The 468572-nt window shown below is 41.5% G+C and overlaps 4 protein-coding genes and 1 pseudogene across 13 annotated transcripts; 4 read left to right on the forward strand and 1 right to left on the reverse strand.

The window, feature by feature from the left end:
* Positions 1–43787: 43787 nt before the first annotated feature.
* On the reverse strand, positions 43788–263253 carry LOC140727429 (RNA-binding protein 12-like). 10 transcript variants are annotated; one of them, XR_012098864.1, is made up of 3 exons: positions 261640–263247; positions 104819–105025; positions 43788–45360 (listed from the first exon to the last, which is right to left on the reverse strand). XR_012098864.1 is itself a non-coding variant. In XM_073044750.1 (3 exons), the coding sequence occupies exon 3, from the start codon at positions 260011–260013 to the stop codon at positions 257800–257802; it is 2214 nt and encodes a 737-aa protein (XP_072900851.1). In that variant the 5' UTR covers positions 260014–260041; positions 261640–261709; positions 263064–263227; the 3' UTR covers positions 256726–257799. The 10 variants fall into 10 exon arrangements, 6 of the variants coding, with proteins under 6 accessions (XP_072900851.1, XP_072900816.1, XP_072900834.1 ...); XM_073044750.1 differs by lacking the exons at positions 43788–45360; positions 104819–105025 and adding an exon at positions 256726–260041 and having other exon boundaries at positions 261640–261709; positions 263064–263227; XM_073044715.1 differs by lacking the exons at positions 43788–45360; positions 104819–105025 and adding an exon at positions 256726–260041 and having other exon boundaries at positions 261640–262441; positions 263064–263227.
* Positions 173963–229525, forward strand: cibar1 (CBY1 interacting BAR domain containing 1). The gene is made up of 9 exons (XM_073044777.1): positions 173963–174148; positions 178402–178636; positions 193087–193155; positions 197526–197627; positions 201779–201784; positions 213444–213548; positions 214959–215072; positions 219557–219676; positions 227799–229525. Exons 1-9 carry the CDS (start codon positions 174114–174116, stop codon positions 227925–227927), a joined length of 915 nt encoding a protein of 304 aa, XP_072900878.1. The 5' UTR covers positions 173963–174113; the 3' UTR covers positions 227928–229525.
* Positions 263254–263332: 79 nt separating the features above from the next.
* On the forward strand, positions 263333–425642 carry tmem67 (transmembrane protein 67). Its single transcript, XM_073044800.1, has 28 exons — positions 263333–263524; positions 277273–277364; positions 279186–279282; positions 280964–281063; positions 283669–283735; positions 284122–284196; positions 292274–292336; positions 297213–297373; positions 299448–299553; positions 308030–308116; positions 315690–315755; positions 321331–321487; positions 324516–324639; positions 336261–336366; positions 337314–337370; positions 340534–340632; positions 344213–344311; positions 345445–345531; positions 389252–389351; positions 397212–397351; positions 408430–408570; positions 409118–409198; positions 409602–409718; positions 413521–413637; positions 413740–413844; positions 415123–415225; positions 423735–423877; positions 425012–425642. Exons 1-28 carry the CDS (start codon positions 263344–263346, stop codon positions 425090–425092), a joined length of 2952 nt encoding a protein of 983 aa, XP_072900901.1. The 5' UTR covers positions 263333–263343; the 3' UTR covers positions 425093–425642.
* On the forward strand, positions 301851–304711 carry LOC140727466 (elongation factor 1-alpha 1-like; annotated as a pseudogene).
* A 1139-nt stretch (positions 425643–426781) lies between the features above and the next one.
* LOC140727474 (pyruvate dehydrogenase [acetyl-transferring]-phosphatase 1, mitochondrial-like) lies at positions 426782–444070 on the forward strand. Its single transcript, XM_073044801.1, has 2 exons — positions 426782–426906; positions 439779–444070. Exon 2 carries the CDS (start codon positions 439827–439829, stop codon positions 441450–441452), a length of 1626 nt encoding a protein of 541 aa, XP_072900902.1. The 5' UTR covers positions 426782–426906; positions 439779–439826; the 3' UTR covers positions 441453–444070.
* The last annotated feature ends 24502 nt before the right edge of the window (positions 444071–468572 follow it).

The raw sequence follows: 468572 nt of genomic DNA on the forward strand, positions 1-468572 counted from the left end.
TATGTGAAGAGCAAGAGGATAAGATGTGAGAGAATAGGACCAATCAAGTGTGACAGTGGAAAAGCGTTTATGGAATCGGAGGAGATAGCAGAGGTACTTAATAAACACTTTGCTTCAGTATTCACTACGGAAAAGGATCTTGACAATTGTAGGGATGACTTCCAGTGGACTGAAAAGCTTGAGCACGTAGACATTAAGAAAAAGAATGTACTGGAGCTTTTGGAAAGCATCAAGTTGGATAAGCCTCCAGGACTGGAAAAGATATACCTCAGATTACTGTGGGAGGTGAGGAAGCAGATTGCTGAGCCTCTGGTGATGATCTTTGCATCATTAATGAGGACAGGAGAGGTTCCGGAGGATTGGAGGGTTGCAGATGTTGTTCTTTATTTAAGAAAGGGAGTAGAGATAGCCCAGGAAATTTTAGACCAGTGAGTCTTACTTCAGTGGTTGGTAAGTTGATGGAAAAGATCCTGAGAGGCAGGATTTATGAACATTTGGAGAGGCATAATATGATTAGGAATAGTCAGCATGGCTTTGTCAAAGGCAAGTCGTGCCTTACGAGCCTGATTGAATTTTTTAAGGATGTAACTGAACACATTGATGAAGGTAGAGCAGTAGATGTAGTGTATATGGATTTAAACAAGGCATTTGATAAGGTACCCCATGCAAGGCTGATTGAGAAAGTAAGGAGGCATGGGAAACAAGGGGCCCTTGTTTTGTGGACCCAGGATTGGCTTACCTACAGAAGGCAAAGAGTGGTTGTAGACAGATCATATTCTACATGGAGGTTGGTCACCAGTGGTGTGCCTCGGGGTCTGTTCTGGGACCCCTTTTCTTTGTGATTTTTATAAATGACCTGGATGAGGAAGTGGAAGGATGGGTTAGTAAATTTGCTGATGACACAAAGATTGGGGTGCTGTGGATAGTGTGGAGGGCTTTCAGAGGTTATAGCAGGACATTCATGCAAAACTAGGCTGAGAAGTGGCAGATGGAGTTCAACCCTGTCATGGTCCGGTCCGAAGTCCACATTCCGGTTCACGGTCTGGTCCGCAAACACCGGACTCTGGGTGCTCTGACTGTCTTTTAAGAGACTCCAGGATAGGTACATGAGCTTTGAAAAATAGAGGGCTGTGGGTAACCCTAGGTAATTTCTAAAGTAAGTACATGTTTGACACAGCATTGTGGGCTGAAGGGCCTGTATTGTGCTATAGATTTTCTATGTTCTAAGCATGGATATAAGATTGGCTGACTGTCAGGAGGCAAAGTTTGGGAATAGAAGGGACCTTTTCAAGTTGGCTGCCCATGAATAGTGGTGTTCAGCAGGGATCAGTGTTGGCACAGCTTCTTTTTACTTTATATGTCAATGATTGCAATTGATGGCTTTGTGGGTAAGTTTGCAGATGATAGGAATATAGGTGGAGGGGCATTAGTTTTGAGGAAGTGGGGGATCTGCAGAAGGACTTGGACAGACTGAGAAAATGGGCAAAGAAGTGGTAAATGGAATACTTTGTAGAGAAGTGTCTGGTCATTCACTTTATTAGAAGGAATAAAGATATAGGCTATTTTCTAAATGGGGACACAATTCAAAAATCAGATGTGTAAGGGAATTGGGAGTCCTTGTGCAAGATTCCCTGAAGATAAACTTGCAGGTTGAGTCAGTGGTGAGGAAGGCAAATGAAGTATTAACGAAGGGTCTCAGCCGAAAACGTCGACAGTGCTTCTCCTTATAGATGCTGCCTGGCCTGCTGTGTTCCACCAACATTTTGTGTGTGTTGTTTGAAGTATTAGCATGCATTTTGAGAGGACTAGAATATAAAAACAAGTGATGTAACATTAGGGCTTTATAATGCATTAGCCAAATTACATTTAGACTATTGTGAGCAGTTTTGGACCCTTTTTCTAAGAAACGATGTGTAGGCATTGGAGACAATCCCGAGGAAGTTCATGAGAATGACTGTGGGAATGAAAAGGTTAACATTGAGGAGCGTTTCATGACTCTGGGAATTTAGAAGAATGAGGAGGGATCTCATTGGAGGTCTATGAGCTAGTCCTCATTGGAGGATCAGTGGTGGAGAGGGCCATTAAATTTAAATAGGCTGGTGTCATTATGTCAAACAATCTGTTCTGGATGCAGCACGTAAGTGCCATTACAAAGGAGCATGGCAGAATCTCTGTTTTTGTAGAAGCTTGTGAAGGTTCAGCATCTCATCTAAAACTTTGCCAAACTTCTATAGCTGTGTGGTGCAGAGTACATTTACTGATTGCATCATGGCCTGGCATGGAAACATCAATGCCCTTGAATGGAAAAGCCTACAAAAAGCAGGGAATATGGCCCAGACCCTCACGGTTAAAACCTGCCCCACCAGGGAGCATATCTACACAGAGTGTGTCACTGGAAAACAGCATCCATCACCAAGAACTCGACCAGCCAGGTCATGCTGTCTTCTTGCTGCTGGCATCAGGAAGAAGGTACAGGAGCTTCAGGACTCACACTTCCAGGTTGAGGAACAGTTATTACCTCTCAACCATCAGGCTGTTGAACCAGAGGGATAACTTCACATACCCCATCACTGAACTGTTCCCACAATCTATAGACTCATGTTTAAGGACTCTTCATCACATGTTCATGATAGTTATTTCTTATTATTTATTATTAGTATTTCTTTTTTTCTTTTGTACTGGCACAGTTTTTTGACTTTTGCACATTCGATGCAGTCTATCGTATTTCTTGTATTTATTGTGAATGCCTGTAAAAATGCATCTCAGGTTTGTATGTGGTGTCATATATATACTTTGATACTAAACCTACTTTGAAACCTACTGTTAGGGATGTGGAGGGAATGTTTTCTATAGTGGGGATTTAGAACAGAGATGAGGAGGAATTTCTTTAGCCAGAGGGCAGTGAATCTGTGTCACGGACGGCTGTGGAGGCCAAGTCATTGAGTATATTTAAAGCGGGGAGAGGTTACAGGAAGAAGGCAGGAGAGTGGGGTTGGAATGGTGGAGCAGAATCGATGGGCTGAATGGCCAAATTCTGCTCCTATGTCTTATGGCCTTTGGAGTACTGGTGCCTGGAACTATGAAACAATATCCTCAGAAAGGGTGAGGGAATTAATATGCAATAAGTTCCACTGAAATTGTTCAACTTTATTAGGCATAATTTGACATTGATAGGATTCTATGTTTCTATGTTAAATCTACCCAATGACCTGGCCTCTACAGCTGCCTTTGGTAAGCAATTCCACAAATTCGCCACTCTCTGACAGACTAAAGAAATTTCTCTGCATCTCTGCTTTAAATGGATGTCCTTCTATCCCGAGGCTGTGGCCTCTTCTACTAGATTCCCCCACCGTCCCTCTATCCCGAGGCTGTGGCCTCTTCTACTAGATTCCCCCACTGTCCCTCTATCCTGAGTTGTGCCCTCTTCTACAAGACTCTCCCACCATCCCTCTATTCCGAGGCTGTGTCCTCATGCCCTAGACTCCCCCTAACTGAAGCTCTTCAGTCCTGCCAGAAATGACAGAGAACAGTGGTGTGATTAATAGAAAGAGCAACATCAAAGAACACCGTAATCAATGTGAATGATTAAAACCATGTGAATGTTAAAACCAAGGCTGAAGACTCGCTCCAATACTTAATTTCAGTAATGCTTTTTTAGCATCAGCCACTCTGGATCTCTCCAATTCCATCCCCAAATTTTACCTGATTAGCTAGTCAATATCTCAATGGTGTTAATTAGACCTTACAAATCACCTGCCACATTTCTTTATTTTGAAACTGTGACTACACTTGAAAAGTACTTAATTCAAGTTGAAGCAGGTTGGAGGATCCTAAACTTGTATTAAAAAATATATACATGCGGATCTTCCTTCCACAAATTTTCAGAAACTTCAGCAAAAAAAAATCACTTTCATTAATGAATGTCTCACTTTTTCCCCTTACTTTTCCATCATGATTCCAGTAACTAAGTATAAGTCACCCCTTGCACAGTAGGAAATGCCAGCACCACAGATAAAGTATTGTTCAGGATTCCTACATAAATATGAAAGTTCCAACCCTGTGGGTGATACTTTACTAGTGATTCTTCAGCTTACATTGGATTTGCAGCAAATCTGTTGCTCACCAGGGAATCTACCAGCTGAACGCAAGGCTGTCCAGAACTGATGGAGAGAAACTCCATTTACCTGACTGGAAATATGCAGCTATGAAGGTAATTAGTATTTTTGGAGTAACTGATTTTAGTTAACAAAACTTAAAATAATCAAAACTATTGAAGGTTTCTTCAAGTATTTTACTTTATTGTTAGTATTTTTCATTGAATATCTGAAACATCCAGAAACATCCAGAGCTTTGGATAAGTTTAACAGTCAGCTGAGCCAGAGAAAATCTGTTTTCAACAGTTTTATTGCCAAGACTCACCATGTCTTCTACTTCCCTTTACATATGGCCATCAAGAGGTACCAATATAACTTTAATCTGCATTAACCCCACTATTTGAAAAAAAATGCACAAAGCTCTTTCTGCCTCACAGAATCTCTGCGTTACGAACAAGGCCAGTATTTTGTAGGAAGCTAACACAAGGGTATTTACAAAACCGCACTTCTGGTTTTCTTCATAGGTCAGCAGCGACTATGGGTGGCCTGCAGCTGACAGGAAATTCCTGCTTACAAAACTTACTAAATATGCACAGTGCATGCTATTGTGATTTATAATGTAGAATGGATTTTTCAAATAATGCTGTCTTCTTGGATGCATATTAAATGTTAATTTACTATACATGTGCTTTGTTATGAGACACCTTTAATGTTATGCAATTTATATATGTGATTTAATTGAGTTCTGCTGTAAAGCAAGGTGATAAATAATGTAATAAAATCCATAAATCTTGCAGATTGCTATTGGGATTGCTAAGGGAAGAAAAAGAGTTGATATTTTTAAATATGAGGTATATTCATTTCTACAATGCCTGTCTCCTACTGATTGTTCCAGGAAGAGGTCAATATTCTTCACAAAGTCTGCAAAGAAATTTAGTGTAACCCCCAAGCAAAACAGCACATCACTGAAATTAAGGTGTCATTATACAATAGGGTGCTGTGGCTAAGCAGCTTAATGAACAAGGGATTTCTGACCGAGAAAGAACAGAAGCTGCACACCAGCACTGGCTTACTGAAATATATTTTCACAATGCAGGTAACATTCATTAACATGTTGTACCTTTAAAATGAAAGCACAGAACCACATAGTGACCTCCAGTCCTGCAGAAGAGGCTCGACCCGAAACATGGACTGTACACTTTTCCATAGCTGCTGCATGGCCTGCTGAGATCCTCCAGCATTTTGTGTGTGTGTGTTGTTTGGATTTCCAGCATCTGCAGATTTTCTCTTGTTTCGCATAGTAACCATATCATTTTGAGTATCTTTTGAATGCTGGACAGTTTGGATTCATTTGGATCTCTGAACTTCTGAAAGGAATGGTTACCAGTCATAATCCAAGATCTCTCAAGAGGTCCAACAATCAAACTGCTGAAGTATACAAAAGTGCCAAAAAGGACTTGCCTCTACAAAGTAATCTATAAGACCATAAGACATAGGAGTAGAATTAGACCATTCAGCCCATCATGTCTGTTCTGCCTGTTCATCATTGCTGATCCTGAATCCCACTCAACCCCGTACACCTACCCTGTTACCATATCCTTTGTCACCCGACCATTCAGGGATCTATCAACTTCTGCTTTAAATATGCTCACAGAATTGGCCTTTTTCACCACAGACTCATCCTATGAATTAACCTTCTGGGAGACTTGCACGAGGACTCCTGAGTCCCTCTGCACCTCTGATGTGTGAATTTTCTCCCCATTTAGATAATAGTCCGCACTATTGTTCCTTTTACCAAAATGCATTATCATACTTTTCCCAACACTGAATTCCACTTGCCACTATTTTGCCCATTTTTCCAATGTCTAAATCCTGCTGCAATCACATCACTTCCTCAGCCCTACCTACCCCTCCACCTATCTTCATATCATCCGCAAACTTTGCCACAAAGCCATCAATTCCATATTCCACATCATTGACAAAGAATGTGAAAAGCAGTGGTACCAATACTGACCCCTGAGCAACACCACTAGTCATCAGCAGCCAACCAGAAAAAGCCCCCTTTAATCTCACTCGCTGACTCCTGCCTGTCATTCTTTCCGCTGTCCATGCCAGTATCTTTCCTGTAACACCTTAGGATTTTATCTTGTTAAGTAGCCTCACGTGAGGCACCTTATCGAACACCTTCTGAAAAACTAAGTAAATGACATCCATTTTGTCCACCCTGTTTGTTACTTCTTTGAAGAATTCCAACAAATTTGTTAGGCAAGATTTCCCTTTACAGAAACCATGCTGACTTTGACTTATTTTATCATTAGTCTCTATGTACCCTGAAACCTCATCCTTAATAATAGGCTCTAACACTTTCCCAACCTTTGAAGTTAAGCTATAATTTCCTCTCTTTTGTCTTCCTCCCTTCTTAAGAATAGGGGTGACATTTGCAAGTTTTGAGTCCTCCAAGACTGCCAGAACCAAGTGATTCTTGAAAGATCATGACCAATGCATCCGTTATCTCTTCAGCAACCTCTCTCAGGACTTTGGGATGTAGTCCATCTGGTCCCGGTAACTTAGTCACCTTAAGATCTTTCAATTTGCCTAGCACCTTTTACTTTATAATAGCAAAGGAACAAAGGAATCATGAACATGTTCAGTCAAATATCCATAATAATGAAGCTGCTTGATTGGCAACTTGCCAACACTTTAAACATCTACTGTGCCACAGCCCACCACCACCTCATCTGCATTGTGGCTCCAAAGTACACCACTCAGTCTTCTGTATCACATTGCTCTGAGCAGTACTGCTTCAGTGCTCACTCCCTGACTGGTGGAAGGCTGATGATTGCAAATAGACTGCAGATGGCATTGAAGGATGATCTTGAGCAGTTCTGAGCATAGGCGGTCCGGCTTAATAGTGCTTGATCCCTCTATCTGGGACGCTGGGCTGCTGGACAGCACAAGGAAAACCAATGATGTGATGAAATAGAAAACAGGGATTTGGTTGTATTCTTTGGTCAGTGCCTGAGAAATTGAAGTGGGTCATTGAAAGACACTTGGCTTGAAACCCTCATCCATTTTGAGCAATGCTCTCCACAGCCATCATAGTAATCTAATTCCATTATCAATCCTCAGCCATGATTGGTTTCCACTTGTGTTGCAGTCAGTCTTTAAGTAGCTCGTGATGAAATGGATCATTCTTCTGCTGGAAAGGACAAGTTTTAGAGTTATACAGCATTGATACTGGTCCTATGGTACAACTTATCCATCCCACTCTTATGCACCTTCCTGAGCTAGTCCCATTTGCCCACACTTCGCTCATATCCCTCTGAACTTTTTTTATCCAGGAACTTGTCCAGCTATTTTTTTAAACATTGCAATTGTACTTCCACCATTTCCCCTGGCAGCATGCTATATATATCTACCACTCTGCTCAGGAATGGGAAAGCCTACAAAAGATGGTGGGCACAGCCCAGTGCGTCACAGGCAAAGCCTTGCCATCACTGAGCACACTTACAGGGGCCATTGCCACAAGAAGGCTGCATCCATCATCAAGGACCCCTATAATCCAGACCAACGAGTCTGATCCACCACTCAATCATGGGCTGATCGAATGCTCTCTTCTCCCTACTACCATTGGACAGGAGGTCCAGAAGCCTTAGGACTCACAATCAAGTTCAAGATTTATTACCCTACAGCCATCAGGCTGCTGAATCAGCATGGATAATTTCACTCACTTCAGCACTCAACTGACTCCACAGCCTATATACTCGCTTTCAAGGACTCTACAATTCATCTCCTCAATATTATTTATTTACTTTTTTATTTATTATTTGCATGATTTGTCCTCTTTATTCCCTGCCATCACCAAGGTTTCAACACTAGGACTGCAAGCCGTTTATGTATTACATGTGCTGCACTTTACTACCAGTATTTTGAATTATATTTTATTAGCTTATTTATAGCATAATATTTGGTTTATGTGCTTTCTGTGATATATGTTCCGTGGGTGCACTGTGGTCTGAAGGAATGTAGTTTTGTTTGCTTGTACAGTCAGATGATGATAAACTTGAACTTGAACTTTTGCACATTGGTCGTTTGTCAGCCTTTGTTAAGTATAGTTTTTTCCCATAAATTCCTTTGTAATTATTTTCCTGTAAATGTCTGCAAGAAAATGACTCAAGGTAGTATATAGTGACATATGTAAACTTTGATTTTAAAAATACTTAGAACTTTAGAACTTTGAACTTGAACTCGTGGGGGAAAAATTGCTCACTAGGCCCCTTTTAGTTGTTCCATTCTCATCTCCTCTGCCTCCTACTGATTATGACAATCTATTCTGTCTATGCTCCTCATGATTTTTTAAACCTCTACCACATCACCACTTAGCCCCCATCACTCCAAGGTAATCAGCTCCAGCCTCTACAGCCACTCCTTACATCTCAAGCCCTCCTCAGTACGTCACAGAAGCTTTTGCAATGTGTTGGGGTGATAGCTGTGCCTTCACTGAAAAGCAGACTCTATGTGAAAGCTATGATACATGGGTATGATATTGAATGAGACAGTGATTTTGAGGGTGTGGTGGGGCATTTCAATATCCTGATTGATAAATATTTTTGGTAAATGGATGACAAAAGAGTATTTCATAGAGCAGTGTGTTATGTTGATGGTATAGATGGGGACAGATGGGATTTGATGAGGTTCCAAAGTAACTCGACTGCCCATGTGAAGTCATTAAAATGTTTTCAGCACTCTACATGTACATGGAGTTCGACCACTCACAATAGACTTGCTTGCTGCCCTCATTGTTGGCAGACCAACTGCCTGAAGATTCAGATGGGAAGATGAGTCACTCTCAGAATTGGCTGTAGCCACAAGATCCCTGGACAGATGCAGGTACGGATTTAATAACCACTAGCTAACATAAATCCAAGCATTGCAATTGCAAATCAGAAAGCCAAATAAAAACTGCTGGACACATTCAGCAAGTGATGCACTTTCCAAGAAGGTGTATTAGAACTCACTTGAATGTGATGCTGGGCGTATATGAAATCAGACCCAGAATATAAGGCTTCATTGGAATTGAGTACAGTCATGTCAATTGGGTTGCTTAAAGTACGTCTCTTGCCAAATTGCCCTTAAGAGAACATCACACTTCCGGACCTTTTTAAACAAATGTAAACACTGTCTGCGTGGTTTATGTGTTATCTCTATGACAACATGGCTTGCTTCAGATGCTCTAGTGTCACGTAGTTCCCAACAATGCTCAGGATTATAAGCTAATTGGCCACTGAGCAGGTAAAGGAATATGGGAAGAATAAAACAGATGCTCTTTGGTTGGTTAGGACTCAGGGCCTTGAAGGGTCTGTATGACTTCATTCATTCATTCATTCATTCATTCATTCATTCATTCATTCATTCATTCAAATTCAGTTTATTGTCATTTAGAAACCACAAATGCAATGCAGTTAAAAAATGAGACAACGTTCCCCCAGAATGATATCACAAAAGCATATGACAAAACAGACTACACCAGCAAATGCACGTAATGTTTGGCAATCCCCAATCCAGAGTCCAGAGAGGCTGCTGTGTATTAATATTGCGCTTCCATCTAGCACGTTCCCTGGAAAGGAGCTCCAAGTCCACCAGACAAAAACAAGACCAAAAACTAAAGCTACAAGACCTGCGCAAAACCACATAGTTACAACATATAGTTACAACAGTGCAAACAATAGCATAATTGATTAAAAAAAAACAGACCTTGGGCACAGTAAAAATAATCCAAGATGTTAAAGGACTTAATCTCTCTATATAGAAGGAGCAGAGGACAGAAAGTGACAATAAGTTGACCTTAAACGTTTAAAAACAGTCATATGAAAGTGAGGAAAACTGAAATGAAAGGCAGCATCCAACATCAAGGACTCTCACCATCTGGGACAAGTCTGCTCCATCATTTCATCATGGCTGATTCAATCTTACTCTCAACCCCAATCTTCTGCCTTCTCCCTGTATCCCTTCATGCCCTGACTAATCAAGAATCTATTAAACTTTGCCTCAAATATACATAAAGACTTGACCACCACAGCTGCCTGTGGCAAAGAATTCCACAGATTCACCCCTCTCTGGGTAAAGAAATTCCTCCTCATCTATATTCTAAAAGGACGCCCCTCTATTCTGAAGCTGTGTCCTCTGGTCTTAGACTTTCCCACCATAGGAAACATCCTCTCCACAGCCACTCTATCAATACCTTTCACCATTCAATAGGTTTCAATTAAGTTACCCCTCATTCTTCTGAATTCCAGTGAATACAGGCCCAGAGCCATCAGACAGTCTTCACATGACAAGCCATTCAATCCTGGAATCATTTTCATGAGCTTCCTTTGAACCCTCTCCAGTTTCAGCACATCTTTTCTAAGATAAGGGCCCCAAACTTGCTCACAATATTCCAAGTGAGGCCTCACCAGTGCTTTATAAACTTTCAACATTACATCCTTGCTTTTATATTCTAGCCCTCTTGTAATGAATGCTAACAGTGCATTTTCTATCCTCGCCTGCAAATTAACCTTTTGGGAATCCTGCACAAGGACTCCCAAGTCCCTTTGCATCTCAGTTTTTTGTATTTTCTCCCCATTCAGAAAACACACCTGACACTGTATTCCATCTGCCATTTCTTTGCCCATTCTCCTAATCTGTCTAAGTCCTTCTGTAACCTTTCTACTTCCTCAAAACTACCTGCCCCTCCAGCTATCTTTGTATTGTCTGCAAACTTTGCAATAAAGCCTTCAATTCCATCATCCAAATCATTGATGCATAACTTAAAAAGGATCAATCCCAACACAGACCCCTGTGGAACACCACTATTCACACGCAGCCAGTCAGAAAAGGCTCCCCTTATTCCCACTCTTTGCCTCGTGCCAATTAGCCACTGCTTTATCCGTGCTGGGTTGTAATACCATGGGCTCATAGCTTGTTAAGCAGCCTCAGGTGTGGCACCTTGTCAAAGGCCTTCTGAAAATCCAAGTACACAACATCAACCAATTCTCCTTTGTCTATCCTGCTTATTACTTTTTCAAAGAACTCCACCAGATTTGTCAGGCAAGGTTTTCCCTTGAGGAAATTATGCTGAATATGGCCTATTTTATCATGTTCCTCCAAGTACCCTGATTCTTAATAATCGACTCCAACATCTTCCCAACCACTGAGGTCAGACTAACTCGCCTTTAGTTTCCTTCCTTTTGCCTCTCCCCCCTCTTGAAGAGTGGAGTGACATTTGCAGTTTTCCAGCTTCTTTGTGGTGGCGTGTTGGGGAGGAAGCATTAAGAAGAAGGACGCCTCACGTCTTAATAAGCTGATAAGGAAGGCGGGCTCTGTCGTGGGCAAAGTACTGGAGAGTTTAACATCGGTAGCTGAGCGAAGGGCGCTGAGTAGGCTACGGTCAATTATGGAAAACCCTGAACATCCTCTACATAGCACCATCCAGAGACAGAGAAGCAGTTTCAGCGACAGGTTACTGTCGATGCAATGCTCCTCAGACAGGATGAAGAGGTCAATACTCCCCAATGCCATTAGGCTTTACAATTCAACTGCCAGGACTTAAGAACTTTTTTTAAAGCTATTATTAATGCTTTTTGAGTTAGTGATTTAGATGCATATCATATTATTACTGAGTTAAGTATTGTATGTAATGAGTTTTTGCTACAACAAGTGTATGGGACATTGGAAAAAATGTTGAATTTCCCCATGGGGATGAATAAAGTATCTATCTATCTATCTATCTATCTAAATCCAGAATCTAGTGATTCTGGAAAGATCATTACTAATTCCTCCATGATCTCTTCAGCCACCTCTTTCTGCATCCTGGGGTGTACACCATCTGGTCCAGGTGACTTACCTATCTTCAGACCTTTCAGTTTCCCGAGAACCTTCTCTCTAGTTATGGTAACTTCACAAACTTCATGCCTCCTGTAACCTTCACCACACTGCTAATGCCTTCCACAGTGAAGACTGATGCAAAATACTTACTCAGTTCATCTGCTATTTTGTTGTCCCTCGTTACTACCTCCAGCATCGTTTTCCAATGAGCCAATATCCACTCTCACCTCTCTTTTACACTTTATCTGAAGAAAGTTTTGTTACCTACTTTAAATTATTGGCTAGCTTACTTTTGTATTCTATCTTTACCTTAATGAAATTTTTAGTTGCCTTCTGTTAACTTTTAAAAGCTTCTCAATCCTCCAACCTCCCACTAATCTTTGCTCTATTATATACCTTCTCCTTGGCTTTTATGTTGACTGTGACTTCTCTTGTTAGCCATGGTTGTGTCATCATTCCTTTAGAATACTTCCTCCTCTTTGGGATGTATATATCTTATGTCTTCCAAGTCCCTTCCAGAAATTTCAGCTATTGCTTTTTAGCTGTCATCCCTGCCAGTGTTCTTTTCCATTCAATTTTGGCCAGCACCTCTCTCATACCTCTGTAATTCCCTTTACTTCACCATAGTACTGATACATCAGATTTTAGCTTGTCCTTCTCAAATTTCAGAGTGAATTTAGACATATTATGATCATTTACCCCTAAGGGTTCTTTTACCTTAAGCTCTCTAATCAATTCTGGCTCATTGTACAACACCCAATCCAGAATAGTTGATCCTCTAGTAGGCTCAACCACAAACTGCTCTCAAAAGCCATCTCGTAGGCACTCCAGAAATTCCCCTCCCGGAATCCAGCACCAACCTGATTTTCCCAATCTACCTGTATATTGAAATGGCCCATGACTATTGTAACATTGCCCTTTTGGCATGCATTTTCTATCTCCTGTTGTAATTTGTGACATTTGTAGTATTGTGGAAGCTGTACTGTGTAAGACATAAAAATTATTATAAGTTACACTAAAAATAAATCAAATAAACTTGCCAAAGAGGTGTAGTGAGATAGTGTTCATGGGTTTGTGGGCTGTTCAGAAATCCTGAAGCATGGGGTGTGTAGCTTCAGGCTCCTGTACCCACCTCCTGATGATCATACTGAGAAGAGGCATGTCCTGGATAGCGAGAGCCCTTAATGATGGGTGATGCTTTCTTGAGGCACTGTTTTTTGAAGATGTCCTTAATGGTGGGGTGGCTTGTACTGGTAATGGAGCTGGTTGAGTCTACAACCCTTAGCAGTCGCTTTTGACCTGTACATCAATATGTTGGACCCAGGACATGTTGACAAGAATCAACCTTATTCACCATATACACTTACATGTATTAGGAATTTGCTGTGGTGTGGTGGCGTGACATGCAACAATAAATAACATTCAACAATTATATAAAAATATAACAACTATATAAAAATAAATTTAGAAGAGTGGCTATGGAATAAAATGTGCATATATACCATCATCTATTTACAATGTAAACAGTAATATGAAAAGCAGTTTGAAGTATTAACTTTACAGATACTGAGGTAATAGAAAGCAGGGTGGGAGGGATCTAACTAGATTGACTACCTAGAGGAAGAAACTTTTAAGATGTATAATGATTTATGTATGTAATGATTTAAGATGTGTAATGTGTAAGATCTTAAGTGTTTGTTTAAGTGACCTATAGCGCTTTCCCGAAGAGAGCTTTTGGAAAATGCAGTTTGCTGCCTGGCAGTGTCCACAATGATATTTCCTGCCCATTTCTTTGTCTTGGACACATATAAATCCTGCAGAGATGATAGACTGAAGTCAAAGACATTTTCTGCTGTCCTGAAAATTCACTGTAGTTTGTGTATATTGTGAAAGGTTGCTGCACTAAACCAGACAGTAATGGCCGATGTGAGGATGCTCTCTGTGATGGCAGTGTAGGATTGCACCAGTATGTTCTGAGGAAGACAACATTTTACCAACTGCCACAAGTAGTACATTTCCTGCTAAGCCTTTTTGTTAATGGAACAGATATGGTTCTCCCACATGAAGTCCTGCAGGACAATGATGCCCAGGAACCTGAATGTTGAAACTGTGAACTTTTAATGATGAGTGAGTGGAGAGGAGATACATCTCTCCTGAAGTCAACATAGACCTCCATGGTTTTGAGACCCAGCCGCTCTCCCTTTCCACTGCTGACCTCCTAATCAGGACTGGTGTGTGTTCTCCCAACTTCCCCTTCCTGAAGTCCACAATCAATTCCTTGGTCTTGCTGACGATGAGTGCAAGATTTTTTTGTGACACCACTCAACCAGCCAATCTATGTCACTTCTGTATGCATCCTCAATACCATCTGAGGTTTGGCTAACAAAATTGATGTCATTGGCTAATTCATAGATGGCATCTGAGCTGTGCCTAGCCACATAGACACGAGTGTATTATATAATTTATGGTAGTTTTATGGCTTTACATTGCACTGCTGCTGCTAAACAACACACTTCACATGACACAAGGCGGTGAAAATAACCCTGATTCTGTTTCTAAGATGTCAGAGAACAACATATGGCACTGCTGGGACAGCATTACTTGTGCCACCACCGTGCAGTGATGTACCCGGCAACATACTGTATGTTAGCATTGATGTCAGAGCCCTCAGCTAGAACACAGAACATAGAACATGGAAAAATCTACAGCACATCACAGGCCCTTCAGCCCACAATGTTGTGCCGACCATGTAACCTACTCTAGAAGCTGTCTAGAACTTCCCAACCGCATAGCCCTCTATTATTCTAAGCTCCATGTACCTATCTAAAGTCTCTTAAAAGACCCTATTGTATCCGCCTCCACCACCATCGGAAGCTGATAAGGAAGGCGGGCTCTGTCGTGGGCAAAGTACTGGAGAGTTTAACATCGGTAGCTGAGCGAAGGGCGCTGAGTAGGCTACGGTCAATTATGGAAAACCCTGAACATCCTCTACATAGCACCATCCAGAGACAGAAAAGCAGTTTCAGCGACAGGTTACTGTCGATGCAATGCTCCTCAGACAGGATGAAGAGGTCAATACTCCCCAATGCCATTAGGCTTTACAATTCAACTGCCAGGACTTAAGAACTTTTTTTAAAGCTATTATTAATGCTTTTTGAGTTAGTGATTTAGATGCATATCATATTATTACTGAGTTAAGTATTGTATGTAATGAGTTTTTGCTACAACAAGTGTATGGGACATTGGAAAAAATGTTGAATTTCCCCATGGGGATGAATAAAGTATCTATCTATCTATCTATCTATCTATCTATCTATTGCAAACCATGCACCCACCACTCTCTGTGTGAAAAACTTGCCTCTGACATCCCCCTAGTACCTACTTCCAAGCAGCTTAAAACTATGCCCCCTCATGTTAGCCACTTCAGCACTGGGAAAAAGCCTCTGACTATTCACATGATCAATGCCTCTCATCATCTTATACACCTCTATCAGGTCACCTCTCATCCCCTGTTGCTCCAAGGAGTAAAGGTCAAATTCACTCAACCTATTCTCATAAGGCATGCTCCCCAATCCAGGCAACATCCTTGCAAATCTCCTCTGCACCTTTTTTATGGTTTCCACATCCTTCCTATAGTGAGGTGACCAGAACTGAGCACAGTACTCCAAGTGGGGTCTGACCAGGGTCCTATATAACTGCAACAATACCTCTCAGCTCCTAAACTCAATCCCACGATTAAAGAAGGCCAATGCACCATATGCTTTCTTAATCACAGTGTCAACCTGTGTAGCAGCTTTGAGTGTCCAATGGACTCGGGCCACAAGATCCCTCTGATCCGCCACACTGTCAAGAGTCTTACCATTAATACTGTATTCTGCCATCATAGTTGACCTAAAAATCATGAAGAGTAGGGGTGCCAGAACAGATCCCTGAGGTACACTGCTGGTCACCAACCTCCAGGCAGAATATGACCTGTCTACAACCACTTTTTGCCTTCTGTGGACAAGCCAATTCTGGATCTACAAAGCAATGTCCCCTTGGATCCCATGTCTCCTTACTTTCTGAATAAACCTTGCAAGGGGTACCTTGTCAAATGCCTTGCTGAGATCCATATACACTACATCTACTGCTCTTCCTTCATCAATGTGTTTAGTCACATCCTCAAAAAATTCACTCAGGCTCATAAGGCACGACCTGCCTTTGACAAAGCCATGCTGACTATTCCTAATCGTAAGTAGTGAAGTAAGTATTACTGATTTATAATTCCTGGATTATCTCTACTCCCTTTCTTGAAACTTCCAATCCTCTGGTACTTCTCCCATCCCTATTGATGATGCAAAGATCATCACCAGAGGCTCAGCAATCTCTTCCCTCACTTCTCACAGTAGCCTGGGGTACATCTCGTCTGGTCCCAGCTACCTATCTAGCTTAATACTTTTCAAATGCTCCAGCCAGCCTCTTTCTTAATGTCTCTATGCTCAAGCATTTCCGTCCACTGCAAGTCATCCCCACAATTGCCAAGGTCCTTTTCATTGGTGAATACTGACACAAAGTATTCTTTAAGTACCTCTGCTATCTCCTCTGGCTCCACGCACGTTCTTCCTCTCTCACTTCTGATTGGTCCTATTCTCACATGACTCATCCCCTTGCTCTTCACATACTTGTAGCATGCCTTGGGGTTTTCCTTAATCCTGCTCACCAAGGCCTTTTCATGGCCCCTTCCGGCTCTCCTAATTTCATTCCTGAGCTCCTTCCTGGCAACCATGTAATTTTCTAGAGCTCTAACAGTACCTAGTTTCTTGAACTGTTCAAAAGCTTTTCTGTTCTTCTTAACTAGATTTTCTACATCCGTTGTACACCAAGGTTCCTTTCCCTGCCTCAATGGAACATACCTATGCAGAATGCCATGCAAATGTTCCCTAAATATTTGCCACATTACTGCCATGCATTTCCCTGAGAACATCTGCTCCCAATTTATGCTCCCTAGTTTCTACCTAATAGCACCATATTTCCACCTACCCCAACTAAACGTTTTCCCAAGTTGTCTGCTCCAATCCCTTTCTAGCATCATGGTAAAGGAGAAAGAGTTGTGATCACTACCTCCAAAGTACTCTCCCACCAAGAGATCTGACACCTGATCAGGTTCATTTCCTAATACCAGATCAAGTACCATCTCTGTTCCTAAACACACCTAACAAACCCTACCCTATCTAAAACCCTTGCTCTAAGGAGGTGCCAGTCAATATTAGGAAAGTTAAAATCACCCATCACAACTATCCTATTATTGTTGGACAGTTCCAGAATCTGCCTCCCTATCTGCTCCTCGATGTCTCTGTTACAATTGGGGGGTCAATAAAAAACACCCAGTAGAGTTATTGACCCCTTCCTGTTTCTGATTTCCACCCACAGAGACTCAGTAGACAATCCCTCCATGTCTTCCTCCTTTTCTGCAGCCGTGATACTATCCTTGATTAGCAGTGCCACTCCCCCACCTCTTTTGCCTCCCTCCCTGTCCTTTGTGAAATAGCTAAGGCCTGGCACACTCAGCAGCCATTCCTGCCCCTGAGTCATCCAAGGCTCTGTAATGGCCACAACATCATAGTTCCACATATTGGTCCACGGTCTAAGTTCATCTGCCTTGCTGATGATACTCCTTGCATTAAAATAGACACATCTCAAACCATCTAGCTGAGTGCTTCTTTGCTCTATCATCTGCCCGTCCTTCCTCATAAACTCCCTAAAACCTGTCATTATTTGTGCGCCAACCACCCTATCCTCTGCCTCTTCACTTCGGTTCCCACCCCCATGCAAATCTGGTTTAAACCCTCCCCAACAGAATTAGCAAACCTCCCTCCCAGGATATTGGTTTCCCCTCCAGTTCATGTGTAACCCGTCCCACTTGTACAGGTCACCCCTTCCCCAGAAAAGGTTCCAATGATCCAAAAACATGAAACCCTGCCCCCTGCACCATCTCCTCAGCCACTCATTCATCTGTGCTGACCTTCATTAGCTCGTGGCACTGGGAGTAATCTGGAAATTACCACCTTGGAGGTCCTGCTCTTCAGCTTTCTTCCTAACTCCCTAAACTTACTGCACAGGATCTCTACCCCTCATCTGCCTATGTCATGGGTACCAACATGTACCATGACCTCCAGCTGCTCACATTCCCCTTCAAGAATATTCTGCAACTGCTCAGAGACATCCTGGACCCGAGCACCTGGGAGGCAACACAATATACTGATGACTCTTTTGCTGCTGCAGAATTTCCTATCTGTCCCCCTAACAATCGAGTCCCCAGTGAAAATTGCTTTGATTGCCTTCACCCTTCCTTTCTGAGGCTCAGAGCTGACCTCAGTGCTAGTAGTGTGGCTGCTGCTGCCTTGCCCAGATAGGTCATCCCCCACATCAGTATCCAAAGCAAACCTGTTGTTGAGGGGAATGGCCACAGAGGGCCTCTGCACTGACTTCCTTCTCCCTTTACCTCTCTCGGTGTTCAACCATGAATTCTGCACAGTGGGTGTAACAACCTGCTCAAAACTCATATCTACCAATTGCTCTGCCTCCCGGTTGATCCTAAGTTCATCCAACCCCAGCTCCAGCTCCTTACATGAATTGGAGTTGGCTGCACTTCCCGCAGGTGTAGTCATCAGGGGACTATCAGATTCTGTGAATTCCCACATCCTACAGGAGGAGCATTCCCCTGCTGCATCTGCCATCCTGACTGCACTGTACAATGGGCAACCAAGACCAAATCTTCTAACCTGTTTCTTTGGCCTCAGCCTCCTCTCGTCGAAGCCTCTTGAGTCAAAGCCTGGTGATCCTACTGTCACTGCTGGCCTGTTCCCAACAATGGCCGCCCCAACAGTGGCCACCCCACTTGCCCCTTCTGTACTTTTATTTAATTCGTTATGCATTCTCGATACAGTATCACTGCTGAACTGAAGCAAAGACCATAAATATTCTATAAAATTCTATTAAAATGTACAATATTTGTATTTTGCAATGATTACAAACACAGAATTAACATGTTATTAATGGGATTGACAAATCTACGGCATCTGTTGAATTCAACTTTATATTAAATGGGATAAATGAATTTTATTTTTACGTATGATACTGGCATTCTAATTAAGAAGCCAAAATAGAACACAGTGTAAATCTCTCGGTAAGCTGATTTTAGGCTACAAGTTATCTACATAAATGTCTTTGAATTGTCAACAGGATTTGATTATTCCTTCGGACTCCTTGAATTATGATTTTCAATGCAAAATAAATAATGGAAACATGTTAGACCATTTCAACTCTTGTTCTACCATTCAATCAGATGAAGGCTGATGCGAGACAACACACCTTATTTTTCTTCATATTTCTGAACACCATATAATCAGGATAACAACAATCTCAGATGTAAATCTAACAACTGACATAATCACAATTACCATTTGTAGAAGAAATTTGAGTATTTCTTCTTTAATTTTCATGTGACATTGTGTCCTAAACTCATCTCTATAAACTTCTAGCCAAAATTATAAATTGTGCTCTCCCCACCCTCTGCAGAATCAGTAGTCAAATCTTCCTTAACCTGGTAGTCTCCTGGTTTGTGTAGTTTCTTTTTGAATATCCACCATTAATAAAAATATGTATTTTTAAAATCCATTACATGTTGAAACATTTTCCTGCTGAAATTACAAATCAAATACATGAAAAATTAGAAATGGATTATTTCCTCAGCAGCAAATCATAAACACAAGAGATTCTGCTGATGCTGGAAATCTTGAGGAACACATACAAAATGCTGGAGGAACTCAGTAAGTCAGGAGCATTTATGGAAGGGAAAAACAGCAGGATCCTGATGAAGGGTCTCAGCCCAAAACATCAACTGGTAATTCTCTTCCATAGATGTGCCTGACTTACTGTGTTCCTGCCTGAGCAGTGTTCGCGGCATTAATAAAGCAAAAAATGCAGGTAATCATCAGCAAGTCAGATAGCATTATTGTTTTAGGTTGATGACATTTGAAAATTGGGAAATGTTAGAGGTAACATATGATTTAGTTTTCTGAGAAAGCAGAGATGTAAAAAGCTCTGCAATAGGACAGAGAACAGAGAGGATTAAATAACACAGGCAATTGTAGTACCAGCTGATACAAGGTGATGGAGTTAAAGAAAAAGTATAATTTATAGAGGTGTAAGTAGGAGGAAACTAAATCTGAAATCACCTGAAATGAAAAACTGCAAATGATCATTATTTGAAATTGTTGCATTCAATGCTTAGTCCAGTTCCTTCAGCTTTTTCTGAAAAAGTTCAAGCTCTCCTGTCTCGACAGCCTGATGTCACACCTTTCCAGCTGTCAGAGTATTTCACTAAGTGACCACCTCTCCTTGGTCGCAGCAGAGGTAACTCAAAAGTAGTGCAGAATACTGAAGAAAAGTGAAACTGACAGCAGCTTTGTGATTTCGACATTAAACTCTCATACCTGAAAAAAAAGCTTAATCATGTAATAATGGTGTAGCTGACAATATTGGCTTACATTATAACTTTCACCATAAATACGATTCCCAAATCTGAATCAACCTCTTGGGTCTACAATAGATTTTTAAATAGGCATCATTAGTCTCAGGTCAATCTTCAATATCCTAATAAAATCACAAGAACAAATAGATCTAATATGTTCTTGGCCTTCTTCAAAGAAAGAACGTTACTTAAACATTTGTAGGTTATTCTTTATGAAACATAAATCCTAAAGTAGTTAATCTCGTAGTGGCTGTGTGCCAGAAGTCTTTCTCATTAATACAGTATCTTGACTCTGTGAAATACAACACTTTCGCCTGCTGCTGTAAGCTGCTGGAAATCACCAAAGTGATAGAAACATTTATTACCAGCACATAAGAACGAACAGAAATTCCGATTGTGAGGACAAAAGTGTCCTCCTTTGCCAAACAGATGATTTATATTCTCAAGTAGCAGAGTGCCTTATTGTGCAGGTAATTGCAGAAGAGCTTGACCTGGCAATGAGGTATTGTATCTAATCACCTGAGTCAAGGGAAGCAATAGAAAGGAAAGTAGAAGCCCCATCTGTCAGACTGTAATGATTGTGCTATTTGAAGGCAAAAAGGTTTGTCTGTAGCAGCTGGTATCTCTCCGAGTGACCTTTTACCATTTCTCTTCTTGCAATCTGACAGATGTGTCAACTCGATAATTTCAAAGGGCCTTGAATAAATAACCAATTTTAAGCAAGGATGACCCAAAGCAATGACAAAATGGGTGCATACAGTGCATTATGGTGAAGAGCTCAAAACATTATATAATAAAGAGTCTTTTGCTCTTTATTTTTGGCTAAATGACTTTCGTGCCTACAGATGCATTTTTTTAGGAGGAAGGTATGTGATGTGAATTGAAGGGTGTTGTGATGCATTTGCCCTTGAAGCAGTGCTATTAGCTGGTCACAGGACTCAGGTGGTGTGTCTGAACAAGAATGGATTCTTGTTCGACACACAGCCACAGCTCAAAAAGAAGGTTTACCTAAACTAATTGGCTCTGAGTTATTGAAGAGTTGCAGAGAGGTGACTGCAATCAGGCCATGTATTATAGGGCTTAAATCTTCTAAATTGTTCGAGGAAAAACTGACATGACTCACCCCACTGCAAGAACACCTGCTGCAGGATTTACAAAACGAGGAAAACAATGAAAACTCGAGAAGCCTACCTGCCTGCCCATTATTGACAAATCAAGGTGGTCGCTCGCAGGTGTAAGTTTATGAATGAAACCAAGGATTATATGATGCAGTGATGTCATGCACTAGAGATAACTGACTGGATGACAGTGCTAAATAAGTGATATTTCAGTCACTCATCTCTTTTCGATCAGGAATGTGCTGAAGGGGACAAGAAGATGAAGAAGCAGAAGTCCCTCGCCAATAATCAGCCAAGACAAATGTGCCATATTATGGATATATATTGTACACACTTGTTCACATTGCTTCATTAAGAATATGGTGTGTATGCCCGCCAAAGTAGGGCAATCATCAATTTCTACCTCTACTCTGCCCTCCCATTATTTTTTTGATTGCCTTCAAATGATAGCATTGGTACCTCTTGTCTGATACTATTAAACAAAATTGATGCTTCCCCACTGAAGATGCAGTGACATTCAGGAATTAAAATGAATCTCCTCCCGACTGGCATACTGAAGGTTAGGGATTCAGAGTTATGGAATGATATGAATATAGCAGATATTAATTCAAACGAGAACCAGTCTTCGGTTCTTGATGAAAATTGCAAGCAGTAATCAATTTTAAGTTAAAAAAACAACGTTGCAAACCAACAGTACTGTCTACAGGACAGAGACGGCTGTCCCACAGCAAGGGGTTAACTGCAGAAGTGATGGTTTGGAAAGTGAAGTGACCATGAGACATTCTGGTATGCATTAGCCAAAAGTAACACAATGCGGTTTTGTTAATTGTCCTGCATCAAACAGGTGGGCAGCACTGTAACTGAATTCAAGAAAGCTTGCAAACCAGACTGATATAATCACTTCAAAGTTCAAAGTAAATTCATTATCAAAGTACATAGATGTTACCATATATTACCTTGAGATTCATTTTCTTGCAGGCATATAAAAGAAATACAATAGAATTTACAAAAAAATATACACAAACAGACAAAAACTGTCAAACAATCAATGTGCAAATGAAGACAAACTGTGTGAAGACAAAAATACCAAGAACATGAGTTGTAAAGATTCTTTGAAAGTGAGCCTGTAGGTCATAGAATCATTTCAGAGTTGTGCCGATTGAAGTTATCCACGATGGTTCAGAAGCCTGATGGTGTTAGGGTAATAACTGTTCCTGAACGTGGAGATGTGGGATCTAAGGCTTCTGTACTTCCTACCTGATGGTACTAACAACAGGGCATGTTCTGGGCAGTGGGAGTTCATGGTCATTGATGCAGCTTTCTTGTGGCAGTGCTCCTCATAAATGTACTTAGTAGTAGGGAGGGCTTAGCTTGTGATGGATTGATTGCCTGTATCAACCATTTTCCATTCCTGGGCATTGGTGTTTCTATACCAGACCATGATGCAACCATTTAGGAAATTCTCCACTGTATGTCTTTATAAGCTTTTAATTTTAGTCTACATGTCGAATCTACTTATAGAAGCACAGTCACACCTTCTTTGTGGTGACACTTCCTGCATGTGCTGGTCCCAGAAAAGATTTGCAGATATGTTAACTCCAGAGAATTTATAGCTACTTACCCTCGCCGCCTCTGTTTCTTGTGGGCCTCCCGCATCTTCCTCCTGTAGCCATTAAAACATGGTCGCAGGTATATTTTCTCGACCAGTCACTGTGATATTTGTGCCTTCACAACATTAATTCTGGGTGCCTGGCATCTCTGTCCTCAGTGGTTAGACTATCCTTGTGAATTACTTCTACCCAGCAAAGGTGTCTCCCATTATTGATATGTAACTCAATGGGAGCAATTGTGAGACTCATAACATTAAATATTATTGTAATTATTGAAATTCTATTGATCACTTGAACCTCTGATCTTACGGGTATACAGATGTCTTGTACCTGGGGATTGGGAGACTTTATGGTGAGGTTCTCCAGGAGAATGTCTGCTTGCCATGATGAATAAAAACCTTCTTATAACCAGCGCAAATCACACTCATGACACTAAACACAGAATTTAAAATAAGCACGTTTGTTCATTTTACAGATTTTTGGTGGCACATAATATTCTTGCTGTGACACCCCCATCCCCAACCTTACCCATGTCACTACAGGCAGAGTGAACTGTGCATGAATTTCAGGCTGGGCAAACTTAAACTTATTCTGGTGTGGGCTTGATGTTGGAAACACCCCAAATTCAATATGATGCAGTTTTATGATTCGCTTAACAATTTACTTGCCTTGATAAACTAATTATTAACTTCCATTTCTTTGATGCCCATGTAAGTACACTATGATAAGCATACAAAAGTAATGTCATAAAATTGCATCAGATAACAATATAAAACGAGTTAAAAAACAAAGTATCTATAGGAACATTCAGAAGTGATGGGATATTCCTAGTTATTATTTGCAGCCACTAAAGCATTAGGACTTTGTCATTATGTTTGACTTCTTATGAAAGAAGCATTTTAGATTTAGTTGTGTATTTTATATGCTATAAAATTCACAACAATGTATTTTTATATGCTCTGGATGTAGTTTTATAGATTCATAAAGTTTGGACCTTAGTGTTGTACTGAAGCATGACTGCACAAAATGATGTTATATGATACAAGAAATATATGGTGAAAGCTAAAATGATCACCAAGCTTTTTGATTTTAATAGCCTTGGAATCTATTCCAGAAGGATTGTTTCTTATTTCAGTTTTATATATGTTGCCCTCAGTAGAAAGCTGCAGAAATAATTCCAAGTACATCAGTAGAAGAAGATCCCGACCAGGTAAATGCCAGTGGGTCTGACTGGGACCACAGGCATCTCTTGTCTTAAATGGAAGAAAATCAAGGAAAGTTGCACTTATTCTGTAAAGCATACAAGTTCTGAACTTTACTAAAACATTTAAATGTTGAATATGCCAGCTTTTCCACCAGCAAACTTCTCACCGAATTTGAAGAGAGGTCTTTCAAGTTTTATGTCAAGTTATACTTAGTACAAGGTCCAACATACCAGAAGACTGCCAGGTCTGTCATTTGGGTGCCAAGGTGAATGAAAAGCTACCTCATTGTAAATTGTTTTTGCATTAGTTTGTTGTTTTTTATAACATTTGCTAGAATCTGTTTTTATTTTTTATATTAAGTTAATTTTTATAAATTAAGTTTTTCAAATTGTAATTATTTCAAAATATCTCTGAAAGAAGCAAAAAACCTGTATAGCTTTGAGAGGAATAAAGCTGGAAGCAGTCTGTCTGTCAAAGATCTCAAGGGCTTTCAGAGGCTGGAATTTCTTTCCTCTGACAGTCATTAGAGTTCAGAATGTTTTCTTCCAATGTGACAGGCTCTTTGCATAAATAGCGTATTTTAAAATTTTATATTTTTGTTATCTCCAATAATGAGTCACTGTTTAAAGAAGGGTAATTCTAACTTTGCATGGAATTACAGAAAATTTAAAACACAGAAGAAATCATCTTTGGCATTTCATGTTCCTAGAAGAACTGCTCAACTTAATCACACCTTCTGATAGAAGATCCATAACTGCAGGTCATGTACAATTCCAAGTATGGTTTAAATGTCATTAGGATTTCTGCCCCTATCTTTCTTTCAGACAGAGCGTTTCAGATCCATACTCCATTATCAGTGAAAAAGTTTTCTCATCAACCTTCTAATCCTCCTGCCAATTACTATGCTTGCTGTTTTTGCTGTCCCCTATCCACACCCCCACCCTGTCTGCTAAAGAAAAGCATCCTTCCTACTGATCCTCTTGAGCCGAAATCTCAATTCCCATTCTTATATTGGCACACTCTCACATTGGCCACCTCAAAATGTCCGCTCCACTTAATCTCACCTTCTGTTTAGAATCAGAATCAGATTTCTTATCACTGACTTAATATTGTGAAATTTGTTGTTTTATGGCAGAAGTACAATGCAGAGCATAAAAATTATTATAAGTTACAAAAAATAGATAGATAATGCAAAAGAAGAATACTGAGGTACTGTTCAAAAATCTGCTATCAGAGGGGAATAAGTTCCTCTGACCTAAAATACTGAGTGTTGATCTTCAGTCTCCAGTGGTAGTAATGAGAAAGGGCATATCCCAGCAGTTCATACAACGAAGCCCACCAACATCCCAGAGTTCAAGCTGTTCGGTAAGGAGGAATGACCTAAAATTCCTCCAAGTCACTGTGCAGGATTGATCAACAGTTACTGGAAATGCTTTGCTGAAATTATTGCTGTACAAAGGGGTCAAACCATTTACTGAAAGCAAAAGTTCACATACTTTTTCCAACAAATACATGTAATATTGTATAATTTTTCTCAATAAGTAAATGAACAAGTATATGTTTTGTGTTATTTATTTAATTGGGTTCTCTTTATCTAGTTGTAGAACTTATGTGAAGATCTGATCAGATTTTAGTTCAAATTTATGCAGAAATAGAGAAAATTCTACAGGGTTCACAAATTTTCTTGCACCATTGAATGTACTTCAATAATAAAAATTACTTTGAACTTTGGATTTCACCATCTGAAGTCCAGAGACTTTTAGCCAACCTCAGCTATGTTAGCACAGCAGAAGAAACTATGTACAGTTCAAGATGTTCATAGTTGATGTTCTGTAAATAGTAATACTATTTACTCATTGTCTTCAGAAACAATACAGTCCTGTCTCATGAAGACAATTGCTAACTTAATTGAGACTTTCAAATTAATCATAAGAAACAAGATTGTCTACATTAACCTGCGGCTCCTACCATCTGACCCGACCCATGCAGTTATGAAAATATCACATGTAGATGTGGTCATCACTAGATAACTAGTTAAGAAAAACAATATAAATATTAGAAGAAAGTGAGTGTGGGTAGATTTACAGGTATGAAGATATAGAGTCCACTCCATCGTCCAGATGAAGAAGGATCTCTTCCCAGAGCCTTCTTTTCACGTTAATGATTTGTTTGCCTGCAACTCATTTGTATGTCTTTTTAGCCTGTAAGAATTCTACTTGTGTTTGGAGATCCATTGTAAAATTATTAACTGTTAAGAGTTTACTTCTCAAATAAATGTGCCCTATTTAAATAAAATATCTGTGTTTAATCTATTTCATTAGCTAGAAACATCTCCTCATGTTTCCTCGTGTTTGCACCTCCTCCTTTGTTGGGAGGGGGGACTCACTATTCAAAATAGTGATATTGACAGCTAAACCCCTTCAGAAAAGAGACTAAAGTAAATGAGTCTTTGAAGTATAGGTTGATTCAGTATAATCTTCCTAAAGTTAGGGTACTATTAGACTCCTGTAACTAAATCCTTTGTCTTGTCTTAAGTTTAGGACTCTAGATCTGGTACTCTCAATGTCATCACAACAACACTGTGGGAATAACTTCCCTGGAAGATCTCTGGCAGTTTAAACTCATTACCACATTCTCAAGGTTGGCAAAGGATGGGCAACAAATACCGGCCTTGTCAGTGATAGCATAATCTCAGACAACATATAAATAAATAATCAGCATTGTGGTGAGGCTTGAAGCCATATTCTTAGTTATTCAAATAAGGTGCGGTGATAGACAGGCGCGAATGGATATAGATTCAAGAGATAATCACATTCTGAAGGAAGTTGGACAGGAATGGGAGGTGGAGGAAGAGAGAATAATTTGCAAGAATATTACTGTGGATAATGATAAACTTTTTGAGAATTATTGAAGCTACATGAAACAAGAATATTCTATCATACTCCTGGCTTGGAATAGAAATGGTCTGGAGTGTCAGAAGGTGGATCATTCACAACTGGATACCCAAACTTTGATCGAGCCTTATAGACATGGATTTTTTTGTAACCTGTTCATTTGCATTTCTGGTGTTGGTGAAATCACACATTGTACTTTTTGCAACCATGATTGTGAAAAACTTGTACCGCTGCAATCTTCTCAACCGACCTAAAGCTTTCAACGGTGTACAACGTTCTATCCTCCTCCGATTCCTCTCCTCCAATGTCTAGCCAGATCATACATTTCTTGATTTGATCATTTTTATTTACTGAATCACTGTCTGAGAATCATCTTACCGCTACAATGCCCGGTAGTATATGTCTGAGTCCTTTATTTTCTCAATTAAACCTTTAATATCCTTTGTCTTCCAATGATTCCTAATTTTGCCACCTTTGAATACCACCCTTACCAAATCATGCTGGTCCTGAAGACTTACTAATTCTCTTACTCCAAATTGTCAGCTATCATTTTACCTGCACTGTTGTAAATCGTCAATTATCAACTACGGTTGTATGAGCAGCTATCACCAGAGCGGTGATTGCCAATATCAGCGATAGTGGTCGTTCCAGGCCCTTGGACTAATTCTGATTGATTGCCTACTTACTGCATTTTAGCTGCTTGACATACAACATTTCACAGATACGCTATATCAGGGGTGTCAAACTCATTTTAGGTCACGGGCCGGATTTAGCAAAATGCAGCTTCATGCGGGCCGGATCAGTCGGACGCGTGCGAACGCAGCTTTCGTTGCCTCCGTTTTTTCAGCCTGCTCTCATGTGTCTCAGTCTCTGCTATAACTACAAAGTGTTTCACTTTACAAATTCCGTTTCTTATGAAGAAGACTGCCGAGCAAGACTGCCGAATAAACACTAAAAACCCTGAAAACCTCGTACCTGAATAAACTCAGCATTAGCCATATCATACGCCATAGGCACTTCGATTACTGGGGCCAGCTTTAATAGTAATTAGATATTATCTCGCGGGCCAAAGATAATTCCACCTTGAGTGGGCCTTGAGTTTGACATATATGCTCTATATTTTACAAACATTCTATTTATGAGTGATTGTTATAATACTTTTGACTCTTTTGAGTTCATGCCTAATTTATTAATCCAACTTTTCTGCTGTCTGCTCATGGAAATACATTGTACCAAAATACCAATAGCAGATCTTGTCCATATTTTTCAATTTTCAAAACTATTTTTATCATATCATTTTCTGGGATTACATCTCTTTCATAAACTAAGTAACATCTGTAGCTTTATTCCTAGGAAATAGAACTTCTCCCTTAAAAATTGTTAATTTTTCATGACATTTTGATGGTCATTATGTGCAATGTTTATTGCGCATTCCATAAGTGACAGCTGGGTGAGAATGCAATTATCTTAGAACGCGAGATCTGAGGGAGCTGCAACCATGAGTTCACCACAAGCTTTGTGCAGATGTTGTTTGTGGTGCATATGAGATATCACAGGGAGGTGTATATCTATGATGTGGTTTCATTTTGTGACTGAGTGCTGCGCTATGAACAGGCATAGAGCAACATCTAGTAGGTTTGATTTCATTCAGAGTTGTCCCTTCAGGGAATTGTTCACTCTGATATCCTACACTCCAACATGTTCTTCATAACTAAAAGGGCCGGTTCAGATTTTACATGTGTGATCCCTGCAATCTGAAAAGATGCTGCTGTTTTGAAAGAGTATTACAGTCACATGAAATTGCAAAGAATATCATGTTTACACCCTTGCATTTCAATGCCATTTACAAAGAAAATATTTCCAGAACTGAGTTAGTGATGAAAAGATTTGACACTTATCATATTGACAGAATGTGCATCGACAATATATCGATTCTTGAGTTACAAATGTTCACCTTTACCCATCTTGCACTGCTCTGGCGAGTATAGGAAACAACAAATGCTTACTAAGAATCATCAGAGTTGTATCTAACCTCTGCATTTACAACATTGAACAGTACAGCACCGTGTGGAGCCTTCAATGTAAAGTCCAAAGTTAATTTATTATCAAAGCACGTACACAGTATATCACCATGTACACTCAGTGGCCACTTTATTAGGTACCTCCTGTATCTAATAAAGTGGCCACTGAGTGCATGTTCGTGGTCTTCTGCTGCTGTAGCCCATCCACTTCAAGGTTTGATGTGTTATACGTTCAGAGATGCTCTTCTGCACACCACTGTTGTAACATGATTAATTACATTATTGTCACCCTCCTGTCAGCTTGAACCAGTCTGGCCATTCTCCTATGGCCTCTCTCATTAACAAGGCATTTTCATCCACAGAACTGCTGCTCACTGGATGCTTTTTGTTTTTCACACTATTCTCTGTAAACTCTAGAGACTGTTGTGCCTGAAAATTCCAGGAGAACATCAGTTTCTAAGTAACTGAAGTCACCCTGCCTGGCACCAACAATCATTCCATGGTCTAGGTCACTGAGATCATATTTCTTCCCCATTCTGATGTTTGAACAACAACTGAACCTCTTGATCGTGTCTGCATGCTTTTATGCATTGAGTTGCTTTCAAGTGATTGGCTGATTATCTATTTGCATGAACAAACAGGTGTACAGGTGTACGTAATAAAATGGCCATTGAGTGTACTACCCTCATTATCCTTCCTGATTAAGAGTCTTGGCCGGAAACCTAGACAGTGTATTCCTTTCCATAGATGCTGCCTGACCTGTTGATTTCCTCCAGCGTTTTGTGTGTGTTACTCTGAATTTCCAGCACCTGCAGAACCTCTTGTGTTTTTGATAAGGGAGCATGGCCTGGACGGAGGGGCCCTTAACGATGGAAGTGCTGCTTGCAGATGTGCTGAATCATGGGGACAGCATTTCTGGTGATGGACTGGGCCACATCCACTACCTTTTGTGGGCTTTTCTGATCAAGGGCATTGCTGTTCCCACATCAGGTCATGGTGCAGCTAGTGAGGAGACTAATCACTGTGCATCTATAGAAGTTTGTCAGTTTTAGATGACATTGTGAATGTGCAGAGGTGCTGATGAGCCTTCTTCGTGATGGTATTACACGCTGATCCAGGACAGATCCTTCAAAATGATAATGCCAAGGAATTTAAAGTTACTGACCCACTTCACCTTCTATCGTCGACTGAGGACTGGCTCATGGACCTTCTGTTTCCTCCTCCTGTAGTCAATAATCGGCTCTTCAGTTTTGCTGACATTGAGTGAGAGGTTGTTGTTGTGGCGCCACTCAGCCAGACGTTCAGTCTCCTCCCTAAACCTTCATCAGCACCTTTGATTCGGCAACAATAATTGTGTCATCAGCAAACTTAAATACGGCATTAGAACTGTACTTAGCCTCATATAATGTATAATGTGAGTAGAGCAGAGACTAAGCACAAATCCTTGTGGTGCACCTGTGTTGATGGTGATTGTGGAGAAGATTGTTGCCAGTTTGAACTGACTGGGTTCTGCAAGTGAGGAAATTGAGGATCCAGTTGCATAAAGAGATTTCAAGGCCTAGGTTTTTAATCCAAACTTCTCTCCTACATAGCCTATAACTCTCCATTTTTCTTTCATCCCTGCGCCTATCTAAGAGTCTCATAAATGTGCCTCCCTCTACCACCACCCACAGCGGCCCATTCCACACACCCACTTCGTTTCATGTAAAAACCCTTGCTCTGACATCTCCCCTAAACTTTCCTCCAATCACCTTAACGGAATGTCCTTTGGTATTGGCCATCACTGCCCTAGAAGAAAGTCAGTGGCTGTCCACTCTAATGATGCCTCTTATCATCTCATACACCTTTATCAAGTTGACTCTCAAACTCCAGAGATGAGCCCTGGCTCATCCAAACTTCAAACAATGTTCTCTAATCCAAGCAACATCCTGTAAATCTCCTTTACACCGACTCTAAACCTTTCAACACATCCTTCGTATAATGAGGCAACCAGAACTGAACACAATACTCTTAGTGTAGTTTAGCCAGAGTTTTATAGTACTGCAATATTACCATGTGGGTCTTGAACTCAATCCCCCGACACCGAAGGCCAACATAACACGCACTTTTGTAATCACCCTATCTACTTGTACAGTACTTTGATGGACTTGGACCCCAAGATCCCTCTGTTCCTCCACAGTTCTAGGAATCCCGCCATTGACTCTGTACTCAGCCTTCAAGTTTAACCTGCCAAAGTGAATCACTTCACACTTTTCCAGACTGAACTCCATCTGCCTCTTCTCAGCCCAGCTCTGCATTTTGTCTCTGTCCATTATAATCTCCACCAACCACACCACCACCAACCTTTGTGTCACCTGCAAACTTACTAACGTCCTTCCATGCTGAATTATATAGCACAGAAACAGTCCCTCTGACCCATATTGTCCATGCTGGCAAAATGCTCGCCTAAACTAGTCACATCTGTCTATGTATGGCCTATATCCTCAAATCCTTTCTTATCATTGCACCTGTCCAAATGTTTTATTAAACAAATAAATGATTGTGATTGTACCACCTCCTGTGGCAGCTTATGTACACAGAGAATGGTCTCTGTGTGAAATCTTACCCCTCAGATTCTTTTTAAAACTTCCCCCTCTCCTTATGCCCTCTAGTTTTAGACTCCCTAATCCTGATAAAAACAACTACCTACCTTATCCATGCCCCACATATTGTTATAAACCTCTGTCAGTTTACCATTCAGCTTTCATTTCTGCAGGGAAAACAGATCTAGTCTATCCAATTTCTCCTTATAATGCAAGGCCTCATGTCCAGACAATGCTTGTGAATCTTCGCTTAACTTACCATAATTAAACATTGTGTGGTAATACTCCCAAGTGTGAGCTAACCAGAATTTTATACAATAGTAACACGATGTTCTAATTCTTATACTCAATGCCACACCTAATAAAGCACTTTCTTCAGCACCCTGTCTTCCAGTGTTGCCAGTCTCAGGGATTCAGGAGTTACGTGAACAAAGCAGATAGCAATTCCACTGAGAACCTGTCTCCAGCTCTTTCCTACCATCCACGTGCCTAAGATTCTCTTAAATGTCCCTAATGTATCTGAATCTATCACTACGTCTGGCTTTCAGGACAATCCTGTCTCTGGAGTCTTTTCTCCCCCCTGACGTTTTCCACGCCACCAAGTCCCCTCATTGCCATTCAAAACTGCAAAGGTTTAGGACAGATGATGGCTTCCTTTGTACTTTGAATGGCATGAGGTTAAGCTCAACCATTCCCAACTTAACAGTATACACATGCAGTGTTGGTTCAGTGCAGGTGAGCATTGCTGCTTTTTTTTAAATAACTGTTATTGGTGTTGGTTCACTTGCATGGATTTGGGATAATTAGACCAGATGCAAGAATTTATTATTTCCTTGGCCACTACAGCCTTAAAAGGCAGGCTAATTCAGTTACAAAGAGAACTGCAAGAAATCCTACATACTTGATTAAAAATATTAACAGGCAATGCTCCTTTGTGTGAGTACCCACACACACAAAACATTCAAACTGTCAGCAACCATACTCTGAGATTCTTCATCTTAATTGAAAGTGAAAATTGCCATCTGCGTTGAATTATAGAGACTCACTGCCAAGAACAGTGCTAAACAATAACTGGTCTCTTTATTTCCATGCTACGATGCAGTGTGTCCTCAGAACAGTACATTGTCCTCATGAAGAAAACCATCCAGCCTACCTAAAGATAAATTATACTCACATATATACTAAAATACATTGTAATTTACAGTAAAGTGCAGAAACCACAATGTACAACAAAGCTGCTTGCACACAAAATTCTAGCTCTAAATTCATGTCCATTGGTTCAGTGAGCAAGCATAGCAAATTTCTCTGTTCACTTTATTAGATGAACAAGATGGATCTATATTTTGGCTGGCACCACTTCAAGCTGAGGAGCACTGGATAAATTTAGCCTGCAACACGGTGATTTGAATGGACAGCAGTTGCCATTCTACAGGTACTAGCACCTGGTGGTGGACGTGTGTGGACCCAGACAGCACTGGGTGTCCTGCGGAGCGGGTGAAGAGGAGAAAAGAATTCCCCTTCACACTTGAAAGTCAGTCAACATCATGCAACTTACAGAATAACAGGAAAGTGGGATTTTGACATGTGACGAACAGCCAGTGCAGGAGGACTACAGTGTGTGGTTGCCCAAAGACACAAGGGATACTGCAGATGCTGGAAATCTAGAGCAATATGCACAACGTGCTGGGCGAGCTCACCAAGTCAAGCAGCATCTATGGATGGGAATTAACAGTCAACGTTTCAGGCCGAGACCCTTCATCAGGACTGGGAAAAGTCAGAATAAGAAGGTGGGGGAGGGGGGAAAGAAGTACAAGGAGGCAGGTGAATCTGGGAGAGGGGGAGGGGTTGAAGTAAAGAGCTGGGAAATTAATTAATAGAAGAGATAAAGGGCTGGAGAAGGGGGAATCTGATAGAAGAGAACAAAAGGCCATGGAAGAAAGGGAAGAGGGAGAAGCATCAGAGAGAGGAGATGGGCAGGTGAGGAGAAAAGGTGAGAGAGGGAAACAAGAATGGGGAATGATGAAGGAGAGAAAGGGCTCTAATTACCAGAAGTTTGATAAATCAGTGTCTACTAGGGTAGACTCCAATCCCATCAGGTGGAGTCTACCATAGTGCAGTTGCCAATTTGCTGGCATACTAGCTTTGCTGTAGAGAACCAAATGAAAACTGAGGCAGGGCTTACTACAACAAAAGGCTGATAGACATGCACAATAACATGCTCAGCGCAAAGAGAGGCCTGCCAACATTAAGCTCCTTCAACAAGCTTAGTATTGAAGAAGCATGAAGAAGAGTCTCCCACACGTCTGGCCAAGGACTTTGTACAAAACTTGAAGTCAGCTCCTTCTAATGTGAAAGAGTTTGCCGGTCCTATTCATGCTCTTCTGGATGCATTCATGCTGAACTCCCGGACATTATCCACGGCCTCCCAATGTCAGGATGATTCCGTGAAAGATGTTGCCATGCAGCCAGATTTTTGGATTATAATGTTATTGTAATGAAATTAAAGATCATTAATGGAAATGTTGGTGAATTGGGAAATGAAGAATTAGGATTGTGATTATTTGCAACTCATTTGGATGAATTCTTCAAGGATGAATGTCTCCTCATTCCTTCCTTTCTCACCCTTCACTTCATCTCATGTTCTCATTCAGTTTCTTCTTGTGCAGTTCAGAGAAAGGGGCAATCAGGTTATGTTGCAGGCCACAGACATCAGATAATCTTACAGTTATTCCAGAGGGTACCTCTGGGAAAGAGCATGACCACTGCTTCAGCACATCATGGGACCTGAAACGTCAGGATTTATGCAGCAACTTGAGATTCAATTGATGCAGTCTGATTTTGTACAACGGAGTCAGAGGCCAGCTGATCAGCAGGAAGTCCTCATAGACCAGCAATCCTCCATACTTGCCGTCATAACACAAGTGCAAGTGTAACATGCTGTGATGTTTCACTGCTAATGTAATGGTTTCTCTATAGCAGCAATGTTTGAGTTCTGACTAGAAATAACGGGGCTTTGGAATGTGGGGACTATACAACGAGAGAAATGTTGTTCTTTCTTATGATTCTGGAAGAGTGATGTTCACGATCTTTTGTCGGCGAGAGGAGAAGAAGGAAGACATGTGTGGAGAGAACTGGTAGATCATCGGACGGAATGGACTGGGAGCGAGGGTCCGAAGTTCAGTGACACTCAGAGGACAATAGACAATAGACAGTAGGTGCAGGAGTAGGCCATTTGGCCCTTCTAGCCAGCACCACCATTCACTGTGATCATGGCTGATCATACACAATCAGTACCCCGTTCCTGCCCTCTCCCCATATCCCTTGACCCCGCTATCTATAAGAGCTCTATCTAACTCTCTCTTGAATGCATCCAGAGACTTGGCCTCCACTGCCTTCTGGGGCAGAGCATTCCACATATCCACCAATCTCTGGGTGAAAAAGTTTTTCCGCATCTCTGTTCTAAATGGCCTACCCCTTATTCTTAAACTGTGGCCTCTAGTTCTGGACTCACCCATCAGTGGGAACATGCTTCCTGCCTCCAGCGTGTCCAATTCCTTAATAATCTTATATGTTTCAATCAGATCCCCTCTCATCCTAAATTCCAGTATATACAAGCCCAGTCGCTCCAATCTTTCAACATATGACAGTCCTGCCATTCCGGGAATTAACCTTGTGAACCTACGCTGCACTCCCTCAATAGCATGCATGTCCTTCCTCAAATCTGGAGACCAAAACTGCACACAATACTCCAGGTGGGGTCTCACCAGGGCCCTGTACAGCTGCAAAAGGACCTCTTCACTCCTATACTCAATTCCTCTTGTTATAAAAGCCAGCATGCCATTAGCTTTCTTCACTGCCTGCTGTACCTGCATGCTTGCTTTCATTGACTGATGTACAAGAACACCTAGATCTCGTTGTACTTCCCCTTTTCCTAACTTGACTCCATTTAGATAGTAATCTACCTTCCTGTTCTTGCCACCAAAGTGGATAACCTCAAATTTATCCACATTAAACTGCATCTGCCATACATTCGCCCACTCACCTAGCCTGTCCAAGTCACCCTGCATCCTCATAACATCCTCCTGACATTTCACACTGCCACCCAGCTTTGTGTCATCGGCAAATTTGCTAATGTTACTTTTAATCCCTTCATCTAAGTCATTAATGTATATTGTAAACAGCTGCAGTCCCAGCACTGAGCCTTGCAGTACCCCACTAGTCACTGCCTGCCATTCTGAAAGGGACCCGTTAATCACTACTCTTTGTTTCCTGTCTGCCAACCAATTTTCTATCCATGTCAGTACCCTACAATACAATGTGCTCTAATTTTGCCTGCTAACCTCCTATGTGGAACTTTATCAAAAGCTTTCTGGAAGTCCAGGTACACTACATCCACTGGCTCTCCCTTGTCCATTTACATAGTTACATCCTCAAAAAACTCCAGAAGATTAGTCAAGCATGATTTTCCCTTTGTAAATCCATGCTGACTCGGACTGATCCTTCTACTGCTATCCAAATGTGTCATAATTTCCTCTTTTATAATTGACTCCAGCATCTTTCCCACCACTGAAGTCAGGCTAACCGGTCTGAGGAGGTCAATGGTTGATGCATAGCTGTCGCAGTGAGCTCCAAAGTGCACTTTTGACTTTTTCCTTAAAATGGGCCCTTTTTCTTTTTTATTTTCTTTACTAACCCTCTATTCAGATTAAGATTTATAAAGTTGAATCATTTAATTGCATATGATGTTCTGTCGGATATTTTGCGGTGTGGATTTGTAACCGGGCAACACATCGCGCAGCATCCACAGAAACGAGATTTCTCAGTCTGGCGGGGCCAGAAGTCGTTTCCTCTGGACGAGCCTGAGGGTCACACAAGACTCACAAAATGATGTATCATAGCTACAGCAAAGAAGCCAAAGATTAAGTTGCATCATTTGCTGTCAGAGTCACGGACACCAGATGGACATTAAAAAGAAGCCACATCTCAGCAGAGCTGGCATTGTTGCAACCAAAGCTGTTTGCACAAAACCACTGGCAGCCAATACCATGATGAAGCAACAACTCCAGAAAGTCACAAACATGAGAAAATCTGCAGATGCTGGAAATCCGTGCAACACACACACGATGCTAGAGGAACTCAACAGGCCAGGCAGCATCTATGGAAAAAAAGTACTGTCAAGGTTTTGAGCTAAAACTCTTCGGAAGGACTGGAGAAAAAAAGTTGAGGATAGATTTGAAAAATGGGGGACGGAGAGAGAGAAATGCCAGGTGATAGGTGAATCTGGAGGGGGAGGGATGAAGCAAAGAGCTAGGAAGTTGATTGGTGAAAGAGACAGAAGGCCATGGAAGAAAGAAAAAAAGTTGGGGCAGTGGAGCACTAGAGGGAGGCAATGAGTAGACAAGGCGATAACATGAGAGAGGGACAAGGGGATGCGAAATGGTGAGGGGGTGGTGGGAGGAGACATTACATCAGGTTGGAGCCTACCCAAATTGAATATAAGGTGTTGTTCCCTAAGTGGGGGAGGCCATGGATGGACATATTGGAATGGGAATGGGAAATGGAATTAAAATGGGTGGCCACTGGGAGATTCCGCTTGTTCTGGCGGACAGAGCGTAGATGCTCAGCAAAGCGGTCTCCCAATCTATGTTGGGTCTCACTGATACATAAGAGGACACACCAGGAGCACTGAACACAGTATATGACCCCAACAGACTCACAGGTAAAGTGTCACCTCACCTGGAAGGACTGTTTGGGGCCCTGAATGGCAGAGAAGAAGGAGGTGTAGCGCTTGTTCCGCTTGCAAGGATAAGTGCCAAGGGGAAGATCAGTGGAGAGGGATGAATAGAATAGGGAGTCGCATAGGGAATAATCACTGCGGAAAGCAGAAAGTGGGGGGAAGGGGAAGATGTGTTTGGTGGTGGGATCCTGTTGGAGATGGCAGAAGTTTTGGAGATTTATGCGCTGGACACGGATGCCGGTGGAGTGGTAGGTGAGGACAAGAGAAACCCTATCCCTGGTGCATGGCGGGAGGATGGTCTAAGAGCAGACATGTGTGAAATGGAAGAGGTGCAGTTGAGGGCAGCATTGATGATGAAGGAAGAAAAGCCCTTTTCTTTGAAAAAGGAGGACTTCTCCTTCATTCTAGAATGAAAAGCCTCATCATGAGAGCAGATGTGGCAGAGACGGAGGAATCGAGAGAAGGGGATGGTGTTTTTACAAGTAGCAGAGTGGGACGAGGTATAGTCTTGGTAACTGTGAGAGTCCATTGGTTTATTATAGACATTGGTGGATAAGCTGTCTCCGGAGATAGAGACAGCGAATTTGAGAAAGGGAAGGGAAGTGTCAGAAATAGACCAGGTGAATTTGAGGGCAGGGTGGAAGTTGGAGACAAAGTGGATGAAATCAGTGAGTTCACCACAGGTGCAGAAAGCAGCAAGAAAGCAGCACCAATGCAGTTGTCAATGTCGCGTGGGAGAAGTGCAGGCCAGTCACCAGTGTAGGCTTGAACCGTAAACTGTTCCACAGAGCCAAAAAACAGGCAGGCATAGATGGGACCCATGCGAGTTGCCTTGGCTACAAAAAATATTCATATACAAAAAACCTCCAGAAAATATTCATACTTTCTCCACTTACTGGTCTCTGGCAAGCAAATATTCTACCTGGCCCTAACCCACCTGGACAAAAAAGACAAGTACGTTCGAATGCTGTTCATAGACTTCAGTTCAGCATTCAACACAATCAACCCTCAGAAACTGATTGGAAAGCTGAGCCTACTGGGCCTGAACACCTCCCTCTGCAACTGGATCCTAGACTTCCTGACTGGGAGACCTCAGTCAGTCCGGATCGGGAGCAGGATCTCCAACTCCATCACACTGAGCACGGGGGCCCCTCAGGTTCACTCTGCTGACCCATGACTGTACTGCAACACACAGCTCAAACCACATCATCAAGTTTGCCGATGACATGACCGTGGTGGGTCTCATCAGCAAGAACGACAGGTCAGCTTACAGAGAGGAGGTGCAGCGGCTAACGGACTGGTGCAGAGCCAACAACCTGTCTCTTAATGTGAACAAAACAAAAGAGATGGTTGTTGACTTCAGGAGGGCATGGAGTGACCACTCCCTGCTGAACATCGATGGCTCATCGATAGAGATCGTTAACAGCACCAAATTTCTTGGTGTTCACCTGGCGGAGAATCTCACCTGGTCCCTCAACACCAGCTCCATAGCAAAGAAAGCCCAACAGCGTCTCTACTTTCTGTGAAGTCTGAGGAAAGTCCATCTCCCACCCTCCATCCTCATCACATTCTACAGGAGTTATACTGAGAGCATCCTGAGCAGCTGCAACACTACCTGGTTCAGAAATTGCAGCATCTCGGATCGCAAGACCCTGCAGCGGACAGTGAGGTCAGCTGAGAAGATTATTGGGGTCTCTCTTCCCACCATTACGGACATTTACACTACACACTGCATCTGCAAAGCAAACAGCATTATGAAGGACCCCAAGCACCCCTCATACAAACTCTTCTCCCTCCTGCCATCAGGGAAAAGGCACCGAAGCATTCGGGCTCTCACAACCAGACTATGTAACAGCTTCTTCCCCCAAGCCATCAGACTCCTCAATACCCGGAGTCTGGACTGACACCAGCTTACCGCCCTATTGTCCTGTTTATTATTTATTGTAATACCTGCACTGTTTTGTGAACTTTATGCAGTCCTGGGTAGGTCTGTAGTCTAGTGTAGTTTTTTTTCTGTGTTGTTTTTTATGTAGTTCAGTCTAGTTTTTGTACTGTTTCGTGTAACACCATGGTCCTGAAAAACGTTGTTTCATTTTTACTGTGTACCATACCAGCAAGTTATGGTTGAAATGACAATAAAAGGTGACTTGACTTGCAACCAGTAGGGTTACTTGAAACTCTTTCAGAGAGGTCACTTACAAACAGTGAACGTCAGCTGTGAGGTGTACATAGGAAGGAGCCATGCACTTGAACATTCTTTGTCACCTTGATGACTGTCAATGCTGCCTTTGCCCTGGGCTGAGATTGGAGTTGAAGTTGTAATAAGTGGAAGAAAGCAATTGTAACCTACCGAAGTGCAGACGTTGTTCTTCATTGGGGCAAGAAGGAGAATTGCTTGCTGAACACCTGGGTGGGTGGAGTATCCTATTTAGAACACCATCTTCTACATTTAAGCAGCTCGTCCTGGTCCGTGCCTGCCACTCGTTCTCTCAGTCATACTGCTTTCCAAGAAGGATGACTGCGACAGCAACCATTCTAGAAACAAATGGTTTTGCAGGACCTTGGGTCATCCAAGAGACCTATAGCAACATTTGTACCACACCCTGTGCACATTCACAGCTTAAAACAACTCACAAAAGTACACATCAACTATAGAATCACAGCAACGACCAGGACAAACAGAAACTCACCCTTAGTCATGGCTGATCTTTAAATAGCAGTGTGTGTTGATCCTTCTTGCTGAATGTGTTCAGCTATCAGAGATTAAAGGATGATGTTAACTGGAATATTGAGCTCCACTGTGTTAGAACTGAAGTTACAAAAGAGATGACAGGTGACCTGAAACAAATAATGTACAGGGGTGAATTTACCAGGTGGACATTGAAAAGATGTGTACCAAGTGGGAGACATATAGAACTAAACGGCGGAATTTCAGAAGAAGAGGTTATATGATTTAAGACAAAAACAAGCAGGAATTTATTCTCTAAGGAGCCATTGGAATTCTTTACCAGAGGCAGAGGCATGAAGTTTATTCAAGACAGGGACTACCACACCTTTAAACTTCAAGAGAATCAAGGGATATTGAGAGAGAAGAGGGAAGAGGGAAGAGGTGCTCAGGCCAAAATGCAATCAGCATGATCTTACCCAAAAGTGAAGAAGGCCTGAGGGGCCTACTCCAGCTCTTGTTTCCTATGTTCTAAAGATGACCTAATGAAGGACTAGCCTCAAGCAAATAAATGCATTTGAAAGCATTTAGTCAAAAATTAATGATGTAGGGTACATCTAATGGATAAGCTGGCATTTTTCTAAGATTTCATTACATTATCATTAATGCATTTTGTAACTCATTTCTAGAATATTAAATAGATAGAATGGGTAATGGGGAAGATTATGTGTCATTTCTGGAGGGAAGCACAATGGAATTACTTTATTCCATTCTTGTTTATACTTGTAACCCATATCAAAATACCACATTTTTACAGGACCACATCATGTCCAGCATGTTATACTTCAAAATAAATTACAATACTTGTGCTTACAGTGCTGTGGTTTCCAAATGTACTGTATGTAACTATGTCAATATTCTCCTTTACCTTGACACAATTACAGAGCCAGAAGAGTACTATGACCCCAGTTTCTTTCTAATTTTGAATTCCACTGGGAAGGTAAGATAATATTGTTCTTACTAGGCAAAGGCATTTTCTTCCCGTTTAAGTACTTTCATTGATAATTTTATTTCCTTTTAATTTAAAAACCCACTTGAAAGACCAGACTCAGTTTGCAATTTACCACAAGTTTGAAAAGACTGGAATGGATCATTAAGTAAACCAAGGGCACTGATTCAAGCATGGTTTTTAAAAACTGTACCTTTTTAAAAGAAGTTTAGATTGATGGTTTTAAGTCCTCAGAAAGAGTAAGTTTGAGTAGAAAGCTTTGTATTGTGGCTTGCATTCAATGCAATGACCCTGGAAAATTTGTTAATATAGGCTTCAATCTTCCTTTTATATTCATTATTTGCAAGTGCTTACTCTGTGATTGCAATAGCAACACCTAAAATTATTTTAACAATGTGAATGCTAAGACAGAGGCATGAATGAAAATAGTGCAGCAATCAAGTAATGTAACAATTGACAGACAAAATAGGTAAGCATTTAATTGATATCAAGTAGAACTCCATGTGGAATATTATAATACCATAAAGCCATAAAGACAAAGGAGCAGAATTAGACCATTCAGCCCATCAAGCCTGTTCTGCCATTCCATCATAGTGGGTTGATTTACTATCCCTCTCAACTCCGTTCACCTGCCTCCTCACCATAACCTTTGACCTAATCAAGAAACTATCACCCTCTGTTTTAAATATACTCAATGATTTGGCCTCCAAAGCCATCTATGGCATTTATATTTAATTATCATACAGAAAGACCAATCACAAGTGGAACACAATATAACAAGAATTATTTTCAGCAGAGTTTATCACTTATATATTCCCCTTCTCAAACTTGGAACGTAATGTTCCTCCTTTAAAAAAGATGCGCAGTGAATTTTTATTACGCTGTCGTGAATGTATTAATTCTCTTGTAAAATTTGCCTGTGAACTCTGGTTGTATCAGCTGAAGCTCTGCACATGATTGAGCTTGTATATGCCACAGAATTCAGATATGCATATAATGGTAATTAACCTTACTAACTATAGCACCATCAGGGAACCTCACTACGTAGATGGTTCCCAGGAAACAGCCTCACTCAGTCTCAGCACTGAATTAGCACCACCATAGCAATGTTGAGATCCGTGTATCCCACGGTACGTCGAGCAATGCAAAGGCACAGTTGCAGAAGGGGATAATGATGGTGTGGCTCCAAAAGTAGACTTCTTAATTTAATTTGCTCCATGTGCAAAATAGGGAGTGACCTTCTTAGCACTTCATAACATTGATCTTTCATCTTGTATATACTACATCAATAGAAGGAGAAAAATCGACATGAGCATTCACATAACACAAAATGCAGAAAATCCATTCTTCAAAGGAACCAAAGGAGAAAAAAAAACAAAAATATGAATATGTTTGAAAAGAAGGTTTACTTCTCTAAACATCTCACCAGCCAAAAGGTCCTGCTTTCTGGACAAGACAACACCACAACAGCCTATCATGGAAATATGCTATTGACATTGGAAGATTGAGGGTTAATTATTTCAGCCATGGAAGATAAGAAATTGTAACAAAGTAAGTTGAAAAATCTTAATTCTCAGAACCTTCATCAAGTGGCTTATTAACAGGTGGTTACTTGATAGGGGAATTTAACCCCTCTATTGAAATACAAACATTCAAGTAACTGATTGGATAATTTAATTTGAAACTTTAGGAATTTTGCAGATTTTTGCATGATTTCAATCATATTTATCACTTTCTCCTTTTCAAGTTAATGGGACAGACATTCAAATACACTTATTAATGTCACAACCACGGATTCAGCAGTGCAGTAGATAAGGCAATCGCGCTTGTGAATTTGCATGTGTCAGCTCATTATATTTAATGGTGAAAGTATTTAACTCCATATTTGTCGTCATAGTGCTTCTCGAGACTCAGAGAGAGCACAGCAACACCTCGCTGCCTGTTCGCTTTCGGCCTTCTCTGAGAAATTGGACTTTCAAGTCAACTGACGCTGAAGACTAACAGTATTCGTTTAATTTTTAGATTTTCTTTTCATCCGCAGTGTAGGCTTTGTTTCCCATTTGAGAGTTTTAGTTAATGGCCCTATTTGGCCTAGCACTTATTGTTTATTTTCCCTTTAACACTGTTCACGTTAAAGATTGTGAACTATCGACCTGCTTCAGTGTCTCTCACTCCGCACTTGGGCCACATTCAAACCTGGTAACAACTATCGCTAAATACATAACACAGCACTGACTCCACATCAAAGGTGCATTTAATGTCAGAGAAATGTATACAATATACATCCTGAAATTCTTTTTCTTCGCAAACATCCACAAAAAATGGAGGAGTGCCCCAAAGAATGATTGACAGTTAAGTGGTATAAGCCCAAGTATCCCCAGATCCCCCCACCCACACAGAAGCAGCAGCAGAGCAACCACCCCCCAAAAGCAAAAACAAACCATCAGCGCCCCCCCCCACTGAGCACTCAAGCATGCAGCAAAGCATCCATAAAGACACAGACTTCCAGTACCCCTGAGACTACTCGTTCACCTGGTAATTCTCTCTCTCTCTAATAAGGAAAAAGGAGGCATGGGATCCAAGGGGACATTGCTTTGTGGATCCAGAACTGGCTTGCCCACAGAAGGCAAAGAGTGGTTGTGGATGGGTCATATTCTGCATGGAGGTTGGTCACCAGTGGAGTGCCTCAGGGATCTGTTCTGGGACCCTTACTCTTCGTGATTTTTATAAATGATCTGGATGAGGAAGTGGAAGGATGGGTTAGTAAGTTTGCTGATGATACAAAGGTTGGAGGTGTTGTGGATAGTGTGGAGGGCTGTCAAAGGCTACAGCGGGACATTGATAGGATGCAAAACTGGGCTGAGAAGTGGCAGATGGAGTTCAACCCAAGTAAGTGTGAGGTGGTTCATTTTGGTAGGTCAAATATGATGACAGAATATAGTATTAATGATAAGACTCTTGTCAGTGTGGAGGATCAGCGGAATCTTGGGGTCCAAGTCCATAGGACACTTAAAGCTGCTGCGCAGGTTGACTCTTTGGTTAAGAAAGCGTACGGTGCATTGGCCTTCACCAATCGTGGGATTGAGTTAATGAGTTAAGGAGCCAAGAGGTAATGTTGCAGCTATATAGGACCCTGGTCAGACCCCACTTGGAGTACTGTGCTCAGTTCTGGTTGCCTCACTGCAAGAAGGATGTGGAAGCTATAGAAAGGGTGCAGAGGAGATTTACAAGTATGTTGCCTGGATTGGGGAGCATGCCTTATGAGAATAGGTTGAGTGAACTCAGTTTTATTACCTTGGAGCGACGGAGGATGAGAGGTGACCTGATAGAGGTGTACAAGATTACGAGAGGCATTGATCATGTGGATATTCAGAGGCTTTTTCCCAGGGTTGAAATGGCTAGCAGGAGAGGGCATAGTTTTAAGGGGCTTAGAAGTAGGTACAGAGGAGATGTCAGGGTTAAGTTTTTTACACAGAGAGTGGTGAGTGTGTGGAATGGGCTGGCTGGCGGCAGTAGTGGAGGCGGATACGATAGGGTCTTTTAAGAGATTCCTGGACAGATAGATGGAGCTCAGAAAAATAGAGGGCTATGGGTAACCCTAGGCAATTTCTAAGGTAAGGACATGTTTGACACAGCTTTGTGGGCCGAAGGGCCTGTATTGTGCTGTAAGATTTCTATGTTTCTCTGTAATAAGAGGTGACCCCATCTCACAGCTAGAGGGGAGATATAACACACAACTTGCTGATTTACAATGTTAAAAGTCTGTTGCGTGGCTTCTTCCGAGCTCTGTGCCCAAAGAACTTGGGTCTCTGGGCACACAGCCAACAGCCAGCTTGCTGCTTTCGATCTTCCATCTCCCACGACACACCAATTCCATGTGGCGGCACCGACCTCGAGTCCGCCTGCCTCCAGAGCCACGGAATCCCAGAACCCTGAAGGCGCCCTGCATATCGAATAGCAGCCAGACGTGAGACCCAGAGAGCGGGTCCCATTCCCGCAAAGAACCGAAGTCAGCATGTAACTCCAGGTCAGGGTCTTCAAATGAACCTTGAAAGAGAAAAATACAGATATTAAAGATAGAAATAGAGCTGTTTCCAAAGATGCAAGCAAAGGAGTCACTGTTTCGCACCATCATTCTCCTTATTTCAAACTCACTCGATAGATTTCCCCCACAGAATGACATCTGAGCCTGAGTTCTTCCAGCACTTTAGAGTCTTAGAGAAGTACAGCACAGAAACAGAATCTTCAGCTCATCTGGTCCATGCTGAAACCACTTAAGCTGCCTACTCTCATGGTCCTGCACAAGGACCATAGCCCTCCGTACCCTGACCATCCATGTATCTATCCAGACATCTTGAAATCAAACTTGTGCTGGCAGCTCATTGCACACTCTCACAACCCTCTGATTTAAGAAGTTTCCCCTCATGTCTCCATTAAACTTTTCTCCTTTCACCCTTTTTCCCATGACCTCTGGTTGTAGTCCCACCCAATCTCTGTGGCAAAAGACTGCTTGCACTTACCTTATCTATACCCCTTATAATTATGTATACCTCCATCAAATCTCCTCTCAATCTTCTATGTTCTAAAGAATATGACCCTAACCTATTCAATTTTTCCTTATAACTCAGGCCCTCCAGACCTGGGAATCCTTGTAAATTTTCACTGTACTCTTTCAACCTTGTTTACATCTTTCCTGTACATAGGTGACCAAAACTGCAGGCAGTATTCCAAATTAGACCTCACCAACGTCTTATACAACATCCCATCCCCTGTACTCGATACATTGAGTTTTGAGGGCCAAAGTGCCAAAAGCTTTCTTTACTACACTATCTACCTGTGACACCACTTACAACGAATTATGGACCTGCATTCCCAGATCCCCTTGTTCTACTATTCTCCTCAATGCCCTACTGTTCACTGTAAGACATACCCTGGCTGGTCCAGCCAAAGTGCAATTCCTCGCACTTGTCTGCATTAAATTCCATCTGCCATCTTTCAGCCCATTTTTCCAGCGGATGCAGATCCCTCTGCAAGCCCTGAAGGCCTTCCTCATTGACCCCAATCTTGGTGTCATCTGCAAATTTGCTGATCCAGTTAACCACATTTTCATCTGGATCATTGATATAGATGACAAACAACAAAGGACTCAGCACCGATCCCTGCAGCACATCACTAGTCACTGGCCTACAGTGAGAGAGGCCACCATCTACTACCACTCTCTGGCTTCTCCCACAAAGCCAATGTCTAATCCAATTTACTACCTCATCTTGAATGCCAAGCAACTGGACCTTCTTGATAAAACCTCCCATGTGGGACCATGTCAAATGCCTTTCTAAAGTCCATGTAGATAACATACACCAGCTTGCCTTCATCCACTTTCCTGGTAACTTCCTCAAAAAACTCTATAAGATTGGTTAGACATGACCTATCATGCACAAAGCCATGCTGACTATCCTTAATCAATCCATGTCTATCCAAATATTTATATATATGGTCCGTTAGAAAACTTTCCAATAACTTTCCCACAACTGATGTCAGACACACTGGCCTATAATTTCCCGGTTTATGTTTAGGACCTTTTTTAAACAGTGGAACAGCACTGGCTGTCCTCCAATCCTTTGGTTCCTCTCTTGTCACTAAGAATGATTTAAATATCTCTGCTAGGGTGTCAGCAATTTCTGCGCTTGCCTCCCATGGGATCTGAGAGAACACCTTGTCATACCCTGGGGATTTATCCACCTTCCTCAGGATAGCAAACATCTCCCCTTCTGTAACTGTACAGGGTCCATGAAGTTGATGCCACTTTGCCTCACTTATACAGACTCTCCTGAGTAAGTACAGAAACAAACATTTTATTTAAAACCTCCCCCATCTGTTTTGGCTCCATGCATGGATTACCATTCATATCTTTTGTCCCTTGTAATCCTTTTGCTTTAAAAAGGTATCTGTAGAGCCTCTTAGGATTCTCTTCCACCTTGTTGCTAGAGCAAATTCATGCCTTCTTTTAGTCCTCCTGATTTCTATCTCAGGTGTTCTCTTGCATTTCCTATACTCCATAAGCACCTCATTTGTTCCTGCTTGCTTCTACCTGCTATGCGCCTCTTTTTTCCTCTTAACCAGGGCCTCAATATCTCTTGAAAACCAGGGTTCCCTACACTTGTTATCTTTACCTTTTACTCTGACAGGCACATACAAACTTTGTTTTCTCAAAATTCCATTTTTGCAGGCCTCCCACTTACCAAGAACACCTTTGCTGGAAAACAAACTGTCCCAATCCACATTTGCCAGATCATTTCTGATACCATCTGATACTTATGTTTGTATTTGCTCCAAATTACAGCTATGTCTCTAGCAGCAATAAATCCATTTTCTCTTTGGCTTCAGCTTCTTTTGAAGCCTGGCCACCACTTAGAGAGGATGTTCTCTCTACGTGCAGCTCTAACATCCTCCCTGATCAATAGTGCAACTCCCCCACTTCTTTTACATCTCTTTTATAGTGCTATGTCTTTTACTACCACTAACAACATCTAGTTGGCCTTCGAGATGTCTATTAAATTCTTTAAATGGTAGAACCCAAGAACCAAGAAGAGCTGACGGAGGCACAGAATAAAATACGCAAATGATGCAACTTAGAGAAAAAGGATCTCTGCCTGCTGGCCTGAAGTGAAGCTTACTTGAAAGACTGGGCAAAGGAGACACGGAGGGTGGGGGCTGTCCGAATTGCAGAATATTTGGTATGAAAGGGCTAAAAGAAACCTCAAATCAGAGGAGATAAGGACATGCCAACATTGAATTTAACAGTTAAATACTCTGCGAATGAAAATGCAGATAAAAGGTGAACAATCAAAAACTCAGCCTTCAGAATCCTAATAATTGAATGCTAACACAACAATCCAACTAGTACATTTCTGTAAAAGAAGGATACTTTGAGCTTTCAGAAAAGCATAGCTCAGGCCATGACCTGATCACCATGAGCCGTTTGGAGGCAGGGCAGGTGTAAAGGGGTAGTAGGGTCATATCTGTTTTAGTTTCACATGGTCTGATATTTTTCCATGAGTGAGCTGAATGCAGAGCATACCTACCATAAAAAAAGCTGGAAATAAGATTTATAATTCCATTGCCATCATTTTAGATATGATAATAAGGTCCTTGGAAGGACTGCAGTTCAGACAGGAATGTGACAATAAGATTCTCTGCTCAATTTCCTGGCCATCGCTTGCTGGGTCCACCAACTGTGAAACATACCCTGTGAATGCAAACATGCAAATTGTTGGAGCACTCATGCGCATTCCATGCAGAAGAAAATGTTATCTCAGCTACTCACAAGTCTTGGCTCCGCCACTCATTATTTCTCCTGTGCATGGAGGTAGCAGATAATTCACTGCCCTGCCCCATTCCTACAACATGCATCTTGCTTTCAGATTCAGAATACTATCTCCGTTGTATTAAGAAGCTTAGACAAAATTATTTTGGGCGCAAGTGCTGGAGTAAGTCTCCATCCTGCCAGTGCTTTGTGCTGTTCTACAATAATAGAATAAGAAACGGTGTTTGTAGGCAGAAGTGTGAAATAATCCTGGCCACGACTGTTGGAGGTGAATGGTGGAAGGTCAGCTGAGGACTACAGAACAGGAAATTGTTCAGAAACAGTAGCAAGGCTTGGGTTGTTTTCTGTTCTGCGCTGAGTTACATCCTTTTGTCGAGCACCCTCCTGAACCCCCATGAAGCAATGTAACTTCTCCATGTACTCTTTCCCCCTGATAAGGCATCCAATCTCACAAACTGTGGTGAAAGGGTCCTACTTTCGTCATGAGCTACTGTAATCCATATCAAGTTCACTCGCCTGTTTAACAATTACTAGGCCTGTCTCTGGCTCAGAAGCTGATCTTTGTAAATGCATCTCAAGTTCGAATCATAAATGAAATAGTATAATGCAGAAATACAAACCAGCCATGTGCTCCTATTCCTCCCAGCCATCTAGATACTCTGACTTGAACACCATACCCAAGGTATTACCTTTCTTAATGCTGGTTTTCAAATGCAGTAACATTAAGTTTAAGTTCAGAGTTTATTGTCATCTGACTGTACTACAACCAAACAAAACAACGTTCCTCTGGACCACAGTACACCCACACAATATATATCACAAACAGCACATAAACCAAAATATTATACTAGAAATAAGTTAGTAAACTGTAATTCAAAATGCACGTAGTAAAGTGCAGCACAAGTAAACAGCTCACTGTCCTAGTGACAAGACCTCAGTGGTGACAGGGTGTTCATTAGTCTCACAGCCTGAGGCAAGAAGCTGTCACCCAGTCTGGTGGAAATAGCGCTGCTGTTCCTGCACCTCCTTCCTTACGGTAGAGGATCAAAGAGATTGTGGTAGGGATCCTCAACAATGATTCAGGCCCTTCGGGTACAATACTCCCATTAGTTGTCACGGGGGGGGGGGGGGGGGGGGGGGGGGGGAAGGAGACGGAGACCCTATTGATCCTCAGTGGTTTTTTCGGTGTTCTATAGGGTCTTACGGTTTCTGTTCCACACAATGATGCAGCCAGACAGGACACTGTCGATGGTGCTCCTGTAGAAAGCTGTTAGAATGGGGGCGGGGAGCCTTGCATGTCTCAGTCTCCTCAGAAAGTGTAGATGATGCTGTGCCTTCTTGACTAGTGAGGTGATGTTTTGGGTCCAGGTTAGATCATCCGTTAGGTGCACACCTAGAAGCTTTATGCTCTCCACTCTCTCCACGGCAGAGCCATTGACGTGCAATGGAGAGTGGTTGACCTGTTCCTTCCTGAAGTCCACAATAACTTCTTTGGCCTTGACGACAATGAGATGCAGATTGCTGTTCATGCACCATGTGTCAACCCCTCTACCTCCTTTCTGATTGCCAACTCATCACTGTTGCTGATAAGGCCAACCACTGTGGTTTAGGATGAACCTGGCAGTGCAGTCGTGAATCAGCAGTGTGAACAGCTGCTGACTGAGCACACAACCTTGGGGGACACCAGTGCTCACACTGACGGAGCTTGAGGTGTTCCTGCTAACTTGGACTGACTGGGGTCTTCCCATCAAGAAGTCCAAGATCCAGTTACAGACAGGGGTGTTGAATCTCAATAAGGATAGCTTATCCACCACTTTCTGAAGGACGATCATATTCAATGTCAAGCTGAAGTTGATGAACAACATCCTGGTATACAAGGCATCGTTTTCTAGGTGGAACAGTATGGAGTGGAGGGCTGAGGCTATGGCATCATTACTGGGTCAGTTTGAGCAGTAGGTGAACTGGAAAGGACCCAATTAGCTGGAAGGTGGGAATTTATACGACCAATTGCCAGCCGCTCAAAGCACTTCGTGATTGTCAGGTTGCCAGTGCCACTGGGCAGCAATCATTGAGGCCAGTTACCACTGCTCTCTTGATGGTGGCTGCCTTGAGGCCTGCAGAGACAGCGAACTGTTTCAGAGATGTCCCTCAGAACCTGACCAGTATGTTAATTGGCTTTGAAGCTTTGTGTGAGTTTACCCTGACTAGGGTCCTCCTCACCTCAGCTGTGGCCAGACAGGGTGCCTGTTCCTCAGGGTGTGAGGGGGCTTTCCTCAATGGCTTATCATTCAATTGGTCATAACAGAAAGCATTCAGCCTATCAGGAAGGGAGGTGTTGCTGTCACTGACACACAAGATGGATGTTATCGGCCAGCTTTGTATACATTGCCACATATGCTGCATTTCACTGGTGTCTCAAAGATGTCTGTGGATTTTCTGTGTACACTCATGCTTCGCCTTCCTGATGGCACGGGAGGGTGCAGCTTTTGATGACCTGAGAGTCGTTCTGGACCCTGATCTGAAAGCAGCGTCCTGATCCCCAAGCAGTGCAGGAACCTCTGCAATCAGCCATGGTTTCTGATTTGCTCTGGTGTTAAATGACAGTAATGTCCTCAATGCACTTTCCTAAGTAGCGATTCGCCAATCCCGCATTTCCATCAATGTTGACGTGATGATCATAAGTAGTTGCCTCCCTGAATCTGTGCTCCTGTCTCCATGCTTTCAAAGCAGTCCTGCAGCACCGAAGTGGCCAGGCCCCGATCTCCCTATGAACTGATTTGCCTTGTTTAACCAGTGGTCTGTGTGCAAAGATTAGCAAAATGGAAATGTAGTCTGAGTATCCGAGGTGAGGATGGGGCATAGCCTCGTAGGCTCCACCTGTGTTGGTATAAAAAAAGATTAACACTTTTTTCTGGATGTTACTTTCTTTTCTTTTTGTATTCTCAGCTCTGGTCTCTGAACTACATTTTCTTTAGATTATGGTTATGAGTGGTCTCTCCTTTAGTGCTCCATATCTTTTCCACTAGTACTCAGTTCCATGTGAGTTCAGGTTCAGCTTTTCCTAGTAAGGCAGCTCTTCCCAGTCCTTGTACTGGTGTCAGCATCCTTTAAACGAAAGCCCATCTTTCCGATGTCATTTACTTTCTGGATTTGTTTGGCTCTGGTCTATTTATTATGTACCTTGGCTGCCAAATCTAAAGAACTGATAATGGAGTTCAGGAAGGGGCGGGAGGGTGAACATGCAACAGTCTACATTGGAGAGTTGACGGTGACGGCTCTAAACTCATGGGGTCAGTACATCGATGCAATCATAAGGAAGGCATGCCAGCGTCTTTACTTTCTGGTTAAGGTGGTTTGGCATATCAGCAAACACCTGAACAAACTTGGACAGATGTCCTGTTGAATGTGTCAGGTCTGGCTGCGGGCTGCGTCATGGTCTGCTTTGGCAACTCGAATGTGCAAGAATGTGAGAAGCTGCAGAGAGCAGGGGTATCAGCCCAATAAATCACTCATACAGTTCTGCTCGCTATCTACATGAGACTCCACCTCAAAACTCAACATCTATCAAAACAGATCCAGGCCATGGCATCTTCTCATAGGCATGAGGCCCAGAAGCTTGTCCACAACGTTAGGTTCAAGAACAATCACTCTCTTCACCCATTCAGTTAGAACATAAAATAGTATAATACAGGCCCTTCAGCCCATAATGTTGTGCCAACCTTCTAACCTACTCTAAGATCCTTCCCTTCCCTCCCACACAGCCTTACATTTTTTCTCTCTTATCTATATGCCTAAGAGTCTCTTAAATATCCCTAACACCATTCCTGGTAGCACGTTCCACACACTCTCTGGAAAAAACCTATCCTGTATTCTTTCCTCCAATCACTTTAAAATGATGCCGCTTGTATTAACCATAATACAGTTCTTGAAACAACTTGCACAACCTTAATCACTACCTCATTACAGCAACACTACGACCACTTTTTACTACAATGAACTTTATTACTTTGTTCTAGTTGTGTTCTTTCTGGTATAATTTATGTTTTTCTTCTGACTGATGTGTCTTTAATGTATCTGTGATGCTCCTGTAAGCTGTTCATTGCACCAGTGCACATATGTAACTGTGCAGATGACAATTTTGTCTATTCATTTACCTGTATCAGGTGATTTTTGAGGACATAGAGCCATCCTCACTGCTATAACCTGATACCAAAAATCCAAACTTAGGGTCAACAACCGAGTTCCTCCAGCATCTTGTTTGTTTCTCAATATTTTCAGCGTCTGCAGAATCTCTTGTGTCTGTGTTTTTCCCTCCACTGTCTGATCCGCTGAATGTTACTATAATTTCAGGTGTCCTTGTATATCTTTTACCTTAATGTAACGTCACAGGGCACTTGAATCCATTCATTTTAGCCTTTGAGGATTACACTTTACCTAATCTGGCAACACAAATGCTTTATTTACCACGCAGTCTGATACGCAATCTACAAAGCACGCCGATGTCTCTTTTAGTTTCATTGTTGGAAAGATTGGCATGCCTGGATTTCATACATTCCTCATTTTGCTTCCATGTGCAGTTTGCATTAAAGTGGTTAATCTTATCCAAACTTCATTTGCTATTGATCATGCATACTTGCTTGAGCTTATCCACCTTGGCCTAGGTACAAATTTAACTATCTCTATAGAAATAATCACTGCAGCCCATTTAAGCATAAGAAAGTGCCTTAACCAGAATCATAACCAAGGTTGATTCATTCCTTAAAGGAATCACTTTCTAAAATGCATGGTATCAACAGCATTTTAGAAAGCAGGAAATAATTTATCAAAGAATTTCCCTCAACAAGTTAAGGCACCACAGTTATCAGAAACCGAGACCCGGATAGGCAAGACTTAGACTTTATTGTTGATTGTCTAATAATAGGTGTCATTTGCATTGCCTTATTTCTGAGTTGCATAGATTTAAAATAATTAATATCAAATTATTCAGCCACACTTTTTCACTATCAGAACTAAGTTTACAGAGTCCTATTATAGTGTTTCGTATTTTCTTACACTATAGATCTATTCAGCCCGCCTGGTCTACACCGGCTTCTGCACCAATCCATTTAATCCATTTTCCCCAATTGTTTCATTGTAACCTGTTCTATAACAAATGAGGTGATTTACAGGTCTATTAACCTATCAGGCAAGAGATCTTTCAGATGCTTCAGGAAACAAGAGCACCTGGAGGAAACCCATGCATCACAAAGATACTGAGTAAATTCCACATCACATCCAAAGTCAGCAATGAACCAAGATTGTGAGAGCTGTGCTAACCCAACCTGAACCTTCATTATGTTCTCTGACTTCCAAAATTATATTTTTATATAAAAATGTAAGTCTGGAAAACTTAGGCAAGTGTTAAGCTTTACTTGATAACGATAAGTAGAAGGAAGTAGAAGCTTTGTTTGTAAACTTTAAAGAAAAAGACAGATGAAATAGGGCCAAAAGGAAGTGGGTGTAATGGAGTACACAAGTTAATTTTTCATATGTTACTTAAAGACTCTGTTAGTTCTGAGATTTACTAATACAACAATAAACCATTTCTGATGCTTCAACAGCTTTATTGCTATAGCATTAGCAATATTTTTTTTCAATTTTGCAGTGTATGAACTAAAATGATTGACTCAAAAATCACCAGCATATTTGGATGCCATAATTTAATCTCTTAGTTTTGATTCTGAACAAAAGAGTAAATTTGAAGTATGTTGAATAGGTCAGATATACCATCAGTAGCTGCATCTCCTTCTCCTTACCAAAGAGTTTGAATTTGGCTTTAGAATTTATTATACAAATAAACCTCGCCATATTTAATTTTCAAATAAAATTATAAACCTATGAGTGGAATAGATTATGCTGCAGAGTTGAACTATTTAGCATGCTGTTTTAAATTGTCTTTCATAAATCATCCCCAGTAGCTGTGAATTATAAATTGTTCAACTTAAGTCTTCACCATGTCTAAAAACATACTTTTAATTAAAATTATTTCAAAACTATTTACTATTAAGTTGACAATAACAATAAAATAATCCTGAAAATGTTTATTTCTGTGATCAAAAATGTGTTGCTTTTGCTCTAAGCTACAAAAGACCTTCAAATTCAAGACATTAAACAATGTTACTTTTCCTCTGGGGAATAAAATTATGCCAGTCTGCCATCTCCTGAATTTTCATCTCATCAATGCATTGTGGAGGGATGGCTTTGGTTCTCCTTCTGCAAGAAGCTCACAAGATAACAGATGAAGTTTGTCTTCTCGGCGTCTGCCTTTGATTTAAGTGAAGCAATAAACAGAAATGAAAGCATGAAGGTACTTAGTTAATTGACCTTTATTGTGCCTTCTGGTTCATTTGGGAATGGAAATTAAATTAACATGATAATTCAGTCCTACTGTGTTAAGGCTGCCATAAACCTTTTGATTTTATGGCTCTTGATTTAATACTTTCTTTCCTAACTGCTTTTAATTTTCAGTACGACAATGCATTTCTCGGGTTCACGTTGTGACTTTACATTATACACTTTAAAAAGAATGAGCTTCAGAACAAAGATATGTGCTTTTGTCTGCATGTGGCTGAGTCTTAGAATCCTAAAGTGCCCCATCATTTATTTATTATTTTTAATTACTATTATTTTATACTTTCTAATTTTCCAGTGGACTTTCTTTAATAAGTGAATTTTACAGTCAGGGCATGTAAGACAAATGCATATTAATATGTGTTTACATCTGTTTCATATTAATATTCATGCTGGAATCCACATCACCATGCACAAAGCCAATTTTCTGACCATCTGTGTGATGGCTGGTGGTTGCAATGAATAAATTTTATTTGTGAGGGAAGGAATAAATCTTTTATATGCATTTCAATGCCCAAATTTTCCTTTCATAAAGGCTGGATTTTTGTTGTTGTTGTGATACAAATTACACAGACAATAAAATCCACTGAATTTATTTGGCAACTTTATTCAGACATCAAAGCATGATCCAGAGCTGATTTATTGTAATAATTTGTATTTGTGCATGAATATTTTAGGGGTGTTCATACTGTTGTTAAAGAGAATGTGCTGAATAGACTTACCTCATGAGGTTTAAATTATATTTATTTTGTGGAAGCCTATTGTTTAACATTTAATTCATCTAAATGAGAAATGTATATTTGAGACAGTTGTTTTCAGAGACTTAACCCTTCAAGTGCTGAAGTGTCTTTAAATCATTTGTCATAATGGGTTAGACATTCTATTTCAAATTGTATGTTCTTTATGTGTTATGTGATTGAAGCATAAAATTCAACACTAAATGATCAGCACTTCCTAATGCACAATGTATATAACAGGAATTTGAATCATATAAGGTCCTCTACTCCCAATACTCTCACACACATAGGTCACTGCAGTAATTCCAATAACCATGTTGTACAGCCCTATCAAAATCTTTTTTTTTAGGTGGTCTGGCATGGAAGACAATAATGGATTATTCTCGATGCACCAGTCAAGTATCTTTGTTAATGCGTGATACCCAAGAAGTAGTTTCCGCTAAGAAGGCACATTTTAAGAAGCTCCAATCTTGATTAGACGTATCACAGGTAGGTTTGTAATTCATGTGTGACTGTGGTACCCCTTATGTATGTGGCTGTGTGAAGGGTCCAGGAACATCTTTGCTTCTTTGCATTCTGTTTTTAAGATGTGTGTTGAAAAGAAAATCACTTTTTAGTAATTTAGATGAAACATATGGAAGTCCACATGCAGGACTATTTTGGAATGTGGTCCATGCTTAGTAGATGAAGATCTGGGGTAACATTCTATGTTTTCCTCACAAACTTGTGTAATCTATGATATCGGTATATAAGATGCAAGGGTTTCAAGCCTTTCCCCAAACACTGCTTGACTTATGAACCTGGCACCAAATTAAACCAGTCTTTTCTTCAGAGGCAACTGGGGGGAAACTTGAAGGAACTGAGACCAGGTTGCTGCACTCTTTTTCAAATCAAATTCAAATGTTATTGTTATTCAACCAGACATGAAACAGCTAAATGAAACAGTGTTCCTCTGAGGCCAAGGTGCAAAACATACACAACACATGAATCAAAATAGTGAGCAAAAAAAAACCCATAAGTCACGGGGAGAAATAACATATGTATAGTCCAAGTCCCTGAGCAATATGTCCCACAGATTAATGGGGCAGTTCCCGGCAGTATGCAACCTAGCCTGGAATTAATGTCATCAATTGGACACCAGAGGACAACACTGACAGGATAGGCCAGCACCCTCCAGCGAAGCACGGGTGCCGCGTTACACCATCTCCAGTGTCACTTCACCTGGACTGAAACAGTAGGCAAGATCGCGACTCGCTACAACCCAGGACATGCAGTTTCACCACCATCCTGACTACAGTATCTGAAGTTCTTGGGGTCCAGTGTTGTTTTGCAATCGTTCAAAAGACATTTAATGATTTGGTTGGCCCCCAAGAGGTCGCTGCTTTCAAACGTGTGGCCATACTACCGGAGATTTTGCACCGTAATGATAAATGGGGTTGCAATGCTCAATTTTCTCGAGATCCAATATTCCAAGTTCTCTCACTGACAGCAGCTCACAAGCTAGTTCTCGAAGAGTTAGCAATGGGTAATAAGTGCAAGCCTTGCCAATGGCACTCACATCCAAACAAGCCTCAGATGTAATGGCTGATATCCACAAAAGAGCGTGCTTGTTTGTGTTAACTCAGGCATAACGTTCATGAGCTCAAAAATAGATCAGCTTGCATTCATTTTTTAAATGTAACTACACAAAACCCCTTTCTATCTGGGATAGACTGCAGTAGCAATCATTCCCAGGTGAAATTGCATTAAATGCAAGAACAGACCAGGCACATGCATATGGAAGGCATATCCTTCTCCCAGAAGTGTTGTTAATTTCAGGGATCCCAGTATCAGTCTGTGGCCAGTAATGTAGTCTCAGAGATTGCATTATGATGTGTTCATGCTGTAAAATTTTGCAAACTAAAGACAGCAACTGATGCACAATGGAGTGCATCGGGAGCCAAATGGAGTCCGAAAGAGCAAGAGGAGCAAAAATCATAGAAAGAAGTTATCAGCTACCATGTTTTATAAAAGATAGGGAGACATTTGTCCAGCGAAGCCTGGAAAGTCTCCATCCAGTGCAGGCCTAGTGACAATGTCCTTATTGCCAACCATGACAGCCCTCAGCAGAACACCACTCATCAGGTGATGCATTATACTGTAATTATGCACACTCAGATCCATATTATAACATATACTTGAATGAATTCTTGCTCAAATTACCTAAAGAATGTTGAATACAAAACATAAACAAAATGCTGAAGGAACTCAGCAGGCCAGGCAGCATCTATGGAAAAGAGTACAGTTGACATTTCATGCCGAGACCCTTCAGCAGGACTGGAGAAAAAAAGATGAGGAGTTAGAAGGGAGGGGAGGAAGAAACACAAGATGATAGGTGAAACTAGAAGTGGGTGAGGGGTGAGGTGAAAAGCTGGGAAGTTTATTGGTGAAAGAGATACAAGGCTGGAGAAAGGGGTATCTAATAGGAGAGGACAGAAGGCCACGGAAGAAAGAAGAAGGGGGAGGAGCACCAGAGGGAGGCAATGGACAGGCAAGGAGATAAGATGAAAGAAGGAAAAGGGGATGGGGAATAGAGAGGGCAGGCATTACCAGAAGTTTAAGAAATTGATGTTCATGCCATCAGGTTGGAGGCTACCCAGACGGAATACAAGATGTTATTCCTCCAACCTGAGTGTGGCCTCATTGCGACAGTAAAGGAGGCCATGGACTGACATGTCAGAGTGGGAATGGCAAGTGGAATTAAAATGGGTGGCCATTTGGAGATCATGCTTTTTCTGGCGGACAGAGTGTAGGTGCTCAGTGAAGCAGTCTCCCAATCTACATTGCGTCTCACCGATATACAAGAGGGTACATCGGGAGCACCGGATACAATAGATGACACCAACAGGTGAAGTGTCCCCTCACCTGGAAGAACAGTTTGAGGCCCTGAATGGTAGTGAGGGAAGAGATGTAGGGGCAGGTGTAGCACTTGTTCCACTTGCAAGGATAAGTGCCAGGAGGGAGATCAGTGTGGAGGGAAGACTAGACAAGGGAGTTGCGTAGGAAGCCATCCCTGCAGAAAACAGAAAGTGGGGAAAGGGAAAGATGTGCTTGGTGGTGGGAGAACACTAGAGATGGTGGATGTTATGGAGATTTATGTACTGGACACAGAGGCTGGTGGGGTGGTAGTTGAGGACAAGAGGAACCCTATCCCTGGATGACTGGTGGGAGGATCAAGTGTGTGAAATGAAAGAGATGATCTCCCAGTGGTCACTTATCTAATTCCACTTCCCACTCCCATTCCGATATGTCCAACCATGGCCTCTTCTACTGTCGCGGTGAGACCACACTATTTCCTTGCCATTCCCATTGCCTCCGTCTGATGCTCCTCCCCCTTTTTCTTTTTTCCATGGTCTTCTGTCTTCTCCTATTTGATTCCCCCTTCTCCTGCCGTATATCTTTCACCAATCAACTTCCCAGCTCTTTACTTCACCCCCTGCCTCCTTGTTTCACCTATCACTTTGTGCTTCTTCCTCCCCTCCCTTCTAAGTCCTCATCTTTCTTCTCCAATCCTGCTGAAGGGTACGGCCCAAAATGTAGACTATAGTCTTTTCCATAGATGCTGCCTGGCCTGCTGAGTTCCTCCAACATTTTGTGTGCGTTGCTTGGATTTCCAGCATCTGCAGATTTTCTCTTGTTTTGTGACTATATGTTGAATACATCTGTGTTTCCTGATGAAAGGCACCTCATTTAAAGAACTTGAAACTTTGCATGGCATACAGTTTACCATGGGAATCTCGGCTCTGCTGATGTAAGCAGTGATCTGTGTATATCATCCTGACACATTTGATAAAGCCGTGGAATTTCTTTTTGTTTTATTTCATTGTGTGAAAATTCTCAGCCTTGGAAGAGACTCCTGCAGAACCTTTTGCAGGTACTCCTAGTGGGTTTCTGTTTTCGCAGTAACTTCACTACTCCTCGCTCCCAATCTACCAGCCTTAGACCCTATGGCCCCTTTCTCCTTCATATGCAGTCATTGTAAGTACTGTTGCTGTGTGACTGTCATGAGGAATTTCCCTTTGAGGGGTGATACCCTTTTCTGACCGCTGTACAATAAAGCGTTTGGACCTGTACTAAATTGAATGAGGTTCCCCTAGAAATCCATGCAAGTCCTACTTTAATTGTCCTTTCTGGCCACTCAAAAATTTCACACTGGATTTTGGCCTTTTCTGTGAGTTTTACGGTGTACTAATGGGTGCATCAATTTCTCAGCTGTAGCTTTTTGACATTACTAGGAGGAAGTGCAGCATAAACAGGGCAACAAGTCAGATAGTATGAAAAAGCAAAGGAATCCAGCTCTTTGTAGGGTAATATTGCCCATACTTGGGTTGCTGATAAGCATTGTGAGATATGGATTGTCACTCAATAACTAGTTTGTACAGCTGTGTCATCGCCTGGTATGGAAACTGTACTACCCTTAATTGCAGGGCACTGCAGAGAGTTGTGCGGGCAGCCCAGCACATCTGTGGATGTGAATTTTCCTCTATTCAGGACTTTTTCAAGTCAAGTCAAGTCAAGTCACTTTTTATTGTCATTTCGACCATAACTGCTGGTGCAGTATGCAGTAAAAACAAGACAATGTTTTTCAGGACCATAGTGCTACATGAAACAGTACAAAAACTACACTGAACTACATAAACCAACACAAAAACTACACTAGTCTACAGACCTACCCAGGACTGCATAAAGTACACGGAACAGTGCAGGCATTACAATAAATAATAAACAAGACAATAGGCACAGCAGAGGGCAGTGGTAATCCGATGGCTTGGTGGAAACTCTGTTATATAAATAACAGCTGAATGGTGGCGTCCAGGATTCCATCTGTTTCTGTACTCCCACCGAGTATTTCGTTGCCACAGTTCTAGTCCAATTTAATGTCCATTGGAGAGAAAAATGGACAGGAGAGCTGGCCGGCTAGGGCTTGCTTTTTTTTCTGGCATGAACTCCTGCCGCTCGCCTCGCTTCCGCTTCCTCGCACACCTCCCCACCTCTGGCCACTGGCATCAGGTGACTCCAAGGACTGCAGAGTCGATTCCCTCAGCAAGCCGAGGTCGTGTAATCTAACCGGCAGATTTTCATGAAGGTTTGTTTTTGGATGATCTCTGTATTGTAGCAGTATCTGGCGATGGTAGATAGTCGCTCTGTTATCCATTGCCCTAAATCCTAATTGTGCCTTAAAATTAAATTTAAAAAACTAAGTTAAATTAAAGTAAACTAAATTAAAGTAGCACCAGATCCAAAAGGCTGCTGCTGCTGTGTGCCATGTGCCGCGCCGCCTACACGTTTCAACAGGAGGTGTGTAAAAACGGCCTGAAGGATCATCAGGGACTTCAGCCACCCCGACCACAAACTGTTTCAAATGCTACCGCAGCATTAAGACCAGGACCAACAGGCTGCGGGACAGCTTCTTTCATCAGGCTATCAGATTTATTAATACACATTGATCTGATTGCGTACCTGACTGTACATTGATCTGATTGTGTATCTGACTGTACACACATATCTACAAAACAATTATGTATACAATCTTAATGTTTGGGCAATATCCTCCCATATTCCCCCTCCCCCTTTATTGCTTGTACATTGTGACAGAGATGTAACATAAAGATTTTTACTCCCTTGGACGTAAGAAATAAATAAATAAACTAACACACAAGCGAACAAACAATACCACTCACTTTAAGACATTCTAAACTGTCTGTTGAGTAGAAATATCAGAAATAAGTAATTTTGGAATGTAAAATTTCTGATATTTTGAAATAATTCAGAAATTATAATTCAGAGACATAAAATTAATCAAGAGTCTCTGAAAGTTCAAAGTGCAATTGCTATGGCTTAGATGTCAGTAGAAGCTCACTTAGACTTCATTTAACAAAACATGAACGTTTCAGGGTATTTCACAGCTGGGCTATTCCCTACATGCCTGAAAATCATGTCATTTCAAATCGTTCTGCTTAATTGGATTGTGGAAGACAGCAAATAGCACATTCTGCCGAAGCGTACCAAATTATTGACAGCACCTTCAGAATATCTGTGTAAGTTTACAGATGCACTGAATCTTATTGTTGCTGTCAGATTCATGAAGTAATTACATCAATGGACAAAGTTATGTGATCATTCTAATTGAAATATTCATACCCAAGTTTTAATTGTATTAGGTATATAATGAAAAACATCATGTGTGCTTTAGTCAATCTTATTTCCATCATAGTTTTCTTATTTATTTAGCTGAAAAAAATGTTTTGTTGCTTTTTTATACGATTCTTAACAACTCCAAATTGCATGAATTTTAAAATGTTATCATGTCCTATACTATGCATGGAGGTACATGGAGTGAGGTCACATCATTCACGATCTCATTGGATGGTAGGAGTATTGAGGGGGACTAAATGGACCCTCAGTATGATTAGTGGTTTCCATGGGGCAGAAAGTTTACAAAGAATCAATCGACACAACTGAACTTTTCACTGAAAATAACTGTTGATTTATATAACTTGTAAATGTCTTTGAGATCCAGGAATAGGTGCTGATTTGCTGCGTGAAGGGTAGAGCATCTATAGATTCATCATATTCAGCCAAATTTCTTAAAAGGTGAACAGATTGTTTCTCAAAAATGCAGCAACTGGTGGCCATAATTTTAATCTCTTTGATGAGAAATTGGACAACTTTTGAGTGAACACATATGCACTCATATCAAGGTAAGTGGGAGAGTACAGTAACAATGTATTTTGAAGGCTGCTTGGAATATTTACCTTTACTACTTCAGATGTTTCCTTTCAGTGTCCAAAGTAAGATGTAATTTTCTGTTTTATATTTAACACCAAACTAATTCCCAAATCACTCAGCCAGCTTCGACTGATGGTTTTCATTAATACTTAAAAAGAAACAAAACAAGCCAATTCTTCTCAGAATATTACAGACTGGATTTCTAGAAATATCCCAGCTGCCAACAATTTTCTAAGTACTTACAGCCACAACACTCATCATTCCTTCAACCTTCACTGTTCTTGCCAAGTTGCCAACAGATTTTGGCAGTCAGCTGGCCTGGCAAACCTAGTGTGGTGCAGACATCATCAGCACACACTAGAGATCAAATGACTGGTCTTTGCGTGTGCTGATGACGTTGGCCTTAAAGGGACATCACCCACTATGACAGATGAATATAACGTGTCAATCCCCATGCATTGGGTTTATTTGTCATGATAATCTAAAAATGGGTGATGGGGTAGAGATAAATCTCTACCAAAGGAGGTGTAAGGTGCTCCGTTCCTCCATTAGCCAGCAGCTTACCCTTGGGCAAAGTGTACAACCTGCTTAGCCCCCCAGTCAGGGTCATGTCAAGTCATGGGAGCAGGTGGTGGATGGCCGTATGAGCAGCTGGTGCATATCACAAGTCCTGGTTACATGACCTCTGATACCAGACAGACAATCTCTGAAGAGTATTGACAATGGCTGGGGTCACCCATCTTGTAAAGACACTGACCCGAAGAAAGCAATGGCAAACCACTTCTGCAGAAAAGTTTGCCAAGAACAATCATATTCATAAGACCATGATCATCCATGTCATGTGACACATATGAGTGTTCTTGATGATGATGATGATGATAAATCTAAAAATAAACTGTGCCTCTGACTGGATAAGGCTTTAGAGGTTAGCAGAAATATGGAAGTGCATGGCAGGCTGGATTCACCGTGGAGAAAAATGGACCATTCTTTCTTACAAACTCCATCAAGTTCTAGCGGGATCATACACTAACCGCATCTTGTCTCAGTGGGCTCCTATCTCAGCAGCACCACACTTCTGCACAATCAGACCATGCAGAGCCACACTTGCACCAAGCCAGTCTCTAAACTGGTGTGTGTTCTTTACACCATTATCCTTTGAACCAGCCTTCCAAGTGAGGCCTTGTCAAAAAGCTCTACAGAAAAAGGATGTAGTGCTTTCCTGGCATATATGACAAATAGACTCTTCCCGGGCATCCAGCCAGATACAGATTTAGATTTTAGTCAATGTTCTGATGACAGACTCTGCCATCTTCATCAGGGATGATGCCTTGGCATGTCTAGTCCAGTGTTATTTATACTTCCATTGTCTGTCCCTCCTGATTGGTTAGTCCTCATCCAATCGGGTTTCTGCTGTCCCATTTTGTTTACTATCAAATTCCAGTTCTTACTTAGGACAAGAGCTTGGTCTTTGTTAAAATTCTTTTCCACTAGTGTTATTTCAATGGCTTCCTTTATCAGGTGGTCCCAAAAACCATTGGTGCGGCACAGTAGTTTTCTGCTGTCAGAGTCAATCCTATGGCCGTTGTGAATGCAAAGTTCTGCTACTGCTACTGCCAATTTCTCCAGGTAACTCAAACGGATACTCCTCCTGTGCTCCTTGATGCGGGTTTCCACCGTGCGTCCCTTCTGGCTGATATACACTGTTCCATATTCACAGGGAATCCTGTAAACTCCAGCTGTCCTGAGTCCCAAGTCATCTTTGACTCACATCAACTGTGATTTGAGCTTCCTTAGGGGTTTGTGGATGGTATTCATTTGGTATTTCTTCAGAATCCTGGTGATCCTTCCAGAAACGGTGGAAATATAGGCACAAAACCTCAGTGCCATGCCAATAACTTTTGGAACTGCCTAGTGAAGGAAGCCATTGAAATAAAACTAGAGGGAAAGTATTTTAAAAAAGACCAAGGTCTTGCTCGGAGTAAGAACTGAAATTCGATTGTAAACAAGATGGGACAGCGGAAACCTGATTGGATGAGGACTAACCAATCAGAAGGGACAGGCAATTGGGGTAAAAATACTACCAGATTAGACATCATCATTCCTGAAGATGATGGCAGAGTTTGTCATCAAAACATCAGTTGAAATCAATACCCATACCTGGCTGGAAGCCCGAGAAGAGTTTATTCATTAGCTCCACAGAAGTCCATGTGAACTATATCAAGCAGCCTAGCAACTCTGAAAAAAATTCAATTAATTCAGTCAGACAGGACCTCCAAGTACACATTAATCCTGTCTTTTATAATGTTTCCAATAATTTCCCTACTGCTGATTTTAGACTCATAGGCCTGAAATCTATTGACTTATCCCTGTTGTCCTTCTTCAATAAAGAGAGCAGATTTGATGTCTTCCAGTCTATGAACAAAAAACATTTGAAAAGTTCTGTCAGAGCATTGGCAATCTTATCCTTTCAGCTTCCCTCCCCACCCCCCATAGTAGCTTGGAATACATTTCATTAAGTCCTGGTATTTATCCATGATAAACCTCACTAAGAACTTGACTTCAATGGGAAGTTACTCAGAAATTCCACCATCCCCTCTGCGAATCACTCTCCTCTCCATTGTGAATGTATGAGTAGTATTCATTTCAGACCTCTCCCATGTGCTGCGGCCTATGGACAGATTGCCACTTTGGTTCTTCTCCCTGCTTACTTTCATGGCCTTCATATGAGATGACACATACTTCCTGATTAAATAGCTTCTCATAGCTTCTCAAACATAAAGAGCAGCATACAAAAAAGAGTAAATCATCAAATTCCTCAATTAATTTAAGATCTTCAGGAGAATAGGAGCTCTGAGAGATTGCTTCTGAGGCAAAGTGCCTCCTCACACACAAACTACACAACTGAAATTCTCATGAAGTATTAAATTTTCTGCCCATATTTCCTGCTTTGCAAAGAACTAAGTTTTACTTGCATTATGGGAAATTATGTCCAGCTTTTATCATGGCAATATGTTCATTCTTAATGGCACTACCAAAATTGCAGTTGTGGCTTCTGTGTATGGATGCAAGGAGCGGGTGGTTCCACCGGGACAGAGCACAGCACCATAGTCAGGGACCAGGAGAGTCAATAACTGGTGTTTCTCCAGAAACACTCAACTCAGTTCAGCCACCAACCTTTCAACTTGAAAGGTCAGGAAGCACAAGCAGGTCAGACAATCTCCATTTTGTTAACCATACCTGACATGATTTCATAACATCCCAATTACAAAAATCCCTGTGGGCAGAAATAAAATCTGATTGGCACTCATTTAAAAAATCTGCTTTCTGCAAGGAAAATACTGAACCCAGAAGATGTATTGAGGTCATCCACATGGTTTTCTAGTGATATCAGAATGTTAGTCAGAATTGTCAATGTGTCTGATAACTGAAATAACTTAAACATACAGAAAGAGCACTGGAAAGCTGAAAACTAAAGTAAAAGTTTATAATTAGCTTTTGATCTTCTCATGTGCTTGATATCCATCTGATTCACATAAAAGATTTGTTGAAAGTTTTTCCATGTGCCATTATTTTTGTTGCGATACAAATCACAGTGCAATTTAGAAATCTAGAATTTGCTTTCAACCTAAATTAATGATGTTTTAAATTACTATTTATCTTTAAAAGCTGCTAACAAACTTAATAAAAGTTATCATTTTGCTAAAATATAATGTTATTTTAAAATCCTCAACATTATTTTGCAATATTATTGTTTTTTATACAAGTCTCCAAAATAGCAACTTTCCCTTGGTACACATAAAAAATCAATTGAAAGTGGAATGAGTGAAAACAACCCTTTACTCTGCAAGCCCAAGTAGCCTCTTTTAGTGGTGTGGTGAATAAACATTCCATTTCACCTAGTGCTGCTCAAGATCTCAAATTCGACTTCCATTCTGTGCCAAGTTACATTTGATCTCAACACCCCAAAAATTGGAAACAAGAAAGCAGCCAGGCTTTTCCATTAATATTATCCCACTCCTTTTGAAGCCAAGAATAGGGCTAAACAGGGAAATCATCCCACAATCTATGACCAGAGACTGGCCTGCCTAGACTCAAAGACCTTATTTGGGAAGTGACCAATGTTAAAGTAAGATCTTCATGTACTTTGGAAATTTTAAGTATTAAAAATGAACGATTTAACTTCACAATTGGTTGAAATTGAGAGAACATTTTAAGAAAAGCCAGGGAGATCTCTTACTCAGAAGCCCCAGATAGTTTCTTATGATTCCATGGAAATTCCCACTCTTTCCACAAGCTTTAAGGTCTCAGTGTGATTCTATATTAGCTTTATAAAAAGCAACCAACTCTTTTGCACATAATTTTACTTTCATTATTGGCATGTTTATGCTCTTGCTGTAAATACATGTATCTCGTTCACACCTTTTGACCAGACAAGACATGGTGAAGCTTATCTGTGGTCACCAAGATTCTGCTGTGATGCGTGTCTGCCAAAGGCGCGGAGTGTCCTCCCTTTGCAGCTGACACTGACAGCAGCAAATTAGCCAACCATTAGACAGTGTATTTAGCACCTCTTCAAAACCATAACTCTTACAAATAACAGGTTCTGTCATGTTAGAACTAGTGGCATTGCGTTAGATTGGCAGCAGGCCGTCTTCAGTTTTGCAGAACATGCAATCACAATGGCGATCTAGCAGACATTAACTTCTTTTCATAGAAAGAGTATAATATTTTTATACTGCAATCCCTTTGTCTAGATGAATCTAACAAAAAACTCAGGAGAACCACATTTTTTTAATTCAGAGTTCACTTGCCTGCAAAGTAGTTGAGGTGCTGAGTGCTGCTGCATTTTTGTAAGTACACAAGAGAGAGAAAGAGTGGAATTATCTGTGATATGGTTAGATGAAGTACAGTGAGAGGAGACTGGTGTGGTGCATAAACATTAACAGAGAACATTTGGGTAGAAAGGTCTATTTCTGTCCCGTAAATTCTATATAATTAAAACCAAGGGGTGGAAAAAATGGAATACATTAATATAGATAAGCAGAGGATGATGTCAGTAAAGTGATTTTTCCACAAATAGAACTTAATTGAGCTCAACGAAAGGAAAACTGCTAAAATGTTGCATTAATTTGAAGCTAGTGATCCTGTTGCATTTCTGCTGCTGAGTCAAATTGTAGTATTTAACACAAAAAGGAGACAGAACATAGCACAGTAGTAAGCCAGTCGACACACAACATTGTGCCAAAGCAGCTAAAAAGCAAATTAAAAACACCCAAACACCTACACAATGCCCATATCCACCCATCTTCCTTACATCCATGTGTCTATCTAAATGTCTCTAATGTATTTGCCTCTACACCATACCAGTCAGCGCATTCCAGACATCCACTGCTCTCTGAGTAAAAAACTTACCCTTCACATCCGCTTCAAACCTACTTGTTTCACCTTCGATGGAATGCATGTTAGACATTTCTATCCTGGGAAACAGATACTCCCTGTCTACTCTATCCATGCCTCTCATAATCTTATAAACCTCAATCAGATCTGCCCCCAACCTCCAGTACTCCAAAGAAAACAGTCCAAGTTTATCCAGCCTCTCATGATAGCACATGCCCTCTGAACCAGGCAGCATCCTGGCAAACCTCTTCTGTACCCTCTCCAAAACCCCAACATCCTCCCTATGGTGAGGTGACCAGAACTGTATGCAATACTCCAGATGTGGCCTAACCAGTTTTATAAAGTTGCAATATAACCTCCTGAGTTTTTAACTCAATGCTTTGACTAATAAAAGCAAGCATTCCATAGCCTTCTTGAACACCTTATCGACCTGTATAGCCGCTTTCATAAAACTATGAACATGGATCCCAAGATCTCTCTGCTCAGCAATACTGTTAGAGATCTTGCCCTTAACAATGCACTTTCTCTTGCATTTGCCCTACCAAGGTGCAACAGTTCACAGTTATCTGAGTTGAACTCCACCTGCCATTTCTCTGCCCATATCTGCAACTGACTTATATCGTGCTGTGTTCTTTGCCAGTCATCTGCACTATCCACAATTCCACCGATCTTGGTATCATCCACAAATTTACTAATCCAGCCACCTACATTTTCATCCAGGTCATTTATATATATTATGAACAGAAGAGGTCCCAGCACAAATCCCTGTGGAACACCACTAGTTACAGACATCCAGCCTGAACAATCCCTTCAACCACTACCCTATGCAATGTAATCAAATATTGTGCATAAGGAAGAAAACATTTTATTCAGGAATATCCGAGTTAAGCAGAATTTTTAGTTCTCATGACTGACAATGTTTCAATCAGTCTAATTCTTTGACCTACAACTAGCTTCCAGCTTTCACAAGCACATTGGTAGTAACAGAGATAGATATTAACAGAATCAAAATTATGAGGCATTTCTGGTTCTAATAAAAAATCTAGGATGCAAAGTTAGGCGTTATTTATGCATCTGGAGCTGCAAAATGGTATCTTCACTGTAGCCATGTACTTGAAGGGTGAATCACTGAAGAAGATATAAAAAACCTTCTGAGGTTTCTGGAACAAACTGAATCAGAATCAGAATATTAGATTCAACGGTTTACTGAAAATGAGGAAATGAAGGAACTAAATATTAATCAAAATAGACTACATAATTTGGTGAGTCAGAAGGCTGATAATTACCAAAGACCTCCTGATCAAGATCCCAAGATCAGCAAAGATGTGGCTTTTGAGGTAGTTGATGTTCTCTCCCTGGTTCTGTAGATCCTGAGGATTGGTGGATAACACATGTTATCTCTCACTATCTAAGGAATGAGGGAGAAAGAAAACAGCAAGCGATCAACTTGTTCATCTAATTTCAATGATGGGGAGAAAGATACTGCATCCATAATTATATAAAAAAAGAACACCTCGAAATGAATTAAGTATTAAGTCCAGCAATGTTGATTTACAAAGAGAAATTATATTTGTCTGGGTAATATCTGTTGGATGTGAGTAGTAGAATAGAGAAGAGGGAACCTGTGAATGGATTTTCAGAAAGCTTTCAGTAAGTGTTCTCATAGGTTGGTTGATATGGAATTGGTGGTAAGGCTCTGCCACAGATTGAGAACTGTTTATTGTACAGAAAGGATAGGATTTTTTTTCTCTTTCTTCACAGTCTTCTATAATTTCCTGTATTTTCTGTGTGTAGTCTATGTCTACATGCCTGTGATTCTACTACAAGCAACATTTTCATTACACCAAACCTTACCATACATGAGTACGTCTCAACAAATTTGAATTGATTGGGTGTAAATAAATAGATTGGCAGGTTAAGGGGTATCACTGGAATCAGTGCTTGTGTCCCAGAAATTCACAATCTATATCAACAGGTCGGCCGAGGGCACAAAATGACGCATTTTCAAGTTTGCTGATGATAGTAAACAATGCGGAAGTGAGGGGACAGAGGTGGATAGACCGAGGCTTGAAGGGGATATAGATAGGCAGTGTGACTGGCTTTACAAAACTGATCACAATACTCCAAGTGAAGCCTCACTAGTGCTTTATAAAGTCTCAACATTACATCCTTGTGTTTATATTCTAGTTCTTTTCAAATGAATGCCACCATTACATGTGCTTTCCTCACCACTGGCTCAACCTGCAAATTAACCTTTAGGAAATTCTTCACAAGCACTCCCAAGTCCCATTGCATCTCAATTTTTGGTATTCTCTCTCCATTTAACAAATAGTTAACCCTTTCATTTCTTCTACCAAAGTGCATGACCATACACTTCCCAACATTGTATGCCACTTCTTTGCCCATTCTCCTCATCTGGTTAAGTCCTTCTGTAGTCTTTCTACTTCCTCAAAACTACCTACCCCTCACTATCTTTGAATCATCTGCACACTTTGCAACAAAACCATCAATTCTGTCATCAAAGTCATTGACATACAATGCAAGTTCATTCAGAAGGTGATACAAATATGGAATGAACTGCCAGCAGAAGTGGTGGATGTGGGTTCAATTGCAACATTTAAGAGAAACTTGAATAAGTACATGAATGGGAGAGGTATGGAGCGATTTGGTCCAGGTATGGGCCAATAGGACTAGACAGAATAACAGTTCAGCACAGACAAAGTGGACCAATCAGCCTGTTTCTGTGCTGCAATGTTCTAGATCTAGGACTACAACTACAAGTAAGAAATGTGTTAGATTCTGATGTTTTAATTCAAGTTTCTTTCAGAAGTCAGGAAAGAGGCACAAAACTTGTTGCTTCACGATCATTTTATTAAGCAAAAGGAAACAGGAGCAGAGTCTAGTAGCAGAAGGCTTGAAGACGGACTAAGATCTAAGATGGTGCGGACCTCGTGGTGCTGCTATTTGATACCCATAGATGAGGAAAATTCCATTCAAAGTTATAGGTAAGAGTCAACCACTAGGATGGCTTTTATTCGAAATAATGCAGTACCAAGAGAACCTTCCATATCATACCTTGTTTAACCAAAAGGGGAACACTGAAATTGCATAGACAAACTATTACCACTAGGAAACATACTAGACAGTCATTTTATATAAGTAATTATATAAAATACAAGCAGAAAATTAAGTGTTAAACTGCAAAGAAAATATCAATTAAACAGACTAATCTAATAATTAAACAGTTGTATCCAACAATCCCCCTTTGATTCTAAATCACACATTTAGAATCATTACACCTGAAAATTCAGAAGCTGAAAAACTTGAGGTATCTACGTTAAGTGTAAAATAATCAAAAACTACCTCAGTTATGAAATGCAAAAGGGTATATATTCTCCAAAATATTCATAGGATAATGTTTTGTTTAGGCAGATTAGTAGGCACTCTTAAGTGAGTTTGAACTATTCTATTAATGATCACCTTTAAACAAGTAAAAAAGATGTAAACCATAATAAGGCATACTAGTATGAATAATATGATTCATAACATTGAGTAACCTCGGCTTCTGAGACTTAAGTGAATCCAGTCAAAGAAATCCCGTCCATCAAGTTAATGTACTTCTTTACGGATATGATCAGCCAAATCACTTATGTCTTTACACTCGTCAGGTAGGTATGTAGGTACAACACCTCTTGCCTATAACTGCACATGTTCCCCCTTTATCTACTAAAAGATCTAATGCCATAGGATTTTGAAGAACCATCTCACGCCCGGCAACTAGCTCTGTGTTACTTTTCCCAAGGCATGAACAATGTTACTACAGCAACATTTTTAATCTCTTTTATACTCCTTGTAGCACCATAAAATGGAAATAAAATTGATACAAAACAATCTCCTTCTGAAAAGCCTTGTTTACTTCTAGACTTGGGAGGTAAAGGTAAAGTGTGTGTACAGTATTTCTCATGCCAGGGAAAATGCACACTAAATAACCAATTACATGGAAGAGAGGTGAAGGCTTCGTTTCCACACATGAAGTATGTATTGCTCCATAAACTTAGACCATTTTTTATTACTGGACAGGAGCTTGTTGAATTGTAGTATTTTTCCCTGTAGATATTCTCAAAGAAAATTCCAATGTCATTACCCCATTTTGGATAATGAAAAGTGTAATTATATGAACTATATCCGACTGGAATGGTACCTTTGTAGTCGAGCACAACTCGCTACTAAAGAAACACACGGAGGCAGAGAGACTTGAACTCAGAATGCCTTTACTGATACAAAATCGCGCGCTTAAATCTCCCCTCCCATGGGCCCCTGTGACCCGCAGGGCGGGCGTGATGTCAGACTGTCCCCAAAATGTCCGCCCCAAGCGGGTAGTTCCAAATGTGCTACCACGTGTCTGCCCGCTGCTCCCGATGGCGGTTCAAGTCCAGCGTGTGCGGGCTGCCACACAACCCTCCCCCCCCCCCCTCCAGAAACGTCCATCGGGGGAGTGGAGCCCCCAGTCTGTGTGGTAGCCTGGGTGGCCGGCCTCACCGGCGAGGTGCGGGTACCCTCACTGGTTGCTCAATGTCCAAGTGCGCAGGTTTGAGGCGGTCCACTGTAAAAGTCTCTTCCCGGCCACCCACCTCCACGACACACGTGGTTCCGTTGTGCCGGATCACCTTGAAGGGTCCCTCATACGGTCGCTGTAGCGGTGACCTGTGCATGCCCCTGCGAATAAAAACATACTCACAGTCTCGGAGGTCTTTAGGGGTGAAGGATGGCGTGGGGCCATGCCTGGAGGTTGGGACCGGTGCCAGGGTCCCTACCTTGTCCCGCAGCCTCGTTAGCACCGCTGCTGGAGTTTTTTCCGAACCTCGGGTCTCTGGTATGAACTCGCCCAGGACCGTCAGGGGGGCGCCGTAGACCAAATCTGCCAAGGAGGTGTCCAGGTCCTCCATGGGGGCTGTGTGGATGCCCAGTAGGACCCAGGGAAGCTCATCTGTCCAGTTGGGGCCCCAGATACGCGCCATCAGGGCTCACTTGAGATGCCGGTGGAATCGCTCTACCAAACCATTGGACTGGGGATGGTACGCTGTGGTGTGATGCAGCTGGGTGCCCAGGAGCTGTGCCAGTGCTGTCCACAAACCAGACGTGAACTGCGCCCCTCTGTCGGAGGTGATGTCCGTTAGGAGGCCGAACCTGGCGATCCATTTGGCAATGAGCGTCCTGGCGCAGGACTCAGTGGACGTGTCTGCGAGTGGTATGGCTTCCGGCCATCTGGTGAACATGTCTACCATGGTAAAGATATACCTGGTGCCCCGGGAGACTGGCAGGGGGCCGACGATGTCCACATGGATGTGTTGGAACCTCCTGTGCGTCGGCTGGAACTGCTGGAGGGGAGCGTTCACGTGTCACTGGACTTTGGCGGTCTGGCAGTGCACGCAGGTCCTGGCCCAGTGTCTGACCTGTTTGCGCAAACCATGCCAGATGAATCTGTCCTTTACCAGCTTGATGGACGCCCGGATGGACGGGTGGGCCAGGTCGTGCAGCGTGTCGAACACCCGGATGGACGGGTGGGCCAGGTCGTGCAGCGTGTCGAACACCCGGATGGACGGGTGGGCCGGGTCGTGCAGCGTGTCGAACACCCGGATGGACGGGTGGGCCAGGTCGTGCAGCGTGTCGAACACCCGGATGGACGGGTGGGCCGGGTCGTGTCGAACACCCGGATGGACGGGTGGGCCGGGTCGTGCAGCGTGTCGAACACCCGGATGGACGGGTGGGCCGGGTCGTGCAGCGTGTCGAACACCCGGATGGACGGGTGGGCCGGGTCGTGCAGCGTGTCGAACACCCGGATGGACGGGTGGGCCGGGTCGTGCAGCGTGTCGAACACCCGCATGGACGGGTGGGCCGGGTCGTGTCGAACACCCGAATGAACGGGTGGGCCGGGTCGTAAAGTGTGTCGAACACCCGGACGGACGGGTGGGCCGGGTCGTGCAGTATGTCGAACACCCGGATGGACGGGTGGGCCGGGTCGTGTCGAACACCCAGATGGACGGGTGGGCCGGGTCGTGTCGAACACCCGGATGGACGGGTGGGCCGGGACGTGCAGCATGTCGAACACCCGGATGGATGGGTGGGCCGGATCGTGCAGCGTGTCGAACACCCGGATGGACGGGTGGGCCGGGTCGTGCAGTGTGTCGAACACCCGGATGGACGGGTGGGCCGGGTCGTGCAGCGTGTCGAACACCCGGATGGACGGGTGGGCCAGGTCGTACAGCGTGTCGAACACCCGCATGGACGGGTGGGCCGGGTCGTGCAGCGTGTCGAACACCCGCATGGACGGGTGGGCCGGGTCGTGTCGAACACCCGAATGAACGGGTGGGCCGGGTCGTAAAGTGTGTCGAACACCCGGATGGACGGGTGGGCCGGGTCGTGCAGTATGTCGAACACCCGGATGGACGGGTGGGCTGGGTCGTGCAGTATGTCGAACACCCGGATGGACGGGTGGGCTGGGTCGTGCAGCATGTCGAACACCCGGATGGACGGGTGGGCCGGGTCGTGTCGAACACCCGGATGGACGGGTGGGCCGGGTCGTGTCGAACACCTGGATGGACGGGTGGGCCAGGTCGTGCAGCGTGTCGAACACCCGGATGGACGGGTAGGCCGGGTCGTGCAGCGTGTCGAACACCCGGATGGACGGGTGGGCCGGGTCGTGCAGCGTGTCGAACACCCGGATGGACGGGTGGGCCGGGTCGTGCAGCGTGTCGAACACCCGGATGGACGGGTGGGCCGGGTCGTGCAGCGTGTCGAACACCCGGATGGACGGGTGGGCCGGGTCGTACAGCGTGTCGAACACTCGGATGGACGGGTGGGCTGGGTCATGTCGAACACCCGGATGGACGGGTGGGCCAGGTCGTGCAGCGTGTCGAACACCCGGATGGACGGGTGGGCCGGGTCGTGCAGCGTGTCGAACACCCGGATGGACGGGTGGGCCGGGTCGTACAGCGTGTCGAACACCCGGATGGACGGGTGGGCCGGGTCGTGTCGAACACCCGGATGGACGGGTGGGCCGGGTCGTGCAGCGTGTCGAACACCCGGATGGACGGGTGGGCCGGGTCGTACAGCGTGTCGAACACCCGGATGGACGGGTGGGCCGGGTCGTGCAGCGTGTCGAACACCCGGATGGACGGGTGGGCCAGGTCATGTCGAACACCCGGATGGACGGGTGGGCCGGGTCGTGTCGAACACCCGGACGGACGGGTGGGCCGGGTCGTGCAGTGTGTCGAACACCCGGATGGACGGGTGGGCCGGGTCGTACAGCGTGTCGAACACCCGGATGGACGGGTGGGCCAGGTCGTGTCGAACACCCGGATGGACGGGTGGGCCGGGTCGTGTCGAACACCCAGACGGACGGGTGGGCCGGGTCATGCAGCGTGTCGAACACCCGGATGGACGGGTGGGCCGGGTCGTGCAGCGTGTCGAACACCCGGATGGACGGGTGGGCCAGGTCGTGTCGAACACCCGGATGGACGGGTGGGCCGGGTCATGCAGCGTGTCGAACACCCGGACGGACGGGTGGGCCGGGTCGTGTCGAACACCCGGATGGACGGGTGGGCCAGGTCATGCAGCGTGTCGAACACCCGGATGGACGGGTGGGCCGGGTCGTGCAGCGTGTCGAACACCCGGATGGACGGGTGGGCCGGGTCGTGCAGCATGTCGAACACCCGGATGGACGGGTGGGCCGGGTCGTGCAGCGTGTCGAACACCCGGATGGACGGGTGGGCCAGGTCGTGTCGAACACCCGGATGGACGGGTGGGCCGGGTCGTGTCGAACACCCGGATGGACGGGTGGGCCAGGTCATGCAGCGCGTCGAACACCCGGCGCCTCCATGCTGCTGGTACCATGGGTCGGGGTTTGCCGGTAGACACGTCACACAGGAGTTGATTCGCTGCTGGGCCGATGGAGACGTCCTCCAACTGGAGCCCCGAAACGGCGTTGCGGTAGGCCGGGATCTCGGTGTCCGACCGTTGTGCTTCCATCAGTGCTGCATGGTCTATTCCTGAGGACAATATGCCTACTGAGTGGAGGCAGGGGCAAGACAGCGTGTCGGTGACGACGTTGTTCTTCCCTGTGATGTGGAGGATGTCCGTGGTGAATTCTGAAATAAAGGACAGGTGCCTCTGCTGCCATGGGTCCATGGCATGGGTCCGATACCATGGGTCCGATACCTTGGCCAGTGTGAAGGTGAGGGGCTTGTAGTCTATATACACGGTGAACTCCCTTCCCTCGAGGAAGTACCGGAAATTCCGGATAGAAACATAGAAAATAGGTGCAGGAGTAGGCCATTCGGCCCTTCAAGCCTGCACCGCCATTCAGTATGATCATGGCTGATCATCCAACTCAGAACCCTGTACCTGCTTTCTCTCCATACCCCCGATCCCTTTAGCCACAAGGGCCATATCTAACTTAAACTAACTTAAACCTGGACAGCCAGGTAGAGCGCTAGCAACTCTCTGTCGAAAGCGCTGTACTTCACCTCTGGTGGCCGTAGGTGCCAGTTGAAGAAAGCGAGTGGTCGCCACTGGCCCTCGACGAGCTGCTCCAGGACTCCGCTGACTGTTGTGTCGGAATCATCGACTGTGAGTGCCCTGGGTACATCGACTCTCGGGTGCACTAGGAGAACCACCTTTGCCAGCGCCTCCTTGGTCTGCTCGAACGCCTCCGTGGACTCGGCGTCCCATGCCACTTCTTTGGCCTTGCCGGCCATCAGGCTGAACAAGTGTCTCATAATGCGGGCCGCCGCCAGTACGAACCGATGATAAAAGTTGACCATCCCTACAAACTCCTGCAGGCCCTGGACCGTGCTGGGCTTGGGGAACTGGCAGACGGCCTGGGCCTTTTCCGGTAGGGGAACTGCGCCATGTCGGTTGACTCTGTGGCCCAAGAAGTTGATCTCCGTCAGCCCAAACTGGCACTTCACCGGATTGATTGCCAGTCCATGGTTGCTCAGGCATTGGCAGAGCTGGCACAAATGTACCACGCGCTCTTGGTGTGAACTGCTGGCCACCAGGATATCGTCCAAGTAAATGAAAACGAAATCCAGGCCGCGTCCCACTGAGTCCATGAGCCCTTGGAAAGTTTGGGCTGCATTCTTGAGACCGAGAGGCATCCTCAGGAATTCGAACAAGCCGAACGGGGTGATGAGGGCTTGGGCACATCGATGGGGTGCACTGGGATCTGATGGTATCCCCTGACCAGGTCGATTTTGGAGAAGATGGTCGCTCCGTGCAGGTTTGCCGTGAAGCCCTGGATGTGGGGTACTGGGTATCTGTCAGCAGTTGTGGCATTGTTGAGCCTTCTATAGTCACCGCAGAGCCTCCATCCTCCTGCGGACTTGGGCACCACGTGCAGCGGGGATGCCCACGGGCTGTCTGAGCGGTGTACGATCCCCAGCTCTTCCATCTTACGGAACTCCTCCTTGGCGAGGTGGAGCTTGTCGGGTGGGAGCCTGTGAGCTTGGGCGTACAGCAGCGGTCCTTGCGTGGGGATGTGGTGCTGCACGCCGTGCTTGGGGTCGGCAGTGGAGAACTGCGGGATGACCATGGAGGGGAATTCCGCCAACACCCTGGCGAATCCGTTACCCGAGAGGGTCACGGAATCCAGGTGGAGGGCCAGTAGCTTGGCTTCTCCGAGCTGGGAAGTCTGGAACGTCTCCGCGTGGACCAAACGCCGGCCTTTCAAGTCAACCAGGAGGCAATTGGCTCATAGGAAATCTGCCCCTAGTAGTGGCTGTGACACCGCTGCCAACGTGAAAGTCCAAGTGAAACGGCTGGACCTGAAATGCAGTGCCATAGTTTGCAGGCCGTACGTCCGGACACTGGTGCCATTTGCAGCGGTGAGTTCGGGGCCTGGGACCACATTATGAGTGTCCATGTTTGAGGGGGGGGAGTATGCTGACTTCGGCCCCAGTGTCTACCAGGAAGCGCCACCCAGAGTGTCAGTCCCAGAGGTACAGGAGGCTGTCTCGGTGGCCAGCCGTTGTAGCCATTAGCGACAGCTGGCCCTGGCATTTCCCGGAAAAGCACATGGTGGACAGCAGCAGTGCGCGCCTGAGCCCCACCTTTGGTGATGGAAACACCATTGTTCCGAACTTTCGTTTTTTTCCCCCGTGGGTGTTGGCGGCTTCGGTTGCGGGGCCTGGGCTTTGGGGCACGCGATCGTGGCTAGGCCAATGGAGGCTGCTCCACGTTGCTTGCTCTGCCAAAGGACGTCTTCTTTAGCCGCGACCCTGCATGGGTCGCTGAAATCCTCACTCGCGAGGAGGAGGCGAATGTCCTCTGGCATTTGCTCGAGGAACAACTGTTCGAATAAAAGGCACGGCTTATGGCCGTCCATGAGCACCAGCATATCATTCACGAGCTCAGATGTGTAGGAGCCGCGCAGCCCATTCGCGGCGGGAGAGTCCGAAGGTACGAATCAGGAGCGCCTTAAGCTTAGTGTACCTGTCCTCCATTAGTGGCTGCCGTAGGAAGTCGATGTTCCGATCTGCTGTCTCCTGGTCGAGCGCGCTGACCACATAGTAATATCGCGTGGCGTCGGCTGCAATGTCTCTGATATTGAACTGGGCCTCAGCCTGCTCGAACCAGACGTGGGGCTGAGTGGCCCAGAAAGTTGGGAGCTTCAGAGAGACCGTGCTGTGCGAGTTGCTGGAACTCATGGCTGGTCGCTGAGTCGCCGGCTCCAGATGCCGTCTGGAACGTCGGGGTCACCAATGTAGTCGTGAGCAATGCGCTACTAAAGAAACACACGGAGGCAGAGAGAGCTGAACTCGGAATGCCTTTACTGATTCAAAATCGCGCGCTTAAATCTCCCCTCCCATGAGCCCCTGTGACCCGTGGGGCCGACGTGACGTCAGACTGTCCCCTGAATGTCCGCCCCCAACGGGTGGTTCCAAACGCGCTACCGCATGTCTGCCCGTGGCTCCCGGGCCGCCACACCTTCTGAATTCAACCAAAAGGTAGCTTTTATAGTGAACATGTGAAAAGATTTAACAGTTTTGTCATAGACATTAGATGCAGATATACAGGTATCCCAGGATAAGACATAAATAGGGTCAGATATCATATTCTCTAAATCATGCCAATTATATTTACATAAATGATTCAGTCTAAGACAATGTGTGGGGGGGGGCATGATTATTGTATATTTATTTCTCCCTTGAGAATAATGAATCATTGGCATAAAGTCAACCCTGCTGTTCCTGGGATGTTTAATAACGAGGGCATATGTTTGTCCTGGATCTGCAGGGATGCATAGTGTTGGTGAATATTTGGAAGTGAGCATTATATATTGACAAGCCTAACAGCTAAAGGCATTAAGAGCATCAACAAATTTATGTGATATTCGCAAGTATACATGATGAGACATCTCACTCAACCGCCACATTGTGAGTCAGGAAAATCAGCAAAAAAACAAATAAAATTTGAATAAACTTCACGATGTCCAGCATTTGTCAACTCTGCTTTAAGTCTTCTAGCTGGTTTGTGATTTACTCACTGTTGCCAGCAGTGTAGGCACAGCGTCAATAGGTTAACCAGAACAGTTGCAGTGTTATTGCAGTGACTGGCACGTATCCACTTACGTTTACCTTCTCCGTTCACTGGTGAGTTGGTAATGAACAGCACTCTATAGGGACCTTCTCAATGAGCTCACAATGGTTCCTTCTGTGGTTTCTTAATCACGGCCCACTCACCGGAAATCAGTGTCTCCTCCTTTTATTGGATCACTTCAAATGTCAGAAACCTGTTGAAAATCAGACTGGACAGCTTGGGTCAATTTCACACAATAATTAACTAAACTTTCTACTATAATATGTATATCAGCGTCTCCGAGATCAAGGGGTCCTGGCAGGGACATAGGACACCATGTTACCACCTCGAATGTCAGTCAACATAATTCCTGACAAACACTCCCAGTAAAATGTGTTCCTTGGTCAGAGTTGATGTAGCATGACAATCTCCATCTAGGCATATAGTCCTTGATCAGAGTCTTTGCTCTGTGTGTGGCAATGGCTCTCCTTGATGAGATAGCTTCCAACCATCTTGAAAACTTGTCAACTATGATCTGTACGTCTGAGTATCCTTGACACTTTGGCAAAGTAAGATAGTCCACTTGTAAATGTAAAAATGAACCAGGTGGTAGCTTTTCCGCTGCTCTAGGATTTGTTTTCTGACATGTCATTGCATCTTCTAAACTTTTGTTGAGCTTCTGCCCTGAATTTTGGATTCCACCACCATTGGGAGAATCTGTCAATTACCTTTTGCATCCAATGTATCCTTGGGAGTGTACTTGCTGTGCCAGATAATCTTGTATATTTATCTGTGATACAGAGTTCAACTTAATTTCCATAATTCCAGTCATTGGGTTCACTTCACATGCTCTTGGTACTTCTATTGCCTTTACTCCTTCCCGGTGCTACTCTTACCACAATTTCATCCATAAATGTGTTTCCAACGTAGTCATATTGGAATCATTTTTGCATTTTAGTACAGCAACTTCTAACAGCAGTTGTATGATATCCATAAATTCTTGTACTGGTTGGTCATTCTTCATTGGGGTTCCTACAACGGTAAGGTCCTTTTTGCCTCCATAAGTTTCCAAAATTATGAACTCCAAAAGCATATCAAGAATCAGTGCAGATATTAGCTCATCTTCTTTCTGCCAATTTACAGACTTCAGAGAATTCAGCTCTGCCTATTGCACATAGAGTTGCAAAAAAAGTTTATGAACCCTTTGCAATTACCCGATTTTCTGCATTATTGCAGGTGCAGTACTCAATGTCACCTTTAAAGTTTGAAACGTTTTGAGTTGTTCTTCATTAAGAGTCACACTGCCATTTGAGCACTTCCTTCCTTTCAGCAGATTGTTGAGTGGTTGAGCAACAGTTGATGGATCTGCCCCTAGCTTGTCATTACTTTGATCAATAATAGTTTCATCCTCAGTCCTACATGTCTTCACTCCCTTGGTCTTTATTGGAGAAAGCTGTGATATAGCCAACAAACTTATTGTTTCATCAGAGAAATCCTCACTTGAGTTGCTAGGGGCCAATACAGAGTCCAAGTTACATCCAACTGTAGTTCCTCAGAGTTCAGATGATAGCACTCTATCGGGAAGCTGTCCAACATTGGATATAATTCTCCAGAGGTCGGTGTCACTGTCTCCGGGGACTGTCCAATGTGAGTGGAGTTCTCCAGGACAGAGCTTCAGAAGTAGGTGTTTCCCAGAGTGGAGGGCCAGCAGTAGCCTCCCTGGCAGGACTGCCCAGTTCAAGTCACTGTTGTACTTTTTGATTTTGTTTCAGTCCACTTTGAAACTCCACACACTGCACTTTGATTGAATTAGCATGTTGTTCTTTAACCCATTCAGTTGATGCAGTGTTTCCAAACCCTTTTTTAGTCCAAGGCCCCCTTTCATACTTGCCAACACCCCTCTAAAGCACCTTCATACTTGCCAACACCCCTCTTAGACACACTTTCCAGCAGCCCCATAATATAAAACCATATCTACCATATGATAACATGAGAAAAATTATTCTGCTTTAATGTTTTATTTGTCTATAAACCTAGCTTACAGAGTACCTGTGCGTTGTTTAGCAGCTTCAGTATTAAGGTGATCCTTAAGCTTGAAATATCTGGTTCAAGTTGTGACAGCAGAAGCCTCAAGTCCCCCTTTGTAACGATGTCCAAGCCATTTCTGTTTTTGTGAGTATGTGGTTCACTGCACTGAAGCCTCTTTCAACAAGGTAGGAGGGCAGAAGTGCAATGAGGAGCAGTTTTGCTGTTATCAAAAGACCAGGAAACTTTTTATGGAAGTGTAGCCAATACCAAAAAAAGCCAACATTTTTGAAAAACATCTTTGCTTCTTCATCATTCTGAACTTCAATGATTTCTTCTTGCAAGCTTTCTTTCTGTTCTATCCGATCATTCAATCCTTGAATCGATTCTGAAAATCCTTCTTCAGTCACTGCAGGTGTAAGCAATACTCTTGCAAATCACTGTCTGTGAAAGAGAGTGCCATGCTTTCATGCCGGGAAACTGTGAGAACCTTCTTCTCTCAATATATATTTCCAATTTTCTGATAAAAATGGACACTGCTCTTTTTGCCTGGATTAAATTGAAATTCTCATCACGCCGTTTCATATTTAAAGTGTTCAGCTTGCCATACAGATCAGTTGAGTATGCCACATCTCCACGTAGCAGTTCAATCTTGTTTCTTAGCAGGATTAAGGCTTCATCACTTTCAGACTCAGAGATTGCGCCATATGTATTTATCCATCAGAATGGGGCTAAGTTAAAATGAAGAAATTAATACAAACTGGGAATGCCTATCGGATGTTGATGACGACAGTGAATTGACACGGTCAGTCAGGTCTCATGCCTCAAGTTAGGGTGCTGCTTACCTCCCTCCTCCCCCCCACCCAAAAAATCTTGAATGTCCCCCAACAATTTCTATTCCCCAAATGCCCCCTTAGGACATGTAACCGCCCCCATTAGGAATCACTGGGTTAATGCAAAGATTTATTTTTTATTACCTCTACCATGTAGTTTATCACAGGTGTCGGAGACTCATTCCACCGGGATGCAACACTGAGCGTCATAGGAAGTCATTCCTGCCTGTGGCCATCAAACTATACAACTCCTCTCAGATACCATAATGAGGACTGCCTCGTGGACTTCCGGGTTCTTCCTCCTGAGTTCGATAATCATCTCCTTGGTCTTGCTGATACTGAGTCAAAGGTTGTTGTGGTACCACTCAGCCAGATTTCCAATCTCCCTCCTATATGCTGAATCATCAACACCTTTGATTTGGCCAACAACAGTGGTGTCATCAGCAAACTTGGATGTAGTATTGGAGCTGTGCTTAGCCACACAGTCATAAGTGTAAAGTGAGTAGAGCAGGGGGCTAAGCACACAGCCTTATAGTGCACCTGTGCTGATGGAGATTGTGGAGGAGATGTTGTTGCCAATCCAAACTGAATGGGGTCTGCAAGTGAGAAAACCAAGGATCCAATTGCACGAGGAGTTATTGAGGCCAAGGTCTTGAAACTTCTTGATTAGTTTTGAGGGGATGATAGTATTGAATGTTGAGCTGTAGTTAATACCTTTGCTGTCCAGGTGTTTCAGGATTGAGTGAAGAGCCAATGAGATGGCATCTACTGTAGACGTGTTGCTCTGGCAGGCAATATAGAGGGGATCCAATTCATTTCACAGGCAGGACTTGATATATTTCTTTAATTGTCCAGTCCGTGAAAACCGCATTCCGGTTCATGATCCGATCTGTGGACTCCAGACTCTGGGTCTTCCGGCTGTTCCTTGTTTCATTTGGGCTTAATTATAGGCACCTGATTCTCGTCCTGGGGCCAGGAATATAAGTGGCCCCGGGTTCAAGTGTAGGTACTGGTTGTCTTGTTGGTTTCCTGTCCCTGCCTCTGTGGGGTTTGCACTGTCAGTACCCTGTCCTTGCCTCTGTGGGGTAAGTCAGGCTGTCTTTGCCATTACCCTGTGGTTGGATCTGTCCCTTCTGGTCCTTGTCTCTGTTGGGTATGCCAGACCATCTTTGCTGTTACCCTGAGGCTGGACTGTTCTCTTCCCTTCTCCTTCTTCCTGTAGCCCTTGCCTGGAGCCTTGCCTGCTACCTTTTGCCTGGAGCCTTACCTGCTACCTGGGGCTGTGTTGTGGATTTGGTCATTTTTGTGACCAGCTGAGTTGACTGATGTTTGTGCCACTCTGAGCCAAAGGTACTAATTCTGCTGTTTCCATGGCCAGCTGGGTTTTGCTGGTCCGGTTGCTGCTTCTCTGAGCCGAGACTCAGATGTACTGCGGTTGTTTTGCTTGTCTTGTATCCAGCTCAGTAGGCAGGCCATTTGCTACTACTTGAATGGATTGTGGTTGTTTGGTTGTCTCGTATCCAGTGCAATAGGCAGGCTGTTTGCCGCTACTTGAATGGACTGTTGTTGTTTGTTGTTCCGTGTCCAAGTCCAGTCCATGTCCAAGGCTCTGAGGAGGCTCCAGTCTGTGTCCAAGTCCTAGTTGTAGCCCAGGCCCTGAGTCCTGGTCTCGTCCAGGGCCAGTGTCCGTGTCCAGCTACGCCTCTCCCCGCTTCTGCTTTGCTCCCCCTCGGCTAAGACCTAGTCTGAGCTTCATGTCATCGTCCAGCCCTGAAGTCCCATGTCCTGCCCCCACATCCAGTCCTATTACCTTGCCATGTCCAGTCCTTGCCTGGATCCGGAGTCCGAGCCTGAGTCAAGACCCAGGTTCCGGGTCCCTGTCCAGTCTCTGGCTCGGAGTCCTTGCTCAGGTTCCTTGTTCCTAGTTTCTCATCTAGGTCCCACTTTCCTACTCTAGCCCTAGCCCATACCCTGTCTCCTAGTCTTGTCTTGGGCCTGTGTCTTGTCCAGTGTCGTTTCTTCGCCACTTCCCTTGCTTTCTTGATACACCTAGTCCTCTCCCTAGTACTTAAGTGTCTGTGTGCATTTGGGTCCGTTCACAATGCCCACCTTATGACAGTTTCATCACCAGACTCTCAAAGCACTTCATCATAGTGGATGTAAGTGCTACTGGATTATAGCCATTAAGGTAGGTTATCATCTTCTTAGACACTGGTATAATTGGACCCTGCTTAAAGCAGGTGAGTACCTCAGACTGCCAAAGTGAGAGGTTTAAGATATCAGAACACTCCAGCACAGGTCTTTACTGCACATCTGGGCTGGATGCTTTCTTTGGGTTCATTGTCTCATGTCTTGTCCTCAAAGAAGGAAATCGCATGGTCATCAGGGACCATGGGAGTTCTTGAAAGTTTCTCCATGTTTTGATGGTGGAAACAAATTTACCTGACTGTATTCCAAATGTTAAAGTTAAGTAGGAGATTATAGTAATTGAAGCTGCATTAATTGTTGTTGTTTTGGTGTTGAACAAATATAAAACATCATGTCAGGAGAGTGAGACTCTTGAATTCTCCTGGACCCTCTTTCCTGGAGGTTCACCATGTGAATAAGCATTTCTATATTTCCCAGTTACAGCTTCCATGTGACTCCACTTTAGTCATTCATAACAGATCTTATCCAAATCTTTGTCCTCTTTAGCCACAGGCGATGTCCCGAAGGACTAGCTAATGTTCTTCATTTTTCAAGAAGGAAAATATGGATAATCCTGGAAATCATAAACTGGTGAGTCTCAAGTCAGTAGTAGGAAAGTTATTGGATAGGATTCTTAGGGAAAGGATTTGAGGATTTGGCCTAATTAGAGACGTCAGCATGACTTTAGGTGAGGCAAGTCGTACCTTACTAACTTGGTTGAGTTTTTCGAGATTACAAAGGTGATTAACGAAGTAGAAATGTGAATGTTGTTGTCTACATGAATTTTAGTAAAACATTTGACAAAATCCCTCATGGGAGGCTCATGCTGAAGATTACGATGCATTGGACCTTCAATGAATGTGTTATTTGGATTTAGAATTGGCTTGCGTAGTCATTGATGTGCCTTAAACTGGCTGTGGATCTGTGTCTAGTGGTGTTCCATGGGGATCTGTAAATTCTGCTGCTTCTGAAATGTATAAAAGACATTTATACAACATAGGCACAACATAGGTGCAACATAGGTTTGTAGTTTAAGTTTGCAGACAATACAAAGATTGGTAGAATGTTTAGAAATCTGTCAAAGAATCACAAGATATAGATCTGTTGCACAAATGGAGAGAGAATTTAACCTGGCCAAATGCAAAATGCTGCACTTTGGGAAATGTCAAGGCTCAGTACGTTGGTAATGACGATATTTAAATGTGTTCATATGTAAGCAGAGTCCCTGACTCCACGGAAGTGATACACATTGAAGGGAGGTAAAGAAGGCACAGAGCATGATTATCTTTATTAGTTGAGGAAATTACTTCTGTAAGTTTTGTTGTAATTTTATAAACCTGGAGTACTGCATTCAGTCTGGTCACTTCATTGTGGAAAGGGTATTGAGGCTTTGGAGAGGGTGAAGAAATTTACCAGGATACCACCTGCATTAGTGGGCATGTGTTATAAGTAGAGGCTGAACAAACTTGGGTTGTTTTCTCTGGAGAAGCAGCAGTGAAGGGGAGAATTGATAGAACCTCATAAGATAGACATCTTTTACCCAGAGCTGAAACATCTAATGTGTGAATGCTGCTGTGCCTTCTTGACTAATGACTAATGAGATGTTGTGGGTCCAGGTTAGATTGTCTGTTTTGAGCTCAGCAAGGAACTGTGCTCTTCACTCTCTCCACAGCAGAGCTATTGATGTGCAATGGAAAGTGGTCCCAAAATATCAACCTCCCTGCTCCTCTCCCCCACCAGCTGCTATCCGACCTGCTGCACTATTCCACCAGATTGTGTTGCTCTGGTTTCCAGCATCTGCAACATCTTGAGTTCAATGCCAACCAGCAACTCCTGCGATGTGTCTGTCTCTTCTGTTCGTTTGGGTTCAGCAGATGCATGGAGAGGGAGAGCTTGCTACATGGGCAACAGCTTGCTTTCCAGATTGTACTGCCCAGCTTGGGTATCTAAACAGCTAATACGCAACATCCATCAAAGATCCATCAAAAAAACTCACATCCTGACCATCAAAGGACTCACTCACTCACATCCAGGTCACTGATATAGATAACAAACAATAGACCCAGCACTGATCCCTGTGGCGCACCAATAGTCCTCTATTCTCTAACTTCCCACTAATTTTTGCTATATTATGACCTTTTTTTTATGCTGTCCCTTATCAGCCATGGTTGCCTCATTCTTTCTTTCAATAGGTACATTTAATGTAAGAGAAATGTTCACAATATATATCCTGAAATGCTTTTTCTTCGCAAACGTCCACAGAAACTGAGAAGTGCCCCAAAGAATGAACAACAGTTAAATGTGAGAACCCCAAAGTCCCTCCCCAGTTCCCCCTCCTGCACGCAAGTGGCAGCAAGCAATGATCCCCCTCCCCCACCAGCCAAAAAAAACACACATCGGTACCATCAGAGTCCAAGCGTGTGCTAAGCAATAGCAAAGACACAGACCAAGTTACCCCAAAAACTTTGCATTTCATCTGAAATTTGACAAACCACAGATTCTCTCTCTCCCTGGCAAGGGAGAGGGAGGTATCCACCATTTTCACAGCGAGCGAGAGACATAACAACAACCCGCTGGTTTACAATCTTAAAAGTCCATTTCATCGGTTTTTTTCGAGCTGTGTCCAAAGATTGCAGAGGCAAAGAACAGAAACTAAAGATAGCAAAGCATTGGGTTCAGCTCTTCGTATTCTCCATAGCAAAGAGACATTCCATTTAGATTTATATAGACTGAAATGGAACCAGAAATCATAAGTTAAGAGTAAAAGGTGAAACATGGGAACCTGAGGGGGAAACTTCTTCAGTCAGAGGGCGGAACAAGCTGGCAGCAGAAGTGGATGCAGGCTTGAGTGCAACATGTAAGAGGCGGCTGTATAATTACATGGATGGGAGGGATATGGTCCACATGAGGGTTGATGGAACCAGATAGAAGCACAGATTAGGTGGGCTAATAGAACAAAGAGAATGCTTCTGCGCTCTGTCTCTATGAATGAACAGGGGTTCTCCACAATACAACCACTGAATCTTCATTTGATATAGAAGAGCACTGAAGCAATACAATAAATTGAAATACAAGAGAACTGCTAATCCACCTAGAAAGAAGCTTTGGTCCCTGGAAGGTGGGAGGAGGAGAGGTAAAAGAGCAGGTGTTTTATCTCTGGAACTGTATGGGAAACTGCCATCAGGAGAATGAGTATTGGTGGAGATGCAAGAGTAAGGTAGGTAGTCAAAGAAACAACAGGCACGTTGGAAAGTTGAAATGGAAGACAAGAGGAAGATTTTTTTTTTCATAGAATTCATAGAATAGTACAGCACATTACAGGCCCTTCGGCCCACAATGTTGTGCTGACCCTCAAACCCTGCCTCCCATATAACCCCCCCACCTTAAATTCCTCCATATACCTGTCTAGTAGTCTCTTAAACTTCACTAGTGTTTCTGCCTCCACCACTGACTCAGGCAGTACATTCCAGTCACCAACCACTCTCTGAGTGAAAAACCTTCCTCTAATATCCCCCTGAACTTCCCTCCCCTTAACTTAAAGCCGTGTCCTCTTGTACTGAGCAGTGGTGCCCTGGGGAAGAAGTGCTGGCTGTCCACTCTGTCTATTCCTCTTAATATCTTGTATATCTCTATCATGTCTCCTCTCATCCTCCTTCTCTCCAAAGAGTAAAGCCCTAGCTCCCTTAATCTCTGATCATAATCCATACTCTCTAAACCAGGCAGCATCCTGGTAAATCTCTGTACCCATTCCAATGCTTCCACATCCTTCCTATACTGAGGCGACCAGAACTGGGCACAGTACTCCAAGTGTGGCCTAACCAGAGTTTTATAGAGCTGCATCATTACATCACGTCTCTTAAACTCTATCCCTCGACTTATGAAAGCTAACACCCCATAAGCTTTTTTAACTACCCTATCTACCTGTGAGGCAACTTTCAGGGATCTGTGGACATGTACCCCCAGATCCCTCGGCTCCTCCACACTACCAAGTATCCTGCCATTTACTTTGTACTCTGCCTTGGAGTTTGTCCTTCCAAAGTGTACCACCTCACACTTCTCCGGGTTGAACTCCATCTGCCACTTCTTAGCCCACTTCTGCATCCTATCAATGTCTCTCTGTAATCTTCGACAATCCTCTACACTATCTACAACACCACCAACCTTTGTGTCGTCTGCAAACTTGCCAACCCACCCTTCTACCCCCACATCCAGGTCATTAATAAAAATCACAAAAAGTAGAGGTCCCAGAACCGATCCTTGTGGGACACCACTAGTCACAACCCTCCAATCTGAATGTACTCCCTCCACCACGACCCTCTGCCTTCTGCAGGCAAACCAATTCTGAATCCACCTGGCCAAACTTCCCTGGATACCATGCCTTCTGACTTTCTGAATAAGCCTACCGTGTGGAACCTTGTCAACCTTGTGTGGAAGATGTACCTGGTGATGACAAATGTTTATAGTGGTAGAAATTACATTGGATTAGGCAGGTGTGCAAGGACAGGTAGAATCCCATCTGTGTTCCTGATGGAGATGGGGTGAGAGTGGAAGTGCAGTTAAAATTGCAGCAAAGGTGGAAAATCCTGCAAGCTCAGTACAATAGCAGCGTACAAAACCACAGATTTCACTTTGGAAATCGAGAAGCTGATGATGTGGGTTTGGCCAGGAGAATATACTTGAGATGCAGGAAAACCGATGATCTTATTAATCGGTAGAACAAGTAGCTTACATCTGCACTTACTGCATCCTTACAGTATTGAGACCAGCAATCCACACACCATTTTATTTTAGTCAGAAGCAGAGCTCCGAGAAGTATGTTGAATGGTACAACTACAAAGGGGTTCTGCTCTTTAATATTAGGGAAGAACATTTCCAGGATGAGGGCATTTGGTCCCTCCAGCCTTAACTGTCATTCAACAAATTCATGATATGATCTCAAACCTCAAACACTCTTTTTCTGCCCTGTATCCAGTCCCTCAATCTATCTGGCACTGCACATCACACACTCATGGTCCCAGAGCATATCCTACACAATCAGAAAGCTCACCAATGTCTCTCCTTTCTGACGAGAGCTGGACTTTGCACATCCACACTCACGTCAATCTACAGATGCTCCGTACAGAGCATCCCAGCAAGCTGCATCACTGCACTGTGGTGGACAGCAGGCATTACAGTGGGTTGTCAAAACCGCTCAATGGATCACTGGCACCAGCCTACCCTCCAGAGACATATACAGAAAGGTACCAGGAAAGGGCCAGTAGTAACCTCTTGAAGGATCCCACACATCCTGTTCATGGACTGTTTGCCCCACTCACATCAGAGGAGGCTACATCCATGCCAGGACCATCAGACTCAAATCATTACTTTCCCCAAGTAGCAAGGCTGATCAACACCTCCACCCACTAACTCCTCCACTACTTTATTATTCCCTGTCAGTCACCTTGTGTACAGCCGAGCATCACTTTATGGACAGTCAATCAATTATAGAAGTTTTGTTATGTGTATATATTGTTTTTATTATTATTTTCTTGATATTTGGTGGTGTATTGGATCCACAGTAACAATTATTTCATTCTCCTTACACTTGTGTACAGGAAATGATATTAAATCTTGAATTTTGATCTGTTTTGAATTAATCAATGACTGGGCCTTCACACTGCTCCAAGGTAAAGAACTCCAAAGCAAAAAGGAATGCTGGAAGAACTCAGCCAATCATGCAGCTTCTGTGGGAGGTTAAACTTGTTTAATGTTTCCCCAGAGTAATTCTGAGGAATAGTCCCTAACCTGAAATATTAACTAGTTTCCCTTTATACAAATGCATTGACTTGCTAAGTTCATCCAGCATTTCAGATTCCAGCATCTGTGGTTTTATTTAGAACTTAGAACATTACAGTATAGTACAGATGCCTCAGCCATTGATGATGTACCAACCTCATAAGTTCAATCTAATCCTCTCTCCTACATAGCTCTCCATTTTTCTATCATTGCCATTTGTTATCAATTTATTTAAATTATTGAAAAATTTCTCCACCATCTGAATGAAGAAATTTCTCCTCATTTCTGACTTGGTTCTTATTTTGTAACTGTAATCCCTTAGTTATAAACAGTAGCATCATCCTCCTGACATCTATTATTCCAAGCCTTTTAATAATTATTCTCATTTTTCTAAGCTCAAAAGAATAGGTGTTTAGCTTACTCAGTTTCTGCTCATATGACAAACAAACCATCCCAGAAATTAGACAGATGAACCTATGTTGTATCATACAGGCAAGTTCTGGGTAGGTCCCAAAAAAAATTCCAGAAAGACATTTTGGTCATGTAGAAATAAAGACCAACGTGCTATTTCCCCTTTCTAAGTGCCTGTTGCATAGCACGTTAGCTCTCAATGATTTATGTACAAAGATATCTAGGTTTCTCTGAACATCGATATTTTCCCATACTCATGATTTTTTTTAAAAATAGCCATCATTATTGTGTTTTTCTACCAATGTGGATGATCATTTATTTCCTGTATTCCTACCCATCTGACACATTTCTGTTAATAAAGTGGCAACATCCCTGTCCATCAGCAAAATGACAGGCAGAATGGCTTTCATATTCTGTGATTAACTACTTCATCTCAGTAACATATTTCACTTTCATTTTGAACAGTGGCCTCTCAAGCTAATATATCTGACATGAGCGAAGAGCAAGAAACTGACATTTCAAACAGGCAATTCTGATACGTAAAGATTGTTTATGCTCCAAGTTTAGATGACACACCTGAGGGACATGTTGATTGAAAGGTTTAGAGGAGAACATGTGGTGATAAGTAAGTGAAAGTGATGTAATCAAATAAAAAAGATTTTGTAGGAAGGTGGTCCCAAGTTTCCTTCTGCTGCAGAGCCTGAAGATTTTTACCTTTAGAAGTTTATATGTACAGAGGAAATTATTACTAAGCTGGGAATTTCTCATACTCCTTTTAAAAATGTTCAAGACCCCCTGCTTTGTAGTTGAGAAGAAGCTGTCATGCAGAAAATACTTGTGTGAGGGTTCAATGTACAGCTTTCAGTTTCCTCATTGGCATTTACTGTACAGAATGCCAGCTTAAGAGAAAGCCTTACTTCTACCATGGAGATGTTTGACAGAATCCTTAAGAATGGACTTCATTGTTTGGGTGGACCCCTAAACTCAGAATCGGAATCGGGGTTAATATTATTGACGTCTATTATGAAATGTTGTTTTGTGGCAGCAGTATATTGAAATATATAATAATTTTTTTTAATCTATAAATTATAATAAGAAAAATACAGTGGATTCCAGTTAATTGGGACAATCGGGACCAGTACATTTTGGTCCTATTAAACTCCGATTAGCCGAAGTTTTATGGAAGTAGTTTAAAAAAGACAAAGTACTGTTTAATTGAGTAACAAGTTCTGTATTTAAGTGAAATACAAAACAAATTAGGGCACTATCAATTAACAGTACTATAAACTATATTAGTTCCTAATAGTTAATGACAGATGAATTCATCCAGTGTATGCTGCTGTATTTTGATTGACTGTAAATGAACAAAATCAGCACAGACACCTAGTGTAGATAATAGACTGCCTTCATACAATACTATCGGCAATTTCATCCTCCAAATCTTCATTTTCCTTGTAACATACAAAATGTTTCTGTCGATGCCTTCAAAGTTTTTGTAGTTCCTAACTTGTTGAAGTAGTGAAATTGTTTTATTTTCACTCCCAGCTATTTCTGACATCTCCAAGCCTGGATACTTGAAACCACAGTGAGCAAAACAGTTCTGAATTGTCTTATTGCTTATTTTGTGTCAACAGTCGGTGACAAAAATCACTGCTTTTTGAACACAAGCACGCAATTGATGCTATCAAAAAATTGTTTGCTCTTAGCATGATGTAGTGTCTAATGGTTACACACAAGTGCATGCCGCTGACCATAGTTAAAAACTGTGCAGCAACAGTCTCCTGTCCCAGTTAAGCAGCCTAGTGTCCCTAATAAACAAAGGGAATCCCAGCTATTTCCTTGATTAGTTTTCATTCTTTAAGATTTGTCTCAAATAAGCAGCAGCCTTGATGAACCAATGGTCCATTTAACTGGAATCCACTGAAAATATTTTAAAAAATTAACTAAGCACAAAAAGAGCAAAAAAAAATTTTTTTAATTGTGGCAGTAGCATATTGCAATACATAATTTTTAAAACTATAAATTACAATAAGAATTATATTAAAAATAAATTATTTAGTGCAAAAACAGAGCAAAACAATATTGAGGTAGTGCATATGGGTTCATTGTCCATTCGGAAATCTGTGGCGGAGGGAAAGAAGCTGTTCCTAAAACATTGAGTGTGTGGTTTCAAGTTCCTTTAACTCCTCCATGATAGGAGCAATGAGAGAGGGCATGTTGTGGGTGAGGGGGTCCTTAATAATGGATGCTACCTTTTGGAGATGTCCTCAAAACTGGGGAGGCTAGTGTCCATGATGGAGAAATGTTAGTCTTTGATGACATACCAATCCTTCTCAAACTCCTAATGAAATATAGCTGCTGTTATGCCTCCTTTGTAACTGTGTCAATTGTATTAATATGTACCATGAAGAGTATTCTAACTGACTGCATCACCATCTCGTATGGATGGGTTGCTACTGTTCAGGATCAAAGTAAGCTGCAGAGAGTTGTAAAATCAGTCAGCTCCGTGGGCAATAGCCTCCATAATACCCAGGACATCTTCCAGGAGTGGTGCCTCAGAAAAGTAGCATCTATCATTAAGGACTCCAAACACCCAGGACATGCTCTCTTCTCATTGCTACCATCAAGGAGGTATAGAAGCCTGAAGGCACACACTCAGTGATTCAGGAATAATTACTGTAATGCAGTTTCTTCCTCTCTATTATCATGTATTGCATCGTATGCTGCCACAAAGTTAACAAATTTCATGACATATGCTGGTAATATTAAACCTGATTCTGATGTTGGTTCCAGGATAGATTTTCAGAGTACTCCGTACTCACATGAGTTTTGGCATGAAGTTACAGTCCATGACATAAAATGAAGGTAGCTTTCATGGTGATGTCACCATGCAAACAACTGCCAAAAAATCCCTCGTATCTCAACCCATACTCTTACATATCATCTGTTGTGTGCACTTAGTACCTTAATAGATAATTGCACAAAAGTACATTTATTGCAGTTCTTTTAAGAAACAGCCTCCAGATATTGGATAAACTGTTTTTTCCTGAATTCCAAAATCAGCTGCAGTATAAAACTAAACAGGCTGGAGCACTAATTTGAAGGCCATGTAGCACTGATGTGATCGTCCACATGCCCACAAGATAACCTTTAGTGCAGCTAGTATTACTGATCTGAAATTCATATCCCCTTAGATGGGGTGCAGCTGTTATGTGGTCTTTAGGTACATTTCCCAGATTGGCACTCTATTCCTTACTTATCAGAGCTGTAGTGAAGGTTTATTTAATGAAGACATGTGGTATAAACTGAAGTATCTAACAAATACAATATTTTTAAAACCTTGCATTCATAAATCAGTTTAACAATGAGATAAGATACAACAGAAATACCCATTGCCAATCATAGTGGTTAGCTATTAAAACTTTGTCCTGTGTTTTCTGAACAGTGGTGGGTTGCCATTTTATCTTCATCTTCAAGACATGCTTGCAAAGATCAAATAGAAAAGTTCAACTCTTCTGTTGTCATTTGCAATCAGTTATCAGCTGTAGAAGTTATGTGATGCCATTATGTGGCTCTTGGCCCAAAATGTTGACCATTCAATCCTTCCAATATGGATAGCCTACCGGCTGAGATCTCCCAACACTTTGCGTGTTACTCAAGATCTCCATCTGCAGAATTGCTTATGTCTCTATTTTTCAACACTAATTTGCTTTAATCTGACTTTAGAAGCTCAGTTGTGTATTATTTAACAAAGCTGAACATGTGCAATGGTTATACAGTGAAAATATTTTTTAAATATTTGAGTCACGGCAGATCACAGATTCAAATTACTCTGTCTGTATAGACTGCAACAGTGCACCATGTGGAGGAGTAGGGTTCCACTGATAGCAACTTCTGGTTTTCTAAGTTAAATTATTCATGTGCAAATGCCAGAAGTTGCTGTCAGTTTTACAGGGTGTTAATAGTGAATGCTGACAGCTGTGTTATTGTTATAACCGCAAATTCCAGGCCTTAAGTGTTTTCTTTGGCGTAGTATGCAAAAAGATGCACTATTTATGTTTCTATGCAGAGAAAAATAATCATGTAACAGGATGCATCTCAACATCACTTTGCTACATGACGAACCTATATAATTGGCAAAGTGAACCTTTTAAAATTCTTCCCACAAGTAATGGGAGACCTGTGCCCAAATTCCAAGAATTGTCTACAGACAAGTCAAGCAACAATCTGATCTGGCATTGAAGTCTCACAACATCGCATTACAGTTGGATAAGAAAACTTCTGACCTATTGTCCTCACCCTGCTCACAAATAAATACTTTTCTATGCTGAAGTGCATTTGGAAGAAAGGGGACACAGAATATGCACTCTATAGGGAACTCTACCTTTACTGAATGGCCCAGTTTAATAAAAACTATAAAAGGGCATGCTGGCAGCAGCATGTGATATGCCTAGAAATCAGAACCTCCCAGCCTGGCAAAGTTGTACACAGTAACACATGTAAAAGTGCATGTAGCAGATAGAACTAAACACATCAGGCTAATAAACTGCAATGCTGCTTTATGTGATGATGGACTCATAACATCTGTGTATTGAAATTTTGAAATATGATAATCATTTTATATGATGAGGCTTCAAGTGAATCACCATTCTTAAAGATTGCAGGCTTAAGATCAAGTTTAAAACTGGAACTCAGACTGTGAATGCCAAAGACAAGGCTTAATTTTTTACAACTTTAACCAGAAGTAGCAAGTGCATATCCCTTTCGGCCTCTGCTTGAGATCTAGGTTATCAAGTAGCCAGATTTTAACCAACTTGATTTATCCAGGAATGGTCGAGGGTACCGGATACAGCAAGACTTAAAGGACTAGACAACATCCTAAATGAAGCAATTCTCAAGAACTATCCACATCATTAGCCACCCTGTTTCTGAAGTTAAATGCTTTTGTTGACCTGAGAAAATGTTCAGGTATGCCCCGTTCACAAACAGTTGGAGAAATCTAATCCAATTAATTATCACTACAAAATCTTAATCATCAGTAGAGGCATAAGGTGTAATTGACAGTGCTGTATTTAATAAAAACCTGCTCACTGGTACTCAATTTGTATTTCATCAGAAGCTCTAGGAACCCTCATTTTGGTCAGACCTTAACAAAAAAACATTGTGAAAATCCAGAAATAAGCTGACAGTCACTGTCTTGATAGTATAGCTTCAAGAAATGATACTTAATTGAAATTAAGGGGATAACTCCATCCTAACTGGAACTGCACTTCATACAAAGGAAGATATTTGTGATTGTCAGGGTCTGTTATGCCAACCCCATAAATTATGTGCAGGACTTCCTTAAAGTAACATTCCAAACCCAACAAGCCAACCATTATTAGCTGCTGCATCTGTGTCCTTCCATCATAATCCCAGAAGTGGGATTGATGGTTGCACAATATTCAACTCCAGAAAATAATGTATTCCATGTTGGCAAACAGATAAATGACTGAAAAAGGACAAATAACATCGAGGAATGTAACTACCCGTTCATGACACTGTATCTCAATATCCTGCAGGTTACCGATGACCAAGAACTCAACCACATCAACTGCATAATATTGTGGCACAAAAACTGGCACAAGCTTATCCTTGCAAGTATTTTCTATTCTTCAAGAAGAGAGTCACTTGCCAACATCAAAATGTCAAGGGTATGACAGAGCACTTTCCATTCACAGGGATAAGAGCAACTCCAACAACACCAATGTGGTTTGACATCATCCAGGGCACAGCTTGACTGGTTCATCATTCACCAGCCGAAATATCCCAGTCCCTTATCAGCAAAGCATGAGTGCAGTGTGGACTATCTACAAAATGTATAGCAAGGACACTCCAAAGCAACTCCCAGACTAAAGATCCCTACCTGCACCTCTGGAGATCTCCAACTTCATTATTCTCCAGACCTACACTGGCCATATCTACCTCCTACCCAAGATTCACAAACTAAACTTCCCCAGTCGGTCATTTCTGCCTGACGCTGCTCAACTGGACTCATATCTTGAACATGAACATAGAACAATGCAGTACAGTACAGGCCCTTCGGCCCACAATGTTGTGCCGACCCTTAAACCCTGCCTCCCATATAACCCTCCACCTTAAATTCCTCCATATACCTGTCTAGTAGTCTCTTAAATTTCACTAATGTATCTGCCTCCTCCACTGACTCAGGCAGTGCATTCCACACATCAACTACTCTCTGAATAAAAAACCTCCCTCTAATATCCCCCTTGAACCTTTCACCCCTTACCTTAAAACTATGTCCTCTTGTATTGAGCAGTGGTGCGCTGGCTGTTCACTCTGTCTATTCCTCTTAATATCTTGTATACTTCTATCATGTCTCCTCTCATCCTTCTCTCCAAACAGTAAAGTCTTAGCTCCTTTAATCTCTGATCATATGCACACTCTCTAAACCAGGCAACATCCTGGTAAATCTCCTCTGTACCCTTCCCAGTTCTTCCACATCCTTCCTATAGTGAGGCGACCAGAACTGGACACAGTACTCCAAGTGTGGCCTAACCATAGTTTTATAGAGCTGCATCATTACACCACGACTCTTAAACTCTATCCCTCGACTTATGAAAGCTAACACTCCATAAGCTTTCTTAACTACCCTGTCTACCTGTGAGGCAACTTTCAGGGATCTGTAGACATGTACCCCCAGATCCCTCTGCTCCTCCACACTTCCAAATATCCCGCCATTTACTTTGTACTCTGCCTTGGAGTTTGTCCTTCCAAAGTGTACCACCTCACACTTCTCTGGGTTGAACTCCATCTGCCACTTCTCAGCTCACTTCTGCATCCTATCAATGTCTCTCTGCAATCTTCGACAATCCTCTACACTATCCACAACACCACCAACCTTTGTGTCATCTGCAAACTTGCCAACCCACCCTTCCACCCCCACATCCAGGTCGTTAATAAAATTTACAAAAGATAGAGGTCCCAGAACCGATCCTTGTGGGATACCACTAGTCACAACCCTCCAATCTGAATGTACTCCCTCCACCACGACACTCTGCTTTCTGCAGGCAAGCCAATTCTGAATGCACCTGGCCAAACTTCCCTGGATCCCATGAATAAGCCTACCATGTGGAACCTTATCAAATGCCTTACTAAAATCCATGTTGATCACATCCACTGCACTACCCTCATCTATATGCCTGGTCACCTCCTTAAAGAACTCTATCAGGCTTGTTAGACACGATCTGCCCTTCACAAAGCCATGCTGACTGTCCCTGATCAGACCATGATTCTCTAAATGCCCATAGATTCTGTCTCTTAAGAATCCTTTCCAACAGCTCTCCCACCACAGACATAAGGCTCACTGGTCTATAATTACCTAGACTATCCCTACTACCTTTTTTGAACAAGGGGACAACATTCGCCTCCCTCAAATCCTGCGGTAGCATTCCCATGGACAATGAGGACATAAAGATCCTAGCCAGAGGCTCAGCAATCTCTTCCCTTGCCTTGTGGAGCAGCCTGGGGAATATTCCATTACGCCCCAGGGACTTATCCATCCTAATGTATTTTAACAACTCCAACACCTCTTCTGCCTTAATATCAACATGCTCCAGAACATCAACTTCACTCATATTGTCCTCAGCATCATCAAGTTCCCTCTCATTGGTGAATACCGAAGAGAAGTATTCATTGAGGACCTCGCTCACTTCTACAGCCTCCAGGCACATCTTCCCACCTTTATCTCTAATCGGTCCTATCTTCACTCCTGTCAACCTTGAAGAATAATTGAACAATGTCTTGCAGTTTTCCTTTACCCTACTCGCCAAGGCCTTCTCATGCCTCCTTCTTGCTCTCCTCAGCCCCTTCTTAAGCTCCTTTCTTGCTACCTTATATTCCTCAATAGACTCATCTGATTCTTGCTCTAAACTTCATGTATGCTGCCTTCTTCTATCTGACTAGATTCTCCACCTCACTTGTCACCTACCATTCTTTATCTTCCTCACCGAGAAAAATTTATCCCTAACATCCTGCAAGAGATCCCTAAACATCGACCACATGTCCATAGTACATTTCCCTGCAAAAACATCATCCCAATTCACACCCACAAGTTCTAGCCTTGTAGTCTCATAATTTGCCCTTCCCCAATTAAAAATTTTCCTGTCCTCTCTGATTCTATCCTTTTCCATGATAGTGTTAAAGGTCAGGGAGCGGTGATCACTGTCCCCCAGATGCTCACCCACTGAGAGATCTGTGACCTGACCCGGCTCGTTACCTAATATTAGATCTAGTGTGGCATTCCCCCTAGTTGGCCTGTCAACATACTGTGACAGGAATCCACCCTGGATGCAGTTAACAAACTCTGCCCCATCTAAACCATTGGAACTAATCAGGTGCCAATCAATATTAGGGAAGTTAAAGTCACCCATGATAACAACCCTGTTATTTTTGCACCTTTCCAAAATCTTCAGATCATTCAGAAGGCTGAGGGGTTGATAGATAGGACATACAGGGAGGTAATTACACCCAAGCTGCAGGACATAAGTAACTGGGTGAGTGTTAGAAGGATGAAAGGGGATAGGCAGTCAGGGCAGAGTACTGTTCCAAGATATGTTTCAAGACCAACCTCTCAAAGCATTTCATCACAGTGGATGTAAGTGCTGCTTGATGATAGCCATTGATGCAGGTTACCATGATGATTAATGCCTGCTTGAAGAAGGTGGAAACCTCAGACTGCCAAACCATGAGGTTAAAGGTGTCAGTAAACACTCCAGCCAGTTGAGGAGCACAGGTCTTCAGTACTTAGTCAGCGGACACCATCTGGGCCAAATACTTTCTGAGGATTTACCTTACTGAAGGATGCTTGCACATTAGCCTCATATACTGAAACCACAGGGTTGTCAGGAGGTGTGGGATTTTATGAAGGTGCCTCCATACTCTGGCCATCAAAGCCAGCATAAAAGACATTGAGCTCATCTGGGAGTAAAAACTTGTCACATACGTTGCTTGGTTTTACTTCATAGGAGGCATAGAAGGCATAGAACTCATCTGGGGATAAAGCCTTGTCACCTACTGAATTTGGTTTCACTTTGTAACAGGTATTCACTTTCAAGCCCTGCCACAGCTGTCGAGCATCCTTCTGTGATTCAAGTTTGGTCTGGAATTGCACCAGAATTGTAAATATATATTTACACCGTGCCTATAAAAAGTATTCACCTCCTTGAAGTTTCCATGTTTTATTGTTTTACAACATTGAATCATAGAAGTTAATTTGGCTTTTTTGACACTGATCAACAGAAAAAGACTCTTTCATGTCAAAGTGGGAACAGATTTATATCACGTGATCTGGATTGATTACAAATATAAAACAAAATAATAGATTGCATAAGTATTCACCCTGTTTAATATGACACACCAAACCATCACTGGTGCAGCCAATTGGTTTTAGAAGTCATATAATCAGTTAAATGGAGATCACCTGTGTGCAGTCGCGGTGTTTCAATTGATTGTAGTAAAAATACACCTGTATCTGGAAGGTCCAACTGCTGGTGAGTCAGTATCCTGGCAAAAACTACACCATGAAGACAAAAGAACACTCCAAGCAACTCTGTGAAAGGGTTATTAAAAAGCAGAAGTCAGGAGATGGATACAAGGAAATTTCCAATTTGCTGAATATCCTTTGGAACATAGCTAAGTCAATCATTAAGAAATTGAAAGAATATAGCACAGCTGTAAATCTGCCCAGAGCAAACCGTCTACAAAAACTGAGTGACCGTACAAGATGGGGACTAATGAAGGACACTAAGAGATGAATGACAACTCTGGAGGAGTTACAAGATTAAGTGGCTGAAATGGGAGAGACTGTGCATACAGCAACTTTTGCCTGGATGATTCACCAGTCACAGTTTTATGGGAGAGTGGCAAAGAGAAAGCCACTGCTGGAAAAGAAACTCACATTAATTCTTGGCTAGAGTTTGCCAGAAGGCATGAGGAAGATTCTGAAGTCAGCTGAAGAAGGTTCTAAGGACTTATGAAACAAAAACTGAGCCATCAGACTAAATATTGTTTGGTGTAAAGCCAAACACCACACATCATCAAAAATACACCATCCCTACTGTGAAGCATGGTGCTGGCTGCTTCACTGCAGCAAGCCCTGGAAGGCTTGTGAAGATAAAATGAAAACAGCAAAATACAGGGAAATCCTGATGCAGTCTGCAAGAGAACTGCGACTTGGGAGAAGACTTGTTTTCAAGCAAGACAACGACCCAAGCATAAAGCCAAAGCTACACAGGAATGGCTTAAAAACAACAAAGTTAATGTCCTGGAGTAGCCAAGTCATAGTCAATCCAATCCAATCGAGAATTTGTGGCGGGACTTGAAAAGGGCTGTTCATTCGTGATTCCCCATACAATCTGACAGAGCTTGAGCAGTTTTGTAAAGCAAAATGGGGGGAAATTGCAGTGTCCAGATGTGCAAAGCTGATAGAGAGCTATCCACACAGACTCAAGGTTGTAATTGCTGCTAAAGGTGCATCTACTAAATACTGACTTGAATGGGGTCATTAATTATGCAATCAATTATTTTGTGTTTAATAATTGTAATACATTGAGATCAATTTGTAGAAACTGAGGCCAGGTCCTCTAAAATAATAACACAGTGGAATTTAAAGTTGCTGCCCCTCTCCACCTCTGATCCTTTGATGAGGACTGGCTCATGGATCTCTGGTTTCCTCTTCCTGAAGTCAATAATCACTCCTTGGTCTTGCTGACATTGAGAAAGAGGTTGTTGTTATGGCACCACTCAGCCAGATTTTCAATCTCCTATATATTGATTCGTCACCACCTTTGATTCAGCCGACAGCACTAGTGCCGTCAGAAAACTTGAATATGGTATTGGAACTGTGCTTGGCCACACAGTCGTAAGTGTAAAGTGAGTAGAGCAGAGGGATAAGCACACAGCCTTGAGGTACACCTGTGCTGACAGAGATTGGGAGGAGATACTTTGACAATCCGAGCTGACTGGGGTCTACAAGTGAGGAAATGGAGCCTCCAATAGCACAAGGAGGTAATGATGCCAAGTCTTGAAGCTACACAAGAGGTCATATCTGGACCTCTTGTACTTTGCTTGGTCGCCAGACTTGAATGCCTGTGATCTAACCCTCTGCAGACTGCAGATCTCTCGGATCATCTGGGGCTTCTGGCTGGAGAAGGCTCTGAATGATTTTGTGGGGACACACTCAACTACAAGAGTGTTTTTAATGTCCATGATAAGACATTTTATTGCTGGTCTTGCCACAGACCATGTTATGGCTAAAATAGAGAGGGTGACAATAGACTATTGCCAATAGTGTCATCAATGAGGCACCTGCTAAATAAGTATGTTAGGAGAAGAACTCACTTTGAACTACAGCACAAACTATGACTTTAAGTGAGTGTTTGAGCAGCCAATAGTGAGGCTGTATCTTCCTAGTAAGAATTTCTTTATGTCAGTAAACAGTTTCTTTAAACTAAGATTTTTGTTATCAGATTCAGATTATTGTCATTTATAAACCACAAATACAATGCAGTTAACAAATGAGACAACGTTCTCTGGAATGATATCACGGAAAAGCACAAAACTGACCACACAAGAAAAACCACATAACGTTTGGTAATCCCCAATCCAGAGTCCGGGGAGGCTGCTCCGGAAATCAGAAATTAGTGCATTATTGTCCTACTTAGACAAATATTGTTCAATGAAGATAGTAGGTTACACTTTTGACTATTACTTTATCTCTGTAAGAGTAGAATGGTTGGTGCAGAAATAGTGACACTACTGTATAGGGTACATTAACATAAACAGATCAGGAAAGTACAGTATTCACTCCAATTTTGGGATGACCATTATTTTGGGCTGAATATATTCTTGCATTATATTTTCCTTCTTTCTCAGTTTTCAAAGACAAAAAAAACATTTATTATCAAAATACGTAAAAATTATACAACCTTGAGATTTAAAAACACAAACACGAGGAAATCTGCAGATGCTGGAAATTCAAGCAACATACACAAAATGCTGGTGGAACGCAGCAGGCCAGGCAGCATCTCTAGGAAGAAGTACAGTCGACGTTTCAGGCTGAGACCCTTCTAGTCCTAACGAAGGGTCTTGGCACAAAATGTCGACTGTACTTCTTCCTATTGACGCTGCTCAACCTTGAGATTTGCCTGCTTCTAGGCAACTACAAAGCAAGAAATCTGAAAGAACCCAATTTTTAAAAAGAAAGATCAATACCAAATGTGCAGCGAAAGAGAAAAAGCACAGATCATGCAAACATAGAAGGAAGAACAGCATTCTGAACCAAAATGAGTCCTTGGATCCGAGTCGCCGGAGCAGGCCCAAAGCCTCGGTTTCAGTTCAACATATTAGCGGGGCAAATTGCCTCAAAGTTTGTAGACACAAAGCACAGCAGCCGGAGCAGTCTCAGAGCCTCAGCGCAGCGGAGAGGAGTTAACACTGCGAGAGAGTGAGCAAAATTGGCCTAAACCTCACTTCCGGTCCTGACTTCCTGCCTTTCCAGTCTATCTGGGCCAGCGTCTAAATTGTCCTAAAATATTGAATCATGCCTTGCATTAGGACCGGGGCCTCACTGCAGTCATACGCTCTGGGCCTAGACCTCACTCCCCAGCTCAAAGCCGTCCTCGGCCTCTCTAAATTGGCTCAGCACTTGGAACAATCCAACCTCACACTCAGGTTAGATGGAAGGGCGTCAAAACTCCTTTGCCTCGACTCCTCTCTGAATTGATCGCTCCATCTCCACCTGCAGCCCCGTTTTGAACACTTTACACTTTGCAACACACCAGCAACAGCAAAGGGTTTCAGACCTGAAATATTAATTCAGTTTCTCTTTCCGCAGATGTGGCCTCAGCTGTATGAAACTTTGGCCTGACCATGTTTGGAGAATTGTGCTTTGTTCTGGTCACCACATCACAGGAAGGATGTGGATGTTCTGAAGAGGGAACAAAAAAGGTTCACCAGGACTTTGCCTGGCTTAGAGAGTACCAGCTGTAAAGAGTGGTTGGATAGTTCTCTCATTGAGTGTTGGAGGCTAAGGAGTAACCTGGTCAAAGTATACAAATTTATCACACGGCCAGGATGGATGGTCAGAGTTGTTTTACTCCAGGCTGATAATGTTAAATAATAAAGAGCATAACTTTAAGGTGAGAGGGGGAAAGTTTTAAAGAAGATTTATGTATCAAGTTTTTCTTAAACACAGGGTGGTAGGCAGCAGAACTGGCACGGCAGGTTTTGGACGCAGGTACAAGAGCAATTGTTGAAACAGCATTTAAACAGGTACATGGACAGCCAGGAAATACAGAGGGATATAGACAGTACGCAGACAGATGTGCAGATTTCATTGACCTCATAGTCAGCAAAGACATACTGGTCCAAAGGGCTTGTTCCTTTGCTGGATCTCTCTCTCTCTCTCTCTCTCTCTCTCTCTCTCTCTCTCTCTCTCTCTCTCCCTCTCTCCCTCTCTCCCTCTCTCCCTCTCTCCCTCTCTCCCTCTCTCTCTCTCTCTCTCTTCCCCCCCCCGTCTAGTATTTTGCACCTTCTCTATGGTCACTCGAAAAGAACCTGTTTATCAATGACAACAGAGTACAGCATTTACATTCAGCTGAACTGTGCCAAAAGTATCCCATCTCCCCTCACATAGATTTTTCATTATTCTCCATGCTCATGTGACGTAAATGTCACCAGGTGGAAACCTGTGAAATCTAGGGACTAATTGTGTGTGAGGTGCACCCTGATGGGACTGAGCTCTCATGAGTGGCCAGCTTAATTACTCCCTATAGAACATGTTAAATTCTGAGGGGAAAACAAGGACACATATAAATAATAACCAAGGGTATAAGAAACAGAACACAAATAAACTCCACAGCCTTGAAGCCATTACTGCTTATGCTTTCTGAGTGCTCAACCTATATCCTCTTAAATGTGTTTTACCCAGATGCTCTATACTTTTGAGGCAAACAGAAGTACAGATTCAATCTCATTGCTAAACTGTCAGTCACATTTGGTATTGATTACAGGCACCTTACTGGGTTCCGGATGCCCGGTCTTCTCCGGTCTTCACAAAGGTTGGTCTCCAGCCTCAAATGGTGCTGCTGCCATCTTCACTCCTTGGTTAGGGACTTCAAAACTGGCCTTCCTTGGCTGTTGTCAGGATAGTGCCTCTGGATCTGTGAAGCGGCATCAGGTTTGGTAGGTGTCTTGTCAACGACAATGTTCTCATTGCACCTCTAGACCTGTAGAATCAGAATCAGGTTATTTATCATCGCCATGTGTCATAAAATTTGTTAACTTAGCAGCAGCAGTTCAATGCAATACATAATATAGCAGAAGAAAAAATAAGTAAATCAGTTACAGTATACGTATATTGAATAGATTAAAAATCACGAGAAACAGGAATAATATATATTTAAAAAGCGGTGTAGTTTCCAAGGGTTCAATATCCATTTAGGAATCAGATGGCAGAGGGGAAGAAGCTGTTCCTGAATCGCTGAGTGTGTGTCTTCAGGCTTCTGTACCTCCTACCTGATGGTAACAGTGAGGAAAGGGAATGCCCTGGGTGCTGGTGGTCCTTAATAATGGACGCTGCCTTTCTGAGACACAGCTCCCTGAAGATGTCCTGGGTGCTTTGTAGGCTAGTACCCAAGATGGAGCCAACAAAATCTACAACCCTCTGCAGCTTCTTTCAGTCCTGTGCAGTAGCACCCCAGAGTGGCATTTGATTTGATAGGTATCTTGTCTAAGACAACATTCTCCGTTTCCAGTGTCACGTTGCTGTCAGTGCCATCCTGAGAGGAAAGTCCAGTGACTGTAATGTGTCCGTCTTGTTGGATGCAGTCGACTCGGGTGTGTTCTTTGGTTGAGTATCCAGTATCTGGTCTCCATGTCTGATCTCCAACATCCACTGTGTACATCAGTGTCCAATTTTTGGAGCTGTCCAACCATGAGTCCACTTGTCTTCTCTGTAATCATGTGCTAGGACCTCCTGTTTAATATCAAACCTCCTTACTGCTTCACTTAGCAACTGGCTGAACTGTTTATTCTGCACTTCCCTCTGTAGGTCTGGTTTCAGGAGGTCTACGTGAGATCTCAGATTCCTGTTCATGAACAGCATTGCAGGTCTTTGATTTGTCCTCGCATGAAGAGAGTTCCAATATACAAAAGAGAAGTTGTCTACCTTGTGCTGTAGAGAAATGTCTTCTTTGTCTATCACTTTAACGAACTTCTTGAATGTTTGGATAAACCTTTCAGCTAATCCATTCGTTGCCGGGTGGTGAGGAACTGACTTGAAATGTCTGATGCCATTTTTCTTCATGAACAGTCGGAATTTTTCTGACATGTATTGTGGTCCACTGTCACTCACAATCTGTTCTGGTGAGCCATTCCAGCTGAAGATAGTCCTCAGAGCGGAGTCAGTCTTTGCTGATGTGGTTGAATTCATTGGGTTAACCTCCAGCCACTTCAAATGAGCATCCACAGCAATCAGAAACATGGAGTCCATGAATGGCCCAGCAAAAACAAAATGTACTCGTTGGTATGGTGATGATGGTCATTCCCACATTTGTAATGCTGCCTGTTGGGGTGCATTTTTGCATCCTAAACAGCTTTTGGCCAAGTTTTCCATCTATTTATCTATTCTGTGCCACTCTCTTTTACACAGAGAGTGGTGAGTGTGTGGAATAGGCTGCTGGCAGCGGAGGTGGAAGCAGAAACAATAGGGTCTTTTAAGAGACTCCTGGATGGATACATGGAGCTTAGTAAAATAGAGGGCTGTGGGTAAGCCTAGGTAGTTCTAAGATAAGGACATGCTTGGCACAGCTTTGTGGGCCAAAGGGCCTGCATTGTGCTGTAGGATTTCTGTGTTTCACATGTAGCTCCAAGTGAGACTCTTCACCTTGACTGTACCCAGGTCGCATTCAAGCAGACTCTCTGATACTCTGGTGCACAGTTTAGAGGGAACCACAACACGAGATCCACACATCAGCATTCTTTGATATATCCACATTTGGTCTCCTGTCACTGAGAACCCTGGAAACATAGTTACCATGAGCTCGCCATCGTTGCACGGTGACTTCATAGATTTTTGACAATGTCGGGTCATTTCTTGTTTCCCTTTGTATTTTAGAACTTGTTACCGGCAACTGGTCCACCAATGCAGTGTGGAACCATACTGCTGGGTCACAGTATGAAGACTTTTCTTCAGTTGCCATTAGTGGAAGATGTAACAAGCTATCAGCATTGCTGTGTTGTTTGATATTCTATGTCATCAGAGTGGGCTCCTAGGAATAGTGCACAACTTTATAACTGAGTAGCAGTCATCACTGGGATTCTCTTGAAAATAGGCACAGGGGGCTTGTGATCTGTCACTAGTACAAACTTTTGTCTGTAGAGGCAGCGGTGGAACTTCTTTAGTCCCCATACTCGGCTAAGGGCCTCTCAGTCAATCTGTGCATAGTTGCATTCTGTCTCATCAGTGATCTTGAAGCAAGCACAATCAAGCATTCAGATCCATCTTTCATAAAGTGTGACAAAATGGAACCAATGCCATAAGGGGACACATCGCACACCAGTCTGATCACACCAATCTGATGTTATTAGTCTCATTGTTTCCTTGAATGCTTTTTCACATCTTTCTGACCATTCCCACTTTGCTCCTGTCTGTAACAGTGCATTCAATGGGTGCAGCACCGTAGTAATGTTTGGGAGAAACTGATAATGATAGTTTATAAGGCCCAAGTATGACCTGAGTTGTGACACATTTTCTGATTTGGGTGACTGTAGCACTGCTTCAGTCTTCTCTTGTGACTTATGTAAGCCATTCTTGTCAATGACATGTCCACCATATGAGATTTTATTTTTGAAAACCTCATATTTCTCTTTCTTTGCGAGCAGACCATACTCACTCAGCCTGGTAAGCACTTTACCAAGGTTCTGGAGGTGCTCTTCATCATTTTTGCCAGTCACGATGATGTCATCAAGGTACGTTGTGTTCCTGGGATATCCTGGAGCACTTGGTCACTGCTCTTTGCCAAATTACTGGAGCTGATGTGATTGCAAAGATAAGACGATTATCCTGGAATAGTCCATTGTGAATGTTGATTGTGAGGAACTTTCTGCTTGACTCCTCAACCTCCATTTGGAGATTGGGTTGTGACAAGTCAATCTTTGAAAACCACTCCCCACCCGCCAAAGATGCAAAATTGTCTTCTATCCGTGGCGGGGGATATTGCACAGTATGCAGCATCAGGTTGATGCTCACCTTGAAATCTCCACATGTGCAAATAGCTCTGGCTTTCCCTTTCATGATCACCAGGACAACGGGAGTGGCCCAATCACTCCACTCAACCTTGGAGAGAATTCCAGACACCTCCAGGCTCTGCAGTTCAGCAGCCACTTTAGGACATGGTGCAGAAGGCACTGGACGCTTTATGGAATGAAGGTGTTGCTGGTTTGAATTTACCAATCCCCTTCTCAAACACCTGATTAGCATTAAGCAGCTATGCCAGTCTCTGGTGAGTATTAACATTTGGACTGCCATAGCCTGTTGATGTCACACTGAAAGCTTTGAGTGCCAGTCCAGTTGGATTTTTCTCAACCATTCATATCCGAAAAGGGCTGGTCCTCCACTTTTCAAAATATAAACCTCTAACTGTTGTGTTTGCCTTTGGGAGACTGTTTTTCTTTCCCCCGTATAGATATTTAGCATTACTAAGGTCTTCTCTAATGGTATTTTAGAAAACAATTTGTTGTTGTCAGCAAACACGAGGAAACCTGCAGATGCTGGAAATTCAGACAACACACACAAAATGCTGGTGGAACACAGCAGGCCAGGCAGCATCTATAGGAAGAAGCACTGTAAGGGTCTCGGCCCGAAACGTCGACAGTGCTTCTCCTTATAGATGCTGCCTGGTCTGCTGTGTTCCACCAGCACTTTGTGTGTGTTGTTGTTGTCAGCCTCTGGAATTATGGATCCAGCTCCATTTTCAGTTTTACACTGGACACATCTAAATTGATGCATATTATATTGTGATCTACTTCAGTTATACTTTGCAGTTCTGGGCATGAAAGCTCACTTTTTATGCATTTGCTTCGTTTTGTGTTGGAGTGTTTCCCCCTGGTTACGCTCTTTGTCTGCCTTGCATTCTCTCTATATGACCTGCTCTGTGACACTCTCCGCAGACTTTTTCTTTGAACCTACAGTCATTTGCATCATGGGGGAATTTGCTACATCAATTACATCTTTGAGTTTTTGCATTTCACATTCTAACCACCTTTTCTGTAGTTCGGTTGCATCCTTTGCTGCAGTCGAAAATGAGATTGCAACGGTTAACGTCCATTCTGAGGTTGGGTCTCTTTCAGATAGTGGCCTCTTTTGCAATACACACAAAATGCTGATAGAATTCAGCAGAGTAGGCAGCATCCATGGAAAAAAAGACTACACTGGACTGCTGAGTTCCTCCAGCATTTTTGTGTATGTTGCTTGGATTTCCGGCATCTGCAGATTTTCTCTTGTGTGTAGCCTCTTTTGAGTGCTTTGACTATACGTGCCACATACAAGCCTGTCCCTTAATGCATCAGAAAGTCCATCACAGTACTGGGAAAGTTTGTGCAGTTCTGCAATGTATTCAGAAGTTATTCTTAATTATAGACTCTTCTAATATCCCAATATATACATAATGCAAGCTGATCTATGATTCCCTATTTCCCCTCTCATCTTTCTCAAGAGTAACGTGACATGAATTTTCCTGTCTTGAGACTGAGCCAAGACTTGGGAAGATTATACAAACGGCATTAACTGTGCTCTCGCCCATTTCCTTTAAAACCAGAATAGAAACCATCTAGTCCTTGTGACCACAATGAGCCAAAGCAAAATTTAAAAGGGAAATGGAAAGTTATTAAAAAGAACAAAGCAAAGTTAACTGGATTGGGACAGAGAGGAAGGTGGCTGGTTTATCTCCCGTTGCAGAGTTGTTATTGGCACTAATGTGACAGGATGGGAGAGCTCTTGTGTCATATTATTTCAATGATTTTATCATGCCATGAATAAGAGAAGCAGTTAAGTGAAAAAACAGCATCAGAGACAGAAGAGGAGTCTGGAAACTCTTCAGACTAAAGATTGTTGGCAGAAAAATTATATTGTACCAGTAAAATAACTTCAGTAAGAGGTAATTTATTACTGAACGTTCTGTAAGATCACACAAGCAACTATTCCAAAGATATCAGAAATCCATACAATGGAAGATAATTTGCTAAACTATTCATCAGAAGAAATCCAGAGGTAACATAACAAATATGACCTAATTAGGTATAGTCAGAATGGTTTTGTTTCAGGCAAATAATGTCCTACTAAATTGACTAAGTTGTTTGAAAAGGTAATGAAGATAAAGCTGTGGATGTTGTCTATATGGATTTTGGTAATATGCGATCTTAATCCAGAAGATTGCTTCATGGGATCATGGGTGTATTTGGCCATTTGGATTCAGAATTGACTTGCCCATACAAGTCAGAGGACAGTGGCTGATGGGACTTATTCTGGCTAGATGTGAAAAGTCAAACCAACATAGAACTTGTACTATGAATGTTAGAGACCTAGACAGTGTAATGGATCAGAGTCACTGATGAATATATGAATGTTAGAGACCTAGACAGTGTAATGGAACAGGGTGACTGAGGAATATATGAATATTCGAGACCTAGACAGTGTAATGGAACAAAGTGACTGAGGAATATATGAATATTCGAGACCTAGATAGTGTAATGGAACAGAGTGACTGAGGAATATATGAATATTCGAGACCTAGACAGTGTAATGGAACAAAGTGACTGAGGAATATATGAATATTTGAGACTTAGACAGTGTAATGGAACAGTGACTGAGGAATATATGAATATTAGAGACCTAGGCAGTGTAATGGCACAGAGTCACAGGAATATATGAATATTTGAGCCCTAGACAGTGTAATTGAACAGAGTCACTGAGGAGTACGCATGCATAGTTCATTGAAAGTGGTGTCACAGGTAGACTGGGGAGTGAAAAAGACATTTAACGTGCTGGCCTTCAGTCAGGACACTGAGCATAGGAGTTGGGATATGATGTAGCAATTGAATAAGTTATTGCCATATTGTGTACAATCTTGGTCACTTGGGAAATGTAGGAAATGTGCTTATTCTGGAATGGGTGCAGAGATTTACAAGAATATTGCCAGGACCAGATGGCCTGAGTTATAAGGAGAGGTTGGCCAGGCTGGGTCTTTATTTAGAATATAAGAGAATGATAGATGACCTTATTTAACTGTATAAAATTATGAGAGCCATAGATGGTAACACTCCTTTCCCCATGGCAGGGATGTCCAAAATGATTAAGGCTGAGAGGGAAAAGATTTTGAAAGGACATCAGGGACAACATTTTCTTGCAGTGAGTAATGAATATATGGAATTAGCTGGCAGAGGAAGATGGTGAGGCAGGTATAATTTAAGAAGCACTTAAATAGGTACATGGAGGAATATAGGCCAAATACAGGAAATCAAACCTAGCTAGGTGGACATGCTTGGCATGGACTTGTTGGGCCAAAAGGCCTGTACCTGGGCTGTATTGTTCTCGGATTCAGCAAAGGATTAAATGAAATTTTAAATACAAAACAGTGAATTGCGATCAAGACTGCCACCTTTTAACTCACTGCATTCACTTGGTTCAGATCTACAATATGCAATATCTAATAAGAAAAATTATTAATTCAGTTATTAGGATGTGAATGTCACTGGCAAGGCCAGCATTTATTGTCCATCACTAATTGCCCTTGAGAAGATGCTGCTGAGCTGCCTTTTTGAACTGATATGGTCCTTCTGGTGAAGGTATTGAATGTTTCATACTCGGGTCAAGCATTTTACACTATCAATAATGAAGGAACAGCAATATACGATTTTCCCAGTCAAGACTGTGTGCAACTTGGGACAAATAATAGTTTTTTTTACTTCAAAATTATTACCATAGGAGCTAATTATTAACAACAACAAAAAACCAAGCTAAAAGCTGTGTTTGATCATAAAAATTATAGAAGACAAATAAATAATAGGCAAAAACAGAATTTGCTAAATACAAAGGGATTATTTAAAACTATTTTTTGTATTTTTCTCGGTGAATGAAGCAACCAGCTTTATGAATGCCTGTGTTTGTGCAAAAAGTTACTGAACATTGCAAAGTTAATGATGGCTTAATGCTGTTAGCATCTACTATGTAAAACTATTTTGTACAAATGAAATTACAAAGAATTCTCCAGGCAACAAGGAAATAACCACCAGTAGCAATAAAGGATGATTACTCCACACCCTTGAAGCAAAATTAAGTATTTTAACCTTATAAAATGTCCCCTTTATAAAACAGATACATTACTTATTCAGGAACTATATAACATAACAACTGCATTCATTTCACACTAATGAAGAAAATTGCCTGGGCTTACAACAACAGTCTGTTATTAACTGGAGAAAAAAACCACTCTCCATAACATGGAACATTAAACATAATTAAATTTTTTGCCTAAAATTGAAATACAATGAAGCACAGACATGGCAGCTGTTGACTGTCATGCCTTAGGTACTCGAAGATAGTGCAATAGGAAATTATCTTCTACATTATAAAATAAATGACCTGTTTCCCTCAGCATTAGTCAGCCGCTGACATATGTTCAGAGTTATGGTAGGTATTAGATAAAAGCAGTGATTGATGATACAATTTCTGATATCTCAATAACTAGCATCACTTTAAATAAATTTTAAATATTTCATTGCTTCCTAGGAAGATGTAATATAATTTAAGATATTTGCTACCATTTCTACTAAGTATATTTGCTGAAAAATTGATAAGATCATCCTGTATTGACCCAAAACACACATTTTTTCATGGTTATGTTTAACTTCACACATCTAGTCAATCATCACTACATCTTATACATAACTTACTCTTTGTAACTGGATATGGTCTGATCAAATCAAAGACAGCTGCTTGCAAAACTTGCAGTTTACTGGAAAAATATTTAAATCATTCAGTCCATTCATCAAATTTTACAAAGTTCTATTATTACGTTTTTTATTAAATGTGATAGTTTACAATTAGATTTGAACATGTGAAACGAAACAAGGCTATGTGATCCTTTCAAACAATCCAACATTATGATATTATGTTATAGTAGACTGTCCAGTATCTTCAAATCCCTGGCCTGTTTAGATCATAAGGCATAGGAGCAGAATTAGGACATTTGGCCCATTGAGTCTGCTCCACCATTTTATCATGGCTGATCCGTTTCCCTCTCAGCCCCAATCTCCTGCCTTCTCTAGTAACCCTTCAAGTCCTCACTAATCAAGAATCTATCAATCTCTACCAAATATAATCAATGACTTGACCTCCAGAGCCACTGTAGCAACAAATTCCACAGATTCACCACTTTCTGACTAAGGAAATTCCTCATCTCTTTTCTAAATGGATGTTCGTCTATTCTGAGGCTGTGTCATCTGATCTTAGATCATCCTCTCCCCATCCACTCTATTGAGGCCTTTCAATGTTTGATACATTTCAATGAGAGCCCCATTCTACTACAATCTAGTGAGTAAAGGCCCAGAGCCTTCAAACTCTCCTCATTTTATAAAGCTATCAATCCCGAATCATTAATGTGAACTTGCTTTCAACTCCTTCAAATGTCAGCACATCCTTTCTTACATAAGGGGCTCAAAAAACTCATAATACTCCTTGTTTTTTATATTCTAGTCCTTTAGAAATGAATGTTAACAATTGCATTTGCCTTCCTCACCATCAATTCAACCTGTAAATTAACCTTTAGGGAATCTTGCATGAAGACTCCCAAATGCCTGTGCACCTCTGATTTTTAAATTTTCTCTCCATTTAGAAAATAGTCCACACTTTTATTTATTCTATCTATGTGCATTACCATACACTTCCCGACACTACATTCCATCTGCCACTGCTTTGCCCATTCTCCTAATCTGTCCCTTCTGAAGCCTCTCTATTTTCTCACAACTACCTGCCCTTCCACCTATCTTCAAGGTGTCCACAAACTTGGCAACAAAGCCATCAATTCCATCATACAAACTATTGACATATAACATAAGAAGCAGTCCTAACACAGACCCTTGTGGAACAACACTGTCACTGGTAGCCAACCTGAAAAGTCACCTTTTTCCCCCACTCTGTCTCCTACAAATCAACCAGTGCTCTATCCATGCTAGTATCTTTCCTATAATACCATGGATTTTTAACTTGTTAAGCAGCCTCATGTGTGGCCTCTTGTCAAAGGCCTTCTGAGAATCCATGTACACAACATGCACTGATTTTCCATTGTCTGTCCTGCTTGTTATTTCTTCAAAGGATTCCAATAGATTTGTTAGGCAAGATTTTCCCTTGAGGAAACCATGGTGACTTCAGCCTGTTTTATCATGTGCCACCAAGTACGCTGAAACCACATCCTTAACAATTGACTCTAACATCTTCCCAACCACTGAGGTCAGACTAACTGGCCTTTCCTTTCTTCTGCCTCTCTCTCTTCCTAAATTGTGGAGTGACATTTGCAATTTTCCATTCCTCTGGAACCATGCCAGGTTGTATTGATTCCTGAAAAATAATTTTTAGTGCCTCCACAATCTCTTCAGCCACCACTTTCAACACCCTGGGGCATCAACCATCTGGTTGCTGTGACCTAGCTACCTTCAGACCTTTCAGTTTCCCAAGCACCACCTTACTAGTAATAGCAACATCTGCTCCCTGACACTCTCAAACTTCTGGCATACTGCTAGTATCTTCCACAGTGAAGACTGATGTGAAATACTTATTCAGTTCATCTGCTATTTTGTTTCTCCCCTATTACTACCTCTCCAGCATTGTTTTCCAGTGGTCCAATATTCCCTCTTGCCTGTGTTTTACACTCTATATATCTGAAGAAACCTTTGGTATCCCTTTTAATATTATTGGCTAGTTTACCTTCCTATTCCATCATTTCCTTCTTTGACTTTTTTGCTTGCCTTCCACTGGTTTCTAAAAGCTTCCCAATCCTCTAGCTTCCCACAATTTTTTTCTCTATTATATGCCCTCACTTTGGCTTTTAGAAGCAAATAATCTCAGCCAGGATAGGTGGATTTAGCTACAGATGGTCTTGGTATCTGTAAAAAAAAAGGTAGTGACATGGAAGTTCAATGCCAGTAATTGCATATCAGTGGGGGGGGGGCGGTGTGGTAAGCCAGTAAATGTTTTGTTCGAGGATTCTACAAAATCCAGTAGTACATAGGGCCCAAGGCATCCAGCTAATTTCTACAGATATACCATGGTTGTACCATTCTAACTGGTTGTATCACTCTCTGCTATGAAGGGACCACTGCACAGGGTCAGAAAAACCTGCAGAAAATTGTAAATTCAGGCACCTCCATCATAGGCACTAGCCTGCTCAGTACTGAGGACATCTACAAAAGGCAATCTCTCAAAAAGGCTGTATCCATCATTAAGGACCCCCTTTACCCAAGTCATGTCCCCTTCTCAATGAAGAGGTACAGGAGTCTGAAGACACACACTCAGCGTTTTACAAAAAGCTTGCTGCCCCATCCATCAAATTTCTGAATGGAAAATAAACCTATGTACACTACCTCAATTTTTTTTGTTCTCTTTTTGCACCACTTATTTAATTTAAATATATATATACATACATATTTCTTACTGTAATTTATAGTTTATTATGTATTGCATATTTACTATAGCCACAAATCAATAAATTTCACAACATATGCCAGTGATATTAAACCTGATTCTGAGGTACTACTGTGTAGACCTTTCCTTTCCACACTTTTTTATTGTGGAGCCCATGAGGAAAATCAAGTATTTATCTGGTACATAGTGGTAAGTCCAGAGGCTTGGGGAGAAATGATATGGGACATGGTACAGGGAAATATTTGTTGTCAAAATTGTTGGGGCTCAATGGCTGGGATTTAATGATTGGTTGAGCAAGGATATTGGGAGTGTGACCAGCAGGATAGTTGAAGATTCTGAATTGGTATTTGGAGGATGGATTATGCACTAGAGGAAGAAAGGACGAATTGAACAGCCTAAATACTGGGATAATGTTCAGCAGGATCTATGGCTAAGGATTATAAGTCCTGGTATCTGTATTTCTTGAGCAAGCTTGAATGCAGAATGCTACAAAATAAAATCGTTAACTTCCAAAAGGCTATTGGGATCCGGACACAAGTCATTTTATAAACTGCCAAAGAACAGCACAAGCCTGCACCAGTCCTACTCATGAAGCTCGTTATTCATCCCATTTTCAGATAGAATGGAATAGAAATGGATATGAAACAGAGAAATATCAGGTAGCTAATAGATATTCAGATCTTTAGGATGAGCTGAAGGTTTTGGAGATTGGCTTTCATTTTCCATCCTATGGTAGGGGCAAGGGCAGCATAGACTACAGGAAACCTGGATCAGGTTCTGGAATTCTGAAACCAATACTCAAACTTTTCAGTGCTATCCCAGCTGAGATCAGCAAATTTTTGAAGTATCATACCAACCTATATCAGCATTAAAGAGCATCTTTCAGGCAAATACTCATGAAAACCAGTGACATTTAATCATTTTCAGATAAGGTTAACAAGAATGAGTCTGTGATTTAAGCAATTTAAAAAAGGTGGGGGGGGGGGGGATGCACTGTCTTGAGTACCTGTGCTCTTTCATTTAATAATGAATAGGGTTCAATCCTATTTATAGACCTATAGGTCTCATTTTTATATATATTTCAGTTTTTTGAGTCACTGCATCCTTACTGAGAGATTTTTCAAATCTGTTTCATTAATTGTAGAAGGTCTGTACACGTTTCTTTTCTCTCACAAGTTAAGCACATTCTCTGATCATAATGCGATAGTTAGTTTGCTCATTCTATCACTGTTGACCAGATAGGCTACAAGAACTGCATACCAATTGGCTGAGGTTCTCCAAAAATAACAAAGTTGGCCAAAAAATCTTTGAAACTCCATTAGTTACAAAAGCATGCACTAAAATAAGACCTTGAATGGACCACACCCAGTTTAGGATAACTTTTAACAACTTGCTGTACACCAATAATAATGGTATCAGCCCTTAAATACATGCCCCCATGACAATCAGACAGCAGCAATGTATAGTATGCTTGTCATGAAGAGTATGCCTTTAAAAGATAACTTGCAAAACATTACTTCCGCCTGGTTCTGGTTTAGTTGACCAATGAATACATCCCCTGGAAAATCATAGACTCAGAGGATAAGGAAATTGATAGAGATGCCTTTAAGTGGGAATGAAGGTATTGTATCCTTTTAATGTTTTGTCCTAACTTTATTCCCTTTCTTAGAGGTATCCCTTGAACTCAAAAGATTTGGAACTCACGCAGTAAAGTGGCACAAAGTTAAAAGACTGGCCATGATCATTACGAATGGAAGAATAGGCTTAAGTAGCTCTTTTTCTCATGTGCAGTCAATTGAATTAAAGACAGTTGAACATTGGTGCATCTTTTATCTACCGTCCCTCACTGAAACTTCTATTTTAAAAGCATAGGAAAATTTTTGGAATATGAAATAAATATGTACTCCTGAATTAGTGACCATGATATTATAATAATTAGGGGTATTCCAATTAACTGCTTAAACATTAGAGAGTAGTCTTGAACACAAAAGATTATGCAAATGCTGGAAATCTTGAGCAACTCACATAAAACCCTGGAGGAACTCAGCAAGTCAGGCAGCTCCTATGGAGGGGAAATAAACAGTTGACGTTTTGGACTGAGACCCTTCATCAAAACTGGAAAGGATGGGGACAGAAACTAGAATAAGATGGTCAGGGGAGGGGGTGAGTGGGAAGGTGAGTGGATGGAGTTGAGGAATGAATGAAGAATGAAGCTTGGACGGAAATAGATGGAAGGAATAAAGAGCTGAAGAAGGAGGAATTGATAGGAGAGGAGAGTTAACCATAGAAGAAAGGGAAAGAGGAGGGGACCTGAGGGAGGTGATATACACTTGAGGAGAACATAAGGGTTGAGAGGGTAACCAGAATGGGGAAGGGATAAGCAGTGAGTAGGAAGGAAGCAGGGAAATTGCCATAAGTTTGGGAAATTGATGTTTATACCAGATGGAATATGAGGTGTTTCTCCTCCAATCTAAGTTTGAATTCATCACACCAGTAGAAGAGGTCATGGGCAGACCTATCAAAACAGGAATGGGAAATCTAATTGAAATGGGTGGACACGGGAAGATCCCGCCTTTGGCAGCAGACAGACTGAAGATGCTCAATAAAGCAGTTTCCCAATCAGTATGGGGTCTCGGTGATGTAGAGCAGTCTTGTCTGCATGCAATGTATATTTTCTTAGTAAATATACCTAAATTCAGATGGATTGGTCACAATATTTATTAGGACAAGAAAAAATAACACAAAATAACTAGCTACTAGCTCATCTGAGACAGTATTGAAAATGACTATTTAAATCAAATACTGATCCATGTAATTTGGTTTATTTTTTAATTTTATTTAAATTATGGTAAAGTATGGTAACAGACCCTTCCAGCCCAATGAGCCTCTGCAGCCCAATTACACCCATGTGACCAATTAACCTACTAACCTGTGTGCCTTTGGAATGTGGGAGCAAACAGGAGTACTCAAAGAAAACCCATGCCGTCTTGGGGCAAATATACAAATTTCTTACAAACAGTGGTAGAATTGAACTGGCAGGCAGTCATAGGCCCTGTAATAGCATTACACTGACCATACACTACGATGTGCCCATTTTCTTTTTGTAGATTATCTTTATTGAACTTTTGAGCAGACATCTACACATAGTCACAGGCAAATATCTTCCTTTTGTGATTGGCATTTAGAAAGCATTTTTAGGTTAACTTGCAGGCACTTTCTATGAAGCAAGTTTTAAAAAAAGAATATTCTAACAGGATGGGGGATAAATATAGAGATGAGAATGTGTGAAGGAAGTCTGGTTGGGAATCCAGTTTTTTTTTATTGTACTTTTTTTTTAAATTCCCAGATAAAACCAGCCTCTGCAGGGAGAACACAGCAGCTGATGACAGGTAAATTTCCATTTCTCAGGAAATAGTTTGTGAGGACAATAGGGGATTGATCACCATAGTTCCAACTGTCAGGGAGCAAGTCGAGGCGAGACAGTTCAAGGAGATTAGATTGTTAGATGTTCACTGTTGAGTATGGTTTGGTGATTGTGGAGCATATCATTGAAAGGTTCATTTGTGAAACTCCAATTGTTTGGGAAGAGGAATAGATGTTCTAAGTGTAGGAGGGAAGCAAGTTAACTTGGAGAACTGAGAAAAAAATATTCCTGCACCTGACCAGCAAATAATGGTAGAAAGCACAACTTCCAAATATCAGTCTTCATCACCATCTAGCCAGCATTAAAACTAAAAGGAATAAAAACTATCAAGTCTTAAAAATGTTTAAAATAATAATCAAGACATCTTAAGTGAGTAATCACCCATGCCCTTTGCATCCCAACTCCATTAAAACTAGAGGAAGCTGGCTGCAAGATGAGCCATTTTCAAGTTTAACCCAGGCAACCTGTTCATATTCTATACCTTCACAGTACGGTCGGGGTCAATTTTGGTCCGGCCCAAGAATCCCCTCATAACAAGTATCTATACCAAATTTTGAACCACAGATCTATTTAGAATGTATAAATAGCCATTAATAAATGGGTGATTAATCCTTAATTAATGTTTCAGAGATATAAAATCCATTTCAATAGATACGGCTCAAATTTGACTCAGAACAGCCTCAATGTACAAAGATTTGTAGCACCTGTACTAAAGTATAAAATGTTTAAATATTTTCATTTTTGCACATTTCGGGTCACTTCAGGAAAAGTCATCAAATTTTGGCTAAAAAAATGGCATTTAAGTTGTTTTTACTGCTATTAAATGTCAAAACAGGTCAAATTTAACCTGAACAGTATCTAAGGGTTAAATTTTTCTAAAAAAAATTTGGATCCAACTCAACCTCAGAAATTGGGTGTGTATAGTTTATAATTACTTCCAAAGTATTTAATCGTTAGAGTATATTCAGCATATCAACCTGGGACTACCTTGTGCCGGTTTAGACCTGGGACAGGAATAAAAGGAGGGGCCCCATTGGTGACACCTGCATCAACAACAAGCTATTGTTCACAGATCTTAGCTGGAGTAAGGGAGATTGTACACAACATAGTGGGACTATGGAGAGAGCTTTCTACTTTCAGCTTCTATAACTGAACAACAGGGCCGCAAGTGTCTGGTTTTGCAACAGTTGGGTGAAAGGCATTGGTTAATTTTTTTGGAACGTGTTACTGTCAAGTTGACCTGGCAGTCAGGTTTTACCAATGGGCTGTACAAATCAACTCTTGAACTTTATGCTTCTGGATTCTCCCACACTTCCATAAAAGATGCTTACTGGATCTTTCAGTCCATAGCAAACAAATGTATCTGAGACATGACTGATGGCTTATTTGCTGGGGCTGTCAATGATCTCAATTTTCCCTGTAATAAACCAGTCAGAATGAATGAGTGTAAAGGTTTAGAGTGAATGCTCCGGTTTACAATGCCTGCCGCCTTCAGAAACTTGTAAAGAGCTCTATTTCATATTTTTAGCATATTCTTGCAAAGTGCCTATTTTTGGACAGGTTAAGCATTGCCTCTTATCTGTAACTTCATTCATATTGTTAACAGCACATCCCTGATTTTAATAAGGCTTGGAGGGTGGACTCCATGAACTGAGAAACATGGAAAGCACCCGTCACAATGTCAATGTGAGGTCCAAGCCTGCAGACCTTATTACCATGCAGTGGGAAAGATTTGTTATCAAATCCATTGGGACCAGAATTTAATGTGCCAAGAGCTCTTTCTGTGGATCCTTGCAGTGAAAGATGATGTGCTGGTGTATTATAAAAACATACAAATTAGGAATAATAATAGATCACAAAGACCCTTAGGCCTGTTCCAACATTCAATAAGGTAATGGCCCATTTGATTGCAACATTGCATTGATTGCATTGCCATCTATTTAGAGTAAACTTTCACCCTCTTGCATAGCAAGTTTTTAACTCCGTTAAAAAAATTTAAAGGAGTGTTTCTATTGTCCTTTGAGGAACAGAGTCCAAAAGACATGAGAATTAGAATCAGATTTGGATTTATCACTGTTTTACTTAATGTGAAATTTGTTGTTTTGTGGGAGCAATAAAATTACTACAAATTACAAAACATGTAAATAGTTCAAAAAAAGGAATAACAAGGCAGTGTTCACATGTTCTTGGATAATTCAGAAACTTGATGGTGGAAGAGAAGTGTTCTTGAATTGTAGAGTATGGTCCTCAAGTTTCTGTGCCTCCTCCCTTATGGTAGTAACAAGAAGAGGGCATGCCCTTGGATGGATATCACCTTCTTGAGGCACCACTTGAAAATGTCCTTGATAGTGGAGATGTTTGTGCCCATAATGGAGTTGGCTGACTCTACAACCTTTTGTCTTGCAATCCTGTGCATTGTGATACAAGCATTCAGAATGCCCTCCACCATACATCTGTAGAAATTTGCAAGAATTTTTGACGACAAACTAAATCGCCTCAGATTCCCAACAAAATAGAACTGCTGGTGTGCTCTCTTTATGATCCCAACAATATGTTGGGTCCAGGATAGATTTTCTGAGGAACTTGAAGTTGCTCATCCTTTCCACCACTAACCCCAACTTCCCCTTTCTGAAATCCACAATCAATTCCTTGGTCTTGCTGACATTGAGTGTGAGGTTGTTATTGCACACCGCTCAACCGTGACTATCTGAGAGAAAAATAACTTAATTGGACAACTCATTATTTTTAAATTACAACCTCTAAGATGCATTAATATTTCACCAGAATGTTGCCTGGGTTTCATTGCATGTAATAAAGGATCCATAGAAAAAGCATCAAAAGATTCTGCAGCTGCTTAAAATCTTGAGAAGCACCCATAAAATTAAAGTTATTACAGCTGGGGGTGGTAATGGAGCAAGCTCCCACTACCTATTAAATACTCCCAGTGGCGTGTACCTCAAACAGCCTCTGACAATCAAGTCCAGCTCCTGGCCTTCATGTGTGGCTTATCTACTAAGCCCAGCAGAACCATTTCTACTGACAGGAGAAGGGACAAAACCAGATTACTGGCGCCTTAAAACCAGTCACTTCAGGCAGATGGGGCTTGTCAGCCATGGTTGGCAGCTCATATGGGAGAAGGAAAACTCTGATCTTAAACCTCTGCTGCCTTGCGGCTATACCCACTCATGGGGAAGGTTTCAGGAGTAAACCCCAAGAGAAAAATCCAAAGCTGGTGTCTCCAAGGCAGTCCTACACTGATTTCAATGCTGACTGGCAACTCCTGCAATGCTGCTGGTACTAAACTGTTGGTCTCTGCCATTCCTTTGGGTTCATCAGATGCGCAGAGATGAGGAGCTGGCTACATGGGCAACAGCTGGCTCTCTACACTGTACCGCCCAGGCTTGCACATCTAGACACCTAGGATGTAATATCCATAGCAACTCTGACTGACGGAGGCCCTCACCTCACACATAACATTTCTGTGCTTCTCCCCCTCCCTCTACCTTTTTATTCTGACCTTTGTCTTGTTCCAGTCCTGATGAAGGTTCTAGGTCCAAAAGTTCAACTGTTCATTTCCTTCCATAGATGCTGCCTAATCTGATGAGTTCCTCCAGCATTTTATTATGTTACATAGAAAGAGTCTCTTGGATATACAAACTTTGTAGATATTTGGAAGATATCTGGATTATAGAGTATTAGCTATGGGGAGAGCTTGGACAAACTGATTATTTTCACTGGAGCAGTAGAGATGAGAGGATACCTGACTGAAGCATATAAAATAAAGAGAGGCCTAGGTAAGGTAGATAGAGCTTTTTTTTTCCAAGGGTGGAAATATCAAATACTAGAGACATGGAATTAGGCTGAGAGGGGAAAAATAGAAAAACTATGTGAAGCAAGTTTTTTTTACACAATGGTAAGTGTCTGTACTGGAGAGGTGGTAGAAGAAAATCTGATGGCAACACTTAACATGTCTTTAGACAGACAAATGAACAGGTAGGGGAGAGAAGGGCACAGCTCATTTGCTGGTTGGTGCAGACAACTTGGGCTGAGGGGACTGTTCCTATTTTATGTTCTATATACCTCAACCATATGAAACCTCTCTCCACATCCACCCAGTCAAAACTGCTCAGTATTTTATTTTTCAATTCCACTCATTCTTCTAAATTCCAGCCTCCCTTTCCATCAAAGAACTTGTCCAGTCCAGATATTAAAGCAGTAATTACTTTCTCAATTTCTTGCAGTACCAGCATACATGCCTTTTGCTAATCATGCACCAAGACACCCGGATCACTCCACCTCTCAGAGCTCATTAATCTTCGTATGTTCAGAAACATTCACAGTTTTTGACAGGATTGTTATCTGGCTAAGACAGGGTGCTTCTTCTGGCTCTCACCTCATGTGATGGCATTTACATGTGTGAGGTCCTGCTCCTGTACCAAGACTCACTGTTGAAAATCAGGCTAGCAATTACCTGCAAGTGGACACAATGGTTTGCACAGATGGCAATTTTGATATGCCAGATAGGCATGTGGCTAGTATGGGTGGTTCATTGCTGTCAGAGCCTTATGCGCCAGTATGTGTAAAATGCTTTTTGACATAACTCCAACTTACAGGCCATTGCATTAAAAAGAGGGGTTCTAATTATGATTTTAAATATGAGCAATTTTCACTTTCAGTCTTTTCTTCCACTACTCTCTGATTTAGCTGTACATAGAGGCACCAGTGCATGGCAGCAGTCAGTACACATTAAAGTCAGATTTCCCCTTCCCTAGAAGTCATCCCATAAATCACCACGACTCCCCAGAGAGCAGAAAATTTGATTATAATGCACACTGAATGTCCCATGCTCTATCAACACTGTGCAGTAAAGCAATCGGGGAGTAGGAGACCAGCGCCAAGATTAAATTATTTTAATTAGTCTCCTGAACAGAGACGAGAGCAGCATACTGTGAGCTGTAAAGACAGAGAGCAGCACAGCGTGACAGGGAAAAGTAGGGTCTACACATACCACACTATAACCTGGTCAACGAAACGAGAGAGTGTGCAATTAAACCAGGCAAGAAGAATCCGAAATGTTTCTGAAACCTCCTAGTGGAAATTAAGTAAGGCACAACAAACACCTGGGTGCACAAGGCATCAAGCATTAAATGTCACTTGTAAAATGTAAAGATGGGTGTCAAAAGCATTGTACCAACCAATTCATCCCCAGTACTGCAGGGAAATTCCAAAAAAGGTGCAACCAGGTTACCGAGGCAGGTAAGTTACGTACTTCTGTTTTTTATTGCTTGGTCACCTTGAACACTGGTATATCTACTTGTCCTTTTAAAGCGACACTTGTATTACGTATCCACAAAATATTTGTATACAAATTTTCATTTAGGAATGTCTTTCGGTACTGTGCTGTAAGGAGAAACTGCCAGTTTTGTACAAAGCCTTTGGTGAGCATTGTTTTAACGTACACACATCATAAGCATAATATTCACGAATGTTGGACAATTATGCACAGAACCCACGTGTCGATTATGAATTTTCCAAAGAACACCAAACTTTATAAACTCCCTTCACGATAGGTCCTTCTAATACTGGGCCTGCCATACAGTAAAGTTGCCCTTGACTGGTTACTTGGTCCTGTGACCGAATAGTTCCCATCATAATGAATGAAAAAACATTATTACGTCAGAAATGGGAAGCAAAGAAAAGATCCTCATCATCAGAGATCTCTTCAAGAATACAAAGGACTTAGCTTTAAAAAGGAAGACAACCAAAGTATGTTTGAAGATTCTAAACCACAATTCATTGACAGACCTGTTAGTCTTTGCAGAGGTGCATCTTGAACTCACGTTCACCTCCTGGTTAATGTCACCAGAGATCAGCAACCAAAAAAAAAATGTGTAAACCAGATCAGACCATCTTAGATGTTGACTCTGATCGAACACATTAAGGAATCTCCAAGTATGTCAGACTCTGGGTTAAAATTGATGATTCTGAAAAGTCACCAATTTCTATCTGGGTGATTTCTAACAGAATTAAAATAGCCTTAACCAGCAGTGAAACTCACTTATATCTTTATATCTAAACTTCAATATTTGATCTCGTGAGGGTCAGAACATCATCAGGGATAAATATTCAACTTAACGCTAATTTGATTAAGAGCACTTAGTTGTATTTCACAAAACGTAGTATTATTTAACAATAGATAACAAAGAAATAGATTATAAGCCATGTTAACTTTTCCAGTATTGACCGAGAACACACATGGGAATCAGGATCAGGGTGTCCAAAGGCATTCTGGCTAAATTGAGCTGACCTTCCCTCTTTCCTGTGAGTCCAAAGAGAGCTGAGGCTCTTCCCTGATGAATCTCTCTCAGATACTAGATGGCAAAATTACACTTAATAACTTATTACTGACATACTTGTAGTAAAAATTTGTCCTGAAGTAGCTAAAATGCTTTCTCAGTGTTGAAGTTTATTCTCGAGGTATCAATCTGCGATGATAGCTTTGAACAGTAACTTAATTCTCTCTAGTGAAGTTACTGGATGTTCCCAGAGCTGCCCAATTGAAAATCTGATTGCCAAAAATCTGGCCTTTATTTATCAGCCTTTTACCCAACATTTCATGAGCTGTTTTCATTTTATGGTTACAAGATTTTGTCTTATATATATTCCTCCAAACTGAAGATCTTTCCCTGATCTTACACCACAATGGGGCATTGGACTCTACCAGAACCCTTACCATTTTCCTTCATATTATAGCTCCTGATTAAATCTTGAATCCATTAGTTCAAACAATGGAAGTTGTTCCCTTATCTTCAATGAAGATGAGAAACACTCACCCACTCTTTAATAAACTGTTTTTTTTAGAAGCCATAAATTATCGGGTACATTTGTTCATATCCAGGCTATTTAGAGGTGAAAGTGAGTGAGAACTGAATAAGATCCATCTTGTGAATGAAAGAAGCATAAGGCACATCGTCACCTAACATCTTATTCATCATTGTCCATTCCCTCGTCTCCCTCCCTCTGTTTTGTGCCTTAGCCTTTACCTCTGTCTTACAGACTGATCTGCAAAAGATAAGGAAATGAACTAACTATGTGTGCACTACCCAGATCCAGAGAAGCGACAGGGACATTTCTGAGGTCTTCAGCCAGGTAGGATTTTTAAACTTCAGACACCTGCTGGCTCTACCTGACACTATATGGCACAGAATACACAGCTTACTATCTCCCTGAATCATGAAGGGGAGCCAGAAGCCAGTGACTGGATACCATCATCTCCCTTATGTCCATAATCAGCCATTGTGAATGACTTTTTAACCCTAATTAATATGCAATACATAAATTAAAGACAGCTATTAATAATATTTCTCCTGTGGCTGATGTAGTAGAGGAATGGGAGTGCTCAAAGAACAATGGCAGACAAGATGTAATTGTAAAGGGTTGTAGGTAAGTTAGCAGTAGTGGAAGAGGGGTGGTTGTGGTGGTAGGGGAAGTTCATAAGATTAACAGGGTAATAGTTAGAAAAATAGAAAATCTAGAGCACAATACAGGCCCTTTGGCCCACAAAGTTGTGCTGAACATGTCTCTACCTTAGAAATTACTAGGCTTACCTATAGCCCTCTATTTTTCTAAGCTCCATGTACCTATCCAAAAGTCTCTTAAAAGACCCTATCGTATCCGCCTCCACCACCGTTGCTGGCAGCCCATTCCACACACTCACCACTCTCTGAGTAAAAAACTTACCCCTGACATCTCCTCTGTGCCTACTCCCCAGCACCTTAAACCTGTGTCCTCTTGTGACAACCATTTCAGCCCTGGGGAAAAGCCTCTGACTATCCACATGATCAATGCCTCTCACCATCTTATACACCTCTATCAGGTCACCTCTCATCCTCCATCGCTCCAAGGAGAAAAGGCCTAGTTCACTCAACCTATTCTCATAAGGCATGCTCCCCAATCCAGGCAACATCCTTGTAAATCTCCTCTGCACCCTTTCTATGGCTTCCACAGCCTTCCTGTAGTGAGGCGACCAGAACCGAGCACAGTACTCCAAGTGGGGTCTGACCAGGGTCCTATATAGCTGCAACATTACCTCTCATCTCCTAAATTAAATTCCACAATTGCTGAAGGCCAATACACCATATGCCTTCTTAACCACAGAGTCAACCTGCGCAGCTGCTTTGAGTGTTCTATGGACTTGGGTCCCAAGATCCCTCTGATCCTCCACACTGTCAAGAGTCTTACCATTAATACTATATTCTGCCATCATATTTGATCTACCAAAATGAACCACTTTGCACTGGGTTGAACTCCATCTGCCACTTCTCAGCCCAGTTTTGTATCCTATCAATGTCCCACTGTAACCTCTGACAGGCCTTCACACTATCCACCTTTGTCATCACCAAACTTACTAACCCATCCCTCCACTTCCTCATCCAGATCATTTATAAAAATCGCAAAGAGTAAGGGTCCCAGAACACATCCCTGAGGCACTCCACTGGTGACTCACCTCCATGCAGAATATGACCCGTCTACGACCACTCTTTGCCTTCTGTGGCAAGCCAGTTCTGGATCCACAAAGCAATGTCCTCTTGGATCCCATGCCTCCTTACTTTCTCAATAAGCCTTACATGGGGTACCGTATCAAATGCCTTGCTGAAATCCATATACACTATCAATGTGTTTAGTCACATCCTCAAAAAATTCAATCAGGCTCGTAAAGCACAACATGCCCTTGACAAAGCCACGCTGACTATTCCTAATCATATTATACCTCTCCAAATGTTCATAAATCCTGCCTCTCAGGATCTTCTCCATCAACTTATCAACCACTGAGGTAAGACTCACTGGTCTATAATTTCCTGGGCTATCTCTACTCCCTTTTTGAATAAAGAAACAACATTTACAACCCTCCAATCCTCCGGAATCTCTCCCGCCCTCATTGATGATGCAAAGATCATCACCAGAAGCTCAGCAATCTCCTCCCTCACCTCCCACAGTAGCCTGGGGTACATCTCATCCGGTCCCGGCGACTTATCCAACTTAATGCTCTCCAACACATCCTCTTTCTTAATATCTACATGCTCAAGGTTTTCAGTCTGCTACAAGTCATCACCACAATCACCAAGATCCTTTTCCATAGTGAATACTGAAGTAAAGTATTCATTAAGTACCTCTGCTATTTCCTCCGGTTCCATACTCACTTCCCCACTGTCACACTTGATAGGTCCTATTCTTTCACGTCTTATCCTCTTGCTCTTCACATACTTGTAGAATGCCTTGGGGTTTTCCTTAATCCTGTCCACCAAGGCCTTCTCATGGCCTCTTCTGGCTCTTCTAACTTCCTTCTTAAGCTCCTTCCTGTTAGCCTTATAATCTTCTAGATCTCTAAAATTACCTAGCTCTCTGAACCTTTTGTAAGCTTTTCTTTTCTTCTTGACTAGATTTATTACAACCTTTGTACACCACAGTTCCTGTACCCTACCATAACTTCCCTGTCTCATTGGAACGTACCTATGCAGAACTCCACACAAATATCCCTTGAACATTTGCCACATTTCTACCGTACTTTTCCGTGAGAACATCTGTTCCCAATTTAAGCTTCGAATTTCCTGCCTGATAGCCCCTTACTCCAATTAAACACTTTTCTAACTTGTCTGTTCCTATCACTCTCCAATGCTATTGTAAAGGAGATAGAATTATGATCACTACCTCCACAAATAAGATTAAAGACAAAAAGCTGAGTAGGAGTTGCTGTGCTAAGGTCATATTGACTGAGCGTTGCACAAGCAATAATGATGGAAACGTTAAGAGGATGTGTTCTTTGTTTCTGTAAGACCTTTGTTGTTTACAGATGGTTGAATGGTCTAAATCAAGTGCAGACTGAGTTGGATCTGTTATGAGTGATTTCACTTCAATGTGGAGACAGCTCAAAAGCTCTGAAGATCTTGTGAAGATGTAACAGTGGCATAGATTTACTAATATCAACTGAAGTCTTTCAAAGTCTTTCAGCATCGGCAGAGAACTGCTTCCAGAAATTCTTCCACAATCACCACCTTCTGCTTAGCATCTGGCTGCCATTTTGATATAATCCATCATTTATTCATCATGCAGGGAGAAATAGACATGCACCTTCCCTTACAGGCAAACACCCAAAGAGTAAACTCTGCAAATGCATGAAAAATACCATCTTTTGTCATTCAAGGTATACTTTTGTTGTTATTACCCACTCTCTATACAAACCCACCTTACCCTTGACCTGCAATGCAGTTTCACCACAGTACTTGTCTTTACGCATATGACCATTTCTTAATCTCCTTAATAAAGAATACTTGTATTCTGTGACCAAACTGCTCCTTAACTCTCCAAGGAAATGTATCTATTTAGATCTCTTTTCAACTCATTCTTCACAACCTTTGTCAATCATGCTGTTGACTTATAATGGTTCAGGTGCATCATTACCAGAGCCCAATTTTTCTTGTGGATGTTTACTGCATTCTTTTTCTGAGTTATATATCTCTCAGTAGCTCATATTGGTGCTTTGTAGCCATTGAACCATAATTTTCCTCAATAATTTCTTTGGAGCTACAGCCTGTAAATTTAGTTTGACAATGTGCAGACATCCCACCTCTCCCAGAAGATCTGGGAGTCTCCCGCATGTTGATAGTGGCTCCCTGATGCCCGCAAATTATATACAATATCCCAGAAATCGATTTTTTTGAGGGGGGAGGTGGGGAGGGGGCTGGGGGTGGGGGGGAGAGAGAGAGAGAACGAGAACGAGAACCATGGCAGAGTGTTCCAAGAAAAAAAAATATAAAATGTACTTCACCCCAAACTACACTAAAGTGTACTCCTGCCTAATAAGGGTCAAAAATAATGACAGTGTTGCTTGCTGCACTGTTTGCAACAGTGACTTTTCTATTGCCCTTGGCGGGTTAAAATGTAAAAGACGTTTTGAGGTGAGCTTAACATTTTGAGGTGTAATTTGTTCATTAGCATAGCTACCGTTAGTTAAACTAGCTGGCTAGCTGCTAAGGAGCTACTCTATTGCAGACATCCCACCTCTCCCGGAAGTTCTGGGAGTCTCCCGCAAATTGATGTTGCTACCTCCCTGAAATGAGTTTTCACAGGGTGGGATGTCTGAATGTGTGAGTGGTGATTTTTAAGCCTGACTTTACGCCCAGTAGTCACTCTGGGTTGGGCTGTATCCATGATTCTCCTTGCTGCTCAGTACTATGATACTTTCAGAGTTACAATCCCTCAAGCAAAGTGGCTCGGGCTACTCTGTTCCCATCATCATTCATACATACCAATCAATCTTAATTTTGAAAATCAAAAAAAACTGCAGATGCTGGAAATTTAAAACCAGAGAATTTTTGGAAAACTCGAGGACTGAAGCTCTTCATCATTAAGTTTAGAGTTTCAACAGTATACTGTCTGCTCTTAAAGTGTGATAAGTTTTTTATTGAGATATGGCCTTTTCAGCCTTTTGTTTGTCTATGCAAACAATATGCTTACGTCTACATCCACTACACAGCTGTTGTTCAGCATAGATATAGCAATTAGTTACTTTACATGCATTTTATTGTTCAGGATTTTGTATGGAACTGAAATTATTTTAGTTGATGGTGAACTGGCTTAGAAGTAGCTGACATTCTTATCTATAGCTACTGTTGTGAAATACACCTGGAAAATGTATGGAAATATATGCAATTGTACAGAGCGTCTGAATTATATTCCATCATGTTTCCTCCACTTTCTTACTCCTACCTCAAAGCACTCAAACCACCTTATCTAAAGAATCATATCTGTAGACTACAATATATTAAACCAATATGATGATACTTCAAAGTCCAGCAAGGTTGCTGATAAACGGCACTACAGTTTTTAAGGCGTGAAATAAATATAAAATAGACAGCTATTAGTTCTCCATTTATCAATTTTATTTTTCATCAGCTTTTTAACATTTAAGAGCTACTCCAAAGGCAAGCCAATTCAAATCTACATCCTTGTCTCAATTGATATTTGTACTTTAGCTTTTCCAAGATGATAAGGAATCCTATATGATAAAATAGGCCTAAGTCAGCATGGTTTTCTAAAGAGGAAGTCTTGTCTGATAAATCTGTTGGAATCCATTGAGGAAATAACAGCCAGGATGGACAACCGAGAGTCTGTGAATGGTGTTTACTTGGATTTTCAGAAGGACTTTGACAATGTGTCGCACATGATGCTGCTTAACATTATGAGAGCCCATGGTATTACAGGAAAGGTACTAGCATGGATAGAGAATTGGCTGACTGCACTGGCAGAAGGCAAAGAGTGGGAATAAAGTGAGCCTTATCTGGTTGGCTGGCTGTGACAAGTGGTGTGCCGCAGGGGTCGGCATTGGGTCCATTTCTTTTCACATTATATGTCAATAATTTGGATGAAGGAATTGAAGACTTTGTGACAAAGTTTGTAGATGATACAAAGACAGGTGGAGGGGCAGGTAGTGCTTAGGAAGCAGGGTGTCTGCAGAAGGACTTAGACAAATCGGAGGAATGAGCAAAGAAGTGGCAGGTTCAGGGAAGCACATGGTCATGCGCATTGGCGGAAGGAATAAAGGTACGGACTATTTTCTAAACAGAGAAAAATTCAAAACTCAGAGATGGAAATGGAGTTGGGAGTCCTCATGCAGGATTCCCTAAAGGTTAATTTGCAGGTCAATTCGGTGGTAAGCAAGGCAATTGCAAAATTAGCATTCATTTTTGAAAGGACGAGAATACAAAAGCAAGGATGTAATGCTGAGACTTTAGTGGGGATTGGTCAGACAGCACTTGGAGTATTGTGAGCAATTTTGTGCACTTTATCTGAGAAAAGATGTGCTGGTATTGGAGAGGGTTCAGAGGAGGTTCACAAGAATGATTCCAGGAATGAAAGGGTTAACATATAAGGAGTACTCGCTGGCTCTGAGCCTATACTCACTGGAGTTTAGAAGAATGAGGGGGGATCACATTGAAAACTATCCAATATTGAAAGGAATAGATAGAGTGGAAGTGGAAAGGATGTCTCCTATAGTGGGGTAGTCTAGGACCAGCCTGTGAATTGAGGGATGTCCATTTCGAACAGAGATGAGGAAAATTTTCTTTATCCAAAGAGCGGTGAATCTGTGGAATTTATTGCCACAAATGACTGAGCAGGCCAAGTCATTGGGTATATTTAAGGTGGAGGTTGATAGGTTCTTGATTAATCAGGGCATCAAGGGTTACGGGGAGAAGGCAGGAGAATAGAGTTGAGAGGGATAATAAATGATCCATAATGGAAGGTTGGAGCAGACTTAATGGACTGAATAGCAAAATTCTGCTCCTGAATTTATGAATCACCAGTCAGAACAGCATCAGGGATGGCTGACCAACAGCAAGCAGGTTGTCTTAGTGAAAAACCGGAGAGTAATGATGAACAATGGGTTTAAAAACTAGAGAAAAGTGAGTGTGGATTCATCCATCAGCACCTATGTCATTTTTGATATATAATAATGAGCTGAATTTTGATATACGTGACACAATTTTAAGGAACTCAACGTTCTCAGCTGCTGGACATTGCTTGTACTGGCTGGTTACTTGATTTTATCTATTTATTTATTTATTTGTTTGTTTTGTTGTTTTATAGCATTGAGTACAAGAGTTGCAAACTCATTTTCACTGTATTGGTGCATGACAAATTCTACTATGCATTGACAATAAAGATATTTCAATTTCAATATTTCAATTGGATATGGTGTAGATAATGGCAATGTGCTTCATGGCCAAGTGAACTGGTGAAATGGACAGATATGCTACTGATGGAAATGATGTGACAGGAAACATTTTATTGGGATGATGGAGGAGATAAAACATAGCACTATTTTAAAGGGGTACATAACAAAGATAAGCATAAAGCCATAAGACACAGGAGCAGAATTAAGCCATTTGTCCCATTCAGTCTGCTCCACCATTTAATCATGGCTGATTAACTTTCCCTATATACCCCATTCCCCTGACTTCTCCCCATAACCTTTCATGCCCTGATAATCAAGAACCTATCAACCTTAGTTTTAAATATATCCAGTGACTTGGCCTCCACAGTCACCTGTGGCAAAGAATTCCACAGATTCACCACCCTCTGACTGAAAAAGATTCCTTCTCACCTCTGTTCTAAAGGGAAATCATTCTATTCTGAGGCTGTGCTCACTGGTCCTGGACTCTTTACCCCTATTGAAAACATCTTCTCCACATCCACTTCATCCAGGCCTTTCAATATTTGGTAAGTTTCAATGAGTTTCCCCTCCTCATTCTTCTAAACTCCAGAGAGTATAGGCCCAGAGCAATCAAACACTCCCCATAAGCTAACTCTTTCATTTCCAGGAGCATTCTTGTAAACCTCCTCTGGACAATCTCCAATGCCAGCACATATTTTCTTAGCTATGAGGCTCAAAAATGATCACAATAATCAAAATGTGGTCTGAACAATGCCTTGCAAATCCTCAGCAGACCTCTTGAAATAAATGCAATCAATATATTTGTCTTCCTTATTCCCTACTCAATCTTTAGGGAATCCTGTACTAGGACACCCAGGTTGCTTTGCACTACCTGTGGAACACCACTAGTCACCAACTGCAAACCAGAAAAGGCCCCCTTCATTCCCATTCCTTGCCTTCTGCCAGGCAGCCAATCTTCTGTCCACTCTAGTATCCTTCCTGTAATACCATGGACTCTTATCTTGTTTAGCAGCCTCAAGTGCAGCACCTTGTCAAAAGCCTTCTGACAATTCAAGTAAGCAACATCCACTGACTCCCCTTTGTCTATTCAGCCTTTTATTCCCTCAAAAAATTCCATCAGTTTTGTCAGGCAAGATTTCCCCTTCAGAAAACCATGCTAACTTGAGCTAGTTTATCATGTGCATCCAAGTACCCAAAAGCTCATTTTTAATAATGGAATCCAACATTGTGCCAAACACTGAAGTCAGACTAACTGGCTTATAATTTCCTGTCTTTTGCCTCCTTCCCTTCCTAAAGAGTGGAGCAACATTTGCATTTCCATTTCACCAGAACCATGCCAGAATCTGCTGATTCTTGAATAATCACTACTAATGCCTCCATAATCTCTTCAACTACCTTTTTCAGAACGATGGGCAGCATCTGGTCCAGGTGACTTATCCACCTTCAGACCTTTCAGCTTCTAAGCACCTTTTCCTTAGCAATAGCAACTACACTCACTTCTGCACCCTGACTCTCTAATTTCTGGCATACTACTGGTATCTCCCATAGGAAGGCTGACACAATTTATTTATCAGTTCATCCGCCATTTCTTTGTCCCCCATTACTACCACTCTAGCATCATTTTCCAGCATTCCAACTTCTACTCTTGTCTCTCTTTTATTCTTTATATATCTGCAAAGAAAACATTTGGTATCCTCTTTTATATTATTGGCTAGCTAGCTTTCATATCTCATCTTTTCCCTCCTTATTACTTTTATAGTTGTCTTCTGTTGGGTTTTAAATGCTTTCCAATCCTCTGTTTTTGCTGTACCATATGTCTACTCTTTTGTTTTTATGCTCTTTTTGACTTCCCTTGTCAGCCACAGTTGCTTCATCCTCCCTTTAAAAAAATTTCTTTAGTATGAACCAATACAGGTGCCCACTGCTTTACGAATGTTCGCTTTATGCCACTTCACTTTTACAGAAGACCTACATTAGTAACCTGTTTTTGCATTACAAAGAGGATTTTTGCTTTTACAAAAATGTTTCCCATATAAATTAATGGTTCTTCGCTTTACACCATTTTGGCTTAAGAAGGGTTTCATAGGAACTCTCTACCTTTGTAAAGTGGGGGGACACCTGTACTACATCTTCCAAATGACTCCCAGAAACTGTCATACTGTTGTCCCCACTAGTGTCCCCTTCCAATCAACTTTGGCCAGCTTCTCTCTGTAGTTATCTTTACTCAACTGTAATACGGATACATTAAAATTTAGCTTCTCCCTTTCAAACTGCAGGGTAAATTCTATCATATTATGATCTCTGTCTCCCAAGGATTCCTTTACTTTTAGCTCCCTAATCAAATCTGGTTCATCACACAACACCCAATCCACAATTGCCTTTCTCCTAGTGGGCTTGAATCACAAGCTACACTAAAAAGCCAACTTGTGTAATAATTCTACAAGTTATTACTCTTGAGATCCAGCTCCAGCCTGATGTTCCCGTTCTAACTACATGCTGCAATCCTCTATGACCAATGTAACATTGCCTTTTTTATATGTACTTTTTTAATCACCCATTGCAATTTGTATCACGCATCTTGGCTACAGTTCAGAAGCCTGTATATAACTCCTATCAGAGTCTTTTTACCCTTGCAGTTTCTTAACAAGATTCAATACCCAACTTTCCCAATCTACTCGCATATTGAAAACCCCATGACCATTGTAACATTGTGATCTTCTTTCAACTGCAACTTTGTGATGCCACATCAACATATCTGCCAATTTCTATAATTGGACATACAAGAAGTAGGAATATAGATCAATATCGAGAAGGCAGCAAATAAACTACTTAGCTTTATAAAATTACAGATAACTTATCAATTTAAAAAAATTTTATACCAAAACTTTTTGAAACACTGTTTGTCCTCAGTTATAGGATAGAGTTATTCTGGACACCAGATTTTACAACGAATGTCAAGGACTTTGACAGAGTATATAAATGACTTAATAAAAGTAGCAGTAATGAAGTGATTCCTCACTTACTTGGAAATGTTGTACAGGGAAGGGCAAAAAGAGTTGTTCAAATAAATGAAAGGTACTGATAGATTAAGGAGAAACAACTTACAGTGGCACAAGGAATTAAGACATGGTATGATTGGCAAAACCCACGGATGACATGAGAATTATAAAGATTAGTATTGGTTTATTATTGTCACAGTGAAAAGCTTGTCTTGCATACTGTTCACTACACAGTGCATTGACCTAGAATAAGGAAACCACTAACAATGCAGAATAATGTGTAAAAGCTACTGAAAAAGTGCAATGTAGGTAAATGATAAATGTGAGACCATAATGAGGTAGATAGAGAGGCCAAGAATCCATCTTATCATACAGGAGGTCTGTTCAAGATTCTGATAGCAGTGAGATAAAAGCTGTCCTCGGGGCTGGTGGTATGTGCTTTCACACTTTTATATCAGCTGCCTGATGGGCAAAAGGAGAAGAGAGAAGGTCCATGGTAGGAGGGGTCTTTGATTATGCTGGCTGCTTCGCTAAGGCAGTGAGAAGTGTAAACAAAGTACATTCAGGGGAGATTAGATCCTTTCCTGCGGCCACATGCAGAACGGTTGTCATACAGACAGAATGCTCTCTATGGTGCATTGATAAAATTGGTAAGAGTTTAGCCTTCAGAGGCATTAGTGAGCTTTCTTGGCCATGACAACAACATGGTTGAACCAGGACAGGCGATCGGTGATATTCATGCCTAAGAACTTGAAATTCTCAACCCTCTCAACCTCAACACCATTGATGTAGGTAGGAGCATGTGCACCACATTCCCTTTTGAAGTTAATGACCAGCTGTTGTTTTGTTGGCATTGATGGAAAGGTTGTTGTCATGACAGCATGTCACAAAGCTCTCTGCCTCTGTAGCCCTCTAACATAGAAACACAGAAACATAGAAAATAGATAGATAGATAGATAGATAGATAGATACTTTATTCATCCCCATGGGGAAATTCAACATTTTTTTCCAATGTCCCATACACTTGTTGTAGCAAAAACTCATTACATACAATACTTAACTCAGTAATAATATGATATGCATCTAAATCACTAACTCAAAAAGCATTAATAATAGCTTTAAAAAAGTTCTTAAGTCCTGGCAGTTGAATTGTAAAGCCTAATGGCATTGGGGAGTATTGACCTCTTCATCCTGTCTGAGGAGCATTGCAGGAGTAGGCCATTCGGTCCTTCGAGCCTGCACCGCCATTCAGTATGATCATGGCTGATCATCCAACTCAGAACCCTGTACCTGCTTTCTCTCCATACCCCCTGATCCCTTTAGCCACAAGGGCCATATCTAACTTCCTCTTAAGTATAGCCAATGAACCAGCCTCAACTGTTTCCTGTGGCAGAGAATTCCACAGGTTCACCACTCTCTGTGTGAAGAAGTTTTTCCTCATCTCAGTCCTAAAAGGCTTCCCCTTTATCCTTAAACTGTGACCCCTCGTTCTGGACTTCCCCAACATCGGAAACAATCTTCCTGCATCTAGCCTGTCCAATCCCTTTAGAATTTTATACGTTTCAAGAAGATCCCCCCTCAATCTTCTAAATTCCAGTGAGTATAAGTCTAGTCGATCCAGTCTTTCTTCATATGAAAGTCCTGCCATCCCAGGAATCAATCTGGTGAACCTTCTTTGTACTCCCTCTATGGCAAGAATGTTTTTCCTCAGATTAGGGGACCAAAACTGCACACAATACTCTAGGTGCGGTCTCACCAAGGCCTTGTACAACTGCAGTAGAACCTCCCTGCTCCTGTACTCAAATCCTTTTGCTATGAATGCCAACATACCATTTGGCTTTTTCACCGCCTGCTGTACCTGCATGCCCACCTTCAATGACTGGTGTACAATGACACCCAGGTCTCGTTGCATCTCCCCTTTTCCTAAACGGCCACCATTCAGATAATAATCTCTTTTCCTGTTCTTGCAACCAAAGTGGATAACCTCACATTTATCCACATTAAATTGCATCTTCCATGAATTTGCCCACTCACCTAACCTATCCAAGTCACCCTGCATCCTCTTAGCATCCTCCTCACAGCTAACACCGTCGCCCAGCTTCGTGTCATCCGCAAACTTGGAGATGCTGCAATTAATTCCCTCGTCTAAATCATTAATATATATTGTAAACAACTGGGGTCCCAGCACTGAGCCTTGCGGTACCCCACTAGTCGCTGCCTGCCATTCTGAAAAGGTCCCGTTTACTCCCACTCTTTGCTTCCTGTCTGCCAACCAATTCTCTATCCACATCAATACCATACCCCCAATACTGTGTGCTTTAAGTTTGCACACTAATCTCCTGTGTGGGACCTTGTCAAAAGCCTTTTGAAAATCTAAATATACCACATCCACTGGCTCTCCCCTATCCACTCTACTAGTTACATCTTCAAAAAATTCTATAAGATTCGTCAGACATGATTTTCCTTTCACAAGTCCATGCTGACTTTGTCCGATGATTTCACCTCTTTCCAAATGTGCTGTTATCATATCTTTGATAACCGACTCTAGCATTTTCCCCACCACCGATGTCAGACTAACCAGTCTATAATTCCCCGGTTTCTCTCTCCCTCCTTTTTTAAAAAGTGGGGTTACATTAGCCACCCTCCAATCCTCAGGAACTAATCCAGAATCTAAGGAGTTTTGAAAAATTATCACTAATGCATCCACTATTTCATGGGCTACTTCCTTAAGCACTCTGGGATGCAGACCATCTGGCCCTGGGGATTTATCTGCCTTTAATCCCTTCAATTTACCTAACACCACTTCCCTACTAACATGTATTTCCCTCAGTTCCTCCATCTCACTAGACCCTCGGTCCCTTACTATTTCCGGAAGATTATTTATGTCCTCCTTAGTGAAGACAGAACCAAAGTAGTTATTCAATTGGTCTGCCATGTCTTTGTTCCCTATGATCAATTCACCTGTTTCTGACAGTAAAGGACCAACATTTGTCTTGACCAATCTTTTTCTTTTCAAGAAAAAGAAAAGTCTACAATCGTATCATCTGTAAACTTGTAGATGGAATTAGAGCAGAATCTGGCCACACATCTTGAGTGTACATGGAATAGAGTAGGGGACTGAGGATGCAACCCTGTGGAGTAGCAGTGTTTAGAATAATTTTGGCGGAGGTGTTACTGCCTATCCTTGCTGATTATAGTCTGTTAGTCAGAAAGTCAGGGATCTTTTTGCAGAGGGAGACATTAACTCCAAGTCCAGAGTCTGATTATGAGTTTGCTTGGAATAGTAGTATGGAATGCAGAACAAATAAACAGTAGTCTGACGTAGATACCATCCAGATGCTCCAGAGATAAGTGTAGGGCCAAGGAGATGGCATCTGTTGTAGGCCTATTTCGGCAGTAGACAAACTATATTAGATTTAGGTTGTCTGGAAAGCTGGAGTTGATGTGAGTCTCTCGAAGCACTTCATGATAGTAGATTTTGGAGTTCCTGGGTGATAGTCATTAAAGCATGTTATCTTGTTGTTTCTTGGGGACTAGAACGATAGGGGTCTTTTTAAAGCAGGAGAGAACCACAGCCTAAAGCAGGGAGAGGTTATAAAAAAAGATTTTAAATTATTTAATGAGTTATTATGGTGTGAAAGTACTTCTTGGTTACACATTCAACAGGATATAGCATTATTATGCTGGTATTCAACAACAAGATTCAAAAGGGAATTTAATAAGTACTTCCATGGGGCAGCCCAGCAACAGTGATGAGACTTCAGATTGTGCATCCTAGATTGCTTTGATTTAAAAATGGATTATTTCAGAAGTTTAAGAAACAAATTTGCTTAGATATAAATTAAATAAAATATTAATTGAAGTAATGAAAAAGAATACCTTTACCGCCCATGTCAGTGACCACAATCAAATGAACATAGCATTGCTACATATGCTAGCATAAATCCAGTGGGAAACTTATAGAGTTCAAATGTGAAGAGTAAGCTCAGTGCTGAAATCCAGCAGAGAATTGGGAGTTCAAATGCACCATTATCGGACCACCAGCACATTCCTTACATGCATGCCACAATACACAGGCACAAATAACAAGAACCCATGAAGACCATCTTGCCTGTGATTTTCAAGTTTTAGCCCAATGAATGAACCTTATTTCCTTAGATAAATGTGTACTCATTCTCCTTTATAACTCCAATACTACTTTGGAGTCAATCTTTCTGCAAATAAAATTCACTGTCTGCCTACCCAAATATGCTAGATAAATGCAAGTTGTTGTATTGAGATTATAAACAAAGAATGTAAATGAGTATACGTTCCAAACACGCTGAGTGAAAGACTTGTTACAATAGATTCAAATGTTGGATTACATTCTCAACAAATTATAATGTTTCCTCCTACTATTCTGCTGAGTGTTTTAAACAATTAAATCTTTAAAAACAGGCTACCTGTTAGACTTTAATCCCTTAGCTATTGATATAACAGCTAACATCAACTATTTCACCAATCCTCCTCTAACAACAGCAACCCATGAAAGCATTCTCCTAATTTCTAGGGTCTAGTCTTTTAAAAACTTAGATTACTCTTAAATTTAAGAATGTTAAACAAATTAAACCACTAAAAAGAAATCAAATAATCCCAGTTAGTTCATACTTAGATGTATACCTTACAGCCTTTCCCTTCTGCAGAAAAGAGTGGAGAAGAGATTCTTGTAGCAGATCCAGTGTGCCATGTCTCCTCATTGCTGCATAAGTTTAAGGCAAAATGACCCACACTGGAAGCATCAGGCTGCTGAGACAATGGCTGCAATCAGTTAGACACAACTTTTATTCTTCTGCAGTAATGATGAAACCCAAAAAGAAAATCTGAAGTTACACAAAGAACCCCTGACATAACTTCGGAAAATCGTGTATATATTGTAACAAAGGATGTCGGCTAAGTGTGCCTATTAGAAAATGCAATAGCACCATCTTTTGGTCATGCTATTGATTTCAGCACTTGTAGTTTATGGAAGAAAGCTTACATAAGCGGTTCACTTAAGTGTTTCACTCACAACGAATTACTATAAAGATCATTGAATGATATGTTGCAAAAAACAAATGTAATTTTGCACAGATCAATGTGCATGGTAGCAAAACATGGTAGCTATAGTAATGCCAGCAAATCTGCAAGCATTCAGTTTTATTACTGTAAAACTAACTAACCAGCCAATATACAGAGTTTAATGTGAGTATTCCCAAGTTCCTGTCAGTTATTCTCCTCCTTGCACAAAATTTTGTTGCCTGCAGCCTTCTCCACCATGATCAAAGAAAATTAGGGACTCTGCAGAAAGCTTGAAAAAATATAGAAAGTGTTGGAGTAAATTAAATGTGAAATTAGGAATGTATGAAAGGCCATGAAAAAACTGACTAGTGGGGTCAAAAAAAATTCTGAAGAATTCCAAAGAATTCCGAAGAAGTGGGTCAGTGGGACTAGGTGAGAGTAAGCGTTCGGCACAGACTAGAAGGGCCAAGATGGCCTGTTTCCGTGCTGTAATTGTTATATGGTTATAATTGAGAAACTGGAAGTTTGGGAAAACTTTAAAAAGCAACAAAGAACCATGAAGCGAGCAATAAGGAAAGGGAAGACATTATGAAAATAAACTAGCACAAAATATAAAAACATATAGTAAAAGGTTTTATAATTATATGAAGCAGAAAAGGGTGGCCAAAGTGAATGTGGGTACCTGGAGGTCAAGACGGGGGTACTGATATTGGGTAATGAAGAATTGGCTGAAGCTTTGAAAAACTATTTTGTGTCGGTTTTCACGGTGGAGGACACGTCTAACATGCCGAAGAGAAATGATACGGATGCGATGGGAGATGAGGACCTCCATACAACAGCAGTCACTAAAGAGGTTGTGCTGAGCAAACTTGTGGGCCTGAAGATAGATAAGTCCCCTGGTCCTGATGGAATGCATCCCAGGGTATTGAAAGAAATGGCAGAGGTTATAGTTGAGACTTTAGTGATAATTTACCAAAATTCTCTGGATTCTGAGAGGGTCCCAGAGGACTGGAAGAAGGCAGATGTCATGCCAATGTTCAAAAAAGGATGTAGGCAAAGGCAGGAAACTGTAGGCTAGTTGGTTTAACACCTGTCGTTGGGAAAATGTTTGAAACTATCATTAAAGAAGAAATAGTGAGGCATCTGGGGGAAGAAATGGATGCATCAGGCAGACGCAGCATGGATTCATCAACGGCAGGTCCTGTTTGACAAACTTACTGGAGCTCTTTGAGGATATAACAAGCGCAGTGAATAGAGGGGAACAGATGGACGTTATTTACTTGGATTTCCAGAAGGCGTTCGATAAGGTGCCACATAAAAAACTTATCCATAAGATAAGGATGCATATATTTGGGGGTGATGTATTATCATTAGGGAATTGGTTAACCAATAGAAAGCAAAGAGTTGGGATATATGGGTGTTTTGCTGGTTGGCAATCAGTGGTGAGTGATGTGCCACAAGGGTCAGTGCTGGGCCCGCAACTGTTCACGATATACATTAACGATCTGGAGGAGGAGATCGATTGTAGTGTATCTAAGTTTGCTGATGACACTAAATTGAGTGGAAAAGCAAATTGTGCAGATGATACGGAAAGTATGTAGAGAGATATTGGTAGGTTAAGTGAGTGGACAAGGGTCTGGCAGATGGAGTACAATTTTGACAAATGCGAGGTCATCCACTGGAAGGAAAGATGGAAGATCAGATTATTATTTAAATGATTTTTAATCATTTAATCATTTTAATTATTTAAACAATCACAAAAGGTTGGTTTGCAGGTGCAGCAGGCTATCAAGAAGGCAAATGGAATATTGGCCTTCATTGCTAGAGGGATTGAATTCAAGAGCAGGGAGGTTATGCTGCAACTGTACAGGGTACTGGTGAGACCACATCTGGAGTATTGTGTGCCGTTCTGGTCTCCTGACTTGAGGAAGGATATACTGGCTTTGGAGGCAGTGCAGAGGAAGTTCACCAGATTGATTACAGAGATGAGGAGATTAGACTATGATGAGAGATTGAGTTGCCTGGGACTATACTCACTGGAATTCAGAAGGATGAGAGGAGATCTTATAGAAACATATACAATTATGAAAGGGATCGATAAGATAGAGGCAGGAAAGTTGTTTCCACTGGAAGTGAGACTAGAACCAGGGGACATAGCCTCAAGATTCAGGGGAGTAAATTTAGGACAGAAGATTCCCAAAGAGTGGTGAATCTGTGGAATTCTCTGCCCAATGAAGCAGTGGAGGCTACTTCAGTAAATATATTTAAGACAAGGTTGGATATATTTTTGCATAGTAGGGGAATTAAGGGTGATGATGAGTCCATGCTCAGAGAAGCCATGGTTTTATTGAATGGCGGAGCAGGCTCGATGGGCCAGATGGCCTACTCCTGCTCCTATTTCTTATGTTCTTAAGTTGTTCCGAGAAGACAAAACCTAAGGAAAGAGAGATCCAAGAAGTAACCTGAATGTGGAGGCAAAAGGAGGAGGAACATAAAATGTTGGATGAAAACAAGGGAATTAAGCATTATTGAAAGTGCAGACAGCATCCATCCAAGATGAAATATATCCTAGATCTTCAGAAAAAAGCAAAGGAGAAAATTGCAGAAGCTTTGACCATCATTTTGCAATCCTCCCTGGGTAGAATTTATGCCCTTAATTGAAAATGAAGCATTATACTGAATATTTACAGGCTGGTAAGTTTAACTTTGTGATGGCCAAATATTGGAATCAAGAGACAATTTCTTAGAGATATGTCTGTCCCCTTGACTTAATTGAGTATAAAAACAGAGAAGACAATGTACAGTTGTATGAAATATCTGGAGTATTGTGTGCAGTTCTGGTCACATTGTAGGAAGGGAGTGGAGACATGGGAGAAGATGCAGAAGAGCATTAGCAGTATGTTTCTTGGATTGGAGTGTATTATTAATAAGAACTTGGACAAAATTGGTCTATTTCTGTTGAAGTGTCAGAGGCTAAGGGCCAATCTGATGGTACTTAAAATTATGAGACATATAGATGGAGCCTTGTTCCCAGGGTGAAAAAGTTAAGTACTAGAGGACGTAAGTTTAAAATAAGATTGGAAAATTTAAAGGTGATGTGTGAGGAAAGATTTTTTTCTACATAGTGGATAGTTAATGCTCGGAATGCGCTGTCAGATGAGGTTGTAGAAGACAATACAATAACATATAAAAGTAATTCAGACAAATGAACCAGTAGGGAATAGAATCATAGAAAAGTACAACACAAGAACAGGCCCTTTGGCCAATCTAATCAGTGTCGAAACATTTAAACTGACTACTCCCATCAACCTGCACCCGGACCATAGCCCTCCATACCCCTACCATCCATGTACCTATCCAGACTTCTCTTAAATGTTGAAATTGAGCTTGCATGCACCACTTGTGCTGGCGGCTCGTTCCACACTCACACGACCCTCTGACTGAAGGTTTTCCCTCATGTTGCCCTTAAAGTTTTTGCCTTTCACCCTTAACCAATGGCCTCTACTTGTAGTCCCACCCAACCTTAGTGAAAAAGCCGACTTATATTTACCCTATCTATATCCCTCATAAACTTGTACCCAGCAACATCCTTGTAAATTTTGTCTGTAGTCTTTCAACTTAGTTTATATCTTTCCTGTAGATAGGTGACTAAAACTGCACACAATATTCCAAATTAGATCTCACCAATGTCTTATACAACTTGAACATTGTTACGAACCCCGTAACTGGGTATCTTACCAGCAAAGATAGGAGTATCCGTTGAAGTCTGATGATACTATTTTTAACAGTATTTATTAGTAAAAATACACAAAAATAATATCAATGCAAATATACAGATAATATACGTCATCAATACTAAACCTAAAAGTGCGGGTATAATAATAATCAATAAGAAATAAGCTCTATCATTGTCTAGGGGATAATGAATTGTCTGATGGAAATATAAAGTTCAGTTCAGTTCACGCAGGCTGCGGTAGTTGTTGGTCGCTGTGTTGCAATTGTTGGAGAGAGAGAGAGAGAGAGAGAGTAACAGCTATTGACTTGCCGACTTTCCTTTATGATCTTGATCCGTCGATGCGTTGTTGTTGTGGCCATTCACGTATGACCCCTCCGTCCTTTAGCTAGACCGTTCTTCCGTGGCGGACTCGTCACCCAGGCAAGGGTGGACACACACACAAGCCCCCACCGGTCTCGTAACGTCTTTCCTGGTGCGTCTGAGGGGTGTTCCCCAGACCTTACTTTTATCCCCACTCACGGGGTCTCAGGTGTCAATCAGGTTGGGATGATGCAACCCATCAAACCCGCCCCCTCTGGTTGCAATGAATAGAACAGTACCTAGTACACAAACCTTCTCCAAAAGACAATAGCAGTAATCTCTCTTTTTGTCAATAGGAGACATTCCAACCTGTGGGCCTCTCTCTCATTAATTTTTCATGAGCGTTGTCAATAACAACTGCCTTTACTGTTATCCTGTGTCTCTCTCATCTCCCTTGATAACAGCATCGGAATAGTAGCAATTTGCGATTCTCCAAAAGGGGGGGGGGGTCATTGGCGATTCTGTACCCTTCTGTCCATCAGAGTTGCTCATTATTCGTAACACCCCCATCCTTCAAAGAATTTTCACCAAAGGGGAAAATTAACTAATACAGAGTCTTACAGAATTTCAGAATCTAACACAATACAAAAGAGTTTTTCACTACAGAGTAATACAGATATACATTCAACTTAGCATCTAGATAGTTAGCGATTACATTGTCACTTCCTTTAATATCTTAATATCTTATACCTTAATAAATTCCTGTAGCATCAGACTCCAATTTAATAACCACCTATTTTTATTATTCCTTTTCTTCAGCAAAAACAAAACTAAAGGGTTGTGATCTTAAGTATATAATACAAAATGTGAACCAATACATGTGTGATTATTCTGTAGTACATTACAAAAGTTTATGCAAATACTAATCTTTATTTTACTTTTAAACTTAACAGTCAATCTTCCATGGTGTTGTCTTTATTATTTACATGCTTTGTCGAAATCCCTTAAAACCAGATCCTGTTATTTAAAGTGGCATTTTGTTAACCTTCGCCTCTTTTCCACTTAACTCTCACGTGGTTAGCTTGCTCACCAGTGTGGAATAGGCTTTTGCATAGTCCTTTCATAGGAGTTATTTTATCAACAATGTTTTCCAAACTTAGCCCATCTTCTGAACTTCCACACAATTCTTTATTTTTAAGCAAGTCATTAATTTTATCTTCAGGACCCTTCATTCTATTAGTTTTCAGTTTAATATCTGCAAGTGATCCCTCTTTGTCCAAACAACATTTCAAATTCTGCTTCCTCACAGCACACCCTTGAATAACATTAGCGAGTGGGGTACCTTTACATTCCAAATCAAACTGTAATCGATTCACAGGCACCTTGTTAACAAGCCATTGTTCCTTCAGCCTGGTTACTGCTTCTGAAACCAATCCAGACTTTAAATTTTCTTTATTCAATTTAGAAACTACACTTTTCCCTTCTCCTTCAATAATAATATTCACATTGCCAGCTTTCTCCTCACTAACTTTTAACACACCTTCTAACACAAACAACTGGGAATTCTCACTTCCCACTAGTACCAAGGTTAACCCTTTCTTCACTGAACCAAGTCCATCTGACCCAAAAGGACTGCATTCCTTTTCAACTAAATCAGATACCTCAGACTTTTCCTGGGTTTCATTACTAGGTTCAGTACCACGTGCATCCACAACTTGAACACACTCAAACGGGACATCTGGCTCTACCAGGCTTTCAATACCAGTCCCCTTTTCAAATTCTAAGTTCCCCTGATCCTCCCAGTTACTCTCTGGGCAACTCCCATCCGGAGTAATCTCAACCCTGTGGGTTAAAACAACCTCATCTGCCAACCCAGCAGACTCCTTCAAGGTAATGGCATCATTTTCATCTAGGACTGCCCTAATTTCATTATCAGAAACACATTTAAATTCTTCAACTTCTTCAATCAGTTCTGTCAAGCCAGACAGATCATCCATGTCCAACCCTGGACCTTCTAACAGCCTTATCTGTTTCTCATTTTTACTCCATGCCTCTATAAATTTCCTCCTGGCTAAGGGTAAGTCTACCTCCTCTCCTTTACTCTCTTTCACCTCCCTATCCTCCGTTTTACCATCCTCTAACCCCTCTTGGTACAGGGTCAGTAAAAACGTCTCAGCCAAATCGATACTGGACTGATTTAAACTGGTCTCTTTCTCAGCTGCCTTTCTCAACATGCTGCGAGTGATCGCACATGCGGGATAGATCTTGGAACCTAGGGGCGGGTCCTCAACACTTACAGGCTTGCTCGTCAGCTCCATTGCTGAACACACCTCACCCCCTGCTAAATCATTACCAAGAAGGACGGCCACGCCGACTCTTGGTAATTCTGACCATACCCCTATTTCAACTGGTCCAGATACCAGATCACAATTTATAATGATCCCATGCAAAGGTACAGCTTCTGTCCCTTTTCCTATGCCTCTCAAAACTACCTCTCCCGTCTCAGGACCAAAATCTAGTACCTTACTGAGAATCAATGACTGCTCAGCTCCAGTATCTCTCCAGATCTGCACTGGAACTGGTGTTTCTCCCTCTTTCACAGACACGGTCCCTTCTGAAATAAATTTCTCACGCCCCTCTCGTATTTTATCTACCTGGGGCTTTCTCATTCAAATACATCCGGATATCATCCGAAACACAACCTTTAAATTCCTCAATCAGAATTAACTCTCTGAAACGCCGAAAATCCTCTTCCTCCCTTTCTGCCGCACACCAGCGATCCAAGAGCACACCCTTCTCATAGGCAAACTCTACATACGTCTGAATCCACACTTTCTTTAAATCTCTGAACTTTTGTCTATATGCCTCAGGTACCAATTCGTAGGCCCGAAGAATGGCCTGTTTTACTTCCTCATAATTCTCATACTCCTCCTCCTCCACAGACAACGCCGCATATGCCAGTTCTGCCTTCCCTTTTAACACACTTTGTAACAACGCCACCCACTGATCTCTGGGCCACTTCTGATTCACTGCCACCTTTTCAAAATGCAAGAAATAACTATCAACATCCATCTCCTTGAACTGAGGTACTAACCTAAACTCCCTACTAACATTAAACCTCTCCTCTCGGTCTGCCCCTTGAGCTCTTCGCTCTTGCCTTAACTTCTCAATTTCCAGCTCATGCTTCCTCTGTTTCTCCTGTTCAGCTCTTCCCTTCTCCTTTTCAGCTGCTTCCAGCTGTTTTAACCCATGTTCATGCTCCCTCTTCTTCTCTTCCGCGTCTAGCCTCAGTTTTTCCAACTCTAACTGAACCATCCCACTAGCTGGTACCTTTTCAGGGGTAGGTTCCACTACCTCAGCCGAAAACACCTCCTTATTAACATAATACTGAGCTATGGCCCTCTGTATCTCCCACTTTTTCATTGACGACTTCACCTCTGTGAGTTTTAATCTTTTCGCAATATTTACCAAGTCCGACTTTGTGGCATCCTCTAGCGCCTCCGGAGTCGGGTTTTTTGTAAATTCGTCTACGTCCATCTTTGCTGGTTTCCCGTCTGGTTACCCATGCAACCAGATCCAAGTCTGGACTTAAAAGCCCGATTCACTGGCCCTCCAATTTGGTATCAAATCCCGGATGAGCCCCCAAGTTGTTACGAACCCCGTAACTGGGTATCTTACCAGCAAAGATAGGAGTATCCGTTGAAGTCTGATGATACTATTTTTAACAGTATTTATTAGTAAAAATACACAAAAATAATATCAATGCAAATATACAGATAATATACGTCATCAATACTAAACCTAAAAGTGCGGGTATAATAATAATCAATAAGAAATAAGCTCTATCGTTGTCTAGGGGATAATGAATTGTCCGATGGAAATATAAAGTTCAGTTCAGTTCACGCAGGCTGCGGTAGTTGTTGGTCGCTGTGTTGCAATTGTTGGAGAGAGAGAGAGAGAGAGAGAGTAACAGCTATTGACTTGCCGACTTTCCTTTACGATCTTGATCCGTCGATGCGTTGTTGTTGTGGCCATTCACGTATGACCCCTCCATCCTTTAGCTAGACCGTTCTTCCGTGGCGGACTCGTCACCCAGGCAAGGGTGGACACACACACAAGCCCCCACCGGTCTCGTAGCGTCTTTCCTGGTGCGTCTGAGGGGTGTTCCCCAGACCTTACTTTTATCCCCACTCACGGGGTCTCAGGTGTCAATCAGGTTGGGATGATGCAACCCATCAAACCCACCCCTCTGGTTGCAATGAATAGAACAGTACCTAGTACACAAACCTTCTCCAAAAGACAATAGCAGTAATCTCTCTTTTTGTCAATAAGAGACATTCCAACCTGTGGGCCTCTCTCTCATTAATTTTTCATGAGCGTTGTCAATAACAACTGCCTTTACTGTTATCCTGTGTCTCTCTCATCTCCCTTGATAACAGCATCGGAATAGTAGCAATTTGCGATTCTCCAAAAGGGGAGGGGGGCATTGGCGATTCTGTACCCTTCTGCCCATCAGAGTTGCTCATTATTCGTAACAACATAAAGTCCAATCTCCTGCACTCAACATATTAATGTCAATGTGCCAAAAGCTTTCTTTATGACCTCATCTACCTGTGGTGCTGCTGTTAACAAATTATGTACCTGTATTCCCAGAACCCTTTGTTCTACCACAGTCCTCAGTGGCCTACCGTCCACTGTGTAAGATCTACCCTGGCTGTCCTACCAAAGTGCAACATCTTGCCTGCACTTATCTGCATTAAATTTCATCTGCCATTTTTCAGCCCATTTTTTCAGCTGGTCTAGATCCCACTGCAAGCCATGTTGGCCTCCCTCACTGTTCACTACACCCCCAATCTTGGTGTCATCTGCAAATTTGCTGATCCAGTGAACCACGTTCTCATTCAGATTGTTGATATAGATGACAAACAACAATGGACCCAACACCGATCCCTGCAGCATTCCTCTAGTCCCAGGCCTCCAGTGGGAGAAGCAACCATCTACTACCACTCTCTGGCTTCTCCCACAAAGCCAATGTCTAATTCAATTTACTACCTCATCTTGAATGCCAAGCGACTGAAGCTTCTTGACAAACCTCCCATGTGGGACCTTGTCAAATGCCAAAGTACACAAAAATCCACTTCCTTGCCTTCATCAACTTCCCTGCTAAATTCCTCACAAAAATCTATAAGATTGGCTAGACATGACCTACCATGCACAAAGCCATGCTGACTATCATTAATCAGTCCATATCTATCCAAATACTCATATATCCAGTCATTGATGTTATCCTCAGCAAGGCAATTGACAGTTTGGCCCCAGGGAAAGCTCCTGGCAATAATGGGATTCCTCCATACCTGATCAAACACTGCAAGAGCTCACTCCTCCAACCTTTACACAAGGTCCTCCGTCAGTGCTGGAAGGAAGGAGCTGTACCACAGGATATGCACGACTCCAAAATCATCACTTTGTACAAGAACAAGGGTGGTAGGAGCGACTGCAACAACTACAGGGGTATCTCCCTCCTGAGTATTGTCGGCAAAGTCTTTGCTCGTGTAGCTCTGGCACATCTACAAACTCGGGCAGGACAAGTCTACCCTGAGTACCAATGTGGTTTTCGCTCAAGGAGGTCAACTGTCGACATGATTTTCTCACTCTGTCAACTCCAGAAGTGCAGGGAACAACAGAAACCCTTCTATGTCACTTTCATTGACTTGACCAAGCCATTCGACCTTGTCAACAGGGATGGGCTCTTTCAGATTCTCCTCAAGATCGGCTGTCCCCCGAAATTTCAAAGTATCATCAAGTCATTCCATGATGACAATGAGGGCTACTGTTCAGTACGAAGGCAGCTCATCAGAACCCTTTGCTATTCGTAGTGGAGTCAAACAAGGATGCGTGTTGGCCCCATCATTATTCGGCATCTTCTTCTCAATGCTATTGAAGCACGTGTTTGGGATGTCGACAGAAGGCATCTACATGCACGCCAGGTCTGATGGGTGGCTGTTCAACCCTGCACACCTGAGAGCAAGAACAAAGGTGCGAAAGATTTTAATACATGACATGCTCTTTGCCGATGATGCTGCTATAACCTTGCACACCAAACAACAACTACAAACTCTCATGGACCGCTTCTCTAAGGCATGCAAGGACTTTGGGTTTACCATCAGCCAAAAGAAAACAAATGTCCTTGCCCAGAACGTAGTGGAGACACCAGTCATTACCATTGACAATTACAATCTAGAAGTGGTCCACGAGTTCACATACTTGAGGTTGACCATTAGTGACACTCCCTCCCTCAATGTTGAAATCAATAGGCGTATCGGCAAAGCAACATCGATCTTTGCTCGACTCTCCTCGCAGGGCTGGGAGAATCCAAAACTCACTACAAAGACCAAGACTGCCTTGTACAATGCATGCATTATTAGCACCCTCCTGTATGGTAGCGAGACTTGGACCATCTCTCCAAACAGGAGAGGAAACTCAATAGTTTTCACTTGCGCAGCCTTTGCCGCATCCTCGGCATCACCTGGAGAGACAAAGTCCCAAACTCTGAGGTCCTCTCCCGCGCTGGACTTCCCACAATGTTCACGCTTTTAAGACAACACAGACTTTACTGGCTGGGCCACGTCTGTCATATGAAGGATGGTAGACTGCCAAAGGACATCCTCTACGGAGAACTAGCAACAGGCAAGAGGAACGTTGGTAGACCCCAGCTTCGCTTCAAGGACCTCTGCAAGTGCAACATGAAAGCCTTAAAAATCAACAGAGTGCTGGGAGGATACAGCAGATGACCGCAACAAATGGCGAGGTACTCTTCAGCAACACCTAGAGCAAGGTGAAAGAGTGATCCTGACTCAGTTTGAGGAGTGGAGAGCTAAACGGAGAGCACAGCGGACAGCGGACAACAATTCCACGATGCCCTACACATGCAGCAACCGTGGCAGAGCTTACCGTTCCAGGATCGGCCTCAATAGCCACAGTTGACGCTGCTTGACAAACCAGTGACTACCAGAGACGCAGTACCCATGGTCAACCATGACCGAAGGAGGTCACACACACACTCATGTATCCAGTCCCTCAGAACACCTTCCAGTAACTTTCCCACTGCTGATGTCAAGCTCACCGGCCTATAATTTTCTGGTTTATTTTTAGAGCCTTTCTTACACAGCAGAATAACATTGACTAACCTCTAATCCTCTGGTATCTTACCTTTTGCTAAGGATAATTTAAATATCTCTGCTAGGGGTCTGGCAATTTCTGCACTTGCCTCCTGCAGGATCTGAGAGAACACCTTGTCAGGCCCTGGGGATTTATCCATCTGGATTTGCCTCAGGCCAGCAAACATCTCTTCCTTTGTAATCTGTACAGGTTCTATGAAGTTGATGCCACTTTGCCTCACTTCTATATACTCTGCGTCCATCTCCTGAGTAAATACAGATGCAAAATTCATTTAAGATCTCCCCCATCTCTTTTGGCCTCACACATGGATTATCATTCTGATCTTCCAGAGAAATAATTTCACCGGACTGCAAATATTTTCGTAAATGTTGCTTTGTTAGAATTTTTTTTATCATGGGCCACTTGAAGCTGAACATTCTTACAGAAACATCTGCATGATGCTAAACTAGGGCACATCATCAATGATGTTACCTGGGGTCGTCAAGTGTTTTGGGTCTTTCAACATCATACACCCTCGCCCAGGTGACCTGACCAGGATTGATCAGACCCCAGCCTGTACCCTAGCAGCAACCCATGGATCTGCCCTCTTTATCCAGAGCCATCTTGACACATTCTCTGCTGCACCTGTGGTGGTGAAATGGTTCTCCTCTTCTCTCTCCCATGATTCCAAGTGCAGTGTATACTTTGCAGAGTGTCTGGCCTGCAAAGCCATGACTCACCCAACCTCCATGGGCCAACACTTTGCTCTCCAGCCTCTTCTTTGGCAGTTGTTCTCCAGATCCTCATACTTGGTTCTTTTCTGTTCGTAGGCCTCCTCCATGCGTTCTTCCCATGGCACGGTAAGCTCTAGCATAAGAACGTGCTTCGATGAGTTGGACCACAACACGTCGGGCCACAATATCATCTCTGTGATGTGGGGAGGGAACTGCAGCTATTTTCCCAGGTCTGCTTTTAGCTTCCAGTCCTGCATAGTGAAGAGCAACCCGGTTGCTTTCTGGTGTTCTGTTGGTCTTTCCCCCTTTCGACAAAGCAGATGGTATTCTTGACCGCTCTTGTTTTCCGGCAGATGTTAAGGGTGCTGCAGATTGTCTCAGCAATTGTCCGGAAGACCTGATCATGCCGCCACCGATAACGGCTATCGGCAAGAGCTCTGGGGCAGCAGCTCAGAATATGCTCTAGCGTACCGGTCTTCTCACAGATGGGGCAAATTGGTCGTTCTGCAAGGCCCCAGCAGTGCAGGTTGGATGGACTAGGAAGGATGTCATAAACAGCCTGGATAAGGAACTTGATGAGGTGTGGATCCACCTTCCAGAGATCGTTCCACGTGATCTTTCGCTCAATCACCTGCTCCCATTTGGTCCAGGCTCCTTGCTGTTTCATTGCCACTGCTCTGCTGGTCCTCTCCTCCTCCACAGCTGCCCTTACTTCATTCTGGACCAGTTCTCGTTGCTCATTCCCTTGTGCTTTGTCAAAATGGGGAACTTCAAGGCTTCCAAGTCCAACTCTTCCTTTGGCGACTGCCCCCATCAGCACTTCCGTGGCGCAGTCACGCCTTAGCTTCTGCTCTCCACTTTCTTCCAGTTCTCACTGCCACTCTTGTTCTGGCAACCTTTGGATCTGAAGATTCCCAGAACTGCAGCATCTCTCTTGCTCGCAAAACCTTGAACTCCTCCTCAATGGATTTCAGGGGGAGCCTCAGTTTGCAGTTATTCCCATACAGAGCGATGCTGCTGATGTTCCTTGGTAAACCCAGCCATCTTCGCAGGAACCGGCTGACTACCCTCTCTAATTCAGCAACAATGGAAATTGGAAACTCATAGAGAAGCAGTGGCCAGAAGATTCTTGGTAATATACCGTGCTGGTAAATCCATGCCTTAAACCGCCCTGGAAGGCCAGTCCTGTCAACCTCTTGCAACCATCGTTCAAACTCCCCACAGGTGTTCCTTATTGCCGCCTTATCTCTGAGTGTTGCATCAAGCATCTTCCCAAGACTTTTTACAGGGTTCTCTGTGATGGTAGGAATTGGAATGTCCTCAATAGAGAAACTCCTGTACTCTCCCCTTCTTCAGCACTACAGATCTTGATTTTGTAGGCTTAAATGACATCCTTGCCCACCTCATCAACCTTTCCAGCCCCTTAAGAATCCACCTAGCACCAGGCTCTGACTCCGTAGTGATAGTCAGATCATCCATGAAGGCTCGTATTGGTGTTTGGCGGATCCCAGATCTTGATTTCGGGCCTCGACACTCTGGCTCTGCAGATTTTACCAGCATGTTCATTGCCAGGGCGAAAAGGATGACTGAGATGGTGCAGCCTGTGATGATACCAATCTCCAGCCTGAACCAGTCTGATGTTATTGGCCCTGTTGAGACTCTCAGGTAGAACTCGTTGTAGTAGTCCATAAGGAGGCCTCTGATTCCTTCAGGAACATGGTGCCTCTTCAGAGCGTCTTCAAAAACCTTGTGGGTGATTGATCCATAGGCATTGGCCAAATCCAACCACTAAACCACTAAGTCACCTTTATTCTCTCTGGCCTCTCTCAGGAGCTGTGTGATGACTCCAGTGTGCTCCAAGCAGCCTGGTACCCTTGGAACACCATCCTTCTGTTTGGAGGTGTCGATGTAATTGTTCCTCAGGAAGTTTTCTGTTAGGTGCTTTGCCACCTCACTGAAGAAGAGCTGCCCTTCAACACTCAACAAGGATATTATCCTAAACTGGCTGATGTTCCTGGAGTTCTCTTCTTTTAGAATCCACACTCCGTTTGCATACTTCCATTGTTTGGGCACTTTGCCTCTCTTCCAGACCGCCTTGAGGTTTCTCCACAGCTGCCAGAGAAGCCTCTTTTTAAATTCACCAGAACGCCATTTCCAGCACTCCTGGCAAGATGCAATGTTTCTCAGCAATGGCTGCAAGGTCAGCAGTAAATGCCTTTGCTTCACTGGTGTCCACAACATTCTAGAAAGTACTTCAGAGACTGTCATACAATCTGTTTGAGTGATGTTATTGTTAGGGTTGAAAAGTTGGGAAACTTAGCCTAATTTTAAGATGTGGTTTGAGATCAGCTACAATACTAAGTGCATGTCTAGGTCTTTTACAAAAGGAAGCACCATAACAATCCAGCACTCTAGATTCTATGTCAGTATGCAAGGTGTTGCTTGATCATATTACTTCAGATTAAGCAGCCAGAGTGATACCACAGCCCAAGATTGATGACAGATACCCCAGCTCCTGTTTGAATGATGATCACAACACTCAAACTAATCCATCAGAAAAGTGGGAACATTGTATGTAGCTTGCAAAAAAAAACAGGAGTTCATTGCAAACAACCGTGCAATAAATCAATGCCTGCTCTGCTCAGAAAGAAATAAGTGGGAAACTATGATTTCAACAAAATCCTGTGCAAACCTCAAATGGGCATTTAAACTATAGAAAGTTGATATAAGGGACGTGCCCATTCATATTACACTTACAATAAAAAAAACATTCACTGCAAATGATGCCAAGAAATGGCTGGACACACCGACGCAGCAGACGCTGTGAGACTAGACAACACCCCTCTCCAGCTCTAGCTGTACCTCTAGCTAAGCTGTTTCAGTACATTTATAAAATTAGCATCTACTGAGCAATGTGGTACATTGCCCAGCAACGTCCTATTCCTAAAATAAGCAGAACAAATCCAATTTGATTAATTACCACCCAATCAAACTACTAGGAATCAGCAAAATGATGAAGCCATCACCAACAGTGCTATTAAGAGGTACATATTCACCAATAACCGTTCAGTTTATGTTTTGCCAAGGCCATTCAGCTACACACTTCAATCAACCCAGCTCCAGGATTTCATTGCTGGCGTTCCTTAGGGTAACATTCTAGGCCCAGCTACCTTCAGCTGCTACATCAGCATCCTTCCTTTTTCTATCAGGTCAGAAGTGGAGATGGTTACTTATGATTGCACGATGTTTGATTCCACCTCAGCAAATACAACTATCCATGCCTGCCTGTAGCAAGTCCTAGACAACAATCAGCCACGGCAACAGTCGGCTTAGGCAACATTCAGCCTAGACAACAGTCAGTAATGGCAACAGAGGCGCAGAGTTAAGAAGCAGAGGATGATGGTTGAGGTTGTTTCTTGGAATGGAGGCTGGTGGCTAATGGTGTGCCATAGGGATCGGTGTTGGCTCCCTACTTACCGTTATTTATATCAATGACTTGGATGCAAACTGCATAGGCTTGTTCGGTAATGTTTGCAGATGACATGAAATTTTAGGAAGTGCTGATAGTGAATTAAGTTATCATAGATTGAAGGGGATCTTGATGCATTAGGGAAACAGGCCAAGCAGAGGCAAATAGGTTTCAGTACAGATAAGTGTGAGGTGATACACTTTGCAAATAATAACATGGTAATATTAACTTATTTATAGAACACGTTTTATACAAACGATGCAGGTCAAAGTGCTTTACAATGGGATAAAATGCAAACATTAAAATAAAAGTAGAAAGATCTTAGTTAAAAGATGTCAGTTAAAAGCAAAGTGAAATAAACGGGTTTTGAGTTGGCATTTAAAAGTGTCAACTGAGTCTGCATCCCTTGCAGTTTTAGGTATCGAGTTTCACAGTTTAGGAGTGTAGTTCATAAAAGATGACCTGTCAATTATCTTTTGAGGGAGGTTGTTTAAATTTAAGAGGCCAGCAAAAGGAGTCCTGAGAGCTCGAGTAGGGTTATAAAACAAAAGTGATTCTGTGATGTACTCCGGATCATTGATAGCTTTACAAAACAAGTAAGAGAACTTTAAGATCAATTCTAAAAGATACAGGAAGCCCGTGCAGAATATCTAGGTTGAAAATGATAGGTTTCTCATCCTGACTTTAGTTATAAGTCTGGCATGGCAACATTGTTTTCAATGAGTTGAAGTTTGAAGGAAAAAGTGCATACCAATAATCTAATCTATTCAATATAAAGGCGTGAATTACTTTTTGAGCATCATTACGTGACAGAAACCCTTTGCAATATTTTTAAGTATAGAATTGCTACAATGGTCATTTTCTTTATGTGGGATTTAAAATTCAAATCTAAATCAAGAGTAAAACACAGCCTTGTTACTTCTGATTTTATAAGGGGAGCCAAGTTCCCAGATTTATCAGGATTTTTTTTTACTTTGAGACCAACTGGAAGTCTTTCAATTGTATCTTCATTTAGTTTTAGGAAATAATTTCCCATTCATTTGTTTATCGTAACCATATCAGAAATCAGCAAAGGTGAGTGTTATCATCATCAGGCTCTTCTGAGATACAGTAGACTATTGTATAGGACTTGTACTATGAATGATAGGGCACTGGATAGTCTAATGGAGCAGAGTCACAGAACAGCACAAGTTCAAAGCCCACTGAAAGCACTGCCACAGGTAGACAAGTTGGTGAAAAAGGCTCTTAAGCAGCTGGCTTCATCAGTTTGGGCACAGTACAGGTTTCTCCCGCTATCCAAAAGTAGAGCGTTCCTATGAAACCTTTTGTAAGCTGAAATGGCGTAAAGCGAAGAAGCAATTACCATTAATTTATATGGGAAATTTTTTTGAGTGTTCCCAGACCTGAAAAATAACCTACCAAATAGCACATAAAGCCTAAAATAACACTAAGGTATAGTAAAAGCAGGAATGGTATGATAAATACACAGCCCATATAAAATAGAAATGATTTAAGTACAGTGTGGTTTCACTTATCAGAGTCGGGAAGACAGCGAGCACACTGATGATGGTGTGTTAGGCTGAGTCATTGGAGGTTGGGGTGGTCAATGCCAACTAAAAGGACCACTTTGCTACTAGCAGAACCAATAGTAACATTGGCAGCTTTCAAGATTCTTTCTCTATGTGTATAAATAGTATGAATGGTGGACGCAGGCAAGTTCAACACACGCACAATGTCTTTATTTTGTTCGCCATGATCGAAACACTTAATTACGTCCAGTTTTACGCTAAGCGTAACACCCTTACAAGCTCTCTTAGGCTTTTCTGATAACTTAGAACACATCTTGCTAACGGATGCACAAAATACATTGAGATAAAGCACAGATGCTCACATACACATTTCTAAGCTATGGCGGCTTGATGCTGAGTGTAGTTCCCGGGGAAGGAGCTTGGCGGCGCCGCTCGGGGTGCACGCTGCCTCTATAATGGCTCGCTGTAAAACAAACGCTAAACGCTATTTTCGCTTTTTGCCTTTTTTCGTAAAAGCAAAAGTCCTCTTCCGATTTCTTTTGGTTAGCGAAAGCAGGTACTAATGTAAAAGCGAAGTGGTGTAAAGTGAACTTTTGTAAAGTGGGGGATACTGTATAAGAGTTGGGACACTATGTTTCATTTATACAGGTCACTGGTGAGGCTGCACTTGTCATTCTGTGTTCAATTTTTGGCACCCTGTTATAGGAAAGATGTGGTAAAACTGAAAAAAGTACAGACAAGATTTCTGAGGATGTTGTAAAATTAGAGGGCAGAGTTATAAGAAGATGTTTGGCAGGCTTGGTTTTTATTCACTGAAACTTAGGACAATGAGGGCCAACCTTCCTTAACTGTTCAAAATTATAAGGTCATAGATAAAGTGGATGGTAACAGTCTTTACCCCAAGGTAGTGGAGTATAAAAGCTAGGGGGACAGAGATAGAGTGAGAGGGGTAAGATTTAAGAGCAAACTGAGGGGCAATACTTTAATGCAGAGTGTGGTGAGTATAAGAAGCAAGCTGCCAGAAAAGTGGTTAAGGCGGGTACAATAGTATTATTTAAGAATTACATGGAATGAGTATATGGAGGGACTGGGCTTAGAAGGATATGGGCCAAATACAGGAATTTGTGACTATTGGGGTGAGTAGCATGATCGGCATGGACCCATTAGGCCAGGGTTACTACATCATGAAACCATGCCCTTCAGCCCATCTAGTCCATGCTGACCTGGTCTTCTGCTAGTTCCATCTACTTGCACTTGTACCTGTCCAAATTTCTCTTAAATGTTACAATCCATTGCTTCCACTGGAAGCTCATTCTACACCCACACTACCCTCTGAGGGAAAAAGTTCCCCCTCAGGTTCCACTTAAATACCTGATCTTTCACCCTACACCTATAATCTCTAGTTCTAGTCTCACCCAACCTAAGGAGAAAAAGTTTGCATGGATTCACCCTATCCCTTATAGCTTTGTATACTTATATAAGATCTCCCCTTCAGGGAATAAGGACCAAGCATATTCAACCTTTCCCTATAATTGGGGTCCTCAAGTCCCAGCAACATCCTTTGTACTCTTTCAAATCTATTGATATCTTTCCAGTAGATAGATGACCAGAACTACACACAACACTCCAAATTCGACCGCTATATCTTTGACTTCCTACCATCAAGCAGGAGGTACCATAGCATTAAGACAAGGACTGTTCGGATGGAAAACAGCTTCTTCCCTCATGGCTGTGAGAGTACTGAGCTCTCTGCCACCACCCCAGTCTTATTTACTTATAAGCACCAGTAGTGTTATACTGTTGACTTTTTAATTTGTGTCATAAATGCACCCTGTGCTAAATGTCAATCTTCCAGAAAATATTTTATTATTTGTTAATTGAATTGTGGTAATATTACTTTCCGTGTTGTGTGTGAGATATATGTACTATGTTGTGCATCTTATTTTGGAGGAACGTTGTTTCATTCAGAGATTCATCTGAATATATACATATTCAGACATGTATATGGCTGAATGATAATAAACTTGAACTTGACCTCATCAACATCTTGTAGAACTTCAACATAACACCCCAACTCCTGCGCTCAATGCCTTGATTTATGAAGGCTAATGTGTTAAAAACTCTCTTTATGACACTATCTACCTAATGTGCCATTTTCAAAGAATAAAGGATCTGTATTCCCTGGTCCCTTTGTTCTACTGCACACCTCAGTCCACTGTGTAAGATTTACCCTGGTTTGTCCTTCCAAAATACAACTCACACTTGTTTGCATTACATTCCTTTTGTCATGTCTCAGCCCATTTTCCCAGCTGATTGAGAAGACACAGTATGTTTCAGTCATGCTGTCCACTATGCCCCCAACCTTGTTCTCTGTAAATTTGCTGATCCACTTTACCATATTATCATCTAATCATTAATATAGATGATAAACAACAATGAACACAGTACCATGCCCTGTGGCACATCACTGTCACAGGCCTCCAGTTAGGACAACCATTCGCTAGCTTCTCCTGCTAAGCAAATGTTGAATACCATTGGCTATTTCACCCTGAACGCCAAGCAATTTAACCTTCTGCCTCCCGTGTAGACTTCGACAAACGCCTTGCTAAAAATCCATGTAGACAACTGTGCACCATCTTTACTTCATCTATCTTCTTGGTAACCTCCTTAAAAAAAACTCTAAGGCTGGTTAGACATGACTATCTCTTATCAGGCTCTGTCCATACAAATATTTACATATCCTGGCCCTTAGAGTACCATCCAATAATTTACCCAAGGCTGACATTAGGTTCACTGGCCTGTAATTTACCGGCTTATTCTTAGACCCATTCTAAGCTACCTTCAAGTCCTCTGGCACTCCACCCTACTACAGTTGCAGAAGATGGTCAGAGGATCTGCATCCTACAGCAAATGATCCACATCCTGACACCCCAATACACATCTAATAAATTTACTAATATATTCAGCAAATAATTCAGAAGACATGAGGTTCTGCCGATGCTGGAAATCTTAAGCAACACTCTCAAAATGCTGGAGGAACTCAGTAGGTTAGACAGCGCCCTCCCTCACCATCATTCAGGGCCTCACCTGTAAGCCTGTCAGGGTCATTTATTGTATTTGGTGCTCCTGGAGTGGCTTACTCCACATCGGTGAGACCTGATGCAGATTGGGGGACCTTTAATAGAGCATGCTCGCTCTGTCCGTTGCAAAAGGCAGGATTTCTCAATGGCGATCCACTTCAATTTGACTTTCCATTCCAACACTGCTGCAGTTATGGGAAATTCCATAGTTAGCAGAATAAAGACACCCAGATGGTATGTTGAAACCCAGGTGCCAGGGTCAGGGATGTCTCAGATTCTAAAGGGGGAGGGTGAGCAGTCAGAAGCCTTGGTACATATTGGCACCATTGACATAGACAGGAAAGGCAAGGAGGTCCTGAAGAAAGATTTTAGGAAACTAGGTAGAAAGCTGAAATCCCGGACCTCCAGGATAGTAATCTCTGTATTGCTGCCTGTACCATGTGCCAGTGACAGTAAGAATAAGTGTATTTAGCAGATAAATGTGTGGCTGAGGAACTGGCGCAGGAAGCAGGGGTTCTGATTTCTGGATCATTGAGACCACTTCTAAGGAAGGTATAACTTGTACAACTGTGTTGGGTTACACCTGAACCCAAGGGGGACCAATATCCTTGCAGGCAGGTTTGCTAGAGCTGTTGAGGAGGGTTTAAACTAATATGGTAAGGGGAATGGGAACTGGAGTGATAGTGCTGAGGATGGGGCAGTTGGTTTACAAACAGAGGCAGTATGTAGTGAGACTGCTGGCAAGGACAGGCTGATTACAGGGCAAAATTGTAGTAATGAGATGAATTACAATGCGAAAGGGGGATAAAATCAAAAAGGGTAATGAACACAAGACTGAAGGTGTTATATTTGAATGCATACAATATATGGAATAAGACAGATGAACTTGCAGAAATTGGCATGTATGATGTTGTAGGCATCACTGAACAATGGCTGAAAGAAGATTATATCTGGGAGCTTAAAGTCCAAGTATACACACTGTATCGAAAGGACAGAGAAGTAGGAGGAGGGTGTTGGGTGACTCTGTTGGTAAAACTGAAATCAAATCCTTAGAAAGAGGTGACATAGGCTTGGAAGGTGTAGAATTATTGTGGGTAGAACTAAGAAGCTGCAAGGGTAAAAAGACATTGATGGGAGTTATATACAGACCTCCGAATAGTACCAAAGATATGGATTACAAATTACTACAGGAGATAGAAAAGGCATGTCCAAAGGGCAATGTTACAATAGTCAAGGAGAATTTCAATATGCAGGTAAATTGAGAAAAACAGGTTGGATCAGCATCACAAGAGGAGGAATCTGTAGAATGCCTACAAGGTGGCTTTGAGAAGCAGCTCAAGGTTGAGCCCATTAGGGATCAGCTATTCTGGATTTAGTGGTGTGAATGAACTGGAATTGACTAGAGAGTTTAAGGTAAAGGAACACTTAAGAGACAGTGATCATAATATGATATAATTCAGCCTGTAGGCAGAAAATTAGGTCAAATATATCAGTATGACAGTGGAATAAAGGGAGTTACAGAGGCATAAGAGAGCAGCTGGCCAAAGTTGATTTGAAGGGGACATTTAAAGAGCAAACACGAGGAAATCTGCAGATGCTGGAAATTCAAACAACACACACAAAATGCTGGTGGAACACAGCAGGCCAGGCAGCATCTATAAGGAGAAGCACAGTCGACGTTATTATAATGGGTAACAAAGAGATGGCGGGGGGACGTCACGTGATGATGTAGGATCGAGACGTGGAAATCCAGCTCTCCTGTAAAAAACCAGTAAAATAATGTTTAAGTGAAGAAATGTTAGTACATACAAAGAGATGGCAGAGGAACTAATTGAGTATTTTGCATCAGTCTTCACATGGAAGACATTAGCAATGTACCTGATAGCCAGAGGTCTCAGGGAGTAGAATTAGGTACAGTCAAGATTACTAGAGAGAAAGTTAGTTCCTTTCAGTTAGTCCTGACGAAGGGTCTCGGCCCGAAATGTCGACAGTGCTTCTCCTTATAGATGCTGCCTGGCCTGCTGTGTTCCACCAACATTTTGTGTGTGTTGATTCTATTCTGGTTGGTTGTCGGTTACTAGTGGTGTTCCACAAGGTTTGGTGTTGAGGCCGCTTCTTTTTACACTGTATATCAATGACTTAGATTATGGATTAAATGGTTTTGTGGCTAAGTTTGCGGATGACACCGAGATAGGTGGAGGAACAGGAAATGTTGAAGAAACGGAAAGGTTGCAGGGAGATTTGGTCAGTTTCAGAGAGTGGGCAAAGAAATGGCAGATGAGATACAATGTTGAGAAATGTACAGTTGTACATTTTGGAAGAAGAAATAATCGGGCAGATTATTATTTAGATAGGGAGAAAATCCAAAAATCGTAAGTGCAAAGGGACTTGGGGGTCCTCGTGCAGGATACCCTGAAGTTTAACCACCAGGTTGGATTGGCAGTAAGGAAAGCGAATGCTATGTTGGCATTCATTTCAAGAGGAATAGTGTATAAGAGTAAGGAGGTGTTGATGAGGCTCTATGGGGCACTGGTGAGACCCCATTTGGAATACTGTGTGCAGTTTTGGGCCCCCTATCTTAGAAGGGATGTACTGATGTTGGAGAGAGTTCAGAGAAGATTTACGAGGATGATTTCTGGAATGCAGGGGCTAACATATGAGGAGTGTTTTTTTGGTTCTTGGACTGTATTCATTAGAGTATAGGAGAATGAGAGGAGATTTCATAGAAACATTTCAAATATTGAAAGGGTTGGACAGAGTAGATGTGGAAAGGCTGCTTCCCTTGGTGGGTGAGTCCAGGACAAGAGGCCACAGTCTTAGAATTAGAGGGTACTCATTTAAAACAGAGATGAGGAGAAATTCTTTTAGCCAGAGGGTCGTGGATTTATGGAATTCGTTGCCACATACAGCTGTGGAGGCCCGATTATTGAGGGTGTTTAAGGAGGAGATTGATAGGTATCTAATTAGTCAGGGTATCAAGGGATATGGGGAAAAAGCCAGAAATTGGAACTAGATGGGAGAATAGTTTAGCTCATGGTGGAGTGGCTGAGCAGACTCGATGGGCCAAATGGCCTACTTATGCTCCTTTATCTTGTGATCTTGTGAAGTTAGAAAGTGTATCAGTGACTATCATACAATCTACCAGGTGATTTTTTTGAAGCACAAACGTTTAAGGTGAGTTCTAAATAATAATGATTATTGGTAGCTGATTAATGTGAATGCATTGGCTAATAATGGCATTGGTAAGATACAGTGTTTAAAGATGCAATCACTGACCATGACACATTGTGTTAGATAATTAAACCCTTCCCTGCATTGATTTCAGAGGTTTCTGTTTCTCACTTCTCCATTTTGAACAAGAACCCGGATGGCATCCTTCCTACCTCCAGCATTGAGAATGCCAGTCACCTCTCTCATATTCCACTCCCGAATCAAAGCATCAAATGGCAATTATGAAATAGTTTTTAAAGCTGTTATATCAGATTATCAGTTATTGTTTACTCTCTCACAGATCAGATTCACTTGTACAATGACTCCCAACAGCAATTATGTCACAATGCATAGTTTTTATTAGATTAGCTTTACACATTGCTGACTACTCACAATATCAAGCACCCTGCTGAAGTGATAATAGTGTTGATGAAAGGTGGAAGACTGCATGCAACAATCTTGAAACTATGCAAGCAGGCTAAAGTGGAACACTACCTACATTACACTGAGCAGACAAGGCTGTAGATATTTAAATTGCTGTACCCCCACCCCCACCCAATTTTTCAGAACAAACCAAGTTTGTTGCCTAAAAACATTAATGCATATTGTCCCTGCAGTGGAAAAAGTGCTACACCTGCCCATACACCTCCTCCTTCACATTCAGAGCTCCTAACAATCCCTCCATAAGACAGAGGAGCAGAATTAGGCCATTTGGCCCATCAAATCTACTCTACTATTTCATCATGGCTGATCCATTTCCCTCTCACTACCATTGACCTGCCTTCTACTTGTAATCTTTCACTTCCTGACTAATGAAGAACCTCTCAACCTTCGACTTAAATACACCCAGTGATCTGGTCTCCACAGCTGCATGTGGCAACAAATTCTACATTTTCAGTACCCTCTGGCTAAAGAAATTCCCCCTCCTCTCCATACTAAATGGGCATCCCTCTATTCTGAGGCTGTGGCCTCTGATCCTAGATTCTCCCACATAGAAAATATGCTCTCCACATCCACTCTATCTGGGCCTTTCAATATTTGATAGGTTTCAATGGGTTTCCCCCTCATTCTTCGAAACTCCAATGAGTACAAGCCCAGAGTCATCAATCGCTCCTCATGCAATAAGTGTTCTTTTCCCAGAATCATTCTCCTCTAAACCTCCTCTGAACCCTTTTCAATGTCAGCACATCCTTTCTTAAGTAAGGGGTCCCAAACTGCTCACAATACTCCAAGTGAGGCCTTATAAACCCTCAACAATATATACCTTGCTCTTATATTCTAGTCCTCTTGAAATGAATGCCATCATTGCATCTGCCTTTCTCACCACTGACTCAACCTGCAAATTAACCTTCAGAGAATCCTACACAAGCACTTCCAAGTGCCTTTGAATCTCTAATTTTTAGATTTTCTCCCCGTTTAGTAAATGGTCTAAGCTTTCATTCCTTTTACCATACAGTTCAGACACTGTATTCCATCTGCCACTTCTTTGTCCATTCTTCTAATCACTCTAAGTCCTTCTGCAGCCTCCCTGCTTCCTAAACACTACCTGCACCCCTACCTATTTTCATTTTGACCGTAAACCTGGCCACAAAGCCATCAATTCCATCATTCAAATCATTGACATACAACCTACGTACTGAACCCTGCAGAACACCTCAAGTCTCTGGCAACCAATCAGAAAAGACTTCCTTTATTCCCAATTTTTCCTCCTGCCAATCAGTCAACGCTCTATCCATGCTAGTATCTTTCTTGTAATACCATGGGCTCTTATCTTGTTAAACAGTCTCATGTGTGGCACCTTGTCAAAGGCCTTCTGAAAATCCAACTACACAACATCCATCGATTCTATTTTGTCTATCCTGCTTATTATTTCTTCAAAGAATTCCAACCGATCAGCCATGTGATCTCCTGGACCAGTTTTCGATAGCCTGGATGGGTCGGAGAGGAATTTTCCAGATTTTTTCTCCTCAATTGGCAACTCGGTTTTTTTCCCCGGGTGATCACATGGGTTTGGGCGGGATGAATATTAAAATAAAATGGACGGCATGGTGCCCTGTTGGTTGGCACTGTTGCCTTGTGGGATTCGGTGAAAACTAGAGTTAAGATTGGATCAGCCATGATCTTGTTGAATGGCGGAGCAGGCTTGAGGGGCCGATTGGCCTACTCCTGCTCCTATCTCTTATGTTCTTATGATTTGTCAGGCAACCTTTTCCCTTAAAGAAACCATGCTGACTTTGGCCTATTTTATCATGTACCTCCAAGTACACCAAAACCACATCTTTACCAATCAGCTCCAACATTTTCCCAACCACTGAGGTCAGGTTAATTGGCTTATAATTTTGTTACTTCTGCCTCTCTCTTTTATTGAAGAGTGCAGTGACATTTACAATTTTCCAGTCCTTCTGAACCATCCAGAACCTAGTGATTCTTGAAAGACTATTACTAATGCCTTCACAAACTTGTTAGCCACCTGTTTAAGAACTCTGAGTTGTAGTCCATCTGTCCAGGTGATTTATCTACCTTCTAATCTTTCAGTTTCCCAGACACCTTCTCCTGAGTAATGGCAACTTCTGCCCCCGACACTTTTGAACTCACAGAAACATAGAAAACCTACAGCACAACACAGGCTCTTTGGCCCACAAGGCTGTGCCGAATCTTACCTTAGAAATTACCTAGGGTCACCCATGGCCCTCTTTTTCTAAGGTCCATGTACCTACCCAGGAGTCTCTTAAAAGACCCTATCATATCTGTCTACACCACCATCGCTGGCTGCCCATTCTACACACTCACCACTCTCTGTAGTAAAAAAACTTACCCCTGACATCTCCTCTGTACCTACTTCCAAGCACCATAAAACTGTGTCCTTTCATGCTAGCCATTTCAGCCCTGGGAAAAAGCCTCTGACTATCCTCACGATCAACGCCTCTCATCATCTTATACACCTCTGTCAGGTCACCTCTCAGCCTCTGTCACTAAAAGGAGAAAAGGTTGAGTTCTCATAAGGCTTGCTCCCCAATCCAGGCAACATCCTTGTAAATCTCCTCTGCACCCTTTCTATGGTTTCCACATCCTTCCTGTAGTGAGGCGACCAGAACTGAGCACAATACTCCAAGTGGGGAATGACCAGGGTCCTATATAGCTGCAACATCACCTCTTGGCTCCTAAACTCAATCCCATGATTGATGAAGACCAATGCACCGCATGCCTTCTCAACCACAGAGTTCACCTACGCAGCAGCTTTGAGCGTCCTATGGACTCGGACCTCAAGATCCCTCTGATCCTCCACACTGCCAAGACTTTTACCATTAATACTATATTCTTCCATCATACTTGACCTACCAAAATGAACCACTTCACACATATCTGGGTTGAACTCCATCTGCCACTTCTCAGCCCAGTTTTGCATCCTGTCAATGTCCTGCTGTAACCTCTGACAACCCTCCACACTATCTACAACACCCCCAACCTTTGTGTCATCAGCAAATTTACTAACCCATCCCTCCACTTACTCAACCAGATGACTTATATAAATCACGAAGAGTAGGAGTCCCAGAACAAATCTCCGAGGCACACCACTGGTCACCGACCTCCATGCAGAATATGACCTGTCTACAACCACTCTTTGCCTTCTGTGGGGAAGCCAGTTCTGGATCCACAAAGCAATGTTCCCTTGGATCCCATGCCTCCTTACTTTCTCAATAAGCTTTATCAAATGCCTTGCCGAAATCCATATACACTACATCTACTGCTCTACCTTCATTAATGTGTTTAGTCACATCCTCAAAAAATTCAATCAGACTTGTAAGGCTCAACCTGCCTTTGACAAAGCCATGCTGACTATTCCTAATCATACCATGCCTCTCCAAATGTTCATAAATCCTGTTTCTCAGGATCTTCTCGATCAACTTACGTACAAACTGCTGAAGTAAGACTCACTGGTCTATAATTTCCTGGGCTATCTCTACTCCCTTTCTTGAATAAGGGAACAGCATCCACAACCCTCCAATCCTCCGGAATCTGTCTCGTCCCCATTGATGATGCAAAGATCATTGCCAGAGGCTCAGTAATCTCCTCCCTTGCCTCCCACTGTAGCCTGGGGTACATCTCATCCAGTCCTGGTGACTTATCCAACTTGATGCTTTTCAAAAGTTCCAGCACATCCTCTTTCTTAATACCTACATGCTCAAGCTTTTCAGTCTGCTTTAAGTCATCTCTACAATTGCCAAGATCCTTTTCCATAGTGAATACTGAAGCAAAGTATTCATTAAGTGCCTCTGCTATCTCCTCCGGTTCCATACACACTTTTCCACTGTCACACTTGATTAGTCCTATTCTCTCACATCTTATATTCTTGCTCTTCACATACTTGTAGAATGCCTTGGGGTTTTCCTTAATCCTGTCCGCCACGGCCTTCTCATGGCCTCTTCTGGCTCTCCTAATTTCCTTCTTAAGCTCCTTCCTGTTAGCCTTATAATCTTCTAGATCTCTATCATTGCCTAGATTTTTGAACCTATCGTTAGCTTTTCTTTTCTTCTTGACTAGATTTACAAAAGCCTTTGTACACCACGGGTCCTGTAACCTACCATAACTTCCCTGTCTCATTGGAATGTACCTATGCAGAACTCCATGCAAATATCCCCTGAACATTTGCCACATTTCATCCATATATTTTCCTGAGAACATCTGTTCCCCAATTTATGCTTCCAAGTTCCTGCCTGATAACCCCATATTTCCCCTTACTCCAATTAAACACTTTCCTAACGTGTCTGTTCCTATCCCCCTCTAATGCTATGGTAAAGGAGATAGAATTGTGATCACTATCTCCAAATTGCTCTCCCACTGAGAGATCTGACACATGACCAGGTTCATTTCCCAATACTAGATCAAGTAGAGCCTTTTCTCTTGTAGGCTTATCTACATATTGTGTCAAGAAACTTTCCTGAACACACCTAACAAACTCTACCCCATCTAAACCCCTTGCTCTTGGGGGATGCCAATCATTACTTGAGAAATTAAAACCTCCCACCATGACAATCCTATTATTATTACATCTTTTCAGAATCTGTCTCCCTATCTGCTCCTCGATGTCCCTGTTACTATTGGGTGGTCTATAATAAACACCCAGTAGATTGATAGACCACTTTCTGTTCCTAACTTCCACTCACAGAGACTCTGTAGACATTCCCTCCATGACTTTCTCCTTTTCTGTAGCCGTGACACTATCTCCGATCAAGTGCTACGCCCCACCTCTTTTGCCTCCCTCCTTGTCCTTTCTGAAACATTTAAAGCCTGGCACTCGAAGTAACCATTCCTGCCCCTGAGCCATCCAAGTCTCTGTAAGGGCCACAACATCATAGCTCCAAGTACTGATCCACACATAATCCTCTTCAGTTTGCGTATAAGGAGAAGGTGGGAGTGGAGGATGCTATCACGTATTTGCTGCACAAATCACTCTCTCACCTAGAGGGAGTCAGTTGTGCTGTGAGGATTACATTCCTTGACTTCTCTAGTGCCTTTAACACCATCCAGCCCAAGATCTTAAGGCACAAACTAACGGAGATGGGAGTAGACTCTCACATGGTGGATTGGATAGTGGACTACTTGACAGATAGACCTCAGTATGTGCGGTTGGGAGACTGTAGGTCTGACACGGTGGTCAGCAGCACAGGGGCGCCGCAGGGAACCGTACTCTCTCCGGTCCTGTTCACCCTGTACACATCAGACTTCCAATATAACTCAGAGTCCTGCCATGTGCAGAAGTTCGCTGATGACACGGCCATAGTGGGGTGTGTCAGGAATGGACAGGAGGAGGAGTATAGGAAACTGATACAGGACTTTGTGATATGGTGCAACTCAAACTACCTGCGTCTCAATATCACCAAGACCAAGGAGATGGTAGTGGACTTTAGGAGATCTAGGCCTCATATGGAGCCAGTGATCATTAATGGAGAATGTGTGAAGCAGGTTAAGACCTACAAGTATCTGGGAGTACAGTTAGACGAGAAGCTAGACTGGACTGCCAACACAGATGCCTTGTGCAGGAAGGCACAGAGTCGAATGTACTTCCTAAGAAGGTTGGCGTCATTCAATGTCTGTAGTGAGATGCTGAAGATGTTCTATAGGTCAGTTGTGGAGAGCGCCCTCTTCTTTGTGGTGGCGTGTTGGGGAGGAAGCATTAAGAAGAGGGACGCCTCACGTCTTAATAAGCTGGTAAGGAAGGCGGGCTCTGTCGTGGGCAAAGTACTGGGGAGTTTAACATCGGTAGCTGAGCGAAGGGCGCTGAGTAGGCTACGGTCAATTATGGATAACTCTCAACATCCTCTACATAGCACCATCCTGAGACAGAGAAGCAGTTTCAGCGACAGGTTACTATCGATGCAATGCTCCTCAGACAGGATGAAGAGGTCAATACTCCCCAATGCCATTAGGCTTTACAATTCTACCGCCAGGACTTAAGAACTTTTTAAAGCTATTATTAATGCTTTTTGAGATGGTGATTTAGATGCATATCACATTTTTTTTTACTGAGTTAAGTATTGTATGTAATTAGTTTTGCTACAACAAGTGTATGGGACATTGGAAAAAAGTTGAATTTCCCCATGGGGATGAATAAAGTATCTATCTATCTATCTTTCTATCACTCTAAGCTCATCCGCTTTGTTCATAATACTTCTTGCATAAAAATAGACACATCTCAAACCATTGGTCTGAGTGCGTCCCTTCTCTATCACCTGCCTATCCTCCCTCTCGCACAGTCTCCAAGCTTTCTCTGTTTGTGAACCAACCACCTCTTCCTCTGTCTCTTCAGTTTGGTTCTCAACCCCCCAGCAATTCTAGTTTAAACTCTCCCCAATAGTCTTTGTAAATCTCCCCGCCAGGATATCAGTCCCCCTGGGATTCAAATGTACAAAAGAGGTCCCAATGATCCAGAAATCTGAATCCCAGCCCCCTGCTCCAATCCCTCAGCCAGTCATTTATCCTCCACCTCACTATTCCTATACACACTGTCATGTGGCACAGGCAGTAATCCTGAGATTACTACCTTTGTGGTCCTGCTTCTCAGCTTCCTTCCTAACCCCCTGTTGTCTGTTTTCAGGACCTCCTCACTTTTCCTACCTATTTTGTTGGTACCAATATGTATCACGACCTCTGGCTGTTCTCCTTCCCACTTCAGGGTATCTTGGATGCGATCAGAAACATCCCAGACCCTGGCACCTGGGAGGCAAACGACCATCCGAGTTTCTTTTCTGCGTCCACAGAATCAACTGTCTGATCCCCTAACTATAGAGTCCCCTATCACTGCTGCCATCCTCTTCCTTTCCCTACCCTTCTGAGCCACAGGACCAGACTCTGTGCCAGAGGCGCGGCCACTGTTGCTTCCCCCCGGTAGGCCGCTCTCCCCCAACAGTACTCAAACTCCCCCTATTGTTAAGGGGGACAGCCACAGGGGTATTCTCTAGCATCTGACTTCCGGCATACTGCTAGTGTCTTCCACAGTGAAGAATGATGCAAAATACTTATTCAGTTCATCTGCTATTTCCTAGTATCCCATTACTACCTCACCAGCAACATTTTCCATAGGTCTGATCTGTACTCTCACCTCATTTTTACTCTGTATATATCTGAAGAAACCTTTGGTTTTCTCTTTAATATTATTGGCTAGCTTACCTTTGTATTCCATCTTATCCCTCTTTATGACTTTTATAGTTGCCTTCTGTTGGTTTTTTAAAAGCTTCCTAATCCTCTAACTTCCCACTAATTTTTGCTCTATTATGTGCCCTCTATTTTGCTTTTATATTGCCTTGACTTCATTTGTTAGTCACGATTGCATCATTTGCCCTTTAGAATACATCTTCATCTTTGTGATGCATCTATCCCACACCTTCCGAATTGCCCTAGAAACTCCAGCCATTGCTGCACCACCACTGAACCTGCTAATGTCCCCTTCAAACAACACACACAAAATACTGGTGGAACACAGCAGGCCAGGCAGCATCTATAAGGAGAAGCACTGTCAACGTTTTGGGCTGAGACCCTTCATCGGGACTAACTGAAAGGAAAGATAGTAAGAGATTTGAAAGTAGTGGGGGGAGGGGGAAATGTGAAATGATAGGAGAAGACCAGAGGGGGTGGGATGAAGCTAAGAGCAGGAAAGGTGATTGGCAAAAGTGATACAGAGCTGGAGAAGGAAAAGGATCATGGGACGGAAGGCCTCAGGAGAAAGAAAGGTGGGGGGGAAAGCACCAGAGGGAGGTGGAGAACAGGCAAACAACTAAATATGTCAGGGATGGGGTAAGAAGGGGAGGAGGGGCACTAACGGAAGTTAGAGAAGTCAATGTTCATGCCATCAGGTTGGAGGCTACCCAGCCGGTATATAAGGTGTTGTTCCTCCAACCTGAGTTTGGATTCATTTTGACAGTAGAGGAGACCATGGATAGACATATCAGAATGGGAATGGGACGTGGAATTAAAATGTGTGGCCACTGGGAGATCCTGCTTTCTCTGGCGGACCGAGCACAGGTGTTCAGCAAAATGGTCTCCCAGTCTGCGTTGGGTCTCACCAATATATAAAAGGCCACACCTTTGTTCCACTGAAATATCGATACACCTGATACCAGCTTCTCCTTTTCAAATTTGAAACTGAACTCGATTATATTATGATCGCCACTTCCAAGGGGTTCCATTATCTCTAGCTCCCTAATTGCCTCAGGTTCATTACACAGCACCCAATCCAAAACAGCCGATCCCCTGGTGGGCTTATGGACAAGCTGCTCCAAATAGCCATCCCGTAGGCTTTCTACAAACTCCCTCTCCTGAGATCCAGTACCTTCCTGACTTTCCCAACCACTTTCATATTAAAATACCCCATAATTATCTTAACATTTTCCTTCTGACACGTTTTTTCTATTTCCAGCTGTAACTTGTAGTCCACATCCCAGCTGCTGTTTGGAGGCCTGTATATAACTGCTATTAATGTATTTTTACCCTTGCCAGTTTTTAACTCGACCCATAAGGATTCTACCTCATCTGATCCTATGTCCCTTCTTTCCAGTGTTTTGATATCGTTGCTTACCATCAGGGCCACGCCACCTCCTTTACCTATCTTTCCTATACACTGTGTATCCTTGGATATTCAGCTCCCAATCACATCCATCATTTAGCTATGACTGGGTAATGGCCACAATGTCATATCTTTTAACCTGTACAAGGTCATCCACTTTATTTCTAATGCTGCCTGCATTTAAGTACAACAAAAAAGGATAACAGCTCTAGGCAACAACAGCTAAGAGATTTTGCAGATGTTGGAAATCTTGAGAATACTGAAGGAACTCAGCAATTGAGACGGGGAATAAAGAGCTGACATTTCGGACTGAGCCCCTTCGTCAGGAAAGGTAGTGCCGTACAGGTGCGCAGTGGACTTAAGGTACAGAAGGAAGAGGGTTATCAATTGTATCAAAGGCAGCAAATGAGTTAGGAAAGTGGGAGGGGGGGGGGGGAGAGAGAAATAGTTTTCCTTATCTGATGTAAAACAAAATTATTTTGATTCTTATCACGTTCCTACAGTTACGAAAAGCTCGAAAATTATGAGATGACGTTATGATTTGGGACCTTGCATATTACAAAATAAAGGTGAGTTTAGTAGAATCACAGCTCCAGAGTCTCGACTGGATTCTGACTTGACCTCCAGTTCTGTCCGTATAGTTGGCGCATTCTCCTAGTGGCCGCATGGGAGTCCTCTGGCCGGGGCTCCGGAATTTTAATACAAATACAGTTATCTCCTAGTTTAATTGATATGTGGTGGAATATCAAAAGTTGATAGGAATGCGGGGAGAATTAGTAGGAATAATGGTCGGGAGCTGCTGGATGTGTCCGAGACATTGTTCCTGTGTTGCGTTTCACTACGACTCTTACTTAATTCGCTTAATATTCGTGATAATTACGAGACCTGTCAAAAAACACTTTTTTTAAAAAAATTGAGAGCAGTATGTAATTTTGCTGTCGTCACTGCAGTAGTTAATAAGGAGTTGTTGGCAGTTCGCTCCGCCTAGGCTCGTTCAGTCATCAGCACTGTCTGCGTCCCGGGCGGCCCGCACGGCTGTCGGCGGCTGCCATGGTAACGGTGGGACTCGGCCCCGGTTCGATCGGGAGCGCAGCCTCACTCCTCTTGGCGCTGGTCGGTCGAGGCCCGGCCTCCTCAAGGGGGAGCCATCATGTTCCAGGCCCGTGACCAGGACACGCGAGCGAGGTAAGACCTCCCTCATCCTGGGAAGTAACGATTCCATTTTCATCCATAGGAAAATGCGAGGCTTCCTTACGGGCCTAGTCTCTCCGCTGTCAGAGCGTAGGTCAGGCGGGGGTGGTCTGGCAGCTACAACCGTTAATGCCATTTTCTCCTGGTGCTCCGGTTTCCTCCCACAACTAGAGACGTACCGATTAATATTTGTAAATTGTCCCGTGATTAGGCTAGGGTTAAATCGCGGGTTGCTAGGCGGCGCGTCTCGAAGGGCCTATTCCGCGCTTTATCTCATAATAAACGCGGTAGTTTTTATTCCAAAATAAAAGGAGTGCACTGATGAAGTGGCCAATATGGCTGAGATCTCTGCGTTTGGAGTTGAAATAAATCCCAGAATAGAGCGCCTAGAATTTTCTACCTATTTATCTTAAAGGAATCTTGGAATACTGCACTCCAAAATTCCAGGAGAATCCCCATTTGCCGTTAGATTTAATGACGTGGTTTCATTTGAGAGACTAACCTTCCTTCCCTGAGCTGGGGTTCTCTGCACTTAGCGCAAATTCAGGTAGTGGTCATCTCTCCTGCTCTTAATCAGGCTGATCCATTTTATCAGACCCGCATAATAACATCAGTAGGGTACCAGTTATTGGTGCAATACAGATTCTTCACTCAACACCGCGATTAGGCTTAACGAGCTGTAGTATTTTAAAGGCATTTAAAAATAACTCGATTCGTACAATCTCAGTAGTTTTTAAACCCAATTTCTTGTAGATAACACTTCTGCAAAGAAAGCTCAAAGAAACAATTAAGATTCATGCAAGTTGGAGTCAGAGAAAAGTACAGCACACACGGGCCCTTCGGCCCATCTAGTGCACGTCAGACCATTTAAACTGCCAACTCCCATCGACCTGCACTTGGACCATAGCTCTCCATACCCCTGCCAACCATGTACCTCTCCAAACTTAAACACCAAAATTGAGTTTGCATGCACCAGTTACAGTGGTAGTTTATTCCACACTCTCATGAACTTATGAAGTTTCCCCTCATGTTCCCCTTAAACTTTTCACCTTTCTCCCTTAACCCATGACTTCTAGTCCCACCCAACCCCAGTGGAAAAAAACATGTCTGTATTCACACTATCTATATCCCTCATAATTTTGTATGCCTCTACCAAATCTCCCCTCAATCTTCTACATTCCAAGGAGTAACCTATTCAATCTTTCTTTATAATTCAGGTCCTCTAGTCCCAGCATTATCCTTGTAAATTTTCTCTATACTCTTTCAAACTCATTTACATCTTTCCTGTAGGTTGGTGACCAAAACTGCAAACAATACTTAAGATTAGCCCTCACCAACATCTTGTATAACTTTGACATAACACCCTATCTCCTGCATTCTCTTACAAGGATCCAGCCCTTAGTAATAATGATCAGAGAGACATGGAGAGAATCTCTATTTGTCGATAAGTAACCTTTATTGTCTCAACTAAAATGCCTGTGAGTTCACAAACTAACTACCTGTGTGCACACCCACTACGGTTCCCTGACCTTCCATGAACAGTCAATGAAGAGAAAATATATTACCTGGGAGAAGAGTCTACACTGGCCGAGCATTCCTCATGGACCTGATCTCCACTTCCACGATGGTTGATCTCTGAGAGTTATTGCTGCTTCGTATTTGAAGCTCTTAACTCTTACAGTGTTTCTCATCAGTTGCACTAATGGATCTCTGTCACATTGGCGCAAGGTCACCTGACTTATCTGGTTCTGGTCAAGGGCTACAACCAACCTTGTTCGATGGTCTCTGCCCTCTGTTCCTTCCAACTCTGGTTCAAGCCGGTTAAATTAGGTGACCAAGACACTGAGTCAATTAGATTACAGATTGTTTTTCTAGCAAGCCTCCCACTTAATAAATAGTTACTTGTATGAGAATGATCTCAGGTTTAGCAAGTCATTAGCTGAAACAACTTGTGTCCATGTTCGATTTCTCTGATAAGATTATCCCAGAGCAAGAATCAGTTCAGTTCACAAAGGTCTGTAAGGAGAGTCTCACAAATTGACCATTTCAATCTCCTTCAAGCACATGGCAAGAACAAAAACAACTGGCTTATCTACCTTCATTGTCTTTGATTTGTTGGAATCCACTGATTTGTAGACTAGTTCTTTTTTGGACAACAATTCAGTACTTTGGCTTATGAAGGCCATTGTGCCAAAAGCTTTCTTTATGACCTTATCTACCTGTGCCTCCACTTTCAATGAATTATGGAACTGTATTCCCAGATGCCTTCCTTCTATCACAGTCCCGATTGCCCTACCGTTCACTGTGTAAGACCTACCCTGGTTGGTCCTACCAAAATGCAACACCTCACACTTGTCTGCAATAAATTCCATCTACTATTTTTCAGCCCATTTTTCCAGCTAGTCCAGATCCCACTGCAAGCTCTGATGGCCTTCCTCGCTGTCTGCTACACTGCCAATATTGGTGCCATCTGCAAATTTGCCATCCTGATCTGGTTAACTGCATTATCACTGGTATGGATGATAAACAATAATGGACACGGCACCAATCCCTGCAGCACTCTACTAATCACGGGCCTCCAATCAGAGAGGCAACCATCTACAATCATTTTCTGGTTTCTCCCACAAAGCCAATATCTAATCAATTAACTACCTCATCTTGAATTCCAAGTGACTGAACCTTCTTGACCAACCTCACAAGTGAGACCTTGTCAAATGCCTTGCTAAAGTCTACTTGGACACCATAAGGCACCAATGCCTTACTGTCATCAATTTTCTTGGTAACTTTAAGATTAGTTAGACATGAACTACCACAAATAAAATCATGTTGGCTATCCCTAATCAGTCCATGTCCATCCAAATACTCATATATCTGTACCCTTAGAATACCTTCCAATAACTTTCCCACTACTGATGTCAGGCTCACCAGTGTATGGTTTCCTGGTTTTTAGAGCCTATCTTAAACAGCAGAACAACATTGGCTATCCTCCAATCTTCCAGTACCTCACCTACTGCTAAGGATGATTTTAAATATCTCTGCTAGAGCCCCTGTATTTTCTGCACTTGCCTCCCGCAGGGTCCAAGGGAAACAGCTTGTCAGGCCCTGGGGATTTGTAAACCTAAATTTTCCTCAAGACAGCAAACATTCTCTCTCTAATCTGTATAGGGTCCATGACCTCACTACTGCTTTATCTCTCCTGTAGACTGTGTCTGTCTCCCGAATAGATACAGATGCAAAATATACATTCAAGATTTCCCGCAACTCTTTTGGCTCTATGCATAGATTACCATTCTGATCTTCCTGATGACCAATTCCGTTCCTTGCAATCCTTTTACTCTTAACATATCTGTAGAATCCCTTTGGATTCTGCTTCATCTTGTCTGCTAGGGCAACCTCATTCCTTCTTTTAGCCCTTTTGATTTCTTATATTTCATAAGCACCTATACCCACTATGCACCTTTTTTTTCTTAATCAGGCCTCAATATCTCTTGAAAACTAAGGCTCCCTAAATCTGTAATCTTTATCTTTTATTCTTACAGGCACATATAAGCTTTGTACACTCAAAATGTCACTTCTAAAGACCTCCCACTTACCAAGTACACCTTTGCTAGAAAACAGCCTGGCCTAATTCACACTTGCCAGATTTTTGATGGTACCACCAAAACTGGCCTTTCTCCAGTTTAAAATCTCAACTTGCGGACCAGACCTATCTTTTTCCATATTTACTTTGAAACTAACGGCATTATGATCATTAGATGCCAAGTGTTCCCCTACACAAACTTCTGTCACTTGCCTTGTCTCAGTCCCAAATAGTGGATCAAGTATTGCATTCTCTCATTGGAACTTCTATATACTTCTCTGTAACTAAACCACAAGAACATTGATGTATTTCACACCTGCCACCACCCATTTCCTCTGGTGATTTATTGCAAATTATTGTGGTTCTGAACGCTGTAGTCTCTGTTCTTGGATGGAGTTTAGTAAAAGGCGGGAGGATCACAAAAAGCCTGGATTTGCTTTCTTCCAAATTTCCATCCTAATTTCCACCACTAATTTATAAGACTGATTTAACTACAGTAAGCTTGTAAGGTCAACCCTGATACACCACACCACACTGCTCATTTGTCATAAGAGATTCTTTATGGTAATTCAAATTAAATATCTGAATACTTCATTTTTTTAATTTCAAAGTAAAACCAATTTTTGCTTTAAATGACTTTAAACAATCTTGAATTTTTTTTTCCCAGGGACAGTCAAACCAAGTATATTCAGAGCACTGTTGCAAATGTGGAAAAACACTTTGGTGACTTGTGCAGCTTATTTGCAGCCTATACACGTAAAACTGCAAGACTGCGTGATAAATCTGATCTCTTAGTTAAAGAACTCCGAGAGTATGCTGATACAGAAACACCTCATCTAAAATATGGCCTGAGTAGTTTTGCAGATCATTTTGCTTTAATTCAGGATTATCGACATGCAGAGGTGAGCAGATTAAAGTGTTTTTTTTTATAGTTGTTTGTGACATTTGTTTAATGTATCTATTCAGCCCATCAAATTCGGTTCTCACATCAATTTACTCCCTTATTTAATTGTGTTATTCTTTTTCATGGGTCCATATGCTCCACCTCTGATAACTACTGCCACTCACTGACAGATGCTGTAAGTTGACTATCTTTGGGATTTGGGATGAAATTGGAGTAGCCAGGGAAAACCCACAAAGACACAGGGAGAACTCGTAAACTTTGCACAAGGCACTGGGGGATGGAATCAAACCTGGATCAGTAGAGTTGCGAGGTTTCAGTACTATGGCACTACATTAACATTTCTAAATTCAATAGTACATTATATCAGGGCACCATAATTAGATCCTGCTCTGCCATTCAGTGCAATTATTAATGGCTGATTCTGCATCTCAATACCATATTCCAGATCTCTCCCTGCTTCCTGTGATGTCTCTTGTATCTGAAATTCCATCTGCTTTCTTCATGCATGTATTTGGACACTTGGCCTATACTGCTGTCTGTAGTATGTCATAGGCTCAACACTCTCTGAGTGTAGAAATTCCTCTTCAGTCCTAAATGATTAAGTCCTTACCGTGTGACTGTGACTTCTTACTCTACATAACCTCAGTCAGGGAGAACATCTAGCATCCAGGATGCATAGTTTCCAGAATTTTATCTGTTTCAAACAATATTCCCTCATTCTTTTACACTGTTAGTGAAAGAATGCCTGGTTAACCCAATCTGTTTATTTGACAGTCTTGCCGTCATATAGGTACAAGCCTTCTGAACCTTGTTAGCAAGTATAACTTGTCTTGTGCCTGGAGCTTGTGTTATTTAAGGATTTGTTCTGAGACCTTTGTTGTTTGTGATATATATCAGTGATTTGGATGAAAATAAGATGAGTGGCTTAGCAGATTTGCAGGTTACAACAAGTTTAGTGGAGTTGTTAACAGTATAAAAGACTATCAAAGAATGCAGTGTGATATAGATAAGACCATAAGATATAACAGCAGAAGTAGGCCATTCGGCCCATCGAGTCTGCTCTGTCATTCAATCATATGCTGATTCAATTCTTCCAGTCATCCCCACTCCCCTGCCTTCACCCCATACCCTTTGATGCCCTGGCTAATCAAGAACCTATCTATCTCTGCGTTAAATACACCCAATGACTTGGCCTCCACAGCTGCTCATGGCAACAAATTCCACAGATTTACCACTTTCTGACTAAAGTAATTTCTCTGCAGCTCAATTCTAAATGGACGTCCTTCAATCCTTAAGTCGTGCCCTCTTGTCCTAGAATCCTCTACCATGGGAAATAGGTTTGCCATATCTAATCTGTTCAGGTCTTATAACATTCGGAATGTTTCCATGAGATCCCTCTGGTTCTCCTGAACTCCAGGGAATACAGCACAAGAGCTGCCAGACGTTCCTCATACAGTAACCCTTTCATTCCTGGAATCATTCTCGTGAATCTTCTCTGAACCCTCTCCAATATCAGTATATCCTTTCTAAAATAAGGAGCCCAAAACTGTACATAACTCCAAGTGTGGTCTCACGAGTGCCGTATAGAGCCTCAACATCACATCCCTGTTCTTATATTCTATCCCTCTAGAAATGAATGTCAGCATTGTATTCACCTTCTGTACCACCGACTCAACCTGCAGGTTAACCTTTAGGGTATCTTGCACAAGGACTCCCAAGTCCCTTTGCATCTCTGCATTTTAAATTCTCTCTCCCTCTAGATAATGGTCTGCCCGTTTATTTCTTCCACCAAAGTGCATGACCACACACTTTCCAATATTGTATTTCATTTGCCACTTCTTTGCCCATTACCCTAAACTATCGTAAGTCTCTCTGCAGGCTCTCTGTTTCCTCAACACTACCCATTCCTCCGCCTATCTTTGCATCATCGGCAAATTTACCCACAAATCCATTAATATCGTATTCCAAATCATTGACATATATCGTAAAAATCAGCAGTCCCAACACCAACCCCTCTGGAACTCTGCTGGTAACTGGCAGCCATCCAGAATAGGATCCCTTTATTCCCACTCCCTGTTTTCTGCTGACCAGCCAATTCTCAACCCATGCTAGTAACTTCCCTGTAATTCGATGGGCTCTTATCTTGGCTAAGCGGCCTCATGTGCAGCACCTTGTCAAAGGCCTTCTGAAAATCCTGTCTACCCTGCTTGTAATTTCCTCAAAGAATTCCAATAGGTTTGTAATGGCAGGATTTTCCTTTCAGGAAACCATGCTGGCTTTGGCCTATCTTCTCATGTGCCTCCAGATACTCTGTAATCTCATCCCTAACAATCGATTCCAACAACTTCCCAACCACTGATGTCAGGCTAACAGGTCTATAGTTTCCTTTCTGCAGCCTCCCACCCTTCTTAAATAGCAGAGTAACATCTGCAATTTTCCTGATATCCAGTACAATGCCAGAGTCTATTGATTCTTGAAAGATCATCATTATGCCTCCGCAAACTCTCCAGCTAGTTCCTTCAGAACCCGAGGGTGCATTCCATCAGGTCCAGGAGATTTATCCACCCTCAGCCCATTAAGCTTCCTGAGCACTTTCTCAGTTGTAATTTTCACTGCACAAACTTCTCTTCCCTGACACTCTTGAATATCCGGTATACTGCAGACATCCTTCACTGTGAAGACTGATGCAACATACGCATTCAGTTCCTCTGCCATCTCTGCAACTCTCATTACAATATCTCCAGCGTCATTTTTGTATTGGTCCTATATCTACCCTCAACTCTCTTTTACCATTTATATACTTAAAAAAGCTTTTAGTATCATTATTGATATTAGTCACCAGCTTCCTTTCATAATTCATCTTTTCCTTCCTAATGACCTTCTTAGTTTCCTTCTGCAAGTTTTTAAAAGCTTGCCAATCCTCTATTTTCCCACTAGCTCTGGCTTTCTTGTGTGCCCTTTCTTTTGCTTTTACTTTGGCTCTGACTTCACTTGTCAGCCATGGTAGTATCTTTCTTCCCTTTGAAAATTTCTCCTTATTTGGAATATATCTGTCTTGCACTGCCCTCATTTTTCACAGAAATTCCAACCATTGCTGCTCTGCTGTCCTTCCTACAAATGTCCCTTTCCAGTCAACTTCAGCCAGTTCCTCTCTCATGCCATTGTAATTTCCTTTATTCCACTGAAATACTGACACATTGGATTTTATTTTTTCCCTTACAAATTTCAATGTGAACTTGATCATATTGTGATCACTGTTCCCTAAGGTTCCTCAACATTAAGCTCTCTATCGTCTCTGGATCATTGCACAGTAACAGATCAGTTGCGAAGTGCAGATGAAGTTTAATCTGTGCAAGTGTGTGGTGTTGCACTTTGCAAAGTCAAATTAAAGGAGAAAGTATACAGTTAATGGTAGACTCCCTTAGCAGTGTTCAGGTACAGAGGGATATTGAGGTCCAGCTCCATGGTTCACTGAAAGTGGCAATGCAACTAGATAAGGTGGTAAAGAAGGTGAAAGACATGCTTGTCTTCATTGGTAGGGGTGTTGAGAACAAGAGCAAAGAACTCATGTTGCAGCTGTATAAAACTTTAAGAGTATTGCTTGCAGTTCTAGTCATCTCATTGTATGAAGGATCTGAAGACTGGAGGGGTGCAGAAGTGTTTGCTGGCTGTATTATAAGGAAGGAGCTATAAGGAAAGGTTGGACAAATTCTGTTTGTTTTCCCCTAGAGGAGACCTAACAGAGGTTTTAAAACTATAATTAACAGACAATCAAAATCTTTTCCCCAAAGCAAACTGACAAACAACAGAGGATATTCCTTTTAAGCTTAGTTGAAAGGCAATATGAGAGGTAATTTTTTTTATACAGTGAGTGGTAGTTGCCAGAGTAATAATGGAATCAGGCAATTTGTTGGAGTTTAAGAAGCTTTTAGATATGAATATGAATATGAAATCATGAATATTTCATATTTCATGAATATGAAAGGAATGGAGGGATATCAATGATACATGGGTGAGGGGCATTTAGTGTAAATTGGACTCAAGGTTGGCAAAACATCATGAGCTGAATGTCCCATTCTGTATATCTGAAACCTGCCATATCTGGAATCAGGTTAGTCTTTGCTTCACTTCCTGTATGGCAAGTAATGATTTCTTGGGTAAATAATCCAAAATTGTGCAAGTACACAGTTTGTGTTTCACCAAGGCCTTATATAATCAGAGAAACCTTCCTTACTTCTGATCAATCCCTCTTTTAATGAAGGTAAATATATCATTTTCCCTACCAATTGCTTGCTGCACCTATATATTAGCCTTTGTTGATTTGTACACACGCACAGGAGGAGTCTCCTTGAACCTATCAAGGAGAATACTAAGATTAAGTGAATACTATCAACTTAACCACTTTCTCACTGTGTAAGAAATGCTCTGCATTTCTATTACATTCATCAAAATGGATGAGCTCATTTTATTCTATCTACCATCTTATCACCTTCTCACTGTTTCTCTTTATCCCCTTGAAGTCTCTAGACTCACAATCCAACCTAATTTACTATTGCCAGCAAAAAAGGAAAGGTCACTTTGTCCCCTTCGCCAAATCATTGATATAATTTGTGAATGGCTAGGGTCCACCCCCACTTTGCTCTGCCATGCCCCATTAATCAAAGCCAGTACACCTGACAAGGATATGTTTACTCATACTTTTTACTTCCTGTCCAATAACCAGTTCTTATTCCACATCAGTATATCGCCACTAAGTCTGTGTTCTGAGCTTGTTCTGCATTTTCAATGCAGAATCTTAACAAAAGTTTTTCAGAAAAATTCAAATATACCACATCTGTTGTTTTCCCATTATCCATTCTATTAATAACATCCTAAAAGAATTTCAGATTAGTCAAACACGTCAAGAGCAAGAGGATAACTAGGAAGAAGGTAGGATAAAAAGGGGAACATTTGCTTGGATGCGGAGTATATGAGTGAGGTGCTTGATGAGTATTTTGCTTCAGTATTTACCAAGGAAAAGGACATAGAGGACCAGGAGATCATTGCTGAGTGCATCAATATGTTAAGGCATTTAGAGATCAGAGAGGAGGAAGTATGCATCTCCTAATGTGTTATAAGGTGGATAAGTCCTCAGAGCCTGATGGGACTTACCCCATGTTACTGAGGGAGGCAAGAGACGAGATTGCTGGGGTTTTGACCAGTATCTCATGCCCTCTCTAGGCACAGTTAAATCCTGGGAACTATAGATTGATGAGTCTCACATCAGTTGCAGGGAAATTGCTGGAGAAAATTCTTAGGGATAGTATATACGAGCATTTGGAAACCCATGGCCTAATTAGGGAGAGCCAGTATGGTTTTGTGTGGGGCAAGTCATGTCTTACCAACTTGAGTGAGTTTTTTGACAAGGTGAAGAGAGAGATTAATGAAGATGGAGCAGTGGATGTTGTCTACATGAATTTTTAGTAAGATGTTTGACAAAGATCCTCATGGGAGGCTAATCCAGAAGATCAGGTTACATGGGATCCATGGCGATTTGGCTGTTTGGATTCAGAACTGGCTTGCATATGGAAGACAGGGTAGTGGTTGAAGGGACTTATTCGAGCCAGAGGTCCATAAAATAGTGGTGTTCTGCAGGGGCCTGTGCTGTGACCTCTTTTGTCTGTGATGTACATAAATTACTTGGATGAAAATGTAGATGGATGGTTAGTAAGTTTGCGGATGATACCAAGATTGGTAGAGTTGCATATGGTGTAGAAAACTGGCAAAGAATACAGCACGATATAAATCAGTTGCAGATATGGGCAGAGAAATGACAGATGAAGTTTAATTCAGATAATTGTGAGCTGTTGCATTTTGATAGGGCAAATGCAAGAGACAGTACACTGTTAAGGGCAAGATCCTTAACAATGTTGCTCAGCAGATCTAAGTTCTTATCTCCTTGAAAGTGGCTACAAAGATGATAGGGTGGTTAAGAAGGCTTATGGAATGATTTTATTAGTCCAGGCATTGAATTCAAAAGTTAAGACATTATCTTTATAAAACCCAGTTTGGACCACATTTGGAGTATTGCATACAGTTCTGGTCACCCTACTATAGGATGGATGTTGAGGCTTTGGAAAGGGTGCAGAAGAGGCTTACCAGGATGCTGCCTGGTTTAGGGGGCATGTGCTATGATGAGGGGCTGGACAAACTTGGGTTGTTTTGTCTGAAATGCTAGAGGCTGAGGGGAGATCAGATAGAGGTTTATACAATTACGAGAGGCATAAATAGAATAGACTGGGAGTATCATTTCCCAGGATAGAAATGTTTAATACCAGAGGACATGCATTGAAGATGAAATGGGGTAGGTTCAAAGGGGATGTGAGGGGTAAGTATTTTTTTACTCAGAGTGTTGGATGTCTGGAATGTACTGCCTGATATGGTGGTAGAGGCAAATACATTAGGGATTTTTAATATTTAGATAGGGACATGAATGGGAGGAAGATAGTGGGATATGGACATTGTGTAGGTAGTAGGGATTATTTTTGATTTTTTTTTTAAACTAACTATTTAGCTGATTCAGCATTGTGGACTGAAGGACCTATTCCAGTGTTGTACTGTTCTATGTAAAGTATTGACTGTTTATCTCCTGATGAATGTTGCATGATCTCTGAGAGCTTCTAGCATTACCTAGAACATAGAACACAGAACAATACAGTACAGGCCCTTCGGCCCACAATGCTGTGCCGACCCTTAAACCCTGCCTCCCATATAACCCTCCACCTTAAATTCCTCCATATACCTGTCTAGTAGTCTCTTAAATTTCACTAGTGTATCTGCCTCCACCACTGACTCAGGCAGTGCATTCCACGCACCAGCCACTCTCTGAGTAAAAAACCTTCCTCTAATATCTCCCTTGAACTTTTTACCCCTTACCTTAAAGTCATGTCCTCTTGTACTGAGCAGTGGTGCCCTGGGGAAGAGGCGCTGGCTGTCCACTCTGTCTATTCCTCTTAATATCTTGTATACCTCTATCATGTCTCCTCTCATCCTCCTCTCCAGAGAGTAAAGTCCTAGCTCCTTTAATCTCTGATCATATGCACACTCTCTAAACCAGGCAACATTCTGGTAAATCTCCTCTGTACCCTTTCCAGTTCTTCCACATCCTTCCTATAGTGAGGCGACCAGAACTGGACACAGTACTCCTAAGTGTGGCCTAACCATAGTTTTATAGAGCTGCATCATTACACCACGACTCTTAAAATCTATCCCTCAACTTATGAAAGCTAACACTCCATAAGCTTTCTTAACTACCCTGTCTACCTGTGAGGCAACTTTCAGGGATCTGTGGACATGTACCCCCAGATCCCTCTGCTCCTCCACACTTCCAAATATCCTGTCATTTACTTTGTACTCTGCCTTGGAGTTTGTCCTTCCAAAGTGTACCACCTCACACTTCTCTGGGTTGAACTCCGTCTGCCACTTCTCAGCCCACTTCTGCATCCTATCAATATCTCTCTGCAATCTTCGACAATCCTCTACACTATCCACAACACCACCAACCTTTGTGTCGTCTGCAAACTTGCCAACCCACCCTTCCATCCCCACATCCAGGTCGTTAATAAAAGTCACAAAAAGTAGAGATCCCAGAACAGATCCTTGTGGGACACCACTAGTCACAACCCTCCAATCTGAATGTACTCCCTCCATCATGACCCTCTGCTTTCTGCAGGCAAGCCAATTCTGAATCCACCTGGCCAAACTTCCCTGGATCCCATGCTTCTGACTTTCTGAATAAGCCTACCGTGTAGAACCTTATCAAACGCCTTACTAAAATCCATGTTGATCACATCCACTGCACTACCCTCATCTATGTGCCTGGTCACCTCCTTAAAGAACTCTATCAGGCTTGTTAGACACGATCTGCCCTTCACAAAGCCATGCTGACTGTCCCTGATCAGACCATGATTCTCTAAATGCCTATAGATTCTGTCTCTTAAGAATCCTTTCCAACAGCTTTCCCACCACAGACATAAGGCTCACTGGTCTATAATTACCTGGACTATCCCTACTACCTTTTTTGAACAAGGGGACAACATTTGCCTCCCTCCAATCCTCCAGTACCATTCCCGTGAACAATGAGGACATAAAGATCCTAGCCAGAGGCTCAGCAATCTCTTCCCTTGCCTTGTGGAGCAGCCTGGGGAATATTCCATCAGACCCCGGGGACTTATCTGTCCTAATGTATTTTAACAACTCCAACACGTCTTCTGCCTTAATATCAACATGCTCCAGAACATCAACCTCACTCATATTGTCCTCACCATCATCAAGTTCCCTCTCATTGGTGAATACCGAAGAGAAGTATTCATTGAGGACCTCGCTCACTTCCACAGCCTCCTGGCACGTCTTCCCACCTTTATCTCTAATTGGTCCTATCTTCACTCCTGTCAACCTTGAAGAATAATTGAACAATGTCTTGCAGTTTTCCTTTACCCTACTCGCCAAGGCCTTCTCATGCCTCCTTCTTGCTCTCCTCAGCCCCTTCTTAAGCTCCTTTCTTGCTACCTTATATTCCTCAATAGACTCATCTGATTCTTGCTCTAAACTTCATGTATGCTGCCTTCTTCTATCTGACTAGATTCTCCACCTCACTTGTCACCCTACCATTCTTTATCTTCCTCACCGAGAAAAATTTATCCCTAACATTCTGCAAGAGATCCCTAAACATTGACCACATGTCCATAGTACATTTCCCTGCAAAAACATCATCCCAATTCACACCCACAAGTTCTAGCCTTGTAGTCTCATAATTTGCCCTTCCCCAATTAAAAATTTTCCTGTCCTCTCTGATTCTGTCCTTTTCCATGATAGTGTTAAAGGTCAGGGAGCGCTGGTCACTGTCCCCCAGATGCTCACCCACTGAGAGATCTGTGACCTGACCCGGCTCGTTACCTAATACTAGATCTAGTGTGGCATTCCCCCTAGTCGGCCTGTCAACATACTGTGACAGGAATCCATCCTGGACGCACTTAACAAACTCTGCCCCGTCTAAACCATTGGAACTAATCAGGTGCCAATCAATATTAGGGAAGTTAAAGTCACCCATGATAACAACCCTGTTATTTTTGCTCCTTTCCAAAATCTGCCTCCCAATCTGCTCCTTGGTATCTCTGCTGCTACTAGGGGGGCCTATAGAATACTCCCAATAGAGTAACTGCTCCCTTCCTGTTCCTGACTTCTACCCATACTGACTCAAAAGAGGATCCTGCTACATTACCCACCCTTTCTATAGCTGTAATAGTATCCCTGACCGGTAATGCCACCCCTCCTCCTCTTTACCCCCCTCTCTATCCCTTTTAAAGCACTGAAATCCAGGAATATTGAGAATCCATTCCTGCCCTGGTGCCAGCCAAGTCTCTGTAATGGCCATTACATCATAATTCCATGTATGTATCCAAGCTCTCAGTTCATCACCTTTGTTCCTGATGCTTCTTGCATTGAAGTACACGCACTTTAGCCCTTCTACCTTACTCCACTTACACCCTTTATTCTGTTTCTCTTTCCTCAAGCCTCCTTATATGTTAGATCTGACTTTACTCCATGCACTATACTTCCAGCTCTCGCGTGACCTTTATCCTCCTCCACCTCACCAGCTGCTCTAACACTCTGGTTCCCCTCCCCCTGCAAATCTAGCTTAAACCCCGCCCCCCCCGGAGCAGCACTAGCAAACCTTCCCGCAAGGATGTTAGTCCCCCTCCAGTTCAGGTGCTACCTGTCCCATCGGAACAGGTCCCACCTTCCCTGGAACAAGGCCTAATTGTCCAGAAACATGAAGCCCTCCCTCCTGCACCAACTCCTTAGCCACGTATTTAGCTGCATTATCTTCCTATTTCTAGCCTTACTAGCACATGGTACTTCTTTTTTTTTGGATTTCCTGCATCTGTAGTCTTATCCGACTCGAATTTTTAATAACTTTACAGGGATTGCTGAAGATCTGTTGTATTACTTAAGTCTGATACCTTGCGCCCTCCATCCCAGTAGTACCCATCCCCATGGTCGCCAATCATGCAATGTGCTGCTGATCACATAATGTTTTGTTCTGTGCCTTACAACAGACTTTTATCAGGGTGATGTTCAAAATCAGCAATAACTAGATTGTTTCATATCATTCTATAAAGTTGACTAGTGAATTCAAAAGTTAAGAAGTTATCTTGCAACTTTATAAAACCCAGTTAGGTGTCTAGAAGCATGGCTGGTTAGTTCCTCACTAACAAGCCAGTGGACTCAGAGGTAAGAAAATCACCTTTCTTGAACTCTGTACACCTAGGATCAATATAACTTGGGTCCCACCAGACCAGAAGAGCCAGGATGTTTCGTTCACCCGCACCCCAATCTGAATGAATACTGTGGTAATATTGCCCGTCAGCAAGAAATAATATTGTACACTGCATACAATTATAAAGTATATTTACAAATTTCACCTTTATCGAACAGTTAGTAGGAAAAAGAAAAAATAAGAGCACAAGTTGGAGCTCAAGGTGTCTAACTTGTGCTCTGAACACCCACAGTCTGTGTGAAAGCACACAACACCTTCTAAATGTCACTCGAAATCAATCTTGAACAAATGGTTTCCCCCAAATCAGTATTGGTCCTTATTCCTTGAAGCCATTCATCTGCACAAAGCAGCTTATACAACAGGGATGGCATCCTCAGCCATCTTCCCTCCTATCCTAGCTCCCGCCAGAAAGACCTCGACCCACCCCAGAGTCCGACACAAAAACCTCTCCAACCAGCGTTCTCTAGAATCTTCTCCCAATTCCACCAACCTGATTGGATGACACTACATTCCTAAGTGTGAACATCACAACCCCTTTAACGATAATGCAAACACTACCAGCAGAACACATTGCTTCTACAGAAAACCGTTAAATGAAACACCCTACAATATTAGCAGTAAAATCTTAACCAGGGCATTATACTTCTCCCCCCCCCAATCATAAATAATCATGTCCTCATGACTTTGAAATTTACCAACTCATTATTAACAACACAATTTTCACAAGAATTTTGTGATGACATGACATCCACTGGTAGTGACATATCTCACTAGGAGGATAGACACAACACTGTTCCCCTGGTGCACCATAGGCCAGTCTATTTATGGGTTTCCTAACTCCTCGAGACCTCCTTTTCCCATCTTTGGCTCCTCCAGCTTCAACCACCCCTTGTAACCTTTCCTGTCTACTAGAGAGTGCCTCCCCCTGTCTATCACTCATATATTCTGCCAGCTCAGGCCTCCGTGCCCCCACCCCCGCTCCATGATTGAACTTAACTCCCTTTAGTTTAATTGGTGCTGCCAAACATCTTCAACCTCTGCTGGTGCTAACTGGCAAGACCTTTCTCAGAAGGGGGTGTCCTCGGTTGCTCTAATAGTCTGGCAAGTACTGTTGGAGTAACCTACATCAGACTTGTCAGTGGGAACCACATCCTGGCGTCCCAACAACTCTTTCTCCATTCCTTGGACAGTCGGGGAAATTTAGGGATTCTTGTCATTCTAGCTACTCCTGCAGAACAGGTTTAGACTGGATGTACCACACAGTTCCACGTTTCTGCTCATCATCCTGCTTAGGAGGAAATTGCACCTTCTCAAAAACAGCTCTGAACACAATGAATGGACAAGATTTTCAAAAAAATTCCATCCTTGCATGCTCCCACGAGCCTTCTCACAACAGCAGTTTTTGTTCCCACAAAAATGGAAGCTCCACCCTTTGTAACTGGGTCCGGGCAGACCAACACTGCTGTGTCAATAGTCTCAGTTATTCCAACATCTGCTTCCGAAAACTCCAGCTTCAACGACAAGTAACCATCGTATGGATACTCAACAGTCCCAAAATCTCAAAGGCACTGAGTGGGCATCAATGGTAAATGTGTTGTAAAAGGACATAATGTAAAGTAATTTGAGACCCTGTGTCAAGTATAGCTCTAGAATAAACATTTTCAATTTATATAGATACATCAGAGCTTGGTCCCACTAAATGCTCAGGAATAGTGGTTTGTACTTGAGTATTTCCCTTGATACGCTAATATGTATCCTCTTCAAAAGGCCAGCCTGTTCCTTTATTGAGTCCCTCTGTCGTTTTACCTCTTCCTGTTGTTTAATTAACCACTGATTTACTTTCTAAAGATTTTCCTGTCCTTCACACTCCTGCTTGAAACATCCATCTTCTCCACAGTTGTAACAGAAAATACCGGTCACTTCCCTAGTCAAGGGACTTTGCTCAGTAGCAGTCCTCAACTTGGTACATCCCACCAGTGGGTCCAGCTTCCTGTTGGCCTTGTCATGCTTGATGGCAGCACCAATTGGTATCATCCAAAACACCTCGGTCCTTGGATCTTTCATGACATCCTGTAAAATCCCGCTTGCTTGGCATCAGGGGTTGACTTTGCCCTGCTGATGGAGGCCTTCCTCTCCTCCCTTGCATTTTCCTCCTCTCTAACTTGTCTGAGTAATTTGGTAAAAGCTGAAGGAGGGTGCATCCTTTGGGTCGCCCGAATACGTAGAGCAATCATGTCGTGACAGCGCGTCCTTCACAACTTGCTCCATCCTCAAGCAATTTCTCTCAGACAGTTGAATGCCCCCTTTGGGCACAAACAGTGCAGCAGCTTCTCCAGTCTTAAAATATCGGCAGACAACCAAGTCTCATATTCTTCTTGCCATCAGGTGTGGGCTTGACCACAGAGAACACTCCCAGCCTAAAATAACTTTGGCTCTCCACTGATATACTTTGGCATTTATCAACCAGTGATGTAATAGCCAAAGCGAACTCAGAATTTAAATCAACCACTGAGGGACTCATTAGACCTTTCACATCAGATAATGCCTTCCCCTCACTCAGCAGAAACAAGAGCAACTTGTCTTAAAGTCTCCGTCCTCAGCTATGGGAAACTCGACTTCCAGTTCAGCACCCTCGCCTATATGCTCCTCGTCTCTAAAAGTATGAACAGCCTATGACCCTGTCTCACCAGGTGCTCCAATCGTACCAGGCAGATCCACTCCCATCACATCCTTGCTAGTCTGGACTAACACAACATCCTTACCAACCAATTGATCAAATTGCCGTTCAGCTTTAATGATTCTTAAAACCCTAATCAACAATTCATCTGGGTTGCGGATATCTATCCCCCTCAGAACACAAGCATTTGTTGTGGGTAATCTCTTTGAATCGCACCTATACTTAATCTCTACAGTGTACATAATAACATACCTTAATTACTTTCCCAGACAATAGTTTAACACAAGCTTAAACACACAAACCACTTAATCAATTCTTAGAGCAATTATACAGTATTTAGTGAATCAAATTGCAGACGATAGCCCCCATGATGAAATCCTTTTACTGGAGACTCCAGGAACACGGCTGGTTACCCCCTCGCTAACAGCAGTAAGAAAACAGAACTCCATACATCTAGGATCGACATGACTGTGTCCCACCAGACCCAAAGAGTGGGAATGTTTCAACCACCCATACCCCAATCTGAGTGAATACTGTGTAAATACGCCCGTCAGCAAGAAATAACAGTTCATACACTGCATACAATTATAAAGAAATTTCAGCTTCATCGAACAGTGAGTAGGAAAGAAAATAAAAAATAAAAAGGGCCCATTACAGTTAACCCAGTTCAAATATACACGTATGTTGGACCTCATCTTGAAGTTGTCTTTAACTCGTGTACTAAACCCATGGTCTGTGTGAAAGCACACACCGCCTTCCAAATGTTGCTTGAAATCCATCTCGAATATACAGGCTTCCTCCTTGAAGCCATTCATCTGCACAAAGCGCCTTGAGCAACAGAAGCTGCATCCTCAGCTATCTTCCCTCCTGTCTTCTCCCAGCTCCCCCCCCCGCCCCCCAATGTCTGTCACATAACCTCCCTGCCAGAGTTCTCTCGATTGGATGATGCTGCATTCCTAAGCATGAACATCACAACCCCTTATCTTTGACAGTAACCCAAACACTATCAGCAGAGGACGTTGCTTCTACAGAAAGACATTATATAACAACATTAGCATTAAAATCTTAAGCAGAGCATTACACAATCATGCTACTTTCTTCATGAACTGGCTAGAAAATTGTTCAATGTATTTTCTGTGAACTGCATTATTTTTAACTCGTAGCTTTTTTTTGGTTTAAGCAGACTTAGCTTTGTTAACCAATGGATATAGGCAACCCAAGAAAAGAATCTGTGGGAGGTACAGCAAAAAGTGCTGTGTGACTATTTTGTTGAATAATTTGAAGCGTCTCACCAGAAGCTTTACAATTAAAGGACTATAACTACCAAGCTGAGTTGGCAACATCCAGCTTGGTTATTTTGATCACTGATCTCGTATATGTGAAATTGCCTCAAAATTTTCCTTCTATTAACTGACTTTTTTAGCAGTTTTCAATTTACTGTTTGGTTGTATAGGTTGAAAGGCTAGAAGCTAAAGTTGTGGAGCCCTTGAAGAAATATGGTTCTATTACCAAGTTGAAAAGGGTAAGTCTTGCTTGCAAAGTAGAACAATCATTATAGCAAAAACAATCAAAAATAAGTTTTTGCAAAGCAAAAAAATTTAAAATATAGCAAAAGCACTTTTTTAATGCTGACTTTTTGGAGCTTTAATGAAAGACTGGTTATGTTAAATTAACAAGTGGTATATACTTATAGTTGTCACTTGCAGAAACATGAAAAAGAAACTTGTAATATTTTCTTTACATTAACTACCCTAGTTCATATACAGAAAATGTTCTGGTTCCTTTTCCTATATCATATCTGACGCACAACCCTTGGTTGGATTTAAAAGATTGTAAAACCTGGCACAAACTTTATTATTTTTCTCATAATTAACATAAAATAGATTGATCTGATATCTGATGGGTGCTTTTGTGATAGTAATGCAGTTACCAGTAGTCTTGCTGAAGGGTCTCGGCCTGAAATGTCAACTGTACTCTTTTCCCTAGATGCCGCCTGGCCTTCTGAGTTCCTCTAGCATTTTGTGTGTGTTGCTCGTATTTTGTAGGACAATGTCATATGGGACTAGGAGGAGGAAAACTCTGATTTTAAGTCTCCGCTACCTTGCGGCCATACCTACCCATGGGAAAGGCTTTGGGAGTAAATCCCAGGGAAGAAATCTGGAGCTAGGGTCCCTAAGGCAGTTTGATGTTGTTTACAACTTCACTGTGACAACACTGGTGCCAAGCTGGATCGGCACTTGCCCTTCCCTTGGACTACATCAGTGACATGGAGAGGGGTAACCAGCTGCATGGGCAACTTCAAATCTTCACGCCCAGGGGCTTGTGCCCTGGAGAGGACACAGTCCACCAGAGGCGCCAGCCCATGATTCTCTGGGATTGATGGCTGCTTGAAAACTGGCTCTTCAGCTCACCAAGCCCACACCATCCATCAACCATGAAATTTTGTACTAATCCAAATCTAGTCCATTTTATTCTCCCAACATTTCCATCCATTTCTCTTGCAATTCTGCCACTCATTTACACATTAGGGGCAATTTACAGCAGTTGTTAACATATCAACCTGTGCATGTTAACACCATGGAAGGAAACCTGAGCACCCAGAAAAACGATCAGCACTGGAACTGTGAAACAACAGCTCTACCAGCTGATCCACTCTGCAGTCCCTTGTAGTATTTATGATTTTGTGATATTGTTACGAACCCCATAACGGGTCACTTACCAGCAAAGATAGAGAGATCCGTTGAAGTCTGATGGTACTATTTTTAACAGTATTTATTGGTAAAAATACACAAAAATAATATCAATGCAAACATACAGATAATATACGTCGTCAATACTAAATCTAAAAGTGCGGGTATAATAATAATCAATAAGAAATAAGCTCTATCGTTGTCTAGGGGATAATGTATTGTCCGATGGAAATATAAAAGTCACTCAGTTCATTCAGGCTGTAGCCTTTGGTTGGAGTCAAGAGAGAGATTTTTTTTAGAAACTTGCCGGCTTTTCCTTTTATGATTTCGATCCTTCCAGAGTTCCGTTGGTGTGGCCTCTCCTTTAGCTAAAGCCGTTCTTCTGTGGCGAGCCCGCCAATTCCCAGGCAAGGGAAAAGGACGCACGCGAGCCCCACCGGCTGTCGCTATAAAACGTTGTCACGGGATTTCTAGCGTTTCTCCTGGTGTGTCTAAAGGGGTTGTTCCCCAGACCCTCTTTTATCCTTACTCACGGGGTCTCAGATGTCAATCAGGTTGGGATGATGCAATCCCTCAACCAGCCCACTCTGGTCGTCCCCTGAGGGGCTTCAATGAATAGTACAGTACTCAATACACAATTCCGTCTCCAAGAGACAATGGCCGTTATCCGTGGCTTTGTCTCTTTGAGGCCAGGACACATTCCAAAACCTTGAGGATTCTCTCTCATTTCCTAGGTCCCAGACCTGAATTAATAGCGATCTTGTGATTCTCAAGAAGGAGGGGGCTACTTTGTACCCTTTGGCCCCTGAGAGTTGTGGCACATTCGTAACAATATAAGTAATTTAATCCTGACTATAGGAGACATAATGGAAAAAATTGCAGATGATAAAATTGATCACGTGGTTGACAGAGAAATATATATGGTTTGACCAGTCAGGCAATATAAAGGCAGATGGAATTTAATCCAAGAAATATGAGAACAATGAAGTTGGGAAGGCAAGAGAATGTGGTGTATCATGAGGAGTAAGGTGGAAGAAAAGGACCTTGAATTGTATGTCCACAGATCATTAAAGGTGTAGATCAATAAGTTGGTTAAAAAAGCACTCGAGTTGCTGCACTTTTTTAGCAGATAGTTATAAGAACAGGAAAGCTAGAACTATGGCTAACACCAGGTGGGCCTTAGCTTAAGTTTAACTTAGTGTTCTGTGCACTAGATTACAAAAAAGATAGAATTTCTATGGAAAGGCAGCTCATCTTCCAAGTTGGCACATTACAGTAAAACCTATTTTCCGAATTCGCAAAATCAGTCATTCTTGTGTTTCCTGGTCTTTAAATAAACTCTCCAGAGAAGAACCTTGACATGTTAATGCGCTGAAAGTGCCTTATAAAGTCAGATTGTTGATAACTGTAAGAAAACCTTGACATGTCAAACTGTTACTTTGAGCTGCATTTAATTTGAAATTTAATCAATTTCTGCAGGAGTATTATCTTTTCAACTTTCAGTCTATCTGCCTTTGAAGAAATATGGTATTATAAATCAATTTGACTGGATCAGCATTGCTGAACTACAGTGAAGTTGTTCTTTCTCGTCAAGTTAAATGAACTTGTATAATCATGTAAAACGTTTTGCATTACTTAATTCTGACACCAGATGGCTCCTTGCTATTACATAATTGACTCCACTCTTCAATATAGTGCGTTAGATTTGAGAAAATTTGTTCTTGTGTAATCAGTAGGCTTGTACAGACCTACTATAGAGTAAGTTTTTGAGAGAATCATCCACCCCTTAGTTATACATGTCAATGTTAAAATGTTGCATGTACTGAAAACCTGAAATACAGCAGAAAATACGGGAAATATTCCGATGATCTGATAACAACAGGATAAACCTTTGGTTGAATTAATGAATATTTTAAGCATTTCTTATGCAACTGTAAAAGCTGCATATCTTAGGAGTGTTAATAATCCAAATTAGGGAATTACTTTGCAAAGCTTCATGACAGTCATTTAAACATAGATTGAAAAGCATGTATAGTTTGTGTTCTTATTTCTACATTGTCGTAAATATTCCTATGAGCATTCATTTTAAATGAGGATTGATAAATGCTGCTAAATACTGAGATCCTGGATAAAAGCCTGCTAGCCTCTGTGAGAAAGCTTAAACCGGGGAGGAACTGAGCAGGACAACAACCCAAAGCAGAGCAACCATGGGGTGGCTTCAAATAAAGAAAATTGATGTCCTTGAGTGACCTATTCAGAGCTCTAACCATAACCCGATTAAACATCTCTGGCAAGACCTCAAGATTGTTATCCACTGCTGCTTCCCAATGAACTTGGCACAGGTTGAGCAATTTTGCAAGGAGTAATGGGTAAATCTTGCTTCATCATGTGCTGGCTCTAACAACTGTGAGAAGTGATTCAACCAAGTACTGAGCAAAGGGGGATGAATACTTTCGAACTGCTGACATTTCAGCTTTTATGCTTTACGATTTTCCCTGTTTTTTGGTGGTTCTACTGTGAAAAAAAAGGAGCACGTGATTCACAAATAAAAATTCTCAGTTAGATTGATCAAGATCCCCAGATATAATAATCATTTATGTGAACAAAGGGTTAGGGGCTGAATACTTTTACATGGTACTGTATACTCTATTGTTCTAATTTCACTCCTATCAGGATCATTAGTAGCAAAATACACAAAATAATGGAGGAAATGTCAAATGTACTCTTTTCCATAGATACTGCCTGGCCTGCTGAGTTCCTTCGGCTTTTTGTGTGTGTTGCAGATTTTCTCTTGTTTTAGATCATTAGTAGCCATGGGATTGAACAATTTAGTTTTAAGTTCAAAGACGATGGAGAATAGATGGATAGGTTAGGGGGAGTATCACCAATTGGCTTAAGCCACTATTGTTGTGATAAACTGTTGAACATTGCCTGCATTTTCTTTTCGGAGGCAAATATCTCTAACTTTGGGTGCTTGTCTTTTATAGGTACTTTTAGTTGTAGAGATAACTGTTTATAATCTGGACTTGGTTAGAGATTGAATGTTTTTTAAATTTGTTTATTTTAGGAACTGATTACAAATGTACACTAATTTGGAAAATGATGTATGGAGTGATTCTATTGTAAACATTACTTGAATTTCAAATATTGTCCAATTTTTCCCAAATTCTCAGTGTGTTAAATATTTTTAATTTTCTAACAGGAAGACCTCAAGATCGCTACAGGTGCTATAAAACGCGAATCAAAGCAAATAGCTCACGTTGAGAAGATGCGTCTGAGGAATCCTTCTGATCGTCAGATTGTTGTATCCTTAATATACCATAATCTTATTTATTTATTTACAGGAGGGTGTCTATACTTGCATAGTCTCCCCTAAATGCCTCAAAAATATTGTGGTGAACTGATGTAATCCTTATGATGAAAGGTACTCCTGCAGTGTTGTATGCAATTCCAGAATTTAGAGCTGGCAATGCTGAAGGAGCAATGATAGAGTTCCAAGTCAGAATAGTATGTAGTTTGGAGTGAAAACTGTAGGCGATGCTAGTGTTGTATCATAGATAACTGGAGTACATTTCAAGAACAGCAATGGTTAACCTGTGGAGGTGCTTTACTTATCAACTGGACGGCTTAACTTGAGATATGTTAAACCTCTCAAATGTTGTATGATATTCGTGAGATACTTCAAAACTTGTTCCTTGTAAATAGTGCTTAGCTCTAGAACATCAAATTGAGTCACTCGCCACAGGATTTCTAACCTCCACCTGTTCATGGAGAGACACAAATCATATGACTTGTGCAGTTTTTTTTTATTGGTTTTCAAGTCTACATCATGAGCAAAGTCAGTTTTTATCATCTCTATTTGCTCTTGGGAAGATGGTAGTCCTTCTTGTGCCTGTTGTTGGGCATGGTGTTCATGGATTTAGACCCATTGATAATGAAGGATTGGTAATAAATTTCCAAGTCAGGATGGTATGCCACTTGGAGGGAAACCTGCTACTGGTGGTTATCCCATAAAATTCCTTCTGAATTCTACCATAAAAGTACATAAAATACATGTTGGGAGGGTACAATGAGACCAAACCAGGCAAGTGATTGCAGTGCACTGTGCAGATGGTACTCACTTACAACTGCTGTATGTTGGTTTAAGTAGGTGGATGTGGTAAAGTCAAGTTAGCAACTTTGTCCTATATGGTGTTGGTCTTTGTGAGAATTGTAGTCCTGCCCATCAGAACAAATAAAAGATATTCTGTTATTGTCCTGACTTGTGCTCTCTAGATGGACAAAAAAATCTTGATATCAGGGACAAGTCACTCACCACAGGATAACTAGCCTTTGCCCTTCTTTTGTCAGCTTGAACCAGTCTGGCCATTCTCCTATGACCTCTCTCATTACCAAGGTGTTTCTTTGCCCACAGAACCACCACTCACTGGATGGTTTTTTTTGTTTCTCGCACCATTCTCTGTAAAATTTGGAGATCGTTGTGCATGAAAATCACAGGAGATCAACAGTTCCTGAGATACTCAAACCACCCCATCTGGCACCAACATCAATTCCACATTCAAAGTCACTTAGATCATATTTGCTCCCCATTTGGTTTGACAACAACTGAACCACTTGACCATGTTTGCATGCTTTTTTGCATCGAGTTGCTGCCAAATGATTGTAGCCATTGAGTGTATATTGCAAACAGCAATGTCCTAGGATTGATTTCTGTGGTATCCCACTGGTCACAGGTTGCCGACGTATAAATGGTCTCACCCCTGTACCTGTATACTGCTTTCTGTTTGTTAGCCAAGTTTCCGTCCATGTTTAGTGTCAATGTAGTGAATATCAAGAATAAGCTGACAGAGTAAGTAGTGTAGTTGGATAAAATTGCAATACTCAAAGGGCATTTGGACAGTTTGATAGGAAAGGCATAGACAAATGGAATTAGCAAAGATAAGCATCACAGTTGGCATGGTTGAGGTGGGTTGGAAGACTCTTTATGTTGTATACAATAATGTGCAAAAGTCTTAAGCACGTTAAAAAATACTGTAAAATGAAGATGCTTTCAAAAATTAAATGAAAAGTTTCTAATTATCAAAAATACTATAAAGAGTAGTAAACAGTAAAAAACTAAATTGAATCAATATTTTGTGTGACCACCCTTTGCCTTTAAACTGCATCAATTTTCTTAGGTACAGCATCGTGCAGTTTTATTAGAAAATCAGCTGGTAGGTTTTAAGCATCTTTGAGAATTTGACATGGTTCTGCAGACTTTGGCCGTCTCACTTGCTTTTGTCTCTCCAGGTAATCCCAGACAGCTTCAGTGGTGTGAAGATCGGGACTCTGGAGGCCATACCATCTTCTTGAATGTAGTTCTGAGTTTGGCCATGTGTTTAGGGTCATTGTCCTACTGCAGAATGAGGTTGGGACCAATCAGATAGTACTATGTGATAGATGAAAATCTGCTTGTACTTCTCAGCATTGAGGATTCCATAAGTTCTGACCATATCACCAAATCCATTTACAGAAATGCATCCCCAAACCTGCAGAAAAGCAACCATGTAGCGCTCTGTAGCTCTTCTATGGACAAACTGCATCCTGTTTGAGCCAAAAATTTCAAATTTTGACTTGTCAGTCCAGGCACATATAGCCATTGTTCAGCATCCCAGTCTGTGTGTTTTTGTGGGTGGGTGATTCTGTAAAAGGGAAAATGCTGATATTATACAGCATCAGTGGAAAGGGACAAAGTTAACATTTCATTTACAGATCTTTCTTCAGAATTTTATAAAAGAGGAAAAAGTGTATATTTTTTAAATTGTAAGAGGATGAGGGAGGGCTGAATCTGACAGGACAAGGTCAGAGTTGTTCGAGGATAAGCTATTTTGATACAGAACAAGCAAGTTACATTAAGGCTGCAAAGTATCCAGCCAGAATATCAACTGTCATGAAAATTGGGAATAATTTAAAAATAACCCAGTTTTAAAAGTCAGGGTAAGGGTAGGAGAGAACGTAAGTTAATGTCTATGAAAAGAGCAAGAGCGAAGTGAGTTCTAAAGCTAGTTAGTGCAAGTTTAGAGATGAAGGTGGGGAAGAATGAACTGAAAATACCAGTTTTAGCATGCCAGTATGTTTCTGATCAATCTTTCATCTCAGTCAAAACACTGCTGCTGATTTCCTGACTTGCATTAGATTCCACATATCCAGCATCCCTATAAAGCTCTCAGGTGAGCAACACTTCCAGCAGAATTTTCATCTTGCTAGTAGTACCTCCATGGATTTCCTTCTCACATTTTTGACATACGCACTTCAACTATACAACGTTCAGATTATTGTACTCTAGTATAGATTTTAATAACCATGCTATTGGTTTCACACCTTCCCTATTTATGCCCCCAAAACACTGAAACTTTCTTCTTGAATCTCTCTGCCCTTTGATCTCTCTTTTTGGACCTTCCTCAGATTTTTTTTTGTCATGTACATCAGTGTTAGCAATGGCTGCATTCTAGTCAAATTAACAGACTAGTAATTGAAAATTCTGGACTAAATATCTTAAAATCTGAGTTTTGCTTTCACAGATTAGCTGGTGAATTTAAAAGTTACTTCATATAATCCACATTCAAAATAGCTGGTGATAATAACCATAAAATCTTAAAATTGTCATAAAAATTAATATGATTCTTTGGTATATTCAAGGAAAGAAAATAATCTGACATAATCACAGGATCATACCTCAGACGCATCCAGTTATCTGTTTGATAAAATAGATTGGTGTGTGATAGGGGTAAAAACATACAAGTGGTGCTTCAGCCATTATTTTCTTGGCATCACATAATCAGTATCTACTAGCCTTCTGGAGTATCCTGACCACAAGGATTGCAGCAGATCAAAAGGGTGCCTGCAACTACTTTCAATGTACCACTTAGAGATGGGAATCCCAAGAGAAAAGTAAAGATAATATTTTCTAATTAAGGATCAAAATCAAATTACATTGGTTAATCATTTTGTGAAGAGATTTTAAATGTGTGTTATAAAGGCACAATATCAGTGCAAGTTTATATTTTATATTTTAACTGTGGGGACTCCCTAGCAGTACAACAGGACATGGTACTTGCCTTTTCTACCTTCATGCAACTAGTGCGATCTTTTGAAGATCTTGGTTGCAGCTAAGGCTTGTAGTAGGAATCTTGTAGCAATCTTTATGCTCCTTAAAGGGTTTATGCTGCTGCTTTTGATTTTGCAGTGACATCACAGCTGTAGCCAGTCAAAATTTCTTGTACTCATTATTGGACTTTCTTTTGTTAACAAGAACCCATTATTAACACAGTGCACAAAAACTATTGAGCTAAGAAAATGTATTGTGGTTTCAGATGTAAAGGGAATGAGCAGCAATCCACAGGAACTCTTTGATATTTAATATTGATGTATTTAAAAACAGTTATTAAGGCATTTGAATCCTTGACAATGAAACAGACACAGGTTCGTAATTGAATTTCAACTGCAGTTCCTGGGAATTTTATTTGTAAGGCTGAGTAATTATAAACACTTGAAAATTTCTGAACAATATTATGTAGATAGCAGCAAATCCAACCAGAAATCTTTATTTGAAGAAGAAATTTACTTTATGAAGCAAAGAAGAAATAAACAGCACAGTGAACTATAACATTATACTTTTACTTGCATGTCCAAGATATCATTCCAGGTCATACTGAAGATCATATGTAATGACCAGAGCAACCTGCAGATGTGGACTTTTCTTTTTCGGAAAATAGGCCTAAGAGTAGAATTAGGCCATTTGGCCCATTTCTGCCATTCAATCATTCAATCCCATTCTCCTGCCCCATAACCTTTTAATATCCTTATTAACCAAAAGCCTATCAACCTTTGTTTTAAATATACCCAATGACTTAGCCTCCACAGCCAAATGGCCTTCTATTCTGAGGCTGTGCTCTCTGGTCCTAGACTCTCCTGCAATTGGAAATATCCTCTGCATGTCCACTTTATCTAGGCTTTTCAATATTTGGTAGGTTTCAATGAGATTTCTCCCTCCCATTCTTCTAAACTCAAGAGTGTAGACCTGGAGCAATCAAATGCTCCTCATACATTTAACCCTTTCATTCCAGGGACCATTCTCATGAACATCCTCTGGACCCTCTCTAATGCCAGTAAATCCTTTCTTAGATAAAGGTCCCAAACTCCTTACAACACTCTACATGTAGTCTGACCAATGCCAAATAAAACCTTGGCATTATATCCTTTTATTTTCTCAAAATGAATGCTAACATTTCATTTGCCTTCCTCACTACTGACTCAATCTGCAAGTTAACCTTTAGGGAATCCTGCACAAGGACTCCCAAGTCTTTTTGCACTTCCAATTTCTGAATTCACTTGCTGTTTAGAAAATAGCCTACGCCTTTATTCCTTCTACCAAAGTGCATGACCATACACTTCCCTACACTATATTCCATCTGCCAATTCTTCACTCCTAATCTATCAAAGTCCTTCTGCAGATTTCCTGCTTCCACAACACTACCTGCTGCATCAAATATCTTTGTATGACCTGCAAACTTGGCCACAAAGCCTTCAATTCCATCACCCAGATCATTAACAAATAATATGAAAAGTAGCAGTCCCAGCACAGACCTTTGCAGAACACCACTAGTCACTGGCAGCCAACCAGAATAGGTCTCCTTTATTCCCACTCTTTGTCTTCTGCCAGTCAGCCAATTTTCTGTCCATTCTAGATTCTTTCCTGTGATACCATAGGTTCGTGTTTAGCAGCCTCATGTGTGGTACTTTGTCAAAGGCTTTTTGAAAATGCAGGTAAACAACATCCATTGACTCTCCTTTGTCTACCCTGCCTGTTATTCCCTCAAAGAATTCCAACAGATGTGTCAGGGAAGATTTCCCTCAAAGGAAACCATGTTGACCTCAGCCTAGTTCATCATGTGTCTCCAAATACTCAAAACCTCATCTTTAATAATAGACTCGTAATATTTTCCCAACCACTGAAGTCAAGCTAACTGGCCTATAATTTCCCTTCTTTTGCTTCGTTCCCTTCTTAAAAAGTAGAGTGACATTTGCAATTTTCCTGTCCTCCAGGATCATTCCTGAATTTATTGATTTTTGGAAGATCACTACCAATGCCTCCACAATCTCTTCAGATATTTATTTGAGAACACTAGGGTGTAGTTCATCTGTTCCAAATGACTTATCTACTTTCAGTCCTTTTAACTTCCCAAACACCATTTTTTTGCAACTACACTCACTTCCCCCGATTCTCTTTAATTACTGACATTCTGCTGGTGTCTTCCATAGTAAAGACTGATGTAAAATACTTATTTAGTTTGACCATCATTTCCTTTACCCCCCCCCCCCCATTACTACCTCTCCAGCAGCATTTTCCAGTGGTCTGATGTCCACTCTTGACTGTTTTAGTCTTTATGTATCTCAAGTCAAGTCAAGCTTATTGTCATTTAGCTGTATACATGTACACTGTCAAATAAGACAGCGTTTCTCTGGACCAGGGTGTAAAGCACAGTAATACACAATAACTTAGGAAAGTAAGAATTGTATCTGCAAATGAATTATGCATAGATAAACAAAGTAAAGTGCATTAATTAAATATTGTAGGTTACAGCACAAATTAACTGCTGACACTTCAGATGTGATGTGGCAGGGAGTTTAGAAGCCGAATAGTCTGAAGGAAGAGGTGTTTCCCATCTTGACCTTTCTTGTCTTTATGTATTGAAGTCTCCTGGCTGATGGTAGAATATCAAAGAGGATGCTGGATGAATGGGTGAGATCTTTAGCTTTTATGCTCTCACTTCCCTTGCCAGTCATGATAGCATCATCCTCCCTTTAGAATGCTTCTTGCTCTTTGAGATACTTAGGGCCCTGTATGTGCAGTGCTCTTGATAAATGTCCCCGATGGATGGTAGGAAAACCCCTATGATCCTCTTGGCCATTCTCACTGCCCTTTATCCGATGCACTGCTGTTCCTATCCCAGATGGGGATGCAGGTTGTCAGGACACTCTCAGTGGTGTTTCTGTAAGATACAGTTAAGGTTGGGGGGAGGGCTCGCTTGCCTCAGTCTCCTCAGGAAGTGGAGGTACTGCAGTGCCACCTTATTCAGGGAGGTGATACTGAGAGAGCAGGTGAGATCATCCACGATGTGAACTCCCAGGAACTTGGTGCACTTAACTCTCGCTTCAGAGGAGCCATGTACGCACAGAGGGGGATGGTTCATCTGCGCCTTGCTAAAGTCCACAATCATTTCCTTGATCTTCTCCACATTCAAACTTAAGTAGTTGTTCTCTGAAAAGACTTATGATATCTTCTTTTATATTGATGGCTAGCTTACCTTCATGCTTAATCTTTTTTTAGTTGCCTTCTGTTGGCTTTTAAAAGCTTCTCACTAATTTTTGCTATATTGTATACCATCTCTTTAGCTTTTATGCTCTCACTTCCCTTGCCAGTCATGATAGCATCATCCTCCCTTTAGAATGCTTCTTTTTCTTTGAGATAAACTGATCCTGCATATTCCAAATTAGTCCTGGAAACCCTAGCTATTCCTGCTAGTTTTCCCTATCCAATCACTTTGGCCAGCTCCTCTCTCATACCTCTTAGGTTCCCTTTCCTCCACTGTAATACTGATACATCCAACTTTAGCTTCTTCCTCACAAACTGCAGGGTAAATTCTATCATATTATGATCACTGATTATGATCAATGGTTCCTTTACCTTGAGCTCAATAGACATATCTAATTCATTTGGCAACACCCAATCTAGAAATATCTTTTCCTATGTGGGCCTGACCACAAGCTGTTCTAAAATGCTATCTCATCGGTATTTTACAAATCCCTTCTCTTGGAATCTAGCTCCCACCCAACTTTCCCAATCTACTTGCATATTGAAAATCTCATGACTGTTGTAACATTGCCCTTTTTATATGCTTTTTTCAATTCCCTGTTGCAATTTGTACCCCACATCCTGGCCTGTATATAGCACCCATCAGGGTCTTTATACCTTTGAAGTTTCTTAACTACCCACAAATATTCTACATCTTCTGATCCTATGTCAGTTGTTTGTAAGAAAAATTGATTTCATTTTTTTTTACCAACAAAACCTGTCTTTTCAATACCATGTGTATCCTTGGATGTTAAGCTCCCAGGTATAATCTTTCAACCAGGACTCTATGATAATCCACTATTTCTAAATCCACTCACTATAAGAGCATCTACCTTATTACATATAATGTGTGTATTCAGATATAACACCTTCAACTCCCTTTTCAGTTTTGTCTCTTTATTCTGGAGACTTGCATAATCTTTCCTGCTTTCTCCTTCCCTTTTACTTTATCCATACTTTTCAAAACTGTTGAACTAGTTTCTTCTCTCTCTCCACCCCCCACCCATTATTATTTAGTTTAAAGCCCTATGCACAGCCCTAGTTGTGCGATTTGCCAAGACCCTAGTCCCAGCATGGTTCAGGTGGACCTCCCATTGGAACAGCTCCCTCATTCCCTGTACTGGTGTCAATGTCCCACAAATTCATATGCATTCTCCCACACCACCTTTGAGCCATGCATTTAGCTCTTTAATCTTATTAACCTTGTGCCGTTCTGCATATGGCTCAGGTAATAATTAAGAGATTATTTCCTTTTGGTTTTGTGTTTTAATTTAGTCCATAGCTGCTCAAATTCCCTCAACAGAACCTCTTTCCTTGCTCTTCCTATGTCATTGATACCCACATGAACCACAACTGCAGCTTTCCCCTCCCATTTCAAATTTCTCTGCAGGTCAGATGAGATGTCCCAAATCTAGGCACCTGGCAGACAACACAGCCATCAAGACTCTCCTTGTAGCAGAGAATTGTGTCCATTTCCCTGACTATATTATTCCAAATTATTGCCTCACTCACTGTCACACCATATTGTCCCTGGCCACAGACTAGAATTTGATGTAGTAAATTTAATGGGTATTACTGCCTCCTGAAACAGTGTAGTGGTAACTACTCCCCTCCCTAATGCATTACGGTATTTGAAGCATAGGTCATTAACTTTGAGCCTGACTTCCTCAAGCAACCATTTGCTACAAATGAGCTCACCAGAGACCCCAATGGAGTCCACTAACTCCCACATCATGCAACACAACATCTTATCCTGCATCCCTGTTTTAGACCATAAAATACAGTAGCAAAATTAGGTTATTTGGCCCATCAAGTTTGCTCCACCATTTTATCATGGCTGATCCCATTTTCCCTCTCAGCCCCAATCTGCTACCTTCTAGCCATATCCCTTTATGCCCTAACTAATCAAGAACCTATCAACGTCTGCCTTAAATATACCCAATGACTTGGCCTCCAGAGCTGCCTGTGGCAATGAATTCCATAGATTAACCACTTTCTGACTAAAGAAATTCCTCCTCAAAGGAAGTCTCTCTATTCTGAGGCTGTGCCCTCTGGTCTTAAGATTCCCCCCACCATAGGAAACATTCTACGTCCACTCTATCAAGGCCTTTCAACTTTCAATAGGTTTCAATGAGGCCACCCATCATTCGAATGAATTCCAATAATTACTGGCCCAGAGCCATCAAACACTCCTCGTATAAGCCTTTCAATCCCGAAATCAATTTTGTGAACCTCCTTTCAACCCCCTGCAATGTCAGCACATGCTTTCTTAGATAAGGGGCCCAAAACTGCTCATAATACTCCAAGTGAGGCTTCAGTAGTGCTTTATTAAAGCCTCAACATTGCATCTATGGGTTTATATTCTAGTCCTCATAAAATAATGCTAACAATGCATTTGCTTTCCTCATCACGGACTCAACCTGAAAACGAACCTTTAAGGAATCCTGCACAAGGACTCCTAAGTCCCTTTGTACCTCTGATTTTTGAATTTTCACTCCATTTAGTAAATAGACTACCCTTTTATTTCTTCTACCAAAGTGCATGACCTTACTCTTCCTGACATTGTATTCCACCTGCCAGTTCTTTGCCCATTCTCCTAATCTGTCTGAGTCCTTCTGTAGCCTCTCTACTTTCTCAAAACTACCTGTCCCTCCACCTATCTTCGTAACATTCGCAAACTTTGCCTCAAAGCCATCCAAGTCATTGATATATAACATAAAAAACAGTCCCAACATAGTCCCAAACACCACAAGTCACTGGCAGCCAACCAGAAAAGGCTCCCTTTATTCCCACTCTTTACCTCCTGTCAATCAGCCACTGCTTTATCCATACTAGAGTCTTTCCTGTATTTCCATGGGTTTTTAACTTGTTAAGCACCCATATGTGTGGTACTTTGTCAAAGGCCTTCTGAAGATCAATGTACACAACATCCACCAATTCTCCTTTCTCTATTCTGCTTGTTATTTCTTCAAATAATTTATGTTATTTATTTTGCTGTAATTTAGTATCTTTTTAGTTAACTACTATATAAAAAAAAAACCCTTATCTGTTCTTACCTGATACTCATCAGTGCCTCCTTGCTGAAGCCTCTCATGCCAAAACTGCAGATTTTAGACTCCACTGGCCCACTCGCACAGTGACTGATCTTTGCGCTTTCCAATGGTTCCCGCTCTCACTAATCCAAACTGAAACTCACGTATAATGAGCTTTTGAATGGTTCCACTCTTGCACAGTACTCGCTCTCATTATTCCAAACTGTCTTCCATTGATCTACCAGGATCGGTATCTTTTCACAGAGCTCAGCATCACACTAGAATCATTTCACCCTTGAATCATGAATCACCACAGGTGATTCAAGTAGCTCAGATTCAGTTGGTTTGTAAGGATAGTGTAAAGTAAAAAAGTAAAAGTGGGAATGGAAATTGAAACAACATATTTTGTACTGTAAACATTAATGGTCCTTCCCACTTAAAGAAGTAAATGTTTTCAAGTTGTTAAACTGATTCCTTTTGCAAAACAAATTTACAACTCAAATATTTCTCTTCCGACATTAGGTAGTTATATGGCAATGCAATCACCTAATAGCAATATAGAATTTGGATAGAACCAGGTGATACAAATTCATAAATGAATTTTGAAATACATGACTTTATATATATTCTTGGGACTAATTTGAATTTGAACATGGAAAATCATGCTGGTGAGGTAATAATGGGGAACAAAGAAATGGCAGATGAACTTACCGGTAATAAGTATTTTCCTTCAGTCTTTACTGTGAAAGACACTAGCTGTATGTCAGAGGTCTGTGAGTGTCAGGGAGCAGGAGAGAGTGCCATTGCTATTAGAAACGAAAAAGTGCTAGGCAAACTTAAAGGTCTTAAGGTGGGTAAGTCACTTAGACTTGATGGACTACATCCCAGGGTCCTGAAAGGGATTGCTGAAAAGATAACAGATGCATTGGTTGTGATCTTTCAAGAATCACTTGATTCTGGCACGTTCCTAAGAGGACTGGAAAATTGCAAATGTCACTCCACTCTTTAAGAAGGGAGGAAAACAAAAGAGAGGAAATTATAGAGCAGGTAGCCTAACCTCAGTGGTTGGGAAAGTGTTGGAGTCTATTATTAACATAAGGTTTTGGGTTACTTGGAGACTAACGAGGTCAGTATGGATTTGGGAATCTTGCCTGACAAATCTCTTAGAATTCTTCAAGGAAGTAACAAGCAGAGTGGACAAAGGAGAGGCAATGGATGTCATTTACTTAGATTTTCAGAAGGCATTTGATAAGGTGCCACACATGAGCCTGCTTAATAATATAAAATCCTATGTTGTTACAAGAAATATACTGGCATGGAAAGAGGAAAGGCTAACAGACAGGAGGCAGTGAGTGGAAATAAAGGGGGCCTTTTCTGGTTGGCTGCCAATGACTAGTGGGTTTCTCGGGTCAGCATTGGGACCGTTACTTTTCACATTGTTTGTCAATGATTTAGATAGTGGAATTGATGGCTTTGTGGCAAAACTTGCGGATGATACAAAGAGGTGGAGGGGTAGGTGGTGCTGAGGAAGTAATTCGATTGCAGCAGGACTTAAACAAATTGGAAGAATGGACAAAAAAGTGGCAGATGAAGTACAGTACTGGGAAATGTATGCTGATACATTTTGGTAAAAGGAACAATAGTGTTTGAATATTATCTAAGTGGGAAGAAAATTCAAAACTCAGAGGTGCAAAGGGACTTAGCCTCGTGCAAGACTCCCAAAAGTTAATTCACAGGTTGAGTCTATGGTTAAGGGGGCAAATGCAATGTTAGCATTTATCTCAAGGAGAACAGAATATAAAAACAAGGAGATTGTGCTGAAGATTTATAGGACACTAGTCAGGCCACACTTGGAGTATTGTCAACAGTTTTGGGTCCCTTGTTTCAGAAAAGACATCAGTGAAGAGTCCAGAGAAGGTTCACGAGGATGATTTGGGAATGAAGGAGTTAACATATGAGAAGCGTTGGGCAGCTTTGGGTCTGTACTCAGCTGAATTTAGAAGAATGTGTTGGGATCTCATTGTAACCTACCAAATGTTGAATGGACTAGATAAGGTAGATGTGGAGTGGATGTTTCTTCTGGTGGGGTTATCCAGAACTAGAGGGCACAGCCTCAAAGTTGAGGGGCTACTCTTTTTAGTGAACTTTTTTTTTTACCAAAAGAGTGGTGAATCTGTGGAATGCTCTGCCACAAACTGCGGTGGAGGCCAAGTCCATGGGTATATTCAAAGCCAAAGTTGATAGATTCCTGATTGGTCGGGGCATCAAGGGATATGGTCAGAGAGCAGGTGTACAGGATTGAATGGGATCCAGGATCAGCCATGATGAAATTGCGGAGTGGATTTGATGGGCTGAATGGCCTAATTCTGCCCCTATGTCTTATGGTTTAATGTTCCTAAGGAACATTTCCATATGGCTAGCTGCTACTTTCCATTAGTTTAAATATTTACCGAATGCTGGTAATAAACTAATGACATCAATTTTTAACTAATGCCAGAAGAATACAGAGGACTTACAATAGAATAGGTTGAATATTCACTTAATTAGCTTAGAACAGTACAGCATGGAACAGGTCCTTCAGCTCCCGATGTTGTTCCAACCAATATACATTAACCTACTCCATTATCTATCTAACCCTTTGCTCCTAAACAGCCGATAACCAGCCATTGTTATTAAATCCATGTGCCAATCTAAAATGTTCCTATTGTATCAGCCTCTACCACCACCCAAGCAGTGTGTTCCAGACACCCACCAGTCTCAGTGACATCTCCCCTAAACTTTCCTCTACTGACATTTACTAGCTGTTATCTTGTATTGAACCACTTGATGGTTCTCCACTCTATTTATGCCTCTCATAATCTAATAGACCTCTCACCTTTCATCCTGTGTCACTCCAAAGAAATAAGCTCAACCTTTCCTCTTGGAATATGTTCTCTAATCCAGACAGCATCCTGGTAAATGTCCCCTGCGCATCCTCCTATAATGTGGGAACTAGAACCGAACACAATACTCCAAGTTTGGTCTAATCAGTTTTATAAAGCTGGAACATTACCTCGAGGTTCTTGAACTCAATCCCCTAGCCACATTATATGCTATCTTAACCACCCTATCTTTAGGGGCAATTTTGAGGGATCTATGGAATTTTACCCCAAGATCCCTCTGGAATCCTCCACACTGCTAATAATTCTGCCATTAACCTTGTACTTTGTGTTCATGTTTGATCTTCCTAAGTGTATTTACTTCACATTTTTCCAAATGGAACTTCATCTGCTACTTCTCCATCCAGCTCTTTATCTGTTTATATCCTGTTATAACCTATGCCAACTTTCCACATATCCACAGCAACTCTAACCTTCATGTCATCTGCAAACTGCTCTCCATTTGTTTGCCCACCACTGACAGAAGGCTCACTGGTCTAATCCCCAAGATTGTTCCTGTTGCCTTTCTTGAACAATGGATCAACATTTGCTATCCTCTGATTCTCTGGTGCTACTCCTATGACCAGTGAGGATGCAAAGATCATTGCCAACGGCACAGCAATCTCTTCCCTCATTTCTTGTAGTAACCTGGGTATATCCTGCCTCACCTCGGGGACTAATCTATCTCAATGTGTTATAGAAGATCCAGCACTACCACTTTCTTAACCTCAACTGCTCCAGCACAATAGACCTCAGATTCCATCAAAGTCACTCTCCCTGATGAACAATGAAGCAAAGTACTCATTAAGGACCTCCCCTACATCTTCCACCCTCAGAAACATGTTTCCTCCTTTATCCTTGAGCAGTTCTACCTGAATCTAGTCATCTTCCTGTGCTTCACATACATGTAGAACACCTTGGGCTTTTCCATTATCTACTCGCCAAGGCATGTCCCCTTCTAGCAGTTCTAAATACCTTAAGCTCCTTCCTGGCGATCTTACAATTCTCAAAATTCTCAATTCTCAAAATTCTCCTGTTTGATTTTTGCTTCAATCTGTCTCAGTGGGACAAACCTATCTGGAACCCCATGCAACAACCTCTACATTTCATTGAGAATATCTGTTCCAAATTTACACACCCAAGTTCTTACCTAAAATTCTTTCCCCAGTTAAATATCCATATCATCTTTTCTTATCCTTGTCCATGGTCATTAACTCCAAAATAGTCAGCCAGCAAGAAGTCTTATCACCTAACCCGGTTCATTGCCTAGTACTGAATTATGTATGGCATTTCTCATCTGCTTGTTCGCATGCTGTTTCTGGAATCCTTCCTGGAAACACCTACAAATTCTCCCCTAAGAAGGTACAGATCAATATTAGGAAAGTTGAAGTAACTCATGAAAACAACCCTTTTTAAAAAAAAAAAATTATCTATTTTACATTTTTTTCCTCTCTCTTTCCCTCTCACAATAACTCCTTGTCTGTTCTCTATCTTCCTCTGGTGCTCCCCTCCCCCTTCCTTCCAAGGCCTTCCATCCTATGATACTCCCCCTTCTCTAGCCTTGTATCCCTTTTGCCAATCAACTTCCCAGCTCTTAGCTTCATCCCTCCCCCTCCTGTCTTCTCCTATCATTTCAGGTCTTCCCCCTTCCCCGCCCCCCCCCCACTTTCAAATCTCTTACTATCTCTTTTTTCCGTTAGTCCTGACAAAGGGTCTCGACCTGAAACGTTGACTGTGCTTCTTCATATAGATGCTGCCTGGCCAGCATTCTGGTTCCACCAGCATTTTGTGTGTGTTGCCTGCTATTTCTGCACCTTTCTAAAATATGCTTACTTATCTGTTGCTCAGTGTCCCAGTGATGGTTAAAAGGTCTGTAAGAATACTTCCAATAGAATGATTGCTCCTTTCCTGTTCCTGACACTTACCCTCACCAATTCAACAGATGATACTCCCCGTCTGTAGCAGTGGTACTTTGCCTGATTAGCAATACTGCCCCTCCCCCTTTAGCCTCCCTCCCTATCTTTTATGAAACATCTAAAACAGGAACATCCTGCTCTTGGGTTACTTGAACTACAATTTCTTAATTCTGCCCTGTTTGATGCTGTCAATTATTAGTTACTAATTTAGTTATTTGTATAAATATATTATCCACCTATGGAATTTAGACCATTGATGCCAAGAACCCGTTTGATAGTCAATAGACCAAAGCGGTAGGTTATTACAATTCAAAGGCAGAGCTAGCCACTTAATGATTGGAAAAAGACTGCACTGCAGTGCACAGGATCTTGCAACATATTATTTTTCTGACTGTATGTTTTACTGCTATCATGATTATATATGCTATATGTGCCTTGTGCTGTGTGTAACTGTTGGTACTTTTTTTTGTACCTTGACCCTGGAAGAATACTGTTTTGTTTGCCTATATTCATGGGTATGATTAAATGACAATAAACTTGAATTTGAAACTTCATTTAGTGACTTTCACACAACCAGCTGTTTCATTAGCCAGATGAAATGAATAGAATCAGGCATCCTGTGGACTGGACCATAAATGTAGAAATGGTGTATAAAGTTATTTAAAGAAATAAGATCTAAGATTAGTTTTATGCAATGGCAATGTACTTTCCAAAAACTACTATTTTCTCATACAGCAATGCCTACTGTTAGTGTTCCAAACCATTGTTGGTAAAGTATATTCTACAACCTAATGAAATTAAATATTTTCTGCAAAACAAATAATTGATTTACCAAAATTATGAATTGCTTTTCTATGTCAGGCAGAAAATGAATTACAGAGGGTCACGATGGATGCCACTCGCATTTCACGACAGCTAGAAGAAACTATTGATGATTTTCAAGAAGAGAAAATTAAAGATATTAAGGTAGAATATAGAAATGATTTTTGCATGTTTGTTCATCTTGTGCAAACAATAGTTCAGATAATTATCAGGAAAATCTTACAGAATATTGCTACAGCAATTATTTCTTGATTTATAATTGTTCTTCTCCTTGGCTACATAAGATGCTTCTGTAGGTACAACAATTACAGCAAAACTTGGATGCTCTGTTATCCAACTATTTGCAAATCCCAGTGGTTTGACTCACTGGGTGCTGACTCCTGTGCTGCCTTTTACACACAGGTCCCTATTTCTGAAACACCTTAAAACCAGATGAGTTTAAAGGAGGCATGGGAATCATTAAACTTCAGTTGCTCTTACTCCCTGTTTCTGTTTCTCATGTTCCCTTGAAAGTTGCCGGCTTTACTGCAAGATTTATACATTAAAATATTAAAAAGTGAGTATTAATAGAATAACTTCCAGTAATCCAGAAATATCCAGGTCTAGCAGCACCAGCCCCAAACATGCATGATGAATGGAGTTCACAGTACCAGTTGGTGTCCAAATGACTGCAATAAATGTTGACCACATTAATCTGCACACCACCACAAACCCTTAGTAAAAATTCCCAATCTTATAGTATTGTTATTCTTATATTTGCTTACAATTTAATAGTCTATTTGGCCCATCAGACCTATGTCCCATCCCAGAGCATTCCCATCAGTTATATTTCCTAATATATGCCTATTGATCACTCTTCCATGTTGAGCTCCTGTCACCCACTTTTGGGAGTAAGTTATACCCAGCAGATTTTAGGATTGGGGAGAAGCAGGAGCACCAGGAGAAATCCCATGTGGTCACTACAAGATCATACAGACTCCATACAGTACCAGAGGTCAGGATTGAACCCAGCTCCCAGGCATTGTGTAGCAGCAGGCTAGGTGCAGTAGGAGGCTATTTGGTCAAAATTAAATATATCATAAAAAATTACATGATTGCAAACAATCTATGAAACTCATCATAATGAAGTGATATTTAACTCTAATGGCCATTTATTATTTATCTATTTGGAGATGCAGGGTAGTAACAGGCCCTTCCCGCATAAAGAACTTATGCTGACCAATTCTACTCACATGACCAATTAACCTACTAATCCTGCATGTCTGAAATGTGGGAAGAAACCAGAACACCCAGAAGAAACCCATGCAGTCATGGAGAGAACATACAAACTCCTTACAGACATGCACACAGCGGTGGAATTGAACCTGGGTTCTGGCATTGTGAATGCATTATGCCAACTGTGCAACCACTTTATGTTAAATGTTTGAGATATGACAAAATTGTTTTGCAAACAAAAGTTTTGTAACGTATTGCAAATGGCAAAATTCAATTGTTTTATCATATGACTTGTTCTCATACATTCAAAGTGAGCTTCTTTTGTTCTACTTAAAATAGAAGATCTTTGGAGATTTTATTACAATTGAAATGGCTTTCCATGCAAAAGCTTTGGAAGTTTATAGCAATGCATATCAGCATGTACAGAATATTGATGAAGAGGCAGATATGGAGGTAAGATGTGTTTTTGAAGTTTTTTTTAATGGAAATATCCTGAAAGCAATGTCCACTAATAATTTTCATTTTAGAAACAAAATATGGCAAGCCAATTGTAAAATTGTCAGCAAAACCTATAGTAACCAATTTATTATGATTAGGTAGAATGATATTTTAAATTCTGTGGATATGAATTACATCACACATTCTCCTTCCATTTTGTATTAAGCAGGTTGGTCACACTGGAAGTCCTAATCCACTTGAGGAAATCTCAGATTCTATAACTCAGTGTATCATTGAACATATAATTTATAAAACCTTGGCAATTAAAATGAATTTTATGTCCCGTTATGTGAAAACTTGACTGACAATTCATCACTTTTAACCAGACATATTAACCACACATTTCAAGACAAACAACTGACATAAAAAAACAGAGGTTCTGTTGTTTTCTTGTTATGATGGGTTAGTAGGGAGAAAGAGGGAGGAGGAGGAGAGAGAGAGAGAGAGAGAGAATCTATGTCAGTCTTCTCAATAATCCACAATAACAAAAAAAGAAATCACAGAACATTTGTTTTATTTCATTTGTTTGTCCCTTTTTTCCAAGATGTTGCTGATCTGTGGTTTCCATCGAGGCGTGACTTAACTCAACTCAGTTTTTTTTTTAAGTTTGCACAGATGGTTTTGTGGATGGAGGGATGTTAAAAGTTTGAGAAAGCCATGGTTTTCAAGGGATATTGGAAACTTGGTTCGGAAAAAGAGGGAGATCTACAATAAATATAGGCAGCATGGAGTAAATGAGGTGCTTGAGGAATATAAAGAATGTAAGAAGAATCTTAAGAAAGAAATTAGAAAAGCTAAAAGAAGATACGAGGTTACTTTGGCAAGTAAGGTGAAAATAAATCCGAAGGTTTCTATAGTTATTTTAATAGCAAAAGGATAGTGAGGGATAAAATTGGCCCCTTAGAGAATCAGAGTGGACAGCTATGTATGGAGCCGAAAGAGATGGGGGAGATTTTGAACAATTTCTTTTCTTCGGTATTCACTAAGGAGAAGGATATTGAATTGTGTAAGGTAGGGGAAACAAGTAGGGAAGTTATGGAAACTATGACAATTAAAGAGGAGGAAGTACTGGCGCTTTTAAGGAATATAAAAGTGGATAAATCTCTGGGTCCTGACAGGATACTCCCTAGGACCTTGAGGGAAGTTGGTGTAGAAATAGCAGGGGCTCTGACAGAAATATTTCAAATGTGATTAGAAACGGGGATGGTGCCGGAGGATTGGCGTATTGCTCATGTGGTTCCATTGCTTAAAAAGGGTTCTATGAGTAAACCTAGCAATTATAGGCCTGTCAGTTTGATGTCAGTGGTGGGTAAATTAATGGAAGGTATTCTTAGAGATGGTATATATAATTATCTGGATAGACGGGGTCTGATTAGGAATAGTCAGCATAGATTTGTGCGTGGAAGGTCACGTTTGACAAATCTTATTGAATTTTTTGAAGAGGTTACAAGGAAAGTTGACGAGGGTAAAGCAGTGGATGTTGTCTATATGGACTTCAGTAAGGCTTTTGACAAGGTTCTGCACGGAAGGTTAGTTAGGAAGGTTCAATCGTTAGGTATTAATATTGAAGTAGTAAAATGGATTCAACAGTGGCTAGATGGGAGATGCCAGAGAGTAGTGGTGGATAACTGTTTATCAGGTTGGAGGCCAGTGACTAGTGGTGTGCCTCAGGGATCTGTATTGGGTCCAGTGTTGTTTGTCATATACATTAATGATCTGGATGATGGGGTGGTAAATTGGATTAGTAAGTATGCAGATGATACTAAGGTAGGTGGCGTTGTGGATAATGAAGTAGGTTTTCAAAGCTTGCAGAGAGATTTAGGCCAGTTAGAAGAGTGGGCTGAACGATGGCAGATGGAGTTTAATGCTGATAAGTGTGAGGTGCTACATTTTGGTAGCAATAATCCAAATAGGACATACATGGTAAATGGTAGGGCATTGAAGAATGCAGTAGAACAGAGTGATCTAGGAATAATGGTGCATAGTTCCCTGAAGGTGGAATCTCATGTGGATAGGGTGGTGAAGAAAGCTTTTGGTATGCTGGCCTTTTTAAATCAGAGCATTGAGTATAGGAGTTGGGATGTAATGTTAAAATTGTACAAGGCATTGGTAAGGCCGAATTTGGAGTATTGTGTACAGTTCTGGTCACCGAATTATAGGAAAGGTGTCAACAAAATAGAGAGAGTACAGAGATTTACTAGAATGTTACCTGGGTTTCAGCACCCAAGTTACAGGGAAAGACTGAACAAGTTAGGTCTTTATTCTTTGGAGCGTAGAAGGTTGAGGGGGGACTTGATAGAGGTATTTAAAATAATGAGGGGGAATAGATTGAGTTGACGTGGATAGGCTTTTTCCATTGAGAGTAGGGGAGATTCAAACAAGAGGACATGATTTGACAGTTAGGGGGCAAAAGTTTAAGGGTAACACGAGGGGGAATTTCTTTACTCAGAGAGTGGTAGCTGTGTGGAATGAGCTTCCAGTAGAAGTGGTAGAGGCAGGTTCAGTATTGTCATTTAAAGTAAAATCAGATGGGTATATGGATAGGAAAGGAATGAAGGGTTATGGGCTGAGTGCGGGCCAGTGGGACTAGGTGAATGTAAGCGTTGGCACGGACTAGAAGGGCCGAGATGGCCTGTTTCCATGCTGTAATTGTTATATGGTTATATAAGTCAGGTCAGGGTTTAGGAACAGTAAAGTGGGAAGTTAGAGGTCATATTAGGGCTCAGGGACAAGAACGTGGAGGAGTTAGAAGTCAGGCCTCCACTGTGCAATGTGGATGGTGACAAAGAACATGCATAGTCCAGGCATCTGCTCCACATTTGAAGTCCAGCGACATGTACGGGTGACAAAGGACATTCGTGGTTCAGGCCTCCACTCAGCATTCAAAGGCCAGTGACATGGTTGGGTGATGAAGAACATCCACAGTCCAGGCCTCTGCTCCACACTCAAAGGCCAATGACCAGGAGTGTGAGCAGAAGGCATGAGGGCTGGTCAATTGGCACACTTGGAATTCAAGCTTGGACTTCTGGGACCCATCATTAGCTAGTCCAAGGGTTGATCCTGAAGCTTGGAGCCCAAAGGTCAACTGGTAGTTTGGAGGTTGAAACCCCATGGCTGGAGGCCTGTCCTGGAGTTGAAGAACTGTCTGTACTTGTGGGTCGGTGGAAGAGAGGAAAGGGGCTTGTTTGCTATTGTTGTTTGTTGTGTTTTATTGTGTTCTGTGTTCTGCCAAGCATTATGGGCATGCTATGTGTGGGCTGTTTCAACTTATTTCTAGGATTTGTTGGTTGTTAACACAAACAACACATATCACTATGTTTTGATGCACATGTGATAAATAAATCTGAATCTTTAAATTTGAAGCTAGTGGCCAGGAATTGTCAGTTATGTTTTTACATAACAGGGTATAAAATCTAGTTAGAATCTTGTATGCATTTATCAAATCTCCTTTCAACCTTCTTAATAGAAAAATCCCCATTTTTACCAGTATAATATTATAGGCAAAATCACTTAACCTGGAACCATTTAAGTACATCTTTAGTGCTTTTACACTTTTCCTAAAATTAGAATGCCAGATTAATTGCAACACTTCAGGTGAGGCTAACCTGTTTTTCCAGCTGAGGTTTAACATAATTTTTTCAAGATTCCTTGGTAATCGGTAATCTCAAATTTCACTCAGCTCTTTTTCATCTCCTATTTATAGCTCTCCCTGATATAGCCCATTATTTATTAATCTTTCTGCCATCAATATCTGTCATTTAATCACTCAATCTCCATCCCATCACAGATTCTCCTTATTGTTCTCTTATACATCTTTCATCATTTTTTCTGCAATCTTAAACTTGTTTAGTCCTAAATTTGGAATTTATATTCTGTTTCCTCCCTAGCAGATGATGTCTAACTTGTGTATTTTTAGCATTTCCCACTTCATTTCAACATAACTTTCCCAATTTTGTAGTCTATGCCAATAGAAACATTGCTATTTTTTTAGTGACCAAACTAAAACAAGCTATTGGAGTTAATGAGTATTCAGCTTCATATCACAACCTATTTAAATGCAAGCTGCCATAAAGTATTTTGTGCTTATATAACTGGATGAGCAGGGAAATATATTTTGAAAGAGGATGGAAGAGAGGAATGGTGGTAGAGAAGATGGGATGATCAGGATGAGTTGTGATAAATGGAGAAAGAAATAAAAAGGTAGATTGAGAAATGCAGCGAAGTTCAGCCTCAATCAGGAATTGAACCCAGATCAAACAGATGTAAACAGATTGGAATCAGCAAATGTAAAATGTTTGATTATAAAATATTTTGGGATCTTTGGTTAGTTTCTGATTGTGATCATACTTCAAACAGACAATTTTTAACACTGGAAAATAACAAGAATGTGCAGATTCTATATGCATTTGCCACAGACTACTAATGGACTGCTTTGGTAGATTTTCAGAAACACGCTTCATTTATACAACAATCAAGCACGCCTAAGCATTGTGTCTGCCAATTCTGCAAACACTATGAATGGAACAAGTTCAGCACTAGCTATGTCAGGAGCCTCTAAGGTAGGAGAGAGACAGCTATTTTACATTTACGTTCAAAGTTAACAGACAATACTTCAATTTTTTTTTAAATCACAAAATTTGGACTTTATATTTTCTCTGCATATAGATAAGACATCACATACTTTATTAGTTAAAATATTGGATGTACAAGAGTATTAACAATTTCTATTGTTATAATTACTTATTGTCAATTAGAGAATGAACTAACTGTGTAAGAGTTTCCTGGATAGGAATTTAAGTGAGATGTTGGAGATGCAATTGCAAATGCACTATTTTATTGTTAACTATGGTATATGTGGAAAAAGGAATATACAATGAAAAAAAATGAAGAGGATTGTAGGTATTTTGGTATCTAATAAACATTTGGATTTGTCACTGTATCCTGGTTCTAAAATTTTTAGATATCCTTTCTCCAGCCCGATGAACATAATTATAAATACGAAAATCGGCAAAGTTGTGGATAACGAGGAAGATTGTCAAGCACTTATAGCTAGTTATCGGTTGGAGATCTGGGCGGAGAAATGATGAATGGTGTTTTTTCCTGACAAGTAATTGGTGATTCATTCTGGAAGGTCAAATGCAAGAGGAAAATGTATAATAAATGGCTAGACCCTCAGGAACATTGGTGTACAAAGGGACCATTGGTGTACAAGTCCACAACTTCTTGAAAGTGGAAACACAAAGATTGTTTTTATTGATCAGTGCCTTGAGTGTAAAAGTTGGGAAGTTTTGTAAACAGAGACACTGAGGAGTTGTAGGTACATAGTTCCCAGAAATTAGTGACATAGGTAAACAAGGTAGTTAAGGTGCTTGCCTTCATCTGTCAGTATATCAAGTATAGAATGTTATATTACAGCTGTACAAGATGTTGGCAAGGCTACATTTGGAGTACTGTTTACATTTCAGACCCTTCAGTCCTGATGAAGGGCCTCGGCACAAAATGTCGACTGCTTATTCTTTTCTACAGATGATGCCTGGCCTGCTATGTTCCTCCAGTATTTTGTTTGTGTTGCTTGGATTTCCAAATCTGCAGGTTTTCTCTTGTTACTGCTTACATTTCTGGTTGCTATAGGGGGCAGTATGGCCCATGGCAACTCCCAGCTGAGTGATCGCATCAGCCTTGTTCCCCACCTCTTTATATCCCAGTCCTCTGTAACTTATTTTATTTTATATGCCTATCACCCACCCCCTTTAATTCTTTTGGCATTTATCTTTGTTAAGAATAATTTACAGCATACTAATATTCATAGTGTGCATATTACAAAAACAAAGGAGCCACGCAGTTTTCACATCATGTAAAAATTTCCTCTTCAGTCTGTGCAGCTGTAAAAAAAAATTAGAAGGAATGCTTTGTAACTGAAGGATCTTGTAATTCATTATAGACCCAGTATTAGAGTGCCTTATTCTCGCTCCAAAAAGATATAATTCTTCTAATGGTAATCAGTTTATGACATTAAACACAAAAGAAAGTTGCTAGTTCTGCAGGATCGAGTATCTGTGGTTTCTTGTACCTCTTTAATGCCAGGAATGTCGCTGACAAGTAATTTAAAAAGATTAAACTAAAATAATTAGAATAATCTGCAAGCTATCAGCCCCCATTGCAATCAATGTGGTCTTTGATTCTAAGGTAGACCTGACCTAAGTGCATGTATATCCAGCAACGGAATTGGTCTGAGAATCAGACCAATAAAATATACCTCTCAGCATAAAAGATGAATAATACTTCAATAAACCAGTAAGTGAAAGTAGAGATAAAAACAATGGTAGCATTAGACAAAGAATAAACCATTAAAAGGAAGTATGTGAAAATAAAGATAAAAAACACAGGTAAAGGTTAAGTAAATAAAGGTAACATAAATAATTCTAGAAAGTGAACATTTGTATGAAGCAATAAAGCTTCAGCAGCCAAACAATTAAAACAAGTTCTAGCCAAACACAGACAAGATGGGAACAATTAGCAAATGAATTATAATATTTTCTTCAGGGGAAAGCAATCATCATTACAGAAACCTGACTCTAATCTGACCAGGATTTGGAACAAAATATTCCTGGCAATAGTCTACTAAAACATAAGAAAACGGAACAGTTAACAAAGATACTATTATCTTTGCACCAGATAAAACAGAAGGCCTGAATGAGTGGTGGGTATTTATCCAAGAGATCTGTGGGATTTTTTTTTAAAACAGATTTCCTAGCTGCTATAATACAGTGGGTAAAATACTGTATATAGACAAGCAGAAATGATGAATTAATAATAAACCTGAAGACACCACATAGCTCCTGCTTAAAGCCAGTTGATCCACTTAACAGTGTCAGGAAGTATATGGTCATGCACTTTGTTAGAAGGAATAAAGGGGTTGGCTATTCTCTATATGGAGAGAAAATACAAAAAACTGAGGTGCAAAGGGACTTAGCAACCTTGTGCAGGATTCCCTAAAGGTTAATTTAGAGGTTGAGTCTGTGGGAAGGAAAGCAAATGCATGTTAACATTCATTTTGTGAGTACAAAAGCAAGGATGTAATGTTCAGACTTTATAAAGTACTGGTGAGGCATCACATGTTGTATCGTGAGCAGTTTTGAACCCCTTATCTTAGAACACGAACATAAGAAATGGGAGTAGAGGTTGGCCATGGACTCATCTCCACCTCCCTGCCTTCTCCCCATAACCCTTAATTCCCCTACTATGCAAAACTATACCCAACCTTGTCTTAAATATATTTACTAAGGTAGCCACCACTGCTTCGCTGGGCAGAGAATTCCACAGATTCACCACTCTTTGAGAAAAGCAGTTCCTCATCTTCGTCCTAAAGCAAAGGTGTCAAACTCATTTTAGGTCACGGGCCGGATTGAGCAAAATGCAGCTTCATGGGGGCCGGTTCAGTCGGACGCGTGCGAACGCAGCTTTCGTTGCCTCCGTTTTTTCAGCCTGCTCTCATGTGTCTCAGTCTCTGATATAACTACAAAGTGTTTCACTTTACAAATTCCGTTTCTTATGAAGAAGACTGCCGAATAAACACTAAAAACCCTGAAAACCATCTAAACTATCTCCATTCTACCCTGGCACTAGTCCGCTCTGTGATAAATGCAAGAGGGGCGTGGCCTCTCTCATCCATATGTACTGGTTCTGTCCTAGCTTGGAGAAATTCTGGAAAGATGTCTTCACTACACTATCGGGTATTCTGAATCAGCACCTAGAACCTAACCCCTTAATTGCTCTGTTCGGTTTTTGGGGCGAGACAGATTTATGTCTGGGTCCGACCAAATGCTGAATACTATCCTTTGCCTCTCTCCTGGCGAGACGCTTGATCCTCCTTAGATGGAGAGATGTTGCCCCGCCCACTCATGCGCAATGGCTTAACGACATTATGGCCTGCTTGGACCTCGAAAAAAATTCATTATTCAGTTCTCAATTTGGATTTAAAGTTCCATAAGGTCTGGGGGCCTTTTATCGAGTACTTTCATAACCTTCCTCTTGACTAGGGTTTTTTTTTCTTTTCGGTCCCTTGCTTTCAGCTCCCTTTTTTTTTCTGGTAGTAGGCATTATTATCCTCTGTTGCTAAGTGTATTCACAGTCTGGGAGTTTGACTGTCCGGACTTATACTCTCTATATTGTGTGGTGGTTGGTCTGGAATTGTTTTTTTTCTTGTGTTGTGGGGTTTGGGGAGGACACTAAGCTCACTTGTCTTTAATTTAGGTGCTTTTTTGTTAAATTCTCTTCCTTTGTAGCATATTGTTATTGTATGCTTAACCTTGCTCTGTATTAATGCTCCTCACTGGGATTTGGGGTTTTTAATTTTGTAAAATGTTTTGAAAAACTAATAAAAAAAATTTTTTAAAAAGCCCTGAAAACCTGGTACCTGAATAAACTCAGCATTAGCCATATCATACGCCATAGGCGCTTCGATTACTGGGGCCAGCTTTAATAGTAATTAGATATTATCTCGTGGGCCAAAGATAATTCCACCGCAGGCCGGATTTGGCCCGCGGGCCTTGAGTTTGACATATATGTCCTAAAGCTACTCCCCGAATCTTGAGGTCTGTCCCCTAGTTCTAGTTTAAGCTACCAGTGGAAACAACTTCCTTGCCTCTATCTTATCTATCCCTTCCATAACTTTATATGTTTCTATGAAGATCTCCTCTCATTCTTCTGAATTCCAGCAAGTGCAGTCCCAGACAACTCAATCTCTCCTCATAGTCGAACCCCCTCATCTCTGGAATCAACTTGGTGAACCTCTTCTGCACCACCTCCAAAGCAAGTATATCCTTCCTCAAGTAATGAGACCAGAACTGCATGCTGTACTCCAGGTGCGGTCTCACCAGTACCCTGTACAGTTGCAGCATAGTCTCCCTGCTCTTAAATTCAATCTCTCCAGCAGTGAAGGCCAACATTCCATTTGCCGCCTTGATAGCCTGCTGAACCAACCTTTTGTGATTCATGTAGAAGCACTCCTAAGTCCCCCTGTACAGCAGCATGCTGCAATTTTTTACCATTTAAATAATAATCTGCTCTTTCATTTTTCCTTCCAAGGTGGATGACCTCACATTTAGCAACATTGTACTCCATCTGCCATACCCTTGCCCACTCATTTAATCTATCCTCTCTGCAGACTCAACATATCCTCTGCAAAATTTGCTTTTCCACTCAATTTGGTGTCATCAGCAAACTTAGATACACTACACTCAGTCCCCCCTTCCAGATCATTAATGTATGTTGTGAACAGTTGTGAGCCCAGCACCAAACCCCGGGGCAGACCACTCATCACTGATAGAAAGGATGCGCTGAAACTGCAGAGAATTCAAAGGAGGTTCATGAAAATGTTTCCAAGATTGAAATGGCTTGTCATATGAAGAGTGTTTGATGGCTGGTCCTGTACTCACAGGAATTCAGAAGAATGAGGGATGACCTCATTGGAACCTATCGAATGCGGAAAGGCCTTGATAGAGTGGATGTGGAAAGAATGTTTCCTATGATGGGAGAGTCTTAGACCAGAGGACACAGCCTCAAAATAGAGGAACATCCTTTTAAAATTGAGATAAGGAGGAATTTCTTTAGCCAGAGAATGGTGCATCTGTGAATTCTTTGCCACAAGCAGCTGTGGAGGCCAAGTTTTTATGTACCTGTATATTTAAGAAAGAAGTTGATAGATTCTTGATGGTCAGGGCATGAAGGGATATGAAGAAAAGGCAGAAGATTGGGGCTGGGAGGAAAATTGGATTAGCCATGATGAGGTGGTGGAGCAGACTCAGTGGCCCAAATGGCCTAATTCTGCTCCTATATCATATAGAACATAGAAAACCTACAGCATAATACATGCCCTTCAGCCCGCAAAGTTGTGCCAAACATGTCCCTACCTTAGAAGTTACCCATAGCCCTGTATTTTCTAAGCATGTACCTATCCAAAAGTCTCTTAAAAGACCCTATCATATCCGTCTCCACCACTGTTGCCGGCAGCCCATTCCACGCACTTACCACTCTATGCGTTTAAAAAAATAAAATAATTTACCCCTGACATCTCCTCTGTACCTACTCCCAAGGACCTTAAACTTGTGCCCTCTTGTGGCAGCCATTTCAGCCCTGGGAAAAAGCCTCTGACTATCCACATGATCAATGCCTCTCATCATTTTATACGCCTCTATCAGGTCACCTCTCATCCTCCGTCGCTCCAATGAGAAAAGTCCATGTTCACTCAACCTATTCTCATAAGGCAAGCTCCCCAATCCAGGCAACATCCTTGTAAACATCCTCTGCACCATTTCTATGGTTTCCACATCCTTCCTGTAGTGAGGCAACCAGAACTGAGCACAGTACTCCAAGTGAGGTTTGACCAGGGTCCTATATAGCTATAACATTACCTCTCGGCTCCTAAATTCAATTCCACAATTGATGCAGGCCAATACCCACCACTCTCTGTGTGAAAAAGCCCCCCACCCCCAATGTTCCCTTTAAACTTTTCCCCCTTCACCATTAACCCATGTCCTCTGGTTTTTTTCTCCCCTAACCTCAGTGGAAAAAGCCTGCTTGCATTCAATCTATCTATACCCATCATAATTTTATATACCTCTATCAAATCCCCCCTTATTCTTTTATGCTTCAGGGAATAAAGTCCTAACCTATTTAACCTTTCTCTGTAACTCAGTTTCTCAAGTCCCGACAACATCCTTGTAAACTTTCTCTGCACTCTTCAAAACTTATTAATATCCTTCCTGTAATTTGGTGACCAAAACTACACACAATATTTGAAATTTGGCCTCACCAATGCCTTATACAACCACAGCATAACATCCTCTTTCTTAATATCTACATGCTCAAGCTTTTCAGTCCGCTGCAAGTCATCACTACTATCACCAAGATCCTTTTCCATAGTGAATACTAAAGTATTCATTTAGTACCTCTGCTGTTTCCTCCAGTTCCATACACACTTTCCCACTGTCACACTTGATAGGTTCTATTCTTTCACGTCTTATCCTCTTGCTCTTCACATACTTGTAGAATGCCTTGGGGTTTTCTTTAATCCTGCCCGCCAAGGCCTTCTCATGGCCCCTTCTGTCTCTCCTAATTTCCTTCTTAAGCTCTTTCTTGTTAGCCTTATAATCTTCTAGATCTCTAATGTTACCTAGCTCTCTGAACCTTCTGTATGCTTTTCTTCTTGACTAGCTTTACTACAGCCTTTGTACGCTGTGGTTCCTGTACCATACCATAACTTCCCTGTCTCATTGGAACGTACCTATGCAGAACTCCACACGAATATCCCCTGAACATTTGCAACATTTCTTCCGTACCTTTCCCTGAAAACATCTGTTCCCAATTTAAGCTTCCAAGTTCCTGCCTGATAGCCTCATAATTCCCCTTACTCCAATTAAACACTTTCCTAACTTGTCAGTTCCTATCTCTCTCCAATGCTATTGTAAAGGAGATAGAATTATGATCACTATCTCCAAAACGCTCTCCCACTGAGAGTTCTGACACCTGACCAGGTTCATTTCCCAATACAAAATCAAGTACAGTCTCTCCTCTTGTAGGTTTATCTACATATTGTGTCAAGAAACCTTCCTGAACACACCTAACAAACTCCACCTCATCTAAACCCCTTGCTCCAGGGAGATGCCAATCGATATTTGGGAAATTAAAATCTCCCATCACGAAAACTCTGTTGTTATTACACCTTTCCAGGATCTGTTTCCCTATCTGCTCCTTGATATCCCTGTTACTATTTGGCAGCCTATTAAAAAAACACCCAGTAAAGTTGACCCCTTCCTGTTCCTAACCTCCACCCAGAGACACCGTAGACAATCCCTCCATGGCGTCCAGCTTTTCTGCAACCGTGACACTATCTCTGATCAGCAGTGCCACACTCCCACCTCTTTTGCCTCCCTCCCTGTCCTTTCTAAAACATCTAAAACCCGGCACTTGAAGTAACCATTCCTGCCCCTGAGCCATCCAAGTCTCTGTAATGGCCACCACATCATATTTCCAAGTACTGATCCACATCTAAGCTCATCCACATTGTTCACAGTACTCCTTGTGTTAAAATCAACACAGCGCAAACTGTCAGTCTAAGCACGCCCCTTCTCTATCACCTGCCTATCCTCCCTCTTGCACTGTCTCCAAGCTTTCTCTATTTGTGAGCCAACCGCCTCTTCCCCAGTCTTTTCAGTTTGGTTCGCAGCCCCCAACATTTCTAGTTTAAACTCTCCCCAGTAGCCTTAGCAAACCTCCCCACCAGGATATTGGTCCCCCTGGGATTCAAGTGCAACCTGTCCTTTTTGTACAGGTCACACCTGCCCCAAGAGGTGCCAATGATCCAGAAATCTAAATCCCTGCCCCCTGCTCCAATCCCTCAGCCACTTATTTATCCTCCACCTCATTCTATTCCTAGACTCACTGTCACGTGACACAGGCAGTAATCCTGAGATTAACAAAAATGGAAAATGTGGGAATTTAATATTCTAATGTTTTAAGAAGTGATATTTTTGGAATTCAATTTGTTTGATTACCTTTGATGGTACAATGGGAATGTTTTGGAGGAGAATTGCTAAACATTTAATACTGTACTGCTGTATTATTAACTATTGACATGTCAGTAAATGCTTTGATCTTAAATCTGTTTTGTTTTGGATATAGCAACAAGTATGTAGGATTAAAAAGGCTGAAGATGATGATGACAGTGATGATGAGGAGGAAGAGGATGATGATGATGATGATGAAGATGAAGAGGATGAGGAAGATGAAGAAAATTACAGAAGAAGTTAATTCTGATTTTTTTGATTTATGCATATAGTATATTTGGTGTATTTCATTGATTGAAAATTGTCCAGCCTTACAAACTTAAGAACTCATTTACAAAATAACACTGCCAAACACGTCTTTCATTTTACTATGCCAAAAACATTACATGTAAACAACTTAATTAAAACTCATTAAATAGTCATTTTATATACAACAGGTGTGTTGAAGTTAATCATAAAATGCAACAATATATTGCACAAATTTGTACATTCTGAAGTTTGTATTTTTCTTATACAGCAAACATATTGCTGATTTTCTTCGCATCAAAACATAATTTGATTATACATGCAGTTAACAAACTTGTTGCTCCCACCCCCTCCATATCAAGAGATCTATATCGATGATGCAAGTACAATATTTGAGTTAATTTTTGTATGCATTAATGGAGGCAAGATGATCACTAACCTAAACATAAGCAACATGGAAAGAGCCCAGTATTTATTAGACATCTATGATTCACTCATGATGGGGATTCTTAGGGGTAGCTGCACTCAGCCAATGGATTTACTTCAGAGGGCAATTAACAACGGCATCAGTGTGATGTATTGTTTGGTGTGTTTACCAGTCTGGGTAAGGATAGCAGATTTCCTTCTAGAAGATAAATAATAATCCATTTGTGTTGTATAACTATCCAGTAGTTTCATAAGATTTTTCCTCACCTACTGATACTTAATGACTTTTATTTTTAAAATAATGCAAAATTCAGATTCTCAGAATGTGAACTGGTATTTAGAAACATAGAAATCCTACAGCACAATACAGGTCCTTCAGCCCACAAAGCTGTGTCAAACATGTCCTTACCTTAGAAATTGCCTGGGGTTACCCATAGCCCTCTTATTTTTCTGAGTTCCATGTACCTGTCCAGGAGTCTGTTGAAAGACCCTATCATACCTGCCTCCACCACTATCGCCGGCAGCCCATTCCACGCACTCACCACTCTCTGCGTTTTTAAAAAAAAACTTACTCCAGACAACTCCTCTGTACTTAATTCCACACACCTTAAAACTGTGCACTTTCATGCTAGCTATTTCAGCCCTGGGAAAAAGCCTCTGACTTTCCACACAATCAATGCCTCAGCATTTTAGTGCAGCTTTATTATACCATACATTATTCTTGGAAGTTACTGTGTAAACTTGTGAATTATTTGACAATTAAGTTCTGTATTCAGGATCTCCACCTGCTATTTTTCTAACCAAAATTAGTGCATTTTGCTTGTATCACTCATTCTCATTCCAGTGTAGATTGCAAATGTTGGATTTCTTAATTGCATTATGAAATGTGTGAAAGAAAATAAGCAGTCCATTAAACTCTATTTTTTCAATTAAAATCAATGGTTAAAAAAATCAGAGTGCAAACTGAGGCCAACCTGTTGAAATTGTGAATATATTATTTGCTGAACCCATTTATGATACTAGCACTTTCCTGCTACTAAGTGAAGTTTCCAGTACCTACACCAGTTATACTTATTTTGTGAATGGTAAAGTAACAAAATTCACAGTTTTGGTTAGATATTTCGTTGTCTTCATACTCTTCAAAATAATAAAATTCACATTCTTCACTTATTTCTTTTGCAATTTTTTTTCTGACAGCATAGAGCTAATCAGAATAACTAAGTTGCAATATTTTTGATGGCACCTTCATTCCATCACCCACACAGCCAGAATCGTCCGTGGCTACTCATTTCAATTCCACTTCCCATTTCCACACTGACATGTGAGTTCTCGGCCACTTCTGCCACACTAAAGCCAGGCACAGGTTGGTGGAGTAACACATCATATTCCATCTTTACCATCAATATCAATTTCTCTAACTTCCACTCCCCTCTATTTTTCTTCCCCACCTCTACTTTGTTCATTCCTTTGGCCCCTCAGACAATCTGCCTATCCTCTCCCTCTGGTTCACTACCTGCTTCCCTTTATTTCAGGATCTACAGTCCTCTCCGGGCAGTTTCCTCCTCCTTCAACCTTTTGCCTCTTCCACAATCACCTCCTAATGAAGAAAATTCAGATAAACCAGTCCACAGCTGCCTTAAAATGGCTGCATCTGTTGGTATAGAAGGCATATTGCCTTTATTAGTTCAAGAGTCAGGAATTTATATTGCAGCTGTATAAAACAATAGTTAGTCCACAGCTGAAACACTACATTCAGTTCTGGTTGCCCCATTTTAGGAAGGATGGCTAGCCTTTGGAGAGGGTGAAGATGAGGTTTACAGGATGTTTTCTCTGGTGTGGTCTAGACTGAGAAGAGACCTGATAGAGGTTTATAAGATTATGAGTAGCATAGAGTAACACAGCACTTCAACAGGCCCTTTGTCCCAACTGATCCACATTGACAGCAGCATCCTCCCTGTTTGCCCCTACCCTGATTTGAGTGTTCAAAATGCATCACCACGTGCTTATCCAAGTTGAAATCCATTTGCTATTTCTTAGCCTAACAACCTACTTCACTATCAACAACACCCAGTAATTTAATATGAACAGCAAACTCACTGATCATGCCATGTGCATTAACATCCAAATCATTTACATAAATAATGAATAACAGAGATTCCAATAACTGACCCCTGGAACACTCCACCAGTCACATGCCTCCATTCTGAATTCACCTCACCAGCTCCCCCGAATTCCATGCAACCTAATCTTACAAATCATCCTGCCATGTGGGACCCTGTCAAAGACCTAACTAAAGTACATATAGATAACATACACTGCCTTACCTTCATCTATCCCCTTCGGTACCTCTTCCAAAAACTCAAAAAGGAATCACCAGCCAAGGCTTCCCACAAACAAAGTCATACAAACTATTACTGATCAGGCTTTGACTATTTAAGTGATGATAGATCTTGTCCCTCAGAAATCCCCCCAGTAGCTTTCCTACAAGTCAAGTTCCCTGGCTTGTACTACAAGGCTTGCAGTTCCCTGGGTTGTCCTCACTACCCTTCTTGAAACAATGGAACATTTCCCACCTTCAGCCTTCTGGACTTTAACCAGTGGCTAATACTTCTACCAGGGCCTCCACAATTTTCCCTAGCCTCCTGCGAGTTCCGGGGTGCACTTGGTCAGACCCTGGGGATTTGCCCATCATGGATGATATGGTAGCATAGGGGTTAGGATAATATTACAGCTCAAGGTGTTCTGGAGTTCGATTCCAGCACAGTCTGTAAGGATTGATATGCATTTAACAGGAACGGTGGTATGTTCAAAGGGATGTGCAGGGATATCTTTTTAAAAACAGAAAAGTGGTGAATGCCTGGAATGATGGTACAAATACAACTGAAGTGTTCAAGAGGCTCTTAGATAGGCACATGGATGGGCAAGTAATGGAAGGATATGAACATTGTGTAGGCAGAAGGTATTAGTTTAGTTGAGCATTTAATTAGATGGGGCTCAACATTATCTGTTTGTCATTGCTGATTGATCTGCAAGAGTTTCAAAGGATGAAGAATGAGAACAGAGAATGTTCAGGGTTATTTCCTCTGTCAATGCCTACTATGAAATCATTAAATTGTCAGACCCAGATAAAATTTAGTCAAGGTGCTGTTAATGGAGGACCTGGAGTGTATGGAATGCAGATTTTAAAAGGGATCATTCAAAAATAATGTGGGGTGGTAGTCAACTTAAAAAGCATAAATTAATCAGGATAGATTTGTTAATGTTGTGACTAAGTAAAGTGACTGCATGTTTTGGGAAGTTCATGAGCTGAAACAAAACTTAGAGTGGATTGATAGATGGAAATAACAAAGAAATGCCTATGACAGGGTGGGATCAAGAATACATAGGCAGTGTTGAAGGTAGCTGAACGTAAGTGAAGGCCAGCAACTCACGGCTGATCTGAAGCAAATAAGGACAGAGGAAAGATTAAAACAATCTGGAAATATGTGACTGCCACTACCAATAGTGTAGTGGTTAGCACATTTTACAACATCAGTTACCTATGTTCAATTCCCTCCTCTGTCTGTAAGGAGTTTGTACATTCTCCGTGTAACTGCAAAAAAAAGAGTGAAAAACACCAGTCATCAAAAAAAAGTCCAGATCAGTTCAATCCAACCCAGCATTGTGTTGTACAGTATCGTCAGGTCGCAGAGCCAGTGAGTTCAATACCGAGTCCTAACAGCTATAACATGCCCAGACAGAATCTGAGACATTTTTCCTTCTGATCTCAAAGAATCCTACAGCCAGAGGCTTTGGCTTCATTTCCCTACTTTCCCATCTTAATGAATTCCAAACCCAGCATAGCATTGAGCGCTTCCTCTGCTACTTGTGTGCCCCTTTTGTTTATAAATCATAGCCAAAACTTCATCCTAGATTTCTTCCTGTCTTCAGGAGTTTTGTTTCCACCTGGAAGCCTCGGTCTGATATCTTACTCTCTCTAAATCTTACTAACTACCGACAATGACAGTAATCATTTCAATTTTTCTATTGCCTGTATTCTCATGTCCAATCACAATGCTATCAAACATACTGTCAAAAGAGATGCTGCTGTTATTTGGTTTAAAAAAAAGACGACCACTCTTGACAGCTGGTGAAGGCCAACTAATGTTTTCTGAACTTTTAACGCTGACACTGATTATCTGTACATCTACACATCTCTACTAGAGTTCTTTTACTCAACTGCCTCCAACTTCAAAGTCCACTAACCATTTTTATCTTCTGCTCAAGATTATCAAGCAGAAGATAAAAATCCATTATTTTAACCTGTTCTTCTCCCACGGAATTGACTTCTTTCCACCTTCACTCTTTCAAATTTCAAAGTTCAAAGTAAATTTATTAACAAGGTACATAGATGACACCCTTTCTTTTCGAGCAATTGCAGCACATACAAGACACACAACAGAATCAATGAAAGACCACACCCAATAGGATGGACAACAAACAACAAATGTGCAAAAAAAACTGCAAATATAAAAAGAGAGGAAAAGATAAATAACAGTAAATATCAAGAACATGAGATGAAGAGTCCTTAAAAGTGAGTCCACTTCAGTGGGAATATTTCAGTGTTGGGTGAGTGACATTGACTGAAGTTATCCGGTCTAGTTCAAAGGTCTGAATGGTTCAGGGTTAATATCTGGTCCTGAACCTGGTGGTATGCATCCTGAGGCTCCCGTACCTTCTTCCTGAAGGAAGCAGCAAGAAGAGAAAATTACCTGAATAATGAGGGTCCTTGATAATGGATGCTGCTTTCCTGCAACAGCACTCCATACTCCATACAGGGTACTTAAAGAGGTGGCTCTAGAAATCATGGACGCATTGGTAATCATTTTCCAATGTTCTATAAGATTCAGGAACAGTTCCTGCTGATTGGAGGGTGGCTAATGTTGTCCCACTTTTCAAGAAAGGAGGGAGAGAGAAAACAGGGAATTATAGACCGGTTAGCCTGACGTCAGTGGTGGGAAAGATGCTGGAGTCAATTATAAAAGAGGAAATTACGACACATTTGGATAGCAGTAGAAGGATCAGTCTGAGTCAGCATGGATTTATGAAGGGAAAATCATGCTTGACTAATCTTCTAGAGTTTTTTGAGGATGTAACTATGAAAATGGACAAGGGAGGTACAAGTGGATGTAGTGTACCTGGACTTCTAGAAAGCTTTTGATAAAGTCCCACATAGGAGATTAGTGGGCAAAATTAGGGTACATGGTATTGGGGGCAGAGTACTGACATGGATTGAAAATTGGCTGGCTGACAGGAAACAAAGAGTAGTGATTAACGGGTCCCTTTCGGAATGGCAGGCTGTGACCGGTGGGGTACCGCAAGGTTTGGTGCTGGGACCGCAGCTGTTTACAATATACATTAATGATTTAGATGAAGGGATTAAAAGTAACATTAGCTAATTTGCTGATGACACAAAGCTGGGTGGCAGTGTGAAATGTCAGGAGGGTGTTATGAGAATACAGGGTGACTTGGACAGGTTGGGTGAGTGGGCAAATGTATGGCAGATGCAGTTTAATGTGGATGACTGTGAGGTTATCCACTTTGGTGGCAAGAACAGGAAGGCAGATTACTATCTAAATGGAGTCAAGTTAGGAAAAGGGGAAGTACAACGAGATCTAGGTGTTCTTGTACATCAGTCAATGAAAGCAAGCATGCAGGTACAGCAGGCAGTGAAGAAAGCTAATGGCATGCTGGCTTTTATAACAAGAGGAATTGAGTATAGGAGTAAAGAGGTCCTTCTGCAGCTGTACAGGGCCCTGGTGAGACCCCACCTGGAGTATTGTGTGCAGTTTTGGTCTCCAAATTTGAGGAAGGACATTCTTGCTATTGAGGGAGTGCAGCGTAGGTTCACAAGGTTAATTCCCGGAATGGCGGGACTATCATATAGACAATAGACAATAGGTGCAGAAGTAGACCATTCGGCCCTTAGAGCCTGCACCGCCATTTTGAGATCATGGCTGATCAACTACTATCAATACCCGGTTCCTGCCTTGTCCCCATATCCCTTGATTCCCCTATCCATAAGATACCTATCTAGCTCCTTCTTGAAAGCATCCAGAGAATTGGCCTCCACTACCTTCCGAGGCAGTGCATTCCAGACCCCCACAACTCTCTGGAGAAGAAGTTTTTCCTTTACTCTGTCCTAAACGACCTACCCCTTATTCTCAAACCATGCCCTCTGGTACTGGACTCTCCCAGCATCTGGAACATATTTCCTACCTCTATCTTGTCCAATCCCTTAATAATCTTATATGTTTCAATCAGATCCCCTCTCAATCTCCTTAATTCCAGCATGTACATGCCCAGTCTCTCTAACCTCTCTGCGTAAGACAGTCCAGACATCCCAGGAATTAACTTCGCTCGCTGCTACGCTGAACTTCCTCAACAGCCAGGATGTCCTTCCTTAACCCTGGAGACCAAAACTGTACACAATACTCCAGGTGTGGTCTCACCAGGGTTCTGTACAAATGCAAGAGGATTTCCTTGCTCTTGTACTCAATTCCCTTTGTAATAAAGGCCAACATTCCATTAGCCTTCTTCACTGCCTGCTGCACTTGCTCATTCACCTTCAGTGACTGATGAACAAGGACTCTGAGATCTCTTTGTATTTCTCCCTTACCCAACTCTACACCGTTCAGATAATAATCTGCCTTCCTGTTCTTACTCCCAAAGTGGATAACCTCACACTTACTCACATTAAACACCATCTGCCAAGTATCTGCCCACTCACCCAACCTATCCAAGTCACCCTGAATTCTCCTAACATCCTCATCACATGTCACACTGCCACCCAGCTTAGTATCATCAGCAAATTTGCTGATGTTATTTTCTATGCCTTCATCCAAATCATTAACGTAAATGGTAAACAGCTGTGGTCCCAATACCGAGCCCTGTGGCACCCCACAGGGTCTGCCCCACCCCACAGGTCTGCCATTCCGAGAAACACCCATTCACCGCTACCCTTTGCTTTCTATCTGCCAACCAGTTTTCTATCCATGTCAATGCCTTCCCCCCAATGCCCTGAGCTTTGATTTTACCCACCAATCTTCTATGTGGGACCTTATCAAATGCCTTCTGAAAATCGAGGTACACTACATCCACTGGATCTCCCCCGTCTAACTTCCTGGTTACATCCTCGAAAAACTCCAACAGATTAGTCAAGCATGATTTACCCTTGGTAAATCCATGCTGGCTTGGCCCAATCCTATCACTGCTATCTAGATATGCCACTATTTCATCCTTAATAATGGACTCTAGCATCTTTCCCACCACCGATGTCAGGCTGACAGGTCGATAGTTCTCTGTTTTCTCCCTCCCTCCTTTCTTAAAAAAGTGGGATAACATTAGCCATTCTCCAATCCTCAGGAACTGATCCTGAATCTAAGGAACATTGGAAAATGATTACCAATGCATCCGCAATTTCCAGGGCCACCTCCTTTAGTACCCTAGAGTGCAGACCATCTGGACCTGGGGATTTGTCAGCCTTCAGTCCCATCAGTCTTCTCATCACCGTTTCCTTCCGAATGTCAATCTGTTTCATTTCTTCTGTTACCCTATGTCCTTGGCCCATCCATACATCTGGGAGATTGCTTGTGTCTTCCTTAGTGAAAACAGATCTAAAGTACTCATTAAATTCTTCTGCCATTTCTCTGTTTCCCATAACAATTTCACCCAATTCATTCTTCAAGGGCCCAACATTGTTCTTAACTATCTTCTTTCTCTTCACATACCTAAAAAAGCTTTTGCTATCTTCCTTTATATTCCTGGCTAGCTTGCTTTCGTACCTCATTTTTTCTCCCCGTATTGTCTTTTTAGTTAAGTTCTGTTGTTCCTTAAAAACTTCCCAATCATCTGTCCTCCCACTCACCTTAGCTCTGTCATATTTCCTTTTTTTTTAAAATGCTATGCCATCTTTGACTTCTTTTGTCAACCACTGTGGCCCCTTTCCCCCCTTTGAATCCTTCCTTCTCTGGGGGATGAACTGATTTTGCACCTTGTGCATTATTCCCCAGAATACCTGCCATTGCTGTTCCACTGTCTTTTCTGCTAGGCTATCCGTCCAGTCAACTTTGGCCAGCTCCTCCCTCATGGCTCCATAGTTTCCCCTGTTCATCTGCAACACTGACACCTCCGATCTGCCCTTATCCTTCTCAAATTGCAGATAAAAGCTTATCATATTATGATCACTACCTCCTAATGGCTCCTTTACTGCAAGATCGCTTATCAAATCCTGTTCATTACATAACACAGGATCCAGAATAGTCTCATCCCTGGTCGGCTCTCGTACAAGCTGTTCCAAGAATGCATCCCGTAGGCACTCTACAAACTCCCTATCCTGTGGTCCAGCACCAACCTGATTCTCCCAGTTCACCTGCATGTTGAAATCCCCCATAACTACTGCGACATTACCTTTGCCACATGCCAATGTTAACTCCCTATTCAACTTGCACCCAATATCCATGCTACTGTTTGGTGGCCTGTAGACAACACCCATTTGGGTCCTTTTGCCCTTACTGTTCCTCAGTTCTATCCACACAGACTCTACTTCTCCTGACCCTATGTCCCCCCTTGCAAAGGACTGAATCTCATTCCTCACCAACAGGGCCACCCCACCCCCTCTGTCCACATTTCTGTCCCTACGATAGCACGTATACCCTTGTACATTCATTTCCCAGGTCTGATCTCCCTGCAGCCATGTCTCCGTTATCCCAACAACATCATAGTTACCCATTCGCACCTGGGCTTCAAGCTCATCCGCCTTATTTCTGACACTTCGTGCATTCAGATATAGAATTTTTAACCCATTTCTCCTCTCTCTGTTTGAATCGCTGCCTATTAAGCATTAAGAAGAGGGACGCCTCACGTCTTAATAAGCTGGTAAGGAAGGCGGGCTCTGTCGTGGGCAAAGTACTGGAGAGTATAACATCGGTAGCTGAGCGAAGGGCGCTGAGTAGGCTACGGTCAATTATGGAAAACCCTGAACATCCTCTACATAGCACCATCCAGAGACAGAGAAGCAGTTTCAGCGACAGGTTGCTATCGATGCAATGCTCCTCAGACAGGATGAAGAGGTCAATACTCCCCAATGCCATTAGGCTTTACAATTCAACCGCCAGGAGTAAGATATGTTAAAGTGCCGGGGTTGATTGTATTTAATGTATTTAAGTAAACTACTTAAGAGCCTTTGAAAAGCTATTATTAATGCTTTTTGAGAGAGTAATTTAGATGCATATCATATTTTTACTGAGTTAAGTATTGTATGTAATTAGTTTTGCTACAACAAGTGTATGGGACATTGGAAAAAATGTTGAATTTCCCCATGGGGATGAATAAAGTATCTATCTATCTATCTATCTATTGTGCTTAACCCAGCTCCCCGAACTCTAGGGGCTATACACCCCTAGAATTTTGTTGTCCTTCCTAAATTTACTTATTCTTTCAACACATTTAACTCCATGTTCCGTCAGACCATCCCTCTGTACATGAGTCCTCCTTATCACTTGTTCCGCCCCACCTTCCTCTACTACACACTTAATATTCCGGAACCGTGTAGTCTCCACCTGTCCTTTATTCTTCCTCTCGCTATCCTCTCTCACATTCTGGATCCCCGCCCCCTGCAAATTTAGTTTAAACCCCCCCAAGAAGCACTAGCAAACTTCCCTGCAAGAATGTTAGTACCGCTCCAGTTCAGGTGTAAACCGTCCCTTCGGAACAGATCCCACCTTCCCTGGAACAAAGCCCAATTATCTACAAACCTGAAGCCCTCCCTCCTGCACCATCCTCTCAGCCACGTATTAATCTTTATAATCCTTCTGTTCCTTGCCTCACTCGCACGTGGCACAGGTAGCAATCCTGAGATTGTTACCCTGGAGGTCCTGCTCTTCAGCTTCGCACCTAACTCCCTGAACTCACTACGCAGGACCCCCTCACTCATCCTACCCACGTCATTGGTCCCTACATGGACCACAACATCTGGATTCTTGCTCTCCCTCTCGAGAATAACCTGCACCCGATCTGAGATGTCTCGGACCCCGGCACCAGGGAAGCAACATACCATCCGAGACTCCCGATCTTCCCCACAAAATCTCCTATCCGCCCCCCTGACTATAGAATCCCCTATCAATACCGCTCTCTTCTCTTCCCTCCTCCCCTTCCTAGTCAAGGGTCCAACCTCAGTGCCAGAGACAGGACCACTACAGCTTGTTCCTGGTAGGTCATCCCCACCAACAGTATCCAAAACGGTATACTTATTTTTGATGGGAACGGCCACAGGGGTGCTCTTCTCTCTCTGTCTGCTCCCCCTGCCTCTCTTGACTGTCACCCATTTGCCTACCTCCTGTCTTTTCGGTGTGACTGCCTCCCGATAACTCTTATCTATCTCTGCCTCTGCCTTCCGAATGATCCGTAGTTCATCCAGCTCCTGCTCCAATTCCCTAACTCGGTCTGATAGGAGCTGCAGCTGGATGCACCTATTGCAGGTGTGGTCATCAGGAACAACTGTGTTGACCCTGACCTCCCACATACTGCATACGGAGCACACCACTGCTCTAACCGTCTCCCCCATTACCTGATCCTAGATTAGTCAGAATAAATGAAAAACAGGCTTCTTGTCGAAGCCCGCCGAGCCAAAGCCCAGCACTCTGCTCCTGCGCACTCCGCTGCCCGCTCCTGAACGTGGGTCGCTTTTTAAAGCCCGCGCTCGCCGCTGACGTCACCCGCGCTTGCGCAGCTTTACCTTCCTCCTCAGGTACTCTCCAGGTAGGTCCGAGGGTCTCGGCCTACCTACAACGGCTGATCCTCCGATCTCCAGTCGTATGTCGATCACGAGCACTCCTTACTCCCGCTCCTGAAAGTGGGTCGTTTATGTTGAAAGATTGGAGTGACTGGGCTTGTATACACTGGAATTTAGAAGGATTGAAGGGGATCTGATTGAAACACAAGATTATTAAGGGATTGGACGCACTGGAGGCAGGAAGCATGTTCCCGCTGATGGGTGAGTCCAGAACTAGAGGCCACAGTTTAAGAATAAGGGGTAGGCCATTTAGAACAGAGATGCGGAAAAACTTTTTCACCCAGGGAGTGGTGGATATGTGGAATGCTCTGCCCCAGAAGGCAGTGGAGGCCAAGTCTCTGGATGCATTCGAGACAGAGTTAGATAGAGCTCTTATAGATAGCTGGGTCAAGGGATATGGGGAGAGGGCAAGAATGGGGTACTGATTGTGTATGATCAGCCATGATCACAGTGAATGGCGGTGCTGGCTAGAAGGGCCAAATGGCCTACTCCTGCACCTACTGTCTATTGTCCATGCATATATGCATAATGGTTGGGAGAGCTTTACCTGTGATGGCCTGCATCGTATCCACTACTTTATGTAGTCTTTTCCATACAGGACGTTGGTGTTTCCATACCAGGCTACAGTACAACCAGACAATATTCTCTGCACCACACATCTATATAATTTTGTCAAAAGTTTTAGATGACATTCTGAATCTATGCAAACTTTTAAGAAACTGGAAACGCTGCCGTGCTGTCTTCATAATGGCAGATAATGGTTATTTATCTTTTTGTATCTTCTTATATTTGCAGTTTTTTTCCACATTTGTTGTTGTCCATCCTATTGGGTATGGTCTTTTATTGATTCTGTTGTGTGTCTTGTTTGTGCTGCGATTGCTTGAAAATAAAGGATGTCATCTATGTACCGTGTTAATAAATTTACTTTGAACTTTGAAATTTGAAAGAGTGAAGGTGGAAAGAAGTCAATTCTGTGGGAGAAGAACAGGTTAAAATAATGGATTTTTATCTTCTGCTGGACCCAGGACAGATCTGCTGAAAAGCTAACACTGAGGAATTTAAACCTGATGACCCTCTCCACCTCTGATCTCCCTATGAGGACTGCTTTCTCTGTGTTGTGTTTTTTTACGTAGTTCAGTCTAGTTTTTGTACTGTGTCGTGTAACACCATGGTCCTGAAAAACGTTATCTCATTTTTACTATGTACTGTACCAGCAGTTATGGTCAAAATAACAATAAAAGTGACTTGACTTGACTTGACTCATAGACCTAGAATAGTCATACAGTCATTGAACAGTACAGCACTGAAACAGGCCCTTTGGCTCATCTAGTCTGTACTAAACCATTTAAACTGCCCACTCCCATCGACCTTTGGCTGTTTGTGTATAGAACACATCAACAAGGATTTCAGGAAGCCTCTTTCATGCAAGGTATGCAGTGGCAAACATCCCAGCATTCAGGCTAACGAACTGGGTGCAGAATCAAAACAAGGCATAAAAGAATCAGACATAGCAATGAGTGTGCCCTGGAATCTAATGGCCTTACAGAGGCCGGTGATCATTATTATAAATTTCCCATAATTCCAGTACAAGTGAAGTCTAAAAAGGGTAATGAGACAGGGGTGACATGCTTTCCTAGATCAAGGAAGTACAGCAGTGTTCTGCACAGTGGACCTCATGAACATGATCAATACCACAGGAAAAAGGACACACATTCTCTTATGTACCATTGGTCAAGAGAAGATCACAAGAAGCTACATTGTTTCAAGATTGGAAGCGATTGGCTTACATGGTGAAAACTACTGTGAACTACTTAACATCCATACGCAGGAAAGTATGCCTGTCCACAAAGGGATGGTCTCACCTGAAACATGACCATTTACCAGATATTGATTCAGAAATTGAGCTGCTGATAGGTGCGAATGTGCCTAAACTATTGGGGGCTGCTGCAAGTGATTCACAGTGTCAATAATGGACCTTATGCAATCAGAACAATGGTGGGTTGGACTATAAGTGGACCACTGAAAGGAGACAATGGTGATGGGAGAGACTGTGCACAGCCTGAGCTGACAGTTAACAGGATCTGTTTTAAACTTGCATGAGCTTTGGCAGTGGCAGTTCAAAGCAGATTTCCCTGAATACAATCAGGATGAACAACCTAGTTTGTCAAGAGAAGATAAGTTAATGGACAACACACACAAGAAGCTGGAGGAACTCAGCAGTCCAGGTAGCATCAGTGGAAAAGAGTAAACAGTCAACATTTCAGGCCGAGACCAGAATGACTTCGGCTCAAAACATTGACTGTTTACTCTTCTCCACAGATGCTGCCTAGCCCGCTGAGTTCCTCCAGTATTTTGTGTATGTTGCTTTGAATTTCCAGCATCTGCAGATTTTGTGTTTACAAGTTCATGGAGCTGGTTATGAATTCTGGAAAACGGGTAGATGGCCATTACCAGATTAGTTGGGAAAGAAGGTTAACATGCCAAATAACTGGAAGACTGCTGAACAGCATGTTCTAAATCTAAGGAAGAATTTAAGAAGGATTTGTAATTTCACATTGACTAGACAGGTGTCATGAAAGATGTCATCTCCAAAGGATATGCCAAAAGAGTGCCAGCGGAGGATCTGGAATGCAGTGATGGGAGTGTCTGGTATATTTCATATCTCAGTGTTTATCACCCCAGAAAAGGGAAACTTTGGGTTGTGTTTGACTTCTCAGGGCATATCACTTAATTTACTAGCTCACTGATTGGAGTCATAAGCAGATTCAGAAAAGAACCAGTGATGGTCATGACAGATACTGAATCAATGTTTCATCAGGTTAAAGTGCCGGCAGAAAATGCAGATCTGCCGAGGTTTCGCAAGTGGACTGATGATAACCTCAGCCAAGATATGGGGACTTTAGAACAGTGATACATCTCTTTGGAGCAACTTCATCACCAAGCTGGGCCAATTTCATTTGAGGAAATGTGTAAAAGACAATGAAGAATAGTTCAGCTGCAAGATGCAGCATGAGGTTTTTGCATTACTTTTATGTTGATGACTGCCTTGTGTCAGTGTCCTCTGAGGAAGAAGCTGTGCTAAGGGGGGCTTCTGCCTCACAAAGTAGATAAGCAAGAGATATACTTTACGAGCTGTGATACCAGAAGCTGAGATACCATCTCCACTCTAAAAGGATACTGTTCTATTCTGACCCTGTGTCCTCTGGTCCTAGACTCCCCCACCATAAGAAATATCCTCTCCACATCCACTCTATCAAGACCTTTCAACATTTGATTGGTTTCAATGGAGTCACTCCTCATTCCTCTGAATTTCAGTGAGTAAAGGCTCAGAAACATCAAATGCTCTTCATATGACAATCCTTTCAATCTTGGAATCATTTTTGTCAACTTGCAAATTATCAATTAGGGAATCCTGCACAAGGACTCCCAAGACCCTTTGCACCTCAGATTTTTGAAATGTCTCTCCATTTAGAAAATAGTCTACCTTTTTCTTTCTTTTACCAAGGTGCATGAACATGCTCTTTCAGACACTGTATTCCATCTGCCACTTCTTTGCTCATCCTCAAAATCTGTAAGTCATTCTGTAGTCTCTCTACATCCTCAAAACTGCCTGCTACTCTACCTTTCTTTGCATCATCCACAAATTTTGCCAGAAAGTTATCAATTTCATCATTCAAGTCATTGACATATAACATAAAAAGAAGTGGTCCCAACACAGACTCCCGTGGAACACCACGAGTCTTTGGCAGCCAACCAGAAAAGCTTTATTTCTACATTTTGCCTCCTGCCAATCAGCCACTGCTTTATCCATGCTAGTATCTTTCCTGTAATAGCATGAGTTCTTAACTTGTTAAGCAACCTGCATGGCACCTATCAAAATCTTAAATTTCTGAAAATCCTAGAATACAACATCCACCAATTCTCTTTTGTCTATCTTGCTTGTTATTCCTTCAAAGAATTCCAACAAATTTGTCAGGTAAGATTTTCCCTTGAGGAAACCATGCCAACTATGGCTTATCTTATCATGTGCCTCCAAGTACCTCAAAACCACATCTTTAACAATTGAAACAATCTCACCTCTCATTGACACTTTATGTCTCTGAAGAAACTTTTGGTATCTTCTTTAATATTATTAGATAGCTTACTTTTGTATTTCATCTTTCCCTTAATGACTTTTTAGTTGCCTTTTGCTGGTTTTTAAAAAGCTTTCCAAACCTCTAATATCCCATTATTTTTTGTTAATAAGTTACTAAGAGGCTACAATAAGTCCTTGTAGCCTTTGGCCCAGGTGACTATTACATGACTGGAAGAAAGAAGAGAAAGGACTTTGCATAAATGTTAAGATGTTTATCCTTAAAAATTCCATGTCTCCTGTTTTTAGTAGTATGTAGTTGCAATTATTATAGTGTAGTAATTAAGGGCTGAGATCCAGAAGCCATGTATTTCTTTTCTGCCAATATTGTATTTTGTGTTGCTCATTTCATGATAAGGGATCAAAAATACCTTTTTTCATTTGGTAATTCGTTCTTAACGTGTCATACAATGTCAATCCTCATTTTGTTGTCAAGTAACCACTACAATAATATTAAATGGAGAGCTGTATTCTCTGAAGAGCAAATATATGTATCTTTGTTGTCCAGATTTTCCAGGTTTGAGTAAAGAGCCAAATACATAGCATCTGCTGTTGACCTGTTGTGACCTCACAGGCAGGAGTTAATATGCATAATCACCAATTCCCAAAGCACTTCATCACAATGGTTGTACTATACGTGCTACTGGACGATAGTTAAGGCAGGTTACAACATACTTCTCAGGCATTTGTATAATTGAAGCCTACTTGAAGCAGGTGGGTACCTCACTATTGCCAAAGCATGAGGTTAAAGGCATCGGTGAACACTCCAGCCAGTTTAATCAGCATAGGTCTTTACTTCTCATCTCATTTGGATGCTTCCTGTGGGTTCATCCCCTTGAAGAATGTTCTCATGTTGGCCTCAGAGACTGAAATCATAGGATCATTAAGGGATATGAGAGTTCATGAAGATGCCTCCAAATTTTGATTTGATTTATGCTCCAAAGCGAGCATAAAAGGCAGTGAGCTCACCTGGGAGTGAAGCCTTGTTGTCACGTACTTTCTCTTTGTAGGAACTGATAGCATTCAAGCCCTGCTGCAGCTGCCGAGCATCCCTTCAGTGATTCAAGTTTGCTCCAAAATTGCCAATTTGCATGTGTGCTGGCTTTCCAGAGATAGTACCTGGACCTCTTGTACTTAATTTGATAGCCAGACCTGAATGCTACTAATCTGGCCCTCAGCAGATTGCAAATTTCATGGTTCATCCAGGGCTTCCAGTTAGGGAAAATTACAGCCTACCAACCAAACATTACAGTCCCTTTGTAGTTAAGACCATGATCCTCTATTCATCTAACAGTTTGTAATACCCCACTTGCAACAGGTTCACTTTCACCATTAATGTCCAAATGCCCTGCATCTCCATCCTGCACCATAATGGCCTGAGGGCCCTTTGCTTCTTCCTTGAACATAGGCTCAACCAGCCTGTTCTCCACCTGTTAGAACTCACCTGCACATTAAACAACTTTTCTCTTAGCTCCACTCACATTCCCACAAAGATTGAAGCTATGCACCCTTGTGGGTTACATGGAACAATCCTTATTTTAAACTATACTCTATGTCATACTTCATCTTTTTCCAAATGTTTCTTTTGCTTTCTACTCTTGTATGGAACTCCTTTATACTCCTAGAACTTCCAATTTCCACCTTAATTTCAGTTCCATATTGTCTACCCAATTCCATCTCTTTCCTATCTTATCCATTGCATATCAGGTCATGTTATGAACCAGTATCAACTACAAACCCTATATACTCCTATTGCTATCTTGTTTACTATGTATCCAACTCCCTTTCCAGTAAAGACTCCATTCCTCCAGTTGCTCCAACTCAATTACACTCCACCAAATATTCCCTTGTTCTCTTCACCATCCTCAGTTTCTAAAGCTTAGCTTCTCACTTCTAGTTCTCATAACGGCAATCAACTTGAATTAAAAACTATGATTCTTTTTATAAATATTTGCTGATGCAAAGTACAAGAACTGTTACTTAAATTTTGTTTTAATTTCAGATTGCCCATAGTGTTACAATTATGAAATAACAGTTCAAATTTTCCAAGAATCAGTGTATAAAAACTTGTTCAATTCTTCGATACATTCCTTGGACAATGCTATTGACAACTGAAAAGTATTTGTGATAAAAGTAGCAATAGTATGTTTTTAAATGAAGGGGAAAATATAAAATTACTGGCTTCATTTATGAATTGTAGTCAATTTATATACTGTACTTAATGCCCTTGCACTTTAAAAACTTTAAGAGTAATTCCTATCTCTTAAGAATTCTTTCCAATGGTTTCTCCACCACTGACGTACGACTCATTGGTATATAATTCCAAGAAATATTCCTACTAGCTTCCTTGAACAGATGAGTAACATGCTGGTCTAATGGTTAGGATACTGCGCACTCACCACTGTGGCTCAGGTTCAATTCCTGGTTCAGAGAACATGAATTTTAGCAGATAAAGGAAGCAAGGAACTAGTAAGGTACAGTACTTGAGGACTATAAGTAATGCAAAAGAGCATTTAAGAAGAAAACCAGGAGAGCTAAAAAGAAGGCATGAGTGTGCTCTAGCAGACGAGTTGAAGGAGAACACCAAGGGCTTCTACTATTAAAGAGCAAAAGGACAGCATGGGGAAAATAGGGTCCTCTTGAAGATCACTATAGTTATCTATGTACTGATGTGGTAAACTGGTTCAGGAAATTTGCAGTTGACACCAAGACTGGGAGCATAGTGGACAGCCAGAAAGGCTATCAAAGTTTGCTGTAGGATCTGGACCAACTGGAAAAATGGGCTGAAAAATGACAGATGGAATCCATCGCAGAGAAGGGCAAGGTGTTGCACTTTGGGAGGACAAACCAGGGTAGGGCTTGCAAAGTGAGCGGTAGGAAACAGAGAAATCTGGGGATATAGATTTATAATTCTTTAAAAGTGCATCACAGGTAGATAGGGCCATAAAGAGAAGTTAGCCTTCATAACTGAGTATAGCGGCTGAGTGGGATTTTATGATCAAGTTGTATTAAGACATTGGTAAGACCCAGTTGGTGACTTGTACGCAGTTCTGGTTACCTACCTACAGGAAAGATATCAATAAGGTCTAAAGAGTGTAAAGAAAATTTACAAGGATGCTGCCCGGACTTGATTTATAGGGAAAGGTTGAATAGGTTAGGACTTTATTCTGAGGAGTGCAAGAGAAAGAGTTGAATAGAATGATGAGGGCCATAGATAGGGTAAATGCAAGTACAATTTTTCTACTGAGGTTGGGCGAGTCTACAACCTGAGGTCATAGGTTAAGGATGAAAGGTGACATATTTAATAGGAATGTGAGGGAGAACGTTTTCACTCAGAGTAGTGGTGGATGCAGGTTCAAATTCGATTTCAATACTTAAAAGAAATTTGAAAGAGTAGATGGATGGGAGGAGTATGGAGGGCTATGGCACAGGCGCAAATCAATGGGACTGGGTAGAATCAGAGTTTGGCACTGACTAGATAGGCTGAAAGGCCTGTTTCTGTGCTGTAGTGTTCTATGACTCTATTTGCCACCCTCCAGTCTTCTGGTGCTACTCCTGTAATCAAGGAGGATGTAAAGATCATCACCAATAGCAATCACTTCACTTGCCTCATGTAGTAACCTGGGCTTTATCCCATCCGTTCCTGGGGACATATCCATCCTATTGTTTTTCAAAAGCTTTAGCACATCCTCTTTCTTAACATTGACATGTTCCAGCATTTCAGCCTTTTATGCATTTCCCAATTTATGCTTCCAAGTTCCTGACTAATTTCATCATAATTCCCCCTCTCCAAATAATTTCTCACACCATCTGGTTAAGGTGAGGGAACTGTGGTCACTAAAATTGGCAATCTACAGAAATCTTTCAAAGACATGGTTTCTATAAGCATTTTTACCTGTGGCAATCATGATGCCTTCTCAATCAGCATTTTCACAAGTTCAATCATTAATTTTACTAAGTCGAAAACCTGATTCTAACTGTTTCTAATGTACTTATATAAATAGCTGGCAAAGTTATAAGCACAGCTACCATGAAAGAATTGAAGCAATTTTATTCACTGTTGTTTATCATTTATCATATAATGGAAAACAAATGTAGATGTTTAATTTCAAACATTTCTGAATTTCTTTATTAATATTGATTGATGACCTGTAATGTGTCTGGAGATCTAGTGCATTCTAGCAGCCATTTTAAACAATGAATAAACCAGCAAAACATTCTGTGGATACCATCAGATATAGCACCAGTGTTCTATATTGGAAACCTCCAGAGTATATGGTATCAATCGCATAGAGGTTGTATGCCTACAAAATGGAAATTCATTTCAGCATTCCATGTTCACAGCCTCAAGTCAGAATGTCTTTCAGGATAATGGTTATTAAAAATAAACTAAAGTGACAATGAGTTCATCAAAAAGTTGTGGGAACTGTAAACACTGTGGGGGAGAAATAAGTCTTCATACTTAATTTCAATGTATTAAAACAATAGATTACTGTAATAATTCCAACTATTCGTTTTAATCTAAAATTAAAACTCAAAACTACTGTGTAGCTTTAAGCAGTAAGAAGGTACATGTAACAATGCATTTTTGAATTGTTGCCTATGATGTTTGAGCAAAAGTTCACATTCAACAGGTATAACCATGATAAACAGTTTGAGGTTCAATTCCCCAGATATCTGAAAGATAATGACAGCCAACTAACATTTTATTGAATTCTGTTTTGCTACTCAACGTGGAACTGGCAACAAATTATGGTAACCAATACCTAAAATAATGCTTAGTGAATAGGAATAGTTACATATACAATATAAAGAAGATCACTTTCTAATTTACCAAGTTCTGATCTCACATGCAGCAATTAAAAAATCGAGATAGTCTTTTAAATACAAGTTAATTGCAGGGAATTTTATTGTACTCTTTTAAGATTGTGTAAGAAGTAACATCTCAAAAATTATTAGAATCTTTCCTCAATACTGACAAGATGGGAGCATGAAGCAATGATTAAACATGTCATGATATGAAAATATTAAATTGGATGACTAGAGTTTTTAAAGATAAAGTATCATATTATATATCAATATCTTAAGGTATTGATATGATAAACTAGCAAAGTTGTTTACTAAATGTGCTTTATACAAATATAGTTTAAAAATCCAGTACATCTGTGCTTGTTTTCTTTAAATTGTTTTTAGGACTTTTATAAAGACTGAGAAATTAGCATAAATTTGGTAACTATTGTTACTATCAAAGACTTGTTCAGTTATGATTCATTGTGAGTGATTTTTTTCATCTAATTGTATTTTCCTAATTGTATTAATAGCAAAAGGATAATGAGGGATAAAATTGGTCCCTTAGAGAATCAGAGTGGACAGCTATGTGTGGAGCCAAAAGAGATGGGGGAGATTTTGAACAATTTCTTTTCTTTAGAGAGAATACAGAGATTTACTAGAATGTTACCTGGGTTTCAGCACCTAAGTTACAGAGAAAGGTTGAACAAGTTAGGTCTTTATTCTTTGGAGCGTAGAAGGTTGAGGGGGGACTCCGTAGAGATATTTAAAATTATGAGGGGGATAGATAGAGTTGACGTGGACAGGCTTTTTCCATTGAGAGTAGGGAAGATTCAAACAAGAGGACGAGTTGAGAGTTAAGGGACAAAAGTTTAGGGGTAACATGAGGGGGAACTTCTTTATTCAGAGAGTGGTAGCTGTGTGTAAGGAGCTTCCAGTAGAAGTGGTAGAGGCAGGTTCGATATTGTCATTTAATAAAAAATTGGACAGGTATATGGACAGGAAAGGAATGGAGGGTTATGGGCTGAGTGCAGGTCGGTGGGACTAGGTGAGAATAAGCATTCGGCACGGACTAGAAGGGCCGAGATGGCCTGTTTCCATGCTGTAATTGTTATATGGCTAATACAATGTAAGTGTTCTATTTAAAATCTGAGCAGGTTAAGGCTTGTCCCATTAACTGATGTCAACCTTGGAGAGGTAAACCATGTTATAAGAGACTGACCAGCCTCTAAATCTGTGCCAACATTGCAACTATAATAATCTTAAACTAATAGCAATAACATCAAGACTTGAATAAACCAACTCTTAAAAAATTACACTTCACTCATGTAATCCATTTCATCTACAAAGCCACACAGTTGTTAATCAGCTTCTTTTGCTGTTTCTTTTACCCCAAGTCCCTCCCCAAAATTCAAACTTTGTTCCCAAATGTAAGCTACATTAATTAAATTGTCAGCCCAATTGGATACCCTATGAACCTTTCTGTTATAAAATCTTCTATTTTGCAAACTTCTCTCTTTCACATTCAGTGCAGAAACCTGATGGTTACAACTGCACAGTATTTCTAAATTTCATAGATACAATTTTCCCAGTGCCTTTTACCATCAATCAGCTCTTATGGTTCATAAATGTGCTTGTAGCCCTAACAGAATGGAAACCTTTAACTGTATCAAAGGACAGAGATAAAACACACATATTGTAGAGGTACAAAGTCCATTTTAAGCTCCAGGGAACTAGATGTTGGAATGGTTGCGGAAGACTGGAAACTGCAAATGTCACTCCACTCCAAGAGGGAGGGAGGGATAGAGCAAAAAAGGAAATTATAGGCCAGTTAGCCTGACTTCAGTGGTTGGTAAGAAGTTGGAGTCCATTATTAAAGATGAGGTTTCAGGGTACTTGGAGGCACATGACAAAATAGGCCAAAATCAATAATAAGCTGTAGCTTCAGCCTATACCCTTTCGGTCTGTTTTAAAGATTTTTATTTAATTTTGTCTTATGAAATCATCATTGAAAATGATGCTTTATGCTTGTACTGACCGAAATAAAATTTCTTTCATTCATATTCCCAGAACCTTTTGTTCCAACCACACTCCTCAGTGCCCTACTGTACACTGTTTAAGACCTACCCTGGTTGGTCCTACTAAAGTGCAAAACTTTGCACTTGTCTGCATTACATTCCATCTGCCATTTTTAGCCCATTTTTCGGGTTGATGCAGATCCCTCTGCAAGTCATGATAGCCTTCTTCACTATCCATTACACCCCCAAAACTGGGTGTCATCCGCAAATTTGCTGATCCAGTTAACCATTTTATCATCCAGATCATTGATATAGATGACAAACAACAAACAACTGATTCCTGTGGCACACCACCAGTCAGAGATGCAACCTTCTACCACCATTCTCTGGCTTCTCCCACAAAGCCAATGTCTAATCCAATTTACTACCTCATCCTGAAAGCCAAGTGACTGAACTTTCTTGACTAGTCTCCCATGCTGGAACTTGTCAAATGCCTTACCAAAGTCCATGTAGGCAAGGCAGTGGATGTTGTCTTCATCCACTTTCCTGGCACCTTCCTCGAAAAACTCCCAAGACTGGTTACACATGACCTACCATGCACGAAGCCATGCTGACTACTCAATCAGTCTATGTCTATCCAAATACATATATCCAGTCCCACAGAATACCTTCCAATAACTTACCCACAACTAATATCAGACTCATTCTGATGTCAGATCTCATTGAAACCTATTGAATATTGAAAGGCCTAGATAAGAGTGGATCTTTCCTATAGAGGAAGAGTCTACAATCAGAGGCCATAGCTTCAGGACAGAGGGATGTCAATTTAAAACAGAGATAAGGATATATTTCTTTAGCTAGAGGATGGTGAATCTGTGGAATTTCAGAATTGTATACTTTGATAATAAATGAACCTTTGAATTCACTGCCAAGGATGGTGGTGAAGACCAAGTCATTGAATAAATTCAAAGTGGAGGTCAATAGGCTTTTGGCTAGTCAGGGTGTCAAAGGTTATGGGGAGAAGACAGGATAATATGGGTGAGTGATAATAAATTAGCCATGATGGAATAGCAGAGCACTTGATGGGCTGAACAGCCAAATTCTGCTCCTCTGTATTATAAAACATATGGCTTATAATTAAGTTCGTAGCACATTATCTGTGATGTGTGCACATTCAACATTCACTTGCAGGTGTGCAAGTGTAAAATTTAAATATTAAATTACAGTTAAGAAAAACTTGCTTAATGGTTGTTTCTGTTCTGCCATACTTAGCAATATCCACAGAATTATCTGAGGAGAGTTTTCACCTATTTTCTTTCCACACTTAAGTACATTTCTGCATTTTTAAAAGAATGGTTAATGAATTTATTCCAAGTTTCACTGGTATAAACAGTTCAAAATTTTTTTTAAAGGATTGACAATATTCTATCTTAGATCATCAACTAAATAATGGAATACCCTGCTGGTTTGTCAATATATTAACAAAATAAATCAAATCTTCTGTTCTTATGATTTCCCCAGCCACCCATTGGGAAGAGTAAACAATCCATCCAGAAATATCCAGAAGAAATGCCTGTAACAGAACAATGACCACATTGTGAACAAAAAATAAAGCAACTTCTCCTTTTCAGTTTCATAAAATGGGTCCAAGAACATAAATTCTAAGAATATTTCTTACTGGAATGCAGAACAACTTCTAATTTCACTAAGTGAAACATCCATATTTTAAGAGATGTGGTCTTCACCCAAATTTATTTTGAGAACTTTGATTTTTATTACAAATCAACTTCAGAGTTACAAGTCCTTTTCCACCCACAAGCCTGGGACGACAGCATACACAAATTCCTCAGGTGTGAGGTAAGCTAATCTTCAAGTCAGCACTGTTTGTCTCACGTTTGAGTGGAAGGGAATTTTTTTCTTCTACAAATTATTTTAGTTCTGCACAAACATGCTTAATATTCAAATAGTTTGTCAATATATTTGTTATTTACTAGATCAGAAACTGACATACCACATTTGTCCAGTCTACATATCCTTTGACAGATGTGCACACAAGGCACCTTTTCATTACTTTTAATCCGCATTGATTTGCATCAAGGAAGTGGTAACAAACAAATGCAAATTGAGTGATGGTACTGGATAACAGAGACAACAATTTAGTCCAGACATGATCAAAGTTGATTTTTATATGCTATAAGTCATATTACCAGCCCATAATATTCACTTGAACTAGTCACTGACAGTTACTATCCTCCTGTGAAATTCTAAACTTCCTGTAAAATTCTAAACAAAATTTTGAAATAAATTGTATGTTAAGTCCATCTGCCTACAAAATACATGAAGGAAAATTATATTTGTGCACTTTATTCGGGTGTATAAGGTTTTCTACAGACCTAAACAGTCCTACCAGTAGTGACTGATTCACTTGCACTTCAAGTATACTACTTCCAGTATTGACAATGTGGTCTTCTCTACATTGAAGAAACCAAAACACAAATCAGCTGAGCACTTTTGCAAAGTAGCCAAGTTCAGGCGATAAGGATGACAATAACATTTCCTGTGGCCTTCTATTTTAATTCTCAACCCCAATCCCACTCTAATCTCTAAATGGCCTCTTGCTACCTCAAGGCCTGATACAAGCTTATAGAACAGCACCTCATCCTCCCTACAGTAAGTGTTAAATTTTCCAAGTTTCAGAACACATTTTCATTCTTTCTATCAGAACAGGCCATTTCTACTGCAAGTCAAAACATGATTTTGACTCAATTTTACCCTCTTTCCTTCTAGAGCAAATATCTAATATATCAGATATCTGCAACACCTTACAGATTGTTGCATTAGCACCTAGCACTCTCCAACTGCACGTTTATCCCATCTGATAGAACTCTGCCATCTATCCCAGTGCCTACCAATGCCTCACCCTTTTACAGATAACCCTTTTGTCCCACCTGGTCTCTACAATTTAAAACTGACTTGTTTTCTCTCTGTGACAACATGTCTCTGAACTATTAACAAGTTTTCCCAAAGACAGTGCCACACCTGAGTTTTTCCAATCTGTGGTCTCTTGTCAGATTTTATTTCAGTGTAAACCTGTTCATTTATATGAAATAATTACTCACTGCAGAATAAATTGTTTTATCTTATTTATTGAGCCACCAGGGAATAATATTACTACATTTTATATACTTGCACCATCCAATTTACCTGTGATTATACTGCCCTTTGTATTGGTGATAGCTAATGGATGATGAATGCTATTGCACAAATTATTACACACTAACATGTGGATTCACAAAGAGCACATTGTGGGTCAGGCGATGACTAATCCCACAGATTGCAAGACCCATGAAAGTGACCTTCATAGTTGATGTAAATGTAATCACAAACTTAAGTTTTTTAAAGATAAATGTTGGCTGTAAACTCTCAGTATAAAAGAATCACTATTATTCACCAGTATCATTCCCAAAGTATGAATTATCAAAGCAGTGCTTTCATCTTTTTTCATCTGGATATTGGAACAAAGTATGCTCTAGGTGTGACAAAATTTACCATCAGAGATCAAACTAAAATAAACTATTGTTCTAACTGAACTCTATTCATCAATGTGAATTTTATCAAGACCACAGATTTAAGCACGGTATTTTTACATGCTATACAAATCTCATTAAACCACATAAAAATGTTGTGGATTTAGACTATTTTTAAGTCACTGAACATTATTTGCTAAGTTACTTTACAACTATTTAAAGAGGCTTGAGAGTTCAAAAAACTTTTGAAAAATGTCTTTGATTATTAAAAAAATAGTGAATAAGTGTACAAGTCCCTTTAAAAAATACATTAAATGTAATGGCACAATGTTGCAAGAAAATGGCATAAGGTTTGGGAATTCCCTCAAAATACTGACCAACCTTTATCAGCATTTTTCCAAATATACTTAATAAGTGTCCCCTCATGGCATTTATTGGCAGACTGTTAAATTGTTGCAGCTCCCTAGCACTTACACTAGGCAATCTACCTGCAGATGCTGTGTCAGTTTAGATCTCCATGGATATGAAATGAAGTTTTTGTGCAATTTAGATCTTATCAAAAACTTGTGCACTTCATTTTTAATTTTGACTTCTGAATATTTGAACATGTCAAGACTGACCCTGGGAAAGAAAGAATTAACATATGAGGAGCATTTGATGGCTCTGGGCAGGTACTCACCAGAGTTTAGAAGAATGAAAGTGGATCTTATTGCAACCCATCAAATACCGAAACGCTGAGGCAGAGTGGATGTGGAGACGATGTTTCCTATAGTGGGGGATTCTAGGACTAAAGATAACATCCTCAGAATAGAAGGACATCCCTTTAGAACAGAGATAAGGAGGAATTTCTTTACCCAGAGGGTAGTGAATCTGTGGAATTTATTGGACAAGTCTTTGGGTATATTTGAAGTGGAAGTTGATAAGCTAATAAATCTTTCATGATGGAATAACAGAACATACTCGATGGGTCAAATGGCCTAATTGTATTCCTATGTCTTGTCATTACTATCTTATGATCAACATTTTTGTAAGTCTGTCTGATGCCAAGCCAAAGTCGTCATTAAAGAAAAATGTCCATCAAGTAGAATTTGGCCCTACTCTCTTGAATAGAAGGAAGAGTGGGAAAAAGAAGGGCTGGGACAATTCAGTACATTGTCAGGTTTCTTCTCCAACCTATTAAATGCAATTAAATACAAGCAAGTAAATCCCAAAAATATATAAAGACTTGAATCCAAAATGAATGAAATGACAATGGTGTGTCTTATAAATAATAACCATGGTGCTACAAAAAGAATAATTAAAAAGGATTTCTCAAAATTAATAAAACTCATTGAGTACTGCACACAGAATTAAATCCTTAAAAAATTAATCTCTAATTTTCTATTTTACACCTTTTCTATCAAAACCAGCAACTGTATGGACCTAGATTTTTATAAATTTCTTTCCCACTTAAGAATATAGATGACTACACAGAAAGCAACATTTTATGTTCAAGTTTGCCTAAAGGGAGGTTACAGGACTACCCAAATGCAGGTTTTAAAAAATGTGTCATTTTCTGAACCAGGCAATCTCTATAGATTGGGTCAAAGCTCTGAAACTCTGCTACATTTATGACTAACCTAGCGTTGGACACATGCACAAAATAATGAAATTGAAGAGGCTACAGTTCATCTATGACTAACATGCAGTCAAAACATTAACTGGTATTTGCAACACACTCTATAAGAAATCAAACAGATAGTAATTCTCAGAGTATCCAGGTAACACCAACATTATCCGTCAGAAACTGCATAATCATTCTCATTTCTATCATTATAACAGCCAAAGTCCTGACAATATTCCAGCTCAAGTATTGAAGACATTAACTTCAGAACAAGCTAAACTCCCAGCTAAACCGTTTCATAAAGCAATAACACCATCAATTTATAAAAATCTAGGTCTATGTGAGCATTCCTCAAGCCTTGCCGCAAAAGCTGGTTGCATTTAACATAGCCAATCACATCAGCTTACTCCCATTTTCTGAGGGTTGGAAATAGTGCAAGGCCATAACAACCTAATAGCCTGCTCATCAATCGCAATTTGGGTAAATAAGTTTAAAACCATATTAGAACTTTAGTCAAAATACAAACGCAAGAACAAAATTTCTGAAGCAAATTTGTGATTATTCACTTGATTCTGGTTCTTTGATGTTACAGTTGGCCTCGAAGAGAACACGACATGGGGAAAACTTCTAGAGGCTGGTGTCATACCTTATATAAAGAAAAGTAGTTGTTTTAAAGTGAGTATCAGAACCAGGACATTGCTACAGAAGACAGTCTAGGCAAATATTCTCAATAGGCAATATGAGGTCAGTAATAAATGCCAGCCTTCCCAGGAAGGGCAATTCCAAGATTACCGACCAGAAAACCAAGTTTATTTCAAAACAACTTAGGAAAGAAAGACTATTTGTATCTCAAAAGTGTTCATTTCCTATTCACTCACACTCACTGAAGCAAACATAGATACTGAGATAACACATTGCTTACAATTTATATTAAGTACAAATAAATATCACCTATTATTTTTACATAAGAGGATAACAAATATAATTCAACTAAATTATTTGAATTATTTGGCTGTATTTGCATCAATGACCATCATTTGTAAAATACTACTTTCAGAGAGTTGTAAAGCCAGTAATTTTCCAGCTAGTTTTTACTGCTGGCATCACATTAAAAAAACAGAAGTTAGTAACTAGTGTGATCCTGTGCTTCGTAACTTGAATATTCTAGCCTAGCAAGAAATGTCTGTACACTCACTTCACATCTAACAAAAAGCTGCTTCAAAAGAACTGATTTCATTCAAAAAAAACCTACCAGAAAATGCATACCACATATTAACTGATCCATCTAATATTCAATGAAGTTAGATAGAAAAAAAATGCATAGAATAAGTGCAAATAGAAAATACAACTTTTGCAGGATCTTTGAAACAACAAATATGGTTAAGTATATTCTTAAAGTATAAAAAACACAAGAAACGTACTATGCAAATCGCTGCCTTAACCAGGCACAAGATGTTTGAGTAAACACAAATTCAGTAAGATATTCAAGATTTTTAATTAAAACTTAAACAAGCCTACAAATGCAAAAATTAAATTCCTGCTGTCTTTCTTGACAAGAATCACACTGTACAAATTCATATAATTAGAGGGAATAACTTCAAAACATGTATTAATTCATTTTTTTAGGTATGGAACTGCACTACCTTACTCCACAACCTTAAACAAACACTTGTAAGTAACTTCCTATGCTGCTAAACAAATAATGTTTAGAGACCAGTTTTCATATTTTTTTCACTAACAAGACACCCTTATTTGGCAAGAGATTGAATAAAATACACACTTATATGCTTGATCAATAAGCTATATCTTATTCAAAAAGCAAGTCATTTATATATTCCTTCAATATACAAGGGGAAAATAGAATTTTTTTGTAGTGGTTTCAAATAAACTAATTCATTTGTGATCTAATTGATCATTTTTATACTAGCTGACCTGGTCCCCATTTTGTTGATTGACACAATGCACATATGCTTTTAAGTCAATTAATGAAATTACGCATCCATATTAAGGGCACAGTTAGAGTAAGATTTCGTCAGTACATGTCCACCTCAGAACCACTACTCTCCTTAAATAAAACCAAGGTAAGCAGTAAAAAAAAAAATTAAAGGTTTAAAAATGTTACACAGTATTGTTCAGGATGGAGTTTAAAAGATTTCACTCAATCATCCTTTTACAGTGAAAAATAAAACTGATGCAGAATTTCTGCATGCTAAACTACTCACGTTTACTTCCAAACCATCTATATGACAACAGCATTTAACTTTCAAACCCCATCAAATCAAGGGAACTGAACATTAGAATATAATCTTGAAAACTATAGCAATCAAGACAAAATATAGTATACCCCAAAGTAGTTAAACCAGAACCAACCAGTAACTCCCGAAACAAAGACCAACTTCAACACGAATCATATTTGCCTGAAAGTTACAGATAGCAACTCATTAAGTTATTCATTCAGTGGAACCAATGGCCAGACAGCATCTGCATTTTACTTCAGAGAATCTAAAATCTGTTCATTAAAAAACAATGTCAGGTTCCACTAAACTTATAGCAAGGTTAGTTTGACATTCCTTTGTCCAATTGGCTTTTCATTCAGTTCTCGCACAGCAGCCACTGCTTCATCAACTGTTTCAAATGCAATAACAGCATCACCAGCAGGTAAACCCCTGTCATTGTACCGTACGGTGACAGAATCAGGAATAACACGATAGCCATAGAAGAAATCCAGTATTTCATTAACTGAGATTGTGAAAGGGAGATTAAAAGCCTTCACAAGAGCATTGCCACTGGACATTCTCATATTACTTTGACAGCCTGAATCAAATCCAGATCCATATCCACCTCCAGTGTAGCCCCCAGAAGTGTCATTTCTCATGTCGAATCCTCTGTAAAATTCTTCTTCTTGGCTATATCTTGGTCTTTGCATGGAGGGCACAGAACCCAAACCACTGGAAGGTTCAAAAGGCTCAGCTGATTCATGCATATCAAGAGACAAAGAATGATCACCACCACTACTATGAGAACTAAAATAGTCCCATTCCTTCTGGTTTTTGTTTCTTTCATGCACAGAACCAACACCAAGTTCAAATATCTCTTGTGAAGAAATTGGCTTTAGCAAAACTTCTCTTCCTCCAAGCTTTTTACCATATAAGCACTCAGCCCTTAGTACTTCATCCTCAGACTTGAACTTGACCACAGCCTCCCCTAATCCAATGCCATTACTATCAACAAGTATATGGATTCCATAATCAGCCACACCAAAACCTTCAAAAAATTTACGAATCTCAGATTTGGAGACATCAAAAGGAAGGTTACGGGCATAAATGTACACTCTTGATGAGGAATAAGCCTCTTCTCTCGACAGGGATCTTTTATCTTCAATGTTAAAAGCTGACCTTTCTCTTGATCTTTGCTTCTTGACATGGTCCATAAACTCTAACATGGTTTTCTTAGAGATGGGATAAACATAAACTGCACGGTTTCTGATGCATAGTTTGTGATACCTTAGAGCTTTCCGATGCTCAACAGCACTTTTAAACTTCACAAAGCCTTCCTTGGTACTTTTATGATCAAGATCATGTAAAAGATAAATTTGATCATCTGCAATGTTCAAATCAGCAAAGAAAGTTTGCACATCTCTTTTTGAAATACCATAGGGCATATTTTTTAGCTGCACATAAAAATTTTGATCGTAAGGAGAACGAGATCGTGATCTGCGCCTTCGTGGTGATCTTGATCGCCTTCGGGAATGATATTTTTCTTCACGAGGAGGGGACTGACCTCTATTACCTTGGTTTATATCAGTATGAGTATCTTCTACAAATAAATCATTTCCTTCAAAAATCCATTCTGACTCTGAAGCTCGAAAGACCTGAACAAATCTTTGCCCCATGTATTGTTTGTGACGTTTTAATCCTTCTGTTGCATCCCAAGCACTGGCAAATCGAACTAAACCCTCTCCATTATTCATGCCCCAATAATCCTTCATTAGACGAACAGATTCAACTTGTAAACCATGGAAGAATTCTCTTACTTGCTGCTCTCTTACAGAATAGGGCAGGCTTTTCAGACGTAAATAAAGATGATCAGAATTAAAAGATGTTCTTGGTTCTCTTAATTGACTGTAAATTGAATCAGCAGAGGGATCCACTGAAGTAGAGCCATTAAATTTATCGGAACTACCCCCCAATCCTCTGGAAGTCATGCCAAATGATGTAGACATAGAGTGAGATGTGCCAACTGCAAGGTTCTGTGGAGAAGATAATGCCATGGTGGACACGGTACCACTCATCATGGGATCCATGCGAGAGCCATAGTTGTCCATATCAGAATTTCCAATATCACTGGGATGAAATGAACTTCTATCGATTCCTTGCTGCATAGCCGAAACCAAGTTCACAGCTAGTGTAGAAGATATGTTACCTAACCCACTTGTGCCAGTATTGTTCAATCCCAACCTTCCAGAATTGGCCACATCACCAGTGCGTGTGTATTGCTTACGACTCATTTCAATTATATTCTGCATTTCAATTCTGCTACTTAGTGTTAGCTTTACTCTGTTCCCTTTGAGAATTTCACCCGACCGCATCAAGGCAAGCCGAGCATCTTCATCCGTGGCAAATACAATGAATGCCTCTCCCAGTTCACCACCAATAATATGCACCCCTCCATCAGGAATGGTTAATCTAGAGAAGAAGTGACGAATATCCAAGGTTCCTGCAGAAACTGGGAGCCCCTGCAAGCGGATAACCACAGCCATGCTGAGCTTGATCAATAGAAAAAGTCACCTGCAAGCAAGAAAGGCACACAGGATGACGTCAAATTATTTCAAAAGTTTCTGGGTACTTCATTAAATAATAAGTGAGAAATGCTCAAACAAAATGAAGCAAATTCTTCTTACTCTGCAGAATAATTTTTAACATATCAAGTTTTTTAAAAAAAGACAAATTTCAAGAACTCTCAACTCATCAACCAAGACCAAATGTAGTTATATTCGAAAATTTGTAAGATAACTACTCTGCCACATCAATGCAACACTAGGCCTGAAGAGCAGCTGAAATTCTACTTAATATGAGGAAAGCTAACCTGTAGTTCACTAGTATCACAGTGGAATGCAATTCATGGTAAAAATAAATAGCAAATGTGTAACTACCCAGCCACATCCAGTTTACATCTACTCTACTCTTCTTTCCCCAATGAGAAAAGGACCCATTTCTTAAAAAACAAATGAAATTCTACAAAAATGACCATAATTTATCAACTTCTTCCTTGGGCTTCTGTTAAGAATGTACAGTATATCAAATCTTTTCTTCATCTCTTACCAATTAACATTCTGCTTACTAGTGGGTGCAATATTACTTTTCTCAAACAGTAACCTGGTTTGCTTACTGTAGGTGATCAAATAAAAATTAGATGTAAAATACCATGAAAGAGCAAGCAGTTGCACAACCATGCTAATTTCAAACTCACTTTAATAATTACAGGCAATGAAAATTTTCAGAAAGCAGCTAGCAATCCAGCAAACATCTTGAGAAATAATTTATTAGACTGTGATGATGTTCCTCAAATTTCTCACAATAGTGAAAACATCAGGTACCATGGATTGTACTTTCCATCAATTCGGAGGCAAGTTCAGATGACAACACACATAAGAGATTCCCACTTACAGAATGTAACATTTTATAAAACTTAAATCTCATTTAATTTAAGCTTATGATTTTCAAAAAATTATTTTTGTCCAAAAAACTCTGAATGAAAAGGTCTGAACTATTTATTCAAGCTTTGAATTGTTATTTTTATTGACCTTCAATAAAACCGACTCAAACGGTACGTTTTCTAACATCAGAGAACTGCAAAAGAAAAACAGCATCACCAGGATTAAGAATCGTTAGAATACACTTCTAAATTGAAGTTAAAATAACTGAAATAGGCTGGAAAAATTGCAAAACCAATTTCAATATTATTTTATGTTTTCGCACAATTGAAATAAAACAATAATGCAGAATATACTTAGAATCCTAGATTACATTGATATAATCAGAAATAATTCTACTAAATACTTGCATTAAAATAAGTTTAACACTTGCTGACAGACATTTATCATTTTTCTAGTAAACAAGAACAGACCATCTGCCAAATAAGTACTCAAGGCAAAAAAGGAAACACTAGCTCTGTAACACAAGCTCCAGTTTTTCTGTTTCTATGTTTCAGAATAACAAATTCATAAGGAAAGTAAAATTTTGTTCCAGATTTCCTTACTGTACAAATAGAAAATGTTCACTGAAAAATTCTCTGTGGAATTTATGTAACAATAACAAATGTAATGTATTAAACCAGTCAAGATGGTACATATTTTAAAATCAACCCCCTTCTGCAAAACACTTACCACCAAAGAGAAGTTGCCTTTGAGAAACAGAAGACACCAAGACAAGCGCCTTAAAGCGAACTTTTATAGACTGCAAGAAAATAATTGACAAATGTCAAACCTGTAACAATAAGAATAGGAGCCAGGCTAACTTTGGGATTCTCAAATACCAACTAACAATTTTCATCAATTAGCAACATTGTTTAAAACTTATTTTTTATGCTCACATTAAAACATCAGAAAAAATTTAAAAATTGAAATGTACCTAGTGACAGAACCAATAAAAAGTCTGTCATGTTACTTTTTTAAAAAAGATGCATTTCCAGATTCTTATTTCTTAGCCAATATGGTATATTTATTACTTTGTTAAAGAGTGTATTTTCCTTCCACGCAACAAAACAGCTTCAGAAAATTAAAGAACACACATCTCCTCTGTTGTGGCCAACATTTGGCATCATCTCTCTTCATAAAAGTTACAACATCAAACTTGGAAGTTCACTTGGCCCAGCTCATTTGAAAAAAGATATCCAAGGGAAAAATCAGATAGAAAGTTGAATATACATTGATATTGCAACCTTTAAGACTTGCTGCCACAAATCATTTACAGAAGCTTCCTGAAACAAATTATCCTAGGAGCGGTTTAACAATTGACCAAAAGCCTGGGACGTACCTTTGCTGACAATTCAAAATTCATACAGTAAATTTAGTTCGAAAAGATTTAATCCCGTTCTGTTTTCTGTTCTGTTACTGGAAATCAAATTGCCAGGTGTCGAATACAATTTAGGAATTTCTCTTCCTTTAAATGCACGTCACTTTAATTTGGCTAAAAAACCGCAAGAGAACCCACACGAATAACTACTTTAGTTGCGGTAAGTAACAAGTGATTTATCTAGTCATCATTCAACTAAAACATCAATTAGTTCTTTTATTTTTTCCCACACAAATTCATTACAATTTCTTGTCATTATGAAAAAAAACGTTTACTGAGCCTCATACACTTGTAGTAAATACAATGATCAATAGAAGCGAAGGGTCAGACGGACACCAGGGTTGGGGGTCGGGAGCGCACCACCATATGGACATTTTAACAATAAAACATCCTGAACTCGTGCATCATAAAACTCCGCGGTGATCGTCACTGAACCAGATGGAAGTCAGGAGGTGGAAGACTGAACAAGCTAGAGAGCTGATCACGGCGGCGATCGCTGCGGTTCCAACCCACAGTCCGGCCTTCGCCGTCACCCAACTTCGAAGGCTCCTACCGAGGCCTCCGCCTCCACCTCCACCCCCACCTCAGCAGAGCCAGATCACCGCCTCAGCGCCTACATTTACTCTCTCATCTCACGCGGCCTGAATACCGCCTCTGTGAGGAAGAATAGGAGAAGTAAGTGGGCAAACCTAATCCATACCCACCCGCCCGCCTGACTAGTTGCTGCAGATACGACCTGCGACACGATGGTGCTCCGTAGCACAGGAAGAGCTCTGCGGATCCTACAGCTTTTCACATTAAATAAATTATTTATTTTTAAAAGGTAACTGAATTCTAAAATTTTGCAATGGATTTTCAACATATACAATAAAATATTATTTAAAGGCTCTGAAAATGCTTCGTAAAATGTGTTTATTAGATTTCGTCCAGCGTTACGGAATACGCGCTTCCTAGGACCTTCCGGTGCACGGGGATTGTGGGATAGCAGCCGGGTGAACGGTTGCTTGATTCGGGACATGGAGACTTCTCCCCGGCCTTTACTGTTGGCTGCTTTGGCGCTCTTCCAGTCACTGATGTGTTTCGATAGCTTTTCTCTACCTTTTGAAACAGTTGAGAATTGCACAAAGAAGCAGTGGTATGATATTTCCCAGATGGCCTGTACACAGTGCGGTCCCTATCAACAGACAAGTAGTGATGGTGGGTGAAAACGACTGTTAGTGCAGTTTATAGTCAGGACAGAGCTTCGGTCCCCTGCAACTGGTCTAATGAGAATCCATTTTTAAAAAGTTTGCTGGAGATCAAAGGCAAGGATTCCGATCCTCTGGCTGTGATGAAGACTAATCGACCTGACACGTACATCTGTTCATTCATAGCTGCGAATTCATATTGCGAATTTACAATATTTTTATTTCAGATTTTGGGTACCTACATATCTTGTTTTGAAATCCAGGTGACGTAAAGTATTTATTAGGAAGATTCCACTCTACCAATAACAATGAACTCATTCCCATTACCCAGCTGGAGAAAACATTTTTTTTTAACTTTTTTTAAATGAAATTTAAACTTTGCTTATTGGGAAGAATTTTAAAAAGAGAAAAAGTAAGTTTTGTCAGGTCACGAACTTTACCACAAGGGTTTAGGAGCTGGCTGCAAAAGTAGGGTGAAAAGACATTGATAGATAAAAGGTCAAATTTTCAGTAATGGAAGATATGTTATAGAATGTAGAACATGTACTGTACAGCACAGTACAGACCCTTTGGCCCACAATGTTGTGCCGACCCATAAACCCTGCCTCCCACATAAACATCCACCTTAAATTCCTCCATATACCTGTCTAGTAGTCTCTTAAATTTCACTAGTGTATCTGACTCAGGCAGTGCATTCCACGCACCAACCACTCTCTGAGTAAAAAGCCTTCCTCTAATATCCCCCTTGAACTTTCCACCCCTAACCTTAAAGCCATGCCCTCTTGTATTGAGCAGTGGTACCCTGGAGAAGAGGCACTGGCTGTCCACTCTATCTATTCCTCTTAATATCTTGTATGCTTTGTAACTTAAGAAACTAATTGAGAGCCTTAATATTTGTCTACTTAGTTATTCTTTTACTTTTATAAGGTGCTCACATATGACATGCTGGCATAACATGACGTATACCATTCATGTACTTCTTAAATATAGTCCATAATGAATTATATAAACAGAATGCCTAAACACATATTATATTGTACAGTTACTATAAAGACATCCACAGCATAGTAAATTTTAAATTGTTCCATTCAGGTCTAAAGATTTAATCACTGTGGAGGATTTCTTACTCTTGTGGGAAAATGTTCTTCCTGACAAGGAGAGGTCACTCTACTTTGGCAGATCAGACTTGTGGCTGTGAAACAATCTCAGGTTCTGGGGTCTCCTCCATGGTGATTGTAGGAGTTGACTCTGGGACTGTGGGAAGTGGTTCTGACATCTCTGGACACCTTTCTTCTCTTAACAATTGACTCTGCTCTCAGCTGATTGATGTATCATCTCCAGATGACATCAAATGCAATTTCAACTCTAGGAGAGTGGTCTAGTTCAGTCCTTAGTCTTTCCAAGTACCCACTTTTAATCATCCCTGTAGTCCTGGCCAAGAATGCTTGCCGGGAGCGAAACACTGAACATCGTTTAAGGAGCCGTCAATTCGTTTCAGTCAATTTCCTACATACTCCTTCTAAGATTGGGTTTGAGGAGATGCAAATGTGAGCACAGGAACAGTATAGTTTGTGGAGTGTGCTGCATTACAATATCCAAGGAGGAAGTTGGTGAGCTGATTGAGTGCAGTGTCTTCTGCTGACAGTGCTTACTGACACTGATAAACCTTTCTGCCAAGCTGGGTGGTATTGTGCAGATATAATATGTCTTATTCCATTCATTTTCAGGAATAACTGAAACAGTTCCACAACAAACTGTGATCCATTATCACTGACTTAACTGTTCTGGAACACCAGTCCTTGAGAAGAGGCTTCTCAGCACTTCGTCAGTATGCGAGGCTGTAGTGAAGACTATTGGGATCACTTCTAGCTACTTTGTAGCTGCATCTACTTTTATCAAGATATTGGTGCCCATGAAATGCCCAGCAAAAAGCACAGGAACCCTCTGCCAGGGCAATGCAGCCATTCACAGAGATGGAGAGGCACAGCGTTTGGCAAGCTGCTCGATCTGCTGATCAACCCCAGGCCACCAGACAAACCTTCTAACCAACGCTTTCATTTTGACTATGTGTAGATGACCAGTATGTAGTTCCAACACTAGCTCTCAGCTTGGATGGTTTCCTTAACTGAAACTCCAAATATGGTAACTTCTGTCAAGAGCAAATTTATCCCGGCGCTCGTAAAAATGGGGAAACTGGTATTTCTGATGCACATTCCAGCCATTTTGGGTTGCTGTGTAGATCTGAGACAGTGTGGGGTATTTTCTCATTTCTCTTTGGATCATCTTGATAGGGGGCTTTTGATTTGCACTAAGAAGAATATTTACTCTTTTGTAAATTTTCCAGGTATTTCCTTTTCCAATGGTAAATGAGACAATCCATCAGCATTACCATGATTAGTTGCCCTCTTGGAATTATGTCCTCCAGGAAACAACACATCTCTGCATTTGTGCTGCTGGTGTTAGTGGACACCCTTCTGTGGATTGAAAATCCATAAAAGTACTGGAAACATTTTACACCCAAACCAGTTTCAAGACCTGTCTGTCACTCTGTGCATAATTTGTCTCTGCAGCAGTAAGGGAATGTGATGAATGGCGTTCTCTTCCATCGCTTATAACATGTGACATCATGCACCTATACCAGATAGCAAGGTGTCAGGCAAACTTCACTGGATGATCTGGATCATTATGTGTGAGTACAGTGTCTGACATCACCACTTCCTTTACTTTTTGGGAAGCCACCTTACACTGCTTTGTCCATTGCCATTTCTTTCCAATCTGCCGTAATGAGTTTAAGGAATGAAGCACAATAGCCAGGTGTGGTAAGAACCTTTTACAGTAATTGACAAGTCCCGAAACTACGCAATTGTGACAAGTCCTTTGGCCTTGGGTATCCACCACTGCTTGAAGTTTCTCAGCACACTAGTGTGTCAATGTGACCACAATAAGTGATGCTTGGTTTAAATAATTCACTTTTGTTGAGTTGTGCTCTGAGCCCATAATCTTCTAATCTTTTTAATCCTGTGTAGAGATTTTGAGATGTTCCTTGTCACTCTCATCAGTAACAATGATGTTATGCAGGTAACACTGAGTGCTTGGGCAGCCTTGCAGCACCTGGTCCATAGATTTCTGCCAGAGTGCAGGTGCAGATGCTGCTACAAAAATAAGCCAATTACAGTGATAAAGCCCCTTGCAAGGTGAAAAACACTTTATACTCTCCTTCCATCTCCATCTGCAAGGGAGCCTCAGCTGAGTCCACTTTGCTGAAGTGTTTTCCTCCAGAAAGGTTTGCAAAGATGTGCTCTATCCTGAGAGGGGGGTATTGATCTAACTTCTGTATTGGGTTGATGGTGACCTTAAAATTATCTCAGATCCTGACAGACCTATCCTTTTTGGCTATTGGGACCACTAGCATTTCCCATGGGCTCCACTCAAGCATGGGAAGAACTCCTTCAGCCTCCATGCAATCTAGCTGAATGGCCACTTTATCATAGATGGTATAGGGAACCGGACATCTTTATAAAACATGGGTGTGGCTTTTTCATTTAATACTATTTTAACCTTGATATGTTTTAGTTTTCCATTGCTATTCTGAACACTGCTTTTGCATCATCCAGTGCCTTTCTTAATTTATTGTGAGTTGACTTGCAGGGTATGAGGCATGAAAATGGTGGATGGATCTCCAGTCAAGTTGTAGTTGTCTCAGCTAATCACAACCTCACAATGCTGCCCTCCTGTTTTTACCATATACAAGCCCAATGTGGCTTGTTGGTGGTCGTATTTCACTGTTATGAATGTTGTTCCCACAGGAGTTTTCTTTTCTCCTGTATATGTGCTTAGTTGGATCTCTGCAGGCTTCAATTCATTATCATAGCAATGCTGTTCAAACTTATTTTGTGGAATGACTGAAACAGCCGAGCAAGAGTCGTCTAATTCCATTTTAATTAATTTGCTTGGACTACTGGTGTAAGCCATATTGCCTGCCTCATTAGTTTACCCAGTCCTGTGTCATTCTCATCATTATCAGAATGTTCATCAATAGCATGGATATTAGTGCACTTTTTGAAACTGCAACTTGACTTTTTATCTTTTGCTCTTCCTTGTGCAGTCCATTTATGTTTGAATGCCCGACATACACATTGTATGTGTCCTACTTTGTTGCATTTTCTGCAAGTTTTGCCTGTAAATCTGCATTGGTCTAGTGATTGTGAGACTCTGCCGCAACGGTAACATAATTTCTTCAGCCTGGCAAGTTTCTGTTCAGATGTTGCAATTTTATTCATGCTCACCTACATCTCTGCCTGCAATTTCAACTCCTCTTATAAATGTGAGTTGTCCTTGAATTAGGAGCCATTTTGAATGTTTTCTTGTAAGATTCCATAAATTAAACAATCTCTCACTGCATCATTAAGTCCATCACTGAACTAACAAAGCTCAAATAATTTCTTCAATTCAGCCATGTAAGCTGAAATAGACTTCCCTTTCTTTCGATTGTGCTTATGAAGCTTAATGCATTTTGCAATCAACAATGGTTTCAGTTCTAATTGTCCCTGCATTACATTCACAATAGCAGCAAAGTTCATTTTGGCTAGTTTGCTTAGAGGTTTAACTGCTCCAACCAAACTATGCTTTTTCACATGCTGCACTCAGCAACACTGGCACTGGTTTCTCACTGGCTCTTTCATTTGCTTCAAAATCCTGCTCAATTCGTTCAGTATATATCACCCAGTTATCTGTTCTGCAATTGAACACGTCTATCTGATGTAGCCAGCTTCCTCTGTTTTTCTTAACTTTATTATTTTCACTTGATACTCACTGTTTATGAACCCATGGCTTGTTAATTTTGGTCATTAGCTTTTTTTAAAATCTCAAAACGTCACTTTCCCAGTCCAAAAAACAACATGCTGTGCTTCAACAGTGGGTAGTCATCTGAGGTTCATTTTAAAAATTCCTTGTCACCAATGTTACGTTTTGTAACTGCAGAAGCTAATCAAAAGAAAAATGCGGGAGTTGGGATATTTGTCTACTTAGTGTTTTTTTCCGTTTTTCTACCACTTGCTAGGGTATGATCTCACCAAACCAATTTATGTAGACAGTAAATAAAAACAAAATGCAGTAAAGAGTCAGCAGAACAGTTAGAAAAAGAGACTTAATGCTTAGGTCAGATTTTAGATTCCCTGCATCATAGTTTAGACTTTCTGTAGTCTGCAGTGTTAGCTATTATGGCAGAAATTTATAATATAAATACAGCATTCAGTCATAAGAAGTAGGAGCAGATTTAGGCCATTCAGCCTATCAAGTCTGTTCTGCTGGTCATGGCTGATTTATTATCCATCTCAACCCTATTGTCCTACCTTCTTCTCATAACCATTGATGTCCTTACTAATCAAAATGCTAAAATAGAGCACCACAGCACAGATATAGACCCCTCGACCCATCTAGTCGGTGCCAATCTATTATTCTGCCTATTCCCATCAACCTGCACCTGGTAAATAGATCTCCATATCCTTCCCTTCCATGTATTCAAATTTCTCTTAAATGTTGACATTGAACCTGCACCCACCACTTCCACTGGCAGTTCTCACTCTCAAGGTGAAGAAGTCCCCCCTCAAGGTCCTATTAAATATTTTACCTTTCATCCTTAACCTATGACCTCACGTTTTAGTTTCATCCAAACTCAATGGAAAAACCCCTTCTTGTATTTACCTTATGTATACCCCACATAATTTGTATCCCTCTATCAAATCACCCTTCATTTTCATATGCTCCAGAGAATAAAGTCCTAACCTATTCAACCTTTCCCTATAACACAGAGCAACACACACAAAATGCTGGAGGAACTCAGCAGGCCAGGTAGCATCTAGGAACAGAGTACAGTGGACATTTCAGGCCAAAGCATTGACTGTACTCTGTTTCAAGATGCTGCCTGGCCTGCTGAGTTCCTCCAGCATTTTGTGTTTCTTCCCAAGAACACAGATACTCAAGTTTCTCTGTATTCTTTCAATCTTATATTCTTCTTGTAAGTGGGTGATCAGAACTGCACACAGTGCTCTAAATTGGGCCTCACCAACATCTCATACAACTTCAACATAACATCCCATCTCCTGTACTCAATTCTTTGATTTATGAAGGCCAATATGCCAAAAGCTCCTTTATAACCCTATCTATCAGTGATACCACTTTCAAGGAATTATGGATCTGTATTCCCAGATCCCTTTGTTCTACCACACTCTTCAGTGCCCCACTATTCACAGTGTAAGTTCTGCTCTGGTATGTCCTCCTAATTTGTAATATGTAACGTTCGTCTGCATTAAATTCTATGTGCCATTTTTCAGTTCAGTTTTACAGCTGGTCCAGGTCCCACTGAAAACTTTGGTAGCCTTCCTTGCTGTCTACTATGCCCTCAATCTTGCTGTCATCCACATATTTGCTGATCAAGTTTACAGCATTGATATCAAAGACAAACAACAATGGATCCAGCACCAATCCCTACGACACATCTGTAGTCACAGGCCTGCAGTCAAAGAGGCACCTGTCTACTAACAGTGACTTCTCCTACAAAACCAATGTTGATTTCATTTTACTGTTATCCTGAATGCCTAGTGACCAAATCTTCTTGACCAACTTCAAAGGCCTTGCTAAAGTTCATGTAGACAACATCTGCCTTTATAAAGTTTTCTTATAACCTTATCAAAATACTCTATAAATTGGGTAGAAACAATTAACCATGATGACTATTCCTAACCTAGCTCTCTCTCCAAATAACTCGTATATTCAGTCCCTTAGAATACCTTCCAATAATTTACTCACTACTGACATCTGGCTCACTAAGCTATAACTTCCTAGTTTATTCTTAAAGCCTTCCTTAAACAACAGAACAACATTAGCTATCCTTCACTCATCTAGCATCTTACCTGTGGCTAAAAATGTTTTAAATACCTCTGCTAGTGCCCTTGCAATTTCTGTACTTGTCCAAAGGGACACCTTGTCAGGTCCTGAGAAGTTATCCACCCTAATTTGCCTCAATATAGCTCCTCTTCAGTAAATATGTATATGGTCTATGACTTCACTGATGTTTTACTTTCATTTAATACACTCTGTTCATCTCCTGAGTAAATACAGAGGGGAAAAAATTACCTTTAAGATCTCCTCCATCTGTATCAGCTCTATGCATAGATGACCTCTCATTTCCCAGAGGACAAATTTTGCCCCTTGCTATCCTTTTGCTCATGGGATTCTCCTTCACTTCATCTGCTAGAGCAATCTCATGGCTTCTTTTAGCCCCCTTGATTTCCCTCTTAAGTGTTCTCTTGTATTTCTTAGACTCAAGTACTTCATTTGTTCCTTGCTGCCTTTACCTGATATGTACCTCCTTCTTCTTCCTAACTAAGTTCTCAATATCTCTCAAAAACCAAGGTTCCATAAAACTGTTAGGCTTGCCTTTTATTCTAATGGGAACATACAAACTCTGTACTCTCAAAATTTCACTTTTGAAGTTCTCCCACTTACCAAGCACACTTTTGCCAGAAAACAAACTATCCCATTCCACACCTGCCAGATCCTTTCTGATGCCATTAAAGTTGCCCTTTCTCCAATTTAGAATCTCAACCTGTAGACCTATCCTCCATAATTATCTTGAAACTAATGGAATTATGATTACCAGATCCAAAGTGTTCCTCTACACATACTTCTGTCACCTGCACTGTCTCTTTCCTTAACAGAAGACCCAGTATTGCACTCTAATTCATACCTCTATATATTGTTTAAGGAAACTTTCCATAACACATTTAACATTTGATAAACAACCCCATCCAGTCTTTTTTACATTATGGCAGTCCTAGTCAATATGTGGAAAGTTAAAACCACCTACTATCACAACCTTATTTCTCTTGCAGCCGTTTGCAATCTCTGCAAATTTGCTCTTCTAAATCCTGTGGATTGTTGGCTCATCTATAATATAATCCCATTAACATGGTTATCCCTTTCTTATTTCTTATTTCCATCCATATGAGCTCTCAAGTCTGACCTATCTGAGCATTGATGTGACGATTTCCCTTATTAGTAATACTAACCCTCCTTCTTAAATTCCTCATGCTCTATCATGCCTAAAACAACGGCACCCTGGAATATCGAGCTGCCAGTCCTGCTCCTCCTACAAACAAGTCTCACTAATGGCTACAATGTCATAATTCCACATGGCGATCCATACTGTAAGCTCATTAGCCTCACCTACAATATTCCTTGCATTGAAATAGGCACAACTCAGAACGTTAGTTCCATCATACTCAACATTTTGATTCCTGTCTTTGTATGTAGGCTCAGTAACATCTTTCCCCATTCCACTATCTGTCCTGGCACACTGGTTCCTATCCCCCTGAAACTCATTTAAAACCCCTGAAGCAGCAGCAAAGGATATTAGCCTCTCTCCAGTTCAGGTACAAACCACCCCATCTGTACAAGTCCCACCTTTCCTGGAAGACAGCCCAAAGATCCAAAAATCTGAAGCCCTCACTCCTGCACCATTTCCTTAGCCACATTTTAAACTGTATTATCTTCCTTTTTCTGGCCTCACTAGTAAATGGTGTGGGTAGCAATCCTGAGATCACTACCCTGGAGGTCCTGTCCTTTAACATAACTCCCTGAACTCACTTTGCAGGACTTTGTCGCCCTACCTGCCTATTGGTACTGACATGGAACACAACTTCTCACTGCTTATCCTCTCACTTCAGCATGCTTTGGACTTGATCCAAGATTTTCCTGTTCCTGGCTCCTGAGAGATAACATACCATCCAGAAATCTTGTTTTAGAAACAGAAAACCTATAGCACAATACAGGCCCTTCAACCCACAAAGTTGTGCTGAACATGTCTCTACCTTAGAAATTACTAGACTTACCTATAGCCCTCTATTTTTCTAAGCTCCATGTACTTAGCCAAAAGTCTCTTAAAAGACCCTATCGTATCTGCCTCACCACTCTCTGAGTAAAAAACTTACCCCTGACATCTCTTCTGTACCTACTCCCCAGCATCTTAAATCTGTGTCCTCTTGTAGCAACCATTACAGCCCTGGGAAAAAGCCTCTGACTATCCACACGACCAATGCCTCTCATCATCTTATACACCTCTATCAGGTCATCCTCCGTCGCTCCAAGCAGAAAAGGCTGAGTTCACTCAACCTATTCTCATAAGGTATACTCCCCAAACCAGGCAACATCCTTGTAAATCTCCTGCACCCTTTCTATGGCTTCCACATCCTTCCTGTAGTGATCTGACCAGAACTCAGCACAGTACTCCAAGTGGGGTCTGACCAGGGTCCTACATAGCTGCAACATTACCTCTTGGCTCCTAAATTCAGTTCCATGATTGGTGAAGGCCAATACACCGTACGCCTTCTTAACTACAGAGTCAGCCTGCGCAGCTGCTTTGAGTGTCCTATGGACTCGGACCCCTAGATCCCTCTGCTCCTCCACACTGCCAAGAGTCTTACCAAATATTCTGCCATCATATTTGACCTACCAGAATGACCCACCTCACACTTATCTGGGTTGAACTCCATCTGCAACTTCTCAGCCCAATATTGCATCCTACCAATGTCCCTCCACACTATCCACAACACCTCCAACCTTTGTGTCATCAGCAAACTTACTAACCCATCCCTCCACTTCCTCATCCAGGTCATTTATAAAAATCACAAAGAGTAAGGGTCCCAGAACACATCCCTGAGACATTCCACTGATGACCAACCTCCATGCAGAATATGACCCATTTACAACCACTCTTTGCCTTCTGTGGGCAAGCCAGTTCTGGATCCACAAAGCAATGTCCCCTTGGATCCCATGCTCCTTACTTTCTCAATAAGCCTGGCATGGGGTACCTTATCAAATGCCTTGCTGAAATCCATATACACTACATCAGGCTCGTAAGGCACAACCTGCCCTTGACAAAGCCATGCTGACTATTCCTAATCATATTATACCTCTCCAAATGTTCATAAATCCTGCCTCTCAGGATCTTCTCCATCAACTTACCAACAACTGAGTAAGTAAGACTTACTAGTCTATAATTTCCTGGGCTATCTCTACTCCCTTTCTGGAATAAAGGAACAACATCCGCAACCCTCCAATCTTCCAGAACCTCTTCCTTCCCTATTGATGATGCCAAAATCATCACCAGAGGCTCAGCAATCTCCTCCCTCACCTCCCACAGTAGCCTGAGGTACATCTCATCTGGTCCCTGTGACTTATCCAACTTGATGCTTTCCAAAAGCTCCAGCACATCCTCTTTCTTAATATCTACATGCTCAAGATGTTTTTTTCCACAGAACCTCCTGTTTGTTCCCCTAATTAATGCATCCCCTAATACTACTGCTCACATCTGCTTCCCCTTCCCTTCTGAGTCACAGAGTCAGATTCAATACCAGTGACCTTACCACTGTGGCTTTTCTCTTAGTTCGACCACTTCCTCCCTCCCCCCCACTAACAGTATCCAAAGCAGTATACAGTTCTTGAGGGGAACTGTCACAGGGGTACTCTGCACTGGCTGTCAATCCCTTTTCCCTGTCCTTACAGTCACCCTGTTACCCGTGTCCTGCTGGTGTAACTGCTGTACCTCCCTGTATCACCTATCAATCAACTTCCCTGCCTCTGGAATGATCTGGAGTTCATCCAGCTCCAGCTTCCTAGCTCGATCTGTAAGAAGATGCCCCTGGATGAGCTTCTTGCAGTTGTTGTCAGGGACATTGGAGGTTTTCTTGTCTTCCCACTTCCTGAAAGAGAAGCATTCCACTATCCTGCCTGGCATTCCTGCTGCTCTAACAATCAAGGAAGGAAGGAGGGAAGTGAGGGAGGGAAGGAAGTAGGGGAAGAAGGGAGGGGGCAAGGTAGGGAAGAAGAAAGGACACTGCATTTTGTCACTGGCCCATACACCTTCTTAGCCACCCTAGCAATTTGCACTGCAACTTTCAGGGATCTATGGACGTGACCCTGAAATCCCTTTGTTCCTCCATACTGTTAAGAATCCTGCTATTAATGCAATATTCTGCCTTCAAGTTCAGCCTTTCAAAGTGTATTACTTAACACCTTTCCAGATTGAACTACATACTTTTCAATCCAGCTCTGCATCCTATCAGTGTAACACGACAACCTTCTACACTATCCACAACACCACCAATCTTCATGTCATTTGCAAACTTAATAACCAAACCTCCACTTCCTCATCCAAATCATTTATAAAGATCACAAAGTGCAAGGGTCCCAGGAAGAATACGCTCCATCCACTACTACCCTCTGCCTTCTGTGTGTTAGCTAATTCTGAATCCACACAGCCTCCAGAATTTCTGAATAAGCCTACCAAGGAGAATCTTGTCAAATGCCTTACTAAAATTCATATACACTACATCCACTGTTGCTTTCATCAGATTGTTTTGTCACTTCCTCAAGTCAATTAGCCTGGTGAGGCGTGACCTGCTTCTTGCAAAGCCATGTTAACTATCCCTAATCAGACTCTCTAAATACTTGTACAGTAAATTCTACTCTTAAGAATCCTTTCCAATAATTTTCTCACCACTGATGTATGACTCTCTGGTCTATAATTCCCAGGGTTACCCCTATCTTGAACAAAGGAAGAACATTTTCCACCCTCCAATCTTAAGCTGCTACTCCTGTGGCCAGTGCCAGTGAGGATGACCATCACCAAAGGTGCAGCAATCTTCCTGTAGTAACCTGGGTTATATCCCATCCAGCCCCAGCAAGTTATCTATCTTAATGTTTTTTTTCCCAAAAGTTCAAGTACATTTTCTTTTTTTTAACATTAACATCAACATTCTCTAGCATATTGGTCTGTTCTACACTGACCTCACATTTGCCAAGGTTCCTCTCACTGGTGAATACTGAAGAAAAATATTAATTAAGAATTTTCCCGACTTCCTCTGACTGCAGGCACATGTTGCCTCTTTTATCCCTGATCAATTTTCCCCTTTAAATATCCTCCTGTTCATCATGTACTGTACATGTGAACACCTTGGGGTTTCCCTTAATCCTACTCACATCCCCTTCTAGCTTTCCTAAATCCATTCTTATGCTTCTTTCAGGAAGAATGCAGCTATCTTAAGACTATAGAGCTAAGGAAATACCACAAATAGAACTGAAAACGAGGGTTGGTATTTTAACATGAGCGAAACAACACCTAGAGCCAGTATAGGTCAACAAGTACAGGGCTCAAAATGTGAATAAGTAAGTTAGGAATTGTTAATTCATTTATTTGATGGTTACATGGTAAAGCTAAAGTTTATTGGTGATAGGAATACAGTGATTGTTCACCAGATTCATTCCCACCATGGTGTGTTTGTTGTATGCAGAGAAATTAATCAGACTAGGCCTACACTCTAGAAAAATAAGATGTGTTGTCTTTGAAACATGCAAAATTCTTACATCCTTGATTGGGTGGATGTGAAGCTGATATTTCCAGTGACTGAGATGGGTCTCAGTAAATGGAGTCAGTCCTTCAGGATAAAGATCAGAAGAAATTTCTTCTCTTAGTCAGTTGTGAATCTAACTTAATTGACCACAGCTCTCTTGGGTAATGAATTCCAGAGTATTCAAGTCTGAGATTAATAGCTCATTAGACATTAAGGGATACAAGAGTATGGGGTTAGTGCAGCAAAGTGCCAAAGACACATTGAGCCATATGGCTTACTCCTCCTATTTCTCATGTTTGTGTCCTTTTCGAATTGGATTACATGAAGATGCAGTAAAGTATTAACTACATTTGTGGTCTGGAGTTATACTTAGGAAAATTAGGTAATATTCCCCTTCCCTGAGTGATATTAGTGAACCAGATGGATTCTTACACTGATATTAGTATTATGTGTACTTGGATTAATGATCCAAGAATCTGCATATTATTCCAGTAAATTAAGAAGTACTATAGTACTTTACAATGCTGACCGGTGATGTAGTGGCATCAGCACCGGACTTTGAGATGAGTGGTCCCGGGTTCGAATCCGGCCGGCTCCTTGCATGCTTTCCGTTCATGCTTGGTTGAGCATCAAGCTAGCAATTTAGTCTCATTAAAAAAAACAGACAAATGTTACAGAAACAGTAAGGTTGCTGGATGATGTGCCACAAGATATGGAGAGGAACAACAATAGTACTTTACAGTGTCCAGACAGCAGAATTTTAGTAAACAAATTTATGGAAACCAGAGTGAAAGTCAGCTTTTCTGGAATTGTCAGCTTCAAAATTAACACAGAAATGAATGCATCTTCAGGGAGCAAGGGTTGAGTAAGACTATGAGGTGGAAATATTTGATATTCAAAATACATTTCACAGTGTCATAGGACTGCAACTTTCCAACTGTCTGGTTTAGTTTCAAAGAGCTGCCAGTCAAAAGGATGGATTCATATGTTGCACGGGTTCTATATCTAGTGGTACTGTGGCACTAAGATTTGGAATGCTAATTTTTTTTAATGTTTAATACAAAGCATCTCCCATATTTCCAATATGCTCCGTTTGCTTGATCTCTAAATTAAATGATATTCTCTAAATGCTAGATAGTATATAATGGGGATTTTAAATTAAATTATTTAGAGAATATCAAATTTTAAAATGGGCACTAGATTATGTTTGTGCACCGTTTTTCAGTTATTCCCTTGATTCTAACTTCTGGAATAAATTGGATCCCAACAACTATATCCATCATCTCAGAAGTTTGACTTGTACATACCACTTTGGTTTGGCCTAAAATAATTTATCTTACTTTTAAAGGTATGTCATGCATATGCCTACCTGGTTACCAATTAACCTCAAACAAAGGCAGATTTACCATCACTTGCAAAAAATGTCCTGAATTATCTCCAGTAAGTAAATTGGTTTTGTATTTTATCTGAGTTCCAACCCATTGTACTAGGTTTAGGTTTGCAATTGTGTTACCTTATATGACACTGAATGAATTTCTGACCACATATCTGTTCCATGACTCAGGCTGTTGGTTTCTATCTCCATTGTGTCTTTTCAATTGCCTTATCCAATCTGTTGTCAAAATGCTCAGTTGTAGCTTTGTCACCTTAATGCTTGACAGTCCTGCTTAATCGTGGATATTATGCTTTGTTCTACCCACCACTGATATAAGTTGATCCAAAGCTCTTCTGCCTATGAATTAACTCAGTACAATTTCTGTTCATTCACAGACCGAGCCTCCCAGAAAACAACACTTAATTTAAAAAAATCTTATCTCTGTTCTCACATCCCTCCATGGCTTTTTTGATCCTTAAATTCACAATTTCCCAAGCCCTGCAAAATGTCTGCTTCTTTTTAACCCTAACCTAATAATTTTCCCCAGATCACTAAACATAGGTGAATGATTTTTTTTTAACCAATCAAGGTCCTAAGCTTGGAATTCATGACTAAAACTTCTTAGCTTCTCTACTTTTCTTTTGGTTTTTTTTGTAACCTTCATCTTCAAAATAAGTTTTGGCTATATACCCTGTTGTCTTTGAATATGTAATGGCATCAGTTCTTTTTGTTATTGGAATATTTAGAAATAGGTAACCACGAAACTGGATTATCTCAAAGCACAGCAAATAGTTGGAAGAGTGGCCCACCAGGTCCCCAGGCATGCCTACCATTCAGTTTGATCATAACTGACCTATGCTGACCTTTTTCCTCCTCTGTACCGATTCACCACAACCCTCAGTTCCTCAACCTTTCAGATATCTATTTTATCTTAAATATAGCTGATGATCTGGCCTCTACCTCCTTCAAGACCAAAAAGAAAAAAATTGCTATACATCCTAATTTTAAATGTATAGCTCATTATTTATTCTTCCTTATTTATGTTCCTTTGTTTGTGATTCCATGATTAGTAAAATAATCTCAACTACTATCTCGTCAATCCCCCCCACAAGGATCTTCATGGATGAATAAAGTCATCCCCCAATTTTCCAAAACTCACTGATTCATTAATCTTCAAACAGGAGGAAATCTGCAGATGCTGGAAATTCAAGCAACACACACAAAATGCTGGTGGGACGCAACAGGCCAGGCAGCATCTATAGGGAGAAGCGCTGTCGATGTTTCGGGCCAAGACCCTTCGTCAGGACCCAGTCTCGGGTCTCGGCCCGAAACGTCGACAGTGCTTCTTCCTATAGATACTGCCTGGCCTGCTGTGTTCCACCAGCATTTTGTGTGTGTTGATACATTAATCTTCTTCAGGAAAGGCCACACACAACTCTCTTTGTGACTCCAAACCCACCAATATGATTGGTCTCAACTGTTTCTTCAATCAGCAGCAATTATATACTGTACAATAATGCAATAAACTCTCCATGATATCCACACACCAGGAATGAATTTTTTTTTAAATTTCATTTATATAAAGTTATGACATTATGCAGGTCGAAATGTGCAATTACTTCATAAGTAACAACACATAATAATGTGGTTGCTCTGTATGCAGTATTTAGGTATGCATGCACAATCCTCTTACAAATATGTTTTTGACTGCATTTCCAACTGAAACTGTGAGAGTGTTGTACGTACCAATTTTGCCTGCCCACAGGGGCTTTAAAGGTTATATAAAGAAGGTGAAAGACATAGGTTATAACCAATTTATATCATTCTTTGCTGTTCATTTTCATCCTATTATTATGTAACTTTTTATTATAATTTCCTTCTTCAAGGCTGTGACACAAGATGGATGGAACTGTATTAAATGTTCCTCAAGTGCTGTTATGGATAATAATGGGAAATGTCAATGTCCAACAGGACAGGTTCTAGGTATGTTTTGCTCAGTAATATGATTTAGCCATGTTTTAGGACATGTTAATTTGGGTTACACTTGTAACCTGAAGCTTTCCGAAAAACTATTTGTAAAGTGTTGCAGAAACGTAGATTTAATAATAGAACTTAAATTTAAGGAAATTCCTTAATCACTTAATGGAGAAAATCACCAAATGCATAGGAAATTATTAGTACAGGTAGCCATGATTAATTGACAGAGCAGATTCGATGGGCCAAATGGCCTAATTCTGCTCCTATGTCTTATGGTCTTATGAATGCGCAGAGAAGAGCACAATCAGCAACTGATATTCTTACCTATGCCTAAATCTAGTAAAGTAAGACAACATTCAACCTTCCCAGTCCGTTAGGGGAAGTGTCATCCTAAGGCTTTGTCTTTACGTTTGATTTCACATCACAGTTTGAAGATGACCTTAAAAATATTAATTCCTCTTCATGACAGCATCCAAATTTCAGAATGGCTAATTGTTAAATACTGTCAAGTTTACAAGTTGTGTTATGTATTCGATAAATATGCTTCAAACCTTTTCTTTTGAAAGAATGAATTACCCCAATCAACCTTATAAAATGCCTGTTCAGCAAATAGCAATAATGCAGACTTATAAAAGTATGGAGAAAAGTACTTTTCAGCTATGTAAATCAGTAATAGTTCTGACAAAAACTCAGACATTTTGAGTGTTTCTAATGGAAGATGTGTGGTTGAGAGTGAGGTCAACTGTTAAGTCATAAGAATCAGGTCTTGACAACTAGTTGCTGACAATTGGAAATCAAGTGTTGGGATGCTGAGGCAGGAAAGTGGCTGGGAAGAGATGAATGAACAGTCTGCAAAAAAAAATGTTAAGGAACAGGTGGAGGCTTCTCAAGTAGAGGAGTAAACTGGAATGGATGATGGTGATTACTTAAGTGGACGTAAATCATTTAATTTATTTATTTATTGAGATACAGCGAGGAACAGGATAGGGCCTTCCAGCCTTTTGAGCCATGCTCCCTAGCAATCCCACAATATAATACAAGTCTATTCATGAGACAATTTACAATGAACATTTGATCTACCAACTCGTTGGCTAATTGGACATTTGTAGGGTTTCTCGAAATCAGGATGTTATTATATTATGACCAATCAATAAATCTTGACTATGTGGTTCTGGAGCTTCAAATATTGGGATTCAGCAATCCTGGAAACATCAGCAGGCCAGGTGTGTAGATGGACTGGCCCTCTGGTACACCTGACATTAAAGTTTCATAAGTCTTGTAATGTAGGAAAGTTGTGTGGCCTACGAAATCAGTTGGGGTGGGCCAGAGCCTAAACATATTTCCCCATAATTCTCCAAAAATAGTACTGCAGGACAAATGATGAAATCTTGTAGGATACAAGTCAATTATTCCCGAAGTATCTAGTCAGATTTCAGGGATGATGTGAAGCTGGGTAAAGTCAATTTTTAATGGCAAAAAGTTAAAAGAAACAGCACTATATAGATGGATTTTAGAGACTGCGTTTTGCTAGGAAATACCTTATTTACGGAGTGGTTTATCAGTGAATTGTGGATTTTGTATTATATGGTTTGATTATTCATTTTCAACTTTGACATACAGAAGTTTTCTATTGAAAAGAATAATGAAATGAAAATTGCTTAATGTAGATTTTTTGATTTTGTTAAAGTGGAAAAGACTGTTTCTGGGATACCTTTGACTGAAGCAAAATGTGTTACCTGCATTATTAGCCAGCCTTTTTTTTCCACCCCAGATGCTTCAGGAAACCAGTAAGTTACATTTATTTCTTACAGAGTCATAGAAAAGTACAGCACAGAAACAGGCCCTTAGGCCCATCTAGTCCGTGCCGAGCCATTTTAACTTCTTACTCTCATCGAACTGCATGGGGACCATAGCCCTGCATACCCGACCCATCCATGTAGCTATCCAGATTTCTTTTAAACGTTGAAATCAAGCTCGTATATACCATTTGTACTGGCAGCTGGTACCACACTGTCATGACCCTCTGAGTGAAGAAGTTTCCCCTCATGTTCCCTTTAAACTTTTCACCTTCCATCCTTAATCCATAACCTCTGAGGTTCCACCCAACCTCCGTGGAAAAAGCCTGTTTGTATTTACCCTATCTATACCCATCACAATTTTGTATACCTCCATCAAATCTCCTCGGAATCTTCTGTGCTCAATGGAATAAAGTGCTAAGCTATTCAGTCCTTCCTTATAACTCAAGTCCTCCAGACCCAGCAATATCCTTGAAAAATTTCCTCTGTATTCTTTTAACCTTATGTACATCTATCCTAAAGGTATGTGACCAATGCTGCACACAATACTCCAAATTAGGCCTCACCGATGTCTTATACAACTTCAACATAACATTGCATCTTATGAAGACCAGTGTGCCAAAAGCTTTCTATACAACCTTATCTACCTGTGACACCACTTTCAATGAATTATAGACCTCTCATATCCCATATCCCTTTGTTCTACCGCACTTCTTAGTGCCCTACCATTCATTGTATAAGACCTACCCTGGTTGGTCCTACTGAAGTGCAACACCTCGCACTCGTGTACATTAAATTCTATCTGCCATTTTTCAGCACATTTTTCCAGCTGGTCCTGATCCTGCTGCAAGTCATGATAGCCTTCCTTGCTGCCCACTTCACCCCCAGTCTGAGTGTCATCCACAAATTTGCTGATCTAGTTAACCACGTTATCGTCCAGATCATTGATATAGATGACAAACAACAGTGGACCCAGCTTCAATCCTTGCGGCATTCCACTGTTCACAGGTCTCCAGTCAGAGAGACAACCACCTACTACCACTCTCTGGCTTCTCCCACAAAGCCATTGTCTACCTTTTCCAGAAAACCAAGCGACTAAACCTTCTTGACCAACTTTCTGTGCGGGACCTTGTCAAATGCCTTGCTAAAGTCCACGTAGACAATATCCACTGCCTGGTCTTCATCAACTTTCATGGTAGCTTGCTCGAAAAACTCCATAAGATTGGTTAGAAACAACCTACCATGCATAAAGCTATGCTGACTATCCTTAATCAGTCTACGTCTATCCAAATATTCAAGTATCCAGTCCCTTAGAATACCTTCCCACTAATGAGGTCAGGTTAACTGGCCTAGATTTTACCGGCTTGCTTTTAGAGCCCTTCTTGAGCAGCAAAGCAACATTGGCTATCCTCCAATCTCCTGGCACCTCACCTGTTGCTAAGGATGATTTAAATATTTCTGTAAGAGCCCTGGCAATTTCTGCACTTGCATGGTTCAAAGGAACACTTCGTCAGGCCCTGTGAATTTATCCGCCCTAATTAGCCTCAAGGCAGCAAACACCTCCTCCTCTGTAATCTGTATAGAGTTCATGAAGTTGATGCTATTTTGCCTTACTTTTATAGACTATGTCCATCTCCTGAGTAAATACAGATGCAAAAAAATCATTTCTCCCCCATTTCTTTTGGCTCCATGCATGGATTACCATTCTGATCTTCCAGAGGACCAATTTTGTCCCTTGCAATCCTTCTGCTCTTAATATATTTGTAGAAGCCTTTAGGATTCTCCTTTACCATGTCTGCTAAGGCAGCCTCATGCCTTCTTTTAGCACTCCTCATTTCTTTCTTAAGTCATCTCTTGCATTTTTATACTCCGTAAGTGCCTTATTTCTCCCTACCTGTTTATACCTGCAATTAGCCTTCTTTTTCTCAACCATCTCTTGAAAACCAAGGTTCCTACAGCTGTTGTCTTTACCTTTTAATCTAACAGGCACATACAAGCTTTGTTTTCTCAAAATGTCACTTTTGAAGGCCTCGCTTTTACCAGAAAACAGCCTTTCCCAATCCACACTTGCCAGATCTTTTTTGATACCATCAAAATAGACCCTTCTCCAATTTAGAATCTCAACCCACGAACTAGACCTATCTTTTTCCATATTTACTTTGCAAACTTATTTACTACTTACATGTAAGCATTGGAATTCTTTATAAGGGATTTCAGATTTAATATGCTTCGTTATTAACCTTATAAACAGGAAATGAACTTGTGTTGACCAAGTAGGAAATGCAGTTTCCCTGGGCAATTAAAAGAAAACAGGTTGACATATTACCTGGGGAGAGAAACAGGAATGATCAGAACAAGCAGATTGCTTGGGAAATGGGGAAACTGGACTTAGTAAACTGAAGATTCAGTGTGGAGATCTTGGCTGGCATAAGGAGATCTTGGCGCAGGGAGTGTTACAGCAAATTGGTCCGAGGTCTCCTGAAATGCTCCAAAAGAAATGTTGCTAGAGGAATGATAGTATTGGTTAAGGTGAATTGAGGATAGGTGGGGAATTATTTTACTAATGAATTTCAATTGTTCTTACTCTATTCATTAGATGCATCAGATGTCATGAAACATTCATTAATACCACACAATCATGTGACTGTCAGTCGAATATTTTGGTAAGCAATTTTTAAAAAAATTGTTCTTAAGTGCTGTATTCTTTAATGTAACTGTTGGAGGAAAATTGCTTGTGTATCTTGGATATACAAAAGGCTGCAGGTGCTGATTCAGGAGCAAACAAAGTTCATCCAACAGTTTATGCTTTTGCTTCTGTACTTTCAGAACAGACATCAATTAAAAATCTGCATAATAAGCAACAGGTTTTGTATACTCACACAGTTGATAGTTGCCTACGAAAAATACTTTTATTTGTGCTACTTTTGTAAAGTAATGTAGTTTCAAGATGTAATAAAATATTTAGATTAAAATACTTAGTTAAGGAACAAATCTGAGAGAAGAACCTACAATAAGTTTTAAGTAGTAGCATTTTCTCTTTTTTCTCTAGACTGGAGGATTATGCTTTCTTCATCATCCTAAAGACTTGACCTCCTCAGTGGTTACAAATATTGTCTATGAGCAAGTAAGTGTAATGAAGCTTAATTAATCACGCCAAAAATGAGTAAATACTTACTCAAAGACTTACTTGTTTAAAATAACATAAACAAATCTATATTAAGTTAGAAATGCTGCCACAACACATCTCTGTAGATGTATAATCAAAAAGCACAATTTTTATGAAGGGTATGAACTATCAGCATAGGGTGTACCTTCAGTAAACTGTTGATAAGGTAAAATACACATGATGATTCAAAAAACATTGAAATAACTTAATTATGGAGGTCTTACAAGTTTGGGTTATTTTTATTGCTGGCAAAAATGCCAGCACTTCAGGAAGCCAGCCCTGTTCAGTATATAATATTTAAGTTATATTGTAAATCTTTGTTTGATTAAGCATTCTTTGTTTAAATAAGGCATTGCGGGTTATATGTAAATGTACATAAATGGCATACACCATTACACCACCACGTCATATGTGCACACCTCACTAAAAATAAAAAATGAAGTTTACATGCATCTCTCGGGCTCCCTTGTTTTTTGCTTTATGCTTTTAAGCTTTTGAGTTACAAAACACAATGGTAGCGATGAGAAAGTTTTAAATGAACCCAAGATAACTACCTACCCCTGTTGAAGTACAGCGAGACATTCGGGTAAAAAAAAAGCACAGTGACACATTTGAATTTTTTTAAAAAGGCTGATATGGACAAATTCAGGGGTTCATAAACTGTGATAACTAGAAGATGATGATAATAAATTTTAAAAAAAAGCAGAAATGGCTGGCTTCATTGGAAAGATAGACAAGTTCAGTTGCACAAGAGATAACTGGAATATATGAATTTTAAAGCAAATGGAATAGCTGATGAAAAACGAGTGCCAGTTTTGCTGAGTGCTATTGGTGGAAAGGCATACAGTTTGCATGGAAGTTTGACTACTGCAACCAAACCAGTTGAAATAAGCTTTGCTGATATCATGAATGTAGAAATGAAACCATTGCTGATTGCAGAACACTTTAGTTTTCATAAGCTAAATCAAAAGGCAGCTTGGGTGGCTGAATGGAAGAGATTGTCTGAGCATTGTCAGTTCAGTCATTGGCTTAATGGTGCACTGAAAGATTGTTTATTTTGTGGAACCTTACAAGCAAACATTCAAAAAACAGCTCCTAACTAAAGCAAAACTCACATTTGAAAGTAGTTGTAATAGTTGTATCAATGGAAACAACTGTCAGAGTCGCAATTGAGTTGCAGTGAGGAATGAAAGCACGCGTGAACAGGATTGCAACATCTGAACAGAAACAAATTGACCAAAAAAATTGTGTTTCCATTGTGGCAGGAGCTCATATACACCAGATTAACACAGGTTTAAAGGCACAACTTGCAGAAAATGCGACAAAGTAGAATACTTACTGTACAAAGAGTATATCGGGCAGCCAAAAATAAATGGACTGCACAGGGAAGAGAAAAAGATAAAAAGTAAAGTTGAAATTTCAGAAGGTGCACTAATCTGCATGCTGTTAATAAAAAATCTAATAATAATGAGAATGACACAGGACTGAGTAGCCTTGAGATTTACATGTAAAAACTAACATGAGATAAGCAATATGGCTTACACCAGAAGTGAATGGCAAATTAATTAAAGTGAAATTGGACACTGGCTCGGCTGTTTCAGTCATTCCACAAAATGAGTTTGAATTGTATTTCAAAGATACTGAAGTGAAACCTCCAAATATCCAACTAAGATCTTATACTGGAGAGAAAAATCTCCTGTGGGAATGACATTTGAAACAGTTAAATACAACAACCAACAAGCCACATTGGGCTTGTAAATGGTAAAAGCAGGAGGGCCCACATCGTGGGGTCGTGATTAACTGAGACAACTATAACCTGATTGGAGATCCATCCACTATTTGCATTGCACATAGTGTGCAAAAGTCAACTGAAAATGAGTTAAGAAAGGTACTGGATGATGCTATAGCAGTGTTCAAGGATTGCATTGGAAAACTCAAACATATCAAGGGTAAAATAGTGTTAAATGAAAATGCCACACCCAAGTTTTACGAAGCCCATCCGGTTCCTTATACCATCTGTGGTAAAGTAGCCAGTGAGCTAGATTGCATGGAAGATGAAGGAGTTCTTTCCAAAGTTGAGTGGAGCCCATAGGCAACACCAGTGGTCCCAGTATCCAAGAAGAATGGGTTTGTCAGGATCTGAGGTGATATTAAGGTCACCATCAATCCTGTGATAAAGGTAGATCAATACCCTCTGTCCAGGATAGAGGATATCTTTGAAAACCTTTATAGACTCATAGAGAGTACAGCACAGAAACATGCCCCTCAGCCTATCTAGTCTGCATCAAACATTTAAGCTGCCTACTCCCATCAACCTGTAACAGGACCATAGCCATCTATACACCTGTCCATGTACCTATCCAAACTTCTCTTAAATATTGAAATCGAGCTCACATGCACCACTTGTGCTTGCAGCTCATTCCACAATCTCACGACCCTCTAAATGAAAAAGTATCCCCTCATGTTCCCCTTATACTTTTCACCTTTCACCCTTAACCTATGACCTCTGGATGTAGTTCACCAAACTTCAGTGGAAAAGGCCTGCTTGCATTTACCCTATCTATATCCCCTATAATTTTGTATATCTTTGTCAAATCTCCCCTCAGTCTTCTACATACCAAGTAATAAAGTCCTAACCTATTTAATCTTTTCTCACAACTCAGGTCCTCCAGTCCCTGCAATGTCCTTGTAAATTTCCTTTGTACTCTTTCAACCTTGTTTACATCTTTCCTGTAGGTAGGTAATCAAAACTGCACACAATACTCAAAATTAGGCATCACCAACGTCTTATATAACTTCAACATAACATTCCATCTCCTCTACTTAGTAGTTTGATTTATGAAGGCCAATGTGCTAAAAGCATTCTTAACAACCCTTTCTACTTGTGACTCCATTTTCAATGAATTATGGACCTTCCCAGGTCCCTTTGTTCTACAGTATTCCCCAATGTCCTACCATTTTTGGAGGATAACACTTAAGCAAAATGGATTTAGCTGAGGCCTGCCTACAGATGGAGATGGAAGAAGAGTTCAAAGTATTTCTCACCATAAACTCACACAGGACTTTATCACTATAATAGGCTTATTTTTGGATCTACATTTTCATTCTGACAGAAAGCTAAGGACCTAGTGCTGCAAGACTGTGCAGGAATTCAGTGTTGCCAGTGAGGATGATGAGGAATGTCTTCAATATATGAAGACAATGTTAAAAATATTAGATTATAGGGTCAGAACACGACGCATCAAGTGTGAATTCTTTAAACCAAGCATCACTTACTATGGTCACACCACTGATGCACAAGATTTACATGTGTGCTAACAAAACTCAAGCAATGGTGGATGCCCAAAGACCAAAGGATGTTTCACAGTTGCAGTCCTTTTTAGAATTTATCAATTACTAAAACAGGTTCCTGCCAAACCTGGCTACTGTGCTCCATCCCTTGAACTCATTACTACAGATCAAGGAGAAATGACAATGGATAAAGCAGTGTGAGGTGCCTTTCCAAAAGGTAAAGGAAATGGTGACATCAGACACTGTACTCAAATATTATGATCTATATCATCCAGAGAAACTTTTCTGTGATGCCTCACCTTATGGTACAGGTGCATCATGTCACATGTTATGAGTGATGGAAGTTAATTGCCCATAGCCTTTGTATCACATTCCCTTACCACTGCAGAGAAATATTAAGCAAAGGTAGACAGGCCTTGAGTTTGGGGTGTAAAACATTTCAACCAGTACTTGTATGGGAGAAAGTTTACCCTCATTAATGATCATCAACCACTAGTATCTATTTTCAATCCACAGGAGGGTGTTCCATTAACACTAGCACCATGAATACAAAGTTGGGGTCTCTGTTTCTTGGATGACACAATTATAATATTTAATTCAAGAGGACAACTGATCATGGAAATGGTGATGGATTGTTCAAAGTACTGTACCTGAAAAATTTACAAAAGAGGGTGTTCTTCTTGATATATTTTCCCTAATGCAAATTGAAAGTCTCCTTATTACAACAGAGGTGATCCAAAGGGAAACTAGGAAATTCCCCACACTGTCACATGTCTACATGTAACCAAAATGGCTGGAATGTGCAGCAGAAATCCCATTTCCCCCATTTTTACCAGCACAGGGGTGAACTGGCCCTTGATGGAGGTTGCTTTATGTGGGGATTGAGAATTGTGTCAAACTAAGATCTAAAGCATTGGAGGAGCTACATGATGGCCAGCTAGGCATGGTCAGAATGAAAGCATTGGCTTAAAGCTTTGTCTGGTGGCCTGGGATGGATCAGCAGATTGAACAGCTTGCCATGCACTGTTCGGGATGCCAACTTGTCCAGAAGATGCCAAAAGCAGCGCTCATCCATCTCTGAGAATGGCATACATTGCTCTGGCAGAGGACTCATGTAGATTTTGCCAGACCATTCATGCGCACAAATTTCTTGATAGTAGTGGATGCAGCTACAAAGTGGCCAGAAGTGTTCCCAATGGTCTCCACTACAGACTTGCACATTGTTGATGTGCTGAGAAGCCTCTTCTCAGGAACCAGTATTCCAGAAACTTGGTAACAATGGACCACAGTTTGTTGCAGAACAGTTTGCCATTTCTGAAAATGAATGGAATCTGCACCGTACCACCCAGCTATAGTGACCTGGTGAAAAGTATGTGAATGGCATACGTCATTATGCCACCACATCACAAGTGCACACCTCACTAAAAGTAAAATTACAAAGTTTACACACATCTCTCAGATTTCCTTGTTTTTCTTTTGATTAGTGAACAAGGTGAGGAGTATTAGATCAAGGTCCTTCTTGTGTTGAAATTTCCATGATTTTGATATCCTTGTAATGATTGGCACAATCCTCCATTTGGCAATGTATTGAGCTGGCATCTTTGAGATCATATTTTATATGGTAATTTTTATATGTTGGTTTCAGTAGATTTACTGGGTGTCAACTTTCTCCTTGCCAGCACTCTTCCCTCTAAGCTGTGCAGATGCCCGCCAAACTGTAACTGAAATGCTCTGCACACATATCCTTTGTTGCCAAGTAGCTGCAATTTCATTTTATATAATGTTAATATAATTTCAAAATTATGCTGGTATAATTTTGAAATCAATGATAATATAATTGTGGAATTCCCTGTAATTAATTATGTTGATATGTATAATCCATAAATTTTCTAAATAATAAATGTACCATAATCTTTACTTTGCAACATTTTAGAGCTTCAACTTACTTACATTGTCAGTGTTTCAAGTTAGAACACTTACAAATTGTAACAATAAATACAGAATGGAAGTCAGTAGCTCATCATTAATAAACCATTAGCTCACTGAATGCTGATGCCAACAAGTTATTGTCACAGATTCTAGGCGATACCATTTATGGAGTGACAAAGTGAAAGATCTGCTTGTATCTACAAGTTCTAATGTTGATTCTGCGGCTATTATTCAATTCCATCAACATGAGCATAATCACTTGGATAATAGATTTCCTGACAATAAGTTAAGAGGAAGGAAAGCTTTTGGCCCAGTTGCTATTGCGAATGCAACCAATTTTTGAAGTTGGAAAAAGAGAATGTTGGACAACATTGACAAAAAAATACCCTGTTACTGTTATGAACTACGATGATAGGGGTGCATCAAATATTGCAGCAATATTGTGATTTCAAATTTGTAATTTCTGCGAAAGTTGGGACTGGTTCAGTTAAGATGTTTCATTGATATGTTGAACTACTTGCTTAGAAAAGAAGAATTTGAAGAATTGTCAAAAGCTGTTGACATCGTTGGAATATTTCAGGCTTCTAAGTGGATTCAGTGTTATGAAATCAATTAAATGTAAATCCTGAAGCAGACTAGAGGTGAAACATTTGGATGATCTAATGAGGATTATGATATAGCTTTAATCTGGACAGTATTTATAAACAACGGATTTGTAACAAAGATGGACGAGAAAAAGTTTATGAAACATGAAAGATTTTCTTTGTTGTACTTTATTTCATTATACCCTTCAATTAATAAGTATAGTCAAAAGTATGTGACTTTTTCCAATTTTCATTCTAAACATTAATAGTATGCATAATTACAAAAAATGAAGTGCCGTGCAGTTTTCAGGACGTGTAAAAATTACCCGCTCAGAGCAGTTCATCAGTAATTTGATATCTGTCATTTGATTTGGCAGCCCAGATTGGAAATCGTGTTCATTTGTGAAAACATCTAATAACTTCTATTACTGTCTGGGTGTACATGTTTTCTTGCTTATTAGTTCAATATTTGTTGCTGGAATTGATAGCTCAGGAGAGCAACAAAAAATCCACCATTTTAGACAAGTGAAGACAAGAGTTATTCCTCATGTTTGTTTGAAAGTGAAGTAATTAATTTAAACACATACAAAATGCTGGAAGAATTCAGCACGGCAGGCAGCATCTATAGAAAAGAGTAAACAGTTGATGTTTCAGGCCAAGACCCTTTATCAGGACTGGAGAAAAAAAAGATGAGAAGCCAGAGTAAGAAGGTGGGGAGAGGGGAGGAAGAAATACAAGGTAGCAGGTAACAGGTGAAACCAGGAGGGAGGAAGGGGCGAAGTAAAGAGCTGGGAAGTCGATTGATGAAAGTGATAAATGGAGAGGGGGGAATCTGATAGGAGAGGACAGAAGGCCATGGAAGAAAGGGGAAGGGAAAGGAGCACCAGAGGAAGGTGATCTGCAGGTAAGGAGATAAGGTGAGAAAGGGAAATGGAAATAGGTAATGGTTAAGTGGGGGGGGGGGGGGGCATTACTAAAGTTTGAGAAATCTCTGTTCATGCCATCAGGTTGGAGATTACCAGACAGAATATAAGGTGTTGTTCCTCCAACCTGAGTGTGGCGTCTTCGCAGCAGTAAAGGGTAAAGGAGATGATGGACTGACATGTCAGAATGGGAATGAGAAATGGAACTAAAATGGGAGGCCACTGGGAGATTCCGCTTTTTGTGGCAGTCAGAGCATAGGTGCTCGGCAAAGCGGTCTCCCAATCTATATCGGGTCTCATCGATATACAGGAGACCACACTAGGAGTACCGAATACAGTAGATGACCACAACAGACTCACAGGTGAAGTGTCGCCTCACGTGGAAGGACTGTCTTGGGGACCTGAATGGTAGTGAGGGAGGAAGTTTAGGTGCAGGTGTAGCACTTGTTCCACTTGGAAGGATAAGTGCTAGGAGGGAGGTCAGTCGGGAGGGACGAATGGACAAGGAAGTCACATAGCATTCCCTGCAGAAAGCGGAAAGTGGGGAGCAGGGAAAGTTGTGTTTGGTGGTGGAATTCCTCTGGAGGTGGCATCTGGATTTACATTTGATTAAATTCATAAGACTGAATCTACTTTCACCTATCACCTGCTACCTTATATTTCTTCCTCCTCTCCCCCCACCTTCTTACTCTGGCTTCTCATCTTTTTTCTCGGGTCCTGATGAAGGGTCTCAGCCCAAAACTTTTACTGTTTACTCTTTTCCATAGATGCTGTCTGGCTTACTGAGTTCCTCCAGCATTTTGTGTACATTGGTTGGATTTCCAGCAGCTGCACATTTTCTCCTATTTGCCATTAATTTAAAGTTGTACTTTATTAAAATTATATTTCTAATTAACTCATGAAAGAATGTTTCCTGACAAATAACAACCTGAAAATTTTAAACAGTAAATAGCCACAAATGTTCTCAGGCTTCCAGCAGGTATAGGTATCAATTTTGATCATCATCTCTGATGAAGACGGCAAAGTTTGTCATCAAAACTTAGGTTAAAATCCTGTACCATCTGGAAGCCCGAGAAGAGTTTATTTGTCATATACACCAGAAAAGCACTAGATCCTTTTACAGCTATAAATCTTTAAAGGATTTCATTGTGTAGATGCAGTATCAGTGTATGATCTGATTACAAACAATGCAATAAAATTATTATATAACCTAGGTATATAGATAAAAATTATGCAAATGTATTCATTTGGGAACAGTGAGGCATTGTTCAAAGTTACTACCAAGACTATTTCCTGTAATTTTTGCAGGGTTTCAAAGTTTCATCTGCTTGGTTTGCCGCTCATTTGAAAGCATCAGCTATTGCATGCCTGGTCAGTTTTGAATACAGTATGTATTTTGGGGAAAAATGTATTTTATTTAGAGATGCAGCACAGTAACAGACCCTTGCAGCCCAACAAGCCCACAAAGCGCAATTACAGCCATGTGACCGATTAACTTACCAACCTGCATGTCTTTGGAATGTGGATGGAAAACAGAGCATCCGGAGGAAACCTATGCACTCATAAGGAGAATGTATAAACTCTGTACAGAAAGCAGCAGAATTGAACAATATCTGCATCCCCAGGAATAGGCAGGGTTATGCATGGCTGAATTCTCAAATCTGAACTGTTCCACCTAGATATGCTTTTAATGGAGATGGTTAGTGGGTGGAAGACTCATGCATACTCAGAAAAATAATGAATTAATAAATGCTATTAAGGAGGCTATGTACCTCTGCTTTAACAGGAATTAGATTCTTAGTTTATGTTGGTAATGTTTTGAGACATAGAAAACTAGGCAGATAAAAGGAGCCAGAAGTGAATGACTGCATAAATTAATGTCTTTGTGTCCACCAGGAAGGAGTAGGTAGTTACTCTAACCCCAACAGATTTTGCCATTATTATAGAGAACTAACTAGCCCGTCTCACTCTTGACAATTCTGTCTATTTCTCCCAAGATTTCTACACACCCACCCCAATCACTCAACCCTGTCCCAACCACTCCTTATGATCTCTCAGTGACATCCTGTTCCTTATCCACTCTGATTGTGTGTATTAATGGTCTCTGACTAATCCTCAGTTCTTGATCTCCACAAACTCCTGGCATTGATTTAAAGAAATAATCTGCATCTCCATTCTACCAACTTAATCTTGATCTCCATTTCAGTGCCACATAAAGATGTAATTTGGTGCTGTGGACTTCCAAATAGTTGATCAAACTTGCTGAAAATATTAAATTATGTTCTCCTGTTAAATACAGCAAGACATTTGGAATTCCTGTTTGGAATCTCAAAGTACTGACCCCTCTTCTTCCCACCTTCCATATGTGTAATGTCTCAAATATCCACCTGGCCTTATCATTGAATATGATCATTATATAAACATGTAAAATAAAGGAACAGGGCCAAGTCATTTGGTCTTTGAAGCCTCAACATGGAAGATATACAGTATAGCAAACACCATTCCCTATCTCGGCTTATCCAATCCAAATATATCTATATCTATCTATCTATTTATTTATTTATTTGAACATTATCCTCCACAATCCTCCAGGGAATTTCAAAATTTTACCATGTTTTTGTTTGGATTCTGCATTTTTGTCCAAATGAACTACTCTTAATTTTGAGACTATGGACCCTAGTTCTAGACTCCTTAATCAAGAGAAACATCCTGGTCTACCTTGTTGAGTCGTCAATCAATTTTGCATGTTTCTGTGAGATCACTTGTCATCTTTGTAAAGCTCAAATAGAGGCCTAGACTGCTCATGTGGCAGACTTGCCATCCCAGGAACCACTTAGATGAATTTTCACTATATTCACTCTATAGCAGGTATCTTCTTTTTAGGTAAGGAGTCCAAAATATGGACAATTCTCCAAGCATGATTTCACCAAAGCCGCGTGTAGTAATAGTAAAACATATTTATTTTCATCATGGACTCAGAGTCTCTCAGCTTTCAAATAGGTCCTTATCAGACTACACACTATGCTCCAAACTTCAAAAATTTGCAAAAAATGCCTCAATTCTGATAACCTATGCCCTTAACTCATGCATTCTCTACCCAAGCTACACTGCCACTCACAGAAAATTATGGACTTTAACACCTTTGTATGTCAAAATTTCTGTGTGCCCTATAATTTGATGTACATATCCTGCCCTTTCTTGACTTCCAAAAATGCATCATTTTGCACCTGTTAATTCCAACTGTTTTCTCTCGGTAAACCAAGCATTTGAAAGCTTAGACAGGAATTTGCAAAGCTTGATTTGAGAGAGGCTGATTGCAGGTAACCGATGTTTTGTAAGTGGGAAGCTTTTAATAGTGTGATTGGAAGTGTGTCGAGCCAGCGTGTCCCTGTGAGAATGAAGGAGAGTGCTGGCATGATAAGAAACCCTCACTATTGAAGGATTTTGAGGATCTGGTAGGAAAAAGAGAGGGAAATGTCAGATATAGGCAGCTATGATAAAGCATATTCCTTCAGGGGTATAAGGGCTGTAGGGGAAATCAAAAGGGTCGAAAGTGATATGAAGTATCTTGGCAGTTAAAGTAAAGGAGAATCTTAAGAGATTCTATAAGCATATTTAAAGCATATGGGTAACAGGGAGAATATAGGGCCCCTCAAAGAGCGGTCATTCATATTTACCTTATCAACATCCAGAACTACCATCTTATTTGAAATGGCAGTTCTGGACCAAATTTCAATCACAGATGAATGCTCAACAGCTGTGGCAGGTCTTAAATGCTGTCATCTCCTACAAAGTAAAACCAAGCAACAGACAACAGGGTTTTGCTCCAAGATGAGCTCAATGCCTTTAATGCCTACTTTGATCTATATAACATGCAGGGACCTTCACAAACACCCGTAGCCCCAAAGAACCCTATGATTTCAGTCTTTGAGGCTGTCATGAGAGCATCCTTCAGGAGAGGGAACCCACAGAAAACATCTAGCCCAGATGGTCTACCTGGCCAATTACAGAAGACCTGTGCTAATCAACTGGCTAGAGTATTTATTGACATCTTTAACCTCTTGCTTCAGCAGTCTGAAGTACCCAGCTACTTCAAGTAGGCTTCAGTCATACTGGTGCCCAAGAAGTACATGGTAACTTGCCTCGATGACTGTCGGCCAGTAGCACTTACATCAACTGTGATGAAGTGCTTTGAGAGGTTCATGATGGAACATATCAGCTGCTTCCTGATAAGTAACTTGGAACCGTTCCATTTTGCCTAATGTCTTAACAGATCAACAACAGATACCATTTCCTTGGTTCTCCATTCAGTTCAGAAAAATCGAAATGATGAAGATGCATACGCCAGGATGTACGCCATTGAATACAGAGCTGTAATCAACACTCTCCCCTGAAAACTAATTAATAAGATCCAAGAACTCCTTGTGTAACTGGATCCTTCATTTCCTCACTTGCAAACCCCGTTCAGCTCGGATTGGCAACAACATCTCCCAAATAACCATCAGCCCAGGTGCACCTCAAGGCTGTGTGCTTAGCCCCCTGCTCTACTCACTTTATATTTATGATTGTGAGGCCAAGTATAGCTCCAATGCTATATTCAAGTTGGCTGACAACACCACTGACATAAGCCGAATCAGCATTTAGGAGGGAGATTGAAAATCTAGTTGAATGGTGTCACAACAACCTCTCACTCAACAACGGCAAAACCAAGAGCTGATTATTGAGTATAGATAGAGGAAACCAGAGGTCCATGACCCAGTTCTCATCAGGGGATCAGTGCTGGAGAGGGTCAGCAACTTCAAATTCCTTGACGTTATCATTTCAAAGAATCTGTTCTGGGATCAGCACCTAAGTATCATTACAAAGAAGGCACACCAGAGCCTCTACTTTCTTAGAAGTTTGCACAGGCTTGGTATGTCATCTAAAACTTATAAAATTCTATAAATGCACAGTGGAGAGTATCCTGACTGCTTGCATCATGGTTGTTATGGAAACAATAATGCATATGAATGGAAAAGACTTAAAAAAAGTAGTGGATACCCAGTCCATCACAGTTAATGCCCCCCACCCACCATTGAACACATCCACAAAGAATGTTACCACAAGAAAGCCACATGCATCATTAAGGATCCCCACCATCCAGGCCATGCTTTCTTCTTGCTGTTGCCACCGTGAAGGAGGTACTGGAGCCTTAAGTCCCACACCACCAAGTTCAGGAACAATTATTACTCTTCAACCATCAGGCTCCTGAACCAGTGTGGATAATTTCTCTCACCTTGACACCGAACTGATTGCACAATCTATTGATTCACTTTTAATGACCCTACAACTCATGTTATTAATATTATTTATTATTATTTTATTTTTTGTATTTGCCTTCTTTTGCACATTGGTTGTTTGCCCATCTTTGTTTGATTCCATTGTCCTTCTTCGTATCTACTGCGAATACCCACTAGAAAATGAATCTCAAGGTTTGATAATAAATTTCAACTTGAAAGAGACTGAATCGGTTGAGACTGTTTCACTGTAGCATAGAAGGCTTAGAAGGGACATAGATAAGGCAAATGTTCACAATCTTTTTTACCAGGATAGGGAAATATATAGTCGAGGGGAAAAGCATGGGACCTGAGGAGTAACTTATCATACCAAGTGTGGCAGGTACGAGGAGTGAGCTGCCAGAGGAAGTGGCAAAGGTGTTTATTACTACATTTAAAAGACATTTGGACAGGTACATAGATGAGAAACATTTAGAGCAGGGGTTCCCAACCTTTCCTATGACAATATTATTAAGCAAGGGGTCCATGGACTCCAAGTTGGAAACCTCGGGGATAAGGACAAAATACCAGCAAATAGAACTAACTCAGGTAAACAACTGGTCAACATGGACAAGTTGAGCTGATGGGTCTGATTCCGTGCTACATGACTCAATGACTATGATTGTATCACATAAGTTCATCTATTCTATAGTGTAGGAGTGACTGCTTGAAATTTAGGCTTGTAAATTCTTGAATAAAATGTTCCTTTCTTTTCTGTCTTAACAACTTACTTAAATGTTTATAATGAATTAATTCAAATAATTAAAAATGCTATTTGGGAAACATGAAAGGCTCTGATTCTATAATACAAGTAAATGCTAAGCTTGCAAGCTATTTACTTAGTCTCTACATACTTTCATTAGTAAGCTGTGTATTTTAATTATGTTTGTGTTAATTAACAAGTTCACTGTTTTAGTTCATTTCTTTTTCAGAGATTTGCAAATCTTACTGCCTGTCAGGCAGTAGGGAATATGTGTGTCATGATCATGAATTCAATGGACATGGCAACAGCTCCTAATGATGCTTGTACCCTTTATCACACAATATTTAAGGAGACAATAAGCTTAGGAAATACCCATTCAGTATCTTCTTGGTAAGAACATGCTGTGGTTAAAGAGTATACTGTGTGAATTTCCTGTTTGAGCAGTTAGTGCATTGGTATTTTAATTAATTTGCATTTTTGTCATAGGAAATTTTCTACTTTACCATTTTCTAAGATACTTGTCAAAATTTTCCCACTATTCTATCAAAGTTAATTCCACTAAAATACTGAGGACTTCAGCTAAAAGGAATAAATACTGTTCTAGTATCAATTTCCCTGTTCACTTCATCCTCTAATTTAGAACCTTATATTTCCTTCACAATTCTCAAATGGATCACCAGTATCAAAGTATGTATACAATATACAATTTTACTGGCAGACACAAAACATAGAAACCCAATAAAACGTTGTGCATGGTTTAACCAATCTTATAGAACTTTTCGAGGAAGTTACCAGGAAAGCTGATGAAGGCAGTGGATGTTGTCTACGTGGATTTGACAAGGTCCTGCATGGGAGGTGGGTCAAGAAAGCTCAGTTGCTTGCCATCCAAGATGAGGTAGTAAATTGGATTAGACATTGACTTTGTGGGAGAAGCCAGAGAGTTTTAGTAGACAGTTGCTGGGTCTGTTGTTGTCTGTCATGTATATCAATGATCTGGATGATAATATGGTTAACTGGATCAGCAAATTTGTTGATGACACCAAGATTGGGGATGTAGTGGGCAGTGGGGAAGACTATCAGAGCTTGCAGAGGGATCAGGACCATCTGGAAAAATGGGCTGAAAAATGGCAGATGGAATTTAATATAGACAAGTGTGTGGTTTTGCACTTCAGTAGGACCAACAAGGTTAGGTCTGAAAGAGTGAATAGTAGGCCACGTAGGAGTGTGGTAGAATAAAGGGATCTGGAAAGATAGGTCCATAATTCATTGAAAGTGGTGTAACAGGTAGATAGGGTCAAAAAGAATGCTTTTGGCACAAATTGGCCTTCATAAATCAAAGTTTTGAGTACACTAAATGGGATGTTATATTGAAATTATATAAGGGTGGTGAGTACTAATTTGGAGAATTGTGTGCAGTTTTGGTCACCTACCTACAGGAAAGATGTAAACAAGGTTGAAAGAGTACAGAGGAAATTTGCCAGATCTAGAGGATTTATGAGCATTTGGAGAGACATACTTTCACTGGTGGCGCAGTGACATCAGCGCCAGACTCCGGAGCGAAGGTTCCCAAGTTCGAATCCAGTCGGGCCGCTCCCAGACATGCTTTCCATCCATGCCAGGTTGAGTGTCGAGCTCGCAACTCAGCCTCACAAAAAAAACACTGCGCTGTGAGAAGAATGTGGGGGACCACTCACAGAACCTTTCCTCCAAGACAACCACTTTGAAAAAAGTGGTCGCCAAGGCTCTAGCAGAGTATGGCACACAAAAAATGAGGACCTCAGTTATATGGAAAGATTGAATAGGTTAGGTCTTTATTTCTTGGAATGTAGAAGACCGATGTGAGGTTTGATAGAAGTATACAAAATTATGAGGAGTATAGATAGGGTAAATGCAAGCAGGCCTTTCCCACTGAGGTTGAGTGGTACTGCAACTAGAAGTCATGGCTTAAGAGTGAAAGGTGAAAAGTTTAAGGGGAACACAGAGGAAACTTCTGCATTCAGAGGGTCATGAGAGTGTTGAAGGAGCTGCAAGTGCAAGTGATGCATACAAGTTCAATTTCAATGTTTAAGAAAAGTTTGGATAGATACGTGGATGGTAGGACTATGGAAGACTATGGTCCTGATGTCAGTCGATGAGAATATACAGTTTAAATGTTTCAGCACAGACTAGATGGGCCAAAGGTCCTGTTTCTGTGCTGTACTTTTCTATTACTCTTTGACTAATATTATTTATGATGAGTCATAGCTGTCCAGATGAGACTCTTGCATGTGGATGATCTATTGACTCCAATAAAGTGAAACAGAAAGAAATTCAGAAGAACATACAGTATATATGTTTCTGATGGAAAAATGTCAGAATAAAATGAAAAAAAATTACATTTTGAACTGTCACACCAATGCCCTTTCCTTATTCTCACATTCTTATATACCAAAAGTCATTTATTGAAAGTTTACCTTCCTTTCAGGCGAAGGAATCTGCCCTGGTTATACTTTGATATTCAGTATGCGTTTGGATCTAGACTTAGCGATCAAGAACCATTTCAAACAATATTTCATTTTAGCTCCACTAAAGTAAGTACATGGGTTTTCTTTTCCACCACTGCTTTACTGATGAAACATGCTAGAGTGAGATAAATTGAATTATTATATCTTATGCAATACCAGGAACTCTACAGTATTCTGATAACAGAACTTTAGTGTATAAATGAACTTCAACTTAGTGACAAAGTAAAATAAATTGGGTGTTACCACTTAATATAATTAGGAACCTGCTTAACTATAAGAATTGACTCAGCAAAGTGGGGCCTCTATATATGCAGTTGACTGTTGAAGAATCAAGAAAGAAAGAAAGAAGCTGAAAGCTAAATCATATGGAGGTGGGGTCCAGGCTATGTGATTAGCACCTGGACATACTTTGTCTTGCAGGTAGCACATTCATCTACAACTTAATAGTTTCAAGCAGCTACCACCGCCAAGTTGTTTGTTTCATTCATTGACTGACATAATATAATGAGGGACAAATTTTTTAAAAACTTGCTGCTTTAAAGGGAAGATACATTGGCATGAAAGATTAATAAATAGAAACAAAGACAACCTGCAGCACAATACAGGCCCTTCGGCCCACAAAGCTGAGCCGAATATGTCCTTACCTTAGAAATTACCTAGGGTTACCCATAGCCCTCCATTTTCCTAAGCTTCATGTAACTATCCAGGAGTTTCTTAAAAGACCCTGTCTTATCCTCCTCCGCCACCATTGCCAGCAGCCCATTCCATGCACTCACCACTCTCAGCGTAAAGAAACTTACCCCTGACATCTCCTCTGTACCTACTCCCCAGCACCTTAACACTGTGCCCTCTCATGCTAGAAATTTTAGCCCTGGGAAAAAGCCTCCGACTATCCACACGATCAATAGCTTTCATCATCTTATACACCTCTATCAGGTCACCTCTCATCCTCTGTCACTCCAAGGAGTAAAGGCCAAGTTCACTCAACCTATTCTCACAAGGCATGCTCCCCAATCCAGGCAACATCCTTGTAAATCTCCTCTGCACCCTTTCTATAGTTTCCATATCCTTCCAGTAGTGAGGCAACCAGAAATGAACACCGTACTCCAAGTGAGGTCTGACCAGGGTCCTATATAGCTGCAACATTACCTCTTTGCTCTTAAACTCAATCCCACAATTGATGAAGGCCAATACACCGAATGCCTTCTTAACCACAGAGTCAACCTGCACTGCAGCTTTGAGCAACCTCTGGACTCAGACCCCAAGATCCCTCTGATCCTCCACACTGTCAAGAGTTGTACTATTAATACTACTTCTGCCATCATTTTTGATCAAATGAACCACCTCAGACTTATCTCATTTGAACTCCATCTGCCTCTTCTCAGCCCAGTTTTGCATCTTATCGATGTCCCGCTGTAAACTCTGACAGCCCTCCACACTATCCACAACACCCCCAATCTTTGTGTCATCAGAAAATTAATAACCCATCCCTCCACTTCCTCATCCAGGTCATTTATAAAAATCACGAAAAGTAGGGGTCCCAGAACAGATCCCTGAGGCACACCACTGGTCACTGACCTCCATGCAGAATATGACCCATCTACAACCACTCTTTGCCTTATGTGGGCAAGCCAGTTCTGGATCCACAAAGCAATGTACCCTTGGATCCCTTTGCGTCCTTACTTTCTCAATAAGCCTTGCATGGGGTACCTTACCAATTGCCTTGCTGAAATCCATATACACGACATCTACTGCTCTACCTTCATCAATGTGTTTAGTCACATCCTCAAAAAAATTCAATCAGGCTCGTAAGGCACAACCTGCCTTTGAGAAAGCCATGCTGACTATTCCTAATCATATTATCCCTCTCCAAATGTTCATGAATCCTGCCTCTCAGAATCTTCTCCATCATCTTACCAACCACTGAAGTAAGACTCACTGGGCTATCTCTACTCCCTTTCTTAAAGAAGGGAACAACATCCAAAACCCTCCAATCCTCCAGAACCTCTCCCATCCCCATTGATGATGCAAAGATCATCATCAGGGGCTCAGCAATCTCCTCCCTTGCTTCCACAGTAGTCTGGGGTATATCTCGTCCAGTTCCAGTGACTTATCCAACTTGGTGCTTTCCAAAATCTCCAGAACATCCTCTTTCTTAATACCTACATGCTCAAGCATTTCAGTCCACTGTAAGTCATCCCTCCAATCGCCAAGATCCTTTTCTGTAGTGAATACTGAAACAAAGTATTTATTATGTATCTCTGCTATCTCCTCTGGTTCCATACATATTTTTGCACTGTCACATTTGATTGGTCCTGTTCTCTCATGCCTTATCCTCTTGCTCTTCACGTACTTATGGACAGAGAAGGGAACACACTCTGCTTGCCTACACCTTGGGTGTCAAGCAGCTCATTATTGGTATCAGCAAGATGGACTCCACTGAACCCCCATACAGCGAGGCAAGATACAATGAAATCACGAAGGAAGTCAGCACATACATCAAGAAGATCGGATATAACCCAGCAACTGTAGCATTTGTTCCCACCTCTGGTTGGAATGGTGACAACATGCTAGAACAATATCAGAATATGGGTTGGTTTAAAGTTTGGTCAATTACCAGGAAAAATGAAAACCTCACTGGTACCACACTGCTTCAAGCCTTCGACAGCATTCAGCCTCCAGAACGCCCAATGAAGAAACCTGTTCATCTCCCTCTCCAGGATGGCATTGGCACTGTACCAGTTGGCCAGGTTGAGACAGGTGTTCTGGAACCATCCACATTGGTGCAGTTTGTTCCCAATCCAGTCATCACTGAAGTGAAATCTGTGGAAATGCACCATGAAGCCCTGCCAGAAGCTCTTCCTGGTGACAATGTTGGTTTCATCGTCAAGAACGTCTCTGTTAATGACAGAAATATTTCAAATGTCATTAGAAACGGGGATGGTGTCGGAGGATTGGCATATTGCTCATGTGGTTCCATTGTTTAAAAAGGGTTCTAAGAGTAAAGCTAGCAATTATAGGCCTGTCCCTTTGACGTCAGTTGTGGGTAAATTAATGGAAAGTATTCTTAGAGATGGTATATATAATTATCTGGATAGATAGGGTCTGATTAGGAATAGTCAGCATGGATTTGTGCATGGAAGGTCATGTTTGACAAATCTTAATGAATTTTTTGAAGAGGTTACGAGGAAAGTTGACGAGGGTAAAGCAGTGGATGTTGTCTATATGGACTTCAGTAAGGCCTTTGACAAGGTTCCGCACGGAAGGTTAGTTAGGAAGGTTCAATCATTAGGTATTAATATTGAAGTAGTAAAATGGATTCAACAGTGGCTAGATGGGAGATGCCAGAGAGTAGTGGTGGATAACTGTTTGTCAGGTTGGAGGCCGGTGACTAATGCTGTGCCTCAGGGATCTGTATTGGGTCCAATGTTGTTTGTCATACACATTAATGATCTGGATGATGGGGTGGTAAATTGGATTAGTAAGTATGCAGATGATACTAAGGTAGATGGCATTGTGGATAATGAAGTAGGTTTTCAAAGCTTGCAGAGAGATTTAGGCCAGTTAGAAGAGTGGGCTGAACAATGGCAGATGGAATTTAATGCTGATAGTGTGAGGTGCTACATTTTGGTAGGAATAATCCAAATAGTACATACATGGTAAATGGTAGGGCATTGAAGAATGCAGTAGAACAGAGTGATCTAGGAATAATGGTGCATAGTTCCCTGAAGGTGGAATCTCATGTGGATAGGGTGGTGAAGAAAGCTTTTGGTATGCTGGCCTTTATAAATCAGAGCATTGAGTATAGGACGTATAGGAGTATCCTGACGAAGGGTCTCGGCCCGAAACATCGACAGCGCTTCTCCCTATAGATGCTGCCTAGCCTGCTGCGTTCTACCAGCATTTTGTGTGTGTTGTTGATTGAGTATAGGAGTTGGGATGTAATGTTAAAATTGTACAAGGCATTGGTAAGGCCGAATTTGGAGTATTGTGTACAGTTCTGGTCACCGAATTATAGGAAAGGTGTCAACAAAATAGAGAGAGTACAGAGAAGATTTACTAGAATGTCACCTGGGTTTCAGCACCTAGTTATAGGGAAAGGCTAAACAAGTTAGGTCTTTATTCTTTGGAACGTAGAAGGTTGAGGGGGGACTTGATAGAGGTATTTAAAATAATGAGGGGGATAGATTGAGTTGACGTAGATAGGCTTTTTCCATTGAGAGTAGGGGAGATTCAAACAAGAGGACATGATTTGAGAGTTAGGGGGCAAAAGTTTAAGGGTAACACAAGGGGGAATTTCTTTACTCAGAGAGTGGTAGCTGTGTGGAATGAGCTTCCAGTAGAAGTGGTAGAGGCAGGTTCGGTATTGTCATTTAAAGTAAAATTGGATAGGTATATGGACAGGAAAGGAATGGAGGGTTATGGGTTGAATGCAGGCCAGTGGGACTAGGTGAGTGTAAGCGTCGGCATGGACTAGAAGGGCCGAGATGGCCTGTTTCCATGCTGTAATTGTTATATAGTTATATATGGTTATATGTTAAGGATATCCATCAGGATAATGTTGCTGGTGACAACAAAAATGATCCTCCAATACAAACTGCTGATTTTACTGCACAGGTTATTATCCTGAACCATCCTAGTCAGATATCTTCTGGCTATGCCCCAATACTTGATTATCATGCTGCTCACATTGCCTGCAAGTTCAATGAGCTGAAGGAGAAAATTGATCATCGATCTGGCAAGAAGTTGGAAGATAGCCCCAAATATGTAAAGTCTGGAGATGCAGCCATTGTTCACATGATGCCAACTAATCCCATGTATGTCAAGAGCTTTTCTGAATATCCACCTCTCATGCTTTGCTGTCCGTGATATGAAACAGACGGTGGCTGTTGGTGTGATCAAGTCGGTTATTAAGAAAGATATTGCCACAAATCCACCAAAGCTGCCAGTAAAGTATTAAACAAGAAGTGAATGTTACCACTGGCCACCAAGATCCAGCAATCCTTGTGACTTGCACCAAAATGTTTATTCATTACCAGCCAAATATGTATATTAATAAGAGACTGGATATTGACTAAGATGCATCGAAAGAAATTCATAAGGAAAGGATAAAGAATGATGGATTCTAAATGTAGATTCCAAAGTTAGCAGTGTGATTGCAAATGTCCTTTCACTAATTAGAAGCTGTTTTGGTTGTGTAATGATTTAAAACTAATAAATATTCAAAACCAAAATAAAAAATAGACGCATCTCAAACCATCGGCCTGAGCGCGTCTCTTCTCTATCACCTGCCCATCCTCTCTCTCGCACTGTCTCCAAGCTTTCTCCATTTGTGAGCCAACTGCCTCTTCCTCTTTCTCTTTAGTTCAGTTCCCACCCTCCATCAATTCTTGTTTAAACTCTCCACAACAGCCTTAGTAAACCTCTCTGCCAGGTCCCCCTACAATTCAAGTGCAACCTGTCCTTTTTGTACAGGTCACACCTGCCCCAAAAGAGGTCCCAATGATCCAGAAATCTGAATCCCTGCCCTCTGCTCCAATCCCTCAGCCACGCATTTATCCTCCACCTCATTCTATTCCTGTACTCACTGTCACGTGGCACAGGCAGTAATCCTGAGCTTACTACATTTGTGATCCTGCTTCTCAACTTCCTTCATAACTCCCTGTAGTCTATTTTCAGGACCTCCTCCCTTTTCTTACCTATGTTGTTGATACCAATATGTACCATGACCTCTGGCTGTTCTCCTTCCCACTTCAAGATACCGTGAACATGATCAGAAACATCCCGGACCCTGGTACCTGAGAGGCAAACTACCATCCGTGTTTCTTTCCTCCTGCATTCACAGAGTCCCCTATCACTGCTGCCAATACTTGAACATGTTTAGTGAGAAGTACAGTCAAGATTTGTGTAACTACAGGGAGGCATGAGGTAATGAAGTCCTAAAGACTCCACCTTCAGCCCCTTATGTTTGTATGACTATCAAGCAACCACTTATATTAATCTCATTTACCAACATTTTCCAAGTAGTTTTTTATACCTGTGCAATTCAAGTGCTCAGCTAAATATTGAATAAAATATTCTTAAATATTATGAGAATTTCAGCCTCCCCTGTCCCCACTGACAGTGGGTTTCAGATTCCAGGCATCTACAGAGTGAAAAAAATCTTTCCTCAAATCCCTTCTAACTTTCCAGTCCCTTACCTTAACTCCAATAATCAGTACCATGAGAGTAGCTAGCTCCAAGGGCATGAATATAGTGCAGGAAGAGTTTTCGTGATCTGACGTGAGTTTTCAAGATGAGTGAACTCAATCTATCTCCAACCCATCAGCTGTGCCCAGAAACCTCATCTGCTGATCAATTCATTACTCTCAGAACAACCATCAATGATCTCTATCAATTATCCCTTCAGTTCACAAGGTTTATATAATTTTCATTCCTTCCTGCACCACAAATATCTAGTCTGTTTAGAATTGTATAGGTTTCAATGAGATTCCCTCTCATTTTCCCAAACTCCAGTGAATATACTATACCAAATTGGCCCAATTTCTCCTCATCCGTCAGTCTTGCAGCCATAAGAATCAATTTTGAAAGCCTTCTTTGCGATCTCTCCATGCTAAAAACATCCTTTCTTAGATTAAGTGTTCATAACAGCACACAGAATTCTAGGTAGGATCTCACTAAGGCTTGCACAGCTGCAGCAAGATAGGCACAAATCTTCTTGCAATGAAATCCAACTGCCTTCCTAACGATTTGTTGCACCTAAACACTTGCTTTCAGCAAACTGATATACAAGCACAACAGGCCTCTTGTGCTTCAGAGATAATCTTTCTTTCCAATTTAGAATCAGAGTAGATCATCTCACATTACAGTGCAGCTGCCATGCAATTGTCCACTTGCCCACCTTATGTAAATCACTTTGAAATCCACTTCACTCTTCAATGCTGCCAACTTGGAAATATTACGTTTCATTCCCACATCCAAATCTTGAACATTACCATCATATTTGGACCTGATAAGTAAAATGGTTTATTACCACTTCTCTAGATGCCAATAAACACTGGCCTTGCCAATGAATGCCCAGGTCTTTAAAATGAAACAAAAAAAACTAGGAAGAGTTTCAGAAGTTCCAGGAAACAAGAAGAGACTCCCTACACTTAAAATGCCACTTAGAATAACATTTCAGCTCTTTTCCCTGTTTACCTTGCATATATCTTGCTGGTCAATCAACTGAGACTGTTGGACCTCAAGCTTAAATGCTTTAATATGAAACTATGTCCTTTGGACCTAGAGCAGATCGAGATTGTCCTCCAAAGCTGCACAGGCCAGCAATTTGCCATTTCCCATATGGCAATCATCGGGGAGAATCATCAGGAGATTAGTATAGGCAAAGACAGAAGATACTCAATTCCTGCCACTGTTTATATATAAGGAGTTTGTACGTTCTCCTCATGACAACATGGATTTACTTCCACATTCCGAAGATATCATTGTAAAGGTTACTAAGTTGTGGGCATGCTATGTTGGGACCAGAAGTGTGGTGACAGGCTGTGACAGACATGCAGGCTGCTCCCAGCACATCCTTGGTCAAGTGTTGCATATTGATACAATTATTGTATTTCACTGTAAGTTGTGATATTTTTGATGCACATGTCACAAATAAATCTAGTCATTAGTTGAATGCACAAAACTGATTTATTTATAGTATTTACTGAGTTCATTTATAATCTTTATCTGTGTGTTAGAGATTGAAGAAAATTCTAATGAGTGGAACTGATAATGAACAGGAATGTCAAGGATTTTAAAATGATCCTTAAACCAGTTTGAAGAAGGAAATTAGTGCCACTGTATTCAAATAACATGATATTTGCATACCACATGCATTAAACAAAGCAGGCACAATGTCCAAGCAAATACAACTTTAATAGACCAGGTTAAGCAAGCAGCTAGTGAAGTTGTACGTTACTTTCATGGTTTCTCCTTCTGAATGTATTGATTCTTCTCAGTTGGTTTATCATTTTAGTATTGTCTTCCAATGTACTTTAGAGGCATGGACCCAGTCTAAAATATTTACAACCATTGACACTGTAATTCTGGCTGCACAATTATGTCACTATCTTTTAATTACGCAACAACAAACCATTAGATCACCTAAGACATTAGATTCTAACGTACCTGGATAACAAGTTGTTCCATTCTTCTTGCTACGTAGTTTAAGATAAAGGAACCGTTGTTATTTCTTCTGGATAGTGAGCATTTGTCAGTAAGGTTTATCCTATGGACTTGCCTTGCCTTACCTTGCATACTCTATATAGGCAATGTTCAAGATTTCGCCATCAATCCACCAAGCTCCTTAATAAAATTCAGCCAGGTTGGCCAAACATTCTTCACTTCAGTTATCAAAGCTATTTTTTTTCATCAGCAGCTGATACCTGGCCAGGTGTTGAGATTTATTGCACAACACCCTTCACCTTAAACACAAGCAGTTTTGTAAGTTGTGAATGTGATTGCTTCTTTTTCATTGTTTATGTTTTACTGCTTGCAGCATATGGAATTACAATTTATCCTTGCCAAATATGATGCTCGTGGTTATTTTCTTAAATGGGAAAAAGTAACTGGAGGTACTTTGCAGGTAATATTTCTAATATAATTACATAAAATATAGCTTGATAATTCTCTATTCATCAATAAACCTGTAACACTTCATATTTCCAATTTGGATGTCTGAAAAAATGAGTTGAATTCTAGTACAATATTTCCAATTGAATTATTTGTCAAGATTTCAGAATCAGTTAATGAGATCTATTGAACCTTAATAATGTTTCTGTTTTATTTTAAAGCATTTTAAAATAATGTTCCCTGTATAATCATATGATTATTATTTAATGTCGAAAAGCACATTTACCTGGATCTTCTCTTGAATGTGAGTCTTCCAAGTCACCAGTCATGGCCTTTGAATCATGCTGTTTCTTCCAGCTTATTGATATGGATCAGTGTAGCAAGTTGCAGTAGAGGGCCTTTCCAAGTACAAGTTACTGGTTGTGTTCCCAAAAATTTGTACAGTATATGCTCTATACATTATAATACTTTTGTTTTAAGATGGTGCTCCTGAAGGCAGGCAGTAACTTACTGGTGGTTCTCAAAGTAAGAAGTACAACTAAATACTTTCATAATAATACTTTTTTGTAAAATATTACAATCACCGCAAACAATGAAGAGTCAAGTGAAGGCGAAGCTGACTCAAAGATCGAGGCATGTGGGTCTGAGTAAGGGCAAGGCACATTCGAGGAGAAGTGATGGGAGCAAGGTTGAGGCAGGTTCGAGACAGAGTTGGAACGAACAAAGTGGAGAAAAGTCAGATTGGTGGAGATTTTGGAGCCCATCCACCTAAAGCAAAAGTGAGGTTTGATCGATCTAAGCAGCAGGCCAATTTGAAAGGGTTATTTGCAGCTGGAACATGGCAGCAGGGTCCAGGCCCAGACCTTATCGATGCAAAAGGGCCTGGCTCTTAAGAGTGAGGAACGGCCCGATGTTTGGGCAATTTATATGCTGGGCCAGATAGATTGAAAAGGCAAGGTGTCAGGACTGGAGGCGTGGGTTGGGCCGGTTCGGCTTGTTGCTCCGTGGCATTTGCACCACTCTCCAGTGCACTGAGGCTGAGGATATGGGCCTTCTCCAGCTGCACCAGGCTTTGTGTTTGGGGGATTTCTGACGTTTTCCTCTCCTATGTGATGAACTGAGACAGAGGCTGTGGGCCTCCTGTGGCTGCTCCAGACTTAATGTATATGGACTCACTTATGTTCTGAATGCTATTTGCTTGCTTTTATTGTTTGCACAATTTGGTTTTTTTCCCCTCTCTGCACATTGGATTTTTTATGGATTTTATTTTAATGGGTTCTTTTGGGTTTCTTATTTTGTGGTTGTCCGCAAGGAGATAAATCTCAATGTTGTATAATTTATACATACTTTGATAATAAATGCACTTTGAACATTACAGTACCTACAAAAAGTATTCACCCCCCCCCCAAAAGCTTTCATGTTTTATTGTTTTACAACATTGAATCACAGCGGATTTAATTTGGCTTTTTTGACATTGATCAACAGAAAAGACCTTTTCGTGTCAAAGTGAAAACATATTTCTATAAATTACTTTAAATTTATTACAGAATATTTGATTGCATAATTACTCACCCCCTACAAATCAGTACTTAGTAGATGCACCTTTGGTAGCAATTACAGCCTTGACTCTGTATGGCTAGGTCTCTATCAGCTTTGCACATCTTGACACTGCAACTTTTCCCCATTCTTCTATACAAAACTGCTCAAACTCTGTCAGATTGCATGGGGATCATGAGTGAACAGCCCTTTTCAAGCCCAGCCATAAATTCTCAATTGGATTGAGGTCTGGACTCTGACTTGGCCACTCCAGAACATTAATTTTGTTTTTCTTAAACCATTTCTGTGTAGTTCTGGCTTTATGCTTGACTCATTGTCTTGTTGGGGAAAAAAAATCTTCTCCCAAGTCACAATTCTCTTGCAGACTGCATCAGGTTTTTCTTCAGGATTTCCCCATATTTTGTGCATTTACTTTACCCTCTACTTTCGCAAGCCTTCCAGGACCTGCTGTAGTAAAGTGTCCCCACAGTATGATGCAGCCACCACCAGGCTCCACAGTAGGGATGGATGTGTTTTTGATGATGTACAGCATTTAGTCTGATGGCCAAAAAGCTCCATGTTGATTTCATTGGACTACAGAACCTTCTTCCAGCTGATTTCACAGTCTCCCACGTGGCCTCTAGCCAAGATTTCATTTGAGTTTTTTTTCTAATAGTGGCTTTCTCTTTGCCACTCTCCCATAAAGCTGCAACTGGTGAAGCACCCAGCAGTAATTATAGTTTGTGCAGTCTCTCCCATCCCAGCCACTGAAGCTTGTAACTCCACCAGAATTGTCATAGGTTTCTTGGTGGCCTTTCTCACTTGTCCCCTTCTTGCACAGTGACTGTTTTTGAGGACAGCCTATCTAGGCAGATTTAGATATATGGAGAAATTTAAGGTGGGGGGGGTTATATGGGAGGCAGGGTTTAAGGGTCGGCACAACATTGTGGGCTGAAGGGCCTGTACTGTGCTGTATTGTTCTATGTTCTATGCTGTGCTACATGCTTTCCATTCCTTGATGATTGACTTAACTGTACTCCAAGGGATATTCAGTGACTTGGAAATGTTCTTGTATCCATCTCCTGACTTGTGATTTTCAATAACCTTTTCACGGAGCTGCTCGGAGTATTCTTTTGTCTTCATGATGTAGTTTTTGCCAGGATACTGACTCACCAGCAGTTAGACCTTCCAGATACAGGTGTATTTTTACTACAATCAATTGAAACACCGTGACTGCACACAAGTGATCTCCATTTAACTAATTATGTGACTTCTAAAACCAATTGGCTGCACCAGTGATGATTTTCTCTGTCCTATTAAAGGAGTGAATACTTATGCAATCAATTAATTTGTGTTTTATATTTGTAATCAATTTAGATCACTTTGTAGAGATCTGTTTTCGCTTTGACACAAAAGAGTTTTTTTCTATTGATCAGTGTCAAAAAATGCCAAATTAAATCTGCTGATAGCAGATTTAAAAAGACAAGATATTTTAAGAGTTTTTATACTGAAGTGAGCTTATGAATGTTTCTTGATTTCCACTGATTATATTGGAGGAAGATTCCCATGTGACAGAGCAGCAAACTACAATTTCTGCATTTTAGTTTAATTGGGTATGGTATACTCCAGAAGCTGCTGTCAGATTTTAAGGCCATAAAACATAGGAGCAGAATTAAGCCAATCGGCTTATGAAGTCTGCTTCGCCATTCCATCATGGCTGATTCATTATCCCTCTCAACCTTCTTCTCCCGACTAACCAAGAAGCTATCAACCTCCGCTTTAAATATACTCAATGACTTGGCCTCCACAGCCATCTTTGGCAATTAATTCCACAGATTCACCACTCTCTGGATAAAGAAATTCCCTCTCATCTCTGTTCTAAATGGACGTCCCTCTATTCTGAGGCTCTACTTGTGTCCTAGGTGCTATGTTTTTTAACTCCAAAATGTAAAACCAATCAAAAGAAAAGTATGGACCTGGAAATAAACATGCCCACTTTGTTCTTAGCTTTTAATAAAGCATACATATATGTCATGGTGCCTTGATGACATACACTATTCACATATTTATAACCCATACTGAATTATGCGAACAACAATAGGCAAAGGGCTGTCAGTGTCCTGATTCCAAAAGAAAAAGATGCTGAAAGCATCAGTCAGTTTCGACTAATCTGCCTCTAAACATCAAGGGGAAAATCCTCTTCACTGTAAAAGGACAGAGGTTGGCCAGCTAACTGGAGAGGAACAAGTACATTGATACATCTGTACAGAAAGCAGGAATTCCATGGTTCCCCGGGTGTTTGGAACATACAAGCATGATATGGCACCAGATATGGCAGCTAGGAAGGACAAAAGAAATCCCTTTGTGATCTTCCTGGACCTTGACAATGCATTTGGCTCAATTCCCCATGCACTCCTCCGGGAAACGTTTGATTCCTCCAGATACCAGAGTCCATCACAACACTGGTGAAATTGTACATCCAAGCCCTGCAATTTTGCTTCACAACATTAGATTTTACCATAACCTGGCAGAGACTGGAAGTAGGCATTATGACAGGTTCACAATCTCCACCTCTGGCCTTCACAATGGAGGTCATTATCAGGGCTTCAAGATGGGTGGTAGGCAGTGAAAGAACAAGTGCTGGACTTCGTCTCCTCCCTATCAGGATGTACATGGACAATGTAACAACACTGACCACTACTGTAACATGCACCAAGCGACTACTTGGAAAACATCAAGTGGGCTAGAATGTAATCAAACCCAGCAAGTCACAGAGCTTCTCCATATTCAAGGAAATGCTGAAAGACATAAAGTTCTTCATCAGTGATGACCCAATTCCAACAGTGTCTGAACAGCCTATCAAAAGTCTGGGTAGATGGTACAATGCCTGCCTCATGGACGAAGAGCATGTGCAACAACTAAAGCAACACATCGCCAACGGCCTGGATAACATCGAGAAGACCATGCTACCTGGAAAACTGAAGGTCTGGTGCTTACAGTTTGGATTCCTCCCCGGTGATGTGGCCACTCACTGTCTAAGAGGTCCCACTAACAACTGTGAAGAAGCTCGAGCGAACCATCACATTCATAAAGAAGTGGCTCAGTGTCCCAAGGTGTATCAGTAACATCAGTCTCTGTGGTAAAGGAGTCCTTGAACTACCTTTCACTAGCCTTACAGAGGAATTCAAGTGTTCTAAGGTACTAATACAGATGACACTCAAAGACTCTTGTGACAAGATCATCAGTAATGCTGCATGGACCTTATCATCTGTGTGGAAATGGACCCCAGCTGATGTGGTACACCAAGCAACAGCAACTTAGGCATAGAGACATTGTGAGGCAAGTCCTACAGGGCAGATATAGCTTTGGTCTGACAGCAAGTAGACCTACCTGGCACAAGGTCACAATTCCAGGGGGAAAGAAGATGGTTGTCAAGGAAGTGTGATGACAGGAAGAGTCAGACAGAAGTGCAAAGGCTGTCTCCCTGGCTACGCAGGGGCAATGGATATGGTGGGAAAGCATTGAGAAGAGGAAAATCAGCTGGAAGGACATATGGGAGATGGAAGCAAACAGACTTAGCTTTCTCATCAGAGCTACATATGATGTGCTTCCCACACAAAAAAAGCCTCCATCAGTGGTTTGGTAAGGACCTAATTTGTGCCCTGTACTCAATTCTGACAACCCTCAAGTATATCCTAGCAAGCTGCAAAACCAGCCTCACACAAGGCAGATACCCGTGGCATCACAACCAGGTCTTGAAGAGTCTGGCATTGGTAATCAGGACCAAGAGGATAGCAACCAACTCCTTGTCCCCTAGAACAATTAACACTCTGACAACAGCAGCATTCGTCTGGGAGGGAGCAAAAAGACCAACAAATCTACCTACTAAGCCAGAAACAGGACAGATGAATATGGTCCATGACTGGAAAATTGCTGGCGGATGTCTTTCCACCAGAAGTTGGTACCACCAACCTCAGGCCAGACTTGGTTCTCTGGTCCAATTCATTACAGATTGTCTACTCTACATCGTGAAACTCACAGTACCATGGGAGGATTCAGTGGCTGAAGCGTATGAGCACAAGAGGCTAAGCTATGCAGATATAGCAGCTGAAGCTCAGCGACAGGGCTGGAGAAGCAAAGTTTGTTCATTGAATGTGGGGTGTAGAGGATTTATAGCTGCATCCACCATCAAATTGCTGAAAAATCTAAGGCAAGTCATCAGAGGCAGCAGCAAGAAGCAGTCAATGGCTTTGGGTCAAGCGAGGGCTCCAAGACAGCATCAAGAGAGTGGGAGGACACAACATGGAGTAACTCTGGAATGCTAGAAGTCATTGTCAGGTCCTCCGGAGATGTAGTGGCTAATCAATGAAACGTTGAGGAAGGAAGGTGCCACTTGAAGACCCTTGCGTGCCATTCCCAACATCAAGGCAGTCTCGAGCAAATGCTCACAACCCATTGGCACAAGGGATATTAACAACTTATCCTGTGTTTTTTTGATTGTTTTTACAGTATTACTCAAAAATTACTGGAAAACATTATCTCACCCACTATAGAAAACATCCTCTCCCCATCCACTCTATCTCGGCCTTCCAATATTCAATAGGTTCAAAGGTCCAATTTAATGTAAGAGAAATGTATACAATATACATCCTGAAATGCCTTTTCTTAGCAATCAACCATGAAAGCAGGAATGCCCCAAAGTGTGAACGACAGTTAAATGTTGGAACCCCAATGTCCCCCCCAGCTCCTCTCCCTCTCACACGTAAGCAGCAGCAAGCAACAAACCCCCTCCCCCACCGGCAAAAAAAATGTATTGGCACCCGCCACCGAGCACTCAAGCGTGAGCAAAGCAGTAACAAAGACACAGACTTGCAGTTACCCAAAGACTTTGCGTTTCATCTGGTATATGACATACCACAGGCTCACTCTCTCCCTAATAAGGGAGAAGGAGGTGTCTCTGTTTTCCCAGCTCAGTTTTCAATGAGATACCCTCATTCTTCTAAACTTCAGCGAGTACAGACCCAGAGCAGTCAAATGCTTCTCATACTTTAACCCTTTCAATCCTGGAATCATTCTCAAGAACTTCCTCCATACTTTTTCCAATGCCAGCAAACCTTTTCTTAGATAAGGGGCCCAAAACTGCTCAAAATACTGCAAATGTGGTTATAAAGCCTCAGCAACACTTCTTAATAAAGTCACTTATATTCTAGTCCTCCTGAAATGAATGCTAACATTGCATTTGCCTTCCCTACCATTGACTCAACCTGCAAGTTAACCTTTAGAGAATCCTGCACAAGGACTCACAAGTCCCTTTGCACCTCTGATTTTTGATTTCTTTCCCGGTTTAGAAAATAGTCTACGCCTTTATTCCTTTCAACAAAGTGTGTGACCATACACTTCCCTGCACTGTATTCCATTTGCCACTTCTTTGCCCTTTCTCCTAATCTGTCCAAGTCCTTCTGCAGATTCCCTGCTTCCTCAACCCTGCCTGGCTCTCCACGTATCTTTGTATAATCTGCAAACTCTACCACAAAGCCATCAATTTCATTCTCCAAGTCGTTGAGATATAATACAAGCAGAGTGGTCCAATAATGATGCCTGCGGAACACCACTAGTTACTAATAGCCGATCAGAATAGGCCCCATTTATTCCCACTCTTTGCCTCCTACCAGTCTGCAAATTTTCTATCCATGCTAGTATTTTTGCTGTAATACCATGGGCTCTTTTCTTGTTAAGTAGCCCTGTGTGGTACCTGTCAAAGGCCTTCTGAAAATCCAAGTAAGCATCCATTGACTCTCCTCTGTCTATTCTACCTGTTATTTTTCAAAGAATTCCAATAAATTTGTCAGACAAGATTTTACTTTTCCCTTTATTTTGTCCATTTTATCTGTGTGCACTGCTAACTTGATTATTATTTGCATCACAAAAGCACAGGTCAGTGAAAGTTCGGAGAAATTCTTGAATTCTGCAACAAAAATATTTTGTACCTTTGTAATAGTGGCATCATGTATATGCCGATTTGTTTGATTGTTTAATTATTGATTTTACAGTTGTGTCCTGATACCATATCGAAGCTGAATGCTGCTTATATTTTTGGAACCACATATCAACAAAGTGTGAGCATGATTAATGTTTATTTATTGATAACAGCTAACAAAGGTGCTATGCTAAGGGTTGTAAAGTTCAAACCTGTTTATTTCATATTGTTTTCCAACAATGAACTACCGTATTCATGATACAAATGTAGAAAATATCCATTTATACAGCAATGGATATTTTCTACCTCAGCTTTATACTTCATAGAATGATGCAGGCTGACTTCTCCTTACTGCATATCATCAGCTCCTCCATGGAAAGAGTCCAGTGCACCAAGTTTGTTGGAGTGCACATCACCAATGATCACACCTGGTTCCTCAACACTACCTAAACACAGCATCACCTCCGCTTCCTGAGGAGAATGAGGTGAGCGAGACTCCCCATCCCCATGCTAATTATATTCTACTGGAGTACCATCCAGGGGTCCTGACCAGCTGTATCATCATTTGGTATGGGAATTGCAAGACATTCCTTGCAACAGGGCAATGAGACTAGGCAGATTAATGTTCCAGCACAGATTAAAACAGGCCGACAAGCCTGTTTTTGTACTGTGGTATTCTATGACTCTAACAGATTGTGAGAGAATCATCGGGGTTTCTCTCCTACCTGCCAGCCCCATACAAGACATATACCAGAAGAACAGTTTGTAGAGCCTTCAGCATTGTCGAGGACCCCTCCCATCCATCCCATGATCTCTTCCTCCAAGCAGGAGGAACCGCAGTTTAAGAACAAGAGCTGTGAGGCTGGGTAACAGTGTCTTCTCCCAGGTGGTGAGACTTCTGAACACTCTGCTACAATGCAGTACACAATATTTATGACAGTGCCGGTATATTATACTGTTGTATTTTCAACTGTATGTCATATTTGCAATTTATATTAATATGTACATCAACAGTATTTTTATTATCTCAGTATTACTGAGTAAATTATTTAGAATCTGAAATGTGACAGATACCTGTTTCTGCTGATATTATATGCCCACTTAAGCTCATACCCCCGGACACATTTCCTATCTGGTACCTATCTAACTATTTTTTAAACACCGAGAAAGGATCTAGTGCTTTCATGGCATGTATGATGAATTAACTCTTTCGGGCTTCCAGCTGGGTATGAGTATCGATTTTAACTAACGTTTCGATGACAAGTTCTGCCAACAGGTTCCTTCTGCTCATCACTACCACCTGTTTTCCTTATATTTCCACATTTCTGGAAGGATCATTGGGATCTTGAAGAATTACAGGATTAACAACATCCACAAACCAGCAGGGAAGCTTAAATCACAGTGTATGTAGTTCAAAGATGACCTGGGACTCAGGATGGCTCACATTTACTAGATTCCCTGTGAATGTGGAGCAGCGTATATTGGGTCGGGACACATGGAGGAAAACTGCATCAAGGAGCACAGGAAGTGTAACATTTTGGGTTACATGGAGAAATTGACGGTAGCAGAACACTGCATTCGTAGTGGCCGCAGGATTGACTTTGACGGCGCAAAACTATTGTGCCATGCCAGTGGCTTTTGGGATCACCTGGTGAAGGAAGATATTGAAATAAAACTGGAGGAAAAGAATTTTAACAAAATTGAAGGTCTCACTGTAAGAACTGGAATTCCATTGTAAACAAGGTGGGACAGCGGAAACCTGATTGGATGACGACTAACCAATCAGGAGGATGGCCCAGGCATCATCCCTGAAGAAGGTGGCAGAGTTTGTCATCAAAATGTCAGTTAAAATCGATACCTGTATCCGGCTAGAAGCCCAAAAAGAGTTTATTCATCTTTTAAACATTGTTACAGTATCTGCCTCTACCACTTCTATTTTGCTCTCCTATGCTGACTTTTGGCTCAGCAACACCTATTAAGGGTCATTTAGGGATGGGCAATAAATGTTAGCATTGACAGTAAGTAATATCTTCATGATTAACATTTATTTATTTTTATTGGGCTGTATGGGAGCATAATGGTTAGTGCAATGTTATTACAGCTCAGGCATTGGAGTTCTGAGTTCAATTCCAGCATCATCTGTAAGCAATCTCTGTACATCCTCCCGGGGGATGTGTGGGTTTTCCCCAGAAACTCCAGTTTGCTGCTGCAGTTCAAAGACATACCAGATAGGTTAATTGGTCATTGTAAATTGTCCTGTAATTAGGTTAGAGTTAAACTGAGATTGTCAGGGGTTGCGGAGCGGTGCAGCTCAAAGGGCCAGAATGTCTTAATCCGCTGGGTATCTAAATAAATAAAATTTTACAATTTGCTTTTGCATCCTGTTTGAACTATTTAAAATTTATATACTTGATTAGTTGAATAAATTATTCATAAAACTGTAAACAGCATTTTTCACCCCTTTTCAGTCAGTAAAATACACACAGCATCCACCGCCCCCATGACATTGAATACTTGATGATGTCACAGCCATTCCTTGAGGATAGTCAGCAACACAATGTCAAGGCATTGGGTTTTTACTCACTTTTATTTTTTTGTGAACTTTCTAAATTATCTTACTAATTAAGATAATTACTAAATTATCTTAATAATTATCTTATTAAAGTCTTAGGGGTGCCTATTACCTTTAGCCCTAAGCACAAACTGCACTTCCGATAAGACGGTGGTGTGTTCGGACACAGTGGCTTCTATGGGGCCAACCAAAAGTATTTTCAAAAAACATACTTTTACAATCACAGGACCTTGCTGTACACTAAGAACTTAAAGTACTGCAGGTCTACCCTGTCAGTGAGTTGCTAATTGGCATAGAAACTAAAGAAGCTGGACTTCGTGTGGATCATGCTGCTGCCTGCGTTAGAGAGATGTTGGTGCACTAAGGCCATGCGCAGTCTTACAGCGAGTGATCATCTTAGTTGCTTTTCTTGTCAACATTAGACCCCGTTGAATATGGTTGATGTGGAATTCTGCAAGCCCAATTCACTGTTTGTCGGCGAATGGTGGGGGTGGACTGCAGGGGAGCTGCTCGGTCTCAGTCGTAGTGAGGACTATGGCTCAAGCCATGGTGTCGCCTGTTTGCAGCCACCCCGGAGAGAGGCGAGAGTCGGTGCTCTCTGCTGGACTGCTGGGTGCAGTGTGGTGCAACATAAATGGTGGAGACAGTGCTGCCCTCCACTGTTAAACCATAAGACCAGAAGATATAGGAGCAGAAGCAGGCTATTCGGCCCATTGAGTCTGCACCGCCATTCAATCATGGGCTGATCCAATTCTTCCAGTCTTCCCCACTCCCCTACTTTCACCCCATACCCTTTGATGCCCTGGCTAATCAAGAACCTATCTATCTCTGCCTTAAATACACCTAATGACTTGGCCTCCACAGCTGCTTGTGGCAACAAATTCCACAAATTTACCACCCCTTCACTAAACTAATTTCTCCGCATCTCAGTTCTAAAAGGATGTCCTTCAATCCTGAAATCGTGCCCTCTTGCCTTAGAATCCCCTACCATGAGAAATAACTTTGCCATATCTAATCTGTTCAGGCCTTTTCATAATGTTTCTATGAGATCCCCCTCATTCTCCTGAACTCCAGGGAATACAGCCCAAGAGCTGGCAGATGTTCCTCGTACCGTAACCCTTTCATTCCTGGAATCATTCTCCTGAATCTTCTCTCCACCCTCTCCAAAATCAGTATATCCTTTCTAAAATAAGGAGCCCAAAACTGCACACAATACTCCAAATGTGGTCTCACGAGTGCCTTATAGAGCCTCAACATCACATCCCTGCTCTTATATTCTATATTTCTATGTCACAGTCTGGTCCGTTAACTCCTCATTTCTGTTAATTTTCTTTTCCCCAAGTTTTACCAGGCTCCTTGATTAAGGCACTTGATTCTCATCCGAACCGTGAACATAAAATCTCCAGTTTACATCTACTCGGGGCTGAACTGTCACCTCAGCCAGTGGGGCAATGCACGTTCCTGACTGCTGAGAATAGTGGACCCTAAATTGCTTCGGGAATTCTGTCATTTTCATGTCCAGCTGAGAATTGCTGGCTGCTTGCCGCCACTCCAAGCCAAGATACGAGTTGTCTGTCGTTGCTGGGTTTTGTCATCTCATGTCCAGCAGAGGATTGCAGGTCATTTGCCGCTACTCCAAGTCAAGATACGAGTTGTCTGTTGTTGCTGGGTTTTGTCATCTCATGTCCAGCAGAGGATTGCAGGCCATTTGCCGCTACTCCAAGTCAAGATACGAATTGTCTGTCATTGTTTGGTTTTGTCTTTACGTGTCCAACTGAGTATTGCAGGCCATTTTACCACAACTCTGAGACAAGATACGAATTGTCTGTCGAGTGTTTGGTTTTACTGTCTCGTGTCCAGCTGAGTATTACAGGCCGTTTGCCACTATTCTAATTCCATGTCCAGACTCCGTGTCCAAGTACAGGCCCCGTGTCCAGGGTCAGGTCCAGGCTCCGTGTCCGAGTCCAAGTCCGGGTCCAGGCTCCTCTGGTTTGTTGTCCAACATTCATGTCCACATAAGCATCTAATCCTCGTTCTTCGGCCTTCCTTGCAACTATGAATAAACACACTTCTGTTAATGCTACCTACATGTCTGTGTCCTGCACTTATGTCCACCTTCAGTCATTCATTGCAATACTCTAGAAATGAATGCCAACATTGCATTCGCCTTCTCACAACCGACTGAACTTGGAGGTTAACCTTTAGGGTATCTTGCACAAGAACTCCCAAGTCGCTTTGCATCTCTGCAGTTTGAATTTTCTCCCCATCTAAATAATAGTTTGCCCGTTTATTTCTTCCACCAAAGTGCATGACCATGCACTTTCCCACATTGTATTTCATTTGCCACTTCTTGTTCTTTCAACAGAAGACAAGATGTATTTAACTGCAACATTAATGGATTCAGGGACTTGGACTATTTTTTTTGTGTGACTGTATTTTACTTGTGTCTTATGTGCTATGTAAAACTGTGGGTAGTGTGTTTTGTACTTTAGGCCTGGAGTAACACTGTTTCATTTGGCTGTATTAATGGGTGTTCATGTATGGTTGAATGACAATTGAACTTGAACTTGAAAACCCACCCCCTAAAGATCACTCATTCAACATTAGCAGCCACTGAGAACACTTAGGAGGTTATTGATGAATGTTAGGTGAGGGACACAGAAACAGAAAGATAGACATGCTGAAAAAATGAAAGTAATGATGTGATCTAGAGGAAATTGTAGAAATTAAAAGCTGGAAGACTGCTGATAAATTTAAAAATGAGAAACTGAGATACATAAAGATGGTGGAGCTTAACATGTTCTAAAATAATACAGATCTTCATGAACAGCTGTACATGACAACAAGAGGAGAAAAGATTGCAAGTAGGTCATTGAAGAATTCCAGTCACAGTGTTAAGCATAATGAGACATTAAAACATTGGAGGGTGGTGTTTTGCAAGAGGAATAATAAAACTCTTCGGGCAAATTGGGAATAAATAATCAAACTGATAAAAACATGTTAAACTTTACACTGCGAAATAAAGCACCTAAACTGGATGGTGTTAAGGAAGTTCTAATGTAACATGTATCAATTATTTGCCTTCAAAAAATATATAGGTACTGTAACCAGTTTTAATTTATATATTTTAATTTTTGGACAGTGTACACTTCCTGTTTCGAAACTTTTATCCACATATGGTGAAACTTACTTTTATGACATTTACCTACTTTACAAAGGGGAGGATGGTGAGGATAAACTAAGAGCTATCGCAGTTCGTAATTTAAATCTTCAATATAATGGAAAATTCGTAAATCGAGGTAGGCATAGTGTTCTGTTGAATTACTCATGTTTATTCTGCAGATTCCTCTGATTAAGCTAGTTACATACAGCAAATCTATCCCAAGGAAAGTATCATTGGATTTTTGGTGGAAATACTCTCTCAATTATGTGCAGCTTTTAACAGTACAGCAAAGTAAATTAAAAACATTTTTTCAAATGTTATTTTAACAATAGGTGTTATGAAAACTATTGAAATAGAGCTTTCTCTTGATTTTAATCTGTTTTGCTTTTCCATTATATTATGTGATGACTGAGTTGTTTTATTTTATTTAAACTTTAACTGCAAATAATCTCAAAGTGTGATCATGATTACATTTATTTGTGTGTTATTTGATCATGTTTAATTTCGTATGAGCTTCAGTGGAGTGTATGGCCATATAACTATGAACAGAAGTTAAACCTAGGCAACTCCTAACAAAATGGTTTTAGCTTATAAATCTTTATACATTTCCTAAATTCCAATTCACTTAATTTACCATTGCAATGAAATAAAAAGGAAAAGACTATTCCATCATTTACCAAATTACTCAATTTATATTTATTTCTGGGATTGGACGATAATGTGTTACAAGGGGGCGATGGGAGCTGACCCAACTGCAGGATACCAACACAGAGGTAGTATAAACAGAACTGGGTTTATTGATAGTTACTAGGAAGGCCAGGGAGCAAGGACAAAATGTCAACATGGATGTAAACATTGGATAACAAACTGATAAAACCTGGACTAGGACTTGGACAAGGAACATGGACTTGAACTTGCCTTGGACTCGACTTGGACTCGGAACCTGGACTCAACTTGGCTTGGACTCGGAACCTGGACCTCGGCTTGGACTCGGAACCTGAACTCGACTCGGCTTGGACTAGGAACCTTGACCTCGGCTTGGACTTGGAACCTGGACCTCGGCTTGGACTCAGAACCTGGACCTCGGCTTGGACTCAGAACCTGGACCTCGGCTTGGACTCGGAACCTGGACCTCGGCTTGGACTCGGAACCTGGACCTCGGCTTGGACTCGGAACCTGGACCTCGGCTTGGACTCGGAACCTGGACCTCGGCTTGGACTCGGAACCTGGACTCGACTCGGCTTGGACTCGGAACCTGGACCTCGGCTTGGACTCGGAACTTGGATCTTGACTTGGACTTGGACTCAGACCACGAGCTTGGACTTGGACAACGAAGAGACAGAATACCCATCTTGGAGTAGCAGCAAATGGCCGGACCTACTCAGCTGGAGAGGACTTGGACAATGAGGAGAGAAAAAGCACACAACGACAGTCCATTCGTATCTTTGCTCAGAGTAGCAGCAAACTGAATTCAGAATTCGTACCTTACTTGGAGCAGTGGCAAAACAGCCGGCAACTCAGCTGGACACAAATGCGACTAAATTCGCTCAGCAGCCTCAGGCACTGAAGCAACTAGAGTCCACAAATCTCGGCGGTCCTGGGATGAGCATAGTCGCAGTGGCTACGGTGAGATGACTCGTTTCTGTTGACTGGATGCCAGTGATGAACTTCTGGTAACGGTCCAGCAAAAACCACTGTAACCCGGAGCCTTTATTTTGCCGGTACAAAATGAAGATCAGGTGCCTTAATCAAGGCACCCAATGGAAAAGAGGAAAAAGGAAGTAACTGGAATGATGAATCCACGGACTGGACTGTGACATAATGTTTGGCCCAAAAGATATCAATCTTAATTTGCTTTTATGTGCAATCCATTATACTTGTGACTACAAACCTTGGACATATTTATTACAAATAAAAACAGAAAATGGTGTCAATACTCAGATAGCAACTGTTCAATGGCCTTTCATCATTTATTACCTTTGTTATAAGTTAAATTAAGCATGAATGGCAGTGGTCAGATCTATATGTTCTTGACTTTCAAATTATTTACTTTGAATAAAGGGAGAGAGTAGAACCTCATATTCCATATTCATGTTTAACTTTAGAGAAGCCCTATTTTTAAAGAACTATTTGTAACAAAATTATATTAGCAAATTGAACATCCTTTAGACATCATCCCTACTTGATATATGTTTGCTGGATTTGATGTTCATTACAAGTATAACTGTGAAGCCAGTCATAGAAGCCAGTCCAACAATGTCAGAAGTAAAACTACAACAGTATAAGAGAAGGTCACAAGAATTTTTAATGTCAATCAAGGCATCATAGGAAGAGTTCACCAAAATCATGGCATTTCCTACAAAAAGTAACAAAAATGGAGATGTGATCTATACTGGATAATGCCAGATCCCCTTTAGCAGTAAATTGAATAATGCAATAGCAGAGATTTCAGAACTGCAGCCTTTGGTTCAGTTGGAAAAAAAAACAAACAAAAGGAATTAAAGTAAAATTAATTGGAAAAAAAGCACTTGTGTAAAACCGAACATTTTATAACACATTGAACATGAAAAGAAAAGCTTCTGCATGGGATTTTCTATGTTAGTACTCTTAATGTCTATTGTGAATGTTTGCTGGGAAATTGCAGAATCTCTAGGCTGTGAGATTACGAAGGTTAATTTTAATAGCCTGAAAATCATGGCGTGCATTTTCACAATTTCCTGATAGTTATTCCCAACATAGTAAAATTTCAATTATCTGTCTCTCTTAAGGCTTTAATAGTGTGGCACCAGCAGATTTTCCAGACTACTGAATGTTATTTTCATTGCCCATTTTATTTTACGTTTTTTACATGTTACACGATGGTATAATAATTTTTCTAGTCAACCTGGTGAAGCAGGAAATTTGCTTTGGCTGCAAACCAATCCATATCTCTAATCCTGATGCTCTAGACCCAGCTCTAGCTCCAACTGTGCAATTGTTCCACAATCAGGATTCCTGCCTCATATTTTATACCAGTGAACAAGCCTAAGTCATTAGAATTTCTGAACAATTGGATGCCAAATTATTGGGGGTTTAATGGATATGACAGGAATGCTGAACAATTCATGTTTGATTTTGAACTGAATTTCAAGTTCAACTTTTAATTCATTTTTATTGAATCACAGATGACATGATAAATAGTTGGTATTTAACCAGGCGTATTTTCTTGGTGGATACTCTAAGTGGTCGTGAAAGGAACATAGATAGCCAGCCAAGAGTGATTAGAGTTGCTAGCCACTTAAGAATCAGGTAAGAGAACTTTGACACTGAAACAGAGAAATTCTTTCCTTGCTGTGCAGAAGGAAGCACTATTAACACAGGCTAGGAGTAGCTCCCTGATACAGGGATAGCCATAAGGGCCCTGCAAAACCATACTCCCGAGTGTAAGCCAAGCATTCCACACCATTCTGCAATTATTTCTGCCAATATAGTGCACTAATAATTTAGCAGTGGAGCCTAAATAATGCATAAAATCACTTATATCCTGCTTTCAAGTTTATTTGGACTAATCATCGTATGAATAAGTGTTTAATTACCTAACTTGCTTATAATGTCTTTGCATTTCTTGATGAGTAGCCACTCATGAGTAATTCAAACTTCTATGAAAAGCTATGCTTTATGCTGAGGATTTCCAAACTACAGGCATAACACCCAGTATATCTTTTCACATTGCTGCATTGTGTATGGATTGCAATGCCTGTAACAGACAAATATTGCCAGGTTCTTCTTATGGTGGCCCTTGCAGTTCTTCAAGCCCCTTGGCACACAGGTCTGCCCTCCAGATACTTATTGACCAGATCTTGCATATTTCCTTTGACTGAATGTTGAAGTTGACTCCCTCACAGAGTCTCTCTCCTCCTTGTCAACCATAAAATGTGTTACTTCCTTCCAGCTACCGTGGTGAGTCTAACTTTAACTGCTGACACACCCTCAGATTGACAACACTGATAGCTACTGAATTGAGTGAACTCTCTATTTAGCACATCTCTGGGTGCAAATTTGTTTTGCAGTTTTTTTTGGTAGATCTCTTTTGACAGTAACAGTGAATACAGCCCTTTTTAGTACCCCAGTTGGAATCCTGTTTCTCGGCACTGATGTGTGTGACCTGCTGCTGGTCTGCAACACAGTCAAACAGTGCTAGAGTAACAGTTCAATGCCTGTATGTATTGATTTTTTACTCTGGTGCTGATATTTTTGCACAATGGTAGCTTTCAGCTTTACACAAATATTTTTGGCATCAAGATCAAAAATCAAATAACAAAAAGGGCACATCTGTTCTGCATTGTTGATTTTCACAAGAAATACCATTAGAAGTGAACTGAACGAATTGTTGATTGGAAGTGGAATTAGTTTATTCTTGTCACATGTACCAAGGTACAGCGAAAAGCTTGTTTTGCACGCTGGTAAAACAGAACAAATTATTATATCGTATATTAAGGTATACAAGGTAAAACAATAACAGATTGGAGAATAGAGTGCAACAGTTACAGAAAAAGTACAATGTGGGTAGACAATAAGGTCCAATATCAACAGTGTAGATCATGAGGTCAAGAGTCCATCTTAACATCCTAAGGAACCATTCAATATACTTATAACAGCAGTGTTAAAATTACCTTTGAGCCTGGTGTTAAGTGCTTTCAGGCTTTTGTGTCTTCTGAGTGTTGTTTTGGGTTATACTGGCTGCTTTACTGATACATTGAGAAGTGTAGACGGATCCAGGGAGGTGAGGTTGGTTTCCATGATGTGCTGAGCTGTGTCCACCACTCTCTGCTGTTTCTTGCAGTCTTGGGCAGAGCTGACACCACACCAGGTAGGATGCTTTCAATAAAAATTGGTAACTTTCGATGAAAACATACCAAATTTCTTTAGCATCTTGAAGAAGTAAAGGATGGTCTTCAATATGGCGCCATTAAGTGGTGACTCTGTGTGCCGCTCCAATGGTGATGTACCATCAATAACTCTCTCTGAGACGTAAAGGTGAGATATCGGCTTTTATTGACTGGAAGAAGGAACAAGCAGTGGTTGACCACCATACTACATCCTGGAGACAGAGAGGCCAGGCTCATACCTCAATCGCCTTTATACAGGGGTCTGTGGGAGGAGCCACAGGAGCAGTCAGCAGGGGGCGTGTCCAGACAGGTATATGTAGTTCACCACATTCACCCACCCCCCCTTTGTTTTAAAAGAGAGTCCCCATGTGGTGAAGTTTCTTACAAGTATATTTACAGGTTAAGTCTATCAGGTGGTCGAATCTGTCGCTGCGATCTATGTAGTACCGGCTGTGATTGCACAGATGCTGATGGTGGTGATTGCACTGGTGCCGGTGGTGATTGCACCAGAGACGGAGGTTGTGCTGGTTCCAGCCTAACTGGAGGTGTCAGCCCACTAGGCGTCAGTGATCCCTCACGCGTGTGCGAGGCGCCTGGAATATACGCGTACGAGACGCCCGGTATATGAGTGTCGTGAGGAGTCTGTGTAGGGCTTGGTGTGCGCAGTGTCACCTCGGGTACGGGGTTCATAGTTACCGTGGAGTGTTCGGGGTAGTGGTCTGCTGCTCCTGCGGGCGCCAGGTCGCGGACGGAGACCGTGTCCTCCCACCCATCAGGTAAGACCACGTAGGCATACTGGGGGTTTGCATGTAGAAGGTGAACCCTCTCAACCAGCGGGGAGTATTTATTACTCCTCACATGTTTCCGGAGCAGCACTGGCCCTGGGGACGTCAGCCAAACTGGTAGGGTGGTCCCAGTGACAGACTTCCTGGGAAAAGAGAATAGGCGCTCGTGAGGGGTGGCATTGGTGGACGTACATAACAGGGAGCGGATGGAGTGGAGTGCCTCAGGGAGGACCTCCTGCCATCGAGAGACCGGCAACCCTTTTGACTTAAGGGCTAAAAGTGTGGCCTTCCACACTGTGGCATTCTCCCTCTCCACCTGTCCATTTCCCCAGGGATTATAACTCGTGGTCCGACTAGTAGCAATGCCCCTAGCTAGCAGGTACCGGCGCAGCTCGTCACTCATAAAGGAGGACCTTCTATCACTGTGGATATAGCAGGGATATCCGAATAGAGTGAAGAGCTGGCGCAGGGTTTTTATGACGGACGTGGTAGTGGTGTCGGGGCAGGGGATGGCAAAGGGGAACCGCGAGTACTCGTCGATAATATTGAGAAAATAGACATTGCGGTCGGTGGAGGGAAGGGGGCCCTTAAAGTCAACACTCAGTCACTCAAAAGGGCGGGTGGCCTTGACAAGTTGCGCCGTTTCAGGACGGTAGAAGTGCGGTTTGCACTCAGCGCAGATTTGGCAGTCCCTGGTCATCATCCTGATGTCCTCCAGGGAGTACGGCAGGTTCCGAGATTTCACGAAATGGTAAAATCGGGTGACCCCCGGATGGCAAAGATGTGCATGAAGGGCGTATAGCTGGTCGAGCTGTGCGCTAGCACACATTCCCCAGGATAGGGCATCAGGGGGCTCATTGAGTCTGCCAGGCCGGTATAGGATATCATAGTTGTAGGTGGAGAGTTCTATTCTCCACCGCAAAATTTTATCATTTTTGATTTTGCCCCGCTGTTGGTTGCTGAACATGAACGCAACCGAGCGCTGGTCGGTCAGCAAGGTGAACCTTTTGCCGATGAGATAGTGCCTCCAGTGCCTAATAGCTTCCACTATGGCCTGGGCTTCTTTCTCCACCGCAGAGTGCCGAATTTCAGAGCCTTGAAGGGTACGAGAAAAAAATGCTACTGGCCTGCCTGCCTGATTGAGGGTAGCAGCAAGCGCGAAATCGGAGGCGTCACTCTCTACTTGGAAGGGAATGGTCTCGTCCACTGCATGCATCGTTACTTTGGCAATATCCCCTTTAATGCAGCTGAAGGCCGCGCAGGCCTCAGCAGAGAGGGGAAAAGTGGTAGACTTGACCAGGGGGCGGGCCTTGTCTGCGTAATGGGGGACCCATTGGGCGTAATAGGAAAAGAAGCCCAGGCACCGTCTGAGGGCTTTGAGAGTGGTGGGAAGAGGGAGTTCTAACAGTGGGCGCATACGGTCGGGATCAGGGCCAATGACCCCGTTTTCCACGACATACCCAAGGATAGCGAGTCGGTTGGTTCCGAACACACATTTGTCCCTATTATAAGTAAGGTTCAGGGCTTCGGCCACTTGGAAAAATCGTTGGAGGTTGGCATTGTGATCCGGCCAGTCGCAACCACAGATGGTGATGTTGTCCAGATAGGGAAATGTGGCCTTCAGTTGGCACTGGTCCACCATCCGGTCCATTTCCCTCTGGAAGACTGAGACACCATTTGTGACACCAAATGGGACGTGCAGGAAGTGATAGAGCCTGCCGCCCACCTCGAAGGTGGTGTAGGGGCGGTCCTCTGGGCGGATGAGGAGCTGGTGATAAGCGGATTTCAGATCTATTGTCGAGTACACCTTGTACTGAGCTATCTGGTTGACCATATCCGCGATGCAGGGTAGGGGGTACGCGTCAAGCTGCGTGAACCTATTGATGGTTTGACTATAGTCCACGACCATCCTATTTTTCTGCCCAGTCCGAACAACAACCACCTGGGACCGCCAAGGGCTTGTGCTTGGCTCAATGATCCCCTCCCCGAGCAGCCGCTGCACCTCCAACTGAATGAAGGCCCTGTTCCCCACGCTGTACCTCCTGCTTTTAGTTGCCACAGGTTTACAGTTGGGGGTCAGGTTGGCAAACAGCGGTGGGGGAGGGATCTTGAGGGTGGAGAGGCTGCAAGTGGTGTCGGTAGCGCAGCTGTCGGCATGGTGCAGGGTGGGATGTGTGGGTCGGTGTGTGTGTGTGGTCAGTAGCGGGGTATGTGACGAAGTCCCACCAAACTGAGGATTCCTGACAGTGAGTGGTGGGAGGGGCCCGTCATATGCCATAGTCACACTTTCGAGATGGCTCTGGAAGTCCAGCCCCAATAGCACAGGCGCGCACAGTTGAGACATGACCAGTAGCGCAAAGTCCCGATATTCTGTGCCCTGCACCACCAATGTCGCTAGACAACCCACCCGGATGTCTGTGGAATGCGACCCAGAAGCCAAGGTGACCCTCTGACTTACCGGCCGTGTCACGAGTCCACAGCGTTGCACTGTGTCCGGGTCAATAAAACTCTCAGTGCTGCCCGTGTCAAACAGGCAGCTAGTCCTGTGCCCCTCCACCAGGATGTCCATCATTGACCTTGCAAGCTGGTGTGGGGCAATTTGGTCGAGGGTTACGGAGGCCAGAGTTGAGCCGTCTTGGTGCCCGGTAAACACTGGTGGGTCGGGGGCGGGGCATATTGACACCGACAAAGATGGCCGCCCATATCCGGGCATGCAAGATAGCAGCCCCCATGTCTCACACGCAACGCTGCCCGACCCCGCTCGTGTTTTAGACTTACAGACCTTGGCGAAATGGCCCTTCTTCCCACAGCTGGAGCAGGTCGCTTCTTGGGCCGGGCAGTGTTTTCGGGGGTGCTTTTCAAGTCCGCAGAAGTAACACTGCGCGGGCTTTTGACTGGCCGCAGCCGTGGTCGGGTTCGGGGAGTTCGTGGAATCGCGACTGGCAGCGGCATTGGTGAATTCGCTCGCGGGAACCGGCGGCGGCGGGGTCTGAGGTGTCCACAGAACCGGCGGGGAATCGCGCGGCTGGACAGCGTCAGCGTTGTGCAGAGCAGCCTCCAGCGTGTCGGCCGTCTCGATTGCCGAGCGTAAGGTAAGATCGGCATTTTCCAGCAGCCGCTGGCACACATACACTGACTTAATTCCTGTAACAAAGGCGTCTCGTACTAGCAGCTCCGCATGCTGTTCCGCCGTGAGCGTTTTGCAGTCACAAGTCCTGACGAGTGTCTGTAGGGCTCGGAGAAACTCGTCACTCGACTCTGCAGGCCGCTGTTGTCGCGTAGCTAAGCGATGTCTTGCGTAGACGGTGTTCACCAGCCGCAGGTATTGTCTTTTGAGGGCGTCCAGTGCCCCTTCGTAGGTCGGCAGGCCTCTGATAAGTGAATAAACTTTTGGGGCGACTCTCGAGAGGAGAATTCAGTGCATAACAGCGGGTTCAGTTGCACGAACCTCCTCCAAGTATGAGTGGAAGCATGCAAGCCAGAGTTCAAAGGCAAGAGCTGCTTCAGGGTCTTGGGGGTCCAAATCCAATCTTTCTGGACGTAAAATTTTTTCCATATTTTAAAACTTCCAGTCAATAAAATTGATGCACCATCAATAACTCTCTCTGAGACGTAATGGCGAGATATCGGCTTTTATTGACTGGAAGAAGGAACAAGCAGTGGTTGACCACCATACTACATCCTGGAGACAGAGAGGCCGGGCTCAGACCTCAATCGCCTTTATATAGGGGTCTGTGGGAGGAACCACAGGAGCAGTCAGCAGGGGGCGTGTCCAGACAGGTATATGTAGTTCACCACAAATGGGAATCATCAAATATTCCCAGTTAGGACTACTACAGCTGAGATCCACAGACCGAGCCATATGTACTTCAGTAAGCAACAATATATTAAGATGCTCAAAATTCTATCAATGCTCAAGTCTAGTGATATCAGCAGACTCCAGATATCGGTAGATGGCAGATTTGGGTTGCGAGTGCAATTCACTTTTAAGAAAATGGAAGCTAAGCTAGTCTGCAGGTATGATTCAAACTCAGAGGCTTTAGAGCCCCACTCCTGACCACCCTGCTGGCAAACGTACAGTCTCAGGAAAATAAAATTGAAGATCACAGAGCAAGATTGCAGTACCAGAGGGACATCAGGGTGTGTTGTGTTCTTTACTTCATGGAAACAAGGCTATCCCCTGTCATTTTGGATGCATCGCTGTAGCCCGGTGGATTCACTATTCTTCACAAAGACAGAACAGCTCAATTTTTAAAGGTAGAGGAAGTGGAGTATGCTTTATGATTAACTCATCATGGTGCACAGACATGGTGGTTCTGACTCAGTCCTACTCACCTGACCTGCAGCATCTAGGAGCCAAGTGTCATCCATTTTATCTGCCGAGGGAGTTTTTTTGCCATCATTCAGGTAGTGGTGCACGTTCCACCTCAGTCCAGTGTCAGACAGGCTCTGGAGTAGCTGAGCACCAGAATCAAAGGGAAGGTGGGACCTGTACAGAAGACACAGTTTGTACATGAACTGGAGGGGAACTAATATCCTAATAGAAAGGTTTGCTAATGCTGCAGAGTGGGATTTAAACTTAAGTTGTAGGGAGATGGGAACCAGAGTGCCAGAACAGTTAATGGAGAGGTTGTGGTGACACATTTTGGTAAGACTCAGACAAAATTGGAAATCAGAATATTGGGCATGTTGCAACTAGTGTCTTGAGATGCGTATATTTCAATGAAAGAAGTATCGTAGGAAAGGCAGATGAATTCAGGGCATGAACTTAGTTACTGGAAAGGTAGGACGTGCAGCTCAATATTCCAGGGTTCCGTTGTTTTAGACATGACAGAGTGGGAGGGATTAAAGGAGGAGGTGATATTACTAGTCAGGGAAAATGTCGCAGCAGTGCTCCATCAGGACAGACTGGAGAACTTGTCTAGTGAGGTATTATGGGTTGAAATAAAAAATAAGAGAGGTATGACCATGTTAATACAGCAAAATTACAGACTACCTATTAGCCCATGGTATTTAGAGGAACAAATTTGTAGAGAGATCACAGAATGCTGCAAGAAACATAAGGTTGCTATAGTAGGTGATTTTAACTTTCCATGTATTGACTGGGACTCTCATGCTGTAAAAGGATTAGGTGGGATAGAGTTTGTCAAATGTGTTTAAGAAAGTTTCCTTCATCAGTATGTAGAATTCTGTCCCAACAAGAGACCATGTGATACTGGATCTGCTATTAGGGAATGAGATAGGTCAGGTGACAGAAGTTTATGTAGGGGAACACTTTGCATCCAGTGGCCACAATTCCAATCATTTCAAAGCAAATATGCAAAAAGATAGGTTGGTCCTGTGGGTTGAGATTCTAAATTGGAGGAAGGCCAATTGTGATGGTATCAGAGATGATCTGACAAGTGTGGATTGGCACAGCCTGTTTTTTGGCAAGGGCATACTTGATAAGTGGGAGGCCTTCAAAAGTGAAAGTTTGAGAGTACAAAGATTGTATGTGCCTGTCAGAATAAAAGGTAAAAATAACAGGTATAGGGAAGCTTGGTTTTCAAGAGATATTGTTGGCAGTATATTGTTTAATCAAGCATTCTTTATTGTTTACATAATTCATTATGGGTTATGTGTAGAATTATGTGAATGCTATACCTCATTGTGCCACCATGTCATGTGTGCACCTCACTAAAAAAAAAGTAAAAAGGAAGTACTGCGCCTCTTCCCCAGGGCACCACTGCTCAGTACAAGAGGATATGGCTTTAAGTTAAGGGGTGAGAAGTTCAAGGGGGATATTAGAGGAAGGTTTTTTACTCAGAGAGTGGCTGGTGCGTGGAATGCACTGCCTGAGTCAGTGGTGGAGGCAGATACACTAGTGAAGTTTAAGAGACTACGAGACAGGTATATGGAGGAATTCAAGGTGAGGGGATATATGGGTGTCATGGTCCCTTCTGGCAATCCCCCACCTGGCTATTTACCTCAGGAATTGGGTTTCAATCCCCTCATTTAGTTTCCAATCATTCCCAGGTTCCACTAACTACACACACCTGCTTTCCATCAGCAAATGCAGGATATAGACCCTGTGATCACAACAAGGAACTGCCAATTTGTTGGTTGACTCCAGTGTGAGTAACCTTGTTTCATGGTTCTTAGGACTGCTAGCTCTAAGTCTAGCCTCGCTCATGGATACCGATTCCATGCTCGCTACATCAAGAACATCTCCCGACTCTGCCTCTGCGCCTGTGTTCATCTTCACTTGGGTTCATCTTCAGCCTTGTCCTTGCATCAATGGGAGGCAGGGTTTAAGGGTTGGCACAACATTGTAGGCTGAAGGCCCTGTGCTGTACTAAATATGCAAATGTTAGAAGAGAAGTAAGAAAGAATTTTTTAAAATTTCTAACAGGAGAGGGTTATCACTTCTCTGGCTATAGGTTGACTCATTATAGAGCCTAATGGCCAAGGGTAAGAATGACCTCATATAGTGCTCTTTGGAGCAGCATATTTGTCTTAGTCTATTACTAAAAGTGTTCCTTTGTTCAGCCAAGGTGGCATGCAGACAGTGAGAAACATTGTCTAGAATTGTCAGGATTTTACATGTGGTCCTGTTGGCATCATCCATGTTGATGCCACATCCCCAGCACACCACTGCATAGAAGATTGTACTGGCGGTAACAGACTGGTAGAACATGTGAAGGAGAGGCCTTCACATGTCGTTGTGGAAGGTTGATATTCAGATTGAAGATCTGTGACTGAAGTGGTATCAGCAGGGATTGGTGCTGTTTGTCAGCTATATTAATGATTTGGATGACAATATTATTAACACGTACACCAATATTGGTGTACGTTGGACACTGAAGAAGGTCATCAAAGATTATATCAGAATACAGATGAACTAGGCAAATGAAATCAGGAAAGGCAGATGGAAATCAACTTCAACAAATATGAGGTGTTGCATTTTCATGTAGTGAAACCACTGTAAGACTTAAAAAGTAAATGATGGGACTGAAAAATATTGTAGAACAGAGAGACCTGAGGATACTTGTGTTTGGTTCCCTTAAAGTGGCAACACATGTAGGTAGGGTGGTGAAGAAGGTACGTTACATGCTTGCCTTCATTGGTCAATTCACTGTGTACAGGAGTTGCGATATAATGTTGAGAATGTACGAGCGTTAGACTAAACCTGGAGTACTATGAGCATTTCTGGTTATCCCACTATATATAGTGCGTAAGACTTCTGCACAGTACTGTATACAAGGGAAAACAATAACAAAATGCAGGATGAAGTGTTACAGAAAAAATGCAGTTCAGATAGGCAATAAGGTGCAAGGCTATAATGAGCTATAGCCTAAATGGTCTAATAACAGAAGGATAGAAGCTGTTCTTGATCCTGGCAGTACAAGTTCCCAGGATTTTGTATCTTCTGGCTGATGGGATGGTGAGAGGTGGGGAGTGGGTTGCACAGAAAAGATGTCCAGAGAAGAGTTGGTATTTGATTACATTGTCTGCTTTACCAAAGCAGTTAGAAATGTAAACAGAATTCACGAAGGAATGCTAATTTCTGAGGTGTACTGGCCTGTGTGCACAACAAAGAGTAAATGGAGTTTCTGAAGTGTTTTCAAGATATCTTTGTTTTCCTGTACTTGTTTGACATAACAAGGAAAATATCATTGCTAGACTTAGTTCTGGAAAAGGAACAAGGTCAATTCTCCAACTGATCAGTGCTGAAGTATCTGGGTAACAGTATCCCTAATATTGTAAGGCTTAAAATGGCTTTGAAAGAGAATATAGACCATTTTAAGTTTTAAAAATTGTAATTGGGGAATGGCCAAATCTGGTCTGGCCCAGGTAAAATGTAATCTAGGCTTGGAAAAATTTTACTTGAATAATTAGGAAAAATTTTACTTGAATAATTAGGGACCTTAAAGATGAAAATATTTCAACTCCAAACTAGATACATGATGGAGAAGGTTAAAGAAATTAAAGCCAGAAGTTGGTTTTAAAAAAAAGTGAAATGTAAAACAACCGACAGAAAAGAATATGACAAGTGTACAAAATTATGAGGTGCATGAAAAAGATGGATAGCGGGAAAATTAATAACAGAGATACGTAAACCAGGCATTCGTTTAAATTCAGGAATAACAGGTTAGAGCTGAGCCAAGGAAAATTATTTTCAGCAATCTGGAATGCACTGCCCGAAAAGGTAACAAAAGCACAAAAGGATTTGGACCAAGTGCCAGGAAATGGGTTTAGTACAGGTAGGTTCTGTACTTGAGAGTTTACAATGGATATGATGAGCCAATGGACACATTTCCAAGCTGTATGACTCTATAATTTAATGATACTGTTAATGCAATAAAATCTTTGAAGAAATAACTTACCATGGATAAAGGGGAAACTGGTGGATGTGCTATACAGATTTCCAGAGGCATAAGGTGCTGTATCAAAGGTCATAGTAGAAAATAAAAACTCCTCATTTTGGAGGAAACATACTGGTGTTGATATAAGATTAGCTGGCCATCAGGAAACAAAGAAAAGGTGTATTTAGGTCCTTCTTTTGATTGGCAGAATGTAACAAGGTGTGTAGCATGGAGATGAGCTCCTGGGCCTCAACTATTTACAATTTAGATACATGACTTAGAGGAAGGCATTGAGGCACTGTTGTTGAAAAAGGATCTAGTGCTTTCCTGGCCTATAATATATGACAAATAAACTCTTCTCGAGCTTCTAGCTGGGTACAACACAACAGTACAACTGTTGTTGAATTTACTGATACACACACATAAGGGAAGCTCAGGTGTGAAGAGGACATGAGGAGGATATCAGTAGATGGGATAACGAGGATCTTGCAAGTGGAGGATAATACAACAATTGTGAAACCACCCGTTTTGACATGAAAAATAAAATGTGTTTCATCATCTAGTGGAAAACTCAGAACTCTGTAAGACACTTAGCTCTGAATGACTTGATGAATTGGTTATAAAAAGTTTGCAAGCAAATATATTTTACACACATGTAAACTGGAAAGAAGATAAATGTAGCTTAAGAGATCAGAAGAGAAATCTTACCTCAGGGGACATGGTTGATATACTAAATAGTTGTATTTACATTGTTCTTGACCAAACACCGGAACATTAGGGTAAGCTAATTTATTTGGGATTTTGTTCAATTAAAATTATAATAATTAAATTTGGTTATTAAAACTATTTAGTTTGTGTTTGAATTAATGAACACTCGAGGAAGTTTTGGTGTTATCATATTGATTTTGCAGTGTAATTCTTATGCCCGATACTCCACAAGGAAAGATCTATCCTCCTGTTATAACTATCTCTTACACAGATGTGAAGATACAAAATCCAGATCAACAAACTATCTCAGTAAGTATGATTCCCTTTTTGAATAAAACACATTCAATTATGAATATAGGCCTTACTCATTATCATGTTAATTTTGTCATGAAGTCAATTGAAGACTGAACCATTGATATAATCTTTAATATTTCTATGTGAAACTGCATGCATCCTTAAATAATAAAACCATAAGACAGAGAAGCAGAATTAGGCCATTCAGCCCATCAAATCTTTTCTACTATTCCATCATGGCTGATTTATTATCCCTCTCAACCTCATTCTCTTGCCATCTCCTCGTAATCTTTCACACTCTAATTAGTGAGTTGTACTGTTCAATGCTCATGATATGCAGCAACCAGAAAACACTGGGTTTAATCTTCCAAATTCAGACAAAAATGTAACTTTTTAAATTGATAAATTATATTAAAATAAGCAACAATGAACAGCAAACTAGCTGTACAGATTAAAGAAAGTTTTCTGGAAGATTAGGAAACTGTCTTTACAAATGAATATGCATAACAAAGTCTCACAAACTCTGATAATCTGGCATCTTCAGGGCTTTGTTATGCCAGATTTGCAGATTTTTAAAACTATTGGATGTTGTACCAACACATTTTTATTTCACTCACTTTTGTTTTACATATTAACTATGGTATACATTTTCCACTGAATTCAATGAATTTAAAGGGAGAAAGAAATATACATGAACTTCAGATACTGGCTCCAGACACATAGTTGCCCATGTTCCTACCCTTGGTGCTTCAAATCTAACCCTGGCTCCTGCCACACATCTGGCCAACAATTCAGTTCATACACTGATCCCCCAACTTATACCTCAAACCAATAACCAATACGCTGAGGTATCTGGGTTCCAAACAGAATGGGTTTCAAATTTATGATAGATTATCAGTGTCACTAATTTGATTGCACCAAACTAATGCTTTATTTGCTGTTTTTTTTCATATACCTAACAGATAACTTTTTCTGTTGAATATCAAATGGACTTGACTACAGCATTTCAAAATACAAAGGTAATAATCTGTAAGAGTTAGCCTGTCATTTATACTAAAAATATTTATACTCAAACAACATACTGTCTACTTTTTGTTTTTCATGGCATCCAATGTCATTATTGTCTGTCTTTACCTCAAATTGAGTTTTTATCATCTGTATCTATTGCTGGAAGTTTGATGTTAAGTATTTAAAATGTATCAATTAATCTTGCTTATGTTAGTCCAACTTCAGCTCAGCCTGCTTATTATAATCAGACTGAATTCCAAATGGTACTTTGTTTTCGATGAAGTGAATTACATTACCCCATTCAAAACTAGTTTCAGAATAGTTTATTTATTGTTTCTCATTTCATTTTTTGAATAGTAGGTAAAATATTCTTAAATAAATTTGTCTATCTTGATTGCTGCATATATAGTGGTTATAGTGGAAAAACTAATATTATGCTGCTACACTAGTATAGTTGTGGAAACATAGAAAATAGGTGCAGGAGTAGGCCATTCAGCCCTTTGAGCCTGCACCGCCATTCGTATGATCATGGCTGATCATCCAACTCAGAACCCTGTACCTGCTTTCTCTCCATACCCCCGATCCCTTTAGCCACAAGGGCCATATCTAACTTCCTCTTAAATATAGCCAATGAACCAGCCTCAACTGTTTCCTGTGGCAGAGAATTCCACAGATTCACCACTCTCTGTGTGAAGAAGTTTTTCCTCATCTCTGTCCTAAAAGGCTTCCCCTTTATCCTTAAACTGTGACCCCTTGTTCTGGACTTCCCCAACATCGGAAACAATCTTCCTGCATCTAGCCTGTCCAATCCCTTTAGAATTTTATACGTTTCAATAAGATCCCCCCTCAATCTTCTAAATTCCAGTGAGTATAAGCTTAGTCGATCCAGTCTTTCTTCATATGAAAGTCCTGTCATCCCAGGAATCAATCTGGTGAACCTTCTCTGTACTCCCTCTATGGCAAGAATGTCTTTCCTTAGATTAGGGGACCAAAACTGCACACAATATTCTAGGTGTGGTCTCACCAAAGCCTTGTACAACTGCAATAGAACCTCCCTGCTCCTGTACTCAAATCCTTTTGCTATGAATGCCAACATACCATTTGCCTTTTTCACCGCCTGCTGTACCTGCATGCCCACCTTCAATGACTGGTGTACAATGACACCCAGGTCTCGTTGCATCTCCCCTTTTCCTAATCGGCCACCATTCAGATAATAATCTCTTTTCCTGTTCTTGCAACCAAAGTGGATAACCTCACATTTATCCACATTAAATTGCATCTGCCATGAATTTGCCCACTCACCTAACCTATCCAAGTCACTCTGCATCCTTTTAGCATCCTCCTCACAGCTAACACCGCCGCCCAGCTTCGTGTCATCAGCAAACTTGGAGATGCTGCATTTAATTCCCTGGTCTAAATCATTAATATATATTGTAAACAACTGGGGTCCCAGCACTGAGCCTTGCGGTACCCCACTAGTCACTGCCTGCCATTCTGAAAAGGTCCCGCTTACTCCCACTCTTTGCTTCCTGTCTGCCAACCAATTCTCTATTCACATCAATACCATACCCCCAATACCGTGTGCTTTAAGTTTGCACACTAATCTCCTGAGTGGGACCTTGTCCAAAGCTTTTTGAAAATCTAAATATACCACATCCACTGGCTCTCCCCTATCCACTCTACTAGTTAAATCTTCAAAAAATTCTATAAGATTCGTCAGACATGATTTTCTTTTCACAAATCCATGCTGACTTTGTCTGATGATTTCACCTCTTTCCAAATGTGCTGTTATCACATCTTTGATAACTGACTCTAGCATTTTCCCCACCACCGATGTCAGACTAACCAGTCTATAATTCCCCGGTTTCTCTCTCCCTCCTTTTTTAAAAAGTGGGGTTACATTAGCCACCCTCCAATCCTCAGGAACTAATCCAGAATCTAAGGAGTTTTGAAAAATTATCACTAATGCATCCACTATTTCTTGGGCTACTTCCTTAAGCACACTGGGCTGCAGGCCATCTGTGGAGCTGTGCTGATTCGTCATAAGCCTTGACTTCACGGTCTGATTAATCCTACCACATTCATCTGTGTGCCAGGGACAAATGACAGCGTAAGGGTCTGTTAAATCTCATATATGTACATTTTTGCATCAGACTTGTGTTAAACTCACCTCTTGTCATATTAATTTTTACTTATCAAAATAATTTCAAGTGATTTTCGCATAATGTTAGACACATCTTGTGAATTTTTTTTGTTGGCTGGGCATAATTCCCAATAAAAGTATTTCATTAAAAAAGTTAGGTGCAAATGTATATGAATGTGTCAAGTGTAATAAATTTTTAAAATACAAACATTTCTAGAACATTATCATCATCAGGAGAGGGTCCAATTTTCTATACTGTTTCTAAAATAGAACCTGGATTCTGCATTTAGAGTCCAATACCTCATCATGCAACACAGTTCTCTTATTTTATGGGAATTACTTTTGTCAAGCATTGAAAAGTATGTCTGCAGGATCTATTTTTAAATTTACCAATAAGTCAATGTTCCAAATTTAAGTTTATCTTGTGTATCTTTCAACTTGTATTAAATTGATTGACAGGGAGATGAAATTAAATTGAAAGGATTTTTCACTTTAAAAAAGAAGGAAGCCACTTTAATGTCCATTTAAAGGATATGGAGGAGCACAGTGGCACAGCTAATAGAGTTGTTGCCTCACAGCACCAAAGACCTGGGTTCAAATTTGACCATGGGTGCTGTCTTCTTTTCACATTTCTGCTATGACAATGTGGGCAGGTGGTTCGATTTCCTCCCACATGCCAAAGATGTTTGGACTGATAGGTTAATTAGCCACTGTAACTTGTCTCTAGCACATACAGTAGACAAGTGTTGGAGGATAAATCTGGTAGGAGTTGATCAAAATAATGGTAGAATAATATGCGGGATTAATGTAGGATTAGAGTAAGTGGGTGGTTAGCAGTCAACATGGACTCAATGGGCTGAAGGAACTTTCCCATTATGTGATTGTGTGCCTCTATAAATACCAAGTCCTGAGTGCTCAAGCTGGACTAATCAACTCTCAAAATCAGAGAGTATTGGGAGGATGATGAGCAGAAAAAATATAATCAGTAATTTTATTTATCATGCATATTTAACAATTTTCTTCTGCTTTAGATTGCACTTGGTTTCTTGGCAGGCTTATCAGCTTTATATTCAATGATAAAGACAGCCAGTTGGAAAAGACGAGTTGGATCTCCGTTGATTGATATTCCAGTATGTAGAATTTAAGAGGCACTATTAAGACAAGTACATCACATCTCAACTTCTCATAGCACATGGACTGAACCTATAAAGTTAATAGGTCAAAATTTATGTGAAAAACACTTATTTCCAGTATGCACTTATGGCATATGGCAAGCCTCTACAGAAGCTTAAGACTAGAAAATAATCAAATATGAAATTAAATTTGTTCTTGTTGTTTTTCTTCAAATGTTTTAAACATAATTTCTAATCTCCTTTTGCTTTCTTTAAGTGTAACATATCATATAATATTTTCAGGGAAATGTACTATGGACATGTGGTCAATGTTTAAGGATCTCTTGCAGGATGTTAGGGATAAATCTGTCCCGGTGAGGAAGATAAAGAATGGTAGGGTGAAGGAACCATAGGTGACAAGTGAAGTGGAAAACCTAGTCAGGTGGAAGAAGGCAGCATACATGAGGTTTAGGAAGCAAGGATCAGATGGCTCTATTGCGGAATATAGGGTAGCAAGAAAGGAGCTTAAGAAGGGGCTGAGAAGAGCAAGAAGGGGGCATGAGAAGGCCTTGGCAAGTAGGGTGAAGGAAAACCCCAAGGCATTCTTCAATTATGTGAAGAACAAAAGGATGACAGGAGTGAAGGTAGGACTGATTAGAGATAAAAGTGGGAAGATGTGCCTGGAGGCTGTGGAAGTGAGCGAGGTCCTCAATGAATACTTCTCTTCGGTATTCACCACTGAGAGGGAACTTGATGACGGTGAGGACAATATGAGTGAGGTTGATGTTCTGGAGCATGTTGATATTAAGGGAGAGGAGGTGTTGGAGTTGTTAAAATACATTAGGACAGATAAGTCCCCGGGGCCTGATGGAATATTCCCCAGGCTGCTCCACGAGGCAAGGGAAGAGATTGCTGAACCTCTGGCTAGGATCTTTATGTCCTCGTTGTCCACGGGAATGGTAACGGAGGATTGGAGGGAGGCGAATATTGTCCCCTTGTTCAAAAAAGGTAGTAGGGATAGTCCAGGTAATTACAGACCAGTGAGCCTTACGTCTGTGGTGGGAAAGCTGTTGGAAAAGATTCTTAGAGATAGGATCTATGGGCATTTAGAGAATCATGGTCTGATCAGGGACAGTCAGCATGGCTTTGTGAAGGGCAGATTGTGCCTAACAAGCCTGATAGAGTTTTTTGAGAAGGTGACTAGGCATATAGATGAGGGTAGTGCAATGGATGTGATCTACATGGATTTTAGTAAGGCATTTGACAAGGTTCCACATGGTAGGCTTATTCAGAAAGTCAGAAGGCATGGGATCCAGGGAAGTTTGGCCAGGTGGATTCAGAATTAGCTTGCCTGCAGAAGGCAGAGGGTCGTGGTGGAGGGAGTACATTCAGATTGGAGGGTTGTGACTAGTGGTGTCCCACAAGGATCTGTTCTGGGACCTCTACTTTTTGTGATTTTTATTAACGACCTGGATGTGGGGGTAGAAGGGTGGGTTGGCAAGTTTGCAGACGACACAAAGGTTGGTGGTGTTGTAGATCGTGTAGAGGATTGTCGAAGTTTGCAGAGAGACATTGATAGGATGCAGAAGTGGGCTGAGAAGTGGCAGATGGAGTTCAACCCGGAGAAGTGTGAGGTGGTACACTTTGGAAGGACAAACTCCAAGGCAGAGTACAAAGTAAATGGCAGGATACTTGGTAGTGTGGAGGAGCAGAGAGATCTGGGGGTACATGTCCACAAATCCCTGAAAGTTGCCTCGCAGGTAGATAGGGTAGTTAAGAAAACTTATGGGATGTTAGCTTTCATAAGTCAAGGGATAGAGTTTAAGAGACGCGATGTAATGATGCAGCTCTATAAAACTCTAATTAGGCCACACTTGGAGTACTGTGTCCAGTTCTGGTTGCCTCACTATAGGAAGGATGTGGAAGCATTGGAAAGGGTACAGAGGAGATTTACCAGGATGCTGCCTGGTTTAGAGAGTATGGATTATGATCAGAGCTTAAGGGAGCTAGGGCTTTACTCTTTGGAGAGAAGGAGGGTGAGAGGAGACGTGATAGAGATGTACAAGATATTAAGAAGAATAGACAGAGTGGACAGCCAGGGCACCACTGCTCAGTACAAGAGGACATGGCTTTAAGGTAACGGGTGGAAAGTTCACGGGGGATATTAGAGGAAGGTTTTTCACTCAGAGAGTGGTTGGTGCGTGGAATGCATTGCCTGAGTCAGTGGTGGAGGCAAATACACTAGTGAAATTTAAGAGACTACTAGACAGGTATATGGAAGAATTTAAGGTGGGGGGTTATATGGGAGGCAGGGTTTGAGGGTCAGCACAACATTGTGCCAACCTGTACTGTGCTGTACTATTCTATGTTTTATATCTCAACCAGGAAGGAACGCATATGAATCCAGTAATATGCTTCTGCTTGCTTCAGATGCTATGTGAATTGCTTCCCACTTTAATAGTTCCCTGTTCTTGAAAGATCCCTAATGAGCACAGTATCTTCCCCCAAAAAATATGGCTTTCATATTTTGAACTTTATATATTACTGCAGAAGAGTACTAGAAATATGTAGTTTTGGCACATACTAACTACAGACAAACAAGCCCAACTGGTATCTATTTTCATAATCCATGGAGAATTTACCTTTTGAGTCTGATGAGATGCCTCGTGATTCATCTGAAAAAATGGATTAAACAAAATGAATCTCTCTTGTGCCATGGGATATTGGGCCTTTCTTTCATGGCCCAATATCTTCTGTCAGATTCCTCCTTTTTCAGCTCTTCACCCTTCTAGTTATCACCTCCTAGCTTCTTATTTATCTCCCCCACCTCACCCATCTTCCCCTTCACCTGGTTTTCACTTATCACCTACCAGCTTGCACTTCTTCCCCAACTTGCACTTTCGTATTCTAGCTTCTTCCCCCTTCCTTTCCAGTCTCGATCAAGAGAGTCAGTCCAAGCCATTAACTGTTTATCCCCTCCATACCTGCTGTCTGCCTTGCTGAGTTCCTCCAGAACTTTGTGCGTGTTGCTCAAATTAATAAGGCAAGTAGACAGCCTTTGTTTAGTAAGTACACAACGTACACATTTTTCCTTAATGTCCTATTCTAAAGCCAATGACTCCTTGTTATAGGGCATTTTACATTTGGTACTGACCTCCAGTACCTCAACAAAATTCTGAGTATAGAGGTTCACAAATCAATAAGCCAAGTTGATGTCATGTGCCAGTGTATGCACAGTCATTGTGGCTGAAATCACCTAACTCAATGTAGACTGAAAATGTATCTGTGGCTTTCTGTGAGACTATCATTTACACTGAGAAGTGTTCAGTTAGCCAATGAATGCTATTGTTGTAATTCCTTTAGAGCATGCCACATAAAAATGTGGCAACCCTGATTTGCATCTGGATATGACCATTCATTTTGATCATTTGATCATTCATTTGATGGATATTATAGCATTGAATTTGTGTTTGGCATGGTATAAATACATATGCAGTAGACAAAACAATATCTTGATTATCTAAGCAGCATCATACTGAATCCATAGAAGTGTTGTATGGATATTCTTCAGTTAAACATGAATTTTCTCTCATTTTAGACTGTTTTGAAGTTCATTCTGGTTTATTTGGGAGACCTGGCAAACACCTTCTTTATTGTGACATTTGGAACGGGCCTTTACTGGCTTATATTTTTTAAGGTATCACTGTGTATTTAACACGATCATATACATCAGGTTATGTTCAATCTAATTTATTGATATTTTCTAAGTATAATTAATATTTACACAAAATATACTTTTTTTAATGTATTTTGAAAATTTGTTTTTGGGATCTAGGCATTACCAACAAGGCCAGCATTTATTGTCCATTCCTAATTGCCCTTGAGAAGGTGATGAGCCACCACCTTGAACTGCTATAGTCCTTCTGGTGAAGGTACCCCACATTTGCTGTTGGGTAGGGAGTTCCAAGATTTAGACACCATGATAATGAAGGCCCAACAATATATTTCCAAGTCAGAATGGTGCAAAACATTGAAGTGAACTGTAGGATATGCTACTTTCATCTGCCTGTTGTCCTTGTCTTTCTCGGTGATTGAGGTTGAGGGTTTAGTAGAGGGCCTGTAGATATTACACACTGCAGTCACTGTGTGGCAATGGCAGAGGGACTGTACAGTATATTGAGGGGTATTTGATAGAATATTGATTACAACAGGCTGCTTTACTCTTGATGGTTTCTGAGATTTGTTTGTGCTGCTGTCATCTAGGCAAATGAAAAATATTCTATTGTGTTCCCAGTTAGTGCTTTGTAGATGATGGAAAGGCAGTAGATTGTCAGAAATTGAGTCACCCATTACAGAGATACCTGCTCTTGAGGTCACATTATCACAGAATGCTCCAGTTGAATTTCTGATCAGTGGTGACCACCCCAGGATACTGATAGTAATGAAAACAATAGGTAAAGATGGCCATTGCCTTACATTTCTGTGGTAGTAATTCTACTTCCCACTCATCAGCCTATGCCTGAATTCTGTTTAGTTCACACTAACTGCAGTCTTAAGTTTGCTGAGGAATTGTGAATGGAATTGAACATCTTGCATTCACCAGTAGATATCCTACTTTTAAACTTTTTTGGTAGAAAGAAAGACAGATGAAGCATCTGAAGATGTTTGAGCAGAAGAGTGTCTTGAGCAATTCCTATAGTGACATTTCTGTACATGTTTACTCCATCAATCTTGTGTGAAGCTCCTTATAAGTTAATTTAAAATGTTATTTACTGTACAGATGCTTTAAGATGACCTTAGCATTGGTTTAGAGATCATTTGTTTTTTCAGGGTCAAAGGGTTCTTTTTGTTTTTCTACCAACACCAAGTCAAGAGACCCACTTTATTTATTCCGTGGCCAGCGCATTTTCATTGAAGGTATGTACAGTATTAAAAGAATATAGATAAAATTAATCTAGGATTGTTAAGCATGCAAAATTCAAATCCTTTCAACAAATTCTCCTTTCTAATGTAAAACCGATAGAGTTGACATTAGATGTACTATATATGTATAGATCGAATAACAAAGAACAATAGGATCAGTGGAATTTACACTGTAATTAGTGAACAAAGATGAAGATCTTACTATGATGTATTGTTGTCCAGGCACCCAGCAGGGAATAATTATTATATGGCAGTGCGTGCTAAAGGGAGCAAGGGATAAAATTGCTGGGGCTCTGACCAGGGCTTTGCACCTTCATTTGCCATGAGTAAGGTACAGAAAGATACTGCCACCTGCCAAACCTCTCTGCATTCCACAGGGATCACACTGTCCATGATTCCCCAGTTTGCTCATTCCTCCCCACCAACCTAGCATCCCACACCCTTCGGCACTACACCCTGCAACATCAGGAGCCATAACTACTGTCTCCACATCTTCTCCCTCACCACCGTTGAAGGCCCCAAACAGCCCTTCCAGGTGAGACAGATATTCACATGCATCTCCCCAAACCTTGTATATTGCATTCAGTGCTCCCAACATGGCATTTAAGTTCAAATTCAAGCTTAATTGACATTAAACCATACATAATTCCCATGAATACAGCCAAATGAAACAGAATTACTCAGGGACAAGGTGCAGAGTGCAAAATACAGTATCAACAGTCACACACAACACAAGGCACGTAGAACACACATAACAGTAAAACACATTCACACAAACAAAAACATTGGTTAAACCTAGTGCAGACTGGGGACGACTGCTTTGTCAAACATCTTTGTTCTTTGGTCTTCTGAAGCTCTTAGTTGCTAGCCATTTAATTCCCATCCCCTTTCCCACACCAACCTGTCTATCCTTGGTCTTCTCCACTACCAGATTGAGTTTAAGTACAAACTTGAAGACAAGCATCTTGTATTCTACCTGAGTTGTTTACAACATGATGACATGAACATTGAATTCTCCAATGTCATGTAAACGGCGAGCTCTGTGTCCCTTTTCTTGCTCCTTCTGATCTGTCCAATTCCTTCTACACCCACCTTAGCCACCCATTGTCTGAGGCTGCTGTCTCTGCATGCTTCACAAGAGTAAATTCATAAAAAGCACCTGGTCCAGATGGCTGTGTACTAATGATCAGTGTGGACCAACTGGCTAGAGTATTGACAATCATATTTACTATCTTGCATCTGCGGGCTGAGGTTCCTACCTGCTTCAAAATGACATACTTTGTACCAGTGCCCACGAAGAACTTGCTTAAATGACTACCATCATTTACTTATATCAACTGCAATATTTATACCAATTGTAAAGAAGTGCTTTGAGAGGTTGGTGCAATTTAATTCCTGGTTCAGAGATGATCCAGCTTCAATTTGCCTTCTACCACAACAGGTCAACAGCAGATGCAAATTCTCTGGCTCTTCGTTCTGCTGACAACAGGAGCACAAATGTCAAGCTTCTGTTCATCGACTACTACTTGGAGTTCAACAAAATTATATGGCACGGGGTAGGGCTCTGAGCAGTAGAGTGGCTGATGAGAAATCAAGGGTTAACACTGCAGTCAATGAGGGTAAATTTCATTGTGAAACTAGAGAAGAGCACAGTAAATGGGGAAGAAATACCATTGTTTTAAATGCATTGATTTCAATGCAGGAAGCTTGACAAGTCAGGTGGATGAACTCAAGAGTGTAGATTAGCTCCCGGGACTGGGATGTTATAGCCAAAACAGAAATTGGCTGAAGGAAGGGCAGCACTGGCAACTTAGTGTTTCAGGATCTAACCTGGTCCCGACATATCGATGTAGTCATAAAGAAGGCAAGACAGCGGCTGTACTTTATTAGGAGTTTGAAGAGATTTGGCATGTCAACATATACACTCAAAAACTTCTATAGTTGTACCATGGAGAGCATTCTGACAGACTGCATCACTGTCTGGTATGAAGGGGCTACTGCACAGGACAGAAAGAAGCTGCAGAAGGCTGTAAATCTAGTCAGCTCCATCTTGGGCACTAGCCTACGATCTACCCAGGACATCTTTAGTGAGCGGTGTCACAGAAAGGCAGCATCCATTATTAAGGGCCTCCAGCACCCAGGGCATGCCCTTTTCTCACTGATACCATCAGGTAGGAGATACAGAAGCCTGAAGGCACACAGTCAGTGATTCAGGAACAGCTTCTTCCCCTCTGCCATCTGATTCCTAAATGGACATTGAACCCATGAACACTACCTCACTTTTTTTTTTAAACTGTATACAATATTTCTGTTTTTTGCACATTTTTAAAAATCTATTCAATACACATAATTGATGTACTTGTTTATTTATTTTGTTTTATTTTATTTATTATTATTATTTCTTTCTCTCTGCTAGATTATGTATTGCATTGAACTCCTGCTGCTAAGTTAGCAAATATCACGTCACATGCCGGTGATAATATACCTGTTTCTGATACTGATGTTATAGGTGTGAGAGAGTTGCAGGTAATAGAAAAGGATTTGCCTTCCTGGTGAAAGAGGACATGACAATGGTGCTTGGAGAGGATATTCTTGAAGGAGCATCCAGTGACGCCATATGAGTAGAACTTAGATTTAGAAATGGGATGGTAAGACCAACAAGAGACGAGTCATGACTTGGCTGACATATTTGCAGCTTTGAAAAAAGTCTCGGATGACCTAGTAGGCCTTGAAGATATACACCGATCTATGTTGTTGATGGAGTCAAAGTTGTCATTGCTGATAACCAGGCTTGCAGATGTCAAGAAGTGGGTTGACTATCTAGAAGTGGCGGATAGGGAACGAGAAGTCAACTTATTGGCTACCAAAGCAGATATTGACCAGCTAACAGATAAACTGGAGCACATGGAGAACTGTAATCGATGCAACAATCTCCGATTCATCGGCATTCCAGAGGGAAAAGAGGGGCAGGATATCACGTTCATGGATAAACTAGTCTCGGAGCTTGTTGGCGATCGGGAAGAAAAGCTTGAAATAGAATGTGCACACAGAGCACTGGACCCTAGACCCAGTACCGGAGACAGGCCTCGGCCTATTCTCGCAAGGTTCCTCAGGTCAGAGGATCGAGATTTTGTGCTGCGAGCAGCAAGGGTCAAGGGCAAGTTTTCCTGGGATAACAATCATGTTATGATCTTCCCGAACTTCTCCAGACCCATGCAAGTAAAACAAGGAAAGTTTAAAGAATGTAAGAAGATGCTTCGGGGGCAGAATGTGAGCTTTGCGCTGCTTTACCCAGCCAAGCTAAGAATAGAGACTAAGGATGGTTTCAGGTTTTTTGAGTGCCCACGTAAAGCAAGAAAGTTTATTGAGGAGATGGGGTAGTTTAACTATGCTAGTTAAATTGAGCAAGATGTGAACCAGGTTGTGTTTGTTAATTTTTTAAATCTTGCTGGATTCTATTGTACTGAAGTTACCTTATTCTCACTAGGGCTGACATGCTGTTAAGTGTGTTATGTTGACTGTGAAATTGCACCGGTATCATTTCTGAACAGTTAAAACTGGTCTGGGTGTTTCATGGACCATAATCCTTTGCGAAAGGGACATTTGGCTGTGTCCTGTGGCCACTGTTGCACACGGGAGAGTTCTACGTGCCATTTTGTTACTTTTCAATTTAAACAGGGGTTTATGAGTCAATGTCAAAATATTGTAGTGTATTTGTTTGTTTGTCTTGACTATGACTTCTCTTAATTCAGATAAAATATGTTTCACCACATGGAATGTTAACGGACTGAGGAGTCCTATAAAAAGGAGAAAAGTAATGAATAAGCTTAAGAGATAAAAATGGGATGTGGTATTTCTACAGGAAACAGATATCAGCAGAGGAATCAGTAAAGCTACTGGGGGGTTTTAAAGATCATGTTTTTTTATAGTGCAGGGTCAACTAAGAGCAGGGGTGTTATAACACTTATCAATAGGCGGTTGCAGTTTTGATGTGACAAACAGATCAAACATGAAGCAGGAAGAATTCTTATTATTTTGGCAAAAGTACAGAAGCAACATATTATTTTAGCAAACATATATGTACCTAATATAGAAGATGCAGGAATTTTTGTTGATCTTGAAGGAAAGGTACATTCTATTGGAGCTTATGATATCATATTTGGCGGAGATTTTAATTTGGTAAGGGATCCAATCATTGGCCGAGTAAGATGTTGTCATATAGAAACTCAAAACTCACTGTGATGGTGCAAAAAATATGTAAAGCCCTCGGGCTTGTGCATGTTTGGTGCCTTATGAATCCCAATGGGAGGAATTACACATTTTTTCTGCAGTTCTTAAAACATACACAAGAATTGATTTCTTCCTTATATCCAAGTCACTTATTCAGTCTGTGTCTCAATGTGCAATTGGTTATAATATAATATCAGATCATGCTTAGGTTTGTCTAGAGACAATACCTCAGTATAAGAGAACACGGTCACATAGATGGAGATTTAATTCATCCTTGTTACAAGATTCAATGTTTAGGCAAGCTATGAGACAACAAATCAAAGAGTATTTAGAGATAAATACACCTATGGCCTCCTCAGCAGGGAAGACAGTTTTGAGGGGATACATTATTCAACATACTTCTTATATACAAAAACAGATTAATCAGAAAATTACAAACTTAGAAAATAAAATCAAAGAGATTGAGACAAAATTGAAGCAGTGGATGTCATCCAAAGATTTGAGAGAACTAACACAGCTGAAATATCAATACAATCTAATATTATCCCAGAAAATAGAATTTTGGCTTTTCAGGGCAAGACAAAGGCAATTTGAATTGGGGGAGAAAGCTGGCAAGTTTCTGGCAAGGTGTGTTATACAGAGAGAATCAATATCTATCATCCCAGCTATTAGATCAGCAACAGGTGTCTTTGACGACACCTAAAGATATTAATGATGAATCCCAAGAGTTTTATAAGGACCTGTATACATCAACCTCCAACTCTAGTGAGGAAGAAATTGATAGTTTTCTGAGGCCATCAGGGTTACCTAAGTTGATGAAAGAACAACAACAATACCTTGATTCCGCTATAACATTGGAAGAAATTATATCAGTGATGAAGACCTTACCTACTGGGAAAGCTCCTGGCCCAGATGGATTTACAGTGGAATTTTTTAAATGCTATGAGCAGGAGCCAGCTCCACTACTGCTGAATATGTACAATGAGTCTATAGAGCGGGGTAATTTACCCCCTACTTTATCACAAGCGCTAATTACATTGATTCTGACAGAGAGTAAAGACCCATGTGAATGTAAGAATTATAGACCAATTTCCCTAATCCCAATAGATGTGAAAATTTTAGCAAAGATCCTTGCAAACCATCTAGATACAGTAATAACAAGGTTGATACATAGTCATTAGATGGGATTTATCAGGGGCCGCAGCTCATCTGATAACATAAGGCGTCTTGTGAATATTATGTGGTCAGAGGCCAATAATTAGTCACCTATAGCAGCTATCTCACTCAATGTTGAAAAAGCATTTGATGGGGTGGAATGGGGCCATCTGCTTAAGTTTCTTCAATTTTTTGGATTTGTTCCCATCACTTTAAAATGGATTAGACTGTTATATAATAACCGTGAAGCAGCAGTTCAAACTAGTGCTTACATTTCACCTTACTTCTGTCTTAAAAGGGGCACCCGACAGGGTTCCCCACTTTCCTCAATGTTGTTCTGTCTAGCTTTTAGCCCCTGGCAGCAGCTAGCAGAGAGAATGAGAACTTTATAGGGATATCTGTGGGAGGACAGGTTCATAAACTGATGCTTTATGCAGACAATATTTTATTATTTGTGTCAGACCCTAGTCAGTCAGTGCCATGTCTTTTTAACATTATAAAGTCTTACTCTAGATTCTCAGGTTATAAGGTTAATTGGACAAAATCAGAAGCACTACCATTGACTGCATATTGCCCTGCATCTGCTTTTTACCCAGGCTAATTTCACTGGCCTAAAAAGGGTGTACGATATTTAGGTATTAATTTTCCCCCTCAACTGAAGGATTTAGTAAAGGTAAATTTTGATCCATTATTGCAGAGAATTTCATGTGATGTAGACAAATGGTCATCATTGTATTTGTCAATGTCAGGAAAAAGCAAATGCCTTGAAGATGAATAGCATTCCAAAGGTTAACTATCTGTTCCAATCGTTACCAGTTCAATTTCCATTAACATATTTTAAGCAATTTGATAAAATAATTAAGGCTTTTATTTGGAATGGTAAACGCCCACACTTAAACTTTAACAAATTACAATTGCCAGTTGAAAGGGGGGGCTTAGGTTTGCCAAAGTTAATATACTATTACTTTACTCTTAAGCTTTTAGCACATTGGTCTCTCCCTCCGGAGAGAGCGCCTCCTTGGTATCATATTGAGTGTTCTGCTCTTCCTCCCATCCCTCCATTACAATATTTGTCTATCAAGTTACCTCCTGAGGTGAGGTCTCACCCAATTATATCGCATATGCATTTGTTCTGGAATAAGATAGCCAGATTATTTAAATTTAATCTACATTTGAATGAAGCCTCGAGTATCTGGATGAATCCACAGTTGCATATTGATAAGTCCCCTCTCTTCTGGAGGGAATGGCAAGAGAAAGGTATAATTATAATGGTGATAGTTTAAAATCTTTTAATCAATTAACCCAACAGTATGATATCTCTAGGTCACAATTTTGGAGATATCTTCAACTGCGTCATTTGCCACATACAACTTTTGGTTCTACACAGCAACCCCCACAGGTTGCTATGATACTGTCTACTGTACTGGCTGCATATGGTAAAGGTCACGAAGCCTCAACTTATTATTCAGCTTTAACACAAATCTCTGGGAACAAATTTCTGTTGGGTCTTAAAAGAACATGGGAAAAAGACCTGAGTGTGACTTTTGAGACAAGGGAGTGAGACAAAATTTGCAAAAATGTCAAAACAATGTCAAGAGACCTTATTCAGTTTAAGATCCTACACCGTTTTTATTGGACTCCAGCAAGGTTACATAGATTAGGGTTGAAAAATATCCCTGAATGCTGGTGCTGTGAAGCAGATAAAGGGGACTTAGTACGTGGTCTCTGGTTCTGTCCCAGGATTCAAGAATTTTGGATTATGATACATAAGTATATCGGTGAAGGTTCAGGTATTCAACTCCCTTTCTGCCCCAGACATTTTGTCTTGGGAGACACACTTGGGTTACTTGGGGATAAACACTCTCAAAATTGGATCCAGACAAGTATAATGATAGGAAGACAAATTATCCTTAGAGGTTGGTGGAACTTGGGGGGTACCATAATTTCAGGAGTGGGCCACAGAAATAGCCAGAGTGGCAGCTGTTAAACACCTGTCTTACAGTTTGATAGACTGGAAATCTATACACAAAAATGAGGCAAATATTTAGGCTTCCTGGGGGGAGGGGGGGAATAGTGGCATATTGCTGAATGGCAGTTTTTTAATGTTATTGAAGGTCTAAATAGACACATATGATTATTATATTGATATCTATTTCTGCCATGTTTGTTTTATTTTATGGATGATTTTATGTTTTATAAGCTATGATTTATATAATTTCAACACTGACTCAAGGGTTCGGGAATATTTGTAAAAGAATTCAATAAAATATAAATCATAAAAAAAGAACTCTGATGAGATTGTATTATAAGCTTCTTAAAAGTCAATGTATATTGAAGGAGCAGAAATATAGAGAGGTTGTAAACATAATAGAGTAGTATTAGTTGGCGAATTTAATTTCCTTAGATGTTGACTGGCCAACCATTGTGTGAAAGGTTTGGGCAGGTTAGAATTGATAAAATATAAAAGCTTCCTTGATCAATAAATAGAGAGACCTACTAGAGAGGTGCAACACTGGACCTCCTCAAGGGAAATGAGTTAAGACACGTAGAAGTGTCTGTTTGCAAGCTCTTTAGCCCAGTGACCATAATTCAATTCATTTAAAAATAGTTATGGAGAAGAATGTGGCTGATTCATGGGTTAAGATCTTGAATTTAGCAAACACAAATTTTGGCGCTGTTAGGTTGGATCTTACAGTGATTGACTGGGTGAGATGGCTCTTAGGGAAAGAGTGTCTGCCAAGTTGGATGCCTTTAAAAGTGTGATGTCAAGAATTCAGGGCCTAAGTGTTCCTGCTGAGTTGAAAGACGAAGCTGGCAGGTTTAGAAAACCCAAGTTGATAAACGATATTGAGGCTCAGCTTAAGAAATCAAGGAGGCATACACTGTGCATGAGCAATTGGGAACTAGTGAATCTCATGGTAACTACAAGAAGTGTAGGTGTACACTTAAAAGAGAAGTTAGAAGGGCAAAAAGAGGATATGAGAAGGATCTAGCAGACAAAGAAACCAAAATCCATGTTAATCATAAAAATGTGACTAGAAGAGAATAGGTCCCCTTAAGAATCAGTATTGCCATTTGTATGTGGAAGCAAAAAAAAGAGGTGAGATTTTTAATGAATATTTCTCTTCAGTTTTTACTGTGGGCTAAAGGATGGAGGCTAAGGGAATGAGGGAAATGAGTAATGATGTCTTGAACCACATATGAATCTGCATTAAGGTGAATAAATCCCCAGGGCCTGACCTGTTGCATTCTTGGACCTTCCAAGAAGACATTATTACATGATTTTTAGCTGCAGAAAGTGGCTAATGTGGAGCTATTGTTTAAAAAACAGAGCAAAAATAAGCCAAACATCTACAGGCAAATGATCCTAACTTCAGTGATGAGTAAATTCTTCCAGTATGATGGCAGAATACTTGGATGCAGTGATTGCTCCGGGTCTAATCAAGGGTGTATTTATTCATATTGTACGTCTTTTTTAACAATCGCAAGTTGTTGCTGGATACTAAAAACATCACGTAGTGCAGTACTCTCCTATCAGCAAGTCACTCAATAGCAACGGAGCTGGACTTATTGCATATCATTGTTGTGGTGTTGCCTGGACTTGTGTATCTAGGCGAGTGGTTGCCTTGGACATTTTTATTGTGATTGCAAGATCCTGTTTGACACTGGTAATGTAGAATACTGCAAGTCTGGTTCATTGGTGAGACCAATAGTAGAGAAGCTGCTTTGCTTCAGTAGTGATGAGAACTAGGCCTAGGCCACATCGCCTGTTGCAGTTGCCCAGGGTGGAAACACAGAGACGGTATGTGCGAGGTCTCTGTGGATGACCTGGAATCTACTGGGGGTTGGGGGCTGGCCTCTTCCATCCGTGCTGCTCTCCTGTGTTTGATCAGTGTTGCCCTCTGGTGTTTGCTCAGCAGAAGAACAAGGTGGACCAGGACAACTTACTGTGCCATGCCAGTCTGGTCACTCAGGGACTTGGGCTATATTATTTTTTCTTTATTACTGATTGTTTTACTGAAAACATAAAAATATGTGTTATTTGTGTTATGTGCTGTGTGCTGTTGGTAACGTGTTTTGCACCTTGGCCCTGGAGGAATGCCTGTTCATTTGTTAATATTCATATATGGTTGAAAGATAATTAAACTTGAATTGCTGGAGGGCATTCTGAGAAAGCAGTTCTACCAATATTTAGAGAGACAGTGTCTGATTTGGGACAATCAGCAAGGCTTTGTGTGTGGGAAGTCATTTCAAAAATCCTCTTGCAGTTCTCAGAGAAGGGTAGATGAAGGTAGGATAAAGAATGTTGTCTGTATGAACTTCAAGGCCTTTTGACAAGGTCCCTCATGACAGAAGTGATAGTGGGTTGCATTCATAATTAGCTTAGTAGTAAGAAGCAGAAGGTGATTGTGGAGGGTTATTTGTCAAACTCTAGGCTTGTGTCCAGTGGTGAGTCACAGAGGTTGGTGCTCTGATCTTGTTTGTAGTTTATCTAAATGGTTTAAAGATAAATGTACAAGGCGTTGTTTATTATACCTGTATTAATACCTGTATCCAGTGCTCCCATGCTGCCTCCTCTACATTAGTGAGACCCAATGTAGATTGGGGACTGCAATGTCGAGCACCTTCACTCCATTGGCAAAAAGCAGGATTTCCCAGTGGCCATCCATTTTAATTCCAATCCTTGTTCCCATTCTAACATGTCAGTCCATGGCCTCCTCTACTGCCAGATGAAACCATTCTCAGGTTGAAGGAGCAACATCTTATATTTCAACCTAGTGGCATGAACATCAATTTTTCCAACTTCCAGTAATTTTCTTCCCCTCACCCTTCCGTTTTCTTCAATTTCCCACTCTGCCCCCCCACCCCTTACCTCTAACTCTTCTCTTCACTTGCCTATCACCTCCCCTGGTGCCCCTCCTCCTTCTCTTTCTCCCATGGTCTACTCTCCTCTCCTATTAGGTTCCTCCTTTCCAGCCTTTTGCCTTTTCCACCTATCATCTCTCAGCTTCTTACTTCATCCCCCTCCCCCACCCACCTGGCTTCTCTTATCACTTTCTAGTTTCTGCTCCTTCCCCTCCCCCCTCAACTTTCTTATTTTGGCATCTTTCCCCTTCCTTTCCAGTCCTGATGAATGGTCTCATCTCAAAACATTGACTGTTTATTCATGTCCATAGATTCTAACTGACCTGCTAAGTTCCTCCAGCATTTTGAGTGTGTTGCTCTGGATTTCCAGCATCTGCAGAATCTCTTCTGTTTCAAAATAATAGGTCATATGTTTAAGATCAGAGGCAAGAGATTTAAATGGAAGATCAGGGGTAGTCTCTTCATGTATTGGGTAGTGCATATTTGGAATGAGCTGCCAGAAACAGTGGTTGATCTGACATATTAGGAGCATTTATCTAAATGACTACATGGAAAGGTGAAGGTTAGAGGTCAATGGGCCAAATGCAGGTGGATGGGACTAACTTGGTCTGACTAACTACTAAGTGTAGTTACCCCCTTTGTTCAAGATCATGATGGCAGCATTGAGAAAAGAGCATGGGGGGGGGGTGAGGATCTTTGATGATTCATGCTGTTTTCCTACAGCAGTGTTCCATGTAAATGTGCTCAATAGTTGGGAGGGTTTTACCCGTGATGTACAGGGCTGAATCCAGTATGTTTTGCAGGATTTTACGCTCAGGTACATTGGTGTTCCCAATCCAGGCCATAATGTAGCCAATCAGTACACTTTCTATCACATATCTATAGAAGTTTGTTAAGGTTTTTGATTACATTCCAAATCTCCGCAGACTCCTGAGGAAGTAGAGGCACTGGTGTGCTTTCCTGTGATGTTGCTGCAAATTTTTCATTGCACCTGTGCACACATCATCTTGTGCATGGCAATAAACTCAAATTTGGCTTTTGACCTTATTGATAAATAATGGCTTGATTTTCCATCATTTTGTACTTGAGTGTGAATTGATTCCTTGAACAGAAGTCTAAATGACTCCTATACTCTGACTCCTCATCCTTTTTTCTCCAGTCCTGCTGAAGGGTCTCAGCCCAAAATGTTGACTGTACTCTTTTCCATAGATGCTGCCTGGCCTGCTGAGCTTCTCCAGCATTTTGTGTGTGTTGCTTGGATTTCCAGCATCTGCAGATTTTCGCTTGTATGGAATCTAGATGAAATTTTATTTCCTTTATATCAACAAAAAGCAATTTTCCACATTGGTGAGTTGTTGCTCTTGGTTAGTGATACAACTCGTACTGAGTACTTGCTTAGCACCACAGCTTGAAGGGTTCATTGTCTTTATCAATTGCATTCAGCTGTTTCCTGATATCAAAAAAATTAAAATGAGTGAAGGTTGATCTCTGTGACTTCAACGACCTCAAAAGAAAACAAAGGTAGTTCATTTTCTCATGATTTCTGGATAAAAAGGATTCACTCATGAGTTTTTTTCCCCATACCATCTATAAATATTGAAGATTGGATTGTCTATAGAGCCTTCCCTTCCTGTTAGTTGTTTAGTTGTTCACTCTCATTCATGAATGAATATAGCAAAACTGGTGAGCTACAGAGATTTGGTTATGAGATTACTTGCTTCTATAGAGTAATGTTAATACTGTTTCTCAGAAATACAGAAACGTCATTCACTGAGTTGTCACCTATTAATCTTCTTGACTCGTTATTGTGCCAGGATTGGCTGCTGATTATCTACTGTTGTTGTTGTTCGTCCTTCAGAGTCAAAGACAACCACGACTTCTGTCAGGTGGAGGGTTTGTGACTGTGGGTCCGGAGGTGACTGGTGAGGCCAATCCGGGCCCTGAAAGCTCACCCACATGTGGGACACATGAGGGTAGGTGCTGCAGTGGAAGTGGAGGTAGCTCGAGCCTTGCGCGTGGCGCATTTCCTCTGAGCCTCTGCGGTGCGTCTGATTTCTGCTACATACGCTCCTTTAGTGGTCCTGCTCCACCAGCTTGGGCGGTCCAGAGCAAGCAATTCCCAGCTACTGGGATTGATGTTGAGGTCCTTGAGGGACACTTTGAGGCAGTCTTTGAAACATTTCTTCTGCCCTCCAACTGAGCGCTTGCCCTGGCTCAGCTCTCCATACAGCAGTTGTTTTGGTAGTCGACTGTCAGACATCCTGACGACATGGCCAGCCCATCTGGCTTGGGCTTTCTGTAGGAGAGTGTAGACACTGTGGGTGCTAGCCTGCTCCAGGACCTCCGTGTCTGGGACTTTGTCCTGGCATCATACATGGCAGCTCAAGTGGAAGTGGTTGAGCTGTTTAGTGTGTCTGCTGTAGACAGTCCAGGTCTCGCTGGCATAGAGGAGGGTGGTGAGAACCACTGCTCGGTAGACCTTCAGCTTGGTGGTAAGGCTGAGTCCTCTCCGCTCCCAGTCTGCACGGAAGCCACACTGGCTTTCTGGGAGGAGACCTTGCTCAAGGTGTTGGAGAAGGCGATTAAGCAGGACACAAGCCAAGATCTTCCCAGCTATTGACAGGAGGGAGATGCCTCAGTGATTGTCACAAGACTGGCGGTTGCCTTTGCTCTTGTAGATGTGGACTATGCTGGCATCTTTCAACTGTTGCGGGACCTTTCCTTCATTCCACATAGAGTGGAAGAGCTCAGTCAGCTTCTGCATCATGAATGGGCCTCCTGCTTTGTAGACTTCAGCAGGGATTGCATCTGATCCTGGTGCTTTGCTACAAGAAAGTTGCCTGATGGCTTTTCTGACTTCTTCTTCTGTGGGGAGGTTGCCAAGGTCCAGGTTGATCTCCATCTGAGGTAGGCGAGCAATGGCCTCATCATTGATTTCGGCAGAGCGGTTGAGGACCTGGTTGAAGTGTTCAGCCCATCTCTCCAAAATCTGCTTTTTCTCTGTCAGCAGCCAAGTCCCATCTGCACTGAGGAGGTGGGAGGAGCCAAGAGGACTGAGGTCCATATATAGCCTTCAAAGCGTCATAGAAACGCTTTGTGTCGTGACTGTCTATGTAGCCCTGGATCTCATCGGCCTTATTGCTGAACCAGACATCCTGCATCTCACGGAGTTTCTTCTGCACTTTCCGTCTTGCACTGGCGAAGGCATCTATCTTTGCTTGTGAAGTGGGATTGTTCTGGTGCACTTTGAACAGTTGGTGTTTCTCTGACAACAGTGCCTGTATCTCCTCGTCATTCTCATCAAACCAGTCTTGATGTCTACAGATTGCTGCTCCGAGGTGTTCGAGAGCGGTAGAGTAGACTGCATCTCTGAAAGCCGTCCACTGCTCTTCAATGCTGGTGTGGTCATCCTGGGGTGTGTCAAGCAGCCTGCTATCTAGGTCTTCATGAAATTCTTCTGCAACTATGCTGCTCTTCAGCTGGGAGACATTGAGACTCTTTGCAGTCTTCTGACCTTGGGATCTTCTCACAGGCAAGATGCGAAGTTTAAACTTGGACACTATGAGTCGATGATCTGTCCAGCAGTCGGCACCACACATGGCCTTTGTCACTCTCACGTCTTGCCAGTCCCTCTTTCTGGTGATGACATAGTCGATCAGATTCCAGTGCCTAGAGCATGGATGCATCCAAGGTGTCTTGTTACGGGTAGGGTGACGGAATAGGGTATTGGTGATGACAAGGTCATGCGTAGCGCATGTCTTGAGGAGCAGCAGGCCATTGCTGTTACACTTGCCAATACCATGTCTTCCAAGAATCCCTCCCCAGGTCTGGTAATCTGTCCCCACTCTGGCGTTAAAGTCCCCGAGGACAATAAGCTTCTCTGACCATGGGACTGCTGCTATGAGGGCGTCAAGTTCTTCATAGAAATTATCTTTGATGTCATCTGGGTTGGTCATTGTTGGGGCATATGCGCTGATCAGCATTGCACTCCTCTTATTGCCAAGTGGGAGCCGAAGCGTCATCAGGCAATCGTTGATGCCCTCTGGAAGCTTGGCAAGTTTACGAGCAAGGTGGGATCAGATGGCAAATCCAACGTCAGCCTCTTGTCATTCAGTGCTGCTGCGACCGCTCCAGAAGAAGGTGTACCCACCATCACGTACTGTAAGCTGGCCCTTGTCTGCTAGGCGTGTTTTGCTGAGTGTTGCAATGTCCACGTTATAGCGGGCTAGTTCTTTAGCGACCAGTGCTGTTCTTCTTTCTGGTCTGACACCCTTGGTGATGTCAAGCAGAGTTCACACGTTCCATGTGCTAAGGTTGAGCACCTTCACTTTCGTCTTCTTTGTAGTTCGGCCACTGAGTGGGATCCCCACCAGCTGCAGTGTGCTAGCCAGGGTAAGATGAAGCAGGTTATGTTTGAGGCACCTTTTCTAGCCATTCCTCCATGGAGTGAGCAGAGTGATTCCTAAAGAGGACTGCTTAGACACCCAGGGGGCTGCCGAGCTCTACTGCTGCTTCATTCCAGTGCAGAACGACCCAATGCCCTGGGCCGCCTGTGTGCAGGTTTGTGACTACAGCTTCCAGTGTATCCACACCTGCTGCTTCGCCACTCGCCCATCGCCACAGGACTTGGAAGTTTTTTAGCGGAATGGGTTTGGAGTCGTGACTTGCGCTTGACTTGGATTAAAGTGAGGGAGAGTTGTGCAAATCGTCGACAACGATGATTTGATTATCTACTAATGTTAAAGTGATGGAGAAGCCGGAACGTGAGATTGCAGACTGTGGTGGAATACAGTTCTGTCATGGAATGCTGTACGTAATAAAATCTCATAGAGCATCCTTTATATCTCTGGCTATGATTAGTTTTCCCTTTGCTTAACTTCTCAGCCATACTTGACATGAGCACGTCGTCTCTTTCTTACATCTTTCTCCATCCTCCAGCTCTGTGAGATTGCCCTAACCTGATTTCATTCCAATATATTCAGCTTTTGCTGAAGTATCACCAGCAACAGCTTCTCTTCCTGAATCATGCAATGTTGCCCACAGTGTCCCTCAAAAGTTTCATTTGCCCCTTCCTAATATTTATCAACATGCTGCAGCTCCGCATCCTCATCTGAAAATGCAGGGTCATTATCAGTAACCACCTGTATCTCACCACTACCATTTTGCCACCTTCTTTGTCTCTGAATTGTCATAGCTGTTACCAAACTTCCAATCCAAGGTGCGTGGGGAATTCTTCCAAATAAGTATTGCACTGAACAAATATTTTGGGGCAGGAGAGACATACAGTCAGGGCAGGTAAATTTAGACAATATCAGATCCTTGAAGAGCAGGTATCATATACGTCCTCCTGGAGAGGAGTTGGAAGAGGTAGGTATAAAAGAAGACAAATGGACATCCACAATGATTGGAAGGTCTGGCAGAACACACATAGATATATCATCTGATAATCACTCAGAGTCTGAAGAAGCTCGGGCTTCTGTGACCACAGCTCTTGATACCAGAAGAGCTTTTCTGTGTGCCACAGAAGTTCAGCAACCTGTATTCAAACAGATTACAAGGGTTGTTAAGACACTACACTGGGAAAGAAATAGTGGCTCCATGGAGCATAAATTTCCTGTTCTGCCATTCTTGCCCTCACATCCACCAGTACTTAGTTGCTACATGTCAGCCAATCAGTCCAGATTGCTGCTGTTTATGTGAAAAGGGTGCAAAATAAAGCTAGAAATTCTTGGATCGACATGTTTTAAACCATGTGAAGCCTCTGCCACTGCAGGTCAGCAGCTGGCTTTAATCAGAAGTACTAAAACAACTGGGTGAGAACTAGGAGCAAGAGAAGCAAACTCAGATGGAAGACAAGTACTTAAGGATTGTACATAGTTTTATATTTGTTTGGTTTTTATTGTGACTGGCATCAGGTACAGATGTATTGTCGTGGTCCCATCTGGCAATTCCCCATTACCTCTTTAATTGGGCCCTAACCCCCTTGCCTGATTTCCAATCATTCCCCATTCAGCAAATTACACACACCTGCTTCCTATCAGTAACTGCAGGATAAAAACCCTGGAAACACAACAAGGAGCTACCACTATGGAAGGATGGTTTATTAATTAAACTCCATGATGCAGGAATTAGAGGTAGAATGTTTAATTGGATCAAAGATTTTCTTAAGGAAAGGACAATTCAAGTAAGAATAGGCGGAGCAAACATGAGGAAATCTGCAGATGCTGGAAATTCAAACAACAACACACACAAAATGCTGGTAGAACACAGCAAGCCAGGCAGCATCTATAAGGAGAAGCAATGTCGACGTTTCGGGCCGAGACCCTTCATCAGGACTAACTGAAAGGAAAGATAGTAAGAGATTTGAAAGTAGCGGGGGGAGGGGGAAATGCAAAATGATAGGAGAAGACTGGAGGGGGTGGGATGAAGCTAAGAGCTGGAAAGGTGATTGGCGAAAGTGATACAGAGCTGGAGAAGGGAAAGGATCATGGGACAGGAGGCCTCAGGAGAAAGAAGGGGGGGGAAGCACCAAAGGGAGATGGAGAACAGGCAAACAACTAAATATGTCAGGGATGGGGTAAGAAGGGGAGGAGGGGCATTAACAGAAGTTAGAGAAGTCAATGTTCATGCCATCAGGTTGGAGGCTACCCAGCTGGTATATAAGGTGTTGTTCCTCCATCCTGAGTTTGGATTCATTTTGACAATAGAGGAGGCCATGGATAGACATATCAGAATGGGAATGGGACGTGGAATTAAAATGTGTGGCCACTGGGAGATCCTGCTTTTCCTGGCGGACCGAGCGTAGGTGTTCAGCGAAACGGTCTCCCAGTCTGCGTCGGGTCTCACCAATATATAAAAGGCCACACCGGGAACACCGGACGCAGTATACCACACCAGCCGACTCACAGGTGAAGTGTCGCCTCACCTGGAAGGACTGTCTGCGGCCCTGAATGGTGGTGAGGGAGGAAGTGTAAGGGCAGGTGTAGCACTTGTTCCGTTTACAAGGATAAGTGCTAGGAGGGAGATCGGTGGGAAGGGATGGGGGTACGAGTGGACAAGGGAGTCGCGTAGGGAGCGATCCCTGCGAAAAGCAGAAGGGGGGGGAGGGAAAAATGTGTTTGGTAGTGGGATCCCGTTGGAGGTGGCGGAAGTTACGGAGAATTATATGTTGGACCTGGAGGCTGGTGGGGTGGTAGGTAAGGACAAGGGGAACCCTATCCCAAGTGGGGTGGCAGGTGGATGGGGTGAGGGCAGATGTGCGGGAAATGGGAGAGATGCGTTTGAGAGTAGAGTTGATGGTGGACGAAGGGAAGCCCCTTTGTTTAAAAAAGGAAGACATCTCCTTCGTCCTGGAATGAAAAGCCTCATCCTGAGAGCAGATGCGGCGGAGACGGAGGAATTGTGAGAAGGGGATAGCCTTTTTGCAAGAGACAGGGTGGGAAGAGGAATAGTCCAGGTAGCTGTGAGAGTCTGTAGGCTTATAGTAGATATCAGTAGATAGGCCGTCTCCAGAGATGGAGACAGAAAGATCAAGAAAGGGGAGGGAGGTGTCGGAAATGGACCAGGTAAATTTGAGGACAGGGTGAAAGTTGGAGGCAAAGTTAATGAAGTCGACGAGCTCAGCACGCGAGCAAGAGGCAGCGCCAATGTAGTCGTCGATGTAGTGAAGGAAAACAGGGGGATAGATACCGGTATAGCCTTGGAACATGGACTGTTCCACAAAACCAACAAAAAGGCAGGCATAACTGGGACCCATATGGGTGCCCATGGCTACACCCTTGGTTTGGAGGAAGTGGGAGGAGCCAAAGAAGAAATTACTGAGAGTAAGAACTAATTCCACTAGACGGAGGAGAGTGGTGGTAGAGGGGATTTGGTTAGGTCTGGAATCCAAAAAAAACCGAAGAGCTTTGAGACCATCTCGGTGGGGGATGGAGGTATATAGGGACTGGACGTCCATGGTGAAAATAAGGCGGTGGGGGCCAGGGAACTTAAAATCATTGAAAAAATTCAAAGCATGAGAAGTGTCACGAACATAGGTGGGAAGAGATTGAACAAGGGGGGGATAAGACAGTGTCAAGGTATGCAGAAATGAGTTCAATGGGGCAGGAGCAAGCTGAGACAATAGGTCTACCTGGACAGGCAGGTTTGTGGATCTTGGGTAGGAGGTAGAAACGGGAAGTGCGGGGTGTGGGAACTATGAGGTTGGTGGCAGTGGATGGGAGATCCCTGGAGCTAATAAGGTTGGTGATGGTATAGGAGACAATGGCCTGGTGCTCCTTAGTGGGGTCATGATCAAGGGGTAAATAAGAGGAGGTATCAGAGAGTTGTTGCTGTGCCTCGGCCAGGTAAAGGTCAGTACGCCAGACAACAACAGCTCCCCCCTTATCAGCAGGTTTTATAGTGAGGTTGGGATTGGTGCGGAGGGAGCGGAGAGCAGAACGTTCAGAAGGAGTGAGGTTGGAATTGGAACAGGGTGTGGTGAAGTCAAGACAGTTGATGTCCCGTCAGCAATTAGCAATAAAGAGATCCAGAGCGGGGTGTCCATGAAGAGGAGGAGGGTTGAAGACGGGAGAAGGGGTCATCGGTGGGTGTAGGAGAGTCCTTGTCAAAGAAGTAAGCTCGGAGACGGAGCCGGCGGAAGAAGAGTTCAGCGTCATGGCGTACGCAGAACTCACTGAGGTGTGGGCGAAGGGGGACAAAGGTGAGGCCCTTAATGAGGACAGAGCGCTCTGCCTCAGAGTTGAAGGTCGGAGGGAATGGTAAAGACCCGGCACGGATGAGAGATGGGATCAGAGGGGGAACAAGAATAGGCAGAACAAACTCCAAGTCAGTTAAAATAGATAATGGTACCTCTCAAGGAAGCATCATTAGTCCAGTTCTTTTTAATGTCATGATAAATGATATCTTTGAGCAGGTAGGTACAGGATTTGGCAAATCATTCTTTGCAGATGATGGTGCAATCTGGAAAAAAGGAAGAAATGTCAAGTATAAAATCAGGTACAAAAGGCTTTAAGATCAGTTGAAAACTGGGCAAACAAATGGGGTTTCAGGATTTCTGCTTCTAAGTCCAAATATATGATTTTTGGCTTTAGAAGAAAGATTCCTGATTGTGAATTGTGTCTATATGATTCTCCATTAGAAAGAGTCAAGGTATTCCAGTTTTTAGGCATCTGGTTTGATGAAAGACTTACTTGGAGGGTTTGTATAGATAAAACAATTGGAAAGTGTGAGAAAGTTTTAAATCTTATAAGAATATTGCTGGATATGACTGGGGAGCAGGGCGAGAAACTATGTACTTAATATATCTAGCTATGATTAGATCAGTAATTGATTATGGTTGTATTGATTATGGTTCCGCTGCTACGGCAGTGCTTGAAAAATTAGACACTGTGCAGTTCAAAGCACTTAGACTCTGTTGTGGAGCTTTCATTATGTGTGGAGATGGAAGAAGCACCTCTACATTTAGATAGATAGATAGATAGATAGATACTTTATTCATCCCCATGGGGAAATTCAACTTTTTTTCCAATGTCCCATACACTTGTTGTAGCAAAACTAATTACATACAATACTTAACTCAGTAAAAAAAAAATATGATATGCATCTAAATCACTATCTCAAAAAGCATTAATAATAGCTTTTAAAAAGTTCTTAAGTCCTGGCGGTAGAATTGTAAAGCCTAATGGCATTGGGGAGTATTGACCTCTTCTTTAAGACGAGTTAAGTTGGGCCTGCAGTATTGGGTAAAACTAAATGGCTTCAATCACAGCTGTCCATCAAAATGTCTTTTGCAGGAGATGTCAGAGCACCAAAGTAAAATTAAAAGATATCCATTTTTAGATTTGGTTAATATCTGGGCTGTGAAATTGAAACTGATTGATGAAGATATAGCTGACTGAATTTGCTTGCCACCCATTCCTTTTTGGCTTTTGCCAGAGCCAGAAGTAGACCTATTCCTCCTTTCTCAGCTTCAAGGAAGCAGAGCAATTTCAACAGCATTGATCGTAAATGAATATTTAAATAATAAATGGGGCTCTTACTTGAAGATTTTTACTGATCGCTCAGTGGACCCAGAGAGCAGTAAGGCAGGATTTGGGATGTACGTGTCTCAACTGGTCACCAGGTTTTGCAACAGAATTATTAGCAATCCTCTGGGCCTTATGGTGGATAGAAGACTCTCAACCATGCAGGGTTATCATCTGTTCAGATTCTGCTGCTGCCTTAGAGGCTATAAAAGGGAATAAATCAAAAGCTCATCCTGACATAGTTATTGAGATTCTCTTAGTTTTGTTTAGAGTAGGGAAGATAGGTTGTGAAGTCAGATTTACATGGATACCTGGGCATGCTGGGGTAGAAGGAAATGAAATTGTGGATGGCATTGCAAAGTCTTCCTTACAGAGCAGGCAAGTAGGAATTATTTTCTGTTTCTACGTGTGACTAGTTTATATTTGAGAATTTGAGTTTCTTGAAATTCTGTACATCCTGTGGAGGGCAGTAATATGCCTAGATGCGTCTAAACTGCCGGAAATAGAAGAAGAAGAAGGAACTGCCAGTTCATTGGTTGACTTCAGTGTGAGTAACCTCATTTCATGGTTCTTAGGACTTCCAGTTCTAAGTCTAGCATCGCTCCTGGATACCGACTCCATACTCGCTACGTCAATAACGCCTCCTGACTCTTCCTCCACGCCCGTGTTCTGCACTTGGGTTCGTCCACCACCACGCTCATGTAACAGAATGAACTGGTCATAATGAATGCGGCGGACACGGATCCCATACAACAGGCCCTCACCAGTCAGGGCTACCTACCGGGAGCCCACGACCAACTACTTAGTGAGGTCACAGAAAACCTTTGGACGCTGTCCACGAATGCACAGAAGGTCAGTGAGCAGGTGGACGGAGTTTCCACTTCCCTTCCTCCATCCGGAGGGAGGTGTTAGGCCTTCCTGTTATAATCCTATCTGGTCTTTGAGCTACAGCCATGTACCTACGCTTCAGATAAATCTAAGATTGCGTACATCATGGGACTGCTACGAGGGGATGCCTTGGCTTGGGCAACCGCGATATGGATAACCGACCAGAGGTTTGTTCCTCCTTCCCCACATTTGTTGCTGAAATGAGGAAGGTCTTCGAACAACCCATTCGCGGTAAGGATGCTACTAAACACTTGCTGACTCTTTTTCAGGGTTCGCGAAGCGTAGCAAGGTATTCCATCGAGTTCCGAATCTTAGCCGCAGACTCGGTGAAATGACGAGACTCTACGGGAGGTATTTTGACAGGGCCTCTAGGACAAGATAAAGGATGGACTGGCAGCGAGGGATGACACAGACTGTCTGGACTCTCTGATCTCACTATTGGTTAGATTATCAACTTCAAGAGCGCTTCTCGGGGAAACCCACGGTCCACCTAATCAGTCCCAGCCAGCCTCCCTTCCCCAGCCGCTCCAAGTGTAGCTCCTGTTCCGACTGTCCCCACAACCCTGGGGGAGGAATCGATGCAGCTGGGACAGAACCGGTTCTCCCCAGCCGAATGAGTTTGGAGGTGGAGAGCTGGGGATTGTTTCTATTGTGGCCAGCCAGGACATTCCTGTGATTCTTGCCCTCAGTGGCTAAAAGGGAAGTGCACCAGTGAAAAAGGGGGCCCTGGTGAGCTGGACAATACTCCCTTCAGCCCCCCCAGACTCAGATGCAGATCCCAGCTACTGTGAATTACCAACGACAGTCTCTGTCCCTATCCGCTTTGGTGGATTCCAGTGTCGAGGGCAATCTGCTGGATGAAAACATAGCCTCCCAGGCTGGAATACCTTGCAAGCTGCTAATTACCCCCCTGGAGGCCCAGGCCCTGGATGGAAAACTGCTGGCTCGGGTGACCCCCTGTACGCTGCCCCTGACCTTGATCCTATCCGGCAACCATCGGGAGGAGGTTCAGTCTACAATTCAGTCTCATTTGTTCACTTCAAGTCCTGATAGTTCTAGGGTATCCATGGCTGGCCCAACACAATCCCCACATCAACTGGTCTACCGGGAGGATAGCCAAATGGAGCCAGTCTTGCCATGCCAACTATCTGAAATTAGCCCCATCTCCCAGGGAAGCTACCGTGACCCCGCCTGTCCCGGAACCCCTCGATTTGTCCCGAGTCCCTACAGAATATCAAGACCTGGGACCGGTATTCAGTAAACAACAGGCCCTTTCCCTGCCTCCGCACCGCCCATATGATTGTGCCATCGACCATATCCCCGGAGCCTCGCTACCCACCAGTCGCCTTTTTAACCTATCCCGACCGGAAAGAGAGGCCATGGAGAAGTACATCAGTGAGTCCCTCACGGCGGGCGTGATCAGACCTTCATCTTCCCCGATAGAAAAGAAGGACGGGTTGCTTCATCCTTGTATTGATTACAGAGGCCTAAACAGTATAACAGTTAAGAATAAGTACCCTCCACCCCTCATTAGTTCGGCTTTTGAACCACTGCATGGAGCCACCATTTTCTCAAAGCTGGTCCTTCCGAACGCCTACCACCTAGTCAGGGTGAGGGAGGGGGACGAGTGGAAGAAGGCCTTTTATATATCTCTGAGCCACTTCAAATATTTGGTCATGCCATTTGGCCTCACCAATGCTCCTGCCGTTTTTCAAGCCCTCATTAATGACATACTGAGGGACTTTATTAATTGGTTTGTATTCATTTACCTCAATGATATCCTGATATTTTCTAGCACCCCCCCAAGAACACATTCACCATGTCCGTCAAGTCCTCCAGAGACTGTGGGAAAACCAACTATTTGTGAAGGCAGAGAAAAGTGAGTTCCACATTCCTTCGGTCAGCTTCCTGGGTTATATCATTGAGAGCGGGCAGGTGAGAGCAGACCCCGAGAAGATCCGGGCAGTGGAAGAATGGCCTAGGCCCACGACCCTCAAACAACTTCAATGATTCCTGGGGTTTGCAAATTTCTACCGCCGATTTATCAGAGACTACAGTCGAGTAGCAGCCCCCCTTACTCGGCTTATATCGCCTACTACCCCCTTCTGTTGGGGCTCCGAAGCTGATTCAGCATTCACAGACCTGAAGAGACATTTCACTACTGTTCCCATCCTGGTCCATCCTGACCCAGCCCGTCAATTTATTGTGGAGGTGGACACCTCTGACTCCGGGATAGGAGCAGTCCTGTCCCAATTGTCAATTTGGGATGAAAAGCTTCACCCCTGCTCCTTCAGTTCTCGCCAACTGTTCTTGGAATTACAACATGGGGAATCGGGAACTCCTGGCAGCCAAACTAGCATTGGGAGAATGGAGGCACTGGCTGGAGGGGGCAAAACAACCATTTGTGGTACGGACTGATCATAAAAAACCTGGGGTATATTCAGACTGCCAAACGTTTGAACACCCCCCCCCCCCCCAGGTTTGTTGGGCATTATTTTTTTGGCCAGTTCAAGTTTTCCCTCACATATCATCCAGGGTCCAAGAACAGGAAGCTGGACGCGCTCTCCCACCAATATGACTCCAAGGAGGACACTTCCAGCCCAGGGACTATCCTACCACCACCGTGTGTGGTCGCCACCCTCACTTGGGAGATTGAGTCCAAAGTAAAAGGAGCCCAACGGGATGACCCCAACCCCAGCAATGGACCCGGCGATCACCTGTATTTGCCCGTTTCCATCAGGTCTCAGGTTCCCCAATGGGGACATGCGTCTTGGTTCGCCTGCCACCCCGGGAGTGATCGGACCCTAGCGCTCCTGAAAAAACACTTTTGGTGGCCGTCCATGGAGGCGGATACTCATTCCTATGTCTCGGCATGTTCCATCTGTGCCCGGGGAAAAGCCTCTCATTGGCCACCTGCAAGTTTACTTCATCCTCTACCTGTCCCTCGTCGCACATCGCCCCAGGATTTGTCACCAGTCTACCCCCTTCACATGGGAACACCACTGTACTCACCGTGGTAGAACGGTTCTCCAAGACAGTGCACTTTGTTGCCCTCCCTAAACTCCCTTCCTCTCAAGAAACCACAGATCATCTCGTCCACCATACTTGGCAGATGGCGTTTAATGTGAATAAGTGTGAGGTGATCCACTTTGGGAGTAAGAACAGGAAGGCAGATTATTATCTGAACGGTGTAGAGTTGGGTAAGGGAGAAATACAAAGAGATCTTAGAGTCCTTGTTCATCAGTCACTGAAGGTGAATGAGCAAGTGCAGCAGGCAGTGAAGAAGGCTAATGGAATGTTGGCCTTTATTACAAAGGGAATTGAGTACAAGAGCAAGGAAATCCTCTTACATTTGTACAGAACCCTGGTGAGACCACACCTGGAGTATTGTGTACAGTTTTGGTCTCCAGGGTTAAGGAAGGACATCCTGGCTGTTGAGGAAGTTCAGCGTAGCAGCGAGCGAGGTTAATTCCTGGGATGTCTGGACTGTCTTACGCAGAGAGGTTAGAGAGACTGGGCTTGTACATGCTGGAATTAAGGAGATTGAGAGGGGATCTGATTGAAACATATAAAATTATTAAGGGATTGGACAAGATAGAGGCAGGAAATATGTTCCAGATGCTGGGAGAGTCCAGTACCAGAGGGCATGGTTTGAGAATAAGGGGTAGGTCATTTAGGACAGAGTTAAGGAAAAACTTCTTCGCCCAGAGAGTTGTGGGGGTCTGGAATGCACTGCCTTGGAAGGCAGTGGAGGCCAATTCTCTGGATGCTTTCAAAAAGGAGCTAAATAGGTATCTTATGGATAGGGGAATCAAGGGATATGGGGACAAGGCAGGAACCTGGTATTGATAGTAGATGATAAGCCATGATCTCAGAATGGCAGTGCAGGCTCGAAGGGCCGAATGGTCTACTTCTGCACTTTTTGTCTATTGTCTTCTGCCTGCACGGAATCCCCACAGACATTGTCTCTGATCGAGGTCCCCAGTTCGTCTCACAGGTATGGAAGGCTTTCTGTCAAGCCTCAGGTTCATTGGTCAGCCTGTAATCCGGCTTCCAGCCCCAGACAAACGGGCAGACGGAATGGGTCAACCAAGACCTGGAGGCAATGCTATATTGTGTAACGGCAAACAACCCGTCGACCTGGAGCGACCACCTCCCGTGGGTTGAGAACGCCCACAACTCTCCAGTGAGCTCGGCCATTGGAAGGTCTCCATTCGAGTGCTCCCTGGGGTACCAACCCCTGCTGTTCCCCGCACAAGAAAAGAAGATTGAGGTACCGTTGGTTCAGGACCATATCGATTGGTGCCTTAAGGCTTGGGAGGAGACATGCACGGCCCTACTCGGATCAGCAAAACACAGTAAGAAGACGGCCGACTGACACCGGACTCTGGCGCCTGAGTACCAACCGGGGCAGATGGTGTGGCTTTCATCCAAGGACATCCCACTCAAGAACGAGCATAAGAAACTCGCCCCTCGCTTCCTGGGACCATTCAAGGTCGAAAGTGTTATCAATCCCGCAGAGGTCTGCCTAAAACTGCCAAGATCTATGCGCACCTACCCGACTTTTCATGTTTCCCAGTTAAAGCCAGTATCCGTCAGCCCCTTGTATCCCCTGGCTGAGACTACCCCACCTGCCCATATCATCGACAACCATCCGGCATACACTGTTCGAAGACTACTGGATGTGTGCCGTAGGGGCAGGGGTTTCCAATACCCTGTATGGAAGGGTACGGTCCAGAAGAGTGTTCCTGGGTCCCCTGCTTCTTTATCCTAGACCCTTCCCTCATCCAGCATTTTCATCGGGACCATCCACACAGGGCTGGAGGCTCCCATTAAGGGAGGGGTACTGTCATAGTCCCGTCTGGCAATTCCCCATTACCTCCTTAATTGGGCCCTAACCCCCTTGCCTGATTTCCAATCATTCCCCATTCAGCAAATTACACACACCTGCTTCCCATCAGTAACTGCAGGATAAAAACCATGGAAACACAACAAGGAACTGCCAGTTCGTTGGTCGACTCCTGCGTTTCATGGTTCTTAGGACTGCCAGTTCTAAGTCTAGCATCGCTCCTGGATACCGATTCCACGCTCGCTACGTCAATAACGCCTCCTGACTCTTCCTCCACGCCCGTGTTCTGCACTTGGGTTTGTCCACCACCACGCTCATGTAACATGTATACACTTAGTGGCCACTTTATTATGTACCTCCTGGAACTAATTAAGTGGCCACTGAGTGTATGGTCATGGTCATGGTCTTCGGCTGCTGTAGCCCATCCACTTCGAGGTTCGATGTGTTGTGCATTCAGAGTTGTTCTTCTGCACAAATGTTGTAACAGGAGGTTATTTGAGTTACTGTTGCCTTCCTGTCAGCCTGAACCAGTGCAGTCCTCTGACCTCTCTCATTAACAAGACCTATTCGTGCACAAAACTACCACACACTTGATGTTTGTTTGATTATTGCACCATTCTCTGTAAATGCTAGCAACTTGAGCATGAAAATCGCAGTAGATCAAAGGTTCATTTATTATCACAATATGTACCCATATATATCTCTGAGATTCTTCTCCTCCTGATAGCCCTGAAACAAAGAATAAACATGAAAATCGTTCACAGAGAATCAAATCCACCCTCCCGTGCACAAAACAAACCAAGATCATTGACCCCCAATCCCCCCTCCCTGCACAAAAAAATGAACAGAACAAAGTGAGAACATCAACCCCAAAACCCCTCCCCTCGTACAACTAAATGAACAGAGTGCAACAAAAGCATTGACTCCCAAACACCTTGCTTGCACAACAAAATGGAAAGGAACAAGCAAAAAAACACAGACTAAAAAAAGCCATAAGTCTGATAAAAATCCACAGTCTGTAACCACAGTAGTCCAATCCATAAATGCAGAACCACGATACCGTCTTCCTTCATTATCAAAAGAGAAGGACACTGCACAAATGATGCAGAGAGGCCTATCCACTTGTCATATCGAGCCACACAGCAACAGGCTGCTCACAGTCTCCTAGGCAGCGATCGAAAAGAAAGGCAGTTGGCATTAAACTATTGCTCACCTTCTGCATTCGTCTCAATGTTTCACTCTTCCTTGATGTTTTAATTGGCAATTAATGTACACTTTAATCAGTGCCATCTCAAAGTTTGTTCGCATCAAAGCTGTCTGAGTATGGACTCACTTCCCAGAATCTTCTTTGAAACAGATCATTCGTTTGATCTCCTGACTGTAAATCACAGGCTCTACCAGTCCCAGAAACACATTTAAGATGAAAAACAGGTGTAAAAGAAGTAAAATAGACATTTTTGTAGGCAATCTGGAAGATGTCAAGCGAAGACGCATTGTATGCTGGCCCGATCCTGACTGACATTCTGAGAAACTTAATCCACCACATCTGGCGTTTCCTCTGAACAGCAACTGAACCTTTTGGTGATGTCTGCGTACTTTTACGTATTGAGTTTCTGCCGCATGATTAGCTGATTAGATATCTGCATAATGCAACAGAGTATTGATGCACCATCAATAACTCTCGGTGACGGGAGGCGAATGATAGGCTTTTATTAGCAGCAAAACGGAGCACAGCATCTCGGAGACTGAGGGGGGAGCAGTGCCTCCAATCACCTTTATACAGGGGTTTGTGGGAGAAGCCACAGGAGCAGTCAGCAGAGGGGCGTGTCCCGACAGGTATACATAGTTTACCACATTCACCCCCACTTTGTTTTGAAAGAGAGTCCCCACAGGGCGAAGTTTCTTACAAGTATATTTACAGGTTGTCTATCAGGTGGTCAAGTCTGTCGCTGCGATCTACGTAGCACCAGTGGTGATTGCACCGGTGACGGTGGTTGTGCTGGCTCCGGCCGGACTTGAGGTGCCAGCCCGTTAGGCATCAGTAATCCCTCATGCGTGTGCATGGCGCCTGGTATGGGAGTGTCATGAGGAGTCTGTAGGGCTTGTTGTGCGCGGTGTCTCATGGGTATATACATCAGTGGGTACGGGGTTCATTGTCACCGTGGAGTGTTCAGGGTAGGGGTCTGGTGCTCCTGCGGGCGCCAGGTCGCGGATGGAGACCGTGTCCTCCCGCCCATCAGGTAAGACCACGTAGGCGTACTGGGGGTTCGCATGAAGTAGGTGAACCCTCTCAACCATCGGGGAGTATTTATTGCTCCTCACATGTTTCTGGCCCTGGGGACATCAGCCAAGCCGGTAGGGTGGTCCCAGTGGCAGACTTCCTGGGAAAAGAAAAGAGTCGCTCATGAGGGGTGGCATTGGTGGACCTGCATAACAGGGAGCAGATGGAATGGAATGCCTCAGGGAGGACCTCCTGCCAGCGAGAGACCAGCAATCCCTTTGACCTAAGGGCTAAGAGTGTGGCCTTCCACACAGTGGCATTCTCCCTCGCCACCTGTCCATTCCCCTAGGGATTATAGCTCGTGGTCTTACTAGTAGCAATACCCCTAGCCAACAGGTACTGGTGCAGCTCGTCACTCATAAATGAGGACCCTCTATCACTGTGGATATAGCAGGGATATCCGAACAGAGTGAAAAGCTGGCGCAGAGCTTTTATGACGGGCGTGGCAGTGGTATCGGGGCAGGGGATGGCAAAGGGGAACCACGAGTACTCGTCGATTATGTTGAGAAGGTAGACATTGCGGTCGGTGGAGGGAAGGGGGCCCTTAAAGTTGACACTCAGTCGCTCAAAGGGGCGGGTGGCCTTGATAAGTTGTGTCTTTTCAGGATGGTAGAAGTGCGGTTTGCACTCAGTGCAGACTTGACAGTCCCTGGTCATCGTCCTGATTTCCTCAAGGGAGTAAGGCAGGTTCCGGGCTTTCACGAAATGGTAAAGTCGGGTGACCCCCGGGTGGCAAAGATCTGCATGGAGGGCATATAGCCAGTCGAGCTGCGCGCTGGCACATGCTCCCCGTGATAGGGCATCAGGGGGCTCATTGAGCCTTCCAGGCCGGTACAGGATGTCATAGTTGTAGGTGGAGAGTTCTATTCTCCACCTCAAAATTTTATCATTTTTGATCTTGCCCCGCTGTTGGTTGTTAAACATGAACACAACGGAGCGCTGGTCAGTCAGCAAGGTGAACCTTTTGCCGGCGAGCTAGTGCCTCCAGTGCCTAATAGCTTCCACTATGGCCTGGGCTTCTTTCTCCACCGCGGAGTGCCGAATTTAAGGGCCCTGAAGGGTACGAGAGAAGAATGCTACCGGCCTTCCTGCCTGATCGAGGGTAGCAGCCAGCGTGAAGTCGGAGGCGTCACTCTCTACTTGGAAGGGAATGGTCTCGTCCAACACATGCGTCGTTGCTTTGGCAATGTCCCCTTTAATGCGGCTGAAGGCCGCGTGGGCGTCGGCTGAGAGGGGAAATGCGGTGGACTTGACCAGGGGACGGGCCTTGTCTGCATAGTGAGGGACCCATTGGGCATAATAGGAAAAAAATGCCCAGGCACCGTTTGAGGGCTCTGAGGGTGGTGGGAAGAGGGAATTCCAACAGGGGGGCGCATATGGTTGGGGTCAGGGCCGATGACCCCGTTCTCCATGACATTCACAAGGATAGCAAGTCGGGTGGTTCCGAACACACACTTGTCCCTGTTATAGGTGAGGTTAAGAGCTTTGGCCGCTTGGGAAAATCGTTGGAGGTTGATGTCGTGATCCTGCCAGTCGTAACCGTAGATGGTGATGTTATCCAGCTATGGGAACGTGGCCTTCAGTTGGCACTGGTCCACCATCCGGTCCATTTCCCTCTGGAAGACACAGACACCATTCGTGACACCGAAGGGGATGCGCAGGAAATGATAGAGCCTGCCGGCCGCCTCGAAGGTGGTGTAGGGGCGGTCCTCCGGGTGGATGGGGAGCTGATGGTAAGCGGATTTCAGGTCTATGGTCGAGTACACCTTGTACTGAGCTATCTGATCGACCATATCCGCGATGCGGGGTAGGGGGTACGCGTCAAGCTGCGTGAACCTATTGATGGTCTGGCTATAGTCCACGACCATCCTATTTTTCTGCCCGGTCCGAACAATGACCACCTGGGCCCTCCAAGGACTTGTGCTTGGCTCAATGATCCCCTCCCTGAGCAGCCGCTGCACCTCCGACTTAATGAAGGCCCTGTCCCCCGCGCTGTACCTTCTGCTTTTAGTTGCCACAGGTTTACAGTCGGGGGTCAGGTTGGTGAACAGCGGTGGGGGAGGGATCTTGAGGGTGGAGAGGCTGCAACTGGTGTCAGTAGGGCGGCCGTTGGCATGGTGTTGGGTGGGATGTGCGGGTCGGTGTGTGTGTGGTCAGTAGCGGGGTATATGACGAAGTCTCACAAAACTCAGGATTTCTGACAGTGATTGGTGGGAGGGGCCCGTCATACTCCATTCTCACACTTTTCAGGTGGCTCTGGAAGTTGAGCCCCAATAGCACAGGGGCACACAGTTGAGGCATAACCAGTCGACCGCGAAGTCCCGATATTCTGTGCCCTGCACCACCAATGTCGCTACACAACCCCCCCGGATGTCTATGGAATGTGATCCAGAAACCATGGTGACCTTCTGGCTTACCGGCTGTGTCACGAGTCCGCAGCGTTGCACTGTGTCCGGGTGAATAAAACTCTCAGTGCTGCCCGTGTCAAACAGGCAGCTAGTCCTGTGCCCCTCCACCAGGATGTCCATCATTGACCTTGCGAGCTGGTGTGGAGCGCTTTGGTCGAGGGTCACGGAGGCCAGAGTTGTATCACCGTCTTGGTGCCCGGTAAGCACCCGTAGGTCAGAGGCAGGGCGAGATGGCGCTGACAAAGATGGCCGCCCCCATGCCTCGCACGCGGCGGGCAGGCAAGATGGCGACCCCCATGCCTCGCACATGGCGCTGCTCGACCCCGCTCATGGTTTGGACTCACAGGCCTTGGCGAAGTGGCCCTTCTTTCCGCAGCTGGAGCAGGTAGCTTCTCAGGCCGGGGTGCTTTTCGAGTCCGCAGAAGTAACACTGCGCGGACTTGCGACTGGCAAGAGCCGTGGTCAATTCGCCGGCGGGTTGCGGGGAGTTCACAGACTCACGACTGTCAGCAGCCGAGGTCGATTCACCGGCGGGTTGTGGGGACTTCATGGACTTGCGACTGGCAGTAGCCGAGGTCGTTTCGCTGGCGGGTTGCAGGGTCTGCAGCGTCCATGAGGCCGGCGGGAGATCGTGCGCCTGGACAGCATCAGCATTGTACAGAGCAGCCTCCAGCGTGTTGGCCAGCTCGATCGCCGAATGTAAGGTAAGATCGGCATGTTCCAGCAGCTGCTGGCACATGTACACTGACCTGATCCCCGTAACGAAGGTGTCTTGTACCAGGAGATCCGCATGCTGCTCCGCCGTCAGTCCCCTGCAGTCGCAGGCCCCCACAAGTGTCTGTAGGGCCCGGACAAACTCAGCGCTCGACTCTCCAGCCTGCTGCCGCTGTGTCGCTAAGCGATGTCTTGTGTTGATGGTGTTTACCAGCCGCAGGTATTGTCTTTTGAGGGCGTCCAGTGCCCCTTGGTAGGTTGGCAGGTCCCTGATCAGGGAGTAGACCCACGGACTGACTCTGGAGAGGAGAATTTTGTGCATCGTGGCAGGCTCGGTCACACGAATCTCCTCCAGTTATGATTGGAAGCATGCAAGCCAGAGTTCAAAAGCGATGCCGGCTTCCGGAGATTGAGGGTCAATATCCAATCTGTCGGGTCGTAAAATGCTCTCCATGTTTTAAAATTGCTGCTAATAAAATTGATGCACCGTCAATAACTCTTGGAGAAGGGAGGTGAACGATATGCTTTTATTAGCAGCAAAACGGAGCACAGCATCTCGGTGACTGAGGGGGGAGCAGTGCCTCCAATCGCCTTTATACAGGGATCTGTGGGAGGAGCCACAGGAGCAGTCAGCAGAGGGGCGTGTCCCGACAGGTATACATAGTTTACCACAAATATGTAATAAAGTGGCTACTGAGGGTATTTACAAAACTTGCTATTGAGTCAAAATAATAATTCACAAATATAAATCATTTGCATGAACATACTCAGAATTTTTGTACACAGTTCTAGTTGCTTCAGTAGATAAATAAAGGTCTTCAAGTCATAAATCTTTTGAAAGAATTAAGAAAAATACAAAAACAAATAGTGAAGGTAGATAGATTGGATTATGATGAGTTGTCATGTAAATTAGAAATGTTCTTATAATTTCAGTAGTCATGTAATTTAAAGAATAAATCACAGATTTGTTTAGTTTTTAAGGAATTGCTCCATTAGCCACTGTACTGTAATCTTCTCCTGCATAATGATTGAATATCATTTTGATATCTGAGATTACTCTTATAGAGAAATACACTGAAAACATCATTTTGGCATGAGATGTGTAAAAGTGTTTTGTAGCACTCCAAGTTATAAGGTTAAATATTTTATTTCTAAATCATTTCAAGAAGGAATAAAAGATGTTCAAATAAGCTCTAATAAGCTGTGTTTGACCATGACCTCTACTGCTGACCATATGGAAACATAGAAACCCTGCTGCACAATACATATCTTTACTTTGGAAATTACCTAGGGTTATCGATAGCCCTCTATTTTTCTAAGCTCAATGCACCTATCCAGGAATCTCTTAAAAGATCCTATCGTATCCGCCTCCACCACTGTTGCTGGTGTCGTGGTTTCTTGTGCCCCACAAACAACCAGGAGACGCAGAAGATTCTTCAAGAAGTATTAAACTTTAATTTGCAAATCAAAGCTGAGACAGTCATTGAGCTAGTCGCTGATTGCCCACCGATCCTTGTACATAGCATTTTTTATAGCAATCTCCTGGTTTAGTTGCATTAGCATATCCAATCGGTCTACAGTTGCGTATCACAAGTACATCCGCCACTATTGTTTCTACCCATTGACTTAATCATGTTCTAATCTACATCTCTTAGCTACCTCTCATTAACACACCATTATAATCTACATCTCTTAGCTAGCCTCTTATTAACACCCATTATCTTCTACATTCTTAAGATTTCATTCTCCTACTAAATTGGATACATGCATAGCAAATAGCAAGTTCAAAGCTGACTACATAGTTTTGGTTACACAGCAAACAATGCAACTTTTATACTCCAATATATCCCCCCTTTGAGACCCATAGGGTCTCACACAGAGAAAGAAGACTAAGAGTCCGCGCACAAAAGCCCCAATGAACTCAAGCACTTATTCCCAAATCTCGGGTTAAACTATAATTTTCTGCACCAAGACCTCAAAGTATTCTCTCCCTGTTACCCTGGGCCGCTGAGCCAAAAACCTGTCCCTTTGTACCTGAGACAGGGAAAAAAAACTCAGAAGCCCTTACAATCTACTCCCACACTGTCGTTTTGCTCTTGTTCATCCTGTAGGTGTTGTAGGCTGTAACGATACATTTTCGGTGTTTCTTTCTCCACTAAGCTTGCTTCAGTAATTGCCATGAGCATCGGAAATTGTTTGGTTGCAGCACGCACTACAAGAGACTTGAGACAAGGAAGAAAACAACACAGCACAAGCGCACAGCTCAACAATACAATACTGACAGTTATTGCCATTTTAGTCAGCCGTGCTCCCCATCCTCCGAGTCTACTTTCTAACCAGTCTGCTGTCCGAACCCTGCATTCTGTGCGCATACCTCGCACTGTGACAAGACAAAGTCCACTGAAGCCTGTAAATAAGGTGACCAAAAACCATCCTTCTTTATTTTCTTTATCACTTCCCCCCTTGCACAATGGTCAATCCCATGCGCTTCTGAAATCAGAATCGTCAGTAGAGGGGTGGGCGCTACCAACAAACCGTCTTCCATGCTCCACAAGCCTTCCAGGTTCTGCTTGGCCCCCCTTCGTCTCCACATTGTCTGTTCTGCCAAAGTTGCCTTACCTTGTATTTCAATTAGGTCCTCTACCACAGGTTCTGGAGTTAGGCTTACCTGGGGGGCAATGACAGCTGATGAACATCCAGATGCTTTTCTGGCTGCCTCGTCCGCAGCTTGATTTCCCTTTGTTATTACATCATTTCCCTTTTTATGTGCCTGGCATTTTACTATAGCCAATGCTTTAGGTTTCATCATGGCTTTTATTAAGTCTAGAATTCGCTGACAATGTTGTATGGGATCTCCACTACTTTTTTAAAACCTCTCTGTTTCCACACTGCCCCGAACAAATGGCATACTCCATGAGCATATGCTGAATCAGTATAGATGTCTACTTTCTCACCTTCCATCATTTCACACGCAGCTGTCAGGGCTTTGATTTCCGCTAGTTGGGCGGAACACGGTTGGGGACAGGACTCCATCCTAATAATCTTAAAGCTCGACTGATCCTGCTGCACTACTGAGAACCCTGCGTGATTTCCATCATAATCCCTATAACAAGAGCCATCTACGAACAGAACCTTTTTATCTACATCCTCTAGTGGTTCTGACCGTAAATCTGCTCTTAATTTGGCAAATGCCATTGTCTTCCCTACACAATCATGGGGTTCTCCTTCATAGCCCAAAGGGACAAAATTGGCTATATTACTGGTAGTGCATCTCTGTATAGTTATGTCAGGAAATGTCAATAGCATCTGATACGCTGCTATCCTGGCTGGCGTCAGCACAAATTTCCCTCTTTCCAGCAATTCTGCTACTTTGTGGTGTGTGTACAGAGTCACAGGATAGCCCAGGGTTACAGATGATGCCTTTTCATATGTATAGTACAGCGCCGCCAATCCCTGATAACAGGGTGGGTACCCCTGAGCCACCTCATCTAGTCTCGTACTGTAGTATGCTATCAGTTGCTTTGCTTTCCCTGTGCCTGTCTCTTGTGTTAGAACCGCTGTGACATAACCCTCCTGTTGGTTGGATACATACAAATGAAAAACCTTCTCGTAGTCAGGCAAAGCTAATGCTGGTGCTGACTGCAATTCCTGCTTAATAGTATTGAAAGCTATCTCCGCCTCTTCATTCCACTGTAAGCCGTTCTTCAAATTTGTATGTCCTGCTTCTTTCATTATCTTTCTCAAAGGTGCCACAATCTTAGCATATTCGCCTATCCAATCTGAGCTGTACCCTGCCATTCCCAACAACGTCATCATCTGCCCTACAGTCTGGGGTTTTGGGGCCTTAGTTATTGCCTCAATCTGATCTGGTGCTATCGCCTTCACTCCCTTGGATATTACCCTGCCTAAGTATTCCACTTGCTGCGTGCAAAATTGCAGTTTCTTTTTGGATACTTTATGTCCTCCGTGCGCCAGCTTCTCTAACAGAGTTATAGTGTCCTGCTCACACTGTTCCTCGCTGTGGGAGCAAATCAACAGGTCATCCACATACTGTAACAATGTACTTTCCAATGGTATGCCCTCTAGGTCTGCCTTCAACACCTGATTAAAAACATGTGGTGAATGTTTAAACCCTTGCGGCATTCTGGTATAGGTATACTGAGCACCTCTGTAAGTAAATGCAAACAAATACTGACACTGATCGGCTAGAGGAATACTAAAGAAAGCTGAACACAAATCAATCACTGAAAAGTAACTTGCTTCTGGTGGAACATTAGTCAAAAGCGTGTGTGGGTTGGGGACTACCACTGGCCAGTCCTCTACCACATCATTTACCGCTCGCAAATCATGCACCAATCTCCACTTAGATTTATCTGCTTTTAAGACCGGCAGCAACTGGGTATTGCATGGACTGTTTGTTCTTTTAAGCACTCCTATTTCAAGCAACCCTTGCACTGTCGATGCTATTCCCTCTTCTGCTTCTGGTCTTAGAGGGTATTGTGGTCTCCTGGGTGGAATTGCTCCCCTTTTCAGCCTTATTTCCACCAGACTAGCTGTTTTTATTTTCCCTACGTCCGTGTCATGCTGTGACCACAGAATAGATGGCAACTCATCTAACCTTCTATCTTTCTGTTGGCCTCTTTCCTTTCCCAACAATGGCATGTGTGGTTGGGGAGTTATTTCGACCTCTCTCACTGTCCCTACCATATCTACACTTACCATTATTTTAATGCAATTGTCTTCTGATATCCGCACCTCTGGCGTGATTTTCCTCCACACTGTTACGGTTTCAGCACTCTTAACTAAGGGTCCTAAGTCTTTAGACTGATATCCCTTGTTTACCAACAACGTTATGTGGGGCACAGCCTCCGGTATCCTGTACCATTTTTCTAAAAAGGTGTTCCACTTAACTTGTAAAGCTGCCCCTTGCTTTCCAATTATCACAGCCTCCCCTTCCAGGTGCTGTTGGGTACATGCCTCCAGGTGCCATCTCTCCTCTAACTCCCTGTTCTGAGTCTCGTCAAAAATCACTGTACAATGTAGCTCAGATTTGGGCATTACAGCCCTGGGTAATATAGCCTGCATGCCCTTTTTCCATTTTTCCCAGGTTTCCTGAATCTGATCTGCGATGTCTCCTATCCAAAAGACATTAGCCTTCTTGTCTTCTCGCACTATCAGTTGAGCCCCTGCTCTTTCCACACTCAGCCCATTTCTGGTGCATTCTAATTTTAATTCCAGTTTCAATAAGGCATCTCTGCCTAACAAATTAATCGGAGTTCCTTTAAATACTAGCACTGGCAAAACAATTCCTTTATTTCCCATTCTCAACTGCACTGGAGCCGTGCACTGTGTCAACTGTGTTTTCCCAGAGAACCCAACCGTCTTAATAAACTTTCCTGTCATGGGAAGGTGAAGGGCATACTGTGGCTGTACACAAGTGTACGTGGCTCCAGTATCTATCATCATTGGTGTCAGTTGCCCTTCTAACATAACCTGAACAATGGGTTCCTCGTCTGCCTCCCATGCTATCATTGGGTAATGTCCCTTCCCACTCGAGTTCTCAGGGCACCCCTAATACCTCACATAGGGGTTCACAGGTCCGCTTGGGCCTGTGGGGGCTGGTCCTTGGCTAACCTTTAGTTCCCTTCTTATCGGTTCCTGCTGGTGTGTGACAGGCCATGGTGTAAACGGACAATCTCTTCTCATGTGACCTGGCTGATTACATCCCCAGCACAATCTCTCTACCTCTCTTTCCCCCTGTTTCCTCACTGGTCCCCTCTGCCCATAGCTCCTCTGTCCCCCTCCTTGGGACTTCCAGTCCAGTCTGGGCTGTTTGAATTTAGTCAGTTCCTGATAGGGCATTTGCGGGAATGCTCCTCCAAAGACATTGATTATTGGCATGGGGTTTTCAGGCCCTTGTCTTACAGTATGATCGGTTCCTCCATATAGCGGTGCTTCATCCAGTTTGATGGCTGTACTCGGACCGGTGGTTGCTGGCAGCATCTTTTTGTTTTTCTCTTTTTCCATCTTTTTGAATTCTTCGAGCTGCATTTGTATTAACTTTCTTTGCACCTCTTCCTGCTGCTCAGCCAACCTTCATTTGTCTTTCCAGTATTTCTCAACCGCATGGACTACGTGGTCTCTAAATTCTTGTGGGGTCATTGACGTCAGCCCAACCACTTCCTCCAGTTTGGATTTTACTTGCGGAGGCATTGCCTCCAAAATGCTATGTCGGAACAGCGTGGTGATAAATAAGCTATTTTCCACCTCTTGCTCAGTCTCCAGTCTCCACCTTTTCAACTGGTTTTCTACGTAGGCTGCTGGGTTTTCAGTGTCTCCCAGTGGATCCCCTTTTAAGGCTTTGGGGTCCACTTTGGGTGGGTAAAGCTTCCTGAGGGCCTGCCATACCCTCTGCCTCACTCTGTCAAACCCGTCTCCATCAGTTCTCGGGTCGTTCGAGTTTACTATGCCAGCCATTTCCATTAGTTCGTTAAATTTGGAGGTTCCCATCAACCTTATCAATCGTGCCTTCAAATCTCCCATAGCCAATAATCGTCCCGCCGTTTCTTCTTCAAAGGCTCTAATCCATTTCCCTACTCCTTCATATAGATTGGGCAGAGTGTTTTTCAGCCCTTCTAGGTCCTGGGATCCCCAAGGGATATACTGCACTTGTCCTGATCCTTTAACTAACAACGGCATCATTCTTCCTCCTTCTTCCTACCTACCCTGGCTCTCCTCCTCACCTGACTCCCCATCTGTCTCAGGGTATGTCTTTACTGCCTCCCACACAAATTTCTCCGGGGTCCTCTTCTTCCCTCGGTCTCCCTGTGGAGTCCTTCCTTTCTGTCCTGATTCAATACTTGGTTGGCCCCTGGAGTATTTTTCGCATTTCCTCTGGCAATCCCCTCTCAGTAACTTATCTAGCTCTCTCTCTACTTCCGCTAGTCGCTTCCCTACCGCCTCCTTCTGCTCTTCTAGGCTTCTGCCTCCTACCTCTTCCCCACAAATTCTCGCATCCTCTCTCTCTCCACTTAACTCTTGCTCATCCAATGAGTCACCTTCTCTTTCTTCCTGTCCGTGTCTGTACACCTGTGGCAGGGACTCCTCATGATCCTTACTCGTGTTTGATTCCCTTCTCTCTTGAGTTTCTCCAAGACTCTCATCTCCTATCTTTTTTCCACTTCCTCTTGAATGCCTCATCTCTTCCTGCCCTGATGAGCCACTTTCTTTTCTAGTCTGTTTATTTCTATAGTATAACCGATACTCCTCATACTCCTTTTCCTCTCTCAAGTATTTCATCCGTTCAATCTCTTCTTCCATTTCTCTCTTTGCCTGTTCCACCTTTATTCCTTTCTGCCTGTATCTCCTTCCATATCGCTGCTTTTTCCTTCTCGTATTGTCTTTTTTCCTCCTCATTATCCCAAACTTGTACTTCTCCCTGCATGTTTACTGTTCCCGTCAGCAGGGGGCACTGCTTAGGGGTTCCTTCCTCATTATAGGGAGGGGGCTTTCCTGTTTCTTTCACATCCGGGTACGGAGCTGAAGCCAGCTTCTCACTGTACTTTCCTCTCTCTCTAACAGGCTGTTTCTCCAGCACCTTAGTGTCTTCCTCGCTTGTAATCAATATTCTACCTGTCCTCCTCAGCCTTTCTCCCTCCGTTCTGAAGAGATTTAGCACTTCCATTTCTCATTCTCTTTTTTGCCCTCTTTTCTTAGATTTATCTTTTGGTTTGTAATTTTTAATTAGTGTCTCTATTTCTTCGCACAAGCTTACATCAAACGTTCCTTCTCTTGGCCACTTTGTGACCAGGTTTTTGGTTCTTTTTTCCCATTTTTCTGAAGTTTTTGTGATCTCATATTTATTTACTGGGATTTTTTGCTCAGAATCTCTACTGCCGTTCCTTTACCTGTCATGTTGTTCTCTCTTTTTAAGGTATTTCAGATGTTACGTACCCCGTAACTGGGTCACTTACCAGCAAAGATAGAGAGGTCCGTTGAAGTCTGATGGTACTATTTTTAACAGTATTTATTGATAAAAATACACAAAAATAACATCGATACAAACATACAGATAATATACGTCGTCAATACTAAATCTAAAAGCGCGGGTATAATAATAAGAAATAGCTCTATCGTTGTCTAGGGGATAATGTATTGTCCGATGGAAATATAAAAGTCACTCAAGTTCATTCAAGCTGCAGCTTTTGGTTGGAGAGAGAGACGGATTAAAACTTGCCCATTCCTTTTATGATGTCAATCCTTCAAGAGTCGTTGGGGCTGATTTCTCCTTTGTTGTTAGCTAAAGCCGTTCTTCTGTGGCAAGGCCCACCAATTCCGAGGCAAATGGAAAAGGACGCACGTGGCTTTCCACCGGCTTTCGCTATTACACTGTTACAGGATTTCTAGCGTTTCTTCTGGTGCGTCTGAGGGGCTGTTCCCCACAGACCCTCTTTTATCCCCACTCACGAGGTCTCAGATGTCAATCAGGGTGGAATGATGCCATCCCCCAACCAGCCCACGTTGCCTGAGGGCCTCCACGAAGCACAGTACTCAATACACAATTCCGTCTCCAAGAGACAATGGCCGTTTCCCGTAGCTTTGTATCGCCGAGGGGCCAAGACATTCCAAACATCTCTCTCTAATTTCCTGGGTCTCCTGACCTTAATAGCTATCTTGCGATTCTCAAAAAGGAGGGGGCTACACTGCACCCCTCGGCCCCTCAGAGTTGGGCACAGGCGTAACACAGAGATCCACAGTTCGTTTACAGGATAATATTATTTACTCTAATTCTATGCCTAGTCTATCGTCTGTCTACCAGCGCTTTAAACTATATATTGGACTGTCGTTGTTTCCTATTCTATTCTGCCCGTACAGACCTCTATTCAGAGCGGTATCCACAGAACTTTCTCTTTGCACCTCGTCTATTCAGACCCTTATTTCTTAAGGCGGTATCCACGAGGATTTTCTCTATTTTCCTTTCCCTGCCCGCTCAGACCTTCATTTTATACAAAGCGGTATCCACAGGGATTTTCTCTATGCACCTCGTCTATTCAGACCCTTATCTCTTAAGGCGGTATCCATGAGGATTTTCTCTATTTTCCCTTTCCCTGTCCGTTCAGACCTTCGTTTTATACGAAGCAGTGTCTACAGGGACTTACCAACACCACGTGGAATTTTTCTTCACTTAACTTCTTATTAGCTTATTTGTACTTACCCTCACTGCAGTGTTCTTGATCAATCCTCTGAGCCTCCTGTTAACCCCCAATTCTGCCAGATTCTTTGGACCGGAGAGACCCTTCGGCAGTGGTTCTACACTTCTGAGACTCCAAGACCTCCCCAAAACCAACAGAATTCTTAGTCCAAATTGTCACAAAAAGCGCTTACTTTTTGTTTGGGTTCACCCTTAATTCTGTTAGCCTTGTGGGGGTCCCTAGAGGACTGGGAAGCGTCCCCAATCTGCCGTTTCCTTTCCGCTGGTCTCTTTCCGGTCCTGCCACGGTCGCCAATTTTGTCGTGGTTTCTTGTGCCCCACAAACGACCAGGAGGCGCAGAAGATTCTTCAAGAAGTATTAAACTTTAATTTGCAAATCAAAGCTGAGACAGTCATTGATAGTCGCTGACTGCCCACCGATCCTCGTACATAGCATTTTTATAGCAATCTCCTGGTTTAGTTGCATTAACATATCCAATCGGTCTACAGTTGTGTATCACAAGTACATCCGCCACTATTGTTTCTATGCATTGACTTAATCATGTTCTAATCTACATCTCTTAGCTACCTCTCATTAACACACCATTATAATCTACATCTCTTAGCTAGCCTCTCATTAACACCTATTATCTTCTACATTCTTAAGATTTCATTCTCCTACTAAATTGCATACATGCATAGCAAATAACAAGTTCAAAGCTGACTACATAGTTTTGGTTACACAGCAAACTAAATTGGATACATGCATAGCAAATAGCAAACTCAAAGCTGACTACATAATCTACATCTCTTAGCTACCTCTCATTAACACACCATTGTCTTCTACATTCTTCAGATTTTATTCTCCCACTAAATTGGATACATGCATAGCAAATAGCAAGTTCAAAGCTGACTACATAGTTTTGGTTACACAGCAAACAATGCAACTTTTATACTCCAATACTGGCAGCCCATTCCACACACTCACCACTCTCCGCGTAAAAAATTTACCCCTGATGTCGCCTCTGTATATACTTACGAGCACCTTAAAACTACCCTCTCATGCTAGCCATTTCAGCCATGGGAAACATGTCTCTCGTCATCTTATACACCTCTATCAGGTCATCTCTCAGCCTCTGTCACTCCAAGGAGAAAAGGCCAGGTTCACTCAACCTATTGCCTGGATTGCTCCCCAATCCAGGCAACGTCCTTGTGAATCTCCTCTGCACCCTCTCCAACATTTTCACATCCTTCCTGTAGTGAGGCGACCAGAACTGAGCACAGTACTCCAAGTGGGGTCTGATCAGGGTTCTATATAGCTGTAACATTACCTCTTGGCTCTTAAACTCAATCCCTTGGTTGATGAGGGTCAATGCACTTTATTCCTTCTTAACCACAAAGTCAAACTGCACAGTAGCTTTGAGTGTCCTATGGACTCGGACCCCAAGATCCCTCTGATCCTCCACACTGCCAACAGTCTTACCATTAATACTATATTCTGCCATCATATTTGACCTATTGTAATGAACCACCTCACACTTACCTGGGTTGAACTCCATCTGCCACTTCTCAGCCCAGTTTTGCATCCTATCGATGTCCTGCTGTAACCTCTGACAGCCCTCCACACTATCCATAACACCCCAGCCTTGGTGTCATCAGCAAATTTACTAATCCATCCCTCAACTTCCTCATCCAGGTCACTTATAAAAATCACAAAGAGAAGGGGTCCCAGAACAGATCCCTGAGGCACGCCACTGGTCACTGACCTCCATGCAGAATATGACACATCTACAACCATTCTTTGCCTTCTGTTACACATTATTCCTATGATCATGTGCATTTTACCAGATGCTCTGCTTTCTCCCACATTCCAAAGATTGGCTGCCAGAGATTTAATTTAATTGATGCCTAGCTGCATTGAGAAAGGAGAAGTTCATGCCTCAATGATCATTTCCTCTTCTGGAACAGGTTAACGAAGAGTTCCTTAGTTTCACCATTGATGGCAAAATCCAGGCCAATACTTTTCACAATTCCATATCCTATTTACAGTACTTAGGTAACACATACAAAATGCTGGATAAACTCAGCAGGCCAAGCAGCATCTAGGGAAAGAGTGCAGTTGATGTTTCAGGGTGAAACCCTTTGGCAGGTCTGGAGAAAAATAAGCTGAGGAGTAGGTTTAAAAGGTGGAGGGAGGGGAGAGAGAAACACCAGGTGATAGGTGAAACCTTGAGCGGGAAGGATGAAGTAAAGAGTTGGGAAGTTGATTGGTGAAAGAGACAGAAGGCCATGGAAGAAAGAAAAGGGGGGGAGGGGCAGGCAAGGAGGTAAGATGAGAGGGAGAAAAGTGGATGGGAGGTGGTGGGGGGCATTTCCAGAAGCTTGAGAAATCAATGTTTATGCCAACAGGTTGGAGCCTAATCAAATGGAATATAAGGTGTCATTCCTCCAACCTAAATGTGGCCTTATCATGACAGTGGAGGAGGCCATGGATGGACATATCTGAATGGGAAGGGGAATGAAAATAGGTGGCCACTAGGAGATCCCGCTTGGTCTGGCGAATGGAGGTAAGGTACTCAGTGGAGCAGTCTCCATATCTACATCGGGTCTCACCGATATACAGGAAGCCATACTGGGAGCACCGAACATAGTATATGAACCCAATAGATGCACAAGTGAAGTGCTGCCTCACCTGGAAGGACTGTTTAAGGCCCAGAACAGTAGTGAGGGAGGAGGTGTAGGGGCAGGTGTAGCACTTGTTCTACTTGTAAGAATAAGTGACAGAATGGAGATCAGTGGGGAGGGACAAATGGACAAGGAAATCACGTGGGGAACGATCCCTACGGAAAGCAGAAGGTGGGGGTGAGGGGAAGATGTGTACTCTTCTGTACTCTGTATCTTTTCCTAGATGCTGCCTGGCCTGCTGTGTTCCACCAGCATTTTGTGTGTGTTGTCTGCAGATTTTCTCCTGTTTTTGATTGAATTGTACTTTTTATTTACTTCCTCTATTTTAGTAATTAATCCTAATACTGTGTTTTCTCTAATCAATTCCTGATAATGTCTGCCACATACCTTGCTTCTCATCACTGTGAATACCCTTTCTCTTAGTTTCTTCAGCTATTACACGAACTAGGAAACCAGTTAGCTGTCGATATCTTTTTTATTGACTGGGAGAGACCCAAAGGCAAGATCGTCAAATCTATTGCAGGTATATTTTGCAATTTTTTCATGATATTTTCCTGTTACTTGTCTTACTAAATTCATGTTAAATCTTGACAAAAATATTTAAAATATTTTAGCTGTGTTAGTATTAGTTTTTGAAAGCAGTATAAAAATACAGAAAATATTCATTAGCGATCTGATTAATAACCACGTGTATTTTTAAAAGAACCTTTGGTCATATCTCTTACAGCATGTTAGAACTGGAAAACTTCGCCTGGCTTGGCAGAAATCTTGTTTCCATCAGTTTACAGTATGTGATCCTGGGTTACTTTGAGTTTTACCATTAGCTCAATAGATATGGAGTTGCTGGAGATATTGCCCTATAAATTATGATGGACTGGTAAAGATGTTTTAGGCCACACCTCAAACAGATCATTTTCAAGTTCCAAGGCAATCATGCACAGTAGCATAAGCCTTGTGTGAAGAAACTCTCACAATGCCATTATATCTGATTCTCTGGAAATGCAGGGAACAGAGTTTGCAGAAGAAGTGGGTTTATATGTGTGGTGTTTGTGGAGAAGATTAAAAGGTAGAAACTGTGGCAAGAAGATGGGGAGTAGGGGTAGAGTCTGCATTGCATGGTGCAGATAATCTTATGTTTTATGAGGGAAATGATTAGGGGCAGGGGTGACGATATAGAAAGATTTGGAGCACTTGGGAAGATAATCAGGAAGAACAACTAAGATATGACCTGGGAGTTGCTCAAGGATTTCAATGTGCCAGTAGTTAGGTGTGTCAGCAATTGAGAAAGAAGCAGAAACTCACCTGAAAGAACTGGATGACAGAGACTCACTGCTTGTTAATGGCAGGATTCTCTTAAATAAAGTCAAAGCTGGCCTCAGTTTTCTAAAGCCAACTTTGGTACTCTCTGTTCATGGGATCTCTGTATAGTGTATCTTTTTACAAGTGACGTCAAAGTGAATATCTGATACAAAAGAGCATCACCATACATTTATAACTGTTATCATATACACAGAGGATCTGATTATAATTAATGAAACACAGCATTAAGATTTTTACTACATAACACACAGAGAACTTGCACTGCACAACAGAATACCCAGGACATTGCACTTGGGAAAATGTGCAGCTAAGAAATCCATTGGTATGGATTGAAAACATAAATCAGATGTTTATATACCCAGTTACGTGGGCATTCATCCTGCATCATATTGGCTCAGGATCCTACATTCAGTGAACATGACAGAACAATTTAGGAAATTCAAATTCAGGTCCAATGATGGATGAATCTGAAAACTGGGCTACCTCAGTGCTTTGCTCATTGTGAGAATAATTCATTTAATAACTTATAGAGTCATATTCAATTAGAAATCTCTGCCAGTATTATTTGGAGGGCTCATCCCTCCACTTTGGTTATTAGCAGGTTTGTCCTCCTAAACTGCTTATGTTTCATCAGACGTCATTGGTTATCGTTAGATTTCTACAACTAAATCTTAACTTCTATAGTATACTCATGGTTAGTGTGGCCTCAGGACAACAGTAACAATCAATATATCAACTACAATTTATATTGATATACTGCTTTTAGCATGGAAAAACTATCCCAAAGTTCTTGATAGGAGTGTAATGAACCAAAAGTTGACTCTGAGCCACATATTAAACAATAATGTAAAAAAGGAAAAATGGTTCAACTTTCTGAAAGAAAGAAAGAAAGAAAGAAAGGAAGGAAGGAAGAAATTCTGTGCTGAGATCTTGGCAGGTAAAGGCATGGCTATTAGACAGACAGACAGACATACTTTATTGATCCCGAGGGAAATTGGGTTTTGTTACAGACGCACCAACCAAGAATAGTGTAGAAATATAACAATATAAAACCATAAATAATGGTTTATTGGTGGAGTTATTAAATTCTGGGATAATGAAGAGAACAATTGATATTGCAGATATCTTGAATGTTTGTGGGGCTGGAGGAGATTGTAGTATTAGGGAAGGAGAAGACAATAGAAGAATTTGAAACAAGGATGAAAATTAAGCAAATGATGCATTAATAAATTAAGAGCCAGTACAACATTGTGAGTACAAGATTGATAGATAAGCAAAACTTTGTGCAAGTTAATTAATTTTTTAAAGGATCAAAGTTAAATAGAGTTTTCAATTACCTCAGAAGGGTAAACAAGAAATAACTTGTTCTCTCATTTTCAGATTTTCCAAACCATTGTCTTTTTGCAGTTTGGAGGTTTTTATGTGTAGATTAAAACACAGGTTCATTTGCAAGAAGTAATGTAATTGAAATGGTGAGAAAATGCTTAAATGGATTTAAAAACTATAGCCAGTTGCAGAACCATAATATCTCATTGGGTATACCCTCCACAGTATGTCTTCAACAAAACTTGGATAGATTACATTTTACCCCCTCCTCTATGTCATTAATGAAAAAAAAAAGAATTTAGAGTCAAGAATTAATCCATGGGGCACTCCTTCCAACCTCAGAGGACCTTATATTCTGACTCTGTCTTCTGTACTATAATCAATCTTCAATCCATGCCCATAAGGTATAATCAAAATAATTCTTTATCAACATTGAATTGGAGTTGGTTTATTATTGTCACATGTTCAAAAGTACAGCAAAAAGCTTCCCTTGAATACTATTCATACATATCAATTCATTACACAGTGTACTGAGGTAATTTAATGTAAAACAGTAGACTAAAGTGTAACAGCTACAGAGAAAGTGCAGTGCAGGTAGACAATAAGGTGCAGTATTGTAATGAGATAGACTCTGAAGTGAATAGTCCATCTTATCTTGCTAGGGAATCATTCAAAAGTAATATAACCATGGAGCAGAAGCTGTCTTTAAGCCTGGTGATATATGCTTTTAGGCTTTTGTATCTTCTGTTCTATGGCGGGGAGAGAGAGAGTATGTCTGGGCGTGGGTATAGTCTTTGATTCTACTAGCTGCTTTACTGAGGCAGCACAACATACAGACTGGATCAATGAAGGAGAGGCTAGCTTCCATGATGTGCTGACTTTGAGACCACATGTCAATGAAGTTCTCTAGCAGCTTTTCACAAACTTAGCTATTCATGAAACGTGGTGACCTGTGTTAGCAGCAGTGTAGTGGATGAAAATAGATTACCACAGACACATCTTAATGCAAAGGCAAAATACAATGTGCAAATAACTAACTTAGAAGGAAATCCCCTCCAATTAATTCTGGTGTCAAGGTTCTCATTGGCGATATTTGGCAAATGGCATTGAGAGCAATGCAAGTAGATGGAGTCAGGGACAAATCTAATCACACTCTTTGAGATGCAGAAGTGTTACAGTATAGAATTGTTACTGTATTCCATATTGTTACATAGAATTGATAGATAGATAGATAGATAGATACTTTATTCATCCCCATGGGGAAATTCAACTTTTTTTTTCCAATGTCCCATACACTTGTTGTAGCAAAACTAATAACATACAATACTTAACTCAGTAAAAAATATGATATGCATCTAAATCACTATCTCAAAAAGCATTAATAATAGCTTTTAAAAAGTTCTTAAGTCCTGGCGGTTGAATTGTAAAGCTTAATGGCATTGGGGAGTATTGACCTCTTCATCCTGTCTGAGGAGCATTGCATCGACAGTAACCTGTCACTGAAACTGCTTCTCTGTCTCTGGATGGTGCTATGTAGAGGATGTTCAGAGTTTTCCATAATTGACCGTAGCCTACTCAGCGCCCTTCGCTCAGCTACCGATGTTAAACTCTCCAGTACTTTGCCCACGACAGAGCCCGCCTTCCTTACCAGCTTATCAAGACGTGAGGCGTCCCTCTTCTTAATGCATCCTCCCCAACACGCCACCACAAAGAAGAGGGCGCTCTCCACAACTGACCTATAGAACATCTTCAGCATCTCACTACAGACATTGAATGACGCCAACCTTCTAAGGAAGTACAGTCGACTCTGTGCCTTCCTGCACAAGGCATCTGTGTTGGCAGTCCAGTCTAGCTTCTCGTCTAACTGTACTCCCAGATACTTGTAGGTCTTAACCTGCTCCACACATTCTCCATTAATGATCACTGGCTCCATATGAGGCCTAGATCTCCTAAAGTCCACCACCATCTCCTTGGTCTTGGTGATATTGAGACGCAGGTAGTTTGAGTTGCACCATATCACAAAGTCCTGTATCAGTTTCCTATACTCCTCCTCTTGTCCATTCCTGACACACCCCACTATGGCCGTGTCATCAGCGAACTTCTGCACATGGCAGGACTCCGAGTTATATTGGAAGTCTAGAATTCCATATGAAGAGTCATGCAGTGATAGACAAAGCAATTAAACTATTAGGCTGCAGTTTTATGATGATCTAATTTCAAATAAAAATCAGCCAGCAGCAGACTGACTTTGTTTGGTTCACTTGGTGAATGATTTTGAGACTTCAGGGAAGGCACTGTAAATTTACTCAAATTAGACAAATTACTTAGAGAGCTTTTAAAGATTTTAATCTATTTTCTTTGAAGAAAAAAGGGAAGTGTTAGATTGATCTTGGAATAGGTTAAAAAGTTGGCACAACATTGTGTATCAAAGAGCCTGTACTGCGCTGAACTGTTGTATATTGGATGAGCACAGAAACACAGGATCACAGGAGTACTGAAGAAGAGGAGCAACAAACTTGGATAACAGAAACTTTAAAGCACAGAAACATTAAGGACAAATTTTCTTAAGATATTTAGTCTAACCAGCCAATTGTTTGGAGTCTTGTCCTCTATCTTTGATTTTCGGTATAATTACTGTCACCATACTTCACCATTGACATCCTGCAGGTTAACTATAGACAAGAAATTTGATGGACCAGCCACATACTGTGAATAGTATACTATAAGAACAGGTCAGAAGCAATATGTGAACTTTCTTTCATCAACAAAGTATAAGACAGTAATATTATGGAAAACTCTCCTCTGAATGAATACTACTGCAAGAGTTCACAACTATCCTGGACAAAGCCTGTTGACTGGCATCATCCTTAATATTCATTCCCTCACTACCAATGCACTGCAGGTGTTATGTGTATCATCTGTAAAATGCCCTGCATCATTCCTCTCTACTCAGCAGAAATTAATCCCTTTATAAAGAGGGATCCAGGAGAATGACAAATCATCCACGGTTAACAAAACTGCTAAGGGATAATACTAAATCAGAGACTACAACATATAAAATGGCAGGGGCAATTGGTAGACCAGCAAACAGGGAATTTTACAAGAAGCAGCATTGAGAGATGAACATGTTAATAAAGAGGGAGAAAACTGACTTTGAGTGAAAATGTTTAAATTATATCAAAACAAACAGCAAGGACATTTACGATTATATAATAATGGAGAAGATAGCTAACATAAGTTTGGGACCCCTGTAGACTGTGACTGGGAAGTTAATAACAGCAAACAAGGAAATGACAGGTAACTTAAGTCAGTATTTTGTATAAGTTTTCATGATAAAGGACTCCGCATGCATCCTGAGGATTTCAAATGGCTGTTTTAAATACTATAGAAAAATGTACAATTACTGTAATGAAAAATAAGATATTAGAAAGATTAATGGGATGAGGCAGATAAGTTGCTAATTCAGATGGCCTGCACCTGAGTAGCTCTGAAGTGGGAGGAGCCATTGCTTGTGGTTTTCCAAGCCTCAGAGTTCTAGGAAGGTACAATTGGATTGGAAAACCACATATATGCCTCTGTTGCTCAAGGGAGAAGAACAAAATGTGGATAACCACAGGACTCTTTAGCTTATCTTTTATAATTGGCAAAACAGTAGATTCTATCATCAAGGAAGAAATAGTTAGTCACCCAGTGTCATTGAGTCTTATAGCATGGAAACAAGCTCTTTGGCCCAACTTTTCCATGCTGATTGTATTTCCCATTAAGCTAATCCTGTCTGTCTGCATTTGGCTTATAGCCCTTGAAGCCTCTCCTAACCATGTACTTATCTGCAAGCACATGGAAATCTGCAGATGCTGGAAATTCAAACAACACACACAAAAAGTGCTGGTGGAACACAACAGGCCAGGCAGCATTTATAGGGAGAAGCACTGTCGACGTTTCGGGCCAAGACCCTTCGTCAGGACTCTGAAGGAATCTGAAGTCCTGACGAAGGGTCTCGGCCTGAAACGTCGACAGTGCTTCTCCCTATAGATGCTGCCTGGCCTGCTGTGTTCCACCAGCATTTTGTGTGTGTTGTATGTATTTATCTGGATGGCTCTTAAATGTACCTCTCTCAGCCACTGCTTCTGTCTGCTCATTCCAAATATGCACCATTCTTGAATAAAGAGGCTACCCAGATATCCCTTTCAAATCTCTCACTTCTGATCTTAAACCTTTGCCTTCTGTTGTTAGCACCCTCTCCCTAGAATAAAGACTATGTGTTTTCATCTAGTCTATGCCCCCTCATGATATTATATACCTCTATCAGGTTATCTCCTTTGTTTCAGTGAATTAACTTTGGTCAATGCTGATCCCTCCTTGTAACTCAGGTTACCAAGTCCAGGCGGTACCCCGGTAGACCTTTCTCAACTCTCTGTAGTTTATTAACATCTGTCCTAGAACAGACTGACCAAAACAGTACACAGTGCACCAAGTGCAGCATCATCAACATCTTACATAACTGCATCATAACTTCCCAACTCCTGTCTTCAATACCACGGAATGATGAAGGCCAGCTACTAAATGTCTTTTCACCACCCTGTCTATCTAAGGTATCACCTTTGGCAATCTTCAAGTCCCTCTATTCCATAACACTACCTAGGGCTCTACCATTCACTATAAATATTCTACCCTGGTTTGCTCTCCCAAAATGCAACGCCTCATATATATCTAGATTAAAAGCCATTTGACATTCCTTAGCCTATATGACAATCAAGATCCTCCTATAATTTTGCATGACATTCCACACTTTATACAACACCACCTACATAGTATCAATGGCAAACTGATTAATCATGCCCTGTACATTCACATCCAAATTGTTTATATAAATTACAAACAATAAAGGGGATAAATATTTGAAAGATCAAGGAATTGAGTGATATGGGAAATGAGTACAGAGAGAAGATAATGTTCAAGCAGATCAGCCAGAATCACATTGAATTATGGGGTAGACTTGAGGGTCCAAGTGATCCACTCCTGCTCCCATTATGCTCAAAGTGACCTCTGTCACCAAGACGATTAAAAATGGAAAACAACTACCTACAGGTTTCCCTCCCAGTCACACACCATCCTGAGTTGGAAATGATCACAGTTCCTTCATCACCATTCTGCCTGAATCCAGGAATTCCTTACGCAATAACCATGAAAGTTAAATACTTCATCAGAGGGCCTCCACCAATTAAAAATGATGACAGCACAAACCTCTCAAGGGAACCACAAATGGGCAATATAGTTCGCTTTTGTAAGTGATGGCCATATCTTATAAATGACTTAAAAAAGGGCTTTAAAAGAAGGATAAAAGACTGACATTCTTTCCCCTCTCTAGATATGTTCTTGCAAAGAATATGCAAAACTGTGACTTCCCATCTCCTCTCCCAGTCACCAAGAGGCTTCTTCTTTTCCATTACTGCCAACTGTAAAGAAAATACGGTAGAAGACAAAGCCAGCAGTGATAATGATGGATGTTCAGAGACCTCTGAGGGCACAGCAGAATAATAAGATACTATACCTAAGCCTGGTCTCTGTGAAACTAAGTTCCATCTGAAATTTCAACCTACATTTTCTTTTCATAGACCCCAATGATCATATTATGCATTTGTAGCATATTCTTTATCTTGGTTTGAATTTCCATTTTTACATACTGAACACATTTTTCCATTTTACATATTATTACTTGTTTGTTCTTTGTTTGTAGGTGGAAGTGATATAATAACTGCACCAGCTCCTGTGAGCATCTGGAGAACATATTTTGTTGCAAATGAATGGAATAATATTCAGACTATCAGAAAAATTAATCCTGTTTTTCAAATTCTTGCTGTTGTTTTTCTTTTGGAAGTAAGTTTAACATTTGTCACAGAAGTAAATAAAGTATGAATTTCAAGATTCTTAAAGGAATAGATAAATGTAATCAAGTAACACACTTCAGATGGCATAACATCAATTTCTGGAAAGAAAGTTATTAGATGAGGGAACGTACACAGATATCAGATTACCTGCTTCCTCCATAACATGATAAATGTTTAAAATATTGTATGTGTTTACAGAGTGGAGGTATATAGTATGGTAAATGTATGCATATGTGAGGGAATGATGAGTAGTTTTTGGAGCCTGCAGAATGAAACTTCATAGTACTTTCCAATACTGAAATTTACTTTGTATCCAAGACAAAAATACAGAGTGTCATTACCTATTATCAGCAACTCTGTGATTCATTAGATTTTAGCGCACATTTTCATTCAACACAAGTATAATTTAAAGTAAATTTATTATCAAACTACATGTATGTCACCATATACAACTCTGAGATTCATTTTATTGTGGGCATTTACAGTAAATACAAAAATCAATGTAAATACAATAGAATCAATGAAAGACCACCCCCAATAGGACCGACAACAACCAATGTGAAAAGGCAACAAACTGTGCAAATACAAAACAAGAAAAACACAAAATTATAAGAATAAATAAGCAATAGAAACATAGAAATCTACAGCACATTACAGGCCCTTCGGCCCACAATGTTGTGCCAACTGTGTAACCTGCTCTAGAAACTGCCTAGAATTTCCCTACTACATAGCCCTCTACTTTTCTAAACTCCATGTACCTATCTAAGAGTCTCTTAAAAGACCCTATTGAATCAGCTTCCACCACCGTCGCTGGCCGTGAATTCCATGCATCCACCAATCTCTGTGTGAAAAGTATTTAGAAAATGGGTTATTGAAAATGAGTCTATAGGTTGTTGGAACAGTTTAGTGATGGGGCGAATAAAATTGAGTAAAGTTATCCCTTCTGGTTCAAGAGCCTGATGATTGTGGGGTAATAACTGTTCCTGAACATGGTGATGTGGGCCCTGAGGCTCCTATACCTTCTTCGTAACGGCAGCAGTAAGAAGAAAGCATGACCCATAGGGGGTCCTTGACGATGGACGCTGCTTTTCTGCAACAGCAATCCATGTAGATGTGCTCAGTAGTGGGGAGGGCCATATTGACTATTTTTTGTAGGCTTTTTCATACAAGGGCATTGGTGCTTCTATACCAGGTCATGATGAGTTTTTGATGGCATGCTGAATCTTTGAAAACTTCCAAGAAAGTAGAAGAGCTGCCGTGCTTTCTTCATAATGGCACTTACATACTGGATCAGGGACAGATCCTCTGAAATTATAATACCAAGGAATTTAAAGTTGCTGACCCTCTCCACCTCTGATCTCCCATTGAGGACTTGTCTCTCTCTCCTGAAGTAAGTATGAATGTCTTGTTGCCATTGAATGAGATGTTGTTGTGGCACCACTCAGCCAGATTTTCAAGCTCCCTCATATGCTGATTTGTCACCACCTTTGATTTGACCAATGATAGTGATGTCATCGGCATTGGAGCTGTGCTTAACCTCAGTCATATGTCCTGAAGGATGCTCTAAAACCTAATGGTCAAATGCTGTCTGTTCTATTTACCTAGAGAGTTCTCATCCATGATCCTGACCGAGTTTACATACCACCAGCGGCCAACTATAATCAAGCGCTTGCGATACTCATGATGCCGTCTCCAAATAAGAAACAGTCCAAACCAACATATTTCAAATCATAGTCGGAGACTTCAACCACACTTGTTCAAAGAAAAACCTGCCCAATTGCCATCAGCACATAAGCTGCGACACCAGAAGTCCCAACATACAGGACTACTGTTATACCAAGATAGGGAGTGCCTACCGTTCCATGCCCAGACTGCATTTTGGTAAATCAGATCACTTGGCTGTCCTAGCTGCATACAGGCTAAAGCTAAAGAACAAAACTCCAGCAATTAGGATAACAAAGAGGTGGTCACAGGAGACAGAGGAGCAGCTATGATATTGCTTAAAGTTGGTGGACTGGGCCATGTTCAAGGATTTATCAGGAGATCTGAATGAATATACCATGGTTGTAACAGACTTTATTAAACTAGCTGTAGATGAGTGTATCCCCACAAAATCATTCACAGTCTTCTCCAATCAGAAGCCCTGGATGAACCATGAGATCTGAAATCTGCTGAGAACCAGATCAGAGGCATTCAAGTCTGGTGACCAAAAAGGTTACAAGAGGTCCAGGTATGATCTCCAGAAAGCCATCTCACAGGGAAAGTGGCAATTCTGGATGAAATTTGAATTAACGATGTATAGGCAACAGTTGTGGCAGGACGAATAATATCACCTTGTTTAACATTAAATCAAGCAACAGTGGAGATAGCAGGGCTTCGCTTCCAGATGAGCTCAGTGCCTTCTATGCTTGCTCTCACCATCAAAACATGGAGGAACCATCATGAACTCCCTCATCCCCCTGATAATTCTATGATTTCAATCTCTGAAGCTGATGTGCAAACAGCCTTCAGGAGGGTGGACCCATTAAAAGCATCTGGCTCAGGTGGGGTACCTGGCCAGATACTAAAGACCTGTGCTGATCAACTGGCTGGAGAGTTCACTGGGACCTTTAACCCTTCACTTCAGCAGCATGTGGTACCCATCTGCTTCAAGCAGGCTTCAATTATACCAGTGCCCAAGAAGAACGTGGTGACCTACCTCAATGTTGCACTTACATCCACACTGATGAAGTGTTTTCAGAGGTTGGTGATGAAACATATCAACTTCTACCTGAGAAACAACTGAGATCCACTCCAATTTGCCTATCAGAGCAACAGGCCCACAGCAGATGCTGTCTCATTGGCTCTTCACTCAACCCTGAAATATCTTGACTGCAAAGGTGATTAGGTTGCTCTTTATCAACTACAGCTCAGCATTCAATACTAACTTCCCCTCAAAAGTAACCAATAAGCTTCATGACCTTAGCATCAATACCTCCTTATGCAGTTGGATCTTGGATTTCCTCACATGCAGACCCCAGTCAGGGCAGATTGGCAACAACATCTCCTCCACAGTCTCCATCAGCACAGGTGCACCACAAGGCTGTGTGCTTAGTCCCCTGCTCTACTCACTTTACACTTACGACTGTGTGGCCAAGCACAGCTCCAATGCCATATACAAGTTTGCTGATGATATCACTGCCATAGGCTGAATCAAAGATGGTGATGAATCAGCATATCGGAGGGAGATTGAAAATCTGGCTGAGTGATGTTATAACAACAATCTCTTACTCAATGTTAGCAAGACTAAGGAGCTGATTATAGACTTCAGGAGAATGAAATCAGAGGTCCATGAGCCAGTCCTCATCAGAGGATCAGAGGCGGAGAGGGTTAGCAACTTTAAATTCCTAGGTGTTATTATTTTGAAGGACCTGTCCTGTGCCCAGCGCATGTGCAATTATGATAAAATCATGACAGTGACTCTACTTCCTTAGGAGTTCGTGGAGATCTGCCAAGATATCTAAAACTTTGTCAAACTTCTGTAGATTTGTAGTGGAGAGTATATTGACTGGCTGCACCACAGCCTAGTATGGAAACACCAATGCACTTGTATGAAAAATCCTACAATAAATAGTGGATTCGGCCCAGTCTCATCACAGGTAAAGCCCCCCAAACCATTGAACACATCTACATGAAATGCTGTCCTGGTTGGATGGACTTTCATTGATTCTGTTATTATTCCGTAGATCTATTGAGCATGCCCACAAGAAAATGAATCCCAGTGTTGTACATGGTGACATATATGTACTTTGATAATAAATCCACTTTGAATTTTGAACCTTGAGCATTAGTCTCAGAGACTGAAATCACAGACTCGTTGGGGGCTGTGGGAGTTTATGATGATGAGTGCTTTATATTGAAATTTACCAAGGAGAGGGACATGGAGGATAGGGAGACCAGTGCGGAGTGTGCTAATTTTCTTGGCCTGATGAGATATACCCTAAGTGATTGAGAGGGACAAATGATGAGGTTGTAGAGGCACTGACCTTGATCTTCACGTCCTCTCTAGCCACAGGTAAGTTTCTGGAGGACTGGTGAGCAACTGATGTTGTTCCATCATTTAAGAAGGGAAATAGGGATATTCCTGGAAAATGTAAATCAGTAAATGTTGTGTCAGTGGTAGGGAAGTTACTGGAGTTGATTCTTGAGGATAGCACTTATGAGCATTTTGATAGCCATGATCTAATTAGGACAGACAGTTTAGCCTTGTGCAGGGAAAGTCATGTCTTACTAACTTGGTTGAGCTTTTTAGAGGAAATTATTAAAGTGATTGATGAATGTAGAGCTGTGGATGTTGACTACATGAATTTTAGTAAGGCATTTGACAAGATCCCTCATGGGAGGCTCATCTAGATGATTAAAATGCATGGAATATATGGTGAATTGCCTGTTTGAATTCATAGCTGGATGAAAGCATAGATGAGGGTGTTGGTAAGTCTGCAGAGAATATGAAGATTGATGGTGTTGTGGATAGTATAGAAGCCTGGCAAAGGATTTTGTTATGGTTATTATTTATTGAGTATGCCCACAAGAAAATAAATCTCAGACAACACACACAAAATGCTGGTGGAACACAGCAGGCCAGGCAGCATCTATAGGGAGAAGCGTTGTCGACGTTTCGGGCCTCAGGACACTCAGGAAATGAATCTCAGTGTTGTTTCTGGTAACACATATGTACTTTGATAATAAAATTTATTTCAAACTTTGAAGTTAGGAATGTGGGAGGAAACTGGAGCACCCAAAGGAAAAATACACAGCCATGTGGAGAATATACAGACTTCTTTCAGGCAGTGGGTCTGTAAGGATTTGAACCCAGGTCACTGGTGCTGTAATAGTGTTACATTCTATAACTCTATGATATGTTAATTAAAGGGATTTAAGAACAGTCAGTTCCATAATGAGATGAAGAATGCTGAGAAGCAATCATTTGTTATAAAATGTGTATCAGGAAATACCCATGGCTAAAAATACTTATTGTGGTAGGTGGCATGGGGAAGGATATGCAAGCAAATTACAATGTACAGTACATTCTTGATTTGAAGAAGTATATATGTTATTTAGCAAGCTTTGCTATTTATGCGTAATCATTGTTCATTTCTTAATGCCACATTCAATATTTTTGCACCCTAATACTCACCAGTTTTTTCCATAATTTTGATTGACTAGGTCTTACAGGTATCCTGAAAAATGATATTTCAATGAAAGCTTCACCCCACCCCCTCTGGTCTTCTCCTATCATTTTGCATTTTCCCCCTCCCCCTCCTACTTTCAAATCTCTTAATCTCTTACTATCTTTCCTTTAAATTAGTCCTGATGAAGGGTCTCGGCCCGAAACGTCAACTGTACTTCTCTCTATAGATGCTGCCTGGCCTGCAGCATTCCACCAGCATTTTGTGTGTGTTGCTTGAATTTCCAGCATCTGCAGATTTCCTCATGTTTGCATTTCAATGAAAGAGTTACATTTCAATACTAATTTTATAATCCCAAAACCATAATACTATATGACCATAGAGACACAGGTACAGAATTAGTCCATGTGGCCCATCGGGTCTGTTTAATCATTCAGCCCATTGAGTCTGCTCTGCCAAACCATCATGAATGATTTTTTAATCCCTCTCAACCCTATTCTTCTGCCGTCTCCCCCATAACTTTTGATGCCGAGAATCCATCAACCTCTGCTTTAAATATATCCGATCACTTGGCCTACACAGCTGCTTGTGGCAATGAAATCCACAGTTACACAAAAATTCAAAATAAATTTATTATCAAATTACAAATATGTCATATAGAACCCTGAGATTAATTTTCTTGTGGACAATCACAGTAAATACAAGAAACACAATAGAATCAATGAAAGACCATACCCAATAGAACAGACAACAACCGATATACAAAAAAAACAATTTAGATAGATAGATAGATAGATAGATACTTTATTCATCCCCATGGAGAAATTCAACTTTTTTCCAATGTCCCATACACTTGTTGTAGCAAAACTAATTACATACAATACTTAACTCAGTAAAAAATATGATATACATCTAAATCACTATCTCAAAAAGCATTAATAATAGCTTTTAAAAAGTTCTTAAGTCCTGGCGGTAGAATTGTAAAGCCTAATGGCATTGGGGAGTATTGACCTCTTCATCCTGTCTGAGGAGCATTGCATCGATAGTAACCTGTCGCTGAAACTGCTTCTCTGTCTCTGGATGGTGCTATGTAGAGGATGTTCAGAGTTATCCATAATTGACCGTAGCCTACTCAGCGCCCTTCGCTCAGCTACCGATGTTAAACTCTCCAGTACTTTGCCCACGACAGAGCCCGCCTTCCTTACCAGCTTATTAAGACGTGAGGCGTCCCTCTTCTTAATGCTTCCTCCCCAACACGCCACCACAAAGAAGAGGGCGCTCTCCACAACTGACCTATAGAACATCTTCAGCATCTCACTACAGACATTGAATGACGCCAACCTTCTTAGGAAGTACAGTCGACTCTGTGCCTTCCTGCACAAGGCATCTGTGTTGGCAGTCCAGTCTAGCTTCTCGTCTAACTGTACTCCCAGATACTTGTAGGTCTTAACCTGCTCCACACATTCTCCATTAATGATCACTGGCTCCATATGAGGCCTAGATCTCCTAAAGTCCACCACCATCTCCTTGGTCTTTGTGATATTGAGACGCAGGTAGTTTGAGTTGCACCATATCACAAAGTCCTGTATCAGTTTCCTATACTCCTCCTCCTGTCCATTCCTGACACACCCCACTATGGCCGTGTCATCAGAGAACTTCTGCACATGGCAGGACTCCGAGTTATATTGGAAGTCTGATGTGTACAGGGTGAACAGGACCGGAGAGAGTACGGTTCCCTGCGGCGCCCCTGTGCTGCTGACCACCGTGTCAGATCTACAGTCTCCCAACCGCACATACTGAGGTCTATCTGTCAAGTAGTCCACTATCCAATCCACCATGTGAGAGTCTACTCCCATCTCCGTTAGTTTGTGCCTTAAGATCTTGGGCTGGATGGTGTTAAAGGCACTAGAGAAGTCAAGGAATGTAATCCTCACTGCACAACTGACCCCCTCTAGGTGAGAGAGTGATTTGTGCAGCAAATACGTGATAACATCCTCCACTCCCACCTTCTCCTTATACGCAAACTGAAGCAAATTCTTGTGCAAATACAAGAAGAAAGAGAAAAAAAAATAATAATAATAATTAAATAAGCAAGATATATCGAGAACATGAGATGAAGAGTCCTTGAAAATGAGACTATAGATTGTGGGAACAGTTCACTGATGGGACAAGTGAAGTTGAGTGAAGTTATTCTCTCTGGTTCTAGAGCTTGATGGTTGAGGGGTAATAACTGTTCCTGCCCTATCCTGAGGCTCCTGTATCTTCTTTCTGATGGCAGTAATGAGAAGAGAGCACGGCCTAGATCATGGAGGGGTACTTCAGGATGGATGCTGCTTTCCTGCAACAGCGCTCCATGAAGATATGTTCAATGGTGGGAAGGGATTACCCATGATGGACTGGGCCATATTGACTACATTTTGTAGGCTTTTCTGTACAAGAACATTAGTCATGATGCAACAAGTCAAAATACTCTCACCACAAAGCTAAAGACGTATGTCAAAGTTTCAGATGACATGCCGAATCTTCTCAAACTTCTAAGAAATTAGAGGCACTGCCGTGCTTCCTTCTTAATGGCACTTAAGTGCTGGACCCAGTACAATTCTCTGAAATGATAACAGTGAGCAATTTACAGATTCTGATGCTTCTCTGGAAGTCAATGATCATCTCCTTGCTCTTGTTCACATTCAGTGAGAGGTGTTGTGGCACCACTCAGCCAGATTTTCAATCTCCCTCCTTTATGCTGAGTCATCACCATCTTTGATTTGGCTTATGACAGTGGTGCTATGACAAATTTAAATATGGCATTGGAGCTATGCTTAGCCTCACAGTCATAAGTGAGTAGAGCAGGGTCTAAGCAAACATCCTTGTGATGCATCTCTACTGATGGAGATTGTGGAGGAGATGTAGCCAATCCAAACTGACTAGGGTCTGCAAGTGAGGAAATCGACGATCCAGTTGCACAAGGTATTGAGGCTGGACTTGAAGCTTATTGATTAGTTTTGAGGGAAGGATATTATTGAATGCTGAGCTGTAGTCAATGAAGAGCATCTTGATGTATGTACCTTTGATGTCCAGATGTTCCAGGGTTCAGTGAAGAGCCAATGAAATGGCATCCGCTGTTGACCTGTTGTGACAACCCTCTGGCTAAAGAAATTCCTCCTCACCTCTGTTTTATTACAATGTCCCTCTAGTCTGAGACTGTGCCCTTTGCTCCTGAACTCCCCCACTATAGGAAACATCCTATACACATCCACTCTATCTTGGCCTTTCAATGTTCGATAGGTTCCAATGAGAGCTCCCCTCATTCTTTGACTCTCCAGTGAGTACAGGCGCAGTGCCTTCAAACACTCCTCATACTTTAACCCTTCATTCCTGGAATCATTCTTGTGAACATCCTCTGGACCCTCTCCAATGCTAGCACATCTTTTCTTAGATAAAGGGGCCAAAACTGCTCACAAAACTCCAAGTATGGTCTGACCAATGTCTTATAAAGCCTTAGCATTACATCCTTGCTTTTATATTGTAGTTCTCTCAAAATGAATGCTAACATTGCATTTGCCTTCCTCACTACTGACCCAACCTGCAAGTTACCTTTAGGGAATCCTGCACAAGGATTCCCAAGTCCCTTTGCACCCCTGATTTTTGCATTTTCTGCACATTCAGAAAATAGTCTATGCCTTTATTTCTTGTATCAAAGTGCATGGCCATACATTTCCCGTCACTGTATTCCATCTGCCACTTCTTTCCCCATTCTCCTAATCTGTCTTTTGCAGACACCCTGCTTCCTCAACACGACCTGCTTCTCCACCTATCTCCGTAACATCTGCAAACTTGGCCACAAAGCCATCAATTCTATCATCCAAATTATTAACATACCAAAGTATTTTATAATCAGTGAATAGCAGATTTTCATGAAGGGCTAACAACTCCTGCAATATGAATTAACAATACAGACTTAGCTCTGTTTCAAGAATTTTGTTTTGAAATCTGGGCACAGCAATTCAAAACCACCTTCGCCAAACCACATCCATCCACCCTGCAAACTCAATTCACAGCACCACATGTGCACCTACAGTGTACCTTTACATGCATTATCAAATATCTTGACCTTTGTGTTACATCAGATCTGGACCTACAGCCTGTAGTATGTGTAATTCAGACGGGCCTATGGACGGTGCTGTCCCTATTCCCTTGTCCATAAAATCAGGAATAGCTCAGCACCTCTGCAAATAATGAATTCTGATATTTCATCACTTTTTTTATAGCAATTGTAGGATATTGATGCAGAATTCATGGGAATCCCTCATGGAACAGCGTAGGAGCAGACAATGCTTCATTTATTTCAGATATTAAAGTAGGCGAGAGAAAACTGAGTACTTTTCATTGAAATAAAGAAGAAAAACTGTTGACCCAACAGGAAAAATTAAAACAATGAGAGATTTTAATGTAGCAAATTAGGGGAAAATGGGTATGATATTGATATGATGAAGCAAGAATTTATTGCTGATCAGTAGAAAAGCAAAAGGAGGAATGGTAGCGTAGAGGTTAGCGCATCAGAACATTAGAGTTCAGAGTTCTGTAAGGAGTCTGGACATCCACCCGTGGAATGCGTGGGTTTTCTCTAGATGCTCCGGTTTCCTCCCACAGTCCAAAGCCGTATCAGTAGACTCATTGTCATTGTAAATTGCCCTGTGATTAGGCTAGAGTTAAATCAAGGATTGCTGGATGACGCAACTTGAAGGGCCGGAAGTGCCTATTCCATGCTGTATCTCAAATAAAGATAAATAACAGATTTTTTTACTGTGATGTCTTTAGAAAGCTTTAAGGGCAATAAATGATCTATCACAGGCTATTGAATCTTAAAAAGAAAAATGAGGAAAAAATATTGTGAGTATTTAAGAGACTTGGGGCATAGATGTAACACAACAAGCAGCCTTGTTTTATGTAGTAAAATATAAATTACCTAAAATTCCTGGATAATATGTCTAAACTTTTGATGTGCTTTGGGTGAGGGATCCCAATTAAAAACACATAGAACAAAAGAGCACATAGATCATTCAGCAGTCTAATGGTTCAGCCAAATATTTTGGAGACAAAAGTCTTGCAGAGTATTCTTTTAAATATTTCCTAATTAATTTATGCTTCTTTCACCATATGACACTCCTTAACATGAGAGTTTTTAATGTAGACTTATCTAAAGACCACATTCACCAGTGAAAATCTGCCTGTGTATAATGTATTCCAGAAATTCATGTTATGCATGCTATCATGTTGTTGGCAAAATTTAACCAGACACAATTAGTAGCTTAGAACTGAATATCAGCACCACTTATTCTTACTGCATACAACTCCACAGTTGTTAACTTTTTGTGAGTGGTCACTATTCATTCCTGAACCTACATAATTTAACAGTGGCTACCTTTTCATTCTGATGGCATAGTAGTAAAGATTGACCTTATCCTAATACAACAGTGTATGCCTTCTCCAGGAAATGTCTCTAGAAAGTAATGGGAAGCAGAACATTAGTTTTCTCTTGGTTTAACGTAAAGTACCTAAAATTAATTGCAGGATAGGCACTGGCTGAGAACTAACAGTGGTGATCAAAAATTAAAGCAGTAAAGACATGGGTTCAATTCCCGCCACTGCCTGCAAGGAATTTGTACATTCTCCCCATGACCGTGTGGGTTTCCTCCAGATGCTCTGAGTTCCTCCCACATTCCAAAGATATATAGGTCGACAGGTTAATTGGTCACACGAAATTAATGGTTGGAATAGGCTCATTGGGCCAGAAGGGCCTGTTGCTGTGCTGTATCACTAAATAAATATCTATTATTCAATTAGTAACATTTTTAATCCATCACAAGCTGAAAGTAAATTGACTTTCTTTTGTTCTCTTTAGGTTGTTGGTTTTGCAAATCTAGCTACAATGGATCCTTATACTAAAATGAATAACATTTCTGAAAGCAATGTTACACCATCCAGCCGTATTCTGAGATATGGTGTAGCTACAACTGTTTGGCTGTCTGTCGGTCTTATTCAGGTAACAATGTGTAAATGGAAAGATACACAGTCATGAAACAGTCACCTGGGCCAAATTTAATTTCCATAATTATTATTCTTCCATTCTACGGTCAGGAAAAATGTTCACCAATAACTAATACTGTAGTGAAGTTTTGATATTAATGATATTCCTGTGAAATTGTGAAAGCATTATTAATGTTCATGTATAGGACTGTAAGAACTCAGGTAATTTTAATTCCCATTCCTTCTTCTGACTTTTAATAAAGGTCATTGATTCTTTTCAATGGAGTTTAGCTCTTGCAGACTCAGTAAATGTTTTGAGTGTTCCCCATATTATTTAAATCAATTGGTTAAAAATCAATATAATTAATCATATTATAGATAGTTATAGCACTTTGCATGCTCAAGTGTGAAATTCTGTGTCTAGTCTAAGAATTACTGACATTTCTGTTTGTTGGGTCTGTTCATATTTAGTATGTATATAACTTTGTAAGTAGGCCAGTTTTATATGTGTAAATGAAGAGAAATCATTTTGAAATAGTTAAGTAATTGCATTTTGTTTGTAGATAATTTTCTGCACAAGTTTTTATGAACGATTTGTGGAAGATAGAATAAGTCAGTTTATTGATGTCTGCTCAGTCAGTAATGTGAGTACTGCAAAATTTGACATCTTTACGAAAAAATGTTTCTATATATTTTATAATTACTTTCACAAAATAAAAAGAGGACATGTCCCCTTCTCATTGCTACCATCAGGAAGAAGATACAGGAGCTTGAAGGCACACACTCAACAATTCAGGAACAGCTTATTCCCCTCTGCCATCAGATTTCTGAAAAGACATTGAACCCATGAATGCTACCTCACTACTTTTTTTTGCACTACTTATTTAACTATTTTGTATGTTTTTTTACTGTAATTCAGTTTTTATTATGTATTTCAATATACAGCTGCTGCAAAAACAACAAATTTCATGACATATACCAGTGATATTAAACCTGATTCTGATTCTGAATAGACATTTATTCTACTTTTTCATTGGTATTTTGCAGATATCTGTTATTATTCTGTCACACAGATGCTTTGGATACTATATCCATGGGAGGTCTGTACATGGCCATGCTGACACTAACATGGAAGAAATGGACCTTAATCTGAAGAGAGAAGCGGTATAATATTTTTATACAAATCTACATAAAGTTATCAATCAAAATAAAAGTAAATAATAGTGAAAGTAAACAATGTGTTTGAACTGTGAAATGCAGAATTGTTAATGTCTTCACAGGTTCACAGGAGTTGACCTAGACTTACTGCCATTCTCAGAATGATATAAACAAATTTCCTATCAAGTCCTCTGATTGTGAAAGATACCTGAAATTATTAGTTACAGTTTCATGGACACCAAAGCCAGCTTTGCAAACACTTAAGAGCATTGAAGAAGCAGTAACTTCTCAGATCAGCATCCAAGACAGTCTTGCCTTTGAAAGAAATCAAAGCAATACAAGGCTTCCATTTACAGGCTAGGTAACCATAGGCATGAGGAGTGGGTACCAGAACAATTATTCTGGCAGTGGGGTCAGGTCACCAAGATCTGGACAAATGAGTCCACAGATGTTTGTTCCTGCAATGTTAAACTACCACTCTCTTTCATTGGCCTTTTAGAATTTTCTATTTTTTCTTTCTAATGTTACAAACCCCGTAACTGGGTCACTTACCAGCAAAGATAGAGAGGTCCGTTGATGTCTGATGGTACTATTTTTAACAGTATTTATTAGTAAAAATACACAAAAATAATATCAATGCAAACATACAGATAATATACATCGTCAATACTAAATCTAAAAGTGCGGGTATAATAATAATCAATAAGAAATAAGCTCTATCATTGTCTAGGGGATAAATGTATTGTCCGATGGAAATATAAAAGTCACTCAGTTCATGCAGGCTGCAGCCTTTGGTTGGAGAGAGAGAGAGATTTTGAGAAACTTGCCGGCTTTTCCTTTTATGATTTCGATCCTTCGGGAGTCCCGTTGGTGTGGCCGTTCACTTGTGGCCTCTCCTTTAGCTAAAGCCGTTCTTCCGTGGTGAGGCCGCCAATCCCAGGCAAGGGAAAGGACGCACGCGAGCCCCCCACTGGCTGTCGCTATCAAACGTTGTCACGGGATTTCTAGCGTTTCTCCTGGTGCGTCTCAAGGGGTTGTTCCCCAGACCCTCTTTTATCCTTACTCACGGGGTCTCAGATGTCAATCAGGTTGGGATGATGCAATCCCTCAATCAGCCCACTCTGGTCATCCCCTGAGGGGCTTCAATGAATAGTACAGTACTCAATACACAATTCCGTCTCCAAGAGACAATAGCCGTTATCAGGGGTTTTTGTTTTGCTGAGGCCAGGACACATTCCAAACCTTGAGGATTCTGCGTGTCTCTCTCTCATTTCCTGAATCCCAGACCCGAATTAATAGCGATCTTGCGATTCTCAAAAAGGAGGGGGCGACTTTGTACCCTTCAGCCCCTCAGAGTTGTGGCACATTCGTAACACTAATGACACAACATTCATGGTGCAGTTTATTTCAAATATTTATGTAGCGATAAACCCACTTTACATTATATTTTCCAGTCTATGTGAGGATTCAGATATACAGCTGAAGTCAGAAGTTTACATACACTTAGGTTGAAGTCATTAAAACTCATTGTTTAACCACTCCACAGATTTCATATTAACAAACCATAGTTGTGGCAAGACATTGAGGATATCTACTTTGTGCATGACATGAGTAACTTTTCCAACAATTGTTTACAGACAGATTATTTCATTTTTAATTGACTATATCACAATTCCAATGGGTCAGAAGTTGACAAACAAAATCAAAAGAAATCAGCCAAGACCTCAGAAAAAGAAATTGTGGATTTCCACAAGTCTGATTCATCCTTGGGAGCAATTTCCAAATGCCTGAAGGTACCACGTTCATCTGTACAAACAATAGTACACAAGTATAAACACCATGGGACCACACAGCCGTCATACTGCTCAGGGAGGAGATACATTCTGTCTCCTAGAGATGAATGTACATTGGCATAAAAGGTTTAAATCAATCCCAGAACAACAGCAAAGGACCTTGTGAAGATGCTGGAGGAAACAGGTAGACAAGTATCTATATCCACCGTAAAACGAGTCCTATATCAATATAACCTGAATGGCTGCTCAGCAAGGAAGAAGCCACAGCTCCAAAATCGCCATAAAAAAGCTTGACTACAGTTTTCAAATGCTCATGGAAACAAAGATCTTACTTTTTGGAGAAATGTCCTCTGGTCTGATGAAACAAAAATTGAACCATTTGGTCATAATGACCATCATTACGTTTGGAGGAAAAAGGGTGAGGCTTGCAAGCCAAAGAACACCATCCCAACTGTGAAGCATGGGGGTGGCAGCATCATGTTGTGGGGGTGCTTTGCTGTGGGAGGGACTGGTGCATTTCACAGAATAGATGGTGTCATGAGGAAGGAAAATTATGTGGATATATTGAAGCAACATCTCAAGATATCAGCCAGGAAGTTAAAGCTTGGTCGCAAATGGGTCTTCCAAATGGACAATGACCCCAAGCATATCTCCAAAGTTGTGGCAAAATTGCTTAAAGACAGCAAAGTCAAGGTATTGGAGTGGTCATCACAATGCCCTGACCTCAATCCGATAGAAAATTTGTGGGCAGAACTGCCCACCATTTATTATTTATTATTTATTGTAATGCCTGCACTGTTTTGTGCACTTTATGCAGTCCTGGGTAGGTCTGTAGTCTAGTGTAGTTGTTGTGTGTGTTTTTTTTTCTCTGTATTGTTTTTTATGTAGTTCAGTCTAGTTTTTGTACTGTGTCATGTAACACCATGGTCCTGAAAAACGTTGTCTCATTTTTACTATGTACTGTACCAGCAATTATGGTCGAAATGACAATAGAAGTGACTTGGCTTGACTTGACTTGACTTGAAAAGCGTGTGCGAGCAAGGAGGCCTACAAATCTGACTCAGTTACACCAGTTCTGTCTGGAGGAATGGAACAAAGTTCCAGCAACTTATTGTGAGAAGCTTGTGGAAGGCTACCCAAAACGTTTGACCCAAGTTAAACAATTTAAAGGAAATGCTACCAAATACTAACAAAGTGTATGTAAACTTCTAACCCACTGGGAATGTGATGAAAGAAATAAAAGCTGAAATAAATCATTCTCTCTACTATTATTCTGATATTTCACATTCCTAGAATAAAGTAGATCCTAACTGACCCAAGACAGGGAATGTTTTCTAGGATTAAATGTCAGGAATTGTGAAAAACTGAGTTTAAATGTATTTGGCTAAGGTGTATGTAAACTTCTGACATCAACTGTATCTATTTTATGTGATTCATAATGATTAAAGATGCATGTTTGAAAATGTTTCTGCTTCTCTCAAGGTATACTTTACTGCTTTCCTTTAAACCCATCAAAAACTATCCATTATATTGTACCTGTGTTATTATAATTATAAACTGAATAGCATACAACTTCAAACTGAGAAATTTTGCATGTGAGTGCTTATGGTAATATTACTTTTTAGATACCATTTCTTCAATATTTTATGAATTGATAATTTACTTAATTTTGAGCATTTCTGTTCCTACAATGCATCATTTTAGCAAAAACAAATAAATTCCTTCCATGACTAGTTTTCTATATCCACTTCGGTGGGAGCTACACCTACTGATTATGAATCCAGGAAATTATGAGCACAATTCTGTAATCTACCAATGCATTCAGGCAAAAGGTAATACTTTATTAGTAGATTACTGTCTGAAAAGTCTTCTCTTTTATGTTTTCTTAAAAATCTCAAAGCCATGTGTTTGTATTGTTTCATTTATTCTCTTATTTAAATCAAAAAGAATTAAGGGAATACACATTAATGTTATAAATGAACATGTTCTGATCACAAATAATTATTCCTTCTTAGGAAAATCTTTGTGGTCAAAGAGGCTTGGTTCCCAACACAGAAATTGAGACATTTCAAATATCCATCACAAGCAAAGTCAGGGAGCAATATGACAAGATTCAAGAAGCACCAAATTTGGTTTGTGTACTAATTTATCACCATAAGTCATTGTCAATAAACAAGCTATTTAGAAAACAGTTAAGTGCTCTATTCTGATTTTATTTTAAATCAATTTTGTAGACCAGAACACCTGGCCACCTAGCGAATAATTCTGAGGATGCTGTGGAACTTAGAATGAAGGCTTATAATATCACAAATAGATTTCTTGAATCATTCATTGATCACGTAAGCATACTGTTGTTTCTGCTCATTTTACAGATGATAATTAGATATTCTGTTGGCCTGTGTCAAGCCTTTATATTTCTATTAGTTATCATAAGATATTTACTTTACCTTGACCTCCAATCCTTTTTGTATCAAATCAGAATTCTGATTACTACATTTTAATTTTTAGCAGATCACTATATATTTGTAGATATAGAGGATTGTGTCCCAGACTTACTAATACTTTACATGGTGCCAAAGACACAGGTTGAGCATCTGAGCAGTATTCTATAGACTGTCCATCCATAGGAGCTGCTAATAGAAAATAAAAGACAATGACAATTTGTCCAACAGTAAAAGATAACCTGCTGGAGGAACTGTCAGTCAGGAACCATGGAAACAGAAGGATGATCAATGCTTTTGGTTGATACTCCTCCAACAGTTTAATATTTTGCTCCAGATTACAGCAACTGTTTCTCCTGTATCTCCATGACCTATGCACAAGTCTGATTCTGGCCTATTCAGCATCACTGAATTTCAATTTGAGATCTTAGTTAACTGTCAGAAAATAAGATACCATTTTCAGTTGGCTAGTTTTAACCTGCAAGCCACTTGAAAAGCCAGGCTTTATCAAGTTCTGCGAATGCTAGATGGGAAAATAAATTGTGAGGCAGCCTCAGTGTCAGCGATGACATAGAGAGAGATTAAGGGGAAAAAGAGCAGAGGGAATAAAATAGGTGAAGATGTGAAGTTATTCACTTTATTTGAAAGGATATGAAAGCAGAAATTGATTTCAATTGCATAAGACTGGTCATGCAATTTAACGAAGATGTGACATCCAGGATGGTTTTAAATGTTCTGAAGAGCCATTGCTTAGTTTGTCCTTGATACTGTTCTTCCAGGCAATTTGTTATCATAGTGCTGTTATTTATGGTGTGACTGTATTATGGATTGAGATCAGCTGGCAGCATCACCATGCTGAACTGTGTCATCCATTTTAATGTAAACCCCCCCCCCCCCCCATTCTTATTAGGTACCCCCAGCAAGCCTTTAGGGTGGACAATTGACCTTTTTTTTTCAAATTTACAAGCCAATTACCTCCTTGGCCTGGCCACCATGAGGCTCTCCATGTGCAGAGAGCTCATTCAAATTTGAAAGGATAGGCTTGGTTTTATTGTTTCTGTTTTTATTTCAGACACTCAGTAATTTTCAGAGTGTATCCCTGGCCCATCAAGGTTATTCTGCTAATAATGTTGACACTTAAAAAAGCCTTAATATTATATTTTTGTATGGTTACAGGCTCTTCAAGACATGGATTATATCGTACAAGATAAGCTGTTACTGGAAAGAATAATTGGGATGGAACTGCATGAACCACTAGACAAGACGATTTTTTATAATGGTATAATTCCAAATTTTGAACCCTTAAGTATCCTTCTTTCTTGAATTTTCTGCAGTATTTGCAATAATACCGCATCTTTCATTGCTACATTATATAGAAGTGTAGAAAACCTACAGCATAATACAGTCTCTTCGGCCCACAAAGCTGTACCAAACATGTCCTTACCTTAGAAATTACCTAGGGTTACCCATAGCCCTCTATTTTTCTGAGCTCCATGTATCTGTCCAGGAGTCTCTTAAAAGACCCTATTGTATCTGCCTCCACCACAATCCTGGCAGCCCATTCCACGCACTCACCACTCTCTGCATAAAAAACTTACCCCTGATATCTCCTCTATATTTACTTCCAAGCACCTTAAAACTGTGCCCTTTCATGCTAGCCGTTTCAGCCCTGGGAAGAAACCTCTGACTATCCATACAATCAATTCTTCTCATTATCTTGTACACCGCTATCAGGTTGCCTCTCATTCTCCGTTGCTCCAAGGAGAAAAGGCCAAGTTCACTCAACCTGTTCTCATAAGGCATGCTCCCCAATCCAGGCAACATCCTTGTAAATCTCCTCTGCACCCTTTCTATGGTCTTCACATCCTTCCTGTAGTGAGGTGACCAGAACTGAACACAGTACTCCAAGTGGGGTCTGACCAGGGTCCTATATAGCTGCAACATTACCTCTTTGCTCCTAAACTCAATCCCACAATTGCCTTCTTAACCAGAGTCAACCTGCACCGCAGCCTTGAGTGTCCTATGGACTCGGACCCCAAGATCCTTCTGATCCTCCACACTGCCAAGATTCGTACCATTAATACTATTTCTGCCATTATATTTGACCTACCAAAATGAACCACCTCAGACTTAACTGAGTTGAACTCCATCTGCCACTTCTCAGCCCAGTTTTGCATTCTATCAATGTCCCGTGTAACCACTGACAGCCCTCCACAATACCCACAATGCCCCAAACTTTGTTTCATCAGCAAATTTACTAATCCATCCCTCCACTTTCTCATCCAGGTCATTTATAAAAATCATGAAGAGAAGGGGTCCCAGAACAAATCCCTGAGGCACACCACAGGTCACTGACCTCCATGCAGAATATGACCCATTTACAACCACTCTTTGCCTCCTGTGGGCAAGCCAGTTCTGGATCCACAAAGCAATGTCTCCTTGGATCCCATGTCTCCTTACTTTCTCAATAAGCCTTGCATGGGGTACCTTGTCAAATGCCTTGCTGAAATCCATATACACCACATTTACTGCTCTACCTTCATCAATGTGTTTAGTCACATCTTCAAAATATTCAATCAGGCTCATAAGGCACAACCTGTCTTTCACAAAGCCATGCTGACTATTCCTAATCATATTATGCCTCTTCAAATGTTCATAAACCCTGCCTCTCAGGATCTTCTCCATCAACTTACCAACCACTGAAGTAAGATCCACTGGTCTATAATTTCCAGGGCTATCTCTACACCCTTTCTTGAATAATGGGACAACATCCGCAACCCTCCAATCATCTGGACCCTCTCCTGTCCCCTTTGATGATGCAAAGATCATCACCAGAGGTTCAGCAATCTCCTCCCTTGCCTCCTACAGTAGCCTGGGGTATATTTCATCTGGTCCCAGAGATTTATCCAACTTGATGCTTTCCAAAAGCTCCGGTACATCATCTTACTTAATATCTATATGCTCAAGCTTTTCAGTCCACTGTAAGTCATCACTACAATCACCAAGATCCTTTTCCATAGTGAATACTGAAGCAAAGTACTCATTAGGTACCTCTGCTATCTCCTCCAGTTCCATTCACACTTTTCCACTTCATACTTGATAGGTCCTATTCTCTCATGTCTTACCCTCTTGCTCTTCACATATTTGTAGAATGCCTTAGGGTTTTCCTTAATCCTGTCCGCCAAGGCCTTCTCATGGCCCTTTCTGGCTCTCCTAAGTTCTTTCTTAAGCTCCTTCTTGCTGGCCTTACAATTTTATAGTTCTCTATCATTACTTAGTTTTTTGAACCTTTCGTAAGCTTTTCTTTTCTTCTTGACTAGACTTACAACAGCCTTTGTACACCATGGTTCCTGTACCCTACCATCCTTTCCCTGTTACTATTGGGTGGTCTATAATAAACACCCAGTAGAGTTATTGACTCCTTCCTGTTGCTAACTTCCACCCACAGAGACTCTGTAGTATGTATTTTGAACACAGGTATTTGTTTCCAGCAAGCAGCTTACAGATTAAACTGTTCACCAGCTACACAAACTGCATTAAGAAATGTCAGAAACAAAATAACCTGGATTGCATCAAGATTCTGAAATGATTTCCATTTTTTATCATATTTCTGGGAACTGACAGCAAATCCAAGGAAATTCAAATGCAACTAAATGCAAAGTTGCAGGCAGTAATTTGATGCCTTCCACAATTTCTGTGATAATCTTCTTTCCATAAGACCATTAGACATAGGAGCAGAATTAGGTCATTTGGCTCATCAAGTCTCCACTGTCATTCCACAACGACTTATCTATTATCCTTCTCAACCCCATTCTCAGCTTTCATCCCATAACATTTGATGTCCTAACTTATCAAAAGCCTATCAACCTCAATGACTTGGTCTCCACAGCCATTCATAGCAATGAATTCCACAGATTCACTACTGTCTAGCCAAAGAAATTTCTCCTCACCTCTGTTCTAAATTGATATCCCTCAATTCTGAGGTTGTGCCCTTTGGACTGAGACTACCCCACTATAGCAAACGTTCTCTCCACATCTACTCTAGCTTAACCTTTCGATATTCAACAGGTTTCAGTGAGATCCTCCCCTCATTCTTCTAAACTCCAGCAAGTTCTAGCATTAACCATTTCATTCCCAAAATCATTTCATCCTCATCTGGACCCTCTCCATTGCCAGCACGTCCTTCTTTAAGATATAGGGCTCAGAACTGCTCACTATACTCCAAGTGCAGTATGACCAATGCCTTATAAAGCCTCGACATTACAACCATTTTTATATTCTTGGCCTCTTGAAATTAATGCCAACATTGCATTTGCCTTCCTTACCACCTACTCAACCCACAAATTAACCTTTTAGGGAATCCTATACAAGGACTCCCATGTCCCTTTGCACCTCTGATTTTTGAATTTTCTCCTCATTTAGAAAATACGTAGTCTACGCCTTCATTCCTTCTAGCAAAGTGCATGATCATATACTTCCCTACACTATATTCCACCTGCCACTTCTTTGCCCATTCTTCCCATCTGTTTGTCCTTCTTCAGACTTCCTGCTTCCTCAACATCACCTGACTGTCCATCTAGCTTTGTATCGTCTGCAGACATAGCCAGAAAACCATCAATTCCATCATCCAAATCATTGATATAAAGTGTGAAAAGTAGCGGTCCCAATACTTATCTCTGAGGAGCACCACTTGCTACCGGCAGCCAACCTGAATCAATCACCTTTATTTACATTCTTTGCCTTATATCAGCCAGCCAATCTTCTATCCATCCTAGTATCTTCCCTGTAATACCATGGCCCTTAAACTGTTAAGAAGCCTTATGTTCGGTACCTTGCCAAAGGCTTTCTGAAAATCCAAGTATACAACATCCACTGACTCTCCTTTGTCTATCCTGCCTGTTATATGCTCAAAGAATTTCAATAGGTTTGTCAGGCAAGATTTCCCCTGAAGGAAACAATGCTGACTTTGGCCTACTTTATCATGCATCACTAAGAATACTAAAAGCTCCTCCTTAATAATGGACGCCAACATCTTTCCAACCACTGAAGTCAAACTAATGGCATATAATTTCCTTTTTCCTGCCTCCCTCCCATCTTAAGAGTGGAGTGACATTTTCAATTTTTCAGTCCTCCAGAGTTATTCCAGAATCTAGTGATTCTTGAAAGATCATTACAAGTGCTTCCACAATCTCTTCAACTATCTCTGTTAGAATCCTGGGGTTTAGTCCATCTGGTTTAGGTGGCATATCTACCTTCAGACTTTTCAGCTTCCCAATCACCTTCTCCTTAGTAATAGTAATAATAACACTCACTTCTGCCTCCTGACACTCATTAATTTCTGTTATACTGCTAATGTCTTCCACAGTGAAGGCTATTACAAGATACATATTAAGATCATCAGCCATTTCTTTATCCTCCATTACTAACTCTCCAATATCCACTTTTACCTCTGTTTTATTCTTTATATATCTGAAAAAACTTTTGGTATCCTCTTTTATATTATTGGCTAGCTTACCTTCAAATGTCATCTTTTTTCTCTATGGTTTGTTAAGTCGCTTCTGTAGTTTTTAAAAGCTTCCCAATCCTCTAACTTCGCACTTAATTTTTGCTATATGTCCTCTCTTTTGCTTTTATGCTGCCGTAGACTTCTCTTGTCAGCTACTGTTGCTCATCCTCCCTTTTGTCTACTTCTTCATCTTTGGGATGCATCTATACTGTGCTTTCTGAATTGCACCAGCAACTCCAGCCATTGCTGTCCCTTCCAATCAACTTTGGCCTGCTCCTTTCTAATGCTTCTGTAATTCTTTTGACTCCACTGGAATACTGATACATCTGACTTTAGCTTCTCCCTCTCAAACTGCAGAGTGAGTTCAGTCAGATTATGATCACTATTTCCTAAGGGTTCCCTTACTTTAAGCTCCCTATTCAACTTTGGTTTATTACACAACATCCAATCCAACATTGCCTTTCCCATAATGGGCTCAACCACAAGCTTCTTTAAAAAGCCATCTCATAAGCATTCTACACTTTCCTGCTCTTGGATCCAACACTAACTTGATTTTCCCAAATTACCTGCATATTGAACTCCCCTATAACTCTCATAACGGTGCACTTATTACATGCCTTTTCTATTTCCCATTGTAATTTATATCCCACATCCTAGCTACTGTTCAGATGCCTGTATATAACTCCCATCAGGGTCTTTGTATCATTGCAATTTTTTAATCCAAAAGGATTCTACATCTTCTGATCATCTGTCACCACTTTCTAAGAATTTGTTTTCATTTTTTACCAACAAAGCCACACCACCCCCTATGCTTACCTGTCTGCCCTTTCGATACAAGGCGTTTCTTTGGATGCAAAGCTCTCAACTCTGATCTTCCCACCACTGCTAGTTAGGAGTTTGTATGTTCTCCCTGTGAATGTGTGGGTTTCCTCCAGGTGCTCCAGTTTCCTCCCACAGTTCAAAGACATACCGGTTGGTAGGCTAATTGCTCATTGTAAATTGTCCTGTGATTAAGTTATGATTAAGTCCTGGAGCTCAGGGCATGGATCAGTACTTGGAACTATGATGTTGTGGCCATTACAGAGACTTGGATGGCTCAGGGGCAGGAATGATTACATCGAGTGACAGGCTTTAGATGTTTCAGAAAGGACAGGGAGGGAGGCAAAAGAGGTGGGGGCGTGGCACTGCTGTTCAGAGTTAGTGTCACAGCTGCAGAAAAGGAGGAAGTCATGGAGGGATTGTCTACGGAGTCTCTGGGGGTGGAAGTTAGAAACAGGAAGGGGTCAATAACTCTACAGGGTGTTTTTTATAGACCACCCAATAGTAATAGGGACATCGAGGAGCAGATAGGGAGACAGATTCTGGAAAGGTGTAATAATAACAGGGTTGTCTTGGTGGGAGATTTTAATTTCCCAAATATTGATTGGCATCTCCCTAGAGCAAGGGGTTTAGACGGGGTGGAGTTTGTTAGGTGTGTTCAAGAAGGTTTCCTGACACAATATGTAGATAAGCCTACAAGAGGAGAGACTATACTTGATCTGGTATTGGGAAATGAATCTGCTCAGGTGTCAGATCTCTCAGTGGGAGAGCATTTTGGAGATAGTGATCACAATTCTATCTCCTTTACCATATCATTGGAGAGGGATAGGAACAGACAAGTTAGGAAAGCGTTTAATTGGAGTAAGGGGGAAAATGAAGCTATCAGGCAGAAACTTGGAAGCATAAATTGGGAACAGATGTTCTCAGGGAAATGTACAGCAGAAATGTGGCAAATGTTCAGGGAATATTTGTATGGCATTCTGCACAGGGAAAGGATGGTAGGGTACAGGAACCATGGTGTACAAAGGCTGTTGAAAATCTAATCAAGAAGAAAAGAAAAGCTTACAAAAGGTTCAAGAAACTAGGTAATGATAGAGATTTAGAAGATTATAAGGCTAGCAGGAAGGAGCTTAAGAATGAAGTTAGGAGAGCCAGGAGTCATGAGAAGGCCCTGGTGAGCAGGATTAAGGAAAACCCCAAGGCATTCTACAAGTATGTGAAGAGCAAGAGTATAAGATGTGAGAGAATAGGACCAATCAAGTGTGACAGTGGAAACATGCGTGTGGAACCAGAGGAAATAGCTGAGGTACTTAATGTTTGGTGATTATAGAGATGACTCGCAGTGCATTGAAATGCTTGAGTATATAAACATTAAGAAAGAGGATGTGCTGGAGCTTTTGGAAAGCGTCAAGTTGGATAAGTCTCCAGGACCAGACGAGATGTACCCCAGCCTAATGTGGGAGGCAAGGGAGGAGATTGCTGAGCCTCTGGTGATGATCTTTGCATCGTGACTTGGGACGGGAAAGGTTCTGAAGGATTGCAGATGTTGTTCCCTTATTCAAGAAAGGGAGTAGAGATAGCCCAGGAAATTATAGACCAGTGAGTCTTACTTCAGTGGTTGGTAAGTTGATAGAAAAGATCCTGAGAGGCAGGATTTATGAACATTTGGAGAGGCTTAATATGAATAGGAATAGTCAGTATAGCTTTGTCAAAGGCAGGTCATGCCTTACGAGCCTGACTGAATTTTTTGAGGATGTAACTAAACACATTGTTGAAGGAAGAGCAGTAGATGTAGTGTATATGGATTTCAGCAAGGCATTTGAAAAGGTACCCCATGCAAGGCTTATTGAGAAAGTAAGGAGACATGGGATCCAAGGGGACATAGCTTTGTGGATCCAGAACTGGCTTGCCCACAGAAGGCGAAGAGTGGTTGTAGACGGGTCATATTCTGCATGAAGGTTGGTGACCACTGGTGTGCCTCAGTGATCTGTTCTGCGACCCTTTCTCTTTGTAATTTTTATAAATGACCTGGATGAGGAACTGGAAGGATGGATTAGTAAATTTGCTGATGAAACAAAGTTTGGGGGTGTTCTGGGTAGTGTGGAGGACTGTCAATGGTTACAGCGGGACGTTGATAGAATGCAAAACTGGGCTGAGAAGTGGCAGATGGAGTTCAAATCAGATAAGTCTGAGATGGTTCATTTTGGTAGGTCAAATATGATGACAGAAATAGTATTAATGGTACGACTCTTGGCAGTGCGGAGGATCAGAGGGATCTTGGGGTCCAAGTCCGTAGGATGCTCAAAGCTGCAGCACAGGTTGACTCTGTGGTTAAGAAGGCATTCGGTGCATTGGCCTTCATCAATTGTGGGATTGAGTTTAGAAGCAAAGAGGTAATCTTACAGCTATATAGGACCCTGGTCAGTGGTTGTGAATTATGTACATTTCTCCCAGTTACGTTACTCTACAGGTGCACTTCCTGTGGTTGTAGTCATCAAGGAGACTGTAAGGACCCTGAAGTTCCACATCTCACAGGATGAGCATTCCCCTGTCTGAACTACTATCCTGCCTGCACTTGTTACGCCTCTAACTTCTCAAGCTTAAGTTATAGCCTGCACCTGTTCTCGCCAAGCATGTTGAGCCTGAGCCTGACCACTCCAACAATGGCCACTGTGCTACACCTCTCTTCTTTATATTGGCTCCTGCCGAGAACCAAAAAAAATCAGTCCATTGAAAAGATCCAAAAGGCTCCAGGCTCTTTCGAGACTTCGTGCAGCCTCACCAATGAACAACCTCTCATGACGATTACAGACCACCAAAAACTTCCACAAGGCCCCGGGTTCTTTTTAAACCTCATTTTCAATTTAGGGAAATCACTATAGTCAATATAAATTCAAGTAAACATATCCTGAAAAGATTATGCTTAGCAAATATTTAAAGATACACCTTCTAAAATATAATTACTGTTTAATGTCCTGAAAAATTACTATGTGCTTTAATTTATTCATAGTATAGGATTTTTTTAAATAAGTAATTTCAAAATAAATCTTTTTGAAGCTAATGCATAAAATTCAGATTCTGCCTTTGCAAATCTATGGTCTGACCTCTGTGTGACGATCTAAATCATGTTTAAAAGCTTCGATAAAAATATGCTTTTGTTTCTTCATATGCCTACTATGATAGCTGCTCAGCCAGTTTAATGTTATCATAACTGCTGGATGTCATGGATTCTTTTGAAAAGATTGCTGATAGCAACAGGCTTCAGAAAAGAGAAAGTTCTTGCTACATTGTTGTAAAGAGCTTTCTTCAAGATTAGAAAAGAGTGATAAAGTTTCATCACATCAGGTTGAATGTGTATAAGTTGAAGCAAAATAAACCTTCAATTCTTATAGATTCTAAAGTATATGTTAATAACACTATTGACTTACTTTGTGTTATCACTAAAATATTTTGTTCTTTGCAGATGAAAACTATTCATTCACTGATGTGCTTTACTATGGCAATGAAGGAACACTTCTTATTTTTGATACATTGTTCTTCTGTATTGTGGATTTAGCTACTCAAAATTTTATTTTTGCTTCCTTTCTAACTTACATACAACAAAAGGTATTGTGCATTTAGATAGATAGATAGATACTTTATTCATCCCCATGGGGAAATTGTTACTTAGAACACATAAGTAGTGCAAGCAGGAAAAATGTTTGAGTTGATTGTCCTTCTGACAGCTTAGCTATGGTCAAGTGCAATGTGTACTCTACTCCCAAGCTCAACGAGTCCCAGTACTTCATTACCAGACCCATTACTAAGTCTAGCAGTAGAAAGACAAATACATAGCCTTCTCAGTGGAACCGCTGGCTGGAGTAAGAAATTATTCAGCCCAACGCTTCTGCTAATGACTGTTTATCAAAGTCATTCTAATGAAACATTGACAAATTAGAGAAATATCTAAATTTTTCACTGCAGATGCTGCCTGATTTGCTGAGAATTCCTGGCATTTTCTGATTTAAACCCACACAACAACAAAATCAGCTCCAATGAGGAGCATGTTTGACATCGCTTACATCATTTTGTTTACTTGCAAATCTGAATGGAACATTGATTTATTAATGTTGAGTAATGGGTGACGAGGATGCTTATACTGGCAGCCAAAGAGAAATTTCACCCCTCCTTTATTTTGTACTTTGGAAATGCTCTTCTACATTAGAAGAATTAAGCTTAGCTGTAATGATTTTTATAGTTAGTGAATATTTGGAGTGCCATTTCCATGACTAATGATTGTCCCAGCATAGTGGTGCAGATTTTGCACATAGCCAGATTGACCTGCTTTTTCTCAATTATTTTTTATCTTTGTTCTGCCCTTTTGAACTAGGGAAATCAAGCAGTGGATCTTTGAGATTGTATTATTGAGTTCCCATCTATTTCTTTTTCATAATGTTGCAAAGACTGGAGCATATATTATTATAAAAAGGAGGAAAAAAACCTCAAAGTGTGGGCTGACAAGGTTCCAAAGAGCAGCCACCACTTGTGAAGTTACTGTATTACCATATTGCAGAGGGGAGAAAGAATCTATGTTAATTTTTTGCTAAGTTATTAGAGAAGTCAGGAGATTGGGACTAAATTCATTTGCTGTTGCAGAAAAATAGGCACAAGCTTGATGGGTTGGATGGTTTTCTTCTGTGGTATAATCTTTTTTTTCTATAAATATTCAATAAAATGTTAATATTCCTTTCCAATTCGAAGGTTTTTCAGTTCATTCGAAATGCAATGGGACGCAAGAACTTGGCTCAGAAAGCATTGATTGATGAAAGGTTCCTTCTCTGAAATCACAGGAATTTAACATACATTTGGGAGGATGCACATCAACTCAACTCTAGAACTGAAAACGTTTCTTACTCCTGGATAGTTTCACATATTTCCCATTAAACAAAATAAATAAGTTTGCATTTGTTGTGAATACAAACTTACGGTAATGATACTGCTTTTCCAAATTATCTCTGTTAATGTAACAATGTGATTTTATTAACAATTTGGCATTTGTTTACTAACTTATATTTATCAAGTCTTTTTCCCATTCCTCAAATCTTATCTCAAGCAATATTCTTCTACGTAACTGGTGGGTGGATGATTTTTGTCCCTGTTGTTCTATAATTAAGCCACTGGAGGGGCTTTAATGTTACATTTAGTGGTGTTTTCTTTTCCCTTGGAAAATGCTTAGCTTCTGCTCTTTCATGCTTCTAAACCACATTAGAACATCAGTACAAATGTGTGAATCAAATTTACATTTTGAATCTTAAGGGCTATATTGAGAAATGTTTATAATTGTTGTCTTTCAACCAATCTTGTTTTTGCGATTAAACAATTTTCAAAGAAATTTATAGTTCGTATATCCCATTATGTATAGATTCAAAAGAGGGTTGTAATATTCTGAGATATTTTTTATAATTTAGTTTTGGAGCAGGGTTCACTGGGGACACAGGTATATCAAATGTTGGTAAAAGGAGCAAAGGTGCCTATGCCATTTTTGTTGTGATAAATAATACCAGTCCAATCTGCGATCTCTCATTGATTTTTGGCACAAGGGTGTAAGATAACTGAGCCAAAGGTGTCTAATTCCTGGTTAGATGTAGGCCAATTAAAACTGACGTGTTCTCTTATGTTTGACTGATACATAAAAGAATTTCTCGGTCAGGTCACTTTACAAGCCGTGTCTATCGTGCAGACTCCTCCTGTGGACAAGCAGCAGTACTATTGTTTCCATTGGCTGTCCTTTTAATTTCAAATTTGATACTACTTGTAATTTATATTTGAGCAGGTGTTTTTTAAAGACTGTTTTACTGTATATCAATGCACATAATTTCTGAATGACCTGCCAAGTGTAACAATCCCTAAGAATTTTTATTTTATTTGCATAGTGGCAGAGCTTGTATTCAGATACTTTGTGTCAGAAACTGAAGAGGCAGCACACCATCTAGTAAAATACAGAGGTTATAAATGTGGCAGAATATGTTGTGGGTAGGTGATAGAAGAAACAAGAAGCAAATACATTCTCTGTAGGTAGCATGCAGTGCTGAATAAACTTTAGTGGTTCATTTGATGAATGGTGCATTTAGCTGGAGGGACACCAAGTCAGCAAATCAAGAGACATTTTTGCAGAAATTTCCCTTTGGCAATTAAATATATGCGGCAGTCAGAATAAATAGTAATTCATCTATCTGGCCCGGAAGGAACCCTGGCTAATGCTGTCAGATCGAAAACTCCGGTGATCGTAGTTTTCTGATATCTGAACATCCTTTAAAACATTAAGATATACAAAATTCTGAGATTATCCTAATTGCAAAGTCCAGAAACGAGCTGATTAGAGGGATATAAATCACAGCGGACCAATTCCGACTGGCATAGTCGCTGAGCGCGCTGCAGCAGGGTTTAGGTCAGAGGCGCGGTCGGTTATTAGCCAATAGGAACTTCCGCGGCACCGATGCCTTCGGCGCGTCATGTCGTTCCAGCCCGGCCCCTGTAGCAACCAATCAGAGAGCGTCAGAGGGGCTGGTGTCAATGTCAAACGGTCGCGAGGAGCTGCGTGTGGAAGTCAGCTCCTTCATTCCGCGGGAACGAAGGACGGGGTCAGCGACGCCCAGGTTGGTGCCGGTTGTCCAGTAGGCTGGGTTTGGTTGCAGTACACTGCGAGGTAGCACCTCGTCCGCCTTTCGGTCAGCGGTCTGTACCGAGGGCTGGATAGGCGGGCACCCATATCCTCTCTGGTGCCTGTGAGCCCGCGAACTGCGCGGTGCCGGTGTGCGGAAAGAACTTGCTTCTAGCCGGAAGCGTTTGAAACAAGTTCACCGGAAGCGGCGCTGTAGGCGCACTGAAGGTTTAGTGTCAGTCTACTGACTGCTCTTCGTCAGAATATTCCCGCGATTGAAACAGTGTGAGATGCAGACTAGCAATGAGGTAACTTCACCCAAGAGCGAAACAGTTAATGTCTCGGGTTAAACAAAGAAATGACCCAACCAATTCCCCTCCTCTGGCAGAACTCGTCCTCGCCCTCAACAATTTTTCCTTCGGATCCTCCCACTTTGTATAGACTCGAGGGGTAACCATGGGCACCTGCATGGCCCCCAACTATGCCTACCTTTTCTTTGGCTACGTAGATCAGTCCATGTTCCAAGCCTTCCCTGGTGATGCTCCCCAACTCTTCCTTCGCTACATTGACAATTGTATTGGTGCTGCTTCATGCATCCATGTTAAGATGGTCAATTTGTCTCCAACTTCCACCTGCCCTTATATTCACTTGGTCCATTCTGACACCTCCCTCGCCTTTCTCTCTGGAGACCAAACTGTCAACCAACATCTTTTATAAACCTAATTTCCGTGGCTATCTTGACAGTACCTCTTCCCATCCTGTCACCTGTAATGCTATTTCTATTTCTCAGTTCCTATTTCCTTTATTTCTCAGCTGCATCTTCTCAGGATGAGGTTTTCCCTTCCTCCATATTTGATGCTGCCCTCACCTGCATCTCATCCATTTTCTGGATATCTACGCTCACCCATCTTCCAGTTGCCTTAAGGGATAGTGTTCCTCTTGTCCTCATCCACCCCACCATGAGCCTCTACATCCACGCATCATTCTCCTCAACTTCTGCCACTTGTCAATGCGATCTTATCTCCAAACGCATCTTTGCTTCCCTCCCACTTGCTTTCCACTGGTTTCATTCCCTCAGTGATTTCCTTGACCAGTCATCCCTCACCACTAATCTCTCTCCTGGCATTGGCCCATTTACCTCTTCTCTTGCCTCTATTCAGGGCACCAAGCTGTCCTTCCAGGTGAGGCCACACTTCCCTGCAAATCTGTTGGTGCCATCTGTTGTATCTGGTGTTCCTGATGCGGCCTCCTCTAGACTGATGAGACCCGACATAAACTGGGACCCTGCTTTGTTGAGCACTTCTTCCAAAACCAGAATTTCTAATCCTCATTCACTTTCTGCCATGTCACATGGCCTCCTCTTCTGCCAGCTATCATCTTCTAGCTGGTTCTCCTTCCCCGCCCCACCTTTTTGTTTTGGTGTCTTCCCCTTCCTTTCCAGTACTGAAGAGTCTCAGCCTGAAGTATTATTTCCATAGAGGCTGCCTGCCCTGACGTTCAATATGATCATAATTGATTGGCCCCAGGTCCTCTCATCTGTACCTGTGCGTCAGTTCTCCATAGCTCTTAATAACCCGGTCTTTCAAAAATGTATTTTCCTCTTTGAATACCCCAAGTGATTTTGTCTCCACAACCTATCCATGACAGAGAATTCCAGTAATCTATAATTTCAGTTTTAAATGCCATTCCTCTCACCTGATAACTTTGCCCCCTCATTTGAGATTGTTCCACCAGTCTCGACAGTTTACCTAGTTATACAGTTGATGTTCTTGTATGTTTTAGTAAGATCATTCATATTCTAATAAACTCCAAAGAATATAGGTCAGATTTCTTTTGTCATTGATGAAAGGACAACCCTCTGTCCTAGGAATTAGTCTGGTCATTCTGTTTTTTGGAATATGACCAACACTCTTATCTTTTTCTAAATGGGTATACTGGAACCGTGCACAACACTCCACTGAAAATCGCTGGAGATATGATTAGATATGCTGATTTAATATCTACTAAACATAATATTCATAGTAGGAGAAAATGTTCAAAGTTCAAAATAAATGTTTTATCAAAGGATGTACAATTCCTCCCTTGGAAGTTCTCATGTTTTATTGCTTTACAACATTGAATCACAGAAGATTTAATTTGTTTATTTTTGACACTGATCAACAGAAAAACTCTTTCATCTCAAAGTGAAAACAGATCTCTACAAAGTGATCTAAATTAGCTACAGATATAAAATACAAAATAATTGATGCATCAGTATTCGCCCCTTTAATATGACACACCAATCATCTCTGGTGCAGCTAATTGGTTACAGAAGTCACATAATTAGTTAAATGGTGATCACCTGTGTGCAGTCAGTATGTTTCAATTGATTGTTGTAAATTACACTTGTATCTAGAAGGTCCATCTGCTGGTGAGTCAGTATCCTGCCAAAAACTACAGTATGAAGATAAAAGAACACTCCAAGCAACTTAATAAAAAACACAAGTCAGAAGGTGACTACAAGCAAATTTCCTAGTCACTGAATATCCCTTGGAGTACAATCAATCATCAAGAATATGGCACAACTGTAAATCTGCCTAGAGCAGGCTGTCCTGAAAAACTGAGTGACCATGCAAGAAGGGGACTAGTGAGGGAGGTCACCAGTAGACTTATGACAACTCTGGAGGAGTTACAAGCTTCTGTGGTTGAGATGGGAGAGACTGTGCATATAACTGTTGTCCAGGTGCTTCACCAGTCACTGCTTTATGAAAGGGTGGCAAAGAGAAAGTCACTGTTGGGGAAAAAAAATCTCTCATGAAATCTTGGCTAGAGTTTGCAAGAAAGTATGTGGGAGACACTGAGGTCAGTTGGAAGAACTCATCAGCTTTTTGGTCATCAAACTGAATGCCATGTTTTGCATAAGCCAAACATTGTGAATCATCAAAAACACACGACCCCTACTGTGAAACATGGTGGTAGTGGGGATGCTTCACCGCAGCAGGCCGCGGAAGGCTTGTGAAGGTAGAGGGTAAAATGAATGCAGCAAAATCTTGGAAGAAATCCTGATACAGTCTGTAAGACAACTGTGTCTTGGGAGAAGATTTGTTTTCCAGCAAGACAATGACCCCAAGCATAAAGCCAAAGCTACACAGGAATGGCTTAAAAACAACAAAGTTAATGTCCTAGAGTAGCCAGGTTGTAGTCCAGACTTCAATCCAACTGAGAATTTGTGACCGTACTTGAAAGGGGCTGTTCATTCATGATCCCCATACAATGTGACTGAGCTTGAGCAGTTTTGTAAAGAATGGGGAAAAATTGCAGTGTCCAGACATGCAAAGCTGATATAGAGACCTATCCACACGGACTCAAGGCTGTAATTTCTGCCAAAGGTGCATCTATTAAATACTGATTTGAAGAGTTGAATACTTGTGCAATCAATTATTCTGTGATTTATATTTGAAATTAATTTAGATCACTTAGTGGAGATCTGTCAGTGGAGAGCCTCTTTCTGTTGATCAGTGTCAAAAAAAAAAGCCAAATTTAATCCACACTAATTCAATGTTGTCAAACAATAAAAAATGAAAACTTCCGGGGGGCGGGGGGGGAGTACTTTTTATAGGCACTGTATCTGTCACCATAAACTGCCCTGCGACTCATTTTCTTGCGGGTATTCACAGGAAATACCCAAAAAAAACAGTAGAATCAATGAAGTTTAAACCTCAAAAGTGGAATAGTGCTGTGCTCTTTTTTTTTTACTGAGCAATAAAATCAATTTGTTTTCATTGAATATGAATTTCTCTTTGAGAATAATCTTTTAAAACCAAATTGTTTTTCATAAAGGCCAAATGTTTTTTATAAATAAGTGAGACAGCAATATGGACACTAAAGAACTGCTTCTTCACAAAGCAGTAAAAAGTTAGGCTGTAGGGCACAGTTACAAGTGGCACGCCATGTCTCTGCTGCCTGGTAGGATCACTATGTGACTGCAGAGGAGACAGTTTGTTCCATGTAAAACATACAGCTGTTCTATTTTCTGAAACCAATGGTCATGTACAAATAATTGATGAGGAGCGATAAATCTATAGTCTATAAATCTATTGGGAACGGGAGAGGTTCCGGAGGATTGGAGGGTTGCGGATGTTGTTCCTTTATTCAAGAAAGGGAGTAGAGATAGCCCAGGAAATTATAGACCAGTGAGTCTTACTTCAGTGGTTGATAAGTTGATGGAGAAGATCCTGAGAGGCAGGATTCATGAACATTTGGAGAGGTATAATATGATTAGGAATAGTCAGCATGGCTTTCTCAAAGGCAGGTCATGCCTTATGAGCCTGATTGAATTTTTTGAGGATGTGACTAAACACACCGATGAAGGAAGAGCAGTAAAAGGTACCCCTTGCAAGGCTTTTTCAGAAAGTAAGGAGGCATGGGATCCAAGGGGACATTGTTTTGTGGATCCAGAACTGGTTTGCCCACAGAAGGCAAAGAGTGGTTGTAGACAGGTCATATTCTGCATGGAGGTTGGTCACCAGTGGGGTGCCTCAGGGATCTGTTCTGGGACCCTTACTCCTTGTGATTTTTATAAATGACCTGGATGAGGAACTGGAGGGATGGGTTATTAAGTTTGCTGATGATACAAAGGTTGGAGGTGTTGTGGATAGTGTGGAGGGCTGTCAGAGGTTACAGCGGGACATTGATAGGATGCAAAACTGGGCTGAGAAGTGGCAGATGGAGTTCAACCTAGTGTAAAGTGGTTCATTTTGGTAGGTCAAATATGATGACAGAATATAGTATTAATGGTAAGACTCTTGGCAGTGTGGAGGATCAGAGGGATCTTGGGGCAGAGTCCATTGGACGCTCAAAGCAGCTGTGCAGGTTGACTCTTTGGTTAAGAAGGCATATGGTGTATTGGCCTTCATTAATTGTGGAATTGAATTTAGGAGATGAGAGGTAATGTTGCAGCTATATAGGACCCTGGTCAGACCCCACTTGGAATACTGTGCTCAGTTCTGGTCGCCTCACCACAGGAAGGATGTGGAAACCATAGAAAGGGTGCAGAAGAGATTTACAAGGATGTTGCCTGGATTGGGGAGCATGCCTTAAGAAAACAGGTTGAACTCGGCCTTTTTTCCTTGGAGCGACGAAGGATGAGAGGTGACCTGATAGAGGTGTATAAGATGATGAGAGGCATTGATCATGTGGATAGTCAGAGGCTTTTTCCCAGGGCTGAAATGTTTGCCACAAGAGGACACAGGTTTAAGATGCTGGGGAGTAGGTACAGAGCAGATGTCAGGGGTAGGCTTTTTACTCAGAGACTGGTGAGTGCGTGGAACAGGCTGCTGGCAATGGTGGTGGAGGTGGATACAATAGGGTCTTTTAAGAGGCTTTTGGATAGGTACATAGAGCTTAGAAAAATAGAGGGCTATGGGGAAGTCTAGTAATTTCTAAGTAGGGACATGTTCAGCACAACTTTGTGGGCCGAAGGGCCTGTATTGTGCTGTAGGTTTTCTATGTTTCTATGTCATCTTTAAGATCTTCACAATCTCCCTGCAGGTTTTAGTGAGGAGCGACTTCTGAACTGTTTTGTGCTGGATTCTGATCCAAACAGGACTCCATTTCGTTGTTAGACTTGATTGAATGTGGTACTTCACTTGCTGAAGTCTGCGCTAGATCCATCAGATCTGGCATCATATTGTGAGGAGAGAGGGAGGAACGGTTAATGTTGGGAATTGTGACTGGATTGACCACTTCTGGCCAGTTAAGCTTAAATAAGTTCCAGATTTCCACACATACACTCATCTGAGACTTACTTTGCAACAAATTTCCCTCACCTGTCACCATGCTGCCTTGCTGCTTTCCGCATCTGAGACCAGTCTTTCTACAATTTCCCGGCAAGACCTAGCATAGAATCTGAGACTTTGAAGATTTCAGTGTATGTGTGGATCTTTGAATTAGGATGTAAAGCAGAAGAAGTTTTAATCATATTACTTCATAATTATATCTGGATGTACAATGGATTCTGGTTAATTGATCCATTGGTTAATTGGGATAGCCACTTATTTGGGACAACTTTAAAAGAACAAAAACTAATCAAGAAAATAGCTAGGTTTCCCTTTGTTTATTTGGAATATTAGACCATAATACAAAAGAGCGGAAGTCAGCCATTCAGCCCATCGAGTCTGCTCCACCATTTCATCATGAGCTGATCCAATCTCCCCTTTGGTCCCATTCCCCCGCCTTCTCACTATAACCTTTGATGCCCTGACTACTCAGATACCTATCAATCTCTGCCTTAAATACACCCAATGACTTAGCCTCCATTGCAGCCTGTGGCAACAAATTCCATAGATTCACCACCCTCTGGCTGAAAAAATTTTTTTGCATCTCTGTTCTGAATGGGCGCCCTGCAGTCCTCAAGTCATGTCCTCTCATACTAGACTCCCCCACCATGGGAAACAATTTTGCCACATTCACTCTGTCCATGCCTTTCAACAACTCCAAGGAGTACAGTCCAAGAGCAGTCAAACGTTCCTCATATGTTAACCCTCTCATTCCCGGAATCATTCTAGTGAATCTTCTCTGAACCCTCCCCAATGTCAGCACATCCTTTATTGTGCCACTTAATCTGGTCTTGCAACTATTGCCAAGCAGTTTCTAACTGGCATCGGTCGTGTAAACTTGTACGCACGTTAGGTACTACACTGTGCTTAGAGTGAACAGTTTTTAAGTAGTGTCGATTGTGTTCAAACAACAGTGAAATTTGTCACTGATGGTTGGTGAGAAATAAGCAATAAGACAATTTAGAATTGTTTTGCTTACTACAGTTTCAAGCATTCAGGCTTGGCAATGTCAGAAATAGCCGGGAGTGAAAATGAAACAATTTCACTACTTCAAAAATTTGAAGGTATCGACAATCATCTTGAATGTTACACTGAAAATGAAGATTTGAAGGATGCAGTTGTTGAAAGCATTGTGTGAAGGCAGACCATTATCTGCACTAGGTGTCTGCGCTAATTTTGTTCACTTACAATCAATCAAAACAACATGGCAGTGTGTTGGCTGTCCATTGTATCCACAATGACAGTTAAAGTTAAATGACAGACACTCTCTTGACCTCAGAAGTCTGAGTCCGATGATATGAATAGTCGTCACAAACTGGGTCTTCCGTGCCTCCTTCTGTACCTTATCATGTCCTTTGCTCTCCATGAAGCGCTACAAAACCACCTTCTTGGCCATGGATCTCACTGTTGATCTCATCTGCCCAGTCGGCCAGAGCTAACTTCACATGCTGGGACAGGCATGCCCCTACTTCACTGGGATATGAGGCCCACCGACTGTCATCACCTGGTTTAGCCTACTTGTGAAAGCAGTTTACTGGGGTGTGGCCACTGTTGCATGCAAACAAATACTTGGAGCTACAGTGAGAGCTGAGTGTCCGGTAAGAGCCAAAGATGAGTGAGTTACCCCAGAATGGACGTGACTAGCCCCTTTACCAGAGGTACTACACGTCCTTGGACACCCCATACATGTCAGTGTACACCTGAATTCCTCTGTCAATAACTATTTGGAACTAATACACAGTTTTATAGTACTGTAATAGAATTGGTAGTATTCTAATTTCTTCTGTACTTCATTTAAATACATAATTTGCTACTGAGTTAAATGGTAGTTTGTCTTTGTAATTCCTTATTTACTTGTAATTCCTTATTTACTATTTCCGTGAAACTTGGGCTAATTGGGTCAGCTACTTAATTAGTCCAGATTGTACTGGACCCTATATGACCCAATTAACCAAAATCCAATTTATTTATGTATTTTGGTTAACATTTTAGCTTTAAAAGATTTTTTTAATTTACCTCAAATTTAACTGTTGGATTGTTTGCTGACTACCTCAGTAAAGCAGCCAGTATAATCAAAGACCCCGCTCACCCTGGAGATTCTCTCAGGACCTGGTGAAGGGTGTCAGCCTGAAACATTGACTGTTTACTCTTTTCCATAGAAGCTGCCTGGCCTGCTGAGTTCCTCCAGCATTTTGTGTGTATTAGTTTGATTTACAGCATCCGCCGGTTTTCATGTGTGTAATTAGTGAAAACTGTATTAGTGAATAATTACATATACATTAGTGAATACTGTATGAACAGTATGTAAGATAAGCTTTTTCCTCATAGCTCAGTACATATAAGCCAGTGACAACACCAGTAATGTCTCTGGAAGTCAGAGATAGTAAAATTGTTGCAGTTATAAGGAGACACATTGCAACCCTGCCTTTGTTTTATGACAACACCTATTAGCAATAGTGTAACACTCGCTTTACCTAGCAGCTTAATGTAAGGCTGATCACCCTCGGCCCAGCCAAACTTAAGAAGTCTCGTTTGGGTGGATGCTGTGCGGTGTGTCCCCTGTTACAAATCAGTACCCCGAAATAACAAACAGTAAACAGGCTTTATAACTCTTACTTTGGCTACATGCTTAGTAGAGAAACAAAATATAAAAGATAAAGGGCCCAAATCTTATTAAACAGTCTGTGCACAAAGTTGGAGCTCACGGTTTCCCCTTCCCTGATCCTCCTTCGATTGTCGCTGACCTTCGGACCCTTGCTCCGAATCCACCCCGTCCGGCAGACTATCAAATCTCTCCATTCGCATCTTCTTTCATCTCTCTCTCCCTCTCCAAAAGCCCACGAAATCAACTGCTTCCAGAATCACAAGACAGGGCAACAAAATCCTGATTGGTTAACGTGTCCACAGTCCTGTTATCTCCAGCCATAATCCAAACATTGCTGCTACAAAAAGCCATTATGTTAGCAGTGAAACTTTACAGCACGTTACAATAGTATTGTATAAGATTGCCTCCCATACATCTAAACTGCAATAGCTATAGACACAGCTTTCTCAATTGCACTTCATAGGACATTGATTCTTAGAAAGAGATGAATCTTATAAATATGAATTGCATTATCTCCAAGGCTTAGTGTATCCTTAAAATATAGGGACCAAAATTGCACATATAGTCCATCTTTCATTCTTCTAAAGTCTGCATGAATAGAACTATTCCCCTGGAATTATTCTGGTAAATTTTTGTTGTAATTGTCAAAGACAAGTTTTTATTTCCTTGAGTAAGGAAAATCAGGCTTGATGATATTTCAAGAAATAAGTTTAAAGAATGTACCAAGGTACAATGGAAAAACTGTTTTATATATAATCCAAATAGATAATTTCATAGCCATAAGACATTGGAGCTGAATTAGGCTATTTGGCCTATTGAGTCTATCCATCAGCCTGATTTATTATCCCTCTTGGCCCCATTATCCTGCCTGCTTCCCGTACCCTTTGATGTTCTGACTAATCAAGAACATATCCTCTGCTTTAAATATACCTAATGATTTGGCCTTCACAGCTGCCTGTGGCAGTGAGTTCCACACATTCCCCACCATCTGGCTAAAGAAATCCTTCCTCATCTCTGTTCTAAATGGCCATAGATTCACCCACTATAGGAGACATCCTCTCCACATCTACTTCGTCCAGGCCTTTCAATACTTAATAGGTTTAAGTGAGATTTCCCCCTGCCCCCATTCTTCTAAACTCCAGTGAGAACAGGCCCAGAACCATCAAACACTCATCATACATTAATCCTTTCATCCCCAAAACCTCGTCTGGATCTATTCCAATGGCAGCACAACTTTTTTCAGGTAAGGGGGTCAAAGTTGCTCACAATATTCCAAGTGCAGACTGACCAACACTGTATAAAGCTTCAGCATCACATCCTTACTCTTAGATTCTAGTCAACTCGAACTGAATGCTCACATTGCATTTGCCTTCCTTACCACCTACTCAACCTGCAAATTAACCTTTAGGGAATCGTGCACAAAAATTCCTATGTCCCTTTGCACCTCTGATTTTTGAATTTTCTCAACATTTACAAAATAGTCTATGACTTTATTCCTTCTACCAAAGTGCATGACCATATACAGTCGGCCCTCCTTATCTGCGCATTCTGCATGCACGGATTCAACCAACCGCGGATTGGGAAAACACGGAAGTTCTCTCTCCAGCACTCGTTGTTTGAGCATGTACAGATAATTTTTTCTTGTCATTATTCCCTAAACAATACAGTACAACAACTATTTACATAGCATTTACATTGTATTAGGTATTATAAGTAATCTAGAAATGACTTAAAAGTACAGGTGGTCCCCAGGTTATGAATGAGTTCCATTTGAAGTCGGAACAGGTACATCCGGTTTTATTTAGCATCAGTGAAATGTTTTTCTTAGTATATAGTACATATTTTACCTTTATGCATATAAAACACTTCAGAAACATAGGTATTTCAATAATTAAACCACTGCGTTGCTTAGTAATAATTGTAGCTTTCCTCCGGGCGGGGCCTTTCACATGCTCCATTAAAATTGTTCCGATCATTGACCGGTTGTAGCCTAACACTTTTCCAATGACCGATGGCGTTTCACCTCTTTCCGATAGCTTTATTACTTCCACCTTATTTTCTATCATGATCGTGATTATTTTCGTGAACAGAAACACCGCAGATTCAGAGCTGCACCGCAGGGTCATAATGTCCACCACACTGAACGTGTTAAATAAAGCCCGGGGTTCTGCTGGGTCCTAAAGACCACCGCACTGAGACAGGTTAAATAAGGGACTTGAGCATCTGCGTTTTTTGGTATCTGCGGGGTGTCTCAGAACCAGTCGCCCGCGGATAAGGAGGGCCGACTGTACTTCCCTACACTATATTCAATCTGTAAATTCTTTGCCCAGTCACTCAATCTTTCTGGAGACTCCCTGCTTCTTCAACACTACCTGCTCCTCCATCTACCTTTGTATCATCTGCAAACCTGGCCACAAAGCAATTAATTCTGTCATCCACATTGTTGACATACAGCGTAAAAAGAAGCAGTCCCAAAACCGACCCCTGAGGAACACCACTAGTTACCAGCAGACAACCAGAAAAGGCTCCCTTTACTCCCACTCTGTCTCTTGACAGTCAGCTAACCTTCTATCCATGCTAGTATCTTTCCTGTAGTACCATGAGCTCTTGTTAAGCAGCTTCATGTAGTGGCAGTTTGTCAATGGCCTTCTGAACATCCAAGTAAACAACATCCACCGACTCTCCTTTGTCTATCATGCCTGTTATTTTCTCAAAGATTTCCAAATGATTTGTCAGGTAAGATTTCCCCTTAAGAAAATCATGCCCTCTTTGACCTATCTTATGAGCCGCTAAGTACCCTAAAACCTCATCGTTAATAATGGATTACAACATCTTCCCAAACACTGAAGTCAGGCTAACTGGACTATATTTTCCTTTCTTCTGCCTCATACTGTTCTTAAAAAGTGGAGTGACATTTGCAATTTTCCAGTCCTCCAGAACCATTCCAGGAACTAGTGGTTCTTAATAGATCATTACTAATGCCTCCACTATCTCTTCAGCTACCTCTTTCAGAACCCTGGGGTGTTGACCATCTGGTCCAAGTGTTTAGATCTTCAGCTTCCCAAGAACCTTTTTTTGTAGTTATAATAGCCAAACTCACTTCTGCCCCCAACACTCTCAAATTGCTGGCATACTGCTAGGATCTTCCACAGTGAAAATACTTACTAAGATTGTCCACTATTTCTTTACCCCTATTACCACCTCTCCATTGTAATATTTTAGCAGTCCCAATATCCACTCTCATCTCTCTTTTACTGCTCCTATAGATCGGAAAATACTTTTGGTATCCCCTTTGATATCATTGTGTAGCTTACCTTCATATTTCATCTTTTCCTATGTTTTTTTTCCAGTTGCCTTCTGTTTGGTTTATTAAAAGTTACCTACTGAAACCAGTTGAGCCAAAGGCTGACAATTCTAACACAGGCTCACTCCCACAATAACCGCTCCACTTATACCTCACTTCTTTTTATTGGGCCTTGCCAAGTCTCTAAAGGAATGCGATGATATCATCCTGCAGAAAAGTTCCAAGAGGCTTCAAGCTATTTTGAACCAACGAATGATGTGAGCAGCTGGTTGAAAGGTTACCAATAAATCATCTTTAAATGCTTCCAATGATTGATTCCAGGGAAGAGAACTCCAGAGATTCACCAATCTCTGCAAGAAATTCCTACACTCCTTACTTTTAGACGGAGACATAATGTAAAGGTTTTTACTCCTCATGTATGTGAAGGATGTAAGAAATAAAGTCAATTCAATGCAAATCAAACAAATATTCCCTAATCATGAAACTGTGTACCCTCATTCGGATGCTTCTATTAGTGTAAACTTCTAAATTAACTTCTAACATTAACCCTAAGCACAAAAGATTCTGCAGATGCTGGAAATCTTGAAGAACATACACAAAATGTTGGAGGAACTCAGGAGGTCAGGCAGCATCTATGGAGAGGAATAAATAGTTGACATTTTGGGGCAAGACCCTTCAATAGGGCTGGAAATGAAGAGGGTGGAAGGTGGATAGAGGAGAAGAAGTATAAGCTGGAAGATAATGGCTGAGGTCAGGACAGGGGTAGATGTGTGGGTGGACAAGAAAGAATGAGGGAAGATGATGGAAGAGCATGGGTAGAAGAAGTAAAGGGCCAAAGAAGAAATGTAATAGGAGAGGGCAGGGAGTGTGTTGAAATCAACTCTTTAATGCTTTCACAGGATCTTCTATATTTCAATGATATTACTCTTCACTTTTCTACACTTCAAAGAAAATGGAACTATCTTTTGTATTGATGGTATATATTGATTTCCAGTTGTTTTGCAACACTCGGGACTTTCCAACGAATGTAAAAATACTTTCTAGGGTAATTGTTTAAAAAACTATATAATCAGTATTTTTACTCTTGCACAAAAGTTTGTGTGGGATACAATAAAGGAATAATTATTGTGTTTTTTAAATAGGAAATGCTGGAAGGTCCATCTTCTTGTGTTCCAACATAACCTGATGTAATGTTGGTGACAATGCAAGTAGTGTATTCAGCACTTCGAAATGGGGAGAGACATATGGTCTGTGCCACAGTTCGCCACTGCTGTAGCTTCAAAAACTGCCTGTCTACTAAAGCTGATCGACAAACAACAAGCAGATACTTCTTAAGGACTTTACCAACTCCCTTACTTGGATCACACAAGCCAGTAGTGTTATCTGGTCATCTCCATCTGAGGAACTACAGGACCACAGCTGTACAGCCTTACAGCCTTACCCCTCCTCAGGTTAACAGCATCTTGAAGGCAAATGAATTCAGTTTTAAAGTACCCGAATTTGATGGGAAGAATGTTAGTTCTGTTCTCGGGTTTGACACTAACCAGTTACCATCCAATTCTCCAGTTGAAGATCGAAGATGCGCTGCTACTTGTTTGCAGACTCGAGGAATGCTGTTGGGTGTTGTTGATGGGCATGCAGGCTGTGCTTGTGCACAGGGAGTCAGCGAGCGACTCTTTTACTATATTGCTGTTTCTTTGTTAAATCGTGAGACCTTGTTGGAAATAGAGAATGCAGTGGATAATGGCCGCGTTGTACTGCCACTTTTACAGTGGTACAAACATCCTAATGATTACTTCAGTAAAGAGGCTTCAAAAATGTACTTTGAAAGCTTAAGAACCTATTGGCAAGAGTTAATTGATCTCCACACAGAGGAGACACCTGATACCGTGGAAGCACTGATAAATTCGTTCAAAAGGCTCGATAATGATATTTCATTAGAAGCTCAAGTGCGTAGTGATAACTCGCATCTCAATTATTGGCAGTTACAAGTGGCATTTTCTGGTGCCACTGCTTGTGTTGCACATATAGATGGTGTAGATTTGCATATTGCTAATACTGGTGACAGCAGAGCAGTGCTTGGTGTTCAAGAAGAGGATGGAACCTGGTCTGCAGTCACACTGTCCAATGACCATAATGCACAGAATAAAAGTGAGGTTGAAAGAATTAAATCTGAACACCCAAAATCTGAAGCAAAAACTGTTGTTAAACAGGACCGTTTACTTGGTTTGCTAATGCCATTTAGAGCTTTTGGTGACGTTAAGTTCAAATGGAGCATTGAGCTGCAAAAGCGAGTACTTGAGTCTGGTCCAGAGCGATTACATGAAAATGAATGTACAAAATTTATTCCGCCCAATTACTACACTCCCCCATATCTAACAGCTCAGCCTGAAGTCACTTACCATAAATTAAGGCCTCAGGATAAGTTCCTTGTGTTAGCCACAGATGGGCTGTGGGAAATGTTACATAGGCAGGAAGTTGTCAGAATAGTTGGGGAACATCTAACTGGTGCCCATCTTCAGCAGCCTATTACTGTTGGGGGTTACAAAGTAACAGTTGGTCAGATGCATGAATTGTTAATGGAGAGAAGAGCTCGTATTTCATCTACATTTGAGGATCAGAATTCTGCAACTCATCTTATACGGTATGCAGTTGGTCACAATGAGTTTGGGGCAATCGATCATGCACGATTATCAAAAATGCTCAGTCTTCCTGAAGATCTGGCACGAATGTACAGAGATGATATAACCGTTACAGTAGTGCAGTTTAATTCTCATGTTATAAATACACATTACAAGCATAATTCAGAAAACTAAAATTAATGTTAGGAAGTGTTCAAATGCGAAAGATGGTTGAAGAATTATAGAATGATTGTACTTTTAGTTTTAAGATTAGGTCATTATGACTACTTAGACTCCAGAACCTAGATCTGAATATTGACAGCTCAAATTTAATAATTTAAAACAAAAGTAATGGAAGTAAAATCTAGGTAGGTATACACTGATTTGTAATTTATTAAACACTTAGGGATGTATGAAGTGGAAATTCAATGCAATGCAATTCAAGTTAAAGTCATGTCAGTGGCACTATTTCTGTAGAGTGAAAGAGATACTGTAACAATATACTGACTAAATATATTGCTACCCACACTGCATAAAAATTGGTATGGAGAGTAGAAATGTTAAAGTTTGTGCTTGTTTTATATTTCAGATGCTTTGCTTTGTTGATTTGAATTTAAATATAAATACAGGATGGCGTAAAACAGTCACTTTGAAGTTTTAAACTTTTAGAAATAATTGTTGATGCCATCTTAAGTTGTTTCTTTAAGAATTCAGTTCAACAGCTTTCAGTAGGTCTATCAAAGACAACCATTTTTCTTGCAAGAAAATATATCCACAGAAATGCTTGTTGGAAGATTTGTGTGATTTTAACTTTACAGATGTATATTAGAAAAAAAAATTGCCCTTTCGTTTCAAACTCGTATCCAAAGGTTTATCCTGAGCTTACGATGAAGAGAAAAGGGTTTCTGTACTGTATGTACCGCTTTATGTACTGTGATTTTTGTTTCCTTGGCTTGCACAGGATATTTTAGTTATTAAATATTTAGCTGTTGGAATATTTATTTAAAGCTACTGAAATGTATTTAAAAATTTTTTTTTGTTTTGAGGAAATAATGAAGAAGACAAACTATGCAGCAAAGCTGCAACCCTGTTTGTTTTCAGTAGATGTATTTGGTACACATGTTTGCATCTTGTTGCATGAGTTGCTCTGGATTAAATCTAATTATCTAAAAGACCATAAGGACTGCATGATTGGACTTTTCTTTGCCATAGCTATTGTTAAAAAATAACAAGTGAAAAAAATTATGTTGTAACCCCACTAAAATTTAATGGTCTCTCTGTGGACTGACCTTCCCACCCTGGCTTCACATTGTCTAGCATTGAGTTTGACTGCACATGATACATGACCACTTCGTGCATCTATGGTTTATTGAGAAAATAAAACTTTTCAATGATTGGCAAGTTTAGGATAAGGGAGCGTGTTTTAACACTTAGAACCAATGTAGGAGAATTCAAAATAAATTTTTCACAAAAAGCAGCAGAAGTGTTTTGCAACACTACTACAAATAATAATTGGTGCTCACTTGTTGATCTGTAAATATGAATTCGATAGCATTGTAAAGCAATGCTAATGGTGAAATTGGTTACGTTATGTTGTTATTATTATTTTGAGAAATTATTAAGCATTAAGTAATTAATAAAACTCTTGAATATTGCAGTGCTAACTTCAGGCAATTCACTCACAGATTACATAGATAATGATGGCAGTTCATCCCAGTGAACTAACATACCTGCACACAGTTAACCTGGCATCTTTCTATTGGTGTTCTCTCATCAGGACAATTGGTTCTTAAGCAGATCACAAAGTTTGCTTTTGCTATTGCATGCCAATTTCATGTCTTGGTTTTTCACACTGTTGGCCTGTGTCTGATTTCCCTCCAACAAACTCACTTTCAGGGCAAAATAAATCATTAATTCCGCTCCCTCCCTCATGTCGTCTTCTGTCCAATATAATATAGTTCAGTAGTCTGATTGCTATTATGTTTAGCCTTTTGCTACAGAGAAACCTCAGTGCTGGGCAGAGCTGTGAAATCAAGAAAAGAGAAGACAGCAGCTTCCATCACTACCAGCGGAAGGTAATGAAAAAGACCATTGGATCTGAGCTGTCGCTGGCAGTGCCAGATCCATCCCTCATTGCTGGCCTCCACTTCCCCAATGTCAGTCTTTACAGACTACTGTGCCTTTACACTGAGCATATTGTTGCCTCAGGAGTGCCAACGGAGGGCAAGGATTCACGCCAGGTTCCCAGCACAGCAGCTATAATGATTCCTTTTAACATCTGTTCTGGTAGGTGTTCCACAAGTGTAGCCCCCTAAAGAATTAAAATGCAGATTTCTTTGTTTCTATATGAATTTGCCAGCAGTTAATTTGAGAAAATAAGTGAACCATTCTCTTCTAACTATAATCATGAATTGCAGGTATTAGCGTATCTTCTTAATAAACTAATTTCAAATTGAACTGCAACGAAATAATTCCTGTAAAAGCTCCACTTATATTGATAGTGCAGTTATGTATCATTTGCAGAAGGCAATATTCATTGATTGGCTCCTATGACTGAAGCCATGAGCTGCTATAGTACTGTGGAGATATGAGATTGCTGCTGCTGGAATCTGGAGCGACACACGAAGCATTGGAGGAACTCAACAAGTTATACAGCATCTACAGTGGGAAATGGACAGTTGATATTTTGGGTTGAGACCCTTCATCAGGACTGCAAATGTGACTTGTTTTTATCCAGATTCCATTCCATCATTTTAGTCTGCCATCAATAATGATTTATCTTGTAAGAATATTGAATAAATCAAAACATGCAATTAAGACCAAGCAATTGATTTATTATCCCGCTCAATTCCATTCTCCTGCCTTCTCCCCTTAACCTTTGAAGCCGTGATTAATCAAAAAGTTATCAACTTCCACCTTAAATATACCTAATAAGCTGGCCTGCACAGCTGTCTGTGGCACTGTAGTCCACAGATTCACCACCCTCTGGCTAAATAAAACTTTCCTAATTTCTGTTCTAAATGGATGTCCTTCAGTTCTGAGATGCTGTCTAATCCTTGACTCTCACTATAGGAAACATCCTCTCCACATCCACTCTATCTCCGCCCTTCAACGTTCAATAGATTTCCATGATATCCCCATTCATTCTTCTAAACTCCAGTGAGTGCAGGCCGAGAACTATCAGTTGCTCTTCATGTGTTAACCCTTTCATTCCTGGAATAATTGTGACACTCCTCTGGACCCTCTCCAGTGCCTGTGATCTTTTTTTGATAAGGGGCCTGAAACTGCTCAGTAAGAGCAGTCTGACCAATACCTTATAAAGATTCAGCATTTCATTATTGCTCTTGTATTCTAGTCCTGTTGAAAAGAATGCTAATATTGCATTTGCCTTCCTTACCACTAGCTCAACCTGCAAGATAATCTTTAGGGAATCCTGCACGAGGACAACCAAGGCCCTTCGCACCTCTGATTTGGATTTTTCCCCCATTTAGAAAATAAATTAAAATGATTGGCTCCTACATGGCAGCAGACATCTAATGTGAAGTCTCAGTATTAACTGGTTAAGGAGGGAAAAATGTAAAATTTACAGCTTTCTGAAACAAAGTACTTCCTAATATTTAAACTAATCCTATTTCAGAACAGCACATATCAATGCCTTGGTATTGCCACACACCTTTTCTAATCAAATAGCCTTTTTCTAACTCCATAAATTAAATCCCCTTGACATTTATACATTTAGTGGGTACAATTTCATTTCCAGCCTTACAATGGTGACTGAAGTCTTTAAGCATGTTTGTGTACCTGGTGTTTTTTCTCTGAAGCTATACAAGGCCTTATAAATTGCCAAAAATAAGAGCTGCTTTGAAGTTGGGAGTATATGCCCCATTTTGAGTGGAAAGGATGGTATAAGACGTTCAAAAATGTGCACATAAAATTGTCTCTCCTCACAGCAAAGGTACAAAGTGAGTGCCTCACTCTGAGCTGGATATTAGAAAGGAATATTCATCACATGGTAGTGGGGTGGAGATATGCCTCCTTCCCTCTATCCTGCAGGTCATCCTTGCAACCTTGGGTGAGGTGTTTAGCACCCCCCACCCCCAATTAGGGTTATGTGAAGCCATGGGAGCAGGTGGTGCAATTACAAGTCCTGGTTATGTGACCACTGACACTAGGCAGATAATCTCTGAAGAGTATTGATACTGGCTGGCATCACCCTCCTTGTGAAGACACTGCATAGAAGAACACAATGGCAAACCACTGATGTAGAAAAATTCATCAAAAGCAATTATGGTCATAGATAAAAAAAAGAATAAGCAAAACGACGGATGAAAGACCATGATCACCCATGTCGTATGACACAGCACAATAATGATGACTCAACACATTAAAGATATTAGTTATTATGAAGTAAGTGGCAAACGTGTAAGCAATGAGTTAGTGTGGTGAGCATTTAAGTTTAAAAAATGGCAATTACCTTTTCTCCATCCTCTCCGCTGTTTCTCATTCTTCGATTTAGTGACACAGTGTTTTACTCCCACACTCTCTTAGGATGCTCTCGATTCCAGCATAAACACCCCCACTTAGTTCTTTTCCCTTTCTGATTGTGGGAGACCACAGGATATAAAATGAAAACAAAACACATTGGAGCTACCACGAAACTGCTCATTCTCAAGCTATTTGGCCAGTGTTATGGTGATCCTTCCAATTTGATGATGGATTCAGAGCCATCTGCTGCCTTGCTGCTTAAACTGCAGCAAAACTTCTCAATCTACAATTGTTCAAAATTGTGAGATTATTTTGGTGGTAAAGCAGCATCTGTAATTTTGTGATGCCAGTCTACAAGTAATAAATGGGAAAAACTAAACTGGGAAGATTACTGGGAAATTAAACTCCCGGATGTATGGATGGGCCAAGGACATAGGGTAACAGAGGAAATGAAACAGATTGATATTCGGAAGGAAACGGTGATGAGAAGACTGATGGGACTGAAGGCTGACAAATCCCCAGGTCCAGATGGTCTGCACTCTAGGGTACTAAAGGAGGTGGCCCTGGAAATTGCGGATGCATTGGTAATCATTTTCCAATGTTCCTTAGATTCAGGATCAGTTCCTGAGGATTGGAGAATGGCTAATGTTATCCCACTTTTTAAGAAAGGAGGGAAGGGGAAAACAGAGAACTACCGACCTGTCAGCCTGACATCGGTGGTGGGAAAGATGCTAGAGTCCATTATTAAGGATGAAATAGTGGCATATCTAGATAGCAGTGATAGGATTGGGCCGAGCCAGCATGGATTTACCAAGGGTAAATCATGCTTGACTAATCTGTTGGAGTTTTTCGAGGATGTAACCAGGAAGTTAGATGGGGGAGATCCAGTGGATGTAGTGTACCTCGATTTTCAGAAGGCATTTGATAAGGTCCCACATAGAAGATTGGTGGGTAAAATCAAAGCTCAGGGCATTGGGGGGAAGGCATTGACATGGATAGAAAACTGGTTGGCAGATAGAAAGCAAAGGGTAGCGGTGAATGGGTGTTTCTCGGAATGGCAGGTGGTGACTAGTGGGGTGCCACAGGGCTCGGTATTGGGACCACAGCTGTTTACCATTTATGTTAACGATTTGGATGAAGGCATAGAAAATAACATCAGCAAATTTGCTGATGATACTAAGCTGGGTGGCAGTGTGACATGTGATGAGGATGTTAGGAGAATTCAGGGTGACTTGGATAGGCTGGGTGAGTGGGCAGATACTTGGCAGATGGTGTTTAATGTGAAAAAGTGTGAGGTTATCCACTTTGGGAGTAAGAACAGGAAGGCAGATTATTATCTGAATGGTATAGAGTTGGGTAAGGGAGTAATACAAAGAGATCTCGGAGTCCTTGTTCATCAGTCACTGAAGGTGAATGAGCAAGTGCAGCAGGCAGTGAAGAAGGCTAATGGAATGTTGGCCTTTAATTCAAAGGAAATTGAGTACAAGGGCAAGGAAATCCTCTTGCATTTGTACAGAGCCCTGGTGAGACCACACCTGGAGTATTGTGTACAGTTTTGGTCTCCAGGGTTAAGGAAGGACATCCTGGCTGTAGAGGAAGTGCAGCGTAGATTCACGAGGTTAATTCCTGGGATGTCTGGACTGTCTTACGCAGAGAGGTTAGAGAGACAGGGCTTGTACACGCTGGAATTAAGGAGATTGAGAGGGGATCTGATTGAAACATATAAGATTATTAAGGGATTGGACAAGATAGAGGCAGGAAATATGTTCCAGATGCTGGGAGAGTCCAGTACCAGAAGGCATGGTTTGAGAATAAGGGGTAGGTCATTTAGGACAGAGTTAAGGAAAAACTTCTTCTCCCAGAGAGTTGTGGGGGTCTGGAATGCACTGCCTCAGAAGGTAGTGGAGGCCAATTCTCTGGATGCTTTCAAGAAGGAGCTAGATAGGTATCTTATGGATAGGGGAATCAAGGGATATGGGGACAAGGCAGGAACCGGGTATTGATAGTAATTGATCAGCCATGATCTCAAAATGGCGGTGCAGGCTCGAAGGGCCGAATGGTCTACTTCTGCACCTATTGTCTATTGTCTATTAGGAATCCCAGCTATAAAGTGGAGGATAGAGAGGAGGTGTCAGATCCAATAAGCAGTATTTATATGCTCAGAATCCTTTTGCTAGTTAAAATGTCACCTGGATTACACAGGGCACTCTCGGTATTTTACAAATTGGATGCAGCTACAATGGCGTTAGGATATGGAATAATTAGCCCACTATTTTTAGTCACCTATTCACTAAGGCAGTAAAAATTAAGATTTTGTTATTGAAAAATATGACAGGCTGAATGTTATAACTGGAATTCCAGATAATAGCATTGGCATTACAAATATAACTAAAAGTGAACATGATTTATGTGGAAGCCACCAAAGAAATGTTGTTGCAGCATATGTATTCAGATTTTTTTGAGGTATAAAATTATTTAATCTTGAGTTAGATCATTTTCAGGTGAAATCACACTCACTGGGAGCATGGTTCAGGCAGTTCTACGTGTTAATCACCGTAATGTATCTGACATGTTTTTGGTATTAGTCACACATTTAATGACATTACAAGATGTGTTGTATGCTCTCACTAGCATAAACTGGAGACTTTGTAACTTGGGAATTTTGTTGAACACTCACATAAAACAAGAAGATCTGATTGAGATCACCACATGATATCAAGGGGCTAATTTTTGTCCCTGACCAGCATTTTCCAGACTTAATTTTTACATCTCAGGGCTTTTGAACCCTCTTCAGCTGTGTCTTTGTAATTCATTTGCAGTTTTTTGTCAATGTTGTGGTTCTGGAGAATCTTTATTTTCTTAACTCTTTAGAAGTCCAGCACCAGTCACAAATGGATACAGTATGATGAGGACTTGAAGGTATAGAACACTAAATTTTGTCCCAATGTCGTAATCTTTTGTGAAATTAAAGGCACAATTAGAGATGAGGCATGTAACTTTGAAACACAAGGTTGATACCTTTGCAACTATCATCAGCTACAGACACTGATTGAATTACTTTCTTCCTGAGATCCGCACTAACTTTTGACTAATTCAATCCACTTTGCATTATAGGAACTTTGGAACCAGATAAAATCCTGACTGCCTAATTTAGTCCTGCTGCAAACAGCTTCAGAGATTGAGGTTTGATCCTGACATTGGATGTAGTGTTTGCTCATTCTCCCTGTGAAAAAAATAGGTTCATGCTGAGTGCAGCACTTTATTCTTACAGGGCAAAGACATACTGGTAGATGTTAGGCTAATGCAAATTATCCCTCATGTAGATAAATACAAAAAGAACCAAAAGAAGAGCTGGTGGATAAAAAGGGAATTAAGGGTTATGGGGAAAAGGCAGGTAGGTGGAGATGAGTCCATGGCCAGATCAGCCATGATCTTATTGAATGGCGGAGCAGACTCGACAGTCCAGATGGCCTACTCCTGCTCCTATTTCTTAAGTTTTTAAAGGGAGAGAATAAAGTGGGTAACGGAAGAAAATTTAATAAGGATCCAAGGAAGAACTTTTTTCACCCAGAGAGTGGTTGGAATCTTGAACACACTGCCTGAATGTGTGGTGGAAACAAGGTAGTACAGCATCTAAAAAATAATTAGAAGAGAAGGCTATGGACCAAATGTTGGTAAATAGGATTAGTGTAGATAGGCACTTCATGGTTGTCATAAACAAGGTGTTACTGAAGGACCTGTTTCTGTGCTGTATGAATTTATGCCTCCAAAGTATTTAGCCACATTTGATTTGTCCTCCTATTTTTTCCACTTTGTATGATAGGCAGCGGATTTGCAAACATTGGATCAGTTTGGCTGGAGATATGGTTAGTTCTTCAGTCCTGTAGTTGGAATGTTGTATCCTTTGGAAAATGAGGCACTTAATCTATTGATTTTAAACAATAATCAAGGAAATGAATGAAAATAAAAGTCCACAGATTCCCTGGAACAGATGGCCTACATCCTAGGGTTTAAAAAAACATGGCTTCAGAGATCATTTTTGACCTTCCAGGATTCTGTCAGTTTTAGAATGTGCTATTCCAGAAGAGGGGTAGAGAAAATAAGGAGGGATTTGCTAATTATCCTGGTATGAGTAAAGGGAAAATGTTATAAGGGAAGTTTAAAAGGCATTCAAACACTCAAAATGCACTATTATAAAATGCAATTTGATGAATTTTTCTTGTCATTTGTATTGACCAGTAAACCTAGCATTCAGACAAGTGCCACACAAGACTTAAATACATAAATTAGGCTTAGTTAAATACTGATGTGGATTGAGGATTGCTTAACTGGCAGAAATCAAAGACAATAAATTAATAATTTCAAATTGGTAGTCTGTAACTCAAAAGCTTTAAGGAAAAGTGTGCGACCACAGCTAATTATAAAGGGGACATGTATAATGTATCCATGTTTACTGACGAGACAGAACCAAGTGGTAAGCTGTAAAAAAGATGCAAACTGGCAATAAAGAAAGTTGCCAAATAAAGTGAGCATATAAAAATAGAAGACAGAAAGCCATATGTGAAGTGGGAAATCATCCACCTTAGTTATAAAAATTTGATGTCCGCCCTATGCAGCAAACATGCCTTTCACATAGTCCAGATATTGACAGTCAAGGTCCACAGCAGCAAAGACCCACACCACCCCCTTCTGCAGTTTCATCACAGCAAAAACCTCAGTCAAGAGTTGCTCCTGAAAACAACTCCATTTACAAAGACATGGACAGACTGACCTTCCATCCATCCCAGGACAGACATTGGGAACACCAGTCTCCACACTGCTCTTGTTCAGGAGCCTCAGATGCATTAGATTTGGCTTGGTATCTGGCTTGTCAAGACTTAAGCACAGCAGGACTAAAAGTGTTTGACAACCAGACTGCCAATTATCTGTCCTGTAAGTCAAGCTTATGCAATGCCATGGAAGGAATAAGTCTCAAATCTAGCAAAGAGCTAGACTTTCCCTGCAAGTAGCTTGATGGGGAGTCATTGCAATCTGCAAAAAGGGTTAGAGTAGTGCACATTAGTATCCCAGCTATGGGTTTGCAGAGGTTGGATGCCATCAAAGAATCTCTTTTCAGCAGACTAGATTTCACCTCAGATGGCTGAAAATGTTCGGCATGAGTCCCTAAATCCGCAGGACTTTCTACAGGGGCATCATCGAGAGCATTCTGACTGGATATGTCATCACCTGGTAAGGGAACTGTATGACCCTCAATCACAGGGTACTGCAGAGAGTGGTGCAGCCAGCTCAGCGCATCTGAGGATGTGAACTTTACTCTATTCAGGACATTTTCAGCAGGAGGTGCGTAAAAAGGGCCTGGAGGATCATCAGGAACTCCAGCCACCCCAACCACAAACTATTTCAAATGCTACCGTAACATTAAGTCCAGGACCAACAGGCTCTAGGACAGTTTCTTTCACCAGAATGTCAGATTTATTAATACACATTGATCTGTTTGCATATCTGACTGTACATTGATCTGATTGTGTATCTGACTGTACATACATGTCTACGAAACAATTATGTATACAATCTCAGTGTTTGGACAATATCCTCCTACATTTCCCCTCTTTATTGCTTGTACATTACAACAGAGACACAACATAAAAAATTTTACTTGGATGTAAGAAACAAAATAAATTTTTAAAAAGTTAATAAAATAATAGATAATTTTTAATGATCTCACACAAAGTACCACGGAAACTACTGGAACTTGCAGACCTGTTGGAACTACAAGCCACGAAAAACAAGGAACTTTCTGTTTCGATTGTGCTTGAACAGCACAACACACAAAAGACTGTAAAGCTATCAAACACTGCACTGAGTGCCACAGTGACCAGCACCTTGTGCTACTTCTGGTTCCTATACAACTGCAGTAGAGCATGGCAGGGAGCCAGCTGAGCATCCATAAGATACAGCTACTTACTCATGCACGGAGAGATATGTGGGAAAGGTTTCCTGTTCTAAAACATGTCTAGTCAACATCTACCCAAAAAGACATCCTGAGCAAAAAATAAAGCCATATGTGTTATTGGATGATCAGAGCAATGTGTCATTGACAAAATCAACATTCTTTGACATATTTAGTATTTAAAGTTCTGTTTCCTCATTACACCCTAACGACAAGTTCCAGAACATCAGAAGCTGCTGGGAGAAGAGCCAATGAATTTGTCATGAAGTCGATAGAAGGGGAGGTCTGCTTATCCTTGCCAACCCTCTTTGAATGCAACTCTTCACAACAACAGGGATGAAATCCTAATTCCTGAAGCCCCAATGCAACCATTCACGTCTCAAGGCTATAGCTGATAAGATTCTCCTACTTGACTCTTCTGCTGAGATTCTCCTGTTGCTTGGCAGAGACATCCATGACATCCACAGTGCAATAGTCAGCACAATGCATCTTATGCCCAGTGACTGGACCTGGGTTGGGTCATAGGGGTGAAGTCTGCCTTGATGGAATTCACCAGCCTGCCGTCAGCAATTAAAGACTAATGTCCTGCGCATTGGGTGCCTGAGTCATCTCAAACCTGTGAGAGTAGAAGCTGTATGAAAGAGAAGATTGTAGGTAAGCAAACCAAGCTCTGTGATATACGTACCTCTCTTCAACCAGGTTTAGGCAAGCTGATCTGTCACTCAGAAGATGGTTATAAGCTGGCACCTTCCATCGATATTGAGGTCTTCTTTTGAATAATGAAGAAAAAGTTTATTATAGATAAGTCAAACAGTTGAATAGCTCCCCTTACTTTTCGCTCATCATGACAACTCATACCAAATAAATGAGAGCAGATACTCAGTCAACTCAGGTCTGTCAGTCCCGCATTGAGAAGGAAACCAGAAATGAAATGATCATTTGACTTTTGTTTCAATAGTTCAAGTTTGACATCCTATGGATGTGAGACAGGAAGTGCTGAGGCCACAAGAGATGCAATTTGTTTTGTATCAACATCACTTCCTATACATAAGCTATTTTTTATACAATTTCCTGCTCTAATTAATTTGGATTTCATTTTGAAGTACATGTTGGAAAGACATCCATCTCTATCTCCTCTATATTTGCCCTTGAAGCAGTAATATCTTCACAAGTAAGGTCTCATTAAAAGCTCTGAAGGAAGCTTCCACCTTGAGTGATTTTTGAGAATGACTTTAACGTTGTATATCTGCACTGTGAGAGCAGTAGATATGCCTTTCTTTGCAAAAGTATCTGATCACGTGTCAAATTTATAACCATGATCTGGGGGAGCTGGCATGAACTTTCTTAGCTTATGGAGGTAAAGATACATTTATAGGTTCAGCATAGCATGATTGTTAAAAACAAACTGGAAGAGCATGAATTTCTGTGGCAGTTTCCCAATCTCTTCCTAATAACTTGAGAAAACCCTGACAGTCAATATAAAACTGCAGATGTTGAGAATCCAAAATAAAAATGCTGGAAACACGCAACAAGTCAGGCAGAAGCAGTTAATATTTCAAGTCTGGGACTTGAGTGAATTTCTCTTTTTATTATTTCCATTCTCTTCAGTATTTGTTAATTGTTTCAGTTATTGTTATAGAAATATTGTAATCTTTATCCTTTCTAGCACCTTGCCAGTCTTTTATGTAGTCTGCCATCAGGTCTGGAGCCACACAAACTCATATGTCGTCATATTGGAGTTTGGATACTGACAACAAGATCAGCTAGTTTCTTACTCATGTAATCTACAAAAACACTTAATTGCTGAAAGATTGCAACACATAAACAGTTATTTAATATATACTATACTTATGACCCACCACCCTCTTTATTTTCCTGCTATTCCTACCATTTCTGATAGATGTACTATAAATATTTACAACTAGTCATTATATTGATCATTTTGGCCAAAAAGACCTTGCTGGTAATGCTGATTCAATAACTGTATTTATATTATAATTTGTTCCATTTTCCCAAGCAGTTATTGAGATATTTATATAGCAACTGAAGTATAGAGAAGGGAGTTTATTTAAGCATCAAAATAAAAATGGTTTGGATCAATGTGATGCCCTGATCTGTATAAATTGCTTTGTGAATATGTTAACATTTATCATGGATGAGTTTGTTTTCAATTTTTATATTGACTTTTGCAGGACCAAAACATTGCAATTTATTTGATAATATAAGGTTAGACCCAATGTCAGGAATATTTGCACCAAGTACAAATAGTTTTGGTTTCATCATGAAAGAAGGAGAGAGAGCCTGAGAATTTAGAGCCATTGTATCACCAAACTTCACAATTAACCAAATCAGTTTTTCAGAGCAAACTGAATACAATTGCACTTTCTGCAATAAAACCATATAGTAACTTATTGCCAACAACTTTATTTTACACCTTTCATGGTGCCAAAGAATTTGAAAACATTTTTCTGATTGTACACCTTAAGCCCAAGATGTTAGAAGCAGTGGATTCCCAAAACATTTAAAGAACAAGTGAGGATTATCAACGTCCTTCAGAGCTTGAGATCGTGGAAAAAGGTTACCCCTGGTGAGTAAACACCTGATTTTAAAAGCAAATGGAGCCTGTTGGGATTTTCTGCAGAGCTTGAAACTGCTTGGGTATTAGGCACTTGGCAAGGGTCAATAAAAAGAAGGTAGAATTTAGCGGAGCAACAATTAAATGGGGTAGCCATGGTTGGTGTGGGAGAGAGAGTGGGGAACTGAGACTTTGGCTCAAGGCTTTGTCAAGAGAGGCGGTGGCTAGGTTGAGGTTTCTGTCAAGTTTCTCCTTTCTTTGTTAGTGCCTAGGTAAAGGAATGAATGAGAATGGATCCCAGAGAAGTGGTGTATACTTATTGCAACAAACAGGAGATTCTATGAACATGAAAGAGACCCCTCATGGTACATTGCCTCCCAGGTTTCAGGGCAAGACACATCTCAGATCGAGTCCATGGCATACTTAATGGGGAGGACGAGCAGTCAGAAGAGCAGGTTCGCCGATAGAATACATAAGGCATCAATTCGCGGTAGTTTGGTGTTTAGGCGGCGATCAAAAGCATGAGAAGACGCACGTAGTTCATTCAGTTTCACCGATTGAGTACACAAGGCATTGACTCGGGGCAGATTGGTGACCAATCAGTGATTGAGATCTATTAGCATGAACAAATCAAAATAAAGCAGATTAAAATCAGTGGTGTAACCTTTATCGGAGTGGACAGTGGTTACTCGAGGCTTCAGGGCGGAAAAGGCTTGTGCTAGAGAAGGCGAAAAACCTGTAGGTAGGGTTTTTTTTTCTCCCAGCTTATTTATTGTTCCCGCTCTTTATATTTTAACAGCTATGACAGTGAGGATGCCGGGCAGGATAGTTGAATGCTGCTCTTGCGATATATGGGAAGGCCGGGAGACCTCCAGTGTCCCTGACGACAAGAATCGCGAGAAATGCATCCAGCTGCAGCTTCTAACAATTTGCGTTCTGGAGCTGGAACTGGGTGATCTCCGAATCATTTAGGAGGCTGAGGGGGTGATAGATAGGACCAAGGTGCAAGTCGCAGGAACACCAGTGCAGAGTACCCCTGTGGCCAGCCCCCTCAACTACGGGTATACCACTTTGGATACTGTTGGGGGCAATGAACTAGTAGAGGAATGGCAAAGCGGCCAGGTCTCTGACACTGGGCCTGGTTTTGTGACTCAGAAGGGAAGGAAGAGAAAAGGTGAACTGTGGTGATGGGGGTTCATTAGTTAGGGAAACAGAAAGGAGGTTCTGGGGACAAGAATAAGATTCCCAGATGATATATTGCCTCCCAGGTGCGGGTGTCCGGGTCAGGGACATCTCAGATTGAGTCCTCAGTAGGAGGGTGAGCAGCAAGAGGTTGTGGTCCATGTATATAAGTAGGAAAAAAGACCAGGTTTTGCAAAGGGAGTTAGGTTAAAGGCCAGGAGGTCCAGGATTGAGATCTCAGGATTGCTACCTGTGCCATGTGCTAATGAGGCCACAAATAGGAAGCTCATACATGGAAGGAATTGGTGTAGGAGGGAGGACTTCATATTTTTGGATCATTGGGTTCACTTCCTGGGAAGGAATATGGGACTTGTACAGAAGAAATTGTTTGCTCATGAACTGGAGGGAGCTAACATCCTAGTGGGAAGGTTTGCTGGTCCTGCATGACAGAGGGTGGGTGTGAGGAGGGTGTTAAACTGGAGTTGTAGGGATTGTGCCAGAGACAATGGAGTGGCTGTGGTGACAGATGTTGGTAAGACCTCAGACAAAGTCAGCAATCAAATCGTTGAGCATGGTGCGACTAATGTTCTGAGACTTGTATATTTCAATGCAAGAAATATCATAGGAAAGTCAGATGAGATCAGGGCATGAATCAACACATGGAATTGTGATATTGTAGTCATTAGTGAGACTTGGTAGCAGGAGGGGCAGGACTGGCAGCACAATATTCCAGGATTCTGTTGTTTTAGATGAGACAGAGCAAGAGGGATTAAAATGGGGAGGGGTGGCATTACTACTCATGGAAAATGTCACGGCAATGCTCTGTCAGGATGGATTGGAGAACTCACCTAGTGAGGCTTTATGGGTGGAACTGGGGAATAAGAAAGGTATGACCACATTAATGGAGCTATATTACAGACCATCCAACAGTCCACAGTATTTAGACGAACAAATTTGTAGAGAGACTGCAGAATGCTGCAAGAAACATGGTTGTTATAGTAGATGGTTTTAACTTTCTACATACTGGGGCTCACATACTGTAAAAGGACTAGATGGGATAGAATTTGTCAAATGTTTCCAGCAAAGTTTCCTTGATCAGTATGTAGAAGTCTCAATGAAAGTGTGCAAAACTTGATCTCCTATTAGGGAACAAGACAGGGCAGGTGACAGAAGTTTGTGTAAGGGAACACTTTGCATCTACTGATCATAATGCCATTAGATTCAAAGTAAATGTGGGAAAAAGATAGGCCTGGTGTGTGTTTTCAGATTCTAAGTTGGAGAAAGGTCAATTTTGAAGGTATCAGAAAGGAAAGGGCAAGTGTCGATATGGACAGTCTGTTTTCTGGCAAAGGTGTATTTGGTAAGTGGGTGGCATTCAGAAGCAAAATTTTGAGAGCAGAAAGCTTGTATGTGCCTTGTCAGGATAAAAGTATAAGATAACAGGTGTAGGGAATCTTGGTTTTCAAGAGGTATTGAGGCTCTGGTTAAGAGAAAAAATGAGGTGCTTAGGGAGCATAAGGAATGCAAGAGAAGACTTGAGCAAGAAATCAGGAGGGTTAAAAGAAAGCACAAGTTTGCCCTCGCAGACAAGCTGGTGGAGAATTCTCAGGGATTCTACTGATATGTTAAGAGTAAAAGGTTTGCAAGGGATAAAATTGGGCTCTGGAAGATCAGAATGGCAATCCATGCATGGAGTCAAGAGATGGAGGAGATCTTAAATGGATTTTCTGCATCTGTGTTAACTCAGGAGATAGACACAGTCTATAGAAGTGAGTCAAAGCAGCTGTGAGGTTATGGACCCTATACATATTAGAGGTGAAGAGTGCTCCTCTTTGATTACTGTTCTGAGGCAAATTAGGGTGCATAAATCTCCTTGGCATGACAAGGTGTTTTCTTGGACCCTATCAAGGCAAGTGCGAAAAATACAGGGGCTGTAGCAGAGGTATTTAAATCATCCTTAGCAACGGATGACGTACTGAGGATAACCAATGTTGTTCAGCTGTTTAAGAAAGACTGGGAAAAAAAACCCCAGGAAATGATAGGCCATTGAGTGGGAAAGTTATTGAAAGATATTCTAAGGGACTGGATATGAGTATTTAGGCGGACATAAACTGATTAGGGATGGTCAGCATGGCTTTCTATGTGGTAGGTCGTGTCTAGCCATTATCTTTACGTTGTATGTCAATGATTTGGATGACAAATTGGTAGCTTTGTAGATTTTGCAGATGAGACAAAGACAGTGGGGGGCAGGTAGTTTTGAGCAAGTAGACAGGCTGTAGAAGAACAGACAGATTAGAAGAATGGGCAAAGTGGCAGATGGAATACAATGTTGGGAAGTGTATGGTCATGCACTTTGGTAAAAGAAATGAAGAGGTAGACTATTTTCTAAATGGAGAGAAAATACAAAAAGCTGAGGCACAGGGGACTTGGGAGTCCTTGTGCAGGATTCCCCAAAGGTTAATTTGCAGGTTGAGTCTGTGGTGAGGAAGGCAAATGCAATGTCAGCATTCATTTCAAGAGGACTAGAACAAAAAACAAGGATGTAGTGTTGAGAATTTATAAAGCACTGGTGGGGTCTCACTTGGAGTATCATGAGCAGTTTTGGATCCCTTATCTTAGAAAGGATGTGCTGAAACTGAACAGTGTTCAAAGGAGGTTCATGAAAATGATTCTAGGATTGAATGGATTGTCATATGAAAAGTGTTTGATGACTCTGGGAATGTACTCATTAGAATTCAGAAGAATGGGGGGCACCTAATTGAAACCTTATAAATGGTGAAAGGCCTCAACAGAATGGATGTAGAGAACATGTTTCCTATAGTAGGAGCATCTAAGACCAGGGGACATAGCCTCAGAATAAAGGGGCATCCTTTTAGGACTGAGATGAGGAGGAATTTCTTTAGCCAGAGGATGGTGAATCTGGAATTTATTGGCATAGGTAGCTGTGGAGGCCAAGTCTTTATGTATATTTAAGGCAGAGGCTGATAGATTCTTGATTGGTCAGGGCATGGGGGGATACAGGGATAAGGCAGGAGATTGGGGCTGAGAGGAAAAATGGATCAGCCATGATGACATGGTGGAGCAGACTGAAGGGGCCAAATGGCCTAATTCTGTTCATATATCTTATGGCTTTATGGTCTTGCCTTGTAGAGTTTTTTTTCTTGGAAGTTACCAGGAAAGTTGGTGAAGGCAAGACAGTGGATGCTGTTTTTAGCAAGGTCCCACATGGGAAGTTGGTCAAGACTGTTAGGTCACTTGGCATTCAGGATGAAGTAGTAAATTGGATTAAAATTGGCTTTGTGAAACAAGCAGAGAGTGGTAATAGATGGTTGCCTCTCTGATTGGAGGCCTGTGACTAGTGGAATGCTGTACAGATGGATGCTGGGTTGTTTATTATCCAGATTATTGGTATATATGACAATATGGTTAACTGGATCAGCAAATTTATGGATGACTCCAAATCTGGGGGTGTAGTCTTCCTCCCAGCCCACTATCAGAGCTTGCAGTGGAATCTAGATCAGCTGGAAAAAAGGGCTGAAAAATGGCAGATGGAATTTAATGCAGACAAATGCAAGGCATTGCTCTTTGGTAGAATCACCCAGGGTAGCTCTTGCACAGTGAATGGTACAGCACTAAGGTAGAACAAAGGACCTGGGAAGACAATAGACAATAGGTGCAGAAGTAGACCATTTGGCCCTTCGAGCCTGCACCGCCATTTTGAGATCATGGCTGATCAATTCCTATCAATACCCGGTTCCTGCCTTGTCCCCATATCCCTTGATTCCCCTATCCATAAGATACCTATCTAGCTCCTTCTTGAAAGCATCCAGAGAATTGGCCTCCACTACCTTCCGAGGCAGTGCATTCCAGACCCCCACAACTCTCTGGGAGAAGAAGTTTTTCCTTAACTCTGTCCTAAATGACCTACCCCTTATTCTCAAACCATGCCCTCTGGTACTGGACTCTCCCAGCATCTGGAACATATTTCCTGCCTCTATCTTGTCCAATCCCTTAATAATCTTATATGTTTCAATCAGATCCCCTCTCAATCTCCTTAATTCCAGCATGTACAAGCCCTGTCTCTCTAACCTCTCTGCGTAAGACAGTCCAGACATCCCAGGAATTAACCTTGTGAATCTACGCTGCACTTCCTCTACAGCCAGGATGTCCTTCCTTAACCCTGGAGACCAAAACTGTACACAATACTCCAGGTGTGGTCTCACCAGGGCTCTGTACAAATGCAAGAGGATTTCCTTGCCCTTGTACTCAATTCCCTTTGTAATAAAGGCCAACATTCCATTAGCCTTCTTCACTGCCTGCTGCACTTGCTCATTCACCTTCAGCGACTGATGAACAAGGACTCTGAGATCTCTTTGTATTACTCCCTTACCCAACTCTATACCGTTCAGATAATAATCTGCCTTCCTGTTCTTACTCCCAAAGTGGATAACCTCACACTTATTCACATTAAACGCCATCTGCCAAGTATCTGCCCACTCACCCAGCCTATCCAAGTCACCCTGAATTCTCCTAACATCCTCATCACATGTCACACTGCCACCCAGCTTAGTATCATCAGCAAATTTGCTGATGTTATTTTCTATGCCTTCATCCAAATCGTTTACGTAAATGGTAAACAGCTGTGGTCCCAATACCGAGCCCTGTGGCACCCCACTAGTCACCACCTGCCATTCCGAGAAACACCCATTCACCGCTACCCTTTGCTTTCTATCTGCCAACCAGTTTTCTATCCATGTCAATGCCTTCCCCCCGATGCCCTGAGCTTTGATTTTACCCACCAATCTTCTATGTGGGACCTTATCAAGTGCCTTCTGAAAATCGAGGTACACTACATCCACTGGATCTCCCCCGTCTAACTTCCTGGTTACATCCTCGAAAAACTCCAACAGATTAGTCAAGCATGATTTACCCTTGGTAAATCCATGCTGGCTCGGCCCAATCCTATCACTGCTATCTAGATATGCCACTATTTCATCCTTAATAATGGACTCTAGCATCTTTCCCACCACCGATGTCAGGCTGACAGGTCGATAGTTCTCTGTTTTCTCCCTCCCTCCTTTCTTTCTTAAAAAGTGGGATAACATTAGCCATTCTCCAATCCTCAGGAACTGATCCTGAATCTAAGGAACATTGGAAAATGATTACCAATGCATCCGCAATTTCCAGGGCCACCTCCTTTAGTACCCTAGGGTGCAGACCATCTGGACCTGGGGATTTGTCAGCCTTCAGTCCCATCAGTCTTCTCATCACCGTTTCCTTCCGAATGTCAATCTGTTTCATTTCCTCTGTTACCCTATGTCCTTGGCCCATCCATACATCTGGGAGATTGCTTGTGTCTTCCTTAGTGAAAACAGATCTAAAGTACTCATTAAATTCTTCTGCCATTTCTCTGTTTCCCATAACAATTTCACCCAATTCATTCTTCAAGGGCCCAACATTGTTCTTAACTATCTTCTTTCTCTTCACATACCTAAAAAAAGCTTTTGCTATCTTCCTTTTATATTCCTGGCAAGCTTGCGTTCGTACCTCATTTTTTCTCCCCGTATTGTCTTTTTAGTTAAGTTCTGTTGTTCCTTAAAAACTTCCCAATCATCTGTCCTCCCACTCACCTTAGCTCTGTCATATTTCCTTTTTTTTAATGCTATGCAGTCTCTGACTTCCTTTGTCAACCACTGAGGCCCCTTTCCCCCCTTTGAATCCTTCCTTCTCTGGGGGATGAACTGATTTTGCACCTTGTGCATTATTCCCAAGAATACCTGCCATTGCTGTTCCACTGTCTTTTCTGCTAGGCTATCCGTCCAGTCAACTTTGGCCAGCTCCTCCCTCATGGCTCCATAGTTTCCCCTGTTCATCTGCAACACTGACACCTCCGAGCTGCCCTTATCCTTCTCAAATTGCAGATAAAAGCTTATCATATTGTGATCACTACCTCCTAATGGTTCCTTTACTGCGAGATCGCTTATCAAATCCTGTTCATTACATAACACTAAGTCCAGAATAGTCTTGTCCCTGGTCGGCTCTCGTACAAGTTGTTCCAAGAATGCATCCCATAGGCACTCTACAAACTCCCTATCCAGTGGTCCAGCACCAACCTGATTCTCCCAGTTCACCTGCATGTTGAAATCCCCCATAACTACTGCGACATTACCTTTGCCACATGCCAATGTTAACTCCCTATTCAACTTGCACCCAATATCCATGCTACTGTTTGGTGGCCTGTAGACAACACCCATTTGGGTCCTTTTGCCCTTACTGTTCCTCAGTTCTATCCACACAGACTCTACTTCTCCTGACCCTATGTCCCCCCTTGCAAAGGACTGAATCTCATTCCTCACCAACAGGGCCACCCCACCCCCTCTGCCCACATTTCTGTCCCTACGATAGCACGTATACCCTTGTACATTCATTTCCAAGGTCTGATCTCCCTGCAGCCATGTCTCCGTTATCCCAACAACATCATAGTTACCCATTCGCACCTGGGCTTCAAGCTCATCCGCCTTATTTCTGACACTTCGTGCATTCAGATATAGAATTTTTAACCCATTTCTCCTCTCTGTTTGAATCGCTGCCTATTGTGCTTAACCCAGCTCCCCGAACTCCCATCGGGCTATACGCCCCTAGAATTTTGTTGTCCTTCCTTCCTACATTTACTTATTCTTTCAACACATTTAACTCCCTGTTCCGTCAGACCATCCCTCTGTACACGAGTCCTCCTTATCACTTGTTCCGCCCCACCTTCCTCTACTACACACTTAATATTCCAGAACCGTGTAGTCCCCACCTGTCCTTTATTCTTCCTCTCACTATCCTCTCACATTCTGGATCCCCGCTCCCTGCAAATTTAGTTAACCCCCCCCCCCCCCCCAAGAAGCTCTAGCAAACTTCCCTGCAAGAATGTTAGTACCGCTCCAGTTCAGGTGTAAACCGTCCCTTCGGAACAGATCCCACCTTCCCTGGAACAAGGCCCAATTATCTACAAACCTATGGACCTAAGACAGGTCCATAATTCATTGAAAGTGGAGTCACAGGTAGATAGGGAGCACTTGCATGGGGGTCTGGATGTGTTTGGCCTATTGAGGCAGGAAAAGGATGGTAGTGCGAAGAAGGCATGGTTGACAGAGTTGTGGAACATCTAGTGAAGAGGAAGAAAGAGGCTTACTTTAGGAAGCAAGGATCTGACAGGGCTCTTGTAAGGAAGGAACTTAAAGAAGGGGCTTTGTAGAGGTAGATGTAGAGATGAGAAGCCCTTGGTGAGAACGATTAAGGAAAACTCCAAGGTATTCTATTTGTATGGGAAGAACTGGAGGATGACTAGAGTGAGGATAGAATTGATCAGGGATAAAAGAGGAAATGTGCCTGGAGTTGGAGAAGGTTTGCACTATCCTTAATGAATACTTTGCTTCAGTATTCAACAGTGAGGGGGGCCTTGACGAATGCAAGGACAGCACAAAACAGGCTGGAACATGTTGACATTAAGAAACAGGATGTGATGGAACTTCTGAAAACATTCAGACTGATAAGACCCTGGGGCTGGATGGGTTATTATGTGAAGTGAGTGCTGTGTTTTTTGGTGGTTTTCTTTGCATTGTCACTAGCCACAGGAGTTGTACCAGATGATTAGAGGGTAGCAAATGTTATTTCTTTGTTAAAGAAAGGTAATAGGGATAATTCTGTTAAGTATAGATCATCAATTTTCTATCAATAGTGGGTAAACTGTTGGAGAATATTCTTAGAAACACAATTTATGAACATTAGGATAGGCTATTTGAGGATAGTCAACATGGATTTGTGAGGGACATGAATCTTAGTGGATTCTTTGATTAAGTGATAAAACAAATTGTTGAAGGTAGTGCACTGGATATTGTGTATATTGATGTTAGTAAGGCATTCAACAAACCTTTGGTAACATTTATTTGACAGTACAAATTAAGCCTGAAAGTAGAAACTAATTTAAAATTCAGATTGGCAAAGTCAGAGCAAACTACATACGAAAGACAATTTCTACAACAAAATGCAGTAACTTGTAAATAACTTTGTTTCTCACTGTGCCAAGCTGTTGGGTAATATTTATTTGATTGTACAATATATGCCTGAGATGATAGTCAATAGTATCACAAAGGTGCTTGAGAAAAACACTTTAGAGGGAAATCAGAAGGGCATTGAATTGAATTGACTTTATTTCTTGCATCCTTTACATACATGAGTAAAAATCTTTATGTAACATCTCCGTCTAAGTGGGCAATGTGTAAATTACAGTAATTTGTAATGAATAGTATGTACAGTAAGGTATACAACAGAACAGTCAATATAGTTTAGAAATACAATTGTGTCAGTGTGAATTAATCGGTCTGATGGCCTGGTGGAAGAAGCTGTCCTGGAGCCTTTAAGTTCTGGCTTTAATATTGCGGTACCATTTCCTGGATGGTAGCATCTGGAACAGTTTGTGGTCGGGGTGACTCGGGTCCCCAGTGATACTTCGGGTCCTTTTTACGCATTTGTCACTGTAAATGTGCTGAATAGTGGGAAGTTCGCATCTACAGATGCACTGGGCTCTCTGCAGAGTCCTGAGAATTACAATTCCCATACCAGGCAGTGATGCAGCCAGTCAGGATGCTCTCAATTGTGTCCCTGTAGAAAGTCCTTAAGATTTGGGGACTCGTGCCGAACTGCTTCCACTGTCTGAGGTTGCTCTGCAGCTGAGCTGAAGGAAAATCTTAAGGGCTTCCACAGATACTGTATATTAAGATTAAAAGGATAGCAAGGGACAAAATTGGTCCACTTGAAGATCAGTGCGGTCATCTATGCATGGAGCCAAAAGAGATGGGGGAGATCTTAAATGTGTCTTTGTTTACTTGGGAGATTGACAAAGGGTCTATAGAACTCAGACAAAACAGTAGTGAAGCCATGGACTGTGTACAAGATACAAAAAGGGAGGAGCTTTCTATCTTGAGGCAGATTAGGATGGATAAATCCCCAGAGCCTGACTAAGTCATGAGCCAGAGGTCGTGGTACATATTGGTACCAATGACATGGGTAGGAAAAGGGAAGAGGTCCTGAAATCAGACTACAAAAAGTTAGGAAGGAAGTTGAGAAGCAGGACCACAAAGGTAGTAATCTCGGGATTATTGCCTGTGCCACGCGACAGTGAGAATAGGAATAGAGTGAGGTGGAGGATAAATGCGTGGCTGAGGGATTGGAGCAGGGAGCAGGGATTCATATTTCTGGATCATTGGGGCAGGTGAGACCTGTACAAAAAGGACGGGTTGCACTTGAATCCCAGGGGGACCAATATCCTGGTGGGGAGGTTTGCTAAGGCTACTGGGGAGAGTTTAATTGTTGGGGGTGGGAACCGAACTGAAGAGACTGGGGAAAAGGAGGTTAGCTCACAAATAGAGAAAGCTTGTAGACAGTGTGAGGGGGGGGATAGGCAAGTGATAGAGAAGGGACACACTTAGACCAAAGGCTTGAGATGTGTCTATTTTAATGCAAAGAATGTTGTGAACAATGTGGATGAGCTTAGATGTGGATCAGTACTTGGAAATATGATGTGGTGGCCATTACAGAGACATGGATGGCTCAGAGACAGGAATGGTTACTTCAAGTGCCGGGTTTTAGATGTTTCAGAAAGGACAGGGAGTGAGGCAAATGGGGGCGTGGCACTGTTGATCAGAGATAGTGTCACGGCTGCAGAAAAGGTGGACGCCATGGAGGGATTGTCTATGGTGTCTCTGTGGGTGGAGGTTAGGAACAGGAAGCGGTCAATAACTTTACTGGGTGTTTTTATAGGCTGCCCAATAGTAACGGGGATATCAAGGAGCAGATAGGGAAACAGATCCTGGAAAGGTGTAATAATAACAGAGTTGTTGTGATGGGAGATTTTAATTTTCCAAATATTGATTGGCATCTCCCTAGAGCGAGGGGTTTAGATGGGGTGGAGTTTGTTAGATGTGTTCAGGAAGGTTTCTTGACACAATATGTAGAATGACCTACAAGAAGAGAGTCTGTACTTGATTTGGTATTGGGAAATGAACCTGGGCAGGTGTCAGATTTTGGAGATAGTGATCATAATTCTATCTCCTTTACAATAGCATTGGAGAGAGATAGGAACAGACAAGTTAGAAAAGTGTTTAATTGGAGTAAGGGGAATTATGAGGCTACCGGGCAGGAAATTAGAGGCTTAAATTGGAAACAGATGTTCCCAGGGAAAAGTACAGAAGAAATGTGGCAAATATTCAGGGGATATTTGTGTAGAGTACTGTATAGGTATGTTCCAATGAGACAGGGAAGTTATGGTAGGGTATAATATGATTAGGAGCAGTCAGCATGGCTTTGTCAAAGGCAGGTTATGCTTTACGAGCTTGATTGAATTTTTTGAGGATATGACTAAACACATTGATGAAGGAAGAGCAGTAGATGTAGTGTATATGGATATCCGCAAAGCATTTGATAAGGTATCCCATGCAAAGCTTACTGAGAAAGTAAGGAGGCCTGGGATCCAAGGGGACATTGCTTTGTGGATCCAGAACTGGCTTGCCTACATAAGGTAAAGAGTGGTTATAGATGGGTCATATTCTACATGGAGGTCGGTGACCAGTGGAGTGCCTTAGGGATCTGTTGTGGCACCCTTACTCTTCGTGATTTTTATAAGTGACCTGGATGAGGAAGTAGAGAGATGGGCTAGTAAATTTGCTGATGATACAAAGGTTGGAGGTGTTGTGGATAGTGTGGAGGACTGTCAGAGGTTACAGCGGGACATTGATAGGATGCAAAACTGGGCTGAGAAGTGGCAGATGGAGTTCAACCCAGTTAAGTGTGAAGTGGTTCATTTTGGTAGGTCAAATATGATGGCAGAATATAGTATTAATGGTAAGACTCTTGGCAGTGTGGAGGATCAGAGGTATCTTGGGGTCAGAGTCCATTGGACACTCAAAGCTGCTGAGCAGATTGACTCTGTGGTTAAGAAGGCATACGGTGTATTGGCCTTCATCGATCGTGGAATTGAGTTTAAGAGCCAAGAGGTAATGTTGCAGCTACATAGGACCCTGGTCAGGCCCCACTTGGAGTACTGTGCTCAGTTCTGGTCACCTCACTACAGGAAGGATGTGGAAGCCATAGAAAAGGTGCAGAGGAGATTTACAAGAATGTTGCCTGGATTGGGGAGCATGCCTTATGAGAATAGGTTGAGTGAACTCAGCCTTTTCTCCTTGGAGCAACGGAGGATGAGAGGTGACCTGATAGAGGTGTATAAGATGATGAGAGGCATTGATCGTGTGGATAGTCAGAGGCTTTTTCCCAGGGCTGAAATGATTGCCACAAGAGGATGCAGGTTTAAGGTGCTGGGGAGTAGGTACAGTGATGTCAGGGGTAAGTTTTTTTATTCAGTGAGTGGTGAGTGTGTGGAATGGGCTGCCGGCAACAATGGTGGAGGCGGATACGATAAGGTCTTTTAAGAGACTTTTAGATAGGTACATGGAGCTTAGAAAAATAGAGGGCTATAGGTAAGCCTAGTAATTTCTAAGGTAGGGGCACGTTTGGCACAACTTTGTGAACCGAAGGGCCTGTATTGTGCTGCAGGTTTTCTAAGTGTACCCTTGGACATTGTAGGAGGCTGGTGCAGAAATTGCAATGGGCCCTACCATAGATGTTTAAAGCATCCTTAAACATGGGTGAGGTGATGGAAGATTGGAGGATAACTAACATTGTTCAAGAAAGGATCTAGGAATAAGTTGGGAATTTATAGGCTGGTGAGGCTGACATCAGTAGTGTTTAAATTATTTGAAGGTATTCTACGGGACAGGATATACACTCAGTCGCTGCTTTATTAGGTAGAGGAGTGGAAATGGTGTGGTCTTCTGCTGCAGTAGTCCATCCACTTCAAGGTTTGACGTTGTGCATCTAAAGATGTTATTCTGCACATCACTATTGTAACATGGAGACTTGCATTACTGTTGCCTTTCTGTTACTTTGAACCAGTCTCCTTTGACCTCTTCCATTAACAAGGCATTTTCGCCCACAGAACTGGTACTGAACAGACTAGATGGGCCCAAGACCCTGCTTCTGTAGTGTCAATGATTTCAAATTTGAAATTTGGGAAAACTTCAGCAGGGCTACAACAAAGCCATCATGTCTGCTCTGACTATGATGCCAGTCTAATTAATTTCATCTGCCTTCATGGTCTGTATCCCTCTATTCCCGGCTGGTTCACATACCTAAAATTGGTGGAATCTAAAAGTAATGAATTTCCATGGTTTGCAGGACCTTAAGACCTGGTTTTGAAAGAGATGGCAATAGAGATGTGGATGCTCTGGCTGTCAGATTCTAAAAATCCATTTTTGCATTGTTTATTGATTATTTAGATGGTGGAATTGATAGCTTTGTGGCAAAGTTTGTGGATGATACGAAGATAGGTTGAAGGGTAGATAGTGCTGAGGAGGCAATAAGATTGCAGAAGGACTTAAATCGGAAGAATGGGCAAAAAAAAAATGAGAGAGGGAATACAGTGTTGGGAAGTGTATGATAATGCATTTTGGTAAAAGGAACTTATCTAAATGGGGAGAAAATTCAAACATCAGAGGTACAGAGAGACAGGAGTCCTCATGCAAGACTCCCAGAAGGTTAATTCACAGGTTGAGTCTGCGGTAAAGAAGGCAATTGCAATGTTGGCATTTATTTCAAGAGGAATAGAATATTAAAAACAAGAAGATAATGTTGAAGCTGCACTTGGAGTATTGTCAACAGTTTTGGGCTTCTTATTTCAGAAAGGACATATTGTTATTGGAGAGTCCAGAGGAGGTTCATAAGGATTCCAGGAATGAAGGGGTTAACATGAGTGTTTGGCAGCTTTGGACCTGTACTTACTGGAATTGAAGAATGCATGGGAAACTCATTGAAACCTACCAAATGTTGAAAGGACATGATAAGGTGGATGTGGAGAGGATGTTCCCTCTGCTGGGGATATCCAGAACTAGAGGGCACAGACTCAAAATTGAAGGGGGACCTTTTAAAACAGAAGGAAGGAGGAATTATTTTTAGCCAAAGAGTGGTGAATCTGTGGAGTGCTCTGCTATAGACTGTGGTATAGTTAAAGTGGAAGTTAATCGAT

The sequence above is a fragment of the Hemitrygon akajei genome, chromosome 1, assembly GCF_048418815.1.
Source record: "Hemitrygon akajei chromosome 1, sHemAka1.3, whole genome shotgun sequence".
Classification (NCBI taxonomy): domain Eukaryota; kingdom Metazoa; phylum Chordata; class Chondrichthyes; order Myliobatiformes; family Dasyatidae; genus Hemitrygon; species Hemitrygon akajei.

Excerpts from the sequence above, each read along its gene's own strand:
- cibar1 (XM_073044777.1), top strand. The coding sequence starts at position 174,114 with ATGTTCCAGGCCCGTGACCAGGACACGCGAGCGAG. Across the intron at positions 174,149-178,401 it reads GACCAGGACACGCGAGCGAG|GGACAGTCAAACCAAGTATA; the intron begins GTAAGACCTCCC and ends TTTTTTTCCCAG. Across the intron at positions 219,677-227,798 it reads CTATGTCAGGAGCCTCTAAG|CAACAAGTATGTAGGATTAA; the intron begins GTAGGAGAGAGA and ends TTTTGGATATAG.
- LOC140727429 (XM_073044750.1), bottom strand. The coding sequence starts at position 260,013 with ATGGCTGTGGTTATCCGCTTGCAGGGGCTCCCAGTTTCTGCAGGAACC.
- tmem67 (XM_073044800.1), top strand. The coding sequence starts at position 263,344 with ATGGAGACTTCTCCCCGGCCTTTACTGTTGGCTGCTTTGGCGCTCTTC. Across the intron at positions 277,365-279,185 it reads AATGTCCTGAATTATCTCCA|GCTGTGACACAAGATGGATG; the intron begins GTAAGTAAATTG and ends TCCTTCTTCAAG. Across the intron at positions 315,756-321,330 it reads GAACCACATATCAACAAAGT|TGTACACTTCCTGTTTCGAA; the intron begins GTGAGCATGATT and ends ATTTTTGGACAG.
- LOC140727474 (XM_073044801.1), top strand. The coding sequence starts at position 439,827 with ATGTTGGTGACAATGCAAGTAGTGTATTCAGCACTTCGAAATGGGGAG.